The following is a 513,368-nucleotide window of genomic DNA, read 5'->3' as shown; positions in this document are numbered from 1 at the left end:
ATAGGACGTACATGGTAAATGGTAGGGAATTGAAGAATGCAGTTGAACAGAGGGATCTGGGAATAACCGTGCATAGTTCCTTGAAGGTGGAATTTCATATAGATAGGGTGGTAAAGAAAGCTTTTGGTATGCTAGCCTTTATAAATCAGAGCATTGAGTATAGAAGCTGGGATGTAATGTTAAAATTGTACAAGGCATTGGTGAGATCAAATCTGGAGTATGGTGTACAATTTTGGTCGCCCAATTATAGGAAGGCCCAATTATAGGAATGTCAACAAAATAGAGAGAGTACAGAGGAGATTTACTAGAATGTTGCCTGGGTTTCAACAACTAAGTTACAGAGATAGGTTGAATAAGTTAGGTCTTTATTCTCTGGAGCGCAGAAGGTTAAGGGGGGACTTGATAGAGGTCTTTAAAATGATGAGAGGGTTAGACAGAGTTGATGTGGACAAGCTTTTCCCTTTGAGAATAGGGAAGATTCAAACAAGAGGACATGACTTCAGAATTAAGGGACAGAAGTTTAGGGGTAACATGAGGGGAACTTCTTTACTCAGAGAGTGGTAGCGATGTGGAATGAGCTTCCAGTGGAAGTGGTGGAGGCAGGTTCGTTGGTATCATTTAAAAATAAATTGGATAAGCATATGGATGAGAAGGGAATGGAGGGTTATGGTATGAGTGCAGGCAGGTGGGATTAAGGGAAAAAAGTTGTTCGGCACGGATTTGTAGGGCCGAGATGGCCTGTTTCCGTGCTGTAATTGTTATATGGTTATTATAAGAGTAAGGTGACGTGCCTCAACGACTATCGACCAGTGGCACTAACGCCTGTGGTTATGAAGTGCTTTGAGGTTGATCATGGAGCAAATCAACTCCTAACTCGACAAAAACCTGGACCCACTGCAGTTCGCTTACCGCCACAACAGATCAACGGTGGATGCGATCTCGCTGGCCCTCCACTCTGCTCTGGTCCACTTGGACAACAAAAACACATATGTCAGGCTATTATTCATCGATTACAGCTCGGCATTTAACACAATCATCCCCTCCAAGCTGGTTACCAAACTCGCAGAACTGGGTCTCTGCGCATCCCTCTGCAATTGGATCCTTGACTTCCTCATTCACAGACCATAGTCATAGAAACATAGAAATTAGGTGCAGGAGTAGGCCATTCGGCCCTTCGAGCCTGCACCGCCATTCAATATGATCATGGCTGATCATCCAACTCAGTATCCTGTACCTCCCTTCTCTCCATACCCCCTGATCCCTTTAGCCACAAGGGCCACATCTAACTCCCTCTTAAATATAGCCAATGAACTGGCCTCAACTACCTTCTGTGGCAGAGAATTCCAGAGATTCACCACTCTCTGTGTAACAATGTTTTCCTCATCTCGGTCCTAAAAGATTTCCCCCTTATCCTTAAACTGTGACCCCTTGTTCTGGACTTCCCCAACATCGGGAACAATCTTTCTGCATCTAGCCTGTCCAACCCCTTAAGAATTTTGTAAGTTTTTATAAGATCCCCCTTCAATCTTCTAAATTTTAGCGAGTACAAGCCAAGTCTATCCAGTCTTTCTTCATATGAAAGTCCCAGGCATCAGTCTGGTGAACCTTCTCTGTACTCCCTCTATGGCAAGAATGTCTTTCCTCAGATTAGGAGACCAAAACTGTACGCAACTCCAGGTGTGGTCTCACCAAGACCCTGTACTACTGCAGTAGAACCTCCCTGCTCCTATACTCAAATTATTTTACTATGAATGCTAGCATACCATTCGCTTTCTTCACTGCCTGCTGCACCTGCATGCCTACATTTAATGACTGGTGTACCATGACACCCAGGTCTCGTTGCATCTCCCCATTTCCTAATCGGCCACCATTCAGATGAAGTCTACTTTCCTGGTTTTGCCACCAAAGTGGATAACCTCACATTTATCCACATTAATCCGCATCTGTCATGCATTTTCCCACTCACCCAGCCTATCCAAGTCACCTTGCAGCAGCCTCCTAGCATCCTCCTCACAGCTTCATGTCATCCGCAAACTTGGAGATGTTGCATTTAATTCCCTCATCCAAATCATTAATATATATCGTAAATAGCTGGGGTCCCAGAACTGAGCCTTGCGGTACCCCACTAGTCACTGCCTGCCATTGAGAAAAGGACCCGTTTACTCCTACTCTTTGCTTCCTGTCTGCCAGCCAGTTCTCTATCCACATCAATACTGAACCCCCAATACTGATGATGTGTTCAGGAGCATCTATTGATGTATTTGGATCAATGACTTATCCACTCTACTAGTTACATCCTCGAAAAATTCTATAAGATTCGTCAGACATGATTTACCTTTCATACATCCATGCTGACTTTGTCCAATGATTTCACCACTTTCCAAATGTGCTGCTATCCCGTCTTTAATAACTGATTCTAGCAGTTTCCCCACTACTGATGTTAGACTAACTGGTCTGTAATTCCCAGTTTTCTCTCTCCCTCTCTTTTTAAAAAATGGGGTTACATTAGCTACCCTCCAATCCCCAGGAACTACTCCAGAATCTAAAGAGTTTTGAAAAATTATCACTAATGCATCCACTATTTCTGCGGTTACTTCTTTAAGTACTCTGGGATGCAACTTATCTGGTTGGGGATTTATCGGCCTTTAATCCATTCAATTTACCTAACACCACTTCCCGGCTAACCTGGATTTCACTCAGTTCCTCTATCTCATTTGACCCCCGATCCCCTGCCATTTCCGGCAGATTATTTATGTCTTCCTTAGTGAAGACAGAACCAAAGTAGTTATTCAATTGAAGAAGGGTTTCGGCTGGAAACGTTGCTTATTTCCTTCGCTCCATAGATGCTGCTGCACCCGCTGAGTTTCTCCAGCTTTTTTGTGTACCTTCGATTTTCCAGCATCTGCAGTTCCTTCTTAAACACTAGTTATTCAATTGGTCTGCCATGTTCTTGTTCCCCATGATCAATTAACCCGTTTCTGACTGCAAGGGACCTACATTTGTTTTAACTAATCTTTTTCTCTTCACATATCTATAAAAACTGACTGGAAACGTTTTTATGTTCCCTGCCAGTTTTCGTTCATAATCTATTTTCCCTTTCCTAATTAAGCCCTTTGTCCTCCTCTGTTGGACTCTGAATTTCTCCCAGTCCTCTGGTAGGCTGCTTTTTGTGGCTAATTTGTATGCTTCATCTTTTGTTTTGATACTATCCCTGATTTCCCTTGTTATCCACAGATGCACTACCTTCCCTGATTTATTATTTTGCCAAACTGGGATGAACAATTGTTGTAGTTCATCCATGCAGTCTTTAAATGCCTTCCATTGCATATCCACCGTCAACCCTTTAAGAATCAATTGCCAGTCTATCTTGGCCAATTCACGTCTCATACCCTCAAAGTTACCTTTCTTTAAGTTCAGGACCTTTGTTTCTGAATTAATAATGTCACTCTCCATCCTAATGAAGAACTCAACCATATTATGGTCACTCTTGCCCAAGGGGGCACGTACAACAAGACTGCTAACTAACCCTTCCTCATTACTCAATACCCAGTCTAAAATAGCCTGCTCTCTCATTGGTTCCTCTACATGTTGGTTTAGAAAACTATCCCGCATACATTCCAAGAAATCCTCTTCCTCAGCACCCTTGCCAATTTGATTCACTCAATCTATATGTAGATTGAAGTCACCCATTATAACTGTTTTACCTTTGTTGCACACATTTCTAATTTCCTGTTTGATGCCATCCATTACTAATGTTAGGTGGCCCGTACACAACTCCCACTAGCGTTTTCTGCCCCTTAGTGTTTTGCAGCTCTACCCATATCGATTCCACATCCTCCAAGCTAATATCCTTCCTTTCTATTGCATTAATCTGCTCTCTAACCAGCAACGCTACCCCACTTCCTTTTCTTTTCTGTCTATCCCTCCTGAATATTGAATATCCCTGATGTTCAGCTCCCAGTCTTGGTCACCCTGGAGCCATGTCTCCGTGATCCCAACTATATCATGGTCGTTAATAGCTATCTGCACATTCAACTCATCCACCTTATTACGAATGCTCCTTGCATTGAGACACAAAGCCTTCAGGCTTGTTTTTACAACACTCTTACCACTTATACAATTATGTTGAAAAGTGGCCCTTTGATTTTTGCCCTGGATTTGTCTGCCTGCCACTTTTACTTTTCATCTTGCTACCTATTGCTTCTACCCTCATTTTACACCCCTCTGTCTCTCCGCTCACACATTTAAGAAACCCTTTCCCTTTAACTCCATCCTCGACTATCCCATTTGACACTCCACCCACCTTATTCAGTTTAAAACCATCCGTGTAGCAGTGGAAAGGAGTGTCCTTTTATTTTGAGCTTTGCCATCCGGTCTGAGAACCCCCCCCCCCCCCACTAGTGGAGACATACTCTTTACATCCACTCTATCCAGGCCTCACGCTGTTCAGTAAGTTTCAATGAGGCCCGAATAGTGAAAGGCCCAGAATGACAATAGGCAATAGGTGGAGTAGGCCATTCGGCCCTTCGAGCTAGCACCGCCACAATTCTAATACAACACCAAACCTCATGGACGTGGAGAGGATGTTTCCACCATTGGGAGAGCCTAGAATCAGAGGGCATTGCCTCAGAATGAAAGGACACACCTTTAGAAAGGAGATGAGGTGGAATTTCCTCTGTCAAATGGAGGCAAATCTGGAATTCATTGCCACAGGTTTCTCTGGAGACCAGGTCATTGGATATTCGTCTGAAGAAGGGTCTTGATCAGAAACGTTACTAAGTCCTTCTTTCCCGAGATGCTGTCTGAACCGCTGAGTTATTCCAGTTTTTGATGTCTGTCTTCGAATTGACAGAATCTTCATTAGTAAGGGTGTCGAGGGTTATGGGTAGAAGACAGGCGAATGGGGTTGAAAGGGAAAGATAGATTACCTATGGTTGAATGACAGAGGAGATACGATGGGCCAAATGGCCCACTTCTGTTCCTAATATGATCTGATCTCAGCATACTCCAAATATGATCCGAGGAAAATAACTGAGGCTTCACGTTAATAATCGGAATCAGAAACCCAGAGCCAATGAAGGAAAGTGTAATTCAGTCAAGAAGTCAGATACCCAATAAAAACCCAATCAATCATAGGATCTGAGTGCTAGGTTGGGGTATTGTCTACTTTGAGAATAATTTAATGTCCTTTGATTCAGGTTTGCTCAAGCATTCAGTTCTTCATGAATAAATGCCTGTTCAATGAAGGCCTGTAGATTCAATAATATTCAAAGTCTTTCACACCGACACTGTGGATGTATACAGTTTCCCCAAATCACAATTTTACCCCACACTTTGCCACTCATGTGGCCCACTTGAGTGGAATCACTTCACTTATTTTGAGGGGTGCCTCCACCACACCCTGCCCCCCAAGTCCAGCAGCGGAAGGACTCTAGGCTGTAGCCCTCCCCCAAAGAGCCTTGGTGTTGGCTGCACCGAGCTTCAGTGCGTCCCCCAGCACGTTCTCCTGCAGTCTGCAGCAGGCCAGTCGGCAACATTCCCCTACAGACCTCGCTCAGCTGGGTGGTCAACAACGCTACAAAACAGCATTTAATCCTGACCTCAAGTGCCTTCTGCTCTCCCAATGACAGCATGGCTCATCCAGTCCCCTCACACATCCCAAAGACATGATTGTAGGTTAATTGGCCACTGGAAATTATGTCCATGTGGATAAGTAGTCAACATATCCAAGGTGAGCAATGGCCATGTGTTTCGTGTTTGTTTTCTCGGTCTGCACAAAACTCGAGAATCTTCAATTTACAACAGAAGTCTTTAATGCTTTACCCAATGCTGGCAGCAAGACAACTACAAAATGTCTGCAACCTCACATCACTACAGGCAGGATAAACTATATACAAAACATTCAGATTCAGATTCAGATTCAATTTTAATTGTCATTGTCAGTGTACAGTACAGAGACAACGAAATGCATTTAGCATCTCCCTTGAAGAGCGACATAGCAAACGATTGAATAAAAAATAAATAATAAGTGTCCATCTCCCTTTGTCCAGTGCAGTGCCACCTACTGCACGGGAGGAGCAACGAGTCCTCCCACCACACACACTCCACCAAACATCACAATGTGAGAGAATAAATTGCAGGATTGCAGTGAAGAAAGTGGGGAAATGGGACTTTAAAGGCTGCTCTTCTGTGCGTCAGTATGACTGCGATAGGCCAAAGAGTCCCATCCTATTTTTGTAAGTTAAGGCTGCAGGTCCAAGGCTCCTTCCTCAATAATAGGTCAAGCTACACTCATGGGCTACAGCAGGATTTTTGGTAAATCAGATAGTAAATGGATTACAAGTTTGTGGGTTGAGTTTGGATTTAGAAATGGCTTTGATCAGGATATACGGTCATGGTGGCACAGCAGTAGAGTTGCTGCCGTACAGCTAATGTAGCCCTGGAGACCCGTGTTCGATCCCGACTACAGGTGCTGTCTGTACGGAATTTGTACGTTCTCCCCGGGACCTGCGTGGATTTTCTCTGAGATCTTTGGTTTCCTCTCACATTCCAAAGACGTACAGCTTAGTAGGTTAATTGGCTTCTTAAATGTAAAAATTGTCCCTAGTGGGTGTAGTTCAAGTTCAAGTGAGTTTATTGTCATGTGTCCCTGAAAGGACAATGACATTCTTGCTTTGCTTCAGCACACAGAACATAGTAGGCATTTACTACAAAACAGATCAGTGTGTCCATATCTATCTTATATTACTAAAACTCTGTTCTTGACGGGTTTCGGCTTTCTGTGCTGCGGTTTCCGAGAGTACGACGCCACCTACGGCCGTCATTTTTGGCCACCCCTCGCTCAGAGCCCCCGTCCGCCGCGTGTGTGTGCCGAGGATTTTTCCCGTCGATTAAAATTGACAGAGATATTAATGTTTTTACAATATTCCCCATTCTCTCTGCTGCCCCCGCTGGAAGGAGGGGGAGCGACTATAAAACCAGGAAGTGGTGCGTCTCAATCAGTCTCTGCAAGTGGTGTGCCTCAATCAGTCTCTGCAAGTGGTGTGCCTCAATCAGAGCTCTGAATAACACTGAACACATGTTTTCACAGCTGTGAGTACCCTTAATGTGGTTTGAAAATGAAAATATGGTTATTTTAAGGAAAAAAGCACTGCCTGCAAATGGTTGTTTGGGTTGAAGTAAAAAGGAACCCTCTCACTCTCCCCCTCCTCTCTCTCCCCACCTTTCTCTCTCTCTCTCTCTCTCTCTCTCTCTCTCTCTCTCTCTCCCTCTCTCCCTCTCCCTCTCTCTCTCTCTCCCCCTCTCCCCTCCCTCTCTCCCTCCCCCCCTTCCTCCTCCCCCCCCCCCCCCCCCCTCTCTCCCCCTCCCCCCTCCTCTCTCCCCCCCTCCCTTTTCCCTCCTCCTCCTCTCTTCTCTTTCTCCCCCTCTCCCCCCTCTCCTCTCTCCTCTCTCCTCTACCCCCTCCTCTCCTCTCCCCCTCCTCTCTCTCTCCCCCCTCCCTCTCCCCCCTCCTCTCTCTCTCCCCCCTCCTCTCTCTCTCCCCCCCCCTCCTCTCACCCCCCCCTCTCCTCTCCTATCCTCCCCCTCTCCTCTCCCCTCTCCCCCCACCCCCTTTCTCTCTCTCCCCCCTCCCCCCTCTCCTCCCCTCCATCCCCTCCCCCACCGTCCCTCCCCTAAACCCCCTCCCCTCCACACACACTCCCCCTCACCCCCCTCTCTCTCCCCCTCACTCACCCTCTCTCCTCCCCCACCCACCCTCCCTCTTCCCTCCTCTCCACCCCTCATCCCTCTTGCCCCTCTATCTGTGTCTCTCTCTCTCTGTCTCTGCCCCTTCTCTCTCTGCCCTCACTCTCTAAACCCCCCCCCCACCTCTCTAGATGTGACTGCAAGTTGAGGGCTATGTGTCAGTAGATAGGGTGGTTATGGGGTAAAAGGAGCAAATTAATAATATTAATATAATATCAAGGGGGGTAATTAGCGCGAGTGCGAGGGGGGGGGGGGAAAGTTAGTTTGTGCGACACTGCATGCCGCCTCCCCCCCCCCCCCCCCCCCCCCACAACCACACGTTGGGGGAACAGACCCAACGGGTCTGCACTTGGTCTAGTACCATTATATACGTAAATATACACATGAATAAATAAACTGATGAAGTGCAAATAACAGATGATGGGTTATTAATAATCAGAGTTTTGTCCAAGCCAGGTTTAATAGCCTGATGGCTGTGGGGAAATAGCTATTCCTGAACCTGGTCGTTGCAGTCTTCAGGCTCCTGTACCTTCTACCTGAAGGTAGCAGGGAGATGAGTGTGTGGCCAGGATTGTGTGGGTCTTTGATGATACTGCCAGCCTTTTTGAGGCAGCGACTGCGATAAATCCCCTCGATGGAAGGAAGGTCAGAGCCGATGATGGACTGGGCAGTGTTTACTACTTTTTGTAGTCTTTTCCTCTCCAGGGCGCTCAAGTTGCCGAACCAAGCCACGATGCAACCGGTCAGCATGCTCTCGACTGTGCACCTGTAGAAGTTAGAGAGAGTCCTCCTTGACAAACCGACTCTCCGTAATCTTCTCAGGAAGTAGAGGTGCTGATGAGCTTTCTTGATAATTGCATTAGTGTTCTCGGACCAGGAAAGATCTTCAGAGATGTGCACTCCCAGGAATTCGAAGCTCTTGACCCTTTCAACCATCGACCCATTGATATAAATGGGGCTGTGGGTCCCCCTCCTACTCCTTCCAAAGTCAGTTCCTTGGTTTTGCTGGTGTTGAGGGCCAGGTTATTATGCTGGCACCATATGGACAGTTGCTCGATCTCTCTTCTGTACTCTGACTCATCCCCATCAGTGATACGTCCCACAACAGTGGTGTCGTCAGCGAACTTGATAGAAACATAAAAATTAGGTGCAGGAGTAGGTCATTCGGCCCTTCGAGCCTGCACCGCCATTCAATATGATCATGGCTGATCATCCAACTCAGTATCCCGTACCTGCCTTCTCTCCATACCCTCTGATCCCCTTAGCCACAAGGGCCACATCTAACTCCCTCTTAAATATAGCCAATGAACTGGCCTCAACTACCCTCTGTGGCAGAGATTTCCAGAGATTCACCACTCTCTGTGTGAAAAAAGTTCTTCTCATCTCGGTTTTAAAGGATTTCCCCCTTATCCTTAAGCTGTGACCCCTTGTCCTGAACTTCCCCAACACCGGGAACAATCTTCCTGCATCTAGCCTATCCACCCCCCTTAAGAATTTTGTAAGTTTCTATAAGATCCCCTCTCAATCTCCTAAATTCTAGAGAGTATAAACCAAGTCTATCCAGTCTTTCTTCATAAGACAGTCCTGACATCCCAGGAATCAGTCTGGTGAACCTTCTCTGCACTCCCTCTATGGCAATAATGTCCTTCCTCAGATTTGGAGACCAAAACTGTACGCAATGCTCCAGGTGTGGTCTCACCAAGACCCTGTACAACTGCAGTAGAACCTCCCTGCTCCTATACTCAAATCCTTTTGCTATGAAAGCCAACATACCATTCCCTTTCTTTACTGCCTGCTGCACCTGCATGCCTACCTTCAATGACTGGTGTACCATGACACCCAGGTCTCGCTGCATCTCCCCCTTTCCCAATCGGCCACCATTTAGATAATAGTCTGCTTTCCTGTTTTTGCCACCAAAATGGATAACCTCACATTTATCAACATCATACTGCATCTGCCAAACATTTGCCCACTCACCCAGCCTATCCAAGTCACCTTGCAGTCTCCTAGCATCCTCCTCACAGCTAACACTGCCCCCCAGCTTAGTGTCATCCGCAAACTTGGAGATATTGCTTACAATTCCCTCATCCAGATCATTAATATATATTGTAAATAGCTGGGGTCCCAGCACTGAGCCTTGCGGTACCCCACTAGTCACTGCCTGCCATTGTGAAAAGGACCCGTTTATTCCTACTCTTTGCTTCCTGTTTGCCAGCCAGTTCTCTATCCACATCAATACTGAACCCCCAATGCCGTGTGCTTTAAGTTTGTATACTAATCTCTTATGTGGGACCTTGTCAAAAGCCTTCTGGAAGTCCAGATACACCACATCCACTGGTTCTCCCCTATCCACGCTACTAGTTACATCCTCGAAAAATTCTATAAGATTCGTCAGACATGATTTACCTTTCGTAAATCCATGCTGACTTTGTCCAATGATTTCACCACTTTCCAAATGTGCTGCTATCCCATCTTTAATAACTGACTCTAGCAGTTTCCCCACTACCGATGTTAGACTAACTGGTCTGTAATTCCCCGTTTTCTCTCTCCCTCCCTTCTTAAAAAGTGGGGTTACGTTTGCTACTCGCCAATCCTCTGGAACTACTCCAGAATCTAAAGAGTTTTGAAAGATTATTACTAATGCATCCACTATTTCTGGAGCTACTTCCTTAAGTACTCTGGGATGCAGCCTATCTGGCCCTGGGGATTTATCGGCCTTTAATCCATTCAATTTACCTAACACAACTTCCCGACTAACCTGGATTTCGCTCAATTCCTCCAACTCCTTTGACCTGCGGTCCCCTGCTATTTCCGGTAGATTATTTATGTCTTCCTTTGTGAAGACGGAACCAAAGTAGTTATTCAATTGGTCCGCCATATCCTTGTTCCCCATGATCAACTCACCTGGACCTACATTTGTTTTAACTAATCTCTTTCTTTTCACATATCTATAAAAACTTGTGCAGTCAGTTTTTATGTTCCCTGCCAGTTTTCTTTCATAATCCATTTTTTCCTTTCCTAATTAAGCCCTTCGTCCTCCTCTGCTGGTCTCTGAATTTCTCCCAGTCCTCCGGTATGCTGCTTTTTCTGGCTAATTTGTACGCATCATCCTTCGCTTTGATACTATCCCTGATTTCCCTTGTTATCCACGGATGCACTACCTTCCCTGATTTATTCTTTTGCCAAACTGGGATGAACAATTTTTGTAGTTCATCCATGCAGTCTTTAAACGTCTTCCATTGCATATCCACCGTCAACCCTTTTAGAATTAATTGCCAGTCAATCTTGGCCAATTCACGTCTCATACCCTCAAAGTTACCTTTCTTTAAGTTCAAAACCATTGTTTCTGAATTAACAATGTCACTCTCCATCCTAATGAAGAACTCAACCATATTATGGTCACTTTTGCCCAAGGGGCCACGCACAACAAGACTACTAACTAACCCTTCCTCATTACTCAATACCCAGTCTAAAATAGCCTGCTCTCTCGTTGGTTCCTCTACATGTTGATTTAGATAACTATCCCGCTTACATTCCAAGAAATCCTCTTCCTCAGCACCCCTGCCAATTTGATTCACCCAATCTATATGTAGATTGAAGTCACCCATTATAACTGCTTTGCCTTTGTCGCACGCATTTCTAATTTCCTGTTTGATACCATCTCCAACTTCACTACTACTGTTAGGTGGCTTGTACACAACACCCACCAGCGTTTTCTGCCCCCTAGTGTTTCGCAGCTCTACCCATACCGATTCCACATCCTCCAAACTAATGTCCTTCCTTTCCATTGCGTTAATCTCCTCTCTAATCAGCAATGCTACCCCACCTCCTTTTCCTTTCTCTCTATCCCTCCTGAATATTGAATATCCCTGGATGTTCAGCTCCCAGCCTTGGTCACCCTGGAGCCATCTCTCCGTGATCCCAACTATATCATAGTCATTAATAGCTATCTGCACATTCAACTCATCCACCTTATTACGAATACTCCTTGCATTGAGACACAAAGCCTTCAGGCTTGTTTTTACAAAGCTCTTACCCCTTATACAATTATGTTGAGAAGTGGCCCTTTCTGATTTTTGCCCTGGTTTTGTCTGCCTGCCACTTTTACTTTTCACCTTGCTACCTCTTTCTTCTACCCTCATTTTACACCCCCCTGCCTCTCTGCCCTTGTACCCATCCCCCTGCCACATTAGTTTAAATCCTCCCCGACAGCACTAGCAAACACTCCCCCAAGGACATTGGTTCCATTCCAGCCCATGTGCAGACCGTCCTGTTTGTACTGGTCCCACCTCCCCCAGAACTAGTTCCAATGCCCTAAAAATTTGAATGCCCTAAATTTGCACCATTTTTCAAGCCACGTATTCATCTGCAATATCATCCTATTTCTACTCTGACTGGCCCGTGGCACTGGTAGTAATCCAGAGATTATTACCTTTGAGGTCCTACTTTTAAGTTTATCTCCTAGCTCCCTAAATTCATCCTGTAGGACCTCATCCCTTTTTTTACCTATTTCGTTGGTGCCAATATGCACCACGACAACTGGCTGTTCACCCCCCCCCCCCCTCCAGAATGTTCTGCAGCCGTTCAGTGACATCCCTGACCCTTGCACCAGGGAGGCAACATACCATCCTGGAGTCTCATTTGTGGCCGTAGAAACGCCTATCTATTCCCCTTACAATTGAATCCCCTATTACTATTGCCCTTCCACTCTTTTTCCTCCCCTCCTGTGCCGCAGAGCCACCCATGGTGCCATGAACTTGGCTGCTGCTGCCTTCCCCTGATGAGCCATCTCCCTCAACAGTATCCAAAATGGTATACCTGTTTAGGAGGGAGACGACCGCAGGGGACTCCTGCACTACCTGCCTACTGCTTTGCTGGCTATTGGCCACCCGTTCCCCTTCTGTCCTCTTACCTTTTACCTGCGGTGTGACCAACTCGCTGTACGTGCTATCCACGACTTTCTCAGCGTCGTGGATGCTCCAGCATGAATCCAACCGCAGCTCCAATCGTTCAATGCGGTCTGCCAGGAGCTGCAGCTGGACACACTTCCTGCAAACGTAGTCACCAGGGACACCGACCATATCCCTGATCTCCCACATGTTGCAGGCTGAGCAAACCACGGGGCCAATCTCCACTGACATAGCTTACTCCCAAATTAACTCTATTAAATATTAAAAAACACAAAACTTTATCCTTTAAACTTTAGTAATAAATACTGTACCCTTAACTCCCAGAATCCTTAACTCCCAGAATCCTTAACCTAAAGGCACCTGATGATGGAGTTTGCACTGTGACTAGCTACGCAGTCATGAGTATAGAGTGAGTACAGCAGGGGGCTGAGCACGCAGCCTTGAGGTGTTCCCGTGCTGATTGTTATCGAGGCTGACACATTTCCACCAATACAAACAGACTGCGGTCTGTGAATGAGGGAGTTGAGGATCCAATTGCAGAGGGATGCGCAGAGACCCAGTTCTGCGAGTTTGATAACCAGCTTGGAGGGGATGATTGTGTTAAATGCCGAGCTGTAATCGATGAATAACAGCCTGACATATGAGTTTTTGTTGTCCCAAGTGGTCCAGAGCGGAGTGGAGAGCCAGCGAGATCGCATCCACCGTTGATCTGTTGTGGCGGTAAGCGAACTGCAGTGGGTCCAGGTTTTTGTCGAGGTAGGAGTTGATTTGCTCCATGATCAACCTCTTAAAGCACTTCATCACTACCGGCGATAGTGCCACTGGTCGATAGTTGTTGAGGCACGTCACCTTACTCTTCTTGGGCACTGGTATAATTGATACCCTTTTAAAGCAGGTGGGGACCTCAGACCTCAGAAGTGAGAGGTTGAAAATGTCCGTAAAAACTCCAGCCAGTTGGTCCGCACAGGTTTTTAGAACACGACCGGGTATACCATCAGGACCAGGTGCTTTTCGGGGGTTCACCCCTCTGAAGGATTTCCTGACGTCGGCCTTTGTGACTGAGACTGAAATACCCTCACAGCGAATGGGGGCTCGGGAAGGCACATCAGTATTCTCCCTATCAAAGCGTGCGTAAAACACATTGAGCTCGTCAGGGGAGTTATGTGTCGCCGACATTCGAGCTGCCTCCTGGTTTTGCCTTGTAGGAGGTGATTGCATTCAGGCCCCGCCACAGCTGCTGAACATCCGTCTAGGATAGTGTTAATGTGCGGGGATCGCTGGTCAGCGTGGACCCCGTGGGCTGAAGGGCCCGTTTCCGCGCTGTATCTCTAAACTAAACTAAACTAAAATATATCAGCCAACCGGTGTGAAAGAAACATTTAATATCTTAAGATTAATTCAGAAATCAACGAGTTCAGATGATTCTGACAATGTTCCACTTCTGAGGATAACCAAAGTGGGGTTTACATTGTTGAAGAATCTACATTGTTATTTAAGGCTCCAGTCATCACATCAATCTCAGACTTTGGACTGACTTTGGTGCCTTCCCACACAGTGGGAAACTTTGGTTCTGCTGTGTGGGGATGTTTTGTGTTGAATTCTATAGTGTGTTGAGTCCTGTTTATTTTTATTGTGTGGCTGTATGGGAATTCATTTCACTGTGCCATCTGGCACACGTGACAATTAAATCATCTGCTACCTTCTTCATTCTTTAAGTGGAAGAGAGTCCCAACAAATCGCTTTGCTACGTAAAATTACAAAGCTCAGCTCCAGTCAACATATTCAAGTTCCCAAAAAGATCTACAGTATGTACTAGACCAAGCGCAGACCCGTTGGGTTCTGTTCCCCCAAACGTGTGGTTGGGGGGGGGGGGGGGGGGGGGGGGGGGGGGGGGGGGGGGGGGGGGGGGGGGCGGCGGCATGCAGCGTCACACACACTAACTATCACTCCCTCCCCCCCCTGCACTCGCGCTAATTACCCCCCTTGATATTATATTAATATTATTAATTTGCTCCTTTATAGAGAGGGGGGGAGAGAGGGGGGGAGGGGGGGAGAGAGAGGGGAGAGAGAGAGGGAGAGAGGGGGGGGGAGGGGGGGGGGGGGGAGGGGGGGGGAGAGAGGGGGGGAGAGGGGGGGGGGGGGGGGAGGGGAGGGGGGGGGGGAAGGGGGGGGGGGGGGGGGAGGGGGGGGGGGGGGGGGGGGGGGGGGGAGAGAGGGGGGGAGGGAGGGGGGGGGGGGGGAGAGAGGGGGGGGGGGGGGGGAGAGGGGGGGGAGGGGGGAGGGAGAGGAGGGGGGAGAGGGGAGGGGGGGAGAGGGGGGGGGAGAGGGGGGGAGGCGAGAGGGGGGAGGGGGGTAAGGGAGACGGGCAGAAGGGGGGAGAGGGGGAGAAGAGGGGGGGAGAGAGAGGGGAGAGAGAGAGGGGAGAGAGGGGGGGAGAGGGGGGGGGGGGGAGGGGGGGGGGGGGAGGGGGGGGGGGGAGAGGGGGGGGGGGGGAGGGGGGGGAGAGAGGGGGGGGGAGAGGGGGGGAGAGGGGGGGGGAGGGGACGGGGGGGGGGGGGAGGGGGAGGGAGAGAGGGGGGGGGGGGGAGGGAGGGGAGGGAGGGGGGAGGGGGCGAGAGGGGGGGGGGAGGGGGGGGGGGGGGGGGGGGGGGGGGGGGGGGGGGAGGGGGGGGGAGGGGGGGGAGAGAGGGGGGGGGGAGGGAGGGGAGAGGTGAGGGGGGGGGAGAGGTGAGGGGGGAGAGGAAGAGGGTAGGGGGGGGGGAGAGGAAGAGTAGGGGGGGAGAGGAAGAGGGGGGGGGGGGGGGAGAGGGGAGAGGGCCTTTTTACTTCAACCCAAACACAAACAACCATTTGCAGGCAGTGCTTTTTTACCTCTAACCATATTTTCATTTTCAAACCAAATTAAGGGTACTCACAGTGCTGAAGACATTTGTTCAGTGTCATTCAGAGCTCTGATTGAGGCACACCACTTGCAGAGACTGATTGAGGCACACCACTTCCTGGTTTTATAGTCCCTCGCCCTCCCTCCAGCAGGGGCAGCAGAGAGAATGGGGAATTTTGTAAAAACATTAATATCTCTGTCAATTTTCATCGACGGGAAAAATCCTCGGCACACATGCGGTGGAGGGGGGCTCTGAGCTATTTGTACTATTTTGAGCAACAGGGAATGTTGTCATGAAACCTCAACCAACAGAAATCACTCAATAATATTTCTAAAAACTATTTGGTCCTCGGCACATGGATATTTGTGGGAGCTTGCTGTGCGAACACTAGCTGTCACATTTCCCACAACACAGAAGTACTTTTATAGAGTAGTAATTTGTTGGAAAAAACCTTGGAGTATAAAGAAAACAATATAAATCCAGTTCACTGTCATTTTAGACTCACTCCAATGCAATAAAGTTGGTGCACGTGACACACTTCAAGCAAATTTCACTTCTACTTCCTACAACACTTTTTGGGTCAATTTCAATGCCATTGGTTAAACATCACATTTTTATTATCCCCCGACTCAACACGGGTTTTCATGGAAGATCTGCCTCTAAAATCATATTACAGTGGAAGAGAGAACAATTATTCAAATTAATACTTTGCCAAACTGCAACTGCAGATTAACTGTAAATTATATGAAAGGATCAAGCCAACTATTTACCATTTAAAATTCAATGTTATATCATAATAAAATAAATTATACCACAGATTCAATCTGGTAAATTTCCAAACCAAATGAAAATAGCAAAAGTAATACCATTATATCAAACCGGGGATAGACACCATTTCACAAATTACATGCCCGTTTCTTTACTCTCCCAATTCTCCAAGATCTTTGAAAAACCTTTTACAGAAAGACTTGACAATTTCATTGAAAAACCATAAGCTTTTGGTCGACAGTCAATATGGATTCCGGACAGACAGATCAACATCTATGGCGCTAATGGAACTAATCGAGGAAATCACAAATTGCATAGATAATAAAAAACTTGCAGTGGGAATATTCATAGACTTAAAAAAAGCATTTGATACCATAAATCACAACATTTTACTAATGAAACTGGATAGGTATGGCATCAGAGGGGTTGGATTGGATTGGATGAGAAGCTATTTAAGAAACAGGCAACAATTTGTAGAAATAGGTGAACATAAATCAACTTACATGAACATAACTTGTGGAGTAACTCAAGGGTCTGTGTTAGGTCCAAAGCTTTTCATAATATACATTAATGACATGCAGAGTATCAAATATACTGAAATTGATTATATTTGCTGAAGATACGAATATTTTTTGTTCCGGTGACAATTTGAAGCAGCTTTTGGAGGTTATCACATCAGAAATGAATAAATTAAAACAGTGTTTAAGAAGGAACTGCAGATGCTGGAAAATCGAAGGTACACAAAAAAGCTGGAGAAACTCAGCGGGTGCAGCAGCATCTATGGAGCGAAGGAAATAGGCAACATTTCGGGTCGAAACCCTTCATCAGAAATTAAAACAGTGGTTTGATGTCAACAAATTGATGTCAACAAATTGTCTCTAAATTTAAGCAAAACAAAGATTGTGTTATTTGGAAAACATAAAACAAACCCTCAAGTACAATTGAAAATAGATAACACAAGTATAGAAAGAGTATATAAAAATAAATTTCTTAGTGTGATCTCAGACCACAAAATCTGCTGGAAACCACACCTAAACCACGTCAAAGCAAAACTGGCAAAGTCTATAGCAATATTGGGAAAATCAAGACACATTCTGGACCACAGATCATTACATACTCTGTATAATACACTCATATTGCCATATCTGAGTTACTGTGTGGAGATATGGGGTAACACCTACAAAACCAAACTACAGCCGTTATGCACATTACAAAAAAGAGCAATAAGAATTATCAATAACGTTGGATATCTTGAACATACTAATTTATTATTCGCAAAGTCACATACACTGAAGTTCACCGATCTGGTTAAATTTAAGACTGCGCAAATCATGTACAAAGCAAGAAATAATTTACTTCCAAGAAATATACAAAAACTATTTATGGAAAGACAGGGTGGGTATAATTTGAGAGGGGAACATAATTTTAAAAAACTCAATGTCAGAACAACTCTTAAAAGTAAGTGCATTGCAATCTGTGGGGTGAATTTGTGGAATGGTCTGGAACAGGAGATAAAACTTAGCACAAACATAATTCAGTTTAAAAAGATGTACAAAAACACTTTTTTTAAAAGGATATTGGGATGAGGATAGGTGATTGTGAGTGGGATATTTGTTATACTGATTGTATTGGGAAGGGTGATTATAGAGTGATGGGTTGTATATATGACTAAGATACTGTATAGTATATGAGGGTTTTTTCTTTTCTTTTTTCTTTTTTTCTCTCTTTTTTTGTATGGCTTTGTAAATATTTGATTAGTGTATAAATGTAAATAATTTGGTGTACATATAGCTGCTGGTGTACATATGGTGTACATATAGCTGCTAAATTTGTATAAGATAATTATACGCAGTTGAATAAGGGGTGGGAATTAATAAGCTTTGGCTTCTTCCTGCTCCTTTTCGGACACCTACGATTTCATTTATTTATAGATATTGTTTATGACACTTTATAAATATTCTTGTTTTGTTTTTTGTATGCTGTTTCACACTTGCTTTTTATTCTTTTATTCTGTTCAAAATAAAGAATTAAATAAAATTAAATAATAAAAGACACAAAAGTAAAGAGAATGATCATTATTTATTTTGATTCTGTTAACAACTGATTCCAATGATATGTATAAACAAAAGAATGAAGAAACACTTTGAAACTGGTCACCACGTAAAGAATGGAAGGCAGACAAAAATGCTGGAGAAACTCAGCGGGTGAGGCAGCATCTATGGAGCGAAGGAAATAGGCAACGTATATATAAATATATACTGGACTAAGTGGGACCCGTTGGGCCCCAGCATCACAAGGGAGGGCTGGTCCCCCAAGGCAATATACCACCTCTCCACCAATTCCAATATTGGTGGAAAGTGGGGGGTGAGGGGGGTTGCTTTCTGGAGCACTAGTATGGGTGATGTGGGCTGAAGGGACTGGTTTCCAGAGGGCTACTATGGACATTGTGGGCCGAATAGATTCTTGGGCTGGCGGCGCAGTCACTCAAGCCTGTTGTGCTGGCAGCTCACTCACTCACGGCTGGTGGGCTGGCAGTTGACTCACGGCTATTCCTTGAAATTCCATTTCAAGCAGGGTGCAAGGCCACCAAATTCAAATGCAGTTTCTTACCATTTCAAGCAGGGTGCAAGGCCACTAAAGACAGTGAGTTGTGACCTCTCCCTCCTCCATCTTGCAGAGACTGAACCACTCCCACACTTCTGGGTTTTATAGTCCCTCCCCCTCCCACCAGAAGGGGCATGGCTTTCATGGCATGATTGACAGGAGAAAGAATCTCAACATTTTTTTAACACTAATAACTTTTATTTTTCATCAATGGGAAAAATCCTCGGCACCTGATGAGCAGAGGGGGACTGAGTAAGATGGCCAAAAATCACAGCCGTACGTGGTAGCGCTTTTTCTAAAATCAATATAAAGCGCAAACAGGAAGTGGTCAAGATTAGACTTTTAATTATATAGAAGGCAAGGCAATTTTAATTAGGCAAGGCAACTTTAATTAGGCAAGGCAACTTTTTAGCATTTCCAAACCAAAGGCAGCACAGCTTTAGCATTTCCAAACCAAAGGCAACACAGCTTTAGCATTTCCAAACCAAAGGTAACACAGCTTTAGCATTTCCAAACTATATTTTCAAACCACATTAAGGGCACTGACAGGTCAGTAAAACCACTCACAATTTAGTAGACATGTGTTCAGTGTTATTCACAGCTCAGACTGAGAGATGTGACCCTCACATTCCCCCATCTTGTAGAGACTGACTGAGGCACTCAACACTTTTGGGTTTTATGGTCCCTCCGGAAGGGGCGTGGCCTTCAGGAGAAAGAATCTCAACATTTTTTAAACACTAATAACTCTTTTATTTTTCATCGATGGGAAAAATCCTCTTGTCCTGCGCAGCGGAGGGGGACTCTGAGTGAGATGGCCAAAATCACAGCCGTAAGTGGCAGCCTTTTTTCTAAAATCAATATAGAGAACAACAGGAAGTGGTCTAGATCAGACTTTTAGTAATATAGATGTTACGTAACATCATGCACTTTAAAAGTACTTTAAAAATGTAACATTTCTTGTCGTATCCCCCGTCTCCGTCTCCGTCTGAGCTGAGGCCTAATCGCGGAGCTGGCGGTCTCCAACTGGGACCGACCTCGAGGATCCGGAGGCAGAGCCAAGACTTACTAACGCCAGGCTGACCGACATCGGGGCTGTGGAGGCTTTGCGGTGGCGGCGACCCTACTTCGGAGGCTCGGCCACGGGCCCAGTGGACTCGGCCGTGGGCCCAGTGGACGACATCATCGGGAGCTCACAGGTCCCAGGTTGGTGGCTAGTTTTCCGGAGCTCCCGCAACAACAGCTTCATCCGCTGGAGTGGAGGGTGGCAGCTTCATCCGCCTTGGGTTGCGGAGTTTGAACCGGCCCGTTCGCGGAGCTCGGATTCGGTCGCAGGACTTACCATCACCCGGCGGGGTCACAACATCGGAAGCCTGGATTGCCTCAACACAGAGGGAGAACAAGGAGGGAAAAGGCAAGGACTCTAAGACCTTTGCCTTCCAACGCAGTGAGGAGGTGCTTGGTGGATGTTAAATCTGTGTTTATTGTGTGTTCTGTTATTTTATTCTATGTTATGGCTGCAGCGTTCGGAATTTCATTCAGACTGAAGGGTCTGAATGACAATAAAGGATACTTTTGACTTATTGAACAGGAAGTGGTCAAGATCAGACTTACTAATATACATGTTACATAACATTATGTACTTTAAAATCATGATTGCTTACCCCTTAATACAAGTGGAAAAGTAGAATTGCTAAAATAAATGATAAAAAGGCCCTTGCTCTTTGCTTGAGAAGACTCATGGAGTCAATTTGCTCCTGTTTGTTGTGGTGTTATAATTCAAGATAACAGGCCCAGTAAAGACCCAATTGCCACATTGTTGTGTTGTATCACAGCTTGGTTTGGGAACTGGTCTGTCCAAAACTGTGAAAAATTGCAGAATTGTAGATGTAGCCCAGTCCATCACACAAACCAGACATGATCAGCCATGATCATATTGAATGGTGGTGCTGGCTCGAAGGGCCGAATAGCCTAAGCCTGCACCTATGTTCTATGTTTCCATTACTCCCCACCATTGAATCATCTACACTTCACGTTGCCTCAGAAAGCAGCTAATATATCCAAAGGCTTATCAAACCCGAAGGTAGACACAAAATGCTGGAGTAACTCAGCGGGTCAGGCAGCATCTCTGGAGAGAAGGAATGGGTGACGTTTCGGGTCTCATTACTTGTCCCACCTGGTCATTCCTTCTTCTTCCCTGCTCCAGTTTGGCAGAAGATACAGAAGCTTGAAGCTTGTGCACCACCAGACTCAGTAACAGCTCTTCCCCTCTGTTATCATGCTTCTGAACGGTCGTTCTGGGATACTGAGCAATTCAACCATACACTATTACGGACATTGGACTTTGTCAATTGAACTGATGCTCTATAATACTGAGAACTGTATTCTGCACCCTGTGTCTTCCCTTTTACTCTCCCTAGTGTACGAGTTTGACTTGATTGTATTTATGTATAGTATTATCTGATCTGATTGCAAAACAATTGCAAAGCATTCAAACTAAAGCTTTTCACTATACCTTGTCACTGTATCATGCTTTCAATAAGCTAGGGTGCTCCCATTTGCAGCAGGCTCCCATTTGCACCCACGGTGATATCACACTGGCCAACAAACTAAACACCTTGTGTTCATGAAGGAACTGCAGATGCTGGAAGATCGAAGGTACACAAAAATGCTGGAGAAACTCAGCGGGTGCAGCAGCATCTATGGAGCGAAGGAAATAGGTGACGTTTCGGGCCGAAACCCTTCTTCAGACTGATGGGTGGGGGCAAGAAGGAAGGAAAAAGGGAGGAGGAGGAGCCCGAGAGCGGGGGGATGGGAGGAGACAGCACGAGGGTTAAGGAAGGGGAGGAGACAGCAAGGGCTAGCAAAATTGGGAGAATTCAATGTTCATGCCAACCGGACGCAAGCAACCCAGGCGGAATATGAGGTGCTGTTCCTCCAATTTCCGGTGTTGCTCACTCTGGCAATGGAGGAGATCCAGGACAGAGAGGTCGGATTGGGAATGGGAGGGGGAGTTGAAGTGCTGAGCCACAGGGAGTTCAGGTAGGTTATTGCGGACTGAGCGAAGGTGTTAGGCGAAACGATCGCCCAACCTCCGCTTAGTCTCACCGATGTAAATCAGCTGACATCTAGAGCAGCGGATGCAGTAGATGAGGTTGGAGGAGATACAGGTGAACCTTTGTCACACCTGGAACAACTGCTTGGGTCCTTGAATGTAGTCGAGGGGGGAGGTGAAGGGACAGATGTTGCATTTCTTGCGATTGCAACGGAAAGTGCCCGGGGAGGGGCTGGTACGGGAGGGAAGGGAAGAATTGACAAGGGAGTTGCGGAGGGAGCAGTCTTTGCGGAAGGCAGACATAGGGGAGACGGGAGAGAAAGCAGGTATGGGATACTGAGTTGGATGATCAGCCATGATCATATTGAATGGCGGTGCAGGCTCGAAGGGCCGAATGGCCTACTCCTGCACCTAATTTCTATGTTTCTATGTTTCTATATGTGGTGAGTGGTGGGGTCACGTTGCAGGTGGCGGAAATGGCGGAGGATTATTTGTTGTATTTGCCGGCTGGTGGGGTGAAAGGTGAGGACTAGGGGGACTCTGCCCTTGTTGCAAGTGCGGGGATGGGGAGAGAGAGCAGTGTTGCGGGGTATGGACGAGACCCTGGTGCGAGCCTCATCTATGGTGGAGGAGGGGAATCCCCGTTCCCTGAAGAGCGAGGACATTTCCGAACTAAACACCTTCTTTGCCCGCTTCGAAACTGGCAACACCACCAGGAGTGGAATAACCCCGGCCATGGTGGAGGGACAGGCCTTAACACTGAGCACTCAGGAGGTACAGTGCGCTCTGTGTAGGATCAATCCACGCAAGGCTGCAGGCCCGGATGGAGTACAGGGAAGGGTACTAAAGGACTGTGCTGTACAGCTGGCGGAGGTATTCACGAGAATCTTCAATCTGTCTCTATCTCTGGCAACGGTCCCCAAGTGCCTGAAAACAGCCACCATAGTGCCGGTGCCGAAAAAGTCTAAAGTCACCAACCTGAACGACTGCCGCCCGGTTGCCCTAACTCCAATCCCAATGAAGTGCTTCGAAAGGCTGGTCCTCTCCCACATCAAATCCAGCATCCCTGCCTCACTGGACTCTCATCAATTTGCATACAGGGCAAATAGATCAACAGAGGATGCCATCTCTCTGGCTCTTCACACTGTCCTGACTCACCTGGACAGACAGGGCACGTATGTGAGAATGCTCTTCATTGACTATAGCTCTGCATTCAATACGGTCATCCCCACCAAGCTCACCACCAAACTCCACCAGCTAGGCCTCAGCTCGCCGATATGCGATTGGATCCTGAACTTTCTGACGGAGCGACCGCAGGCAGTGAGACTGGGCCCGCACCTGTCCTCCACTATCACCCTGAGCACCGGCACACCACAGGGCTGTGTACTAAGCCCCATGCTCTACTCCCTCTTCACTCACGACTATGTTCCTGCATTCGACACCAACACCATCGTGAAGTTTGCAGACGACACAACAGTGATTGGGCTGATCACCAACGGTGATGAAACAAAATACAGAGTGGAGGTGCAGAACCTGGCGGACTGGTGCGCACGTAACAACTTGTCACTAAACACCTCCAAGACCAGGGAGCTGATTATTGACTTCAGGAGGTCCCATAATGGAGAATACGCCCCAATCTCCATCTACGGGGACAGTGTGGAGAGAGTGTCCAGCTTTAAGTTTCTGGGCACTCACATCTCAGAGGACCTCACATGGTCCACCAACACCGCTGCTCTGGTCAAGAAGGCACAGCAATGACTGTTCTTCCTGAGAGCATTAAAAAAGACTGGTCTGCCCCAACAGCTGCTGACAACCTTCTACCGCTGCACCACAGAGAGGATATTAACGTATGGCATCTCTGTGTGGTATCTCAGCTGCACAGAGGTGGAGAGGAGAGCTCTTCAGCACGTCGTCCACAGAGCGCAGAGGATTATTGGGACACAGCTACCAGCCTTGGAGGGCATCTACCACACACGGTGCCTCAGGAAGGCCGTCAGCATCCATAAAGACTCCTCACACCCTTGTAACGGACTGTTTGAACTACTTCCCTCCGGCAGACGTTACAAGGCCTTCTACGCCCGAACCTCCAGACTCAGAAACAGCTTTATTCCCAGAGCTATAGCGGCTCTGAACCGGCCCTGCTGAGTGCCCCCCATCCCCCCTGGACTGTCTCCCTCGGATGGTCACGTCACACAGTTTATTTATTTATTTATTTATTTATTTATTTTTACATCGATTGGAAGCTGCATACTAAATCTCATTGCACTGATGTGCAATGACAATAAAATATATTATTATTATTATTATTATTATTATTATTATTATTATTATTATTATTTCTGATTTCTCCAACCCATCTCATTGCAGACATTGGCCTTTTTCTTTAGAACAGTTACGCTACAATGCTAAGAATTAAGAACTCTGGTATATTTCTCTTCGCTCTACCTCTTGTACATGTGTATGGTTTAATTGTATTTATGTATAGTATTATCTGATCTGATTGGACAGCATGCAAAACAAAGCAAAACAAAACTGCACCTTTTTAGACTATAGAAATACAGAATTGAAATAGACCTTTCGGCCTACCGAGTCCGCGCTGACCAGCGATCACCACATATTCTACACACTGGGGACAATTTACAGAGGCCAATTAACCTGCTCTTTGGAGTGTGGGAGTAAACCGGAGCACCCGGAGGAAACGAACGCCGTCACAGGGAGAACATGCAAACACTTTACAGGCAGCACTCATTGTCAGGATCGAATATAGGTCTCTGCCGCTGTAAGACAGCAACTCTACTGCTGCGCCACTGTGCCACCCAAACGGTCTTTCCATAAGCTAGGGTACTTGCAATTCTCCAACCAACCTGATTGCAGACACTGCACGCAGATAAAAGTTTTTCCCTGTACCCTAGTGCACGTGACAATAATAAACCAAAACCTAAATTCCAAAAGAGCCTTGGTTCTAAAAGGTTGTTTTTTACTGCTCCAACGTCTTAAATCTTAAATGCTAAATACACTGCATTATTGTCAATTTGCATCCCAGTGGACGAATGAGAAGTATTCAACCTTCATCTTGTTCACCGCAGAACCAAGACCACAAAATCTTGATCAATCAATTATGGTATTATGGAGAATGCCCTGGGACATGCATTTCCTAAATTTGCTCTCCTGGCTATCATGGATTCTTAAGCTGAAGCGTTAAACAAATGGGCCTTTCATTAAATGTATTTTATTACTGAAATTTTTAATTTGGTGAGATATCAAACATGCAGCGTTGGAAAGAATGTACGATTAAACCTGTAGAATATTAAAGGGTGCGAAAGAATAGCAGTGAAGTATATATAGGAGCCAGAATTTGTAATTCACCTGCATAGTTATCATGAAGGAAAACACAGCAACCAATGTTGATTAATCACTGTGACTTTTGAGCAAAATTAATCATTCAAAAAAAATATTTGGTGGTCAAGTACTGACTTGTGCATTGTTATTTTAGACTTTTAGGCATGCTTGTTAATAAATTCATGCGATAGGAGCAGAATTAGGCCATTCAACCCATCACGTCTACTCTGCCATTCAATCATGGCTGATCTATCTCTCCCTCTCAACCCCATTCTCCTCATAAACCCTGACATCCTTGCTAATCAAGAATCTATCTCTGCTTTAAAAATATCCAGACTGCCTCCACAGCCTTCTGTGGCAATGAATTCCACAGATTCACCATCCTCTGACTTAAGAAGGTGAGAAAGAATAGCAACTTGGTTTGTGTAGGAACTACAGATGCTGGTTTACACACCGAAGATAGTCCTAAGATGCCAGAGCAATTCAGCGGAACAGGCCGCATCTCTGGATAGAGGGAATGGGCGACATTTTGGGTCGAGACCCTTCCGAAACGAGAGTCAGGTGAGAGGGAGACACAGAGATAAGGAAGTGTAAGGTGTGAAAAGGAGACAACAAAGGGGATGAGGGCAAAGAAAGGAAAATGTGGAATAGATCAATGTTAGCTAGGAGAATTAATGTTTTAATAATTCTTCACCCATCACCTCTGTGAGGTTGATGGCTTTATTTTTACAATGTTTTTAGGTTTGTGTTGTGGGGGGTGGGGGGGGTTAATTAAGGCAGGGAGTTCCTGGGCCCAACCCCAAAAGAACTCCTTCACCACTGGGCCAGCTCCCATGTTGGCCACTGATCGAGAACGTGAGGGAGGTTAGAACTACAATTCCCAGCATGGCCCGCGAGATTTCCGCCGTCCGACGGTCATTGCGTCGGGGAGGGCGCTTGACCGACGTCAGGCTTGTCCAATCGGGCCTCGGGAGGGTGAAGGTAACGAGAGCGAGCACCAACAGGAAGCGAGGATGAAGGTGAGAGGAGGCGGGACTTCCGGGATGTGGAGAGCTGCAGCAGAGTGCAGTTTTGCACAGTAGTGTGCAATTATTTAAGGAGAATAATAACTATAAAGATGAATTAGCACCTGCATATAGCAACGACAATCCAGATATTGATCTGGTGTCTTCATGAGTATAGCTTGTATTAATATTTTTGTTATTCACAGGAGTAAGAGCCAACTAGAACAAAATGCTGCCAATGGTGAGTGCATCTTGTGTGTATCTTATTTTTCAAAATAAAATGCTATGAATAACTATCTTAACGAAAGCTCGTACGCGCACAGTAAAATCTAAAGATGTTTTTCCTCGATGCGATTATTTCTCCCTTTTATTGATCTAAAATCTGATGTTTTTGTGTTGTTTTTTGTGTTTAAATACTTTGCATCCAACTGTGACAGTTGCCTCGCCTCCAGACGGATTTCTGCACCGACTTTGGCTTGTTGTTTAATATTGCTGGTGTATTGTCGCCGGTCATTATTTCGATGGGAAACCCTTTTTATTTTATTTTTAAATACTTGATTCGTTTGAAACGATCGAATGAAGTGTTGGAATTTTATCCAGAGTTTAACTTCACTGAAATGCGTTGGAAGAGGTAGGGGCACACAATCTTCTAAAAGTCGAGAGATTCAGTGCATGACTTATTTGGAAGCAAATTATTTTTATTTTTTTGTAATTGAGATTTGATAGGGAACAGTTTCTAAATACAAAACCCCCCCACAAAGATCCAAGGAGAAAGTGGAAATTTGTTACTGAATGGAGCATCAACTTTAATTACAATGATTGGTGAAGTCGGCTTGACTTTCTGCAAGGTCTACTCCACTTCCTTTGGTATATGTTTCCATAATAAGTTTCACTGATGTTGGAAGTTCTAGATTCAAATCCCATATCAGGGTTTCACATAAAGGACGCTCCTTCAGGAAGGAGATGAGGGGGGATCTTATAGAAACTTACACAATTCTTAAGGGGTTAGACAGGCTAGATGCAGGAAGATTGTTCCCGATGTTGGGGAAGTCCAGAACAAGGGGTCACAGTTTAAGGATAAGGGGGAAATCTTTTAGGACCGAGATGAGAAAAACATTTTTCACGCAGAGAGTGGTGAATCTGTGGAATTCTCTGCCACAGAAGGTAGTTGAGGCCATATTTAAGAGGGAGTTAGATGTGGCCCTTGTGGCTAAAGGGATCAGGGGGTATGAAGAGAAGGCAGGTACAGGATACTGAGTTGAATGATCAGCCATGATCATATTGAATGGCGGTGCAGGCTCGAAGGGCCAAATGGCCTAATTCTGCTCTTAGCACTTGTGACATTATGACCTAAGTTTTCCAATCCAGCACAGAGGGAATGATACTTTCTGTTGCATATGCAAAAGTTAAATCAATGCTTTACTTGCTTGGATGAATCTGAGAAAGGACATAAGGGGGAAATCCTTTAAAACCGAGATGAGAAGAACTTTTTTCACACAGAGAGTGGTGAATCTCTGGAACTCTCTGCCACAGAGGGTAGTTGAGGCCAGTTCATTGGCTATATTTAAGAGGGAGTTAGATGTGGCCCTTCTGGCTAAGGGGATCAGGGGGTATGGAGAGAAGGCAGGTACGGGATACTGAGTTGGATGATCAGCCATGATCATATTGAATGGTGGTGCAGGCTTGAAGGGCCGAATGGCCTACTCCTGCACCTAATTTCTATGTTTCTATGAATGCAGAAAGTTGCAAAGTTTTTTTGAAGAGCTGGCAAATTCACCTGATTTTTTTTTTTGCTAAGATATATCTCAATAAGAATCTCAGAAACACATTTCTATTCATTGCATAGCTGTTGTGTGATGTTCTGTACAAATTGTCATGTTTCCTTTCATTTTAACAGAGCCTATATTACAAAATAAATTAGTTTGATTTTGAGATGACCTTGGGTTGTGACAAGTACTATTTTAAATACACGTTAAGCAGCTGAAAATACTCGGTTAGGCAACAACATAACCAGAGATGGGAATGAAATTTAGTTTTTGTTTATTATTATCACCGAGGTACAGTAAAAAGCTTTGTTGCGTGCCATCCAGTCAGCGAGAAGATTAGACATGATTACTATCAATTTGTCCATATTGTACAGATATAGCTGTTGAAATAAAGATTTAAGTGTGGAGTGATTGCAATAAATGATAAGGTAGACAAAAATGCTGGAGAAACTCAGCGGGTGAGGCAGCATCTACGGAGCGAAGGAATAGGTGATGGTCGAGACCCTTCTTCAATCATTTTTCCAGCATCTGCAGTTTTTTCTTAAACATAATGAATGATAACAGATCTACTATATCTGGGATGCAAAGAGTCAGGCTTCGGAGCTGTCTTCATATCCTACATTGTCAAAACTGAAACTTCTTTAACCATTAAACTTCTTTTCCTTTTCTTCAACACTTCCTAAATGTTCATGTAATTTCTAGTTTGATGTTTTCAGTTTCTTTTGGTTTTGCTGGTTATTGTTTGTCATGCTGGATAGTCATGCTCGGGCAGATGGGGCTCGTCAGCCTGGGAAGGCAGTCCATCTAGGAGAGGGAAAACTCTGATTTAAAACCTCCACTGCCTTGTGGCCATATCCAGTCATGGAAAATGCTCCAGGAGTAAACCTCAAGAAAATCCGGAGTCGGAGCCCCTAAGGCAGTTCGTCGTTGTCTACAACCCCGCTCTGTCAGCTCTGGCAACGGCGCTGATGCCAAACTGTAACGGCCCTGCTGTTCCTTTGGATCGATCAGCGATGTGGAGAGGGGGGACATGCTGCACGGGCAACAGCTTGTCCTCCATATGACATCGCCCAGGCTTGCATCCGACCAGGGTGCATCACCCATGATCAGTCATGACCGAGGGGGGCCTACTACTGCTGGATATGGTGGTCTTGTAAAAGAATAATGATCTCTGTTGCACACTTTGCTTCAACAGCTAAGTCTGAATGTATTTAAATATAAAATAATCTTTCCACAGCTCAAATTGGTGCTGGCTTTACCTGCTACTTGCTTGTCAATCACGCATTTCCAGAGGGTTGAGAGGGAAAGATAGATCAGCCATGATTGAATGGCAGAGTAGACTCAAAGGAGCAGAATTAGGCCATTCGGCTCAATGACATGAACTTATGAGCTTGTACTGGGAAAATATTGTTAAATTGAGTTCTTTTGTCAGTCTAATTCAAGAAAACTTGATTCAAACCATTGCTGCTAAAATCAATTCTTTATTCTGACAGCGCTGGATAATTCTTTAAACCTTCCAACACAGCTAAAAACTCTTGGGCAGGTCGAAAAAACTACTGACTGTTATAAACGTAACACATTATATAGGTATTAGACAAGGATGGAACAAAGGTAGTGGCAAACTATCAATCAATCATTATGGTTTATCATACATTTAACTTATTTGCATTAACCAACCAACTAAATCCTTTCCATTGATTGACAACATGTATAGTCACATGATTTTCCCTTTTCCGGCCCCTTTACAACCTTCTTCCCCTCTGTGGTTTTCTTTAACTTCCTTGCTCAAAATCATTTTATTTCAATGAAGTAAAACCACAGAAATATAAAATGAATTCTCAGAGACCACCTCTCAGAATATAATATACGCATCATACAGCAATCACACAATACAGACACACAAAACATATTTTCACTTTTGGAAAAGAAAGTTATTTCTAAAACTTCAGATTTAAACAAGGTCTAATACTCACAATCCTAATTAAACACAATACACTTCACAAATAATTTCCTTACTTCATAGTTAAAATACAGTTACATGCATTAAATATGAGTTTTCCCCATTTTTACAAAGTGGTAAGAACTTAAGTTATTTCTAATCACACAATTCCTAACTCCTAGCACACAAAGGCCATATACTTGTCGCACTTGATAAATTATAATTGTTTCTTACCAAGCTCGGGTCAAGTTTCATTCTGAATTACAACCTCCCCCCTTGCTCATCTCTGGAGGAAAGGAATGTAAGGCCTCTTTACAACTTCTTACTAATAGCATTCCACACATCAATTTGAAGATTACTATATGCAGACCCCAATCGTTTGGCTTAGATCAAAACAGAGTTACTTTCTCAGTCTTCTATAAACATAACAAACCACCCTTTTACAAAGGACACACAACCATCACCTATGCCTTATCTCTTATCCCAACATAAATACATTTAAACAGCACAAACCAAATCACAGACTAGTATCTAGCCTTGGTGCCTACGACCCAATATAGACAACCATAAATCCCCTACATGACACAGCCGAGTTCAAAGATGTGTCACAAAGAAAGAACAAATGGTGCCCATTTCCTGCGAAGAGACCCCATTAACAACCAACACCTAAACCAAATACAACTTCTGACAGCATGATTATTGCTTCAAAGCAATAAATAAAGATATGCCAATTCAGACCAACATTTCCATGTTAATGATAAGCCATCTGTTCTCCTGTGTGTGTTCTTTGTTCTTTATTTCTTTGTGGAGACATGTATTTCTGAAAGCCCCAACTCCAAGCCCTTCTCTTGCAACTTAACATAAGTTCCTCACACAAAAATTATAATTTGAGCAATTTTATTGTATAACATTTCCTCAATATAGAAACATAGAAAATAAGTGCAGGAGTAGAGGCCATTCGGCCCTTCGAGCCTGCACTGCCATTCAATATGATCATGGCTGATCATCCAACTCAGTATCCCGTACCTGCCTTCTCTCCATACCCCCTGATCCCTTTCGCCACAAGGGCCACATCTAACTCCCTCTTAAATATAGCCAATGAACTGTGTGGCCTCAACTACCTTCTGTGGCAGAGAATTCCACAGATTCACCACTCTCTGTGTGAAAAATGTTTTCCTCATCTCGGTCCTAAAAGATTTCCCCCTTATCCTTAAACTGTGTGGCCCCTTGTTCTGGACTTCCCCAACATCGGGAACAATCTTCCTGCATCTAGCCTGTCCAACCCCTTAAGAATTTTGTAAGTTTCTATAAGATCCCCCCTCAATCTTCTAAATTCTATCGAGTACAAGCCGAGTCTATCCAGTCTTTCTTCATATGAAAGTCCTGACATCCCAGGAATCAGTCTGGTGAACCTTCTCTGTACTCCCTCTATGGCAAATCAGTCTGGTGAACCTTCTCTGTACCCCCTCTATGGCAAATCAGTCTGGTGAACCTTCTCTGTACCCCCTCTATGGCAAATCAGTCTGGTGAGCCTTCTCTGTACTCCCACTCTGGCAAGAATATCTTTCCTCGGATTAGGAGACCAAAACTGTACGCAATACTCCAGGTGTGGTCTCACCAAGACCCTGTACAACTGCAGTGGAACCTCCCTGCTCCTATACTCAAATCCTTAGGAGCAGGGAGGTTCTACTGCAGTTGTACAGCTTTCTCACCCCCATGACATTCAATATGAAGATGGGGGCCACCTTTAAACGGCAACCATCTATAATCTCCAGAGATGCTGCCTGAGTTACTCCAGCACTTGTTGGTAAAGCAGCATTTGCAGTTCCTTGTGTCAAAAGTCAAAGTATCCTTTATTGTCATTCAGACCTTTGTGTGCTCACATGGACCGAATGTTCTTAATCTGTCTTGTACAGGTCTATGATTTCCAATCATAGATTCAATATTTAATCCAAGGTTATTCAGAATTAAAATATAATGGTCCCAGAGGAGGCAGTCATACCCCCATCCATATAAACGGGACTGAGGTGGAGCGCGTCTCCAGCTATAATTTCCTCGGGGTACATATCTCGGAGGATTTGTCCTGGTCCCTCAACATCTCCAAGCTGATCAAAAAGGCACAGCAGCGCCTTTACTTCCTGAGGAGGCTCAAGAAAGCCCACCTGTCCCCCCGGATCCTGACCAACTTTTACCGCTGTACCATAGAGAGTATCCTGACCACCTGCTTCACGGTATGGTACAGCAGCTGCACTGCTGCGGACAGGAAGGCACTACAACGGGTGGTGAAAACCGCGCAGCACATCATCGGTGCCCCGCTCCCTGCCATGGATGCCCTCCACCGAAAACGGTGTCTGAGACGGGCTGGGAAGATCATCAAAGACCCCTCCCACCCCAACCATGGACTGTTTGCCCTCCTCCCATCAGGGAGGCGATACAGGAGCCTCAGGTCACGTACTAGTAGGATGAGGAACAGCTTCTACAATAACACAATCACACTGCTGAACTCGGAGTCCCGCCGATAGATTTCTCCGGTCCCTCCGTCCCCATTGTTTAATTATTCTGTATTTCTTGATTATTCTGTATCTTCTCTCTTTCTATTTTTTTTTTTTTTCTTTATGTACAACTACTACGGACTGACGCAAAACTGCATTTCGTTGTACTCATACTCGTATTTGTGCGATGACATTAAAATTGAATTGAATTGAATTTCTTTGAACGATTTTTCGAGATTAAAATCGTAGAGCAGCTAACATGTGCAATTTTGTGGTGGAGTTGGAGATATTTAAGCCATAACATTTTATTTTCTCTTACGTATTTAAGAAATGCAATCCACCTCGGTTAGGTTCCTGCAAGTTCACGATGCAATTGTATAGGACTTTGGTCGGGCCAGGTTTGGAGTATTGCGTGCAGTTTTGGTCACTTCATCACAGAAGAGATGTGGAGGCTTTAGAGAGGGTGCAGAGGAGGCTTACTCAAAATCTGCCAGGATTAGGGGGCTTCAACGACAGGGAGAGGTTGTGTGGACTTGGATTGCTTTCTCTGTAACATTGGAGGTGGAAGGGAGACTTGATATAACATCAAAATCATAATCATATTTACTTTATTATCCAAGTATGTTTTGCCACATATGAGGAATTTCATTTAGAAACATAGAAATTAGGTGCAGCAGTATCACAAGGTTTAAGTAGAATGTATTGCCATGTATTGAGTTAGATATAGCTCTTAGGGCTAACGGGAATCAAGGGATATGGGAGGTTACTGATTTTGGCGAAATGTTTAAGAAAGAACTGCAGATGCTGGTAAAGTCGAGGGGTAGACACAAAATGCTGGAGTAACTCAGCGGGTGAGGCAGCATCTATGGAGAGAAGGAATAGGTGACGTTTCAGGCCGAGACCCTTCTTCTGACTGATGTCAGGGGAGGGACAAAGGTAGAATGTAGGCATAGCACTGGGAAGGGATGGAGAGAGAAAGCAAGGGCTATCGAAAGTTAGTGAACACCAATGCTCTCCTCTGCCTAGCAGAGCTGATCCTTAACCTCAACAACTTATCCTTCGACTCCTCCCACTTCCTCCAGATCTAAGGCGTAGCTATGGGCACTCGCATGGGCCCTAGCTATGCCTCCCTCTTTGTAGGATACGTCACACAATCACTGCTCCAGGCGTACACCGGCCCTATCCCCGAACTCTACCTGTGCTACCTTGACGACTGCATTGGTGCTACCTCCTGCATCCATGCAGAACTCACTGACTTCATCAACTTCACCACTAATTTCCATCCTGCATTCAAATTTACTTGGGCCATCTCCGACGTCTCCCTACTGTTTCTAGATCTCACCGTCTCCATCACAGGAAACAGACTATTGACTGACATCTACTTCAAATCTACTGACTCCCATAGCTATCTTGACTATACTTCTTCCCACCCTGCTTCTTGTAAAGACTCCATCCCCCTCCTCCCAATTCCTCCGTCTACGCCACATCTGTGCCCAGGGCGAGGTTTTCCATACCAGGGCATCGGAGATGTCCTCATTCTTTAGGGAATGGGGATTCCCCTCTTCCATTATAGATGAGGCTCTCACTAGGGTCTCCTCCGCTCTCACTAGGGTCTCCTCCGCTCTTACTCCCCCTCCCCCTATTCGTAACAAGGACAGAGTCCCCTTTGTCCTCACCTTCCACCCCATCAGCCGTCGCATACAGCATATAATCCTCCAACAATTTCGCCATCTCCAACGGGATCCCACTATTGGCCACATCTTCCCATCTCCACCCCTTTCTGCTTTCCGCAGAGACCATTCACTCAAGTGCACCACCAGCATTGCACGTGGCCATTTTTGATCGCGCATAAATAGGTGACAATGGCAACTGAGAGGAATAATGGACATTTTTAATCAAATTTGGCTGTACTCGGATCTTTTTTACTATCATCCTTATTCTGCTACTCAATGGCATTCATATTACGATTCTAACCAATAGGTTAATTAGACAGTCTTTGACCTGAATCCCCTTTCACAAATTCTGTCTGACGTGCTGAGTGTTTCCAGCATTTTATCTTTTTGTTTTGGATTTTCAGCATCTGCTGTTTCTTTGACATTCAGTAAATGCAGAATGGGACTCGTGTAGGTGGGGCATGATGGTCAACGTGGGCAAGTTGGGCCGAAGTTCCTGTGTACAAACACTTCTCGCTGATGGGGAGAAGATTTTTAGCTCTAATAGGCTCGAAGCTTGCTTCCCTTTGCTTCTTATTTTCACTAAAAGGTGCTGAAACCACTTGGACTATAGTTGCACCTAGTTGCCCAATTTATTCTACACAGATTGAAGGTTATGAGTGGAGGAGGGATTTCAAAAATTAATTGTAGAGCAAAGAGAAGAAAATAGGTGTACAAGAGATGCCAGATGTTAAATGGAGCTAAAACCAAAGATTTGAGTCCTGATAACAGAGGGGAAGAAGCTGTTGCTGAGTCTGGTGGTGCACACTTTCATGCTTCTGTATCTTCTGCCGGACGGGAGCGGGGAGAAGAAGGAATGACCGGGTGGGACAAGTAATGAGACCCGAAACATCACCCATTCCTTCTCTCCAGAGATGCTGCCTGTCCCGCTGAGTTACTCCAGCACTTTGTGATTATTTTCAGGCAATGTATATGTGTTTCAGTGTCAGATGTGAAAGTTAGTGAAGCTACAGTTCCCTCCATGATGTTTGAGACAAAGACCCATCGTTTATTTATTTGCCTCTGTACTCCACAATTTGAGATTTGTAAAAAATCACATGTGTTAAATTGCTTATTGTCAGATTTTATTAAAGGGTCTGTTTATACATTTTGGTTTCACCATGTAGAAATTACAGCTGTGTTTATACATAGTCCCCCCTATTTCAGGGCGCCATAATGTTTGGGACACATAGCTTGACAGGTGTTTGTAATTGCTCAGGTGTGTTTAATTGCTTCCTTAATGCAGGTATAAGAGAGCTCTCAGCACCTAGTCTTTCCTCCAGTCATTCCATCACCTTTGGAAAGTTTTATTGCACTTTATCAACATGAGGAACAAAGTTGTGCCAATGAAAGTCAAAGAAACCATTATGAGACTGAGAAACAAGAATTAAACTGTTAGAGACATCAGCCAAACCTTAGGTTTACCAAAATCAACTGTTTGGAATCTCATTAAGAAGAAAGAGAGCACTGGTGAGCTTACTAATCACAAAGGGACTGGCAGGCCAAGGAAGACCTCAACAGCTGATTACAGAAGAATTCTCTCTTATAATAATAAAAAATCCCCATCACCTGTCCGACAGATCAGAAACACTCTTCAGGAGTCGGGCGTGGATTTGTCAATGACCACTGTCCGCAGAAGACTTCATGAACAGAAATACAGATGCTACACTGCAAGATGCAGGCCACTGGTTAGTTGCAGAAATAGGATGGTCAGGTTACAGTTTGCCAAGAAGTACTTAAAAGAGCAATCATCGTTCTGTAAAAAGGTCTTGTGGACAGATGAGACAATATTAACTTATTTCACAGTGATGGCAAGAGCAAAGTATGGAGGAGAGAAGGAACTGCCCAAGATCCAAAGCATAACACCTCATCTATGAAGCACGGTGGTGTGGGTGATGGCCTGGGCATGTATGGCTGCTGAAGGTACAGGCTCGCTTATCTTCATTGATGATACAACCGCTGATGGAAGTAGCATAATGAATTCTGAAGTGTATAGACACATCCTATCTGCTCAAGTTCAAACAAATGCCCCAAAACAAGCATAAGCTGAAGATGGCTGCAAAACAGGCCTGGCATAGCATCACCAGAGAAGATACCCAGCAACTGGTGATCTCTATGAATTGTTAAACTGGGTTCTTTTGTCAATCTAAAGTGAAGAAAACTTGACTCAAACGCTTGTAGCTGTTGAAATCGATTCTTTATTCAGTACTGAGAATTCTATTCTTTGAACCTCCGACACAGAGCTAGAAGCTCCGGGGCAGGTCCAAAGTATATGCGTTTATGATACAAACTCATTGCTTTATATAGGTATTAGACATTTCAGATACAGAGGGTATGACAAACTGGTAACCAATCATCTGAGTCCTTTTGGTGCTTTACAACGTCAGTCACATGGTTCCCCCCCCTCTTCTCTGGCCTCATTGTTTGCCTGTGGTATAACTTTGTTTAGAATTATTTTATTTCAACACAGCAAAACCCCAGTAGGCTCAATTATCAATGACCACCCCGCAAAATATAAGGTACATATGTACTACAATGATCATACAAGTCATACAAACAAAACACACTTTCTATACCAAGAAGAAAGATATTTCTATAAATCTAAACAAAGTCTAATGTTTACAACCCTACTTAGACACAATACATTTCATAAATGGTTTCAGTACAATTTTACACAGTTTAAAATACTATTACCTATGTATTAAAACATTAATTATATGAGTTTGCCGAATTACACAGTTTCTAAGTTAAATTCAAACCCACACACACCTCCCAACTCCAAGTATACATGGGTTGTAAATTTGTCAACAATTGATGATATGTGTTTTGTGCCAGGATACAGCTTCATTCTAATTTGCTGCCCCTTTTCCTGCTATCTGGGAGATGGATTTCCAATCTCATCTGCAAGGCTTTTCACAAATATTACAGAACAAAGGTAGATTCACAACTAGACCATTACCTCAGAAGTACATCTGCTTCTTCGACTTTCTATAAACAGAAGGAAGTTCACAAGTCCATCAATCTGATTCTTTTCCTCTCCAAGCATCCATCACCTATCTCAACCTCATTATAATTTAACATAGCCAAAGCTAACCACAGAGTATTATTTCTCAGCCTTGAATTCTGTCTCAAACGCAGCATAACCGGCCATAACTCTTCATCCTTGTGTCACATCAGAGCTCAAAAATGTGCCATAGAGAAAGAGCAGATCACCTCTAGCCTAAGAAGCGGTCCTATTCAGTAATCCATTCTACAACACAAAATGATATCAATTACAATTCCCTCCAGCGTAATAATTGCCTCAAAAGCAATAAACTGTTATGTAGGTTCAGACGAGCGTTTCTATGTTTTGATTCATCTGTTCGCTGTATGTGTTTCTTTGTACTTTATTTCTTTAGGATACATGTGTTTCTGAAAACCTTAAGCTTTTCTTTTGCAAATTACCTAGTTTATATAAAATTCATTATCCGAGCGGTTCTATTATATAAGATTTCCTCAGATTCGCAGACTTCAAGCAGTCATTGCATGCAAAGGATATGCAACAAAATACTAAACATGACTACTTTCATTTACATGACTGCTGTGTCCCAAACATTATGGTGTCCTGAAATGGGGGGACTATGTATAAACACTGCTGTAATTTCTACATGGTGAAACCAAAATGTATCAAAATGGCCTTTATTAAAATCTAACAATGTGGACTGTAACCACATGTGTTTTTTCTTCTATTACAAATCTCAAATTGTGGAGTACAGAGGCAAATAAATAAATGACGGGTCTTTGTCCCAAACATTATGGAGGGCATTATAACTAGGTGAATAATCTGGGATTTATGTGACAAGGTGAAGGTGGCTTATGTTTACGTAAGGTGGGGGAGAAAGGGGATTCAAGGTAGGTTATGTTATAAAGATGGATGGAATTACATGAGAGCGGCAAAGTGGTGCAGTGGTAGAGTGGCTGCCTTACAGTGCCAGAGACCCGAATTTGATCCTGACCATGGGTGCTGTTTGTACGTTCTCCCTGTGGCCATGTTGCTTTTCTCTGGTTTACTCCCACATTCCAAACATGTGCAGGTTTGTAGGTTAGTTAGGTTATTGGCTTTGGTAAATTGTCCCTTGTGTGTAGGATAGAACTAGTGTATGGGTGATTGTTGGTTGGCCAAATGGCATGTTTCTACGCTGTATTTCTCAAAATAATTGGTTTGGAATAGAATGAGATCAGTATTTCAATGTCTAGGTTGGTTGTTGGAAGATAAGTCACTTGGCACTTCAAGATCTTGATAGGGTTCTTGAATTTAAAAACTCTTGCATTTCTGTTGTACAATCAGGGACTTTGCACAAATGGGTGAGGATGATTGCCTTTAAACAATGGGACATGTGACCTTGCTGTAGCGGCAGATTTACATATCTTTCAGGTAATTAGCACCCTAGCCGCTATTTGGATGAGAATGGTTGGAGGGGGTGTCTTCTAAACGCATGCGAGCTCACTCACAGAGACCTTCAGAGCCTCTTCTCAGATATGGCTTAAAAACAGTCTTTTGATGAATAAATGCTTTATTGTTGATAGAAAACCGTGAGATACATCCAAGTTTCTTCTGACTCGTTACTACAATCTTCTTCGAACTCCAGCTTATTACTTTAGACATTAGAAAACTCCTCGTGTCTCCGTACCACTGGCAAGATCCGCATGATTCCGGGGTTAAGGGTTAACCTACCCCATCGTCTCTCCAAACTAAACTAAAAACTAAACTTCGGCGCAAGCATCTAAGTTCCAAACACGCTCAAAACCACGTCATGAATTCCACCCACAATATAACGGGCAGTCTAAAATTTAAAGGCACATGCCATCCTCAATGACATGCAAAACAGGCCAAATGGCCACTACACTTGCTGAGACAAGAGTCCCTGGATTTAGGTATGGAAGTTTGAATAAAATGAGCATAGATTGTAACTGAAAATTGATTTTATTAAAATAAGTGATTGTAATGCTCTCTTTGTTCTGATAGCTGTTGTTCTTTTGCCCCTTGCAGAAAGAAATATGCGCAGTGTCTGGTGGGAACCACCTCCCAGAAAAAATTGTCTTCCTGCACGTGACTTTCAAATATTATATGGCCGTGGGATAGCAGAATGGAGATTGCAATCTGTTTAAACAAAGCATCTTCAGAAGAGTATATCTAATTTAATGGAACAAGGAGAAGGTAAGAGATTTGTTTGAGGAATGGTATTTACATCAAGAGTTTTGAGGCTATTTGGAAGACTCCTCATGGAGACTGAGAAACATTTTGTGTCTTGTCTACCCTGTTGCTGGTAATGGTATAAGGTCCTCATCTGTAAATTAGAGCTGCTTGTGGGTGTACTCATAGACTGGAAGATTGAGTGCAGAATGCATTGGCATTAGAATTTTGCGATAAGCTGGACATGTAAAATCTTTATTTGCTTTTGCCTGACAACATGAGAGCACAATGTTAGTTATCTCGCAAGGGCTGGGCAATTGGAACAGTTTGAGAAGGAACGTACAAGTCGATTGTAATCATGTATTGTCTTTCTGCTGACTGGTTAGCACACAACAAAAAGCTTTTCACTACATCATAGAGTGATATAGTTTGGCCCAACTTGCCCACACTGGACAACATGTCCCAGCTGCACTTGTCCTACTTGCCTGCGCTTGGTTCATATCCCTCCAAACCTGTTCTATCCATGTACCTGTCCAACTGTTTCTTAAATGATGGGATAGTTCAAGCCTCAACTACCTCCTTCGGCAGCTTGTTCCATACACCCACCACCCTTTGTTGTGATGTGTACCTCGGTACACGTGACAATAAACTAAACTGAACTGTAGTTGGATGAGAAGTTTAGCACATTGTTCTGTTTGGGTATGAGATGGGTTTATGTTTAATTGAAATGGACTTTGTTTTTACACGTAGGTAAAGTTGACTTTTAATCATCTTCTAATTCCTGATGTGCCAGTAATCTGAAACTGAGCATTTTGATGATTGTCCCACTTTGCTCTACAACTGTTCTCAGAGTGCATGGAAAATTTACCCTTGGAGGAATTGTCTGTGTCTAATTCCAGAATAGGTTCACTTCACTGCTCTTGAAGTATTCCTATCTCTGACTTGTATGCAATGACGGTTTCTGCCCTAACCATCCCTTCAGAAAATGAGTCCTGGACCTCTGCTGCCTTCTGGGTGGAAAATATGTAGAATAATTGTCCCTAACGTTTGACTCTTATACTAAAAGCAATGGGTACTTCCTGTTTACTCTAGCCCTTCAAAAGTCAATAGATCCTTTTTAAATCTAAAAAAAGACACCATGCTGGAGTAACTCAGCTAGTCAGGCAGCATCTCTGGAGAATGTGGATAGGAAATGTTTCAGGTTCGGACACTTCGGACTAATTGAACATCTCTTCAGCCCCTTTGGTTCATAATAATAATCTGTTCTCATAGTGACAATTTATCAGTTGTAGAATCATACATTCCTTGGCCCAACGTGCATGATCACCAAAATGCCCCATCCAAGTGAATTCCATTTGCCCACGTCTGGCCTATATTCCTCTAGTAACATCTTGGTAAATTTACCCTGTGACTTTCCTCGTTCCATTATGTGGTGACCAGGCGTATTGGCGTAATTCGATGTACACAGTTCCTGCATATAATCCCTATTTACATGTTTCTGACCTGCCTTGCTGCACAGTTTGCTTTTCTCTCTCTCTTTCTTAAGGTTGTTAAGGGCAATTGTTCCAGAATTTCATTCTAATGTAACGATATCCATGTGCAAGTTCAGTTTAGTTTATTGTCACGTGTACCGAGGTTGTTGAGATGGTGTGCCATTTTAAAGTATGTTGTCAAGTGCTGATGCTCCAATGAACATGCTGGTTTCATTAACTTAGTGGTGCAAATTGTGTTTCATTAGTTGCATTGGCAATTGGCTTCATTATGTTCTGTAGTTCTAGTTGATACCAACTATCTGCTGGTGTCGGAGGAAATGAATGTTGATTCTTGATGTTTATCGTGCTCTGGCGGAGCACTTTGTCTGACAGAAAGTAATGGTAACGTCTTTTTGAATTTAACGTGTTATATTTATGCAATTTTTTTCCCCATAAATTCTCTTAAAATAGGCAAATGTAATAGCACGATTATTTAAATTAGTTTGGTTTATTGTCACGCGTTAAGTGAAAAACCTTTTGTGTGCTATCAAGTCAGCGGAAAGATTATACATGATTACAATCAAGCTGTTGACGGTGTACAGATGCATGATAAATGGAATAACGCTTAGTGCAAGATCAAGTCCAATTAAAGATAGTCCGAAGGTCTTCAATTAGATAGATAGTAGCTCAAGACTGCTCTAGTTGTTGTGATGGTTCAGTTGCTTGATAACAGCTGGGGAAGAATTAGTCTAGAATTATAGAACCAAAGAATTGGAATTATTTGGTTTGATAGAATGCTTCAGAAAATAGCTGAGACGCAGCCAAATTGATACAGGATTGGAATTAGCTTTTGTGAGGGCATTTGCAACTCCATCAAATAAATTTTATCTTTGCCGATAGTCAAGTAATTTAACAATTATGAATGAATGAATACTTTATTGTCACATGTGACGAGTCACAGTGAAATTCTTTGCTTGCATACCCAATACAACAGGATATGCTGCACATGACGGATTTGCTTCTCCTTTATTAAAGGGCTTTGAATTAAGTATTTGTGGGCTTTTTCCTCAGACAGGGTGCTTATGCATTGCATTTCTGCCTTCTGAAACTGGGGCAGCGGGTTTTGCTTCATGATAGGGCCAACCTAAATTTGGTTCTGAATAAGAATGAGAAATATCTACTTCAGATCATGAGTATTTAGGTCAAGTTGCAGCCTTTGCGTTAGTATGCCTATGAAAGCATTACAAGAGGAAAATTAAATTTAATTTTAAATATTTTTGCTGAATTGATTATTTTTAACACCACAAAAAATTATTTGGAGGATATTTTGTGTACATTTTCCAGAGCATCTCGAGACAAATTGCAGATCAGTGTGTACTCCTTGTCACAATGTGCAATGTTGACGATTTTATCAGATTGTAAACGAGATCTAAATAAGGGGGCAGTACAGTGGCATACTTACTGCCTTACAGCGCCAGAGACCTGGGTTTGATCCTGACTATGGGTGCTTGACTGTATGGACTTTGTACGTTCTCCCTGTGACCTTCGTGGGTTTTCTCCGAGATCTTTAGTTTCAAAAATACACTCGAAAGACGTACAGGTTTGTAGGTTAGTTGGCATGGTATAAATGTAAAAAGAAAGGTCCTGAGTGTGTGTAGGATAGTGTTAATGTGCGGGGATTGCTGGTCTGTGTGAACTCGGTGAACTGAAGGACCTGTTTCCACACTGAACCTCTAAACTAAACTGAACTAAAAAATCAGTTGTATGGTTTGGCAGAAGTGAGTTTAATGAACAAAAATAATGAAATATCTCCCCTTCATTGGTCTTGATTCTGGGTAGGATCATTAAACATGTGAATTTTAGCTTCTCTGAATTGCAGATTGCTGCTGATAATTTATGTTTAAGTTTATTGATAGTTTGTCCTTGGAAAGCCAGTTTCAGTTCAGGTTATTTATACGATTGCAGATGTTAGATTGTCTAATCGTCCTTAATCTAACTCTTGCCCCATTGGCAAGACTTGGTCAGTAAAAGATAAAATACCACCTCCCTCCACTAGGTGGTGAAATAGACAATGTATTGCTTCAGTGCCACACTTAGTCCTGCCTCTTGCCTTTTCCAGCTTTCTCTCCCCCCCCCCCCCCCCCCCCCCCCCCCCCCCCCCCCCCCCCCCTACCTACCTCACAATAAGTCTGAAGAAGGGTCCTGACCTGAAATGTCACCTATCCATTTTCTCCAGAGATGCTGTCTGACCTGCTGAGTTACTCCAGCACTTTGTGTCCCATTGCTTCGGTATGTTTTTTTCTGTTATTAATTTGGTAGTGCTTTAGGTTGGGTAGGAAGGAACTGCAGATGCCTGGTTTACACCAAAGATAGGATGTTTCCACTATACAATAGAATACAATACCATTTATTGTCATTTGAGCCTCAGTGAGGCTCAAAACAAAATTCCGTTTCCACAGCCATACAAAGACAATTTCTACAGACATACACACAATTTAATTCACACAAACATCCATCACAGTGAACTCACTGTGATGGAAGGCAAAGTCTTTTCTCTCCCCTGTTCTCCATTTCTCTCCCGATGTCCAAGCCCCAGGCGGGCGATGCTAAGTCCCACGGCCATTTTAGGCAGTGCCGGTCGATTTACGGCCTCGCTCCCGGTCTAAATTTCACAATGTTGGAGCCCCCGGCGGGCGCTGGAATGTCCCACGGCCATGAAGCCGTGCCGGGAGATGTACGTCCTCGCTCCGGGTCGTTCCAACCCCGCGACACGGGCTGGAGAAGTCGCGTTGCGGGAGCTCCGGGAAGCGGTCTCTCCATCAGGACCCGCGAGCCCCCGATGTCCCAGTCCACCGGACCTGCGGCTGCGTTGCTGGAGCCTCCGAGCCCCAGGAGTCGAGTGGGAGAGTCTATGACAAGAGGTCATAGCCTCAGAATTAAAGGACGTTCATTTAGGAAAGTGATGAGGAGACATTTATTTAGTCATAAGGTGGTGAATCTATGGAATTATTTGCCACATAAGGCTGTGGAGGCCAAGTCAGTGGATATTTTTAAGGCAGTTAGGTAGATAGATTCTTGATTAGTACATGTGTCAGAGGTTATGGGGAGGGCAGGAGAATGGCATTGGGAGGGAAATAGATCAGCCATGATTGAATGGCGGAGTAGATTTGATGGGCCGAATGGCCTAATTCTACTACTATTCCTTATGACACAAAATGCTGTAGTAACTCGGTGGGACAGGCAGCATCTGTGGATAGAAGGAAAGGGTGACTTTTCGGGTGATAAAGTGTTTCGATCTGAATCGTCACCTATTCCTTCTCTCCATTGTTGCTGCCTGTCTTGCTGAGTTACTCCAGCTTTTTGTGTCTATCTTAGGGAATTGAAGATGGACTGGTAGGGCAGGGGATTGTGTACAACCCTGAGGAGCACCAATGTTGAGGGTCATGGTGGAGGAAATGTTATGACTAATTCGACTTGTCCGGAAGTGTAGAAGCCAGTTGCAGAGGGAGGCTCCAAGGCCAAGGTCTATGAATTGAGAGATGAGCTTATTGTGGCTTTGAAGGCTGAGCTGTCGTCAATAAATAGCATCCTGACATTGGTGTTCTTATTGCCAAGGTGATCCAGATGTGAATGTTGTGCAAGAGATGTACTGTAGCTTCCTCTGTAGACATTTTTCCTTTTTTCAAATTGTTAGTGTCTGAATAGTCCTGAAAGCGAACAGTCTGGAAATTATTAGGAACAAAATGTAAGCATAGAGGCCATAAAACAAAGGAGCAGAATTAGGCCATTCAGTCCATTGAATCTACTCCATTCAATTATGGTTGATCTATTTTTCCCTCTCAACCCAATTATTTAGCCTTCTCCCTTTCACACCCTTCCTAATCTATCTATATCTGCCTTAAAAATAATCAATGCCTTCACCTCTGCAGCCGTCTGTGGCAATGAATTCCACAGATTCAACACCCTCTGGTTAAAGAAATTCCCCCATTCCCCCATCTCCATTTTGAAGGTATGTTCTTTTATTCTGAGGTTGTGCCCTCTGGTTCTAAGAGTTTGGAACCATTACTAAAAACATCCTTTCAACGTCCACTCTATCTCGTCCTTTCATTATCCGGTAGGTTTCAATGAGGGCCCCCCCCCCCCTCCTCATTCTAAACTACAGCAGATATAGACCAAGAGCCTTCAAACACTCCCGATACGTTAACCCAATCTACCCTGGGATCATTTTCATAAAAGGGATAGGATTTATGTTTATTTGGGAAGGGGAGGAGTGATTGGACGGCCAATGCGATCATTTTGTGCATGGTAAATCCTATTTCACAAATCAGTTTTGTTTGAGGAGGTAACTCAATCAAAAAGACAGCGGATACTCAAGTGTGTTTCTGACTGATCACAGTGGTGCTCCACAGTGATTGGTGTTGGGTTGAGAATGTGGGTGGACGGATGAATAATTTCACCGATGACACTAAAATGTAAGTAGTGAAGGAGGTTGTGAAGATATACAGTGTGACATTGGAATTTTTGGCATAGAGTGTGGCAGATGTCATTTTAATCCAGACAAGTGTGAGATAATACATTTGGGGACTTTAAATACTAATAGGACATCGTCGTGGCTATTCCTCGAGGTCGAGGATGATGGTCTATGTTCTGTTGTTTTTGTGGACTCTCAGGTGGCTTATGTCCAATTCTTGCTTTGAAAGTTCTTTGACATTCAGGACAGGTAATTCCAGGTGGCAGATCGTGCTTTGGTTGTTGCAGCCTCTCTTTCCGTTTTCTTACCTTCTAATTCTGTGCATCTCTTGGCTTCAAAGGTTGCTGTTCCTTCTTGGATGATGGTTTGCCAGAGATTCCTGTCCTTGGCATTGGTTTCCCAATTGTTAATGTCGATTTCACATTTCTTCATGCTGGCTTTTAAGGTGTCTTTGAATTTCTTCTTTTGTCCGCCTCTTTTCCGTTTGCTTTCTTTAAGCTGGGAGTAGAAGGTTTGCTGTGGTAAACGCTCGTCTTCCATCCGAACAACATGACCGACCCATCTTCATTGGTTCTTGATGAGGAAGGCTTCGATGCTAGATGTTTTCGCTTCATTCAGCACGCTGACGTTGGTTCTTCTGTCTTCCCAACTGATATTTAAGTTGCTTCGAAGACATAGTTGGTGGAACTTTTCAAGTGTTTTCAGATAGTGTCAGTATGGTATATTTCTTCTCTCCAGAGATACTGCCTGTCCCGCTGAGTTACTGCAGCATTTTGTGTCTATCTTCGTGAGGATGTTGCCTGGAATGGAGGGCTGCAGTTGTACGGAGATTGGGTAGGCTGTGTTTATTCCGTATGGAATATAGGAAGTTGAGGGGCAACCCTCAAAGTTTATAAAGCCATGTGGGGCATTGTTAGGAGAGGTAGTCATTTTTTTCCCTAAGGATTGAGGCGTAATAGGCCTTTTTCACGGGCGACTTGACGCAAGATGTAACCAGAGTGAAGTGGTCGTGGTCTAGCACGCACGATATAACGCGGGGGTAGACAAAGAGTTCCCATGGTACTCGGCATTTCTGTTATTTGTGCGAGTGACTTGTCCATCTCCCGAGCTTTCCCGTTAAATCTTGAATGACATTATAACTGTCAAGTGTAATTAAATCATCACGTGGCACAAATGATGTCACTTTTTTTTCACACACTATAAATATCCTCCCTTGGTTGAATTGGTATATACACACACAAAGCAGAGTTTTACTGTGTATGTGGGAGACACAGATGGAGTGAGCACAGTTACTGAGGCAGAGTCTCTCAGCCTGTGTGAGAGGGAGGGAGGGAGAGAGAGAGAGGCACACACAAGGTGGATGTGAAATCTCACCTGCCTGTTTCAGTGACAGACACCTGCTGCCAGTAAATGAAGCCACCCCCATCTGCCTCCCCCTCCTCTCCCTCGACTCCCCCACCTTTCCCTCCCAACTCCAGTCCCGTCCCGACCCCCTGGGAAAATGAAGGGAGCAACAATTAACTGCAGCCTGCCCGCTGAGTTAAAGAGTTCCCACGGTAAGACGATGTTAGTTGCGCCCAAGTTTAAATTTCCAACGTGTGTTTCAGAGTAAATCAAAAACTGTCTGAATCAGCAAGTTCGACACAAAATGCTGGAGTAACTCAGCGGGCCAAGCAGCATCTCTGGAGAAAAGGAATAGATTCCATTTTTGGTCGGGACCCTTCTTCGGGATGATTGTAGGGGGGAACTGGAAGCAAGAAAAGACCGGGCCAAATCAGGGCCAACAACAGATGACCTCAGCAGGGTATTTTGAAGAAGGGTCCTGACCCAAAATGTCGCCTAACCCTTTCCTCCAGAGATGCTGCCTGACCCACTGAATCACTCCAGCACTTTATGTCTATATTTGGTTCCCTGATAGGCCAATTGTTGGCTAGGGATAGTGTGATCCCAAGAGGGAACCATCGTTGCAAACCTTGGACTGGTTAACCGACATTTACTGCATGGGGGGGGGGGGGGGGGGGGGGGGCAGAGGGGGGGGGGGGCGGGGGAGAGAGAGAGAGAGTGTAAGTTACCTAAAATTAAATAATTCAATGTTCATAGTGAACACGGACACAAAATGTTGGTGTAACTCAGCAGGTAAGTCAGATCTGGGAAGAAAAACATAAAAAGCTGGAGTAAGTCAGCGGGTCAGGCAGCATCTCTGGAGAAAAAGAATAGGTGGCGATTCGAATCGGAACCCTTCTTCAGACATCCTAATCGGAATTGAGTCTGAAGATGTGTCTCGTCCCAAAACATCACCTATTTTTCTCCAGAGATGCTGCTTGACTCGCTGAGTTAATCCAGCTTTTTGTGTCTGTCTTCGTTTTAAACCAGCATGTGCAGTTCACTCCTTTACACGGGTCTCTGGAGAACATTGATTGGTAGCGTTCCGGACCCTGCTTCGGAAAGGCATCGATCGCTGGTTGGCGAGGATTCCGAGCTGTATCTCTCAAAGAAGTACATGTGAAAAATTTCTCACGGACCATAAAAATGCGGGACCTTTCAGTAAAGTCCCTTTTAAAGATTATAATTATTTTCTTGAATCTCATTAACATAACTCATGAATAAGTTGATGTCCATATGCGGATGCAAATCTTTATTTTTTTAATTCAATCACACAGAAGACAATTTTTACTCACCTTCTGTCCCCTCTGTCCAGCTTCCGGGTTCACCGTTCGCAGGAGTTCCCATGGTACACGCAAGAGTCAGTACGGATATCACACTGGCCACTACATGCATATAATGTTGCAATGTTCAACCACAAGTGTACAAGTCACTCTTGGAGAAATTCAAGCTTGTTTGAATTTTCTCCCGAGTCACCAAGTTACACGAGTACCTGCCGTTAGCGCCACGGTGGTCCACGAATGCCGTACGGTTATCGCAAGAGGTTTCCCACGATGTTCAACTCTGGTTAACTCTTGCGTCAAGTCGCCCCGTGAAAAAGGGGTTTAAGGAGGGAGTGGGAGGGCAAACTAGAGGGTCTCGGTTTCAGGTGAGAATGGGGAAATTTATAGGAGGAATGAGGGGCGTTTTCAGGCAGCATAGTGGCTATATGGGACGTGCTGGCAGAGGAAGTGGCCAAGGCAGATACGGTTGCAACTTTTAAAAGGCATTAGTGCAGTACTTTGATAAGAAAGAAGTAGTGGGATATTGCCCCATTGCAGGCATATGGGATCAGTGTAGATAAGCAAAAAGTCTGGCATGATGAGTTGTGCAGAAAGGCCCATTTTCAGTGCTGTACAATGGATTCAGAGAGTTAACTAATGTCCTGATGAAAGGTCATCAAACCGAAAATGTTAACTCTATTCTATTGATTTGATGCTTCTTGATTTACTCGGTATTTCCAGTATTTTCTGCTTTGTTGTTCATTTGGACAAAGTGCATGCTGCTGGCAAGGCCAGTACTATTTGTCCTTGAAGGTGATGGTCAGCAGCTGCCTTGAATCTTCACAATTATCTTTGAAGGGACAGTACTTCTAGTGTTGGTGGAAAGAATTAGGATTTAGAAGGGGTAATGAAGAGGAAATTATGATGCATTTCCAAGTTAGCATATTCCATCACTTGGAGCAGAACCTGAAAGTAATGGTAGAACTGCAGATGCTGATTTATAGGCACAAAGTGCAGGAATAACTCGGACTGAAGAAGGGTCTCGACCAGAAACGCACCCATTCTTTTTCTCCGGAGCTGCTGCCTGACCCGCTAATTTACTCCAGCACTTTATGTCTATCTCTGAAAGTAATTATATTGTCTTAGTGTGGCGAAGATGCTGAAGTCATCAAAGGGTCTGCTTGTCTTGGAAACAGAGTTGTTTCCGCTACCCTCTCGATGGAAAATAGTTCACCACTTTTTCGTCCAATCACTGTCAATGTCTTGTTGCAGAATCTGAAGTCTGAAGAAGAGTCTCGACCCGAATCGTCACACATTCCTTCTATCCAGAGCTGCTGCCTGTCCCACTGAGCTATTGCAGCATTTGGTATCTACCTGCAGAATCACATTGTTTGACTCGCAGCTGGTTTTTCTATCTCGTTTATTTGTGCAAGATGCAAAATTGAATTGCTAAAGCAATTGTCATAAGAGACAAAATGGATTTTGTCTCTTATGCCAAAAGCAGTATCACACACAGAGCATGGGGTGATAAGGGTGAGCTAGTGGAATCGAAAGTTCATGAAAGTGGGTACTGAAGACATTTGGTATTATTTACTTTGTTTCTGCCTTGTTTTACATCTGCCAACTTGACCGGTGTGGAATGACTGTTGCGTGCAATGAACATTAACTGCAAGGGGAAAGACCTGTGATTGACTTGGGATTGTGCACTAAATACTTTAATTCTGCTTGGGAGCACTGAGTGGTTCAGGGAAATGGTACTTTTGAACCTGGAAGATAATTGGCAAGTCCAATTGTAGACGAGGCAACTGTTGCTCTGAACATTAACAGTCCGCCAAGGCCTGCTGGATCTCCTGGTTGGAAACCATTTCAACTCATCCTCCCATTCCCACACTGGCCTCACTGAACTGGGCGCCTCTATTGTCAGAGTGAGGCCACATACAAACTGGAGGAACAGCACCTCGTATTCCACTTGGGTAGCTTACAACCCAATGAATTTAACATTGAATTCTCCAATTTTGGGTAACCTACCAACGATAGCCCGCATCCCTTTCTTTACCCTGTAGACCTGTGCCCCATTTCTCTGACTATCCGGTCCCCTTTTTAAGTTGTTAAGTCAACTTTATTTGTCACACACACATAAAAGATGTGCAGTGAAATGAAAGTGGCAATGCCTGCGGATTGTTCAAACAACAGAACAGAACCAGTATTTACAGAAAAACATTTCCCTTCCACCTTTGATCAACCCCTCCCACATCATCTATATCGACCTATCATTTAACTGGCTTTGCCCTGCCTCAACCTCTCTTCTGGCTGAAGACGCGTCCCCACTGAAACATCTCCTATCCATGTTCTCTGGAGATCTGCTTGATCCACTGAGCTACTCTTTCTTTGTAAACCAGCATCTGCAGTTCCTTGTGTCGACATAATATCAACGTTTCTTTGTTGTGTCTGGTACAGAAATTTAGCAATACTCTTGTAGATTGATTTCAAGTTTAAATAAGGGTATTATAATGGTTCAGCAGTTTGCGTTGTTGACTTTCAGTTCTGAGAACACGAGTGTTCTTTATTAACAGTGCTGTTAATAAAGATCGTGGATTTTGTGTGTTCTCCTGGTGATCAATGGTTCTTTATTATCAAGTGTACCAAGGTATAGTGAAAATTATTTTGCACGTAGATCAGTAAGATCATGATCAAAGTAATAGGAGTAGAATTAGGCAATTCGGCCCATCAAGTTTACTCCGCTTGGCTGATCTATCTCTCCCTCCTAACCCCATTCTCTTGCCTTCTCCCTATAACCTCTGACACCAGTACTAATCAAGAATCTATCTCTGCCTTAAATATATCCACTGACTTTACCTCCACAGCCTTCTGTGGCAAAGAATTCCACAGATTCACCACCCTCTGACGAAGATTATTGCCATGCATAAATACGATCCCCGGTTAAGTACAGAATGCATAGAAATGGCCCACTGGGTACACTTGCAAGTCGCTAGGTTTTGGTTTCACTTTCAAAGTCCCAGCTGCATCTGGCCATAAAGGTTTCCATCCGATTTGTCCTGAACCAACGACCCTCTTCTCGCTTGGCCACCTTCAGTCCTGTGCCCTGGGATACCATCCACTTCTGACCTTGAGGGATGGAAGATAAAACTCTTGGTTCCTTACCGGATCTTTGTCCAGCGTCTGCTGCCGACTCCCTCCACCGCTTCTGGGTTCTGCAGCGGGCTAGCCAGGCCTACTGCCGGGGTATGGCCATGGCCTGTCGGGAGTTCATATGGGCTTTAATCTTCTTTATGCATTCCAAATATGTTCCGGTAGGTTATTTGGTTACTGTAAACTATTCAGTCTGAATAAGTGGAAAAAGAAGCAAATGAGAATGAATGGGCATTTTAGGAAGAGTTGGGGCTGTTGCAAAAGATGACAAGGGCAGGGGATTGATGGGGTTTATTCCTTGAGTAGTAGGTTCAGAGCTTAGTTTGAATATGACACCAGTTCTTTGCTGAAACTCATCACTTCATCTGCACTCTATTGAATTGTGTAAAAGTTGCCTTTTGTTTCTGTTGTAATTGGGAGAGCCAAAAACTGTCCTTGGGGTTGATTGTGCAGCTGCTGCCGATTAGCTGGCCATTGACCATGGGTGTTCTCAATTGACGACCAATAACAACATTAACCAATCTCCTTATTTATCTCCTTAAAATTATGAATTTTGACGTCTACCAGATCCAACTCCAAAAATGATTGCCAAACTTGATTTAAAAATTTTAACAATTGCAAAATTATAGAGGGGCGTGTCATTGAGAGCAAGACAGTATTCCCAGACTTATAGCCAGCTCTGGCAAAATACCACATTCTCCACAAATAGGATGTGACCTGCTGAATTCTGGCGTTCTGTTTTTTATTTTTCTGCAAAATGCTTGTTGGTTTGGAAAACATTTCATCGGTGTTATTGTCGGAGGAAAACAATGGAATATTTTGATGGAATGTTCTCAATCCAACAATATTCAATTTTATTCATATGGAATAAAACCTGTTATCCTTGCCTTGTCTGGCCCATATGTGATTCCAGTCCTTGACTAAAGTCAATTAACTCTGAATCTGACTAGCTCAGCAGTTCCACACATTAAGTTCTAAATTAATACAAAGAGCATAACATCTGCTGTGGTGGTGGCTCACAGAGAATAATTAAAATGACTTTAATGGGGCAAACGGGTAAACAGAATGAATGTGATTCTTGTAAACCAGCATCTGCAGTTCCTTGTGTCTATATAATATCAGAGAAACATTTAAGTTGTGTCCTGCAGATAATACACGTCTTCCGTCATCTGAGAAAACTAGGTACAAATCGTCATCACATTGTCATCAATGTATAGCTGGAATGGTGTCCAGAGCTTGAGAATGGGTGAGCAAGGTGCTGTTTTATCATCATCCCACCATTTATAGCAAATAGTAATGGACCGTATGCTCATTTGCCATATATTGTATGATTTAAACATCTTGCATGCTAACTTCACTGCAATGAGCCGGTATCCCGTCAGTCCAGGGCTGTCGGTTAACCTGGTGGGACAGGCAGAGTTGAGCTGGAGTTAGTGCTTCTTCTCCGCGCTGGCTGTAAGCCTGGGCCGCCACTGCAACGTGCTGGTGTCCCGTCAGTCCAGAGTCACCAAGGACATCTCCGGCCGCCCCGGACAGCGATGGGACACTCGGGAAGGGACGGGGACGGTCCAGTAGTAATTCAACAGCACTTGCAGCACTGGAGACCCGGGTTCGATCCTGACTACAGATGGAACGTAGGTCTGTATTTACGCAGCAGCACAGCTGTCGAGAATGTTTATTGCGAGTGACCTATGACCTGGGCATGCGTAGTCAGAATACCAAACTCGCTTATTCTCCTGGCATGTTCAAGATATATTTTTAAACCATTTTAAAATGTCATTTAAACGATGTTTCCAGGCGGGAGGGATAATAAATACAGACACAAAGTGCTGGAGTAACTCAGCAGGTCAGGCAACATCTGTAATTAGTGGTGTGCCTCAGGGTTCGATGCTGGGCCCGTTGCTGTTTGTCATCTACATCAATGATTTGGATGAGAACATACAGGACAAGATTAGCAAGTTTGCTGATGATACAAAAGTGAGTGGTTTTGCAGATAGTGAAGATGGTTGAAAAAGATTGCAGCAGGATCTGGATTGATTGGCCAGGTGGGCTGAGGAATGGTTGATGGAATTTAATACAGAGAAGTGTGAGGTGTTGCATTTTGGGATGTCTACCCAGGGCAGGACCTACACAGTAAATGGTAGGCATCATGGTAGTGTTGTAGAGAAGAGGGATCTAGGAGTACGGGTGCATGGTTTCTTGAAGGTCAAGTCGCAGGTACAGTAGATAAGGTGGTCAAAAAGGCTTTTGGCACATTGGTCTTCATCAGTCAGAGTATTGAGTATAGAAGCTGGGAGGTCATGTTGCAGTTGTATAAGAAGTTGGTGAGACTGCATTTAGAATATTGTGTTCAGTTCTGGGCACCATGTTGAAGGAAAGATATTGTCAAACTTGAAAGGGTTCAGAAAAGATTTACGAGGATGTTGCCAGGGCTAGAGGGTGTTAGGTATAAGAAGAGGTTGAGTAGGCTGGGTCTCTTCCTTGGAGGGCAGGACGATGAGGGGTGATCTTATAGAGGTGTATAAAATCATGAGAGGAATCATGGGACTCATCTCCGGGGGGGACGAGTACGCCTACCGGGATGAGGTGGAGCAGCTGACAGTGTGGTGTGAAGAACATAACCTGCTCCTCAACACCTTAAAGACAAAGGAAGTAATAATAGACTTCAGGAAGAACAAAACGGACATGGTACCATTGACTATCAGAGGGGACTGTGTAGAGAGGGTGGCGGATTTCCGCTTCCTGGGAATCCATATTGAGGAGGACCTGACGTGGAGCGTGAACACCACTGCGCTGCTGAAAAAGGTCCAGCAGAGACTGCACTTCCTGAGGGTGCTCAGGAAGAATAACATCACTCAGAGACTGCTGCTGTCCTTTTATCGGTGCTCCATTGAGAGCATACTAACATACTGTGTATGCGTGTGGTACACCAGCTGCACAGCGGCTCAGAGGAAAGCGCTCCAGAGGGCCATTGACAACGCCCAGAGGATTGTCGGCTGCCCTCTCCTTACCTTGGAGGACTTACACAGTTCCCGCTGCACCAAAAAATCCCAGAATATCATAAAGGACATTTCCCACCCCGGACACTCCCTGTTTGAACTGTTGCCGTCAGGCAGACGGTACAGATCTACAAGGACAAGGACAAATAGACTAAAAAACAGTTTTTACCCCACTGCTATAAAAGCACTAAATGTAGCCGCCAAGGAACGCAGGGGCGATACAGACTAAGGGACTGTGGTAACTGTGGAATCGACAGAAGGATGGAGGGTTGGGTGTGTATGCGTGCTTTGTCCGTGATATTTATTTAGTTGTTTATCTTTAATATTTTACCTTGTATGTATCGTTAGCTTTTAGAAATGTTTGAATGCTGCACTGACTGGCTGACATTTTAAATTTCGTTGTACATGGTTCATGTTACAATGACAATAAAGAAACTATTCTACTATTCTATTCTAGATCGGGTAGATGCACAGAGTCTCTTGGCCAGAGTAGGGGAATCGAGGACCAGAGGACATAGGTTCAAGGTGAAGGGGAAAACATTTAATAGAAATCCGAGAGGTAACTTTTTCACACAAAGGGTGGTGGGTGTATAGAACAAGCTGCCAGAGGAGATAGTTGAGGCTTAGACCATCCCATTTTTTAAGAAACAGATAGGTATATGAATAGGACATGTTTGGATGGATATTGGACCAAACGCAGGCAGGTGGAACTAGTGTAGATGGGACATTGTTGGCCAGTGTGGGCAAGTTGAGCCAAAGGACCTGTTTCCACACTGTATCGCTCCATGACTTATGACTTTATCTGGAAAAACGGGACACAATAATCATGAAAATCTATGGCTGGAGGTGGGAATTTTTTCCTTTAAAACTACAGAATCGTCATATATGATTTTGGCATTCTCGTTATTTACTGAGCTCTGCTGTTTACAAATGCTTCTCCTGTTGATATTTTGAGAATAAGGGCATTGCAGACATACTATTTCCTGTTTTGGTGGGTCGTTGACCTGAAATGTTGAGCCAATTTCTCTCCTCATTGATGCTGCATCATCAACTGACTGCTTCTCGCTCTTGATGCTTTTGTTTCAGATTTCCAGCATCTGCAGTTTCTTGCTCCAAATACAAGATCCTGCTAAGAGTTCAGCACATGCTGCAGATGTGTTTAGAAATGGCTGACTTTGCTGTCATTCACCTCCTGGCTACACCGTCCTTCCTGAGTATTTATTACTTTCTCCAAAATGCAGATGCAATCAAATTTTCAACTTTTTGGGTTCAACTATCTTTTTGGGTTCAACTAGTTTTAGCAAACTCTGCCACACCACAAAGCAAAGATTACGTATTGCATCACCTCAACTATTTATTTATTGCATGATGAATTACTTCATGTCCAAATAAGGCTGATCTAAATTTGAACTATCTGTGTGTATACAAGTGAATGGGAATTGTTTTTAAGAGCTCCTGAATTAACTCAAGCCAATCCTTTTTGGCCTCTTGTGCAGTCACATGATTGAGGGTGTCGGTTTCTGCAAGGTCATGGTGGCGTGATAAGCCCTGCAACGTAAACAGGAACTGTAGTAGAGACTGTTAACATTCAGTTCCCAGTCACTGGGTACAGCAGAGCCTGTCTCTTGCTCCTTTGTCTTGCTTTGTTTTGTGGATCATTTTAGTATTTTAAAGCAGAGTGATTTTTGAGATGTGGCAGCTGCTGATTGTAAAATAAATTCACTTGCGATATTAACTCTTGATACCAATTATATTATTTTTGTTGCTCTCACATCATCAGTTTATGACAAGATCTTTTGCAATTAAACACAATGTAAAGGCAGCATTGTTTAAATTCAAAAATGGGTGGCACAGTGGCGTGGCGGTAGAGTTGCTGCCTTGCAGGGCCAGAGACCCAGGATCGATCCTGACTATGGATGGTGTCTGAACGGAGTTTGTACGTCGTCCCTGTGACCGCGTGGGTTTTCTCCGAGTGTTCCGCCTTCCTCCCACACTCCAAAGACGTACAGGTTTGTAGGTTAATTGGCTTTGGTAAAATTGTAAATTTGTTCCTAGTGGGTAGAATAGTGCTAGTGTACGGGGTAATCGCTGGTCGGACTCAGTAGGCCGAAGGGCTTGTTTCCGCGCTGTATCTCTAGTCTAAAGCAATGGATTAGGTGGCATTTGCTATAAGAAGAGGTTGAATAAACTTGGATTAATTTCTCTGGAACACCTCATGTTGAAGGGAGGCCTGAAAGAAATATATAAATTTGTGAGAGGCATAGATAGGCCAAACCTTTATCCCAGGATGAAAATATTAAAGAATAGAGGGCATAGCTTTAAGGTGATTGGGGTTAAGTTTAAAAGAATTCTATGGCCATGTTTGTTTTCACAAAGGTGGGTACCTGAATGCGCTACCAGGTGCAGTGGTGGAGATAGATAGGATAGTGGCGTTTAAGAGGCTTTTAGATAAGCACATGCGTATGCAGAGAAAGGAGGGATATGGATTATATGTAGACAGATGAGATTGGTTTGTCGTGGCAAACCAAACCAAATGAGACTGCCTATGTTTTGAAAACAGTCATCCATGAATCAGTCAAGTGTAAGCACTGGCCCCTCAAATTACATTAGGAAATTTGAATAAAAAACAGAGTGCAGCGAACACCAAGCAGGTCGGGCATTTTCAGGGGAAAGAAAAGCCTGAAAATGCTGGAAACACTCCAATTAGTTTCAAGGTCAGTTTCTTGTCACATGTGCCAATTAAGGTAGTGAAATTTGAGTTGTCTTACAGCCATACTAAGTGAAAAGCAACAAGACGCACACCCACATAAAAGTTAATATAAACATCCATCACAGTGGATGCCACATTCCTCACTGTGATGGAAGGCAATAAAGTTCAGTCTTCTTCCTCTTGTTCTCCCGTGGTCGGGGCAGTCAAACCATCCGCAGTCAGGGCGATCAAAGCCCCCACATCCAACGATCTAAGCCCCAGTCTGGGTGATCTGACCTTCCGCGTCGGGGCAGTTGAGACTCTCCACACGGCATAGAGCTCCCGAGTCGGCCGCTTCTTACCAGAGACCACAGGCTTCACAATGTTAAACTCCACAGACCCTGCGGTTGGACCTTCGATCCCCAGCAAAGGGATCACAAGCTCCGTGATGTTAAAGACCCGCAGACGCCTGCGTCTTGGAGCGCCCGTCGGTCTTCAGGAAAGGCCGCCAAACTCCACGATGTTATTGGGGATGGAGCTACGATACAGAAAAAAAATCGCATCTCCGTCGAGGTAAGAGATTAAAAAAAAAAAAATTCCCCCAACCCCCCTCCAAAATAAAACAAACCAAGGAACAGTAAAACATACTTTTTAACATAACAAAAATAATAAAAAAGAAGAAAGGACAGACAGACTGTTGGCGAGGCAGCCACTGCTGGTGGCTTGAAAGAAAAAAATTATTAACATCTCAGATCAAACTCCTTTTGCCACGTAGACACAAAATGATGGAGTAACTCAGCATGTAAGGGAGCATCTCTGGAGAGAAGGAATACTCCCTTTGCCACAGGGTCTTCAATCTGTTCACTGACAATACCTGACCTGCTTGGTGTTTATAGCATTTTTTGTTTATTGATTCATATTTTGATGTAGTTTTCACTTTTCATGGTTATAAAATGTAATGAAAAGTAACTGCAGATGCTGGTCTACACCAAAGATAGACAAAAGATGCCGGATTAACTCGTGGGTCAGGCAGCATCTTTGAAGAAAATGGATAGGTGATGTTTCAGGTTGGAATGCTTCTTCAGGCTGTGAAAAATGGAAGCAAAGAAAAGCAAGACAAATCAAGCGGGCTATGGATGACTTGAGGCAAAGAGGTTCCCTGATAGGCAGATTGTTGGACCGAGGCTGGATATGGAAACAGATGTAAGCCCAAGAGGGATACATAGTCATGAACTGTGAAGCTAGTTAGACTTTTAGTGAAGGGAGGAAGGTGCAAGGTCAGCCAAGGTACATGGAAAGAGAAGGTACAGATAAATAAGAGGAAGGGGGGGAAAGTGTTGAGGGCAAAAAGAGGAAGGGGAACTTACCTAAAATTGGAGAATTCAGTTGAGTTGTAAGCTACCCAGGCAAAATATCAGGTGCTGTTCCTCCAGTGTGCATGCAGCCTCACTCTGGCAATAGAGGAGATCCAGGATGGAAAGGTTGGAATGGGAAGGGGAGTTAAAATGGTTTGTAACCAGGAGATGAAATGGGCTTTGGCGGACCGAGTGCATGTGTTCAGCAAAATGGTCGCCGAGACTACACTTGGTCTCGCCGATGTACAGGAGATCATATCGAGAACACTGGATGCAGTCAATGAGGTTAGAGGAGGTGCATGCACACATCTGTCTCACCTGGAAGTACCGCTGGGTATCTCTGGATGAAGTCGAAGGAGGAGGTAAAAGGACAGATGTTGTATCTCCCGTGGTTGCAGGAGGAAAGTACCTGGGGAGGGGGTGGTTTGGGTGGGAAGGGATGAGTGAACCAAGGAGTTGCAGAAGTGATCTCTTTGGAAGACGGAAAGGTGATGGGATCATAGGATTAGTGGTGGGATCATATTGGTGGTGACGGAAATATCGGAGGATGCGCAGGCTGGGAGGGCGAAAGGTGAGGATCAGGGGAACTGTATCTTTTGTGTCTGAGGGGAGAGGGAGTGAGAGCGTAACTCCGGGACACAGAAGCGACGCGGGTGAGGGATGCATCTATGACACAAGGGGTTAATCTATCTGTGGCAGAAATGTAATATTCACAGACGGGTGTCCTATTCTTTTTGCATTGTGTTCGGAAATGATAAATTTTTACTTTAAATTCCATTTCTTCACCATGTTTGATTATATTACTAGTTTCCTAACTGTCAAGTCTTTCATCTATTTTTGCCCTTTGCATATCTGACTTATTTTCATGCCCTTATTGTTGTCCTGCACAAGCTGTAGAAACATCTGCTATCTTGGTTGAGATTTGCTAATTCTAGGTGCTATTTTAAGATGTCAATTTATGTAAAACCTGTTCATGCTGTTTCATTGCAATGTTGCCTTCTTAAATAAATAATTAAAAACTCTTTGATCAAGTTAGTGCAAAGTGTCAGCAAAGCTTGAGTGAAAAATTAGACTAGAAGGAAAGTGATGTCTGGAAGTTCAAGAAAGGGAGATCTTGGAGGTGGGGGGGGGGGAAGAGATTTGAAGATGAGCATATTTTAAAATGTGAACTTCCCGGAGCTAATATACTTAGGCAACGAGTGGTCTGGAAATGGTGCCAGGAGAGCATTGGCATAGTCATATTTGAGAGCGGTAAAGGCGTCTCTGTTTGAAGCAGTTAGGCTGAGGCAAGAGGGAAGTAAGTGCCCGCTGTTCTGTGTTTTAAGTGTTGGAGAAAAATTAGGGTTGGACACTCAATGTGTGAACTAGCTCAATTTTAACATTGACTGGATCGCATGCAAACAAAGCTTTTCAATGTATCTCTGTACTCGTGACAATAATAAACCAATACCAATATTCCACGTCTTTGACATTATCACCCTGACATTGATTACGTTGTCCGGATCGAAACAGGCTGATATATGTGATGATGCTGGAGAAACTCAGCGGGTGCAGCAGCATCTATGAAGCGAAGGAAATAGGCGACGTTTCGGGCCGAAACCCTTCTTCAGACTGTACAATACAGTTTTATTTGTCACATTGCACATAAAGTGCAAGTTAAATGAATTTAGAAGGGGCAACAATGATAATGATGAAAAAAAATGTTTTGGTTCTGGTATGGGCAGTACAAATTTTGCTAAGGGGAAACAATGGATGGAAGATAGTAAAATAGTACAAATGGATAAAAACAAATCCCAGACATATAAAGAAACAAATCAAGTTCTAATTTGGTATGAACAGTCGCAACCTCCTCTTTGAAGGCTCAGTCTGAAGAAGGGTTTTGGCCCGAAACGTCGCCTATTTCCTTCGCTCCATAGATGCTGCTGCACCCGCTGAGTTTCTCGAGCATTTTTGTGTACCTTCGATCTTCCAGCATCTGCAGTTCCTTCTTGAACACATGATATGTGATGATACTATCCAAGGTCGTGCTTCCCCACTTGGTGATGCCTTCAAAGAGGAGGTTGCGACTGTTCATACCAAATTAGAACTTGATTTGTTTCTTTATATGTCTGGGATTTGTTTTTATCCATTTGTACTATTTTACCCCAACCCGACTCGCAGACCCCACCGCACTTCCCCAACCCGACTCACAGACCCCACCACACGCCCTCAACCCAACTCGCAGATCCCACCCATCGCACCCCAACCCGACTCACAGACCTCATCAGTCTCGACGCAAAACGACGTCACCCATTCCTTCTCTCCAGAGATGCTCCCTGTCCTGCTGAGTTACTCCAGCATTGTGTGTCTACCTCAGACCCGAACTAAGTCCTCCAGCTTGCAGCTGACTCTACACTGATTCTCAGGTCCGTGCAGAAGCAATCACTTGCCCAGGAGTCATTGGAGGTGCCCTGGTTTAAAGGTGAGGCTGAAAGTGCAGTTTCAAGTCCTTCCCCACCTCTGCAGCACACTACTGGCAAACATTCAAGCTATTGAAAACCATCTGGATGAACTTAAAGCTCAACTCGACTCACAAGAAACAGTAGATGCTAGAATCTTGAGCCAAACACAAACTGCTGAGTTACTGAAATGGTTCAGACAACATCTGTGAAAGGAAAATGGATCGATTACTTTTCAGACCCGGTCTTGAAGAAGGATCTTGACCTGAACAGTTGGCACTCCATTTCCCTCCGCAGATGCTGCCTGATCTATTGACTTCCTCAAGTAGTTTGTGTTTTTTTTTGTTAAAGCTTGACTCACCTACCTTGGGGAACTGTGAGACTGCTGCCTGCTCTGTTTCACAGAAACATGATTCACACCTGCTTCACCTGACTGTGACATACAACTTTAATTCACCAGATGAATTATATGGCATCCTCGAATAAGATGAGGCAGAGGGATTTGCTTCCTAATCAACGTCTGTGGCGCTCAGATGTGGCAGTCCTGGCAAATTCCTGTTCCATGTACATGGAATATCTAATAGTTCAATGCCATCCTGACTACCAGTTGCAGGAATTCACATTGGCTATTATGACTACAGTTTATATTCCACCTCATGTGCATGTGAAGCTTGCCCTGTAGATAGTATCAATGCCACCAATATCCTTGAAACACACTAGCCCAAGGCCTTGTTCTTCATAGCTGGGAACTTTAAACAGGCCAACCTCAAGAGTGTGCAACCAAAATAGTACCGACCCGTCTCCTGTTCCACCAGAGGCCTTGACCATCAATCCCCTGTGTGCATTTTTGAAAAGCTGAGCATTCGGCTGTGCTCATACTTTCTGTTTACAAGCAAAAACTGAAGTGTGACAATCTGGTACAAAAAGCCAACCAATCAGGAAATAAATGAGAACCTAGAGAACAGCTTTGAGTTGGTGGACTTGTCCGTATTCAAGTAAGTGTGCGGAAGACTGTGTGCCAAAGGAGTTAAGATAAGTGATCCCCTACTAATAAAAATGGATGAACCATGTCACCCATTCCCTCGAAGACCAATTCTGAGGTGTTCAAGTTGGGTGATCAACCAATGTACAGCAAATCCAAATGCAAAGCCACCTGGGAAACCAAGGTACAATTGAGATCAAGCTGGAATTGCAAACTAACTACAGAAATACCTGTAAATTGTGACAAGGCTTGTATGCTATAACTGGGTTGACAAAGCAGTCGGGCAGAATAGTTGGCTACAACAGGTTCATTGCATTTCACTTTGAACAAACTTGTTTTGGTCAAGACTATGGTTGTTTTGATCAGTGCAATGATTTTGACAGCTCTGGGTTCACCTGTACCCACTGTCACCATCATGGATGTCAGATCGGCCTCCCTGAAAGTGAAAATGACAGGCCTACTCTCAGAACTTGCATGGACCTGCTGGTAGGTAGTAGTCACAGACGTCTTTAATCTCTCCAATCTGCTTTAAGAGGACATCTTTCAACCCAGAGCCAAAGAAAAACAAGTTAGCATTGGCTTAAACTCTATTTTCCAATGGCTATGACATCCACCATCATGAAGCACTTTGAGAAGCTGATATGGCAATTGCTCTGACCAAAACCACAAGCCATTACAGGGAATTGTGAACGCAACCCAGTCCATCAGACAAACCTGCCTTACCCCCCCCACCCCCACCACGGCAAGTACCATCAGTGGTTCAATTGAGCTTTTATTGGCACATTTGCAAAGTGCTAACATACTTAAGTCAGGCCTTTCGTTCAGCCGCAGGGGACTGGCATGGCATCTTCTCCCTGAAGCCGTGATCCGCTGGTCCAGGTCTTGAGAGACAACCGGATTCAAGAACAGCTTCTTTGTCACTGTTACAGACTTTTGAATAGACTTCTCATGTGCTAAAGATCCTCCATTCTATCTCATTGTGGCCCTTGCACTTTTTTAATATATGCACTATATTCTGAGCTCTGTTTATTTTCCCTTTTTCCTGGCCTGATGTATGGTGTACCTTTCCTGGATATCATGCAAAACATCTCAGTACATGACAATAATAATTTTGAGATGTGCTTTGAATACAAACACCAAAACACAAAATGCAACAATATAATGCCAATTTGTTCCATTGTTGGCTGGTCTTATCAGCTGTTGAAAAAAAAAAAGCATTTTGTTCTCTCTACTGGTGGGCCTTCTTTGTTTTGACTTGTGTAAACTTGGAATCCTTTTCAACTTTGCTTTCCATCTTCCTCACCAAGTTTTGTTCACTCATCAATCCTGTCCTTGCTTCCCTAAAATGACCGATACTTTTTTTAATCCATCTTTGAATGACCTCTCTTTCCCTATCCTTATAATATTCCCAGAAATCTGTACTATCTGCACATACAATTTTGGCCTCATTCTTATCTGATATTTGATTGTTGCTTTATTAGCCGTTCTTGCAGCTTTCAGTGCTTGGAACTCTGGAATTCTACATTCCTTTTCACTTGATGTTCCTTCAAATTTTAAGTCAAATGTTGTAATATTGTCCTTGATTTTTATCAGTGTTTCTATGAAGCACTTTGGAATGCCTTCAAGGCATGCATGAGATAAATCAAATGTAGGCTCTAAGGCTCAACTCATCCGTACACTCAGAGAATGTTGATCTCTGTTAATCCTATTTTTCTTGCATTTAGCCCATATTCCTGTCTACCTTTCCATGTACCTGCCCAAATGATTTTTAAACATGGTGATTGTACCTACCTCAACCATCTCCTTAGGCTGTTTGTTCCATACATCTACCATCCTTGATGTAGTAAAACTTGCCCCTCAGATCTCCTTTAAATATTTCCCCTCTCAAGACCCGTATCTCAGAAGGGTCCCAACCCGAAATGTCACCTATTCCTTTTCTCCGGAGAGGACACCTGACCCGCTGAGTTACTCCAGCATTCTGTGTCTACCTTCGGTGTAAACCAGCATCTGCAGTTCCTTCCGACACAATTATGGATCTGGTTAGCCTAAACATATTGGTTAGCCACAACTCGTCTGCCCTAACTTTCTGTACCAACCTACCTGGCAAGACATTGTCATAAAGCCTGGCTAAAGTCCCTAAGACATGGGAGCATAATAAGATAATTCAGTCTATTAAGTTTACTCCATCATTCAGTCGTGCATGTCTCCAGTTCTAGATACACCATAGAAAAATCCACTATCCCCATCTGGATGCATTACAGCTTTTGACACTCCTTTTTTACAGCCCCAGCCTTTGACACCCTCACAAATCAAGAACCAATCAATCTCCGCTTTAAAAATACCCAATGGCTTGACCTCCACAACCATCTGGGCAGTGAATTCCACAGATTCATCAGCCTCTAGCTAAAGAAATTCTTCCTCATCTCCATTCTAAATGTATGTATTTTTATTCTGAGGCTAAATCCTTTGGTTCTAGACTCTCCTATTACTGGAAACATGCTCTCCACATCCACATCTAGACCTCTCATTATCCAGTAGGTTTCAATGAGATCTGCCCTCATCCTTCTAAACTCTGGTGAGTCTATACCTTCAAACCCTCCTCAAAGGCTAACCCAATATGTGTACCACATCTACTGTCTTGCCTTCATCAATTTTCTCAGCAACCTCAATAAAAACTCATTATATTTTGATGCAGGATTTACCATGCAAAATACCCCAACGATTCTCCCTAATTGGTCCCTGCCTTTCCAAGTGATCATACATCCTTTGCCATTTTTTTTCTCTTTCTGTAGTTTCCCTACTACTGATGTGAGGCTCATTGTCCTGTAGTTTCCTGGCTTATCCTCGTTGCACTTTCTAAATAAGGAAACAACATTAGCTACTCTCCAGGCTTTTACCTCACCCATATCTAAAGGTGATGCAAAATTCTCTACCAGAGTCCCAGCAATCTCTACCCTTGCTTCACATAAGACTCTGGGATAGAATTCATCATGCTCTGGGGATTTGTCCTCCTTAATGTGTATCAATATTTTTAATACATTCATTCATTCCTGATGTGCGTGTTCCAGGCTATGGGTGTACACCTCCATCTTTCTCCCTGATGAATTCAAGACGCCACACATATTTTGACTCCATTCAAAGATTTATATTTTGGTCCCTAAGGGGTACAACTCTATTCTTTGCTACCCTCTTATAATATATTTATCAAGACTTTTGGAATGTTTTTTAATTGAGTTGGCCAGAGCCATTTCATGTCCCTTTGTTACCGTCCTGTTTTCTTATGTTCTCTCCTGTATCCTCTATAAACCTTAAAGGATTTGCTTGATAACCATTTCCCATATCTAACATATGCTTCCTCCTTTTTCCTGATCAAACCCTCAATTTCCTTTGTTAGGTATTGTTCCCTAATCTTACCATTTTTGCTTTTTACCCTTACATGGACATGCTTACTCTGAACTCCTATTTCAGTTTTTAATGCCACTACTTTTCAGATGTTGTTTTTCACTCTAACAGCTGCTCCCAATCGACTTTGCCTAGGTCCTCTCACAATTGAAATCACCCCTTCTCTGATTTAAGACATTTACTCTAAGTCCAAGCTTATTTTTTTCCATTTAAAGCTTACGGAATTATGATCACTGTTCGCAAAGGATTCCTCCACTGACACTTCCACCATTTGTCTAACCTCATTCCCTAAAATATGGTTGAGTACAATTCCCTCCCTGCTACCAATCTCCACATGCTGCTTTCAAACCCCCTTCTGGATGCAGTTAATAACAAAATCCACCCCATCCCTCTTTTCCCAATCTAGATGATATTTGGAAAGTTAACATTACTCACTATTGCTTTTGCATCCTGCTACTATTTGACTGCATATTTGTTATACATTTTTTGGAGGTCTATATTTAGAATTAATCAAAATTATCACCCCTTTATTTTTGTTGAGTTCTACCAATATAGGTTCATTTGCTGACACAGACTGCATACACTCAGATCTGGAGCAACAAAAATATCTGCTGGACAAACTCAGCACATTGCGCCACATCTGTGGGGTAAAATAAATTGTAGATGTTTGGGTTAAAATCCTTGACAGTGAAATGTCAAGTTCCTCCAGCAGTTTGTTCTTTATATATATATATATATATTTTTTTTTTAATGCGTTCTTTAGCTCAGTTTGGTGTGAAATGCTAACAGCAAGTTGGTTGATATGCTATTTGTCAAGTGTTACTGTCAAACAGGAAGCCGGTGGTGAAAACTTCAGATATTTAGTGCATGTCGTTTTTATTTGTAAATGTTTTGTATAAAAATATTTAAGTTGGGAGCAACTGTCTTCTTACTGACAAGAACAAGTAAGGTGACGTTATAAATGGTGTGAAGTAGATCAGGGATGATGCCAGGAAGTGTTTCCTCAGGCAAGAGATAATGAAAAAAACTATATTTCAACTTTTTTTCACGTGAAATTCATCATTTTTTTTAATGTACAGTGATAGATTGTAAAATATTGCAATTGCAGTTAAGTCTTCATCTTGTTCTGACATGATGAAAGTTATGGCAGAGCTTTGACCTCAACACTTCAATGCTTGTCATACATTTTGATTTGCTTGTAGTTCAAAACTTTGCCTTTCATTTGTTATAAAATGACTCAGCGTCCACAACTCCAAGGGTAGATAATTCCCAAGTGAAGAAACCACTCCCAGACTGGTTAAACTGGCAGTATTTATTTCTGATTTTCACTTTAACTTCTATTTCCTATCTTTGTGTTACTGCAGAACTTGGGTTTATTGTATTCTATTCCTCAGAGGATGGACTGGGACAGGCCAAACCGATCCAAGTACCATTCTGTCAATTTTTTATAACCGATTTTGATCCCAATTACCTTTTGAAATTTTCTATGCTCACCAAGACTAATCATCAATTCCATGACTTCTAAATTAAACAAACTATCTTTTAAGTACAACTCTGCCATCTCCATGACATGTCATGAAGGTTGTAGAATACTCCCCATTTGACTGCATGTCGCTCCAAACTCACTCAATGAGGCAACATAATATGGCACCTTGTTCATCACTTTAAACGTTCACTGCTTTGATTGGCATATATTTGCTGCAGGATGCCACCAATAAAGTGCAATGCAGTTACTTGTCAAGCTGCAATGATAGCATCTCCCAAACCTGCCACATCTACGACCACGTAGGGCAAGGCCAGATAACATAAAGAAATGCCATTAATATCTGCAGTTTACTGTCCAAATCGGATCACTCCGAGTTGGAAATATGTGGCTGTTCATTTACCAGTACCAAACTCTGGAACTCCTTGCCCAGTTGCTTAAAAAGATGAATAAACAAGACTGAATTGGATTAAAAAGGTTTCTTGCCAGCTTGCACGAGATAGGGGTGTACAAAAATCAATGATCTTTATGTTTGAAAATGGTTAATATTGGAAATCTATCACTTGCCTATTAGTCTACAATTATCACTCATCGTTTAGCCTCATTCAGTTAATTGGTGATCTATACAAATATTAATGTTTGTCATCAATGTGCTCATTTATGCTGGTTCTCCCTTTGACTGATGAAAATGTTCAAGACTTTCAATTATTCTATCCCTAATTATAGACTCCAGTAATTTCATTTTAGCTTTGCACTCTGTAATACTCAAATAGTCAAAGAATGAAATGCTCAAATTTCCTGTCTGAATCTGATCAACTTTTTAATTTATTTGGGCCAAATGCAATATTTTTCTAATTTCCTGTGAACAAATCTGGGAACGGAAACCTCTGGCCTACGAATTTGCCACTCTTCAATGAATGCCATTTTTTTTGCCTAGTTTTTCATGTCCACATCCCAGTATTAATCGTCTTGCATGGAATGCACCCATATTTGACCATTGTCGAACATGTTCGACTCTGAGTGGTTTAGTGTTGTTACTATTTATGAATATTCCCTCTGTATAAAGAAATAAATACGCCTTATTATTCTTTAGCACCTTTTTCTTCTGTCCAAAGATGTAAGTTATGTTTTCACACTCGGCTTTTTCTTGCTGTTTACATCATATCTGCAGGAAGAGAGCTTTGTACATTTCAGTTAATATGGTCAAGGCTTTGGTTCAGTCTGTCTTTTACTCTGACGTGCACCTCCAGGCGTAATATTGCTGTGCAGGTTGATAAGGGGAGTGCGTGAGAGAGTTGTTTTCTGTGTTGCATTTAAAAAAAAATCACATTGGCAGTGAGTAGAGGCTTGCGAATGGCTGCTGGGGCTGTGCTCATCCGAACAAGGGCAGCAGCACCCTCCAGAAAAGCTGCAGTGCGCGGCATTTGTGACTTTGTCACATTTCGCTTAGCTGCCGCACTCGAAGCGCCTTTTGTTGATTCCCCCCCCTGTGTCTGAGAATTATGCACATCGCCGCCACCTTTAATTTTTAAAATGGTTCATTAAAAAAAAAACTCGGCTCTCGAGTATAAAATAATGCAAGAGGCTTAAACCCCCTACCTTTTTTTTTTTGTTTGCATTGCGGCTTAGTATGATGAAGGAACGGTCGGTATAATGATAGTAATAAACCCCTCTGACTGATTTAAGTGTCGGCGCCGGGCGAGGTTGTCCGTTGGTGCGGCGGGCGGGCGCGCGCGCTTTTTGCCCGTGAGCGCCATTTTGTGTTGGGGGAGGGGGAGGAGAGGCGGAGGGGAAGGGAAGGTGCGGGGGGAGGGGGGGAGAGAGGAGAGGAGAGGCGGAGGGGAAGGTGCGGGGGGAGGGGGAGGGAAGAAAGGGAAGGAGGCAGAACACAAGATGGCCGCCGGTGGCTTGAAGCGAATGGCTTCCCCGGCTGTGAGTGAGAGCACCAGCGAAGCGCGGCCGCAGCAGCAGCACCACCACGGGCTCAACTTGGCCGTGTCGTCATCAGCACTGCCGCCGCTATCCTCCTCCTCGTCGTCGTCGTCGTCTTCTGCTTCGTCGTCTTCTTCGCCAGCGTCCTCGCTGCCGTCGTCCTCTCCGCTCTCGTCGGCGGCTTCTAACGGCACTTTAGACGAAGGCGAAGGGGAGGAAAATAATAAAAATAAAAAACTCGCCGGCCCTTTGTATTTTTCTGTCGACCGTATGGACTCTCTGTTGTTGGGCCGGCGGACGAGAGTGCGGCGGCGTCCCGACACCGAGCCTTTTTACCACGGCGACGGCGAGAAGTGCGCTGTGGCCGCTCAGGGAGGAGCGAAAGAGCCCGAGACAAAAACTTACAACCACCACAACCATCACAACCACCATTCTCCTCACCGGCGGCACCACCACCACCACCGCCAGGCCGGCGAGTCGCAGCAGAGGCGGGTGAGTGCTACGGAAGCCCCCGGCCTCGGCCTACAGCGGGGGGACTCGCGGCTTCACGGCCGGGACGGAATGAATTCTGACGGGTTTCTCTCTGCCACGGGCGACGGCAAAGAGATGGGGAAGGCGACGGGATCGAGCACCGCCGGCAACGGCTTGGTGAAAGAAGCGCCTTGTCTCAGCTGTGACTCTGGCCTGGTGAATGGCAACAACAAAGCAGTGGGCGGCTGTGGCGTCCAGCGGAGCAACGGCGCCATCTCGCTCAATTCGGCCTCGCCTGGTAAGGGGAACTCTGATAAAAGCCGCTGGCATCGGCTGCAAGCTACCACCAACGCCTCTGATTTCGGCCTGCTGTCTAAAGGCAACAGCAAAATCCCCAACCTCGACTACGGATGTCGAGCGGATCTCCATGGCCCCAACCCGATGGGAGTTTCGTTCAAACCTCTCTGCGGCGAAATAAATCTAAATTGTCTAGGGACTGAGACCCAAAACACAAAAAAACATTCTCCTGAGAGCACCAGCACAAACAGTAATACCATTAACCACCATAACAGTCTCAGCGTTGTCAGCAATCACAATAATATTAGTGTTAGCCAGGATGAGGTGAGTGCTCAGAGTTTATTAGTTGCCAGTAAACAAGCTGAGATCAGGAGCAGGGCTCATCGACTCTGCAAACGTTTGCAGGTTGTGCAAGCCAAGCAGGTGGAGCGCCATGCCCAGCAGCAGCTGGCAGGTTTGGTGGGACACAGTTTAAAGCAGTTTTCTTCATCTTTCACCGAAAGTCTTATTAACAACTGTAGTAGCACTAACAATAAACACACAAGCACTTTGCATGGGAAAAACAACCTGCAGGTTGGATCTTTACTGCTGAGGAGTAGTTTTCCAAGGACGGATCCAGAAGGAGGTGCTGATGATGGTGTTCGTTCCAATTCCTCCCTTGGATTTGGGGGAAGCAGTAAATGTTTATTATCTTCACCGAATGGAGATACTTTCTCTGGTTTTGTGAAAGATCGAGCTATTTCTGAGGATCTACTAAAATTGGTTTCCAGTGTGACTGCAAAACTCAGAACTTCTGAGCGGGCTTTTGATTCTGATGCCACAGAAAGCAGCTCAGGGGGTGAGACTGATGTAGAAGAGGATACAAGATTGGAGTATCGTCATGCAATTCTGTAAGTAAAGAGATATAAGTGTTGACTTTTAGTATGCAAAGGACTTTGTTATCATTTATTTTAGCAATTGGACTCCCACGTATTTAAGGATAAGCAATCATGATTTTAAAGTACATAATATGTAATATTACATATGTCTTCTTACATATATAAGAAGAGTTCAGCTTTTATTTGACAATATTTTTTTGTTCTTGTTAATTCGTCATGTGATAGGAGTAGAATTAGGCCATTTGGCCCATCCAGTCTACTCCACCATTTAATCATGGCTGATCTATCTCTAACTCCTAACCCCATTCTCCTGCCTTCTCCCCATAACCCCTGACACCCGTACTAATCAAGAAAAGGGAAACTGTCAAGGAAAATTTGCATCTGCATTGAGTTGGAAGGTTAAGATTAGCCCATTGTTCTTCAAGTTGCTGAAGTCCATCAATTGCGAAAGTATTGCATTTACTCATCGGGTAGTAATATTGTGTTATTAAACCATTTCACAGTACAACAGTATGTTTTGAAGTTGTGCTGACAGATTAGCAGGGTATTAGATATGTTTGATGCTTGCCTGTTCATTTTTGTTTTTCTTACAGGCTTAATCTCATGACGTTAAAACTTTTAATATATATAATGCACGCGCGCGCACACACACACACACAAATAATGAATATCAAGTTTTTGTGTGTGTGTGTGTGTATATGTGTGTATATATATATATACACATATACATATATATATATATATATATATTGTCAATCTGAAAGTACTGTTAATTAGATTAATCCATAGTACAAGCTAAAAATGTTGAATTATAATCTCATCACCTGGCAGCTCTCAAATTCGTCGGGTTTGATTTTAATCATTTGAAATTCAGGAAAACTTCAATTTTGCCTGTTTTACTGAGAAATGTTGCAAATATCTTGTTTGCCTGTTTGTGCTACAATCTTTGGTCTTGGTTGTGTAAAATTAAATCGTTTACTGAATTAATCAGAAATGATTCATTTTAGGCCTGTGTTTACAAATTCGTTTAGGAATGGCTGACATCATCAATTATGCCCTGATTCCATTTGCTCAGCTGCACCGTTTTGAGTACAATGTCAAACATTTGCACATTTTATTTGGTGATGAAAATTGTGGACCTTGCTTTGCTTTCCGAAACTGTTGGTTTGTTCGCCTTTAACAGGACTGCCAATTCCATTCTGTAAATGAACACTCTTTACGTGGTGACCAGTTTCAAAGTGTTTCTTCATTCTTTTGTTTATACATATCATTGGGATCAGTTGTTAACAAAATAAAAATCAATAATGATCATTCTCTTTACTTTTGTGTATCTGTAGTATTGAAGATTTATATTTATTTTATTGTGATATAACATTGAATTTTAAATGGTAAATAGTTGGCTTGATCCTTTCATATCATTTACAGTTAATTGCCAAGTCTGCAGTTTGGCAAAGTATTAATTTGAATAATTGTTCTCTCTTCAACTGTAATACGATTTTCTGAGGCAGATCTTCCATGAAAATCCTTGCTGAGTCAGGGGATAATAAAAATGTGATGTTTAACCAATGGGATTGAAATTGACCCGAAATGTGTTGCAGGAAGTAGAAGTGTGAAATTTGCTTGAAGTGTGCAACTTGAAGTGTGCAACGTGCACCAACTTTATTGCATTGGAGTGAGTCTAAAATGACAGTGAACTGGATTTATATTGTGCCTTTCACATTGTTTTCTTTATACTCCAAGGTTTTTTCCAACAAATTACTACTCTATAAAAGTACTTCTGTGTTGTGGGAAATGTGACAGCTAGTGTTCGCACAGCAAGCTCCCACAAATATCCATGTGCCGAGGACCAAATAGTTTTAAGAAATATTATTGAGTGATTTCTATTGGTTGAGTTTTCATGATGATTCCCTGTTGCTCAAAATAGTACATTGACATCTTAAGCAACTACCTAACAGTGCAGACAAGGTCTCATCTGAAAGAACCTCCACTCCCAACACATAATACTATTTTTACGTATCTGATGTGCTGCTGCAATTAAGAATGTCATTGTTCCATCATGGGACATGTAACTGCAAATCACTCTTGACTTTTGCTGCACACTCTAAAAGAACCAACAAGTGTTGATGGTGCAACTTTAATTATTTAATCCTTATTGGGACCAGAATTTTGTGACCTCCAGATTGTTAATTGATTTTTGAATTTACTCTTATCAATAGTAGATATCTGTGTTAAATAGTCATTAAAAAGTGAAGAAAGATAATTTGTTTGAAGGCAATCTTTTGAGTCTCACTTTTCCGCTATGGTTGAAATATAAAAGTTGATCACACTCCAATGCTGCTGTCTTGTGAGTTTGATAAGGTCATTTTTTGTTGTTGTCCTTCCCTACTTGACTTTTTGATATGGTGTGTGTATGTTTGTGGCTTCTACGGTTAAATCTTGGCCATTAGCATATGCTTATTTAATGATTTGATGTTGCAACTGGCAAGAGGTTTTCAATATCATTTCACAGTTTTATTTGCTAACTTAAACATTGATATATATATATATATCTAAGTTTATCACGCTAAGGTATGTGAAGAATTGTTGTTTAGGTCAAATTGTTCTGATATTCTTTACTTTGGTATATATTTCCTTTTCACAAGTTTTAGTATAGAAAACTTTGCTAAGGTAGAAACATACTATCGTCTGTATTAATTTTGCAGAAATAGCTGCTCTGTTTCCCCTATAATCCTGTTGAGCACAATAGAACCATAGAAACATAGGTACAGGAGTAGGACATTCGGCACTTCGAGCCTGCACCGCCATTCAATACGATCATGGCTGACCATCCAACTCAGTATCCTGTAGTTGCCTTCTCTCCATACCCCCTGATCCCTTTAGCCACAAGGGCCACATCTAACTCCCTCTTAAATATAGCCAATGAACTGGCCTCAACTACCTTCTGTGGCAGAGAATTCCAGAGATTCACCACTCTGTGAAAAATGTTTTCCTCATCTCGGTCCTAAAAGATTTCCCCCTTATCCTTAAACTGTGACCCCTTGTTCTGGACTTCCCCAACATCGGGAACAATCTTCCTGCATCTAGCCTGTCCAACCCCTTAAAAATCCCCCCTCATACATAGATCTTTTTGGGAACTTGAATATGTTGACTGGAGCTGAGCTTTGTAATTTTACATAGCGATTTGTTGGGACTCTCTTCCATTTAAAGAATGAAGATGGTACCAGAGGATTTATGTGATGACTGGAGCCTTAAGTATCAGCGTAGATTCTTTAATAATGGTTGAATGGTTGAACCACACTTTGGTTGAATAATGGTTGAATGGTTTTCCTCAGAAATGGAACATTGTCAGAATCATCTGAACTCCAGTAGCTGCAGATATGATAAAATTTCTGACTTAAACATATTAAATGTTTCTTTCACACCTGTTGGCCGATATATTTTGCACCCTTACTACTAATTAAGAATCTGTCAATCTTCGCCTTAAATTCGAAGATAGATACCAAAAGCTGGAATAACTCAGCGGGTCAAACAACATCTCTGGAGAGAACGAATAGATGACGTTTCTGGTCAAGACTCTTCATCAGACGAATACCCAATGACTTGGACCTCCACAGCCATCTGTGGCAATGAATTCCAGATTGTGGCGGTGCTAGCTCGAAGGGCTGAACCTATTGTCTATTATCATTCTGGGCCTTTCACTATTCAGGCCTCATTGAAACTTATTGAACAGAGTGAGGCCTGGATAGAGTGGATGTAGAGAGGATGTCTCCACTAGTGTGGGGGTCTCGGACCAGACGGCAAAGCTCAAAATAAAAGGACGCTCCTTTCGGAAGGAGATGAGGAAGAATTTCTTCAGTCAGCGGGTGGTGAATCTGTGCTGAACGAGATATTGAGGTTTGGTGTAGTATTAGAATTGTGTAGCATCTGCTCCATTGAGCTAGCGGCACACAAGAACCTAAATCCCCTTATCTCAAGAATGTGATTCAATTTACAAATGTGGCAAAGGAAAATAAGATTCTTTGCGGGTGGGAGTGAGAATTGAAAATAATTTGAGCTGAGGACATTGAAAAGTTCTTCCTAAAATGCTCACTTTGAATCTTCTGGTAAATAGACAATAGGTGCAGGAGTAGGCCATTCGAGCCAGCTACGCCACTCAATGTGATCATGGCTGATCATCCACAATCAGCACCCTGTTCCTGTCTTCTTTCCATATCCCTAAATTCCGCCATCCCTAAGTGCTCTATCTAACTCTCTCTTGAAAGCATCCAGAGAACCAGCCTCCACCGCCCTCTGAGGCAGAGTATTACACACACTCATAACTGTGAAAAAGTTTTTCCTCATCTCTGTTCCAAATGACTTGCCACTTATTCTTAAACTATGGCCCCAGGTACTGGACTCCCCCCCAACATTGGGAACATGTTTCCTGCCTCTAGCGCATCCAAACCCTTAATGATCTTATATGTTTCAATAAGATACCCTCTCATCCTTCTAAATTCCAGAGTATTCAAGCCCAGCCGCTCCAATCTATCAACATATAACAGTCCCGCCATCCTGGGAATTAACCTTGTGAACCTACGCTGCACTCCCTCAAGAGCAAGAATGTCCTTACTCAAGTTTGGAGACCAAAACTGCACACAATACTCCAGGTGTGGTCTCACTAGGGCCTTGTACAACTGCAGGAGGACCTCTTTGCTCCTATACCCAACTGCTTGTGTTATGAAGGCCAACATGCCATTCGCTTTCTTCACTGCCTGCTGTACCTGCATGCATGCCTTCAGTGACTGATGAACAAGGACCCCCCAGATCCCGTTGTACATCTTCTTTTCCCAAGTTGACACCTTTTGGATAATAACTGCCTTCCAGTTCTTGCCACCAAAGTGGTAACCTCACATTTATCCACATTAAACTGCATCTGCCTACTCACTCAATCTGTCTCAGTCACCCAGCATCCTCCTCACAGTTCACACCGCCACCCAGCTTTGTGTCATCTGCAAATTTGCTAATGTTACTTTTAACCCCATCATCCAAATCATTAATATATATTGTAAATAGCTGCGGTCCCAGCACCGAGACTTGTGGTACCCCACTAGTCACTGCTTGCCATTATGAAAGGGACCCGTTAATTCCTTTGTTTCCTGTCTGCCAATTTTCTATCCATGTCAGCACTCTACCCCCAATACCATGTGCTCTAATTTTGGCCACTAATCTATGTGGGACCTTATCAAATGCTTTATGAAAGTACAGGTACACTACATCCATTGGCTCTCCCTTGTCCATTATCCTGGTTACATCCTAAAAAAATTCCAGAAGATTAGTCAAGCATGATTTCCCTTTCGTAAACCCATGCTGACTTGGACCGATCCTGCTACTGCTATCCAATGTGCTGCTTTTTCATCTTTTATTATTGACTCCAGCATCTTCCCCACTGTCGATGTCAGGCTAACTGGTCCATAATTCCCTGTTTTCCCTCTCCCTCCTTTCTTAAAAAGTGGGATAACATTAGCTACCCTCCAATCCACAGGAACTGATCCTGAATCTATAGAACATTAGAAAATGATCACCAATGCGTGCACGATTTCTAAAGCCACTTCCTTAAGTACCCTGGGATGCAGACCATCTGGCCCTGGGGATTTATCAGCCTTCAGTCCCAGCAGTCTACCCAACACCATTTCCTGCATAATGTGAATCTCCTTCAGTTCCTCCGCCACCCTAGATCCTCTGGCCACCAGTAGATCAGGGAGATTGTTTGTGTCTTCCTTAGTAAAGATGGGAATAGAAGGCTACAAGACCTATGTGTCAATTTGATTGCTTGTATGGTAATTCAATTACATTTTTTTAAAGTATTGCTGCAAAGATATTGCGAAACAAGAAACCAATATTTTGACCTTTTAAAGTCTTGTTGGTTCCAACATTCATGAAACATGGAGGTATGAATGTTTTTCTCAATTGTGTTTAAGAAAATATTTGCTTAAAGTCGTTGCCAGTCCTGAATCATAACCATATGCACTGATTTGGTTCTTTCGGTTCTGATAATCAGGTTTTGTTTTTCTCATACTGACTTGCCTATTTTTTTCTCCTGAGTCTTTTAGAAGGCAATGTATTGCTTTCTGAATAATCGATTAGAATTTATTTCAAGCAAGATAATTACTATATGAGTACTTTGGAATTGTACGTGTTGATACATGTTGGATCATAATTGATCAAGTGACTTATGGATGGATGTCTTGTCATTTAGATAAGATAATTATGATGTAGTATTTCAAGTTGTTTCTGTATATAACAAGGTGTACTTACCAATGTGTTCATTGCCTTCAATTCAAAGAGTTCAAAGGGCATTTTCCAGTTTTCCAGATCGTTGATTTATTGTTCAGCTATGGCTCTGCAGGCATGGAAAGATCTCCCTTGCACAATATGGTTGTTCTTCATATGCAGAATTTGACTTGTTTGCTGAAAATTATAATCTCAGATATTGTCTCAGATATTACAGTCTTCTTCTTGCGTATGGCCTGCACAGCCTAAAGTTGTAGGATAACTTGTTCTATTTGATCTTATTTGTGCACGTCGGGTTCATTTCATTAGTCAAAACAGGGTGGACCACGTGAAGGTTGCAATCTCCCACCCCAGATATTACAGTTGTCAGTGCAAATTCAAGTCCCGTATTTTGTCACATGCACAAGTACGGTGAGGTACAGTGAAAATCTTGTTTGCAGCAGCATCACAGGCACATAGACTCGGCCAAACACATAAAGCCATTAATTTTACATAAAGACTGCAACATTTTTTTCAAGAAGTATGGGTAAAACACAATTGGATAAAAAACATGTCGATGGCAGTGCAAGTGGTGTTTCAGCATGTTCCACGTTACGATTAGGGTAGTGTGGATTGGTTAAAGAGCCTGATAGTTGTAGGAAGGTAGCTGTTACTGAAACTGGTGTTTGGTGACTTCAGGCTTCTGTACCTCCAGCCCGACCATAGCAGCGAGAAGAGGGCATAGCCGGATGGTGGTGATTCTTGATGTTGCCTTTTTTTGCCTGTTTCAAGTCAAGTCAAGTTTATTTGTCACATACACAGACGAGATGTGCAGTGAAATGAAAGTGGCAATGCTCGCGGACTTATGTGCAAAAGACAAACAACCAAACAAACTATAAACACAATCATAACACACATATTCTTTTACACAATAAATAATGGAAGGAAATACGTTCAGTAGAGTTAGTCCCTGGTGAGATAGGCGTTTACAGTCCGAATGGCCTCTGGGAAGAAACTCCTTCTCAACCTCTCCGTTCTCACTGTATGGCAACAGAGGCGTTTGCCTGACTGTAGCAGCTGGAACAGTCCGTTGCAGGGGTGGGTCTCTCATGATATTGTTGGCGCTGGAGTTGCACCTCCTGATGTATAGTTCCTGCAGGGGGGCAAGTGAAGTTCCCATAGTGCGTTCGGCCGAACGCACTACTCTCTGCAGAGCCTTCTTGTCCTTGGCAGAGCAATTCCCAAACCAGATGGTAATGTTCCCGGACAAGATGCTTTCCACCACCGCTGCGTAGAAGCACTGGAGGATCCTCGGAGACACTTTGAATTTCCTCAATTGCCTGAGGTGGTAAAGGCGCTGCCTTGCCTTACTCACGAGTGCTGAGGCGTGTGATGCCCATGTCATATCCTTGGAGATGTGGACTCCCAGATATTTAAAACAGTTTACCCTATCCACAGGATCCCCATTTATCCTCAATGGAGTGTACGTCCTCGGATGACATGCCCTCCTAAAGTCCATGATCAGCTCCTTCGTTTTTTTGGTGTTCAAGAGGAGGCTGTTATCCTGGCACCAGAGTGCTAGACCAGCCACCTCCTCCCGGTAGGCCTTCTCGTCGTTGTCTGAGATCAGGCCCACCACCACAGTGTCATCAGCAAACTTGCAGTGGTGAACGAGATAAATCCACCACTATCCGTAGCCCCACCGTGTTCCTGTGCATTGGAATTGCTGTGCTTGTCCATGCAACACCTAGCCAGGATACTTTTCTGTGGAAGAGTATTTGTTGATGTGGCAGATTTTAAACTTCTAAAAAGTAGTGGTGCTCGCGCACCTTTGTGATTATGACTATTTGCTGGGATCAGAACGGGTCATCCAAGATGTTTACAGCCAGGAATTTGAAGCTGCAAAATCTCTGCTGCCGTTAGAAATTTGAAGCTGCTATCTGTCTCCCAATGAAAACTGGCATATGGGCTAAAATTCAAAAAAAGAGAAGGAAAATAGTTGTCCCAATTTCTGAAGGATCTTAGTATGAAGAATTGGTATCAATTTGTGGTCAGATATTTACACTTGGAAAAGCAGGGATTTATAATTGTAGGGATTAATCAGAGATAATCTGCATGGCTTTGTCAGGGAAGATCCTCTTTGATCAATTTGATTGAATTTTTCAAAGAGATAATGTGAAGTACAGACGAGGGCTGTACGATTGGCGTCTGGGTGATGGCGCTGCTGTTGATGGGACAAAGCCAGGCAAGTGATAGGTGAATAAAAAGTGAGGGCAGTTTACTTGGAAAATGAGTGGAGTAAGGTTTTGAGATGTAAAGGAGACGAAAAGATGTCAGATAAGGAGAGTAGAGGAGTGAAATGTAAAGCCAGAAGGAGGGATATATATGGAAGGAGATGTGTTTGTAGAAGAGGGGCAGGATTTTGGGGGAAATTGGTCTGTTCCAGGGTTATTGTGATGGTTGGGGGCACAGGAAAGAGTGAAGGAAAAGTCGAGGGTGTGTTACTTAATATTTGTAATATAAGAAATATTAATTTTAAGATCATGCCCATGTCTACTGATTCCACACCCATCTCCAACAGACCACACTCTTCATTGCTATCCTCTTGTACTCAATGCACTTGATATTTTCTGTAATCTTATTTGGCAGTGATATTTTCTTGTATGCCCTCTTGTTCTAATTTTTTAAGCAACCCTCTACACGGCCTGTGCCTGAAAGATCTCTCCCCTGCTTTCAGTGCTCCATACCTGCCATTTCTTTCTTTTGTTAATTGATGCCAAATATTTATGGAATTTTCTTGGCTCTGAACACTCACCATTGAACCTTAAAAAGACCCCATCTAACCTGCAACTAGGTGTTCCCAGTATATGTTGCCAGGTCCTGTCCAATCTTATTGAAATCTGTCTTCCCCAATTCAGACACTTGATTTATGGACTATCTGTACCCCTTTCCATAATTAGATGAAATTTACAAAACTAATTGGGGATAGTTGAGGGCAATGTGGTGAAAATACAATGAGATTAGTGTAAATGGGTGTTTGATTTTTGTGTCAACGGTGGCCCAAAGAGCATGTTAAATCCAAGGAACAGGCATATAAATTGGCCAGAAGAAGCGGCAAACCAGAGGACTGGGAGAAATTTAGAACAGAGGAGGACAAAGGGGTTAATTAAGACGGGGAAAAGAGCATGAAAGAAAGCTTGTGGGGAATAAAAAAAACTGACTGTAAAAATTTCTTGCAGTCCGAGACGGGTGTATTTATAATGGGGAAACAAGGAAATGTACTTTGGTTCTGTTTTCACTAAGGAAGACACAAACAATCTCCTGGAAATACGAGGGGATCGAGGATCTAGTCGGTTTGAGGAACTGAAAGGAATCCACATTAGTCAATATAGCCTTTGACAAGCTCCCACACAAGAGATTAATGTGCAAAAGTGTGGCGGTCATGGTGGCGCAGCGGTAGAGTTGCTGCCTTACAGCGAATGCAACGCCGGAGACACGGGTTGGATCCCGACTACGGGTGCTGTCTGTACGGAGTTGGTACGTTCTCCCCGTGACCTGCTAGGGGTTTCTCCAAGATCTTTGGTTTCCTCCCACACTCCAAAGATGTACAGGTTTGTCGGTTAATTGGCTTAGTGCAAAATGTAAAAATTGTCCCTAGTGGGTTTAAGATAGTGTTAATGTGCGGGGATCGCTGGTCAGCACGGACCCTGTGGGCTGAAGGGCCTGTCTCCGTGCTGTATCTGTAAGCATTGGGGTTAGGGTATTGACATGGATAGAGAACTGGTTGGCAGACAGGAAGCAAAGAGTAGAAATTAACAGGTCCTTTTCAGAATGGCAGACAGTGACTAGTGAGGTGCCGCAAGGCTCGGTGCTGGGACCCCAGTTGCTTACAATATATATATTAACGATTTAGACGACTGAAATTAAATGTAACATTTCTAAATTTGCGGATGACAGAAAGCTGGGTGGAAGTGTGAGCTGCGAGGAGGATGCAATGAGGCTGCAGGGTGACTTGGATAGGTTGAGTGAGTAGGCAGATGCAGTATAAAGTGGATAAATGTGAAGTTTTCCACTTTGGTTGTAAGAGCAGGAGGGCAGACTATCCTCTGAATGGCGTCAGATTAGGAAAAGGGGAGGTGCAACGAGACCTGGGTGTACTTGTACATCAGTCACTGATAGTAAGCATACAGTGCAGTGAAGAAAGCTAATGGCATGTTGGCCTTCATTGTGAGAGGATTTGAGTATAGGAGCAAGGAGGTCCTACTGCAGTTATACAGGGCCCTGATGAGACCGCACCTGGAGTATTGTGTGAAATTTTGGTCCCCTAATTTGAGGAAGGACATTCTTGCTATTGAGGGAGTGCAGTGTCAGTTCACCAGGTTAATTCCCGGGATGGCGGGAATGACATATGATGAAGGAGTGGATCGACTGGGCTTGTATTCATTGGAAGGATGAGAGGGGATCTTATAGAAACATATAAAATTCTTCGAGGATTGGACTGGGTAGATGCAGTCAAAATGTTCCCGATGTTGGGGGAGTCCAGAACCAAGGGTCACAGCTTGAAAATAAGGGGTTGGCCATTTAGGACTGAATGAGGGAAACAATTTTCAACCAGAGAGTTGTAAATCTGTGGAATTCTCTGCCACAGAAGGCAATGGAGGCCAATTCACTGGATGTATTCAAGAGGGAGTTAGATTTAGCTCTTTTGGCTAAGGGAATCAAGGGAATGGGGGAAAAGCCAGAATGGGGTACTGATTTTGGATGATCAGCCATGATCATATTGAATGGCAGTGCTGGCTCGAAGGGCTGAATAGGATACTCCTGCACCTATTTTCTATGTCTATGTTTCTGTGCTGTATGGCAATCGCTTTGTTTGGTTAATATTTTATTTTTGCAAGTGGCCTTATTAACATAATTGATGCCAATGCTTGTGAATCCCTTAATTAAATTGGGGAGATGTTACAAATATGAACTGCCTTTTCAAAATATAGTTTGGCTTTTGTTAATTATCAGAGAAATTAAAAGCTATACACAGACTTTTTTTCATCATAATTTGGCTAATTGATCTATCTTTGCCCATTAGTTTGTTCAACGGTGTAATAAGTTGTGTGTTTCCCTATCTAAAGGAGCACAAGCACCTAAGAAAATAGGAGCAGGATAGACTGCTTCCCTTATCATGATTACATGAATACAATGGATTGATTGTAATCATGTATTGTATTTCTGCTGACTGGTTAGCACGCAACAAAAAGCTTTTCACTGTACCTCGGTACACATGACAATAAACTAAAACTGGCCCTTTAGAATTCAGAGCTACAATGTGGAAGCAAGTCCTTCAAGTCTGCGCCAACCAGCGATCACCTCGTACACTAACTTACACATGCACTGGGGACAATTTTACCACTTACTGAAGCCAATTACCCTACAGATCTGTACACCTTTGGAGTGTGGGAAGAAACTGGAGCACCCAGAGAAAACCCACACTGTCACAAGGGGAACGTACAGACAGCACCTGTAGTCAACATCAAATCTGGGTCTCTGGTGCTGTAACTTTACTGTGATGTCACTGTGCCGCCCTCTGTCCTATCATTCAATAAGATCATGGCTAATTTACCCCAAGTACCATCTCCTCTCGGGTGTCAAATTCCCGATCGTGCAGAAGTTTATCCACATCCTCTTTTGATTGAACAAAATGCTGAAATAGCACCCACAAAGATGTAAAGAACTAGGTAAAATTGCACTTGGAGCATCTGCAATGTTCTCACATAATTTCTTAAATTCATGAAATTAAACTTCTCAGCCAGGGACTCATATGATGTTAAATGTTGTTTGATTTGTCTGTTTTGGTCAGAACCTGACCCCAATTCCAAGTTACATCAGTAATACTATTATTTTTAAAGTGTAATAAAACAAATGTTTTTTCTGAAACTGTTCTGATAGATCATGTGGATGTGACTGATTGAATAGTTAGCTCTTATTTTTAGTGGCAGTGTTTTGGAGCTTGAGGAGCTGGAACAGGGAACGTGATGTGTTGCACAAAGGTTAAGTGGGATTTGCTGAGAATATTGCATACTCATCATCCTTGGCGATTATCATCCAACTTCAGGATTCTGATAATATAGTGCTATAGTCAGAGTGGAAAAAGTTGTTGATTTGGTCACTTATACCGATGATCAGATTGACATTACATTTCCTCGATCTATGCAGATTATCTCAGCATGATAATTTTTTTTAATTTAATGTTTTCATGGAGTGTATTTCTGATTTGTTTTGTGAAATGAAATTTTGTATTTTTACATTTTTTGTGATTTGTAACAACATCCTTGCCAATTTTTAGAACCTTTTGTTTTGCTATCTGGACATCATTGCCAAGGCCAGCAGTTATTAATGTTCATCACTAATTTTTGTTCAGAGGGTGATGGGGAGTTGTCACCTTGAACCAGCGCTGTCCTTATTAAAGTAGTCCAATTGTACTCTTGGGTGGTGAATCTAGTAATCAAGACTACATGATAGTTAAGCACTCAGCAGGTCGGGCAGCAAGAGAAAGTGATAATGTTTCACGAGACTACATGGCCATTCTAAGTGTAAGAGTGAGAATCTCAAATCAATTTATCAGCGATGTATGGAAGCTCACTGTACTGATTAAGTACTTAACCAAGCAAAATTATAATTGGAATTGTCAAAGCTCTTGGATGCAGGGTCAATTTGAATTTTGAAAATGTAGCTTGAATGATTTGTTTGGCACGGGTATGAAGGTGCATGAGCAGAAGTGATGAAATAGGTAAGAGTGTACAGCATTCATGATTTGAATCAATAGCAGACGTGGATCATGAAAGCTAACATTCTGTTTCTGGTCACCAAACTAACTTTCCTGACAACTGTATGAAATTGATTAAATTTTTGTAGTCTTGATGTCTCAATTGGACAGGGTATCTTTGTTGATTCCATCTCATTCCAGCTTGATAATATTGTCCAGATCTACCCTGAACTCAAATAAAACTCAAATTAGGTTTTGTTATAGGAAATAGAACAGTGCGACACAGAAAACGGTCCTCAGCCCACAATGTTTGTGCTGATTATGATAAATGATCTGTCTAAATGATTCTTAAATGTTACTTTCCAAACTAAGCAGTTTCCTTGGCCGTGTTCTCCAGGTACGTCCCACTCTCTGGATAAAAAAAATTGCCCCACACATCTTTAAACTTTGTCCCTCTCACGTTAAAGCAATGTCCTCTAGTCTTTGACATTTCCATGCTGGAAAAAAAGGTCTGACGGTCTGCCCTATCTATGCCCTTCATAATTTCTGTACCATCTCCAAACTTCCTGATTTGCTCATTTACATTTTTGTTCACTGTAGAAACAAGGAGCTTCAGATGCAGGTTTACAAAAAAAGACACAAAGTGCTGGAGTAATTCAGTCTGAAGAAGGATCCTGAGGTACCTTGTCTGATGCTTTATTAAAGTCCAAATAGAATCCATCCACTATATTGCTCTCATCGATCATTTTTGTCATCTCAAGAAACTCAATCTCCTGTGCAATATTGGGAATTAAATTGCTCTCATGACATGGGTTTAACCATATAGATACAAAGTTAAATTGAGGCGCTATCTGTTCTCCCTATTAAATTCCCCACTTAAAACAAAAATTCCATGGCAGTATTTCCTGGTAGAGCAGGGTGTTTCTTTTTGGTGGCCAGGTGAAAACCCATTTACCTATAGATTTGACAAAACCAGAATTGTGGAAAAATGTGGATAAATTTACTGCTGCATTTTCTTCTGCTAGTGGCCACACTTGGAAGATGTTTTAGATACATGGAGGCTTTCTAACACTTATAGAGTCATACAGCGTGGAAACAGGCCCTTCATCCCAACTCCCACGACGACCAACATGCCCCATCTTAACTAGTCCCATCTGCCTGCTTTTGGCCCATATCCCTCTAAACCTATCTTATCCACTGCAGAGAAAATGCTGGGAACTATAGCAATAGGGAAAATGCTGGGAACTATAGCTGCAGGGAAAATGATGGGAACTATTGGCTGGTGAGCTTAACATCTGGGGTTGGGAAGTTACTATAGAATATTCTGAGGGATAGGTCATACAGGCATTCGGATGGTCAAGGGCTGATTGGGGACAGTAAGCATGTTTTTGTACGTGTACTGTTTGTCATCTACATCAATGATTTGGATGAGAACATACAGGGCAAGATTAGCAAGTTTGCTGATGATACAAAAGTGAGTGGTTCTGCAGATAGTGAAGATGGTTGGTTGTGAAAGATTGCAGCAGGATGTGGATCAATTGGCCTGGTGGGCGGAGGAATGGTTGATGGAATTTAATGCAGTGAAGTGTGAGGTGTTGCATTTTGATAGTAGGCTTCTGGGGAGTGTTGCGTTGCAGAGCAGAGGGATCTAGGAGTGCAGGTGCATGGTTCCTTGAAGGTCGAGTTGCAGGTAGTTAAGGTGCTCAAAAAGTCTTTTGGCTCGTTGGCCTTCATTAGTCAAGAGTATTGAATATAGAAGTTGGGAGGTCATGTTGAAGTTGTACAAGACATTGGTGAGACCGCATTTAGAATATTGTGTTCAGTTCTGGGCACCATGTTATAGGAAAGATATTTTATAGTTTGAAAGGGTTCAGAAAAGATTTATGAGGATGTTGCCAGGACAAGAGTGTGTGAGCTATAGGGAGAGGTTGAGTAGGTTGGGTCTCTATTCCTTGGAGGGCAGGAGGATGAGGGGTGATCTAAAAGAGGTGTACCAAATCATGAGGGGAATAGATCGGGTAAATGTACAGAATCTCTTGTCCAGAGGAGGTGAATCGAGGACCAGAGGACATAGGTTCAATGTGAAGGGTAAAAGATTTAATAGGAATCCAAGGGGTAACATTTTCACAAAAAGTCTGGTGGATGCATGGAACAAGCTGCCAGAGGAGGTAGTTGAGGCTGGGACTATCCCATCCTTTAAGAAACAGTTAGACAGGTACATGGGTAGGCTAGGTTTGGAGGAATATAGACCAAGCGCAGGCAGGTGGGGACTAGTGTAGCTGGGACATGTTGGCCGGTATGGGCAAGTTGGGCTGAAGGGCCAGTGTCCACTCTATCACTATAACTCTATCCAAGTTCTTGTCTAAATGTCTCTCAAACATGATGATCGTACTCACCTCAACTACAATCTGTGGCAGTTCGTTCCAAAAAAAAAAAGTTACGTCTCGGGTTCCCATTAAATCTTTTCCCCCCTCACCATAAACCAATGTCCTCTGGTTCTTGATTCGCCTAGTCTGGGCAAAATACTGCATTTATCCTATTCCTCTCATGATTTTGTACACCTGTATAAGATTATCCTTCATCCTCTTGTGCTTCAAGGAATAAAGTCCTAGTCTGCTCAACCTCTCCCTATAGCTCAGGCCTTTGAGTCCTGGCAACATGCTCGTAAATCTTCTCTGCAACTTTTTCTAGCTTGATAACATCTTATAAACTGAATAGAATACACTAAATGAGGCCTCACCATGTCTTATACAACTGCAACATGACCTCCCACCTTCTACATTCCATGCTTTTTGACCATCCGAGGTACCTGTGTTCATCCCTCTGCTTCCTTAGGTCAACAACAAATTCTCTTGTTGATGTTTACGGCATCCTGATTTCAAGTCTTTCTTTATCTCCTTCCTGTAATCCTTATGATTGACAACTGCATCGGGGCAACCTCCTGCACCCATGCAGAACTTATGGACCATTAACTTAACTACTAATTTCCATCCTGCACTCAAATTCACTGGGACCATCTCCCTACCTTTTCTTGATCTCACCATCTCCATCACAGTAACTAGACTATTGACTGATGTCTGTTATAAACCTAACGACACCCACAGTTATCTGGGTTACACTTCTTCCCACCCTGTCTCCTGCAAAGACTCTATCCCCTACTCCCAATTCCTTTGTCTACGCCGTATCTTTGCCCTAGATTAGGTGTTCCGTACCTGGACATCTGAGATGTCCTCATCTTTAGGGAACGGGGGATCCCCTCTTCCATCATCGACGAGGCCCTCACAAGAGTCTCCTTGGTATCCTGCAGCTCCACTCTTGCTCCCCCCCCCCCCCTCCACCCCCAGTCGCAACAGAGATCTCGCCTCACCTTTCACCCCATCAGCCTTCGCATAACGCACATAATTCTCCAACATTTTCGCCACCTCTAATGGGATTGCACCACTAGCCCCATCTTCCATCTCTACCCCTTTCTGCTTTCCCCAGAGACCGTTCCCTCCGCAACTTCCTGGTTAATTCATCCCTTCCCACCCAAACCACCCCCTCCCCAGGTACCTTCCCCTGCAACCACAGGAGATGCAACACCTGTCTGAAGAAGGGTCTCGACCTGAAACGTCGCCCATTCCTTCTCTCCATAGATGCTGCCTCACCTGCTGAGTTACTTGCATTTTGTGTCTACCTTCGACTTTACCAGCATCTGCAGTTCTTTCTTACACAACACCTGTACCTATACCTCCTCCCTTGACTCCGTCCAAAGACCCCGACAGTCCTTTCCGGTGAGGCAGAGGATCACACAAGGACCCCAACAGTCCTTTCAGGTGAGGCAGAGGTTCACTTGCACCTCCTCCAACCTCATCTACTGCTACAAATGGCCTGTGGAGGATGGAGTCCATAATGGCCCGTTGTTGCCTGGGGAAGATGTGCTAACGATAGGGATAGAAGAGTGGGGGGGTTGGGAAGAACGCACTAGTGACTTGAAATTAGATAAATCAATGTTCGTCCCGCTGGGCTGTAATCTGCCCAAGTGACATATGAGGTGCTGTTCCTCTAATTTGCTTGTGGCCTCACTCTTGACAGTGGAAGAAGGTAAACAGTGGACAGGCAATGTTTAGGTCCTTCGATAGGGGTGGGGGATGAGGCTTTGAGGCAGGTATTACACCTATAATTGTAAATAAGTGCTGGGGAATTGGATGGAGTGGGTGAGTAAGAATGCGGAATTCTCTGCCACAGAAGGCAGTGGAGGCCAATTCACTCAAGAGAGAGTTAGATTTAGCTCTTAGGGCTAATGGAATCAAGGGATATGGGGGAAAAGCAGAAATGGGGTACTGATTTTGGATAATCAGCCATGATTGTATTGAAAGGCGGTGCTGGCTCGGGGCCGAATGGCCTACCCCTGCATCTACTTTCTGTGTTTAACAAACTAGGGGGCCATGGATAGAAGTCTAAACAGAAAGGGGTGGAAGGGGAAGGTGTGATTAGTGGAAGAGAGATTGATATTTTGGATTTAGTCGTGTTTAGAAATTGATTAATTAAAAAAAAAAGGGGCCTGCCAGTATGGAGATTAATTCAATCAGCAATTTCAAGAGTTTAAAGAAAAAGCCTTTTAAGGAAAAGAAAAAAAAGGCTATTGTGGAATTTTGGGATACATTGTCATCAGACATTTGGAATGCTGAGGTTATCACATGATCCACTTGACCTGTGTTTAGCTATTCAAACAGATATATCCTTGACCTTGCTCAATCAAGCAGAATCAACCTAAGGCTAACACAAAGAAAAAAATAGCATGAGTATCCAGTCCTCCATGATTTCAGTAAGCGATGATGGAATGAGTGCTAGATTCGGGCAGTGAATTTAAACATTTGCATAATGCTGCCTCGGAAATTGTCCATTGACTTACTGGGAAGGGATCATAGTTCGGATGAGATGATTCTGGCTGCAAAGAAGCTGTACAGCCAGAAAAGGTCAGCTGTTGAATGAAATGGAGGGTGCTGAGCTGGAAGGATAAGTAACGTGGCAGGCCTGCATTTGCTTTATTATATGAGCAAGTATAACATGCACGCCCGCCCACCCGCCTTGGGGTGTGGTAGGAAACCGGAGATCCCAGAGAAAACCCACGCTGGTCACAGGGACAAAGTACTCATTCCGCACATACTAGTGTGGTAGGAAACAGGAGATCCCAGAGAAAACCCACGCTGGTCACAGGGACAAAGTACTCATTCCGCACATATACTAGCACTTGTTGTCAGGGTCCAACCCGGGTCTCTGGAGCGGGGAGGCAGTGGCTTTACCGCTGCCCCACCGTTCTGCCCGTGTTCATGCAAAACGAGAGGAAGACACTGACACTCCTATTTTTAGTGAAGCCAGGCTATTTTGGGTAGAGCCAAATATATCTGATGATTGGAAAGGGAGTGAATGAATCATGAAAATATCATCGGGGGAATATTGCAAGGTATCATTGTAGAAGGTATCCCGATTGGTTACATCATGCCCTGTCATGTGAATTCCAACGCAAGAGGCTGTAGGAGTGGTGGACTCAACCTGGTGCATCACAGGCACAGACCTCCCCACTATCAAAAATATATACATGAGGTGATGCCTCAAGAAAGTGGTACCTATCATCAAGGATCCTCAACATCCACTTATCCACTTAATGCTGTTTCCATCGGGCAAGAGGTACAGAAGCCTGAAGTTCGACGCCACCAGCCTCAGGAGCAGCTTCTTTCCTACATCCATAGGTTCTTGAACGATCTGCACAACCTTGATCCTACCTCAGCAAATTAACATTGTAGATCAGCTTTTCCAATTGTGTATTTTTGCACCTATTTTTTTTTTTGCAGTCTTTTTCTTTTCACTTGTAGAATTTATGTCTAAAATGTTTTTTGTGTGTTGTCTTGAGTCAAGGCTCCTGTGATGCCGAGGCAAGGAAGATTTTCACTTTACTTAACAGTACCTCACTGTACCAGTGCATATGATAATAAACTCCACTCGACCTGACCTGACATTAGCGGGACATGTGGGAAACTTTAAGGTGATCAGGCCAAGTCAATGTACTTATTTGATAGCAAAATCATGAATGGGAGATGGATTGTGTAACGTGAAACCAAAATGATGAATAAATGAGTATTTTTCCAGTTGGTAAGGCAAAAGGTGTGACAAGGGCTAGCCCCTTGGTATCAATATGTTTTGTAAATGATTGGGATTAATATGAATTTGATTTCTGATTTTGCCATTAATCCAAAGATTGGGAGGAAAGTAAATTGAAAAGTGGCAATAAGGAGGCAACAAAAGGGTGCATATTGGCTAAGGAATGGGTAAAGATCTGGCTAATAGTGTATAATGTAAGAAAATATGAAATTGTCTATTCTGGCAGGAAGTATAAGAGCATCGATGTTCTTGGTGAGAATTTATATGATGAGATGGTGAAGAATTCTTCGAAATCTAGTATGGCAGGCACAGCAGGTGTTGGGAATGCTAATGGCCTTTTCATTTAATGCGTGGGGAATTGAATACAAAAGTAGCAAGGTAAGTATCCATCATATGGATGAAAACTTACTTGGTGTAAAGTGTACCATATGGTTGTGTTATTTCAGAAATATTGTTAATGGACGTAACCATTTCGGGAAGGTTTACAAGACTAATGGATGGATTATCTATTGAGAAATGATTGGAGATGGTCAGATTGAGTAGGCTTTGCGGAGCGGATGTAGATTTAGGTGTCGCTGTATAAAACTAGGTTGCCATTAAATACAGAGAATGAGATGAAGTTGATCTGAGGGTCACGAGTCTTTGTAAATCTCATACCCAAGGGGATTAGAGTTTAATCTTTGATTATTTTTAAGTGTGAAGGAGATAGATTATTGATAAGCAAAGGAGTGAAAGATTACCATGGATAGATGCGAATGGGCAGTGGAGGTTACAATTAGATCACCAGTGACCTTATTAGATGACATACCTAAAGAGGTCAGAGGTCTACTCCTGTTCTTAATTTGAATATTTATACATGCATCTGGTCACATATCATCAGTGAGACTATGAATAACTCTGCCATTGCATTTTTGCTTTTATTGATCTGTTAATGGCCTCTGATAGATTGTCGTATTTACATTTTAATTAGCTCCAAAAGGAGAAAGATTGGAAATGTAATATTCTCTGCCACTGTAGATGTACTATTCAATAGGTGGGCTGCAGAATATTCAAAGCAGATGGTAACTTAAAGAAGGTTGTTGGCAAGTTAATGAAACAAAGTGCAATATTACGAGTTAGATTATGCAATGAATGTTTGATGAAAAAAGGTAAATCTTTTGATCTCATTGCAGTTTAACGTGGTGTTCTAGTCAAAATCGTGCTTTTTTCAGCCTTTATGTAACAACATTTTTTTGATCATTGCATTGCCAAGTTCAATGACATTGTATAAACGTCCCATCCTTCGATGGGCCCAGTGCTTGTGCTCTCCTAGTGTAATTATGTGCCACATAAAGTCAGTGCATCCGAGCGCAATTCTCCCATCAGTCTGTCAAGACGTCTTGTTAATGGGAAAAATCTTGGAAGCAGAGTTCTTTCATCAGCTGTGTTAGTTTTTCTTTCCAATCCAATCATCAGTACTGCTGAGGGGCCAACTCGCTTTATAAGATAGGTTTATTGAAACAATACTTTATCATTCTAATTTGTGATACTGTTTTCAACATCCTGGACTAAAATTGGATAATTAATAAGATATATTCTACGGAATCGAACCTTAAATTTACCTATTGCCTTGATGAATTGCAATCAACAATTGGTAGACAGAAATCAAGTTGAAACGATTGGAAGAGATTTCTCTGGTAGAAACATTTAAAAAATTGAGAGTATAGAATTAATATACTTGGGAAAAGAAGCATGGATCACAAGTTATATGAGTAGAATTGGGCTATTCGGCCCATCGGGTCCACTCTGCCATTCAATCATGACTGATCTCTCCTAATCCCATTATCCTGCCTTCTCTCCATAACTCTAGACACCCGTTCTAATCAAGAATTTGTCTGTCTCTGCCTTAAAGATATCCACTGACTTGGCCTCCACAGCTCTCTGGCAACGAGTTCCACAGATTAACTATCCTCTGACTAAAGAAGTTCTTCCTCACCTTCTTTCTAAAAGAGTGCCCTTTAATTCTGAGGCTGTGACCTCTGGCCCAAGACTCTCCCATCAGTAGAAACACCCTTTACACATCCACTCTATGCCTTTTATTATTCTGTAAGTTTCAATGAGGTTCCCCCTCAACCTAAACTCCAGCGAGTAGAGGCCCAGTGCTGTCTTATGCTCATCATATGTTACCCCACTTATTCCTGGAATCATTCCATAACCTGATGACTTCATACTTGTACTTCATTACCCAATGTATCGGAGCAGTCAAATTAATTTCTAGGACGGAATTGGATAACTGATCGGAGTTATCTTTAACAGACTGGGGAAAGAATTAGATCTGTGTAGTTATTAGTTTCACATTACTCAATGGGTTAAATAGCTCCCACTGTTGGTATATCAATTTACCAGTAGCTTTCATCTGATACAACTGTGACCTAATTTCCTGCATGAAATAATTGTGCACTATCATTACCACAGAAAAGTCACACCGACTATTTTATTGAATAGATTACCGTCAAGTATTTTAATTGGAAGGAAATATGTTAAGATTCCAGTAAAGAACGAAGCTATCACATTATGTGTTTTGTTTTGAAAGGGATGATCATTTTTGGTGAAAGTTTAAGGAGTTTATGGTGCACTGCTGAAACTCAAGATGCTGGACTATATATGTATACAATGAGTCTTTGTAATAGATGTGAATAAGTTTCTTGAAAGGTTCCCCTTGTGCCCCAAATTAATTTATTGGACAAATGTGACATTTCTAGCTTTTATGCTGAAGGTTTGTGAACAATATTAAGCGGGTTAGATCTTGCACAGGATAAATGATAAATCCCTAAAGAATTGGCAAGAGATTGAAAGAACTTTTGTCAAGAAGGAGTTCTATCGATTTCTGAGTGATACTGGTCGAAGAGGGTGTAAATTGAACACCAAGGCAGAGGTATCATTCAACCGATCCACTTTTTATGGGAATTTTCTTGAGCTTCTTAATCAATGCTGAAGTCATATCCATCTTGGTAAAGCACTGGTATCGCATTCCACTTCTGACAAGCCTTTGTGCAAGCAATTCCTCTGAGGGGTTCAGGAGGTGGGCCACTTTTTACAGATTATATAATCCTGACTTGCCTTTGATGCTGGGCTTTTTAATTCTGGTTCTGATCAAGATTTAGCGATGGAACAATAAAGGGAGATAGCTTTTAGTGTGGAAGTTTATGGTTGGATGACTTGAGTCGTGAACTTTATCAGCTAATTATTAGCTCAGTATGTTCAGATCTTGCTGAGTGCTGCCATTCACTGGTTCATAACTGGGTAAATAGTGAATAAAACCTCATGTGGATTGACCTCAGAAATACCTAAACTGTGAGGGAGAGCTCCTTGAATGTTAATAGGTTTTGTCTAATAAACTTCTGAAAATGCATGTAAGTTGATATTGGGTTAGGGTGCTGTCCCACGCATTGGTGGTCAGAACATTTTAATAATGTCTGAAATTGCTTTGCTGGAAGTTAATGTGAAAGTCACTCACTCCAGGTTGTAATGTAAACAGAGCAAAGCCTCCATGAAAATGTTGCTATTTATTGAAAAATAAACTACTGTGATTTTTCTTTGTTTGAACTATCAGTATTTATCTCATTAGCAGCACTCTTCCATCTTCAGGTAGATGGTTGGGGTGTTTGGTGTACATTATTGTGTAACTTTGAAAGATTGCGGTCTTGTCAGGCGTATCAACTATTCAGATGAGACTTTAAACTGCTATCTAATCTAAGTGGAGCATGGGAATAGCTCCTTGGCCTTTGTGTTGAATGTGGTGCTAAATTAAATAAATTCCTTCTGCCTGCATGTGATCCATATTTCTCATTTTTTCAGCATATTAATGTGCCTGTCTAAAAGTCTCTTAAATGCCACTATCATATCTGGTTCCACCACCGTCTCTGGCAACACATTTCAAGGTGCCTATCATAATTATAGAGTCATACAGCGTGGAAACAGGCTCTTCGGCCCAACTTGTCCACGCTGACCAACATGCCTCGTCTACAGTAGTCCCACCCCCTGCGTTTGGCCAATATCCCTTTCAGCCTATCCATATACCTGTCCAAATGTTCCTTAAACGTTGTTTAAACGTTTTGCGCAAAAAAACTTGCCCTGCACATCTGCTTTAAACTTTCCCCCTCTCACTTTAGTTATGCCCTTTTGTATTTGATGCTTGTACCCTGGAGAAATGTTCTGTGTATCTACCCTATCTATACCTTATTTTTTATAAACTCCCCAAAACATCTCGTGCTTCAGAGAAAACATCCCAAGTTTGTCCAACCCCCTTGTAACTAATAGCTAACCTCTAATCAAGACAGCATCATGTTAAACCACTGCCGTACCTTCCCAAAGACTCCACACCCTTCCTGTAATGGGGTGACCAGAATTGCATGCACTATTTTCAAATGCAACCTATCCAAAGTTTTATAAAGCTGCAGATAGACAGAAAAAGCTGGAGTAACACAGCAGGACAGGCAGCATCTCTGGAGAGAAGGAATGAGAAAACTGCAACATGACTTCCTGACTCTTATATTCTGTTTTTTGACCAATGAAGGCAAGTCCACCATACGTCACCTTTACTAATCTATCTACCTGTGTTGCTATTTTCAACAAGCTATGAACTTGGATCCCAAGATACCACTGTACGTCAATGCTGTTAAGCGTCTTGCCATTAGCTTTATACTTTCCCCATGCATTTGAACTCCCAAATCGCAACATCTCACACTTATCTGGATTAAACTCTGTCTGACATTTCTCCCGTCATAAATATGACTCATCTATATACTTACAAATCCTTTAATAGCTCCCTTCACTGTCTGCAATTCCACACCATTTTTTGTATTGCCTGCAAACTTACAAAGCAATCCAGCTACATTATCTTCCAAGTCTTTTATACTCAACAATATACTCAGCATCAATCCCTGCGGAACACCTCTGGTCACAGAGGTAATAATAATAATAATAAAATACTTTATTGATCCCGTCGGGGGAATTCAGATGTCCAGAAGCCCCCAACCAACAAACCCACAGATTCAAAACTAACGCAGATAGAAAATACATAGAATACACTGTGGACACTACCTGAGAGCAATAAATACTTAAAAAGACCAATAATTAACAATTAAAAATTAAAAATTGCAAGAATGCATCCCCCTACAGCCTAGCGGTCCGAATTATAAAATCTAATGGCTGCAGGGGTGAAGGATCTCCTGAACCGCTCCGTTCTACAGGGCAGGGAGAGGAACCGGTTGTTGTTCCGAGTGCTCTTTTGACTCTCCAGAATTACATGGAGGGGATGCCCGGGGTTTTTCAGGATGAACTGCACCTTGTACCTCATACGCCTCTCAAGCACATCCATCCCAGAGTCTACTCTCCCCTCCAGCACTGAGCTAGCTCGTTTAACCAGTTTGACCAGCTTCTTGTTGTTTTTTGCACTAATGCTGTTGCCCCAGCAGACAACAGCGTAGAAAATAACACTTGCAACCACAGTGTTGTAAAACATGTGCAGCATGTCATTACACACATTGAAGGATTTGAGCCTTCTGAGGAAAAAGAGTCTGAAAAGCTAGCACCTGGAAAAAGAGGTGCTAGCTTTTCAGAAATATATTTGTGGTCCATAGGGTAATTTGCTAGTGCCTTATGCATATGAAAGGATTAATATGTTAACTTTTCCTTGCTGTTTTGACAAAGTTTTATTTTTATAGAATCCAGATGAGAGATTAAAAAAAAATGTTTTTAATACCTTGATTGTGATGCGTTTAGGCACTGGTGTCATCAGTTTTCTGTCAAGTTTTATATTTGTAACCTGTCCCATATTAAATATTGGAAGCATTATTACACTTTCTGTATTTGTTTTCAATTTTCCTGTGTAATTTCTGTTTGGTGAATGATCCTTTTCATTTTTAACATAGTTTTTAAAAGTTTTGCGTAATCTGGTACTGTTTGAATGATCTGAACTGCTTAGTGGATAAATGAAATTGATCTTCAATAAGCGAGTTCCGTATTCAACTGCGCATGCCCAGGTCATAGGTCACTCGCAATAAACATTCTCGGCAGCTGTGAATCTGCCGAGATCCGCGTTTCGTATGTGGTCGGGCCCGGGTCTCAGGTGCTGCGGCCGCTGTTGAGTTGCTACTGGGGCCATCTCCGTCCCCTCCCAGGTGTCCCGTCCGGTGTGGCCCTGGGCTGGCGGAGCGGTGGCAACCCCGGACTTGCTGCTGGCGCGGTGGAGGGGGCACTGGCTCCGGCTCTGCATCTGCACCCAGGGGGCCCATTCCCCGGCGGGTCAGGGGCTGTCGGTTCGCTCCTTCAGTGCAGGCGGATCAGGTCATCGGCCGCTGTTGGCCACCTGGGCAGCGGAGTTGAGCTGGGCTTGGCGCTTCTACGTGCTGGCTGTGGGCCGCTGCTCCTCCAGGCCACTGTCCCGTTGGTCCGGGGCTGTTGGTTGGCCCGGCGGGGTGATTTGGGGTTGGCGCTTCTCCGCGTTGGCTGTGGGCCTGGAGGCCACTGCTCCGGGCCGGTGTCCCATTGGTCCGGACGTCTCCAGCCCCCCCCCCCCCCCCCCCCCCCCCCCCCCCGGGTGTGGATGGGACACTCGGGGGGAGGGGGGGGGGGGGGGGGGGGGGATAAGGTCCAGTGGCGGCTCAATCCTGGCTGCGGATGAGGCGCAGGTCTGTGTGAGCGCAGCTGGCGAGAATGTCTCCGCCGGTCCAGTCTCCCATCTCCCCCCCCCCCCCCCCCCCCCCCCCCCCCCCCTCCTGCCCACCGTCTCCCACTTGCATCTGCCCCCTCTATCTCGCTGTTACGCTGTAATTTACATTGAAGTGGAATTTGCAACATTGCAGTACCATTGGTTGTGCAGTAAGTTTGTGCCCAAGAAATTCAGCAATGCTGAATTAAGGTTAATCCATTTTTATGGCGGACTTTTCAGCTGGTACGGCATGTAAGTGAAAGTTCTTCAAACTGTAAGAACCCAAATGCTTGTTTGTTTGTGCGGTGTTCTTAAGTCCTTAAGTCGGGTATTCATAACCCATGGAGAACCTCAATCTAAACACAACAATGCTGTGTTTCTAATTAATCTTATTAAAACATTCTGCATCACACTGAATTGTCAAACTTAATTTAGCAGTCAGTAAATTTGAAATATTTCTGAATTGCTGCAGAACAGAAGAAAGGAAATGGGTGTGTGTTCAATGGAGTAGTTGAGCTCCCTGAATCTAAGATTGATGTGGAGTCACTGGACAGGTGGAAGTGAAGTTTTTTTGGGAAATAGTTGTTAATTTCAGCAACCAATATTGAGTTAATAAATTATTTCCATATGCTCCAATTGAAATTAGTTTTATTTTCATATTCCTTTGAGAAAGTTACCACTTGATCCCGGTAGCAGGAAGCAGCTACTTTGTACAGCTGTTTATCTGATGTAAAATATTTGTGGCATTCTATGATCATATTAAGTCAGCTTGTTTATTTTGACTCAATTTCATCTATTATTTTGAATTATTTTGTTTCCTTCAATTGTAATTATAAAACAGCAGAAATCGGCAGCTTTCTTATCTTTTTGTCTATGATCATCAGTTAGTTGTTATGCCTTCAGCTTTATTTGCTTAATTGAAGCAATTGAAAGCCTAAAAGGAGGCAAGATTGCCATGTTTTTTTCTAGCCATGACAAGAAACAAATTTTCAAATACTTTTGATAGACACAAAATGCTGGAGTAACTCGAAGATAGACACAAAAAGCTGTAGTATCTCAGTGGGTCAGGCAACATCTCTGGAGAAAATGGGGAGGTGATGATTTGGGTCGGGACTCTTCAGACTGATTGTAGCAGGGAGAGTGGAGGGGGGAGGGCAGGACAATCGGGGCTTGCAACAGATTACCTCGTGCAGGGTGGTTCCCTCGAGAGGCTAATGGTTGGCTGGACACAGTGTGATCCCAAAAGGGATACATTGTTGTGAACCATGTGACTGGTTAACGGACTTTTCGAACATAGAGGTGATGGTAGAGGTTTTTGTGATTGTGTTCAGTGTCTTGTGGTATCCAGAGGATCAGTGTTGAAATCATTGGTGCTTATGTAGATACGTGAATGATTTGGATGTAAAAGAGAAGATCAATAAGTTTGTAGAGACACACTTGTGGAGTCTGCAGATGCTGCAATCCTGAGAAAAATCTTAAGTACTGGAGGAACTCACCAAGTCATGCAACATCAGTGAAGTAAACTGGATAGATGACATTAAAGATCGGGACCCTTCTTTTGACCAATCAATAAGTTTGTGGACGACATGAAGATTCATGGAATTGTTGATGGTATGAAAGATGGTCTTAGACTGCAGTGAGATTTTGATTTTTCTTCGAAGATGTAACAATAAGAATTGATGGAGGGAAGCCTGTAGTGTATTTCGATTTCCTAAAGATACTTAGCAAGGTGCTACATAAGTGCCTGTACATAAAATGTGTTCTCATCAAAAGCATAGTTGGAATAAATTGATCCTTTTCAGACTTGCGGAGGGGTGAGCTTTTAGCCCTCTATTGGTTTATTATTGCCACATGTACTGTGTTACAGCGAAAAACGTTGTTTTCCATGCTATCCAGGCAAATTGTACCATGCATGAGTACGAGTACATCAGGTAGTACAAAAAGGAAAATAAACAGAGTGTAGAATATTGTTACAACTACAGAGAAATGCAGATTTAAAAAAATGGAAAGACTGACACAAAATCGATTGAATATTCAGGAAATTCATCCTTATCCATTCTAAGGTCGTCTAACAGAGGGGACAAAGCTATTGTTGTATCTGGTGATACATAGTTTCAAGCTTTTGTTTCTTCTGCCTGACGGGAGAGGAGAGAAGAGTGAATAACCAGGCTGTGATTGGTCCTTTTCGTTGCTTTCCCAAGGCAGCATGTAACAGAGATGGAGTCGATGTGGTAAAGATGGTTGGTGTGATTGGCTAGGCTGCTTTCAGAAAACGTCAACTTCTTGTGGTCGAGGGCAGAGCAGTTACTATGCAAAGCTGTGATGTTTCCTGAGAGTGTAGGAAGGAACTGTAGATGCTAGTTTACAACAAAGATAAACACAAAATGCTGGAGTAACTCAACGGGACAGGCAGCATCTCTGGATCGAAGGAATGGGTCTGGATAAAATGCTTTCTATGGTGCATTTGTTGAAATTGGTGAGAGTCAATGGGAACACCCCAGATTTCCTAAGCATTCTGAGGAAGTCGAGGCGTTTGTGTGTTTTCTTTCTACTTCACTACTTTGTGGCTCGTTATAGCACGTAGGCTTTGCCACAATTGACAGGTGTCTGTGTGGTTATTCTTGGACTCTAGCTGAGTCTGGATTTGTCTGTTGACATCCTTGCTGGCTTTGAGAAGGTCACACTTGGGTTTCTTGTATAGGTTGGGATCATCAGTTGCTCAAGATTTACACTTTTAACCTATTTGGAAGGAAGAAACATGTTGATAAGAAAATTGTTGGATGGGCACATTCTGATAGGATAATGTGAATCTGCAGTGAGAGCTAGACAGAACATAGAACAGTTTAGCGCAGGGACAGACCAAAAGCCTGCAATGTCTGTGGATTATGATCGATTAACATATTATTAGTGTTTGATGGTACTGGGCCTCTTCTCGCTGGAGTTTAGAAGGATGAGGGTGCACCTCATTGAAAAGTACAAAATAGTGAAAGGCTTGGATATAGTGGATGTGGAGAGGATGTTTCCACTCGTGGGAGTGTCTAGGACCAGAGGTCATAGCCTCAGAGTTAAAGGATGTTCTTTCAGGAAGGAGATTAGGAGGAATTTCTTTAGTCAGTGAATCTGTTGAATTCTTTGCCTCGGAGGGCTGTGGAGGCCATCAGTGGATACATTTAAAGCAGAGATGGATAGATTCTTGATTAGTATAGGTTTCAGAGGTTATGGGGATAAGGCAGGAGAATGGGGTTTGGAGGGAGAGATAAATCAGCCATGATTTGTTTCACACAGAGTTGTGAGTCTGTGGAATTCGCTGCCTCAGAGGGCAGTGGAGGCCGGTTCTCTGGATACTTTCAAGAGAGAGCTAGATAGGGCTCTTAAAGATAGCGGAGTCAAGGGATATGGGGAGAAGGCAGGAACGGGGTACTGATTGTGGATGATCAGCCATGATCACATTGAATGTCGGTGCTGGCAGAGAATTCCACAAACTCACAACTGTGTGAAAAAGTGTTTCCTCATCTCCATTCTAAATGGCTTGCCCCTTATTCTTAAATTGTGGCCCCTGGTTCTGGACTCCACCAACATCGGGAACATGTTTCCTGCCTCTAGTGTGTCCAAACCCTTAATCTTATATGTTTCAATAAGATCCCCTCTCATTCTTCTAAACTCCAGCGTGTACAAGCCCAGTCGCTCCCTTCTCTCAGCATATGACAGTCCCGCCATCCTAGGAATTAACCTTGTAAATGTACGCTGCACTCCCTCTATAGCAAGAATGTCCTTCCTCAAATTAGGGGACCAAAACTGCACACAATACTCCAAGGCCCTGTACAACAGCAGAAGGACCTCTTTGATCCTATACTCAACTCCTCTTGTTATGAAGGCGAACATGCCATTTGCTTTCTTCACTGTTTGCTGTACCTGCATGCTTACTTTTATTGACTGATGAACAAGGACCCCCCAGATACCGTTTTATTTCCCCTTTTCCCAACTTGACACCATTTAGATAATAGAAGGTAGACAAAAATGCTGGAGAAACTCAGCGGGTGAGGCAGCATCTATGGAGCGAAGGAATAGGTGACGTTTCAGATCGAGATCCTTCTTCAGACCATTTAGATAATAATCTGCCTTCCTGTTTTTGATACCAAAGTGGATAACCTCGCATTTATCCACATTAAACTGCATCTGCCCACTCACCCAACCTGTCCAAGTCACCCTGCATTCTCATCGCATCCTCCTCAGTTTTCTCTTCAGCATATAAAAGGTATGCTCATTGGGTTCAGATCAGGTGATTGACTTGGCCACTCAACATGTGACCATTTTTTAGCTTCATTGCCTGCAAAGGATATGCAACAAAATACTAAACATGACTACTTTCATTTATATGACATTGCTGTGTCCCAAACATTATGGTGCCCTGAAATGGGGGGACTATGTATAAACACTGCTGTATTTTCTACATGGTGAATCCAAAATGCATAAAAATGGCCTTTATTAAAATCTGACAATGCACGAAAACCCCATGTGATTTAATATTACAAATCTCAAATTGTGGAGTACAGAGGCAAATAAATAAATGATGGGTCTTTTTCCCAACCATTATGGAGGACATTGTATCTTTCCCATTCCTCTCTTAATTGTATTTTGGGTATGTCAGCTAGATTGAATGATGGTCAAAAGCTTGGCAAATTGGAGTTTAATGTTGGGAAATGTGAGGTCATGCACTTGGGTGAGAGAAAACAAACAGCGGATTATTATTTAAATGGAAAGAGTCTGCAAATGAGTGAGAATTTCCTGTACCCGACTCGCGCTTCCTTTTTTCCAAGGAACGGATCATTGACTTTAGAAAGGGGAAGTTCGGAGATCGCATGGCCAAAACACTTTTCTCCGTGTTTATCCGAAGTTCTACTGGAATGCAGAAATCATACAGGATAAATGGGAAGCTGTTCAACTTTTATTGTCTCCACGCCAGATGTCACGCCAGCCTATCTCATGTGGTTCAGTCAGGCTTCATAGGCAATGCTAGCACGTGTGCATGTTTAGAGGCAGAGCTCCTAGTCAACATCAAATTATTTGCAGAAACATAAGGGGACGGGCCTTAATAGAATGCAAGAAAGGAGAAGCATGAGTAGCCATTAGGCCCTTCAAACCTGCCCCACTATTTGATCATGGCTAATAAATTCCCCTTCTGTGCCATTTCTTCATTTACCTCTTTCCCCCATCTCACAAATATTTAGCTACTTCCACTTAAAATTCTGAACAGGGAACTGCAGATGCTGGTTTAAACAGAAGTTAGACACAAAAAGCTGGAGTAACTCATCGGGACAGGCAGCTTCGGGACAGGCATGAGGAAAACTTTTTTCACACAGAGAGTGGTGAATCTCTGGAATTCTTTCCCGCAGAAGGTAGTTGAGGCCAGTTCATTGGCTATATTTAAGAGGGAGTTAGATGTGGCCCTTGTGGCTAAAGGGATCAGGGGGTATGGAGAGAAGGCAGGTACAGGATACTGAGTTGGATGATCAGCCGTGATCATATTGAATGGCGGTGCAGGCTCGAAGGGCCGAATGGCCTACTCCTGCACCTATGTTTCTATGTTTCTATCTCTGGAGAGAAGGAATGTGTGACGTTTCAGGTTGAGACCCTTCTTCAGATGCAGCTTTTAATGTTGCAGCTTTTACCAGGTGTGATTCACCATCATATGTGAGAAGAAATGTCTGTATACAGCAATTCTTTATGTTGTTCAAGACTTTCCTACATTCTCCAAAATTACAAGGAATACAGGCCCAAACTATTTAGTCTCATGATAGGTCAACCCTCTCAGAGTTGGCCTGCTGATTTTTTTTAAAATTTGAATTGCCTCCAATGCTAATACATCATTTTCTAGGTAAGGAGACAAAAACTGTACACAGTATTCTCAGCAAAACCTTCACTGGCACCCTGTACAATTGCAACAAACCTCCCCATTTTCAAATACCAATCCCTTTGTAATGAAGACGAATACATTGTTTGCTTCCTCAACTACTTGTTAGACCTGCTTGCTAACTTTTTATGATTCATGCATGAGAACACCTCCTTGTGCTTGTGTTTGGTTTTTAGCAAATCTTGCTTTCATCTGCCTTTCTCTTTGGATAAGAGTGAGACCCAGGATCAGGTTCAGAGTCCATGGACTTCCCGATAGGATCAGATCTTGCTACTTGATTCACGTGCCTATAGATTACACTCACTCCTACATTTAATCATTAATGGCTAGACTCGTTTGTCTGAATCATTGGGAGTTTGCACATCTTCCTGTGATCACATGGTTCTTCCCAGTTGTTCCTGGTTCCTCAAATAGTAAAGATGTGCTGGTTATGTTAATTTGTACATAGAATGGAAGTGTGTTCTTCGGCTAAATTTGTCCAAGCAGATTAAGTTTGTTACCTGAACTAGTGTCATTTGCCTGCGTTTGACTCGTATCCATCAATCATTCCTTTCCATGTACCTGTCCAAATGGGTTTTAAACATTGTAATTGTACTCATCTCGATTAATTTGTCTGGCAGTTCATTCTATATACCAATTCCCCAAGTATGGAAAATTGACTCTTGGGTATCCCCAGGATTGGCACGCAAATTGGTGGTGGTTAATGGATATGTGAGAGTGAATAATGTAAATATGTGGGTGGGTAGTGAGAAAATATAACAACCCCAGTGGTAGAGGTGGCTGTGGCACCTTCAGTGAACTAATGAAAAGTCTCAACCTAAAACATATCAAAAACCTTTGAGAATTTGAAAAAATAAACTCGTATATAAGCCAAGAAAATGTTTAAATCGTTTTTCAAATATTTTTGACTTCCAACATTGGGAAGAAATGTATGAAACGTAACTTATTTTGAAAATGAGTACAGTATATTTTTTTTTAAAGCACAAAATTAAACGTTATAGTTAATGTCAAACAGTTTATGCACAGTTAACATTACTCCCATATCCCCACATCCATAAACCTGTCATCCCCATTGGAATCTTTGTGGTCTCAGATATACCGTCAAGTCTGAATAGCTGAAGGATCTGCAATGCAGTTTATATTTTGATTTTCCCTACCACCATACTTCCATAATGTGTCCAATTGCAGGGTGATTTGGCAAAGTGACATTCCAAATATGTCAGCAAGTTCATAAGTTTGACATTCAATAGTGCAAACACTGAAGTCTTAGACTTCCTACTGTTTAAGTCGTGAACTGCTGGTGGAACTATTTGGAGCCACCCACATGAGTAGGTTGGATCCAATTTTGATTTAGATTGCCAGTGAAAGTTGCTGTCTACTGGGCACAACAGTGGCATTTGTTTGAGTGAGAAATAAAGGCAGCAAATATATGGGATAAATGTGAGCATCTTTGATGCTTGCTCACATGATCTTTTTGCATGTGAAATTGTTCAGTTTAGGGGTGCATGGAAACAGGCCTGTGACCCACCACTCACCATCGATTACCATTTCACACCAGGCCTATGTTATCCTACTTTCACATTCACCCCCTACACCGGGGGCAATTTACAGAGGCCAATTAACTCACAAACCTGCACACCTATGGGATGTGGGAGGAAACCATAGCACCTGGAGGGTGCCCACATAGTCACGGGGAAACGAGCAAACTCCACACAGTCAGCACCCAAGGTCAGGATCGAACCTGGGTCTGTGGTGTTGTGTGGCAACAACTATACTATCTGTTCCATTGTACAATTTTTAAACTATAGATCTTATCTTGGAAGGGTGGAGTTATTTATTACAAAGAGGTCTGAGTGGAACAATGATGAGATACTGCTGCCAGATTCAATGCATAGACAACAATGACAATTTCCGACAGTTTTCCTGCTGTGGATTTGCAGCAACAAATGTCTTAGCCAGGCATGTTATAACTTGTCACTGGATGAATGTCAACTGCTCAATATATCTCAGGAATTTTGCTCCAGCAACAGTACCCCAATCAGCTAAATGACAGTGAATGTTTGACGAAAGGTCCCAATCCAAAACCTCACATATCCGTGTTCTCCAGAAATGTTGCCTGACTTGTGGAGTTACTCCAGCACTTTGTCTTTTTTTTAACAGTGAATGTATGATATTTTCATTTCCACTGACTGCGGGGGTTGGTATGGGTGGGGCAGAGCTGCAGGATATAGCCATAGAAGCAACCAATGGTGTTTGTCTGTGGAATGTATTTTGAGCTGTCCTTGGTCAGTTGAAGCATTGGTTGTGGGAGTAACTTGAGAATTTAGACTGTTCGACAAAATCATGCTTAGTTTCACAACATGTTGACATTTTATGCTGTGCGTTACATTTTCCAACTTGACAGACATTCTCCATACATAGTGCTTTCATGATTAAAGGGCAAGAAATAAAACCAAATGATGCATTTGGTAAGAATCTCATCTGGGACACATGACAACAAAACACTCTTGACTCTTGAAGTAGCTTGTGAGGAGTTTGTAATACTGACATTCTGAGAAACGGCTGTGCTAATCGATTGGAGAATAAAGGGTCTTTAAACTGAGGCCATTGTTTGCCTCATGATCGTCCATGATCGTTATTTTGTGTCCAGTTTTGGTCACCTTGTTATAGCAAAGATGCCATTAAGCCTGGAAGAGTGTAGTATGACATCCATTTAAATACAGACATTATTACTGGATCTCAGTGCTGCATTTGACACGGTCGACCACACCATATTACTAGACCGATTGGAAAACTGGGTTGGACTTTTTGGCACAGTACTAAACTGGTTTGAATCCTACTTAAAGAACAGGGACTACATTGTGTCTATAGGTAATTACACATCAGAGCGGACAAATATGACGTGGCGTTCCCCATGATTCCATTCTGGGGCCTCTTCTCTTTAACATCTACATGCTCCCACTGGCTCAGATTATGGAAGACAACTAAATAAGTTACCATAATTATGCAGACGACATACAAATTTACATAACCATATCACCAAGAGACTATGGTCCAATACGAATACTGAGTAAGTGCATCGAACGAATCAACGATTGGATGTGCCAAAACTTTCCTCAATTAAACAAAGACAAAACAGAGGTAGTTGTTTTTGGAGCCAAAGAGGAACGATTAAAAGTCAGTGCTTAACCTCAATCAGCGATGTTTAAAAACCACGGACAAAGTCATAACTCTTGGTGTAGTCATGGACTCAGACCTGAACTTCAACAGCCACTTTAGGACAATTACAAAGTCAGCCTACTATCACCTTAAGAATATATCAAGGGTTAAAGGACTTATGGTTCAGCAGGATTTGGAAAAACTTGTCCATGCATTTATCTTCAGTAGACTTGACTACTGTAATGCTGTCTTCACAGGTCTCCCTAAAAAATCGATTAGACAGCTGCAGCTGATTCAGAATGCTGCTGCTCGAATCCTCTCTAAGACCAATAAAATTAGATCACATCACTCCAGTTTTGAGGTCTTTACACTGGCTTCCGCTCTGTCAAAGAATTGATTTCGAAATATTGCTGTTGGTTTATAAAGCACTGAATGGTCTAGGGCCAAAATACATTTCTGATCTTCTGCTACCTTATGAACCATCCAGACCTCTGAGGTCATCTGGGACATGTCTGCTTTCTGTCCCCAGAGTCAGAACTAAACATGGAGAAGCAGCGTTGAGTTTTTATGCACCACATATATGGAACAAACTTTCAGAAAAATGCAGGTCTGCTCCAGCTATCAGTTCTTTTAAATCGGGGCTGAAGACTTTTTTGTTTGATGCTACCTTCAATTAAATTGAATAATTATTCATTTCTGACACTGCACAGTAACTTTTATTCTTGTATTTTATACTTATGTGCTTGCTTGCTAAAGATTTACAAGGATGTTGCCAGGATCCGAGGGCCTAAACTACAGGAGAAGTTTGGCAGATTATGATTTCTTGGAGCACAGGTAGCTGAATGACTAGGATTAGTCAGCATGGATTTGTGCCTTTGAAATCATGTTCTGCGGTAAACAAGACTGTTGAAGGGTACAGGATAGAAACATAGAAAAATAGGTGCAGGAGTAGGCCATTCGGCCCTTCGAGCCAGCAGCACCATTCAATATGACCATGGCTGATCATCTAAAATCAGTACCCCCTTCCTGCCTTCTACCCATATCCCCTGAATCCTTTAGCCCTAAATTACAAATATGGGCAGAGAAATGTTGGAAGCCGATTCAATAGTTCAAGAGGTAGGTCAGATAGGTATATGGATACTCAGTGAATGGAGGAAAATAGATCACACGTTGGCAGTAGGGATTAATTTAACTTGGCATTGTGTTTGACATAGACATTGTGGGCTTATGGGCCTTTTCCCATGTTCATGTCAAAGGAGCAGAATTGGGCCATTTGGCCTATCAAGTCTACTTCACCATTCAATCATAGCTGATCTATCCTTCCCTCTCAACCCCATTCTCCTGCCTTCTCTCCATAACCTTTGACACCCTTACTAAACAAGAATCTGTCAATCTCCACTTTAAGAATACCCAATGACTTGGCCACCACCGTCGTTCTTTGGCAAAGAATTCCACAGATTTACAGCCTTCTGACTAAAGAAATTCCTCATCATCTCCTTTCTAAAGGTACACCTTTTAATTCTGAGGCTTGTCCGAGACTAGTGGAAACATCCTCTCCACATCCACTCTATTCACTACCCCCTCGTCCTTCTAAACTCAAGCGAGTACAGGCCCAGTGCCATCAAACGCTCATCAAGTGTTAACCCAATCATCCCTGGGATAATTCTCATAAACCACCTCTGAACCCTCTCTATCACCAGCACATCTCTCCTCAGATATGGGGCCCAAAACTGCTCACAATACTCGAAATGCAGTCAAACCAGTGCCTTAGAAAGCCTCAGCATTACATCCCTATTTTTTAATTCTAGTCCTCTCGAAATAAATGCTAATATTGGTACTACTGGTTATTGGTATTACTGATTAAACTTATAAATTAACCTTTTGGGTACTCTGCATAAGCACTGCCAAGTTTCTTTGCACCTCTGATTTCTGAATCCTCTCCCAATTTAGATGCCTTTATTCCTACAACCAAACTACGTGACAGCACACTTTGCTGTGCTGTATTCCATCTGCCATTCCTTTGCCTACTCTTCCAACTGTCCAAGTCCTTGCTTTCTCAACACTACTTGCCCACCACCTATTTTTTTTTTATTATCCGGAAAATTGGCCACAATTCTTCAAATCATTGATATATGACGTGAAGTGGCTCCAACACTGACCCCCTGCAGAACAGCACTAGTCACTGGCAGCAATGAGAAAAAAACCTTCTTTATTCCCACTCGTTGCCTTCTGCCATTCAACCAACCTTCTTTCCATGCTAGTATCTTCTCTCTAATACCTTGTTAAGCAATGTTGCAATGTTCTATGGTTTGTTTTCATGATTACTTAACATCCCTATACTTTTATAAAAATCTTTATTGCTTATCCCAATTTCCTTTGAAAATTGATTAAGGATTACATCCTATCCTGTTAGTTTTCAACCTTTTAATAGAATATTAATTGTGGAAAATGGAACAACATATTGCACAGATTGATAATAGTTTTATTGCAGCATGTTTCTGTGTAGTCATGTTTCAGTTGTTGAGTTTTAATTTCATAATTCAGTTTTCATTTAAAGTGGTTTGTGGTTTTGTGAGGATGCTATCTTGTTTTGAATTCATGCTCTACTTTGAATATTTTTTTCATTGTATCCTTCATTGCATTAAGAGTGTAACAACCAAATTGCTTCTAATGTTATGCAAAATCAACAGCAATCTCCTATTTTTAACTTAATTCCTTTTTATAATTGTATGTTTTTGTTGTTGGACAACGCACCTGCATTTATACAGTACACTCTTAGATTGATCTGTGTAATGATCTGTTTCCCAGTTCTAAGCATGTTTTTTTGGCGTGGAGAGTTATGGGGCTTGTCTCAGGCGACTGCAGGAGACTCTGCAGTCGCCACATGTTCGCGGTTGGTTGCCGGGGAGTCGCCTTCATGGTCGTGAGGAGTTCCTGCATTCTAGGAACTAGTTGCGGCCTCACTAAAAAGGCAATACGGGGAGAAAACATGAGGTACGAAGGTAAGCTAGCTAAGAATATAAAGGAGGATAGTAAAAGCTTCTTTAGGTATGTGAAGAGGAAAAAACACTGAACTGGATAAACATATATAATATGCATTTGCATAGGTTGATTTAAAAACTTCAATTTTAATCAATTGCAGATGTTGCTCAAAAATCTGGTTTCACAATATAAGCAGTTCCTGGGTACGAAAGGGATCTGTTTTTGAACTGTTCGTAACCCAAATTGATTCATGTTTAAAATGAACATAGTGTTTGGGAGAGTTTCGCAGAAACAACTGTGATGGGTGAGTGAGCAGACTTGGGCTTGAGCTGCCACCCAACTGCTGCCCTGACTCAGTGAATGAACAAGTGAGTTTGCTCTGCACTCCCAAGTTCTGCTCAGTTCGACCCAGACCGCAATTGTCGCAGCTCAGGGGTGTGAAAAGGGCAGTGGGGAGAAAATGCATTCATGAATGAATGCCCTGTTTCCCCCCTGACAAATGATGGCTGTACCCACGAGCAGCCAGCACATCAATCCCCATACGCGCCTCTGCCTCAGCAGCATACAGCTGCACGTCACGTCAATAACAGTGACTAGTGGAGTGGGGTGCTGCAAGGCTCAGTGCTGGGACCTCAGTTATTTATATTATGTATTAACGATTTAGATGAGGGAATTAAATGTAGTATCTCCAAGTTTGTGGATGACACAAAGCTGGGTGGCAGTGTGAGTGTTAAGGAGGAGGATGTGAGGCTGCAGGGTGACTTGGACAGGTTGGGTGAGTGGGCGGTTCCTGGAGTTGCAGGTGGTTGCCGGAGGTTGCAGGTAGGGAGACTGACAAAAACCTCCGGAAACCTTGGGTGGGGTGCAAAGTCTCCAGAGGTTTCCGTTCAGGTTTCCTAAGTGGGACAGGGGCATAAGCCTGCAGTTACAGCAGGCAGTGAAGAAAGCAAATGGCATATTGGCCTTCATTGTGAGAGGATTTTGGTTTTGGAGCAAAATCCTACTGCAGTTGTACAGGGCCCTGGTGAGACGACACCTGGAGTATTGTGTGCAGTTTTGGTCTCCTAATTTGAGGAAGGACATTCTTGCTATTGAGGGAGTGTAGCGCAGGTTCACCAGGTTAATTCCTGGGATGGCGTGACTAAAATAGGATAAAAGAATGGGTCGACTGGGCTTGTATTCACTGGAATTTAGAAGGATGAGAGGGAATCTTATAGAAACATATAAAATCCTTAAGGGATTGGACAGGCTAGATGCAGGATAAATGTTACCGATGTCCTCAACTAGAGCTCACAGTTAAAGAATAAGGGATTGGCCATTTAGGACTGAGATGGGGGAAAACATTTTCACCCAGAGAGTTGTGAATCAGTGGAATTTCTGCCACAGAAGGCAGTGGAGGCCAATTTGCTAAGAATGGAAGAATTGACCTGCCTGAGTTGCCACATCACTCAGTGGTTCAATGATACTTTATTGTCACATGTACCTAGGTGCAGTGAAGTACCTTTTTTACATACAGTTCAGTAAAAATCTTACTATACACAGACATTATAATGCTTAAGTACAAGAGTGTCGGAATAGAAGATTACATTGAGACATTACACAAGAATCATCACGTTTCTGACACCATGTCCAAAGTTGTTAAAAATGTAGAGTCTTAGTAAAGCAGCAAAATAACATTTAGGGTAAGAATACCAAATATTGGAATCTAAGGCAGTTAAACGCATAAGAGCAGAGAAAAAGAGAGTCCGCCATTGGGTCCGTCAAACCTGCTCCAATGTTCAATATTAAGATTATGATTGATGCTCTTGACAACAGGATGCTGACACCCTTGTTCAACTTCAAGGGTGAAGAATGAAGTAACTTGGACTGAGTGGTAAAATATACCAGAAGCCCCATAACTGTATTCATGGAAGAATAAGCAGTTTTGATGTAAAGTACAGCTGCGAAAGGCATCGTTAAGCACAGCTGCCCAGTCAAAAGGATAACCACATCTAGGGTTTGCCATTTCCTTATCTCTCAAAAATAATTCCTTCTGCCGCAGTCTTTAAGGTGTCTGCAATAACTTATCTTTTATTTTTTTTATATCCATAAATGCTTTGCTTTCTGTTTGTATTTCTTATTTTGTTATTGTAATATTTTACATTCCCTTATTGGTTTCAGTGTTCTCCTTTGATTTTCACCATAGAGTGATAAAATGTGGAAACTGGCCCTTCTGCCCAACTTGCCCACACCGGCCAACAATGTCCTAGCTACACTAGTCCCACTTGCCTGGGCTTGGTCCATATCTCTCTAAATCTGTCCTATCCATGTACTTGTCGGACTGTGTCTTAAACGATTGGATAGTCCCAGCCTCAACTACCTCTTCTGGCAGCTTGTTCCATACACCCACCACCCTTTGTGTGAAAAAGTTACCCCTCTGATTCCCCTTCACCTTGAACCTATGTCCTCTGGTCCTCAATTCTCCTACTCTGGGCCTGACTCTGTGCATCTGCCCGGTCAATTGCTCTCATGATTTTGGACACCTCTATAAGATCACCTTTTATCCTCCTGCGCTCCATGGAATAGAGACCCAGCCTACTCAACATCTACCAAAAGCTCACACCCTCTAATCCTGGCAATACCCTCGTAAATCTTCAAACTCAGTTTTAATGTTTCATGCATCATTAAAACTCTTTTACCTTGATCTTATAACATTTTCATCTGCTTATGGTGGTCAACATTGGACCACTTTCTAGTCGGTTTTTGTATTTAATTTGTTATGATCTATATACATCAATTCTTCAAATGTTAGCCATTGTACATTTATTGCTTTACCATTTAACATAGTTTCCAAATCTACCAAAGCCAACCCATGAATCACACCTTTATAGCTTGCTTTGTTGAGATTGAAGAAACTCGCTTTAGATTGAGGGAGATCACTTTAAATTTGTTGGTAAATTCTATTAAATTTTCTTTCCTAAAAGAAAAGTTATTATCTTACTCTCATTGATCATATCTCAATCAAAATTTGCCAGCTTCCCTCGTTAATATCTCAAAATGCCGTTTCTGGAAACCATTTTTTGTGCAACAACATGATTTTATCCTCCACAATATTACAGCCGATTTGGTTTGCCCAGTTTTTAAAATCTGATTTAAACTTCCCCATGATTGTAGCCTTATTACATGATTTGCACTTACCCTACCTTCGTAGTACTGATTAGGGTAGCTAAAAATAATTCCCACCAATATTTTCTGCCTGTTGCTGTTTGTTACCACTACTCGCGTCTGATTTATCCTGTCAATATTCCAAACTATAATTATTTCTGCATTACATATTTTGTTAGCAGATTTATCCCTCCTTTTCCATTTTACAGTCCTCATCTAAATGTTAAGTGGTTGGAAAATATAATTCAGTACCGTGTTTGCTGTGCAACCAGTTCTCTGTCATGAATATTAATTAAATTGTACCAATTTATTTCTATTTGAACCATTAATTCACTTCCTGGTTACAAATGCTAACTAAGTAGCTTTGCAGAAAGAAACAAGATCTTTTTCCATCTTAACCTCCTCTGAAGGAGGGTCAGGTTTCTAAATAATCCATTTTCTATCAGGGTCATACTCTCTCATGTTATTTAATATACATGGGAATAATAGTTTGTTTTTTTCACTATGATACTATTTTAGTGACCTGGACATACAATCTAATGAAAGTGAAATTCGAATGACCATGATCGTTTTATTTAATTGAATTGAATTGAATTGCATTTTTTATTTTATTTTATTTTATTTTGTCATTCAGACCTTTCGGTCTGAACAAAATTTCGTTGCCCTGCAGTCATACATATAATAAAAACGACACAAACACACAATCAACACAAATTTAAAATCCACCACAGTGAGTTCACCAAACACCTCCTCACTGTGATGGAAGGCGAAATCTTAAAGTCTCTGTCTCTTCCCTCTTTGTTCTCCCTCTGCGCCGAGGCGATCCAGGCTCCAGATGTTGTGACCCCACCGGGTGATGGTAAGTCCTTCAATCTAAAGCGAGTTTCTCCAATCTCAACAAAGCAAGCTGTAAAGGTGTGATTCATGGGTTGGCTTTGGTAGATTTGGAAACTGTTAAATGGTAAAGCAATAAATGTACAATGGCTAACATTTGAAGAATTGCTCCGAGAACGGGCCGGTTCAAACTCCGTGGGTGATCGCCGCCACAGCTCCGAGGTTGAGTCGGGTCGCCGCTGCTGCTGTCGCTGCCGGAGCACTGCCACAGCTCCAAGGCCGAGTCGGGTTGCCGCTGCGGCCGCCCCCATAGCTCCGAGACCAAGTCGGGTCGCCGCTGCCACCACCACAGCTCCGGAGTTGGGCTGCCACTGCCGTCGCCGCCACAGCTCCGAGACCGAGTCGGGTCGCCTCTGCAGCTCTGAGACCGGGTCGGATCGCCACTGCTGCCGCCACAGCTCTGGGGCCGAGTCGGGTCGCCGCTCTCGCTGCTGCTGCCGCCGCCACAGCTCCGAGGCCGAGTCGGGTCGCACCTGCCGCTGGAACGCTACCACAGCTCCGAGGCCGAGTCGGGTCGCCGCTGCTGCCGCTGCCACAGCTCCGAGGACACCAGCTCCGCCATTAGGCCTCTGCGGAGACGGGGAATAGGACAGAAAAAAAGTCGCAACCCCTCCGAAGGAAGAGACCAAAACATGTTTCTCCCACCCCACCCACACACATACACAACTTGATAAAACAAAATTAACTAAAAACAGGACAAAGGAGCAAAAAGAAAGAAAAAACAGACAGACTGCAGGCGGGCCGCAGCTGTTAAAAATTGGAATTTTATTTTAGTTCATACTCTCACGTTGTAGAAATTCAACTAGTTTCATGCAGTCTTTGTACATGATTCCAAGTCCAGTTGAAGATGGTTGCTGTAGTTACTCAGCCATCAAAATTATAGAAAAATATATTGCTTTTCAACTATTAAAGAGCAAGAATAAAAGGTGTGAAAATTATTTCCACATCCTGAATATGATTGAAGTTGTCAGGTATTGAATCCTTTTCCCAAAATTGTCATGATTAGTTATTTAAATTCACAACTTCTAATGTATCTTGTACTTGAATAAGACTGATAGGATTTTAAACTATGAATGTATATTAATATTTTTATGTTTTAAAGATGAGAACCATGCAGAAACTGGGGTTTATGTTTGTGCTGGTTTTGATGTTGGCTGCTACAAACTAAATATACATTTGTTAAGATTATCAGGTGTGATTCTTTTAAAAAAAATCTGTTATCAAGATCAATTTTGCTTTTGGCTTGATATGACATTGCAAATTACCGTTTGATGTACATGGTCACATAAAAAAGGTTCTGATAGATGGTCCGAAGAGATAGACATTTAATTATTCTTGCGCTTGTTCACGAGATCCATGTTTAAACTTCTCCAATTAATTTCCCCATTGCATTTTTTAAAGTAGTCATTTGTGCTGAGCTAGAAACCCCAGAAAGTTGCGATACTTTTAACAACGCCATCTGTGGCCTTTCAAGCTATTCAGATTCTGAAATGTCAAATGTAGACATATATATTTCCATGTTTCAGTTTTAGTTTATTGTCACGTTTATTTATTTTCAATGTAGGAGGCACAGTGAATAGGTTTTGTTGCATTTTATCCAGTCAGTGGAAAGACAATACACGATTACAATCGAGCCATTCACAGTGTACAGATACATGATGAGGGAATAACATTTAATGCCAGGTAAAGCCAGTAAAGTCCGATCAAACATAGTCTGAGAGTCACCAATGCACCAATGAAGTGGATAATAGTTCAAGACCTCTCTCCAGTTGCGGTAAAATTGCGGCCTAAAAACAGCTGGGAAGAAACTGTTCCTGAATCTGGAAGTTTTTGCACTTCTGTACCTTTTGCCGGATGGGAGAGGGGAGAAGCATGAGCGACTCGTCCTTGATTATGCTGCTGGGCGTTTGAGTTACGTACACAATTTTCTACAATTTATGTAATCTTGGGTGGAGCTGTTCCCAAAAGAGCTGTGATGCAAACCGATAAAATGCTTTCTATGGCGCATCTGTTAAAGTTGGTGAGGGTTGTTGGGGACATGCTGAACTTCCTAAGCCTTCTAAGGAAGTAGAAGCGTTGGTGTGCTTTCTTGGTCATTACGTCCATATGGGTGATCCAGGAGAAGTCGTTGGTGATATTTGCTCCTAGGAATTTGAAGTTTTCAACCATCTCTACTTTGGCGCCATCAATGCAAACTGGGATATGTGTACCTCCTCGCTTCCTGAAGTTGATCACTATCTCCTTTGTCTTGCTGACATTGAGAGAAAGGTTGTAATCTTAACACTAGGACACGAGGTCTCAATCTCCTTCCAGTACTCCAACATCATGATTTGATACCTGGCCCACAATGGTGGTGTCGTCTGCGAATTTGTAAATTGAATTAGATTTGTACAAGGCTGCATAGTCGTGGGAGTACAAGGAGTAAAGAAGGGGGTTGAGAACACAGCCGTGCGGAGAACCAGTGTTGAGGATGATTTGTTCCCAGTCCTCACTGATTAGGATCTGTTGGTCTTGAAGTCGAGGATCCAGTTACAGAGATAAATGCTGACTCCAAGTCATGTGAGTTTGGTGCATGTGCACACTTTTTTTTGTCCCCTACCCGACTCTGATCATTATGACCCTATTTGATTCAAGATGACACATCAACCATGATTGAATAAACTGATGGAATAAGCTTCAGCATCAGAATGACTTTGTCTTTTCTCCTGGTTTACTAAATTGCAGCTTTGTTCAGAATCTTGAACCTGCTAGGATTGAATTAATTATTGCTATGTTTTTTTAATTTTGGAAATAATTTGCAGAATTTAGAATTCCAAATTGGAAGTCTGCTTTCATAAAAATTGAATTTCAGTAATGTGGTTGTTGTGAGCTCAGTGCCGCATTTAGTCATTAGTCATTGGTGGTGCAAGATAAGGGGTGAAGTAAGAAAACGTTTATGCATTAATTCAGGAACTCACTGTGAAACGTTGATTATTGATCATGTTTATTATGCTCCCTCTCAGCAAATCTTGCTATTGAGCAAGTGCTGCGTAGGTTTACAGGGTTAATTCCTGGAATGGTGGGCTTGTGTACTCTGGATGAGAGAGAATCTTATTGAAACATAAGATTATGTTTGGACACGCAAGAGGCAGGAAACGTGTTCCCAATGTTGGGGGAGTCCAGAACCAGGGGCCACTGTTTAAGAATAAGTGGTAAGCCATTTAGAACGGAGATGAGGAGACACTTTTTCACACAGAGAGTTGTGAGTGTGCAATTCTCTGCCTCAGTGGAGGCCGGGTCTCTGGATACTTTCAAGAGAGGGCTAGATAGGGCACTTAAAAATAGCAGAGTCAGGGTATATGGGGAGAAAGCAGGAACGGGGTACTGATTGGGGATGATCAGCCGTGATCACATTGAATAACGGTGCTGGCTCGAAGGGCCGAATGGCCTACTCCTGTACCTATTGTCACTCAAATTCAATATGTTCATTGGAATATATAACTTTTGAAAGCAACACAAAATGAAAAGTCTTAAGAGTTCATTTTCCACATTATAAAGAGTTGACTAAAGTTGGGACTGCAGACTCTCTAGATCATTTTGTTTAGAGTAGGACATTGACATTGTGGCTTGTATCGGATGACAAACCAGTTGATTTTTTTGCCTGTTGTTGAAATATCAATAAATTATTTTCATAATTATTCAAGTTTTGTCATGAAAATGTGATAGTTTTAACTCCAATTTTTAAAATGATAAAAGTGAAATATACTTGAAAGTATCTGGACAGGCCACTTTTTGTACAAAAAAAAAAAACTGCGGTAAAAGCTTTATTCTGTATTTTATAATTTAAAATGCCTTGTAGCAAAAAATGTATAGATTGACAGTCATTATTAAAGGGGTAGCCAGGTTGCTCCCTGACTGATGCCGGTCAAATCCAGCACATTCCATGGATAATAAAGCATTTTACTAAGAGTTGCGGTTGTTATTTTAACAAAATTAAGCTGCAAGATGTCCTGGAGCTATACAATATTGGGTTTGTTCCTTTAACACTCTTCCTCCAAAATAACCCTGTTCCAACACAGTGTAGAGTTTGCAAGCTTACTATGCAAATGTATGAGGCCTCAAGTGTAACTCCAACAAAGTGATCAGTCCTTTCTTATTCATAAATTCCATCCATAATTAATTGGACAATCATTTCAGCATATTCTCTCTTTATAATGCTGTGACGCTGTCCCTAATCATCTGTGCCCCCATTTATCCTTCCTCATTTGCACCTCCCTCTATCACTTTTGAAGTTCCTGTCACATTCGAAGCTCTTTCCAATGTTATTCTGGAAGTCCTACCCATGTTACTGTGATTGCAATTATATTGTAATTCCATATGCTGACCCATGCTCTAAGCCCAACTGATTTACCCGTGGGGCTCCTTGCAAATAAATGCATTTAACCCTACTGCCCTCACCTTCCCCCAATGCTGCCTAATCTGCTTATATCCACTCCGGATTTGCATGATTTATCTTCCCATATTCGGGCCAAACTCTCCATCAATCACACCAAAATATTGCCTGTGCATTCCCCTCCACAGACACCACCTCACGCACTGATTTCCTCCAGCACTTTGTGTTTTGCTAATGTGCAGTGTGAATTTCCTAATTCTCAACTTATTACCAGGCTTTTTCGAGTTGCAAATAGGCTGGAGCTAATGACTCGCAGCAAATTATGCTGAGCAGAAAACCAAGTCAGTTTATTCAGAAATGTTTAATGAGTAGAAGAAGCAGTAACTTCTCCCAATAAAGTGGAATATTTGACCTTGAAATATGCAAGTGAAGGATAGTTGTATATAAATTATGGGTTAAAATAATTCAGCCACAAAAAACAGTGGTCACTAAGCTAGATTCTTAGGGTAATTATCAAATCTTTGACTGGCTGCAGAGTTTTCATCACATTTTGTGCAGACATTTTTAGTAATTTCATGTTTTGTTCGTAGAGTATATGAGAAACTTGCCACACGAGAAAGTAATTTGAAAAATTCTGTGTAATAGTTCTACTCAACTTATCTGAATGCATTCATTGTTGCTTTCCATGCAACCTTGAGAAATTTCGAGAACTGCGCACATCTCATGTTGAAGTTAAAATTATCGTTTCAGGAAGGGGTTGGTTGGAAACCAGTAGTATTATTGATGACAGTACATTAACTCTAATTACATTCTGTATTTGGATGAGCTAATTCTAGTGCCAGATGATCCTGAAAAAAAACCCTGCAAATAACCATATAACCATATAACAATTACAGCACGGAAGCAGGCCATCTCGACCCTTCTAGTCCATGCCGAACACGTATTCTCCCCATGTCCCATACACCTGCGTTCAGACCATAACCCTCCATTCCTTTCCCGTCCATATAACTATCCAATTTATTTTTAAATGATTAAAAACGAACCTGCCTCCACCACCTTCACTGGAAGCTCATTCCACACAGCCACCACTCTCTGAGTAAAGAAGTTCCCCCTCATGTTGCCCCTAAACTTCTGTCCCTTAATTCTCAAGTCATGTCCCCTTGTTTGAATCTTCCCTACTCTCAGTGGGAAAAGCTTATCCACGTCAACTCTGTCTATCCCTCTCATCATTTTAAAGACCTCTATCAAGTCCCCCCTTAACATTCTGCGCTCCAAAGAATAAAGCCCTAACTTGTTCAACCTTTCTCTGTAACTTAGTTGCTGAAACCCAGGCAACATTCTAGTAAATCTCCTCTGTACTCGCTCTATTTTGTTGACATCCTTCCTATAATTAGGCAACCAAAATTGTACACCATACTCCAAAATTGGCCTCACCAATGCCTTGTACAATTTTATCATTACATCCCAACTTCTATACTCAATACCCTGATTTATAAAGGCCAGCTGATAGAAATTTGAAAGAAAAACAGAAAATGTTTGAAGTCAAAGCATTTGTGGAAAGAGAAACGGGTAACGTTTCAGGTCACAGACCCCATTAGAACTGGGACTCTTCTTTAGAACATCTCATCAATCACTGGGCTCTTGAACCATGCAATCTACCTCAGCAGTGAACTATTGTGGAGTTTATAATGGTTGCACTACATACTTCGACTTACATTACTACTCGGGTCTTGTTACCTAGTATAATTGAAAAATTATTGTTTTATGTATATTTATTTGTCGTGTTTTTGCATTAATGCGACTCTAAAGTTATAGCAAGTAACAGTTTTGTTGTTCCATTCCTTGTGCATATGCCAGTAAAACAATTGACTCGTGAAAGGGAAAACTGGTTCGTTTTAGGTTGTTCAGAAGCTGGGGCAGAGATCACAGAGTGTGTGTGGAGGGGGGGGTTAGGTTATTTACCTAAAATTGGAGAATTCAATGTTCATACCTTTGGGGGTTGTAAAGGGCCTGTCCCACGAGCATGCGACCTAACGTGGTAGCTTGAGCCGTATGGCCTCGCGGGGCCGGTCCCACTTCGATCGCCGGAGCCGTATGGAGTTGTGAGGAGCTGGTCCCGACATCGCGTGGGGCTCTGAAAAACTGACACTGTCCAAAGATTCTGCGCGGCAACGGCCTGCCGGCCCGCAGCCGCATTGAGGCCGTACGCACCGCCTCGACGTGCGTGCGCAGCGTCTCGAAGCTGTACGCAGCGTCTTGACAACATACGTCACGCCCGAACTTCCCGCGGACTTCGCTCGGACTTCACGTCAACTCGTACGGGATCGATCGACCTCCGTGCGGCCCCCGCTTCCGGTTTTGTCACGCTCGCCGCATGCATTCGCATGCTGGTGGGCCAGGCCCTGCATGGGGATCACTCGGCCTCTGCGCGGCCCCCGCTTCCGGTTTGGTCGCGCTTGCCGCATGCAGTCGCATGCTCGTGGGACAGGCCCTTAAGGTGCTGGTCCTCCTTTGGCTTTCTTCTATCTCCCCCCCCCCTTACTACAATCAGTCTGAATTGTGTTCTATGCAAGATTCCAGCATCTGCATTTTCTTGAGTCTACTTTTATTCTCGTTACCTTTGAGGTCATTTAAAGTTGTGGATTTGGTAAATTGCATGGATATTCCCTTGCTGCTATGCTCAGACTCAAACTCACCTCTGAATTTACAGTTCAAAATCTAGCTGCTGGCCAAGTAACCATGGTCCTATTTCTATATGTAACCTTCCTTTGTTTAACAGCTCAGTGACTCAGCTAGTACAGTTACTGCCTAGTGACTTAGGTTGAGTCCTGACTTTGGTGCTGTCCGCAAGGAAATCGCATATTTTCCACATGACCTTATAAAAAAAAAAGCATGCTATTTGTTTCCTGAGATGTGTTGGTTTTTTAGGTTAATTTGCTCCTGTAAATTGACTGAGTCTGTAAGTCAGTGATAGAATCTGAGGGAAGTTGATGGACATATGGAGAAAATAAATTATTGGAAAATTTAATGGGGGAGTAGAATTGCTCTGTGAACTGGCAGAGTATCCACAAGCTAAAATGTCTCTTACATCGTGTGGAAATAATATCTTCACTAGGACCAATACATACAGAGGGGTTATTGCTGCCAGATGTAGAACTTTGTGAAGGAGGCTCTGTGGTTCCTCCTGAAGTGCACTGGGCTTATAGCAGATTGACCTGTGCTGAGCAACACACATATCAAGGACTATGTCTTGAGCAAAAAACAAATACTGGGGGAACTCAACAAGTATGCAGTTTCTACAGAGGAAAATGGACAGACGATGGTTTGGGTCGTCCATCATTGTTATACAGCACAGATATGGGCCTGTTGGCCCAACCTGTCCATCACGACACCTATCTACGCTAGTCCCAGTTGCCCACGTTTGACCTATATCCTTCTAAACCATGTACCTGTACAAATGTCCCTTAACTAATTTATTGTACCTGCCTCAACCACATCTGGCAGCTGATACCACATATGTACTATCCTCGGTGTGAAAATGTAAGCCTTCAGGTTTCCATTAAATCTTTCCCCTTTCATCTTAAACTTATATCCTCCAGTTGTTGATTCCCCAACCAAGAGTCTGAAGAAGGGTCCCAACCCAAAACATTGTCTCATCTATTTCCCTCCATGGATGCTGCCTGACCCACTGAGTTCCTCCATCAGTTTTTTTTTTGTGCTCGAGATTCCAGCATCTGCAAGGACTATGTACAACAAGGTCCAGCCCAGGCCAAGGACTGAGAATGCAGAATTGTTCTAAAAATGCTCTTGACTGTTCACATTAATTTGGTATGGATCAGGCGCCACACATATTTCATCCATTTAGACATACTTATAGTTAGTCTTATGGTTAACATAATTAGTCTAGGTTTGTCCGAATCTTAGTGTGTAATGTTTGATTGAACTTGGTCTTAATATAAGGTCAAGTGAAACCAAAGATTAGTCATAAGGAATGGGAGTAGAATTAGGCCATTCGGCCCATCAAGTCTATGTCATTCAATCATGGCTGATCTATCTCTCCCTCCTAACCCCGTTCTCCTGCCTTCTGCCCATAATCTCTGACACCCGTACTAATCAAGAATCTATCTATCTCTGCCTAAAAATATCCATTGGCCTTCACAGCCTTTTGGCAAAGAATTCCACAGATTCACCACCCATTAAAGAGAATGTCATTATGAAACCATTTAGAATATTTAGTCATTAAAAATTTATCAATTTTATCAGTTCACTGAGGTGCAAGGTTATTTTCAACCATGGTCTGGCGGGATTAATATATTCTAGAAATGTGAAGTGGGCATGGTGAGATTGTATCTGGAATATTGTGTACAGGTCGAGTCTGTTTTGTCAAGAGGGATACAGGAGATCAAAGGAATGTAGCCAAGATTTGCAAATTGATTATTCCAGGGATGATCTATGATGATGATGATACTCATCTATCATCACCCAGGGATCTATGGGTAAGGATTATACAACCGGGTCTGTATTCTTTGTGGTTTGGAAGAATGAGAGACAAATTTATCAAATACATTTCTAATGGTGTTTGATGGAGTAGATGCAGGAGTGATGTTTCTTTTGGTGAGCATGTCGAAAATAATTATTTATAGCTGTCTGTTATGATCACACTGTATTTATTTCCATTCCAGCACCTAGTAGCTATTTAGACCTTGGGATTCTCTTTAACGTTAATGCTATAACCGTTGTAACACTATATTCTGCACTCTTGGCATGCAAATTAAGCTTCTCACTGCATCTTGGTACACATGATAATGATAAACCAATACTCCATGATCTCCATGCGAAAAAAGTTGGGCATAATTTGTGCTTGGGCTCACAAGTGACGATGAACATTCGAGCCATGCTGGTGCCAGGCAATGTCCATGTGCATTTGGAGAACATTAAATCATTACCGTCTAAAGGTATTTCACTATTTCCATATTTCCCAGTATAAACATCCTGGGGAATTCCAGTTGACAAGAAACTTAACCAGATTATCCCGTTAAGTCTGAAGAAGGGTCTTGACCTGAAACGTCACCCATTCCTTCTCTTCACTGATGATGTCTGTCCCGCTGAGTTACTCCATCATTTTGTGTCTAACCTACCTTAAGATGGAGAGAAGGTGATAGGAGCAGATAAATACCTAGGCAGGGGTGGTTAACCTTTTCTAATCATTTTCTTTATACAGGTGCACAACCTTTTATCCGAAAGCCTTGGGACCAGACACTTGTCGGATTTCGGACATTTTCGGATTTCAGAATGGAAGATTTTTAGCGTAGATTAGGTAGGTAGCGCGGGCGGCTTGAAAAGTCTGGAGCAGCTGCCTCCTCCCCGGAGACCGGGAGAATCATTGCATAAATGTTAGTCAGTTAGTTTGGAGGGATTTTATGTGGTGGTGGTGGTGGTGTAGGGGTGAAGGGGGAAACTTTAATTCTTAGTCCCCTACCTACCTGGTCGGCGACTCCCAACCTCGCGGGGCTGGGGGCTCCGTCTTTAAAACACCGGTTGTAGCTCCGACCCCGGCATTTCTCACCCTTGGCGCGAGGTGCTCCAAATCCAGCGCGGCCCGCGGCCGGACGTCCCAGCTCCGAGAATGTCGGGAGTCGGCGGCGTCGCAGCGCTGGGATACCAGCGGGGTGCGGGCAATGCCTTACCGGGTCGCCGTGCGGAAAGCTGGGAGCGCTGTGGCTGCCTTCTTCGGACATTCGCGGATTTCGCTGGATTTGGAGCCGCGGAGCTGGGGGCTCCGTCCGGCCGCGGGCGGCGGCCGGTTGGAGCTCCGACCCCCGGCAAGTCTACCCCTGGAGCGCGGCTCCAAATTGCATAAACGCTCCGCGATGTTGTGTGTTGGCGGCCACAGCGCTCCGGAGCTTTGCCGCACGGCGAAGGGGGAAACATTGCCCGCACCCCTTGGTATCCCAGCGCTGCGACGCCGCGACTCCCGACATTCGCGGAGCTGGGGGCTCCCGGCCGCGGGCCGCGCTGGATTTGGAGCGCCTCGCAGCCAGGGGTAGACTTTGCCGGGGTCGGAGCTACAACCGGCGGCGCCCGCGGCCCCACCGGCCACAGCGCTGTGGAGCTTACTGCACAGCGACCCGGAGGCATTGACCGCTCCCCGCCTCTCCGACCAGGTAGGGGACTAAGAATTAAAGATACCACCCCTTCACCCCCCTTCACATAAAATGCCTCCAAACTAACTGACGTGCGGCATTTAAGCGCAATGATTTACAGAGCGTCGCTGGATTTAAGCGAGCTCCCGGTCTCCAGGGAGGAGGCCAGCCGCAACTCTACCCCAGTAGTACAGACCTGGGTTGACCGTGGGTTGTTTGGGTCGGTTTGGCGCTCCGCGAGCTTGCCGCACGGCGCAGACCCGACATAAGGCATTGCCTGCACCCCGCTGGTATCCCAGCGCTGCGACGCCGCCGACTCCCGACATTCGCGGAGCTGGAAAAAATGGCCGGTTTTCGGAGCTTTTCGGTTTCTGGAACACCGGATAAAAGGTTGTGCACCTGTAGTTATTTATAACACAAATTTATGGAGAATTTACTTTGTTATTCCCATTGATGCCTTTTTTGCTGATTCATAATGCACGCTCTGTTACATTTTGTCTTTTTTTAAAAAACAAATTTGACACTCTTGTTCCTTTTGGACCAATATTGTAATCATGCTTCGAGTTGAGTGGTCCCCATGTAACCCAAACTGGGCTCATGATCAGGTTATTGGTGCTTAAGTGTTATTTGGTAGCTCCAGTGGTATGATTGTGCTGAAGGAAGCTAAGTTATTTTGTTACTTAGAGGAAGGATAAGCTTAAGCAGTTTTCAGTATTGCCAGGCAGATGCCAGTGTTGTGTAGTAACATAAAATGCCCTTTGAAAATACAGATATAGAACATCCATGGGTTTGCACTTTATTCATTTTAATTTCCTCTTTAAAACACAGATGTATCAGGCGCATTTCTCATTTGACAAATGCCATGTTCATTCTGTCCAATTATGTTTTTCTCAATCCCTTTTCTGCTTTATGTGCATTCTGCATCCTTAATAATAGCAGCCAACATTTGTCTGACAACTGAGTATCTTACGTGCAGGTCCATGGTTCACTTCTTACTTCCCCTTTTGTTCGTGAATATTTGTGTTATTTGCTTCCTTTGAACTAACTTAGTTAAGTTCCAAGAACAATAACATATGACCCTGTTTTGGTCAAAAATAATCCACTTGGCTAGCACCCTGTCAAATCCTGGCACACCCTTTTAGTAGCACTGTGGGATTACATTCCCCACATTATACTACCAGTAGTAGGTCAGTGGCATTCTATGCCATGGCAACTCAAGTGCTCATGTATTTGCTTCTGACATGCTGTGAGGATCTCTCTCTCTATTACCCCCTTGGACATTGTATCCAGAATTCAGACACCCTCTGGGTGAAATTCTTTCTCCTCAGACTATCTCTAAACCTACCTTTATTTAAACCTATACCTTATAGTTTTAGACACCACAGCTTTTTTCTACCATCTATCATATCTATACATAATTTTGTATACCTCTGTGAACTTCCTGCCCTCAGCCATAGAACATAGAACAGTACAGCACATAGAAACGGGCCCTTGACCCCGCAATGTCAGTACTGAACATGATGTCAAGTGATCCATTGCCTGCACGTGATCCATATCCCTCCATTCTTGGCATATCCACGTGTTTATCCAAAAGCGTGTTAAATGCCACTATTGTATCTTCCTCACCAGCACCATCCCTGGCAGAATGTTCCAGGAACCCACCATTCCTTGTGTAAAAAAAAAACTTGCCCCACACCTCTCCTTTAAACTTTGCCCCTCTCGCCTTAAAGCTATGCCCTTTAGTATCTATTTTTTTTTTGTCATCCTGGGAAAAAAGATCTGACTGTCTACCCTATCTATCTATGCCTCTCATAATTTAATATATTTTTATCACGTCTCCCTGTAGGCCACTGTGTTCCCGAAAAATACAATCCAAGTCTGTCAATCTCTCCTTGTTGCTAGTATCCCCTAATCCAGGCATCATTCTGGTAAACTTCCTCAGCACCCTTTCCAAAGCCTCCACATCCTTGCTGTAATAAGGCGACCATAACACACAATGTTCCAAATGGGGCATAATCAAAATGCTCATCATGACTTCCTGACTCTTATACTCAATCCCTGATCTATGAAAGCAAGCATTACATATGCCTTCTTTACCACTCTACTTTTGTTGCCACTTTCAGGGAGTTATGGACTTGGGCCCCAAGATCCATCTGCACATCAATGCTGTTAAGAAGTGTCATGCCATTAATTGTATATTTTCCCATTACATTTGTTCTCCCAAAGTGCAAAACCTCACACTTGCTTGTATTTAACTCCATCTGCCATTTCTGCAAATGATCCATATTCTCGTTTATACTTTGACAGCCTTCTTCACAATCCACGACCCCAGCAATCATGGTGTCATCTGCAAGCTTACTAAACAACCCGTCTACGTTTACGTCCTCGTCATTTATATGTTTCACAAATGGCAGAGGTCCCAGCTCAGATCCCAGTTTAATCTCTCTCCATGCCCATGTTTTGGAACTCCAGGGAGACAAGTGATGCAGACAGATTTCCATGCACAAACTTGTCAATTGTTCTACGGTGAGATTTTACAATTCAATGCTTTTGCACTATGTGCTCATCACGCCAAAGTTGGAAGTCAATGATCTGCGATTCTTAATGGTAATTTTATGTATAATGCATGTGATAGTAAGTGAAATTCTGACCGCAATTTTATGTAAAATCAGTTTAATCACATTTATATAAGCATCAATTGTAAAAAGTATTTAAAAAAAAGAGCCATAGGGTGTGATATACTGTGCAGGCAGATATAGATTAATTGGAATTGAGCAACAATGTTCTGAAAGTTATTGAGAAATTTGATAGTATTAATAGAGAAAGGTTGCTTTCGCTGATCAGAGTGATTGATGAACAATACATGATTTGTGTGAATCCTGCTGGATGGAGGCAGCGATTCTAGATTTAGATGCTAACTAACTTACAGTAGTTTCACTGAGTTTGATTTCTACGGAGATGACACTACATCCGTCATTGCACTAGCTTCCGTGCTCTATATAATGCAATGGGGCTCTGGCCCTGTGCTTCCTTTAAACCTGTTTAAGAAGGAACTGCAGATGCTGGAAAATCGAAGGTACACAAAAAAGCTGGAGAAACTCAGAGGGTGCAGCAGCATCTATGGAGCGAAGGAAAAAGGCAACGTTTCGGGTCTGAAGAAGGGTTTCGGCCCGAAACGTTGCCTTTTTCCTTCGCTCCATAGATGCTGCTGCACCCGCTGAGTTTCTCCAGCTTTTTTGTCTACCTTCCTTTAAACCTATCAGTTTTGCTGGGAAAATTATTTTACCTATCTGTAACATCTAAATAAGTGAATGGGATATGCTTAGTGTTAATTTAGTTTAGTGGTCTGCAGGGAAACCGGCCCTTCGGCCCACAGAGTTCATGCTGACCAGCGATCACCTGTACACTAGTTCTAACTTACACACCAGGGACAATTTACAGAAGCCAATTAACCTCCAAACTTGCAAGTGTTTGGGATGTGGGAGGAAATTGGAGCACCTGGAAGAAACCCATACGGTCAAAGGGAGAACGTAAAAACTCTGCACAGACAGCACCCGTAGTCGGAACTGAACCCAGGTCTCCGCCATTGTGAGGCAGCAACTCTACCACAGTGCCGCACTGTGCATTGGAGTTTTGTTTGGAATAACATGCAATAGTATAGAAAACCTAACCATTTTCATCAGTAATGTAATAACTAATAATGTAGTTTCCATCAGCTATTTGCATGCCAGATTGATGGGGTATTATTTTGTTCTTTAGTGGACAAACTCAGCCTCTTCTACCAATATGCTTTATATATTTTCTTTGGTGCTCTTCTAACTCTGACCTATTTTTTCTCATTTTGCATTTATTGTACTCTTACAAAATGGAGGAAGCCATTTGACCCGATGATAGACACAAAATCAAAGTCAGCGGGACAGGCAGCATCTCTGGAGAGAAGGAATGGGTGACGTTTTTTGTTGAGACCCTTCTTCAGACTGTTCTGCAGATTCAGGCCATTTGACCCATTGAATTACTGGCAGGTCTCATAAGTTCCACTCCCCCACCTTTTGCTCTGCAACCTCTCCCCCAGAAATCACCCTGATCCTCCTGCTACTCACATGCACTGAACAAATTACATTGACCAGTTATCTTGCTAGCAAGTTATTGGGAGATGAGAAGAACCTGGAGCACTAGGATATATATCACCCTGAGATATCTTGAGGAAACATGTGTTGTTTTTTATAAATATAAAAAATAAAAACATGTGTTGTAGTTTTTCATTGTTTTATGAATTGTTTTTAAATCATCCACGAAACAAAATGAAAGAGGCAAGAAAGTTGCATTTATTTTCCCCATGATTTATTCAGGCTTGAACTATTATTTATTTTACTCCCCATTAAATACTGTTTACTTTCACATAAATTACCACCATTTACTTTTGGCCTTAAACCATCTACAAAAACCCGTCTGTGATTTTATTTGTTTCAACTTGTTTATTGTAATGCCAGCCTTGTAATGTCCAGATCTTATAAAGGATCTTGAGTGATATCAATAGTGTATTATAGTCAACTGTCCTGAAAAGGAACAATGAAATTCTTATTTGCAGCAGCACAACAGATATGTAAACACACTATGTGTAGGAAGGGCCTTCAGATGCTGGTTTAAACCAAAGTTAGACACAAAAAGCTGGAGTAATTCAACGGGCCAGGCAACATCTCTGGAGATAAGGAATGGGTGACATTTCGGGTCGTGACACTTCTTCAGTTTGTAGAAGGGTCACAACCCGAAACGTCACTCATTTCAAGACGTGTTGTCTGTCCCGCTGAGTTACTCCAACTTTTTGTGCCTGTAAACATTATGATCTGTAAACACCATAATAAGCAACAAAAATAGTTCAGTATATTAAAAAGATGCAAACAGTGCTCAGTGTAGCAGAGACCCGGGTACTATCCTGACGGTGGATGCTGTCTGTACGGTTTCTACGTTCTCCCTATGACTGCGTTGGTTTTCTCCCACATTTCAAAAGTATAGGTTTGTAGGTTAATTGGCTTCTGTAAATTGTCCGTAATGTGTAGGATAGAATTAGTGTACGGAGATTGCTGGTCTGAACAGACTCGGTGGGCCGAAGGGCTGTTTTTAAACTAAATAATGCAAAGATAAAAGCAATGCCCCCAAATCTATGCAGTTTGAAGCTTTTTTGGGAGTTATAGTGTTTAATGGTTGTTGAGAAGAAGCTTTTACTGAACCGGAACTTTGCTGTTCTGAGGCTCCTATACCGCTCCCAATGGCAGGAGTGAAATTGGAGCGTGGCCAGGTTGATGTGGCTTTCTGATGCTGGCTGTCTTTATGAGGCAGTGACTCGTGCAGATCCGTTCAATGGTCGAGAGGTCAGTACCCTTGTTGGACTGGGCAGTATTCACCTCTTTTTGCAAACGTCTTCGTTCCTGGGAGTTCCAGTTGCCCAACCAGGGGTGTTATTATAGCACAGAAATTAAATCAATCTTTGAATTGTTATTTCACAACCCCCTAAATGTGTGAAGGCTCACAAAATCGTCACTTGCTACTTTTTCTGCCAATAGCGTGTTTAATTCTGTGACAATGGCTGCAAGTGCAACTGATGCCTCATATAACTAGTTTAGTTTATCCTCTGTAAAATGTTATATTGTTCATTGCATTACCTTTTGGATTCATTCATCCCAGTCAAATATATTTACATTTACTTAAGATAGACACAAAAAGCTGGAGTAACTCAGCGGGTCAGGCAGCATTTCTGGAGGAAAGGAATAGGTGACGTTTCGGGTTGAGACCCTTCTTCAGACTGAGAATCTGGGGAAAGGGAAAGGGGAAAGGAGGTGCAAGTGAACCTCTGCCGAACCTGAAAGAACTGTCTGGGTCCCTGGACAGAGTCAAGTGAGGAGGTATAGGGACAGGTGTTGCATCTCCTACAGTTGCAGGGGATGGTACCTGGGGAAGGGGTGGTTGGGAAGGGATGCGTTAACAAGGGAGTTGCTAAGGGAGCAGTCTCTTCTTACCTAATTTTTATCCTTTCTGAGCAAGAGAAATATAGCACTAATTGCATTTGAGACGTAACGTCTGCTTATCTACATTTCACCATCAAAAGCATTGATCACCTCCAATGTAGTGGAATCCAGAAGGAACTGTTTGTGACCCTTCTTCAGTTGGGTGCCTGGTGATATCAGTGGATATCATTAGGTTTTTCATTTACTAATGACATTTACATTGATTTTATACCAGTAACCATGCATGTACTTTTTAGTATTTAATTTTGAGTTCTCTTGGTACTGAATCTACTTGTCTTTGTGATATCAATTGTTTCTCCAACATTTTTCATTGGATAAGTACACAAGGCTTTGCCAGAGCAACTTGCATTTGACAAACGGGCAAACAATCCCTGCTGAGTGACTGCTATTGTGTTAGCAGCCTTCATTGGCTCCTTAAATGGTCCATTTCAAATCTGTCAGACAATTATAAAATATATTTTGATGCTTTGCAATTTATTTCTATATCCCTTTATGGCCTTTTACAGGACTGTGATACCAATAGTTTTTCTATAATGCAGTGGTTGTTTTCTTTTCTGCTGCCAGTGTTTAAGTGTTTGCCTGCTTGAGTTACAATATTGTACACGTGCGCTTTTGTCTTAATTGACTTAGATAATTAATTTTTGAGTCATTTTCTCAGAAAGCAAGATCTTTAGCTTTAATATTTTTTAATCAGAGAATGATACAGCTATTTGGCCCTTTCTTTATATGCTGACTGGAACTCACAAAATGAATCCTCCCCCATAACCCACAATTATTTTCAATTATTCATCCAACTTCCTTTTGACAGACACGATAGTATCTGTTTTATGCATTCATGGGATATGAGCTTTGATGATAAGGTCAGCATTTGGCACAAAACTGAAGTGGTGATGTGGCACCTTCTTGAATCAGTCATTTGTCTGATGCTAGTTCACTCATGGTGATGGCTAACAAGTTCAAAGTGTAACCTGGTGATGATGAAAGATGAGCAGTATATTTCTGGATGCTGTTATTTGGAGGGGAGAGCCAATGATGGCATTTGCCTACTTCTCTGCTACCGTTATCCTCAATCAGTGAGGATGCATGTTTTCTGTCAGTGATCCAATAAGTAACTATTCCATAAGGCATATGATGGTGCAGTTGTTGATTTGTTTCCACAGGTAGGATGACCTCAAATAAGAGGTCATTGTTACAAGATGAGGTGATTTCATTTGAAATGGGCATGAAGGAATTTCATCTTCCAAAGGATAGGTTTCCAAATGACACCAAAACTGGTGGTTAGTGGACAATGAAGTAGTTTGTCTTAGGGCATGGCGTCATTATAGAGTAACCTGAAAGATGATCAAAGGAATGGAAAATGGAATTTAACTCTGACAAGTGATGCATTTTGGGAAGTGAAACCACGGCAGGGCATACACAGTGAATGTCAGGCCCTGGGGGATTGTTTTTGAACAGACAGGCTTCGGGTGCAAGTACATAGTTCCCCGAAAACTGGAATGGAGGAAGGCAGGTGATAAAATCGTATGTCTGCAGAAAAAGGATGGGTAACGTATTGGGTCACGACCTGAAATGTCACTCATCCCTTTTCTCCAGATGTGCCGCCTGACCCGCTGAGTTACTCCAGCACTTTGTGTCTATCTTTCATATATACCAGGGTAGAGCGCGATATGGAATTAATGCAGGCAAGTAAGATTAGTATAGGTCAGCATCGGGTGTGTGGGCTGGTAGACCTGTTACTGTGGTGGACCAGTCTATGATTAAGGTGGGGAATCTCTGGAGTTCTCTGTTCTATCAGACTGAAGGCCAGAACATTGGAAATATTTAAAGGGGAAGTAGATCAACGTTTGAATGATAGAGGAATTGCGGACTATGTGGAAGTGGCACTGAAGAGGAATTTAGGCCTGGTTCCTGTCAACCATGATCCTATTGAATAGCGGGAATCTTGAGGTCCCAGGTAGCGCATTCCTGCTATTTTCTTCAATTGTTATGATCCCCATTCAACTCACTATTTGATGCTTGAGAGTGGGAGAAGATTATATGTTTCGCTGAACACCTCCGCTCAGTCCGTCTTAACCTACCTGATCTCCCGGTGGCTCAGCACTTCAAGTCTCCCTCCCATTCCCAATCTGACCTTTCTGTCATGGGGCACCTCCATTGTCAGAGTGAGGCCCAGCGGAAATTGGAGGAACAGCATCTCATATTTTGCTGGGGTAGTTTACACCCTAGCGGTATAAACATTGACTTCTCAAACTTCAGATACCCTTTGCTTTTTTTCTCTATCTCCTCCCCTTTCCTTGTTTCCCCCACTAGTCTTACTGTCGCTGACTACCTTCTATCTTTGTCCCACCCCCCTTCCCTGACATCAGTCTGAAGAAGGGTCTTGACCCAAAACGTCACCTATTCCTTCTCTCCAGGGATGCTGCTGGACCCGCTGAGTTGCTCCAACATTTTGTTTCTACCTTCCATTTAAACCAGCATCTGCAGTTCTTTTCTACACAAAGATTATATTTAATATTGTTTGCACCATGTGAGTGCAGTCTATGTGGCCTGAAGCAATGAATCAAATTGGTGAACTGGTGATGGGTAGTAAATGCTGTCTTTTCCATTCACTTGCAAAGCTGCATTTATTTGAGTTTGTTGCCATATTTGGTAAATTATGTAAATCGTGGAAAGACACAAAGTGCAGACCAAGCGAAATCGCTGGAGAACATGGATGGGTGACGTTTTGGATGGCAACCTTTCTTCAGACTATAAGAGCGAAGAATGGTCCCGACCCAAATTGTCACCTGTCCACAGAGCAATAGAGTGATACAGTGTGGAAACAGGCCCTTCGGCCCATCTTGCCCACACTGGCCAACTTCTTCTACTTGCATATGGCGTGTTAGGACAACTCTATTTGATCTTATTTGATTATGCACACCAGGTTGATTGCATTCGTCAAAACAGGGCGGACCACGTGAAGGTTGCAATCTCCCACCCCACTGGCCAACAATGTCCCAGCTACACTAGTCCCTCTTGCCTCCGCTTGGTCCATATCCATCCAAACCTGTCCTATCCATGTACCTGTCTAACTATTTTTTAAATGATGGGATAGTCTAAGCCTCAACTACCTCCTCTGGCAGCTTGTTCCATACGCCCACCACCCTTCGTGTGAAAAAGTTAGCCCTCGGATTCCTTTTAAATCTTTTCCCCTTTACCATGAACCTATTTCCTCTGATCCTTGATTCCCCTACTCTGGGCAAGAGACTCTGTGTATCTACCTGATCTATTCCTCTCATGATTTTGTACAGCTCTATAAGATCACCCCTCATCCTCATGCACTCCGTGGAATAAAGACCCAACCTACTCAACCTCTCTCTATAGCTCACGCCCTCTAGTCCTGGCAATATCCTGCTAAATCTTTTCTGAACCCTTTCGAGCTTGACAATATCTTTCCTATATCATGGTCCCCAGAACTGAACACAATATTCTAAATGCGATCTCACCAACGTCTTATACAACTGCAACATGACCTCTCGACTTCTACACTCAATGCTCTGACTGATGAAGGCCATAGTGCCAAAAGCTTTTTTGACCGCCTTATCTACCTGTGACTCCACCTTCAAGGAACCATGCACCTGTATTCCCAGATCCCTCTGCTCTGCAACACTACCCAGAGGCCTACTATTTACTGTTTAGGTCCTGCCCTTGTTAGACGTCCCAAAATGCAACACCTCACACTTCTCTGTGTTAAATTCCATCAACTATTCCTCCGCCTACCTGGCCAATCGATCCAGATCCTGCTGCAATCTTTCACATCCATCTTCACTATCTGCAAAACCACTCACTTTTGTATTATCAGCAAACTTGCTAATCTTTCCTTATAGGTTCTCATCCAAACAGCAATGGGCCTAGCACCGAACCCTGAGGCACACCACTAGTTACAGGCCTCCAGTCTGAGAAGCAACCTTCCACCATCACCCTCTGCTTCCTTCCATGGAGCCAATTTACTATCCATTCAGCTATCTCTCTTTGGATCCCACACAATCTAAACTTCCAGAGCCGCCTACATGCGGAACCTTGTCTAATGGTGTCAATCTTTATCTAAATGGTGTCAAGTTGGGAAAAGGGGAAATACAATGGGATCTGGGGGTTCTTGTTCATCAGTCATTGAAAGTAAGCATGCAGGTACAGCAGGCAGTGAAGAAAGCGAATGGCATGTTGGCCTTCATAATAAGAGAATATACTCCTTGAGTATAGGAGCAAAATGGTCCTTCTGCAGTTGTACAGGGTCCTAGTGAGACCACACCTGGAGTATTGTGTGCAGTTTTGGTCCCCTAATTTGAGGAAGGGTATTCTTGCTATTGAAGGAGTGCAGCATAGGTTTACAAAGTTAATTCCCGGAATGACGGGACTGTCATATGCTGAGAGAATGGAGCAGCTGGGCTTGTATACTCTGGAAATTAGAAGAATGAGAGGGGATCTTATTGAAACATATAAGATTATTAAGGGTTTGGGCACACCAGAAGCAGGAATCATGTTCCCGATGTTGGGGGAGTCCAAAACCAAGGGCCACAGTTTAAGAATAAGGGTTAAGCCATTTAGAACAGAGATGAGAAACACTTTTTCGCACAGTTGTGAGTCTGTGGAATTCACTGCCTCAGAGGGCGGTGAAGGCCGGTTCTCTGGATACTTTCAAGAGAGAGCTAGATAGGGATAGTGGAGTCAGGGGATATAGGGAGAAGGCAGGAACGGGGTACTGATTGGGGATGATCAGCCATGATCGCATTGAATGGCGGTGCTGGCTCGAAGGGCCGAATGGCCGCCTCCTGCACCTATTGTCTATTGTCGAATGCCTTACTGAAATCCATGTACACAACATCTACAGCTCTGTCCTTTTTGACCTTTTTGGTCTCGTCTTCAAATGATGTTTGAAAACCATGCTGACTATCCCTAATCAGCCCTTGTCCATCCAAATGCCGGTATAACCTATCCCTCAGAATATTCTCTTGTGACTTTTGTGACTTTCCAACTACAGATGTTAAGCTCACTGGCCTATCGTTCCCAGAAGCTCTTCTTGAAAAGAGGCACAACTTTTGCCACCCTCCAGTCTTCCGACAGATATGCCGTTTGACCTGCTGAGTTACTCCAACACTTTGTGTCCTTTTGTGTATTAACCAGCATCTGCAGTTCCTTGTTTATACGTTAAACCTGGATAAATGTTGAATGTTTTGTACCTCTGTACTGTATGTAATTATGGAAATGTCTATGTTCCTATCTAAAAAGTATGAATTATTGGTAGGAATAGTAAACTAGAGTGTGTGTAATCTCCACGATATGCATATCATTGTTGAAGTATGTGAAAGAAATCTCCCAAACTGCTGCCAAACAAATTTGTAATGTGATGTAAAGTGCTAATTGAAGTGGCACAGGAGGTATAGTTACCCATAAAACCTGGATAATGCAATTTAATATTTTTCATGTCAGACCATGGTGCTCAAATAGTCTTTTGGACCCTTTATAATAACAGATTTTTGCAAAACTGTTTAATCTATTATCTGTTATCTGTTATTTGCACTTTTATCAGTTTATTTATTCATGTGTGCATATTTTTATATAATGGTATATGGACACACTGATCTGTTCTGTAGTCATGCCTACCATGTTCTGTTGTGCTGAAGCAAAGCAAGAATTTCATTGTCCTATCAGGGACACATGACAATAAACTCTCTTGAATCTCTTGAATCTTGAAACTGAAATTGAAAATGATCAGTGGATAAATTCTCCAGGGGCCCTCACATTTTCATTTGTTTGTAGACACCGTCGATTGGAGTGGAGATGGGCTGTGGAAAGAGCAGCAATTGTCAATCGCTGGACATGGTTGCAAGCTCAGGTATCCGACCTAGAATACCGAATACGGCAGCAGACAGACATATACAGGCAGATCCGTGCAAACAAGGTGGGTACAGAGATTGAAGCAGCTCCAAAAATTGCTTTTTATTTCAAGACAATTCCATTTATTTGGGTTTGCATGTCACTTATTGCTTGCTCAAAAATGTGTTGTAGAACTAGGGCATGCTGCTGTTCATTTAGCAACATGTTCCAGGTATTGCACTCATTATTGTAATGGGTTAGTATGTCTTTAATATCGAAGATTTATAATTCTATACCAAAGGAAGAATCATCAGAGTTGGTAGCAAATTAATGTTCAGGACTATGTGCTGCGATGTGTTTTCGGTTGCTGCAACAAAGAGCCAGAACAGAGATGTTGGTCAAAGTAACTTCTTGTGGAAACGGTCCATTGTTGAGCTCGGTCAGGGCTCGGCAACCTTGTTCCGCAAAGTGGCCAGGACGCATGTCTGAGCGGATTGCGGGCCGCATCTATCACGTGTGCACATGAATCCCACCCCCATTCCTATCCGGATGGAAGGCATCAAATCATGTGTTCACAGAAGGTGTGCAGGATGCGGTACAGCCAAAGCTCTGCCGCGCCCGGGGCCTGGCGGCTCCGCCATTGCGGCCACCAGCGCTTGCCTCATTGCGTCAGCGTTCCTGAGTGCCGCGACCTCGGGCCCGGGAGGTACTGGAGATGACAGCCTGCGGGCCGGATGAATATGGGAAAAATTAATACACCTGCGGGCCGGATGATTTCATGTTAGGGGCCGCATTCGGCCCGGGGGCCATAGGTTGCCGACCCCTGAGCTAGGTGATGAGTTATACAGACCATGAAACTAATAGATCCCGTTAGAGATGGCGAAAATGCCGGAGGATTCCATGTCCAGCACTTGATCCTCAGACATTTTCGCCTACCCCAACAAGATCCTGCTATTAGTCACATTTCCCCATCTCCAGCACTCGGCTTTCGCAAAGATGAAGGGTGGCATGGTGGCACCGCAGTAGAGTTGCTGCCTCACAGCGTCTGTGTCCTGGGTACGATCCTGACAACCGGTGGTGTCTGTATAATAATAATAATAATAAATTTTATTTATGGGTGCCTGTCAAGAGTCTCAAGGACACCTTACATGTTTTTCCTCTACCTGCTAAATTTTTGTAAGGGGAATGAAATAAATAGTAGAGACATGACTAGTACACAAAGTAAATACAGAATTCAATACAAAACACAGTTTGAGGCAATTAATACACAGATGAAAAGGGACGGCACGTGGGGCTAAGGATAGGCAGAGGTGAAGAGATGGGTCTTGAAGCGGGACTGGAAGATGGAGAGGGACACGGAATTGCGGATCAATTGGGGGAGGGAGTTCCAGAGCCTGGGAGCTGCCCTGGAGAAGGCTCTGTCCCCAAAACTGCGGAGGTTGGACTTGTGGATGGAGAGGAGACCAGCTAATTGTATTGTATTGTATTTTAATGACCACACAGCCAGGCTGGTGGAATTTGGGTTGTCAGCAGCGATACAATAATAAAGAACACACACCACAATTAAAAAAAATGTAACACAAACATCCACCACAGCATTCATCACTGTGGTGGAAGGCACAAACATTTGGCCAGTCCTCCTCCATTTCCCCCCCGTGGACAGGACCAGAGTCCAGAGTCAGTCCAGGATTGGCTCTTCCTCACCGGAGACCGCGGCTTTAGGTTGTTGCAGGCCGGGGGTCGAGATTTAAAGTCTCCGCCGCAGCCAGAAGCACCGTAGACTACAGGGCCGGCGGTCGAAGCTCCCCTCCAGGGGTGATGGTGAGTCCATGCCGGCCCCGCGGTAGAAGTTCGCCGCGGGCCAGCAGTGATGGCTTCTTCTTCCCCCGGGTCCCCCACGAGGGATCCTGGGCTGTTGACGCCGCACCAGCTGGAACTCTGCAGACCGCGACTTCAGGCTGCGACTTCAGGCTGCCGGCTGCCCCGGGCCAGCGAAATGGAGCGCTCCCCTCCAGTGAGCCCCAGCGAGGGCTCACCCGCTCCACGCCGAGCGTCCACGCTGCGCCCGCCACTGAAGTCCCGGGCGCGTCTCCGGGAAAGGCCGCGCCGATCCTTGATGTTAGGCCACGGGGGAGGCGACCTGGAAAAAAGTCGCCTCTCCATGGAGGAGGTGACCAAAGCGGTTTCCCCCTTACCCCCCCACACCACCCCCCACACAAAACACACAAAGAAACACAAAATACATACTTTAAAACACACTAAAAAATAAGAAAAATTTGGAAAAAAACTGACACGCTGCTGACATGGCTGCTGCCATAGCAACGCCCCCTTCACTTTTGCAGATGTGGATCTGAGGGACAGTGAGGGTTGGTAGGGGGAGAGGAGGTCAGTGAGATATGGGGGGGCCAGATGGTGGAGGTCTTTGTAGGTGAGGATCAGGATTTTGTAGGTGATCCGGTGGGAGATGGGAAGCCAGTGAAGTTGTTTGAGGACTGGAGTGATGTGATGCCGGGATTTGGTATGGGTGATGTGGAGCTGATGCCAAGGAGAAGTGAGTTGCAGTAGTCCTGTCGGGAGGAGATGAAGGCATGGATGAGTCTTTCAGCAGCGGGCGATGTGAGAGAGGGTCTGAGTTTGGCGATGTTGCGGAGATGAAAGAAGGAGGTTTTAATGACATGGCGGATGTGAAGCTCAAGGGAAAGGGTGGAATCAAAGATCACGCCAAGGTTGCGGGCCTGAGGAGATGGGGCGACAGTGGTGCTGTCGATGGTGAGAGTGGGGTTATTGATTTTGCTGAGTGTGGCTTTGGAGCCTATGAGGAGGAATTCTATCTTATCGCTGTTGAGTTTGAGGAAATTATGTTGCATCCAGGTTTTTATAGCTGACATAAAACAGGAGTTGATATGGGAGAGGGGGGGGGTTGTGGGGGGATTTGATGCCGAGGTAGATCTGGGTGTCATCAGCGTAACAGTGGAAGTCCAGATTGAAGTGGCGGAGTATCTGACCAAGGGGGAGGATGTAGATGATGAAGAGGAGGGGGCCGAGTACGGAGCCTTGTGGAACGCCTTGAGTGACTGTGGCTGTAGCAGAGGTGTGGTTGTGAAGAGAGATGAAGTGGAATCTGTTGGAAAGGTAGGAACGGAGCCAGCTGAGTGCAGAGCCTTCAATGCCGAGGTCTTTGAGTTCGGTGAGCAGGATGTTATGGTTCACTGTATCGAAAGCTGCGCTCAGGTCGAGGAGGATGAGGATGTTGAGGGAACCAGTGTCAGCAGAGCTGAGGAGGTCGTTGAAGACTGAGGAGAGCAGTTTCTGTGCTATGGAGGGGGCGAAAGCCAGATTGGAGGGGTTCAAGTAGGTTATACGCAAGGAGGTGGGAATGAAGTTGCGACGCAACGATATGCTCCAGGGTTTTTGAAAGAAAGGGGAGGTTTGTGATTGGGCGGTAGTTAATGAGAGAGGAGGGATCAAGACCAGGTTTCTTTAAGATTGGTGTAACAGCAGCAGTTTTGAAAGCGGAAGGGACAATTCCTTGGGACAATGAGGAGTTGAAGAGATTAGTGAGGTAGGGGCAGAGAACGGGGAGGCAGGATTTCAACAGGGGAGTGGGGAGAGGGTCGAGGGAGCAGGTAGTGGGTTTGGAAGAGCTGATGAGTTTGGAGATTTCATTAGGGGTGACCAGGTCAAACTGGGAGAGGAAGCAGTGTGGAGGAGGGGTAAGGAGGTCAGTGGAGATGTTGAAAGGAGGGGCGTTGGTAGGTGGTGGAGTAGATGCTGGGGAGTCAGGTACAGGGGATAAAGATTGATGGTGTTTGTATGTTCTCCCTGTGACCTGCTTTGGGTTTTCTCTGTTATCTCTGGTTTCCTCTCCCACTCAAAGATGTTCAAGTTTGTAGGTTAATTGGCCCGCGTGTGTGTGTGTGTGGGGGGAGGAGAGAATAGTGTTTAGCGTGCGGAGATTGCAGGTCGGCACAGACCGGTTGGGCAGAAGGGCCTGTTTCCGCGCTGTATCTCTACTTTAGACTAAACTAAACTAACGACCATTCACTCAGCAACCCCCTGGTTAACTCATCCCTTCCCACCCAAACCACCCCCTCCCCAGGTACCTTCCCCTGCAACCGCTGGTGACGCAACACCTGTCCCAATACCTCCTCCCTTGACTCTGTCCATGACCCCGACAGTCCTTTCAGGTTAGGCAGAGGTTCATGCAACCTTATTTATTATATCCGTTGTTCCAGGTGTGGACTCTTAAACATAGGCGTGACCAAACGATTGTTTCACTGAACATCTTTGCTCCGACCGCCTTATCCTACGTGATCTCCCCCTTGCCAAACACTTTAACTCTTCTTCCCATTCCCACACTGGCCTTTCTGTCCTGGGCTGCCTCCATTGTCAGAAGCCAAACGCAAATTGGAAGAACCACACCCGATGTTTTGCTTGGGTAGATTACAACCCAGCCGTATGAATATTGATTTATTTAACTTCAACATCCCTCGTTGTTGTATTAGTTTCACTGTTGTCTTGGTGTGTTTCATTGTCTATATAACTCATTATCACCTACTATGTAACTCATTATCCATAGCCAACAATGGACTGTTTCCTTGATCATTGTTACTTTTTTCCATATCATGAGCCACTAGAGCTCTATCTAACTCTCTCTTAAATCCATCCAATGATTTGGCCTCCACTGCCCTCTGTGGCAGGGAATTCCACAAATTCACAACTCTCCGGGTGAAAACGTTTTTTCTCACCTCAGTCTTAAATGCCCCCCTCTTATTCTAAGACATGTGGGCCCTGGTTCTGAACTCGCCCAACGTTGGGAAAACATTTCCTGCACGTAGCTTGTCCAGTCCTTTTATAATTTTACATGTTTCTGTAAGAACCCCCCCCTCATCCTTCTAAACTCCAGTGAATACAAGCCTAGTCTTTTCAATCTTTCTTCATATGACAGTCCCGCCATCCCAGGGATCAATCTCGTGAACCTACACTACACTAAAACAATGTCAAGGAGGGCAGAATGGGGGATGAATTATCATTTTAGAAAAGCTGTGAGGAAATTTGCAAAAATGTCAGAAACATTTTCTTATTACTGTGTACTCTACTGCATCCCAGTAGATTTAAGGCAGGCTCCTTATGGAGCACTAATTGAAATTTTTGATTTTGATTTTTCTTGCCTTTTATCAGGGTCCTGTTGTCCTTGGCGATGCACAGTTGCCAGAAGATCTGATGAAGCACCAAAGCCGGTTAGCAACAACATCCTCAGCAGCAGGCTTGCAGGGCCCCGAGTCGCACTCGAACTCTTCACCTGCTGATGTCAAGGCCCCTATTATGAATAACAAATGTGAGCTCTCACCCTGCAGCCCATCTCTTCTCCTGCGGAACATTGACAAACAGGTGTGTAGTCACTGGTTTAAAGTATTGGTAGCCCAAATTGTTACTGCAGTTTAAATATAAACTAGGAACATAACAGTAGAGTTTTAGTGGGTCTATCACATGCACTATCTATGCCTGTCCAACTTCTGGGAACCTTAATGGCCATTGCAACACAGTAATGTAGCAGTTTATTACTTCAGAACAAAACACCCCTTTGTCTCCATTTCACCTTTAGCCCTTGCCACTTACTACACCCATTTGTGAATCATGCCTCTCTCACCAGTTGGCACCTATTACTTGCCAGACTTTGGCCTGCCCCATTTCTCTTTTCCAGATTTCTCCCCTCCTCCAGTCATTATGAAGAAAGGTTCCAATCCAAAACACTATGTGCATTTACCTCTACAGCTGCTGCTTAACTGCTGAGTTCCTCCAACACTTTGTTTTTTGTCTATTTGAGGTTTCATTATTTGGCTATTAAACATCAAAGATACACCTTGTGGTAATGACAAAAAAACACACAGTGCCTTTTAAATACAGAATGCTAAAATAACTGAAATTATGCATTGTTTCCTATTATTTCAAAAAACAGAACATACATTAGATGGAAACCGTTCCAAGTTGCAAACCAGACTTCTTCTTCCACATTCTTCCTCGACCCACTACAATTCTACTTCTCTCCATACTTAGCTTAAAAACAATTTAACCCACAGCTCTGTGTGAGTTGAAGGTTGTCTTTCGTTATGTTTAACTTCCCAGAATTTGTGGAAAATATGTAGTAGTGTATTTTATTTCAAACATGTAAAATAGAAAAAGTTAAAAACAAAGAAAAATAAAAATAAAATTAAATGAAAATAAACCTATGCACAACTCATTGAATAACTTCTCATAAACATCACAAATTAAATCGTACATGTTCGAAAAGTAGGAGGAAGTATATACTTATTTATTCCAACCCCTTCTCCGCTACTCATCAATTAATTAGCAAACTTTATCTCATCTAACACACACACACACACACACACACACACACACACACACACACACACACACACACACACACACACACACACACATATCCATACATAAGCCACATACATACATATATGCATGCACACAAACATACGTATACAGTTTATAAACAATTATCCAAATTCTATGTTCTACGCGAATATCACACTGTGTCAATAAACTAAAACTTAACCCAAGTAACTCTGAGGGAGTTCATTCTTTTCCAATACAGCTAGTTCTAGTATAATGCAATATTTATATTCCTGAGAAATCTTGTGTTATAGAAAATCAAGTGGTTCTCTAGTTCCTGATCCAAATCGTGTTACAACCAATTCAGCCCGGGTAATGTAGAAGTGTTCGCTAATTAATCGACTGCTTTATATCCAATTAGGTTTAGGTTTATTATTGTCACATGTACTGAGGTACAGTGAAAAGCTTTGTTTTGCATGCCATCTAAGCAGATCAGATATGCCATTAGCTCAGCTTGAACTCAAGAAAGTAGGGAGCAATAGGAAAGATACGTAGTGCAGAATATAGTCCTTAGCATTACTGTGTATTGTAGCGCATAATTCATGTTAAGGAAACATGCAGTATATGTCTGCACTTGGTCTAGTGTACATATAAAAGGTTCATTTTGAGAAGGTTTGTTATTTATCAATAACAGCTCAGATAAATTGTTTTCTTCTTCAGAGTTCTCGCCTTACACAGTCTCTGGGAAACCTAATTTGCCCTTCCAGCCCCTCTTGTAGTTCCCCTTCAAGCTCTTCACTATTGTCTAAGGTGTGCACACCACCAAGGCAACTCAACGGGCTTTTGAACAGGTGAGTTATTACATTTGTTCACTGCTTTCTCAGTTGAATAAGAAATAAGAGCCTTGATTTATATGGTGCCCTATGAATTTCACATACTTTGATGTATATGTGAAGTCTCGTCAATTTTACAGAGTAGGAAATGCAGCGCACAATGAGCTCCTAATAACCTGGTAAAATCCTAATGTTGTTTGAGGGGTAATTGGGGATTTGACGACCTAGGGTGTCTTCCTTGCACTTTCCAGAATTAGTACCAGCAACATTTTTTAATGATCCTCTGAATTGACAGATATCTTATGTAAAGGAGAGCTTGCCTGACAGTGTTAAGATACTGATCAGTGCAGTGGTGGAGTGCCACACTTGATCTTTGTGGTTGTTTCGAGATCAACAACCTCTTTATTCACCAACAACAGTGCTACCAACTAACTGGGTCATAGTTGACTTCAAAAGAGAGAGAGCAGCATTTTGCGTAATTGTTTTCACTCCGCAATTATGATTTGTCATCAGTTCTGTTTCATAAATAGCACTATTTAAAAAAGAGATATGAATTTCATCACTTATTTCAACTTTTTAATCTGCTTTGAACATAGTTTGCATTCCAGTCCTTTGGACAGCAGCTCACTGGACAGTTCAGACACTGAGGAGATTCTGAGTAAAAAGCAGCGACTAGATGGACTCAACATCCCACCATCGCCACCAGACAACAGTTGTGTTGCCGCCAGAGTTCGTCCTGTCCGGAGGTACAGGAAGAGGAGGCTGGTCAGATCTAATCTAGTGTGCTATCTTGGCAGAAAGGTATGTGAGATGCTTGCTTTTTTGGTTTTGCAAAGTTGGCCGCCAAAAAATCCTCTTGTGGAACTATGACTGTGTGCATTACATGGTATTTCAGTGAGAGTTGAAGGCCAGCAAGTTTCATTTGCCTGCTCAGTAATGTTGCGTCAACAGAATGGTGCTGTCATTTTGCACATAGCAGTGGTATCTTCAAACAAAGAATGTAAGAGTCTTAGAGCTATACAAAAGACAATTTGGCATTCTAGGCGAGTCCCATTTGACCTATATACTTTAAACTCTATCCACATACAGGTTCATTATCAAATTCCGTACCACCTCTAATCCAGACAAAATAACGAGACAGCTCTTGAATCTCTCTCTCTCCCCCCCCCCCCCCCCCCCCCCCAAAAGGTCCCCAAGAAATGTGGTGCCTATGCCGGATGAGGTGGCAATCTCAACCGCATCGGGACTTCCACGGCGATCAACGGGTCGAATTTGCTCCCTTTAGCCAGGGCATTGGAACTCCGGCCCGGCTGGAGCCAGAAGATCTTCCCAGCGGGTCGTATTTTGCCGGATTTGACCGTTGCTCTGAAACTCCGGCCCGGCCGGAACCAGCGGATTCGCTCCCTTGGCCGACTTCTGCGCCGAGTTTGCCGGCTGATATTTCGGGCCCCAAGCCGTCACCTCTGTTGGTCTGGCAAAACAGATAATATGGCAAGGTTCTGGAATCAAGGGTACTGTAATATCAGTGGTGGACCTGTATCAATCCAAATGTATTTTCAAAGTTGTAACTATCCGCTTCCGTGTTTTCCTCTGGCAGTTCGTTCCAGATATGGACTACTCCGTAAAAAAGTTGCTCCAGAGGTCCCTCTTAAATCTCTCTTCTCTCACCATAAGCCTAGTTTTAGGATACTCTGCTCTCTAGTTTTTGGATACTCTTCTCTGGTAAACGACTGAGCATTCACTTTACCTACGCTCGTGATGATTTTGTAAACTTCAATAAGGTCTCTTCTCAGCCTCCTATGCTCAAAATAAATAATTCCCAATTTTTCCAACCCTTCAAAATAACTCCAGCCTGCAAGGCCTGGTGAATCTTATCTGTTCTAAGTACTGTTCTATGATGTTTATTTTCTTCCGTGGCTGTTAGTTGAGCGAGGTTCTGAAGGTCGATAGAAGTTCCCATTTTGCTGACTTACTAATGCTACACCTGCCTGCCTTAATCAAGATAGCTGTTATTGGGATACCCTCCATGCCTTCAAAAGTGTCAGGGCCGGAAACTATGGACTCCTCATGCTGGTTGTTTGCATGCTCAGGGTCTTGGGGACAGCATGTATTTACACAAGCCACCCCAATAATCTGATAAGGTTCGCAATATATTCCTGGTGTGCATGTTTTCCACTCCAAAGGCTGTCAAGTTTTAAGCCCTGCTCATGCCTCTACCCACATGTACCAGTTTCTGCATGAATGTAAATGTAACATAATGTTCAGCTGAGATCTCTACATTTTAAAATAGTTCATGTTTTACACTTGTTGCCTGTAAATGACTTATTGGCAATGAATCACAAGGTTCCCTTTGGCTATGAAAGAAACCACATGTCAGCATTTTCCGGAGAGATAGAGAGATGAAAAGAAATGGTGACACAAGAGATTGCAGATGCTGGAATATGGAGCCAAAAACAAGCTGCTGGAAGAACTCAGTGGGCCAGGCAGTATCTGTGAAGACGAGGTGCTTGACATTTCGGGTTGAGATCCTGTATCAGAAAAAAATGAAGTGTTTAAATTCATGTTACAGAAGCTTATTCTAGTCGTTAATGTATTCCTTGTATCTAATGTAACTTCAGTCGGCAGAAATATTCATAACATCTTTTTAATTTCCTTTTGTAGGCTCAACGTCCTCTAAGCATTAGGTGTAGTTGTGACTGGCCGACCACATGTATTTTATGTGGTTCTAAAGCCTTGATGCAGACTATGGATCAGGCCAATATGCCTACACAGGAACGTGTGGCTATAATGGAACCCTGCTACCACCCCATACTATCACTTCCACAAGGTGAGTGTGGTTTTTGTCACTTGTAATTTTTTTAAATAAAATGTCTCCATGTTTCAATTAGTTATATAGCTAGCTCTTTTGCTTGAAAGTTCCACTTTTAGAATTAAATAAAAAATGCTCGTTACTGCCTACTGTATTTTTTCTGCTTTTTTTGTACCTAATAATCTGTATCCCTTTTTCTATCCTTTAAAATGAATGGATTGTAGTTTTAAAACTATACTTGTTCCTGTAAATGTTCCCACAGTATTCTCCCATTTTTCTGGCTCCATCATACCTCTGAAGACTTTCCACTCCAGTGCATCTGAGATATTGTCTTTCTTCCTATACCATGGCTTCCTTGTCATCATAACTAACAGAATCAGAATCATGCCTGCTCCCACCCTCTCCGCTTTTGGCCAGAGCAAGGAATAAGGTTCAACATATCCTCGGCAGATCATCCTTTGTAATATCTTTCATGTGAGATCCCACTACCAAGCGCATCTTTCCTCATCTCCCCATTCTGCATGGTCCATTCTGGAACTCTTGTTTGCCCTTCCACTACCTTCTCAAAGCACTTCCCAGGCCTTTTTAACCTCATTCCTTCTCACTCTCGAGGCATGCAAGCATTCCTTCCAGAAGAAGCAGCAACTTACTTGCACTCGTTCAGTTTGGTATATTGCAAGCACTCATATGATGTGGTCTTTACATTTAAGAAACCCAACACAGATTGGGTGATGGATTTTCAGAATACTCCACTCTGTTCATGAGGATGATCTGATCTTCCTGTTTCCTGTCTATTAAATTCTCCATTCAGCTCCTACACTTGTCTTTGGTCTCCAACAAAGTCCAACATTAGCATGAGGAACAGCACCTCATCTTCTGGCTAAGCATGTTGTAGACTTTGGAATTCAATGCTGAATTCAACAAATACACATAACCAACTTCTATTGCCAGTGTTGGAATTGACCAGTTTTGATGCCGGGTCATCCATCCATAACATTAACTTATTTTTTCTGTGCCCATATGTACTCGCTGTCCTGCTATTTCCAGAATTCTCTTTTTATTTCAGATATTGAGTGACAGTTACTGACGGTATCTCACAGTACCAGCATGTCTTTCTGTCTATTTATCTTCACCTGTCTCCCACTATTTACATTACTCCAGACATCTCAGCTATGATTTAATATTTTCTTACAACTCCGAAGGAGGCCATTTGATTCTTCAGGTCAATGCTGGTTCCCACAGTATTCCTATGAGTCCCATTCTACAACTTATTTCCCTGTAATTTATTCTTTTTCTCATGCTCATTGTCAGGGGGCCTCACCCCCTCCAATTCTCCCGCCGTCTGCATCCAATTGACCTGCTACCAGCATGTCTTTGGGACGTGGTAGAAAGACAGAGACCCGGGGGATAACCATTGCCATCTCCAAGAGGGATAGCAGTGAAGTCATGATGGAACCTGGGTTGCAGAATTGTGCAACAGCAGCACTGTGCCTCCTGTGGTTAATTAAAAAAATCATCATCCTCCCTTGGAAGGCATCAACAGCAGCGTTTTTTTCTGCAACCATTGCAAGCTGCAACTTTTTAAAGTTGTTTTAACTTTTCCAATTTTGATGAAAGAACTTCGTTTCTGTCTCTACAGATGGTATGTGACCCGCTGAGTTTTCTGCATTTTCTGTACTTAATGCTTTAGGTAAACAGCTCAGATGAGCTGTACAACAACCGCCTTGTGCCTTACATAGAAACATAGAAACATAGAAAGTAGGTGCGAGAGTAGACCACCAGGTCCGTCGAGCCCGCACCGCCATTCGCTCATGGCTGAACACTAAACAGACACACTTACCCACAAACAGTAGACACAAGACACAGAACACAAGACACTACCCTCCCCCTTATACCGCTATCCCCCCTCTCCACCCCAAGAACCTCGTGATCTCCTGGGGGAGGCAAAAAACCGGATAAAAACCCAGGTCCAATTCGGGGAAAAAATCCGGGAAATTCCTCTCCGACCCCAATCCAGGTGATCGACACTTGTCCAGGAGATCACTCAGGTCTTACTATACTAACCATACCTAGGTCCATATCCCTGCCCTCTCCCCGTAGCCCCTTATCCCCTTGGCAGCTAAAAAAACCATCTATTTTAGTCTTAAATATATTTAAAGTTTCTGCTTCCACTGCTCCCTGGGGCAGTGAATTCCATAAATTAACCACCCTCTGGGTGAAGAAGTTCTTCCTCATCTCAGTTTTAAAAGAGCCCCCTCTTATTCTGCAACTATGTCCCCTAGTTCTAGTTTCCCCGATCATTGGGAACATCCTCGGTGCATCCACCCGATCAAGGCCCCTCACGATCTTATATGTTTCAATGAGATCGCCTCTCATTCTTCTAAACTCCAAAGAGTAGAGTTCCAGCCTACTTAACCTTTCCTCATATGTCAATCCCCTCATTGCAGGAATTAATCTTGTAAACCTTCGCTGCACTGCCTCCAGGGCTAGTACATCCTTTCTTAAGTATGGACCCCAGAACTGTACACAGTATTCCAAATGTGGTCTCACTAATACTGTGTACAGCTGCAGCAAGACCTCCGTGTTTTTATACTCAATCCCCCTAGCAATAAAGGCCAAAACTCCATTGGCCTTCCTGATTGCTTGCTGCACCTGCATACTAACTTTCAGTGATTCATGTACTAATACCCCTAGATCCCTTTGCGTTGCATTACAACGCAGCTCCTCCTCATTTAGAAAATAACTTGCCCTATCATTTTTTTCCCCAAAGTGAATGACTTCACATTTATTAGTATTAAATTTCATCTGCCACGTTGTTGCCCACTCACCTAGCTTATCTATATCCTTTTGCAGACTCTTCCTATCCTCCTCATCCCCTACTTTTCCTCCCATTTTTGTATCGTCCGCAAATTTTGATATATTACACTTGGTTCCCTCCTCCAAATCATTTATATAAATTGTGAACAACTGGGGTCCCAGCACCGAGAACCCCGCTAGCACCGACCCTTGCGGAACCCCGCTAGTTACCGGTTGCCATCCCGAGTATGAACCATTTATCCCCACTCTCTGCTTCCTATTTGTTAGCCAATCCTCTACCCATGCTAATATATTACCCCCAATCCCATAATTTTTTATTTTTAGCAATAGTCTCTTATGTGGCACCTTGTCAAAAGCCTTTTGGAAGTCCAAGTATACCACATCCACCAGTTCCCCTTTATCCACCCAGGTTGTTACTTCCTCAAAGAATTTGAGCAGATTCGTTAAACAGGACTTCCCCTTCACAAAACCATGCTGGTTCTGTCCGATGAAGTCATGTTTATCCAAGTGCCCCGTTAGTGTTTCTTTAATAATTGTCTCTAACATTTTACCCACCACCGATGTTAGACTAACCGGTCTATAGTTACCCGCCTTCTGTTTACTTCCTTTTTTAAATATAGGTGTTACATTGGCCATTTTCCAATCCACTGGGACCGTTCCTGCCTCCAGGGAGTTTACCTAGTATTTTATTTGTCAAATATCCTACAGTAGCTTTGCTCTCGCTCTTGTTTTACATTTGAAGAGTGATCAATTAGAGGAATCTCCATACTAGAGAAAGATTTACTACTACCCCATGGGACTAACTGCAGGAGCAAATTTTATTGAGCCTAGTTAAATAAAGTGAAGTTGTAAATAACTTTTTATTGAGTTATGAATGGAATTTTCTGGTTTCACACAAACTTCTATTGTTTTATTCATTTGTTAATGTGGACATCACTGGCGGAGCAGTCTGTATTTGTAACCCCTCAATGGTACTAATAACTGTTCACTTTATGTTGCATTATTGTTTTGTTTAGAAGTTTCCCTATTCTGATGAACACTATTTCCCAGTTGGGCTTTGTGGCAGTCATTTCACTAACTAGCCAACAAGTAATTATATTTGTGGAGATCAGTTTCATCATTTTGACCTAGTTAAAAGTCGTCTTGGGACTTCAGGTTGCTCCTTCGCTGTCATGCCTAATGAATCTCCCTGAAATGTTAAGGATAACAAATAAGCTTATTCCTTATAATTAGTAAGCACGCCAATGAACTTGATTGTTGTTTTATCTTTAGACACACCTCTTCATGTGCACTTCGAAGGTTTACTCAAGCAGGAAGAACATCAAAAACGGCCACAAAAATTCAAGTCTTTCAAGTTGTTGTCTCAAGTGAAACAGCGACCACAAGATTCTGCAAAGAAAGTTTGTCAAAAACTTGCCTCATCCCTCCTCTCATCAGCTAGTAAGTTTCACCTCAGTAATTTCGATTCACATATGTCGGTCAGGGGCCACAGTAAAGGGCCACCAGCAAGATTAGACAAAGAATATGCAATTTGCAGTTTAAGTCCTTGTTTTGCAGTTAGGTACAGTTAGCATATGATGAAGTCCTTCCAAATACTAATGAGTATGTGAGTACATTACCTGTTTTGGAGTCATACAGCATGGAAACAGGCACTTAAGCCCAACTCATCCACACCGACCAAGATGCCCCATCGAAACCAGTCTAATTTGACTCGTATCATTTGAAACTTTCCTCTCCTTCCCAAGTGTCTTTTAAATGTTATTATTGGACCTGCAACTACCTCCGCTGGCAGCTTGTTCCATGCACCCATCACCCTCCGTGTGAAAAGGTTGCCCCTCAGGTTATTATTAATTCATTTCGCGCTCAGTTAGAGTCTCAGCATTAGTTATTCATTGTACAAAAACAAGTCTTTCAGCCTAACTTGTCCATTACGGGACCAAACTATATACTTAAGTATTTAAGAAGGAACTGCAGATGCTGGAAACTCGAAGTTAGACGAACGTGCTGGAGAAACTCAGCGGGTACAGCAGCATCTATGGAGCGCAGGAAATAGGCAACGTCTTGGGCCAAAACCCTTCTTCAGACTGATGTGGGGGGGGTAGGGGGGGTAGGGAGGGGGGAAGAAGAAAGGAAGAGAAGGAGCCAGAGGGCTGATGAGTGCTGAGATGGGGAGGAGGCAGTGACGGCTACCTGATATTGGAGGTCAATGTTTATGCCGCTGGGGTCTAAACTGCCCAAGCGAAATATGAAGTGTTGCTCCTCCAATTTCCGATGGTCCTCACTCTGGCCATGGAGGAGGCCCAGGACAGAAAGGTCGGATTCGGAATGGGAGGGGGAGTTGAAGTGCTGAGCCACCGGGAGATCAGGTTGGTTATTGCGGACCGAGCGGAGGTGTTCGGCGAAGCGATCGCCAAGCCTACGTTTGGTCTCACCGATGTAGATCAGCTGACATCTAGAGCAGCGGATGCAATAGATGAGGTTGGAGGAGATGCAGGTGAACCTCTGTCGCACCTGGAACGACTGCTTGGGTCCTTGAATGGAGTCAAGGGGGGAGGTAAAGCGACAAGTGTAGCATGTCTTGCGGTTGCAACGGAAAGTGCCCGGGGAGGGGGTGGTACGGGTGGGAAGGGACGAATTGACCAGGGGGTTACGGAGGGAGCGGTCTTTGCGGAAAGCAGACGGGGGAGATGGGAAGATGTGGCCAGTGGTGGGGTCACGTTGGAGGTGGCGAAAATGACGGAGGATTATTTGTTGTATGTGACGGCTGGTGGGGTGGAAGGTGAGGACTAGGGGCACTCTGCCCTTGATACGAGTGGGGGGATGGGGAGGGGGAGCAGTGTTACGGGATATGGAAGAAACCCTGGTGAGAGCCTCATCTATAGTAGGGATGGGTAACCCCCGTTCCTTGAAGAATAAGGACATCTCCGATGCCCTGGTGTGGTTCGAATGGTGGAGTCACGTTGGAGGTGGCGAAAATATATACCTAAGTATTTCTAGTTTGGCCCGCATCCAGTAAACCTTTTAAACATTGTAAATGTGCCGGCTTTTACTGCTTACTCTGGCAGCACATTCCATTTACCAATCTTGCTCTTCGAGATTTCTTTTTCATAATTTCCCCTCTCATCTTAAACTTATGCCCTCTAGTTTTTAATTCCCTAATCTGGGAAAAGACTGTGACTATAATTTGGCAAACAGAACTGTGTGCAACACTCCCAGTCCGGTCTCACCAATGTCAAGAGCTTGTCCCAGCTCTTGTACTTAATGCCCTGACAGATGAAGGCAAGCTTTCCATGAGCCCTGCCTACCTGTGTCGCTCTACCAAGGAACAATGTACTTGTATCCCAGACCCATCTGTTCAATTACATTTCTCAGGGTCCAGTCATTCACTGTGTATGGTCTGTCCTGGTTTAACTTCCCAAAAGCATTACTTTACATTAAGTCTGAGTGAAATTCTATCTCCCATTGTCCAATTTTTCAGTTGATCGAGATTCTATTGTGATCCGAGACAACATAATTTACTATCCACTATACCACCAATAATGGTTTCATCTGCATTCTCATCCACCTACATTCTCATCCAACTAATTAATCTATAGCAAACAACAGGGGACCCAGCACCAATCCCTGTGGCACTCCCTGGAGTAACTCAGCAGAGTACTCCCTGGAGTAACTCAGCGGGACAGGTGGGTTGAGACCCTTCTTCAGTTTCGACCCGAAACGTCACCCATTCCTTCTCTCCCGAGACTTGCTCCAGCATTTTGTGTGTATCTGTGGCACACCACTGGTCTCAGGCCTCCAATCTGAAAAAACAACCTTCCACTGCCATCCTCCTCCTCACTGCCCCCTTGCATTACTCTGAGGATTATGAATTGCCAGTTACTGCTTTGTCTGAAAGTAAGTTGTTATTTTGAAGCTGAAGGCTTGAATTTATCCACTGTTTTTATCCTAATAATTGCTTGCATTGCTGGGACCTTTATTGCTCCTCATCTCCAAAATTCCCTTACTTTAACAATCTCTCAAAACCTAGAAGTAGAAACAAAGAACGTGATCACATTGAATGGCAGTGCTGGCTCGTAGGGCCGAATGGTTTCAAAGGTCTTTTATAGTCACGTGCACCAATTAAGGTATTATACAGGTGCTGGTTAATACTCAAAATCTGTCTTTCATCCTTCAATTCAACCTTAATCTGATTATGCTTCAAATAAACACTCTACACATGCATCCCTCTGTACTTGAAGTTCTGCGTAAGTAGACTGTGTCCTGCATGTACCTTCAATGGGACTGTCAGATTAGAATTTTTTATTCTGGGTTTGCTGATTTCACTGCAAAACACTTTTCCTCCAATTCATTCTGTGTGTGTCTCCTAATGCATCTCCCTTAATGTCGGCATCAAGCAGCTGGGCTTGTACACTCTGGAGTTTAAAAGAATGAGAGGGGATCTTATTGAAACATATAAGATTGTTAAGGGCTTGGACATGCTAGAGGCAGGAAACATGGTCCCGATGTTGGGGGAGTCCAGAACCAGGGGCCACAGTTTAAGAATAATGAGTAAGCCATTTAGAACGGAGACGAGGAAACACTTTTTCTCACAGAGAGTGGTGAGTCTGTGGAATTCTCTGCATCAGAGGGCGGTGGGGGCAGGTTCTCTGGATGCTTTCAAGGGAGAGCTAGATAGGGCTCTTAAAAATAGCGGAGTCAGGGGATTATGGGGAGAAGCCAGGAACGGGGTACTGATTGGGGATGATCAGCCGTGATCGCATTGAATGGCAGTGCTGGCTCGTAGGGCCGAATGGCCTACTCCTGCACCTATTGTCTATTGTCTATTGCCATCCAGCTTTTATTAAAAATTCCAGACAAACTTTTAGTGGCCCTCAGTAATTTCCCTTTACCATCTGCTTTCCTTGTACATATTTTTGACCCACTGAGGAATGTGTCTAATATTAAAGGTGCTGTGTAAACATGTTTTTATTGGAACAAAGGAAAAGGAGATTTGAGGAAGAAAATTAGATTTTTAAAATGTTCAACTTTGCATATTTTTTGAGGATCTTGAGATGGGAAAGTCTCTCATAATATGACTGGGAAAGCTGTGGACCTGCAAAAGGGTGAGCTAGTGTTCTGTTCTAAGAGTTTTATTTTTATCACCCTCAGAATATGTGCACAGTGGAAATACATCAGAAAAGATCTTCAAAAGGCGACTAGATCACTGGCAGCCAACTTCAAAATCAGAGATTGATTCTTTCACGGAAAAACTCAGCACACAGATAAAGAAGCAGAGAACCCCTGTACACTTCGGTAATAGCAATGATGTAGAAATGACCATTCTTGTGTGCCCAAAGTTGTTCTTAGTAGCATTGATGGCTGTCACTGATTTGAGGAAACTGCAGATTTGTCAGACTCCTTAATTCATATTTGATATTTAATGACAATAGCAGCTGATAATGGTGATTGTCCACCAAAGAGGCTGATTAAAATTCTTGATAGGGAAAGGTATGGCTTGTGCAAGGTAAATTGTGCTCATTGTGGATTTTTGATTGTAGATTTGAGTCTTGAGTAAGAAATATCATGGGATAATTTATGTAATTGCAGGTAATAGAATTATTTTTCACCTGATAACCATGGTCGTGTTTGGCCCATATCCGTCTAAACCTATCCTATCCATGTACCTGTCTAAACGCTTCTTAGACGTTGCAGTAGTACCCGCCTCAACTATCTCCTCTGGCAGCTCGTTCCATATAAAAATCAACCATTGTGTGAAACGGTTATCCCTCAGGTTCCTATTAAATCTTTCCCCCCTCAACTTAAACCTATGTCCTTGGGTTCTCGATTCTTTAATTTTGAAGATTTAAAAATAAAAAAATAAAAATTGTCCAATGCCTGCCACAGACCTGCTAGGTGCCACCTTTACCGCCGACTGCACTGTATGCCCTGCAGGGAACCAAGTGACAAGGTGTGAATCAAGAGTGAAAGCCTGTTTATCGGGACTGCCGGTGACAGGTCTGACTCCAGTTGCCATGGGTATTACATCGTGTGACCAGAGCGATTCAGGAGTATGGGGGGCAGGGTGAGTGGTGGAAAATAGAGAGAAGGGAGTCCAGGAGATGCAGTCTGAAACTGTTCTTTCTATTAAAAGTCAGCTCTTGGTTTGATTTGCTGCTTCAACTCCAGCCACAGGTTCATTTGACTTTGAAAATGATGTCTGGTTCTGGTTGATTACTGCGCAAACACCTCATCAGTGGTTATCTTGCGCAGTTCGGAGTGAGTAGAGTAGTGATTAAATTTTGAAGTGGGCCTTTTTGACCATGTTGAGGAGATCTAGTTGCTCAATCCCCTTTTTAAATGACTTAACATCGGGAGCAGCACATGTGTTGGGTGGTAACCTATTCCATTCCCTTATCGTCCTTGGGTAAAGGGAAATACTGGTAGCAAAGTTTATTGAAATTTAGTGAGTTGATGATGTAGGGACCGTTTCTTGTTTCATGGCAGTTGGTGCTCTGGGATGACGGAAGATTTGATGGCGTGATTTTGGGGGGATGTATCTCCTTGTAAATTGCAATAAGTCTTAGCCTGATTCAGCGGAGCTCTAGGGTATCCCATCCGAGTGAAGTCACCATATTATTCACACTTGATTTGTGCCTCTAGTCATTACATACAATGGGGGCTGTTCGGCGTTGTACTTTCTCCATGGTGATCTTGTTGTTGTTGTTGTTGTTGAAAGGATCCTATACGGCTACACAATACTCCAGCTTGGGCCTGACCAAGGACTTGTAGGCATTCTCTTTGACGGATGTACTACATGCGTGAAAATTTCTTTTGAGTAGGCCGAGAGTTCTATTTGCTTTGTGGACATGTCAGTTTATCCAAGTCTAAATTAGTGACCATCACCAGGAGCAGAGGGAAAGCAAGCGATATTCCAACTAAAACCTGGCCTGTACTTTTTAACCTGGGCTCCTGGTACCTCTGCCTTCAACATGATTTCCTGCCTTTCCCTCCCCTCTTTGCAGTATTTTAGCTAAAAACAATTCTGAGCACATAACCAATCAAATTGATAATCAGCTGCACTTTGGTGAGGTGAGAGTAATTGGAAATATGCTAGGAATTGGAATTAAAGAAACACTGAGACCTGATGGTTGTGGTCATTTCATAAGTTACAGAGAAAGGGAGAAGGCGCAGCGGTGGAGTTGCTGCCTTACAGCGAATGCAGCGCCGGAGACCCGGGTCTGACCCTGACTACTGGTGCTGTCTGTAGGGAGTTTGTATGTTCTCTCCGTGACTTGCGTGGGTTTTCTATGAGATCTTCAGTTTCCTCCCACACTCCAAAGACGTGCAGGCATGTGGGTTAATTGGCTTGATAAATGTAAAAATGGTTCCTAGTGGGTATTGGATAGTGTTAATGTGCGGGGATTGCTGGTTGGCACGGACCCGATGAGCCGAAAGGGCCTGTTTCCGCGAATTGACAACAATTTTGAATTACATAATTAATATAATGGCAAAGTATTTTATATTGGGCCATGTTTATTTAGAATTGTAGAAAATTCATTTACACTGAAGCAGCCCATGTACATGGCAATAATAAATAATCTTTCCAGCGTTATTCCATTTATCAGAGTAAGGACCACAGGCCTTCAGATCATAATTCTTCAAGCGTACATTGAAGTATGATCAAGATCATAAGGTCATAAGGGGTAGGAGTAGAATTAGGCCATTCAGCTCATCAAGTCTACTCTGCCATTCAATCATGGCTGATCAATTCTCCTTCCTTCTCCCCATAACCTCTGACACCTGTACTGAAGATGTAATTAGGGTATCTGCCTCCACCATTATTTTTAGCAGAGGGTTCTAGATTTCCATCATCCTCTAAGTGAAGTTTTCACAACTCATTTCCCTTCTGATTTTAATTACAGGGGTTCCCTGGCTTCCAAATGACCTGAATTACGAAAATCCGGCTTTACACAAATTCTCCCATTCATTATTAAAGCATTTTTTCAAACGATTAATAATAAAAATAAAACAGTTTATGGTAACAGTTTATGACTTCAGCCGCAGTCTTAAGGACTGGGTATTATATATATTCCATTAGTTTAAATATAGGTAGTGAAAGGGTGATTATTCAATCAAATGAAAGAATAATGTGGGTAACTTCAGAAAATGGATGTTTCTGAATTATGGAGAAATCGGCTTTAGGACAGCTCTTGGGAACGGAACCCTTACATAACCTGGGTCTGCCTGTACTTTAAATCTATGAAGATTTATTTATTAAGCAGTACAAACTTGCAAGTGCCGAATTGCTTTTTCCAACAGATGGAGTGAACAGGAGCTGAAATCAAATGTAACAGTTGCTATTTTCCAAGATCAGGAGTGCTGAGGCCATATGTTGTAATTGAGCTACCGCTCTGGTACATTAATAAATCCTGTGTCACAAGACCACAAGAGAGTAGTTCAGTGGAACCTGAGATTTTCTGTCTGCTGTAAGTGTACCCTCAACCTTGCAAACTGAACAGATTTGCTTCATTCTAAAACAAAATGGCTCTCAAGGACGCAATATACACCTGTGAAATTTGTTTTGAGGGCTCACATGGTCTTTATTCTCATTTTGAATTTCCTTATTTTCTTACTAAAAGGAACACTAAGAGAGGTGATGGGTGGGGTGGTGGAGGAGTTACGTTAGCACCTAATTATTTTGTTACAAATGTACAACATGTGTAACATTTCCCCTTGGCAGGTCAGTACACTACCCAGTGTGATCTTGGATTCTGTAAGGATTATAATGTCAACCTGTCAGTGGTGAGTTTAGTGTTTGCAGCCCCAGCAACACATGGGACCTGAACATTATTTCTGCCGGTGAAAGGGGGTGAAATGAAATGACCCTCGTGTTGCATTCTGATCCCTCCTGTGGAAAGTGTGTATGTGGTTATCAATGGAGGACAGGTTTTCCTGCAGCCTTCTTCACTGATCTTGACCTATTTGAGACATCATTTTGATAAAGCCCAGGCAATGAAACAGTAAACGGTGGATGATTGAGTGGCTGTAATTCCATCCCTACGGCCCCTAGTGCCATTTTAAATTACTGCAGAAGGTACTCACCATTTTGTGGGCAAGTGCTGTTTTGCAGACAACAGGCTTGCCTCTTTTGTCAGTTAAGTGCTACATATTGACATGGTCCAGGAAGCAGTCACTGCTGGTCTTTAAAATCTAAGTTACAGCATGTCTCAAAATATCACTAAAAAAGAGATAGTGCAAACAAGTGATTTAGTTGTTGAAATCTCCTGGTTTTCATGGCTCCAGCTGATTGCTGGTGCGTTTGCAATGGCTAAAAGAGGGGCAAATTCAAACAGTTTTATCAATGGTTTCATCAATTGACCTGGTCTTTCTGGATTTTAGTTTCCAAACGTAGTATACAGTTTAAAATCCTTACAGTAATTCTCATTGGTTCAGCTTTCACACCCTCCCCGCCCCCCCCCCCCCCCCCCCCCCCATTCTCGTTTCCCTTTATCATTCCTTCACGCTCTCATTCCATGTCCTCTTCTCATTCACAGAATTGGGTGTTTAATGGCTGAATAATGGAGCAATAATGCAAGAGGAAATAATAGGCTCTCATTTATCAGTACTCAAACCTCGGTGACATCCGTGAGTTTGTGAGGTGAAATGCTATTGTGTCAAGAATTCAGTGAGAGAGTCAACTTGCTTTTCAGCAATAATTTGACTGTTTTTCTGCTTGTGGTTATTAAATTGGATAGGGTACATTAATCAGAAAAAGGATAAATGTTCCACTGAAGAATCAATTTCATATATTTTGCAAGTTTTGCGTGCATGTGTGCAAATATGATAAATATAGTACCTTTAAGAGTGGAAATGGCAATTCTTTATTGCAGCACAAGTAAATGAATATTTGGAGTTCTCTTCTCTGCCAATATATGGAAAGAATGAACAAATGGGATACTGAGTGTTGTTAATCTTGTTACCTCCATACAGCCTTCAGTAAAAGACACAAAGCAGCTTCAAGTTCATATCCTCCATTGATGAATCCACAGACTCCAAAATCAAGTTCAGCGGTACACCAGATGCCTTCGTATACAGATACCCCTCCTTCAGCCGTACACAACCAGCCTGCAACGTCCAACACTTCTACGCCAGTAAGTTAAATCAGAGGTTCTTGATTTGCAATGCATTTGCAGAGGTCGGGACTACTGTTGTACAAGTAAGATAAGATAAACTGTGATTCTTCATTGCACCCTTGAGTTTAAGTGGGAAATTAATGGAGGAGATTTAATTTTTTGACAAGAGTAATTGAGAAAAATTTGTTCACATCAGCGAGATCGACAGCAGGATTTAAGATCATTGATGTGAGCTTCAGAGGGAAGATTATTAAATAGGACGGTTCGTTCAAAAAGCCAAGATAGGCACATTGGGTTAAAAGGCTGTCTGTTTTGCTTCTATCGTCTCGAAAATCATTTGAAAGTGGATGAGGAGATATGATCTTCCCATATTACCATGTACTGAATAACCTGTTTCCTGTAAGTGTTAGAGGGTTTTGAAGCTTCGTTAGGAGCTTCCTTGAACCACATCCTTGCACTATTTTCTCTGTGCAGTGATGTGGCTTTCTGCATTAGTTTTGTTGACTGAGGAACATCTCTTTCATTTTTATCTTTCATGTATTGTAGAATAATTATTTCATATTGATTGGTTTGCATTGTAGTGCAATCTCCGGGTTTGTAAGGTCCCAGGAGCTTGTTTTGATTGGTTTCTATGTAGAATAATCAATGTTTGAACTGGGGCAAATGCCATTTGGAATGCTTACAGTATAATCATCAAATAGAAATGTTTACAATTGAGCCAGCCTGAGCATGGGTAATAACTCCTGAAGTTTTAGCAACTAAGGTATTTTAAATCCTATTCTGTTTTACCGCTTCCAGGAGTCACATAATACTTCCCAATCAGCAATTTTTTATCGTGTAGGTAAATATGATAACCAGCTTGTCCACAACATAGTTCCTTGAGGACCAAACTTCCAAATGTTGTTTGAGGAAGGTAGACAAAAATGGTGGAGAAACTCAGCAGGTGCAGCAGCATCTATGGAGCGAAGGAAATAAGCAACGTTTCAGGCCGAAACCTTTCTTCAGACTCTTGTTTGAGGAATGAGTGTTAGGTGATGTTTTGGGTTGGGGCCCTTCTTCAGGTTGATTGTAGAAGGTGAGGGGGGGGGGAACTGTAGTGTTCTTTACCAGCTTTCTCCCCTCCATTGCAATCAGCCTGAAGAAGGGTTCAGACCTGAAACGTCATGGAGGACCATCTGTGTTCTCCAGAGATGCTGCCTGACCCACTGAGTTACTCCAGCACTTTGTGTGGTTTTTTTGGTCAATAAATAGGAGTCTATTCAAATGTTCCAGAGATGACAGCATTTTGAAGCACTTCATGATGGTCAGGGCCGGATTTACCTATAAGCTAGACAAGTTTAAGCTTAGGGCCTCGAGGTCTAGGGGGGCCTCCGGCCAAGGAAGGACACCTACCGCTCAACTCTGGGTGGGCCGCCCTCTCTATCTCTCTCCATCTCCCCCCGCTATCCGTGTCCAGGTCGCCGGGCTCCGCTTGCTCCTCATCCGCCGGCACGGCAGGCCGCCTTGCACATGCGCATTGCTGCGGCCTGCACGTGCTCCCCCCTGCACATGCACACAACCACGGGCAGCACATCATCGGCCGCCCTGCGCATGCACACTGCAACAGCAACTGGTCGGAGCTGGGCGCTTTCTCCCTCGCTTTGAATTGTGGGACATTTGGCCGCCATGGCTGTCCGGTCGCTGCCTCGCCGCCAGCGCTGAAAACTAACGCGGAGGGGGCCTCACAAGTGGAACAGCCCTTCATCTAAATCCGGCCCCTGATGATGGTGAATGTCAGAGCCACTGGGCAGTAGTCATTAGGACACACTACCCGATACCTGTAAATATTAAACATAAGTTAATATATTTTCTTTTATGCGTGATCTTCAATCCAGTGATATTAGCTGCCTCGAGCAGATGTGCTGTGTTTGTGGTTTCATTTTCTGTCTGAAAACCTCCAGAACGCCACCTGCTGGCCCACTTTGTCAAAATAACCAGTCTTAATGATGTCCGTTTTAGAAATGATTAACTTACCAAGAAGCTGAAAGTTAATGTCTTTACTTCTCGTGCTTGCTTTTCTTTCAGTCTGCACGGCGGAGAAGAGGTGAAAGTTCGTTTGACATAAACAACATTGTTATTCCCATGTCAATGGCTGCTGCAGCTCGAGTGGAAAAACTTCAGTATAAGGAGATCCTAACACCAAGGTAACCCAAACCAGTGTTGTGATGTTGGTAAAGTGGAAAAGATGTTTCTGAAGCAGATCCACTTTTCTTTTCTCACTCTTCCCAGAACCAGGATAGAGTTCCCCATGTTCTCACTTTCCATCCTTCCAATCATCGTATTCATTCTTAATCGGACACAATCTTCAGTGAAAGGACAATAGAAATGATCGTCCCTAGCTAACAATGACCATTGTGGGCTCCACCTTTCCTGAGTCATCGATGCAGGCTCTGCTTTTTTTGGCACCTTCCCATACCTCCAGTGTCCCCCTCCCTTACTCTTAGTGTCATGAAGGGCCTCGACGTGAAACGTCACTATCCCTTCTCTCCAGAGATGCTGCCTGACCCTCTGAGTTACTCCAGCATTTTGTGTCTATCTTCAATAGAAATGATCGTTGCGGATATGATGTTTATTTTCCAGTACTTTAATATTCCATGACTCCTCGTGTTCACTCATGGGACATTTTCTCCCTCCTGTAATAAGCCTCTGTTCTTTGCCGTATGGCTTCAGATACACGTTTAGACAGTACACTGTACTAAAATTATTACCTTTGGACTTGCTTACAGTTCAAATCACTAATGCCAAATACTGCAGACATTGGAAATATGAAGTAAAAACAGAAATAGGCTTAGAAGGTTTTTTATTTAAAATGATCTATCTTCCATTTGTGTTTGGCAGTTGGCGAATTGCAGATATCGAACAGTCGAAACTGCAGAATTGCAAGTTGGAGGATGACCAGGTATTTGAAGTTTTAGTAAGCCCACAAAGTATTTCAATTTTATTGAAGTTTTCTGTTAGATTTTAAACTCTTCCATTGTCCATTCTTGAATATGTAGTATGAGGAGATGTCTGATGAAGCTTTTCTCAGTCGTCATTCCAAATGTGAGGAGATGGAACGTTCTAGATGGTGTTTATGGTCGTCATCCAGCTCTGCTAGGCGAGGGAGCAGGTAACATTGATGTCAGAAGTTCTTGAATATTAATTCTTATTAAGAATTCATACTAGATTTGAATTGTATGAGCGTCGCCAAGAACAGGCATGAGTAGTAGGATGTTGCTATATCTGACTCCCATAAAATACCTCTCATTTTTGCACAAATGTGACTGAGTCTTCATTAAAATTCCCATGCCTTCTGCCTTTCTGCACAGTCCACATCACAACATTCATCTCTCTTTTGTAAAGTAGGTCAATCTAAACTACCACTTTTATGGTTTGTAAGTTTGTTTCCCTGTTATAGTTCAAATCACTGATGCAAAATACTGCAGATGTTGGAAATATGAAGTAAAAAATCTGTCTTTCATTAGAATGTTTATTTGATGGTGGGGATGCAGAAAATACCATTTTTATGGGACATCACAAGACAAATTTAGAAACCTCTGCCGTATCAATTTTATGCCCACAACATTTGTTTCCTCTTTTCCCGTCTCTGAATTCATCTGTATCTGCAAGCTATGGACAGAGAGCTTAACAGCAGGATCAAGATAAATTACATATAATATAATTTAAAAAAGCTGCAAATGCTGGTTTATAGCAAAGATAGATGCAAAATGCTGGAATAACCCAGCGGGTTGGGCAGAATCTTTGCAGAAAATGGAAAGGTGACATTTCGGGTCAGGTCCTTCAGACAGATCAGACTAACCCGCTGAGTTACTCCATCATTTTGTGTCTACCTTTAAGCTAAATGACTCAATTTTTGGCTGATATAGACAATTTGGTTAATTTCATGTCCTACCTTTTAGTTATTATAAATGACTTTCATTGACTAGCCCAGTTTTCTTATCAATCCAGATTCCTTTTCAGTTGGTTCACCTATTTCCTCTTTCCATGTGGTGACATGTGGTATGGACACGTGGTGTTTCCATTTGTGGGAGAGTCTAGGACTAGAGGTCATAGCCTCAAAATTAAAGGAATTTCCTTTAGGAATGAGATGAGGAGGAATTTCTTTAGTCAGGGGGTGGTGAATCTGTGGAATTCTTTGCACGAAGGCTGTAAAAGCAATTGATATTTTAAAGACAGAGATAGATAGATTCCTGATTATTACGGGTTATTCAGAGAAGGTAGGAGAATGGGTTGCGGGGGGAGGGATAGATCAGCCATGATTGAATGGCTGAGTAGACTTGAATGGGTTGAATCGCCCAATTTTGCTCCTATCACTTATGACCGTATGACACTGAAGTATCGCATAATATCCAATAACCGTTAATCAGCGATGTGTTTGGCGATTTGTTTTCCGATTTGCCGAACCTTGCTTATGTTTAAAATCCAATGGCATTAATAAATTGAACGCGGGAGAATAGGAGTAGGTGTAAGCCTATTCAGCGTAATCGTGCCTGATTTTGTTTCCTGCCATTCCTCATACACCATTGTGCTGGTGCTTCCCTGGTCACTCCCATCACCACACAGATATATTTCTGTTGGTTTGCTGGTGGAGAAGGTTTGAAAGATAAAATGTCTTCTGGTTCTCTTTATTTTGTTCTTGTGAACCATGTAGTTAGGGCTTAGTCACGTATATGTCGGATCAAGTCGGGAGGCCAGAATCTTTAAGGCGTTTTAATCTATTGATTTCACTCTTGGGATAGTTGAATTCTTTACCCAATAAACAGAAGGGACTTCCACATACTGGTTGGTGAGTTCCAACCAGTGGATTTCAGCCCACATCTTTTCCAGTTTTTTTTATAGTTGATGAATTTTGCTTTCAGTATATTTTACTGATTTTTTTGTATGGTCATTCAGCATTATTGTTACCAGCTCAAATTTGGATTTCTGTCCGTGTACTGTGGAAATGTGGAGACAAAATGTAAAATTTTGCTTTTCAGTCGTTATGTGAAAGATCTGCTTGGTATGCACTGGGATATCCAACACAGCACTGCCTTTGCGAACATGAATTCTAGCAAGGCCCTTGGCCTTTTAAGCTTTCCCCACCACTCAATTTGATGGTCCGTTTGTAACTTCAAACTCCCATTCATAAGTTCATGTTTTAGGAGCAGATGTTCAACCCATCAAGTGTACTGATCTATCTTTCCCTCTCAACCACATTCTTCTGCCTTCTCCCCAAAACCTCTGACACCCGTACTAATCAAGAAACTTGCTAATCATTCTCATTAATGTTTCAACACCTGACTTGTGTAAAATATATCTGGACCTCTGCTTTTACCCTGCTTCAAAAGCTCTGCCACCATCTCTCTTTGGAGAAGAGAATTCCAAAGTCACTCACTCTCTGATAAATAGTATTTTTGCTTCATCTTTATTTTAAATAAATTACCCATGATTTTTAATCATTGACCCCTGGTTCTGGATTTCCCCACAAGAAGAAACGTCCTTTCCCTATATTCTGTCAAGATCTCTCCTATATTTTAATCCCAAGTTCCCACACATTTGACAGATACTGGCAGATCCATGCCTCGTCTGCCTGACCGTTCCTTGTAAGACAACTCCCCTCTGAAGAAGGGTCTCGACCCAAAACGTCATCCATTCCTTCTCTCCAGAGATGCTGCCTATCCCGCTGAGTTACTACAGCATTTTGTGTATATCCCCTATTTCAGGTATTCGTTAACTTTCTCTGAACTGCTTCCCACGCATTAACATCCTTCCTTCAAAAAGGAGACCAATGTACTCAATGCCCTATATAATGGAACGATACCTCCCTACCTTTGTAACAAATTACATTCTGTTAGCACTGTAAACAATTACACTCTGTTAGCATTAATAATTACCTATGTAAACTACCTTTAATAAATCCCAGATCACACTGTCTCAGCAATCGCTCAACTTTTAGATAGTATGTTTACGTTTATTTGTTTATTGATTGGTTCAGTCTACTTTCCAACAGAAATTGGGGCTCTGCAATAGATCTTGATTCCTTGAGTGGATTTTAGCAATGATTCATTATCTTGATAACACTTTAGTGACTACGGGGAAGCGTTTGCATGTGGAGGCCATTCTTACCATGAGTTAACAGATTGAAACCTCACTTTTCAAGATTACACACACACCATGCACAGGGGTGTGATGGTAACGAGCAGTTACTACTCAAATTGCTTGAACAAGTAGAGAAAATTACAAAATCATGAGAGGAATAGATTGGGTAGATGCACAGAGTCTTTTACCCAGAGTAGCGGAATCCAGGACCAGAGGGGAAAAGATTTAATAGGAATCCGAGGGGTAACTTTTTCACACACAGGGTGGTGGGTGTATGGAACGTGTATGGAACAAGCTGCTGGAGGAGGTAGTTGAGGCTGGGACCATCCCATCGTTTAAGAAACAGTTGGACAGGTTTGGAGAGTTATGGACCAAGCACAGGCAAGTGGGACTAGGGTAGCTGGGACATTGTTGGCCGGTGTGGGCGAGTTGGGCCGAAGGGCCCGATTCCACACTGTATCACTCTATGACTCAAAAATGATTAATGTGTGTGTGGTGGAAAGGTGGGCATGGCCCAAGATTGATCAATGTACTAAATCCAAAGTAAAAGCACCAAACAAAAATGATACTTTAGTTGAGTATGTTATTGAGATACTGTTTTATTCTGGTTTCCAGATCTTCAAACAAAGCTGATGGCAGGTCCACCCCACAACCACAGCATTCAAACGCTCAGCCTGCATCACCCGACAGTGGATATAACCTACTAAATGATTATCCTCAGGTGGGCTCATTTACTGGCCCTGGAAGCCCTGAAGCCTGCTCATCGCATAGTTCCTTTTCCTCAAAGGATCGTACAAGAGTTCTGTCCTTCAGCGAGGATACACGATCGTCTACACCTGATGTCACAGATGAAGAAGTACAGGTAAATTTGAAGTATCTGAATTAGATTCAGAATCTTAACTGTCTGCACATTCTATCACAAAGCCCCTTGTGAATGAATGAATAAACAAGTTTATTGGCCAAGTATTCACATACAAGGAATTTGCCTTGGTGCTCCGCCCGCAAGTGACAACGACATAAAGTGACAGTTAGGAATGACACATTAAACATTAATAATAAAACATTATTGATTAAACATGTGAATTAAATAAAATACCAGAGCAAAAGAAAGAAGACTGCAGATTTTTGGTTAGATTGTGTCTCTGGTTATGAGGGAATTTACTCAGTTCTGTGCAAAACAACAACTATTAACCTTTGTAACTAATGGATAATTTGTGTGTGGATAAAAGCATATCTCATTAATAAATATCATGGGCAATTGGTCTCCAATATTGTGTGGATTAGATTTAAATTGTTTTGTGTATTTGCAGGCAAAAACATTAATCAAAAGCAGTAAGAGCAGGTAGTTTTTGATCATTATGAGTGCTTCCATGCTTTACTAAATGGTGGAGATATCTGATCAGTAAACAAATACACACAAGGAACATCTAGCTACATGTCATATTTGCAAAATTAGTCAGTGTCAGTTTATAAAAATTAATTGATTTGATGATATGTAGCACCATTCAGCAATTTCTGTTTTTCACGATAGTCACTGGTAAATTGATACATAGCAACCACATATCCATTCGATGGTGATTACTACAACTCAGTTATTGCCAGAGCAGCCATTGGTAGTTCCCTACTAGTGACTTACTGTTTTCTAATGAAGTTTAACTTGTACTTATATAAAATCTTTCACGTTCCCAATATCTGAGAGCAGTTTGTTACCAATAAAATATGAGCGAATACTCTTGGAATGTAGAGAAATTACTGACGTCAGTGGAAATGAAAGTTACCCAACCGTCCATGGGCTTGGGCTGTGTGCAACTCTGAAAAATATCAAAGAACCAGTTAAGTTTTGATAGTTACATGTAAGTTTTCCATGGTTATTTTCTGAACTTAGTCCACAAATTACCAGATTTATTAAACTAATATTAATAAATTGCCAGGTGGACAAAAGTGCAGGAGAAACTCAGCGGGTGCGGCAGCATCTGTGGAGCGAAGGAAATAGGTAACGTTTTGGCCCGAAACCCTTTTTCAGTCTGAAGAAGGGTTTTGGCCCGAAACGTTGCCTATTTCCTCTGCTCCATAGATGCTGCCGTACCCACTGAGTTTCTCCAGCACTTTTGTCTACCTTCGATTTTCCAGCATCTGCAGTTCCTTCTTAAACATTAATAAATTGCCATGTAGATTTGAACTCATTAGCTGGTGGCTGATGTTAATTGTGTCTCGCTATTGTATCTCGGTATAACATGGTAGTAGAACGAGTTTTGCTCATTATTGTTCTGATACTGTTTTGTTTTATTCTCGTAGATGGTGCAACCATGGGAGCCAAGGATATTTCCCATATTAGCTGAGAACTTGGAAGCACTGAAAGGACATTGCAACAGCCAGAGAGAAAACCGCTGTGAACGGTCTCGAGACCTGCACTGGCTGTCAGCTAGCAAGCCGAGTGTGAGAACCGAAGCTGCTGAATGTGCCCCTTCGTTGACAACTGGTCCCAGCGGACCCCTGTTTTTACAAGATGACGACAGTTCAGACTTGAAATTGACTCTGGCAATAGAGAACGATCGAAGTATGGTTAGGTGAAGTCGCTGCACCCAGTAAATTAACACCCAGGCCCACATAGCTGACACATCTTGTATATACATGCCGTATCTATATATAAATATATATATATTACATGTGTACACACACACACACACACACTCACAGATGCGCGCGCACACATGCACACACACGTGTATATATATATGATATATAGTGTATATACACATACGTATATATGATATATAGTGTATATACAAATATATATAGCATATATGCATATGTGATGTATGGTATATATACATATATATATATATAGAGAGAGAGAAAGTAAAACTTATTTTGTTTTTAATGTTTGATATTCAAACATCTATTTTTGAGAGAATGCGTATATAACTTCTTTTCAGTGGGCTTTTTTTCCATTTCTTTTCAAGTTGATGTACTGTAAATTGTACCATGGAGGTTTGGGGGGTAGGGCCAGCGGAAAATGGTCACAAATGTAAAGAATATAAGGTCCTGTATGTTAGAGTGATGTCAGTTTGTGCCAATTAAGCAGGAAGGGAGAGTTTTAGAGAGAGAAAACAAAGCTATTTAAGACAAAAAAAAAAATGGGAGTGGGAAAGGGACAGGATTCCTCCCTGGAAAGAGTAGAAATAGTTTCTCCTGTTGCAGTAAATCCTTGGGCTTGTCTTCATTAACACTGCTGAATTTTAGAATATTTGTGCTGTTGTATAGCATGCCCGAGGAGTGGTCGACTGACTGTACTTGCCCTATATTAAATTACTACAGTTCTTGTTTACCACTCGTGTTTGTGCTGTAACTCTCTTTAAACCACGTGCTCTCATGCAAGGCTGCTCAGTAACATTTCATTGAATTTTTATTGAAGAGCGGGCAACATGAAAGGGAATCTAAAATATTTTTACATGCCAAATAAATAATGGGTTTTCAAAGTAAGTGTTGAGGCAAATTTGGAATCAAAACTGGATTGATCACATGGGGGCATAGCGCGTCGATAGTTCTAAATGAGTCCTCTACCATAAAACATGGAACAGTGGCGGGAAGGGAGAATATATTGGGTGAATGCACAGTTTTTTATACTGGGTAGGGTAATCAAGAACCAGAGGACATCGGTTAAGGTGAGAGGGGAAAGATTTAATAAGAACCTGAGGGGAAACTTTTTCACAGAGAGGATTGTGCGTATATGGAGCGAGATTCCCTGAGGAGGTAGTTGAGGCAGATACTATAACAGCATTTAAAAGATATTCGGACTGACACGTGGATCGGAAAGGCTTAGAGTGATATGGGCCAAACGCAGGCAGGTTGGACTAATGTAGATGGGGTATCTTGGTTGGCATGGACGTTGGGTCGAAGGGCCTGTTTTTGTGCTGTATGACTAAAAACAGAACAGGAACAGGCCCTTCAGCACACAATATCTGTGCCAAACATGCCAAGCTAAAGTTATCTCTGCATTGAACTAGTATTTTTTGCATCTTCAGTAAAGCAGTGAATGCAATCATATCAGCATGAAGTGGTGGTAGTCGGAGAATTAGAAAGGATGAAAATGATTGGCATATCACAAAGTTGAAAAAGAAAACCTCATGACTTGAATGGAATACGTCAAGTTTGCTATGGAAGTAGAGGTGGAGACGGCGGCGGCTCTGGAAATAATCTAATTTTCATTGGGTATGAGATGCTGTCATGGTGCAAAGGAATTGCATGGGCAATACAGTCATTAACATTCAACAGGGGGAAACGAAGGGCAGCCGGCCTATCGTTAGAGATGCAAGTAACTGCAGTTACTGAAATCTTATGAAAACACTAAATGCCGGAGAAACTCAGCGGGCCAGACAGTGTCTCTGGGAGGGGGAATGGATGTGACGTTTTGGGTCGGGACCCTTCGTCAGACTGATTCAGCAGGAAAACCATGAAGACCAAATTGCGCCAAAATTATCATTTAAGAAATATGGACTAATAAATTGCAAGCAGCATTGATTTGTTAAAGACTAAGCATGCCAAGGTGTTAAATTAGATGAAAAGAGATATGATGAATATGAGAGATTTGATGATAGAAACTCCAATCTTCAATGACGTGGAACAACGATAGATGTCGGGGTTATTCTTCGAGCAAGAGAATGTCAAGAGAAGATTGGGCCAAGATGTTCCAAATCTTAAAAGTTTTGAGAGTAAGTAAAGAGAAAATGATTCCAGGTAAAAACAACACAGATTACAAATAATGGATCATTTACTTACTTTCTGCCTGGCCTGTCTCCTCACTAATGTTCTGTGACACCTGCCCATGTCTTTCATTCTCATATGTTGTCTATTAACCTTATCGTCAGTCTATCCATGTGTTTCCCACTCGTTGTTGCACCAAATTGATGTCCTCTAATTTTCATTACTTTTGCATCAACGTCTGCATTTGTATCTACTCCCCCGATCTTACATTCCATTTTGTACCGACCACAGACTTCCTACCCGTGCCCCTTTTTTACTTCTACCCCACCCCACTCTCTCAAATCAGGCCTCCTCAAGAACTGGATTTCTAGTATCATACTTTCCACAGTGAAATACAGCATGGCAAGAACTTTCCCAATTAGTGCTGAGAAGTGAAAAAAATCGATGAGCACAAGGGAGATTTAGACTGAGACAGATGTGCTGTAGACTGGGTTAGAGTGGCGTGTGCTGGAGGCAGTAGACAGATATGTATTATCCCTTTTAATGTAACATCCTAAACAGTTCCTTTACACTTCAATCCCGTACCACAACTGCCTGCTGGTCTTCAACTTCTTTGAACAGAGGCAAAGGTCCCCCTCCTCTCCCACTTTCATCCACCTGGCTGAAACTATCCACTTCCGCTTTAGTCGTCTCTCTCGAAATAAAAGATGATTGGGACACCACTAAGTTTGCCTAATTGCACATTTTTTTTTAGAGATTAGAAACCGGCTCATCGGCCCGGCTAGCGATTCCCGCACATTAACACGAACACACACACACACACACACACACGAACACGAACACACACACACACACACACACACACACACACACACACACACACGAACACACACACACACACACACACACGACACACACACACACAGGGCACACGACACACACCACACACAAACACACACGAACGCACACCCACACAAACACACACACTAACCACATACAAACACAACACACACACACACAACACACACACACACACACACACGAGAAACGAACACACACACACACACACACACACACACACGAACACACAGCACACACACACACACACACACGCGCACACACGCACACACACACGCGCACACACACACACACACAGGGAGCCACACACACACACACACACACACACACACACACATGGGGAGAATGTATAAACTCTGTACAGAGGGCACTCATAGTCAGTATTAGCTCCACCGCGACACTACCATCCCGTCAGGTATGAAGCGTTTTTTGTTCGAGTCCTTCACTGAACTCTTATTTTCTGTATACTAATGAGAATATTATAGTATTACAGTAGAACTTGCAGTATTATGGACAATATTATCCACTACACTGTTAATTTCTACCTTGTCTCCTTTTCCTCATCCTCTCTTTTTGCAATAAGCTATAAGTTACTCCTGAGAAAAAAAGCCTGATTGCCACAGTTACCAAACCCATCCACTTCATGTAAGGAGCCTAAAGGGCCTGTCCCACTGTACGAGTTTACCCCTGAGCTCTCACGACTTTAACAAAAAAAATTAAACTCGTAAGTACGTAGCGGGTACGTCGGAGCTCGGGACGTCTCTTAGCGGCTCGTAAAACTAACGGCAGGTACTCGGGAAACGCGGTAAGCTCGTGAGGTTTTTTTCAACATGTTGAAAAAATGTCCACGAGAGCCCCGAGTACCTACGAGGGGCTATTACCGTAATTCTCCGAGTTCGAATCGGGAAACTCGGGAGAACTCTTGAATTATCTCGTACAGTGGGACAGGCCCTTAAGATAGACAAAAAAAGCTGGAGTAACTCAGCGGGACAGGCAGAGTTCTCTGGAGAGAAGAAAAGGGTGACATTTCAGGTCAAGACCCTTCAGAAGAACACTTAAGTTCTACTGTAATACTATAATATTCTTCTGAAGAACGGTCTCAACACAAAACGTCACCCTTTCCTTCTCTCCGGAGATGCTCCCTGTCCCACTGAGTTACTCCAGCTTTTTGTGCCAATCTTCGGTTTAAACCAGCATCTGCAATTCCTTCTTACACATCTTGTAAGGAACCTGTTCCATTCATCTAAATTTTGTCTGTGACATTCCTTCTGATTAGTGCCATTTCATTATCAACGTCATTCCTTTGAGAGTGACAGAACCATGAGTAAATTAATTATGTTATTCTGCTCTTATCCTCTCCCTCCCTTCCTCTTTCAACCGTCCACCTGCATTTAGAGCATTGGCCAATTACCATTTCCATCGCCACAGTTTTGCTACCAGTGTAAAACAAATCTCTCACCTGCTTTCAGTACTGTATTGAGAACATTCCCTCTATGACACTATGAACACTATTGGAATATCATCCCAATATCTCTGAGTCCGAGCCCTTCACTGTGGAAACGGGGGTCAAACAGGGATGCATCATCGCACCCACCCTGTTTGTCGTCTTCATTGGTACCATACTTCACCTCATTGGTGTAGAGCGCCCACAGGGGATCCCAATACACTACAGAACTGACAGTGGGCTGTTGAACCTTAATAGGTTGAAGGCCAAGAGCAAAGTCAGTAACACCGCCATCATGGAGCTTCAGTACGCGGACGACTGCGCCATTGCAGCACACTCCGCAGAAGACCTCCAGGGCATCCTGAATGCCTTTGCCAAGGCATACAGAGCCATGGGCCTAGCCTTAAACATCAAGAAGACCCAGGTCCTACATCAACCTCCACCCAACCAGCCGTGTACCTAGCCCATTATAAAAGTTGTCGACACCACTCTTGAAAACGTTGACCACTTACCCTACCTTGGCAGCATTCATTCCTCAAAAGCTGACATCGACTCTGAGGTCAACCATTGCCTGAGTTGTGCCAATGGAGCCTACGCCAGACTAAGGAAAAGAGTCTTTGAAGACTGAGACATAAATGTTCAAACAAAACTGCTGGTCTACAGAGCTGTTGGCCTCCCCACTCTGTTGTAGGGAGCCAATTCATGGACCACCTACAGCAGGCACCTGAGAGCCCTGGCACAATACCATCAAAGATCTTTACGAAAGATTCTGAGGATCAGCTGGGAGGACAAACATCACCAACATCAGCGTTTTGGAGGAAGCCAACATGACCAGCATCACCACCACAATAATGCAGCACCAACTTGGATGGGCTGGCCATGTCATCCGCATGTCCAACACAGCAGAGACATGGGTTCGATTCTGACCATGGGTGTTGTCTCTACTGTATGTTCTTCCTGTGACTGCATGGGTTTTCTCCTGGTCCCGCACTCTAAAGACGTGCAGGTTTGTAGGTTAATTTGCTTCGGTAAAATTGTAAATGGTCCCCAGTGTGTAGAAAAGTGATAGTGTGCTGGGTGATCACTGGTCGGCGTGGACTCAGTGTTCTCTAAAGTATCTGTTAGACTGTATCGCTAAAGTCTAAGCCAAGTGACAGATCATTCCTCTCACAAATTCTGATTTATACAATAATTGAAGACGAGAGCTTGGTACATCACTGTAAATTCATTTTGAAGTATTTAATTGCGAATTTAAGTACTTTGCAATTGATATGTTTTAACATCAACAGAATTACGATATTTTTTTTTATGGCTGGTTAAAGTAATTAGTTGATTGATTTGGCAGAGGTTGGGACCACACTGAAGCCTTGGGTGGAGTGATCATGCCTCGATCATGCCTCAAATTAATGGAAAGGAAAGTTCGAGAAGGGATAAGAGAGTAAGGTCAGGGGCAATAGTGGTGAATACCGAAGTTCAAGTGTTGTATATGAATGCTCAATGGATGAGCTTGAGGCTCAGTTAGAAATTGGCAAGTATGATGTTTGTGGGAATTACAGAGACATGGCTGCCAGAGGACTGGGAACTGAATATTCAAGGGTATACGTCCTATCAAAAAAAAAGACAGGTGGGCAGAGGGGGTGGGGTTGCTCTGTTGGTGAGGAATAAAATTCAGTCCCTTGCGAGTGGTGACATAGAATCAGGAGATGCAGAGTCAGTATGGATAGAACTAAGGAATTATATGGGTAAAAATACCCTAATGGGAGTTATCTACAGGCCCCCAACCAGTAGCCTAGATATAGGGTGCAAGTTGAGTCGAATTGTTAGAATTGGCATGTCGTAAAGGTAATGCTACGGTTATTATGGGAGATTTCAACATGCAGGTAGACTGGGAAAATCATGTTGGTACTGGACCACAAGAAGGGTGTTTGTGGAGTGCCCGCCGTGATGGATTCTTAGTGCAGCTTGTACTGGAGCCCATCAGGGAGAAGACAATTTTGGATTTTTTGTTATGTAATGAACCGGATTTGATGAGGGAGCTCAAGGTAAAGGAGCCATTAGAGGGTAGTGACCATTATATGATAAGTTTTAATCTACAATTGGAGAGGGAGAAGGGTAAATCAGAGGTGTCAGTATTGCAGTTGAACAAAAGGGACTATGGAGCCATGAAAGAGGAACACGCCAAAGTTGACTGGAAAGATACCCAACCAGGGATGACAATGACAAGTATTTCTTGGAATAATACAGAAGGTGCAGGATCAGTTCATTCCAAAGGGGAAGAAAGATTCCATGGAGAGTAAGGGGCGACTGTGACTGACAAGAGAAGTCAGGGACAGTATAAAAATAAAAGAATAAGTATAACATAGCAAAGATGAGCGGGAAGCCAGTGGATTGGGTAAATTTCAAAGAGCGACAAGATAACTAAAAAGGCAATACGGGTAGAATAGATGAGATATGAAGGTAAGCCAGCCAAGAATATAAAGGAGGATAATAAAAGCTTCTTTAGGTATGTGAAGAGGAAAAAATTAGTTAGGACCAAAATTGGACCCTTGGAGACTGAAAAGGGTGAATTTATTATGGGGAACAAGGAAATGGCAGGTTGGGCGAGTGGGTAGATGCAGTTTAATGTGGATAAATGTGAGGTTATCCACTTTGGTGGCAAAAACAGGAAGGCAGATTATTATCTGAATGGTGTCAAGTTGGGAAAAGGGGAAGTACAACGGGATCTGGGGGTCCATCAGTCACTGAAAGTAAGCATGCAGGTACAGCAGGCAGTGAAAAAAGCTAATGGCATGTTCGCCTTCATAACAAGAGGAGTTGAGTATAGGAGCAAAGAGGTTCTTCTGCAGTTGTGCAGGGCCCTAGTGAGACCACACCTGGAGTATTGTATGTAGTTTTGGTCTCAAAATTTGAGGAAGGACATTCCAGCTATTGAGGGAGTGCAGCGTAGGTTCACAAGGTTAATTCCCAGGATGGCGGGACTGTCATATGTTGATAGAATGGAGTGGCTGGGCTTGTATACTCTGGAATTTAGAAGGATGAGAGGGAATCTTATTGAAACATATGAGATTGTTAAGGGTTTGGACACGCTAGAGACAGAAAACATGTTCCCGATGTTGGGGGGGGGGGGGGGGGGGGGGGGGAGTCCAGAATCAGGGGGCACAGTTTAAGAATCAGGGGTAAGCCATTTAGAACGGAGATGAGGAAACACCTTTTTCACACAGAGTTGTGAGTCTGTGGAATTCTCTGCCTCACAGGGCAGTGGAGGCCGGTTCTCTGGATGCTTTCAAGAGAGAGCTAGATAGGGCTCTTAAAGATAGCGGAGTCAGGGGATATGGGGAGAAGGGAGGAACGGGGTACTGATTGGAGATGATCAGCCATGATCACATTGAATGGCGGTGCTGGCTCAAAGGACCGAATGGCCTCCTCCTGCACCTATTGTCTATTGGGTTGGATGATGTAATTTCTTGCCCTGTGCTGTTCTTCTGCCTCTATTTTTCTATTCTCTACCACTCTTCCTCCCTCCCCCCACCGAACACCACCTTCTTTGATGTAAAGGTCACAAAATAGACACGTGCAATCAAAAAATGTTTTTACTGCTGGGAATTGCACCATGGACTCCGCATGAACCGCGGGAGCAAGGCTACCTGTCTCAAGAGCTTTATGTAATCCTATATCATGTCCTATATCAGAGTTCACTGCACATCAGCAGTCTGTTCCACACAACATAGAAATGGTAGGAGGCAGCATTTACTTCTAATTTTAATCCACCCTTTGCTTTTCTTTGTGTCATGAATAAATGATCAACATACAGGTGCACAACCTTTTATCCGAAAGCCTTCGGACCAGACACTTTTCGTAATTCAGAATTTGTCGGTCTTCGGAATGGAATTTTTTTAGCGTAGATTTTAATGGCTGGCTCAGTGGTAGAGTGTTCGGCTCATATCCGCAAGGTCGCGAGTTTGCGGCTTGATCCCGGCAGTTACTCGGTCGCAAGTTTGAGTCTTCAATGTCGTTTTTTCTTGCAGAATAAATGTTTGTATGAAATGCAGTGTAGGAGAGGTGTACTGACTGTGTGGGCAGAACTTTGGAAGTGATTGCCCACCAGTCTAAAAAGCCGCTGTGTCTCCCTGTCCCTGGGATAGCAGGGGGCGATCAAACAGCACAATACCCCCCTCCCCCTCCAACTCCAGAGGAATCCGCTCCCCGATGGGCTGCTACGGCGACAAGTGGCAGTTTGCCCACAGCCCGAGCTGCGCCACCCCAAGAACACCTTGCACACCATCAGCTTCTGCCCCTACGTGTTCCTCTGGAGTTGGAGCGGGGCTGGGCTGCAGTTGCTGCTGGCTGTGGGTCTCTGGGATCTCCGTGCTTGCAGTGGGCCGGGGGGTCGCTGTCCCGTTGGTCCTGACGTCTCCGGCCACCCCCCTGGACTGGAGCTGAGACTGGGAACTGTACCGCCCTTGCCCCCTCCCTCTGCAACTGCAAACAACCCCACTCTCCTGCAAGGGCGGTACAGTTCCCGGAGGATAGCAGGTGGCCGGAGACGTCAGGACCAACAGGAACCCGCTCCCCGATGGGCCCCTACGACGCCCCGAGCTGCGCCACGTCATCCGCAACACAGGTTCCTCTGTAGTTGGAGCGGGGCTGGGCTGGGCTGCTGTTGGCTGTGGGTCTCTCGGTTCTCCGTCCTTGCGGTGGTCGACGTCCAATTGGTCCTGACGTCTCTGGTGACTGCACTGGCCTGCTGCCATCGCCGACGTGAAGACAGTACAAAGCCCCAGCGCCGGTGCAATGAGCGGGGAGCTGGAGAGGGGAGGGATGGGGTCACACACATGGCCGGGGAGCAGAGGGGTGTAGGTGGGGTGAAACTGAATGGAGCGACAATCTGCTGCTGCCTGCACGCTGAGTTAAAAAGTTCCCACGCAAGACACTGTGCATCGTGTCTACCGTGGGAACTTTTTAACAGCGGGCAGGTAGCAGCATATTGTCAATTATTAACCCTCTCGCGCAATATACCCTCACCTTCTCTTTTATGGATGGGGATTTAGTTCCCCTTTCTTCGAGGACCGACCAGAGGTTCCGCTGTCACCTCTGCGGGCCGCCCTCGGTGAACGTCCTGTCTCCCTGTCCCTGGAATAGTAGGGGGCGATCAAACAGCACAATAACCCCCTCCCCCTCCAACTCCAGAGGAATCCGCTCCCCGATGGGCCGCTACGTCGAAAAGTGGCAGTTTGCCCACAGCCCGAGCTATGCGACCCCAAGAACAAGACGTACCCCTTGCACACCATCAGCTTCTGCCCATACGGGGAGCGTGTTCCTCTGGAGTTGGAACGGGGCTGGGCTGGAGTTGCTGATTTGGGATCTCCGTGCTTGCAGTGGGCCTGGGGGTCGGTGTTCCGTTGGTCCTGACGTCTCCGGTGACTGGCACTGTGCTGCTAGCATCGCGACGTGAAGACAGTACAAAGCCACCGCGCCGGTGCAATGAGCGGGGAGCTGGAGAGGGGAGGGAAGGGGTCACACACATGGCCAGGAAGCAGAGGGGTGTAGGTGGGGTGAAACTGAAGGGAGCGACAATCTACTGCTGCCTGCACGCTGAGTTAAAAAGTTCCCACGCAAGACTCACGATACACTGTGTATCGTGAGTCTACCGTGGGAACTTTTTAACTCAGCTGGCAGGTAGCAGCATATTGTCAATTATTAACCCTCCCGCGCAATATACCCTCACCTTCTCTTTTATGAATGGGGATTTAGTTCCCCTTTCTTCGAGGACCGACCGGAGGTTCCGCTGTCACCTCTGCGGGCCGCCCTCGGTGAACGTTTTCAAGGACCGAAAAAATGTCGCTATTCGGAGGTTTTCGTTATTTGGATCTTCGGATAAAAGGTTGTGCACCTGTACTAAAAAAACATGAATTTGTTCCCTTTATAACATGCAATCCTGCAAAGTATTCGAAATTCAGGCAATCTTATTTTCGAATATCTTCAACAACCACAAATGTCCTGGACAGAATTTCAAAGATCTGATGAAACCTTGAAATTAAAGAGGATTCTCATCTCAGTCCCAATTGACTGACCCCTCATCCTGAGACAGTTATTTTAGTTTGGTTTAGTTTATTGTCACGTGTATGGAGATACAGTGAAAAGCTTTTGTGTTGTGCTAACCAGTCAGCAGGAAGACTCGACATGATTACAATCGAGCCATCCAGTATACAGATACATGATAATCTTTGGTGGAAGATAAAGTCCGATTAAAGATAGTCCAAGGGTCTACAGATAGTAGTTCACGTCCACTCTCTAGTTGGTGATAGGATGGTCCAATTGCCTGATAACAGCTGGGAAGAAAATAGACGCAAAATTCTGGAATAACTCACTGTGACAGGCTCCCCAGCGAGTACAGGCCCAGTGCCGTCAAACACTCATCATATGTGAACCTACTCATTCCTGGGATCATTCTTGTAAACCTACTCTGGAGCCTAGTATCTGCCCTTTGATACCATGGGCTCTCATCTTCCTTAGTGTGCACCTTATCAATGGCTTTCTGATAATCCAGGTAAACAACATCTACTTCCACTCCTTTGTCTGTCCTTCTATTTACCACTTCAAAGAATTGCAGTAAATTTGTCAGGCAACACACCTCCCCTTCACAAAGCCATGCTGTCTTCGGCCTATTTCACTGTGAACTAAGTACTCTGTAACCTCATCCTTTGAGGTATTTATGCAAAGATGCTGTCTGGACTGCTGAGCTTTTTGTGTCTGTCTTTGGTTTAAACCAACATCTGCATTTCCTTCCAACACAGGAGATTCCACACAGAGGATGGTGGTTATTTAGAATGGGCTGCCAGAGGTGGTAGAGGCAGATACCATTTTCGAGAAGGATAGGAAAAGTAGTGCCTGTTTCTGCACTGTATCTCTAAACTAAACTAAACTAAATCCCTGTACTTTTCAAGAGAGTTTATTGTCATGTGTCCCTGATAGGACAATGAAATTCTTGCTCTGTTGTGCTGAAGCAAAGCAAGAATGTCATTGTCCTATCAGGGACACATGACAATAAACTCTCTTGAATCTTGAAAAGTATAGGGATTTAGTTTAGTTTAGAGATACAGTGCAGAAACAATCCCTACAGCCCACAGTCTGCACCGACCAATGATCCCTGCACATTAGCACTATCCTACACACACTGGGGGGAAATTACACTTATACCAGGCCAATTAACCTACAAACCTGTATGTCTTTGGAGTGTGGGAGGAAACCGAAGATCTCTGAGAAAACCCACCATCACGGGGAGAACGTGCAAACTGTACAGACAGCATCCGAGGTTGGGATGGAACCCGGGTCTCTGGCGCTGCAAAGGCTGTAAGGCAGCAACTACCCCAGCACCACCGTGCCGCACTAAAGGTGAGCAACTCCTTCAAGCCGGAATTGAACCAGAGACCTAAGGATGACTATGTTTCCACGACAGTCCTCTGATCTACCAACTGAGGTATCGAAGGAAAGCCTTTACAGGTTAACGCAGGTAAATGGGATTAGCATGCTTCCAGTAGAGCAGGTCAAGCAGCTTCTCTAGAGGAGAGACTCAAAATGCTGGAGTAACTCAGTGGGCCAGACAGCATCACCAGAGAAAAGGAATGGGTGATGTTTCGAGTCGAAACACTTCTTCAGACTGAGAATCGGGGAAGAGTCCTTCCATACCTCTGTGTTTCCCTCTCCCCTGATTCTCCGTCTGAAGAACAGTCTCAACCCGAAACATCACTTTCACTACAGCATGCTGCCTGACCCGCTGAGTTACTCCAGCATTTTGTGCCAATCAACTTGAATTGATTATTTGAAAGATAAAGCTTGGAAACAGTAGTTTAGTTTTGTTTAATATTGTCACGTGTACCGAGGTACAGTGAAAAGCTTCTTTATTGCATGCTGTCCAGTCAGCGAAAAGACTATATATACATGATTTTAATCAAGCTGTCCACAGTGTAGAGATACAGGTTAAAGGGTATAACCTTTAGTGCAAGATATTTAAAGATTTAAGAGTGGAGAGACATAAAATGCTGGAGTAACTCACCGGGACAGGCAGCATCTCTGGAAAAAAAGTAATAGGTGACGTTTTGGGTCGAGACCCTTCTTCAGACTGAGAGTCAGGGGAAAGAGAAATGAGATATAGACAGTAATTTTGAGAGATATGGAACAAATGAATGAAAGATATGCAAAAAAGTAACAATGAGAAAGGAAACAGGCCATTGTTAGCTGTTTGCTGGGTGAGAACGAGTAAAGACAGTAAGACTCAACAAGACGATTTTGAAGCTGGTACGACTTGGGTGGGGGAGGGATGGAGAGAGACAGAGTGCAGGGGTTACTTGAAGTTAGGGAAATCAATATTCATACCGCTGGGTTGTAAGCTGCCCAAGCAAAATATGAGGTGCTGCTCCTCCAATATACATTTGACAATGGAGGAGACCTAGGACAGAAAGGTCAGTGGGAATGGGAAGGGGAATTCAAATGTTTGCAACTGGGAGACCAGGTTGGTCCAGGCGGACTGAGCAAAGGTTTTCAGCTAAACGATCGTCCAGTCTACGTTTGGTCTCGCCGAGATATAAGAGTCCACATCTTGAACAACGGATACAGCAGATGAGGTTGGAGGAGATGCAAATGAACCTCAGCCTAACTTGAAAGGACTGTCGGGGTCTGACTCCAACATTTTGTGTGTATCCTTGGTGTCATAAGTGATAGGAGTAGAATTAGGCCATTCATAGAAACATAAAAAATAGGTGCAGGAGGAGGCCATTCGGCCCTTCGATCCAGCAACGCCATTCATTGCGATCATGGCTGATCGTCCCCAATCAATAACCCGTGCCTGCCTTCTCCCCATATCCCTTGATTCCACTAGCACTGAGAGCTCTATCTAACTCAGCCCATCAAGTCTTACTCGGCCCATCAAGTCTACTCTGCCATTCAATCATGGCAGATCTATCTCTCCCTCCTAACCCCATTCTCCTGCCTTTTCCCCATAACCCCTGGCACCAGTACTAATCAAGAATCTATCTATAGGTACACAAAAATGCTGGAGAAACTCAGCGGGTGCAGCAGCATCTATGGAGCAAAGGAAATAGGCAACGTTTCGGGCCGAAACCCTTCTTTAGACTGAAGAAGGGTTTCTCCAGTCTGAAGAAGGGTTTCTCCAGTCTGAAGAAGGGTTTCGGCCCGAAACGTTGCCTATTTCCTTCGTTCCATAGATGCTGCTGCACCCGCTTTGAGTTTCTCCAGCATTTTTGTGTACCTTCTGTTTTCCAGCATCTGCAGATTCCTTCTTGAACACAAAAATCTATCTATCTCTGCTTCCAAAAAAATATCCACTGACGTTTGGCCTCCACAGTCCCTTCTGAACAACGGTACAGCAATAATTCCACAGATGCAAACCACCCTCTGACTAAAAAAAAAAAATCTTTACTCATCTCCTTCCAAAAAGAACGTCCTTTAACTCTGAGGCTGTGACCTCTAGTCCTTGGTCAACCAGCATCTGCAGTTCCTTCTATTCCTACACATCTCTGGAGGACAGGACGAGGCTGGGTGATCCTTGTGTTGCAGCATCCCACCACTAGAGGCGGCGCAGGACGAGGCTGGGTGATCCCTGTGTTGCAGCATCCCACCACTAGAGGCGGCGCAGGACGAGGCTGGGTGATCCTTGTGTTGCAGCATCCCACCACTAGAGGCGGCGCAGGACGAGGCTGGGTGATCCTTGTGTTGCAGCATCCCACCACTAGAGGCGGCGCAGGACGCCCTGTGGGAGCGCGCGCGGGGGGAGATTGTCCGTCGGTCCGTGGAGGCGGTTGGAGCCAAGATGGCGGCGGCAGGAGCGACGCTGTGCGTCTGGGCCGGGAGGCTGCGGTTCCTCGGGGCCGGGCCCTGGCCATGGAGCTTGACATGGACCTGGGCCGGGCGGACAGCGCGGGGCGGCGGCCGGGCTGCAGCCGGGGAGCGCCTGGAGCACACGGCGAGCGTGCGGGCGGAGCAGGAGCAGGAGCAGGAGCAGGAGCAGCGGCCGCGGCGGCGGGTGGAGCAGGAGGCGGCAGGTAGGCAGGCAGGCAGCGTGTCCGGCACCGGCACCGGCCTAGCTCACTCACTCACAACACGGTTACGTTAGTCTAATTTAGGTTAGGAACTGAAGTAGGCGTACCTTGATGAGATTTTAAAGTAGATAGTTTGTTAGCTAGTTTAATTTAGTTAGTTTTGTTCATTTAGCGTAGGTTCACAAGGTTAATTCCCAGGGATGGCGGGACTGTCATGATGGAGCGGCTGGGCTTGTATACACTGACATTTAGAAAGATGAGAGGGGATCTTCAGATTCAACTTCAAGTTCAAGTGAATTTATTATCATGTGTCCCTGTATAGGACAATGAAATTCTTGCTTTGCTTAAGCACACAGAAAATAGTAGGCATTTACTACAAAACAGATCAGTGTGTCCATATACCATGATATAAATATATACACACATGAATAAATAAACTGGTAAAGTGCAACTTTATTTGTCATTGTGCAGTGTACAATACAGAGACAACGAAATGCAGTTAGCATCTCCCTGGAAGAGCGACATAGAATATGATTTCAATAAATAAATCTATTTACATGCGTACAGACATAGTGGGAGGAGGGGGGGGGGGGTGATTGGTAGTCACCGAGGTACATTGTTGAGTAGTGTTCACTCTTCAAGTTACATTTATTGTCCCATACAAATAAAGAGAACACAATACACGATAGAATTTAACATGAACATCTCCACACAGTGAAATCAACATTTCCCACTGTGAGGGAAGGCAATAAAGTCAAGTCAAGTCAATTTTATTTCTATAGCACATTTAATAACAACTCTCGTTGACCAAAGTGCTTTGCATCAATGCAGGTACTAACGTGCAACATGCAATGGTACATAGATCTAATAATACATACATAAATACATACATACAGCGCTCCCTCAGAGGACCTCAAGAAACGCTTGTGAGTAGAAATAGGTTTTAAGTCTAGACTTGAAGGAGTCGATGGAGGGGGCAGTTCTGATGAGAAGAGGGATGCTGTTCCACAGTCTAGGTGCTGCAACCGCAAAAGCGCGGTCATCTTCCTCTTTGCCAACCCGTGGTCGGGGCCTTTGAACCCTCCGCAGTCACCGATGTACAGGCCCTCTCGCCGGCATGATCTGACTCCGACGTGGGAATGGATCGGAACGTATTGAAACATATAGGGGGGGGGGGGGTTGCACATAAGGTCATCGGGTCAAAGGGTGTGACGCACGGAGCAGCTCAATCCTTGTGGAGGACATGGCAGCCTCCGGCATACACTGTTAACACATGAAACGCATACTTTCTTACCTGTTAAAAAACGCCGAAATAATCAATTTCTGTGCTGTAAATAATTGTGGAGTATTGTATTCTTGTATTCAAATTTATTGTCATTGTCTCAATTTGAGACAACGAAATGAATTTCCCTTACAGGCAGTATCATAAAAAAAATCATTAAAAAAATTAGGGTGACTGAGCGCTCTGAACCAAATGCTCTAGTATCTTTGCTCCAAACCCAAGCACCAAGTTGTAAGCGGCTGAAGGAGCGCATCCCTCGGGACAGCCCCCACTCTCCCCCCGGGGTCAGCACTTGCCGGCCACGGCCTCCCTCCGCCCCATCTCCTCCTGTGCGGCCGCACTGTCACGGGTTGTGGGTCAGCAGCGCCCACACACGGGGCCGGGTGGAGCGGGGCCGTGGCTCCGGGCAGCGGACACAAGCGGACGAAAACCCGGCAACGTCTCCGTCAGCTGCAGCAGAGTTGGGAACAGTCTGCTCCGTCCCAGAATCACTAACTGCGCTGCACCGGCACCCCTCCCCCCCTCCCCGTGGGACAGACAGCCTGGGGTGGAACTAGTCAGCATGGAGTCCTGGTGCTGGGACAGAAGACTGTACTGGCAGCAATAGTAAGTGCATACCTGACATTCACCGCTTGCACACCAGAAGGCATTGCTTGGCAACAGGGATTGGACACGCTACAGGAAACATGTTCCCGATGTTGGGGGAGTCCAGAAGTTTACGAACGCATTTAGAACGGAGATGAGGAAATACTTTTTCACCCAGAGAATTGTGAATCTGTGGAATTCTCTGCCTCAGAAGGCACTGAAGGCCGATTCTCTGGATGCTTTTAAAAGAGTGTTAGATAGAGCTCTTAAAGATAGCGGAGTCAAGGGATATGGGGAGAAGGCAGGAATGGGGTACTGATTGTGGGTGATCAGCCATGATCACATTGAATGGCGGTGCTGGCTCGAAGGGCCGAATGGCCTACTCCCGCATCTATTGTCTAATTTAGTTTGTTTAAGTTTGCTGGTATAGTTTGTTTAATTTAGTTAGATCAATTTAGCTAGTTTAATTTAGTTTAGTGTAGATCGTTTAGATAGTTTAAATTAGCTAGTTTCTTAAGTTTCATTTGTTTAAACTAGTTTAAATTAGTTAGATTAGTATTATTAGCATTAGGTCTTTGGGGTGCAGGAGGAAACCAGAGCACCCGGAGAAAACTTACGCGGTCACAGGTAGAACATACAAACTCCGTAAAGACAGCACCCGAAGTCAGGATCGAACCCAGGCCTCTGGTGCAGCAACTCTACCGCTGCGTCACTGTGCCACCCTCAAAGGGTATGGTCACAATTTGCATAATGACCAAGAGGTTATTGATTTGAATCCCTGTAAACATTACGGGAAAAGGAAGAAAAGGATAGTTAGATTTAGCTCTTTGGGCTGAAGGAATCGATATGGAGAAAAAACGGGGTACTGATTTTAGATGGTCAGCCATGACATATTGTATGGCGGTGCTGGGTCGAAGGGCCAAATGGCCTCCTGCACCTATTTTTCTGTTTCTATGTTTCTAAGAAGTTGATCCTCCACCCATACGCCCTCCCCACGCTGCCCCCCAGTCCCAGCTTTAGGTTTGAGATCTTGCTGATGAATGCTAACATTGAGTTTGTTGTTCAGATTTACAGACTCTACTCCAAGAGTTTCCACAGCCTAAAGACCTGCTGACTCAGGTTATGCAGCGAGCTCTGAAACTTTCTGATGTGAAGGATCGCATTGTCTACAAATCGTTCCAAGGACCTACTAAAGTAAGGTTTTCTTCCATCTTTATTTCCATTGTAATCTAAATTATATTTGGTCGATCTCTGGGTAGGATCTTCGGATCCCCTTTGATTCCACACACCCAGCTCTGCATCCATTTCATTGATACCTGGGAGTCTGAGGAAGGGTCTCGACCCGAAATATCATCCATTCCTTCTTTCCAGTGATGCTGCCTGTCCCGCTGAGTTACTCCAGCATTTTGTGTCTATCTTCGGTTTAAACCAGCATCTTCAGTTCCTTCCTACATCACTGATACCTGGGTTACTGGGCATGCAATACATAGGTCTGTGTTACTCTTGCTTGGGTTTGCATTAAGCTGATGTTTGCACCTTCAGGGGTGTTGTTTAGCAGAGGCAAATTACCTTGAATACTTGTTTAGAGAAATACAGCGTGGATATAGGCTCTTCAGCCCCTCAAGTCCATGCAAACCCATTCACACTGGTTCTATGTTATCCCCCTTTTGCATCCACTCCTTACACACTAGAGGCCAGTTAATTTACAAATCCGCCGTTTTTAGGATGTGGGGGGAACCTGGAGCGCCCAGAGTAAACCCACGAGGTCACAGGCAGAACGTGCAAACTCCACACAGCCACATCACCCAAGGTCAGGATCGATCGTGGGTCTCTGGCACTGTATGGTCTATCAGCAGTATTTCTTATTTTTAAATATTTCAGTACGACATATAAGGCAGCCATTCAGCCCGTTGAATATATGCTTTCCCCCTTCTAACTTTACCTGTAACCTATTTTGTTTCTGCCCGTCTACTCCACCCTCTACACCAGTGGTTCCCAACCTTTTTTTGGCAATGCCCCACCTAATCACCTCTAAAATCCTGATGCCCCCCCCCCATGTGGTGATATATGATTCTTATCATTTAAAAAGTGAACTCCGTTTCAGCTGAAGAAGCTTAAAACACCAATACCTTGGATTATGTAATAACTACACAATAAAGACCCTTTTTACCCTCAAAAAATTATTTACTCAAAATATCATCTGAAACATAAACTACATATGTTTACCTGATGGAAAATCCAAAAAAATAAAAATCGAAAATTTGGACCCAGACCTCCTCAGTCGCGCTCAATTGCCCCCCTTAAAAATCAAATTGCCCCCCTGTGGGGCGTACGCCCCACGTTGGGAACCACTGCTCTACACCCACCATATCAGGTGTAATTTACAGTAAACACAAGGAACTGCAGAAGCTGGAATCGTGCATTGAACATAAAGTGCTGGAATAACTTGGCAGGTCAGGCAGCATCTCTGGAGAATTTAAATAGGTGATGTGGTCTGAACCCTTCTTCAGACTGATTTAATGGGGAGAAAGCTGGAAAGGGAGGGGGTGGTGCTGGCTCGAAGGGCCAAATGGCCTACTCCTGCACCTATTGTCTATTGATGGGTGGATACAGGCGAGGGGAGGTTTGATTGGCAGATGGGTGGACAATGGCTAGAGATGAAAAGGAGACAAAAAAGTAAAATAAGGAGAGAAGTGCTAAGGCTTGAAATGTGCAACTGGAGGAAGGTATATAGGTGGAAGGGGGGAAGGGGGGGGGGGATGGGTGTGCATCATGGTGGGGCGAAGGGAAGAATAGTTAAGCTGCCAGCATGTCTTAGACAATACACCAGAGGTGCAGGAGTAGGCCATTCTTGGATGTGTGAATGAGTGTGGAGAAAGCCATGTGGTCACAGGGAGAATGTGGGGGATCTGGATGGAGTTGTGAAGCACAAGTATGAGCTATTGAACCGTTGTACGACCTCATTCAATTATGTATCTCCATTGAGAGCCTGAGGTCCTTCTGGTCACTATTCCACAGATGCTGACATGAGGCTTTCCCCAAATTACTGTTCTTTGTAACAGGATGTTTCGGGTCTCGACCTGAATTGTCACCTGCAACATGTTCTCCAGAGACGGTACCTGACCCACTGAGTTACTCCAGCACCTTCTGTCCTTTTGTCTATCAACCAGCAACTGGAGTTCCTTGGCTCTCCATTTTTACGGTTCTTCATATGCGAGCCAAAAGAGCAGTTATTAGCATTCAGCTATGTCCACATCCCTTAAGTATATAAATGAACAAAAAGAATAATCAGCATGGATTTCAAAATCTTGTCTGAACTTTTCTGAATTTTTTTAAAACAGGCAACAGTGAAAGTTGACATTGTCAATGCAGTGGATGTGACTTGCCTTGGATTTCAGGCGACTTCTGATAAGATACACCATAGCAGACAATTACAAGTGTTATATTCTGTCTAGTCAGGAAATAAGTGGCAGAGTGGATTGCTAGCTGCCTTCAAGGCAGAAAGCAGAGCAAGAGTAAGGGTAACTATTCACTATGGAAGAAATTGGGAGGTGTTCCACAAAGATCAGTTATGGAACACTGCTGTTATCTGCTGTCCTTGCTGTCCGTCTGCAGTTGTACAGAGCCCTAGTGAGACCACACCTGGAGTATTGTGTGCAGTTTTGGTTCCCTAATTTGAGGAAGGACATTCTTGCTATTGAGGTAGTGCAGCGTAGGTTTACACGGTTAATTCTCGGGATGGCGGGACTGTCATATGCTGAGAGAATGGAGCAGCTGGGCTTGTATACTCTGGAGTTTAGAAGAATGAGAAGGGATCTCATTGAAACATACAAGATTGTTAAGGGCTTGGACACATTAGAGGCAGGAAACATGTTCCAGATGTTGGGGGAGTCCAGAACCAGAGGCCACGGTTTGAGAATAAGGAGTAAGCCATTTAGAACGGAGACGAGGAAACACTTTTTCTCACAAAGTGGTGAGTCTGTGGAATTTTCTGCGTCAGAGGGCGATGGAGGCAGGTTCTCTGGATACTTTCAAGAGAGAGCTAGATAGGGCTCTTAAAGATATGGAGAGAAGGGGATATGGAGGGATATGGAGAGAAGGCAGGAACGGGGTACTGATTGGGGATGATCAGCCATGATCACATTGAATGGCGATGCTGGCTCGAAGGGCCAAATGGCCTACTGCACCTATTGTCTATTGTTATCAATATTTAGTCATGAATTAGACCCTGGAATTAAAATTGGGATTTCCAATTTTGCGCATTTTATTAAATTGGGGTTTGAGATAGTCAGACGTAAAAAGACCAGTAATAAACGCAGTTAGAGCAAATAGTTGCCAAATGATGCCCAATATATCTATGTGCGAGATTTCTCCATTCCGATCCCTGTGTACAATCCTGCTCACCAGCAGGACACACCCCAGAGTTGCTGGCAGGAGGAAATAGTCCTTGAAATTCTCTATGTAGGAAAGAACTGCAGATGCTGGTTTAAATCGAAGGTAGGTAAAATGCTGGAGTAACTCAGCGGGAGAGGTGGGTTGAGACCCTTCAGTCTGAAGAAGGGTCTCGACCCGAAACGTCACTCATTCTTTCTCTCCAGAGATGCTGCCTGTCTCGCTGAGTTACTCCAGTATTTTGTGTCTACCTCAAAGTTCTCTAATTGAATCCATGAAGTCTCATAGCATTTGGTCAAACATGGGCAAAGATTCCTCTTGCTGATTATCAAATATTGTCCATTCCTAGCTGGGTATCTTCAGTATACTTGTATATTAGGGACCCGAAACTTCACCCATTCTTTCTCTCCAGAGATGTTGCCTGTCCCGCTGAGCTAATCCAGCATTTTGTGTCTATCTTCGGTTTAAGCCAGCATATACAGTTCATTCCTACACATATTGATATCCTCTGGTCAATCTGCATTTCCACCCATTCAAACTCTTACTTTCTAAGAAATAAGGCGGGATCGTGGCGCAGATGTAGAGTTGCTGCCTTACAGTGCGAGCGACCTGGGCTCGATCCAGACTGCGGGTGCTGTCTGTATGGAATTTTTACGGTCTCCCATTGACTGTTTCCTCCCACACTCCAAAGACGTACATGTTTGTAGGTTAATTGGCTTCAGTAAATTGTAAACTGTCCCTAGTATGTAGAAAGTGCAAAAGTACAGTGCAATTGTCATACACTTGGTGCGCTGAAGGTCCTGTTTCCACATTGTATCTCTCATGTCTAAATATGTTGACTCCTTAATCCTCATATCAAAATATATCAATTAACTACATTGAAAAACATAATTTGTCAATATCTTGTTCATTAAACAAATTTATCATTGTCATTCAGTATTTTCTTACTGCACTTAATATTAACCACACTCCTAAATTTGATGTAAAATTGGAAATCATACTTAAGGTTACCAAAGTCAATGTGTTCATATCAAGAAATATAAATAGTAATCCCAGATTGCATCAAAGTAGTGCATTGTGAAGCCAATGTTTATCAACTTCCCACTCACAGCAATCCGAGTCTCCTCAGAGCTAGTTAAGTTTAGAGATACAGCGCGGAAACAGGCCCTTCGGCCCACCAAGTCCGCACCGACTGACGATCCTCGTACACTAACACTACCCTACACACACTGGGAATAATTTTACATTTACACAAAGCCAGTTTACCTACATACCTGTACGTCTTTGGAGTGTGGGAGGAAACTGAAGATCTCGGAGAAAACCCACACAGGGCACAGAGAGAACGTACAAACACCGTACAGACAAGCGCCTGTAATCGGGATCGAATCCGGGTCTCCAGCGCTGTAAGGCGGTAGCTCTACCGCTGTTAGGACAGGGACTGTGTTTGTTCTCAGCAATATTGACTGTATAATATTTTATAACATTGCCAGGCAGTCCACTGGAATCTTTTGCAAGCTATTTGTGACTCGATCCTATGATTTACTTTGGAACTTTACAGCTTTCTCTTTCTTTGCAAAGAAAACTCTCCTATACCTATCTTGGCCAAGAAAACTGGTGATAAAGGGATACGGTGCGAAGAAGGTTGAAGCAGAGAGGCATGCTGCAGCTGTTGCCTGTGGAATATTCAAGGTATGATTGTATTGCTTATTGAATCCAATGAATTCTTACAGTTTGGGCAGAGAGATGCAATACTTCAGTTTGCCTTCCTTGGATCTGTAGGTATCTCAGATGAGGAGCTGCAGCAAGCTTCCTGATGAGTTAAAGTGAGATGTTTTGCTGCAATTTCTAAACAAGTTTCTTGTTGCTTTCTTATCCCTGTGAAAGGATGATGTTTGTGATTGTACGTATACTGAGGTACAGTGAAATGCTTTATTTTGCATACTGTCCAAACAGATTAGATAATAATCACATTGAATGGCAGATCACATTGATCACATTGAATGGCGGTGCTGGCTCGAAGGGCCGAATGGCCTACCCCTGCATCTTTTGTCTATAATATAATTAAAGGTAGATAAAAATGCTGGAGAAACCCAGCGGGTGAGGCAGCATCTATGGAGCGAAGGAAAAGGTGACGTTTTGGGTCGAGACCCGAAACGCCACCTTTTCCTTTGCTCCATAGATGCTGCCTCACCCTCTGAGTTTCTCCAGCATTTTTATCTACCTTCGATTTTTCCAGCGTCTGCAGTTCCTTCATAAACATAGATAATATAATTAAGTCAGACTCGCGTACCAATAGGTAGGTAGAGCAAAGGGGAAGATACAGAGTGCAGAGTATAGTTCTCAGCATTGTAGCGCATCAGTTCCAGAGACAAAGTCCAATGGGCTAGAGGTGAATAGGTGAATTTGGCTCCTTATCACAGGATAAGAGGGCTGCGATAAAGTCAAAAATCAATGCCCAAGCATTCATTCATGGGGACAGACACAAAAGGCTGAGGTAACTCAGCAGATCAGGCAGCATCTCTGGAGAAAATAAATGGGTGACATTTTGGGTCAGGTACAGGACAAGAATAGGCCCTTTGGACCACAATGTCTGGAGAACATGATGCCAAGAACATCACTTATCTACCTGCACTTCACCCATATCGCTCCATTCCCTGCATATCCATGTATCTATTCAAAAGTCTTTTACATGCCACTATTGTATCTGCTTCAACCACCGCACCAGGCAGCGTGTTCAAAGCACTCACCACCCACTGTAAAACAAAATTACCCCACACATCTCCTTTAAATATTGCCCCTTAAAGTTATGCCCTCCAGTGATTTTTCCATACCGGCATACTTGCCCCCCAAAACAAGCATAAGCTAAAGGTGGCTGCAATACAGGCCTGGCAGAGCATCACCAGAGAAGACACCCAGCAACTGGTGATGTCCATGAATCGCAGACTTCAAGCAGTCATTGCATGGAAAGGATATGCAACAAAATACAAAACATGACTGCTTTCATTTTCATTACATTGCTGTGTCCCAAACATTATGGTGCCCTGAAATGGGGGACTATGTATAAACACTGCTGTCATTTCTACATGGTGAAACCAAAATGTATAAAAATACCCTTATTAAAATCTGACAATGTGCACTTTAACCACATGTGATTTTTTCTATTACAAATGTCATATTGTGGAGTACAGAGGCAAATAAATAAATGATGGGTCTTTGTCCCAAATATTAAGGAGGGCACTGTACTTGTAATAGGTAATAGGATGAGCAGAGTCTGTTGCCAGGACTAGATGGTTTGAGCTGCAGGGAGAGGTTGAGCAGGCTGGAACTCTTCCTTGGAGCACAGGAGGCTGAGGGGTGACCTTATAGAGGTGTATAAAATCATGAGAGGGGTAGACTGGGTAGGGACAGTATCTTGCCCAGAGTAGGTGCATCAAGGACCAGTGGACAAAGGTTTAAAGTAATGGGGAAAATATTCAATGGGATTCTGAGGGGTAACCTTTTCACATAACGGTGGGGGGGGGGGGGGGGGGGGGGGGGTTTATGGAACAAGCTGCCAGAGGAGGCAGTGGAGGCAGGAACTATACCAACGTTTAAGAAACAGTTAGATAGGTACATGGATAGGAATGGTTTGGAGGGATAGGGACCAAACACAGGCAGTTGGGACTAGTGTAGCTGGGACATGTTGGCCGGTGTTGCCAAGTTGGGCCGAAGGGCCTGTTTCCACACTACGACTGCGAGAATTGCACACGATAAATGTTTTTAATTGCACACAATTGTTTTTAAGACTGTGCACTTTCTGGTTGTGTTTTGACAGCAATGGGGCCTTCTTGGACCAAAGAACCAGCTCTTCCGAGCTCAAGAATACGAGCAACTTGCGGCAAAGTTTGCTGACGGACGACCACACGTGGGTCTGATGGAGGAAAGTGAAGAGGTGGATGAGATGGTGGAAGAAGGAATATTGGACTGTACAGACTTCCTCTCACTCGCAGACAAAGCTCCCCATGACAAGCCTTTATCAAGGTCATAATGATGGTTGTTTTAACCTGTTTTTGCATTTGAGTGTTATCTGCCTGAAGAGCCACATTGTGATTATGTTTCAAGAATGATGTGGATGATTGTTTTGCAGTCGCTTTTTGATTCCATGCCTTTCACCACATTTAATTGCCATATTTCACGATTTGACCGTAAGTAGTTGGACCAGGCACAGAGCACAGAAACAGGCCCATCGGGCAACCTGTCCATGACGACCCAGATGGCCCATCTAAGTCAATCCTACTTGCCCATATTTAGCCCATATCCCACGAAACCTTTCCTATCCGTGTACCTGTCCAAATGTCTTGTAATTATTACTGTACCTGCCTCAACTACTTCCTCAGGTGGTTCATTCCATACTCCCTTTGTGTGAAAACGTTGCTCGTCAGGATGCTATTAAATCTAGCCCCTCCAACCGTAACCTACATCCAATGGCTCTTGATTCCCCTACCCTGGGTTCAAAATTCCATCTATCTATTCCAAAGGGAGAGTAAGGGCTGTGAGGAAGAGTCCATAAAGGTGACAACTTGTATTAGCTGCAGTTACTCAGAGGAAGGTGAGATATCACTAAGAGATGAAAATCATATTTTCAGTGGGAGCACTATTTTCCCTGAGGTGGAATGTCCTGAATTCAGCTTCTGTTGTGGAGACTTGAGGATATAATCCAAACTGAAAGAGAAAAAAAAGTGTAAATAACTTAATATGTTAGCAGAGAACTAGTTAAAAGCACCAGGGGATTGGTGGGCAATGGCCTCTGAGAGGAAGCTCATCACATACCTTTTATATCCAATGCATTTGCAATGCTGAGTGCCTGACCATCAGCATTCTAGGAGTCATTATTGACCAAAATCACAACTGGACCGTAAATAGTTTGGTTACAAGAGTGGGTAAGAGACTGGATTTTCTGCAGTGAGTTATAGTGATACAGTGTGGAAAGGCACTTCGGCCCAACTTGGCCCACACCGGCCAACATGACCCAGCTACACTAGTCCTACCTGTGATTGTCCCTCCAAAACTGTCATATCCATATACCTGTCGCACTGTTTCTTAAATGTTGGGATAGTCCCGGCTTCAACTACCTCCTCTGACAGCTCGTTCCATACACCCACCACCCTTTGTGTGAAGATGTTACCCCTCAAATTCCTATTAAATCTTTTCCCCTTCACCTTAATACTATATCCTCTGATTCTCGATTCCCCTACTCTGGGGCAAGAGACTCTGTGTGTCTACTCGATCTTACTCCATTCCTTGTGTCCCGAAGGTTGCCACACTCGCACTGTGGAATTCATTGCCACAGATGGCTGTGGAGGCCAAGTCAGTGGATATTTTTATGGTGGAGATTGACAGATTCCTGATTAGTAAGCATGTCAGGGGACATGGGCAAAGGGAGGAGAATTGGGGTTGATAGGGAATGATAGATCAACCATGATTGAATGGCGGAGTAGACTTGAAGGGCTGAATGTTCTAATTCTGTTCCTCGAACATTTGAAGGCACAAATCAAGAGCATTATGGAGAGCCATCCATTTGCCTGGAGGATTGTATATCCCACAACTAGGACAAACCAGGTCTCTTGATTAGCACCCCATCATCCAGCTGAAACATTTAAACCACTGACATACAATGGCTGCTATAAGATTGCTATCTACCAAATTTACTGAGGTGGGCTTTTGTGACAGTACCTCCCCAACCTGTGTCCTCTAACACCAAGAAGATCAGGGGTCACACAAATAATAGCCTGGTCACCAGGAAAAAGACCTCGCTCCCACACTGACCGTCCTGTCCTGGGCCTCCTTCATTGTCAGAGTGAGGCCCAGCGCAAATTGGAGGAACAACACCTCATATTTTTATTGGGTAGCTTACAATATTGATTTCTCAAACTTCAAGTAACCCCTGCATTCCCTCCCTCTCTATCTCTCCCCCACCCAAGGCGTACCAGCTTCAAAGTCGTCTTGTTGAGTCTCATTGTACTCGTTCTCACCTAACACACAGCTAACAATGGCCTGTTTCCTTTATCATTGTTACTTTTTTTGCATATCTTTCATTCACTTGTTCTATTTGTCTCTAAATCACTGTCTATATCTCTCGCTTACCTTTTCCCTGACTCTCAGTCTGAAGAAGGGTCTCGACCCGAAATGTCACATATTCCTTTTCTCCGGAGATGCTTTTTGTGTCTTATCTTCAGTTTAAACCAGCGTCTGCAGATCCTTCCTATGTAAAACAGCTTTGTTTCATTTGGAATAAATGTAATTCTCCTTCAACACTAATGAAATGACAGCTCGAAAAGCGTGTGTGCTTTGAGTGAATCCACAATGTCTGATGAATTGATGAAAAATCAAAGAGAAAATAACATAGGTCATTGCTAACCTATGGACCTCCTGCCTATGTATTCCTGCATCCAAAGTATGAAGAAGAGTATCTGACCTGATGTCACCTATCCGTGTTCTCCAGAGATGCTGCCTGACCCGCTGACTTTGTGGCCTATTGTGCAAATCAGCATCTGCAGTTTCTTGTTCTATTGCAATTTTATTTTGTTTACATTTAGAAACATAGAAAGTAGGTGCAGGAGTAGGCCATTCGGCCCTTTGAGCCAACGGGTCTGCACTTGGTCTAGTATAGAATAAAAACATAGAACATAGGTGCAGGAGTCGACCATTCGGCCCTTCAAGCCAGCACCGCCATTCAACATGATCATGGCTCATCATCCAGAATCAGTACCCGGTTTCTGCTTTTTCCCCATATCTCTTGATTCCATTAGCCCTATGAGCAATATCTAACTCTCTTGAATACATCCAGTGAATTGGCCTTCACTGCCTTCTGTGGCAGAGAATTCCACAGAGTCACAACTCTCTGGGTGAAAATGTTTTTCCTCTTCTCAGTCCTGAACCTCTTATTCTTAAACTCTGACCTCTGGTCCCCCAACATCGGGAACATTTTTCCTGCATCTGGCCTGTCCAATCCCTTAAGAATTTATATATATAAGATATCCTCTCATCCTTCTAAATTCCAGTGAATGTAAGCCCAGTCGATCCATTCTTTCAACATATGTCAGTCCCGCTATCCCGGGAATTAACCTGGTGAACCTACGCTGCACTCCTTCAATAGCAAGAATGTCCTTCCTCAAATTAGGAGACCAAAACTGCACACAATTCTCCAGGTGTGGTTTCACCAGGACCTTGTACAACGGCAGTAGGACCTCCTTGCTCCTAAACTCAAATCCTCTCGCTATGAAGGCCAACATACCATTAGCTTTCTTTCATGCTTACCTGCATGCTTACTTTTAGTGACTGATGTACAAGGATACCCAGGTCTCGTTGCACCTCTGCTTTTCCTAACCTGACACCATTCAGATAATAATCTGCCTTTTTCTTGCCACCAAAGTGGATCTCACATATATCCACATTATACTGCATCTGTCATGCTTCTGCCCACTCACCCAACCTGTCCAAGTCACCCTGCAGCCTCATAGCATTCCCCTCGCAGCCCACACTGCCACCCAGCTTTGTGACATCCGCATCTTATTTTTTGTTGGCCTACTTACGTTTGAAAGTAATTGGATGACTACTTCACAGGAATGTACAGATTTGTCAGTGTCAAAGATTTCTATTGTGAGGATATGAGTCCCACGTGAGCATTGCGGCTCCGTGGTTTATGAAGACACGGTGCACAGCTCTCCTCCCTGGCAGTAACTGGTCTAATACCCCTACCAACTGTTAGAATTATAAAGTCATACAGCCGGCTCAACTTGCCCATGCCGACCAGCATGACCCATCTACACTGGTCCCACCTGCTTGTGTTTGGCTCGTGTCCCTCTAAACCTGTCTTATCCATGTACCTGCCTAAATGTATTTTAAATGTGGTTATAGTTCCTGCCTCAGCTACCTCCTCTGGCAGCTTACGTCACCCTCTGGCAGGGCTGGTGCAGGTGAACAACTGTGCACTTCAGAGTGGAATCTCATGTAGATAGGGTGGTAAAGAAAGCTTTTGGTGTGCTGGCCTTTATAAATCAGACATTGAGTATTTGGGATGTAAGCATGGACGTGGAAGTACAATTTTGGTCGCCTAAGTATAGGGAGGATGTCAACAAAATAGAGAGAGTACAGAGGAGATTTACTAGAATGTTGCCTGGGTTTCAGCAACTAAGTTACAGAGAAAGGTTGAACAAGTTAGTGCTTTATTCTTTGGAGTGCAGAAGGTTAAGGGGGGACTTGATAGATGTCTTTAAAATGATGTTTGATGACACTGGGCCTGATTACTCGCTGGAGTTTGCGACAGAAGTTTAGGGGTAACATGGGGGGGACCTCTTTTGAAACTGTGTGGATGAGCTTCCGAATGGTGAAAGGCATTTAAAAATAAAATGGGTTATATGGACGGGAAAAGGATGGTTTCTGGTCTGGATGATGTCATGGGACTAGGATGGTCGGCACGGACTAGAAGGGCCGAATCTGTGGAATTCTTTGCCACAGAAGTAGTTGGGGTGGAGTCTGCAGGTTTGTCAATGGAGTAGATACATGGTGACAACTACTTCAGAGACCATTATAGTTGGAGACAATATTTTTTAAAGCAGAGAGAGTGGATACAAAATTCTTGAATAGTAACTTATGGGTTTATCAGGAGTTTATGAGGGGGGGGGAATAGAAGGGCTTGGATAGAGTGTGGGCGTGGAGAATGAGGGTGTCAGAGGATGGGTGGAAGATAGAAGACCGTCAGCCATGGTGAGATAGATATGGCGGAGTGGACTTGATGGGCCGAATGGGCTGTTTCTGCTCCATATTACCTATGACCATATGACCTTATAAATTTCCCTAGTGTGTATTGCTAGTGCACGAGGTGATCGCTGGTCTTGTAGACTTGGTGGGCCGAAGGGCCTGTTTCTGCGCTATATCTCTAAAGACTGTGCAGGGTGCTTGGGACGGACCTTGGACCCCACCCCTTGATATTAGTTCCCTCTGTGACAGCATAATCGTTACATCAGAACCGCTGCCATGACTTCACAAAGTCTCATTTTGCCATCACCCTGTAGGATTGTTCTAGAACATGATTTGTGTTTGTATGCGGTGTTTACAATATTCACGGCTCTGTAGAACCAGAGTCTGGTCGCGTGCTTCTCTCCCTTTACCTGCTGCTCGTGTGGGTCAGTGCTGACGTTGATTTTACACTATACATTTCAGCAGAAGAGGGCAAGGGACCATGCCTGATGACTCCATTGCAATGACTGCTCTCACCCAGTTCCCCGAGCCCAAGAACCTTTTGTCGAAGGTCATACAGATAGCAACAACCTCCTCCACTACCACAGTGAGTAAAATGGAATAATTTCCACTAGTTCAGAGATACAGCATGGAATAAAATGGAGGGGCATCTTTTTCACACAGGGTGGTGGGTCTATGGCACAATCTGGCAGTGGAGGCAGATACAATTGCAATGTTTAAAGGACTTTTGGACAGGCTCATGAATAGTCAAGTCAAGTCACATTTATTTATATAGCACATTTAAAAAACAACTCTCATTGGCCAAAGTGCTTTACATTTGTTATAAGATTAGTATAAACAAACAAACTACATACATATATACATATAGCCCTCACACAGTGTATTTCAGGAAAGGCTTGGGAGTATAGATAAGATTTTAGTCTTGACTTAAAGGAGTCGATGGAGGGGGCAGTTCTGATGGGAAGGGGGATGCTGTTCCACAGTCTAGGAGCTGCAACCGCAAAGGCGCGGTCGCCCCTGAGCTTATGCCTAGACCGTGGGATATTCAGCAGACCCAAGTCGGCCGATCTGAGGCTCCTGGAGGTGGAAAGGTGGATGAGAAGACTTTTAATGTAGGAGGGGGCAAACCCATTGAGGGCTTTGTAGACATAGAGGAGGGTCTTGAAATGTATACGGAACCGCACAGGGAGCCAGTGGAGAGAGGCCAGGATCGGGGTGATGTGGTTCCTTTTTCGGGTGCCCGTCAGGAAGTCTCGCTGCGGCGTTTTGGACCAGTTGCAGGCGGGATAGGGAAGATACGGAATAGAAAATGCTTAGAAGGAAATGGGCCAAACATAGGCAAAAGGGCCATCTTGAGTTGGTCCAAAGGCCTGTGATATATGACACTATGACTCTAGTGCGATCTACACCTCCCATTCTTTCTTGTACCTTAATCGTCTTTTCCCCAGCCGCATTCTGGTACCCGAGCTCTGCCAGTTTAGTTTCATGGAGCAATATAGCGCAAGAACAGGCCCTTTGGGCCATAATGTCCGTGCCAAGTAAAAACGCTCGCCGGCCACACAACACCTTCCCATGTCATTGCATGCATGAACCCACAAGAGGATAAGGTCATAAGTGACAGGAGCAGAATTAGGCGACTCAGCCCATCAAGTCTACTCCGCCATTTAATCATGGCTGATCCATCTCTCCCTCTCAACCCCATTCTGCCTTTTCCCCATAACCCCCGACACCCGTACTAATCAAGAATCCATCTATCACTGTCTTAAAAATATCCATTGTCTTGGTGACCACAGCCTCCTGTGGCAAATAATTCCACAGATTCACCGCCCTCTGACTAAAGAAATTCCTCCTCATCTTCCTAAAGAAACGTTGCGTTAATTCTGAGGCTGTGCCCTCTGGTCCTAGACGCTCCCACTGGTGGAAACATCCTCTCCACATGCACTGCAAGAAGGTGTATTTGTGTTCTCCTGGCGTTTCCAGCAGTCTTGTTTCTGCGTTTACAATATGATTTGCGATCTGCTCTGATAAATGGAGATCTAATGTAAATGTGTTCCCTCAGGATTATCTGAAATATTCCACGGATGGTAATTCGGTGAAGGTCTGTCGGCTCGAGGTGCAGTGGCCAACCCCGATGACCTTTATCGCAAGTGGTCGTCGGAAAACTGAGGCAGAGCGGAGAGCAGCGGCTCTAGCCTGTAAGAAGCTGAAGGTGATTGCAACTTGCTGTGTTGAGTCTTGTGTCTGTTGATATCAGAAGTATCTTCTACCAGCTGAGTAGCCACACGGTGTGTAGTCAGCTCTCAAAACTCTTATTACTCTACAGCTTGCAGCTGATCCATAGTCGTAGTCACAAGGAACTGCAGGTACCGATTCACTAAAAAAAGTACTGGAGTAACTCAGTAAGTCAGGTAACATCTCTGGAGAACATGGATAGGCGACAATAGACAATAGGTGCAGGAGTAGGCCATTTGGCCCTTTGAGCCAGCACCGTCATTCAATGTGATCATGGCTGATCATCCCCAATCAGTACCCTGTTCCTGCCTTCTCCCCATATCCCCTGACTCCGCTATTTTTAAGAGCCCTATCTAGCTCTCTTGAAAGCATCCAGAGAACCTGCCTCCACTGCTTCTGAGGCAGAGAATTCCACCGACTCACCACACCACTCTCTGTGAGAAAAACTGTTTCCTTGTCTCCGTTCTTACGGCTTAAATGGCTTACTCCTTATTCTTAAACTGTGGCCCCCTGGTTCTGGACTCCCCCAACATCGAGAACATGTTTCCTGCCTCCAGGCGTAGGTCCGGGTTGAGAGCCCTTAACAATCTTATATGCTTTTCTGAGTTACTCCAGATCTGTCTATTACTGTACCTATCTCTCACCTCCTCTCTAGAGAAAACAATCTAACCAACCCCTTTTTGCTAATGCCTGTTCCAGGCAATACCCCTTATTGAAACTACATGTAGTCTTTTGATGAAAATTTCTAGGTCAGAATATTGTAAGCCCAAAACACCCTGCACATGTCTATCGTTTGCAAACTAGTTTGTTACCCCACTTTCTCACTCCCGACCACAATGTATAAGCCCCCCACGGGGTCACCCAAATTCCACCCAGCCCCCCCAGGATCTACCCGGGTTTCAGCTCTCTGTGAGGTAGCAGCTCTACCAGGTTCTGACCCAAGTTAAACTGGAGAATCATTGCCCCACACATGTGAGGCCTCCTTTCTCCAGATTTTCTGTTTTTGCTGGGCCTGACCTGCTGAATTACTCCAGCACATTGTCATATCAAGGAGTTTAAGGGATGGCCATGCTATTAAACATGTTCTGAGAAAGAATTTGGCCTTTTTCTAATAACAATGGGATTTATCCCTCTTCGGATCTATGTATAATTTATCTTTGGGTATAAATCAGCATCTGCGGTTCTTGGCTTCTACATTAACGTTTTCTAGTTTAGTTCAGTTCATGTTAGTTTATTGTCACGTGTACCGAGGTACAGTGAAAAGCTTTTTGTTTCGTGCTATCGTAGCTTTGTGGAATGTCTGAAGAAGGGTCTCGACCCGAAATGTCACCCATTCCTTCTATCTAAAGATGCTGCCTGTCCCGATGAGTTACTCCAGCATTTTGTGTTTACCTTCATACATGATTACCATCAAGCCATCCACAGTGTGTAGAGATGCAGGATAAAAGGAATAATGTATTGTGCAAGACAAAGTCCAGTATAGTTGGATAAAAGATAATCCGAGGTCCTAAAATGACGTAGATGGTAGGTCAGGAGCGCTTTCTAGCTCTGATAGGATGGGTCAGTGCACTGATCCATCAAACATTGGTAGTGAAGATGCTTGATAGATTGGATATTGTGTAAACTCCCAGTGTTGGTCCAGCATGGGTTAGATACAGGCCGATATTCTCCCTGCCTTGTGACATCAAAAGCTTTGAGTTGCAGCCAAAATTTCCCACTAGTTGTCCCAACCATGCATCTCAGTCCCCTACGGCAGCCGAGATACAGTTTATTTTTATCAGGCAAGGAGTCCTGTGGCCTCCCTAAGGGCTTTTGTTGAATGGAACAGAACTAGGATTCTGAATTAGTAAAATTAGTAAAAAGTCATCAGACATTGAAATCATACCTTGTATTCCATAAGCAAATCACAAGATGCAAGCGAAATTCAGCGGGTCAGGCAGCATCTTTGGAGGGATTGGACAGGCAATGTTTTGGGACTGGAATTGAATTTAAATTTAGATTCTAAAGATCCATACAGTCCTTTATGAGGATGTTGCCAGGACTCGAGGGCCTGAGCAACAGGGCGAGGTTGAGCAGGCTAGAGCTTTATTCCTTGGAGTGCAGGAGGATGTGGGGTGATCATACAGAGGTGTATAAGATCATGAGACAAATAGATAGGGTAAATTCACAGAGTCTGCGAATAGAGAACCAGAGGACATAGTTTTAAAGTGAGGGGGCCAAAGATTTAATAGGATCCTGAAGGGTAGCTTTTTTACACAATGGGTAGGCAGGTACTATCGTAACATTTAAGCGACATTTGGACACGTGCATTGATAGGATAGGTTAAGAGGGTTATAGGCCAAGTGTAGGCAGGTGGGACGAGTGTAGACTGGCATGTTGTCGTGGGAAAATTGGGTCTAAGGACCTGTTTCAAAGCTGTGTGATTCATTATTCCCACCGAGAGTTGTGAGTCTGTGGAATTCTCTGCCTCAGAGGGTGGTGGAGGCCGGTTCTTTGGATACTTTCGAGAGCTAGATAGGGCTCTTGAAGATAGCGGAGTCAGGGGATATGGGGAGACGTCAGGACAGGGAACTGATTGGGGATGATCAGCCATGATCACATTGAATGGCGGTGCTGGCTCGAAGGGCCAAATGGCCTACTCCTGCACCTATTGTCAATTGTTTATTCCTTTTACACCGTGTTGAACTTAAAACTGAGCACAATGTTCTGGGTTAATTAGACTTGACGTTTATGTATCTTGAATGAATAAAGGATACTTTGTTAACACATGAGACGTGTCACAGTAAAAATATTTGTTATGCATGCCAAAGTATACAGTGTCGCCACAAATAGGGCATCTACAAAGTGTTCAAAGTGTTTAATCTTTGTCTCCTTGGCAGGATCTGGGCTTGCTGAACCAGAAAAACCACCCACTGACCCACGCCATGTACAACCTGGCTGCAATAAAAGAGCTGAGTGAACAGGAACGAAGACCAACCAGGCTGGAAATCCCCAAGCACCTCCAGCAACGAATCCAACAGTATCTGGACCAAGTCAGTAAAAGCAGTCTTCCTTATACAATAGTAGTATTTGATAAACCAGCCTACTGTTTAAAAGAAAGCTCTTTGCAAAGAAACTTGTTTCACCATAGCATAGTTATTTCCATACCATATGTTAAAATCATAACAGACATGTTTTTAGACTGTGGAGTGCTTCAAAGATACTGGGTTATTCTGCTTGCAGCATTGAAGGTTATAGGAACACTTTCTTTAAACCTGTTTAAAAAAAAATTGGAGTTTCGTTTAGACTGCATGGACACTGCCCCAATGGCCCACCAAGTCCACGCTGACCATTGATCACCCATTCACACTAGTTCTGTGTTATCCCACTTTTCCCAACAGCGATGTCAACATTTGAAACATGGAAGATGGACACGAAAGAAGAAGAGTGATCCCACTTTCGCATCTGCTTCCTAAGTGCAAATTACAGAGGCCATTTAGTGTAGGAAAGAACTGCAGATGCTGGTTTAACCTACAATCTCGCACGTCTTTGGGATGGTGGGAGGAAAGCGGAGCACCCGGAGGAGTCCCGCGTGGTCACGGGGAGAAGGTTCAGACTTCACACAGACAGCATTCGAAGTCAGGATGTTTGGCTCTGTGAGGCAGCAGCTCTGCCTGCTGATTTTCCCTATCATTTTGGAAGAGTAACTGAGAAGCATTTGAAATATTGTGAGCAATTTTGGGCACCATATCTGACGAATGATGTGCTGGCTCTGGAGAGCGTCCCGAGGAGGTTTACAAGAATGATCCCAGGAGTGAGTAGGTTAACCTATGATGAGCGTATGTCAGCACTGGGTCTGTACTCGCTGGAGTTTAGAAGAATGAGGGGGGACAGCTCAATGAAACATACAGAATAGTGAAAGGCTTGGATGTTTCCACTAGTGGGAGAGTCTTGGACTAGGGATCATAGCCTCAGAATTAAAGGACGTTCTTTTGGGAAGGAGATGAGGTGAAATTTCTTTTGTCAGAGAGTGGACCAAGTCAGTGGATATTTTTAAGGCAGAGGTAGATAGATTTTTGATTTGTACAGGTATCAGAAGTTATGGGGAGAATGGTGTTAGGAGGGAGAGATACATCAGCTATGGTTGAATAGCGAAGTAGACTTGATGGGCCAAATGGCCCAATTCTACTCCCATCACTTATGACCTGATCAAGCAGCTGTTTCCGCAGGATGGAGGATTGATATCCATGAGTCACAGATTTAAATTCACGGGCAACATTTAGAAGTGCGGGGTATATGGGCCAAATGCGACGTGTAGGTGGGGCAACTTGGTCAGCATGGGCTCTGTGCTCCAGGACTGATGACCCGTCTGTAATTACACTCAATCCAAAACTGCAAATTCACCTCAGAATCCAAATGCGTTAGTTTGGAATCCAGGAGTTGATCAGGAGTTGACACCTACTTTTGTACCTCTTCCTCGCAGCTGACAGATTGCAGCAGAGACTGGGAGGTGATGAGTGAAGAATCAGGTTCTGTAATCTGACAGGAAAGGGTGAAATATGGAATGGAAGATGGCAGATAGGGACAACAGGGGGAGGGCAGGGGTGGGGAGAACGGGATCCAGTGTGTAGGAGGAGAGGGTAAAAGAAACGGTGACGGGCTGGCGGAAAGTTAGAAAGTAGGGGGTGTGTGAGAGGACCAGTGAAACGAGGCGGGATGAAGGGACAGAGGGATTGCGGGACAATTCAATAATCTCGCTGTTGGATTATGAGGTGTTGTTCCTCCAGTTTACTTCGGGGTAATGAATACAACTCTGCCAATGTAACATCTTAATAAACAAACCTTTGGTGCTGAGAGCTGTGAGGAACAGAAATTCATGTTCATAAGTGATAGGAGCAAAATTAGACCATTCGGCCCATCAAGTCTACACTGCCATTCAATCATGACTGACCAAGGCAAATTCCTTGTCTGTGAATACTTGGCCAATAAACTTATTCATTCATTCATTCATTCATTCATTCATCTTCCCCTCCTAACCCCATTCTCCTGCCTTCTCCCCATAAGCCCTGACACCCTCTGAAATGGATGTAGCGGGATCAGTTTTTTTTTTTAAACGGCCAACATAAGCACAATGGGCTAATGTGCTACATAGTCCCGTGCTACATAGCGGTAGAGTCATACAGTGAGAAAACAAGCCGCTTAGTACAGATGCTTCCTTACAGCACAAGACATTCGTGTTCGATCCTGACTACGGGTGCTGTCTGTGCGGAGTTTGTACGTTCTCCCTGTGACCTCGTGGGTTTTTCCTGGGTGCCCCGGTTTCCTCCCACATTCAAAAGACGTGCAGGTTTGTAGGTTAATTGGCTTCTGCAAATTGTCCCTAGTGTGTAGGATAGCGTTAATGTACGGGTGATTGTGGTCAGTGCAGACTCGGTGGGCCAAAGGGCCAGTTTCCATACTGTACCTCGAAACTAAACTGCAGTAAATTCTATCAAACTCTTGTCGAAGAACCACAGGGTGGCGCCAGCAATGGCTGCCTCGTCAACTGTCTTTCTGTCCCTTCCTTCTCTGTTGTTTTATAGTATGTGTTAAATGTATGTTTTAGTGTTCTTTAGCTTGTTTTATGTCGGGGGTGAAAGGGGAAACTTTTTAAAATCTCTTACCTCGATGGAGATGTGGTTTTTTTCCGTATCGTGTCTCCGTCCGCGCTGCGGCCTAACATTGAGGAGTTGGCGGCCTCTGCTGGAGATCGATTTCGGAAGCTCCAACTGCGGGAGCCTGCGGACTTACCATCATGGAGCGGGCGATCCCTGCCTCGGAGCTCCAACCGCGCGCGGGAGCCTGCGGTCTTTAACATTGTGGAGCTCGTGATCCCAGGTTCGAGACCGACTTCGGGAGCTCCAGGCCGCAGGGGCATCGATCGCCTCGACTCCGAATAGTTCGACTGCCCCGACCGCGGGAGAAAATGAGGGAAGAAGATTAGACTTTATTGCCTTCCATCACAGTGAGGAACGTGGGGAATCCGCTGTGGTGGATGTTTATGTTAACTTTTATGTAGTTGTGTGTCTTGTTGCTTATTTTCTAGTATGGCTGTACGGTAAATCGAATATCACTGTGCCTTAAATGGTGCATGTGACAATAAAATTCCTTTCCTTTGAAACCTTTGAACTTGTTGATAAAGCAAGATTACTTGAGGATGATACTGAGGGAATAGAACATAGAACAGTACAGGAACAGGCCCTTCGGCCCACAATCTCTGTGTCGAACACGATGCCAAGGCCAACTCTTATGTGCCTGCACATAATCCAAAACCCTGCATATCCATGTGTGTATCTAAAAGTCTCTTAAATGCCTCTGGAAAAGAAAGGACAAATATATATATATTTGTATTTTGTCTTTCAAACACCTAATATCCATCCGATTTTGTTTCAGTTGGGTGGCACAGTGGCGCAGCGGGTAGAGCAGCTGCTTCACAGCGCCTGAAATCCGGGTTTGATCCTGACTACGGGTGCTGTTTGTGCGAAGTCTCTACATTCTCCCTGTGACTGGTTTTCCTCCGGGTCCTCTGGTTTACTCCTTCATTCAAAGACGGGGGTTTGTAGGTAAATTGCCTCTCTGAACATTCCCCCTGCGGTGTAGAATGCAAACGTGTGATAACATAGAATTAATATAAACAGGTGATCGATGGTCAGCGTGGACTCGATGGGCCGAAGGGTCTGTTTCCACACTATCTAAAATCAAAACAAAAATTAATTGAACCAAGCTTGGGCATCCAGAGGGAATGAATAGAAAATGTATAAATTATCTTTTACATTTGTTTTTTGCATTTTCTGGGACATCTTTAGAATGTTCTTAGCAAGCAGAGGAATGTAGCTGACATTTTTGTTCTTCCTCCACTTTCTTCCCCCGTTTCTCCCACAGTACGCAGTGAAAACAGCACCTGACCTCTATGACTTTAAACGCAGACCCATCCGCTGTGACCAGGAGATTGTGGATCCAGGGTCTAACTTTGATACGATTCGTGATGCCATCACAGGAGATGCTTATGTCCCAATGTCACACGGAGAGGTTGAGCGCATTAACCAGAGATTGCTCTGGCTCTGGAGCAGATCCAGGCCAGGCAAGCTCAAGCCACTACCCGTTGACTCTCACAAGGAAGCGATCATCTCTGCCATTGAGGAAAACCGGGTTGTGGTCATATCGGGATCAACGGGATGTGGGAAGACCACCAGGATCCCGCAGTTCATATTGGAGAAGTTTGTCATGGACCAGCGAGGAGCTCGCTGCAACATACTGATAACCCAGCCCCGGCGCATCAGTGCTGTGTCCGTGGGCCAGAGGGTGGGCTACGAGATGGGTCCAGCCCTCAAGAAGAACGTGGGCTACCAGGTGCGGCTGGAGAGCATGCTGCCCACCCGGGGAGGGGCCCTCTTGTTCTGCACCGTCGGCATCCTCCTGAAGAAAATGCAAGGCAACCCCTCGCTGGAAGGTGTCAGCCACGTCATCGTGGACGAGGTCCACGAACGGGATGTCAACACCGACTTCCTGCTCATCCTTCTGAAGAACGTGTTGGAGGCCAACCCCGAGCTTAAGGTCATCCTGATGAGTGCCACCAGCGACACGGAGCGCATATCAGAGTACTACGGGGATTGCCCCGTGGTGACTATACCAGGCTTCATGTACCCGGTCAAGGACTATTACCTCGATGACATTCTGCCCACACTGGGGCAAAAGAAGACCGTTCAGCTCAATCGAGTAAGTGGTGCGGTTAACAAATACACTTGGATTGATTTTGTAAGAAGGAACTGTAGATGCTGGTTTACATCGAAGATAGACGTAAAGCACTGGACTAACTCAGCGGGACAGGCAGCATCTCTGGAGAGAAGGAATTGGTGACGTTTCAGGTCTGAAGAAGGGTCTCAACCTGAAACGTCATCTCTTCCTTTTCTCCAGAGATGCTGCCTGACCCGCAAAGTTACTCCAGCATTTTGTGTCTATCAACTTGAACTGATTGTTTGAAAGATAGATCGATAAAGAGCAAATCTGGCTGAGGGTGCTGGAGGTTGGGAGGGAATAGTGGGGTCAGGACATCTGGTAATCCTCTGCTTTTCACTGATCCCCTTGGGAAACAAGATGGTCCAGGGTTTTAGAAAGAATGTGCTTCTTTTGAAGAATTGAATTGAATTGAATTCCTTTATTGTCATTCAGACCTTACGGTCTGAACGAAATTTCGTGCCTGCAGTTATACATACAATCATACAATAATAAACAACCCTAAACACAAATTAACATCCACCACAGTGTATCCTCCAAGCACCTCCTCACTGTGGTGGAGGCAAAAATCTTAGGGCTGCAGTCTCTTCCCTCCTCTTCTCCCTCTGTACTGAGGCGATTCCCCACCGGGCGATGGCACAAACAGTCCCGCGGCTCACCGAACCCCGCAAACGGGCTGGTTCAAACACCGCGGCCCGGGGTGGTCGAAGCTGCCGCCCTCCAGTCCAACGGACGCAGCCACTGGCCCCCGGACTCAGGTCATAGCCGCCAGAACGCCGTCCCAGACACCCGAGCACCGTTCCAGCCCCGAGCCGGATCGCCCTCACGTGAGCGCCATTCCACCCTCGAGCTGGGCCGCTCCGACGGGAGCGCCACAGCCCCTCACGGGTGCGTCACAGCCCCTCACGGGAGCGCCGTTCCAGCCCCGAGCTGGGCCCGCCCTCACGGGGGAGCGAGCCCCTCGCCAAGTCCTGACTGGAGCTCACAGCCCCTCCGGAGTCTCGAGCGTCGCCAGCTCCGCAATTAGGCCGCCCTCGCAGACGGCCCAGGCAGAGAAGGGGGCCTACGACAAAAAGGTCACCAGCTCCGCCATTAGGGCCCAGAGCAGACGGAAGCAGAGAAGGGGGACACGCAAAAGCCCCGCATTCCCCCGAAGGGAGAGACAGCGCCCCCCCCCCCCCCCCCCCCCCCCCCCCCCCCACATAAACACACACATAAAAACCAAAAACTTAACTAGACAAAACGAAAAAAAACAACACAAAAAAGTAAAGACAAACGGACTGCAGGCGAGCCGCAGCCATTCACCAGCGCCGCCACTTCCGGACTTCCGAATAGGGCTTGATTCATTCTAGTTCGGTGATGAAAGAACTTTAGACTGAACATTCCTGGCATTGGTAAAGCAGTGATGTATGCTGACGTGTGGTGCTTCAATGTTTAAGAGAAGTGGTACATTGGCCTACATCAGTCAGGGTGTTAAGTACACAGTTTTGCTATAAATCAGCACCTGCAGTTTCTGCATAAACCAGCCTCTGCAGTTCCTTCCTATACACGTGGAGAAAAGAACTGCAGATAGAAACATAGAAACATAGAAATTAGGTGCAGGAGTAGGCCATTCGGCCCTTCGAGCCTGCACCGCCATTCAATATGATCATGGCTGATCATCCAACTCAGTATCCCGTACCTGCCTTCTCTCCATACCCCCTGATCCCCTTGGCCACAAGGGCCACATCTAACTCCCTCTTAAATATAGCCAATGAACTGGCCTCAACTACTCTCTGTTCCAGAGAGTTTTAGGGATTTACCACTCTCTGTGTGAAAAAAGTTCTTCTCATCTCGGTTTTAAAGGATTTCCCCCTTATCCTTAAGCTGTGACCCTGCTGGTTTCAATCGAAGATAGACACAAAATGCTGGAGTAACTCAGCGGATCAGGCAGCATCTCTGGAGAGAAGGAATGTGTGACGTTTCGGGTCGAGACCCTTCTTCAGACTGATGTCGGGAGTGGGCGGGACAGATATAGAATGTAGTCGGAGACAGTAAGACTGGTGGGAGAACTGAGAAGGGGGAGGGGATGGAGAGAGGGAAAGCAAGGGCTATTTGAAGTTAGAGAAGTCACTGTTCATACAGCTGGGCTGTAAACTGTCCAAGCAAAATATAAGCTGTAGATGTTGTGTACATGGAAGTAAGGCGTTCGACAAAGTGCCGCATGGTAGGCTGCTCTGGAAGGTTAGATCGCATAGGAGCCATAGGGAGATAGCTGAATGGATAGCAAATTGGCCCCATGGAAGGAAGGATGCTGATGGTGAACGATTGCTCCTTGGACTGGAGGCCTGTGACTAGTGTGCCTCAGGGTTCAGTTGGTCCCGTTACTGTTTGTCATCTACATCAATAATTTGGATGAGAACACAGGACAAGATTAGCAAGTTTGCTGATGGTACAAAAGTGAGTGGTTTTGCAGATAGTGAAGATGGTTGTGAAAGATTGCAGCAGGATCTGGATCGATTGGCCAGGTGGGCGGAGGAATGGTTGATGGAATTTAATACAGAGAAGTGTGAGGTATTGCATTTTGGGATGTCTAACAAGGGCAGGACCTACACAGTGAATGGTAGGCTTCAAAGTAGTGTTGTAGAGCAGAGGGATCTAGCAGTACAGGTGCATGGTTCCTTGAAGGTGGAGTCGCAGGTAGATAAGGTGGACAAAAAGGCTTTTGGCACATTGGCCTTCATAAGCCAGAATATTGAGTACAGAAGTTGTGAGGTCATATTACAGTTGTACAAGACGTTGGTGAGACCGCATTTAGAATATAGTGTTCAGTTCTGGGCACCATGTTATAGGAAATATATAACCATGTTATTGACCATGTTATTGTCAAGCTGGAAAGGGTTCAGAAAACATTTACAAGGATGTTGCCAGGACTAGAGGGTGTGGGCTATTGGGAGAGGTGTAGCTGTGTGGGCGAGTTGGGCCGAAGGACCTGTTTCCACATTGTATCACTCTATGACTCCATGATATAGGTCCTTCCTCTATATATCATTGTCTGCTTCACTGCTCAAGGCATGTGTACTTTGAAATTCTCCTCTCTGATATGAGTTCTGTGAGACCCTCTCTCACTGCTCCCCCACTGTGATTCTGGCCTATTCCTGTCTTTAGTCCCGTCCCCCACACCCCACCTTCAGTCTGAAGAAGCGTTCCGACCCGAAACATCACCCATCCTTTTTCTCCAGAGGTGCTGCCTGACCCGCTGAGTTACTCCAGCCCTTTGTACCTATGTTAAGTATAGATGTTAGCATGTTATGTTACAGTTGTTCAAGATGTTGATGAGTGTATTTGGAGTATTGTGTTCAATATTGATCCCCCTACTATAGGAAGGTTGTTGTTAAGCAGGATGGGGTGCAGAGAAGACTTAGGAAAATGTTGCCAGACTAGGACTTTATTCCTTGGAATGCAGCAGGCTAAGGGGCAGGCGGTCTGAGAGAGATATGAAATCATGAGGGGAATAGATAGGGTTGAATGCACAAGGTCTTTTTACCCAGGGTTGGAGAATGAACCAGAGAGCATATGTTTAAGGTGATAGGGGAAAGATTTAATAAGAGCCTGAGGGCAACATTTTCACTCAGACTGTGGTCATGTGATAGCAGAATTAGGCCATTCGGCCCATCAAATCTACTCCGCCATTCAATCATGGTTGATCTACCTTTCCCTTTCAAATCCATTCTCCTGCGTTCTCCCCATAACCACTGGCACCATTATTAATTAGGAATCTGGCAATCTCCACCATACAAATATCCATTGACAGCCTCCTCTGCCGTCTATGGCAATGAAGTCCACAGATTCACCACACTCTGACTAAAGAAATTCCTCCTCATCTCCTTTTAAAGGTAAGTGCCCTCTGTTCCTAGACTCCCTCTAGTGGAAACATGCGTTCCACATTTACTCTATCCAGGCCTTTCACTAGTTGGTAATGGTAGGTAACAGTGGTGGTGAGCTTCCAGCGGAGCTAGTTGAGACAGATAATACAACAGGTGCGTGGACAGGTACATGGATACAAAATAGTTAGAGGGATAAGGGCCAAACGTGACTAGCTGAGATGAGGCACATTGGTTGGAATGGACCAGTAGTCTGGGCGGCCTGTTTGCGTGTTGTATGACTCTGTGCCTCTTAACAATCGTGATGCTCTGCATTTATTGTGTGTATTCACACTGAAAATGACGATCGTGGCCCCTCATTGTATAAGCTTTCAGTCCTTTTCCAGGAAAATGTTGAACTAGGTTTACTGGATTCCAAATCAATAAAATCTTCACCTAAAACTGAGCAGGATTTTATTGATTAGAAATCCAGTAAACCTTATAAAAAATAACAAGGAAAAGGGTGCCGTCATCATGATTAACTACTGAAGGCTAGGGATAGAATGGTGCGGTTGTATAGGACATGTAGTTACAGTTCCCCAGGGTCCTACGTGATGAGACCAATGGGAAGAATGTACCGTGATGGTAGTAGTGGTAACTCTTGTGGGCAAACTTGCCGAATAGTGAAAGGCTTGGATGATGTGGAGAGGATGTTTCCACTAGTGGGAGAGTCTAGGACTAGAGATCATAGCCTCAGAATTAAAGGATTTTCCTTTAGGAAGGAGATGAGGAGGAATTTCTTTACTCTGATGAATCTGTGGAATCCTTTGCCACAGAAGGCTGTGGAGGCCAAGTCAGTTCACCCTCCGACCTGCCTACTTCTCGTATCTGACGTCTCCAGCGGCTCCCTCCCGGTACTCAATGGCACCCAACCCAGGCGACTATTTGCATGCTAACCACAGGAGCAGATATACAATCACATATCACAATCGCTCCACATTCTTAAATCTCGATTTTTACAGCAAAATTTCTTACTTTATCTATGATCTTACCTTGCACCAAACGTTATTCCCTTATCATGTATCTATACACTGTAAATCAGGGGTCGGCAACCTACGGCCCCCCAGGCCGAATGTGGCCCATAACCCGAAATCATCCGGCCTGCAGGCGGATTTTTTTTTCCCCGTAACCCGGAACGCCGAGCTCTGTCTATACCGCATGCTACGCAAAGCCGCCGGCACGCCCACGCACCTTCTTTGAACACATTTAAGAAAGAACTGCAGATGCTGGAAAAATCGAAGGTAGACAAAAATGCTGGAGAAATTGCATGAGGCTGCCTCATCCACTGTGTTTCTGTAGCATTTTGTCTACCTTCTGTGAACACGTGATTTGATGCCTGCCATCCGGGCCGGGATCTTTATGTACCACGTGATAGATGTGGCCCGCCATCCGCTCACAGACATGCGTCCTGGCCCCTATGCAGAAAAAGGTTGCCCACCCCTGCTGCAAATGGATCAATTCTAATCATGTATTGTCTTTCTGCTGACTGGTTAGCACGCAACAAAAACTTTTCACTGTTCCTCAATACGTGTGACAATAAACTAAACTGAACTGAACCGCGGCCCAATGAGCTTTTGGGTCCTATGTGAGGGAATCGTGGCCACAAGCTTGTCGGGATCATATTAGTGACAATTGTGTATCGTGTTTGGCTGTAATAATAATTATCGTTATTGTTTTGTGGTGTCTGACAGGACGAGGAGGACCCAACCCCTGACCTTGACTTGGTCACTAACACAATCATGCATATTGATCGGCATGCTGAACCTGGTAAGAAAAACCTGCTTTTGCTTTGGCGAACAGCACCTCATCTTCTGTAGTTGATATCATAGACAATGACGACGGTTCTCAAAAATGACAGCAGGCTTTTCGTCAGCTTGGCCAGTGGGCTGAGGAATGGCCAATGGAGTTTCATGCAGATAAGTGTGAGGTGTTGCATTTTGAGAAGTCAAAGCAGGGCAGGGCCTTCACAGTGACTGGCAGGACTCTGAGGAGTGTTGTAGAGCAGAGGGACCCAGGAGTACAGGTAATAGTTCCCTGAAAGTAACATCACAGGGACTTAGGGTGGGCAAGAAGGCTTTAGGTACATTGGCCGTTATCAGTCAGGGTATTGAGTCCAGACCCAAAACGTCACCCGTTCTTTTTCTCCAGACATGGTGCCTGACCCGTTTAGTTACTCCAGCATCTTTGGTATAAACTAGCATCTGTGGTTCCTTGTTCCTATATATTGAGTATAGAAGTTGGGATTGTTGCAGTTGTACAATATGTTGTTGAGGCAACTCTTGGAGTATTGTGTTTCGTTTTTATCACCCTGCGAGAGGAAGGATGTCGTTAAACTGTTGAGGATGTTTCCAGACTGGAAGGTCTGAGCTATAGAGAGAGGTTGAGCAGACTGGGACTCTAATCCTTGCAGCGTAGTAGAATGTGGGATCTTACAGAGGTGTACAGAATCGTGAGAGGAATAGATCAGGTAAACGCGCAGAGTCTCTTGCCCAGAGTAGGGGAATCGAGAACCAGAGGACATATGCTGATGGTGCGTGGGGATAGGACAGGTTTAGGGGGATATGGACCAAATGCAGGCGGGTGAGACTAGTGTAGATGGGACATGTTGGCCGGTGTGCGCAAGTTGGGCCGAAGGGCCTGTTTCCATGCTGTAAGTCTCTATGACTCTAAGCTTGAAAGAGTGCAGCAATAATTTACGAGGATGTTGCCAGGACTTGAGGGTTTGAGCTATAGGGAGAAGTTGAGCGGGCTAGGACTTTATCCCTTGGAGTGCAGGAGGCTGAGGGATGATCTTACAGAGGTGAATAAAATCATTAGGGAATAGATAGGGTAGGCAAATCAAAACCAGGCGAACATATATTTAAGGTGAGAGGGACAAGATTTAATACAGACCTGAGAGGCAGCTATTTTACTCAGGGTATGGAACAAGCTGCCAGAGGAGGAAATCGAGGCAGGTACAATAACAGCATTTAAAAGACATTCGGACAGGTACATGAATAAGAAAGGTTTCGAGAGATATGATCCAGGCAGGCAAATGGGACTAGTTTAAATGGGGGCATCTTGGTCGGCAAGGAAGAGTTGGGCCAAAGGGCCTGTTTTCATGCTGTATCATTCTATGCCCCAAAAAGACAGACAGCATCATCACCCTGGCCACATTCTCATTTCATTCCTGCCATCGGGAAGAAGGTGCAAGAGACTGAAAACTGTAATGTCCAGGTGTAGGAACAGCTTCGTCCCTACAGCCACCAGGCTACTGAATACTACAACCTCCAAATAAACTCTGAACTATATTGACTTGGGGACATTATTTTTGGCTTTGCAAAACTGCTAAAGTCTATGTATTTATCTGTTTTTATATATGCCAAATATTTTTGTGTTTATTATGCGTTTTAGAGAGTATTATGTTTCCATATCTGTTGTGCTGCTGCAAGGAAGAATTTCATCCTTCAGTTTCGGGACACATGGTCTGTGGAATTCTCTGCCTCAGAGGGCAGTGGAGGCCGGTTCTCTGGATGCTTTCAAGAGAGAGCTCGATAGGGCTTTTAAAGATAGCGGAGTCAGGGGATATGGGGAGAAGGCAGGAACGGGGTACTGATTGGGGATGATCAGCCATGATCACATAGAAACATAGAAACATAGAAATTAGGTGCAGGAGTAGGCCATTCGGCCCTTCGAGCCTGCACCGCCATTCAATATGATCATGGCTGATCATCCAACTCAGTATCCCGTACCTGCCTTCTCTCCGTACCCCCTGATCCCCTTAGCCATCACATGAATGGCGGTGCTGGCTTGAAGAGCCAAATGGCCTACTCCTACACCTAATGTCTATTGTCTATAAAACACTCCTGACGCTTAACTTGAAGATAAATTGTTGGGACTATGATATTTTTTTCCCTCTAGAAAATTGCTGCCTTCCCTCTCACACTGACACTCTGTTTGCAGAATGTAAAATTGCATGAATTGTATTAGAAACTAACCAGTCCAAGAGCTTTTACCTCTTTCTTCTGCCCCACACCCCCACCCTATCACCTAGTTTCAGACAGTTTCCCCTTACAGTTTCTATACTCTGTATCTCGTTCTTCATTCCTCATCGGTTAATTTCAGTTCAGTTTAGTTTCCATTCACATGTACCGAGGTACAGTGTAAAGCTTTTGGGTTATCAGGGTGGATTTGAAGGTTGGCATAAGGCTTTATATAGTCCTGTCTGTATTGACACCGTGTTTCTGGACAGTGTATTGATAAGCAGCATAGAAACATAGAAAAATAGGTACAGGAGTCGGCCATTCGGCCCCTCGAGCCAGCACTGCCATTCAATATGATCATGGCTGATCATCTAAAATCAGAACCCCATTCCTGCTTTTTCCCCATATCCCTGAATTCCTTTAGCCCTAAGAGCTAAATCTAATTCTCTTGAAAACATCCAGTGAATTGGCGTCCACTGCCTTCTGTGGCAGAGAATGTCACAGATTCACAACTCTCTGGGTGAAAACGTTTGTCTTCATCTCAGTCAATAGACAATTGAAACATAGAAACATAGAAAATAGGTGCAGGAGTTGGCCATTCAGCCCTTCGTGCCTGCACCGCCATTCAATATGATCATGGCTGATCATCCAACTCAGTATCCCATCCCTGCCTTCTCTCCATACCCCCTGATCCCTTTAGCCACAAGGGCCACATCTAACCCTCTTAAATATAGCCAATGAACTGGCCTCAACTACCTTCTGTGGCAGAGAATTCCACAGATTCCACAGATTTGTGTAAAACATTATTTTCTCATCTCTGTCCTAAAAGACTTCCCTCTTATCCTTAAACTGTGACCCCTAGTTCTGGACTTCCCCAACATCGGGAATAATCTTCCTGCATCTGGCCTTTCCTGTTTTTGCCACCAAAGTGGATAACCTCACATTTATCCACATTATACTGCATCTGCCATGCATTTGCCCACTCACCCCTTATTCTTAACTGTGACCCCTGGTTCTGGACTCCCCCGATATCGGGAACATTTTTCCTGCATCTAGCCTGTATCTAGCCTGTTCAATCCTTTAAGAATGTTATGTTTCTGTAAGATGCCCTCTCATCCTTCTAAATTCCAGTGAATACAAGCCCAGTCGACCCATTCTTTCATCTTGTCAGTCCCGCCATCCCGGGAATTAACCTGGTGAACCTACGCTGCATAAGTATGTGAAGTGTTCATATGGAGCACATGCACATTGCAAATGGCCGCAACCGTGCACTGGGTTGCAGCCGTGATATTGGGTTGTATCTTGAGAAAGGAATTTATTCAATACCATAGGGTGAATTACTGCTAAGTGAAGCTAGAGCACTTTGTGTTGTAAGATTAAGAGTATCGTGCTCGTGCTATCAAAGGACCACCACTTGAACATAGTACAGAAACACTTGCTATCTTGAATGAAGAGGCTAAAGGCAATTACATTGATGTGAAGAGGTGAAGCTGACAGAAGCCAGACTTTCATTCTGCTTTTAACTAACTAACTCTTGTTTGATTTTTAGGGGGAATATTGTGTTTCTTGCCGGGTTGGCAAGAGATAAAAGGGGTTCAACAAAGGCTCCAGGAATGTCTTTCCACTAGAAAAGAAAACTGCATCATTTTACCAGGTGGGTGTTTGCACAAATCCACGGTGTGTTTGGATTGAACCTGAATCCCCCTGGGTTTACTCCCAGTCACCGAGAGGGAACGTTATAAAGTAGAAACAAGGAACTGCAGATACTGGTTTACCAAGGAAAGACACATGCGGGAGTAGTTCAGAGGGTCAGGCAGCATCCCTGGATGCTGTCTGTGTGGAGTTTGCGCGTTCTCCCTGTGACAACGTGGGCTTGTTCCAGGTGCCCCAGTTTCCTCTCAAAGACGTGCGGGTTGTAGGTTAATTGATCTCTTTAAAATTGCCCCCAGTGTGTAGGGAGTGGATGAGATAACATGGAACTAGTGTGAGCGGGTGATCGATGGTCGGCGTGGACACAGTAGGGGTGTAAAGCCTGCTGCTGTACTTCAAACCAATTATTATACCTAAAGCACTTTAATAGTGTTTTTAGCATAATGTACAATAGGGGGAGAAGGCAGGAGAATGGGGTTGAGAAGGAAAGAGAAATCAGCCATGATTGAGTGGCAGAGTAGGCTCGATGGGCCGAATGAATTAATTTTGCTCCTATGACTCATGAACTTATAGTTAGTTAGTTTAGTTTATTGTCACATGTACTGGGGTACAGTGAAAAGCTTTTGTTTCATGCTAACCAGTCAGCGGAAAGGCTATACATAATTACAATCAAGTTATACGCAGTGTACAGACACATGATAAAGGGAATAACGTTTAGTGCAAGATAAAATAAAGGTAAAGTCCGATCAAAGATAGTCCAAGGGTCTCCAATGAGGTAGATAGTAGCTCAGGACTGCTCTCTAGTTGTTGGTAGGATGGTTCTGTTGCCTGATAACAGCTTACGGGTGGCGCAGCGGTATCGTTGCTGCCTTACAGCACCAGAGTTCGGGGTTTGATCCTAGACATGGGTGCCGTCTGTACGGAGTTTGTACGTTCTCCCCATGACTCCGGTTTCCTCCCACACCAAAGACGTACAGGTTTGTAGGTTAATTGGCTTTGGTATAATTGGAAATTGTCCCTCGTGTGTGTGTGTGGGTGTGTGTGTGTGGGTGTGTGTGTAGGATAGTGTTAGCGTGCGGGGATCGCTGGTTGGCGCAGACTCAGTTGTCCAAGAGGCTTGTTATCTTGAAACTAAACTAAATTAAACTCAACTCATGAACTTAGGAAAATGTTTCCAAGTGACAAGTGTTTGAGTGCGGGTCATTTCTTCTCACAGTTCACTCCAACATCCCAGTAATGGACCAACAAGAGATCTTCCACCAGCCACCACCTGGAATGAGGAAAATAGTGCTGGCAACAAACATTGCAGAGACGTCAATAACTATTGATGATATTGTACATGTCGTTGACACAGGCTGTCACAAAGAGCAGCGCTATGATCTCAGGACAAAGGTAACCTTGCTTACTCATTCCCCTTTTTCTTATTCAATTATATAGAATAAAAACAAAAAATAGGTGCAGGAGTCAACCATTCGGCCCTTCGTGCCAGCACCGCCATTCAACATGATCATGGCTGATCATCCAAAATCACTACCCTGTCCCTGCTTTCTCCCCATATCTCTTGATTCTGTTAGCCCTATGAGCTATATCTAACTATGTCTTGAAGACCATCCAGTGAATTGGCCCCCACTGTCTTCTGCGGCAGAGAATTCCACATTCACAACTCTGGGTGAAAACGTTTTTTCTCATCTCAGTCCTTTTCGTTGCGGGCTAGTTACTACTTCAGAGCAAATCACTTTGATATCTTGGTGAGAACTTTTTTTAATTTCAAAAACGAGTTTCATTCTCAATAAAAAATATCTACAAAACAAAAAATGTGCAAAAACTCTTCATACATTGCCAGTCTATACATTTAGTAGTGTTTGCACCTATCTTTAAAGTAAACTCCCTTGCCACTCATGTGACCCCCCTGGGGTGATATCCCTTCTATTGTTTGGGGGGTGTTCCCACCGGACCCTGCCCCCCAATGACCAGCAGTGGAAGAACCCCAGACTGTGGTCCTCCCCCACAAAGCCTTGTTGTTGGCTGCACTGAGCTTCAGTGCGTCCCTCAGCATGTACTCCTGTTGGCCTCATACCCCTATGGACATCTCACTCTGCTGGGAGACCAACAGGGTTTCACGCAGAACCAAAGAGCATATTTCACAGAGTTGGTGACCTTCCAGCAGCACTTGATGTCTGTCTCCGAATGTGTCCCTGGGAACAGCCTGTAAATCCTCTGTTATGGAGCTGTTGGGGATGAACCTGAACCCTTGCATCCTTCTCCAGACCCTCTTTGCAAATCCACACTCAGTGAAGCGGTCCACACTCAGTGAAGCGGTGGACTCGGTCTCCGTTCGGTAACAGCATCTCGAGGACAGCGTGCATTAATGATGGGTGCAATTTCTCAAGGGTTGAATTAAGATGGACTGAATGATCTTCCTTAGTCGCCATGTTGAACTTGAAAGGGTTGGGATGATGATGATGTGTGTTTTTTCAGAGGATTTCCATCCCACTTTCCCACTGGTTTGGCCCCGAGACATTGAATTTACTGATTTTTCCACGCGTCCAGAGATTTGTAGAAATCGTTTTGCCAAACAATTGCGCTCGTCCAACTAGGCTTGCAAGATCTCCTTAACTCCCCTTCCCATTCCCGCACTGACCTTTCTGTCCTGGGCCTCCTCCATTGCCAGAGTGAGGCTACACTATAACTGGAGGAACGGCATCTCTTATTCCACTTGGGCAGCTTGCATCCCAGCGAACATTGAATTCACCAATTTTGGGTAACTTATCTATAAACAACCCCCTCCTATTTTTCCTCCTCTTCCCTGTGCCCTAAATGGATTCACACCCGTTTTCCTCCTTCCCCCACCGTCCTCTTCCACCTCTGCTCCTCCTTTGGCTTCACAATTCGCACCATTTCTATCCTTATTGCAGGCTCTTTGTCTTTTCATCCTCCACCTACCTAACCCCGCCCTCACCAGTGCCCACCGCTCACCATGTTATAGGAAAGATGACGAGCTGGAAAGGGTACAGAGAAGATTCACCAGGATGTTGCCAGGACAAGAGGGTCTGAGGTATAGGGAGGAAGAGTAGGATTGGGCTATTCCTTGGCGTGCAGGAGGGTGAGGGGCGACCTTGAGGTGTATAAAATCATGTGAGGAATAAATCAGGTAGATGCACAGTCTCTTGTCCAGAGTAGATGAATCAAGCACCAGAGGACATACAGTAGGTTTATGCTGAAGTGGAAAAAATTTAATGGGAATCTAAAGGGTATCTTTTTCCACACAAATGAAGATGGGTGTATGGAACAAGCAGCGAGAGGAGTTAGTTGAGGCAGGGACTATCCCAATGTTTAAGAAGCAGTTAGACAGGTGCATGGATTGGACAGGTTTGGAGGGATATGGACCAAACGCAGTCAAGAGGAACTAGTGTCGCTGAGGCATGTTGGCTGGTGTGGGCAAGTTGGTGTGACTATGACTCTCTAGTCTTTGTCCTGCCCCTCCAGCTCACTCTCCCCCACCACAATCAGTGTGAAGAAATGTCCCTATCCATGTTCTCGAGAGATGCTGCCTGACCCGCTGAGTTACTCCAGTACTCTGTGAAACATCACTAATCCATGTTCTCCAGAGAGGCTGCCTGACCCGCTGAGTTACTCCAGCACTCTGTGAAACGTCACCTATCCATGTTCTCCACAGATGCTGCCTGACCCGCTGAGTTACTCCAGCACTCTGTGAAACGTCACCTATCCATGTTCTCCCCAGATGCTGCCTGACCCGCTGAGTTACTCCAGCACTCTGTGAAACGTCACCTATCCATGTTCCCCACAGATGCTGCCTGACCCGCTGAGTTACTCCAGCACTCTGTGAAACGTCACTCCAGCACCTATCCATGTTCTCCACAGATGCCTGCCTGACCCGCTATGAGTTACTCCAGCACTCTGCCTGAAACGTCACTCCAGCTATCCATGTTCTCCACAGATGCTGCCTGACTCCGCTGAGTTACTCTGGCACTTTGTCTGTTTTTTTTGCAGAAGCAAATTCTGTATTAGCACCACCCAATCAAAATGATCAGATAAAACCTTAATTTGAATGAGCTTTCTGACAATTCCTCAGTCGTACAACAGGGGGCACTGGTGAACAGTACTCTGAACCATTCAGTGGACTAGGAAAGCCTTGAGATATATTGCTGAAACAGTGAATGATGCTCCTGTTTACGGCAATCTTAAGTTCCATCTGAGGCATGGGAGATGATATCCTTTCCAAGATGTTGCAAAGGAACGTAAGTAGTAAGACGTTCAGATATTGGATTTAGATCCAAGGGATTTTGCAGATTAGTCTAAACTAGGTTGTCTTAGTAAAGGATAAATTGCAAAACATGTTTTGGTCAAGGAGAAATAAGGGAAAAGGAGGGAGCTATATTTATATTGTTGAATCTGAAAGCACTCTAGATGCTGTCAAGCATTTTTAAGTGTAATCACTGCTTTAATGTAAGGAATGATGGTAGTCAAGGATTTGCAGAGTAATGTTAAAATGACCAGGTCATTTGCTTGCTGCTGTTGGCTGGGGAGAAATGTTGATTGGAATATCTGGAAGATTTTTCCTCTGCGTGTCAAGTCAAGTTTTACATTTAGCTTTAAATTTGAGGTTAATCCCAATATATTGGGAACTGGCCAAAGCAGATGAACTGGGGTCAGTGCCAATGTGAATGGCGGGACTCAATCCTGCCTCTGAGTCCCCATGGCAACTACACAAACTAAAGTTGGGTATCTCTGCCGTATCACGATGGCCCAGCGGTAGAACTGCTGCCTTACAGTGCCAGAGTCCCGGGTTCGATCCTGACTACGGGTACCGACTGTACTGAATTTTGTACATTCTCCCCGTGACTGCGTGGGTTTTCTCCGGTTTCCTCCCACACTCCAAAGACCTACAGGTTTGTAAGTTAATTGACTTGGTATAATGGTAAATTGCCCCTAGTGTGTGTAGGATAGTGCTAGTGTGCAGGGGTCGCTTGTTGGGCAGCGGAGGCCGGTTCTCTGGTTGCTTTCAAGAGAGCTAGATATGGCTTTTAAAAATAGCGGAGTCAGGGGATATGGGGAGAAGGCAGGAACTGATTGGGGATGATCAGCCATGATCACATTGAATGGTGATGCTGGCTCGAAGGGCCGAATGGCCTACTCCTGCATCTATTGTCTAATGTTGGTACGCACTCAGTGGGCCAAAGGGCCTGTTTCCGCGCTGTATCTCCAAACTGAACAAAAACAACTCTAGATTTATGGTTCTGAAGCAATTGTGAACACGACCGAAAATGCAGTCATGTGACTTCCCAACCGCCATGTCCATTTGAGGCCTTTATCATAAAACAAACTCTGAAAACACTTGGTGGCATTTAATACCTCATTAATGAGCTGCGTGGTTGTAAAAACAATACACTGGGCACCAAGAAATGGAGAGTGAACACCACAATGCTGGCATCACCCACTTTGAACAGGTTGGGCAGGCTCGGACTTTATACCTTGGCGTACAGGAGGCTGAGGGGTGACCTTATAGAGGTGTATAAATTCATGAGGGGAATGCATAGGATGAACACAGAGTTTCTTTCACCCAGGGTAGAAAAATCACGAATCAGAGCACTTGAGTTTAAGGTGAGAGGGGAAAGATTCAATAGGAACCTGAGGACAACTTTTGCAATCAAACAGTGGCGGGAATATTGAACGATACAAGCGGTACAACTTTTAAAAGTCACTTGGACGTGTTCATGGATAGGAAGGGCTTAGAGGAATATGGGCCAAACATGGGCAAATTGGAATTGGATTAGATGGGGCATCTTAGATAGCATGGACGAGCTGGGCCAAAGGGCCTGTTTCTGTTCTGTAAGACTACGAGGTAAAAGTAAGAATTGAACCCGAGTCTGTATCAGATGGACCTCCCTGTGCCAAGGATAATGTCAGTTGCTGTGATGCAGAATGTTTAATCCGTAGCACAATATGGCAGCATGAAAGTTTGACTATGGGTGACACCCGCAAGGGGTTAGCGTGCAAATTGCTGGAGGTTATTCTATCTCTTCCCCTTCGGTTGCAGGTTTCGTGTCTCAACACGGCGTGGATCTCCAAGTCGAACGTGAAACAGCGTCGAGGGCGGGCGGGCCGCTGCCAGCCGGGGAACGCCTACCACCTCTTCAGCAGGGAGAGGCTGGAGAAGATGGATGACTTCCAGATCCCAGAAATACTCCGCACACCTCTGGAGAATATCATAGTCCAGTCCAAGGTCCACATTCCCGACATCACGGTACGTGTTGCTACTTTAATTTCTGCGCAGTTTGCCCCTCTTTAAAGATTGGAATCGTTCAAATTGTCCTGAAAGAATTTAAGAGGCTATAACTATGAAGGCGGCTGGGTGGCACAGTGGGAGAGTTGCTGCTTGTGGCGCCAGAGGCCCGAGTTCCATCCTGACCGCGGGTGCTGTCTAAGGAATTTGTACGGTCTCCATGTGACCGCGTGGGCTTCCTCCGGGTGCTCCTGTTTCCTCCCACTCTCCAAGACGTGCAGGTTTGTAGGTTAATTGGCTTTGGTCTAAAAAGTCTAAAGGCTAAAAAAACTAAAGGGCCTGTCCCACTTACGCGATTTTTTCGGCGACTGCCGGCACCCATCATAGTCGCAGCAGATCTCCGAAAATGTTCGACATGTTGAAAATCCAGCGGCTACCAGAAAAAGTGGCGACCATACTACGTCTCGACCCGAAACGTCGCCTATTCCATCGCTCCATAGATGCTGCCTCACCCGCTGAGTTTCTCCAGCATTTTTGTCTACCTTCGATTTGTCCAACATCTGCAGTTCTTTCTTAAACAGTTCTCTATCCATGTCAATACCCTACCCCCAATACCATGTGCTCTAATTTTGCACACTAATCTCTTGTGTGGGATAGCACCTGAGGTCAGGATCGAACCTGGCTCTTTGAGGCAGCAACTCGACCAGCTGTGCTGCTCAAGGGAAGGGCATTTGGACAACAGTTTAGCGGGGTAAGAGATTGAGTGGGTGATCCTCCAGGATCTGGATTGCTGGCGTTGACTTGGGCAAATATAAATGTCTGTAATGTCTCCACCAAATACCTCTTCCCATTTATTTTTCCAGGCTTCGGATTTTCTTTCCAAGGCGATGAATAGTCCTGATCCCAAGGCTGTGAATGAGGCTGTGTGGATATTACAAGAGATAGGTGAGTGCCAGGGATTGGGAATTTATTACAGAAGATGGATGTCTCAATAGATTTCTGTGGCAAGTTGGAAGAAGTATGACAAGGAACCCATGGCAATGGAACTCTATAGCTCAGTGAGTTTATTTAGTGAGTTGTCCTATAGCCATGGAGGTCTCGTCAAACAGCACAGAAACAGGCCCTTCAGTTCAGTTTAGTTTATTGAGTTACCGAGGTACAGTGAACAGCTTTTGTTGCGTGCCAACCAGTCAGCAGAAAGACAATACATGATTACAATCAATCCACAGTGTATAGATACACGATAAGGGAATAATGTTTAGTGCAAGGTAAAGCCAGCAAAGTCCGATCAAGGATAGTCCAAGGATCATCAGTATAGAAGGGTCAGGCCTCTTCTTCAGACTCAAAAGGGTCCTGAACCGAAACGTCACCTATCCATGTTCTCCAGAGATGCTGCCTGATTCACTGAGTTTCTCCAGCATTTTTGTCTCCCTGTGACCGCGTGGGCTGCCTCTGAGTGCTCCTGTTTCCTCCCACTCTCCAAGACGTGCAGGTTTGTAGGTTAATTGGCTTTGGTCTAAAAAGCATTTTGTGTCTAGACAATAGACAGTAGGAGCAGGAGTAGGCCTTTCGGCCCTTCGAGCCAGCACCGCCATTTAATGTGATCATGGCTGATCATCCCCAATCAGCATCCCGTTCCTGCCTTCTCCCCATATCCCCTGACTCCGCTATTTTTAAGAGCCCTATCCAGCTCTCTCTTGAAAGCATCCAGAGAACCGGCCTCCACCGCTCTCTGACGCAGAGAATTCCACAGATTCACAACTCCCTGTGAGAAAAAGTGTTTTGTCGTCTCCATTCTGCTGGCTTACCCCTTATTTTTAAACTGTGGCCCCTGGTTCTGGACTCCCCCCAACATCGGGAACATGTTTCCTGCCTCTAGCGTGTCCAAACCCTTAACAATCTTATATGTTTCACTGAGATACCCTCTCATCCTTGTAAACTCTAGATTGTACAAGCCCAGCCGCTCCATTCTCTCAGCATATGACAGTCCCGCCATCCCAGGAATTAACCTTGTAAACCTACGCTGCACTCCCTCAATAGCAAGAATGTCCTTCCTCAGATTAGGGGACCAAAACTGCACACAATATTCCAGGTGCACTCACTAGAGCTCTGTACAATTGCAGAAGGACCTCTTTGCTCCTATATTCAACTCCTCTTGTTATAAAGGCCAGCATGCAATTCGCTTTCTTCACTGCCTGCTGTACCTGCATGCTTACTTTTATAGACTGATGAACAAGGACCCCCAGATCCCGTTGTACTTCCCCTTATCCCAACTTGTTGCCTTTTAGATAGTATTCTGCCTTCCTGTTTTTGCTACCAAAGTGGATAACCTCACGTGTATCCACATTAAACTTCATCTGCCATGCATCTGCCCACTCCCCCTAAATTTGTACAAACCGGCATCTGCAGTTTCTTGTTATTACATCCCTCTAAACCTTTTCCATTCGTATATATCTGACCAGGTGTCTTTAAAAACTCTGTTATAGTACCTGAGACTTGAGCTATTTCCTGTACTAAACTTGCTTCAGTCATAAAACAGCTCCCCTTCCTCCTGGATGTGCATGTGTGCACAGTGACACAGCGGTAGAGTTGCTGCCTTACATCGCAAGAGACCCGGGGTTGGTTTTGATTACAGGTGCTGTCAGTACAGAGTTTGTACGTTCTCCCTGTCACCGTGTGGATTTTCTCCGGGTGCTCCAGTTTCCTCCCACATCCCAATGACGTGCAGGTTTGTAGGTTAATTGGCTTCTATAAATTGTAAATTGTCCCTAGTGTGTACAATAGTGCTAGTGTATGGGTGATCGCTAGTCAGCACGGTGGGTCTAAAGCGCCTGATTCCACGCTGTGTCTCTAAAGTCTAAAGTTGGAAGTCAACTAATGTTTTAATCCAGTTGTCTCACTTCTCTAAAGTTTTGAAGTTAATTCTTAAATCTGTTTTTAACCCTCGGTAACTGCAGCTACAATGGAGGAGATCAGTTTTACACATATGGTTTAATAGAGAGTTGGTTTTAATTGAGTTGATTTATAAATGGTGCTATTTACTTGAACTGCACCAAATCAAAAGACTGGTTCTGAAGAAGGGTCCCGACCCAAAATGTCACCTATCCATGTTCCCCAGTGATGCTGACAAATCCGCTGAGTTACTCTGGTACTTTGTGTCTTTCCTTAGTAAACCAGCATCTGCTGTTCCTTGTTTCTACTACTGACCCCTAGTTTATACTTTATTAACTGATCTCTCACTGGGGTCCTGGATTCTATGGCAGTGAAGGTTAAAGATCAGTCCTTCCAGGGAGGCTGGTGTTAGTTGAGCAGGGGATTGCATTGGAAGTTTCAATATTGAGCTGACAAGGAATGACCACACCTGGGAAACCAGCTCCAGTTTCATGCCTAAGATAGGCACAGAATGCTGGAGTAACTCAGCGGGACAGGCAGCATCTCTGGAGAGAAGGAATGGGTGATGTTTCAGGTCGAGACCCTTCTTCAGACTGATGTCAGGGGAGTGGTACAGAGATAAGGAAATGTAAGGTGTGAAAACAGGACAAAATGAATGGAGATCAAGGAAAATGTAGAATAGATCATTGTTAGTTGGGGAAGGTAACAAAGCAAACAGATATAGTCGGGGACAAAGCAAACAGATGTAGTCGGGGACAGTAAGACTGTAGTCGGGGACAGTAAGACTGTAGTCGGGGACAGTAAGACTGGTCGGGGACAGTAAGACTGTAGTCGGGGACAGTAAGACTGTATCATTGTTAGTTGGGAGAAGGTAACAAAGCAAACAGATATAGTCGGGGACAGCAAGACTAGTCGGGGACAGTAAGACTGTAGTCGGGGACAGTAAGACTGTAGTCGGGGACAGTAAGACTGTAGTCGGGGACAGTAAGACTGTAGTCGGGGACAGTAAGAGTCGGGGACAGTAAGACTGTAGTCGGGGACAGTAAGACTGTAGTCGGGGACAGTAAGACTGTAGTCGGGGACAGTAAGACTGTAAGAGTCGGGGACAGTAAGACTGTAGTGGTCGGGGGGACAGTAAGACTCGGGGACAGTCTGGTCGGGGACAGGGACAGTAAGACTGGTCGGGGACAGTAAGACTGGTCGGGGACAGTAAGACTGTAGTCGGGGACAGTAAGACTGTAGTCGGTCGGGGACAGTAAGACTGGTCGGGGACAGCAAGACTGTAGTCGGGGACAGTAAGACTGTAATCTGTAGTCGGGGGGACAGTAAGACTGGTCGGGGACAGTAAGACTGTAGTCGGGGACAGTAAGACTGTCGGGGACAGTAAGACTGTAGTCGGGGACAGTAAGACTAGTCGGGGACAGTAAGACTGTAGTCGGGGACAGTAAGACTGTAGTCGGGGACAGTAAGACTGTAGTCGGGGACAGTAAGACTGTAGTCGGGGACAGTAAGGGGACAGTAAGACTGTAGTCGGGGACAGTAAGACTGTAGTAAGACTGTAGTCGGGGACAGTAAGACTGTAAGTCGTCGGGACAGTAAGACTGTAAGACTGTCGGGGGGACAGTACAGACTGTAGTCGGGGGGACAGGGACGGGACAGTAAGACTGTAGTCGGGGACAGTAAAGACTGACAGTAAGACTGTCGGGACAGTACGGGGAGTAAGACTGTAGTCTGGGGGACAGTAAGACTGTAGTCGGGGACAGTAAGACTCGGGGACAGTAAGAGTCGGGGACAGTAAGACAGTAGTCGGGGACAGTAAGACTGTAGTCGGGGTAGTCGTAAGACTGGTCGGGGACAGTAAGACTGTAGTCGGGGACAGTAAGACTGTAGTCGGGGACAGTAAGACTGTAGTCGGGGACAGTAAGACTGTAGTCGGGGACAGTAGACTGTAGTCGGGGACAGTAAGACTGTAGTCGGGGACAGTAAGACTGTAGTCGGGACAGTAAGACTGTAGTCGGGGACAGTAAGACTGTAGTCGGGGACAGTAAGACTGTAGTCGGGGACAGTAAGACTGTAGTCTGTAGTCGGGGACAGTAAGACTGGTCGGGGACAGTAAGACGTAGGGACAGTAAGACTGTAGTCGGGGACAGTAAGACTGTAGTCGGGGACAGTAAGACTGGTCGGGGACAGTAAGACTGTAGTCGGCGGGGACAGTAAGACTGTAGTCGGGGACAGTAAGACTGTAGTCGGGGACAGTAAGACTGTAGTCGGGGACAGTAAGACTGGTCGGGGACAGTAAGACTGGTCGGGGACAGTAAGACTGGTCGGGGACAGTAAGACTGTAGTCGGGGACAGTAAGACTGTAGTCGGGGACAGTAAGACTGGTCGGGGACAGTAAGACTGTAGTCGGGGACAGTAAGACTGGTCGGAGAACTGGGGAGGAGGCGGGGATGGAGAGAGAGGGAAAGCAAGGGTTACTTGAAGTTGACTATTCGAATCTAAGCCCAATGGATGCGTGAGTTATATTTGCTAATGTGCTTCCCATTGTTTCCTCTCCAGGGGTGCTTGATGTAGATGAATCTCTAACCTTGCTTGGTCAGCGACTGGCTCACATCTCCACTGACCCACGGCTGGCTAAAGCAATCGTCATGGCGTCCATTTTCCGCTGTCTTTACCCCGTGCTGATGGTTGTGGCCTGCCTGACTCGGGATCCATTTGTGAACAGCTTGCTGAACAGGGCTGAGGTTATGAAGGTAGGGAGGGGAGGGGAGGGAAAGCAGATAATTGTGAAGACGCGGAGGACTTTAATTACTTTTTGTTCTCGAGTGGCATTGTAATTCCTCAGCTGAGGTTGAATCTAACCTTGAATTTGGCCAGAGGTGTTGAAAGAGAACCTTTGCTGCCCATCTCCATTAACAATTCTGGATGACTGTGACATTCTGTAGTGCCGCAGTCTGAACCATACAGGGCCTGCCCCTCTTGGGCGTCATTTACCCGCACATGGTGATGGTGACTTAGGCAGAGACCCGCGGTCGCGCGCAGCGCCCCAGGATTTGGGAATTCATAAAATCTTCGCGCGCCATCTGCGTGACACGCAAATTACGCCCAAGTGGGACAGGCTCTTAAGTCCTTTAGAGAGCGGGGGGGGGGGGGGGGGGGGGAGAGAGAGGGGGGGGGGGGGGGGGAGAAGGGGTGGAAACACTTTTAAGAAGTCAGACAACGTTTAATAAAGTTTAGCGGGCATTTAACATTACCAGCCGGTTTTCCTTGTTCCTGAAAACTCCAATGAGTCAATTAAAATGCCTGGTCAGCAAAGGAGATTGCCTACGGCTGCCCTCGACTGCCTGTAACAACATAATGACACCACTCCACTGCACTACGAGTACAAAAGAACCATGCCGACCAATGTTTACTTGCGGAAAATTTTTCAACATGCTGAAAAAATGTCCTCGACCAAACCGAGGCCGCGAGTATGCGGGAACTTCCCTCGAGCATGAAGGAGAGTTCCAGTGACCTCGTAGGACCTCATAGGACCACGTGTCGACCATGCTGCGAGTTTGAGTCGAGGGCAAACTCGTCTATACTCGCAGATTAGGTCGCTGCAGTGGGACAACCCCATTATCCCTCCAGATTCAGGGCCAGTTTCCTCCCAGCTGTCACCAGGCAACTGAGCCATCCCATCACCAACTAGAGAGATGTAGACCCTCAGATTTACTTTAATCGGACTTTACCTTGCACTAAATGTTATTCCATTTATCCTGTATCTGTACACTGTGGTCGACACGACTGTAATCGGGTATAGTCTTTCCGCTGACTGGATAGCACGCGTCAAAAATCTTTTCACTGCACCGATGATAATAAACAAAACTCTCTCGTCCTTTAGATGAGGCCTGACCTGTATTAACATCGTTCCAACTTAATCTTCCTTCTGTCATTCAGTGTCATGGACAATAAAGCATTCTATTTTGAAGCACAAAGTGTTGGAATAAGAATAACTCAGGGGATCATGCAGCATCTCTGGAAGGAATAGGCAGGCGGTGTTTTGTGTCGCAATTCTCAGACTGATTGTAGGGAGAGGGAGAAAGCTGGAAGAGGTGGGGTGGAACAAAATGTGTAGGAAGGAACTGCAGATGCTGGTTTAAACCAAAGGTAGGCACAAAAAGCTGGAGTAAGTCCCTCCCGTGCCCAAGTCGTTGCACTAGTGTCCAAGCCATCTTGTGGAGACTCATTGTCTAACTCGTTTTCACCGAGTCTACAACTAACTATGGCCTCTTCCCTTTATCATCGTTACTTTTTTGCATATCTTTCGTTCATTTGTTCTATATCTCTCCATATCACTGTCTGTATCTCTATTTCCCTTTCCCTTGATTCAGTCTGAAGAAAGGTCTTGACCCGAAACGTCACCAATTCCATTTCTCCAGAGATGCTGTCTGAACCGCTGAGTTACTCCACCTTTTTGTGTCTATTTTGGGTGGGGCAAAGTCTGGCAAGTGATAGGTGGATACTGAAGAGGGTGGGTGGGTTGGTTAGCAGATGGGTGGACAATGACTAGAAAAGGAAAGGCCAGGAAAGAAAAGCAGGGAAAAACTAGAGGATCAATGATTACACCATTGGGCTGTAAGCTACCCAAGCATAATATGAGTTGCTGTGACAGACATTTCAGTCTGAAGAAGGGTCTCAACCCAAAATGTCCATCACCCATTCCTTCTCTCCAGAGGTGCTGCCTGTCCCGCTGAGTTACTCCAGCTTTTTGTGTATCTAAACCAGCATCTGCAGTTCCTTCTTATACATGAGTGGGAGATATGGGGAGAAGGCAGGAACGGGGTACTGATTGGGGGTGATCAAGGTTTTTCACTACAATTGACATTTTGTATTCTTGGGGGTGACCACACGGTGATTTTGCTACCAATCAGACACACCTTCAGTTGTGTAACTTACTGGGTGTTTCGGCCTTTTATCACAAGACACCCTCAGTTGAGGCAGGCCCACCGCAGGGAGATCAGACCTGGGTGTGTGTCTTATGGTTAGCCTCTGGATGGTCACGTGGTAGCCTAGCTAGACAGCATCATTTCTCATAAGGATTAGGAGTAGAATTAGGCCATTCGGTCCATCAATCGAGGCTGATCTATCTCTCTCTCTCTCTCCTAATCCCATTCTCCTGCCTTCTCCCCATAACCTCCAACACCCGTACTAATTAAGAAATGGTTGCCAACCATTTTATCTTCCCTCACCATTCCCGTACTGACCGTTCTGTCCTGGGCCTCCTCCACTCAATACCTCTTTGAGATGTGAACATCATTGATGTTAATTTGCCAGCAGCGTGAAGCTGCTCACTCTCTCCACCGCCACACTCTGGAGACATTGTGCACAACTCCACAGTTACTGAAGAAGGGTCTCAACCCGAAACGTCGCCCATTCCTTCTCTCCAGAGATGCTGACTCACCCGCTGAGTTACTCCAGCATTTTGTGCCTACCTTCCACAGTTACTACAACTTTGAAATGTCTAATGGGCTGGTCCAGCAAGTAATTCATAATCCGAATAGAAGCATTGTTTATTTCTAGTGGAATCTAGTGAATGCAGAAGTAGGGCAGTTTTGTTTTGATTATTTAAGGCTTTGGAAGCTCAAATCGGGAGTGTTGTGTACAGTACTGGTGTCTGTAGTCAAGGAAAGATAGTGAATGTATTGTCTGTGTTCCCACAAACTACACCAGCTGTTATCTGACATGGTCTAGTTATTGGTTTGTAATCTATTTCAGTTATTGTCATTTGCATGAAAACAATTCTACTCCTCGCCCCTCGTTTTGTAACAAAATACCGTGAAATCTCCTCTGGGTGTAAACAGTTTCCACTTATCCCCTCGATAACCACCCTTCATCCGGTTAAACAGCTGTTAGTGTTCCCTTTAATCTCCTCAGCTTTGAGAAGAGTAATACCAGATTGTCTAATCCCGTGAGTAAAGTCGGGTTTTGATTTGCCTTTAGGCTAAAACGCATCTGAGTGGGGAGAGTCGGAGTGACCACGTGGCGTTTATTAAAGCCGTTGAAGGTTGGAAGAAAGTGCGGCAGGCGTGGGACTCAGACTCCAAGAAAGAGTATCTGGAGGAGAACATGCTGTATGCTCCAAGTCTCCGCTTCATTCACGGTAGGTAGGACCACAGGGCCCACATTAGTGGCACCGAGATTGCTCTCTTAAAGGCCTTTCCATTATTGTTTGTTGTTTTGGGAGACGAAACATACAGCGCAAGAACAGGCCCTTCAGCCCCCAATGCCTGTGCTGAACATGATACACGTGACAATAAACTAAATTCAAACGCTTCCTGCACGTGATCCATATCCCTGCATATACATTTGCCATCTATAAGCCTCATCGTATCTGCCTCTGCCGCCACCACCCCTGGCACCTACAGAAGCTCCCAAGGTCCAGTTGTGAATAAAACAGCTTGATTACTGCAGGAATATTTGCAGCATTTCATTAAACATAGAAGGGTACAGCACAGGAACAGCCCTCGGCCTACATGTGTCCCTTGTTAAACTAATCCCCTCTGTCCGTTCACGATACACATCCCTCCATTTCAGTGGTCGGGTCAGTATCGAACCCGGGCCTCTGGAGCTGTAAGGCAGTAGCTCTACCACAGCGCCACCTTGCTGCCCAAAGGGTATAAACAATAGACAATAGGTGCAGGAGGAGGACATTCGGCCCTTCGAACCAGCACCGCCATTCAATGTAATCATGGCTGATCATCCCCAATCAGTACCCCGTTCCTGCCTTCTCCCCATATCCCCTGACTCCGCTATCTTTAATAGCTCTATCTAGCTCTCTCTTGAAAGGGTATTAAAGAGTGAATTGGAGAAGCAGGATTAAAGAGACTGCCACACCAGTCTGCCTGGACCCGATGGCTAATTCTCCTATCTTTGCGTTATTTGTAATCATTTTCATTGTATTTCCAGTTGCTCTTATTGTGCGTTATTGCACAAAGTTTCATTCTGTACGTCAAATACAATTCAATTATTTTTCTCTCATTCAACTTGACTGACAATTTGCCATCTTTTGGTCAGGATTGATTCTACAATTCTCTGAGAACGTTTACAACGCTTTCCTGGTGTCCAACCCTTCTGACTGTGGCCGTTCTTCCTCCTTGTGTAACCAGTACAGAGGGGAGGAAGAGCTGATCAAGGGGGTACTTCTGGCTGGCCTGTACCCTAACCTCATCCAGGTGAGATCTCCTTGTGTCCAACTTCCCCCCCCCCCCCCCCCCCCTCACATTTATGTAATCGCTTCCCTTAATTAAATGTCACAACAACAGGACAGAAACAGGCCCTTTGGTTAAGATAACCCATCTAAGCTAGTCCTTAATCGGACTTTGCACTAAACGTTATTCCCTTATCATGTATATATACACTTTAGTGCTGGAATAACTCAGGCAACATCTCTAGAGAACATGGATAGGTGACGTTTCCAAAGAAGAGTCGACCCGAAACATCACCCATCCATGCTCTCCAGGGATGCTGCCTGACCCGCTGAGTTATTCCAGTACTTTCTCTCTTTTTTTGTAAACCAGCATCTGCAATTCCTGGTATCCTCATTTGTCTGTGTTTGACCCATATCCCTCTAAACCGTTCCTTAAACCCATGTACGTGTTAGTGCTGTTATTCTACCAGCCTCAGCTACACCCTCTGGCAGCTCGTTCCCTTTCTAATTACAATGGAGTGAGCTCAGGTTAAGGCTTTGTTGGGAATCCTGGTTTGAGGCTATATCTGGTTGATCTAGGTTTGTATTGTGTAAAAACACAGATGATGTACCAAGGATTAACTGCTGGATCTGGTTGCACAAACATGGAAGGGATTCAGTGAGCCTAGAAAAGCCAGGAGTGATTCAGCTGAGGTACTTGCATAGGGGCGCAGCAGCACAGCACCAGAGACCTGGGTTCGATCCTGACTATGGGTGCTGTCTGTGGCCACGTGGGTTTCCTCCTGATGCTCCGGTTTCCTCCCGTATCCCAAAGATGTGTGCATTTGTAGGTTAACTTGGTTCTGTAAATTGCCCTGTAGGGAGTGGATGGGAAGGTGGGATAACATGGAACCAGTCGTCCTCTTCTTGTGTTTGAGACAGCAGAGGTTATGTAACGGCCTCCAGGAGCTGCCACCAGTTCAATGGGCTGTTGTCATGGCCGTGAGGTCTACCCCTCGCCAGGTGGATGAGAACAGCACAGTCGAAAATGACGTGCTGCTGCTGCTGTTTGCTGGTCTGCTCCACATACACAGGCTGCTGATGATCGCAGCCCCCAGCGATGCATGTTGGCGTTGAACTGGCCGACCGCCTGTACAGAGCCGGTTCAGGACGACCCACTCTTTGCGAGGCAGGTCCGAGCCGGGTGGGGCTGTGGTGGGGTTCGGTGCAACAGTGATTTGAGAAGGTCGCGAAGTCTGTTCCCAGCTGGTTCTCCGTGCTCCTAGTGTGTTGAAACCGGAGCCACAGACGGTCGCTCGTGATGGGAGAACGGGCGACGAGATGACAGGCGTTGAGATCCCAGTTGCTGTGAGTCCTGGGCGAGGTGGTGCAGAGGATGTTTGGTCCGATAGGGCCTTGCACACCAGCCTGTGGGTGAAGTACTCTCTGCCAAGCTTGGCGGGTGCAATACCAGTATGCGAACGGGCGATCGATGGTCGGCATGGATTCGGTGGGGCGAAGGGCCTGTTTCCATGCTGTAACTCTAAACTGAACTAAATGATTAACATATTCCGCACTTTAGCTGTTCCCTCTGGTGTGGGAGCTGAGAATGCAAATGTTAAAATCAGAGAAATGTCACTTCAAAGCAAAATAAGGAGTTTGGACATCCGGAAGCAATGTGAATTTATTCCCAGAGACACGGATGCTGAGTCGTTTGAAATTTTCAGGAGGTTGATAAATGTTTGATAGAGGAGCTTCCCATGGGATGTAGAGAAGACTAAAATAAAAAGCGATGCAGTTCAGACGGAACAAGCACTTCTGCTGACAATGAAAATAAAACACTGCTGGAAACCCTGAGCTGGTCATGAATGTCTGCGGAAAGTCGAAACACAGTCAAAGACTGTCCATTCTGTTTCCTTTTCCACCGATGCTCCCTGACCAGGGGCCACAGTTTAAGAATAAGGGGTAATCCATTTAGAACGGAGACGAGGAAACACTTTTTCACCCAGAGAGTTGTGAATCTGTGGGATTCTCTGCCTCGGAGGGCGGTGGAGGCCGGTTCGCTGGATATTTTCAAGAGAGAGCTAGATAGGGCTCTTAAAGATAGGGGATATGGGGAGAAGGCAGGAACGCCTGGTTGTGGATGATCAGCCATGATCACATTGAATGGCGGTGCTGGCTCGAAGGGCCGAATGGCCGACTCCTGCATCTATTGTCTATTGACCCGCTGAGTTTTTTCACTATTTTCTGTTTTTATTCCACTTCCAATGGTTTGTATTCCGGTAAAAACAGAAAGAACTGCAGATGCTGGAGATACTCAGCAGATCAGGCGGCGTCTGTGGGTCTTCTACCTTAAAGTAAGTCTGTTTTATCTTCCCATAGATGCAGCCCGACTTGCTGAGTATTTTCTCATGGAGCCTTACAGTGTGGTAACAGGCCCTTCGGCCCAACTTTCCCACACTGACCAACATGCCCCATCTACACTAGTCCTGTCTGCGTTTGGCCCGTGTCCCTCTAAACCTGTCCATCCATGTTCCTGTCCAAGTGTCTTTTAAACATTGTGATAATACTTGTATCAACTCCCTCCTCCGGCAGCTCGTTCCCTATACCCGCCATCCTTTGTGTAAAACGTTGCCCCTTTTAACTTAAACCTTTGTTCTGGGGTTCTTGATTCCCCAACACTGCTTGTATTTTTGACCCCTGATCCACATTGTTTAAGATTACTGTTCCTTGTTCTCTGGTTTGCTTTATAGCTGAGGCATGGGAAAGTCACCAGGGAGGGAAAGTTCAAACCCAAGAGTGTGGTGTGCCGTACCAAGACTGGCCAGGTACTCCTGCACAGGTCTACCGTCAACAGGTAATTTAAAGCATGACCACTGTAGAGATGCATATGCAGAAAAGAACAAAGATCTCTTGTAGAATTTATAAAAAGACACAAAATGCTGGAGTAACTCAGTGGGCCAGGCAGCATCTGTGGAGAACACGGGTAGGACCGAGTCTGAAGAAAGGTCCTGACCAAAAAGTCACCTATCCATGTTCTCCCAATGCTGTCTGACCCACTGAGTTACTCCAGCACTTTGTCTTATTTTTGTACACCAGCATCTGCAGTTCCTTGTTTCTCTATCTCTTGTGGAATCATTCAGGTTGCTGCAAGTAAGAATTTCTTTGTTCCATTGTCGGTACATTTAACAATTAAACACTCGACTCTCAACTAATGCTAACTATGGGAAAAATTAATTTCCAACAATTGTTTTGCAAACTCAACTTTGCCGACCAGAGGTATTGGCAATGGTGTCCAGTGTTGTATGGCATTGCTCGCTGGACAAGTGCCTGACGGGACTGCATGGTATGAAAAGTAACTCGATTTCCTCAGCAGTTGGTGAATCACACACAAACTGAAGCTTTCCACTGTACCTCCACACACACGACAATAATAAACCTAAAACAATGCTTTTGGCTTTGAAGCACAAAATGGAACACAACAAGGTTGGAGTTACTTTACTAAACTGGTTACCCCTAGAAGATGAGTAGAATTCCTCTCTCTCTTTGCAGATTAAGCATTTCCTCATCATCATCGTTGAGAACATCACCAGGCACGGTGTCCTTACAATGTTGTGTACGACAGCGATCGCAACTTCTAATGAAGTGTGAATGGCCGTCGGCTCGCCAGGAGCTCATCCACCCTTTGACAGGTCTTGTTTTTGGTCCTGCTGGGGGTCCACAGCCCCCTCCCCAGCCTCCAAACCAGGTGGTTTAGTCGCCGACTATCCACCCATGGAGCAGGTAGCACAGGGGTTACATGGTACCCGTGGCGGGGGGGGACTCCCCCCAACCTGAGCATTTGCAAGAGTGTTTAATTGTCATGTGTACCAGCAACGGAACAATGAAATCCTTATTTGTTGCAGCTTAAAGGGCTGTAAATGCAATAACACATGGATATATAACATGATAAAGTAATAGACATAGTACTTGTAAACCATAATAGTGCAAAACCAAAGTCCTTGGTGCAAACAAAGACATAGTCCAGAAACAACCCATAGTTTGGTGTCTTGAAATACAATATTTAGAAACATAGAAACATAGAAATTAGGTGCAGGAGTAGGCCATTCGGCCCTTCGAGCCTGCACCGCCATTCAATATGATCATGGCTGATCATCCAACTCAGTATCCCGTACCTGCCTTCTCTCCATACCCTCTGATCCCCTTGGCCACAAGGGCCACATCTAACTCCCTCTTAAATATAGCCAATGAACTGGCCTCAACTACCCTCTGTGGCAGAGAGTTCCAGAGATTCACCACTCTCTGTGTGAAAAAAGTTCTCCTCATCTCGGTTCTAAAGGATTTCCCCCTTATCCTTAAGCTGTGACCCCTTGTCCTGGACTTCCCCAACATCGGGAACAATCTTCCTGCATCTAGCCTGTCCAACCCCTTAAGAATTTTGTAGGTTTCTATAAGATCCCCTCTCAATCTCCTAAATTCTAGAGAGTATAAACCAAGTCTATCCAGTCTTTCTTCATAAGACAGTCCTGACATCCCAGGAATCAGTCTGGTGAACCTTCTCTGCACTCCCTCTATGGCAATAATGTCCTTCCTCAGATTTGGAGACCAAAACTGCACGCAATACTCCAGGTGTGGTCTCACCAAGACCCTGTACAACTGCAGTAGAACCTCCCTGCTCCTATACTCAAATCCTCTTGCTATGAAAGCCAACATACCATTTGCTTTCTTTACTGCCTGCTGCACCTGCATGCCTACCTTCAATGACTGGTGTACCATGACACCCAGGTCTCGCTGTATCTCCCCCTTTCCCAATCGGCCACCATTTAGATAATAATCTGCTTTCCCGTTATTGCCACCAAAATGGATAACCTCACATTTATCCACATTATACTGCATCTGCCAAACATTTGCCCACTCACCCAGCCTATCCAAGTCACCTTGCAGTCTCCTAGCATCCTCCTCACACCTAACACTGCCCCCCAGCTTAGTGTCATCCGCAAACTTGGAGATATTGCCTTCAATTCCCTCATCCAGATCATTAATATATATTGTAAATAGCTGGGGTCCCAGTACTGAGCCTTGCGGTACCCCACTAGTCACTGCCTGCCATTGTGAAAAGGACCCGTTTACTCCTACTCTTTGCTTCCTGTTTGCCATCCAGTTCTCTATCCACATTAATACTGAACCCCCAATGCCATGTGCTTTAAGTTTGTATACTAATCTCTTATGTGGGACCATGTCGAAAGCCTTCTGGAAGTCCAGATACACCACATCCACTGGTTCTCCCCTATCCACGCTACTAGTTACATCCTCGAAAAATTCTATAAGATTCATCAGACATGATTTACCTTTTGTAAATCCATGCTGACTTTGTCCAATGATTTCACCACTTTCCAAATGTGCTGCTATCCCATCTTTAATAACTGACTCTAGCAGTTTCCCCACTACCGATGTTAGACTAACTGGTCTGTAATTCCCCGTTTTCTCTCTCCCTCCCTTCTTAAAAAGTGGGGTTACGTTTGCTACCCGCCAATCCTCTGGAACTACTCCAGAATCTAAAGATCTTAATCATTGCAAATGTGAAGTTGTCAAACTGGTTCACCGTTTTGGGAAGGAAGCTGACTATTCTCACTCTGGTCTACGAATGGCCAACCCATAGGTCCCTCTGCAGGGCATGGCAACTTCTCAGCACCGTGTAAAGTTTTGTTTCGTTTAGAGATACAGTGCGGAAAGAGGCCCTTTGGCCCACCGGGTCAGCACCGACCAGAGATCACCGCACATTAACACTACCCTACACACACTAGGGACAATTTACACTCATACACCAAGCCAATTAACACACGGAGTGTGGGAGGAAATCGAAGATCTCAGAGAAAACCCACGCGGTCACAGGGAGAACGTACAAACTCCGCACAGGCAGCACCCGTAGTCGGGATTGAACCCGGGTCTCTGGCGCTGCAAGGCAGCAACTCTACACTGTGGCCGCCCTTTTTTTTTGGACAATGAATGCTCGGAAAGCACCATTTTGCAAATTTGCTTTGTTTGGATAAGGCATTGAACTCGGCACCATCTCCTGAGAAGAATATTAAAGATTCAATGTCATATGTGTCATATTCAATGAGCAGCTGGTACGGTGGCGCAGCGGTAGAGTTGCTGCCTCACAGCGCCAGAGACCCAGGTTCCATCCTGCCTACGGGTGCTGGATGTATGGAGTTTGTACCTTCTCCCTGTGACTTTGTGGGTTTTCTCCCGGTGTTCCGTTTTCCTCCCACATTCCAAAGACGTGCAGGTTTGTACGTTAATTAGCTTCAGTAAAGATGGTAAATTGTCCCTAGTGTGTAGGAAGGAGTGTTAGTGTGCGGGGATCGCTAGTCGGTGCGGACTCGGTGTTAGTGTTAGTGTGCGGGGATCGCTAGTCGGTGCGGACTCGGTGTTAGTGTTAGTGTGTGGGGATCGCTAGTCGGTGCGGACTCGGTGCGCCGAAGGACCTATTTCCGCGCTGTATCTCTAAATTAAATTAAGCTAAATTCAAAGTCAGGAAGATTTTTCCAGATCCCCTTTCCACGGCCAGTTGAAACTATATTCCCCTCATGCCGTTTGCAATGTACTCGCAGGAACGAGGAAACTTTCAAGAGCCGCTGGATGACTTACTTCACAGCTGTGAAATCCAATGGGACTGTCTTTGTCCGTGACTCCTCCATGGTCCATCCGCTGGCTCTGCTGCTGCTCCCAGACTGTGATATTCATGTCAAGGGTAAGTGTTGTAGAAGGACTGTTGTACAGAGAAATCAGATTTCGCTGGTCCCTAGGAATGGAGATCCCACTCCAACCTCTTGCTGGCTGGTGAAGTTGATGATTAGCTGAGTATGGTCTGCACCTTGGCTGCAGAGTGAGCAGAGTTGAAGACTACAAATGTGACTTCCTTGCTCAAGAGGTGTGGGAACATAGAAAATAGGTGTAGGAGTAGGCCATTTAGCCCTTCGAGCCAATATGATCATGGCTGATCATCTAAAATCAGTACCCCGTTCCTGCCTTCTCTCCATATCCCGATTCCTTTAGCCCAAGCGCTAAATCTAACTCTGACAAACAACAGGAGCCCATAGATCTATCCATGTTCTCCATGGATGCTGCCTGACCCACTGATTACTCCAGCACTTTGTGTCTATCTTTGGAACCTGTAGACCAGCGGTGGGGAACCTGTGACCTTAAGGCCATTAAGTGCGGCCTTTTGAACAAATCCAAATTTTGTAGAACAAATCCTTTTATTTTTATTAATATGTTTTTGTTCGTCTTTTATTATTTTTATTTTAATCTTAAAATGAACGTATTTAAAATACCAAAGAGTAAAAGAAGATTCAACAAAATAATCCTATATCTAATTGAAGTTTCTTGGAATGCGGCCTTATTAGATTACAGCTAACTTAATGTGGTATTCCGACATGAAAAGGTTCCTCACCCCTGCTGTAGACCATTCTCCATAACATCTGTTGCAAGGAATGGTCAAAGAAGAAACATCTGGACATTTAGGGAAGTTTGATAAATTTGCTAAGAGTGTTTATAAGGGCTAGTGGAATCAAGGGATATGGGGAGAAGGCAGGCATGGGTTATTGATAGGGGACGATCAGCCATGATCACAATGAATGGCGGTGCTGGCTCGAAGGACCGAATGGCCTCCTCCTGCAACTATGTTTCAAGGATATAACGAGCAAGGTTGATAGAGGCAGGTTGATAGTTTTCCACAAGGCTCTCAGTAAGGAGCCACGTCAACAGCTGGTGCACAAGATTGAACCTCATGGTACTGGGGAAGTGTGTTGGCATTGGACTGAAGACTGGTTATCACAGAGAAGTCAATCAAAATAAATGAGCGGTGCATTTCAATGCAAGTTCCAGTATTTGTTATTGGATGGGATACTGAGAGGCGTTTTTTTTTTTTAATTGGAAAGACAAGGACTGATTATGGATAGACGGCATGAGATCAACTCAGCAAATTTGATTTGATTTTGTTTGAAGAGGTAATCTACAAATGTCCACGTGAACTTCAGCAAGGTTTATGACATGGCTCCCCTTGATCAAATCATCTAGCAGGTTCTTTCATTTGGGATCTAGGGTGAACTGGCCAATTGGATACGAAAGTGGCTTAACGGGAAGGAGTCAGAAGGTGTCATTTGAAGGGGAGAGTATTCAGATTGAAGTTCTATGGCCAGTGTTATCGTGCATTATATCACTGTCGTGTCCACTCATATTTATTTATTTGTATGAGGATGTTGGTGGAACAATGAGTAAGTTTGCAGATGACAGCAGAATTGCTGACAGAGTGTATAGTGAAGAAGGTTGTCTAAGATTACAAAGGAAAGTGGGAAGGGAATGGCAAATGGAATTTAACTCTGACTGGTGACAACTGATGCATTTTGTGAAGTTCAATGTAGGCAGGACACATACAGTGAGGGCACTGCAGAGTGTTGTTGAACGGACACTAAGAGGTGCAAGTATATAGCTCCCTGAACGTGGCAACATTAGTAGATAGGGATGTGAAACAGGCATATGGCACGCTTGCCTTGACTCCCATGTCAAGTAGCCTGGAGAAAAATATAAAGTGTCTTTGGCGCTTAATAAGTGATCAGATGTGAACTTAATGTTGCCCACAAGTTTTGAAATCTGTTACGACAGTCTGTTTAGAGTCACAGAGCATGAACACAGGTCATTTGGCCTAACTCGTCCATGTTGACCAAGATGCCCCATTTACCCACCATCATCAAGATGCAGGCTTTCAAATGGAAACATTGACCCACAGGTGCTGCCTGAACTGCTGAGTCCCTCCAGCACTTGGTGTTTTGGCATAATATTTTAGTTAGATGATTAAGGTGGCCTTCAGGAATACTAGCAGTTGCATCTTGGTTTGCTAGTGACCAAATTCAGTTGTAAAGTTGCTCAACACATATTTTGGGAAGAGATTGGCAAAACCAGCCCCGCTCTCTTACGCCTGGGCAATGGTATCTCTGTGAAAATTTAAGAATAAGTAAGCCATTTAGAACGGAGACGAGGAGTTGTGAGTCTGTGGAATTCTCTGCCTCAGAGAGCGGTTCTCTGGATACTTTCAAGAGAGCTAGATAGGCTCTTACAGATAGCGGAGTCAGGGGATATGGGGAGAAGGCAGGAACGGGGTACTGATCGGGGACGATCAGCCATGATCACATTGAATGGCGGTGCTGGCTCGAAGGGCCGAATGTGTTAGTTTGTGTCCAAGATGGCTGTCGGAAGGGAGAGTGGACGCTGGCGCGGTTTAGCTGCCGCTGCTCTCTTCACATTGTGTTTTTGATTTTTTTTGTCTTTGGAGCAAATTCTGTCTTTAATTTGTGTATTGGTGATGTCCTTATTATTTATTTTACTCCGACTATATGTTTTTTCTCTCTTGTTAATTTCTGTAAGGTGTCCTTGAGACTTTGAAAGGCGCCCGCAAATAAAAATGTATTATTATTATTATTATTGTCTATAAAAAGGCCCCAGATTCTGCACGTCTTTGATGTTTATCAGAAGCTTGTAAGCACGCACCACCAGGCTCTGGAACACTCTGTTATCGGGCTTCTGAACGCTCCTTCCATAAGCTAGGTGACAATAATAAACCTAAACCCAAGTTTATCCTTTGTCCTTTTTCAGAGGATGGCGACTGTGTGCTGCTCACCCTGGCTGACTGCAGTCTCCTCCAGCTGGAGCTGGACACAAAGACAGCACATCTCTTGTACAGCTTCCGCACGGCCATGCACAATATGGTAGAAACCTGCCTGCGTCACGAGCTGCCAGAACTTCCCTGTGCCTTGCGTGAGGAGCACGACGAAGTGCTTTCACTACTCGTGGAACTCTTGAACTGCTGGCCGATGAGTGAATGATTCACTGGCACTGTGGCAGGCAGGCAGGCAGGTGAGCTTGCATCCTATTCTGTATCATAATTGCCTGGTGCATTGTACAAAAAAGATATAGCTGCTGTATTTAATTCTTTGAAGTGTGCTCACCTTGCAATATTACTTGAAAATAATGGACTGAATAGTGTATGAATTTATAATTTATAACTGATGTTTATAACAATTTGTGTTTAAAACTGCAAGCAGAATAAATCTTATTGATTAAGACCCTCTGAAAATTTGGGGGAATGGTTTTGTACAGGCAGTATTGTCTGATTTCCATGATTTAAAATGTATTTAAAAACATTGTCAACCTGTTTGTGTTTGTTATTTTTACTTTGAAATTACAAACTGTGCCATACAAGGTGGTTCAAAGGCTGACTTGCCTCTTGAGTAAACCTGGTTAGGGTGTGATACAGCGTGGAAACAGGCCCTTTGGCCCAACTTGCCCACACCGGCTAACAATGTCCCACTTGCATGCACTTGGTCCATATCTCTCCAAACCTGTCCTATCCATGTACCTGTCTAACTGTTTCTTAAATGATGGGATAATCCCAGCCTCAACTACCTCCTCTGGCAGCTTGTTCCACACACCCACCACCCTTTATAACCATATAACAATTACAGCACGGAAACAGGCCATCTCGGCCCTACAAGTCCGTGCCGAACAACTTTTTTCCCTTAGTCCCACCTGCCTGCACTCATACCATAACCCTCCATTCCCTTCTCATCCATAGGATTGTATGAAAAAGTTACCCCTCAGATTCCTATTAAATTTTTTCCCCTTCACCTTGAACCTATGTCCTCTGGTCCTCGATTCCCCATACTCTGGGCATCTACCTGATCTATTCCTCTCATTTTGTACATCTCTCGAAGAACCCCCCTCATCCTTTTGTGCTCCATGGAATAGAGACCCAGCCTACTCAACCTCTCCCTGTAGCTCACACCCTCTAGTCTTGGCCACATCCTCGTAAATCTTTTCTGAACCCTTTCAAGCTTGACAATATCTTTCCTATAACATGGTGCCCAGAACTGAACACAATATTCTAAATGCGGCCTCACCAACGTCTTATACAACTGCAACATATATTCTATACTCAATACTCTGACTGAAGAAGACCAAAGTGCCAAAAGCCTTTGTGACCACCTTATCCACCTGCGGCTCGACCTGCACTCCTAGATCCCTCTGCTCTACAACATTCCCTCGAAGCCTACCATTCAGTGTGTAGGTCCTGCCCTTGTTCGACGTCCCAAAATGCAACACCTCACACTTCTCTGTATTAAATTCCATCAACCATTCCTCTGCCCACCTGGTCAATCGATCCAGATCCTGCTGCAATCTTTCACAACCATCTTCACTATCTGCAAAACCACTCACTTTTGTAAAAATAACAAACTTGCTAATCTTGCCCTGTACGTTCTCATCCAAATCATTGATGTAGATGACAAACTACACGAGAGCCCCGAGTACCGACGAGTTGCCATTACCGTAAATCTCCGAGTTCGAATCAGGGCAAACTCAGGAGAACTCGTGGAATTAACTCGTACCGTGGGACAGGGGTTTGACACTTCTGATTTTACCTTCTCCCTCTCAAATTACAGATTAAAACTTAGCATATTATGGTCAATACCTCCTTTTGGTTCCTTTACCTTGAGTTCCCTTATCAAATCCGGTTCATTGCACAACACTAAATCCAGAATAGGCTCCAGTACAAGCTGCTGTAAGAATCCATCTCGGAGGCAGTTTACCCAGCCCATGGGGCCAATCCACTCTAAAAAGGACAGAACACAAAACACACACACGGGTAACATCAACATTTAAGCTTTATTTCAAACCTTTACTTGTACAATAAGGACCAAACAATGGGAATAGAGTTGTTGCCACAGCGGTCAAACAGCAAAAGCGAGAAGAAAATGTCAAGAATATTAAATGTGTGCAAGGCAATAGCAGCAGCGGAGATACTGTACTGTATCACCCAGGCACGCACTGCTGCAGCCCGTTACTACTTTAAAAACCCATTTATAGACTCTTAAAAACTACACAAATTAACGTGTTCCTTGGTTTTCAGTAACGGCATACTTTTTCCTAAAATCTCGCTTCTCATCTTACAATGTAGAAATGACAATTATTTTTTTGAAGAATAGTGCCTCAAACATATGTTCTGTGATGTTAGTGTGGACGGATGCTTAAAGCTTTAAAACTCTGCAATGGGAAGTGGGAACGTGGTTTAGAAAAGCACCACTGAATCGTAAAAGTGGAAGTAGCTGAAATTTCTTCAGGGCTACAAAGCCTCTTCCCCTCTCTCCCCCCCCGGAAACAAAACCATCAGTGGCAGTTAGGGAGAATTTCTTTAAAGAGCAAAAAGGATTAGCATGAACTTCAAGGCAACGTTGCTGGTCCTAATTAAGGGAAATAATTGAGTGGTACGGGAAAAGCAAAAAGTGGAAATGTAGGGGATAGAGAAAGCAAGTCAAGTCTGGGTGGGAGAAAGGGAAGTTGCTAAATCCCCTAAAATGGATTCTGGATTTTTCTCACCTTTAATTACAAAAGTTATTTGGTTGTAAATTCCTGCTGAGTTTCCTTTTGTCACTAGTTGGGGAAAGGTACCTTTTGAAAGGATTGGTAGTGGAAGGGGTGAATCGTCCATGGACACATGCAGAATTAAAGTGAGAGAGCACTGACCCTTTCAGCCTTGTATCAACAGTCTAAGTCCTTGTTCTCATGAATGGACCCATTATTCTGGCAATCCATACTGCAGTGGTGGTCTTGATGTAAGACACCCACTATAAGGCCAGCGTCAGCCATCGAGTGAAGGCTGTGGGCTTCTCCCCATAAAGCTACAAGTCATCCAGTCTCACTGCTGGCACAGACATGTTCTTTCATTCTGGGGATGGAGAAAAGGGAAGGATTGAGATGGAGGATATGTTGGTCCTGGGGTGGACTAGTGCTTTCTTTGTACAACAGAATCCACCTTGTTAAACACCCATCACAATGTCTGTCGAACACACGGCCACTCCAGGATCAGAGGCCGGTCACACTGATTCCACAGACCCCAGTGCTAACCATCAGTGGATTGAACAAGTTATTGCTTTTTATCCCCTCCAAAGGTTGTCATTTATAATTTCCGTTTAATCTAGATAGTACATGCACAATTTTTAAAATGTAATATTTAAAAAAGAAACAATTCACAAGTAAATAAGTTCATTTTGGAAAGTACCAGTGCTGGCGCGACCAACAAATCACACTGTTCAGTAACAGGAGTATTTTTCTCGGGTGGGAATGGTGAGATGAGGAAGTTGTTGTGGGTTGTATCAAACATCACCTTTGAAACCAGATACATGTTCACTAACTACTGGCACCCCAAACAAAAAAAAACTTGTATTTATAATGTGCCTTTATGTCCCTTTCAAAACCTTCTGAAGTGATTTACAGCCAAGAAAATATTTTTGAAGTGTAATCACTGTTGTGGGAATTGTGGCAGCAATTTGCTTTCATCAATTTCCCACCAACTTGGGCACTTAATCCATGACCATTCAAACATCTAAACGGTCACATTAAAGGCCTTTTTAATTACTATTTGTACATTTATTCCTCACAAACTCAAGAATCGTCTCTGCAGATAGCAGTCTACGGCCATGTGAAGCCTAATCCAAAGTCAATGAACATCCATCAGCCCATCCGCCTACATGTCACCACCCACTTGTGCGGTCCCTACTGCTGCCTCAATTACGATGACCCTTAATTGCGGAGAGACCCAAAATCAAACCTGCAATCCCTTTCTTCTCCAAGCTGTATTAAGGAGTAGTTACAAGCAAAGCAAATGCACTTCAGATGCTGTCAAGGGAATTCTCTTTGACTCCTGACACAGACCAATTTACATTAAACCACACAAAGGTAAGGAAACTAAAAAAAAATACAATCACAGCAGCACAAACATCATATTAAAAATGATCTGTCCAACACATACACATGCACATAACATCCGAGATTCTTGCACCAAGGAGGGTGTACAATTCTTTACAATCTGATGTATAAAGTTTTAAGAGCATTGTTCCAACACAATTGTAAATGTGAACCGACCTCTCTGGGACTGTTGGGACCAGAGTAATCCCATCATTTTCCTGAAATCAATACATCAATTCTGTGCAAATGTGATATATTTCTATGAAATTAATCAAATGTAGTTCCACATGTAAACATAGTTTTTTTTTCTGTTTAGAAGGTTGAAGGGAAAGGTGGAGCAGGTCAGACCAGTTTAAATGAAGCTGCTTCACAAAACTCAATAAATGTCATTAATACCGTCCATTTTCACCTCCATCTGGGCATTAGTGCAGATTAAAACAATGTTATATACCAGTCATCTTCTAGAACTACTCTGAATTAAGTATAAACAACAATAGAATGTTATATATTTTAAATGCTCGAGTGATTCTGAATAGTGTTTGAAAGGTCAAGTACAGGTCTGGATGCAGTTACAAATGGAAGCTAACAAGAGGCAATTGTAGCAGACAAACTGGTACAGAGGCAGTAAATCCCTTTGAAAAAGACATTTAGATGAGGGATAATGAATAACAAGTGTTGAACGTGCAGTTCCCTTTCTGAGCAACTTTAGAATTAATAACGTCCGCCAAACCTTGATCAATAGACCAACATTACTTCATTTAAAACACACATCACTTCTTCATTTAAAACACATCTCTCGGTGTGCAAAATCCAGATACACCTCCCATGATTCCTCTTTTACAGTCTCGGCCAAACTCCCTGAAGTAGGAAGAGTTTAATTTGTTCTCAGAAGTATCCCTAACGTTTCAGCCGCTCCTGCTTCAGACAGTGCATGTGGAGGAAGGAACAGAGCAGACACATCCATGCCTAGTCCCACATCTGCTGGAGCCAGAGTAGATTAAATGCACCTCCTGTCTCCAGTGGCCCCTCCACAAACAAACCTCACTCTCACTGAAGGACCAGGTGACCAATTTAAAAATCCCTCAGAAATTAACAATATCAACTACAGCAAACTTTCCAGTCATTCCCCAGCACCCTGCATCTCTGGGCTTCAGGTAATGATACCCTCTGCCTGATTCCCTTCACCAAACCACCCCCTTACTTGACACATCAGTTAGCCAATCTCACCGTCACCTTTGAACCGAGTTTGTGCTTTGGACACCAATGACCAAACTTGGAACAAGTACCGACCGTTCTTCCACTTACAAAGCCCAAACAAGCACACGTACATGGTTGCACTGTGCACGGGCATTTGCCACTGTGTGTGTGCACACAACCTCCATTTTAGTATTCAAATTTAGAAGCCCATCAGCCTGACTCCACTCACTCACTTGCAATAGCTATTATCATAACTGAACAACCCTAATGGCTTGATTCTAGTTTGCTCTTTCCTACACATTGGTGCGTTTATGTCTAATTGCTGCCCTACCCCTGATCCTTCATTTTATAAAACTCTGCACAAACTCCACTTCCACAGACAGCGTCCATCCATCCATCCTGCCCACCAACCGCTGAGAACAATTCTACAAATCCTGGCCGGCCAACTCTTGCAACAAAGGCAGCGCTCCACAGCACAGCCTTGAAGATTATATTGTTTAGAAAACAGAGTTAATTGTATTTGTTTAAATCACTACTCATTATACAATAGTCAGTACTTCATCACCAAAGATTAAACTTGAAGAAATCTATAAGTTAAAACAATTTACAGTTCTTTTTAAAAACAAATTTTAACACCAAGACGGAAACAGAAGCTGCAAAGACTAAGAAAAACACCTCAGGTTTATTCAGTAACAGGACTTGTTCTTAACACAAAGAAAATGATAGACAATGGCTATAAGCCATATCCAGATGTGATGAATCCCCCTCCTATCCGAGTTCCTCTCCAATCTACCTCTAAACGCTTTGACCGTTGAGTAGAACCAGCCACACATCCATTCCAGAGGCCCGGCTTTCATTGATCCACAGGGTAAACTGAAGAGGAGCAAAATGTAGATGCAGGGAACTGCAGATGCTGGTTTACAAAAAAAGACGCAAAGTGCTGGAGTAACTCAACGGGTCAGGCAGCGTCTCTGGAGAACACGTTTTGGGTCGGGACCCTTCTTCAGACTGACAGAGATTCAACCTGAGAGGGTCTGTTATTGCAATCATTGATGTCCTGTAGGGATCAGTGCCGAGACCCTCACTGTCTGCGGGGCACAGTAACTGTCTGAATATCAATGATGGATGAAACTACTAAAAGTTGGTGGTGGTGTTGATAATGAGGAGAATGGTCTTGAGCGCCAGAGCAACATTGATCGGTAAGATCGGCAGAGCTACGGCACAGTGTTTCATTCTGACAAGTGGTGAAGCATTTTGGAAGGACTAATAAAAGTGGGACAGTTACGTAGGGCCCTAGTGAATGTTGAGGAACAGAAGGATCTTGGTACACAATTCCCACAGATCCCTGCAGGTGGCATCACATGTAGGTAAAGTAGCTAAGGCAACATATATGGTACTTGCCAGATTTAGCTGGGCATGGAATACAAGAACATTGTGCAAACATTAGTCTGTAGCTGGAGTGCTCTAAGTTCCACACTAGAGGAAGGACAAGGATTGCACTGGAGGGGGTGCGGGGCAGATTCACCAGGGTGACGCCTGGGTCGGAGTGTTTCAGTTAAGAGGAGGAACTGGATCATCTGTATTTGTTTCACTGGATTTGGGTAGAGGCAGAGACTCGCAGAGCAATCACTTGAATCGCCAAGGCACAGGAAGCCACGGGGCTGTGCTGAAAGATGGGATTAGTAGAGATGGCTCCTCAATACCTAACATTGGTAGGGTGCGCAGAAGAGCCTGTTTCTGTGCTCCATGACTCATGATGAGTTGCTCCAGGCCACGATGGAGAGGGTAAGCTTCAAAACAATTACTTGCGAACATCTACCAATTTTAATAAAAAGGTGTTTATAAACTAACAAAATCCCATTTCAACAACTGCAGCTGGGTTTGATACCTAAGTTTAGATATTTGTAAAAAGGAAAGTGGTACAAATAAGCTGACTAAGGGGGTTGGTGGAGGAAGGAACTCACACAACATTTTGCCAGTGTTTCGAGAAGCACTTCAAGGTTGAGTGCTGACAACTGATGGGTATTTGATGCGTAGTAGGGCCCATCTCTGTGTTGGACGACTCTACAGCAAACACATTAGCCTTCCCGCCCTGTGTGAAATACCAAAACACAACCTTTTCCCCGTTTGGGACCTTTGCTCCTTTGTCTTTAGATTTATTTAAAGATGTTTTAAAAAGAACTGCAGCAGTTCCTGTCAATTTGGCATTTAATGACGGGTGCGATGAAGCTGTTTTTTTCTTGGGGAGCAGGGGGGTTGAAGAAAGAGGTTGTGGAGAGGGGGGGGGAGGGGTGGAAACAAAACGTTTCCAAGGAAAAAGAGCAGAATCAATCCTGTGGGCAGGGGAAGGTAGATCAAAGTTTCACATCAATGGTGTAGGAAAGAACTGCAGATGCTGGTTTAAACTGAAGAGAGACTAAATGCTGGAGTAACTCAGCAGGACAGGAAGCTCCTGCCGCCATTCTCCCAGACAGAAACATCATTAGATATACAAAGCAATTCCTTCTCTCCAGAGATGCTGCCTGTCCCGCTGAGTTACTCCATCTGTGTCTATCTTCACATCAATTGCCTCGTATTTTCACCATCTACCCAGTTTGCTTTTATTCCCCCCCCTTTCCCTTTAAGTTAGTGCTGCCCTCAACAAAGGCAGGATGTAGATTATGAAAGGACAAGGCTATGCCCAGAGATCGTGGGGAAATTGCAAGAATTCAGTCAGAATGGATCACTTTGCTCCAGGGAAATAACAAGAGTTCAGGTCAAGATTAAATGTACTGGTTGGTAAAGTATTCTCACCTAGCCTCCTAGCAACTGACTAGTTAATGCCAACATTTGTATTTCTGCACAGCTCTCAGAAGTAGTTCATTTGATCCAATCTTCCTAGGGTTCAATTTCAGACCTAGTCTCTGACGTCTGCCCTGCAGCAACAAGGGTGGGGGCAAGAATTAAAGGTAGATATGGGGTCATGGGGAATGAACCTCGTGCTAAGAGTTAGCATGAATTTACTGGGGCTGAATAGCTTTCTTCCATGGTGCAAGATTATACAGGTCTATTTGTATGTGCACAAAAGGGCAAGGAATGATGAACAACTTCTGAACTCCATACCAAGCTGCATGGTAATGGACTGACTGGTACCGACAGAAACTATGCTGTAAAATAAAACCCTCGGGAAAGATAATGATTGCATTTTCTATAAAAAAGTATCTTAGGCAACAGACCGCTGAGGCTTGAACATTGCTCACATCAAACACTTTTTTAAACTTTCATGTTTTTAGTGATTCTTTACCAACTCACTTCTGCCCTGTCCATTCCGAGTGTGCAAATTCAGTGTGTTCAAATGATTTATATTTGTGACTTTTACTTTATTTACAGGGAAATGGGGACCAATAAGTAGAGACTAAATGTACAGCAGGGTAAGGTTTAACAATATGAATGGGTGGTTTCAGAGCAGCGCAGGTTATTAGACTTTGGGAAAAGAGCAAAATCCCTCAAAGAAAAGCAAGATTCACAGCTGCTGCCAATGCAAGGGCAGGCTGCAGGTCGATTACGTCTCTGGAGTGCAGGAGGAAAATGCAAAGACTAACACCTGGGGGAAATAATTTGTAAAAAATTAAATATTCCCTTCAAGCCATTTGAGGACGTAGGGGAAAATATTTGGGGTGGGGTTAGGGTGCTTTTTAATTCCCTATATCCATCTACTGTATCTGACAAACCTGATGATTAGATGATGAATTCATGCTCCCAACCAGTCTACAATCCAGTGTTGGATTTACTGGCTCCATTCAAGCCCATTATCTTATTCTAAAATAGCAGGCATCTATCACGCAAGGGTGTGTGTGCAGCAGTTACATGGATTTTTTTTAAAACATGGTTCCCCAGCCCCCGAAATAACTCAATAGGAACATCCCTTTCAAAGCACAAATCCTGTTAATGATGCTAAACCTCTTGTTTTTGTTAAATGTAGTTTGAAACAAACATGAAGATAAGAAGAAAGAATAAATTCACAAGCTCTGCTGTGCTAGATTGGCAGACGGGTTTCCAGCAGGGATAGCAAGCTGCAGAGATCCAAGGGAGCTGAGGCTTTCAGTTAGTGATGTGCTGCAGAGAGGCGAGGTGTGGTCTGAAACGGGGGATTTGTACACAATGTCTGCTCCGTGGTCTGTCCTGGCCTTGGCATTCTCACGGAACATCAGCTTGTGAGATTCAATCTGCGGACGAGGAAAAAGACATAATAATAATTCACCCCACAACCGGAACCCTTAGCACCACCATCCCGTAAAAGCATTGCACACCCTGCCACACAGTCACGTTCACAAGGAAACTCCTGCGTTGTGTACTTCTTGTTTAGCACATTGGCTGTTGTAGCTGGGATCTGTGGGGCTGCGGGTATTTGAGTAGGAGGAAGCGAGAGAGTAATTACTCAGTAACCTCAGGTGGAACGTCCATGAATTCCAGGTACAGACAAGGTCACGCATCACTGTGATACCACCTACAATCTGATACTTGCTGCCAGAGCACACCTATGGAAAATGGACACCTATCATTGAGTCATACAGCGCGGAAATAGGCCCTTCGGCCCAACTTTCCCATGCCGGCCAAGATGCTCCATCTCTACCAAAGATCTCAGAGCGGAGCAAGATGGGTAGTCCGGTCATGGGCAGATTCATGGGTGATTATAGGACCCACTTTAGCGACCAGCCTCTGCCATCTTGTTCCGCCATCTTGCTTCCGGCTAAAGATCGGATCTTTGTTTCCGCCTCCGCTCCCGTATCTTCGCTTTGGTCTTTGAATTGGGCGGGGAGAAGGAGTGCGCGGCCCCCGCGGCCCGGGTAGAGGGGGTGTGTGGCCCGGGTAGAGGGGGAGAGGGGCCCGGGTAGAGGGGAGAGGGGAGGGGGCCGGGTAGAGGGGAGAGGGGGCCCGGGTAGAGGGGAGAGGGGCCCGGGTATAGAGGGGGTGTGTGGCCCGGGTAGAGGGGAGAGGGGCCCGGGTAGAGGGGAGAGGGGCCCCGGGTAGAGGGGAGAGGGGCCCGGGTAGAGGGGGAGAGGGGCCCGGGTAGAGGGGGAGAGGGGCCCGGGTAGAGGGGAGAGGGGCCCGGGTAGAGGGGAGAGGGGCCCGGGTAGAGGGGGTGTGTGGCCCGGGTAGAGGGGAGAGGGGCCCGGGTAGAGGGGAGAGGGGCCCGGGTAGAGGGGCCCGGGTAGAGGGGAGAGGGGCCCGGGTAGAGGGGAGAGAGGGCCCAGGGGGTAGAGGGGAGAGGGGCCCGGGTAGAGGGGGTGTGTGGCCCGGGTAGAGGGGGTGTGTGGCCCGGGTAGAGGGGTGTGTGGCCCGGGTAGAGGGGAGAGGGGCCCGGGTAGAGGGGGGAGAGGGGCCCGGGTAGAGGGGGAGAGGGGCCCGGGTAGAGGGGAGAGGGGGCCGGGGTAGAGGGGGTGTGTGGCCCGGGTAGAGGGGTGTGTGGCCCGGGTAGAGGGGAGAGGGGCCCCGGGTAGAGGGGGAGAGGGGCCCCGGGTAGAGGGGAGAGGGGCCCGGGTTAGGGGAGAGAGGGCCCGGGTAGAGGGGAGAGGGGGGGGGGTAGACGGGAGAGGGTAGGGGGGGGGAGAGGGGCCCGGGTAGAGGGGAGAGGGGCCCGGGTAGAGGGGAGAGGGGCCCGGGTAGAGGGGTAGAGGGGAGAGGGGCCCGGGTAGAGGGGAGAGGGGCCCGGGTAGAGGGGAGTGTGTGGCCCGGGTACGGGGGGGAGAGGGGGGGTAGGGGGGAGGGGCCCGGGTAGGGGGGAGAGGGGCCCGGGTAGAGGGGAGAGGGGCCCGGGTAGAGAGGGGAGGGGCCCGGGTAGAGGGGAGAGGGGCCCGGGGGTAGAGGGGGTGTGTGGCCCGGGTAGAGGGGGTGTGTGTGGCCCGGGTAGAGGGGAGAGGGGCCCGGGTAGAGGGGGAGAGGGGCCCGGGTAGAGGGGAGAGAGGGGCCCGGGTAGAGGGGAGAGGGGCCCGGGGGTAGGGGGGTGTGTGGCCCGGGTAGAGGGGGGAGGGGGCCCGGGTAGAGGGGAGAGGGGCCCGGGTAGAGGGGGGGAGAGGGGCCCGGGTAGGGGGGAGAGGGGCCCGGGTAGAGGGGAGAGGGCCCCGGGTAGAGGGGAGAGGGGGCCGGGGTAGAGGGGGTGTGTGGCCCGGGTAGAGGGGGAGAGAGGGGCCCGGGTAGAGGGGAGAGGGGCCCGGGTAGAGGGGAGAGAGAGGGGCCCGGGTAGAGGGGAGAGGGGCCCGGGTAGAGGGGAGAGGGGCCAGGGTAGAGGGGGAGAGGGGCCCGGGGTAGAGGGGGGTGTGTGGCCCGGGTAGAGGGGGGTGTGTGGCCGGGGTAGAGGGGGTGTGTGCCGGGGTAGAGGGGAGAGGGGCCCGGGGGAGGGGGCCCGGGTAGTAGGGGGGAGAGGGGCCCGGGTAGAGGGGAGAGGGGTCCGGGTAGAGGGGAGAGGGGCCCGGGTAGAGGGGAGAGAGGGCCCGGGTAGAGAGGGGAGAGGGGCCCGGGTAGAGGGGGAGGGGCCCGGGTAGAGGGGAGAGGGGGCCCGGGTAGAGGGGGGTGTGGCCCGGGTAGAGGGGAGAGGGGCCCGGGTAGAGGGGGGCCCGGGTAGAGGGGAGAGGGGCCCGGGTAGAGGGGGTGTGTGGCCCGGGTAGAGGGGAGAGGGGCCCGGGTAGAGGGGAGAGGGACCCGGGTAGAGGGGGTGTGTGGCCCGGGTAGAGGGGGTGTGTGGCCCGGGTAGAGGGGAGAGGGGGCCCGGGTACACAGGGGCCCCGGGTAGAGGGGAGAGGGGCCCGGGTAGAGGGGAGAGGGGCTTATAGAGGGGGGTAGAGGGGGTGTGGCCCGGGTAGAGGGGGTGTGTGGCCCGGGTAGAGGGCCTTGTGGCCCGGGTAGAGGGGAGAGGGGGCCCGGGTAGAGGGGGAGAGGGGCCGGGTAGAGGGGGGTGTGTGGCCGGGTTAGAGGGAAGGGGGGCCCCCCCTCCCCCGGGTAGAGGGGAGAGGGGCCGGGGTAGAGGGGAGAGGGCCGGGGTAGAGGGGGAGGGGAGGGGCCCGGGTAGAGGGGAGAGGGGCCCGGGTAGAGGGGAGAGGGGCCCGGGTAGAGGGGGTGTGTGGGCCGGGGTAGAGGGGTTGTGGGCCGGGGTAGAGGGGAGAGGGAGGGGCCCGGGGGTAGAGGGGGGGGAATAGAGGGGAGAGGGGCCCGGGTAGAGGGGAGAGGGGCCCCGGGTAGAGGGGAGAGGGGGCCCGGGTTAGAGGGGGGTGTGTGGCCAGAGTAGAGGGCCCAGGGAGAGGGGCCCCGGGTAGAGGGGAGAGGGGCCGGGGTAGAGGGGGAGAGGGGCCCGGGTAGAGGGGTGGGTGGCCGGGTAGAGGGGGTGTGTGGCCCGGGTAGAGGGGGTGTGTGGCCCGGGTAGAGGGGAGAGGGGCCCGGGTAGAGGGGAGGGGGGGCCCGGGAGAGAGGGGAGAGAGGGCCCGGGTAGAGGGGAGAGAGGGGCCGGGGTAGGGGGGGTGTGTGGCCCGGGGTAGAGGGGGTGTGTGGCCCGGGTAGAGGGGGTGTGTGGCCCGGGTAGAGGGGAGAGGGGCCTGGGTAGAGGGGAGAGGGGCCCCCGGGTAGAGGGGGAGAGGGGCCCGGGTAGTAGAGGGGTGTGTGTGGCCCGGGTAGAGGGGAGAGGGGCCCGGGTAGAGGGGAGAGGTTAGAGGGGGGTGTGTGGCCCCGGGTAGAGGGGGAGTAGGGAGAGGGGCCACAGGGGCCCGGGGTAGAGGGGGGAGAGGGGCCCGGGGTAGAGGGGGGAGAGGGGCCCGGGGGGAGAGGGGGGTAGAGGGGAGGGGTGTGCCCGGGTAGAGGGGAGAGGGGCCCGGGTAGAGGGGGAGAGGGGCATAGGGGGGGGGGGGGGGAGACATTGTAGTGTGGGGGAGGCGAGGGAGTGGCGGGGGGGGGGGGGTTACAATGTTTCTTATTTAATGTCCCTTGTCTAGTCTGAAATAAAGTTCACCATTGGATCAGAAGGAATATAATTGTGTGTGTTATATGATCATGTACATTTATATCACATTCATGTATGTGTCTTTATAAACATTTTATTCTTTAACAAGAATTAACAGAATTATGAATCTAACCCTATATCACACACACAAACTCCCCCCCGCAATGTCAATTACCCTGCGAGTCGAGTCGGGTCGGTTCAAACACTGCTTGTGAGCCATTTAAAAAGAAATGATTTAAAAAAACATTAAAAAAGACAATTACCAGTGTCAAATTTTATTCTTGACAAGAAATATGAACTGTCAGAATTATGAATCTAACCCTATATCACACACACAAACTGTTGCCCCTGTTGGGTCGGGTCAGGTAGGCTCCGGTTACTAAAATGGGCGGGGAAAAATGCCCAGGATCCCCAACGTAGCTACTACACATCAGCCCGTTGTATTTCGCAGGTGTGACCTATCTTGCTCCGCTCTTAGGTCTTTGATCTCTACTAGTTCCACTTGCCCGCGTTTGGCCCATATACCCACCACCCTCTGGATTAAAAAGTTGTCCATCAGGTTGATTGTAAACCTTTCCCTTTAACCAGTAAGCCTATGTCCTCTCATTCTTGAATCCCTAACTCTGGGTAAAATACTTGTGCATTCATCCTATTTATTCCTCTATTCTCCTCTATCAGATCACCTGTCATCCTCCAGCGCTCCAAAGAATAAAGGTCTTAGCCTGCCTAACCCCTCCTCCTACAATGGCAACAAAGAACTGCAGGTGCTGGCTTATACCAAAGATAGACACAAAGTGCTGGAGTAATTTAGCGGGTCAGGCAGCATCTCTGGAGGAAAAGGACGGGTGATGTTTCGGGGTCGGGCCCCTTCTTCAGACTGAAAGTAGGGTTGGGGTGGGGACGGGTTGAGGAAAGAGGTTAAGAGCTGGAGGTGAGAATCAGTCCAGCCACAGATGACGTCTGCAGGGCATAGCTTAGTGGGTCCACTGCTGGCTATGCGATGTATCCAAGGTATATTGTGGCCCTGGTCTTTTCTCACCTCCAGCTCTTCACACGTCACCCCCCCCCCCCCTACTGTACTCTCCCTATCACTCAGGTATTGAGTCCTGGCACCAACATCGTCAATCTCTGCACTATTAACTGCTAATACAAACTGACCTGTCACATTAGTCCCTTTCAGGTGTTTGTGGTAATCTCCCCCCCTTCCCGATACACTTCCATTTCTCCCCCCACTCCCCAGTCACCCTGCTCCCTTCCCCCGCTTCATACACTCATCTCCCATCCACATCCCCTCATTTGATTTCTATCCCCCCTCTGGCTTCATGTTTCACCCCCTCCACTCCGTGTATCTGACACTCGCCTTCATTACTTACTCCAACCATCAGCCAATCTACCCCCCCCCCCTCCCCCTCACTTCACCTGTATCCACCTATCACTCGTCAGACTTTGTCCAGCCCCCACCTCTCTATTTCAGCTTCACCCAACCCCACCAATCTGTAGGGTCCCGACCCGTAACATCACCTGTACATTCCCTCCACAGCTGCTGCCTGCCCTGCTGAGTTCCTTCAGCACGTGTATTTTATTCTACAAGTTCACTTCACAATCCTTCAAATAAGACAGATTTTTCTGCCGTATCATCTAAATGATTCTCAACATGACATTAATTGTAAAGAAAGCTATTTCAATACATCTTGAATGAACACGTTACTCTCTGTACTATATATATTTTCCTACTTTGTTCTTTCCCGATATTTCCGTCCACTTCCCCTGCAGATACTGATTCTCAGTGGGGTAATCAAGCTGAACAGTGATGCCACCTCCAGACCTTGTTCACACAGCGGTTCTTCCCATGACTAATCCAGAGTGTTTGACCCTCACAAAGGAGGTTCATGCTCTTCATGGCAGCACATGTACACCCTCCTCAAACTCTGCCTCACCCTTCTTGAACTGATTGGAGCAGAATTAGGCCATTTGGCTCATTCAAGTCTACTCCGCCATTCAACCGTGGCTGATCTATCTCTCCCTCCTAACCCCATTCTCCTGCCTTCTCCCCATAACGCCTGATTCCCACACTAATCAAGAAGAGATAGATAATCTCTGCCTCAAAAATATCCACTGACTTGGCCTCCACAGCCGTCTGTGGGAGATGGGGTTTAGTTTAGTCTAGAGATGGAAACAGGCCCTTGGGCCCATCGTGTCCATGCCTGTTCACACCAGTTCCACTCCCTACACACCAGGGGCAATTTACAGAGGGCCAATTAACCTACAAACCTGCACGTCTTTGGTGTGTGGGAGGAAACCGGAGCACCCGGACACAGGGAGAACTCCACACAGATGGCACCCGAGGTCAGGATCGAGCCCGGGTCTCTGGTGCTGTGGGGTGGCAGATCTAGCAGCTGCACCACTGTGCTGCCTGGTATGAAAGTATTGAAGGAATGGGTCATGCATCCCTCAGCAGACCATATACAGGACTGCTACAGGTTTATACAATCTCATGCCAAATTCAGTCTCTGCGCTCACTATAACAGGATAACAAGAGCCCCTACACTTTACCATATGCTTTAACCCGACAATGTCAGGCATAAGGCCTGCTGACTGGTACACAATCCAATAATGTTGTTAATCTATGGGGACAGTGAGTGGGTGTTGTGGCATTTGCAACACTAAGCAAGTCTGGCAAATAATAAGAATGGAGGCTTTGATGGTATCTGAGCCAAATGCTTCAAACAGGCCGTTTATATTGTCTGCATCAAATGGGTCAAAGTAATTACACACTTTAATTTAACCTTTCAAATAACAAATAAAGGTTGCCCATTTCTCAGTTAACTGATGCCTATTTTACTTCACATTTTTCAATGGCCCATCTGATAGGTTTGGCATGGCCCCTGCACAATCTGACTCCATGATGGGGAAACTGTGGGCTGGATGAAGAGTAAATCTTCCTCGACTGACTACCAGGATGAACAAGATGGGGAGGATGCACTCCACCGGCCCACCTGCACCACACAAAGTAAAACTGCCTGTGTACTATTCCACCAATCCCACACTTTAGGTGAACACGAAAGGAATAAAGCTCCCTTTATCCTGTTCAATCAGGTTTTTGGATCAGGCACACCACAGATTAGAAGCAATGATAGCTCTCTCTATGTTATATAAATCAGGTTTGCTACAGAAATAAAGAACTTTGTAAAATCCCATCAATTTTCTACCACTCCAACCCCAATCCCAACTTCATTTCATCCACTGTGCAAAAAGCCCGTGGCCTTTCAGACCGACATAATGTTGTGACTATAACACGGACAGCAGTGTAGTGGGCTCAAGGTTGACAGTATCCACATCATAGGGGAACATTTGATAACCTACCTGTTGAATACAATTGCCAACTGGTCAATATTTGTCACGAGACCACACAGCCCTTACAGGCCAAGCTTTCACTTACATGTCTCCTGCATTTGTAACTCTTGGCTGAGAGTTTCGTCAGACCCGGCAGGTGGGTCCACCCCTACTCCATTTTGCTGTGTCCCACTCTCAGCTTGTCCTGTCAGATCCCCATTTTCTGGAGCCTGACTGATCGTTGCTGATTCTGATTCTTCTTCACCCTCATTCTAAAAATAAAATCATGGGGTGAGGCTACAATGGTGCATTGTTACAGGAGGGCATGAAATGAAATGCAAAAATACACGCACAAGATTTTAACAAACCTAAAATGTCATGAGTAAAAAGAAAACCAAATGCACTGATGGACTGAGATCAAAACTTGGAAACACACAAGTAGTGCTGGAGGAAGTCAACTGGTCAGGCAGCATCTGTGGAGGGAATAGATAGGCAACAGTTCGGGCCGGGACCCTTCTGCAGACTGATTGTAGTCGGGGGGGGGGGGTGAGGGGAGAAGAAACAAAGCGTGGTATGGAAAAGAGGTAGGGTCTGGACTCTGTCCTGCCCCCCACCTCTGTTCCAGTTTTCTTTCCCCTACTGCAATCAGTCTGAAGAAGGGACCCGATCCAAATCGGAATTCAGCAGAAGGCAGGAATCCAGCAGAATTTCCCCACATTATTTTAAAAATTCAGACTCGTTCGAGTGCTCAATGTGGATTACATGGGGCTTGAATATATTTGTATGACTGGAGAGGCAACAGTGCAAAGAGCAAGAAAGACAAGGTAATGAGAAGAGTTGTAACTGAGGAAAGCTAACCTTTCTGTGGCTAACCTAACTGTGGAATTCTTTGCCACAGGAGGCAGCAGAGGCCAAGTCGATGGATATATTTAAGGCAGAGATAGATACACTGCTGTAATTTCTACATGGTGAAACCAAAATGTATAAAAATGGCCTTTATTAAAATCTGACAATGTGCACTTTAACCACATGTGATTTTTTCTATTACAAATCTCTAATTGTGGAGTACAGAGGCAAATAAATAAATGATGGGTCTTTGTCCCAAACATTATGAAGGACACTAGATTCTGAATTAGTATGAGTGTCAAGGGTTATGGGGAGAAGGCAGGAGAATGGGGTTAGGAGGGAGAGATAGATCAGCCATGATTGAATGGCAGAGAAATGGCCTAATTCTGCTCCTCCTTATGACCTTTCACATTTTAGGACGAAGTGGGCCAAGTGTTATGCATTGGGGAAGAGAAATGAAGCAAATGGTAGGAAATAATGTGAATGCTCATTGTTCTAACATAGAGGAGAGGATGCAAGGTGAAGAAGGAATGTGCAGTCAAGCTATTTGCAGCTGAGGAGGAGCTAGCTCGGTAAAGCTTTAGCAATAGAGACACAAGACATTTGTGACAGAGGAAGGTAAGAATCCATCACTCAAAGTAAAAACATCTTTCAGGAATATTGATAGACTTATGTATGTGAGCACAGGATACGTGAATGAATAGGGTGGGCCTCTCATCTTCAGTCCACCAGTGCATTTCCCTTCCTCGTCCTCATCTCAACATCGTAAAGAAACCAATAAAACAAGTCACAAACAAGATCACAATTGAAGGCACACTCTGCGCTCTAACTCCTGAAGTGAAATTAGTGGCACAGATTTGTGCAGAAATACAGAAGAGGGCCACATGGAATGCAATTAAATAAACATAACGACTTAGCACATGAAGATGGTAATATTCCTGAATGCAGAAATTATATTGAGAAGCCAAATATGTAATCAAAACTATTGTACAACGTCTAATGACTGCTTCAATGTTTCATTCATGTTGAAGGATTTCCTGCTTAGGTTTGACTGTGTTTGAGTCCTCAGGAACCGTTGCAGCTATTTGGTTGTGTGGGTTTTAATGCCTAAATCCAATAGGTTCTCAGCCACCCAAGTGTCTCACCACTCAGTGTACCTGGATGGGAATCAGTGGCAGAAATAATGATGTTTGTTCTATTTAATCCAGGGTTCTGATGCTGATTAGATTTCTGACTGTATAGACCTTAGGCGATGATAGGTATCAATCACCAAGGGATGCAAATTCAACCAAGAGGTTATCATTCCAGTTTCTGAACTTTTTGTTTAGTTTAGAGATACAGCATGGGAAACAGGCCCTTCGACCCACCGTGTCCAAGCTGCCCATGGATCACCTGCCCACACCACTTTCACATCCACTCCCTACACACCAGGAACAATTTACAGAGGCCAATTAGCCTACAAACCCGCACGTCTTTGGGATGTGGGAGGATGCCCGCGCGGTCACACGGAGAACGTGCAAACTCCACACAGGCTGTACCCCAGGTCAGGATCGCACTTGGGTCTCTGGCGCTGTGATGCAACAGCTCTACCCGCTGCGCCACTGTGCCGTCCTTTCACAGGTAACTGTTACAAGCAGTGTGTACGGGTACAAACTGTTACAAGCCCAATGAACAAACAGGGAAAGGCGACTAAAGAACTGATTTCTCTTATGATTCAGTCTTGTAGGTCAGGCCGGCGGTTACAACTGTATACCTCCATGACACAAATAAAATAAAATAATTAACTTTTAATTAATCAAATTAGATCAGGGCTTTGTCAGTATTAGTTTGGCAATTTAGTTTATGGTGGTGCCTCTGATGAATGCACTAATTAGTGAATTATCCAACAGCCACACAACCCTACGGCCTCGTAGCTTGCAAGATGTAACATTGTCACAATACAGGTCAGTGGGAATCTACAATCAGAAGCACAAGATGACAATGAAGTGACTGAAGTAGGTGGGACCCTGCCAGAAGGTGATGGAATTTGGACAAAACATCAGACAGGATGCAGTTAGACTCAACAACATCCCACACTTTCATAACTTCATGAGTTCTAAGTGCAGAATTAAGCCTTTTGGCCGATCAAGTCTACTCCGCCATTCAATCATGGCTGAATTATCTTTCCGTCTGAACCCCATTCTCCTGCCTTCTCCCCATAACTCCTGGCACCCGTACTAATCAAGAATGGTCAATCTCCACCTTAAAAATATCTGCTGATTTGCCCTCTCCAGCCTTCCGTGGCAATGAATTACACAGATTCACCACCATGACTTTGTAATGTCGGCCAAGGCTGCGTCTTTATTTTATAATACATTAAACAGTGGGTTCTGGAGCAAGTGATTACAGGAATTGATATGACATGGGGAAGGGACACGTACGCAAACAGCAGAGTGGAATTTACCACTTGCAACCTGCACTAGTGAGGAAGTCGTATCCATTCTCCAGACACTTGATGATCTGCAGCTCCAAACGCCAGGTCACCTTCCACTATTGCACTCAACTGGGCATTCTACCTGTCTCAGCATTGTTTAACAATGGGAGCAGTCAACTGAACTATGTGCGAATCCAGCCCTATCTTCACTCAACATCATTAAACGGCAGAACAGCAAGGGGCTAAGAACGTGTGTGTGGGCTGGAGGAGCAGTTGGAAGCAGACAAGTTGCAAGGACTGCAAGCCCAGAGAGGATAGGGAACAAAGGGAAACACAAGTGCTGAAGATGAAACAGGCAACAATTTTTGCAGCATTTTCCCCAAAGCAAGTGCGACCGACTGATAGTTCTTTAGCAACAGAGCTGACAGTTTACTCGAGCTTGCTGCCTCTACCTCACCTTCACATTGCCCCCTCCTGGAGTATGGTTGAGGTTGTCCAAGGACCCAATTTTGGATTCGGCTTTGTTTTTGTAATCAGTCTTGCTGCTCTCAATCTTCACATCACCACCGCCTAAAAACAAGTGTGAAGAAAGAATATTACGTGCAAAAATCACAAGATACAAGATACATTTATTTGTCACATGTGCCAGTTGGCAGAGTGAAATGTGATCACCATCCAGCCATACAATAAAATAGAGAACACAACACACGATAGAGATCAACATCAAACGTTTCCCACTGTGAGGGAATGCACCAAAGTCAGTCTCTTCCTCTGATGTTCACCCGTGGTCGGGGCCTCCGGAGCCCTCCACAGTCGCCGCTACGGGCAGCTCGCCGCTCAAGCCCGCTCACCGGGATGTTGGCACTCCGACGTCGGGACTGGAGGCCAACCTCAACGGCTTGGACCTCCAAATCATCCGCTTCCCACCGGAGTCTGCAGCTCCCGACTGCTTGCTTGATATGATTCAATTGACAGGAGAGTGGTGGAGAGAGTTAAAACCTTCAAATTCCTGGGCATGTATATCTCTCTCTGAAGATCTGTCTTGGACCCAAGCACACTGATACAATCATAAATAAAGGCCATCAACAAACACCTCTATTTCCTTAGACGATTGAGTATGTCAGTTTGTCGATGAATATTCTCTTGAACGTCTACAGTTGTTTGGTAGAGAGAATATTGACTGGTTGCATCACGGCCTTGTTTGGTAACTCGAATGCACAGTTACAAAGAAGATTGCACAAAATGGTGGACACTGCCCAGTCCATTAAGGGCACTGACCTCCCCACCATCGAAGGGATCTACAGGAGTTGTTGCCTCAAAACGGCAGCCAGCATCATCAGAGACCCACACCATCCTGGCCACGCTCCCATTTTTGACTTTGCACTATTATTGTTTATTTATTTATCTGTGTGTGTGTGTGTGTGTGTGTGTGTGAGTGTGTCTATATACACACACACATTCATATTGAACTTTTTTGTTGTTTATTATTGGTTTTACAAAGTATTGTGTTTACATATCTGTTGTGCCGCTGAAAGTAAGAATTTCATTGTTCTGTTTTGAGCCATGACAGTAAAGGGCCTGTCCCACTTGGGCGACCTAATCCGCGAGTTCTGGCGAGCTTGCCCTCGACTCCTACTCGCAGCATGGTCGTCACGAGGTTGTAGGAGGTCTTCGTAACTCTCCTTCATGCACAAGAGTGGTCTCCGCGTACTCGAGGCCTCAGCTAGGTTGCGGCGTTTTTTTCAATATGTTAAAAAATGCCCGCGAGTAAAAAAAGGTCTTTCCTCGTGTTCCCACGTATCAGAGCCCTCCTCACGTCGTGCTCGGACATGGAGAATGTGTGCACATCCCCAGCGGTAGCCCTCCCTCCAACCTCGCTAGCCAGCGCGCTGGCAGTGTTGTTGTTAGCCAGCGAGCTAGGGGTGATGTTGCCCGTCTCAAATTGTACGTAGAAGGATTTCAGGTCTTCAGCTAGGGAGGTGCCGGCACTTCCGGTTGAGAGGGGCCTCTCTGGTAGTTAGTTATAGTCCATAGCCCCTGCCAAAGGTGTCTGGTGTCCTGCTGCTCCATCTGTGACTTCATCCTTTCCCTGTACCTCCTTTTTGCATCTTTCACCGCCCATCGCAGTCGGTAGGACTCTGCTTTGTAGTCGTCCACATTGTCGGATGCCAGGCAGCGGTGCGAGCATTCAAGGCAACGCTGTCCACCCAGGGTTTTTGATTAGGAAAGATGCTAACCGTTACCGTGGGGACGATGTTATCAGCTGTTGTTGCGATGAAGTCCATGACCGCTTCCGCGAACTCACTGACGTCACTAGAACTTGCATGGAACATATTCCAGTCGACATCACTCGGTGCATCTTGCAGCATGACCTCTGAATGGTCGGACCACCGCTTTACGTCCCTCGTCACTGCCACTTCCCGTACTATCTGTTGTTTATACTCCGGCAGCAGGAAAATGGCAGCGTGGTCAGATTTTCCAAAAGGAGGGAGAGAAACAGCCTTGTAGCCTTTCCTGAACGGTGTGTAGCAGTGGTCCAAAGTTCTCTCCCCCCTGGTGGCACACGTGATGTGTTGGTAGAAGTTCGGCATGACCTTCTTGAGATTTGATTTATTAAAATCTCCAGCCACCACCATAGCCACATCCGGGTACTTGTTTTGGTGTCGACATAGCACATCGTGTAGGGCCGAAAGTGCCACGTCGGTGTCCGCCTGCGGTGGAATGTAGACGGCTGTGACGATCACTGAGCCGAACTCCCGGGGAAGGTAGAATGGGCGGCATGAGATTGTCAGGTGCTCCAGGTCCGGCGAGCAGGAACGGGAAAGTATCTTAATATTCCTAGGGTTGCACCAGTTGTTATTGGTCATGAAGCAGACTCCTCCACCCTTGGATTTCCCAGATTCTCCCGTTCTGTCCGCACGGACTACAGTGAAGGACTCGTTGGGCAGATCACCTGATCCGGCACCAGCAGGTCGGTCACACAGAGGATGTTGCAGTCTCTTATGTCCCGCTGGGATCTGATCCTCGCCCTGAGGTCATCCAGCTTGTTCTCCAGGGATTGGACGTTCGCCAGAAGAATGCTGGGCAGAGGTGGACAGAAGGCTTGGGCTCTCAGCCTATTCCGAATCCCCCCTCCCCCACTTACCTCGATGTTTTAACAGGCTTTTTCTCGGAGCCGTGCTCTTATTGTTGTTCCCGCCGCGTGCTCTTTTGGTCTCTGCCGGCCACGCTGGATCGGTGAGTACAGTGTTTAAAAAGTCTTCGGTTACGCTGAAGTTTAGTTTTACGAGAGTTTCCCGATCGTAAGTTCTTAGTGCTAGTGTATTAGTACTTAGAAATCAAATTTAAAATGAACATCCAAGTTAAAAAAACGCAGAGGTTCCGCGGAGATCCCACGACGGCGACTTGGCCCGTCCGCGCCATCGTCACCCTTTGGAACAAGTGTGGCATCAAGGAGCTCTGATCATCCTGATCAATGAGCAAAGGGGAAATTCCCCACTATCTGGAGTCATTCTTTGCACAAAGAAAGATGGCAATGGTTGTGGCATTCAAGAAACCCAGCCTCATGACCACGCTTCTTAAGGCAATGTCTGAGATGCAAACATCTTCAGCTGCCTTCTTCCCATCATAAAGTAATTAATGCTGATGCTGGGGACATGTATACGGATAAGATGGGTTTAGAGGAATATGGGCCAGACGCAGGCAGATGGGACTAGTATAGATGAGACATCTTTACGGCATGGATGTTGGGCCAAACAGCTTGTTTCTGTGCTGTATGATTGGGCAATGTTCAATCCCAGTTGCAAGTGTCGACTGAATGCTGCCACACATTCAGCATGATCTTGTAATTGGCAGGTAACATGCCCCCCCCCCCCCCCCCCCCCCCACAGAAGTGTCGGGCAAGGGCCATCTACAAGGAGAGAGAATCTCATCTCAGCTGCTATTGACATTACAATCCATTGAGTCCACCAATAATCTGGGATCACCAATGACCAAAGCAAAGGATGGGCCAGCAATATCTCATAGTGATGAAAGAAAGAACTATTTATTTTGCTGTTATTGGATGAGGGAGGAATGTTGGCTGGGACATCATCATATTTCCTCCTGAGATTTCGTTTCACAATTCTGAAGCACTTCCATTGAGGCAATATTCCCTTGCACACTCTCAAATCTTGGAATAGATGTGAACCTAAAATCTAGTTGGTTTATTATTGTTACGTGTTCCAAGGTGTAGATTGTCAAAGTGTAGATAAAAACAAATTAAGAAACATTCGGACAGGTACATGGATATGACAGGTTTAGAGAGATATGGGCCAAAAGCAGGCAGGTGGGAATAGTGTAGATGGAGCATGTTCGTCGGCATGGGCAAATTGGGCTGAAGAGCCTGTTTCCACGCTGTATGACTAAAAAAAAGTGCAAGAGGTGAAATGTGGTAGATTTGAAGATCAGAAATTCATCCCTAACATTTGAAAGAACCATTCAGGTGTCAGGTGACTAGTCTTGAGACGTGCTTTCAAGCTTTCGTACCTTCAGCCCAACAGGAGAGGGGAGGGGAGGGGAGGGGAGAGAATGACACGAGTGGGAGTAGTTGTTGATTGTGTTGGTTGCTTTCCCAAGACAAAGTGGTGTTGAAGGAGTCGATGGGAGGTGTAGCTGATTTGCGTTGACAACTCTTCAGTTTCTTGGAGTCTTGGGCAGAATAGTTGCCATACCAGCTTGATGCATCCTGAGAAGACTCTTTCTAAGGTGGCTAGGTTCAGCTCCAATTCAATAATTAAGTTTGCTGATGACACTGTGGTGGTGGGCCTGATCTCAGACAACGATGAGAAGGCCTACCGGGAGGAGGTGGCTGATCTAGCACTCTGGTGCCAGGATAACAGCCTCCTCTTGAACATCAAAAAAACGAAGGAGCTGATCATGGACTTTAGGAGGGCACATCATCCGAGGACGTACACTCCATTGAGGATAAATGGGGATCCTGTGGATAGGGTGAACTGTTTTAAATATCTGGGAGTCCACATCTCTGAGGATATGACATGGGCATCACACGCCTCAGCACTCGTGAGTAAGGCAAGGCAGCGCCTTTACCACCTCAGGCAATTGAGGAAATTCAGACTGTCTCCGAGGATCCTCCAGTGCTTCTACGCAGCGGCGGTGGAAAGCATCTTGTCCGGGAACATTACCATCTGGTTTGGGAATTGCTCTGCCAAGGACAAGAAGGCTCTGCAGAGAGTAGTGCGTTTGGCCGAACGCACTATGGGATCTTCACTCACCCCCCTGCAGGAACTATACAACAGGAGGTGCAACTCCAGAGCAAACAAAATCATGAGAGACCCCTTCCACCCCTGCAACGGACTGTTCCAGCTGCTACGGTCAGGCAAACGCCTCCGTTGCCATGTGGTGAGAACGGAGAGGTTGAGAAGGAGTTTCTTCCCAGAGGCAATTCGGACTGTAAACGCCTATCTCACCAGGGACTAACTCTACAGAACGTTTTTCCTTCCATTATTTATTATGTAAAAGAATATGTGTGTTATGATTGTGTTTATAATTTGTTTGGTTGTTTTGTTGTTTGTCTTTTGCACAAAGGTCCGCGAGCATTGCCACTTTCATTTCACTGCACATCTCGTATGTGTATGTGACAAATAAACTTGACTTGACTTGATCTGTGGAAAATGGTTAGCATCATTAAAGACATGCCAATCTCCTGAGCCTTCTGAGATGTAGAGGTGTGCTTTCCAGACTGGATGGATTTAGCCAAATGATATTTGTACCTAGGAACTTGAAGCTCTTGACCATCTCCATTGACATAATCTGCATTTTAGATGAGATCATAACCCCAGGCTCTTTCTATGGGCTTAGGTACATGTTAAGGATCCTAGGCCTTTGTTCAAAGATGACCAGAGAATTCTGTTCTGACTGACATTCGTTCCACAACTGTGTTCACGACAACATATTAAAATACGATATTATAATATTAACATATTAAAAGTCATCATCTCACAATGTAATGATATTGTTCTTAAAAATATTGGCTGCCTAAATGCAATTTTCGATGTTCAAGTTCAGGGTGATGTTGGATTTGGCGGTAATACCTGCTTTGTGTTTCAGATTGGTCTTGGACCCACACTTTGATGCTGCTCGACTCGTTTCCCCTTTGGTTTTTGGAATTTGCACCTACGATTACAAAGATTAAAAAAAAAACAAAAGTTTATCGCTTTCAATAATTTTAAGGCGAATGGGAATTGCATCTGCAACTAGGGTTTCATTAATGTAGATTAAATATTACTTTGTTTAAAATGAAAGATTCAGATTTCCAACTAAGCCAGGTAACCAGCCCAAAGTGATACGTGTAACCACTAGAGACCCTTTAGGAACAACAGTGTTTATACACACACACACAAAACTTTTTAATTGGGTGGCACGGTGCCATAGTGGTAAAGTTGCTGTCTTACAACGGCAGAGACATAGAAACATAGAAATTAGGTGCAGGAGTAGGCCATTCGGCCCTTCGAGCCTGAACCGCCATTCAATATGATCATGGCTGATCATCCAACTCAGTATCCCGTACCTGCCTTCTCTCCATACCCCCTGATCCCCTTAGCCACAAGGGCCACATCTAACCCTCTTAAATATAGCCAATGAACTGGCCTCAACTACCCTCTGTGGCAGAGAGTTCCAGAGATTCAACACTCTCTGTGTGAAAAAAAGTTCTTCTCATCTCGGTTTTAAAGGATTTCCCCCTTATCCTTAAGCTGTGACCCCTTGTCCTGGACTTCCCCAACATCGGGAGCAATCTTCCTGCATCCGGGTTTGGTCCTGACTACAGGTGCGGTCTGTACGGAGTTTGTACATTCTCCCCGTGACCATGTGGGCTTTCCATGGGTGCTTCAGTTTCCTCCCACATCTCCAAAGACGTAAAGGTTTGTAGATTAATTGGCTTTGGTAATGATTGCAAATTTTCTCTTGTGGGTAGCATAGTGCTAGTGCATGGGGTGATCGCTAGTCGGCGAGGACTCGATGGGCCAATGGGCCTATTTCCGCACTGTATCACTAAACTAAACACACAGTTCTCCTACCACATGATCGTTGTGTTCCAAAGAACACTGGTGTTAGAAAATAGCATGATTAAAACAACTATGTCAATGGGAAAAGGCAGTTAGGGGCTACACAGTTTACATTTGCAATCACAAAGTTATTTTTCTTTACAGGATTTTCAAAAATAAAGGTCTTTTTAATACTATTAGTTTCATGATGCGACTGCAACCTAAAAATACTAAAGGCTGTTTGTTATAGAGTTTCATTGCATAAGTGTCATTAGTCTCAATTGCTTGTTAAATTCAAAAGCCTCCTGCAGTGAAAGTAGTGCTGGTGTTTATAATTGACAATTGTGTCTGATTACCTTGGGGAGTCAATGTGTTTTTCCTCCAAGGCAGCTTTTATTAGAACATAGAACTGTAGAGCACAGGAATAGGCCCTTTGGACCATGATGTCTGTGTCGATGGCAAGACCTTCTCTTATCTGCCATTTCCATTCATTCCCTGCACATTATTCTTTGTTTGTTTTTTATGTGTATGTATGTATGTGTGTGTGTATATACATCAGCGGCATCTCCGACTCCGGGCTGGGCTGGGTCTCTGACACCAGGCTACTTGGGGCGGGACTGCTTGGGCCGGGGCTGGGCTGCTTCGGGTCCCTCCGAAAGTCCGGTTGGAAACCTCCGCCAGCCATCCTCAGCTCCAGTAAAGACGCGATGGCGCAGGAAGGGGCGGATCGCCCCGGGGAGAGACAGGGGAAGAGACTAATCCGCGCGGCGCTGACTGGCAGGATCTGCGCACACGCGGTTTTTAAACCTCGCTAACATTTACAACATTCAACCGATTGGAACGAAACTTGGTGCAATCGCAGCATAGGAGAACGGTGAGTAAGCTGGCGAAAAATCGTAGCGCTATCGGAAACCGTTTTTGTGCAAATAGAATGACCGGCAAACTGGAAGATAACAAGATCAGAGTTTCAGTTATGTATAGATAAATGCCTTTTGGCATTTGCACCCTGCGGAAAATATTCCAACTGTCTATTCTATCCAGATAAAACAATCCACATTTGTCCAACAGCTCATTTAGCTAATACTCTCTAACCAACTCAGCATTCTGGTAACCTACTTCTGCACCCTTCAAAGCCTTCACATCCTTCCTGTAATGGGCACCCAGAACTGCATCTAATTCTCAAATTCCAGCTGAACCAAAGTTCTATCAAGCTGCAACATACTCAATGTCCCGAACAATAAAGGCAAGCGCACCTCTTATCCACTTGTATTATCACTTTCAGGGATTTATGCCCAAGATCCCTTTATACATCAATGCTGTTAAGGGCTTTGCTAAGATTAATTTCTAAGATTAATTCTAAGATCTAATTCTAAGATAGACACAAAAAGTTGAAGTAACAGTCAGACAGCATCTCTGGAGAAAAGGAATAGGTGACATTTTGGGTTGAGACCCTACTTCAGACCATTAATTCTGCTTGCTAATCTCTAAAGTAACTTCTAAGTAGTTCTTTAGTTCCTGATTGAAATCATGTTATTATTACCAACTAGACCCGTGTAATACAGATGGTTGGACAGACTCGAATTGTTTTGTCTGGACCTGATAGAAGTATATAAAACGATGATAGGCATAGATAGGCTAAACAATCAGGAGCTTTTTTCCAGGGTGGAAATATCAAAGACTAGAGGGCATAGCTTTAAGGTGAGAGGGACAAAGTTTAATGAAGATGTGCAGGGCAAGGTTTTTTTTTTTACACGGAGGGTGGTGGGTGCCTGCAACATGCTGCTGAGGGTGGTGGTGGAGACAGATACGATAGTGGCATTTGAGAGACTTTTGGATAGGCACATGAATATGCATGGAATAGAAGGTTATGGATTATTTGCAGACAGATAAGAGATAGCCTGGGCATCGTGTTCAGCACAGACGTGGGCCGAAGGGTCCGTTCCTATCTATGTTCTATATGTTAAACATTCACAATGCGTGAAAAAATACAGAATTATAGATTCTTCCTTTTCAAATATGCAGGTGATCAACAGGGTGCACTTTGAATTGTATAAATATTAAGATGAGGTTTCAATTCTGACACTGGTAGTGATTAATTGTAATTAATTGCAGATAATAAATGATCCTACATTATAGCTGGTTCTGCTTTTTGTAGGTGCTACATTTCTCTAGATTACTAATAGACTAAATAAGCTTCATGCTAGCAATGCACAGAAGATTAATGTGAAGGGAATCAAAAAGGCAGTACTTACATTGCCTCCACCAGGAATGTGCTTAATATTATCCTTCGAGCCACACTTGGACTGCACATGGCTGTAGTCAACTTTTTTGTTCAGAATCTGGACCTAAGACACATCGGGACAAATCGATTCTGGATCAGTTTTCTTTTCAATAAAACATTTCAAGGCATTGTTGAGACTTTTCTGTTACATTTGTCACAAAGCTCAAGATCCAGACCCTCGAGAAGAAGAAAACTGTTCATACAAGTAGACATTACAACTTGATCGACAGCTTTCCTAGTGTGGGACCTGATGATTATTATGTTCAGGGGCAAAATCCTAATGCCTTTGTAAGGGCCAGAACAAAAATGGAAATAACACTATATTGTTGCAGCATAGGTTTATTCAAAATGTAATTTGCCACGGCCAGTTTGGCGATTGCCTCCTAGTTCAGGTTTATAGATGGCCTGAAGATAGACACAAAGTGCTGCTGTAACACAACGGGACAGGCAGCATCTCCGGAGAGAAGGAATGGGTGAACCTTCTTCGCCCGAAACACCATCCATTCCTTCTCTCCAGAGATGCTGCCTGTCCCTCTGAGTTACTCCAGCACTTTGTGTCTATCTTCGGTTTAAACCAGCATCTGCAGTTCCTTACTACACACACCAGCCTGACCATGCGCGCAATTCGCTCGTGCCAGTGGGAAGAAGATTATAGGAGTTTGAAAACTGTAACATCCAGGTTCAGAAGCAGTTTTTTCCCTACAACCATCAGCAAATCAGTGTAACACAACAATCTCCAAATAGGCTCTGAACTATATACACCTTATTTTTGACTTTGACTGCAGTATTATTGTTTACTTACATGTCTGTTTATTTACCTATATATATTGAACTTTTTTTGTTGATTGCGACAGGTTTTACAGACCACTGTTTACATACCTGTTGTGCTGCTGCAAGTAAGAATTTCATTGTATCATTTGGGGACATATGACAATAAAAATCTTGACTTCATAAGATCATAATTGATAGGAGCAGAATTAGGCCATTCAATAGACAATAGCCAATAAGTGCAGGAGTAGGCCATTCGGCCCTACAAGCCAGCACCGCCATTCAATGTGATCATGGCTGATCATCCCCAATCAGTACCCCGTTCCTGCCTTCTCCCCATATCCCCTGACTCCGCTATCTTTAAGAGCCCTATCTAGCTCTCTCTTGAAAGTATCCAGAGAACCAGCCTCCAACACCCTCTGAGGCAGAGAATTCCACAGACTCACCACTCTCTGTGAGAAAAAGTGTTTCCTCGTCTCCGTTCTAAATTTCTTACTTCTTATTCTTAAACTGTGGCCCCTGGTTCTGGACTCCCCCAACATCGGGAACATGTTTCCTGCCTTTAGCATGTCCAAGCCCTTAACAATCTTATACGTTTCAATGAGATTCCCTCTCATCCTTCTAAATTCCAGAGTATACAAGCCCAGCCGCTCCATTCTCTCAGCATATGACAGTCCCGCCATCCCGGGAATTAACCTTGTGAACCTACGCTGCACTCCCTCAATAGCAAGAATGTCCTCCCTCAAATTTGGAGACCAAAGCTGCACACAATACTCCAGGTGTGGTCTCACTAGGGCCCTGTGCAACTGCAGATGGACCTATTTGCTCCTATACTCAACTCCTCTTGTTAAGAAGGCCAACATGCCATTTGCTTTCTTCACTCCCTGCTGTACCTGCATTCGGCCCTTCAAGTCTACTCCGCCATTTAATCATGGCTGATCATTCCCTCCCTCCTAACCCCGATCTCCTGCCTTCTCCCCATAACTTTTGGCACGGATACTAATCAAGAATCTATCTATCTTTGCCTTAAAAATATCCACTGATGGCCTCCACAGGCTTCGGTGGCAAATAATTCATCACCTCTGACAGAAGAAGTTCACAAGTTACAGGAGTAGAATTAAGCCATTCGGCCCATCGAGTCTACACCATTCAATCATGGCTGATCTGTGCCTCCTAATCCCATTTTTCTGCCTTCTCCACATGACACCCGTTCTAATCAAGGATTTGTCTATCTCTGCCTTAAAAATATCCACTGACTTGGCCTCCACAGCCCTCTGTGGCAATGAGTTCCACAGATTAACCACCCTCTGAGTAAAGAAGTCCCTCCTCACCTCCTTTCGAAAAGAGAGCCCTTTAATTCTGAGGCTGTGACCTCTGGTCCAAGACTCTCCTGCCAGTGTAAACATCCTCTCCACATCCACTCTATCTGTGCCTTTCATTATTCTGTAAGTTTTAATGAGGTCCCCCCTCAACCTTCTAAATTCCAGTGAGTACAGACCCAGTGCTGTCAAACGCTCATCATATATTAACCCACTCATTCCTGAAATCATTCTTGTAAACCTCCTCTGGGCCCTCTCCAGAGCCAGCACATCCTTCCTCGGATATGGGGCCTATATTTGCTCACAGTACACCAAATGAGGCCTGACCAGCGCCTTATAGAGCCTCAGATTCTCCTCATCTCCTTCCTAAAAGATGTCCTTTAATTCTGAGGCTATGACCTCTAGTTCTAGACTCTCCCACCAGTGGAGGCATCCTCTCCACCACTCTATCACTATTCTGTAAGTTTCAATGAGGTCCCTCCCTCATTCTTCTAAACTCCAGCGACTACAGGCCCAGTGCCGACAAACATTAACCTAATTCCTGTGATCATACTTGTAAACCTCCTCTGGACCCTCTCCAGAACCAACATAACATCCGTCCTCAGATATGGGGCACAAAATTGCTCACAATAGTCAAATGCGGCCTGACCAGTGCCTTATAGAGCCTTACTATTACATTCCGGTTTTTGTATACAAGCCCTCTCAAAATAGATATTAGCATTGTGTTTGCTTTCTTTAGATTAACTTGTAGATTCACTTTTCTAGGAATTTTGCACCAGCCTTCCCAAGTCCCTTTGCACCTCTGATGTATCTCCCCATTCAGAAAATAGTCTCCACCTTTATTCCTACTATCAAAATGCATGACTCCACACTTTGCTACACTATATTCCATCTGCCACTTCTCTGCCCACTCTCCCAACCTATCCATGTCATTCTGCAGAGTTCCTGCTTTCTCTACACTACCTGCCCCTCCACCTATTTTCGTATCATCTGCAAACTTGGCCACAAATCCTTCAATTCCCCCTCATCCAAATCATTAATATACAATAATCAATATAATTGAATCCTTGGCTCCCATTTAGGATTGCCTCCGAATGATTTACATATATCTGGCTGTGTTGAGATTCAGGCTCCACTCTTCCTGTATTCATACCAACATGAACAGAGAATCCTTCTCGCAAAGCAATTCTTATCTCTTTTATCTGTGATGGCTTACAGTAACAGATGCGGTTCAGGTAATTTGTTTACTTCTGTTAGCTTGAAGCAAATATCAGGGCTAGAGTGTTCAAACACTACACTTGGCAAAAGGGTAACGCTATACATTGTGGAAAGGCACAAACAGACCTCACCAAGAGAAAGGTGCCCAAACTGGGAGTGAAGATGACGAGAGACTGTGATTCACTTGTCCATTAGATGAGTACAGCAATGCTGGAGATGGCTTTATTATGAAGAAAAGAAAGAAGGTTTGCTTGTTTATCTGCTGTGATGGATCTAGAATGCCATGGCAACCTTTAGCCAGATCATTAAACTTGGCCGATGTCCAAGACAACATTTCTCACCTATGAAACGCATCGCATTATTGTTTGAAGTTTGCCTACATTAAATCTCAGGTCGGGGGGGAGTTCCCATGTAATCCCGTGCTACCTGCTCCATGGTCGGATAGTCGGCGACTAAACCGTCTTCCCCACCTGGTTTGCCAGGTGAGGAGGGGGCTGTGGACCCCCAGCAGGACCAGAAACAAGACCTGTCAAAGGGCGGATGAGCTGCTAGCGAGCCGACGGCCATCCTCACTTCAGTAGAAGTTGCGGTCAATGTCGAACATGGCACTGTAAGGCACCCTGCCCGTTGACGTTTTCAACTATGATGATGATGATGATGATACATGACATCTATTCTGGACAATGCAGTAGCATTGCAGCTGTTTCATAGTCTCAGCAACCCAGGTTCAAAGCTGATCTCCGATCTTCTCTGCAGAGTTTCTACTTTCCCCTGTAACTATGTAGGTATCCACCTTGTGCCATTTCCTCCCACATCCTAGCAATGTGCAGGTTGTTGGCCAGTGTAGGTGGCTGGTGGCAGTATCGCTGATAGGTCGTTAATGACATGTGAGAGAACAGGTTACAGAGGAATGTGGGGATAAAGGCAGTGTCGATAGGCTTAATATTCAGTGCAGTTTCAGTTTAGTTTATGGTCACGTGTGCCGAGGTACAGTGAAAAGTTTCTGTTGCGTGCTATCCAGTAAGCGGAAAGACAATACAAGATTTCAATCGAGCCATTGACAGTGTACAGATACATGATAAGGGAATAACATTTAGTGCAAGGTGAAGCCAGCAAAGTCCGAGCAAGGATAGTCCGAGGGTTACCAATGAGGTAGATAGTAGTTCAGGACCACTCTCTAGTTGTGGTATCCACCCTCTATGTTGTAAGGACATATGAATAATGGTGACTGCCTTTCTGGAATACAGTAAAAGAGACCTGACAGATGATAATTGTCATGAGCTCAAGCTACACTCATCTTTTAGTCGGATGTATGGAAATAGTCTTCCTGGCAGTTTCCCACCTCAACTTATTTTCTGGATCATTGACGACTATTGCAGCTGCTCTCCTACACCCAGAGGACTTAAAAACATCATTATTCTGCTGCCAATTTTAGTTCGTTTATTGTCACGTACCGAGGTACAGTGAAATGCTTTTTGTTGCGTGCTATCCAGTCAGCGTTAAGACTATACATGACTGCAATTGAGCTGTCCACAAAGGGAATAACATTTAGTGCAAGATAGAGTCGAGTGTTAGGATAATAATTAAGACATAATAGCAGTTATCAGAGGACATCGCTGTAGATTTTGTGACTGGGGGAAATAGAGTTGTGGAGTCACAGGGGAAGGACTGTAAAATGCTTAAGAAGGAACTGCAGATGCTGGAAAATCAAAGGTAGACAAAAGTGCTGGAGAAACTCAGCGGGTGCCGCAGCATCTATGGAGCGAAGGAAATGGGCAACATTTCGGGCCGAAACCCTTCTTCAGACCATAAATGCTTCCATTTGCAAACTGGAGGTATTTCTGATGGAAAAATATAATTGATGAATATGTAAAAAGATGGGACAATGGACCTGCGCTTTAAAAACAGATATGGGTCAATATTTTCCTGGTAGGTTCATAAAATGTAATTTCAGAACTCTGATTATTGAGAGCTCTCCCCAGGCATAACCAAGCTTCACCCTAAATATATCTCGTCTGTGCCAAATATACACGGCACTGACAGTTCAGTGAGAAGATCATGAAAGTGAAGGATACAGTGCGGTAAGCAATGACGCAGCTGAATGTTAAATGCATCAGTTCCAATCGGAGCCGATTCCATTACTACCCCGCCTCTGAAAGATAACGTTGCTTCCAAGGTGCCATCTGGATAATCTCTCTCTCCCTCCCCTCCCCCAAATGCACCAAATCAGAGACAGACGAGGAAGAGCAAGGCAGGTCTGTCCCCTTCAATCACTCTAACACGTGACCTGTTATGCACTAACAGACCCAACCCTGAAAATTCACTAGCCAATGTTAACTGCACCATTCAGAAACATTCCATCAGAAACAACATTTTTTTTTTTTAAAGCTTTAAGGTAAGGAAATCATTTAATTTTCTTTCATTGCATCGGTTAAAAGAACAATTATTGCCAAAGAGCTCAATCCGATCACAAAATACAAACTCCATCATCTTTGTCTCCTCTCGGTCTAATTTATGCTCTCAGATAAAGGACTGCAGCAACTGGATCATCAGCCCGAGCCTTCAAGGAACAGATAGCGAGCTGTCTGCTCAGTGTCAATTCTGCTAATTAACCTTAATCAGTGCAATCGGCATTCCATCCTTGTGCGAAAGGAACCATGTAGGGAACAGAAATTATAGAGTGGTTCAGCACAAAAGGCAGTTTGCATCCCATTAAGTATGCAACAGAAGCAATCTCTGTGTAAACATGTTTGAAAATAACACATCATATTTACAGAGCAATTCTGGGATCCTGGGTTTTATAAACAAGCACGAAGTAATAGAATCGGGAAGTTATGTATTCCTGTTGCAAGTAAGAATTTCATTGTTCTGTTGTCAGTACATATGACAATTATACACGGAAGACACAAAATGCTGGTATAACTCAGAGGGTCAGGCAACATCTCTGGTGAAAAGGAATAGGTGAAATTTTGGGTTGGGACCCTTCTTTCATAGAAAATAGACAATAGGTGCAGGAGTAGGCCATTCGGCCCTTCGAGCCTGCACCGCCATTCAATATGATCATGGCTGATCATCCAACTCAGTATCCTGTACCTGCCTTCTCTCCATACCCCCTGATCCCTTTAGCCACAAGGGCCACATCTAACTCCCTCTTAAATATAGCCAATGAACTGTGGCCTCAACTACCTTCTGTGGCAGAAAATTCCAGAGATTCACCACTCTGTGTAAAAAAAGTTTTCCTCATCTCGGTCCTAACAGATTTCCCCCTTATCTTTAAACTGTGACCCCTTGTCCTGGACTTCCCCAACATCGGGAACAATCTTCCTGCATCTAGCCTGTCCAACCCCTTAAGAATTTTGTAAGTTTCTATAAGATCCCCCCTCAATCTTCTAAATTCTAGCGAGTACAAGCCGAGTCTATCCAGTCTTTCTTCATATGAAAGTCCTGACATCCCAGGAATCAGTCTGGTGAACCTTCTCTATGGCAAGAATGACTTTCCTCAGATTAGGAGACCAAAACTGTACGCAAAACGTTTGACCCCAAACATCACATATTCTTTTTCTCCAGTGAGGCAGTCTGGACTGCTGTGTTATTCCAGCATTTTGTGTCTATCTTCAGTGTAAACCAGCATCTGCAATTCCTCCCTAACAATTAAACACTCTTGATTTTTTTTTTTAAATCACTTGTTTGGCCCGGCAGCATTGTTTCTAGTTCTATTCACCATGCTTCAGAAAGATCATCACGTCGTAAGTGATACGAGTAGAATTAGGCCATTTGGCCCATCTAGTCTACTCCGCCATTGAGTCATGTCTGATCTATCTCTCCCTCCTAACCCCATTCTCCTGCCTTCTCCCCATAACCTCTGACACCCGTACTAATCACGAATCTCTGACAAAAATATCCACTGATGGCCTCCACAGCCTTCTGTTGCAAAGAATTCCACAGATTCACCACCCTCTGACTAAAGAAATCTCCTTCCTAAAGGAACGTTCTTTAATTCTGAGGCTATGACCTCTGGTACTAGACTCTCCCACTAGTGTAAACATCCTCTCCATATCCACTCTACCCAAGCCTCTATCCATGTGCTGGCTTTGGAGATTCTTGAGAAAAGGTTTCCTTGAATGCTGAAGGTAGACACAAAATGCTGGAGTAACTCAGCGGACAGGCAGCATCTCTGGAGAGAAGGAATGGGTGACCTTTTGGCTCAAGACCCTTCTTCAGACTTGAATGCTTCCAGATGTTAAAGGTTAAAACTAGATGGGTAATTTGGGGAAACATTGATTGTTCTCCTTAGGGGAAGCCGGGAGAATTGGGAAAAAAAGAGAAATTTGTAAATAAAGCAAAATTCTTTCAACTGCATGCAATGTGGTTAATGTCGGTGGTACACAAAAATGCGGGAGAAACTCAGCGGGTGCAGCAGCATCTATGGAGCGAAGGAGATAGGCATCGTTTTGGGCCGAAACCCTTCTTCAGACTGATAGGGGGACAGATGTCGGCACAGATTGAAGGCGATTGTCACAAAGCTAGAGAAGGGTAAACACTGATTAACGAGTGGTTGGGATTTGGACTCAACAGCAAATTTCAGGAAAGATTTGGGGAAAGTGGAACGCACTGGATGCTGCTTGAAAATAAAACACAGCATAGACTCTGCTGAATGGTTTCTATTTTCTTTGCACAATTTGAGTATAAGTATAGAAACTTACATATAATTAGGCTATTTGGTCCATCAAGTCTTACTCTGCCATTCAATCATGGAATCACATGTTATAACAGTTCCATTATGTTTTCCATGCAGCCAGATACTTCTGTCTTTAGCATCGCATAGACAACCAGTCTTTCCAGCTTTCCAGTTTCAAAGCTGCAACATCTTTCTTGTCACCCTTCCTGAATCCCCTATACTCAAGAATATTGCACAACTAATCCTTAACTTTTCAGGATTTAACTACTAAGGGTAGATAGTTGCAAACTATCTTAGTAGTTTTTCTAACTGGATGGCTAATATGGATAGCTACCATTCTGAGTGATGGCAAGATGGGGAAAGAGCCAAAAACACCCTTTTAATGTCCAAACATTGTCAAGTTACTGTCTCTTATGGAGTCAGAGAATAAATGGACAAATTGCACCCATCTTAAGAAGATACATCTACCTTGCCAAAATTAGCAAGGTGGATAGTCCAGAGAGGATGCATTTTAAGATAAGCTTTGATCACAATCATTGATTCCTACTTGAGTTCTGGAATAGAATCCCAGGATTCCGGTCAGTACAGTGGCGCAGCGGTGAAGCTGCTACCTCACAGCGCCAGAGACCCAGGTTCGATCCTGACTATGGGTGCAGTCTGTGTGTAGTCTCTACGTTTTTCTCCGGGTGCTCTGGTTTCCTCCCACACTCCAAAGACGTACAGGTTAATTAACAGTTGCAAATTGTCCCTAGTGTGTAGGATATTTTTACTGTACGGAGTGATCACTGGTCGGCACAGACTCAGTGGGCCGATGGGCCAGTTTCCACTCTCTGTATCTCTAAAGTCTAGGATTGGAGCATTGCAAATTTGTCTGCCTAAAGAATAAAACGGGGTAGGCGGCTAAACCGTGGCTAACGAGGGAACTCAAGGATAGTGTTAAATCCAAGGAAAAGGCCTATAAATTGGCCAGAGGAAGCAAAAACTGGAGACATTTAGAACAGAGGAGGACAAAGGGGTTAATTGGGGGAGAAAAAAGAGCATGAAAGAAAGCTTGCGGGGAATATAAAAACTGACTCTAAAAGCTTCTTTAGATGTGTAAAAAAGGAAAAGATGGGTGAAGACAAATGTAGGACCCTTACAATGAGAGACCGGTGAGTTCATAATGGGAAACAAGGAAATGGCAGAACAGTTAAATGAGTACTTTGGTTCTGTCTTCACTAAGGAAGACACAAACAATCTTTCAGAAATTCTAGGGGACCAAGGATCTAGTGGGAGGGAGGAACTGAAGGGAATCCACATTAGTTAGGAAATGGTGTTAGGTAAACTGTTGGGCAGATAAATCCGCATGGTCTGCATCCCAGAATACTCAAGGAGGTGGCCCTAGAAATCGTGGATGCATTGGTGATAAGTTTACAATGTTCTCTCGACCCTGGATCAGTTCCTGTGGACTGCAGGGTAGCCAATGTAACCCCACTTTTTAAGAAAGGAGGGAGAGAGAGAACGGGGAATTATAGACCAGTTAGCCTTACATCAGTAGTGGGGAAGATGCTTGAGTTGATTGTTAAAGATTTGGAAAGCAGTGACAGGATCGGTCAAAGTCAGCATGGGTTTATGAAGGGGAAATCATGCTTGACTAATCTCATGGAATTTTTTGAGGATGTAACAAGTAGAATGGATAAGGGTCAGCCTGTGGATGTGGTGTATCCGGAGTTTCAAAAAGCCCTTGACAAGATCCCACACAAGAGATTAGTGTGCAAAATTAGAGCACATGGTATTGGGGGTAGGGTATTGTGATGGATAGAGAACTGGTTGGCAGACAGGAAACAAAGAGTATGAATTAACGGATCTTTTTAACAGGACCAGTAGGTTGCCGTAAGGCTTGGTGCTGGGACCCCAGTAATTTACAATATACATTAACGATTTAGACAAGGGAATTAAATGTGACCTCAAAGTTTACGGATGACACAAAGCTGGAAGGCAGTGTGAGCTGTGATGAGGATGTTATGAGGCTGCAGGGTGACTTGGATAGGTTGGGTGAGTGGGCAGATGTATGGCAGATGCAGTATAATGTGGATAAATGTGAGGTTATCCACTTTGGTGCAAGAACAGGAAGACACATTATTATCTGAATGGTGTTAGATTAGGAAAAGGGGAGGTACAACGAGACCTGGGTGTGCTTGTACATCAGTCACTGAAAGTAAGCATGCAGGTACAGCAGGCAGTGAAGAAAGCTAATGGCATGTTGGCCTTCTTGCGAGAGGATTTGAGTTTAGGAGCAAGGAGGTCCTACTGCAGTTGTACAGGGTACTGGTGAGACCGCACCTAGAGTATTGTGCGCAATTTCAGTCTCCTAATTTGAGGAAGGACATTATTGCTATTGAGGGAGTGCTGTGTAGGTTCACCACGTTAATTCCCGGGATGGCGGGACTGACATATGATGAATATTGTATTCACTGGAACTTAGATGGATGAGGGGGGATCTTATAGAAACATATAAAATTCTTAAAGGAATGGACAGGTTAGATGCAGGAAAAATGTTCCCAATGTTGGGGGTGTCCAAAACCAGGGGTCACAGTATAAGAATAAGGGGTCGGCCATTTAGGACTGAGATGAGGAAAAGCTTTTTCACCCAGAGAGTTGTGAATGTGTGGAATTCTCTGCCACAGAAGGCAGTGGAGGTCAATTCACTGGATGTTTTCAAGAGAGAGTTAGATTTAGCTCTTAGGGCTGAAGGAATCAAGGAATATGGAAAAAAATGATCTTGATTTTAAATGATCAGCCACAATCATATTGAATGGCAGTGCTGGTTCGAAGGGCCAAATGGCCTAGTCCTGCACCTATTTTTCTATGTTCTATGTAAGCCATTCACATAAGGAAACAGATGGATTGATTAACCTATGGTAATCAAATGTAGCAGTGATTACAAAATGATTATGAACCATTACCAAGGACAAAATTAATTTTCACCTGGAGAAAAATGGGTTAATGCAAGGTATTTTTAAAAAGTAGTGTCTGCCCAACCAGATTGATTTCTTTGATGAAATGTTCTGAAGGTTATAAATAGGAACATTGAATAGAAAACAAAATCACACTAGAGGACAAAAAACGCTGGAGTAACTCAGCGGGTCAGCCAGCATGTTTGGAGAACATGGATAGGTGACGTTTCACAGAGTGCTGGAGTAACTCAGCGGGTCAGGCAGCATCTGTGGAGAACATGGATAGGTGACGTTTCACAGAGTGCTGGAGTAACTCAGCAGGTCAGGCAGCATCTGTGGAGAACCTGGATAGGTGACGTTTCACAGAGTGCTGGAGTAACTCAGCAGGTCAGGCAGCATCTGTGGAGAACATGGATAGGTGACGTTTCACAGAGTGCTGGAGTAACTCAGCTGGTCAGGCAGCATCTGTGGAGAACATGGATAGGTGACGTTTCACAGAGTGCTGGAGTAACTCAGCTGGTCAGGCAGCATCTGTGGAGAACATGGATAGGTGACGTTTTGGGTCAGGATCTTCTTCAGATAGGGAAGAAATGGCTGACCCGAATCACACTCAATTTTTACAAATATCTGTTGAGTTTTGGCAAAATACTATGTACAAGGATGTGATGAAGGGTCTCGAAGACGCTGCCTGTCCCACTGAGATACTCCAGCATTTTGTGTCCATTTTCGGTTTAAACCAGCATCTGCAGTTCCTTCCTACATACAATACACAATTCTGGATCTTGAAGATGGCTTTGAGGTGGATCGACAGGCTGATACCAGGGTTGAGGATTTGTTACAAGGGAAGCATGTGAAATTTGAATTGTACTCTTTAGAACGGGCAAGCTGGAGCAAACCTGTAATCAAAATTATTACTGGCTTCAATAAAGCAAGTAGATCGAACGTTTTCTTGAGCCTGAGGTAATGAATATTTAAAAAGTGGTAACATAGAAGCACGAGCTACACCCATGTTGTTGTGATGTAGAATGTAGTAAATGAAAGATGATGGAATTAGACTCCAAAAAGGCTTTCATTAATTTTATGAAGAAATCTAAATTCAAGTTATTAGATTAGTATTGAAGAAAAGAGCTTTCCAAGGTCATGAGGAAATATTAATGTTGAAAAACATAATAAATGATTTAGCTCTTTCAAAGACTTGAAGCAGGTATTGATGGGCTGTGAATGGCCTCCTTCGGTGAGTAAGGGGGAAGAATGGAGCTAAAAGATGTCCGTAGACAGTAGGCACAGGAAAGATTGCTCCGGAGGTGGGTGGGGGGTGTAACACTATCTCCTGGAATAGGAGAGTGGCAAAAGATGAGACACAGCAATGAGGTGAGGAATGAGGGAAGATAGTGGTGGCGAATAACATTAGTAATGTTCTAAATTAGCAATCTGTTGTTACTCATACAATGCATGACTTGATTACATTTAATGTTCCTCAGTGGAAAGGCTCAGTGCAATAATTCATTTTATCATTAGAGTAACAGGAGGAGAAATGGCATATGGAGCTTAATCCTCGAGTTTGTGCGGTGTTGCACTTTGGGAGGTCAAATGTAAGGGGAAAGCCTACAGTTAATGGCAGGACCCTTAACAGGATTGGTGTACAGAAGGATCTTGTGGTTACAAATCTCAAATTGCGGCGTACAGAGGCAAATAAATAAATGATGGGTCTTTGTCCAAAACATTATGGAGGTCACTGTATAAGGAGAGGTCGGACAAGCTTGAATTGTTTTCTCTGGAACGTCGGAGGCTGACAGGAGACCCGATGAAAGTTTATAAAATGATGAGAGGCACAGGTGAGGTAGCCTCTCAGAATCCTTTTCCCAGGGTGGAAGTGTCAAATACTAGAGGGCTTAGCTACAGAGTGGTGGATGCTGGAACATCAGAGTGGTGGATGCTGGAACAGGCGCTGCCAGTGGTGGAGGTAGCATTTGCGGCGTTTGCGATGCTTTTAGATAGGTGCATAAATATGTGAGGCACGGAGGGATATTGATCACATGCAGGCAGAAAGAATTAGTTTAATTTGGCACCAGGTGCAACACACACAATCCATAGAAATACTCAGGAGAAACAAATTAAATTGAAATGCTTACGTATGGATGCAACTTATAAATGAACACAAAGCAAAGAACGGACATATACTTTCATTCACTCACTTTGCCATTGGCTTGTTTTTGGTTATCTTTCGCGGTTGTGGTTTTAGCTACTCGAATCGGAGTGCTGGGCTCAACTTTTCGGTTCAATCTTACCGGCTCGGGTTTTTTCTCTACTGATTTAGCCTAAATGGACAACCAAAAAGGGATGGAAAAATAAACAAACACACAGGCAAATGTAATGAGGGAGAAACTCAAGATAACATGTTCTGAAATGTAATAGAATAAAATGATTAGCCCAGAGTTGTCATTGAAAGTAATATACATATTAATGCACAAAACTGACCTATGTTTTAAGAAATATTGCACACTTTTCACTTCCAAATGATTTGAACTCATTTACGTATAGTCCAAACTATATTTAGTCCTTTGAATTGGAAACAATTAATTGACTTGCTTCTTCTGCCTCTAGAAAACTAACCTGATGATCACTCAACTAGAATAATGAGTCTTCACATTGTTCATCTATTTCCCCACTCTTGTTCACAGAAGCATAGGATGTTATGGAACAAGGGATTTTAGTTGGTTCATCATGTCCATCCCAGCCAAGATTTGAGATTCGTAGGTTTCTCCAGGACTGCTTTTGCAGCTTGTAGTCTTGCTGAGTGCTCGTCACGACTGCTTTCAACTGTAACAAGAGTCTCCATCTCCCCATCTACACTTTGGATGGCGAGATCTTTTCCCCAACTCCCCATCTTCTGCTTCCGTGAACCTACCTCCCAGAGTTATCAATGTATTTGTCAAAAGTCTTTTGCTGCTCACTCAGTCCAAACCTCTCCATTTTGTAAACCTCAATTAAATCTACTCTTAATCTTGCTTCAAAAGGCCAAACAAACGCAACCTCTCCTCACAACTGTTATTTCCCAGTCCACATTTTTATTCACTTCTTGTTCATCTTTTGTCAAGTTTTAAAACTCTCTCATTCCTCAGGGCCACTACTCATTTTGACAACGTTACAAACGTTTCTATTTCCGTCCTTGCTTTCTCTCATTAATTCTTTCAAGGGAATCAAGGGATGCACACTAAAGGAGTTATCAATTATTTGCTTGAATGTTCTGAATTAATTCTTTGTGACTGCCTTCATGGAGGGAATGGTGCCAATGGTGCAGTACATGGTGAACATTAAATCACAAGCCCCTGATGAGATATGTCCAAGGCTATTAAAATAAGTTACATTTGACCATCATTTTCACTCCACACTCTCTACAGGAGCGGCGCCTGGAAATGGACGATTGTTTGAACAAAAGCCATCAGTGGTGGGCAAAGTACTGGAATGAAATAAGAGTGTAAAATGTCATTGATAAAGGCATAGACTAGTTTGAGACAGTCAGCATGGATTGATGTATGGGTAGTACCTGTCTGACCAGGTTCTACGGGGTCAGTCTGGTTGATAAAAGTAAAATTCAACAGGATCCATGGGAGATTAGCAAATCAAAAACTGGCTTGGTAGCAGGAAACAAGGGGAACTGCTGACAGTTGTAACAAAGATGAAAGAACATCCACAGAACTCAGTACTAGATCCCTTGCTGTTTGTAATGTATACTAAAAAATTAAACCAAAATGAAGTTGGGCATGTTAAATACGTTTGGAGTGATAGAAAAACTGGTCTTGCACTTGACATTCGAGTAGAAAAGTATCAAATGGAATTTAATCCAGAAGAGTGCCCAACCATACATACAAAAGATGCGGGGATGCACACAATAAGTGGGGGGGAAATAGAGTGGTGTGAAGGGGAAAAAAAGGACCTTGGATGTCTATTCAGAGACCTTATTGAGAAAAAGCAGGTTCGTCAGATGGTTGAAAAGGCATAAAGTGTAATCTAAAAAAAATATCCGAGGCATTAAATACAAAGATCTATTGAAATTACAAACAAAACAAACAGAAAAATTGTTGGGAATAGCCAGTAGGTCCAGCCATATCTTTTGGGAAGTGACAGTTTCAGTTCAGAGATCCTTTATCAGAACGCAGAGTCAGAAAGTACATATAACGCTAGATGAAGCACAGCTCCAGTACTGTGTGTAAAGGGTCAAGATAGAGCATAAAAGACTTGTTTCCCAGTAACAGGGAAAGTAGGGATATGGGTATAAGGACTAGATGAGAGGCGAGGAAATAAACCTGTTTTTGCAAGTGGATAATAGAGGCTGGAATTGACTTTCTGAAAGTATGGAAGAGGCTTTGTCACATTTAAAATATATAGAGGCATACTTGAAAAGCTATGACAAGGAGGGTTATGGACTGGAAGCTGGGATTGAACTGGATATCTCTTCTGGTATGGACAGGAATTGCCCCTTTTGGAGTCGCAGAAAATCTAAGATTATATCCTCGCTTATCTACTGTCATATCATCTTCCTTACCTTGCCCAGCATGACTCTACAACTTTGCTTATTTTTAAATTGGTTTAGAATTACATTGCAAACAAACTAAATAAAAAACCCTACCAGGGATCTTTTACGGTAAGATTACTAATTAACACGTTTCTCCAAACAACAGTCCTAATATTGATGATAACCCTGTACATTTACCTCCAGGACAGAAAAAAAACAACAATTAACTTTGTACTTATGGTCTTTAACTTTGCTAATACCTTCTGTCAAAAAACTTGGGAGGAGCTCAGAGGATCAGAGAGCATCTCTGGAGAGAAATAAGCAGCAGGCTGTCAATTTCCCCCATAGAAGCTGCCTGATCTGCTGAATACCCCCAGCAGTTTTGTTTTTTATATCACAATTCCAGCATCTCATGGTCTCTTGTGTATCATTGCTAATACTTTCATTTCTTTTTAGAGGCCAATTTACACAATTGGTTACGAAAACCTATCTAGAAACCAGATCTAGCAATAAAATGTAATCTAGCCTTTCATATATGTTGCCTGACAATTTCCCTTCAAAAGCATACAAATCTCCAGAAATAATGCACATCTACAAAGTACTTACTTGATATTTTTTGGGCTATAATTTTCAATAACATACACAAGGAAATAGATGGACTGGAGAAGGAGCAAAGCAGAAGAGAATTGGAAGTAAGCTCCAATTGAAAGAATGTGTAAAATATTAAAAGAGAAAGATAAATAAATTAAACAAAAAAGTGGAAAGAGTATAAAAAAAATTGAAATTATGAATAATGAATATTTGAGACGAGCAGCAAGGCACATATATTTTAGCAACTTCCTATATTACAAAAAAGTTAAATAAACAAACAATTAGTTGTTAGGCATTTTGGGAGATTGCGAGGACACAGAAGGAAATACTTAAATGCAAAGGCTTTTTTTTAATGGGCAAATTAGTACGTTACAGAGTTGAGCTTTGATGGGCAAAGGAAACATTATTTTCCACTGACTGTTTCTCAAACTAAATCTTCAAGGCTCACTTCCGATTTAAATCCTCTACCTTATTGATCAAAATGCGCTTGATTCAAATGACTGCTGTCCATTTACCTTCAAATAGGCAATCATCACCTACCTTTCCCCCTCCAGGCTGATATTTCATGTTATCTGTGGATCCGATTTTGGACTTGATGTTTTTTAGGTCGGGAGCTGGGGCACTAGTTGGCCGAGGTTGCTTTGGAGCGGGTGCTACAGTGGGCTTTGGGGGTGTGCGCGGGATCGGCGCCACTCTCTTAGCCTCAGAAGCAGCTGTTGTCTTCAGAGCCAGCGTTCTAGGTGCCCGTGTGATGTTAGACGATGGAGTTCCTGGACTATTCACACCAAGAGGTGTGCTCGGCGAACTTGGGGTAGTGCCGCTACTCTTAATAGAAGTGGTGGAAGTAGTCTTCGGGCGACCCGTCTCACCTAAGATCAAAACAAAATACACGCTATTTTCTTGACAAATATTAATTGTTTCTACATGATGTTTATTTAGTGATGTGTGAGGAATTGTGAACTTATTTCAAAACAGTGAACAATAACGGGCCAATTGTCGCCATGCCAATAAAGTATAAAACACCCTGCTTTCTCCTGACCCTCAAACAGCCTTTCACCAATAAGTATCCATCTGTTCCTTGAATTGATTCCTTGGCCATGTTATACACTTCTCACATTTAGAATCCCTCCACAAGTTTTGAAACAGGGTTTTCACCTGGCACAGATGATCACTTACATGGAAGAACATTTATTATAAACTGAAGAATGTCCAAAAATAAAGGAGCAGATTTGTGGTCAACGCTTCAACCCACCTCTGGACAGTGAAGTGATCTGAAAGGCATTGCCTTTATCCACATTCATTTTAATGCTTCACTGTGTGAGTGGCACAGCTGGTAGAGCTGCAGTCTCACAGCACCAGAGACCTGGGTTTGATCCTGACCTCGGGTGCTGTCTGTGGGGAGTTTCCATGTTCTCCGTGACTGCATGCGTTTCCTCTGGGTGCTCCAGTTCCCTCCCACACCCCCTGGGTGTGCAGATTTGTAAGTTAATTGACCCTTATTTAAAATAAATTATTCCCCCTAGTTTGTAGAGGGTTTACAAGAAACAAGTATGAATGGGCGATCGATGGCCAACGTGGACTCGATGGGCCAAAGGGTCCATTTCCGTGCTTTATCACTAAACCAAGCTGAACAATTAGATCAGATCTCCAGCACTATCCCTGGTCTTTACCATTTGCTGGATGTAGTAGATGGAAGTTAGACACAAAAAGCTGGAGTAATTCAACGGGACAGGCAGCATCTGTGGAGAGAAGGAATGGGTGACGTTTCGGGTCGAGACCCTTCTTTAGACCAGGTTGGTGCAAAAGATGGGAGGAAATGTATTGGCTTTAGCATTGCTAACGAGTGTGATAGAATGGATCACTACATAGGAATCATGATGGAAAATTGTAGCAGATTTAGATCGAGGCCACAGAAACAGCACATGTGAAATGCATTATCTGCCAAAATGTATTCTCCAACCACATACAAGGAGATTGCCGGTTTAGATGAGGTACTACAGAGGGCAGTTGGTACATATGTAGCTACATCCAAGCAAGAAGGTAAACATAGAAACATAGACAATAGGTGCAGGGATAGGCCATTCGTCCATTCGAACCATTCAATACGATCATGGCTGATCATCCAAAATCAGAAAAACATTCATGAATATTAAAAGAGGGATGATCATGAGTGTGAACATGTGATGTTGGGGAAGAAGAGGGGAGGAGTAATGTGAGGAATGTGAAACACACTTTAACGAAAGAAACAGTAATAAATGAATTTACGTTTACCCAGGGGAGACTTTGCCGACAAAGACTTCCTCATTTCTCCAGATTTTGGTTCAGTTTTGATAGCTGAAAATAAAATGTTTAAAAAGTTATAATAATTGTGAAAGTGGGATGCTAGCTCTAAACTACCCCTAATCTAGCTCTAATTTGGATTTTTCTACGAGACATTCCCGTACTGATCATCAGTTTGGGAGAGACACTGTGTTAGAAACAGCTTGGAATATTAGGTAGACACAAAAAGCTGGAGTAACTCAGAGGGACAGGCAGCATCTCTGGGGAGAAGGAATGGGTGACGTTTCGGGTCGAGACCCATCTTCAGACTTAGATTATTATTATAATAGGTTATTCTTCCTCAATGAAACTGGAAGAAAATTTGTTTTGGACTCCTCAGGTGAGGGCTATTAATATTAGGTGAGGAACTTTTCTCAACTGAGGCAGCCAGTAAATATATCAGAGGTCAAGGTACAGCAGAGCCTAGACGGCAGGAAGCTGTCGTTCAAATACATGTTCGTAAGTGATAGGAGCAGAATTAGGCCATTCTGCCCATCAAGTTTACTCCGCCATTCAATCATGGCTGATCCATCTCTCCCTCCTAACCCCATTCTCCTGCCTTCTCCCCGTAACCGCTGACACCCGTACTAATCAAGAATCTATCTATGCCTTAAAAATATCTTCATTAAATCTTCATACAAGTTCACTCTAACACCATTATGAAAAAATTAATTTTGTCAGATGACTGGTTGGAACAACCAATTAGCAACAGAAAACTAGTTTCCGTTTGCTGAAACTCATCTTGCATACAACCTTTCCAGGTTCCAGGAAGAGGAATCTTACATGCATCTTACATGAACAATTAGAACCTACTACCCATAGGACTAAAATGTGTGCTAGTTAACACACTGCATTGCTTCTAAGGATGAGTCGCACGATTTCTCCTCTCACCTTATACCTGTGTTCACTGGTTCTTGATTCCCCTGCTTTGAGTAAATGACTCTGTGCATATACCATGTTTATACACCTCTATAAGATCACCTCCAATTATATAAAAACATAGTTAACGTACATGTTGGTCTTCTTGGGGTAGAAAGTGTGGTACTTTTCGGAGTTGACCCAGTGGTGGTTGCCGCTTTCTGCAGGGATGTTGTACTGCTCTTAACAGATGTGTTACTGGCTGTTTTAGTGACAGCTGCCGATTGTGGCCTCGATGAAGAGGGCTTCATTGTACCCTTGGCATCAGTTGCCTGTATAAATACAACAACATGGTTTATGGCATCAGTTAGACAGCAACAAAATAAAGAAAAATGCAGCCAACTCCAGTGGTAAGATGGATTTTGAAATAGATACATTTAATTTAGTTTAGTTTAGAGATATAGCTTGGGCACAGGCCCTTTGGCCCTTTGAGCCAGCACCGCCATTCAATGTGATCATGGCTGATCATCCCCAATCAGTGCCCCGTTCCTGCCTTCTCCCCATATCCCCTGACTTCGCTATTTTTAAGAGCCCTATCTAGCTCTCTCTTGAAAGCATCCAGGCATCCAACCGGCCTTACACCTGAGGCAGAGAATTCCACAGACTTTCCTCCCTCAAATTAGGGGACCAAAACTGCACACAATACTCCAGGTGTGGTCTCACTAGGGCTCTGAACAACTGCAGAAGGACCTCTTTGATCCTATATTCGATTCCACTTGTTATAAAGGCCAACATGCCATTCACTTTCTTCACTGCTTGCTGTACCTGCCTTTCTTCATTGCCTGCTGTACCTGCTCACTGCCTGCTGTACTACAGGTACCTCATGTACCTGCTGTACCTCAGGTCACAGGTAGAATGTACAAACTCGTACAAAGTAACCATAGTGTGGATCCAGCCCGGGTCCCTGGCGCGGTAACTCTACCGCTGCGCCACCGTGCCGGAAATTTAATTGTACAGAAATCTATTACATTTCTCAAGCAAATCAAAGTGGTTCATAGACTACTAAACACTTAAGTACAATGAATTTTGAAAATAATTGAAGCAGCCAATTTGCAGGCATTAGCCGAGAAAAACACTAATTAGATAAATGGTAAGGAACAATATTTTTTGTTCCGAAGATTCTACTGAGGAAATGAGACCGGCAACATTGCTCTAGTTAAACGTGAAGAAAGATAAGGGGCACTAAATGCATCGCTGGTGGTGATGGATGAAGGATGAATGTTGCCTTGAATATTGACAACCCCGTTGCTCTACTTCAGATATTGCAGATAAATCTTCACCTTCATGTGAATTCTAGGTCAGGATTCACATGGATGTTAAGATGTTGAAGATTTTCAGAATCCCACGATCACTGTTGGAGATGTTGGATTGGCCTTCTTGAGACTGAGCCAGCGGAAAGCAATTAGTGATAGACACAAAATGCTGGATGACTCCGCGGGACAGGCAGTATTTCTGCATGGAAGGAATGGGTGATGTTTTGGGTCGAGACCCATTCCTTCTATCCAGAGATGCTGCCTGTCCCGCTGAGATACTCCAGTATTCAGTGTCTATCTCTGGTGTAAACTTGCATCTGCAGTTCATTCCTACACAGCCCAGGTGGAGAGCCCGGCTATGTTCTCAGAATCTGCACGGAGCCGGTGGCAGAATTATTTCTCAGACATCTTTAACCTCTCACTACTCCAAATCGGGGTTTTCACCTACTTTAAGAGGACAACTATCATCCTAGTGGCAAAGAAAAACAAGGTAGCATGCCTGAATATCTGCCGCTCAGAGGGTGTGACATCCACCGTCATTAAGTTCTGCAGGAGGCTAGTCGTGCTACACATCAACTCCAGCCTCCAGCTCCCAGCCAGCTGGAATTCGCCTGCCATCACAACAGATCCACGGTGGGTTGAATCTATCATATTATGATCACTGCCTCCTAGGGGCTCCCTTATCAAGTCTGGTTCATTTCACAACAGCAAATCCAAAATTGTCTTTTCTCTAGTGGGCTCGTCCATAGGCTGCTCTAAGAAGAAGCCATCTCGTGGCCATTTTATAAATTCCCTCCCTTGGGTAAACACATTTGCCTTTCTACTGTATATCTCCCATCTTCGACAGGGCAGTACTTTCTGTACTTGCCTGTGCTTACAGATTTAAAATATTTTAAAATGGCTACAACACAGTAACCTGCATGCACACCCCCTGGTAACCTCTTCCACTTACTGTGTTCCCTTGCCTTAAACCAAACACAGAACTGCATGCCCTTGATCTTGCTGCTTACAGATTTAAAATATTTTAAAATGGCTACATTTTTATTACTATCTATTAAATTCTGTACTCAAATGTGTAAACAAATTTGCCTTTCTACCTTCTTCCTGTACTTGCCCAACAATATGTTGTTCAATTGAGAGTTAGATTTAGCTCTTAGGGCTAAAGGAATCAAGGGATATGGGGAAAAAGCAGGAACGGAGTACTGATTTTAGCTGATCAGCCGTGATCATATTGAATGGCAGTACTGGCTCAAGGGGCCGAATGGCCTACTCCAGCACCTATTTTTCTAATTGAACATATATACTTCATTTGTTGAACTAACATACCTCCTCAAAGCTGTAGTAAACCTATATTATCTCAACGTTCTCAAATCTTTCTCTGATCTAAAAGCACTGTACCTAAAATGTTCAGCTGCCAATCCTTTGAACATAGAACAGTGCAGGACAGGAAAGTCATTTTGGCCCACAATGTTTGTGCCAAACATGATGCCGAGATAAACTAATCTCGTCTGTCAGTAAATGATCCATATCCCTCCATATCCATGTGCCCATCTAAAAGCCTCTTAAATGGCACTAACATATCTGCCTCCACCACCACCCCTGGGACCCACCACTCTCTGTGTAAAAATACGTGCTCTCACATTTCCTTTAAAGTTTACCTTTCTTACCTTAAACCCCTCTAGTCATGGAGTCATAGAGTGATACAGTATGGAAACAGGCCCTTCGGCCCAACTTGCCCACACCGACCAACAATGTCCCAGCTACCCTAGTCCCAACTTGCCTGCGCTTGGTCCATAACCCTCCAAACCTGTCCTATCCATGTACATGTCCAACTGTTTCTTAAAAGATGGGATAGTCCCAGCCTCAACTACCTCCTCTGGCAGCTTATTCCATACACCCACCAGACTTTGTGTGAAAAAGGTACCCCTAGGATTCCTATTAAATCTTTTCCCCTTCACCTTGAACCTATGTCTTCTGGTCCTCGATTCCCCTACTCTATGCATCTACCCGATCTATTCCTCTCATGATGTTGTATACCTTTGTAAGATCACCCCTCATCCTCCTGTGCTCCATGGAATAGAGACCCAGCTTAATCAACCTCCCCCATAGCTCACACCCTCTAGTCCTGGCAACATCTGAACCCTTTCAAGCTTGACATTATCTTTCCTATAACATGGTGCCCAGAACTGAACACAATATTCTAAATACGGTGTCTAAATGTGGTGGAATATCAAATAGTCTTTGATATTCCACTCTATACTCCGTAAGAGATTTGGTTGATCCCAGCTGCCTATTCCTCCAACATATGCCTCAATATCCTTCATCAACCAGGTTCACTAATCCAATCAGGCTTGTCCTTTAAGAACATGTTGCCTTGCCCATAAGCAAATGATTATGGAAAATTAGTTGTTTCAAATTCTTGCACTGAATGCTCTGCAAGCTTAGACATTACACTGGACTTGTGAACTGGCTCTAAGGATTTGAACCACTGAAAATCGGTGAATTGACTTCTCAGACGTCTACTCAAAATTTGCCAATCTATATCCTTTCCTAAAATGACTGAAACGATGAAATAGTGATAAAATTGACTGGCATTATCTGCATTATTACCTTCTACTCTAGATGAGTAGGATCACCGTGTCCAGCAGATCCACTTCTTCCAGAAGATGATGCATGTACAAGACTGACAAATTATTGTCCAATTTCATGGACAATGATGTTAATATTATGGACAAATAAGCTAGTTATTCTGCTGCAAACAGAAGTATTCTAGCTGTGCTCAAAAACACAATTCAATCGAGCGTATCAACTCATCAAAAGCACAAATTCCCTATGGACAAGAGGCTTTCTATTTATACTGGTCTCATCAAGACCTGGTCTTCACCAAACCTATTCCTTTTATCCAGGGATGTTGTCTGATCCGCTGAGTTACCCCAGCTTTTTGTGTTTATCTTGGGTTTAAACCAGCATCTGCAGTCCCTTCCTACACTCATGGTCATTCTAATCCTCACTATTCCTTCAACTCTCATCATCCTAAAGTGTTAAGTCTTTAACCTTGGTTTTTATAACATCTCCCCTGGTTCATCCTTCCCTGACTTCAAACTCGGGTCTCAGCATACATCCTCAATCAAAGTCCTGCTTTCCACCATGAGAAAGTCATTAGTCATAAATGGCTGCTTCTGGTATGATTTCCGAAAATTTGCCAATGTATTCCCCTCCGAATTTCTCTTCAAACCATTTTATTCTATCTTCCTCTTTCTAATTATTTGATGCATGTTTTATGTTTCTATGTTTTATATATATTAGTTAATGTTTGATCTATTTTCCTCAATCTGCCCCAATGCCCATCTAAACACTTGATCATGTACAATAAGCTAAAGAGCTAAATGACATTCATAGCCTTTTTGTCATGGGCCATTTAAGATCACAGAAAAGTTCAGCATGGTAGGAAGCCGTACCGTCCACACAGGGTCTCTGCAATGGCCAGCTCACCTGGGATAACAGGTTTCATGAGCTTTTGGCCAAACCAAAATGCTCTCTTTTAAGAAATTCCACTTGTCTTTGTCCTTTTGCACACAAGCATTTGCTTCCAATATAGTTTTGCCAGGTCCTCGCTTCTGCGACTGAAATCAGTCTTCCCCCAACTGAAGACTTTGTCTTATGGACCAATTTTATCCCTTGCCATTATGACCTTGAAACTTATGGAATTATGGTCACTGTTCCCAAAGTATTTCCCCACCAACACTTCAACCTGATCATTTTGATTTTTTTAAGATTTCTAAGATCAAGTATTGCCCCCTCTCTGGTAGACTCCTTACAGTTATAGTTTTGTTTATTGTCAGGTGTACTGAGGTACAGTGGAAAGCTTTTGTTGCGTGCTATCCAGTCAGCAGAAGCACAATATGTGATTACAATCGAGCCATTTGCAGTGTATAGATACATGGTAAGGGAATAACGTTTAGACCAAGGTCGAGCTAGCAAAAGTCTGGATCAAGGTTAGTCCGATGTTCACCAAAGAGGTAGATAGTTGTTCAGCATCTCTAGATCAGGATGTATTCCCAAATTCACAGTCTACCTCATGTGGACCATGCACTATTTAAAATCTGCACTGTCTTTGTAACTGTAACACTACATTCTACAAAGTTCTGGAGGAAGTCAGCGAGTCAGGCAGCATTTGTGGAGGTTACACAAAAAAGCTGGAGAAACTCAGCGGGTGCAGCAGCATCTATGGAGCGAAGGAAATAGGCAACGTTTCGGGCCGCAACGTTGCCTATCTCCTTTGCTCCATAGATGCTGCTGCACCCGCTGAGTTTCTCCAGCTTTTTTGTGTAACCTTCGATCTCCTGCATCTGCAGTTCCCTCTTAAGCATTTGTGGAGGGATTGGACAGACACGTTTTGTGTCAGAACCCTTCTTGAGACTGCATGAAATGGAGGGGGAGGGGGTAGTGAGCTGTAAAAGAGAGGTCGAAGGGCAGGACAAAGCCTGGCAAGCATATCACGGTCCGAATAATCTTAAATTAATTTACTGATACAGCGGATGGGACTTATACTGAACATCTGTAAAAGTCTGCTATCAATCTGCAGTTATTTTATGATGCTGTTCTCTGACAATAATGATTCATGTTGAAACTCTGGAAACTCCACTACTGGTGAACATGACCAATAAGCCTAATTAAAGTACAATGAATCAGGGAGCGTCCCCCCCCCCTCAATTTCAATCACAGAAGCAAATAAGTGAATTGTAGCCCAATTAATCACTGCCGCTATTGACATCAGTTTGATTCAACATCAGTTTGATTCAACCTATGAAAGCCAGTGAAAGTTTGATTCAACCTATGAAAGCCAGCTATGAAGGCAAGGGGAATAATTAATTGAAGGAAAAATAACATAAACAGTATATGACACCCACCTCCCCACCCTTACCTTTGGTTTCACATCTTTGGTGTTCGCAGAAGAAGACCGCGCCAGACTAGGAGGAAGTCGTTTGGAAGTGGTAGCTGCCGTCAGAGTGGTTGTACTGGGTTTTTTATTGGGGCTTGGAGCAGCTGCAGCAGGTCGCTTAAGGGAAGCTGAAGGCTGTGGTTTAGTTTTGGCTGTTAAGGTCTTTGTAGTCAGTGTGCCCACCTTTTACATACAGCGATAGGGAATAACACAAAAGTCGACGATGCCAAATGAAACATAGAAACAAAAGGAAGCAAACAAAAGACAAAGTAAAAATGGCCAATGAAAATATTATGCTGAGTAAATAAACTCTGTGGATCTGAGACAAATTTTAAATTGTATAAAGTTAAAGAATAGTCTACATATTATAATGTTGCAGGTTCTCTAAATACATTTTTGCCCCAGTTTCAGGAGGGGTTAAAGTTGGATGAGAGGGCTGGAGACAAAGGAACCAAGCGAAGGGAAGAAGGGAAGAAGGGAAGGAATGTAAGGGGGAAAGAGAAGAAAATGGTTCAGGAGAAAGTAAAGAGCAAGGAAGGGCATTTACAATGCTTCTAATGCTTGGAAGATCCAGGAGGGGGCACAAATCAAGCACATTGTTTCAGTTCAGATTAAACATATTGCATTGTTCCAAAATTAAATGGGACACTTGTGCCATAAACAGGGTTAGATTTGATCCAGAGCCATGGATATCAAACTTCAAGAAAATTAGCAGACAATTTTAAAGATAGCACAAATAGCATTTTACCAAATTAAAGATGGGAGCTTGTGGGAAGAAAGTTGAGGGATGGTTGAGGGAGAGAGAGAGGGGGGGGGGTGCAAGGTGGCGAGGAGTGAGGCAAGGAGGCAAGTGGAGGAGGGAGGCGAGGCGGGGTAAAGGGGGTGGAAGGTATTGAGGAAGATGGAAGAGAGAGAAAGAGAGGAGGGAGGCGAGTGAGTTGAGTAAAAGGGGAGGAGGGACACAAAGGGATGCACCCATGACGGAGAGTAGAGAGGAGGGAGAAATCACTAAGTCGGGGAAGGCACAATTGAAGCATGGGATTTTTCACACCAGTTTAATTATACTGCATTCTTCCAGTAGTTAAAGTGACAATGCCCAGGCACATACGTTTGGACAGATTCTGTGGGGCTCTGACATTCAAAATATATACAAGATAGCAGTAGACAGCAAGGAGCCAGTTTATAAAAAGCCCTGATGGTGCATTTTACCATTTGTCTGACAATGTTAAAATTCACAGAACAAACCCCATTTGCCTCAAATACACAGACTTTAGGTTGCAATAATAACTGAAAAGATTTAACATAAATATGGCTGAAACAAATAAATATACAAAGCAAAGGAAGATTGTTTTGCAATTGGAATGTGTACCTACCTTTCCTTTTGTATCAGGGGTTGCTGGGTGTTCTTTGGAGACTGCAGCAGTCTCTGTTTTGGTCAGGACCCCTGTCACTGCTTCCTTGGGTTTAGCTGCAGTGATTTAAAAAATGCACAATTAGCGAAATCACAAGGACAAATGGTTCACCTCGTGCTGCAAATTCTTACAGCTTCAGGTGCGAAGATTTTTTAGACTGGCTTAAACAAAGCTAGTCTCGTCCACAAGATGCATTTCAGTGACAAAGAAGGTGTGGTCTTCTTTGGTATTACCCCTGAAACACATTTACCTGCATGGTTTAGGACAAAGAGAAGATGAATGGAAGCATCGACTGCACATGTTGCTCGCTTTTTAGCTGTAGATGCGATTTGAAACAGAAGCAGCAGAGGTTCATACAGCTCCTCCAAACTGCTCTGCCATTCAATGAAATTATTTACTCCAGTCCATGTTTTTAACCTCCTGATTTTTCTTCCAACCAAGAATCTATTGATCCCAGCTTTAAATTAATTCAATGGCTGAACATCCATACCCTCCAAATAGAAAATTAGTATTAATAAAGGCTTACATAAAGAAAATTTCATTTACAGCCAAAGAGACCAATGTGTGTCTTTGTCGACTCCTGGTGTTTCACTATTAGGGTCACCACATATTAAGGTTATTATTTCATTAATTTATTTTTAATCATTATGTTTTATCCAAGCGTATTGCATTTATGAGCCAGTTGAGCTGCTGCAAATAAAAATGTCAGGTTCCGTTGTTGGTACATATAACAATTATCCCCTCTCTTGAAACTCTGCCTCCAGTTCTAGACAGCTCAGCCACAAGGAACACCCCCCCCCCCCACCCCCACAGCCCCCTCATCCTTGAAATCAAGTCCATATTGCACAACGTTCCAGAAATAGCCTCTTCTGTGTCATATTGATATTATAACTACATATCTCAATCGGTACGCTAAAATGATAGTTTCTGGATTTTGAGCTGAGGTCCTTCAAAAACTCTGCACAGTTTCAGCAAGAAGCCCCTATTAATGTACTGCTATCCATTTAAATCAATGGTTTTCCTAATGGTTCGTTTGTAACTGCATTTTGACTTTGACGCTCTTAGGTTCTGCGACACCAACATTTACATTTTCGCACCGTTGAAATACATCAGCTTTACTGTTCTTCTCCAGGATAAAAAATCTATCATCTATTTTTGTATTAATAGGACATTCTGCCACTTTGGACACGGAACCAGTCCAGGCCTGGTGCGTCTTCACATTTCACCTTCCCTGGCCTTTCATATATGATATTACTATAAGCGGAGGATGCAGCGCACAACTTTACTGTTTTTAACCTTCCGAGTTTTCTACCAATTCACAAAGAAAACTGGTAGAGTGCCACAATCTGCAAATGGCCCAACCGCTCGCTTCCCTTCAACCAATCCTCTATCCATGCAAATATATGACCCCAAATTTATTATGCTTATTTAAGCAACAATCTTTTGTAAGACAACCATGAATGAATGAATGAGTTTATTGGCCAAGAATACAAGGAATTTGTCTTGGTGCTCCGCCCGCAAGTGACAACATGACAAAATGTGTCAAATGTTTTGGACACATGTGTCACATGTGAAATGCTTTTAAAAAGTAAATTATACCGTCCATTCACAAAATGCTCAGTTTTTACCATGTTAGTTATATCTTCAAAAATCTCATTACATTATTGCCCTTTGATAAAAATCATGCTGGCTCTGCGAATCTTTTTTTTTTCATCGCTCCCTCCTGACTTAGACATATGTTGCTTTTGCTTTGTAGCTGCCAGCTCAGATTCCTAGAATTCCCTGGTTAACAGGTCTGTGCCTCCACATGGAATGTTGCCATTCGTGATGATGACTTTATGAGCGGCACGGTGGTGCAGCAGTAGAGTTGCTGCCTCACAGAGCCAGAGACTGGGTTCAATCCTGATTAGGGGTGCTGTCTGTATGGAGTTTGTATGTTCTCCCTATGACTGCGTGGGTTTCCCCCAGGTGCTCCGGTTTCCTCCCACACTACAAAGACGTACAAGTTTTAGAGGTAAATTGGCTTTGGTACAAGCTGTAAATTGCCCGTAGTGTTTAGGATAGTGCTTGTGGGTGGGAGTGTTTGCTGGTCGGCACAGACTCAGTGGGCCGAAGGGCCTACTTTTACATTGGATCTCTAAACTAAAGTCTATAGACTCAATGCTATCTTCTCAAGGGCATATGGGGTTGGACAACACACACAGTGCTTCATAACCATGTCCATATCCAGAGATGTTATAGAAATGACATAATGCCGAGCTACGGAGCTGCTTCCAACTGGCTGTCTATTGGGTGTGTGGGATATGACTGCTATTAAAAGTGGTTTGCTTCATATATGTACACCGGCTCATATGGTGAAGTCAATATGCAAGTTCTTGGGTTAATCCACAGTCTGTTTGACACCAGTTAACTAATAACTGGTGAACAGTTAGTCTCAATGGCTCCGTATAGTATGAAAGAGTCAATATGATTTCCATTTCTTTCCTGTAAGCATAACACAGAAACAGTCTAACATTCCTGTACTATCTTAATCTTCCACAGAAACAATAGTCTTTAACCATTCAAGACACTAAGTAATTACATAATAGCTGTGTGGAAAGGTGTCCACATGGCCTACTCCTGCACCTAATGTCTATTGTCTATTGATACCATGGGTTAGTGACATGGTAAATGATCAATAGGTGAGAGATCATGATGTAGAAAAGAAAGGGGCATCAAAGCTCTATGCCGACAGGAGACAAGGTGCCAAACCATCAGATGTGATGCCAGGAAATGAGGTGCCAGTGAGAATCGGCAGGAGTCAAATATGATACAAACACATTGTATGTGAAAATGTATCACTGTTGGGATAGTACAGGGACGCTGCCAACTGAAGTTGAGACTGTGGGCGTTCAGACTCAAGGCGACCAAATCGTGGAGCCAAGAATGCACGAGTCTGAGGAGGAGACTATGCAAAACTAGAATCAAGATGATGAACTGGTGGAACAGTATCAGTACCAGTACAGACAGAAGCAGTGGTCACACCAAAACATCAGAGAAGACCACCCAAGAAATACGAGGACTATGAAACGTATTGACATGTGGAAATGATGCTTTATCAATGTAACGAATGCTGTATCCTAAATGGTGTTGGAATGTTCAGTTTACAATGAATGAATGAATTAATACGTTTATTGGCCAAGTATTCACATACAAGGAATTTGCCTTGGTGCTCTGCCCACAAGTGACAACATGACATACAGTGACTGTGTGGTGATGCAGGATAAGGGAGGGATGTCATGGTAACTGATGTCATGTTTAAATGTATCAAGTGTTAATATGAGTCGGAAAGGTCAGAGAACACATGTTGCGGGGATGTAAAGGGAAGGCGGACGAATAAAGCAAAGCGTTTACGTTCAGTGTCCTTGAAGTGTGTTTATTACATTCTGATCAAGGAGAGGATCTGACACTGGAGTCAGATGGTCTTGCTGGATATCAAACTAAACAGCAGGATACAAGTGACTAACTGAAAAATTCCAAACTCAACTTTAATATATGTCAATCATTGAAGGTTTCCCTTGATCAGACATTACCAGAAAATGTTTAGCAAAAGCTGCTGAAATTTCAAAATCTCAAAAAATGGAATTGCATATTAGAACTAAAGATTTATGTTAGCTTTCCTCCTCATGAAGAGAAAGTGCTTATTACTAGCACTTAAAGCATGGAATAAACTAGACAACAATATAGTCAAATCACCTTCCCTAGACAGTTGTAACAGTTGTAAGGGGGCACTAACAGCACATTAGCATGCACAACACATCCAAGTTGGCGATATGCAGAGTACTGCCCTGCCGACTACAAATTCAGAAGGTTCAGAAGAAGGTTCAAAGATCACAAGTATTTTGTGTGATTCCTGATGAGTCCTGTACTTTATGACCGGCATTGAAGTACTATTTAGAAGTGGGTATAAACATGTGGACATATTATAGGAAAGATGTGTAGGAAGGAACTGCAGATGCTCGGTTAAATCGAAGATAAGACACAAAAAGATGGAGTAACTCAGCGAGTCAGACAGCATCTCTGGAGAAAAGGAATAGGTGACGTTTCGGGTCGAGACTTCTTCAGTCTGAAAAAGGATCTCAACCCGAAACATCGCCTATTTATTTTCCCCAGAGATGCTGGCTGACCCGCTGAATTACTCCAGCTTTTTGTGTCTATCTTCTTGCTATAAGAAAGATGTCAAGCTGGAAAGGGTGCAGAGAAGATTTCCAAGGAATTTGCCAGGACTCAAGGGACTGAGCTATGGGGAGATGTTGAGCAGTCTGGACTTTATTCCTTCGAGTGCAGGAGGATGAGGGGTGATCTAATAGAGGTGTACAAAATCATGAGAGGAATAGATAGAGTAAATGCAGATTTACTAATAAATGGGGAACAGTTAGTCTCCACATCCATCCTATCCAAGCCTCATATAATTTGACCCGTGACTGTTGCCAAGCTGGATTGGCCAGTAAGGTTTGAGGTACTTGAGTAGATCACTGTTGACTCATTATTCTATGGTAGGAATCATGCCCCAGTTATTGTACTGCCTTAGTCCATTCAATGGATGATTACCAGTAAATCTAGCCCATATCTAAGCATCTCTAGCCTATACCAATTGACTCTGGTTCTCTTGCCCTAGTTACAAAAGCCGAGGCAACATTAATCTCTTCTGAAATCTAAGGTAGACACAAAAAGCTGGAGAAACACAGCGGGTCAGACAGCATCTCTGGAGAAAAGGAATAGGTGACGTTTCGGGTTGGGACCCTTCTTCAGACTGTTTCGGTTTAAACTTTAATCTTCGGTTTAAACCAGCATCTGCAGTTCCTTCCTACACATTTCATCTTCTGAAATCTAACCAGTTTGAGCAGCTTAGAACCAAGTCACACAGAACACAGATCAGTTGGACTGGCAAGGAAATCCTAATATTCCTTCATCACACTTTTATTTTTACAGAAAACGTTTGCATATCTCATACATATATTTGAAAATTAGAAATCTGATGATGGGGTTAATAAATGGATCAGAATAGGCAGATTATTGGCAGATTTATTGGCAGAATAGGCAGATTTATTGGCACGGCAAGTACCAGGAGTGATTTAATGAGCCTTTTCCTCAGCTGTAGATCCACAGTGATGGGTTCAAGTTCCACGAGACAAATTGGAACTTTTTGATAACCCATGCTTGGATGGCACACACTGACAAGTCTGGCATTTATTGGGCAACAACAACCAGCAGGCTCTTAAACATTATATAGCACTAATTCAGCAATTATCAACTTCTAGTGACCTTCTTTGGTTGCATGAGGTCTTTGGTTTTTGCACTAGTATTAAGGTTATCAATTTATTGATTTTTAAAAATTATTATATATTATCTGTGTGTATTGCATTTATGGACCTGTTAAGCTGCTGCAAGTAAGAACTGTTCTGTCGCCAGTACATATGACAATTAAATACTCTTGATTTAAAAGATCAGCTTAAGGGCCTGTCCCACTGCACACGGTAATTCAAGAGCTCTCCCGAGTTTAAAAAAAAATCAAACTCGTGGTAAGCACGTAGAATGTACGTAGCGGGTACATCGGAGCTCGGGACGTCTCTTAGCGGCTCGTAACGCTAACAGCAGGTACTCGGGAAATGCGGTAAACTCGTGAAGACTCGTGATAATTTTTCAAAAATGTCCACGAGAGCCCCCGAGTACCTACGAGCAGCTATTACCATAATTCTCCGAGTTCAAATCAGGGGAAACTCGGGAGAACTCTTGAATTAGCTTGTACAGTGGGACAGGCCCTTTACTAGTGTAGCTGGGACATTGTCAACCGGTGTGGGCAAGTTTAGTCTCGGATTAAAACTCAACAACTTACTGCAGAGCAAATAAGTAAATTGGTATGTGACTGAAGTCACATAAAGATAGATAAAGAGGCAACATTTTCTTCCCTGAATTAGTGAAGCAGATGACAATTTCTATGCGAAATTACCAGGAAAAAGCCACTAAGAGAGAGATTATATGTAGATCCTACATCTAAACAATCAGTTTAGGTCCTTGGGAGTACTGAGGGAGAGAGCAATCATGGCATACAAGTTTAAAGATCCCAGAGGCTGGCAACACACGTAGATAATGTGGTTACGGTGGTTTATGGGATACAGATTTTCATTAGTCGGGATTTTTAAACCAAGGCCAATTAACCAACTAATCTGCATGTCTTTGGGATGTGGGAGGAAACTGAGCACAATTATGTAGATAGTATAGCAACGTTTTCTACTTATTAGAGATGAATAACACTGGTGGACAAAGATTTAGGGTAAGGTGTAAGAGACGTAGAAGGTATCAGAGGGGGACCTCTTTGACCCAGAGACTGGCAAGTGCCTGGAATGCACTGCTAGAGGTGGAGGAAGCAGTCGTTGAACGTATTTAAGAAGTGCCTTGACTTGAATCCCCTCATCACAAAAGGCCACAGGTCAAGTGCAAGAGAATGGGATTAGTACTAACAGGTGCCCACTGGTCAGCTGCTTCTATGTTGTATAACTCTGTGCTCATTTTTTATGATATTGGGTGAATGGAATTACCACAACCGGAATGGAAGAACCAAAACAATATCTTTCAGGTTCCTGGGATTCTTTTGTTATGGTGACCATGTTGCCTATGTGCTTTGACAATGCATTAAAAAAAAGCTCAACTTTCAATCCAAAATTGTCAAACAATGTCTTGTAAAGCTCCGGGGATTCAAGTGGGTTGGGAAAGGTTAGACAATCGGATTGCAGTCCATTTGACAGTGACCTTATCAAGCAAGACAAATACTGCTTTAAACAAAAATAATCTTTGGTTTATTTTGCATAATAAACCATTTTCTGTAGTAATGGAACAGATTTCTTTTTGTAGCCATTGATGTCTTCCACATGAAGCCAAATTTTAGCCAGGACCACACAAACACATCCAAAGAGGGCAGGGTTCCCTGGGAACAGGTCAATGCTTGTACAGATCTCTAGGTGAACATCTAACTGTGTAAGAAGAGGAATGGTGGAAGGCGACGGGGGTGGGGGGGGTCCCATATCAATGCAAAATCAAAAGCTTCAATCTTTACAAGGGTAGGAGGGAATATTTCTTGCTGATCATCAATCATTGTGCACAAGGAGTTAAGATGGCTAAGGGCTTGGACATACTAGAGGCAGGAAACATGTTCCCGATGTTGGGGGAGTCCAGAACCAGGGGCCACAGTTTAAGAATAAGGAGTAAGCCATTTAGAACGGAGACGAGGAAACACTTTTTCTCACAGAGAGTCTGTGGAATTCTCTGCCTCAGAGGGCGGTGGAGGGCGGTTCTCTGGATGCTTTCCAGAGAGAGCTAGATAGGGCTCTTAAAAATAGCGGAGTCAGGGGATATGGGGAGAAGGCAGGAACGGGGTACTGATTGGGGATGATCAGCCATGATCACATTGAATGGCGGTGCTGGCTCGATGGGCCGAATGGCCTACTCCTACACCTATTGTCTATTGTCTATTGTCTATGTCGCTTGAACAAAAATCTATATTTGCCGAGGAGAACTCTAAAAAGGGGTGCGGAGCGAGAAATCAGATTGCACCAATATTTGCGGAGAGGGATCATCGAGAATAACATGTATTTATTTTGGTCCTTTACAAAGCTTGATAAATTATTGTATTATCAAGTATGTTCAACTGTTTAATGCACTTGAAATGGCACCATTTCCCCCCTGGAATCCTATGAAACGCTTATTTTATTCTACAGCAATGCCTTTTCTTTGACAGCTGCATACTCTCAAATGAAACAAAGCCCTCGCAAACCAGTACAAAAAAGCCCACCCTAAATGGTTAAATCCTTCACTGCAGCCTATCCGGCAGCATTGTTCACTTTGAGCAGCACACAGAATTGACTGATGAGTCTTTACATCGACTCGGATTATTCCACATGGTTAAAAATGAGACCTCACACACCAATGAGCTCCGCAGCAGAAATTAACAGGGAAGTTTGGCTTCAAAATGGAGCTAAACGTAAAACAATACCCATTCATATGGATTAAAAATAGCTTATCGTATATTCTGTCGTCCAGCTCTTTCTGTGGATGAGGAATGAGGTTTGATAATGCATAGAGAGATATTGAAAACCAAATAACACATGCACAATCTATAACCATTTCTGAAAAGCCTTGCGGAAACATTTTCTCTAAAAGTGATTCATCTTTGATAGAAAGTCTCAAAAGAATCTTGAGAAAATTTGTTTTTCCAGTTTTTCTCTTCTCCCTTTGAACATTGTTGGTTACATCAAACCTCACACACAAGACGACAAAAAAAGACAATACACAGATTATTTGATTATGTGAGGAAGGACATGAAGCTCAATACCATCCTCATTAGACACCTGCCTGCCTAAAGCAGAGAGCATGAATTGAGATCAAGGACAGACATCACATGGTCTCTTCACCAGTCATGCTATTTCCAGCACACACGATCGCTGATATTGGTAGCTCAAAATAGAGGCTTTTAATTTACATGATTTTAATATTCTACTCCGCACGCTGCCCCAATTACAGTGAGGGGGTTTGTGTCACATCATTGCAATTACAGATCCACACTATCTGGTGCCACCTCAGCTATGGGGTCGCAGTGGGGGCCAAAACACTTCAACAGTCAGCCCCCAACGTACTCAGATTGGAGTGGAAGTGCGACGCAAACAAATGATGGAACAGCTCATTCATCTTCCAATGCAAATGGAAACTGGGAGGCTGGGAATTTACCGTGCAAAGCTACGAGTGAAAATTTAATGCACATCTTCTGCAACCAACACACAGATATAATTTCCATGACTCGCTACTCTAAAGTTTAGGTATTTGGTTATAGACATTGCCAGGTATTCCATTTTTCAACACATCACAGTCTTGAGGAAACTGTGCAATGTACGTGATATCTCAGAAGAGGCTGTATCTTTTCAAGAGGCGCAGCTTCCTTCAGGAGCCACGGCTAATCTTTCTTTCCTTTGTCACAATTATACCTCAGCCGAGAAAATGTACTGCAAATACAACATATCTAAATTAGCTTGAATTTGAGCAGAGCACACAATGTTGGGAGTAACTCAGTGGATCAGGCAGCATCTGTGGAGGGAATGGATAGGGTCCTGATCCAAAACGGCACCTATCCATTCCCTCTATAGATGCTGCCTGATTTGATGAGTTACTCCAGCATGTTATGTTTAATCTTTTTATGAATTTGGACTCTCTCCATTCTGCTTCATAAAAAAAAAAATTTTTTAAATGATGTCCCCATTTCTCCTCACCTGGAATGTAATCCAGCTTGTGGTTGGTGGCTGTAATAGACTTGGGGCTTGGCTCCTTGCCCTTAGGACCAGTGGTCTCATTTAGCTCTGCAGACCTCCCTCTTACTTTCTTTGAGGTTTCAGCAGTGCCATGCAGGGGACTGCGTGCCTGGGGCTGCTGTTCCATCGAAGCGCTGGCACCACGCTTCGTACACTCGGTTTCTTGCTCTATACTGGTCTGTGCCAGCTCCTGGGGCTTTAGTGCTGCCTGTTCAGGCTTGTGATGTGTCATTTCAATTTTCTGAGACGTTTCACTGGCATTGAAGGCAGAATTGATCAACATTGGGCCATGTGGATTTTCTTGCAGCTGAGAAAACGGAAAGGTCTCTGCATCATTGACCCCAATTGTTCCTCTCCCCAGTGAAAGAACTTCATCTGAACCCTTTGAGAAGCTGTTCTTCTGAAGGTTGGCTTGCTCTTGCTTGCTGTGAAGCATTTCTTCCGGGATCTTACTGCTGTTGAACTCGGGGATTTTTTCCAGCTTCCCATGGTAAAATGGAGCATTAGTACCAACAATCGTGGCTGGAGTGATATCATGCGCCTTATTTCCCTCCTTCCCATGTCCTTCATCAGCGAGCTGGTCAAAGTGTAATTCTGTTGCATTTTGGTCATTGCCAAAGCTGTAAGCTGGGATTTGCTCCTCTGCCACAGTCATTGACCGCTTTAACTGTGATGTAGGGCACTTCCTGCTGGTGGTGGATGGAAGCTGGGTGCTGGGGGAATTTGCCGACTGCTCCATTGAATTGACTGGAGATTCGGTCAGCACGGGTTCGGGATATTTCTCGGCGACGCCAAAACTGGAGGGAACAGACAAATGTGAGCATTCCGACATTGCACGCCGCATCATCTTCCTCTGTTGGGAAGCCCTGTTAGCTGTACCATCATTTATTAAATCAATCTTCACATCGTCATTGTGTTCTAGAGACCCGTGCGAAGGGTTGACATCAGACGGCTCCTGCTCGTAATCCACCATAGTTGGGGTTTCAGACTTCTGTATTGTTAACGTGTACGCGGGGGATGTTTTTGGAATTGAGGTCCATTTCATTCATAGTGGACTTCTCATCGCATTTAACGCCTGCTGTTTGCTTGTAGTTTAAGTCCATATTGTCTGGCATAAAATTTGGGTTCCACACACTGAACTCGTCTTTCTTTACATTCTGGGCAGGATTACCAAATACCGTGGTCTGATGTGTCACGTTGCCGTCCAAGGGGTAACTTGTCGGCTCCCCTTTCTTGTCAGTTCTCATTTCTCGGAGGTTCTTTTCCATTTCTTTCTTACCTGTCCCGTACTCCACGCCACTCACCTGCTTGCCTATCTCAGCCTGGTTCCACTCATTTCTGACCGGATTCATTTTCTCAATGCTTTGGTCTGAGGCACCGAGATTAGCAGGGGTAGTAGCCCAGTTTGCGAAGAATTCCTTGGGCTGAGCCTCACCAGCCATGTTTTTCTGTTCCATTCCTCCTCCTGCGGTCCCAAAGAAGCCTAATTTATCTTCGTCAGTGAGAGCCACATGCTTCACGACACCATCCTTAGCTGGAGACGCCACCGCCGGGCTTGACTCAACTTTCAGGTTGCCGCCTGGCTGCTGCTCTGCTCTACGCCATTCCCATTCCGACTGGCTCCAGTTCTTTTGAGGCTGTGTGCACGGATGCTTCTCAGAGAAACAATCAGCAGGCTTCGGTTTGCAGAGATCAGTATAGTCGTTGCAAGGAGCGGGCGGCTGGTTACTGACAGACATCTCAGCAGGCTTCCTTTCTTTCTCCTTCCACGACACAAATAACGCAGTCAGTACGTTTGCCTGACTGGTTGTGTCTGAAAAGCTGCGACACCACAGCGCACCCCCAGTATCCCTACAACAAAACTATTTTTCTTGCCTTGAATGCCGTGTATCCCTCCGCCAAATAAATCCAGCTGCTGCATTTCACTGTATCGTTCATTCTCTGCATCCTCCCCCAATCAGTGTCCCTGCTCTCAACCTCTGAGAGCCCGATTATTTTAAAAGGTTCCAGAAAAGCGCATGATAGCAAGATACAGATTTACATATTTAAGCTGCCATTGTGTACGAGGAGCCCTCACTAATTTCATGCCCTTCATCTCAACATCAGCCTCATTTATTTTCAAGAAGGTGGCCAAATTGTGACACAGCCAGCTGGCTTCCATTTAACCCTCTCACTACTGAATCTCAATGTACCATCTTTTCTTATCCAATGCACATAATTTAACACGGCATCATTCAGCAGAGTCCCATTAAATAACAGTAATATTCCCCAGTGGAACACTCCTTAACATGCCTTTCCCAAATTATGCATTATTTAGTCTTTCCCCATCACAGAATATTCATCCCCTCCCCCACCTGCTTTTGTCAGGATTTCTTTGTAGAGAACCTGGAAACATGGCCTGTTATGAACAGAATTATACTTGGAAAAAGTGAGCAAGTGCCTGGTAAAAGCTTTCACTTTTCTTTGATGTAGATTTACTCTGTTATTGTGCTGAAACCATACAATCTCAATGCAGGCTAGTATAAGCAAAGCTGCCTCCTCATCTTCACAACATTCTTGGTCTTTTGCATTGTAATGACCCACTTCGCCCCAACAATTCACCCTCTTGGAATGGAGGCAATTTTCAGGACTAAACTAGAAACTGTTCAACTCATGTGTAGGATGGAACTGCATATGCTGGTTTATACTGATGATAGAAACAAAATGCTGGAGTAACTCAATGGGTCTGGCAACAACTCTGGAGAAAAGGAATAGGTGATGTTTTGGGCCAGTATCCAACTTCAGTCTGAAGTAGGGTTCCGACCTGAAACGCGCCTATTCCTTTTCTCCAGAGATGCTGCCTGACCAGTGTTACTCCAGCATTTTGTTTCTACTGATCAACTCATGTTGTTTTCTTACTCTAGAACTAAGGTAATTCCAAATTTTGTCGCAGAAATGGGACGGCTTGGTGGTGCACGGGAAGGCACAGTGGCGCAGCAGGATTTGTGTAAGTGTGCAGGGATCGCTGGTCAGCGCGTACCCGGCGGGACGAAAGGCCTGTTCCCGCGCTGTATCTCTAAGCTAAGCTAAACTGTGGTACAATAAAATGCTGGAGTAACTCAGCAGGTCAGGCAACATCCCTGAAGAACATGGATCGGTGGCGTTTCATGTTTGAACCCATTTTTAGGCCGATTGCAGGATTAGGAGGAAATAGTGGAGGGGCAGCTCCAGCCAGAACTCTGCTAGATGAGTGGAGTGGCTGCTGACCAGGAGTGGTCCCGACGTGAAACATCACCTATACATGGTCTCCAGTGATGCTGCCCGACTCCAGCATTTTATGTCTTTCCTTGATAAACTAGTAAATGCAGTTCCTTGTTTGTACATAGACAATGCTTATGTTGGCCCTCATTCAGAGATCAAACTCCAAGTCATCATTGATCTGTTCAGTGAAGCATACGATATAGAAAAATACAAAGGGCTGGAGTAGCTCAGTGAGTCAGGCTTCTCTGGAGTTCATGGATAGTTTAGAGTCATAGTCAAACAGCGTGGAAACAGGCCCTTCGGCCCTACATGCCCATCCGATCAACATGCCCCATCCACACGAGCCCAGCTTAACACCATCAAATTAACATTCTTCATTCGGAAGAAGAGTCACAACCAGAAACCTCACCTGTCCTATTGTGGAATTCTCTGCTACAGAAGGCAGTGGAGTCAAATTGGCCTACTCCTGCACCTATTTTTCTATGTTTCTATCCATGCCTCCAGAAATGCTGTCTGACCCACTGAGTTACCCCAGCAATGAATTTTGTTTGTAAAATAGCATCTGCAGATCCTTGTGTCTAGGCATATGATAGAATGTCCTTATTATCCACAAAACAAAGGTTCTCAACCACCAACTCTTCCTGATATTGAACAGCCACAACATGGCACTGGAAAACTTGGACTATATTCTATATCTGGGAGACCACCTTTCAATAAAGGGAGAAAACTATGACTAAAATTCACCATAACCTTCTGTGTACCTGCTCAGCCCTCGGTAAAATAATTTTCAAAGATCAAGGATGCAAACCAAAGGCTCAGGGTCGACCAACAGGCAGTAACTACGCCATCCTGGTGGACCTCCTGCAACAGACACCTCGAAGCATTGGAGAAATTCCACCAATGCACAAATCCACTGACAGTATAGGTGAACCAGAATCAGCTTCCTGTTCTTGATCAACATCCAGAATATTGAGGCTCAGATAACACACAGTTCCACCAGGTTGGGGTGGCATAGTGGTGCAGCGATAGTCGTTCCCTTACAGCGCCAGAGACTCGGGTTTGATCCTGACTATGGGCGCTGTCTGTACAGAGTTTGTACGTTATCACCGTGACTGATCTGATCTGTGACTGGACACACTGATCTGTTCTGTAGTCACTGCCTACTATGTTCTGTTGTGCTGAAAGCAAAGCAAGAATTTCATTGTCCTATCAGGGACACAAGACAATAAACTCTCTTGAATCTTGAATCTTGGCCGCGCGAGTGTTTGCGGTAAAAATTGTAAATTGTCCCTAATGAGTAGGATAGATCTGGTGTATGGCGGTGCTCACTGGCCGGTACAGACTCGGTGGGCCGAAGAACCTGGTTTAACGGTGCATCTCTAGAGTCTAAAGTAAAGTTTCAAATAGGCCATATCACCTGCTCATCCAACATGTAACCAAATTCCAAAAACATACACCCTATTCCAAGCTCTGCCATGGCAAGAGATAACTAGCTGGGCAGCGTAATCAACTCAAGGAAATACTCAAAAGAATCCTTGAAAAAGTGCAACATTCCTACTCACTCCTGAGAATCCTAAGCCAATCTAAAACCCAAACACAAAAAGCTGGAAACACTCAGCAGGTCAGGCCTATGTGTGGGAGGAGAAGTTAGGTCAGAGTTTCAGATTGGACAAACCAGAAACTTTGATTCTGTTTCTCGTCCCACAAATGAGGCTTGACTAGCTGAGTATTCCTAGTATTTCCTATTTCTGTAGATACATCACTGCATAATATGGAGAAGTACTTGGGCCGGTATCATCAACTACAGCAGAATTATCCCCTCCAAAAACTCACACCGACTCAATTCCTGGGCCTATGTACCTTCTTTTGCAACTAGAATCTTGACCTTCTCAACTTTATACCTCACAGTGTAGACAAGGAAGTAAGAATGCTGGTTTACCTAAGGAAAGACGCACAAATGCTGGAGTAGCTCAGCAGGTCAGGCAGCATCCCTCGAGAACACATATAGAGGATATTTTGGGTCGGGACACTTCTTCAGAATGATGGACTGGCCAAGTAAACCAGCCAGAAGAATAGCAACTGAGTAAATCACTCCAGAATCCTTGCTCTGTCCTCTCCCCTCTGCTAATTTTTTAACCGGGTTGGTAATTTTCTATTCCATGTGCTAACAGGCTCTCAGGAAGAACTTTTCTCATTGCCCAATAGTCCATGCATCACTGAGGAATCCCCTTTCTGCCAGTTCAGCCACCTCTTCAAAAGGTATTTTCACATCATCAGGCATGATTACCCTTCATACGCTCATGCCGAGTCTTTCTGACAACTCCATCTTCAAATTAAAAAATATATTTCCCACCACACAAGTATTTCTTGACGTCCTCTGAGGGAGGGCTATATGTATGTATGTATGTATGTATGTATGTATGTATGTATGTATGTATGTATGTATGTATGTATGTATGTACTTAATCTATGAACCAATGTTGTATAACTTTAGTACCTCCATCAATGTAAAACACTTTGGTCAACGAGAGTTGTTTTTTGAATGTGCTATAGAAATAAAAGTGACTTGGTTTGACATGAAGCTAATCTGTCCACAACTCCTTAGTTTTCCTTGCCTCTTTCTTAAATGGCAGAGCAATATGCATAATTTTCCAATACAGAAATAGTGAGAGAATATAGAAGATTGCAAAGATGATGATTTTCTTAAGTCATTCCTTTAAAAACAGGGTTGGGACTTTGATGTGATTATATTGTTTACATTCACTTCAACAAGTCTCTCGTGTTCTTGATTCCCCAATAATTAAACATGAAAAAAATGTTCATGAACAATATCATATGGAGTGTGTTATGTCCCACTATGCTTTTTCTCTAATATAATTTGAACATTTTAAGACTATTCTAATATCCTTTGCAAAAGCACTTTTCACATCAACATTTATTTGTTTTTTTTAAACTGTTCTTTATATATCGTGCAGCTGCTGGATCTTTTTGTGAATTGCTGGTGGATTTTAATGTTGCCTCTTACTGTTCTCATTAAGGATTTTTTTGTTTTGTTTTGACAGATTCAGATCAAATCAACTCATTTTTGGACACCTCCAAAGATTTTTGTTGTTTATCAATTAACAATATTACCAGAACTGTCCATCAACCAATTTGCGTACTTGAACTCTGTCCTTTGGCATGGAAGGCAACCTGACCCAAATCTTGAATGTATTTCTCTCAAACGCTACATTCCAAATGTGTATCTTTCTTGCTTGAGCTAATCTATGTGCCTCAGTCCACATGAAATGAAAGTATTTGCATGCATTCAAGTCGTATGTTTGATTTCTGCATTAATGCTGCTGCCACAACTGTGTCTACACAATTTCCACTGATTCATTATTTTTAATAACCATAAATTCTCCCCCCCCCCCAATCAATTTAACTCATTTTTACACCTTCTCTCATTACTGAAGTTGTTTTATTCTTACATTTCCAAGGCTGCTCCTCCTTCACTATTTTCCCCATCTTTCCGAACAACCTAATAGTTGAGTTTAGAGATACAGCGTGGCAACATAACAGGCCCTTCAGCCCACTGAGTCCGCGCCGACCACGATCATCCTACACACTAGCAACAGTTTTTACCAAAGCCAATTAACCTACAAGCCTGCATATCTTTGGAGTGTGGGAAAAAAAATCAGAGCACCCAGAGTAAACCCACGTGGTCACAGGGAGAATGTACAAACTCCGTACAGAGAGCATCCGTAGTCAGGATCAAACCCGGGTCCCTAGCACTGTAAGGCAGCATCTCTACTGCTGCATCATTGTGCTGCCCCGTGTGCCACTGTGCTGCCCCTTGAGCCACTGTGCTGCCCCTTCCGACAACCTTTATAAATTTCCTGCCCTGACTATCCGGCAACTATGAATTTGCACCTTACTTTATTGCCTCAAGATCATCAAGTCTGAGCAGGTGAGGAAGCTGAGCAGACTCGGTCCCGATGGTGTAGGGTACTCAAGGTGTGTGCCAGCCACTTGTACGGAGTACTCCAGCAGATCTTTAACCTGAGCCTGGAGTATTGTGATGCAGTATCATTCCTGTGATGTGGAAGACATCCTGCCTGGTTCCTGTACCAAAGAGGACATCCCTTCTCCTCCAATGACTACAGACTGGTGGCGCTGACCTCACACAACATGAAGTCCCTGGAGTGGGTGGTGCTCACTCACCTGCGACCCATTTAAACCCTACCTAGACCCCCTGCAGTTCGTTTACCAAACAACGGTAGAAGACGTCATTATCCACCTGCTCCATCGTTCCTATGCTCACCTGGATAAGCCGGGAAGCATTGTGAGAGTCATGTTTTTTGACTTCTCCAGTGCTTTTAACAACATCCCGCCTGGAGCAAACTGATGAAGATGCAGGTGGATGCTCCATTGATCACCAACTACCTGCCTGAATGACCACAGTATGTCAGGCTACAGAATTGTGTCTCGGGTATGGTAGTGAGCAACACAGGGGCCCCACAGGGGACAGTCCTCTCTCCCTTCCTGTTCGACATCTACACCTTGGATTTTAGATACAACTCGGACTCCTGCTTCCTGCTATCTGCAGAGGTTTTCGCTTGACTCTGCAATTGTGAGCTGCATTAGTGAGGGGAGGGAAGCTGAATCACCTACAGCTCAACACCGACAAGACTAAGTAGTTAGTGGAGGACTTTAGGAGAAGTGGAACACCCCTGCCCCCTGTCCCCATTAAGGGTGTGGATGTGCAGTTTACCAAGGAGTACGAGTACCTTGGAGTTTACCTGGATAGTAATATGGACTGGTCCAGGAACACTGAGGCACTGTATAAGAAGGGACAGAGCCGTCTGTACTTTCAGAGGAGGCTCCGCTCTTTCAACGTCTGCAGTAAGATGCTGCAGATGTTCTATCAATCTGTGGTGGCCAGTGCCGTCTTCATCGCTGGTATGTGGTGGGGCAGCAGGGCGAAGCTCGCCGACGCCAACAGAATTAACAAGCTCATCAGGAAGGCCGGCTCCGTTCTGGGGGTGGAGTTGAATTCATTGGAGGGGAGGATGCTCCTCAAACTGCGGAGCGTCTTGGACAATGCAGCTCACCCCCCTCCGTGACACACTGGTCAATCTGAGGAGCACCTTCAGCAACAGACTGGTTCCACCGAGATACAGCACAGATCGCCACAGATCTTTTTTCTCTTTGGCTATCAAACTGTACAAGCCTCCCCCATCTGCTGTGGGGTAGACTGACTAACCCCCCCCCCCCCCCCCCCCCTCCCCCTCCTCCCCAATCTTTGCACATCCCATATCCTGGGCATTCCACTCATCACTTTAATTCCATGTTCCTTGTAATTTGTGGTGTTTTATGACTGTTGGCAGACCGATTTCCCTCCTGGGATAAATGAAGTACGATCGTATCATATTTAATTTGTTTTAAGGGTTCTGTGAACCTTTTCAATAAATATATTGGCCACACTCAAACTATACTTATGCACTAATATTTTACTCAAACTGAAACAAACTTGGACGATATCAGGTCAATCTAAACCTGCAGCACGACGCAAAATGCCGGAGGAACTCAACGAGTCAGGCAACTTCTGTAGAGGAAATGGACAAACGACATTTTTGGTGGGGATCCTTCTTCAGACTGATTATAGTGTGGGGGGGGGGAGAGAATTCTAGAGAAGGGAGGTGCCAGACTTTATCCTACTTTGCCCCACCTTGCTTTTCCAGATTTCACCCCTTACTACAATCAGCCTGAAAAAGGGTCTCGACTTGAAATGTTGTCTGGTCATTTCCTCCCCAAGTCTTTTTCTTGGCCAATTTTCTATTGCCAGGATTCAAACCATCTGATTAGCAATTGACAATGATGCATTTCAGGGTACATCCTCTGCTTTGCTAACCCCACAACAGAACTATTATGCATTCAAATGCACTCGAGCCTTTTACGTAAGCAGTCAAGTGTCTTCAATTCAATGCCAGGCATAGAAATTGAAGTTAGCATATTTAGACATATGAGGGCAATGTCAAGAAGGCACAGAATTAAGGTTGGAAAATAAGAATTTAGCGCTTTATAGCAGAATTGATTGAAGAGTGTCCCAAAAGACTTTAGAATCAATTGTTTTTTAAATGACTTTTTTCAGGATCTGGACATATTTCCCTTCTCTAATGAGGTGGTGGTATGCTTGCTTTGTGAACTGCTGTAGTCTTTCTTACCAAGTATAGGTGGTACAGCAGTATAGTTGCTGCCTTACAGTGCTTGCAGGGCCAGGGGCTCAGGTTTGATCTCCGACTACAGGTCCTGTCTGTACGGAGTTTGTATGTTCTCCCCATGACTGTATGGGTTTTCTCCGAGATCTTTGATTTCCACCCACACTCCAAGGATGTACAGCTTTGTAGGTTAATTGGCTTAGTATAAGTGAAAATTGTCCCTTATGTGTGTAGATAGTGTTTATATGCGGGAATCGCTGGTCGGTGCGGACTCGGTGGGCCGAAGTTCCTGTTTCCGCGCTGTATCTCTAAACTGGACTAAACTAAACCCTACTCACAGAATGTGGCTGGGCAGGGTGTTCTAGCATAAAGACCCCGTGGCAACAAAAGGCCGGCGATATAATTGATATAATAATAAGAGCTTGGAAAGTAAAAACTGTCTCAGCCATTCACCCTGTGAGTGAAATGAGTGGAAATGTTTCTGAAGACTAATGATACTGAACTCCCAGTGGACACTGATCAGAGAAATAAAATGATACCGTAGAAAAAGGGAGCTAAATTGTGGTATGCACTGGACATCTACGAACGAGCTGCCGGAGGAGGGGCTGGTAATAGCGTCAAATTTAAGAAACATTTGGACTCAAATTTCACTGTACCTTAATTGGTACATGTGACAATTAAATTGAATCTTGTGGTACAAGTACAAAAGGTTTAGAGGGATATAGACCAAACACAGGCACATTGGGCATGTTGGTTAGCGAAGGGCCTGTTCTATGCAATATGACATCTAAAAAGCCTAATGCGTCCACTAACACTTTTGGATGGGATTTGTGAGACAGTTTTACTCTGGGCCTAATACCCAAGAACAAACTCTTTGGGGCAGTGACAGCATCACACGAACGTTGTCAGTGGGTTGGCAGGAAAACAACAGATGACATCAGCACAAAAGATGGGAAGGCTGTGGGTCATATGGGTACAAAGGGCTGGACGTCTTGTTGTATCCAGCGTGACACAGAGTCAGCTGGGTTCAAGACGACCGGGTGTGACAGAGAGCTTGAAGTGTTGTCCCCAAAGATGTTAACAACCAATAAATGGCACAGTCCTCCTCTGAACACAATGCACGAGGAAACATTTCCCAAAGATGGTAATAGCCAATAAATATAATGCAGGGTTTGGACCCGAAATATCAAACATCCCTTTGCCTCATCAGATGCTGCCTGACCCACTGCTTTCCTCCAGCAGATTGCTTATTTGCTCCAGATTACAACATCTGCACTCTTCTGCCTCCTCTTCCCATTCATGTATTCCTCCTGGGATCATATCTTTAGCCAACAATTGGCCTATCAGTGAAGCTCCTTGCCTGAGGTAACCTATCGCCGGCCCAATTTGTCCTGAATTTTTTTCTTGCTTCCAATATCTCTCTCCCCCCTCCCAACCACAATCAGTCTGAAGAAGGGTCCCAACCTGAAACATCATCTATCCATTTTCTCCCAGAGATGCTGCATGATCGGATAAGTTACTCCAGTATTTTGCGTCTACCATATTATATTGTAGGATTGACCTATCCTATATTATATTGTATTATTGTATCCTATTATATTGAAGTACAAGACAGTGTATAAACAGGGATCTTACCTAATTAAACCTGCTACTTTTTAGCATTCGATCAGATCTTATAAGGTACTTCATTTGAAAAGGTACAACAGGAAGAACCATCAATGTTACAGATAAAGTAACACGGGAGTCCACAGGCAAGTAAGTATTCCAAGATATTTCTACTTTTTTGTAAAGAATGAGAAGTAAATGAGATTACAACATAGGTCCATATTCCATGTCAATTTAAATGCATGTTTACTTTTTTGCAACTTCCTGCTATTTTCTCACCAATCAAATTTCAGATCCATTGCTGAAATGAAACAGTCCAAAAAAATCAGTGACACCTTTGTAACTGTGATGCACCACATCTCCACCTACGACACTCCTTCCCCATCTACTCCCTTGGTGTCTTGTGCTTGCTTGGTTCCATTGATCTATCTAACAGTAACAAAGCAATGCGCTCCCTTCCCAATCCGACCACACTATGGGAGGTTGCACGTAAGGTCACTGGGTCATAGGGCTTGACGCACGGAGCCGCTCAATCCATCTGGAGGACATCGCAGCTTCCGGTATATGTTGTTAATACACGAAACGCATACTTTCCTACCTGTTAAAAACCGCCAAAATGTTGAATTTTTGCGCTGTCAAAAATTGTGGAAATCGGGGTAAGCGTGAGAGACATGTACCCAACTTCAGAATTCCAAAAGTGAAGCGAAATGAAGGTAAAGAGAAGCGAGAGCTGAAGGGACAACAACAGCTAAAGTGCTTGGCGAACATTGGCCGTGCAGATATAGAAATTGAAAATATTGGGAATTCGTGTTTGCTCACTGCATTTCATCAACAGTAAGGAATTATTTGTGTTTTTTCTTGATTCCTTTGGTATCTAAAAGTCTCAGAAGTGATAAATCTGGCTGTAAAATTTTGCTTCAGAGGCGTTTTCTTTTTGTATGTAAAAACCCACTTGAGAACCATGGGCGATTTTAAAATTTTGCAGCCAGATTTATCACTTCTGAAACTTTTTAGATGCCAAAGGAATCAAGAAAAAACACAAATAATGCCTTACTGTTGATGAAATGCAGTGAGCAAACGGCCAATGTTCGCCAAGCACTTTGGCTGTTGTTGTCCCTTCAGCTCTCGCTTCTATCTATCGTCATTTCTCCTCACTTTTGGAATTCCGAAGTAGGCTGAAGTCTCTCACGCTTATCCCGATTTCCATAATTATTTACAGCGCAAAAATTGACAATTTTGGCGGGTTTTAACGGGCCCGCTACGCTGGAAACAATGGTAAGTACTTACCTGCAGATTATCGCCTGTACTCCAATTGGAGTAGCGTAGCAACAGTACGGGTCTTGGGTCGTGACCCGACTGCCGTGAAACCTCCCTATATAGTTTCCACATGTAAGTTGAGGAAAGATGCTGCAATCATTACAGAGCTGGCTAGTTTCTAGTGTAGGGATTCAAAATCCTAATTGTAAAAAAAAACTTTTGTACAAACTTCTGGTAATGAATACAAGTTGATTGATGTATCCATTTCTGAAGATATTGCCCGGACAGTGCTAATTAATGAGCTGAGCATGAGAAAAAAAGAGCAAAAGTAGGCTATCCATCCCTTCGAGCCAGTTCTGTAGTTCATTACGATCATGGATGATCCATCTCAGTGCCATTTTCAAGCATTATCCCATATCTCAAATATATTGATCGTCATTTTGAAAGAATACAATGACCATGGCTCCATAACTCTCATGGATAAAGAATTCCAAAGGCTTACCTCCTTATGACTTAATTTCATTTTTGCTTCCGACTGTGCAGTAATTCCTTAATGGCAACCAAGTGAGATGGCCCTGGAGTGAGACAGGAATCCAGCCATGCTGCCTTAAAGACACACACCACCCTGGCCATCTCTCATTTCACTCCTACCATTGTTAAGATATAGGAGTCTGAAAACTATGACCACCAGGTTCAAACATAGCTGCTTCCAACTACCACCAGGCTCTTTAAAACTACAAAATACAAAAAAAAAACTGTGGACTTACTTTCGTTGCACTAAGGACGAAGAAAGCAAATGGCATGTTGGCCTTCATAACGAGAGGAGTTGAGTATAGGAGCAAAGAGGTCTTCCTGCAGTTGTACAGGGCCCTAGTGAGGCCACACCTGGAGTATTGTGTGCAGTTTTAGTCCCCTAATTTGAGGAAGGACATTCTTGCTATTGAGGGAGTGCAGCGTAGGTTTACAAGGTTAATTCCCGGGATGGCGGGACTGTCATATGCTGAGAGAATGGAGCAGCTGGGCTTGTACACTCTGGAGTTTAGAAGGATGAGAGGCAATCCTATTGAAAAATATAAGATTATTAAGGGTTTGGACACGCTACAGGCTCGAAACATGTTCCCGATGTTGGGGGATACCAGAACCAGGGACCACAGTTTAAGAATAAGGGATAAGTCATTTAGAACGGAGACGAGGAAACACTTTTTCACACAGAGAGTTGTGAGTCTGTGGAATTCTCTGCCTCAGAGGGCGGTGGAGGCAGGTTCTCTGGATACTTTCAAGAGAGAGCTAGATAGGACCCTTAAAGATAGTGGAGTCAGGGGATATGGGGAGAAGGCAGGAACGGGGTACTGATTGTGGATGATCAGCCATTATCACATTGAATGGCAGTGCTGGCTCGAAGGGCCGAATGGCCTAGTCCTGCACCTATTGTCTATTGACTTTGGCCTTTCTTACACTAGTATTGGGACTATTAATTTATTGATTTATTTTTCTTTATTATATCTTATCACATGTACTGTGATTACGAGCCTGTCATGATGCTGCAAGTAAGAATTTCATTGCTCCATTGTAGGTACTTCTGACAATTAAACACTCTTGACTATGATGATCGACTGGAAGTCTTTGGCTTTTTAGCCCAGAATGAAGCAAAGTAAACTGGGTAAGAGATACATGGCAGGAAAGGGTGTAGGAAAAAAATGGCTATTTGTTTCCTATCCCTAATTGACTCTCAACAGGATGAATGCTAGATCATTTCAAAGTCAAGTATCAGGTTAAGATCTGCTGCCATATGCAAGCCAGACTCGATAAAGATGGCAGATTTTTTTCCCCTGGGGAGGACACTGGTGAACCAGATGGTCTTCTAACGAGAATCCCGTGTTTGCAGTCCTTCCTCAGACAAGTGATATTTTTTAAAGTCCAGATTGAAATTAAATTCAGATGCCATGGCAGACTTGAATTTGGGTCCCTGGTTGTTGGTCGAGACCTCTGGTACTGGACTCGTCCAGTACTTTCACCATTGTGCCACCACCTATTTATTGATGAGACTGTGACCTATTTATTGATGAGACTGTGCTGCTTGACTTGAAGGTGTGGAGAGGCAGCAATATCGGCCCTCTACCTCTGCACTGAGTGAGTGCGGGCAAACACAAAGCAAAGGGCAGTACCTGATATTTATATTTTCAAGTACTTTGTTCTTAAGGGAAGGAAGACAATAGCAGGGGAACTTTGACCGTCTTTCCTTGATTGATTCACAAAATGAAAGAAATTTGGATTGTGAAAGAAATAACCTTAACCTCAACTACAAAGATGAATTTTAATTATTTTTTAATTTTATGAATGAAATGGATCCTCCTATCTGTACTAACTGATCCTCCTATTTGTAAGCTTGCAGGGAAAAAAATCCAAATCATGTTTTTATAAGGGCCAGAGACACAAAGATGATAAAAATGAATTATTTCATATGGGAGCTACATCTTTTTCCATCAAACGATTAGATGAAGTGCTGTAATTTTTGCTGATACATAAAACTGTTACTTTTATCAAACCCCAAAACCATCACTCATTCAGTTTAAATGCATTTTCTTTAAAAAAAAATCTGAATTCACTCACTTGCGTGATGAGATGTTGCCATAGTGATGGCATTCACTTGCCTCCGTGCAACACAGTTCTATACTTCGAGACATAACCCCCATAATTAAGTACCTTCACCAGAGACTGTCAGCTTAGTAACAATCTCGCTGACAAAGCCTTTTAACACATCAAGTACATTAAATGTCTCGTTCATTCTTTTACAATCCAAATCCTGACATCTTAAACACTGTTTCATCCTTAACAAAGCACCATGTTTTCCACCTAAATATGCACTCCCTCCAACACAGGCATATAGATACAGCAGCCTCATTAATAAAAGGCAACATGCTGAGGTTGGGGTAAATACACAGTCTTTTACCCAGAGTAGGGGAATCAAAACCCAGAGGATACAGGTTTAAAAGTGAGGGGGAAAAGATTTAATAGGAACCTGAGGGGCATTTTTTTTTTTTTTTTTTTTTTTTTTTTTTTACACACAAAGGGTGGTAGTTATATGGAATGAGCTGTTAGAGGAGGTAGTTGGGGCAGGTACAATCACACTGCTTAAAAAACATTTGAACAGGTAGGATAGGTTTAGTGGGATCTGGGCCAAAAGCAGGCTGGTTAGACTAGTGCAGATAGGGCAAGTTGGTCAGCATGGGTAAATTTGGTTGATCAGCCTGTTTCCACGCTGTATGAGCCAATGACTCAATGTTTCAACTACACTTGTCAACCTTACTACCTCTTCTTAAAAGGTGCATGGGAACAGAATCATTCTCTTGTTCCCTTCCAAGTGACCTTCTATCCTAACTTGTAAATATATCACCAAACCTTCACAGTTGCAGTTCTAAATATTGAAACATCACAACAGTTCTACAAACCCATCTTTATCAAATGTCTCCCATGTTAGGACTGTGCGGGTTATGGACATTTGCCCTTACAGAATATGCATATCACCGCCCTAAGTTGTGAGATAAGCAAGAAAATTTGCTCTCGTGAAATCTGTGCAAAATAAGGTAGATATAGTACAAATTTTTTTTCTTATTCTTCTTGTTTTTGCAGCACATGGATGAGGCAACTTTATGTGATGGAAAAATCGAGATACCTGCTCGCCTGTTTTTGAAAAATGAACCCGCCACTCCTTTGGGGTCATTTCTATTTCAGGGCATTTTGCCACCACCCTCTCAAGAACAATTAGAAATAGGCAAAATATATTATTTTCATTTCAGAATAACAGACATGTCTGTATGACATTTTTGAGCATAAAATCTTTACACAACTCCAGTAGATTGACCTAAAAAAACAGGAAGCAAGACAGGTATGAACTGACAAGATTTCTCCACATTCCAACAATAACTCTCTCTCATAATGTAAGTTCATGAAGGCGGTATATATGTGTCAGGTCCTATTTTTAAATTTATATTAGTGTACAATGTTATGTCTTAATAACCAGGCATTTTTTTCTTGATATGTCAGCACAGAAGTGGACCAAAATGTTTGGGGGTAAGCAATTCCAGATTATGCAGAATTATATTTAGTTTAGTTTAGAGATACAGCGTAGAACCAGGCCTCTTCAACCCACCGAGTCCGCGCCAACCAACAATCACTCCATACACTAGTTCTATCCTCCACTCTAGAGACAATTTACAAGATCCTGCACGTCTTTGGAATGTGGGAGGAAACCGGAACATCCAGACAAAACCCACACGGTCACAGGAAAAACGGGCAAACTCCGTACAGACAGCACCCGTGGTCAGGATCGAACCCAGGTCGGTTGGCGCTGTAAAGCAGCAACTCTACCGATGCTCCACTGTGTGGCAGCGATAATGAGTCCAAATGGTCATTATTTTGTATAAAATATGTTTCAGCCACCTACTCCCTGCATTTTGGAATAGAAGTATTTTCAAGTTTACAAGAGTACAATTCTGACGAACAAAATTACAAAGTTACAGATAGACAATGAGAGTCTGACCATGATCGGCAAACAGTGATACATCTGCTCATTTGCTACTTGAACAGTAAACAGAGCCACTTAGCATTCAGAACACCGTGGATGGCACGAAATGTGGTGAATCACGTTGGGAAGAGAAAAAAGCTGATGTCACTGAACTTAGCAGAAAAACAACCTAGAACCAAAATAACTGTTCCAGCAAATCATTTCCTTATACTTCAGATACTGTTCAAACTTTTATTTTTGAAACCAGCAGATTTCTGTCTGTCATTTTGCATTCTATTTCCTGTGATTTCTATATATCTAATAACATATATCTAATAACTGAGAACAAAAATCATTTTCTTTGTAAAACTCATTAAAACTTATAATTTTCTAACCATAAAAGAAAACTCCCAGGGCATGATAGTAGTACAAGACCACTGGTGGAGTGTTAGAGAGAGCATGTTCGCAATTAGGGAGCAAATGTGAACTCCAAATTTGTCATTACATGCAGTGAGGTTTGAAAATGTAAGATTAAAAGGGCGGTGGTAATATGCTTGCAAAATTGGCCACAAGACCAAAGGCAAAAATTACTGCCAACAGGCTCTTTATGAGACTGAAGATATGCTACAGACATGAGGATTCAAACCAAGTCACAGCACATACTTTATAAGACAAGCTTTCAAAGTTTATCTTATTGGAAATATTGGTAACTGTAAAGATGGTAACAGATTTCAGAAGCACGTGCTCTCATGAAATGATCAGTTAAATAATTTTAGAAATTACACAGCTTCTCTAGGCCTGCCATTTTCTGAGAATCATTTGGGTAAATCAAATGTTTACCCCAGGTGTGTTAAGGGGCTGCCGAAAGTTCAGGGTTTTAATAAGATTGCAAGATAAATTGTAGACCTATTTATTAAAAGGCCAGTAAGCAGAGGACATACATGTAAGATGAGTGTTCAAGATGGAACTGCAGATTGAAAATCGAAGGTAGACAAAAGTGCTGGAGAAATTCAGCGGTTGCGGCAACATCTATGGAGCAAAGGAAATAGGCAACGTTTCGGGCCAAAACCCAAGGGTTTCGGCCCGAAACGTTGCCTATTTCCTTCGATCCATAGATGCTGCCGCACCTGCTCAGTTTTTCCAGCACTTTTGTCTACCATGTAAGATGATTGTCAAAAGAATTGGTATTGTGGGATGGAGGGAGAAATGTAGAGACTTTTTTTCTGAGCAAATTATATGACAACAGCGCTTTTGATGGGGAATATAAAGTTCAGCAATGACCTTGTTAAAAAAAAAACTAAATTACACAATTAGATAGGAAGAATGTGCAGGAGTGTTTTGAAAGAACAGGGAAACAGGATTTTTTTTTTTTTAGAAAGGAACTGCAAACACTGGTTTAAACCAAAGTTAGATACAAAAAGCTGGAGTGACTCAGCGGGTCAGCCAGCATCTCCGAAGAAAAGGAATAAGTGATGTTTTGGGTCTTGTCCCTTCTTCAGGTCTATTCCCTTTTCAAGTCTATTCCACCTATTCCTTTTCTCCAGAGATACTGTCTGACCTGCTGAGTTACTCCAGCTTTTTGTGTCTATCTTCAGAATAATTTGGGTAATTATTTTTTTTAAATTGACATGGGAACAATTGGCTCCTTCTGCCCAGCATTATTTTATGATTCCATTGGTGCAATGGGTATCTCAGAAAGGTCAATATTTACATTGATCCCCATCCATTTAAATATAAAGCTACTGATGCACACCATTCCCCTTAACTCCTACCTTTCAATAGAGAGAGCCCAGCAACTGAAACTAATAAGCAGAATAACGTTCAAAATGATAAGAAGTTGCCCATTTGCTTGTATTTTACAGCATTACACTTAGAGCATAAAACAGTACCGCACAGGTCCTGCAGCCCATAACATCTATGTTGAACACGATGCCAGGTTAAACTAATATCCTCTACCTTCTTGTACATCGTGTGCGTTTGATGTGGGTCTCAGTTAGGAGAGTAAACAGGTCATACGATGAGGAGCATATACGTGAATTACTTTGGCTACATGCCAGGATAACATGCGGAGATAGACACACAAAACGCTGGAGTAAAACTCAGCGGGTCTGGCAGCATCTCTAGAGAGCATGGATAGGTGACGTTTTGGGTCAGGACCCTTCTTCAATCAGAAGACGGGTCCCGACCCGAAACGTCACCTATCCATGTTCTCAAGAGAGTTTTCAAAATGTTCTCAAGATGTTTTCATTAGAGAGTTGGATATACCTCATGGGGCGAACTGAAACAAGGGATAAGTGGAGAAAGCAGGAACGGGGTACTGATTTAGGATGATCAGCCATGATCATATTGAATGGCGGTGCTGGCTTGAAGGCCTGATTGGCCTACTCCTGCACCTATTTTTTATATTTCTATCTGATTAATATCCTTCCATCCCCTGCACATCCATGTACCTATCTAGAAGCATCTTAAACGCCACTATTGTATCTGCCTCGAACAATGAAACTGGCAGTGTGTTACAGGCACTCACCACTCTCTGTGCAAAATAACTTGCCCCGCACAGCTCCTTTAGACCTTCCCCTTGTCGCCTTAACGATATGCCCTCTATCTTTTCAGCCTGGACACTGCAGTCTTAAACCAAATTCTCTTTTAAAAGGCTCCATCAATAAATGGGGTGTAATCTTTGGTATTTCAATTGAGGTATAATCTTTGGTATTTCAATTTCTCTAACAAAGTTTATGACAAGAGAAAGTCAAGGCCAGGAAGAGGCCATACAGCCTATTATCTCTACTATTATTCAGGAAAACCAGCATTTTGAACGCTAATGTCAAATACAGAGCCTTTAAAATGATATGGGGAAAATGGGATGTATTCAGCAAAAAAAAAAACTTAATCTACAAGATCTATTAAACTCTCAACTTATATACTAATATGGATATAACAAGATGTCCGTGACAAATATCATGACTGGAGATTTGACTACAATCTGATTAGTCATTCCCCCATGGATCAAGTGGAATTTGCATTATACAGATACAGCATTTTATCCTGAAGATTAACTAAGAGAGGAAAGTGACTGAGTCAACCAAATATTTGAAAAGTTAAAGGCCTATGAAAATGTACTTAAGAATACATATCTTCACAGAAGATTTCACTTTTGATAAATTCAATCTGTTTTTATTGTTTTTAAATGTTTGCAGATTGCTGGAGCTTGATGAATCCAAAAACGATATATCAGTTAAAGCTGACAACTAAATTGGTCCAAGTTGCTTTAATCCACACAAATTAAACTGTTTACGTTTCACTCGTGACTGATGAAGATTGCACCTGGTTTCTCATTACTCCTGATGTCAACAATGAATCAGACAAAGTAAACCAGACCAACTTCAAATTATCATGCCTATCAGTTACTTGCTGGACCATTCGAAAACTAAAATGCCTGTCCCACTTGGGCGTCATTTGCGCGTAATTTCATTTACGCGACGACTGTTGCGGGAAAATCGTCTAGCAGTACGACAGTTGCGCGCCAGGTGCTCTTGAGAGCCCTGCTTCTTTTGGGAGCCATTTGCGATGTCGTTCGTACTTAGTCCAATCTCCGTGGCAGGGATTTTCCCAGTGAAAATCAAAGATACTATGGCGAACATTTTTCAAAACTACGCGCGCTTTATACCCGGGTGGTCACGTGGTGCGGCGCTCACATGACGCGCAAATGGCACGCCGACGGTGTACAGACGACGGTGACACATAATAAATGAGCATAGGCAACGTTCGTGCGTCACCGTGCGTAACCATGCGTCACCACGCCGTCAGTACGTCAGCGTCCGGCATCAGTACGTCAGCGTGCGCAAGAGATACATCACGCAGGTGGTGCGCAAGGAGTTTGAGCCTCACAAAATCCTTGGGCGCCACACGTCACTGCATTCGCTACCAAGCCTCACCACGCACGCGTCACGACACGCCAACCAATTTTTAGGATGTCGTATAAATGATGCGCAAATGACGCCCAAGTGGGACAGGCCCTCAAATCTATTCTCCTTTCCACCACCTTATCCTAAAAGCCCCATTTAAACATTTCATTCGATTTTACCTTAAATAATTCCCAACTTCAACCATTCCAAATGTCTTCTAATCCTTCCCATCGATTTGTTGCGCATTTGATTAGATACTTCAATATTGCTAACTGCTCAGTTTCACATGGCGGATAGAAATAAATTGCTGAACCAATGTAGTTAGTCTAAATTTCACACTGATTTTGTTTAAAAAGTGGACCCATCTGCTGATGGAAACTGTTTTTAGATGACATAGGTAAAGCCCAAATAATGCTTCATCATCATCCTCCCCGATTGCCTTTACGGACATAGGACAATTTTAGTAAGACATTTTATTTGCGTTATCTGTAAATAACTTAATTGTCTTGTATTTCCCACCACAGTCCATGGCCTAGGTATTAATGTACTCATATGTGCAACTTTAGAAATTCATGAATATGTATCAGGTCGGGTTCCTTGCATTATTTAGACAACAAAGATGTTCCAAAACAAATCATTTTTCATTTGGGAAAGTGAAACAAATTCCAGGATTGACCATGTAAGTATATAATATCTAGTTAGATATTTAGGCACTTACCGTTATTATTCTTCTCTTCTGCTACTCCCCTCAAAACAATGTAAATGTGAATTCAACAGGATAAAATAAATGCTATCAAGATTATTTTTAAACCACTCAACTGCCATGCTGAAGGTTATAAAGATGCCCAGTAAACACGAGTTGCTAATTTCAATCCACAGAATCCTTAGGGTTAGTAAGCAATGGATTAGTTTCAAGTTCAAGAGAAGTAGTGCATGCAAAACGACGGGTGCTTTAGTAAACCAAAGGCAGATATCATGCTGTGCCATTACAGTCAGTTTGAAATTCCGATGGCAAGATTTTGTAAGTTGAAGCTGGGGAGAGGAGTGGGGGAGAGGGAAGGTGGAGAGGAAAAGTGCTCTTGGAACACACCTTCATCTGGACGAGGACCTTTATCCAGATGCCCCTGATCAGCCTGTGCACATACATTTCCAATCTCCTTTGGTTCCAGAGGATCATCACCAACTCCCACTCGTTGATTCGGTGCCTTCGTGACCTTCGGGTGCACCGGGGCCTTCAAGGCCCTGTGCTGCTCAGAGGTCATTTTCACACCAATCTCCTTCTGTGAAATACCTTTGGTAGGGCCTCGCTTTTGGAGAGGTTTTGCACCTCCTTTTCTCAAAGGTGACTTTGGACCTTTCTCCTCGTTGTCATCCAGCTGTTTTGGTGCTTCGTGCTTCAGTGATTGGGGAGCAACGTGGCCGGTGCCCTCCGAGGCTCTGACTTCAGTTTGACATTCCAGAGGAGCCTCCACCTTCTCAAGCTCCTCAGAAGGTTGCTGTAACTTTGGAGCAGTAGTCTCACTGCTCGGACATTCTAGTGGACTCTGGGTAGGCTCTTTCACCTCAGTTTTCTGCTGCGTTTCAGTGGGTGTAAATTCACTAGGTTCATCCAGAGCGAACTTCTCTTCAGTACTATGCTGTAAATCAGGGAGAGTTGTTTCTGCATTCATATGTTCTATCACCTCCGTTACCTCCAATGTTTGATGTGACTCACGGATCTCTGGTTCTTTTGTCAGTGGATGCTCTATCTCCTTCACCTCAGTCGATTGCTCGAACTCAAGTGCGCCCATTTCATTCCCATGCTGCAGAGGGCTCTTTTCTACCTCCTTTACCTCCGGCTGTTGCGCTAGTTCAAGGGTATCTGCCTCTCTACCCATACAGTGTGAAGGGCTTTCTGCTAACTTTGTCTCTACTGATGTTTCCTCTGACTGTTGGGGAATAGTTTGTCTAGCAACTAGTTCTAGAGAATTTCCATCTGCATCCTTCACCTCAGGCAACGTATTTGATTCAAGGGAAGTATCTACATTTTCTATAACCATCTCTGACATATCCACCACAGGCATTTGCTGGGAGTCAAGGCTACCTATTTCTCCACGCGTTTGATGCAGAGGCATCTCTGCTGTCCTGTTCACTTCAGATGTTTCAGTTGATTCAGGGGGAGTAACTTTTCCACTAACAGAGTTCTCAATCATCTCCTTCACCTCAGACATGCACTCGGGGAGAGAAGGAGTACTTTGTTTAACAATGTTTTCTAAGCAAGGATTTGCTATCTCCTTTGCTACCTCAGGCACTTCCTTCCATTCAAGAGAAGTTGTTTCTCTATCTAGATTTTCAGTAAGGGTTTCTGCTATTTCTTTTACCTCAGATGATAGCAGCAACTCCTGGGAAGCATTTTCTACACCTTCAAGTTGCGAGTTGGTCTGTGCAACTTCTTCCACTTTCTGCAGCTCAGGGGCAGTCATTTCCCTACTTGTGTTTTCCAGGGGAGTCTGGACTATTTCACCCACTTCAGGTGTTTGCTTTGTCTCGGAGGGAACAGTTTTTGGATCTACTTGTTCAAGGATAGGCACTTCCATCTCCTTCAGTTCAGGCGCTTTCCTTGACTCAGGGGGAGCATGTTCTACATCCCCAAGTTCCAGCGAAGTCAGTGCTAATCTGTCCATCTCAGACTTTTCCTGAGACTTGCAGGAAGCAGTTTCATCGCTGCATTTTTCTGAAGAAGGCTGTAGCACCTCTTCTACTTCACACTTTTGGAGAAATTTAGGGGAGCTAATCTCCCTGCTCCAGGAATCCAAAGGGTGCTCAGTCCATTCCACTTCTGAAATTGACTTCACCTGCGATGCGCTCTTTGACAAAGCTACCTCTACTCTTTGGCTCTCTCTTCCTGCTGACTGAGGCCACTCGGAAGAGGTTTTAGTATTCGGCAAAGGGACTGAAGCCATTTTTTCTCCGGCATATCCTGCTATCCAAGCACTTGGCACGTTATCCGCCGGTTGCGCTTTTACCTTCATCCCTGGCATCTCCTTACATGACTTCTCAGTGTTAACAACCATTTCTTTGTGCTCTTGTATCCCTCCGGAGGGCAGCTCTTCTAGCCGCTGATCAGAAATAATTCGATGAACATCTTTAGCTTTAGATGGCACATCTACTACGGGTTGAGATGCCTTGGGATGGGAACGCTTTTTCTTTTTCTTCTTCTTCTCCACCGCCACTTTGACTACTTGGGATTCTTTGGCTTGGGCGATTTCTCTTACTTCATCTGCAGACTTGGCAGGTTCCAAAGGTGAAGCTTCAGTAACTGGTATAACGGTGCTTGAGGTGGTGCTGGTAAGTCCCGTCGGAGTATCAATGTTTCTGCAGGAGGGTGGGAATGGATCTGTGAAGACAGGAGTTTCAGTGCCATGGCCAAAGTTCTCCTGTTGCTGGGCGTTCAGCATGATGTTTGTTGGGGCTGGCACTTGAGCATCAACAGTGACCTCTGTTGTCATCATCTTTGACAGAAAGTGATGGTCAATTATGGCAGCACTGCTCAGAGCTGGGTTGCTGCAGTCTACAGAGTAGAAAGATGTTTCAACTTGAGTCATGCTGGTCAATGGTATACCAAGTTCTTCTACACAAGGGAAAAATAGCAGCTAAATACAACATCATTGTCAACTCTAGATACACATATTTTCAGCAATTCTTTTGCTCTCCTATGCTGTATACTTCCACAATTGTGGCACCAGTGTTCAATATGCAACATTCTGGTAACTCTTTAAAACACAGAAGAAAGAAGCACTGATTTCTACAACATTAAGCAATACTAGTAAGGCCCAAGTTCAATCACCACCATACACTTTAACACAGATTTCATCATGATGGTTCCATCGCCCAGTTATTGAAGTCAAAAGTGAGCTGGAATATTGAGAAACTAGAGTTTGTGCTTCTGACACCTGCTGAAGATAAGGATATGTACTACTGCAACAGATCCCCACATTTGATTAGTTTGGTCACAAAAGAAATACCAAATGCAGTTTTTAATCTATGATTATCAACTGCGAAATAACTTTTTTTTTACTCTTCAAAGGGATTTAATTAAGCTGGAAAGGGTGCAGAAAAGATTCACCAGGATTTAACCATGACTCGAGGGCATGAGTTATGAGGAGGGGCTGGGTAGTTTGGGCCTTTATCCTTGGACTATATAAGAGGCTGAAGGGTGAATTTATTGTGGTATACAGAATCATGAGGCATAGAGAAGGTGAATAGTCACGGTCTGTTTTCTAGGTTAGAGGAGTCCAGAACTAGAGGGTGTAGGTTTAAGGTGAGCAGGGAACATTTTTCAAAAGATCTGCAGGGAATTTCTCCACCCAGAGAGTGCTGGGTATATGGAATGAGCTGCCAGAGGAATCTGTCAATGCAGGTCTAATAGTGATATTTATAAGACATTTAGAGGTACATGAATAGGAAATGTTTAGGGGATATGGGCTAAACACAGGCAGATGGGACTTGTCAGCTATAAACCCTGGTCGCAATGGATGAGTTGGGCTGAAGGGCCTGTTTCCATGCTGTATCGCTTGAAGAAATGCGAAAACAATACCCTGTTGGTCAAATGGATAATGAGATGTGTCCAACTTACCTAGATTTTATCAATATAATCTCGTTCTCATCTCCCAATACAGCTTGCATATACATATTCTATTAATGGCAGCAATGAATCTAAACAATAATAATTAGCAAGGCCTTTGTCAAGATCCTGCATGGTTGGGCAGTCTGGAAGGTTTGATCACATGGGAATAAGTGGGCTGGCTAAACTTGGTTTGATGAAAGGAGTCAGAGGCAGTGGTAGAGTTGTTATTCATATTGGAAGCTGTGACTCGTGGCGTCAGGCAAGGATCAGTGCTGGTCAGTTCCACTGTTGTTTGTCATCTGCATTAATGATTTGGATGACAATGTTGTTTACATAGTCAGTAAGCTTGAGAACGTCTGTAAAATTGATGGTATAGTGGACAGTGAAGGTGGTCATCTAAAGATTGCAACAGGGTCAGGATGAATTGTGTTAAGGATCTGCAGATGGAATTTAACTCTGACAAGTGCGAGGTCATAGAGTTGTACAGCACGGATAAAATCCCTTTGGCCCAACTTGTCCATACTGACCATAATATCCCATATATATACACCTGTAAATGTTTCCTGTCCATGCACCTATCCAAATATCTTTTAAATGCTGTTATAGTTCTTTCCTCAACTTTGTGTTGCACTTTGCTAAATTAAACCAGGGTTGGACTCGCACACTAAATGGTAGGGCCATGGAGAACAGAGAGACCTAGGAGTACAGAGACATAGTTCCCTGATAGCGGCAATATGGATGGATCGGGTGGTGAAGGCATTTTGCATGCTTGCCTTCACTGGTCAGGGCATTGAGTACAGGAACTGGAACATTATATTGCTGCAACTGTACAGTTTGGGCACTGCGAGGCCAATTTGGAGCATTGTGCGTAGTTCTAGTTGCCCAGCTATAGTGGATATGAGACACTTCCCATATAAAAGGGACAGTAGTTGCTCTCTTTTGATGATCCTTGCTAACACTAAAATGGTATGGGTGTATCACTTATCAACCCTTGTTGCAACACTGTTTATGTTTTGTTGTGCGCAGATATGTTTAATTCCATTCATATTCCTGAAATAAAAAATCTTAATGGAATTATCAATGAATAATCATATTTCACTGGAGTTTAGGATGAGGGGATATCTTATAGAAACATATAAAATTATAAAAGGACTGGACAAGCTAGATGCAGGAAAAATGTTCCCAATGTTGGGGCGAGTCCAGAACCAGGGGCCACAGTCTTAGAATAAAGGGGTCATTTAAGGCTGAGGTGAGAAAAAACAGATCGTTGTGGATTTGTGGAATTCCCTGCCATAGAGGGCAGTGGAGGCCAAGTCACTGGTGGATTTAAGAGAGTTAAGATAGAGATCTAGGGGCTAGTGGAATCAAGGGATATGGGGAGAAGGCAGGCACGGGTTATTGATTGGGGACGATCAGCCATGATCACAATGAATGGCGGTGCAGGCTGGAACAATTTAACGTTTTGTTTATTGGTCCCCTTCAATGGAGCAGCATTCCATTTTTTTTCCACAGCTGAGCATCATAACAGGATGCTCCAAACCTACAAACCATTCAAGGAAAGGAGGGGCAGGCGAGACAAAAACTTAAAATCCGGCGCTAAGCCCACTTTCCCACTTCCTCCAATTTTATAACCAGATAAAAATAATGTTTCTTTTTGTCAATGGATAGAAAACAAATTGTCCTTGACATGAGCTCCTTGCCTCTGCACCCCCATTAACACCAAGCAAATAAAGAAAGGTGTGACAAGATATTGAAAGCTGCGAGCTGTTTACTTTGAAACAGCCGAGCAATCCATAGAATTCGGTCACACATTAAATCCAAAATGAATGAGGGTCACTCCTCAATAACACTCATCTTTCCACTACCATTCTTTGGCACGGCACGTAACACCATGTTACTAAACCACAAGTGAAAACCCTCTTTATCCTCACTCCCTATCCTCCACCTAGCAACGCTCTCATTATTGCCTGAAAGCTTAAGTTCTGCTGCAGATCATCCTACACACACAATTTTCCGGTACTCTTCCCATGTTCACTTGTATCTGGAGTAGGTGCCATCCGTCATCATCAGATCTATATAGACTGCCCTCCATAATGTTTGGGACAAAGACCCATCATTTATTTATTTGCCTCTGTACTCCACAATTTGAGATTTGTAATGGAAAAAAATCACATGTGGTTAAAGTGCACATTGTCAGATTTTAATAAAGGCCATTTTTAAACATTTTGGTTTCACCATGTAGAATTTACAGCTGTGTTTATACATAGTCCCCCCCATTTCAGGGCACCATAATGTTTGGGACACATAGCTTCACAGGCATTTGTAATTGCTCAGGTGTATTTAATTGCCTCCTTAATGCAGGTATAAGAGAGCTCTCAGCACCTAGTCTTTCCTCCAGTCTTTCCATCACCTTTGGAAACTTTTATTGCTGTTTATCACCATAAGGACCAAAGTTGTGCCAATGAAAGTCAAAGAAGCCATTATGAGACTGAGAAACAAGAATAAAACTGTTAGAGACATCAGACAAATCTTAGGCTTACCAAAATCAACCTTTTGGAACTTCATTAAGAAGAAGAGAGCACTGGTGAGCTTACTAATCACAAAGGGACTGGCAGGCCAAGGAAGACCTCCACAGCTGATGACAGAAGAATTCTCTCTATAATAAAGAAAAATCCCCAAACACCTGTCCGACAGATCAGAAACACTCTTCAGGAGTCAGGTGTGGATTTGTCAATGAGCACTGTCCACAGAAGGCTTCATGAACAGAAATACAGAGGCTACACTGCAGGATGCAAACCACTGGTTAGCCGCAAAAATAGGATGGCCAGGTTACAGTTTGCCAAGAAGTACTTAAAAGAGCAACCACAGTTCTGGAAAAAGTTCTTGTGGACAGATGAGACGAAGATTAACATATCAGAGTGATGGCAAGAGCAACATATGGAGGAGAGAAGGAACTGCCCAAGATCCAAAGCATACCACCTCATCTGTGAAACACGGTGGTGGGGGTGTTATGGCCTGGGCATGTATGGCTGCTGAAGGTACTGGCTCACTTATCTTCATTGATGATACAACTGCTGATGGTAGTAGCGTAATGAATTCTGAAGTGTATAGACACATCCTATCTGTTCAAGTTCAAACAAATGCCTCAAAACTCATTAGCCGGCGGTTCATTCTACAGCAAGACAATGGTCCCAAACATACTGCTAAAGCAACAAAGGAGTTTTTCAAAGCTAAAAAATGGTCAATTCTTGAGTGGCCAAGTCAATCACCCGATCTGAACCCAATTGAGCATGCCTTTTATATGCTGAAGAGAAAACTGAAGGGGACTAGCCCCAAAAACAAGCATAGGCTAAAGATGGCTGCAATACATGCCTGGCAGAGCATCACCAGAGAAGACACCCAGCAACTGGTGATGTCCATGAATCGCAGACTTCAAGCAGTCATTGCAAGCAAAGGATATGCAACAAAATACTAAACATGACTACTTTCATTTACATGACATTGCTTTGTCCCAAACAATATGGTGCCCTGAAATGGGGGGACTATGTATAAACATTGCTGTAATTTCTACATGGTAAAACCAAAATGTATAAAAATGGCCTTTATTAAAATCTGACAATGTGCACTTTAACCACATGTGACTTTTTTATATTGCAAATCTCAAATTGTGGAGTACAAAGGCAAATAAATAAATGATGGGTCTTTGTCTCAAACATTATGGAGCGCACTGTGCCTGCCCTCTCCCTATGAAAATAAACATCCCTACCCTGACCTTGACATTAGCAAGCTCAGGAAACACAGAGGAACAGCCCTGTCTGCATAGCTTAATACTGGCACATTTGACAATTGAACCCGTTATGAAATACTCCAAAAAAACAACCTTCACTACGTAATGACTGCAAGGCAAAGTTAAACCCAAATTCAGGTCAAACAGATTTGTTCTATGATTTTTTTTCCCAAAAAAACCACAGCAAAAGTATTAATGCAGCTCTGACTCAGCTAAGGAGAAACCTGCACAATGAATGGTGGGACATGGAATGCCAAGGTCACTTTTAATTCCCTGGAAAACAAATTGGAGCAATCAATCACCTTCTGCGTGTCTGCAGTCACATGCAGACCAGAATGAAGGGTTAACTGTTTTGGTTCTTAAGTGAAACTAGCAAAGGCGTTGAATTGTCACAATCATCTGACACTTTGATAAAAACATTTTTTTGATGGCAAACCAGATCTAAAATGTAATCTCACAAATTGTCATGGTAGCATTTGATCTCCTGACCAGAGTTACTGAAATTGTATCATTGCAATTATTATATCATAACATAACAATGAAAGTAACTCCTGCAACTAAATTGGGAAAAGACCAATACATACAAAGTAAACCAAATGGAAATGCACCAATTCAATTTGGGGCTGCTCCCCCTTGAGACAATTTTCTTTAACTTTTGTGCAGCACCTCTACATAACCATGACCGTAACAAACAAGATAATATCTTGTTCCTTCTTTTGAAGGTAAACACTCCTTCCTAAGTTCTCAGGATGATGGTGCACTCGTGATGAATCAAGTCGGAGTCTTTAGACAAAATCCAGATGAATAATATAGCAGTCACATCCAAACCCAGAGTGCATTTTCTTGCAAAGAAGACAAAAATCAGAGAACAGGGGGATAGGTTGATAATTCCTCTCCACCCTTTGCCTCACTACCACACTCCTCCTGAAGGGATGCAGAGATCAACTGCAACTTTGACTGTTATTCCAGTTGGTTACACTTAACTCAGCATTAACATGGGATTGAACCAAGGCCTTGGTGATATGTATAACTCATCATATGAATCATAATGGGCAAAAGTTCTTAAAACAAAGATGTCTAATACTGCAGATTAAATTTCATTCCGTACCTTCTGTTTCCTGTGCTGACTCCATGCGCTGTTGAGATGGAGTCAGTGGCAATTCAACCCTTTCCAAGTCTTGTTCTAATTGCTTTACTTGCAGATTTCCTTCAAGGTCTGTAACTACAAACAAGGTAGAGATTTACAAAACAAATCTTTGCAAACCATCTCTGTTCACATGATTATACATAAATGAAAAACCCTAATCAACTAGCAATTTAACATTAGTACTTAAAAGTATATATTCTTCTGGCATAGGCCATTCATGCCAGTGTGATGGCCCAGCCTTTTAATACTTATCTACCACCCCCATAATAATACAATGGTCTCTGTCTCAATGGCCGTAACAATGTAGACCGTGCTCCAGTAATTTTCCAAAAATGTAAAACTTAATGGCCACATAGTGTTTAATGCGCACTTATCAACAAATAGATTTTTCTTTTAAATAGATGCACTTTTACAGATTATTATGCAATGCAAATAACTCAAGAGTGACACCTCACCCCATTATTACCCAATGACATTTGCATTTTCTATTTGGAAATCAATCAAAAGACAGCACCATGAATCTCAACAATCTTTTCCAAAGAAATGCTGAGATCACGATATCCCTTCTGTTCCACTCGCAGAAATCAGAGTTCCATGAATTGTATTAATTAGTTTCACATATGAGAGTGGTGAATCTGTGGAACTCACTGCCACAGAAAGTAGTTGAGGCCAGTTCATTGGCTATATTTAAGAGGGAGTTAGATGTGGCCCTTGTGGCTAAAGGGATCAGAGGATATGGAGAGAAGGCAGGTACGGGATACTGAGTTGGATGATCAGCCATGATCATATTGAATGGCGGTGCAGGCTCGAAGGGCCGAATGGCCTACTCCTGCACCTATTTTCTATGTTTCTATATCCTTAAAGCTCATTACCCTGTAGCCCACAGAATATGGCTCTGAATCATTTGGAAAATCAAGCCATTTAAAATGGTCCTAAAGGTCTTCACATAACACAAGTTCTGCTTCAGAAAAGCATGTCAGCAACAAGTGCAGAGTTGCTGCAATGTAATTCTACCTACTGGATTCCACCTCTGCTGGTGAAAGTGTCATGCTGCTGTTCGTGACTTCCTCCTGATAACCGCAAAGGTCTTCTTCAAATGCTAAGGGTGCTGTAACAGCAGCCATGGAATCTGCACAAGCACAACAGAGGTTTGTAAGATAAGTATAATGCAAATGTACAAGAGCCTTCTCTTGAATGGCATCCAGAAGCACTTAGCAGTACTGAGCAGAAGCCCAGTTCAAACCTTGGATTAGTTTAAGGGGATACAATCCAAAAAGACAATTCTCCATGTTCCCAAAAGGCTTCTTTTTGCCCCAAAAGTCACTATTCCCATGAAAGCTATGCTTGCAGGAATATTTCTGCACATATGTAGTGAAGAGAGACTGGGATACATGATCCACTAACTTGACACTCAATGTAAGTGTCTGTAAGAATGGCCACTTAGAAAAGTGGTGCTGAAATATTCATGATGTGAAGTCACACTCTGCCAGGATCATCATCAGTGGGGGGGGAAAAACAAAAAAAATAGCCCCCAAACGCTCATTGGCCATACTGCCCAATCTCCCAGAAAATTCAAAAGGACAGCTAACAACACAGAATAGCTCACAATGGCAAAAAATAAATGCTATTAGACCCAAACAGATGGGACACTTTCACCCAAGTTGTGGACAGGTTCCCATGAGAAACACTCGAAATAGACATAAGAAATGGATTCAATAGACTTTTCTGATTTCTCAAAAAAGAATATATAAAAAAGGAGAGGAAAGCAAGAAGCATTGTACATTGTGATGCTTATAAATAGGCAGATGGGCTAGATTGCAATAGAAAGAGTGCGCAGATAAAAGGTAAGATTTTTCCCAAGAGTATTGTCTAGATATCAAAGGCAGTTGTTGGAAGAAACTCCTTGATTCAGTGGCATTGGTAAGGTTAAAGACAGATTTGGGTTTAAAGAGCCTTAAAAAAACTTCTACAAACTTGCTGAAGGAAATAGAAGACAGACATGGCTTAAAATAATGAATGAAGTGTGCGCTCCATTTGGAGACCAGATGTTAAGAGTAAGAAGAGAAGTGAAAGATCCAAGGGAAAGCATATCAAGGTTGAGACAGTGACTGCTAGATGCAGAGAAATGAATAACTGAAAGTTTTCATAGTAAGGTAGAAAACTGAGAAACATCCAAGTAAGCAGTACACAAAGTTCGACAATAGCAGTCAAATGCTGAGTTTGATCCAACTCTTTGCCTCTTTATACCTCTGGTTTCAAGAGTAGTATCAAGCATTTCCCCTTGCTGAGAAGCCATTTCTTCAAAAGAAAGCTGGGTCACTTCTGGGCTTTCTTCAAATGTTGGCTCTTCTGCAAGATGTTCAGGGGTAGAAATTTGTTTTATTAATATTTGAATGACAGTATTATTATTCAAACCATACAGCTCACATATAAAACTTACCTTCACCTCAGCGAGATCGAGTGATAGGGTCATGAAGTGTGGAAACAGGCCCTTCGGCCCAACTTGCCCACACCGACCAACATGTCCCATCTACACTAGTGTTTTTATAGCACACCCCAAGCATTTTATTTACCCAACTTTCATAAATGAAGATGCATAACACCAAAGTGAAGAGGATACAATGAACCTTTAGAAAATGCAGGGTCTTCCCAGCTGAGAAAGTACGAGTTCACACAGAAGTCGGCGCAACAGCTGGGCAACAGCTGGCTTTTGGAACACACAAATCAGGAACAAGCTGGATGTTAGATGTCAGCCATGTGACTTCTTGCTCTGCTGCTGGATGCATCATCGTGTCCAGGGCAAAGCTCAGTTGTGCTGAGCCGAGGCGTAGCAGAGTCTCTAGACCAGCACATTCCTGGTATACGCAGTGACCTCATTAATTTGAATGGAATCATCAAACTTTATTGAAAATGCAAGCGCAGGTAATTGGTTTCTTTAATGTCACATAATTTATTTTCAAATGCATTTTCAGTAAACATTTTCTTCTTCTATTTTGACCGTTTTGAAACATGCCTGATAACTAGAGATATCCTAGAAACAGTTATCAAGGCAAACGTTAATTTGTGAAGCAAAAGGAAAGGAATGCATGAAGCATTGTATGTTGCAATTCTAATAAATAGGCAGACAAGCAAAGTTGCAATAGGAACAAAGGGCAGTTTGCAGGCTGGCTGAAAGAAAAAAAGGTGAGATTCTTCCAAGGGCATAACCCACCATAAGGCCATAGGGACAGTCTTGGGAATGGAACAGAATCTATTTCTAGGACATTGTGCATCAATTCCTAGGACATTGTGAGAAACAAGAGTGGAAATTACGGACTTAATGGCAGAAATATTTGTATCAAGTTCAAGTGAGTTTATTGTCATGTGCCCCTGATAGGACAATGAAATTCTTGCTTTGCTTCAGCACAACAGAACATGGTAGGCATTGACTACAGAACAGATCAGTGTGTCCATATATCATTATATAAAAATATACACACATGAATAAATAAACTGATAAAGTGCAAATAACAGATAATGGGTTATTAATAATCAGAGTTTTGTCCGAGCCAGGTTTAATAGCCTGATGGCTGTGGGGAAGTAGCTATTCCTGAACCTGGTTGTTGCAGTCTTCAGGCTCCTGTACCTTCTACCTGAAGGTAGCAGGGAGATGAGTGTGGCCAGGATGGTGTGGGTCTTTGATGATACTGCCAGCCTTTTTGAGGCAGAGACTGCGATAAATCCCCTCGATGGAAGGAAGGTCAGAGCCGATGATGGACTGGGCAGTGTTTACTACTTTTTGTAGTCTTTTCCTCTCCAGGGCGCTCAAGTTGCCGAACCAAGCCACGATGCAACCGGTCAGCATCTCTCTACTGTGCACCTGTAGAAGTTAGAGAGAGTCTTCCTTGACAAACCGACTCTCCGTAATCTTCTCAGGAAGTAGAGGCGCTGATGAGTTTTCTTGATAATTGCATTAGTGTTACCGGACCAGGTAGGATCTTCAGAGATGTGCACGCCCAGGAATTTGAAGCTCTTGACCCTTTCAACCATCAACCCGTTGATATAAACGGGGCTGTGGGTCCCCCTCCTACTCCTTTCCAAAGTCCACAATCAGTTCCATGGTTTTGCTGGTGTTGAGGGCCAGGTTATTGCACTGGCACCATATGGACAGTTGCTCGATCTCTCTTCTATACTCTGATTCATCCCCATCAGTGATACGTGGTGTCATCAGCGAACTTGATGATGGAGTTCGCACTGTGACCGGTTACGCAGTCATGAGTATAGAGTGAGTACAGCAGGGGGCTGAGCACTCAGCCTTGAGGTGCTCTCGTGCTGATTGTTATCGAGGCTGACACATTGACTGGACAAAGGTGAAGTGCCAAAAGACTGGAAGGTGGCTAATTTTATGAATCTCTTTAAGAAAGGCTTCGAGGAAAATCCTGGGAATTACAAACCAGTTGGCTCAACATCAGTGGTTGTTACTGGGGGCGGAGGTAGATTCATGGAAGGTGGTCTTGGACAATACAGCTCACCCCCTCCATGACACACTGGTCAACCTGAGGAGTACCTTCAGCAACAGACGGGTTCCACCAAGGTGCAGCGCAGAATGCCACAGGAGATCCTTCTTCCCTGCGACTATCAAACTGTACAACTCCTCCCCCTTCGAGGGGTAGACTGACTCCACTCCCCTCCCCCCCACCCCAATCTTTGCACATCCCCAACCCTTTCCACTCATCATTTTAGTTTCATGTTTCATGTATCTTGCGTGTTATGACTGTTGGCTGATCAATTTCCTTCCTGGGATAAATAAAGTTCTATCGCACCGTGCCGTGGAGGGGATCCTGAGGATCTACATGCATTTGGAAAGGCAAAGACAGACAGCATGGCTTTGTGTGTGGGAAATCATGTCTTTGTTTGATAGTTATTTTTTGAAGAGATGATCAATAAGATTGATGGGAGCAAAGTGGTAAACGTTGTCTATATGGACTTTAGCAAGGTTTTTTACAAGATGCCATATGTTGGGCTGGTTTGGAAGGTTAGATCACATGCGATCCAGGGCAAGCTAGCCAAAAATGGATATAAAATTGATTTGAAAGGAGGAAACAGAGGGTTTGGGGTGGCGGGTTGTTTTTCACACTGGAGAACTGTAACTAGTGGTGTACTATTGGGGTAGGTGCTGGGTCTATTGTTGTTCGTTATTTATATTAACAATTTTGGATACGAATATAGGTGGCATGGTAAGCTAGTTTGTGGATGACACTAAAATTGGTAGTATAGAAACAGAAAATAGGTGCAGGAGGAGGCCATTCGGCCCTTCAAGCCAGCACCGCCATTCATTGTGATCATGGCTGATCGTCCCCTATCAATAACCCATGCCTGCCTTCTCCCCATATCCCTTGACTCCACTAGCCCCTAGAGCTTTCTTAAATTTATCCAGTGACTTGGCCTCCACTGCCCACTGTGGCAGGGAATTCCATAAATTTACAACTCTGGGTGAAAAAGTTTTTTCTCACCTCAGTCTTAAATGACCTCCCCTTTATTCTAAACTGTGGCCCCTGGTTCTGGACTCGCCCCAACATTGGGAACATTTTTCCTGCATCTAGCTTGTCCAGTCCTTTTATAATTTTATACGTTTCTATAAGATCCCCCTCATCCTTCTAAACTCCAGTGAATACAAGCCAACTCTTTTCAATCTTTTCTCATATGACAGTCCCGCCATCCCAGGGATCAATCTCATGAAACTACGCTGCACTGCCTCAATCACAAGGATGTCCTTCCTCAAATTAGGAGACCCAAAACTGTACACAATACTCCAGATGTGGTCTCACCAGGGCCCTATACAACTATGTACCTGCACACCTATTCTAATCCCCTAGGCTATTCCATTTACTGTGGAAGTTCTGCCAAAGTATAGTGAGCAGTGATTACAAAGTGATCTTGATCAAATCGGCCAAGGAATAGCGGATGGAGTTTAATTCATATAAACGTGAGGTGTGCAATTTGGTAGGACAAACTTTGGCAGGACTTCCACAGTAAATGGTAGAGCCTAGGGCAGTAGAATAGGTGTGCAGGTACATAATTCCATGAAGGTGACAACAGAGATAGATAGGGCTATGAAGAAGGCAGTTGTGGCACACTTGCCTTCATCAGTCAGAGTTTTGAGTACAGACGTTGGGGCATCATGTTACTGTCGTACAAAATGCTGCTATGACCACACTTGGAGCACTGTGCACAGTTCTGTTCACCCAGCTATGGGAAGGATGTCATTAATCTGGAAAGGGTTCAAGAAATATGTAAGGTCTTTACTAGGTGTGGAATGTTTGAGTTATAAGAACAGTTTGGATAGTCTGAGTTCTTGTTGCCCTGCAGTATAGGAGGCTGAGAGGTGACCTAAGAGGTTTATAAAACCATGAGCTATTATAGGTCAATTTTAAATTAAACGGTCAATATAAAATCATAAGCCACAGTCTTTTCCCCAATGCATGGGAAACGAAAACCAGAGAGCATAGGTTTAAGGTGAGAGGGAAAGATTTAAAAAGGACATAAGGGGTAACATTTTTTACATAGTGGGTGATGAGCATATGGAATGTGCTCCAGAAGAAGTAGTCAGGGTGAATCCGAATACTACATTTAAAGGACAGGTACATAGGATAGGAAAGGTGTGGGCCAGGGCCAGGCCCAGGCAAGTGGGACTAGCTCGGGTTAGGTAACTTGGTCGGTGTGGATGAGTTGGAGCAACGGGCTTGTCTCTATGCTGTATAGCTCCATGACAATTATCCACCACCAGAGGCCACTTGGCATACATCATTCCGCTTCATGGGACATCACAGCAATGAGGCCTGAAGCACAATTTTACCAGCAGGGTCACGTAAGGTTAGCGTTACCATGGGAACTACATGATATGTCAGTATGAGGAGTCAGGTGGATCATCAGGTTCGAACCTAACATGAAGGCCTTGGAGAAGATGCAGGATTGATTTCCTGTGTGTGGGATTTATTTTACAACGATCCAAAAGTGAAGATTATTCCCTTTAGAAAGAGAAAGGTCAAGGGGAGTTCTAGCAAAAGAATTCCAAATAATCCAGGGTCTAGACCAAGAGAAGGTCCTCCCATTAATGGAAACGTTGAGAACAAGGTGGCAAAGATTTAAGGTACAAAAGGACAAACAAGACAAGACAAGACGAGACAACTTACTTTAAAAACAAAACTCATGGAATTGGCATTTGGAATTCACTGTCTGACAAGATGGTGGAGGCAGATTCAATGATAGCTTTCACAGTGAACTGAATCAGTACTTAAAAGTTAAAAGGAGCATCTCTGAAGAGCTGAGAGCACTGACCAGAATTAGCTGGATTGCTCTTGCAGAAATCAGCATAAACTTAGAACGGCCAAATGGTCCCATTCCATGCTGTAGCAATTATTCTGCAACTACTTGTCTTGATTCAGTATGGAATAACAGAAGAACATGGAATTACGTTAGAATTACAAACTCTGCTGTCCATCTGGCCAAACCCCCAAATTTCACCAGTTTCACCGTCCTGCTGATGTATGCCTCGTTGTCATTGTCCCCTCAGCCAACAATGAACCATTGTACATTTCCTTGAGCATCGTCTACTTTGATCTGTTCTTTTCACACCTCTTTGTACCCTTCCATATCTCTCGTTTTCCTCTCCCCTGACTCTCAGTCTGAAGAAAGGTCTCGACCCGAAACGTCACCTATCCCTTCTCTCCAGCCCGATGAGTTACTCCAGCATTTTGTGTCTATCTTTGGAGAAAACCAGCATCTGCAGTTCCTTCCTACTCAAACATTACTGAATATTGTGTTTCTGTGAAACTATCCACCCATTCAGGTATTTAACCATTTCATCCTAAATCGTATCACTATCTTATTCACTTCCAAAGCCAATAGTTAAATTAGGCGTCTTGGTCTCTTGCCTAGAGAAGACTCAAAAAGTCAACAATATTTCCTACCGATTACTATCCAGTGTGGTTTTTTTGCTGAGTTTCCTACTGTCAATCACTATTCAGTGTACTTTCTTTGCTTCTACTTCAAAATCAAGGATAACGCCTCTACTCTGGTTTGTGGGTTCTGAGGTGGCAAATGTGGTCATAGATTGGGTAAGAGATGCCCAAAACGACGGGCAGGTGGGTAGTTTTCTTTACACGGAGCTCCTGTGCTCTCTTTGTGTAGATTCAAAGTTCCCAATACCATACAGAATAGCATCCCCACTTTAGGTGATCATGACCAGAGATCCCTGGAGTCAGTGGGGATGTTGCACTCTTTTAGGAGGCTTTGAACAGACTCTTGGATCTTTTACTTGGTCTGCTTGGTAATCTCCTCCCATGACAGAACTCAGTAGTTTGCCTCGAGTGTCAAGTGACAGTCAGATGTTGTACCCTGCCTGGTCTCCCAGTTCCTGCCGCTGAAAAACACCCCCACAACATGATGCTGCCATCATGGCCTACTCCTGCACCTACTGTCTATTGTCTATTGTATTTTGAAAAGATATTTGTTAAGGGTTCACGTACAAAGTTATTGCCTGGGGTGGTAATATATTAGCACAGATGCAGCATTATACACAGGTCATATAGGGATCCCTAAATGCCTCAGAACTATATAGCTTATTTCAATGGTTATAAAGTCAACAACACCTCTGTGGTTCAGGAGTAGACCATGGTAGGGAAGGATAGATTAGCACAGATGAACAGACAGAGAATTACTGACACCCTCAGGTTACAATTTAGGGATGCGTGCCTAAATGCCTCAGGAAAGCAGACTATATAAATGGTGGCTTATTTCATGCAGCGAGACCTGGGTTTCATGGTAGTTGAAGGTAGGCATGCAGGTGCAGCAGGCAGTAAAGAAAAATGGTATGTTAGCTTTCATTGCAAAATGATTTGTATGGTTCTTCAGGAGTGAACCACACACCTGGAGTATTGCGTACTGTTTGGTCTCCAAATCTGAGGAAGGACATTATTGCCATAGAGGGAGTGCAGAAACGGTTCACCAGACTGATTCCTGGGATGTCAGGACTGTCTTATGAAGAAAGACTGGATAGGGTTTATACTCTCTAGAATTTAGGAGATTGAGAGGGGATCATAGAAACTTACAAAATTCTTAAGGGGTTGGACAGGCTAGATGCAGGAAGATTGTTCCCGATGTTAGGGAAGTCCAGGACAAGGGGCACACTGAGATCCTCAAGAACCAACGCAGAGATGCCATTCAGTAGTTGAGGCCAGTTCATTGGCTATATTTAAAGGGAATTAATGGCTAAGATATGGAACACCAACGCTGCGTGCCAATCAATGGTAAACCATCACCTCCTTATCAAGAACCTGCCTTAAGATTCTGCTGACATAGTCCGGAGGAAGAGTCCTAAACACTTCTAAACCTCAGAGAAAAAATTCCCATCATATGTGAATACGCAAACCCTTTTATTTTAAATTGTGGTCCCAAGTTCTAGATTCTCCCTCAAGAGGAAACATAACCAATCTCTCCCATTCCAGGTATCAGATTGGTTAACCTTCTTCGAACTGTTTCCATAGTATATACATCCTTCCTGAAAACGGGGACCAATAATGTATGCAGTACTCCATGTGGTCTCAGTAATCCGCAATGTTACTGCAGCTTAAACTTCCTACAATTTGAGTTTTCCAATTACTTCCTGGCCTACATACCAGCCTTTGCAATAATACACAAGGACATCCAGATCCCTAAGTACCTCGGTGTGACCCCGCTCCCTCACCTCGGGAGTGGAGTGTGAGGATTGCTTTTTGTATACAGTGGGACATAGATCAGTTACAGAAATGCGCAGAGAAAAGACAAGTGCAGTTTAACCCAAGCAATTGCGAGGTGTTGCACTTTGGGAGGTCAAATGCAAGAAAATGTACAATTCATGGTGAGACCCTCAACAACACTCTGTAAGTGACAACACAGGTAGACAGAGTGGTAAAGACGGCATATTGCATGCTTGCTTTCATTGATTGTGGCATCGAATAGAACGGTCAAAAGGTAATGATGCATCTTTATAGGACTTTGGTTAAGTCACATTTGGAGTTTTGCATGCCGATCTGGTCGTCCCAATGCAGCAAAAATGTGGAGGCTTCCCGAGAAAAGACTGCAGAGGAGGTTTACCATTATGATGTCTGGTTTAGGGTGTATTAGCTACAAAGAGAGGTTGGACAGACTTAAGATTGTTTTCTCTGTAACGTCGGAGGTTGAAGAGAGACCAGAGGGAAGTATATAAAATTATGAGAGGCATAGTTAGAGTAGACAGTCGGAACCCGCTTTCCCAAGTTGGAAATGTCAGACCAGAGGACATAGCTTTAAGGTGAGAGGGGTAAAGTTTAAAGGAAATGTGCGGGGCAGTTTTGTTTTAACAGTGGGTGGAGATTGCCTGAATGCATTGCTGGGGGTGGTGGTGGAGGCAGATACGATAGTAGCATTTAAGATTGGCACATTAATATGCAGGGATATGGATTGGATACAGGCAGGTAAGAGTTGGTCTTGGCACATGTTGGGCACAAACATTGTGTGCCAACTGGATTGTTTCCTGTGCTGTACTGTTTTATGTTCTATGAATGCAGGACATACTGGAACTTACAAGGGCCAGCAGGCTAGGTCTAGGAATTACATTTTTTTTCCCCAGCAGATGAATTAAGGGCCAGGGCTTACAGTATCAAAACAAAAGTAAGGATGTATAGGATTAAAATAAGGAGACATTTCTTTGTGCAAAGAATAGTGAATCTTTGTACTCCTGTATCACACGGGGCTGTGGAGGTCCAGTCCTCAAGTCTTCTGATTTTGAAGAGTTGTCATACTAATTGTAGTTTTAAACATTATTTATTTTAATTTTATTTTTTAATTATTTTTACTAGAAGAAATTGTACAATGTATGTAACATTCGGCATGTAAAATGATACAATTATTGTACAGCTTCAATTTTGATCTTTTAACCTGAAAATAAGGGGAAAGAAAAGAGAAAGAGCAAGAGAGAAAAAGTGAAAAGTGAAAAGATAGGACCCCTAGACTGCCAAAGTAGTGTGGCCAAAGAGCGAACAAAGATATGAGAAGGAAAAAAAAAAATTAAAAAGTGGAGATATACCTGCCCCTCATCCTCCCTACCCACCCACCTCACCCAACCCAACCCATAGTTGGATTTAAATCCAAATTGGTGTTGCGCCATACTATCCTTGTAAGAATTCGGTGAAGGGTGGCCATGTCTTGAAAAATTGACCTGGTTTTTCTGCCAAGACAAGCCTAATATTTTCCAAATGTAGTGTCTCGGACATGTTTGTGATCCACATCTTTACAGTAGGGACTGATGAGTGTTTCAGGCCAGTAGTTTTAAACATTATGATATTCAAGGGACACCGCATAGTGAGGAAAAATGGCATTGAAGTAGAAGATCGGCTCTTTGCAAGAGGAGGCTCAGAGGGCCAAGTGGCTCCTGTTTCTTATATTTGTTGTGAGCTGCCTAATCCTCAATCTGTGCCAATATGTTACTTCCTGAACCATGAGTTTGTATTTCACAACAACATGCTTCTGGAAATATAAGTGCAGTAAATCAACCAGTACCCTGATATTCATAACTCATTACTCCAAAAAACGTGTATGTTTCAATAAACTTTGACCCAAATTCTTAAACAAACTTTTATGACATGCCTCATTACAAAAGCAAATATTTGCTGTGCTTTAAAGGTAACATATTTTTCCACTGCTTCTTTAATGACCCATTTCCATTTAAAATACTGTATGACAAATCATGATAGCAATTTTCAGGAATGCAAATATCCCTGATTAGAACCAACTAAACAAATCACATTTTGGAATTTGAAAATAATTAATGCACTAAACCAAAAGTCCAAATCAAGACAAGATGATTCCATGAGTATAAAGGAACTGAAGATGCTGGTTTAAACCGAAGATAGACACAAAACGTTGGAGAAACTCAGCGGGACAGGCAGTATCTCTGGAGAGAAGGAAAGGGTGACGTTTCGGGCTTTCGACACATTCTCAGACTAGTCAGGAGAAAGAGAAATGAGAGATATGGATAGTGATGCAGCGAGATATAGAACAAATGAATGAAAGATATGCAAAATAGTAACAATGGTAAAGGAAACATGCCATTGTTAGCTGTTTGCTAGGTGAAAGATGATTCTATACTCCTGTCACAATGCCTACCTGTACCTTCAGTCGGAGAGTTTAGGTGGTGCAGTTCGTGGCAAGACAATGTTGGGCTCTTCATTTCATGTGCAGGAGATCGCATGGGTTCAAGCTTCATTTGCTCCTCTGCACCTGGTCTTTCCATTGTCTCTGCAAGAAATAGCAAACAATTATGTCAAATATCAACATGCCTCATTTGGCAATGCCATGTTCTGAAAGGCAAAAGGTTTTCAAATAATGTCAATCCGGGAAAGAATTATATATATTAATCAGAAGCGTTGTCCCACTAGTTTAATTTTAAATACTTTAATAAAGAATTGCTGGCATCAACATTTAGGAGAAATGACCACATGTTTTTCCAGCACATTTTCCATTTTTTATCGGTGTTCATCTTCTTCTGTAAACTGTTCCATTAGCACACAATTATTACAAACAGTTCCTTCTAACAGTTCCTGTTCCACTCCACTTCAAATTGGCCATCAACGCCTATCTCCCTCCAAAACACAGACATTTGACATACCGGCTCTGACAAATTGTGACCATTCATCAACTTGCCTTTGTTCTCCAAAGATCTTGAATGTGTTATTTGGATTTGGGAAGTAATATGCACAGGTCCTGGGTTCAATCCTGACCTCCAGTGTTGTATGTGTGAAGTTTGCACGTTTCCCTGTGGTTACATGGGTTTCCTCCAGGTGTTCTGGTTTCTTCCCACATCCCAATGACATGCAGGTTAGTAGGTTTATTGACCATTGCAACTTACCCCTAATGCGTAGGTGAGTGGTAAAATCTGTGTGGAGTTGATAAATTGTGGTTGGGATAAAAATGGGATTGATGTTGATGGATATTTGGTTAGTATAGATGAGCAGAGGTATTTAAAGATTTGTTGTCCTCAGGATGAAGGAATTGTTTTGAAATTTTGATCACTAATTGAGAAAACCTAACGTGGGGAACTATCATCCTGTCATCTACCCTGTCAAGTCCTTTAGGGATTTACGTTTCAGCAAGATAATCTCTCCTTTTTAAAAAATAAATTTGGGCATATCGGGCCAGTGTGCTCTGTTATCATCGGTCAATCTCCCCTCTCATAAAGGAACATCTATCTGCACCTTCACTGCACAGCAGCAAGTATATTCTTCATTGGAAGTGTGACCTCACCTGTATACAAATGTTCCAGGTGCAGTCTCACCTGGGCTTTCACACATTTCAGGAAGACACATTTGCTTCTGCAATCAAATGCACTTCCAACAAAGACCAACATAGCATTTGCGTTCAGATTGATTTTCTGTAACTGCGTTCAATTTTAGCTTTTAACACCAACTCTCACCATTTAAAATAGAACTCTGTTCTTATGTTTTTCCACTGAAGTGGATGACGTCACGCTTTTCCGCATTATACTCCATATGCCACGTTCTCACCCACTCATTTCCCCTTCAAACCTCTCTGCATCCTCCTCACAATACACAATGGCAGCCAGATTTGCACCATTAGCAAATTTGAATACATCGTGCCCGGTCCCCTCAAAGGCCAGAAATCAAAAGATTATATTAAAGAAATCAAGGGATGGGGGGGATAGCTCAGGAAAACGGTACTGATGTAAAAGGTCAGCACAATCTTCAAGTGAGTTTATTGTCATGTGTCCCTGTATAGGACAATGACATTCTTGCTTTGCTTCAGCACACAGAACATAGTAGGCATTTACTACAAAAAAGATCAGTGTGTCCATATACCATGTATATAAATATATACACACATGAATAAATAAACTGTTTGATGAAATTTGCAAATAACAAAAAATGGGTTATTAATAATCAGAGTTTTGTCCGAGCCATGAATTTTAATTGTTTGATGGCTGTGGGGAAGAATAGCTATTCCTGAACCTGGTTTTTTGCAGTCGTTCAGGCTCCTGTGCCCTCTACCTGAAGGTGATGCAGAGGAGATGAGTGTGTGGCCAGGATGGTAGGTGGGTCTTTGGTGATACTGCCCCAGCCAGTGTTTTGAGGCAGCGACTGCGCTAAATAGCCCCAGTCATGGAAGGGAGGTACAATAGGGAGCCGATGATGGACTGGGGGCAGTGTTTACTACTCTTTTGTAGTCCCATTTGACTCCTCTCCAGGGCGCTGAAATTGCCGAACCAAGCCACGAGGTGTTGCAAATTCCATTAGGTCCCGCATGCTCTCTACTGTGCACTGGGGATCTTACTTCCCACACCCTCAAGCTCGGCTGTGAAAGGTTCAACCTCTGGGAGATTGAAGATGGCCGGGTGACGCGAGGGTTGACGGTTCACAGGACAACCGGATGAAGGCGACAACCGTAACAGTCTTTGACGACCAGCTGCAGTTGTATATGTGGGCTGTTTTTATATTTTACTTATTGTATGGCAATCTTACTGATCTGTGTACCCTGGTAAACGTGATAGTAAAGGAACCATTGAACTTTCAGCTGGTCCCTTCATAACTCCCTAGTTCACTCTTCCATCATCATCCATACTCAACTTCTCTTCCTCGGTACCCTTTCCTCACAGTGGCAGATGCTGCAACACCTGTCCTTAAACTTCCTTTCTCATCAGGAACCCAAACGCTCATTCACTTACACTTCTTCCAATTTATTCCAATTAATTTAGTGCTTATGTGGCCTTCTCTTCTTCAGATAAATTGAATGCTGATTGGGTGAAGACTCTGCAGAATACCTCAACTCAGTTGGTCATTCCCACTTTGACCTCTTCATCTTTGTTCCACTGATGCCCGGGCTCAATACTTCCATGTAGGAATGTTATAGTTGTCAGGACCCTATTGAATTCAGCAAGTTCAAGTTTGTGTCCGAAGTGGCCAAGTTCACCACAAGATTTGAGTATAGAAGTTGGGATGTAATGTTAAAATTGTTCAAGGCATTGGTGAGGCCAATTTTGGAGTATGGTGTACAATTTTGTTCACCTAATTATAGGAAGGATGTCAACAAAATAGAGAGAGTACAGAGGAGATTTACTAGAATGTTGCCTGGGTTTCAGCAACTAAGTTACAGAGAAAGGTTGAACAAGTTAGGGCTTTATTCTTTGGAGCGCAGAAGGTTAAGGGGGGACTTGATAGAGGTCTTTAAAATGATGAGAGGGATAGACAGAGTTGACGTGGATAAGCTTTTCCCACTGAGAGTAGGGAAGATTCAAACAAGGGGACATGACTTGAGAATTAAGGGACAGAAGTTTAGGGGTAACATGAGGGGGAACTTCTTTACTCAGAGAGTGGTGGCTGTGTGGAATGAGCTTCCAGTGAAGGTGGTGGAGGCAGGTTCATTTTTATCATTTAAAAATAAATTGGATACTTATATGGAGGGGAAAGGAATGGAGGGTTATGGTCTGAACGCAGGTGTATTGGACTAGGGGATATTACGTGTTCGGCACGGACTAGAAGGGTCGAGATGGCCTGTTTCCGTGCTGTAATTGTTATATGGTTATATGGTTATAAGATCGTCAACCTGGATTTCTTTCTCTTTCTCTCTATACATGTCACCTGACTTGCTGCCCTTTTCCAACCTTCTCTTTTTGCTTCAGATTCTCAACAACAGCTGTATTCTGTACCTCATAATTCAAGCATATTTTTTTACCTTTTGTCCCAGTCATTATCTTTTACTTAAGAGCCTGTCCCACTTGCCGATTTTTTCGGCGACTGCCGGCATAATTGACTGACGCATCAGGTCGCCGAAAAATTTGCGGCGTGATGACGTATTCACGCGCGGTGTTTTTTCAAGTGTCGCAACATTTTCTTTGGTCGCCGTTGGATTTTGAAATGTTCCAAAATCTTTTGGCGACCTTGAAATGACGCCGGCAGTCGCTGAAAATATCACCAAGTGGGACAACACCCACTCTGGACAAATGAGCCTCTATTAACATATCTCTTCCAATCACTCCATCGACACCAACCTGTATGGTTAACGTTGTCACATTCACTCTCCCATCACAAATATCCCCGTTGTTCTCTCATCTCCATGAGCATAAAACATGCAACTTTTCCCGATAAAGATCATTATCCGAAACATTAACTCTGTTTCTCTCTCCAGAGATACAGCCTGACGTGCTAATCATTTCTAGTATTTTCTGCTTTTAATGCAAAGAATAATGTCTTATTGCAATTTCAGATTGTTTTCTCCACTCCACCACGTCTTCAGTTGCGTACCGTCTAAACCATAGAAATGCCTTGTCAAAAATTCTCTGTATAGAACTGTACAGGCCTTGGTGAGGCCAATTCTGGAGTATGGTGTAAAATTTTGTTCTAATTATAGGAAGGATGTCAACAAAATAGAGAGAGTACAGAGGAGATTTACTAGAATGTTGCCTGGGTTTCAGCAACTAAGTTACAGAGAAAGGTGTGAACTAAACTTTTTAGTTGGAACCATCCTAAGGGGGGACTTTAGCTTGGTGTCTGTTTTTGTACAGTTGCATTCCTATCATTCATAGTGGGTCATCTTCCTGCTTTAAGCACGTTGTGCAAGTATAAATACTTGTTCATAAGATCATAAGTGATAGGAGTAGAATTAGGTCATTCAGCCCCAAAACGTTACCCTGCCATTCAGTCATGGCTGATCTATCTCTCACTCCTAATCCCATTCTCCTGCCTTCTCCCCATAACTCTGACACCCGCACTAATCAAGAATCTATCTATCTCTGCCTTAAATATATCCACTGACTTTGCCTCACAGTCTTCTGTGGTAAAGAATTGCAGATTCACCACCCTCTGACTAAAGAAATTCATCTCCTTGCCATGAACGTTCTTTAATTCTGAGGCTACACTCCCCCACTAATGGAAACATCCTCTCCACATCCACTCTATCCAAGCCTTTCACGATTCTGTACATTTCAATAAGGTCCCCCTTCACTCTTCTAAACTCCAGCAAGTACAGGCCCAGTGTCGTCAAACGCTCATCATATGTTAATCTACTCATTCCTAGGATAATTCTTGTAAACCTCCTCTGGACCCTCTCCAGAGCCAACACATCCTTCCTCAGATATGGTGCCCACATCTGTAATGGTAGCCACATCTGCTTAAATGGCCACTGCAATCTAATGTAACAAATAAACTGCAAAGTACTCTGAAGGTTTCTCAGAGATATTATCGGGCATTATAAATACAAGGCTTCTTTTAAAAATAACTATTGTCAACATATAAATAATGCAATTGAGGTAAAAGAGTCCTGATGCTATCAGTGCACAACATTGGCAGCTGTACACTGAGGTCCTAGGCACTAGAATATGGGGCTAGTGGAGTCAAGGGATATGGGAAGAAGGCAGGCACGGGTTATTGATAGAGGACGATCAGCCATGATCATAATGAATGGCGGTGCTGGCTCGAAGGGCCGAATGGCCTCCTCCTACATCTATTTTCTATGTTTCTATGTTTCTAATATTAAGCGCAAGCTCCCTGTCTTTCTATTTCTCTTTCCTCCTTTAAAATATCCCTAAAACCATTCTTTTTATTCAAGATTAGGTCATCTGCAGCAATATTTTATACAGGTATACCGCCGATCTTCCAGCAACTGGTGGTCTGGCACCTCCAAAATTAAGAGGGCACAATGGAAATCCCCTCCGGAAGTCCCCCCTCGATGAGGTGGCCGATCTTGACCTCATCAAGACTTCTGTGCCGAAAAACTTGCCGAATTTGTCCCTGTGGCCAGGGCTCTGGAACGCCACTGCTGGTGTGACCGTTCCCATAGCCAATTCCCCCCCCCCACTCCCCTCCAAGGCCGTGACCTCTGCTGAGCCAGCAAACTGGATAACACGATAAGGCTCTGGAATCAAGGGTACTGGAAAATCGGTGAACCATATTTTTTTGGTATAAATATAAAATGCAGATCTTTCTTCCTTTTCCTCAGCTCCATTCCCCAAATAAAACTGCACAGGAGATCTCGATGAAGGGGTCTGTGATGGACATGGGGAAATGAGAATGGCAGAGTAACAAATTGCAAGGGACCAAGGTAATTCCTCATTCAATTACATAGATACATAGACAATAGGTGCAGGAGAAGGCCATTCAGCCCTTCGAGCCAGCACTTGAGCGCCACTTGCCATTCAATGTGATCATGGCTGATCATCCACAATCTGTACCCCGTTCCTGCCTTCTCCCCATACCCCTTCATTCCGTTAGCCCTAAGAGCTCTATCTAACTCTCTTTTGAATGCATCCAGTGAATCGGCCTCCATTACCTTCTGAGGTGGAGAATTCCACAAATTCACAACTTTCTGTGTGAAAACGTTTTTCCTCCTCTCAGTTCTAAATGACCTACCCCTTATTCTTAAACTGTTGGCCCCTGGTTCTGGACTCCAACATCGGGAACATGTTTCCTGCATCTAGCGTGTCCAATCCCTTAATAATTTTAATATCAGGATACATGGCACAGAGAACGACAGTTGGAAACATATGCTTTATCTTCTCCAGTATCCTTTACTGACTAAATTTAAAAAAAAAAAGCAAATTATGATCGTAAAGTTTCAGACGTATCCTTACCAAGAACACTGAAGGGAGATTCTGTGCTCATCTGTGCTGACTGCGATATCATATTCATAACTATCCCTTCTTCGTGATGTTTATTACCAAAATACAACACTTCCTCGCCAGCTGGAAAGTAGTGCATTTCTGTAAAAGTACAGAGGAGCTCAAAGTTTACCACATATCCACTTTCTGAAAAGCATTGCTGGTAAAAATGTTAATATAAAGGTCAATTCTTCCAGCAATCTGTTTTTTCTCCTCCACCAGAGGCATGGAAATGTGTTCAGGTCTGTGATACAATTTCATTCCACAGCATTCGTGGTTCAGGGGTATAATTCCCGCCTACCATGCGGGAGACCCGGGTTCAAATCCCGGCCAGTGCAAAAAAAACCCCATACAGCTGTCTCTGACCGTTGAGACTTTTAGATAGGCACATGGCCATGCAGAGATATAAATGTAGGTAGAGGATATTAATTTAACTTGGTACCATTTTCATCACATTGTGGACGGAAGGGTCTGTGTTTTGGGCAGTGGCGTAGCTGGTAGAGCTGCTGCCTCACAGCTCCAGAGACCCGGTTTCAATTCTGATCTCTGGTGCTGGCTATGTGGAGTTTGCACGCTCATCTTGTGAGTGCGTGAGTTTCTTTCGGGTGCTCCGGTTTTATCCCGCATCCGAAAGACATGCGGGTTTAAGTTAATTGGCCTCTGAAAATTAAATTGCCCCCAGTATATAGGGAGTGGATGGGAAATTCAGGATGACATAGAACCAGTGTGAACGGGTGATCAATGGTCGGCGTGGCCTGCATGGGCCAAGAGACCCGTTTCCATGCTGTACGTCTAAACTAAACTAAAGGCCTGTCTCTGTCTCCTCCCACCCTCCTATCCGCCCGCCCTCGGGCTCCTCCTCCTCCCCTTTTCCTTCCTTCTCCCCCCCCACCCCCCATCAGTCTGAAGAAGGGTTTTGGCCCGAAACGTTGCCTATTTCCTTCTCTCCATAGATGCTGCTGCACCCGCTGAGTTTCTCCAGCAATTTTGTGTACCTTCGATTTTCCAGCATCTGCAGTTCCTTCTTAAACTAAAGGCCTAATCGCTTGTCCTTGCAAACGTTCCAAAGTTCAATAGTTGACACAGCATTTCGAATGTATTTATCAGTATTGCTTATCCTAAATTAAAAACTCTGGCTCCCAAGTTTCTGTTTTCTCTTCAAAAGTATACGTAGTCTAAAGAAGGGTCTTGACCCAAAACATCATCTATTCATGTTCTCCAGACTTGCTGCCTGACCAGCTGAGTTAATCCAGCACTTTTGAGTAATAACCACCATCTGTTTCTCCACTAGCACATCTACTGATTATGCAGAGCTAATACATAACCTATAATATATTACTTTGAAGTTGCACACATCCATTTATACATACGATTCCTTCTGTTTTCCTCGTTTCCCAGTTTGCAACCTAGTGAAAAATTTAGAATTGCACTAAATCCTAATATCTAAGCAAATACACATTTTGACTCTTACTACTTACTACTTACTGGAATCAAGGTGAAGGAATATTTTAGATTTTATCTGTTAGGAAATTGTTCGATTGCTAAACTAAATTATGATCTCTCTCTACAAATGTTGGACATTAAATATGACTAACTCCAATCAAATCTAATAAACAAATTGCTCAACACCACCAACAGGAGGAGAGTTGCTGGAGGAACTCAGGCAGCATCTGCGGAGGGAAATGGACAGAGGATGACTCGGGTCGAGACCCTTCATCTGGACTGGAAGAGTAGAGGGGAGAAAGCCAATGTAAAGAACTGAGTGGGAATGATGGGGGGGGGGGGGGGGGGGAGAGTTGGCAAGCAATAGGTGGATCCAGGCATGGAAGGGGTTGGTTAGCAGATGGAGTCAAGTGGAGGAGGAAAGAGTGGAGATAGTGACAAAGGTTTTGAAGGGAGAAGTGGAGACCTTTGTTGCTGAACGGTCTCAATCCTAAATATCAATTGCCTTCTTCTCTCCAGATGCTGCCTGACCTTCCGAGTTTCTCCAGCGAGTTGTTTTTGCTCCTGATTCCAACATCTGCAGTCCCTTGTGTCTCCAATCTGAGGTGTCACATTGGACACAGTTTGTATCAGCTGCATATTTATCTTCTCTCACCCAAAGGTGCATTAGAAGATATCTAATAGGCCATGAATAAGTCACAATATAGGTAGCTGTGTTAATATCTATGTTTTTACTTTTGGATCTATTTCCCTGCTACCCCATTTAATGATTTGTAATCTGGGCATGATGTCGAGTAGATTTACTTACAACTAAATGATGAAGTTAGACACAAAAAACTGGAGTAACTCAGCAGTTCAGTGCATCTCTGGAGAAATGTTTTAGGTGACATTTTGGGTCGAGACCCTTCTTCAGTCTGCTTGTCAGAGCGAGGAAGAGAACTTCTTCAAAGTAGGCATACCTTGAGGAGATTTCACAGTGGAGCAGACAAAATGTGTGGGAAGGAACTGCAGATGCTGGTTTATAACCGAAGATAGACACAAAGGAATAGGTGACGTTTCGGATCGAAACACTTCTTCAAACTGTTAGGTGACGTTTCGGGTCGAGACCCTTCTTCAGGCTGGTATGTGATCTTTCGGGTCGAGACCCATCTTCAGTCTGAAAAAATATCACCTATTCCTTTTCTCCAGAGATGTAGTCTGACCCGCTGAGTTGATCCAGCTTTTTGTGTCTTTCAATTATGACGTTGTTCTTCTCCAATATAAGTCACAATATAGGTAGCTGTGTTAATATCTATGTTTTTATTTTTGGATCTATTTGCCTGCTACTCTTTAAAGCACACTTTTCCCTTTGTAAATTCACAATATCACTCTTCTATTTATTATCTCCTAATTGCCTTCCACAACCCAGATCACAGAAACATTATCCTTCCATCCTCCTCTCTCCCCACCCCCACCAATCCTAATCCCACTATATGTTCTCAAGAGGTAAAAAAAAAAGCTGATGGACTATTAAACCAATCCACAAAGTTCTATTATTAGGTGGAAAACTGTTGGGTTTGAAAGGAATGGAAATATCTAAGATCTAGGATGAAGCGTAGGATGTAGTCCAGACTAATTGGGCCAACGTACCGCAATGCCTGTGCTATTTTAAGTCACTTTTTTAAAAAAAATTTAGCGAGAGGACATGGTTTGTTAAAAAATCTTTAAATGTTCCTTTTACAATTTAAAATATTAGAATTCAGAATCTCATTTACTTCAGATTTTTTTTTTTTTTTAAATATTTTACAAATCAAAACATTGTTTATGTGATTTAGCAGACTAAGAAAAAGATAGATGATTTGCACATTGTAATTACAATTGGTCAGAAAATACTAGGATCAGAAAGGATCTGATTTTGTTCCATTCCAGATGTGCAACTGTCTACAACTCTGCAGCTGTTAATCTCTGCTGTGAGTATATTAATCAAGTAGGGGCAAGTATCTCATAAACAAGAGCATCCACACCATGGGCGATTATCAGAAACAGAATACTCTTAAACAGGCACCCACAAGGGCTTCACAAAATTGCTGGAGAAACTCAGCGGGTGCAGCAGCATCTATGGAGCGAAGGAAATAGGTAACGTTTCGGGCCGAAACGTTACCTATTTCCTTCGCTCCATAGATGCTGCTGCACCCGCTGAGTTTCTCCAGCATTTTTGTGTACCTTTGATTTTCCAGCATCTGCAGTTCCTTCTTGAAACACCCACAAGGGCTTTCTGTGGGCCTTCTAAGTTGGCAACTTACCAATAGCAAGTACAAGTTAAATGCAAAAATATGGCTCTTTGTTCTGACATTTTAATACATCTTCACAGACATTGCAGAAAGTCACACTACTAGAAATGAATACCAGAATTCACTCAATTTATAGTCATGAAAAAACAAAGTGGTTCTTCTACCCAGCTTGTACCATGCGTCATGATATGGGAACCCTTGAAGCATCTGGAACCATGTAAAATCATCTGACCACATAACAGTCACTAAAAATACTCAGCAGTGATATGTGGATCTCTTTAAAGATGGATCAAGTGTCTGCAGACAGTGTCACAAACCCAGTATTAGCTGGACACACGACTCAAAATGGATTGAAAAAAAATGTATGCTACATTAAAACAATTTCTCATATATCGTAAATCAGTATTTCTGATGCACATCTTTTAAATAATTACATACATTTTATTTGGGTGTGGCTTTATTACAACTCCAAAACAAATATCTGATGATAATTAATGTTTCGGGCTGCTGATCTTTCTTTCTCTTCAGATGCTATATGACCTCATAAACATAGAAAAGTACAGCAAAGGAACAGACATTTTGGCCCACAATGTCTGTACTGAATATAATGCCGTGCTAAAGTAATAACCATATAGCTGCACAATTACAGCCCGGAAACCCTCCACTCCTGGATAGTCCGTATGAACCTATTTTTTTTTCCTCTTAGTCCCACCTGCCTGCACTATCGTATTTACCCCCCACCATTCCCTGGCAGCCTGTTCCATAGGCCTACCCAATTCTTTTTAAAATGAAAGCAATGCCCTGCCTCCACCACTTCCACCTTGAAGATATTCCCTCTCGTCTCTGGTATTTCAACTCTGGAGTAAAGAAGATTTCCCCCTCATATTACCCCTAAACTTTGTCCCTTAATTCTCAAGTCAGTTTTCATGTTAGATGAATCAACTCCCTATTCTCGACGGGAAAAGGTTGTTCCTCAACTCTCCCAGTTCTATCCCTCTCATCATTTTAAAGACCTTGTTCAGGTCAAATCCCTTAACCTTCTGAATCCAGAGAATAACCACAACTTCTGAAAACCTATCTCTGTAATCTCTGATCTCATCTACTGCACAAGATCCCTATTGCTCCACTCCTGGATATCCTATGATTCCTTTAGCCCCCTTTTAAATCTAACTATCTCTTTAGAAAACCACCACCAATTGGCCTCCACTGCCTTCTGTGGCAGGCAATTCCCGCCACATCTCTGTGGGTGAAAACTTTTCCCGCTCATCTCTTTAGTCCTAAATATGGCCTACCTCCTCTATTGGTAAATTGTGATCCCTGGGGAAAGGACAAGACATCCGGACCATGTTCACATCCCATGTATTTCCCAACCTTTGCAGTTTTCATCTTAGATTACAACTCTGTCCCGACGTTGACCGGGTGGGTTTTGTTCCTCACCTCTCTCCTTCTAAATTCTGTGAATACAAGCAGGGTCGACCCATTCATTTCATCATATGTCATCCCGCCATCTCGGGAATTAACCTGATGAACCTACGCTGCACTCCCTCAATAGCAAGAATGCCCTTCCTTAAATTAGGAGACCAGAATTGCACACAATACTCCAGGTGCAGTCTCACCAGGGCCCTGTACAACTGCAGTCCACCTGCCTTCTGTGAATTCCAGAAAACTCAACTCTCTGAAATGGCAGGGTTTGCCATCCCATCCAGTCGTAAAGGGCCTCATTTTCACATGCACTGAACTGGTTCCAAAAAACCCTAAGGAAAATCAGTTGAGAATTTTTCCTGCAGAGCCTATCCAATCCTTTAAGAATATATATATATTCCATACAATGATTATTTCCTTCTGAAATTCTATAAAAACACACCCTGTCGACCCAAAATTAGGAAGGAAATAGCGTAAGTAGCGCTAGATTTGGGATAGACACAAAATGTTGGAGTAACTCAGCAGGACAGACTGCATCTCTAGGGAGAAGAAATAGGTGACGTTTCGGGTCGAGACCCTTCTTCAGACTTCTTCAGACAAAGGATTTTGGATGTTCAGTTGAGAATGAAGAAGTTAAAAGAGGGGAAAGCATGTCTCACAATTAGTACTGACATAAGAGTAGACACTAGAATGCTGCAATTTCATGAGCACACATTGCACAAGGAGAAAAACTAGGCTGCCTTTCCCAATGCAGAATGAAGAGCATATTGGAGGAGGTATTATCCTGCATTTATGTTAAATCAATGCACCAATCACCCCCTCACTGGGGATGGCACAGTGGCGCAGAGGTAGAGTTGTAGCCTTACAGCGCCAAAGATCCTGGTTCGATCCTGACTACAGGTTTCTTCCAATTTCTTCCAGTCTAGTGAGCTGAATTTGGTGCTCGCAATGTTGTCTCCCTTACATTTGAGAAACCCAACACAGGTTGGGTTACCACTCCGTACAACACCTCCAATCCATCTGAAAGGATGACCACATTGCCAGATACCCTCCACACCTCACAACTGCCTACCACTTTAGTTTTCTATCCCATTTCTACTATGGCCTCGCTGCCTTTGGCCTCAAACAAATTCAATGCAAGGTTAATAAACAGTATCTAACCTTCCACATCACGGCCTGTAGTGTACAACAACTTTGAGTTCAACTATTCCAAATATTAGCTTTCACAGCATGTATCAGCCTTGGCCAATTCTCATCAAAAGTTATGAATGTGTGATGTATTATTTTTCTAATCACACTTGTCAATTGATCCGAGTTTTTCGAACATCGTCTAATTTTAAATCTGCAATATATTGTATCTCACACTTCCAGCATTGTGTTTTCCTCTCCTTCCTCTCTCCTCATTTATCTCCTTCTGTTCACATGTCCTCCAGAGCGATCAGCTGTGATCACAAGCCTTCAATAACCCAAGCCAGCTGGCACGATATATCACTTAGTCTCTCTAACTTCATCCTATCGTACAAATTCCCTTTGTTCTCTCCTCGAAAATATAAAAACATACCCGATTTCTAAATTTCTGGTCAAATGAATTTAATGTTTCTACAAATGCTTTCCAATTTCTTCCAGCATTTCAATTTTTTCCATTTTGGCTTGGAACCTCTGCTTTCGCTCTCCCATGTGATATCAGGGACAAGGTATATTTTATTGCACATAGACATTGAAAGAACTGGAGCTTTTCTCCCAAGTATAGAGAAAATTAAAAAAGAAATTCAACACCCTTGCTCAAAATAACAAAGAGCTTTGACAAAGCAACTCATAGGAAATCATTTCCTCTAGCAAAGAGCTCAGCAACCAGGTATCATTGATTTAAAATAATTGGCGGAATCACTTCCATAAATTGGAATGTTAGGATGTGTAACATACTAGTGAAAGGAAATTCTGATCTTGGATGTGTATTTATTTATGTGATGTTTGTGTGCGATTCACATCTCCTCGAAAACACGACGCGCTAACGGTAGGTATGTTGCAAAACGTACCTTCAGCGACGCTACAGTTCTGTCGCTGCCCGTGTGCGCGACTTTGGCGCCTTTGAGAGGGGGGCGGGTTTAAAACTCGATTTTCTCTAGGCTATTGAAATCGATGTTGTTCAGCCTGCTTAGTTGCTGACGAAAAATCGCTGCCACATTAGTTCGCTGCAACTATTTTTAAACTAAATTGGGTTATTTAATTGTTATAGTAGATTAAAAATCATTCTCTAAAGCCGCGAACGCCGACAACGGGACGGATCTTATGTAGGGGACAAAGCAAGGTAGGTTGTTTATTTTTACATTAAAAAGTGCTTCTTAAGATCCCTTTATTCAAAATTTTAAGTTGCGAGCATGCGACTTGGGGGCCCATTCAAACCCGCAGTATCTTTCATGCCGCATATGGGCTTCAAATCCACCGCAATGGCAACATTCCAAACCATCACGTTCCAGAAAAACCCACTCGCAAGCTGATTTAAATGGCTATTCATTTACAGCAATTGAACACTAAATTCCTTCCATTTGGCCAGTAAATTAATGTCAATGAGATTTAAAAATTATGTTTTATTGTGAATTCTTGTGTGAATGTTCTTTGGACACTGAGGCTATTTAAAAATGTTAATATTTTCTTAAAAAATGGATAGACGTTTAGATCTAGTAATTGAATTTTGGAATTTGCTACAACTGGGTAACTAACTAATTATATGCTTTAATTTCAGGTCATCCAAGTAAGATTGTTTAATATTTGTTTCAGAATGCTTCAATCTATAATAACTGAAAATGTCTTTCAGTTCTCTTAATTTTTAATAAAGTTATGGGCTTTTGACTGTTCTTGATCATAGCTTTTGTGTTAAGTCAATGGAAAATCAATAGGGAACAAGATGCTAATTTCCGAGTATGAAAATGGCCGTAACTCTCTCACCCATCTCCCCCCCTCCCCCTATCCCCCCCCTCCTCTCTCCTTTCCCCCCCCCCCCCCTGTCTCCTCTCTCTCCTCTCTCCCCCCTCCTCTCCTCTCTCTCTGCCTCTCTCCCCCCGTCCCCTACAAGTTATTGACATTTTAAACTTTACAAAAACCACCTTACAAAGCCACTTTTCATTTGCCCTGCCCGTCAGCCGCATTCGACGTCACCATGATATCACAATGGGATCCAGAATTTCATTTGAATTGATCTTATTCTAAAAAATACGTTGTTTTAATCAGGTTCTTCCGTATTCATTAACAGCTAACATTAAGGTGAGGAGAGGGGGAGCAGGGGGATAGAAGGAGAAGAGGCGGTAGGGAGGGGGGTAGGGAGGGAGAGCGAGGGGAAAGTTGGGGAGGTGGGGAGGGAGAGTGTGGGAGGAGGGGGGATAGAGGGAGACGAGGGGGATTGGGGGAGGTAGGGATTGGGGGATAGAGGGTGGGGAGGGTGTGGTGGGGGAAGTGAGGAGGGAGAGTGGGGGTTGGGATAGGGGGGAGTTGAGGAGTGGGGGTATGTATGCGTGTGTGTGAGATCCCGAAACTCTGCCAAAACAGTACACGATAGCGCTACAATTTTTGGCCCACCTTACTCACCGTTGTCCTGGTATGTGCAGTACAAAGGTTCGTTCAGATTTATGTTATATTTTACAAGTTACTGACATTTTAAACATTTTAAACCACTTTTCCACTTGCCCTGCCCGTCAGCAACGTATGACGTCACAATAGGATCCTGAATTTCATTATTAAAAAAACGCCTTTTTTTTGCACGTACTTAATTAACTTTAAGGGGCCCGAACAGCTCCACGGGTATGTTTTGTTCTACTTTACAAATGCCCCCACGGGACCTCTATTCACTTTATTAACTTTAACTTAATTTCAGCTGACAACGGCACAACTTTGAACGTGACAGTTGCACATGCGCAGTTTGGTGGAATATGGCGTTCGGGGAGCAGGAACAACGGGTCCGCACTTGGACTAGTAATTTGATAAATTTGGGGGGTTCTAAGGAAAATGTAGTAGTGTTTAAATAAATTGATCAGCTTTGTTAAATCCCAACAGCACAAAGAGTTAAATCCCCCATTCAGTTCTTTAAATATATAAATTAGTTGAAGGAATAGGGCACAATTGGCCACTTGAGCCTCTATCACGATTCAAAAAGATCACTGATGATCTGACTGCAGCCTAAACTCCATTTGGCTACTCTCAACTCTGCTTGCTCCAGTAACCTTTCATTCTGTCTCTTATTCTATTGCAAACTATAAACATTTGCCTGAAAAATATTTGAAGGTACTGCCAGGATTGTCATTTAAGGAAATTGTCTCATCTCTGATTTATTGGGGCAAAACCTTATTTTTAAGCAGAGGTCTCATTTTAAAGCAGTGATCTCTAGTTCTGGATTCCTTCTTGGGAAAACATCCTTTTCGCATCTTCCCTGTCAATTCGCCTCCGGATCTTATACATATCTTATACAAATTAACTTCCTCTCCTCTAAACAGATACAAACTGCTCAATCGCTCAAGAGGAACTTGCTTACTCTAGGTACTGCTCGAGTAAATCTCCTCTGAATCATTTCCAAAGCATCTCCATCTTTCCTTAAATAAGGATACTGGTCACTGTATACAATATTATAGATGACTACTCACCTTTGCCCAAGCATTCATGTTCTCTGGGGACGTGGCCTGACTCGCCGAGTTACTCCTGCACTTTGTGTCTTTTTTTAAATCAAATCTCCCAACTTTTATATTCAATTCCCCTCACAAAAAACAATAACAATTAGGAAATAATTAGGAAAGATAAACAACACATTCTCTTTCCTTATTATTTATTCACCTGCATACCAGCTTCTAGTGAATCATGGACACCCAGATCATTCTGCATTATCTCAGTATTTATTTTAAAATGTTTCCTGCCAGAAGGGATGGTTCCATATTTTCCCATATTAAACTCCACTTGCTAGGCCTTTGCCTACGCATTTAATCAATGTATGTCGTTTTATAACCTCCTCATGACCTCTTCACAAGTTTCACTATGACCTTTGATGCAGATCCTTATCAAATACCGTTCTGGTACTCTGGTAAATTCACTGGATCCCTTTCATCCACAGCACACGTCACTTCATCACAAAAGAGCTGCAATACTTCAAACATTATTTCCCTTTCAAACCATGCAAAATTTACCTATCACAAATCTTTCTCAGATCTTGCTATGTATGTAGCCTTTATAATTCATTCCCTAACATTCCCCATACCACTTGCAAATAAGCTTGTCGCTTCCTGCTTTATAACACCATTCTTTTTTTAAATAAAAGGAGTTACTATTTCCTTTTTCCACTCGAATGGAACCTGACCTGAATCTAGAAATTCTACCTTTGACAGAATTAGGCCGTTTGGGCTTTCATAAGTAAGCCAAACCTGGAGCAAATCTTAATAGTCTGAGTTAAATCAAACTTTCTTGGTTAGCATAATGAAGTAAGTAAGCTGTGAAACACGAGCACCAACCAACAGGACATAAATGGAACATTACTTTTGTTGCCCTTTGCACATCATCCATGCTATAAAATTCCAGACAGAGAAGTCATTTTGTAAATTGTGCTTGTACAAGAGTCAGTAAGAGACAAGTTAATTATAGAACTACTTTCATCAGTAAGAACTGTGTATTTTGAAAATACTTCATCATGTACTACAATAAAGCAACTGGAGAAGCTAAATATATGTTGAAATAGTTCAATTGAAACCTAAATATCTCAAATTCTTTCAATGATAAAAAGTAAATAAGTAAACTTCACAGAATGATAGAATTGTAATTTCAGAAGGGGGACGGCCATTCAGTCTGTGTATTCTGTGTTAACTCTAAGTTAATCAACCCAGTTTAATTCCTTTGATCATTTGGGCCCTACAAACCATTTCTCCTCATGCATATCCCTCTAAAAACTAATTCATTTGAGAGCAGGATCCTCAGTTTAAAACTAAAAATCCTCAGATATCCTTTAATATGTTTTTTTCTCTGTTGGCTAATGGGTTATTATATATAATCTAATTTGTAATGTTGACTCCATTTCTCCCTCTGCAGCATAAAACGATTGTGCAAAATGTTCCTGTGAAATAGGTTGCACTTTGGTGGTTCAAGATTGTGCATCATGAAGTGTTGTGAATGATCAAGAGCAGCAGAAATGTACAGCACTACAATTGGTCACGTCATGACCCAACTCTACCATTACTATAGAACCAGAGAATAAACCCTGGTTCAACAAGATGCGCAGAAGAGTATGTCAGGAGCACCACCAGGCATACCAATAAAGTGACACCTTCTCTCTTACACTACTTTCAGCTCTGGATGACCTTGACAATAAGAACACCCATGTCAGATGCTATTCACTGACTACAGTTCAGCCTTCAACACCACAGTGCCGAATAAGCTCATCTCTAATCTCCTGAACCTCAGCCTTGGGGCACTCCATCTGCAAATGAGTTCCCCCACCTCCTGACCAATAGACTTCAGTCGGCTAGAATTGGTCATCACATTTTCTCCTTAACCTGATCCTTAACACTGCTGCTCCTCACACCCAGGACTGTGTACAATGCCAACTCGATCTTTAACTTTGCCAATGACACCAGTGTTGTCAGATCAACGATGATGAGATAGAGTCCAGGAATGAGATTGCAAACTGTGCGTCATGGTTTCTGAACAACCACCTTGTCCTTAACGTCAGCAAAATTAATGAGTTTGTGACCTAAATCAGCTCAACACAGCCCTGTCCTTATTAATAGACAATAGGCAAAAGGTGCAGGAGTAGGCCATTCGGCCCTTCGAGCCAGCACCGCCATTCAATGTGATCATGACTGATCATTCCCAATCAGTACCCCGTTCCTGCCCTCCCCATATCCCATGACTCTGCTATCTTTAAGAGCTCTATCTAAAGCATCCAGAGAATTGTTCTCCACTGCCTTCTGAGGCAGAGAATTCCACAGATTCGCAACACTCTGGGTGAGAAAGTGTCTATTAATGACAATAGACAATAGGTGCAGGAGTAGGCCATTCCGCCCTTCGAGCCAGCACCGCCATTCAATGTGATCATGGCTGATCATCCCCAATCAATACCCCGTTCCTGCCTTCTCCCCATATCCCCTGACTCCGCTATCTTTAAGAGCCCTATCTAGCTCTCTCTTGAAAGCATCCAGAAAACCTGCCTCCACAGACAGAGAATTCCACAGACTCACCACTCTCTGTGAGAAAAAGTGTTTCCTCGTCTCCGTTCTAAATGGCTTACTTCTTATTCTTAAACTGTGGCCCCTGGTTCTGGACTCCCCCAACATCGGGAACATGTTTCCTACCTCTAGCGTGTCCAAACCCTTAACAATTTTACACGTTTCAATGAGATCCCCTCTAAACTCATCCTTCTAAACTCCAGAGTATACAAACCCAGCTGCTCCATTCTCTCAGCATATGACAGTCCCACCATCCCGGGAATTAACCTTGTAAACCTACGCTGCACTCCCCCAATAGCAAGAATGTCCTTCCTCAAATGAGAACATCTGACAGCTTCAAGTTCCTAGGCATCCATATCAGCAACAAGCTTATCTGGCTCCTTCAACTGATGAAGTGATCAACATATTTACTTTCTTAGGTGTCGGAGAAAATTCAGCCAGAAAGATTCTCTCAAACTTCCACAGATGCAGTATTGAAAGTATTCTGATGGTATTCATTGCGGCCTGGTATGCAACTGCTTTGCTCTTGACTGCCTGAACACAGCCCAGTCCACCACAGGCTCCTCACTTCCTTCCATCCAGTCCATCCTCCCAGTCAAGAGATATCGTCAAGGATGCTTGCCACGATGGCCATTCCTTTTTCTCTCTTCTACCTTCTGAGAGAAGACAAAGGAACTTGAATGCTCAGATGTCCAGACAAGATCAACTTCTTCACCACTGCTATCAGACTCCTGAACCAATTACCTTTTTCACACACCCCTCATGGAGTGCAGCTAGGTACTCTTACTCCCAATTCTACCTCAGTCTGAAGAAGGGTCTCGCCCCGAAACGTCGCATATTTCCTTTGCTCCATAGATGCTGCCTCACCCGCTGAGTTTCTCCAGCATTTTTATCTACCTTCGATTTTTCCATCATCTGCAGTTCCTTCTTAAACAGCTATAACGTAGGACTACATACATGCTAAGTTGCATGCAATCGATAGAACCAAGGATACATCATTAAAAGGATTCAATCAAAGCTCTGCAGACCTACCACATCCAGTGATGAATGATGTCAGACAATTATACAGCTAACAAAGGAAGAGGCTACAAGGATGTCCACATCGACAATAATGGCCAGGACCTGCCTGCAAATGCTAGTGACTAGTTCAACCTGAAGTGTCGATTAGCTTTTCTAACTTGGTTTTATCACGAGATCCTCACTGTCACAAAACTAATCTTCAGTCAATTTAAAAGGACTGGACGAGCTAGATGCAGGAAAAATGTCCCCAATGTTGGGCGAGGTCAGAACCAGGGGCCACAGTCTTAGAATAAAGGGGAGGTCATTTAAGACTGAGGTGAGAAAAAACTTTTTCACCCAGAGAGTTGTGAATTTATGGAATTCTCTGCCACAGAGGGCAGTGGAGGCCAAGTCACTGGATGGATTTAAGAGAGAGTTAGATAGAGCTCTAGGGGCTAGTGGGGTCAAGAGATATGGGGAGAAGGCAGGCACGGGTTATTGATAGGGGACGATCAGCCATGATCACAATGAATGGTGGTGCTGGCTCGAAGGGCCGAATCGCCTCCTGCACCTATTTTCTATGTTTACCTTGCTTTATGTGACATCAAGGACAATTGCACTGGAAATCATAAAACCTATCGCAGTTGTAATGCTGAAGTCCTGAGTTTCAGAGTAGCTGTATCTAGAGCCAAGCTATTCCAATAGTTACAACTTTGGCATCTATCCAACAAAGTGAGAAATTACCCAAATATATCTTGTTCACGAAGATAAAACAGGACAAATTTAATCGGCTAATAACTGCCTAATTAGGCTTGCCTCAATTATCAACAAAGTGATGGACAATATCATTGACAGAGCTATCAACCAGCATTTACTTACAATAACCTGCTCACCACTGCTCAATTGGAGTTTTGCCAGGGCCACTTGGCTCCAGACCACTTCACAGCTTTGGTACTAACACGGATCAAAGACGGGAACTTGATGGGAAGACACGAGTGACACCAAGACAGTATTTCACTGTGTGTAGAAAAAGTGCCTTTTTTTGAAGTCAAAGCCCATAAAAGGAAAAATACACCAATGATTAAAGTCATGCATGCCTTTGACCCTCCGTGCAACAACACTGACTCACTCACTCTCACTGCACTGCAATGCCACCTTAATATCCGCCACACATTGGAGCTGCATTAGAAGACCTTTCTCCTTCCTTTCAGATGTCTATGATCCCTGTCTTCAACATGCTTCTAACTCTAATACTCCACCAGATCTTTCTCCCTTCACTTGCCTCTGACCATTCCCATGTTTCATTCACACTTCAAGGATCCTGAACCGTTCTTCTCCTGGCCAGAGCAAGGGCAAAGTTCCCTTCATCCTCATTTAGACCACCAGGTGGCGCCACACACTGGCAGCCTCGCCAACGGTCTGTCTCGTCCCTTTAATCTTTTCTGCTTTTTAGTCTGTTGTTGTTAAATGTATGTTTTAGTGTATTTTTAGTTTTGTATTATGTGGGGGGTTGGGGAAACTTCCCTTTCCTCTTTCCTCGACGGAGATGCAACTTTTCCGTATCGTATCTCCGTCCGCACTGCGGCCCAACATCGAGGAGCTGGCAGTCCCTTTGCTGGGGATCGACATTGCGAGCTCCAACCGCGGGAGCCTGTGGACTTAACATCATGGAGCTCGCGGTCCCTTGGTTAGAGACCGACTTCGGAAGCTCCAAGCTGCAGGAGCTTCGATCGCCGGCTGCGGGAGCTTCGATCGCCCGGCCTGCGGATGGTTCAACTGCCCCGACCATGTGAGAAAAGGAGGGAAGAAGATAATACGTTCTTGCCTTCCATCACAGTGCACTGTGGTGGATGTTTATTGTAGTTGTTATGTAGTTATATGTCTTGTTGCTTTTTTAGGGTGACTGTCTCGCAAATCAAATTCCTTGTATGTTTTTACATACTTGGGTAATAAATGAATTACAATACAATTTTCAATGAAACCATTCAAAGGGTTATCTTTCACTATTTTCTCACCTTGGAGGCTCCTCTATCAATTGATTACTTTTGCCATTAATTTACCTCGGGATGATTTGCAATAGACAATTAACTGACCAGACATGGGAGGAAAGTGGAGACCTGAACTCCTGGAAAAATCCACGCAGTCACAGAAAATGTGTGAACTCCACACCGACAGTGCCCAACATTAGGATAAAATGTGGGTCCTGTAGCTATGAAGTAGCATTAGTAACTGCTGCATCCTTATTCTACCACCTTCAGTGAATATCCATCACCAGACAAACCTTCTCCTCCAAGTACACCAGATTGAGATTGAGATTGAGATTCAACTTTAATTGTCATTGTCAGTGTACAGTACAGAGACAACGAAATGCATTTAGCATCTTCCTGGAAGAGCAACATAGCATATGATTTGAATAAATATTTACATTAGCATATATACAGACATAGTGTTTTTCCTGTGGGAGGAGTGTCCGGGGGGGGGAGGGGGGGGTGATTGGCAGTCACCGAGGTACGTTGTTGAGTAGTGTGACAGCCGCCGGGAAGAAGCTGTTCCTGGACCTGCTGGTTCGGCAACGGAGAGACCTGTAGCGCCTCCCGGATGGTAGGAGCGTAAATAGTCCATGGTTGGGGTGAGAGCAGTCCTTGGCGATGCTGAGCGCCCTCCGCAGACAACGCTTGCTTTGGACAGACTCAATGGAGGGGAGCGAGGAACCGGTGATGCGTTGGGCAATTTTCACCACCCTCTGCAAGGCCTTCCGGTCGGAGACAGAGCAGTTGCCATACCATACTGTGATGCAGTTGGTAAGGATGCTCTCGATGGTGCAGCGGTAGAAGTTCACCAGGATCTGAGGAGACAGATGGACCTTCTTCAGTCTCCTCAGGAAGAAGAGACGCTGGTGAGCCTTCTTGATCAGAGTTGAGGTATTGTGGGTCCAAGAGAGGTCATCGGAGATGTTGACTCCCAGGAACCTGAAGCTAGAAACACATTCCACCTCCGTCCCGTTAATGTGGATGGGGGTGTGCGTGCCGCCTCTGGACTTCCTGAAGTCTACAATGAGCTCCTTGGTCTTCTTGGAGTTAAGGGCCAGGTTGTTGTCAGCGCACAATGCTGCTAAGTGCTGGACCTCCTCCCTGTAGGCCAGCTCATCGTTGTTGCTGATGAGGCCAATCACCGTTGTATCATCTGCATACTTGATGATGGTGTTAGTACCATGTACAGGTGTGCAGTCATAGGTGAAGAGGGAGTAGAGGAGGGGGCTCAGCACACAGCCCTGTGGAACGCCGGTGTTCAGGGTGAGGGTTGAAGAGGTGTGCTTGTCTAACCTCACAGACTGGGGTCTGTTGGTTAGAAAGTCCAGTATCCAGTTACAGAGGGAGGGATCGATGCCCAGGTTACCGAGTTTGGTGATCAGTTTTGATGGTATAATGGTGTTGAATGCTGAGCTGTAATCGATGAACAGCATTCTTACGTAAGTGTCTCTGTTGTCGAGGTGGGAGAGGGCGGAGTGAAGTGCCGTAGAGATGGCATCCTCCGTACTCCTGTTCTTGCGGTAGGCAAACTGATAGGGATCCAGTGTGGGGGGTAGGCAGCTTTTGAGGTGTGCCAGGACCAGCCTCTCGAAGCACTTGGTGATGATGGGGCTAAGTGCAACTCGGCGGAAGTCGTTGAGGCTTGCCGCAGTGGAGTGTTTTGGCACTGGCACGATGGAGGTGGTTTTAAGGCACGTGGGGACAACTGCTTGGGCAAGTGACAGGTTGAAGATGTCAGTCCAGACGTCTGTCAGCTGCACCAAAAGGATCGTTCTTTCAGAATGTTCAGTCAGATAAATATTTCTTCAAAATAAGATGCTGGTGGTTGTCGGAGGTTAATAATTTCAGCCCCAGGATATTGCCACAGGTGTTCCTCAAAAGGCAGTAGCTAGCCCCACTCATGGCTTGATATTCAATGCCATTGCCCCAAGTATTGACATCCAGGTGGTCACCATTGACCATAAACTAAATTAGACTCACCACATACGTACAGGTTCGCCACTGATTTCCAGCACCCTTGGTTCCAAAGCCTTGGCATATTATCCATTTTGCTTGATCAACAGAGGTCGTGATCTTGGGGGGTCCGCAAAGTCGGCTATGGGAACGGATGTGCCGGCTCCAGCCGGGCTGAAGTTCCAGAACTCTGTCTTGACTGGCAAATACAACCCGTCGATTGGCCACGGTAGTCAGTTATGGGCTGCCAGCTACGGCTGGGCCGGAGTTCCAGAGACCTGGCCGCTGGGGGTAGATTTGACCTGCTGATCGGCACGGATGCAAGGTCGAGATTGGCTGCATCACCCCATCCCAAGGTGCCACATTTTCAGGGGACTTCCGGGGAACTTCAAGTGCACTCTGGTAATTTTGTCTGGATTAAAGGAGGTACCGGATCACCAGTGGCCGGTAAATCGCTGGTAGACCTGTACTATCGTTACAAGAGCAGGTTGAAGGCTCAATATCTCGTGAGGAGTGCATCATCCATGACACTCCAAAGTTTTTCTATCATCTACAAGGCACAAGTTAGCAATGTAAAGGAATATTCCCAAATCCCAGAGGAGAACAGTTACACCAATCTGAAAGCAGCTCAATGGCACACAAGGGAAAGCAGCCCTCATGAGTGACACTTCATCCCCACTTAGAGTTCTTAGGGCTAGCGGAATCAAGGGGTATGGGGAGAAGGCAGGAACGGGGTACTGATTGTGGATGATCAGCCATGATCACACTGAATGGCGATGCTGGTTCGAAGGGCCTACTCCTGCACCTATTGTCTATGTATCTATATATCTAATCGGAATAATGGCTGTAATGCTGAAGTCCTGAGTTTCAGAGTAGCTGTATCTAGAGCCAAGCTATTCCAATAGTTACAACTTTGAACTATCTATACAATGCACATGACGAGGTTTCTCCACCAGAACCTCTGATACCTGCAATCTCTATTCCGAAATGGAGAGCAGCAGATACATGGTAACCCCACCACCTGCAAGATCCTCTTCAAGTCTGATTTGGAAATATATCACCAGTCCTTTATTAGTATGCCTAAATCCTAAATTTCCCACCCTGCAGCATTGGAGGAATGCCTTTACTATAAGGACTGCAGTGGTTCAAGGCAGCAGCTCACCATCAAGGCAACTAGGGATGGCTAACAAATATTTACCTCATGAGCCAATTGTAGATCCTTTAAAAAAATATTTTTTAAAGCATGTCAATGCACTGATGTTTGAACCAAGATGTAACATCTACCATTTTCCATTTGTCAGCATTACCCCACTGCCCAAACAGGACAGTCTGAAGAAGGATCTTGACCCGAGACGTCACTTGTTCCTTTTCTCCAGAGATGCTGTCTGACCCACTGAGTTACTCCAGCTTTTTGTGTCTATCTTTGGTTTAAACCAGCATCTGCAATTCCTTTGTGTTTCACTGAACACCTCAGCCCAGTCTATCTTAACCGACCTGATCTCCCGGTGGCTCAGCACTTCAACTCCCCCTCCCATTCCCAATCTGACCTTTCTGTCCTGGGCCTTCTCCATTGTCCGAGTGAGGCCCAGCGCAAATTGGAGGAGCAGCACCTCGTATTTTGCTTGGGTAGTTTACACCCCAGCGGTATGAACATTGACTTCTCTAACTTCAGATAGCCCTTGCTTTCTCTCTCCATCCCCTTCCCAGTTCTCCCATTAGTCTTACTGTCTCTGCCTACATTCTATCTTTGTCCCGCCCCCTCCCCTGACATGAGTCTGAAGAAGAGTCTCGACCCAAAACGTCGCCCATTCCTTCTCTCCTGAAATGCTGCCTCACTCGCTGAGTTACTCCAGCATTTTGTGTCTATCTGCAGTTCCTTCCTACACAGCACAAATAGATTATGGCAGACCCACTTGCAATATTCACCTAAAGCCCATCATCAATCTTCGATTTAATGCATCTGAATCAAGTAATTTCCTTCCTTTCAGTATAACCTCCACTCGACAGGAACTCTATGTCAGTCTTCACAAAGTATGAAGGACTCAATGAGAAACACAATACAAGTTATGGGAAGCAATTGAATTAGAATGAACAATACAGGAGAGTGACTTTATTTTACTGGCACACCGTATTTTTAAATACAACGCACAGGAAAGAGAAATCGAGTTTGTTTTTCAGTTTGAAAAAAGGTTCCGGTAGGCGGCGCGACTTGGCCACAGCGGTGCAGTCTGTCCGGTTTTTATTATTTTCTGTCAAAGAGTTATTTTTGTTGTTGGGGTGTGTGTGTGGGGGGGGTGGGGGTTGGGAGGGGGGGGGAAAAAAATTGGAGACCCGACCTTTTTTTCTCGTCGGGTTTCCGTTCTTTGAGGCCGCAAAATCATTAACGGGGAATATTCACCGTCGCCCTCGCGGGGCTACCGAGTCCGGAGCGGTTGGAGCTGGTATCGCTGCGCTGCCGCTGCCGCTGCTGCTGCGCTTTTGGCAGTCGGAGGCTGCTGCTTTAAGTCGGAGGCTGCTGCTCAATCTGCGGACGGCGGCGCAGAAAACCCGCGGATCCCTGGAGAGAACCGCTTTTCGGGGCAATCGATTTTGTTTTTCAGTTTGAAAACCATTGCCCCGCGCGGCTGGAAGCCGCGCGGGATTTGTGACGAAACAAAGTTTAACGGGTTTCAATGGCCGCGGGACAATCGCCATCGGGGGCTTTATAAATTCTATTTTTATTTGGCCTTCCATCACAGCTATGTGATGGATGTTTATGTAAAATGTAATTATGTTGTGTCTGGGTCTATTTGTGTGTAATGTATGGCTGCAGAAACGGCATTTGCCAACTAGGAGTCCAAATGACTGCTACGCATTTGCAGCAATTCTGATTGTTATGAAGATGATGAAACAATGTTACACATGTCGAAATAAAAGCTTATTTATTAATTTATTTTGTCTTCAACTTGTCACAAGATACAAGTAATACAATAACAATAGCTGTGCCTAATCAAAGACATCCCTTTCAGTTAGTCCTCAATAGCCCAGATTGATTCAAAGAAAATCTTTATCAACGAGAAAAAATGGAACGCAAGATCTAATGTCTCTTGTGCCTCGCAATTATACTCCATTTGACCCCTCTCATTCTCAAGTTGGTTGTGTAATCTATTTCACAAGTTATTTTCCAAAGTAAATCTAAATTGTATCTGAATTAATACCACTTTTCCTATCAGCTTGTGAGTGTGTTTCATGATTACTTGCCCAACAAATATTGTTCCCATAATGAGCTTTATATTTGTTTCCTTCAATCACTGGCTGTTGACTGCAGATTCAATTGTTCTGAATAAATTGAATTAGGTGGTCTACATAATTCATTACCTTCAAAATCATAAAGAGGTTTACAATTTCTTTTTACCAAGAGAACATTTCTAATTTACAGAACCACTTGTCATAATTAAATTCACTCCAATCATTCCAGCTTCAATCCATTCTCTTTCAACAGCTACAATATTATTTTTATATTCTGGTGACTAAATCTGTGCACAGTATTCTAAGTGACCTTCCATCAATGATTTATAAAGTGGCAAGATTGCCTCACTAATGTGGCTCAATTGGCAAACAACATTTAGCTTCTTTGCTCACTGTTCCCACGCATTTTTAGGATTATTTTTAATTTAGTTTATTTCATTATTGTCATGTGTACCAAGCAAGGTACAGTGAAAAACCTTTTTGCTGTGTCCTATCCAGTTAAATAAAAGACTATACATGATTATAATTAAGTCGTCCACAGTGTACAGATAAAGGTTAAAGGGTACAACATTTAAAGCAAGACAGAGTCTGATTAAAGATAATTTGTGGTCGGAAGTAGATGGGAGGTCAGGACCTCACTCTTTTTGGTGATAGGATGGTTCAGTTGCCTGATAACAGCTGGGAAGAAACTGTCCCTGAATCTGGAGGTGCGTGTTTTCAAACTTCTGTACCTCTTGCCTGATGGGAAAGGTGATAAGAGGGAGTGATTAACCTTGATTAACCTAGTGGATTTGCAGAGGATGAGTGAACTGTAGATGGAGTCAATGGAAGGGAGGTTGGTTTGTGTGATAATCTCGGTCATGTCCACAACTCTTTGCAATTTCTTACGGTCGTGGGTGGAGCTGTTAGCAAAACGTGCTGTGATGCATCCCGCTAAAATGCTTTCTACAGCGCATCTGTAGAAATTGGTGAGGGTTGTTGGGGACATGCTGAACTTCCTAAACCTTCTAAGGAAATAGAGGTGTCTATGTGCTTTCTTGGGCATAGCTTCGATGTGGCTGGCCCAGGACAATTTGCTGGTGATATTTATTCCAAAGAACTTAAAGCTTTCGACCATCTCTATTTTACCGCCAACAACGAGTACCGGGGGTGTGTGTACTGCTTTGCTATCACTATCCCCTTTGCCCTGTTGACATTGAGGGAGAGGTTGTTGTCTCGGCACCAGGTTACGAGGTTCTCAATCTCCTTCCTGCAATCCTCGTCATTATTTGATAGTCTGTCCCACTACGGTGATGTCACCATGTCTCTACTATTTATTTCATTCCCCTTACATGTTTTTCCTCTACCTGCTAAATTTTTGTAAGGTGTCCTTGAGACTCTTGAAAGGCGCCCATAAATAAAATTTATTATTATTATTATTATTACCTGTGAACTTGTAAATTGAGTTGAATTGATATTTAGCTGCACAGTTATGAGTGTGTAAGGAGTATAGTAGAGTTGAGAACATAACCTTGCAGGATTATCATTGAGGATGTTTTGTTATCTATCATCACTGATTACGGTTGATTTACCATCCAACTTGAACCTCTATATTTATTTTATTTTCATCCCCGCGGCCAATGCCTTCAATTTATTTGAATGGGAAGCGCAACTCTTGCATGGTTTAACCCAGGCAATCACACCTAAGATTTGGAAATATGTAATAAAAAGTGCAGATGCTATTTTATTATTCGGACACAAAATGTCTGAAGAAGTGTCCTGATTCGAAACATCACCTATCCATTTCTCCAGAGATGCTGCCTGACCCACTGAGTTACTCCAGCATTTTGTATCTATCGAGGATTTGGGAAGTCTGCAGAAGGTTCTACTGCCAGGCTTTAGCACAGGGAATTCTGGGTAAATCCTCGCATTTACTGGCACACATCTGGAACTTCAAGACTAGCATTTTGGAGAACTGAGAACTTTTCTTTTAAACAACTGTGTCGAATGCACAAAGATAGCCTTAAATAGCCTTCCACTGTCCATCCACCAAAGTCATCCTTCCATTAATATGTGCACGGCAAAGATTTAGAATGATCTTTGGCCTCAAACATATCATAATTATTAATCAATAGACGTTTAGAAGGATTGTATAAAGCTGAAAAACCAGTATGTAACTAATAAGTATTTCGCAAATACCCGAGTTACTCCAGGTTTTGTATCTATCTTCGTAAAATGTTGATCAGAACTGTGTAATCAAGGGAACTAAACTTCTTACTATTTATCAAAACTAATATTTATACTTCAATTAATAATATAATATTCTTGTCTACAAGTAGATGCAGCTTGGGAGTATGCAAATGAGCTTGTGCCAAACATCAGTCAGTGAGCTCATCCTCTCTATCTATATATATCTCCTCTGGTTCTCAGCACTTGAACCAAAAGGAACATTTGAAATTAGGAGGTCGGAAATTAGGAGCCTATTTTCTCCAACTCCTTGCTGGGTTGCTGGAGTTCTTCACCATAACAAACCATTATTATCCTACTACAAAAGCAACACATAGCATGGTAGAAATCTGAAAGAAGAACACTTTTGTTTTAGTTTAGTTTAGAGATACAGCATGGAAACTGGCCCTTCAGCCCACCGAATCGGCACTGACCAGCAGTCAACCCTAGCACTAGCACAATCCTACACACTGGGGACAATTTACACTTTTACCAAAGCTAATTAACCTACAACCCTGTAGATCTTTGGAGTGGGAGGAAACCAAAGCATATAGAGAAAAACCCACCCAGTCACAGGGAGAACGTACAAAACTCCGTACAGACAGCTCCGTAGTCAGGATTGAACCCGTGTCTCTGCCACTGTAAGGCAGGAACTGTACCACTGCGCCATCGCGCCACCCCAACACGTTGTTGCAAATATTTAGACAGACGCAGTGTTCGTCAAAGTCGTCGAGGTTGATTAGTAAGGATGTCAGGGGTTGTGGGGTGAAGGCAGGAGAATGGGGTTGAGGGAAAGATAGATCAGCTTGATTGAATGGCAGAGTAGACAGGATGGGCCAAATGGCCTAATTCTGCTCATAGAAGGTCAGGCAGCAATAATGGAGAGAATAGCAGCCAAGGTTTCAAATCAATGTTGCTTTTAAAAATATATATATATATGGGTTTTTTTGGAGCATATTTTCTGATATTTTGTTGTGATGAGGTTTCACAAACACTCTGTTGAAGCAAGGCTGAGAAAGGCGAAGCATGCCTTTGCCTTGTGGCTTCTTGTGAAGATTTCTCTCATCCAACTCATTTTAGCCAGCTGGGTAATAGCCTGTTCTCTACTTGCCCACATCCCACATTTCCTACTTGCCATTCATTTTGACTCCTATGTTCCACCTTTACATAGCATGGGCAAAATATCAATATCAATAGCAGTCTAAGCAAAAAGATGCGATGACTTTTAAAATATTCTCACACAAAGTGAGATTTACAGATTTGTTAATACTTGGAGCACCCAAATCCTCCTAGCCCCAACAAATTCCACTCCATCTAAGCCCTTGGAAGTGTGACGGTCCCAATCTATATTGGGAAAGTTAAGATCTCCTACTATGACAACCTTATTAGTCCTTCAGCTTCCTGCAATCTGCTGTCATATTTACTCTTCTTATTTCTGTTGACTGTTTGGGGGCCTATACTACACTCCCTACATCTTTCTATTTCTCAGCTCCACGCAAACGGCCTCACTGGATGAACCATCAGTAATGACATCTCGGACTACTTCCGTGACCTTCTGCTAAATCAATAATCTTTTACCCTCAACTCTATCTCTCCTGTAGCACCTGTACAGTGCCAGTCCTGTCCCTCTCAGTCGGACTGCTACTGCTGCTCACCCTGACAGGTCATCTCCCCCAACAGTATCCAAAAGGGTATGCCTGGTTCAACGGGGAATGGCCACAGGGGTCACCTACACTCTGTCTACTTCCTTTCCTTGTGGTCACCCACCACCCCTCTTCCTGCACCTTAGGCAGGATCACCTCGCAATAATTCTTGTTCTTGGTTCTTGGTTCTTGGTCCTCCAAAATAGTCCAAATGGAATTTAAACTGGAGGTGGTGGAGAGAGGACTTAAGCCAGAAAGGGTTATTGGGAAGAAAGAGCTACTTTAAATGTAGTTGCATCTGGTTGGGTAACTATAGTAGGGTAGAGATTATTCCATGCTTTAATTGTGCGGGGGAAGAACGAATTGCTGTACACATCTGTCTTTGTAGCTGGGATCATAAATTGGATCGAATGCCCTCGTCTGCTCCTAATTGGTTTGGGTTCAGTGTAGGTCTTGTAATCTATGTCGAGCTGACCATTTAACATTTTGTAAAATCAGGTCAAACGATGAGCTTCACGTCTGTCTTGGAGAGGGTTCCACCCCAGAGAATTCAGAGGTTTGGCGACACTTGCTTCTCTCCCATAGGTGTTAGTAACAAATCGAACAAATTGGACACGTTCGATGGAAGAAATGTTTTTATTTGTGTATGGGTCCCATGCTGCAACTGCGTAGTCCAAATGAGATCTAACGAGGGTGAAGTATAGCTTCTCCTTGACAGAAGTTGAACAATGATGAAATTCCTATCTATGAAGCGCTCATTCTCCCAGATGATCCCGAGGTCGTCCAGCTGCAGCTCCAGTTCCCAAAAGGAGCTGCACCTGGACACAATTCCCACAGGCGTCCTCATCAGGGACACCAGCAGTTTCCTGAATTCCCACATCCTGCAGGAGAAACATTGCACCATTCCACCTGCCATCACTACTGCCTTATTCCTGTACAATTTTAATATTTCCTTAAAATTGCAAGTGTTGGGAAATAATATGTAAGCATTTAACATATTGAGGCAAACTGTAACCTGACCATCCTATTTTTGCGGCTAACCAGTGGTTTGCATCTTGCAGTGTAGCCTCTGTATTTCTGTTCATGACGTCTTCTGCGGACAGTGGTCATTGACAAATCCACACCCGACTCTTGAAGAGTGTTTCTGATCTGTCGGAGAGGTGTTTGGGGATTTTTCTTTATTATAGAAAGAATTATTCAGTCATCAGCTGTGGAGGCCTTCCTTGGCCTGCCAGTCCCTTTGCGATTAGTAAGCTCACCAGTGCTCTCTTTCTTCTTAATGAGATTCCAAACAGTTGATTTTCGGTAAGCCTAAGGTTTGACTGATGTCTCTAACAGTTTTATTCGTATTTCTCAGTCTCATAATGGTTTCTTTGACTTTCATTGACACAACTTTGATCCTCGTTGATAAACAGCAATAAAAGTTTCCAAAGGTGATGGAAAGACTGGAGGAAAGACTAGGTGCTGAGAGCTCTCTTATACCTGCATTAAGGAGGCAATTGAACACACCTGAGCAATTACAAACACCCGTGAAGCCATGTGTCCCAAACATTATGGTGCCCTGAAATGGGGGGACTATGTATAAACACAGCTGTAATTTCTACATGGTGAAATCAAAATGTATAAACAGACCCTTCAATAAAATCTAACAATGTGAACTTTAACCACATGTGATTTTTTTTTCTGTTACAAATCTCAAAATGCAGAGTACTGAGGCAAATAAATAAATGATGGGTCTTTGCCCCAAACATTATGGAGGGCACTGTACGTCAAGAAGTGTGGATTACTATGCTGTTGGGCTTGCAACAAATTCAGTAAAGTATCTGCAGAAAGCTACACATTCACTAAGCAAACTTTGCTTCAGAACCTCTCCACCTGGTCTCTGGTATCATCAGGAAAACTATTTTTAAACGTTCGCTGGCCATTTTATTCTGAAACACCTCCTCAATGACGAAGGACAAATTTAGAGCACTAAACAAAACTGCACTAATTTGCTTTGCAAATCAGTTCAATTGATCAATGACAAAGCAGCGAATGGCAGTACAGCTATCATTTTGCATACATAAAATAATCAATCTGTTCAAACAAAATATCTTTGAAATATACAAAAGAGACACGCTGGCGCTCACGGTGGCACAGTGGTAGAATTGCTGCCTTACAGCGAATGCAGCGCCGGAGACCCAGGTTTGATCCTGATTACGGGTGCTGTCTGTACGGAGTTTGTGAGTTCTCCCCGTGGGTTTTCTCCGAGATCTTCGGTTTCCTCCCACATTCCAAAGACATACAGGTTTGTAGGTTAATTGGCTTGGTATAGATGTAAAAATTGTCCCTAGTGGGTGCAGGGTAGTGTTAATGTGCGGGGATCGCTGGTCGGCGCGGACCCAGTGGGCCGAAAGGCCTGTTTCCGCGCTGTATCCCTAAACTAAACTGAAGACCCTACAGCAAAGTAACTCTCCAGTCAATGCATATGCAAGCTATTGGTTGCATTCAGCAGCATAAGGGATGAGGGTGACCTAGTTTTCTTGGAGAATAAAAATAGGGTTTTCAGGCTTGCAAATGAGAAATCCACACTCCCATTTGTTCAACGTACTATTGTTCTATTTTTGTGGAGTATCCAATCCACAGCAACAGCAAATTATCTTTTGGATGAAAAGTAAAACTAGAGCCCCCTCTATTCTCTTGGGTACACATGAAGTCGCAACGCAATCTTTCAAAGAAAGACAGAGGAATAATCCGTGGCGATGCCCGTCGACATTTATTTTTAAATTTATTTACTCAACATTACTAAGCAAAAATTATTTGATCATTACAGGGCTATTTGTGCGAGCTCTCAGGAGATCGATGGTCAGCGAGGTCTCAATGGGCCGAAGGGCCTCTTTCCACGCTGTATTCCTAAACTCATAAACCGTTAAGTGGCCACCGTGTTTTGTACATTACATTAGACATTGGAGTTTTAACATTATCTGAGAATTTAGTAGTTTTACAAGTGACAACATACAGTAATCATGGTCCTGGGGTGGATGTAAGTCCGCAGGTCACTGTCCGAAGAGCAAAGAGAAAAAAAAATGGCGATCACCAGCGTGGAAATTAAAAGTGAACAATCAATTAGGTGCCACTTAGAATTTAGCCTCACTAAATGACAATTAATGCAAGTAGGTGCTAAGATCAGTTCAAGTAATTCTGGTGGCGGTTATAGATACAGCTACAAAAATAAGGAAAATACTTTTCATTGCTGCATGGAGTGCTCACAGAGCACGTCCAATCTGAATCCAGTCCAAAAGTCGGGAATTTGATCAGTGTGGGAATTAGTTGCTGAAAGAAAAAATGTTCTACTTCATGCCACCAATACGTGGGGATTGCTCGGTTAGTCAGGTAGCCATTTAACGTTTGTCAGGAATGCAGAGTACTTGATCCATTAGTAAAGCTATTATTGGGATCTCTATTGACTAACTATTTGCGTCATTTATTTACAATCCCAGTTTTCTTTTTTAACTAATTAGCTAATCGATTAAAAGTTAATATCAATGTTACTTTTATCTACACGTTAGTCATAGAATACTGTATTCTGATTGCTATTCATGATTTTCTGTGAAATTATGCTCTGTCATAGAATCATAGAGTGTTATAGTGTGGAAACAGGCCCAGGTTCCTCCTTTCTCCCCTCGCAAACCAATGTTAACTGGTTCTTGATTCCCCTACACCAGTAAAAGACTGTCCATTTACCCTATCTATTCCTTTCATGGTCTTATACACCTCTATCACACCTCATCCTCCTGCACTCACTGGTCTGTAGTTGCCAGAATTTTCCCTGCAGCACTTCTTAAATAGAGGCACAACATTTCCTACCCTCCTAATTGTTTAAGCTGTGAAGAAACTTGTATAGCTTACACGAAGCACAACATTCAGATTATTTCCAGATATATCTCCTCCCGATACTTCTAAACAGGTCAAAGCACATCAGGAATGGCAACCTTTCCATAACACGCTTCCAAAGCTATTCATGCCATGACCAGCCCAACGCAGATCTCAATCCCAATTGAAACTTATTGATTTGTCAATGCCATATTTGTATAATTGAACGGTTGCATAATGGAGGAATAGTTTTAGGGGAATCTCAGGGGAATCCCCGACCTCGTGGAGACTCTCAAGTACTGTACCTTTAAACACTGAGGAGGGCTTCATGGAGTACGGAAACGTGGCTGTCAGGCAGGACTACAAGTAAGACTGAAGTGGAGGGGACTTCGGCCCCCTCTCCCTACCATCCTACTGGCCAACGTACAGTCACTAGAAAATAAAGTGGGGGACTTAAGGTCAAGGCTGCTTTACCAAAGGGAGCTGAGGGAATGCTCTGTGTTCTGTTTCACAGAGACATGGCTCACCCCCAGCTCCCCATACTCAGCGGTCCAGCCTGAAGGTTTCTCCATCCACCATATGGACCGTACGCAGGCATCTGGGAAAGGGAGAGGAGGGGGCGTCTGCCTCATGGTCAACTCTTTGTGGTGCTCAGTCGTGGTAGTCCTATCCAACTCCTGCTCTCCACACCTCGAACATCTGGCGGTGAAGTGCCGTCCCTTCTACCTACCGAGGGAATTCTCCTCCATCATCCTGACCGCGGTCTACATCCCACCCCAGGCAGATGTCCGTCTGGCACTGGAGGAGCTGCAGGCCGTGTTCAACAAGCACCAGACGGCTAACCTCGAGGCATTTATCACTTTAGCCGGGAACTTCAACAAAGCCAAGCAGAAGAAATCGCTCGCTAACTTCCACCAACATGTCTCCTGCAGCACCAGAGGATCAAACACCCTTGACCACTGCTACACGACCATCAAAGACGCCTATCGCTCTATCCCTCCCCCTCACTTCGGAAATCCGACCATTCAGCCGTGCTGCTTCTTCCAGAGGAACAACAGGACTGTTTAGAGTCTGTAGACTGGGCAATGTTCAGGGACTCGGCAACGGACCTGACTGATTACGCTACAGTCGCTACAGACTTCGTAAGGAAATGTATGGAGGACAGCGTTCCAACAAAAACCTTCCGAGTGTTTCCTAACCAGAAGCCTTGGATGAACCATGAGATCCGCATTCTTCTGAAGGCAAGATCCCGGGCATTCAGGTCTGGCGATGCAGAGGTCTATAAGAAGTCCAGATACGATCTTGGTAAGGCCATCAAAAAGGCCAAAAGGGACTTCTGCTCTAAGCTGGAGGATGAGACGGATGTTCGGCAACTGTGGCCGGGCTTGAATGCCATTACCTCCTACAAGGCGAAATCAGGAGGCGGCTCAAACGACAGCGAAGTATCACTCCCGGACGAGCTCAATGCGTTCTACGCACGGTTCGATAGGGAGAACATTGATGTGCCTTCCCGAGCCCCTATTCGCCCGGACGGTGTTACAGTCATAGTCACAGAAGCCGACGTCCGAAGATCCTTCAGGGGAGTGAACCCTCGGAAAGTGCCTGGACCCGATGGTAAACTCGGCCGTGTTCGAAAAACCATTGTGGACCAACTGGCTGGAGTTTTAACGGACATTTTCAACCTCTCACTTCTGAGGTCTGAGGTTCCCACCTGCTTTAAGAGGGCATCAATTATATCGGTGCCCAAGAAGAGTAAGGTGACGTGCCTCAATGACTATCGACCAGCGGCAGTAATGTCTGTGGTGATGAAGTGCTTTGAAAGGTTGGTTATGGAGCACATCACCTCGACAAGAACCTCAACCAACTACAGTTCGCATACCGCCACAACAGGTCAATTGTAGATGCAATTTCACTGGCTCTCCACTCCGTACTGGACCACTTGGACAATAAAAACACCTACGTCAGGCTGTTTATAGACTGCAGCTCACCATTTAATACCATCATCCCTTCCAAGCTGGTTACCAAGCTCACGGAACTGGGCCTCTGCGCATTCCTCTGCAATTGGATCCTCGACTTCCTCATCCACAGACCACAGTCTGTTTGAATTGGAGGAACCACTTCATCCTCAGTAACAATCAGTACGGGAGGACCTCAAGGCTGCGTGCTTAGCCCCCTGCTTTACTCACTCTATACCCATGACTGCTTAGCTGGTCAAAGTGCGAACTCCATCATCAAGTTCGCCGATGACACCACTGTGGTTGGACGAATCACAGATGGGGACGAGTCGGAGTATAGAAGTGAGATCGACCAACTGACCAAATGGTGCCAGCACAACAACCTGGCTCTCAACATCAGTAAGAACAAGGAACTGATTGTGGACTTTAGTAGGGGAAGGATGAGGACCCACAATCCTGTTTATATCAACGGGACAATGGTGGAGAGGGTCAATGACTTCAAATTCCTGGGCGTGCATATATCAGAAGATCTTTCCTGGACCCAGCACACCGATGCAATTGTACAGAAGGCACATCAGCGTCTCTTCTTCCCGAGAAGATTACGGAGATTCGACATGTCGAACAGGATTCTCCTAAACCTCTACAGGTACACGGTAGAGAGCATCCTGACTGGTTGCATCGTGGCCTGGTTTGGCAACTTGAACGTCCACGAGCGAAAAACACTGCAAAAAGTTGTGACCACTGCCCAGTCCATCACCGGCTTAGACCTCCCCACCGTCGAAGGGATCTATCGTAGTCGCTGCCTCAAAAAGGTAGCTAAAATCATCAAGGACCCACACCATCCTGGCCACACACTTATCTCACCACTGCCATCGGGAAGAAGGTACAGAAGCCTGAAAACTGTAACATCCAGGTTCAGGAACAGCTGCTTCCCCACACCCATCAGGCTATTAAACACAACGAATAAGCTATGAGCTCTGAACTGCAAAAGACTACATTATTTTTCATTATTTGTGCTATATTTGTTATTTATTGAACTTTTTTTTTCCTGTTATATACAATGTTTACATGTTCACATATTCTGTTGTGCTGCAGCAAGTAAGAATTTCATTGTCCCATCCGGATGACAATAAAACACTCTTGTCTTGACTAATCTTATCTGAAAGATGATACATGCATCAACATGAATATATAATTCAAAATCCAAGTCTTCATTAAAAACCTAGTTCCAAATTCCAAGACTTTACTAGCATATAATGTAGGTCATAAGATCGTAACATCTATTGGAATTTATTGATCATACGTGTGTGCATAATGTATGAAGTGAAATAATGTAGATTACAGGGCTACATTTTTACTTGATAGCAAAGTAACATCAGGAGGGGGAAAACAGAGCACTTGTAATCTTAAGCACAAGGCATTGGGGGTTCAGTATTGATGTGGATAGAGAACTGGCTGGCAGACAGGAAACAAAGAGTAGGAGTAAACGGGTCCTTTTCACATTGGCAGGCAGTGACTAGTGGGGTACCGCAAGGCTCAGTTCAGGGACCCCAGCTATTTACAATATATATTAATGATCTGGATGAGGGAATTGAAGGCAATATCTCCAAGTTTGCGGATGACACTAAGCTGGGGGGCAGTGTTAGCTGTGAGGAGGATGCTAGGAGACTGCAAGGTGACTTGGATAGGCTGGGTGAGTGGGCAAATGTTTGGCAGATGCAGTATAATGTGGATAAATGTGAGGTTATCCATTTTGGTGGCAAAAACAGGAAAGCAGACTATTATCTAAATGGTGGCCGATTGGGAAAGGGGGAGATGCAGCGAGACCTGGGTGTCATGGTACACCAGTCATTGAAGGTAGGCAAGCAGGTGCAGCAGGCAGTAAAGAAAGCAAATGGTATGTTAGCTTTCATTGCAAAAGGATTTGAGTATAGGAGCAGGGAGGTTCTACTGCAGTTGTACAGGGTCTTGGTGAGACCACACCTGGAGTATTGCGTACAGTTTTGGTCTCCAAATCTGAGGAAGGGCATTATTGCCATAGAGGGAGTGCAGAGACGGTTCACCAGACTGATTCCTGGGATGTCAGGACTGTCTTATGAAGAAAGACTGGATAGACTTGGTTTATACTCTCTAGAATTTAGGAGATTGAGAGGGGATCTTATAGAAACTTACAAAATTCTTAAGGGGTTGGACAGGCTAGATGCAGGAAGATTGTTCCCGATGTTAGGGAAGTCCAGGACAAGGGGTCACAGCTTAAGGATAAGGGGGAAATCCTTTAAAACCGAGATGAGAAGAACTTTTTTCACACAGAGAGTGGTGAATCTCTGGAACTCTCTGCCACAGAGGGTAGTTGAGGCCAGTTCATTGGCTATATTTAAGAGGGAGTTAGATGTGGCCCTTGTGGCTAAGGGGATCAGGGGGTATGGAGAGAAGGCAGTACGGGATACTGAGTTGGATGATCAGCCATGATCATATTGAATGGCGGTGCAGGCTCGAAGGGCCGAATGGCCTACTCTGCACCTAATTTCTATGTTTCTATGTTTCTATGTAATCTGGCACAAGGAAGAGCAAATGCGGGTCAGGTAGCATCTGTGGAGTGCAAGATTTTAAGTTTGAATCATTCTTCAGATATCGTTATCTAAGAATTTAATTTAAGGCCAGGGCGAGTTTCAAAGGAAATACAATTTGAAACTTTTTTAGACAGCAAGGTGCATGTATTTAAAAGTCTTCTTGACCTACTTTCCTTAAAATAAGCGCTGCACAAAACTGTAATTATAAGTCAATGTCACTCTTTAAAAACTTTTAACTCTCTTGTGCTTTTCATTTATCTAATCCACATAAAAGGAATACAATGGAAATTAGAGGCACTTTTTGCTAACAGGTGATGCACAATAATACTGCAGAAGTTTACTCTAAATACACAGCAGCCCCATATTTGTAGTTATGCTTCGCATTTAGTTCATAATAATCTCCCATATTTTGCCTAAACAAAATGAGTTGCTCAGTTGTAGCTTGCAATTGAATATACAACATCAGTTCTGGTATCTGTGCAATCAAAAGCAAAAGACAAATTGCTGCAAGAACTCAGCAGGTCAAGCAGCATTTACAATGGGGGGAGGAGTGAGGAGAGTGAGATGGGTGATGGAGAGAGGAGGGAGGGCTGAAGAAGAAATTGTCAGCTTTTCAGGTTGAGGCCCAGCATCAGCGCTGATACAGGGACTTGACCTGCGTTAAGAATCCCCCCCCCACCCAGCAGACGCTGCTCAACCTACCGACTTCTTCCAGCAGTTTGTTTTCAGCTCTAGATTCCAGTATTTACAGTCTCTTGTGTCGCTATGGGAACAGCTATTTTCAGCACAAGACCACCATTTTGCCACCACAAGACGCTACAATTTGGCACATTAAACAATTGATTACTCTTAAAATGGTACAACCAAAAATGGATTGCAGTTTTCTCCATGGAGCCTAATGTTTTCCTTAGCATTAAATATTAGCTTAACTTTCCTTCAAAAATTGCAACAATATTTATTTCAACTACTACAACGACAAACCATTTCAGCAATCAAAAATCTAAACACAAGGAAATCTCCTAACCCTTCGTCTTGACTTTAATGGCAATATCAAATGTCTCATTGCCGACTCTTCAAAGACCACTAGTGGAAACATCCTCTCCACATCCAATCTATTCACTATTCGGTAAGTTTCAATAAGGCCCCCCCCCCCCCCCCCTCATCTTTCTCAACTCCAGCGAGTACCTAAACTTGCTGGTCCTGTTTCAGACATCTCGAGGGTAAAGCATAAAAGTGCTTGAAAAGAAAATGTTAGACAGCAAAGCAAACCCATCACACTAAAAAAGCCACATTAACTGCAGCAGTCAAGAAATGCCAGTTAAAAAAAACAGACATGTTTTTTCCCCCATAGGAGCGAAGTTTATTTGACCTCTGATTTTTCTATAGTGATTAATGAATTACGTAAGAACACAGTTCCATAACCCTAATGGCCTTATTACACACGACTCACCAGTATTCATGATTTCTGCAGCTCTCAAATTCCAATTATGTTAAAATTTATAATACAATTTTCTTTTGCTTGCGTTTATCTTAATATTTTATTTTTTTGTTTACAAAAAATGTATAACTTGCACCAAGGCTTCTCCTAGCATATAAATACAGAAATGTTTTAAATGACAATAAACTACAATGTTTTCCTTTGAAATCATCTGACATTGATAGCCAAGTTTATTCTCCAACTCTATCAAAAGAAAATGTGCCAATATCAAAATAACCCAGATGCTGGAAATATAAAATAATAGACTGCTGGGACTGAAGGCTGATGAATCCCCAGGGCCTGATGGTCTGCATTCCAGGGTACTTAAGGAAGTGGCTCTAGAAATTGTAGACGCATTAGTGATCATTTTCCAATGTTCTATAGATTCAGGATCAGTTCCCGTGGATTGGAGGGTAGCTAATGTTATCCCACTTTTTAAGAAAGGCGGGAGAAAGAAAACAGGGAATTATAGACGTTAGCCTGACATCGGTGGTGGGGAAGATGCTAGAGTCAATTATAAAAGATGAAATAGCGGCACATTTGGATAGCAGTAACAGGATCGGTCCTGAGTCAGCATGGATTTATGAAGGGGAAATCATGCTTGACTAATCTTCTGGATTTTTTTGAGGATGTAACTAGGAAAATGGACAAGGGAGAGCCAGTGGATGTAGTGTACATGGACTTTCAGGAAGCATTTGATAAGGTCCCACACAGGAGATTAGTGGGCAAAATTAGAGCACATGGTATTGGGGGTAGAGTGCTGACATGGATGGAAAATTGGTTGGCAGACAGGAAACAAAGAGTAGGGATTAACGGCTCCCATTCAGAATGGCAGGCAGTGACTAATGGGGTACCGCAAGGCTCGGTGCTGGGACGGCAGCTATTTACAATATACATTAATGATTTAGATGAAGGGATTAAAAGTAACATTAGCAAATTTGCAGATGACACAAACCTGGGTGGCAGTGTGAACTGTGAAGAGGATGCTATGAGGATGCAGGGTGACTTGGACAGGTTGAGTGAGTGGGCAGATACATGGCAGATGCATGGCAGATGCAGTTTAACGTGGATAAATGTGAGGTTATCCACTTTGGTGGCAAAAACAGGAAGTCAGATTATTATCTCAATGGGGTCAAGTTGGAAAAAGGGGAAATACAACGGGATCTGGGGGGTCCTTGTTCATCAGTCGCTGAAAGTAAGCATGCAGGTACAGCAGGCAGTGATGAATGCAAATGGTATGTTGGCCTTCATAATAAGAGGAGTTGAGTAGAAGAGCAAAGAGGTCCTTCTGCAGTTGTACAGGGCCCTAGTGAGACCACACCTGGAGTATTGTGTGCAGTTTTGGTCTCCCAATTTGAGGAAGGACATTCTTGCTATTGAGGGAGTGCAGCAGAGGTTCACCAGGTTAATTCCCGGGACTGTCATATGTTGATAGAATGGAGCGGCTGGGCTTGTATACACTGGAATTTAGAAGGATGAGAGGGATTCTTATTGAAACGTGTAAGATTATTAAGGGTTTGGACACGCTAGAGGCAGGAAACATGTTCCTGATGTTGGGGGAGTCCAGAACCAGGGGCCATAGTTTAAGAATAAGGGGTAAGCCATTTAGAACAGAGAGTTGTGAGTCTGTGGAATTCTCTGCCTCAGAGGGCGGCGGAGGCCAGTTCTCTGGATACTTTCAATAGAGAGCTGGACAGAGCTCTTAAAGATGGCGGAGTCAAGGGATATGGGGAGAAGGCAGGAACGGGGTACTGATTGTGGATGATCAGCCATGATCACATTGAATGGCAGTGCTGGCCCGAAGGGCCAAATGGCCTACTCCTGCATCTACTGTCTATTGTCTAATAATAATAAACTGCTTGAAGCATTTTAGCAGGTCAGGTAGAATCAATGGGCAAAACATGTTTTTCTTTTAAATTGATTTCTTTACAAAGATGCTTGTAATTTCTTCCTGCAAACTTGGGATCGTATTTTCAGAATAAAAGCCCAGTCCCACGGTACGAGTTCATTCCAAGAGCTCTCCCGAGTTTGCCCTGATTCAAACGCGGAATTTTGGTAATGGCCACTCGTCGGTACTCGGGGCTCTCGTGGACATTTTTCAAAATGTTTAAAAATCTTCCCGAGTTTTCCCGTGTTTACCTGCCGTTAGCGAGTCTTCCTGAGTACCTGCCGTTAGCGTTACGAACCGCTAAGAGACGTCCCCGAGCTCCGACATACCCGCTACGTTTATTCTCCGTGCTTATCACGAGTTTGATTTTTTTTAAACTCGGGAGAGCTCTTGGAATGAACTGGTACTGTGAGACGGGCTATAACTGTCTCTTCCGTGTTACAAGATCATAAGAGGCTGGCTAGAAGTAAAATAAAACGTTTTAAATAAAACGATCGCAAATGATGCTTTGGGCTCTAAGCCATGTGTTTTTAAAGAATTTTATTAATTAAAATGAAGGCCATATCAAGTAATATTTGAACAGAATGATTATTTTGCGAAACATTCAGAAAAGGTCATCATTTTGGATTTTACAGATATATGCGTATATTCCATGAGAAAGGACTTGATTAAATAAAGATAGAGAAAGATTAGAGAAAGGCTGGTTGTTTGGATGAGTAATTTTCTCCAGTAAAGAGGGGATTAAAATTAAATCAATAACACTAGTCACGTGTCGGCCAGAACGAGAACAGCAGATTCATTTTCCTGAAGGATATCAGAAAATCACTAGCGTTTTCACAACAAATTAGCAGCTTTTATAATCATTGTTGTGTTGCCATCAAGTGAATTAAATTTGTCACCAGCTGTGGTGGAAGTGAAATCGCAACCCTACTCGTTATTAGGCCGCTATCAGTATCACATCTCGGTCTCACAGAACAGAAGTGATGAAACGGAACACTTCCAAGTTTAAATTTGTCTTCTCCCAGGGAATTTCTCTGCGGGTTGTACAAAAGCAAGTGTTTTAGCACAGCTCACAGTGTCCACTGTGTACAGTATTGAGAGAGTGTAAACTTCAGTGAAGTAATTGTAATTGTGAAACTTTATTTTAAAATAATAATGTAATTAATTCCTCAGACAAGGCCAGGCTGGAGGTGGGTTGTGGCTGTGGCACAAGGGAGCTGATGGAAACCATTGTGGCCACATCCGTAATATCTGCAGAGAAGGAACTTCAACTCAAGAGCTGATGAACTGGAGTCTGAGATCAGATGCTGATTTGTGTCAGTGAGGGGAAGGTGTTCTGAACAGGCTGACTCAAGATTTAGTAACACTTTGAATCACCTATTAAAGAAATGGTGATTCAGTAGGGACAAACGAGTGAGGCAAGGATGAAAATCCAGAGAATAGCACTGTAAGAACCACAGCCCTTGTCAAGTGTCTGAGAAATGCAAGATTCATGCAGCTTCTATATGAAAAGTTGAAAAGATGCAAGTTGCAAATTGGACATTTTCAACCTCTCACTTCTGAGGTCTGAGGTTCCCACCTGCTTTAAAAGGGCATCAATAATACCAGTGCCCAAGAAGAGTAAGGTGACGTGCCTCAATGACTATCGACCAGTGGCACTAATGTCTGTGGTGATGAAGTGCTTTGAGAGGCTGATCATGGCGCAAATCAACTCATACCTCGACCAGAACCTGGACCCACTGCAGTTCGCGTACCGCCACAACAGATCAACAGTGGATGCGATCTAACTGGCTCTCCACTCCGCTCTGGACCACTTAGACAACAAAAACTCATATGTCAGGCTGTTATTCATTGACTACAGCTCGGCATTTAATTATATCATCCCCTCTGGTTACCAAACTCGCAGAACTGGGTCTCTGCGCATCTCTCTGCAATTGGATCCTCGACTTCCTCATTCACAGACCACAATCTGTCCGTATTGGTGGAAATGTGTCATCCTCGATAACAATCAGCACGGGAGCACCTCAAGGCTGCGGGCTCAGCCCCCTGCTTTACTCACTCTATACTCCTGACTGCATAGCCGGACATAGTGTGAACTCCTTCATCAAGTTCGTCGACGACAGCACTGTGGGAAGAATCACTGATTGTGTGGATCGACCGATTGTCCAAATGGTGCCAGCACAATAACCTGGCTCTCAACACCAGCAAAACCAAGAAACTGATTGTGGACTTTGGAAGGGGTAGGTGTGGGACCCACAGTCCTGTTTATATCAACGGGTCGATGGTGGAAAGGGTCAAGAGCTTCAAATTCCTGGGCGTGCATATTTCCGAAGATCTCTCCTTGTCCCAGAGCACTGATGCAATTATAAAGAAAGCACATCAGCGTCTCTACTTCCTGAGAAGATTACGGAGAGTTGGTTTGTCAAGGAGGACTCTCTCTAACTTCTACAGGTGCACAGTAGAGAGCATGCTGATCAGTTACATCGTGACTTGGTTCGGCAACTTGAGCGCCCAGGAGCGGAAAAGGCTGCAAAAAGTTGTAAACACTGCCCAGGCCATCACCGGCTCTGACCTCCCTACCATCGAGGGGATCTATCGGAGTCGCTGCCTCAAAAAGGCTGCCAACATCATCAAGGACCCACACCATCCTGGCCACACACTCATCTCTCCGCTGCCATCAGGTAGAAGGTACAGGAGCCTGAAATCTGCAACATCCAGGTTCAGGAACAGCCTCTTCCCCACAGCCATCAGTCTATTAAACACAACATCAAACAAACTCTGAACTATAACAGCCTATTGCACTTTATCTGTTTATTTATGTGTATATATATATTCTATGGTATATAGACACCCTGATCTGTTCTGTATTTATGCCTACAATATTCTATTGTGCTCCAGCAAGCAAGAATTTCATTGTCCTATCTGGGACACATGATAAAACTCTCTTGACTTGACTTAGTACAGAAAGCTATTCTAATTGCAAGGAATGAAAAGGAGCTAGGCATTACCCTTGAGCTAAAGAGAAATTGAGTGGGAAGAAACATCCAGTTGCCATGATCCATATGAAAACTAACAACACAGAAAGGATAACAGTAAGGTCTAAATTTAAAGGTAGATTAAAAGTACAAAGTTAATTCCCGGGATGGCGGGACTGTCATATTCTGAGAGAATGAAGCAGCTGGGCTTGTACACTGGATTTTAGAAGGATGAGAGGATATCTTATTGAAACATATAAGATTGTTGGTTTGGACACACGTTGGAGGCAGGAAACATGTTCCCGATGTTGGGGGAGTCCAGAACCAGGGGCCACAGTTTAAGAATAAAGGGTAAGCCATTTAGAACGGAGACGAGGAAACACTTTTTCTCACAGAGGGTTGTGAGTGTGTGGAATTCTCTCCCTCAGAGGGCGGTGGAGGCTTTCAAGAGAGAGCTGGAGAGGGCGGTGGAGGTTCTCTGGATACTTTCAAGAGAGAGCTGGATAAGGCTCTTAAAGATAGCAGAGTCAGGGGATATGGGGAGAAGGCAGGAACGGGGTACTGATTGGGGATGATCAGCCATGATCACATTGAATGGCGGTGCTGGCTCGAAGGACCGAATGGCCTACTCCTGCACCTATTGTCTATTGATTCATAAAATATATTAATCTATGATATACTACCAAAGCCTCAGCAAATTGGCAATGGATCAATAATTTCAGAGAATTGAACATGTGGATCAATGATTGTGAGGGAGAAATGGGTTTTAACTCATGGGGCACTTAAACCCACAATGGGGAAAAGGGGCTAGACACCAAATGCTGGAGTAACTCAAGCAGGACAAGCAACATCTCTGGAGAGAGGAATTGGTGACGTTTTGGGTCGAGATCCTTCTGAAGACTGAGGAAGGTCACCCATTCCTTCTCTCCAGTCCCACTGAACTACTACAGCATTGTGTGTCCATCTTTGGGGTAAACCAGCATCAGCAGTTCCTTCCTACACATTGGTGAAAAGGGGATTTGTTTAGATGACGCAAATAATTCTAAACCAAAATATCTAGCTCAAAAAAAAGGTTGGTTAACCAAAACTGTTTGATTCAATATGGAGTTCCCAGGGCCATACTGTGTCTAGATATGTAATACGAGGTGTTGTTCCTCAAGTTTACAAAAGGCATCTTTGGAATGACGTAGGATGCCAAACACGGAGGTCAGAGCATGAGTAGGGCCGACCAAAGTCATCTTCCATCTGGGCCTCTTACACTCCAAAGGCCAGGAAGCGAGTGGGTAAGATCATCTCTGACCTCTCTCACCCTGGCCACAAACTCTTTGAATCACTTCCCTCTGGAAGGCGACTCCGGACTGTCAAAGCTGCCGCAGCCAGACATAAAAACAGTTTTTTTCCACGAGTGGTAGCTCTACTCAATAACCAAAAATCTGTAGCCTCCTGTTGCTCTGGTATTTTATTTAATTCATGTTTAATCAATCATGTTTTATTATTAATGTTTAATGTATTATGTATTATTCTTAACTGTCACTGTATGTCATGTTGTCACTTGCGGGCGGAGCACCAAGGCAAATTCCTTGTATGTGAATACTTGGACAATAAACTTATTCGTTCATTCATTCGAATACAATACAGGTTGTGGCAGGATCAGGCAAGTGCTCCATTCCTGAGAATCATCCGTAAACTCCAGACTTCCATAGTAATCCATATTGCATTGCTCTACACACTTGCCATTATTCTTTCATGTCATTAAATAATCCAAACAAAATATATTTTCACAACCTCTTATGTGTCAATATAATTTACATCTACTAGACTACATTTGCTCTGGCACTCAAGTAGGAAATGCAGTAGCCAATTAGCATACACAAAGTACCATGAAAAGCAAATTTTCCACAAGATTTTAGTTACCAGGTTTATTGAGTATAAAGTACAAACAATAGTACTTTGCAACCACGAGATCCTGGGGAGGTGAGGAGGGAGTGTGGGGGAGGAGAGGGGATAGAGGGGGAGGAGGGGAGTAGGGAAGGGAGAGGAGTTATGGAGGGAGGGAGTGACTGAGGGTAGGGAAAAGGAGAGGTGAGGGAGGGATTGGGGACGGTAGGAGAGAGAAAAGAGGAGGTGAGGAGGGAGAGTGGGGAGGAGGGGGAATAGAGGGAGAGGAGGGGGGGGATGAGGGATGGTGGGTAGGGAGGGGAGAGGAGTTATGGGGTAGGGGGGGGAGGGAGGGAGGGAGGGAGGGAGGGAGGGAGGAGAGGGAGGGAGTGACTGAGGGTAGAGGAAAGGAGAGGGAGAGGTGAGGGAGGGATTGGGGAGGGGAGGAGGAGAGGAGAAAGAAGGAGGCTGAAGAGGAGGGAAGAGAGTGCTAGGGATGAGGGAAAATGAGCTGTGCTTGTGCAGTAGGGGGCTATGGGTGAGTGGTGAAATATTGCATTGGGGGACCAAGCCTCCTGTGTGACAGGGACCCAACGGGTCCCACTTAGTCTAGTAACCACGAATATTAGGGATTGCATCCTTATATTAAGCTACACATTTAAATGTGTACCAATCCATGTCAGGAGCAACAACCTTAAACAATCTTAAATTCATCCAATGTGTACCACACAGCTGACAAACCAATCTGGCAACAAATATGGTAACCATTGGTATTCCACCTCAACATAACATGCAAAATATTCTTGCGATTTTTGAAGGTCAAAAATTAATAATTTTTGTTAGACGAGCACTTTACACATCTCCACTTGAAACAAAATATTTGATTTCAAATTTATTAAATCCCTAACACTGCATAAAATCAGGGAAAAGACACAGATGGCTAATAGATTCTCAGTACACAAACAGTTAAAGCAAGCTCGATGGATGATAGCAGAGAAGCTCTGCCGTATTACACAAAGTACTCAGTGGGGAAACATGACAGACAGAGAGAAAATTGCATTCTAAAAATAGCAACTGCAGTGCAATGACGACCTGAAAACTTCCATTATAAAAAAACTGCACAGAGAAATTGAATGCTGCTCTCTAAAATTCCTTAACTCTTGACGTGCTAATCATTATTCAGTTTCCAAAGAAAACCAGTCTGTACAATATTATTTTGGCTCTCTTTTGAAATGCTTAAGTAGGAAAGCTCAAACCAAAATACTTTATACAAAGATGAATTTATATAAACCATTTTTAAAACGTTTATTCTGTGTAATAATGAAAAAACAAATTATATAGTTTACACCTAGTTGCCTTGGTAAATATAATAGAAGGTAGACAAAAATGCTGGAGAAACCCAGCGGGTGAGGCAGCATCTATGGAGTGAAGGAATAGGCGATGTTTTGGGTCGGGGCCCTTCTTCATACTGATGTTTGGGTGGGGGGGTGGGGGGAATAAAGGAAAAGGCAGAGACAGTGCGCTGTGGGAGAGCTGGGAAGGGGAGGGGAAGGAGGGAGAAAGCGAGGACTACCTGAAATTGGAGGTCAATGTTCATACCAAAATATAATGGGCAGTTAACTTCATGAACTACAGTTTGGACAGTGTTTATGTGTTACATGGAGTGTTCCAACATTTTGACCCATTTAGGATAAAATTGGCAATATATTCGAAGTCAATTGCAACATCTGCGTTTGCTGTCCTTTACCTCAGGATGGCACGGGACCAATGTTTTGAAAGGGGTTTGAAAGAATAACGCTTGATGAGCTATCTGAATTCTATTGTCGTGTACATGGGTGGGTGGGCTGCCAATGAATGAACTGCCTTTTACTGGATAGCATCCATCTTGAAAATGGTTGATCTGCATCTGCTAATCTACACATGGAAAGTCTTGTCATCCAGATGGTAGTCGGTGGGCAAGTCACAACTCGTATAAAACTGAACATTTGCCTGTTCTACTAGATTCATAATTGATTTTGGTAATTGAAGACCCTAGTACATGGGTATGTTAACTACATTGATTATCATTATCTCACTGAGCATTATTTATCTTCTCCAGTTGATCCCCCACCTTAACCACATACTTTCCTAACTACATGCGAACAGCAAGTCATATCCACCCATCTCCCCTGCATTTATTGATCCACACTGCCTATCCGTCCACCAGTGCTTTGATTTTTTAAATTCTCATCACTCCTCTAAATACCATTCATAATCTCATCTACCTTAGCTTCAACTTTCACGAGTCCTACAAACCTCAGACCTGCAAGTTCCATCTAGATTTCCACATTTCTTACCTTTTCAATGGCACTGTGCCTGCAATTATCAAGTTTGTCAGCTTCCATTACACCATGTTAACCCTTGCTCCACCTAGGCAGTGATATTTGTATATAAATCCAGTGAGTGGAATAACTGATTTGGACAGAACACCAAGTACTATAGTACTAACTCAGTGGGTCAGGCAACATCTCTGGAGGACATGGATAGGCATTGTTTCAGGTTGGGAACCTCTTCTGTCTGAAGAAAGATCTTGACCCAAAACGTTAGGTGCTTGCGTCCGCCACAGAAGTTACATGACCTGCTAAGTTACTCCAGCACTGTGTTCTACACAAGATTCCAGCATCTGCACTTCCTTGCGTCTCCAATAGATTTGGACAACTATATATCCTGTGACCTATACAGAATTGAAAGTGGCTGGGACAACAAGAGCACAGGGAAAGCTATTCAGCCTAGAGTCCATATTGGATCTACAAAAGGGCATGCCAGTTAGTTTCATTGAAGATAGACACAAAATGCTGGTGTACGTAACTCAGCGGGACAGGCAGAATCTCTGAAGAGAAGGAATGGGAACAGGCTAAAAAACAAACCAGCATCTGCAGTTCCTTCCAACACAGTCTGTTTTCACTGCCTTCTTCTTCAAACATTGCACTGCAGTTTTCATCTCTCGAATACTTATCCAATTATCTTTTGAAAGTTTTTATTGTGTCAGTTTCCGGCACAATTAATCCCAATCGTAAACTAAAGAAGAGTTTGGACCCGAAACGTCACCCATTCCTTCTTTCCAGAGATGCTGCCTGTCCCGCTGAGTTACTCCGCCATTTTGTGTCTATCTTCCATAAACATTCATTACTTTCAATTCATTCTCTTTGTTAACATTGCTTCTTTTGCCGATCATCTTAATTCTATTCCCTTTGGCAGAAGGCTCGATAAGCAATGAAAATATTTATCTAATGTCGATAAAATATTTATCTATTCTTTTTGGACTAATAAAGGCACTTCACTATTTTGATTGCTTCTATCAAAATGCTTCTTAGACCATTCCGACATTTTTTTTTAAATAACCTCCGCCTAGTCATACAGCTCTGATTCCTTAATTCCAGAATCAAAGAATAAAGTTCTGGCAAAGAAAACCTATAATGGAAAGACAGCCACAAACAAGTTGGAAGAATTGGAAGCTGTTGAGTCATCGAGTGATACAGTGTGGAAACAGGCCCTTCAATCCATCTTGCACACATCGGCCTACATGTCCCACCTGCCAGCATTTGATCCATACCCCTCCAAACCTGTCCTATCCATGTACCTGTCCAACTGCCTCTTAAATGTTGGGATAGTCCCTGCCTCAACTATCTCCTCTTGTTCCATACATCTGCGACCCTTTGTGTGAAACCAATCCAGTATATTCCTTGCTGTTCACACCAGGCCCCCTTTTTTTCTCCCTATCTTTTTTTAAAAGGTGATTATGTCTGCTTCTTTCTAATTCACATTCTAAAAACAGAAATTCTTGATAGAAAAACCAAAGTATTTGTTACATCTTTAAAATCCCATGGTTAATACAGTGGGTATTAGGTCCACATAATGTATCAGATTTTGAACCATTAATTTCTTCAGTACTTTTATTGATATTAAAATTACTTAGTCCATCAAAAATACTAAACTCTGCATTCCTTTTTCTTTAATCCTCTGGCAAAAATTAAACAAAATATTGTGAGATCGTATTGGGAAATAAGAAAATGTTTATTTATATATTTTTATTTATTAGAAGCAAGTGTACAAAAGTAGAACCAACGGCATATAAAATTATACAGTTATTGTACAGCTTCAATTTTAACTTTTTTTGAATTAGAAGAAAAGGAAGGAGAAAAGGCAAGAAAGAGAAAGATGTGCAAAGATAGGATCCCTAGACTACCAAAGTAGTGTAGCCAAAGAGTGAATAAAAGAAAGAAAGAAGAGAGGAATAGAAAAAAAGGAAAAAACAAAAAGAAAAAAAAAAGTGGTGATATACCTGCCTCTCATCCCTCCCCACCCACCTCACCCAACCCATAGTTAGATTTAAATCCAAAGTTGTGTTGCACCATACTATCCTTGTAAGAAACCAATGAAGGGTGTCCATGTCTTGGAAAAGTGATCTGGTTTTTTTGCCAAGACAAGTCTAATATTTTCAAGATGTAGTGTCTCGGACATGTTTATAATCCACATCTTAAGAGTAGGGACTGATGTATGTTTCCAAACTTTAAGTATTCGTTTTTTCGCCGTTATCAGGCCATAATTAAGGAAACATCTTTGAAATAATGATAGCTCAGAACAGGCTTCAGAAGAATAAGAAAATGTAAGGGCAAGATAAACGGAAAGCGATTCGTCTCCTGCTGCCTGCTTCGTCATTAAATGTCTTGCTGGTCTTTTACCCCACTTCCCTGCACTAACCTTTGATTTCCTCAATATCGAAAAACCTATTGATCCCTACCTTGAACATATTCAACGACCATGCCGTTAACATCTGGATAAAGAATTCTGTTCTCATTTCCATTCTGAATGGCCAGTCTCCTATTTTAAGACTGGCACATGGTTCCAGGTACCTCAGCCAGGTATCAGGCAACTGAATCATCCTACCACAGCAGGAGAGCAGTGCTGAACTACCATCTACCTCTTTGGTGACCCTCAGACTATCCTTGATTGGACTTTGCTAGCTTTACCTTGCACTATACCAGGGGTCGGTGGGGTCAGCGGGGTCGGTGAGGTATTCCGCGCTAGCCACAGTGTTGCACTTTAGTTGTAGTTTGTCGCAGGGGAGGGTAATTGCCTTTTTGTTGCGATTATTTAAAACGAGCATTAATTATTTATTAACTATGACGATAGATGTGGCCCAACATCCACTCACGGACATGGGTCCTGGCTCCCATGCAGAACAAGGTTGCCGACCCCGGCACTATACATTATTCGCTTAGCATGTATTTATCTATACGCTGTAAATGGCTCAATTGTAATCATGTATTGTCTTTCAGCTGACTGGATAGCACGCAACAAAAGCTTTTTACTGTACCTCGGTGTGACAATAAACTGAACTAAGCCATCATTTTGAGCATTTTAATGAGGTCATCTTTCATTCTTCTAAATGCTAGAAATTTATAGGCTCGGTATCCGTATCTCACCTCAAACAATAATCCCACCATCCCAGGAATTAGTCTTAATGATTGGACTCAGCTGAAGGAGGATCCCAACCTGAAACATCGTCTGTCCATCTCCCTCCACAGATGCTGCCTTGTCTGCAAAGATTCTCCAGCACTGTTTGTAGCTAACGATTGTACTCCTTCTGTTGCAAGTATATCCTTTCTCAGGTAGGGAGATGAGCTCTGTGCACGACACTGCAGCTGCAGTCTGGAAATTTGTCAGACTATCTCTGCCTTCAAGGATTCCATGAATATTTTTCACTAATCACTTCCTTTCGGGATATTTGTGGCAACTCTTACAATCTGTTTTGATACTTCTTGTGAGTCAGATTAGATGGGAGACGACAGGGTGGAAATAAAAGTAAAATATACGGCAGCAATTCTATTTATTCGATGGCTTATTTGAGAATTATTCAGGCCTCCAAGCAGCAGGTTCAGCTTGAGGTCACAATCTCTCATTTCTCCTCACATTACATTGGCTGTGTGAAGCTCTAGGCCAATATACTGTATGCGAGATATATATATATATATATATAATAATAATATATATAATAATATTTATTTATATAGCACTTTTCAACAAAACCAGTATTTGAACCAAAGTGCTTTACAGAGATTGATTAAATTAATTGAACAGATCAATGCAATAAATCCATACAAATCAAAAAAAGAGAAAAAAGAGAAAAAGAAAAAAGACACAGAAACAGTACACTATAGAAATCAACATATATATATATATATATATATGCTACTATTAAATACTGCTTGTTTCTCTACAATAGCATTCTAAATCTTGTCAAATTAATCAAAATTGTCCAATATTAATTTGCTATCTGGGATTCAAATATTTTTATTATGATTTTTTTTTAAGATGATGACATCATTGAGCTCGCAATACACACAATCATCCTTAATGCATACACATAGTTAATCAGGGTGGCAATGCAATGGGAGGTCCAAACTAAACTTGACCCTCCACTAACATTATTCAGTCACTGAAAGCTCATCGCAACCTTATTCTTTTCAGTTCATTCACCCCTTTTAGCCTACAAGCACACATGTACTTTATCCAGTTCAGTTCCTGATCCTCAGTTCAGCTACTTACACCATTTCAGTTAATAACCTAAATATCTCACCTTGTCTAGTCTGAAGAAGGGTCTCAACCCAAAACGTCACCCATTCCTACTCTCCAGAGATGCTGCCTGTCCCGCTGAGTTACTCCAGCATTTTTTGTCAATCTTCAGTTTAAACAAGCATCTGTAGTTCCTTCCTACACATGACTTAATGGATAATCTCTTTGTGACGGTGTTGATCTAATTCATATTCTAGATAGTGATTTTCAATGTGGAAAGAGCTCTTGAACTATCCTAGGCGAGTAACTACAGTGCATATCAATGAGACGTCCACTTAGTCTACAGTGATTGAGAATGCCAATGGATATGATAGTGGATGAAATATTAATAAGCCGGATGCTTTATGCCCCCATAACCTTTGAGTTTCTGAAGTGTTACTTGAGCTGCACTTTATTCTGAGTTTTGAAATGGTACTATGAACAGAGGGCATACATCAGAACACAAATGCGCCTTATGTGATAAGCATTAAGAACGTAACACCTCACAATCTACCAAACCTCCTGCCCCATCAGTCTGCAGATCTAAAATGGCCTCTTTAGCTAGCTCAGAATCCACAAAAATGGAGCAGCAGTAAATTCTTCTTAGTTCTGAGGAACTGCCAAAGTAAACGACTAATCCAGACAAGTAGAGTACAATCCACCACACTTTTCTGTCCTTTGTAGAAGGTGGAAGCTTTGGGGTGGGGGGGGGGGGGGGGATGTCACTGATGAGGCTGCCGCACATGATTGAACCTGGGACACTGACTTGGGGAACTACTCAGACTGAGATGATTCACCTCCAACAACTATCTTCCTTTATGAGAGATACAATGAATGTCTATTACCTGCAGCTTTTGCCAGTCAGCAAAATAGGCAGTTCTGTGTGGAGGTTGCACATTGATTCAAGGTAAAATTAGGAGTTTCTAGTAAAGCGAGTAACATGCCAGGCAATTAGTGTAAGGATTGTGGCAGAATACTGCTTTGCAGCTCCATATAATGTCTCACAAAAGCTGAACATGGAGTTGGCAGATTTCAGTTCCCAGCCTATTCCCATTGAAAGACCACAAAGTGCTGGAGTAACTCAAGAGACAATAGGTGCAGGAGTAGGCCATTTGGCCCTTGGAGCCAACACCGCCATTCAATGTGATCATGGCTAATCAGGGTCAACAGGTCAGGCAGCATCCCTGAAGAACATGGATAGGTGACATTTCAGGTCAGTCTGAAGAAGGGCCCCGACCTGAAACATCACCTTTCTGTGTTCACCAGAGATGCTGTCTGACCAGCTGAGTTATTCCAGTACTGTTACTTTTTGTCGATCAGCATCTGCGATTCCTTGATTCTACATTTCTCTATTCCCATTGAACCAGATTACTCAATGGAGAATATCTTCACTGTGATACATTAGTGAGAACTCCGAAGACTGTTCCCTTTTAACTGTAAATTAGAATGCCATTAACAATGCACATATCAAGACATTGTCAGGACTGTGATAGAGCTGCCTGGAATTTGTCCACATTTGCAATTACTGTCATGCCTTCTAATATATGGCTTATTCATCCCGTCCCCTGCAAAGAGAACTTTTTGAGTGGTTGATGCAGTAATGTCAAAAACCAACACCAAGGTTCAAGTCAAGAGTGTTTTATTGTCATATGTCTCAGATAGAACAATGAAATCCTTACTTGCAACAGCACAACAGAATATGTAAACATAGTACACTGTAAACAATATAATAAATGAGAAAACAAAAGTTCAGAATGTGTATATACACACCCATGGATACATACATATTAAAAACAAACAAGCAATAGGAAATGGCGGCGCTGTAATGGCGCGGCCCCTGCAGCTCGTCTGCCCTTTTTTTTTGTCCCGTTTGCCGTGGTTTTTATATTGTTTTTAGCTGTGTATATGTGGGGGGTTGGTGGGTGGGGGAGACTTTTAAATCTCTTCCCTGCACAGGAGACCCGACCTTTTCCCTGTCAGGTATCCGTTGTCGTTGGGTCCTAACACCGTGGAGCGGCCTCCAGCCGGAACGACCTAGGGGCTCCAGTCGCAGAGCCTGCGGACTTACCATCGTGGGACTGGCCAGCCTCGGAGCGTGGAGAGCTGTGATGGCGCGCGGCTGCGACCAGACTTCGGGGCTTTGGAGGCTCCAGCTGCAGGCCTGTGGACGGCGACATCGGGAGCTCGCGGGTCCCTGGTGGGAGACCACTTTTTGGAGCTCCCGCGGCGGCAGCTTCCCCTGCCCGAGTTGCGAGGTTGAAAGAGACCCGGAGCAGGGCCTGACATCGGTCGGCGTGGTTTTAACGGCCGCGGGCCTCATCATCGCCCGCCGGGGGATCCAACATCAAGACCCGGAGCGGGGCCTGACATCACCCGGCGCGGCTTTACCATCGCCCACCGGGGGCTCCAACATTAAGACCCGGAGCAGGGCCTTACATCGCCGGCGCTGCCTCAGCGGCCGCAGGACTTACCATCGCCCGCCAGGGGGCTTCAACATCGGGAGAGGATGGAGAGCAGGGGAAAGACAAGACTTTGCCTTTCATCACAGTGAGGAAGAGACTCACTGTGATGGATGTCTGTGTGAATTGAGTTGGTTGTGTGTCTTGTATAATTGTTTATTTGTGCTGCCAAGGACTAAAGATGGAAATTAGCTATAGGATATAATCTTGCATATTTACATGTAAATGCTCATCAATATGCACTGTCCCTGTTTAATAAATTAAAAAAAAAATAGATCATCATTGCATCATTATCTATGTAGTTCAGAGCTTATTTGAGGTTGTAGTGTTTAATAGCCTAATGGCTGTAGGGAAGAAGAAATGAGGGTAGAAACAATAGGTAGCAAGGTGAAAAGTAAAAGTGGCAGGCAGGCAAATCCAGGGCAAAAATCAAAAAGGGCCACTTTTCAACATAATAGTATAAGGGGTAAGAGTGATGTAAAAACAAGCCTGAAGGCTTTGTGTCTCAATGCAAGGAGCATTCGTAATAAGGTGGATGAGTTGAATGTGCAGATAGCTATTAATGACTATGATATAGTTGGGATCACAGAGACATGGCTCCAGGGTGACCAAGGCTGGGAGCTGAACATCCAGGGATATTCAATATTCAGGAGGGATAGACAGAAAGGAAAAGGAGGTGGGGTAGCGTTGCTGATTAGAGAGCAGATTAACGCAATAGAAAGGAAGGACATTAGCTTTGAGGATGTGGAATCGATATGGGTAGAGCTGCAAAACACTAAGGGGCAGAAAACGCTAGTGGGCGTTGTGTACAGGCCACCTAACAGTAGTAGTGGAGTTGGGGATGGCATCAAACATGAAATTAGAAATGCGTGCAACAAAGGTAAAACAGTTATAATGGGTGACTTCAATCTACATATAGATTGGGTGAATCAAATTGGCAAGGGTGCTGAGGAAGAGGATTTCTTGGAATGTATGCGGGATAGTTTTCTAAACTAACATGTAGAGGAACCAACGAGAGAGCAGGCTATTCTAGACTGGGTATTGAGTAATGAGGAATGGTTTGTTAACAGTCTTGTTGTGCGTGGCCCCTTGGGTTGAGTTCTTCATTAGGATGGAGAGTGACAGCGTTAATTCAGAAACAAGGGTCCTGAACTTAAAGAAAGGTAACTTTGAGGATATGAGACGTGAATTGGCCAAGATAGACTGGCGATTGATTCTTAATGGGTTGATGGTGGATATGCAATGGAAGGCATTTAAAGACTGCATGGATGAACTACAACAATTGTTCATCCCAGTTTGGCAAATAAATAAATCAGGGAAGGTAGTGCATCCGTGGATAACAAGGGAAATCAGGGATAGTATCAAAACAAAAGATGAAGCGTACAAATTAGCCAGAAAAAGCTGCCTACCAGAGGACTGGGAGAAATTCAGAGACCAGCAGAGGAGGACAAAGGGCTTAATTAGGAAAGGGAAAATAGATTATGAAAGAAATGTGAAGAGAAAAAGATTAGTTAAAACAAATGTAGGTCCCTTGCAGTCAGAAACGGGTGAATTGATCATGGGGAACAAGGACATGGCAGACCAATTGAATAACTACTTTGGTTCTGTCTTCACTAAGGAAGACATAAATAATCTGCCGGAAATAGCAGGGGACCGGGGGTCAAATGAGATGGGGGAACTGAGTGAAATCCAAGATAGCCGGGAAGTGGTGTTAGGTAAATTGAATGGATTAAAGGCCAATAAATCCCTAGGGCCAGATAGGCTGCATCCCAGAGTACTTAAGGAAGTAGCCCCAGAAATAGTGGATGCATTAGTGATAATTTTTCAAAACTCTTTAGATTCTGGAGTAGTTCCTGAGGATTGGAGGATAACTAATGTAACCCCACTTTTTAAAAAGGGAGGGAGAGAGAAAACAGGGAATTACAGACCAGTTAGTCTAACGTCGGTAGTGGGGAAACTGCTAGAATCAGTTATTAAAGATGGGATAGCAGCACATTTAGAAAGTGGTGAAATCATTGGACAAAGTCAGCATGGATTTATGAAAGGTAAATCATGTCTGACGAATCTTATAGAATTTTTCGAGGATGTAACTAGTAGAGTGGATAAGGGAGAACCAGTGGATGTGTTATATCTGGACTTTCAGAAGGCATTCGACAAGGTCCCACATAAGAGATTAATATACAAACTTAAAGCATACGGTATTGGGGGTTCAGTATTGATGTGGATAGAGAACTGGCTGGCAGACAGGAAGCAAAGAATAGGAGTAAACGGGTCCTTTTCACAATGGCAGGCAGTGACTAGTAGGGTACCGCAAGGCTCAGTTCTGGGACCCCAGCTATTTACGATATATATTAATGATTTGGACGAGGGAATTGAATGCAACATCTCCAAGTTTGTGGATGACACGAAGCTGGGGGGCAGTGTTAGCTGTGAGGAGGATGCTAGGAGGCTGCAAGGTGACTTGGATAGGCTGGGTGAGTGGGAAAATACATGGCAGATGCAGTATAATGTGGATAAATGTGAGGTTATCCACTTTGGTGGCAAAAACAGGAAAGTAGATTATTATCTGAATGGTGGCCGATTAGGAAAGGGGGAGATGCAACAAGACCTGGGTGTCATGGTACACCAGTCATTAAAAGTAGGCATGCAGGTGCAGCAGGCAGTGAAGAAGGCAAATGGTATGTTAGCATTCATAGCAAAAGGATTTGAGTATAGGACCAGGGAGGTTCTACTGCAGTTGTACAGGGTCTTGGTGAGACCACACCTGGAGTATTGCGTACAGTGTTGGTCTCCTAATCTGAGGAAAGACATTCTTGCCATAGAGGGAGTACAGAGAAGGTTCACCAGACTGATTCCTGGGATGTCAGGACTTTCATGTGAAGAAAGACTGGATAGACTCGGTTTGTACTCGCTAGAATTTAGAAGATTGAGGGGGGATCTTATAGAAACTTACAAAATTCTTAAGGGGTTGGACAGGCTAGATGCAGGAAGATTGTTCCCGATGTTGGGGAAGTCCAGAACAAGGCGTCATAGTTTAAGGATAAGGGGGAAATCTTTTAGGACCGAGATGAGGAAAACTTTTTTCACACAGAGAGTGGTGAATCTCTGGAATTCTCTGCCGCAGAAGGTAGTTGAGGCCAGTTCATTGGCTATATTTAAAAGGGAGTTAGATGTGGCCCTTGTGGCTAAAGGGATCAGGGGGTATGGAGAGAAGGCAGGAACAGAATACTGAGTTGGATGATCAGCCATGATCATATTGAATGGCGGTGCAGGCTCGAAGGGCAGAATGGCCTACTCCTGCACCAATTTTCTATGTTTCTATGTTTCTAAGCTGTTCCTGAACCTAGATGTTACAGTTTTTAGGTTCCATTATTCAGTGCTCCAAATGGTTTTATACTTCAATCTGCAGTTCATGATAGAACAGAAGGGCTGGCTAGAGGGCATTTAAGAAAAGCTGGAACATATTGATATAGCCGGAAATACATATTGATGCGTTGGGAAAAGCCGAACATTAAATGTCTCAAAAAGTTATAATCTGTGATGGGGTGGTGGGGAAAACAAGATCATTTTAAGGAACCCAAAAAAACTAAAATGGAAAAATAGGTTTCCAAGCTCATTTTAAACTGCTCTTCAGTATGTGGAACTGACAAGCTCATTTATTTCACATCCCTGGTCGGTTTGATAACTGCCAAGAACATGCTTGTGTTTGGAAAGTAAAGGGTCACGGATTATTCATTTCACTTTCTTCATTTGTAGGTTTCGTGGTGTCAACTGCAACAGGAGTCAAGGAATTTTTCTGTTTCACCTACTCAATGTTCAGGACTTGTTAATGTCGAACTCCAATTCCTCAGGCACTTCAATTGCCGGTCATGCTCATAAAATATACATTTCTAATTCCATGGAAGCATAAAATACACCTTGTTGCACTGATATTTTTCAATAATTGGTGTTATTGCCGGAGATAATGTCAGGCAAAGGTGAGTGCAAGGAAATTAAGAAGTGGATTCCTTAATTAACTGCCAATTAATTTTGCAGCCAAGCTAAACTTGATATGTAAAATTCATGTCGCTGACTCACCATTATGTAAAAGTAATTTGGAAGGAATTTTATTGCATCCCTCACTCCATCAATACAAAGCTAACGGTATTGATTCATTCAAAACAAAACATATTGCACATTACACTTGTTTATAGTAGACCTCAGGTGGAGATATTCAGAGCAACAATGTCCAGCTGACCCAAAATGATGGTCCGAGTTAGGGCAACACAGTAGCGCAACAATAGAGTTGCTGCCTTACAGCGCCAGAGATCCTGACCACAGGTGCTGTTTGTCCAGAGTTTGTACATGCTCCCCGTGACCACATGCATTACCTCCCACACTCCAAAGACATACAGGTTTGTAGGTTAATTGGCTTCTATAAAATTGTCCCTCTGTGCATATGATAGAATTAGTGCATGAGGTGATCGCTGGTTGGCATGGACTTGATGGGCTGAAGGGCCCATTTTCACGCTGTATCTCCAAATCTAAAACTAGCTACATCACAGAACATATTCCCATCAGCTCCCCTCCACAATCCCACCCTTTTATGTTTTCTACTCTTCTGACAAATGTTTGGTTTGATTTGATTATTATTGTCACATGCACAGAGGTACAGTGACTCATGATTGAATATAGTTGTACAAGAGCTGGCAGCCATCCTAGACACCAGTAAGCGGCACTCCTAGACACCAGTAAGCGGCAATCCTAGACACCAGAAAGTGTGACGATAGAACACAAAAGCACAAGCAGAACGGTTGATTGCAAAGGTGCCACTGTTAAGCCCAAATATAAATCTGCCCAACTTCTTTTGGCAGATAAAAAGTCAAACACATTACCATCTGGCTCTGTGTTGCTTGCCCCACAATTTATACTTAACGAGTGATATCAGAATTAATTTCAGCTGACAGTTAAGGACAAAGTGGTGATTTTGAAAAAATATATCCATGGAGCAGCTACCTCACAGCCCCAGAAACCCAGGTTCGATCCCGAGCTTGGGTGCTGTCTGTGTGGAGTTTGCATGTTCTCCCTGTGGCCGTGTAGGTTTCTCTGGTTTCCTCCCACATCCCAAAGACATGCGCGTTTGTAGGTTAATTGGCCTCTGTAAATTTCCCCTAGTGTATAGGGAGTGATGTCAAAGTAGAATAATACTGAACTGGAGTGAATGGGTGATCAATGGTGAGTGTGGGCTTGGTGGGATAAAGGGCCTGCTCTATGCTTTAAATTGCAATCAATCCTAGCATAAATCCAATCAACCTACTGCTCCATATGCCAGCCCATGTAGAATGCACTGGTTATTTCATAAGATAATTTGTGGGCATTATCATACAATTTGATGAGTCCCTTGAGAACTACTGGAAACTGACAATTAGTTATTAGGTAATTGTGTATCTTCAAATCAGGATATCTCCCTGGGCATGAAGTACTAAGTGGATAACTATTTTTATAAAAATATTAGCAGTGGCACAGCGGTGTGGTTACTGGTTTACAGCACCAGAGACCTACGTTTGATCCTGACTACTGTGAGTTTGTACAATCTCCCTGTGACCTCGTGGGTTTCCTCCCACATTCCAAAGACGTACAGGTTTGTAGGTTAAACGGCTTCTTAGTGTGTAGGATAGAATTCATGAATAGGTGATTTGAACAAGGCATATTATTATCTGAATGGTGCCAGATTAGGGAAAAGTGGAGGTGCAACGAGACCTGGGTGTCCTTGTACATCAGTCACTGAAAGTAACCATGCAGGTACAGCAGGCAGTGAAGAACGCAAATGGCATGTTGGCCTTCATAGATTTGATTGGAGATGATCAGCCATGATCACATTGAATGGTGGTGCTGGCTCGAAGGGCCGAATGGCCTACTCCTGCACCTGTTGTCTAACCTGCAAATGACCATAATGTCTTTATATCGTGTATTTCATGAGGACTAGAATACAAAAACAGGGATGTTATACTGAGGCTCTATAAGGCGATGTTCAGGCTGCATTTGGAGTATGGTGAGCAATTTTGGGCCCCATTTCTGAGTAAGGATGTGCTGGAGATGGTCCAGAGGAAATTTACAAGAATGAGCGGGTTAACATATGATGAGCATTTGATGGCACTGGGCCTCTACTCGCTGGAGTTTAGATGGATGAGGGGGGATCTCACTGAAACTTGGTGAATTGTGAAAGGCCTGAATAGATAGGATGTGGAGAGGATGTTTCCACTAGTTGGTCTAGGACCAGATGTCATAGCCTCAGAATTAAAAGACGTTCTTTTCGGGGATGTCAGGGGTTATGGGGAGAAGGCAGGAGAATGGGGTTAGGAGGGAGGGATCAGCCATGATTGAATGACGGAGTAGACGATAGGCCAAATGGCCTAATTCTGCTCCTATCACTTTTAAATGTATACACTTTTGATCAGACTATTCTGCTTCAAACAAAGCACCGTGGCAAAAGCATGAGAATGGGGTTAGGAGGGAGAGATCAGCCATGATTGAATGACGGAATAGACGATGGGCCAAATGGCCTAATTCTGCTCCTATCACTTTTAAATGTATACACTTTTGATCAGACTATTCTGCTTCAAACAAAGCACCATGGCAAAAGCATGCCTTGCCCAGTCAATTTTACAAAGTCCTCCTGAAGTCATCTGAAAAACTGCAAAGACCATCTGACACACAAAGACTTAGGATGGGCAAAGGAAATAAAGAAGTGTGGTCTTCAACATGAAATTAAGGAAAGGTGACCATTCCCTATATTAACACATCATTAAAAACATATCCCTGCCACTTAATATACATGGTCATGTTTATTTTGTCAATTAATATTCTGCCTGTTGTATATCCAAGGAGCCATCCCACAACACAAACAAAAGATATATTTTGGGTGCCTGAGGTTTTAGACTCAGATCCCTTCAGTGTCAGGAAAGGAGAAAGCACCGTGGCAAAAGCATGAGAATGGGGTTAGGAGAAACCTAAGGAGAAATGTAGATTCTCCAGAAGACTTCGAAACATCACCTGTCCATTCCCTTCACAGATGCTGCCTGACCCTCAGAGTTCCTCCAGCATTTGCACTTTGCTCAAGATTCCTGCATCTGCAGTTCCTGGTCTCTCCTTTTATACCTACCAGCTTCATTCCCCAATGGGTGATTATCAGAGTGGTATCGTGTTTTTTCCTATATATGAACAAAATCAATCTATAGACGTCTGTGTGGCGCCAAACGACTGACAGCCCCGCCAACAGTCTGTTTTTTCATCTTTTTTTTACTTTTTGGTGCATTTTATAAGATTGTATAAATGTTCTCCGGTTTGTTTTATGTGTGGGGGAAATTTTGTTTTCAGTTTCTTACCTTGCCAGAGACGCGATGTTTCATCGATGGTGCTGGAGGCCTCCTCGGACTGACCTTGGGCCCCACAGCATGGCACGGACTTAATATCGGAGCCGATCCCTTGCCTGGGATCGCTCCAACCATGGCCTGCGGACTTACCATCAAGAGCTCGCAGTCTCGGGAGAGGCTAGTAGGGAGCTCTGACGAACGCAGAGGCTCGATCAGCCCCGACGCGGGTTCGATCCCGCCTCGATGCGGGGTTCGATCGTCCAGTGCGAGGGAGCTGACATCCCCCCGATGCAGGAGCTGGATTGCCCCGTCGCGGAGGGCCGAAAACCCCGCCGGTTACGGGAGTGAAGATCGTCCCATCAACGGAAGGCTCGAGGCCCCCGACCGCGCGGGAGGGCTAAGGGGAGAGATTTAACTTTTTTTTCGCCTTCCATCACAGTGAGGAATGTGGCGTCCCTATGGTGGATGTTTACGTTAAGATGTGTTTTCTGTGTTCTGTTGCTTTTTATTTGTTTGACTGACTTGGCAAATGAAACTCCTCGTATGTTGCAAAACATACTTGGCTAATAAAATATTATTGTGATTGTGATTATGCAAGCTGGGTTCTGAATATTCTACCATCATTAAGTCAAGGACTAATCACAATTTAAATTCAAGTTCTTGCTTGATGATCTAATAACATGGGGTTCGATGAATGGCGAAGTGAACAACATCATACAGTCCAGGTTAAATCTTACAAGCAAAGCAAACCTTTCCAGGCATGCCATACTCAGTGATGGACAATTAAACACGGAAGGAGGCAGCAAAATGATCATCCCCATTGTAATTTGAGGGATTCTACAGTGCAAATTAAGACTGTTACTATACATCCCTGGAGATGACCATGCACCTTTAGTGATATCTACCTCACCTCTTTTGGCTTCGAGGGCATTAAATCCACTTCTTTTTTACCACAGAGTCATAGAGTGATACAGTGTGGAAACAGGCCCTTCAGCCCAACTTACCCACACCAGCCAACATGTCCCAGCTACACTAGTTCCACCTGCCTGCGCCTGGTCATATTCCTTCAAACCTGTCCTATCCATGTGCTTGTCCAACTGCTTCTCAAACATTGGGATAGTCCCAGCCTCAACTACCTCCTCTGGCAGCTTGTTCAATACACCCACCACCTTTTGCGTGAAAAAGTTACCCCTCAGATTCCTAGTAAATCTTTTCTCCTTCACCTTGAACCTATGTCCTCTGGTCTTTGATTCCCCTACTCCGGGCACGAGATTCTGTGCATCTACCCGATCTATTCCTCTCATGATTTTGTACACCTCTATAAGATCACCCCTCATCCTCCTGGGTTCCAAGGAATAGATACCCAGCCTACTCAACCTCTCCCTATAGCTCAGACCCTCTAGTCCTGGCAACATCCTCGGACCCTTTCATGCTTGACAATATCATTCCTATAATAAGGTGCCCAGAACTGAACACAATACTCTAAATGCAGTCTCATCAATGGCCTATACAACTGCAACATGACCTCCCAACTTCTATACTCAATACTCTGACTGATGAAGGCCAATGTGCCAAAAGCCTTTTTGACCACCTTATCTACCTGGGACTCGACCTTCAAGGAACCATGCACCTGCACTCCTAGATCCCTCTGCTCTACAACACTCTCCAGAGGCCTGCCATTCACTGAGTAGGTCCTGCCCTTGTTAGACATTCCAAAATGCAACGCCTCACATTTCTCTGTGTTAAATTCCATCAACCATTCAGCCCACCTGGCCAATCGATCAAGATGCTGATGCAATCTTTCACCCACGTTTGTATCGTCAGCAAACTTGCTAATCTTGCCCTGTATGTTCTCATCCAAATCATTGATGTAGATGACAAACAGTAACGGGACCAGCACCGAACCCCGAGGCACACCACTAGTCACAGGCCTCCAGTCTGACCTTCCACCGTCACGCTCTGCTTCATAGAAACATAGAAAATAGGTGCAGGAGTGGCAGGGAATTCCATAAATTCACAACTCTCTGGGTGAAGGAGTTGGCTTCCAAGAAGCCAATTTGCTATCCATCCAACTATCTCTCCTTGGCTCCCATGTGATCTAACCTTCCAGAGCAGCCAACAATGCGGAACCTTGTCGAATGCCTTACTGAAGTCCATGTATAAAACATCTACAGTTCATCATGTCTGCAATTAAAAGTAGTCTCATAATAAATACCTCTGATACACTCACGCCATTATGAACATTCAGAATAGCAATAGGAATTCACCTCTACTGCATTCACACCACATGGAGCAGGTTTACTGTTTCTTTTTGTGTCTGGGAGACAAGAAGGGGAGTTATAATTTGCCAAGAATATCTCTTCTATTTAGAAAATTGTTCTTCGTCACTTTCCAGATCACCAACCATCACTCTGATGTTTTAACAAGTGGCTTCTAGACTGCTCCAGTTTCAGTAGCAGGATTTTTTTTTGTTTCAGCACTGTTTCCCGAATATAAAACTCTGTACATGTAGACTCATTAGAGTGCGGAAGCTTGGCTAATCATTAAGAATATCAGATTTAATTACAGTTGACAGTTACAGAAATAGTGATTTTGAAAAACATATCTTAGCATTAATGCAGTCCAACTACGGTTTAATTGCCAACCCATGTGGCACCCACTTATGTAATTTCATTATAGTTTCTGAGCATTATCATACAACTTAATGCAGTCCTGTGACAACTACTGGAAACGGAAATATTAACTATTTGGGGAGAACTGCAGATGCTGGTTTAAATCCTGCCTGTCATGAATTATCTCCTGCCTGTCATGAGTTGATGCACAGCTCCCAAAAAGTTATGGTGGACACAAAATGCTGGAATAACTCAGCAGAACAGGCAGCATCTCTGGAGAGAAAGAATGGTGATGTTTTGGGTCGAGATTTTGAAGCATTTTGACTCCAGCAACCTTAACTGTTTTGGAGCTGTGTATCAATTCATGACATGCAGGAGATAATATCAGGCTAGGAAGAGTGCAGGGGAATTAAGAAGTGTTTTCCCTAGTGAGGCAAGCAGCACCTATGGAGGATAAGGAATTATCAATGTTTTGGGCCAAGACACTGCATCAGAACATGTTGCTGCATTAGTTTCAAAAAAATTCTCCCAATCACAATGTTTTCACATATTTTTATGGAAGGAGATCTCTGTATCACCCAATCTTAAGAATCACTTTTATTACACTTCCAATTCCATATATTTTATTAAATACAAATACTATTCTTGGCGATGGGCCCTGTGGAACTCCATTTCTCACCCCCCACTGGTCAGTGAAACTATTTAATCTGTTTTGTATTTCCAGCTGCTTTGCTGAAAATTCTACATACTCTGACATTTGTCGAGTCTGCTGTGTGGCATTTTATCAGACCCCAATTGTCCAGGTACATTACATATCAACAGTTTATTCTGTCACTGTTTTAAATAATTCAAGGTAGACCAACCAAGACATTTCCTTTGAAATGTTAAGGAACTGCAGATGCTGTTTTAAACCGCAGATAAACACAAAATGCTGGAGTAACTCAGCAGGTCAGACAGCATCTCTGGAGAAAAGGAATAGGCGACATTTTGGGTTGAGACCCTTCTTCAATCTGAAGGGTCTCGACCTGAAACGTCACCTATTCCTGTTCTCCAGAAATGCTGTCTGACCCGCTAAGTTACTGCAGCTTTTTGTGTCTACCTTTCCTTTGAAATGTAATGCGTTTGCTGTATTTTTGGTTAGTGTTTTGCTATTACCGTTTGATTGATAATTTTCATATTTCCCTCCTCAGACCACCATTAAGCATTTAAGTATTCTTTTTGATGGTAGGAACAAAGATTGTTGTTATCTAGGTTATCTGTCACCTGGGGCTTTATGCTTAGTCTGTCTAGTTTATTAAAGATCAACCCTAAAGATCTTGACCTCCGACATTATGTCTGATAGAGGTGAAATAATTATTCAACACTTTTCGCTTTTACAATCTTGTCAGTTACCCATGCAGGCAAGAAGCCAGAATGCATAATTAATTTTTATATCTAACTTTTGAAAAAACATTTCCTAATCTTTTCATTTAATCTTTCTTTTTAACCACCCTCTACTTAATCTAGTTAATGAACTGAATCTTTTGCCTTGGTTTGAGATTTTGAGCTCATTTATCGCTCATGGTGACCTCGTTATGTTACAGATTATTGTTGATGGTTCAAAGCAGAATGGGGGTTTTTTGGTTTTTTTTTAAAAGAGACATCAGGAGAAATATTTCACACAGCTCACTCATCTTCCCACTTTCCTCTAGTTCTATTCTCATCTTCTCATTGAGTTTTATCCCCAATTACTTTACGCTATCAACATTCCGACACAGACAAAATCTGGAATTGCACAATGCTTATACTTGCTAAGAACTGGATCTTAAAACTGATTGCAATGAATAAAAGAGGGAAAAAAATCATTTTGGCACTACACTGCTTGCTTGCAGCTACAACCAGTTACACTTATCAGCTTTCAAATATCTTTCATTTTCTCCTAATTTACTGGATGCCGTAATCTTTTAATATGAAATGCTTTTGCGTTGCATTTTATTCAAAATCTTCAATTCAGATCAGATTAGTTTATTGTCACGTGTACCGAAGTCCAGTGAAAAGCTTTTTGTTGCGTGCTAATCAGTCAACAGAAAGACAACATATGATTACAATCAATCCATTCACTGTGTATAGATACATGATTAGGGGATAATGTTTAGTGCAAGGTAAAGCCAGCAAAGTACGATTAAGGATATTCTGAGGGTATTCAAAGAGGCAGATAGATAGTAGTTCAGCACAGCTCTACTTTTTTAAAGCACTGCAGATCATGTGCAGACCCGTTGGGCCCGCTCCTCCAACTGCTCATTCCACCAAACTGCTCATGTGCGGCTGCCATGTTCAAAGTTGTGCCGTTATCGGCTGAAATTAAGTTAAAGTTAAAGTGAACAGAGGACCCGTGAAGGCATTTGTAAAGTAGAAGGAAACTACCCGTGGAGCCATTGGGTCACCATTGTGAGGCCAGGCAAGAAACAAAATGGCTATTTTTTTCCTTCTTTTTTTTGTGACGTCGAATGCGACTGACGGGCAGGGAAAGTGGAAAAGTGGTTTGAAAAGTGATTTTTGTAAAGTTTAAAATGTCAATAACTTGTAAAATATACCAACAATCTGAACAAAACTTGTTTAATTTACATCACAGGACAATGGTAAGGAGGGCCAGAGAGGGAGGGGTGTGGAGAGAGGGGGACACAGAGGCAAAGGGAGGGGCACAGAGAGGGACACAGAGAGAGAGAGTGAGGGGGGGGTAGAGCTTGAGGGTGGCGCTTCATCAGAGGGGAGGGCTGGTTCCCGAACCTTGTTCCAGGCTGCAGGCAGGGCCTGAGTACGAGGGCAGGGGTGACATCACCCGCAGCGCAAGCAAGAAGACAGCTGGGATTTTTCCCCCCCCCCCCCAAAGGTTTTTCTGCAGCGACGGACCAGACCCGAAAGCTCTAGTACAGGGCCCGACTTGCTCGTTCTTCACTCGCAGCGTGCCGCAGTCTTCAGCTATGATCTTTGGTCTTCAGTCGACAGGGCGACTTTTGTATAACGGGAGGAGGAGGGAGGGGTGGGAGGTAACGTCAGTCACAGTGCGGGCAGTCACAGACGGCAGGCAGACAGGGGGTGCCGTCCAGTTGGGTATGGCTGCCCAGCCGGCAGCTGTCTGTCTTTTCACTTCTTTCTTTTATTTTTAGTGTGCTAAAAAGTGTTTTGTTTGGAGGTCTATTCCTTTTTATGCGGGGCGTGGGGAAAACTGCTTTTTCTCCGGGCTGCATCTTCGACCCGTCCTTGTGGCCTACCAACGGGTCTGGAGCGGCGTTTTCCCGAGGGGACCGGCCAGAACCTCGGCTTCGGCGGCGGCACAGCGCTGGAGCGCTATCGCGGTACGGGCGATGCCTTGCCCGGGTCGCCGCGCTGGAGCTTGGGAATGCTGAGACGGCAAGTGAACATCGTGGAGCTGCGGATCTGGAGCGGTCAGCCGTGCTGACATTAACATCGGGAGCCTGGGATCTCTCGCCGAGATCGCCAGTGGTGGAGCTCCATCCAGCGCTGCCTGTTGGCTTCGGAAGCCACGGTATCCAGCAAGGAAGCGGCCGTTCTAGGTGTCCCAAGCGTCTGAGAGGGTTCTCCCAACGCCGGAGCACCATCATCCAGCGAGAAGGCCTGTAACATCGGGCCGCCGTAGTGCCGACTGCAGAGGCTTCAATAGGCCCGACTATGGGTGGACAAGGGGATGGGGACTGGACTTTGTGCCTTCCCTCACAGTGGGAACCATTGTGGGGGGATGTTTTTATGTTTATTGTTAAATTCTTTAATGTTGAGTCTTATCTTTATTTGTGTGCTGCATGGCAAGTCAAATTTCACTACACCAATTGGTGTACGTGATAATAAATGTCACTTGTAGAACCATTGTCATGTCATCAGCGAAAAACAGCCATTTTGATTTCAAAGTTTGATCGGATTTGTGAAGATTTTTATTAATAACTCAAATAAAGCACAACATTTTCAGGTAAGCTGATTTCAGACTCCAGGGGGTAAATCTCTACTGGAATATGTAAAAAATTTCCCGTTCGTTTTTCGAAAAGATGTGAAAACACAAACAAATAAATACATACACACACACACATCCAAGATCAGAGCTTTATAGTTATAATAAGGATGTAGATATTAGGTTAACAAATCTGCAGCTGTGTGTAAGTTTTACCAGCCTTGAATACGAGACATTTCTTCCCAGTGAGAGCCTCCCAAATGACTTCAAAATAACTTGTTTTGGATTGTATGAGATCATTCGTCAGATAATCTATTGATTTTTCAGTCTCTTCAGCCCAAATAGAACCTCCCCCTTCAAATGTCACGTGTTATTTGACAATGTTGCAACTTTGCAAGACCAAAAGCAGCTTTCATTTCTACCTACTTTGACTTGTGAATAAATATATGGAAGTATTCCCTAAAACAATCTCTTAACACGATCAAGATTATCAGCATTTAACTATTTTTTCCCCCCAACTGACTAGCCAAGTCTTGAGTGATTTTTCAATCTCAAGTCCCATGATTATTTCGGATTCCTCACTACTCAGGTCTCCTATAATGTCAACCTTGTTTTCCACTTGGTCAAAAACCTCACTTTCCCAACCCTAATGTCTCGTTAATACTGATTAGTATTGCTTTCCTGCAAAATTACCTAACATAAGAAATATAAATTAAGAAAAAAACAAAATAGTTCTCATGAATCATAGAATGGGACAATTAATTTCAGATTGACATGGAAGAGTATTTAGGGGTAGATAGACAATATGCTGTATATTTGGCAGAAATAATGTACAAACTTGAGTTAGTGAAGCCATAGGTAAACATAATGAAAAAGTTAAATAGTACATTATTTATTTTTAAAAATTGAAAGGCGGCTGTTAAAATGCTGGCCTGTCTGTGGATACTTACTTGAATGGATGGGTTAAGAATGCTAGAGATTGGTTTGAGGTTTTAATTACAAAGAATAAAGAAATTATATCAAGAGATCCGATGGAAATGCTCACAAATCATTGGACGGAAAATGAAATTCACAATGAACGATACCCAAAACGCATTAATGTGGGATGTGGGCGAGTCGTGCGGATTGAATAGGCGGAACAACGAGGGAAAGTGGTAACAGAGGAAGGATAAAATTTCCTAATGCGGGACCAATAGGACAAAAAAAAAAACCTCCTAGAAACAGAGTTGTACAATTCATTATTATTGAAATACATTCACCCATTTCACAAAGAGTCCAACCACTGTCCCTTGACATCCAGTGGCATTACCATTGCCAAATCTCCCATCACTATTCTAAGGCTCATTGACCCGAATCTGAACTAGACCAGCCTCAAAATCAGCAGCTTTGTGAGATGTCAGGGGTCGGAAATCCATGGCGAGTGTTTTTTCACCCAACTCTCCCAAGCCCTTCTGCTCACTACAAAGTACAAGTTGAAGTACAAGACAAAAATGCTGGAGGAACTCAGCGGGTGAGGCAGCATCTATGGAGCGAAGGAATTTGGGTCGAGACCCTTCTTCAGACTGATGTGGGGGGGGGGGGGGGGGGGGGTGGGAAGAAGAAAGGAAGAGGCGGAGACAGTGGACTGTGGGAGAGCTGGGAAGGGGAGGGGAAAGAGGGAGAAAGCAAGGACTACCTGAAATTGGATGTCAATGTTCATACCGCTGGGGTGTAAACTACTCAAGCGAAATACGAGGTGCTGCTCCTCCAATTTGCGGTGGGACTCACTCTGGCCATGAAGGAGGCCCAGGACAGAAAGTTTGGATTCAGAATGGGAGGGGGAGTTGGGTCCTTGAATGGAGTCAAGGGGGGAGGTAAAACGACAAGTGTAGCATTTCTTGCGGTTGCAAGGGAAATTACCGGGGAGGGGGAGGTTTGGGTGGGAAGGGATGAATTGACCGGGGAATTATGGAAGGAGCGGTCTCTGCGGAAAGCCGAAAGGGGAGGAGATGGGAAGATGTGGCCAGTGGTGGGATCCCGTTGGAGGTGGCGAAAATGTTGGAGGATTATCTGCTGTATGTGACGGCTGGTAAGGTGGAAGGTGAGGACAAGGGGAACTCTGCCCTTGTTACGAGTGGGGGTGATGGGGAGTGAGAGCAGAGCTACGGGGTATAGAAGAGACCCTGGTGAGAGCCTCATCTATAGCCGAAGAGGGGAACCCCCGTTCCCTAAAGAATGAGAGATGCCCTGGTTTGGAATACCTCGCCTTTAGCCTGATTAAATACTCTTTGCATGCCTGGATCCTGAAAAATGAATAAACCTTTAGAGGTGCACATGTGCCATGCTCAAGGTTAATAACAGAAACAGGCTGTCTAGCTACAATTGATAAGGTCATAAGTAATAACAGCAGAATTAGGCCATTCACCCATTATATTAGGGATGTAATGCTGAGGCTCTACAAGGCGCTGGTCAGGTCAATTTGGAATATTGTGAACAATTCTGGGCACCATATCTGAGGAATGATGTGCTGACTCTGGAGAGGGTCCAGATGAGGTTTACAAGATCCCATGAAAGAGTTGGTTAACATATGATGAGCATTTGATGGCACTGGGCCTGTACTCGCTGGAGCTTAGAAGAATGAGTGGGGACCTAAATGAAACGTACAGAATAGTGAAAGGCTTGGATATGGGGGATGTAGAGAGGATGTTTCCACTAGTGGGAGAGTCTAGGACTAGAGGACTAGAGACGTTCTTTTTGGAAGGAGATGAGGAGGAATTTCTTTAGTCAGAGGGTGGTGAATCTGCAGAATTCTTTGCCAGTGGATATACTTAAGGCATAGATTCTTGATTAAAGACGTGTGTCAGAGGTCATGGGGAGAAGGCAGGAGAATGGGGTTAGGAGGGAGGGATAGATCAGCCATGATTGAATGGCGGAGTAGACTTGATGGGCCGAATGTCCTAATTCTACTCCCATCACATGATCTTGGAATGGCATGGAATACTTTGTCACATGTGACCAGGTACAGTGAAATTCTTTCTATGATCTTATGATCAAGTCTACTCCACCATTCAATCATGGCTGATCTATCTCTCCCTCCTGCCTTCTCTCCATTACCCCTGACATTTTGTCTTACCACTTAACCAGCTAAAACACAAAACATAATGCAGTAGTGATTTTGACGATATAGGTAGACAAAAATGCTGGTGAAACTCAGCGGGTGAGGCAACATCTATGGACTAAGGAATAGGTGACGTTCTGGTGACATGAAGGAATAGGTGACCCTTCTTCAGACAGTCATAGTTGTGAGTACTTTCCTTCCTTGTAGTACTTCCTTATTTCTAAGTACACTTACCTGCAACTATCATATTATAAATTTATACACACGACTAAGCTAATGATGCTGCAGCCATGCGAGTATGCAGCAACACTACTTTAAGTGTTGGAAGGAACTGCAGATGCTGGTTTAAATCAAAGATAGACAAAGTGCTGGAGTAACTCAGCGGGACAGGCATCATCTCTGGAGAGAAGAAATGGGTCAGACTGAGAAGGGTCTCAACCCAAAACATCACCCATTCCTTGTCTCCAGAGATGCTGCCTGTCCCGCTGACTAAGTGTGTGGTTCAATAACACGTCTGATTCAGACACAAGTACAGAAAGGAAAGACAGCTAGATGCCAGTTGTTCAGCTCGTTAGTAAATCATATTTATTAGTGGTAGTACACTATGGAACAGCAAAAGCACATCTTACAAACATTAATGAATAATATTTTACAGGAGTAAAATAACCTACACACAAAGTCTGAGTGTTACATCAAGTTAAAAGCAGGCTCTTGCCAAAAATGTCATTAAAAAAATCATTAAATTAGATTAAATAAAAACAGATACATGTTAAAAGTGCCCTTAAAAAGTTAGGAATTTATTTACCGTCTCTTTGGCTATGAACCTGTGGACCCAATAATGCTCACTGGTGAATGAATGAGGACTGTTTCTAATAATCTGCACTTTGGGGGAGTTTGCTAGGCTTTTTTAACACTTATTAGTCAGTTTCATAACATTGGTCATGAGCAAGTATCATAGTTAGGTGGTTAGCTAATAGGTCCCCATTTACTTAAAAATCATTCTGTTCCTGCATTTACTTTTATTTGAACACAGTGAAAGTAGCTCAAATATAAAACTAAAATCTTACCCAACCATAGAAATCTGATCACGTATAATTATTTTGTAACCCAAACTAACCCAAGATTGACACATGGATTCATGTCCCAAGTGCGAGAGTCAGGTTTTATTAGAAACCACCATGCAATCCTGTCATACTATGTTTATACAGTATTAATAAGTGTAACTGGGACCATACTGCCAGCAGTGGCAAGGCACAGGATTATTACATTTTAAGAGACATGAAAGAATCTAGGAATTTATTAGGATGCTGCAGGTTGCTGTGGAATCCAACATTTAAATGCAAAGCATCTGGGGTGGACTTCAGAATCACTATGAGATTCACTGAATGTTCAGTTTTTATTGTCTAATATCATACCACTTTATTAATAGAATATTTTGACACAAAAATGTAAATCCCCTTCCTATTGAGCAAGATAAAGTAGAACTTCAATAATAGAGCATCCATTTATTCAGAAATCCTGAAAGTCCTACATCTGGGCTCACTCCTTAGTCCAGAGTGCGAACCAGAGATCCAGAATGTATGGTATAAACTGGAGGTTCGGACACTTTTGGGACCAGGGTCCAAACTGTGGATCAGGTATGTGTCTAGATTTGGGGCTAGGGTCTGAAACACAGGTAGGTTTCTGGCTGGAGCCAGGTCCAAGTGCCTGTACATTTCCCATTTCCTTTAATGAACCAGGATCACTAGGAAATTTATAACACTGCTTTGTAACATGTCCAAAGAATAAAATTAAAATGTTTGGGTGTTAATATAAATAACATAGTCAGGGAAATCGGCTTGTTCTGTGATTCGTAATCCAAGAATGACTTCTTCACAGACTTGCTTGTTTGCAATACGTCTAAAATGTAGCAACTACAGTTCTTATCACTTTCCTATGCCTAAATGCTGTTAAGGGAGTGGAACAAAAGCACACAGTATAGTTATAATTCTGATCAAAGTATTCAAAACTTGGAATGTGGGGAAAGCGAGCAAACATGAGAGCATTTTATTAAAATAAATCTGAACCTTTAACACAGCAGCAACTGTCAATATTTATGCCCTGACATGAAAGGATAACAAACAATTCCTCTCATGTATCACAACTTGAAGAATAAGAGACAAATTAGTTAAAAATTACTAAATAACTAACTTTCACAGAAAAAAAATAACATTGAAATGTTAATGTCTCTACTCATTTCTCTTTCAATGTGCATCTAACACATCAAGACAATTTGCAAGATTACGACTGGGCTGTTAATAGTTGAATTGAGTTTTGAAACCCAGAATACACTGTAAAGATACCAAGATGGCTGTTTTTAAAAATTTCTTATCACCAATAGAAATAATGCATACCCAAACAGGAAACAACTCTCCCAGAGTACATGAGATTCCAAATTAAAAAGGAAACGATTTCCAATATCAAAAGTAATTCAAATCCAAAAGTAAACTGTGTTCTTGTCATAAGCTATTTCCTGGGCTAGATTAGGGATGCTATCCTCAGTGTTAGTCGCTAAAGAGTTTTGGAATACAGTTTATATCATGTTAGTTTAAACATAGGAAAGGAAAGAGAAACAGAAAGGGGGTTAAAAAGAAACTTCAGCTTGTTAAATTCAGAACGGAGCAGAGATGGCAAGAATCTGTGGACTCAACATGTTTGCACAGTAGAATTTTGTGTGGCTAATATTTTTTTTCGCTAATATCTACCAGAAGTTGCCAGCTGTCAGGTTATACTTCTGATGACACCAGCAGCTCTCTGGCATTTCTACACATGTTAGGAACCAAAATCAACATTTTTTAGGAGCCGCTCACTAAACTTTGAACCACAACAATGCACTGCCAAGCAAGGAGTCGCAAAATAAATTACCTTCTGCTGCATTCGCCCACTGCATTACCTTCTACTGCATTCACCAAGTAGAAGTAGTGAACTAGCTGAGACCAACCACATACCATTGAACAAAAAGGAAAGATATCACAAAACTTTCGTATCTAGAAAGGCAAGTCTATATATTTTTTAAAGTACAACTGGCTTCAATATAATCTTAGAAACATCCAAACAAATTCTGCTCTCCCTTTCCATATTTTCTTGTAAATGCCAATAAAATATAAAAGCTGTAAATAAATATGATCAAAGTGCTGTCATAACTAAAATTTATCTGGTTCACTGCTAGTGAGCAAAAGTAAAAGTCAAGGATAAATTATATGCTATTTACAAAAAGTTTGGAATCCCATGTAGTAACATATGGAGTTGGATAATCCAACGATCATAATATTGGTAGCATTTCAGATTAGTACTGTAAGAAAATCAACTTTTGGCACTTCGACTGTTCTGACAAATTGATTAATACAAGTTTCATTACTGTTGTTTCCATAACAGTTCAGTCATCATTGAAGTCAGCATTTCTGTGCAGTCCGGAAGGTCAAAAATTTGTATTCTGTTACAATCAAAAACACGCTCACCCAAACACAAAACCATTCTTCCTCCCAGATACAAAAGGTAAAGCCCTAACAAGGAACTAAGCAAGTTTGGAACAGTTGGGTATAAATCCAATGATTTAACTTTCCAAGTATTTTAAAAATAAAGTGATTAACAGTATACAATTAGCTTTGCTAAACTTCTCCCAATTCTGGTCTCGTAATACAATGCACAGCAGATTCCAAAACATTATAAAAAAACAAAGCAGGTGGCCAAGTGAAAAATGCTCTTTAGATCTTTAATGCTCACCAAAAGTGGAACTGGAAATAATTGGCAAAAACCTTTTTCAAGATGACACTTTCAGAGCTGTTGAGGCGTGTTGTGCAAACATTTAATCACTGAAGCTGCTCTCATGTGTTGAGAAGTGGGCTGAGTGATAAAAAGCTCCATGTTATGCTGCCAGACACAGATAATCAGATAAGGGTAGAGAAAAATGGGGAAAGGAGAAAGGAAGCACAAAAAGCACAGGAAGTTAGTGCACAGAAATAGACAACAGATTATTTAAAATAGACAAAACTTCCCAGAAACATTAGATCATAAACCAGTGAAGCACGCAATATACATACACTCCAATCTCTTCCCATTCCTCTACAGTCTCCAACTCAATTCCATAGCCAGCAACTGCCATTTGACGCTTCATCCAATTGCTAGATTTTCATATGCGAGTCTTGACAGGGTCAGAAAATGAAGATCACAGCCGAGTTTAATCTAAGTCACACATGTGTTTTTCCAGCTAATCGTAATCATGAACAAAGAAGCCCAACATCTCAATTTTCTGCACCGTTATAATGGCCAAATGTAGCTTCTGCTCAGCACATACCCTGTAGGCTTGTTTGTGTTTCTGCCTGACAAAGTTCTAATGCAATCCCAAGCACTGTAATACATTTGGATAGGGTGTCTATCTAAATACAGATTGAAGTGAAGTACCTATTTTTGGTTTTAGTATATTACAAAGCAGAAAATCAAATAAAATTACACCAATGCACTTATTCTCTTACTCGATGCTGAGAAAGTATAGCATATTTAAAACATGTAGTTCAATTCCACTCAAATTGGCCAGGTGCCCATGTAACCATCATCTGAAAACTTTGTTTAACATCAAATTAATGCAGACAGTATAAATACTGGCTATGACTCATCATTCACTGATGTTTTAAAACTTAATGCATAATTTTTTCAGTAAACTGTTTCTAAAAACTATCCAGGTTTTCTCTACATATAATTAATAAAATGATCATGGCAAGAAAGAAGATTTTAGACAATAGGTGCAGGAGTAGGCCATTTGGCCCTTCGAGCCAGCACCGTCATTCAATGTGATCATGGCTGATCATCCCCAATCAGTACCCCGTTCCTGCCTTCTCCCCATATCCCCTGACGCCGCTATTTTTAAGAGCCCTATCTAGCTCTCTCTTGAAAGCATCCAGAGAACCTGCCTCCACCGCCCTCTGAGGCAGAGAATTCCACCACTCTCTGTGAGAAAAAGTGTTTCCTCATTTCTGTTCTAAATGGCTTACTCCTTATTCTTAAACTATGACCCTGGTTTTGGACCCCCAACATCGGGAACATGTTTCCTGCCTCTAGTGTGTCCAAGCCCTTAACAATCTTATATGTTTCAATAAGATTCCCTCTCGTCCTTCTAAACTCCAGCGTGTACAAGCCCAGCTGCTCCATTCTCTCAGCATATGACAGTCCGCCATCCCGGGAATTAACCTTGTAAACCTACGCTGCACTCCCTCATTAGCAAGAATGTCCTTCCTCAAATTAGGAGACCAAAACTGCACACAATACTCCAGGTGTGGTCTCACTAAGGCTCTGTACAACTGCAGAAGGACCTTTTTCTGATACAAACCCCAGTTTACTGTTTGCTCATTATAGCTAGTATCCATGTGCCCCAAGGACATGATTTCTCACCATTCCCTACCACCCTCTAGGTTGGACACAGGGCCTGACCTCAACAAACCTAACAACCTCGGGAGATTGACTGACTATTGGGATACGAGGAACTGCGCATGAAAGTTTACAAAAAAGTCATCTGCAGTTCCAGCAAAACCAGCATAGGCTAACAACCTCAAATCGGTTACCTTGGCAACAGCAAGTTTAGAGCACACAACCAATTATTACCAAACCCGCAATTCCTTCCCCAGCTGAGTTACTCCAGCATCTGAGCCAATCTTTCAATTGCAAATTCTTGAATTGCATTCAAGTAAGCGCAAATCTTTTAAAAAAGGTTTTAAACTGACCATCCACATTTGAACTTTGACTTTTCCAAATTGAGGCAGTCCCTGCCTTTCCCCTTCCCAGCTCTCCCATAGCCCACTGTCTCCGCCTCTTCCTTTCTTCTTCCCGCCAACCCCACCCCCACGTCAGTCCGAGGAAGTGTCTCGACCCGAAACGTTGCCTATTTCTTTCGCTCCATAGATGCTGCCTCACCCGCTGAGTTAATCCAGCATTTTTGTCTACCATCCACATTAAATAACGCACTTTACTCCGTTTCTACTTATGTTCCCAAGTTGTAGGATTAGAGATTAATGTTCAATATTTATGCAAAACATTGTCTGACAGCCTGAAGAAGGGTCTCAAACCAAAACATCACCCATTCCTTCTCTCCAGAGATGCTGCCGGTCCGGCTGAGCTACTCCAACATCTTGTGTCTATCTTCAGTGCAAACCAGCATCTGCAATTCCTTCCTACACATACAAGTTTACCACTTCTGCACAGCATTATTTTTTTTTAAATTAGAGGTGATGACATAAGACAACTTCAAGTTTTCAGAGCAAAAAACATAACAGCTAACGCCCAAACAAATATTCACCATATTATTTCTTAAAATTAACTGGATTAGACACCAAAATATAGACATTAAAGCGAAAACGAAATCAAGACAATAGACAATAGGTGCAGGAGTAGGCCGTCCGGCCCTTCGAGCCATTCAATGTGATCATGGCTGATCATCCCCAATCAGTACCCCGTTCCTGCCTTCTCCCCAGAAGAAGCATCCAATTCATCAGAGTTAGAAATTAAGGGCAGATCCTTTCTTTGACATCTGTTTTTGGGTGGAGTTTCACAAAACATCTAATTTCCCTGCTCTGCAGCCCAATTAGCCATTGGTTGAGATGTGCCAGTCTCCGACATCTGTCACTGCTCATTGGGCAATTATAGCAGTTTATTGATTTGTAGGCTGCAAAGCACGTCCACAACAACAAAATCAAAACCTACTTTTAAATGAAAATGTCCAAAATATTCAATTATGAATAGCCTATAATTTCCCTATTTGCATTTATATTTGCTGGAATTCTAAGATGTATCAGGTGGTATATTATGGTCATAAGGGATAGGAGCAGAATTAGGCCATTCGGCCCATCAAGTCTACTCCATCATTCAATCATGGCTGATCTATCGATCTCTCCCACCACGCTATTCCCCCCCTTCTCCCCATAATCTCTGACACCTGCACTAATCATGAATCTATTTATCTCTGCCTTAAAAACATCCACCGACGACCTCCACAGCCGTCTGTGGCAAAGAATGTCACAGAATCGCCATCCTCTGACTGAGGAAATTTCTCCTCTTCTCCTTCCTAAAAGATCGTCTTTTAATTCTCAGGCTATGATCTCTGGTCCTAGACTCTCCCACTAGTGGAAACATCCTCTCCACATCCACTCTATTCAAGCTTTTCATTACTCTGTATGTTTCAATGAAGTCCCCCCCCCTCATTTTTCTAAACTTCAGCGAGTATTTAAAGTATTCAAAGTATTCAAAGGTTTTTATTAGTCACATTCACATACACCGAGGTGTAATGAAGTGAAATGCTTTTTAATTTGAATCTTTTTATTTGAATTTTGAATTTGACAGCAATTTGCATACATACAATGATAACAGACAGTGATAGTCAGGACATAATTGTACAACAGAATGTAAACGACCCTCAAAACTCTTACCCACCCTCGCCACCCGGGGACAAACAACACTCACATACGTACACATCCACCCCAATACGAACAGAAAAACCAAAGGAAAAAAAAAAAAAAAAAAATAGGTGGGAGGGGTTTGAGGGGATAGCAGCTGCAATAAGACAGAGCAGTGATAGAGGGCACTCAGTCCTCTTCCGAGTCCGGAAACAAGTTAAGAGAGCAAGTTCAGGTGTATCTAGGAATGTCTTGGTAGAGCCTTTGAGAGAGAACCTAAGTTTTTCAAGCTTTAAGTTGTAGAGCACTTCCTTGATCCAGCGGGCGTGTGTTGGGGGACAGGTAAGCCTCCAGTTAAGCAAGCTCAGTCTCCGGGCTAACAAGGTTGTAAAAGCCAGGACCCTCTTCAACGCAACAGAGAGGTTAGTGTTGGGAGGAATACCAAAAATAGCTGACAGTGGGTTTGGAGGAATAGTCTGGCCATATGCTCTGCTTAGCACGTCGAAAGCACTCCTTCAAAAGGTTGCTAGCTTAGGGCAAGACCAAAACATATGACTATGGTTGGCAGGGGATTGATTGCATCTGTTGCAGGTGTCTTTAGCAGCGGGGTATATTCTAGATAATCTTGCGTTTGTGTAGTGGACTTTGTGAAGGACTTTGCATTGGATTAGGCCATGACGGGCACATGTGGAGGAAGAATGGATCAAATCCAAGGCAGAGTCCCATTGCTGGTTTGTTAGTTTCGTATTCAGCTCGCCCTCCCATACAGCTTTTAATGAGGTACGAGGTTTCAATATAACCGACCCTAACAAGTTGTACAAAAAAGAGATGCATTTCTTCCGGTTGGGATCTAGAGCTAGGATGGAATCGGTCAGGGTTTCAGGGGGACGATTTGGGAAATGGGGGAATATCTTCTTCACAAAATCCCTAATCAGGAAAAAACGAAAAAGGTGGGAGTTTGGGAGGCTATAGTTGGACGAAAGCTCCGCAAAAGGCGAAAAAATGCCATCCTTGTATAGGTTTTTGATACTGCTGATGCCATTACTATGCCAGGTTTTGAATGCGGAGTCTGTACTTGAAGGTTTAAAGAAGGTAGGTGGTCGCAATCATCATTCATCCAGTACAGGATTTTTTGCAAGTTAGCAGCCCAGTAGTATCGCCTAAAGTCAGGAACTGCCAAACCGCCGTCACTCTTAGGAGACTGTAGTACCGTCTTTCGAATTCTGGCCAGTTTGCTCCCCCAAAAAAATTTAGATATTCGCCTTTCTAATTTATCAAAAAAAGATTTAGTGATAAATATAGGAACATGCTGGAAAAGATACAGGAATGCTTTTTGCCATTTTGCAGTACACAAAAGAATACAGACATAACACCAATGAGAGTCTTAAACACAAAGAACATCCCCCCTACAATGGTTCCCACCATGAGGGAAGGCACAAAGTCCAGTCCCCAACCCCAGTTCACCCATAGTCGGGCCTATTGAGGCCTCCACAGTTGCCTCTACGGAGGCCCGATGTTCCTGGCCGTTCTCGCCGGGTGGTGTTGCTCCGGCGTCGGGAGAGTCCTCACAGCGGCCTGGGAGCCCTGGAATGGCCGCCGCCGTACTGGAGGCCGCGGCTTCCGAAGCCAACAAGGCCGCGCCGGATGGAGCTCCACAACTGGCGATCTCGTCACGAGATCCCAGGCTCCCGGTGTAAAGTTCGGCGCCGCCGCCCGCAGCTGGCCGCTCCACAGTCCCGCAGCTCTGCGATGTTGTTCCCGGCGGTCTCAGCTCACCGGAGCTCCAGCGCGGCGACCCGGGCAAGGCATCGCCCGCTCCATGATAGCGCTCCAGCGCTGTGCCGCCGCCGAAGCCGAGGTTCTGGCGGTCCGCGACAGGAAACGCCGCTCCAGGCCCGCTGGTAGGCCGCGAGGACGGGTCGAAACTGCAGCCCGGAGAAAAGCTGCCTCTCCGACCAGGTAGGGACCCTGAAAGGCAGTTTCCCCCTTCCCCCCCCGCCCCACCTAAAAATGTCTAGACCTCCAAACAAAACACTTTAACTAACTAAAAATAAAAATAAAACGGTGAAAAGACAGACAACTGCTGGCAGGGCAGCCGCGCACAGGACAGTGCCCCCTTTTTGAGTACAGGCCCGGTGTTGTCAAACGCTCATCATCGGTTAACCTACTCATTCCTGGGATCATTCTTGTAAACCTCCTCTGGACCCTCTCCAGAGCCAGCACATCCTTCCTCAGATATAATGTCCAAAATTGCTCATGCAGTCTTACCAGCACCTTATTGAGCCTCAAAATTACATCCCTGTTTTTGTATACAAGCCCTCTTGAAATATTGGATACCAGATTAAAGACCATGCCTGTTAAAATTGTATGAAAATCCAAGGGTATGATGCAGAAGAATATAGACCTCGTGGGGATGTTATAGAATTAAAAATTGATATCATAGAAACATAAAACATAGGTGCAGGAGTAGGCCATTCAGCCCTTTGAGCCAGCACCGCTATTCAATATGATCATGGCTGATCATCCAAAATCAGTACTCGTTCTGGCTTTTTCCCCCTTATCCCTATCATGGCATATGTTATTAGAACAGTTGACAAACGCTTGTTTAAAATAGCTTCTGCAGAATATTTTAAATGAGAGGTAACGAGGCTTTGGAAATTAATCCCAGAGAGTGGGGCCTTGTTAACCAAATACAAGGCAAATAAAGGGCAGCAAATAAATTGGTCAGCGGGCAGTCCATTATCTACTCCGGACAGGAAGAGGAGGGAGTGGCCATGATGATGAAGGACGCTAGAAAGGCTCTAATGGCATGGGAACCCATCAGCTCGCCTCATCTCCTCAACCTTCAAAATGGAAAATGGAGTTGGATTGGACACACCACCAGGGGCGCCGGGGAGATGGCTGCCCTGTCGGCAGTCTGTTCGTATTGTCATTCTTTTTGATATTTTTTAGTGTTAAAACCTTGTTTAATGTTCTTCGGTTTGTTTTATGTGGGGGGAGGGGGGAGGGGATCGGGGGAAACTTTTTTTCAGGTTCTTACCTTGCTGGAGATGTGATTAATTTTCGGATCACATTCTCCGGACGCTCTGCGGCCTTCCATCGATGGAGCTGGATGCCTCCTCGGACTGACTTTGAGCCCTATCGCGGGGCGCGGACTTAACATCGGAGCTGATCCCTTGCCTGGGATTGCACCCAACGTGGACTTACCATCCAGCCCACGACCGAGGAAGAACTAAGGGAAGGACTTGAACTTTATTTCGCCTTCCATCACAGTGAGGAATGTGTAGGAGCCACTGTGGTGGATGTTCATGTTTAAATGTGTCTTTGAGTGATCTGTTGCTTTTAATTGTATGACTGACCTGGTCAATGAAATTCCTCGTATGTTGCAAAACATACTTGGCGAATAAAGTGTGATTCTGATTCTGACCTTCAGGAAACTTGCCATAAACATCACCCTGTAAGCCCTGAAATGGAATCACCAAGGAAAAAGGAAAATAGGTCGCCCCAGGAACAGCTGGAGAAGAGGTATCCAGACAGAAATGTCTGAGAGTGGGCTCAACTGGGGAGATCTCAAAGGAACTGCCAACAACCAAGTGAGGTGGAGGACATTTGTCAATGGCCTATGCTCCCTAGAGGAGCAAAGGGCTTAAGAAGAAGAAGAAATAAAATTGAGAATGAGTAAAAGGACAGAAGGGTGCAGGTATCTCAGAGCTGCAAACGCTAAAACGAGGGTGGATTTGACCTTGCTTCGAATAGGTTGTCTCCTCACGGTGACATTTATTAAGTCAGAGAAGTTGCAAAGGAAGGGTATGGATTAATTCACATTTAAAGCAATAAGGGAAAAGTAACCCAGTCAGATGGTTGATCTAATGATCCGGAAGCATGGACAATCAATTAAAAAACCATATACGCTTAAATCTGGAACATTTAAACGCCGTTAATTGAGTAATCTAGAATTTAAAACTTGAACAGTGAACATGAAAATATTGGAATGTGTTAAAATACAGAAGGAAATATTATGCTTATCCAATGAAACAATATGTAGCATCTCACACTGTATTACAGTAAAATTCCAATACGGCAGCACCTCTGGCATTTCTGGTGCCGGAGTGGCAGGTTTCCCAGAGAACTGGAAATTACTACCACTAATAAATCAACACATAATTCTTTATATAGATGTATAATACATTTTCGGTATTGAGAACATGGGGGAAAACTAAATCGTTTTAAAGCAGCATAGGACACGGCCCAAGTAAATTTAAAATGAGCACCGTAAACAGAACCAGATGAGCCACTTGCCAAACCAACAGAAATAGGATGATGGGTGATCGGAGTTTTACTGTATTACAATCAGCCCTTAATTGCCCTCTGAAATGGCTTAACTTATTCAGTTGTATCGAATTGCGACAAAATATTAAGTGCAAGTTCCCAGACATAAGAGGTGCTTCTGCATTGCCAATGAGGCCCCTCGCCACTGCCAGATGGATTACTTGCCATATAACTGCACTTGACAATGCCTCTGGAATTCTCTTTGCAACATTTTACAACATGATGCAAGTTAACACCAGTTTCCTAAATCGCCAGATTGTAGAAAATCAACCCTCAATATCAGGTTGCCAGTACTATAACTAATCCACAGCCATTCTATTCTTCTTCCAATTCCCAACAAAAAAAATCAAGTGATCATTACACTTCACCAGAACAATTTTTTTTTTTAAATTTTTTTTAAATCTGCTTTGGATTCAAGTTATGTATTTTCAGAAAAAAATAAAAATGCTATGCAGAAAGTGTTTTTGTAATGTTTAGTATATCAGCCACCTTTGAAAAGCTTTAAAATGATCTGTGACATTGCTGTCTAGAACATATTTTTATAGAACATTAGACCAAGGGGGACCCGTTGGGTCCCGTCCCCTCAACACTCGGTGGCGGGGTGGGCAGGGCAGCGGCGTCACACACACACTAACCACTCCCCAAACACACGGCTGCAGATGATTGAAGCAGAGTAATAAGATTAACCTGTTCACTGCCAAGATTTTTTTCACTTGTATATACTGACCCAAGTATACTCAGGGGTGGCACTGAACAGGTTAAGATGTTAAGTAGAACAACAAATCATCTTGTTTGCAAGAACTCGCTGATGTAGCCATAGGAGCACTGCAGGTAACCCGAGAAGATTCTCGCTTCAGGGGAAAAAAGTAATAGTGTGTCAGGACCTAACAATTTTCAGAATCACGCATACACAGGCCTGGACAGGTCAACAACCTACTACAAAGCTTAGAGGACAACATGATTTGGTCACTCGCTGCTCCTATGTTCATTATGATCACTGGAAGAGGTTAAAAACACTTGTTGAATCTTGCTCATGGGATCTGGAGAAAGTTGATAAAGGATTTTCATCGAAAGACAGCCTCCTTCTCAAGACAAATGAGACAACACAGCCAAAAAAGATTAAGCAAGGATTCTTGCAGAAAGCAGGGTTATAGAAATGTTTGGTTCCAACATACCTGTGCTATCGGCTTGTCCTCCACCATGCTCCCCATTGGGCAACTTCCCTGGTCCTTGTTCACCTGCTTCAGAACCTGTAAAATTTCACATGCTACAGTGAGTTACACGAAGGACACGAATCACAGTATTCTTAACTATAGTTCTCAAAATAGAAAATTTACATGTGCTAGCCTAAAATGGGAAGAAAAACAACAAATGGACTATTAGTGTCTGGAAAACCTATTGGCCAAGTCAAATAATATTAGCCAGGTCTTCATCATCCCATTCATTTATTTGTGATGGCTAGACGAGTCAAATCTAGTGTTTGTCAACTAGGTTGCGAGTCTGTAATAGGCGATTCTTTAAAAGTGCAAAGTGTTCCCTTTATTCCAACTTCTTTCTCTACCCACACATTTCTCGACTTTCACCTTCACTTTTGACTATTTCTCATATCAGTTATCCTATGTTGATGTTTCTCCAAGTCATGCCTGCAGTGCAGTTAAGAGTCACAGTGCTATATAGCATAGAAACTGGGTCTTCAGTCCACTTTTCCCATGTCGATCAAATTGGCATTCTGGGCTGGTCCCACTTGTCTGCATTTTCCCAAAGTCTACCCCCCCCCCCCCCCCCCCCCCATCCATAGATGCACCCAAATGTTTTTTGAAAGTCATAATTGTTTCCACAACTATAGCTTCTTCTGGCATCTCATTCCAGATATAGACAAAAACGTTGCCCCCGAGGTTCCTTTTAAACTTCTCCCCTCTCACCTTCAACCCTTTAGTGTTGGAATCCTGTATTCTGGGGAAAAGATTGAACATGACTCGGAGGATGTAGTTGGTTAGGCCCTGTGTATTTGTCGCATTTTAAAAACCGCCAATATCTGCTCTTTGGTAATTCATATTTTATCTACGATTATCACAACTCCTTTGCCTCTACTCCTTAGTTGCCACAATCCTTCACTCAGTAAAAACATTTAAGAAACATTAATTTAATATCTCCCCCATCTCTTGCGACTCCATACAAAGATGGCCATACTGATCTTTAAGGGGACCTATAATTTTCCTAGCCATCTTTTAACTCTTAATGTACCCGGAATCAAGCCACCACCCTAAATAATATTGACCTGTTTTCCACCTGAACACCAGTTTTGCAAAGCAACTACAATGTCAAAATCAGCTGTCATCCCTTTTGCAGTTTCCTCCTAACTGTTATTATACAACTGAATCATCCTACAACAACTAGAGAACAGTTCTGAACTACTATCTACCTCATTGGTGACCTTTGGACTATCCCAGATCGAAATATGCTGGCTTTACCTTGTACATCTATCTATATACTGTAAATGGCTCGATTGGAATCTTGTGTTGTCTTTCCGCTGACTGGATAGCACGCAAAAACATTTCACTGTACCTCCGTACACCTGGCCATAAACTAAACTAACTATAACAATATGAGAAACATACATTCCCTGAAACAAGCTTTGATTCCCTGTTGCCAGATTTTTCTCTGATTAAACCAATCAATTTCAGCTGCTATCAATTACATTCCACTTTCTAGACGGCTTTCAACTTCAGTCCCTATCGGATCGCTTGAGTTTCCAATCCTATATATTCTTAGTGTCTACTCTTGTGTCAATGGCATTAGCAATTTTTGACACTGCTTCTGCTCATCTGCTGTTTAAACACTTACTCATGGCTTTGTACATTTCAGTGTGACCAACTCCTACATACTCTTTTCATCCATCATCCCTATATGAAAGTTAACTCCCACACCTCTGGCACTCAATATCCTGTCCCATTGATCCGGTACTCATCATCATCCTGACAATCACCAAATGCTACATTTCCTAGTTCTTGCGAGAACTCTGCAACACTCGTGATGTTTTGTGCACGCCCTGTTCAAATTAATCCTCCTCTGGGGAGTCCTGGCATCAATCATTGAGGGCCACAGCTCCCTCTCCAAAACATACTTCCCCCCCATGTCTCTCTCGACCAAGACCATTCACACAGCCCAACTCACCTTCATCCTCCAAATGAGTCTTTTGGTTCAGTCTGCTAATGTTTTTCTGAATACATTATGAAATGCTAAATGATGTGCTCACATTACTTTATCAAGAAAACAGTCATTAAAACGCATTTGGTACAAATTGGCAATACTTCCTCCTTGATAACCATCAGCATAAGGGTACCTTAAGGCCGTGTGTTCAATGCCCTGCTCTACACTCATGATAGTGTAGCCAGACAGTTCCAACTACATCTTTAAATTCGTTGACAACACCACCGTTGGTGGATGAATTACAGATAATGATGAATCAGAATATTGGAGGCTGATCAAATGGTGTTCTCAACATCAGTAAGACCAAGGAGCAGATAGTTGACTTTAGAAGAGGAAAGTGAAGATCCACAAATCTGTCTTCATCGACGGGTCGGTTGTGAAGACAGTCAACAACATCAAGGTCCTGGTCATGCATATCTCTGAAGATTTGTCTTGGACCCAGCACTTTGATGCAATCATTAGAAAGTCCTTCAACACCTCTACTTCCTTAGACGATTGAGGAGATTGTGTGTTGAGGGTGTTCGGTATGTCGACAAATACTCTCTTGAACTTCTACAGGAGAGTGGCAAAGAGCATATTGACTGGTTGCATCATGGCCTGGTTCGGCAACTCGAACACCCAGGAAAAAAAAAGGTTACAAAAACTACCTGTCCATCACTGGTACTGACCTCCCTACCACAGTAATCTATAGGAGGAGTTGCCTCAAAAAGGCAGCCAGCATCATGAAGGATCCACGCCACCCTGGCCAGGCTCTCATTCAACTGCTGTCATTGGGAAGAAGGTATAAAAGTCTGAAAGTCATCACCTCCAGGTTAAGAACAACTTTCCGACAACCATCAGGCTATTGAACACGACAAGCATGAACGAAACTTTGAACTACCTTGGCTGTACTTGAGATTTATGTTTTTTCTTTTGTTTTTGCACTAATAGGGGGGGTTTATTTATTGAATTTGTTTTTGTATATCACGTTATCTATTGAGTGCTGTGTTTACAGACCTGCTGTACTGCTTCAAGTAATTTCAATGTTCTGTTTCAGTATATACGACAAACATTTTTGAAAATCTGCACAGTAAGTAATTTAAAATGAAGCAGCATAATGGAATCAACCAGAATGAGGTCAGTACCCCTGAAGCTTAAGGGGACATATACTCAACAGTGCTAGGATAATTTCAGTTTCAGCACCACATTGGCTGATGTGCTGCTGAGCCAAAGGAATGACAAAAAAAAATCTAAGGTTAAGTTTCATCTATCCAGTTATCTCATACAAATAAAGTGAATTAAGCATCAGGCTTAAATTACCTCAGGCAAGATGAAGCAATGCCTAGTCACATTTATGACTAATGCGCATACAGACTATTTTATGGCTAATGATGGTAAGACAGTGCCCAATGGCTATCCACTTAAACTATTGAAAATATTGAAGAATGCAATAATCGTGTCATTAATGTGTCTTTCCTGTGCACAAATTCTGCTGAACCAGACAGTGCACTAATGCCAAATTATTTTCTTCCCCCTACCCAGCCCAAATAAAGCTCCACTCTCAAGGTCACCCATGATTAAAGATCCACAAAAGGCATGAAACCCAATATAAGCATCCTACACCGGGAGAAACAAGGCATAACCTGGCGTCAATAGTGCCGAATGATCCACAGGCAGGGAGTCACTTTAATAAGAAGCGCACTGCTCTCAAATCTAATATGAGAGAGAATGAAGCAAAGAAGGGAACACCAGCCAGCAGGCACCTGACCTGCAAGGGAAAAGGTCTACACCTTCTTAAGGCGAGTCTGTGGTTCTCCAGATTCCAGTCATTTAAACACACACATGGCAATACAAATCTTCCTCAAACCGAGCAAATGCTGACAAAGATGACCAGTGGCTCAACAGTGGGCAGAATCGCGAAGCTTTATCAAGAAATTATGTCAATTTAATGCAATAACAAACAACTGCAGATGCTGGCTTATACCAAAGATGGACACAAAATGCAGGAGTAACTTAACAGGGCAGGCAGCACCCCTAGAGAACATGGATAGAAAGTAGGAATTGATTATATGGATGAATAACAATGTCTTATTCTAATCTCTGCCATAATATTTTCATGAAATTGCATTGGACAAGAATGAATAGTTTAAGAGAGGGACACTGGAACTGCAGGTGCTGGAATTGCGCAAACAACAAAGTTCTGCAGTAACAGAGTAATTCTCTCTGAAGAATAGTCCTGACCTATAATGTCACAAATCCATGTCCTCCAAAGATGCTGCTGCCTGACCCAGAGTTACACCAGCATTTTGTGTTGAACAACAGTTTAAGATGGGCTGATGCATTTGGATGATCATTCAGTTGCAAAATTCAACAGGCAAATGCTAGTCTGGCTTCCACACACAGGCCGGACCTATAGCTTATATTATCCACACACTCACGTTCTGCCAATTGTCGTCCATTTGTTGCTTGTTCAGTTTCTGCATACACGTGTAATGCTTTGCCATCAGCATCTGAAGGAGGTAATTTTGTCTCATCATCCAGCAATGGAATATAACTTTCTTTTGTCACGCTTTCTCTAACAACATCTTCATATTTTTCTGCCTCCAGAGAAGAAATGAAATCCCTCTTTATTTCCATTTCAACACTGGGTGTAGTTTCATGTAGTGCATCAATCAGATTGAAGTCGGCCATCTTAAGTACAACCGCGTTCTGAAAGAAGACAAATAGAAAGTTCAATATTTTATGAGCAGATACGTTATGGAAATTACTTTAACAAAATAATAGTCACGATTAAAGTTTGGTGGTGCTTCCACTTAGCAAATACGCAGTTAGTAATCATATAGAGGTGCACAACCTTTTATCCGACGATCCAAATAACGAAAACCTCCGAATAGCGACATTTTTTCAGTCCTTGAAGAAAGGTCCTTGAAAACGTTCACCGAGGGCGGCCCGCAGAGGTGACAGCGGAACCACCGGTCGGTCTTCGAAGAAAGGGGAACTAAATCCCCATTCATAAAAGAGAAGGTGAGGGTATATTGCGCGGGAGGGTTAATAATTGACAATCTGCTGCTGCCTGCCCGCTGAGTTACAAAGTTCCCACGGTAGACTCACGATACACAGTGTATCGTGAGTCTTGCATGAGAACTTTTAAACTCAGCGGGCAGGCAGCAGCAAATTGTCGCTCCCTTAAGTTTCACCCCACCTACACCCCTCTGCTTCCCGGCCATACGTGTGACCCCTTCCCTCCCCTCTCCAGCGCCCCGCCCATTGCACCGGCGCGGGGGCTTCGCACTGTCTTCACGTCGGAGCTAGTGCCAGTCACCGGAGACGTCAGGACCAACGGGACACCGGCCCCCAGGCCCACTGCAAGCACGGAGATCCCAGAGACCCACAGCCAGCAGCAGCCCAGCCCCGTTCCAATTCCAGAGGAACACGCTCCCCGTAGGGACCGAAGCTGATGGTGTGCAAGGTACGTCTTGGTCTGAGGTTGCGGATGAGGGGGCGCAGCTCGGGCTGTGACGTCTCCGGCCACCCCCCTGTACAGGAGCTGAGACTGGGAACTGTGGAGTTGTTTGCAGTTGCAGAGGGAGGGGGCAAGGGCGGTACAGTTCCCAGTCTCAGCTCCATTCCAGGGGGGTGACCGGAGACGTCAGGACCAACGGGACACCGACTGCAAGCACGGAGATCCCATAGACTCACAGCCAGCAGCAACTTTAGCCCAGCCCCGCTCCAACTCCAGGGGAACCCGGGTTGCGGATGAGGGGGCGCAGCTCGGGCTGTGGGCGAACTGCCACTTGTCGCTGTAGCGGCCCATCGGGGAGCGGGTTCCTGTTGGTCCTGACGTCTCCGGCCACCCCCCTGGACAGGAGCTGAGAGACTTCAGGACCACCAGAAGCCGCTCCCCGATGGGCCGCTACGGCGACAAGTGGCAGTTCGCCCACAGCCCGAGCTGCGCCCCCTCATCGGGACACCGACCCCCAGGCCCACTGCAAGCATGGAGATCCCAGAGACTCACAGCCAGCAGCAATTCTAGCCCAGCCCCGCTCCAACTCCAGAGGAACCCGGGTTGCGGACGAGGGGGCGCAGCTCGGGCTGTGGGCGAACTGCCACTTGTCGCCGTAGCGGCCCATCGGGGAGCGGATTCCTCTGGAGTTGGAGGGACAGGGAGACACAGCGGCTTTTGAGAATGGTGGGCAATCACTTCCAAAGTTCTGCCCACACAGTCAGTACACCTCTCCTACACTTGTCTCCCGTACTAAGATTATCTCGCAGAGAATGATCCCAGCCTAACCCTCCCTATTCTCTCCTATTCTGCAAGAAAAAACTACATTGTAGACTCAAACTTGCGATCGAGTAACTGCCAGGATCGAGGCGCAAACTCGCGACCTTGCGGATATGAGCCGAGCACTCTACCACTGCGCCAGCCGTTAAAATCTACGCTAAAAATCTTCCATTCCGAAAGCCGAAAAATTCTGAATTACGAAAAGTGTCTGGTCCCAAGGCTTTCGAATAAAAGGTTGTGTACCTGTACCTAGTTATACTAAGTTTAACAGGGTGGGACTAGGTTGCAGGGGCACTCCCAAGTATTATTAAAACATAGAAATATAGGAAAATAGGTGGAGTAGGCCATTCTGCCCTTCGAACCAGCACCGCGCCATTCAATATGATCATGGCAGATCTAAAATCAGTACCCCGTACCTGATTTTTCCCCCATATGCCTTGATTCCTTTAGCCCCAAGAGCTAAATCTATCTCTCTCTTGAAAAAAATCCAGTGAATTGGCCTCCACTGCTTTCTGTGGCAGAGAATTCCACAGATTCACAACTCTGGGTGAAAAGGTTTATCCTCATCTTAGTCCTAAATGCCCTAACCCTTATTCTTAAACTGTGACCCCTGGTTCTGGACGCCCCCAACATCGGGAACATTTTTCCTGCATCTAGCCTGTCCAATCCTTTAAGATTGTTATTTGTTTCTATAGAATCCCCTCTCATCTAAATTCCAGTGAGTACAAGCCCAGTCGACCCATTCTTTCATCATCGGTCTCACCATCCCGGGAATTAACCTGGTGAACCTAAGCTGTACTCCTCAACAGCAATAATGTCCTTCCTCAAATTAGGAGACCAAAATTGCACACAATACTCCAGGTGCCATCTCACCAGGGCCCTGTACAACTGCAATAGGACCTCCTTGCTCCTAAACTCAAATCCTCTTGCAATGAAGGCCAACATGCCATTAGCTTTCTGCACTGCCTGCTGTACCTGCCTTCTCCCCATGCCCCCTGATTCTGCTAACCCCAAGAGCACGATCTAACTCTCTTGAACGCATCCAGTGAATCGGCCTCCGCTGCCTTCTGAGACAGAGATTTCCACAAATTCACAACTCTGTGTGAAAAAGTTTTCCTTCATCTCAGTTCTAAATGGTCTACCCCGTATTCTTAACTAAATGGCCCACCCCTTATTCATGTTAGACTTCCCAAAATCCAACACCTCACATTATATTGCAGTAAATTTCATCAACCATTCCTCAGCCCACTTGGCCAATCGATCAAGATCCTGCTGCAATTTTTCACAACCATCTTCACCACCTGCAAAAGCACCCACTTTTGTCTCATCTGCAAACTTGCTAACCTGACAGTGTATGTTCTCATCCAAATCATTGATATAGACATGATAACATGCGTCTTTGTGGAATGCCAATGGACGGGTTGAAGGAGAGAATACAAAGTGCTAATGGTAGATTAGAAAGTGCCCTTTACGTCAATTTGAATTAAAACCAGCAAAAGGTTTGCCCGAGCTACAATGGTTCCAATTCATTATTTGTAAAATGTGACAGCAGCACATTTCACCACCCAACCCATTGTGAAAGCATCAAAATAGCAAATTGCTACAGTTAAGATACAAGAAAACTAACATGACCTTTCCCAAATCTCAAGACCTTTCTGTTAAAAGGTTGATTAAAGGTTTCACCATTGACGTTGATTTTTAATCATGCTGTGATATTTCTTTATAGGGTGATTTCACCAAAAGAGTGCCAAGAAATGTAGAATTCAAGTGTGGTGTTTAAATTGTAGCGTTCTATAGGGTGATTTCACCAAAGGTCAAATGAGCGTAGATCCCCCCTCACGTGACCGAAAATTTTAACTGGAGGACATATGTCAGTTCGGTACATGTTAGCGAATGGGGAAGCACGCACTTTCCCACCCGTTAAAAACATGGAAAACAGCCGATTTTTGAGCTGAAATTTTCTGTGCTAGTCGGGGTGACCGTGAAGCACAGCGACCTAAATTTTCAGGCAAAAAAAAAGATAGAAAGTAAGGTAATTACAAGAGGGAACTGAAGGTAGAAAACAGCAGAAGTGAACAGCCGACATTTGCCGTGGAGATTTAAAGATCCAAAATATCAGGATAATTCTCGGTCACGTGAGGGGGGATCTATGCTCATTTGACCTTTGGTGAAATCAGCCTATAGAACGCTACAATTTAAACACCACACTTGAATTCTACATTTCTTGGCACTCTTTCCTAGTCTCAACAGACAGTACATCTGCATTTAGCGTCTGGAAGTCAAAACATCCAACATCATATCCTAGAAAGATTCCAACAAATTTGTGCATGATATGCCTTTTATAAACCTCTGCTGACTTGGACAATTTCCTCTTAATTTTGAATTGCTTCCTCTATAAACAATTTTCAGTGTTTTTCTTGCTTGCAATGTCAAGCTAATTGAAGATTACACGTATGACCTTTAAGAGATGGAACACAATATTGTTTTTCAATACTATTAGACTCAGTAAGAAATTATCAGAAACATGCCTTGCCCTTCCTCTCAATCAGCAGAATAAGAATAAAATGGAAAGTTTATAGAATCTACCATAAGAACATGGAAGTAAATTCAGGACAATAAACCTTTATTAATTTGCTTCTTTTGGTAACTGGGCATATGGCAAGTGTGAGACCAGTTTTGGTATTTATTACTCACCCCATCAGTCATTTGTCGAAAGATACTCGGCTTTCAACGCGCTCTTGTAGCCACAGTAGAGTCACAGTATGGAAACAGGCCCTTCAGCCCATCTCGTCTCACCTTTCCTAGCCATGTACCTGTCCAAATATCTTTTAAATATTATTGCATCCACCTTAATCACTTCCTCAGGCAGCTCATTCCCGATACATACCACCCGGCATGCAAAATGACGTCCCTCAGGTTCCTGTTAAATCTTTCTGCTCTCACCTTAAACTTATACCTTCTAGTTCTTGTTACCCCTATCCGGTAAAAAGACCAGTCCTCTCATAATTTTATACACCACTACATAGATCACTCCCAAGCCCCCTGCACTCCAAAGTCCTAACCTGCCCCACTTCTCTCTATACAGTCCCTCAAGCCCTGGTAAATCTTTTCTGCACTCTTTCCAGCCTAATGGCATATTTCCTACAGCCGGTTGACAAAAACTGAGGACAATATTCCAAATGTATTCCTTACAATTTTTTAAATCTGTGATCTGTGGATGCAAAACCTGATCTCCCTTTTGCTCAGCACTTTAACTACCCCTCCCATTCCCAATCTGACCTTTCTGCCCTGAGCCTCCTCCATTGTCAGAGTTAGGCCCAGCGCAAATTGGAGGAACGGCACCTCATATTTCGCTTGAGTAGCTTACACCCCAGTGGCATGAACATTGGCTTCTCTAACTTCAAGTAGCCCTTGCTTTCCCTCTCTCTCTCCACCCCCTACCCAGTTCTCACACCAGTCTTACTGTCTCAGACTTCATTTTATCTTTGTACCGCCCACTCCCGTGACATCAGTTTGAAGAAGGGTCTTGACCCGAAACGTCACCCATTCCTTCTCTCCTTCTGTCCCACCGAGTTACTCCAGCATTTTGTGTCTACCTGAGAGGCAAGATTTAAGTGTACATGGAAGAGCAAGGAACGATTATGGATAGTCAGCATGGCGTGGGGAATGAAAGTATTTTGAGGGAGTGACCAAGAAGATTGATGAGGGCTGTGTGGAAGATGTCTATATGGACTTTAGCAAGACACCACATGAGATGTTGATGTCATTCATCATCGTTGAAAACATTAGCGATGCAGTGGTGCCGGTTTCCAACGGGAACAGTGACGGACGCACCACACATCTGTCCTCCAATTCCTGCGGACTTCCGCCGCTGGAAGTATAGGATTTGTGTGTGTGCTTTATCATCATTTCTTACAATGCTATGTACGACAGTGATCGCAACTTCTGCTGAAGTATGCATTGCCATTGGCTCGCTAGAAGCTCATCTGCCCTTGGTCGGATAGATGTCGATGTCATGAATAGTAATTTACAGATGACACTAAAATGGTAGTCTAATGGACAATTAAGGATGTTATCCAAAATTACAATGAGATCCTGATCAACTGGGTCAATAATCCAAGGAATGGTAGATGGCATCTAATTCAGATAAATGTGATGTATCATTTTGGTACGACAAACCAGGATAGGGCTTGCGTGGTAAATGGAAGAGCCCTGTGTAGTCAAGTGTAGTGTTACAGAACAGACACCACAGGATAAGGAAACCTATTTCTGTGAAAGAAGCAACACTGGTAGACAGTGCGGTGAAAAAGACATTTGGCATGCTTGCCTTCCTTCATCAGTCAATATACCGAGTACAAGAGTTACACTGTTATTACAACCTTTCAAATTGTGTGTGCCACTTGATTGCACCACTACTGACACTTTTCTTCACTTTGCAGATTGAGAGAAAGCTACATTAAGCCAGATTGGATCATTTTTACTCTTTTCAACTTCCACATCAGGTAGATGAAGGTTTTATAAACATACTTGAAATGTTTGGCTAAAGGTGTAGCTAGTTCTGGTGTGCAAGCTTTCAGTAATACACTCAGAATGTTTCCTGGTGTTTGCTGCATCCACTGTTCTCATACGTTTCTTAATATAACGTGGAAAATTAATTGGCTTAAGAAAATCTTCTGGAAAGATGGTGATCTTGGGAAGAAGCTGATGGATCATTTACTTAGTACTTCTGGCAGAAGATGGTTAGGAATATTTCAGCCTCTCCTTTAGCACCCATATGTTAGATATTGCCATCACTGACGATGGGGAGGTTTCTCAAACCACTCTCCCACTAGCCATTCAGGTCCTATCTGGCAGATAGAACCATGCGTGTAAGCCTTGGTGGCCTTGAATCCTCCTCTGCTCCCTTGGCATATGGGGTTCCACAGGGCTCAATTTTAGGGTCCCCTGCTTTTCTCCCTTTATCTAGGCGGGGAGCATTTTAAGATGGCTTGGCGGGTCCTTTCACTTTTAAGCGGATGCAGCCAGTTGCCGGTGCCACTCAGGAAAGAAGCCGGTTATTCCCTAAAATCACTTCTGTCTTGTCTTGAGGACCCTAAGTCCTGGATGGCCTTAAACTTTCTGGGACTTAACGCCCGACAGAAGTGATTTAGTTCGTCGCCCTAATGGCTGCCGTGAACCTCCCTCTGTTGACGGGGCGGGTCCACTTGCAGTGTTCGTAAAGCCAACAGTTTTAAACCTGGGTTTTATGATGGACGGTGATTTTAAATTAGATAAACAAATAGGCGCAGTGGTTAAGTCCAGCTTCTTTCACCTAAGGAAGCTGGCAAAGGTGAAGCCCATTCTCGAGCGGCAGCATTTTGAAACAGTAATTCCGCCTTTATTTCATCTCGGCTGGATTACGTAATGCGCTCTACACTGGAGTCTCACGAGCTTCGTTGGCTCGTCCCAGTTGCTCGCGAAATGCTGCCACTCGCCTTTTAACTGGACCAGGAACGAGGGAGCACATTACGCCAATTAAAGTTTCTCCCTTCACTGGCTCCCAGTGCACTTTCGAGTTCATTTTAAAATTCTTTTATTTGTTTTTAATCATTGAATTCTCCGCCCCGCCTTACCTCTCTGAGCTGCTCCACCTATATGCTCCTACCCGCGTGCCTCAGGTCAGCGGCTCAGCTGCTCCTTGAGGTACCAAGGTCTAAGCGGAATCCGCTCAGTCTGGGATAAAGCCTTTTCTGTTGCTGCCCCGGCACTCTGGAACACCTTGCCGCTGCAGATCAGACAGGCCCCTTCACTGTCCATCTTTAAATCCTCCCTAAAAACTCACTTTTATTCACTGGCTTTCGACACTGGCTGAGACATTGTTCCTGTTTTAGTGCTTTTAATGTCTTTTAATTTTTTACTGTTTTTATAGTCCTGTCGTCTTAATGGTTTTAGTAGTTTGTAATAACTTTTTGTTGATTTCCCATGTACAGCACTTTGTGGTAACTGATGTTGTCTAAAAGCGCTTTATAAATAAAGTTATTATTATTATTATTATTTACAGTCCAATCATTCATGGTTAGATGTTTTAGGAAAATGGAGCTTCAATCCGATTAATTAGTTACGAGATCGCCCAGCCGTCTATTACTTATGTTCACATTGCTTCATCTTTAGCACACATGCAGTCGTGTGTTGCCGCTTCATTAAATGCATGCCTCTTAAAGATCGGTTTCCAAAATTAGCATACTTTGAAATTAAAGAACAAAAATCAAAGCACCTCCGGATACATTTCATCAGTTCTGCTACCTCCTATTGAGATGCACAATAGAAGGATCTCTTTCATGACTTTAAAATCATAGAAACATAGAAAATAGGTGCAGGAGTACGCCATTCAGCCCTTGGAGCCAGCAGCGCCATTCAATATGATCATTGCTGATCATCCAAAATCAGGGCCCCGTTCTGGTTTTTACCCCATATCCCTTGATTTCCTTAGCCCTAAGAGCTAAATCTAACAATACAAATAACAAAGTAATATCAGCACAAAAACATAGTTCATATTTCCGTCCTTCTTTTCTCCCACACATTTTCCCATTGCTTTGGCATTTTATAACCTCATTTCCAAAGTCTATTTATCTCTGATGGCCTTTCTATCCTCATTTAACTTTTCTATATTATTCCAAATTTTCATCCTTGCATAGAAAATGTATACTTTTGCTCCCAAAATACTAACTTTAAAATTATTTTAATATATTCTTGGAATGTGGGTGATTTTTGGCATTTGTAGCTCATTCCTTTATCCAAGATTTGGCAAGTCTTTTTTCCATTTGTTTTATTGATTTAAAAAAACCCATTTACAATATTCTCATCACTTTTAAATGATCGCCTTGCTGATTGCATTGGCAATAACACCTCCCATCATTTTGATGGAGAGAAGACTCATGCTCGGTGTTCTCATTACTATCACAAGCAAAGGTACACAAAAATGCTGGAGAAACTCAGCATTCAGACTGATGAAAGGTTTCGGCCCGAAACTTTGCTTATTTCCTTCGCTCCATAGATGCTGTTGCACCCGCTGAGTTTCTCCAGCATTTTTGTGTACCTTCGATTTTCCAGCATCTGCAGTTCCTTCTTGAACACTATCACAAGCAATCCTTTTTATGTCAGCCAAGAGTTCTTCCAGCACAAAACATTTCGAAAAGGCAAAATTTACAAAGATAAATTCTGCTATTATTTTAAAAACTTTCAAACTGATTCAGCTGCATACTTCCTCACATCTTCAATATCGTCATGATGATTTTATTGTTAATATCATAAAATATTGTGAAAAAATCTCAGGCCATACCATTTCTCTGGAAGGAGAAACGGTTAATAGTTTGGGACAAACGATTGGAGGCTAGAAATGTGGAGAGCACATAAGTATTAGTGGTATGTTTTGCCTCCATCTGCAGATTTTGTGTTTTCTCTCTACTGTTTAATTCACTGCCACGTTAATCTTCAAATTAAATTGAATCTGATCTGATCTGATCTTGAAGTTGATAGGTTTATAAAATTTGAGGGGCATTGATTGGGTAGACTGTCAATTACTGGATGGTATAACTTTAAGGTCAGAAGGGAAATGTTTACGACGAGTTGTACAAAAACGGTACAGTTTTCATTTTACAGTAGTGGGTGCATGGAACACAAGTGGAAGTAGAAGCAGATACAATAGTGACATTTAAGAGGCTTTTAGATTGGCACATGAATATGCAGGAGATGGAGAGATACGAGACACATATGAGCAGAGGAGATTACTTTAATTTGGCATCATGTTCGACACAGCCATTGTGAATGTTGTTCTGCGTTTTGCAGTGGAATTTCCATCTGTCCCTTTTGCCTCGTTTCCCTTTGTTCCAATGAAGGCTTTCACAACATTTTCTGTTCTTGTTTAATCTTTCCAATGTCTGCAGTTTAAAAAATAGTTTCTCTTCTCTTGGTATGGACGACTAGAAACAAGGAACTGCAGAAGCTGGGCATTTGTTTTGTCTTTCCACAGATGACTGTTTGAAACCAATGAAACTGCAGGCTTTTAATGTAATATTTTTATTATTATTAAAGAAGTCCCAAATGATTCTGCGAAGGTTAATAACTAATTGATCGTGACACAGTGAAACAGTGCATTCAAGAGCAAGTTCATAAAGATTGGAGGATGTCTAATGCTGTGCCTTTATTTAAGGGCTGTGAAGAAAAACCCAGGAACTATAGGACAGCAAGCCTAACGTTTGAGGTAGACACAAAAGGATTCTGACGGTTAAGATATACAGACATTAGGAAAGACTGTAGACCCACACGAAATGGAGTAACTTGGTAGGTCAGGCAGCGCTCTGGAGAAAATAGACAGGTGGCTGGGTGACTTTTTCGAAGAGACAATAAAATACTCTTGACTATACTTCCATCAGGTCTGTCTACAATCTCCGGCATTCCAGAGAAAGCAACCCAAGTCTGTTCAACCTCTCCCTATATCTAATATCCCCTATTCCAGGCAGCATTCTGTTAAACTTCTTCTGTACCATTTCCAAAGCCTCGATAGCATTCATGCAATGGGGCACACTGATGGTTTTGATATATTAAGATGTTTCATGATTTTTAGAAAGCATTTTATCAGGATGCGTCACAGCATGGTTTGGGAACAGCTCTATCTAAGGCAGCAAGAAATTGTAGAGAATTGTGAACGTGGCCCAGACTATCACCCAAACCAACTTCCCTACTATTGAAGGTAGACACAAAATGCTAGAGGAACTCAGGACAGGCAGCATCTCTGGAGAGGAGGAATGGGTGACTTTTAGGGTCGAGACACTTCTTTAGACTCCCTTCTATTGACTCAATTTACACTTCATGCTGCCTCGGCAAGGCCATCAGCATAATCAAGGACGAGTCTCACCCTCTGCTCCCCTCTCCCATGAGGCAAGAGGTACAGAAGTGTGAAAATGCACAACTCCAGATTCAGGAACAGTTTCTTCCCAGCTGTTATCAGGCAATTGAACCATTCTATCAACAACTAGAGAGCAGTCCCGATGATTTGTTGGCTGGGGAAGATGTGCTAACGAGAGGGATGCAAGGATGTGAAGTGGAACTGGTTGGACGACCAGGGTGGGGGAGTGCTAGAGTAACTCAGCAGGTCAGACAACACCTCTGGAGAACAAGTATAGGTGATGTTTAAGAAGGAACTGCAGATGCTGGAAAATCGAAGGGAGACAAAAATGCTGGAGAAACTCAGCGGGTGAGGTAGCATCTATGGAGCAAAGGAAATAAGCAATGTATAGGTGATGTTTTGGGTCAGGACGTTTCTTCAGCCAACAATGGGCCATTATGGACTCCATCCTTCCTGACATCATCTGTTGCTGACACTGATTTGTTCTGTTCTTTTCTCAAACTCCAGACTCCTCCTACCACCTCCATCTTCTGAATAAGGGTTCCAACCACAAACTTCACCTAATCCTTTTCTCCAGAGATGCTGCCCGACCCATCAAGGTACTCCAGCATTGTGTCCTTCAGGATAACACTGGCAGAAAGACTGGACCAGGCCACTGGCAACCCACAATCCAAAGACAGCATAATATCTTCCCCAATAAAAGAAAACCAGGCCTATTCTTTTTGGAAACAAACAGTTGTGCCCAAATAAAACTATTTTCTGTTCATTTCCAATCTATAGTTAAAGTATTAGGACGTTATGTTTATAAACAATAGGCCATAGGTGCAGGAGTATGCCATTCGTCCCTTCGTGCCAGCACCGCCATTCAATGTGACCATGACTGATCATCCCCAATCAGTACCCCGTTCCTGCCTTCTCCCCATATCCCCTGACTCCGCTATCTTTAAGAGCCCTATCTAGCTCGCTCTTGAACGTATCCAGAGAACCGGCCTCCATCGCCCTCTGAGGCAGAGAATTCCACAGACTCACAACTGTGTGAAAAAGTGTTTCCTCATCTCTGTTCAAAATGGCTTACCCCTTATTCTTAAACTGTGGCCTCTGGTTCTGGTCTCCCCCAACATTGGGAACATGTTTCCTGCCTCTAGCGTGTCCAAACCCTTAATAATCTTACATGTTTCAATAAGATCCCCTCATCCTTCTAAATTCCAGAGTATACAAGCCCAGCCTCTCCATTCGCTCAGCATGTGACAGCCCCGCCATCCCGGGAATTAACCTTGTAAACCTGCGCTGCACTCCCTCAACAGGAAGAATGTCCTTCCTCAAATTAGGAGACCAAAACTGCACACAATACTCCAGGTGTGATCTCACTAGGGCCCTGTACAACTGAAGAAGGACCTCTTTGCTCCTATACTCAACTCCTCTTGTTATGAAGGTCAACATGCCAGTCGCTTTCTTCACTGCCTGCTGTACCTGCGTGCTTACTTTCATTGACTGATGAACAAGGATCCCCCAAATCCCGTTGTACTTTCCCTTTTAACCCAACTTGACACCATTTAGATAATAATCAGCCTTCCTGTTTTTGCTACCAAAGTGGATAACCTCAACATTTATCCACATTAAACTGCATCTGCCATGCATCTGCCCACTCACCCAACCTGTCCAAGTCACCCTGCATTCTCATAGCATACTCCTCACAGTTCACACTGCCACATAGCTTTGCGTCATCTGCAAATTTGCGAATGTTGCTTTGAATCCCTTCATCTAAATCATCGATGTATATTGTAAATAGCTGTGGTCCCAGCACCGAGGCTTGCGGTACCCCACTAGTCACTGCCTGCCATTCTGAAAGGGACTCGTTAATCCCTACTCTTTGTTTCCTGACTGCCAACCAATTTTCTATCCATATCAGCACTCTACCCCCAATACCATGTGCCCTAATTTTGCACACTAATCTCCTATGTGGGACCTTATCAAATGGTTCCTGAAAGTCCAGGTACACTACATCCCCACTGGCTCTCCCTTGTCCATTTTCCTAATTACATCCTCAAAAAATTCCAGAAGATTAGTCAAACATCATTTCCCCTTCGTAAATCCATGCTGTCTTGGACCGATCATGTTACTGCTATCCAAACAATAGACAATAGGTGCAGGAGTAGGCCATTCGGCCCTTTGAGCCAGCACCGCCATTCAATGTGATCATCCCCAATCAGTACCCCGTTCCTGCCTTCTCCCCATATCCCCTGTCTCCGCTATTTTCAAAAGCCCTATCTAGCTCTCTTGGAAGCATCCAGAGAACCTGCCTCCACCGCCCTCTGAGGCAGAGAATTCCACAAACTCACCACTCTGTGAGAAAAAGTGTTTCCAAACAAGTCACACAATAGCAAGTCTCCCTTTAGTAAACCGTTTGAATTATTGAAAGCTGTGGCTTGCAACTGAAAAGCACAATATTTATAATATGTTACATAAAAAGTAACATGGGGTAACAACATCTCTTAATTGCAAGAACATTTTCTGATTTAGTGTTTCGTACAAACCTACTGTTGTCATACTGGCAAATTGCTTATTGCCAAATATACTGCAGAATTAGACAATCATCCAATGTATCCTCAAAATGCAGTCCCATTTCACTCCATTTGTCCAGCACAAAAAGCAAAATAATGCTGACATTAGAAATAGAAAATCCTGGAAACACATTACAGTTTAACACAACATCGGTGCCGACAAGGTTGACATTTCAGGCTGATGATCTGTCATTGCAACTCTGCCTGCAAGTCCATCTTAAGTGCTGATCACTGTGTGACGAACAATATCCCAGATCATAGCACAGTATACAGCAAAGAAAATAATTTGAAGCCAAGTAGGATCACACAGTAGCAATGTTACAAAATATTGAGATTTAAAAAATCAAGTCTATAATTTATCCCATCCGATAAAGCATAAAAATAAGTTTAATTTGACACCTAATTCACTTTCATATCTTCAGTATTAAAAACGTAATGGCCATTTCCATACTCGGAAATAAGCATCTTGTTCCCTATTGCTTTTCCATTGACTGAACACAAAAGTTGTGATCGAGGACAGTTAAAAGCCCATAACTTTATTAAAAATTAAGAGAACTGAAAGAAATTTTCAGCTATTATAGATTGAAGCATTCTGAAACAAATATGAAACAATCTTACTTAGATGACCTGAAATTAAAGCATATAATTAGTTAGTTACCTAATTGTAGCTAATTACAACATTTAATTACTAGATCTAAACATCTATCAATTTCTTAGGAATAGATTAACATTTTTAAATAGCCCAAGTGTCCAAATAACATTCACACAAGAATTCACAATAAAACATGTTTTTTAAATCTAATTGTCATGGATTAATAGGCCAAATGGAAGGAATTTAATGCTTAATACCTGTAAATTAATGGCCATTTAAATCAACTTGCGAGTGGGTTTTACTGGAACGGGACCATTTGGAACGTTGAGGTTGTGGTGATTTATACCCCCATATCAGCATGCCGGTTCGTATGGGGACTAAATCTCCGTTTCGCAACTTAAAATGTGAACTAAAGGTATCTTAAGGATCACTTTTATACATAAAATAAATGGCTTTCTTTTACTTGTCACCTACATGAAATCCGTCCCCGTTGTCGGCGTTTACGGCTTTAGAAGCTGGTTTTAAAATGACTCCAGCGTTGAAATTGTCAGGCGATTTTTAAAAAAAAGACCCAGAACGGCCGTCGGAACGATTCTTCAACAAACGCTTGGACTCCGACAAAATATAATCCAGGACAAGGTAAAAATCGTGTTTTAACCCCGCGCCCCCCCCCCTCAAACGCGCCAAAATCGCGCACACGGCCAGTGGCAGAACTGCAGCGCTGCTGAAGGTAAGTATTGTAACATACCTACACACAGCAGTGGAAATTTCCAATCCATAATGTTAGTCTTTCAGTCCACTATCAAAGCCAACCATAAATACACTATTCCGATTTAGGTGGGGGGGGAGAAATTAAGATGCAGGTTTGTATTGCTTGTTGGAGAGGGATTTCCTCGGGCTGCTAGATGATGAAGAGAAATCGATCAGACTTCCGTTCCCGGCCTATCTATCTATCTATTTATTTATTTCGATTAATAAAAAATTAATAATCACTGGACGATTTAATCGCTGGACTAAAGTAAAAAGCGACCTCTAAAGCCCTCAAAGTCACGGATCACAATATCAGGACAAAACAAAAGGAATGTAGTTTATTTCACATATAATCTTGCTTCTTTAGTCTAATCTTATGATGCAAAAATGTTAATTAGGCCCCATACGAATCGGCCGTGTCTTGCCTGCCGATATGGGCTTAAAATGTATGGCAACGTTCCAATCAATCATATTCTAGAAACACCCACTCTCAAGATGATTAAAATCCTCTTTTTTTTGACAGTCATGTCTTAAGAACATCTAAATCATCTATATTTTATGTTATTGTCTATCCATGATCAATATTTTTACACTAAATATCCACAACAGTTTTAGTCAAACGTATAGTGCAAAAAATAATAATTTTGATTATATTGAGAGTGGATGTTTCTGGATAAATTTATGGGAATTAAACATTAAATTCCTTCCATTTGGCATATAAGTTCATGACAGTGAGATTTAAAAATCATGTTATATTGTGAATTCTTGTGAATGGGATCAGTTTGTTATTTGGATACTTAGGCTATTTAAAAAATTTAGCATTTTCTTAAGAAATGGATAGATGTTTTGACTTAGTAATTGAATTTAGATGAATTCAATGGATGAATTTAATTGATTTGATGAAACTGATGAATATGAATTTTTTGTTGGGTATTTACTAATTGTTTTAGCGTTTAACTTTATCATTTCTACCTTTTTTTCCTAAAACTGCAAAATTTGTTTCTGTTAATGCTGTTCAGTGGTTTTTATTTACATTATAAACAGATGTCTCCGAAGAAGAAATGAAAAATTGTCAATCCAAAAGCCCAGCCAAGCATAGAGTTCGCCTTGAAGTGAATTTCTTTGTCATGCCGGAGTCTAAGAGGGATCTTAAAAATGGACACATCTTGTACTTGTATATCTCATTTTGAAAAAGTGTCAGAAACAGGGAAATCGGCGAGTTCACATTTCTCTTAGTCAGATGTAGAAGGCTATTCATTTGCTGCTGTTAACTCAAGGGTGAGGACTCTCGTGAACCAGACTTTGCTTAAAACTCAGCAATCCCAAGGAACTTGGAGCATTTATGAAAATTTGTGATGAAACTTTTAAACTTCCAGAAGGTAGTCAACACATTTCTTTAGATGACATTCCACCGCCTGGTGCTCAAGATCCTGAATCCTTGACATCAGCCGAAAGCCAAGTGCCCATATTTCAAGGCACCGAGGACATGGGCGATGAGTCATAGTCTGCATCCTCCACTGAATCTAGCAACGCCAACGACAGCTGCTGCCTGACCTGAACCAATGCCATTGACATCTAGTGTTTCAACAAGATGTAGCAGAGAATTTCTAAGTCTTTCACCTAGGAAACAGAAATTGAAGAAAAGACGAAACTTTCTGTCCACATTCAAGGTCGCTCTTGCACTAAAGTATCGCACAAAGATCAATGAACTTAGAGCACAGTTGAAAACTCCCAAAAGTGTAGTTAATCAAGCCATAAGGAGAAAGCAAAACCAAATAGATTTAAAGGACAGAAAGATTCAGGAACTCAAAACCAAATTACGTGGGAAAACTTTTGCACGAGAGCTTGCTGAAACCAAGGCAGAGTTTTTGAGACTTAAAAAAAGCACACAGACAATTGCTCAAGTTTCGTGGCAGTAAGAAAAAAAAAGGTAGACACAGCATTTTGTCTACCTTCGATTTTCCAGCATCTGTAGTTCCTTCGTAAAAAAAGAAAAATAGGAAACCGTTTCAAATCACCAGTCAGAAAAGTTAAGGACAGGGAAGTGGACATGAGACGCCTCTAATTTGACAATCTTGTCCTTAAAGAAACAATCAAAACTCTGCAGGCTGCCAGTATTGTCAAGTCAAAGGTGGACCAGAAGACTTACTCCTCAACAACAAGAATGCATGTGTTTGACTGTATTGTAAACAAAACTCCCACAGCAAACATTCCAATCCTGATAAGCCAGTTCTACAAGCGGAGTGGACTTCATCTGGATCATGTTCCTCGATGCAGTGCAGTTGAAGTTATGGCCTGAGAATTGGGAGCTATTGCTGTGTTGCAGACAGCAGAGATGATTCTAGCAACAAAGATTTTGACTGTGTGTTTTGATGCAACCACCCAAGAAGAGACCCATATTAACAGTGTTCATTTCACCACCACAAACAAATGTCTTTCTGTAGCAGTCGATGAATTGGTTGGTGGGACTGCTGAGGATTATACGCAATTTATTTGTGAAACAGTTGACAATTTGTGTAAAACTTGCACATTTCAATGAGCAAGCAGATTTCCAAGACACCAGGCAAAAGATAATCGACAACATTTCAAATACACTGAGTGACAGGTGTGCAGCTAATCATGCTGCTATTAGGATTGTGAGTAGTGAGTGGGGTAAATCTTTGAATGAGCTCTACTGCCACTTGCATCCTCTTGACTCCATCAGCAAGTTCACTCAGCCCTCAAAATGCAGAAACAATCCAGAAGAAAATTCTTGTTTGGGAAAGACTGTCTAGCAGTAAATGTCATATTGCAGATGAACAAACTTCAGTACAAGAATGGAAAAGAGGACCCAAAAGGATTTGTTGCATTTTTAGATGAAAGGAACATCCGAGGTGCCCTCCCACGATTCCGTGGCAACAGATTGCATATACTTTTAAATATTAGTGGCAAGCTCATAGAACATTATGATGACTTTGTTGCCCTGCTGAATAGCAGAACATCCTGTGGGGGGGGTTTGAGAAGCGCCATCCTCCATGACTTCACCCAGGCTGAAGCAAAAGTGGAACTTCAGATATTAGGCTTACTTGGCAAATATCTGACTGGACCTTGGATAAAGCACTTCTACACTTCAAACCAGAATCAGATCAACCATGTTGATGGCATCAAAGTGGTTAAAGGGGTGATTGCTGCTCTAAAAGAAGCCACAGAAAATCCAGAGAACTTGATATTGGCAAGGGAAGATTTCTTCAGTGAGGAGGTACATCTTGATGCCATGTTGACAAAACTTCGGGAGCTACCAGTACATCCACAGTTCAGTTCAAAGATGAGGAGCTGTCTTCAAGCTGTTATCAATCACTGTGTTGGAGGCAGTATAGTAAATACTTTGAACTTGATGTAACTGAGAAACTGAAGGAGAAGACTGCATCAGCAAAATCACACAACATTGATGCGGAGGAGATAATGGGGATGTTTAACGCATCGAAACAGAAATGCCATAATGTGTTATTTGTCATGTAGGATGCGGGCCTGCAAGAATAGAACAGTCAATTACCTTGAAAATCTCGAGGAGCAACGTAGGGAGGAGGTGCTCTGTAAGGCAGTGACATAGGGGAGAGTGCAGAGGAACAGATGGAAAGAAAAACAGAAGGAATTGAGAAAAGAAATCATCAAGCAACAGAAAGACAAGGAGCATGTTCGGGACACGAGGTCCCGATTATCAAAATGTGTAAGAAAGAACTGCAGATGCTGGGTAAATCGAAGGTAGACACAAAATGATGGAGTAACCCAGCGGGACAGGCAGCATCGCTGGAGGGAAGGAATGGGTGACGATTTGGGCCTTGACCCAAAACGTCACCCATTCCTTCACTCCAGAGATATAGCCTGTCCCCCCGCTTGGTTACTCCAGCATTTTGTGTCTACTGTCCTGATTATTAACACAGGCAAAGGCCAACATGGTTGAAAGCTTAATAAAGCCTTGTTACAAACATGGGCAAGAACTCTAGCCCAGAGATAAAGTGATGCATAACAAGATACATGCCAAGATAAGAACATTAGAATGAGTTGGTCCTAAAGGCCATCAGATCATTCCCATTCTGTAAGATCATTGCAGATCAGATTCTTAGTATTAATTCCATATTCAAAATATCTCTCAGCTTTAAATACACTTAGCGGCACACATCCACAGCACTCTGGAGTGGGGATTCTTCCGATTCACAAGCTCAGACATTTTTCTTCACCTCATTGAAGGTGACTGCTATTTTCTGTTAAAATTACTTCCCACACAACTTTCCCCTCATTTCTAAACTCCCTTGAAGTGGCATGGTGGCGTAGCAGTAGAGTTGCTGCCTTACAGCGCCAGAGACCCGTGGTCAATCCTGACTACGGGTGCTGTCTGTACGGAGTTTGTACGTTCTCCCTGTGACCTGCGTGGGTTTTCTCTATGGTCTTTGGATTCCTGCTACACTCCAAAGATGTACACGTTTGCAGATTAATTGGTTTAGTATAAATGTAACATTGTCCTTAGTGTGTGTAGGATAGTGTTAGTGTACGGAGATCACTGGTCGGCGTGGATTTGGTGGGCCGAAGGGCATGTTTCTGTGCTGTATTTCTGTGCTGTATCTCTAATTCTGCCCAATTGCTTTTCAGCTTTATGATTAATACTTTTGCTTTCAAATTCTATGTCAGGATTTCAATTTTTCCCAATTTCCAATGCTTGGAATTTCCATACTATGAATTAGTTCAGGTCTCAAAATTAGTTCTGTAACCTAGCCAACTTTTACCATATCAACTATTTTATTTGTTATGAAAATGACCCGGAGCGGGGCCTGACATCGCCCAGCGCGGGTTTAACGGACACGGGACTTCCCATCGCCCGCCGGGGGCTTTAACATCGGGAGAGCAGGGGAGAGACAAGACTTTGCCTTCCATCACAGCGAGGAGGAGATTCACTGTGATGGATGTCTGTGTGAATTGTGTTGGTTGTGTGTCTTGTAAAATTGTTTCTTTTTGTTGTATGGCTGCAGAAACCAAACTTGTTTATTTAACATCAACCTGCCAAAGGGACTCAAGATGGAAATTAGCTACTGGCTATAATCTTGCATATTTACATGTAAATGTTTATCAATATGCACTGTCCCCGTTTACAAATAAATAAATAAATAAGATTTACAGCATATATCCACCAACAATAATTGATTGAGTGACCAGTCAATCTACCTCCCGTAATTATAACAGCAGGAAAAAAATGGTCAGTATTTGATCTTCCCTGACTCCCAGTGCTACAAGAATCTCAACACGTATCGAAAGCAGTGTCCTGAACGCATTCAAATTCTGCGTACAAAACAAGACAGTAACAACATAAAAAGCCTTTTTTCTCTATATTTAACATTCAAAAGAATCAAACTGTATAAACTGAATTTCTTTCAAAACAGATTCTCCGACTATGATTCTGACACAATTGTGTGGATCAGATTCTGATCCACACAAGTTTATACAGTGACTGAAAGTGTAGGAAGAAACTGCAGATGTTGGCAGAGATAAATACAAAATTCTGGAGTAACTCAGGAGAGAAAGAATGGATGACGTTTCAGGTCGAGACCCTTCTTCAGATTGAGAGCCAGGGGAGAGGGAAACTGGAGATATGGAAGGATACAAAGCACATGTAAGGTGTGAAAAATAAGATTCAGATTCAAACTTTATTTTATTGTCGGTACACAAAATTGCTGGAGAAACTCAGCGGGTGCAGCAGCATATATGGAGCGAAGGAAATAGGCGATGTTTCGGGCCGAAACCCTTCTTCAGACTGATTTTATTGTCATTGTGCAGTGTACAGTACAGAGACAACAAAATGCTGTTAGCATCTCCCCAGAAGAGCGAACATGAGCAATAAATATATATACGTACATACAGTCGTAGTAGTGCAATTTTTCTGGGGAAAGGAGTGTCCAGGGGGGTGACTAGCAATCACCAAGGTACAGAGTTTTTTTGTTTTTTTTTAATTTTATTTTATTAGAAGTACAGTCATATGGCACCAAAGTGCCTAATATATATTTTTATAATACATTTCATGTACAGCTTCTTTTTTTTTTTTAATTGTTATATTGAAGAAAGATTAGAATAAGAAAAATAAGTTATAGTAAAGGATAGAAAGATGTGAAATATATAGTGTGTGAAGAAAAATAAAAAAGACGAAGTGAAGAAATTTGAGAAAAAGAAAATAGAAAAAGAAAATAAACCATAAAAAAAAGGGAGATCATTGTTTATAATCTTGACCAACCCTCGTCCAGTCCTGAAAGTTATTTTTTACAATTGTGTTGCACCATATGATTCCAAAAAAAAAAACGACGAATGGAGACCAACTCGTTATGAATTGGTCTGATTTATCCATTAGGAGGAATCGCATTTCCTCAAGATGTGCGGTGTCCAACATACTTGCAATCCACATTTTAAGCGTTGGTATTGATGTATCTTTCCAAAATTTAAGTATTAATTTTTTTGCTATTATTAAACCATAATTAAAGAATAAATTTTGAGATGTGCTCAATTTATTCCCATCTTCCATTACGCCAAATATAATAATTTCAGTATTAGGTTCCATTCTTATCTTGAATAATTTTGTAAATATTTCAAAAATATCACTCCAAAATCCATAAAGTTTTATGCAGGAAATTAAGGAGTGTGTTATAGTTGCATTTTGGGCTAGACATTTATCACAAGTGGTGGATATATTTGGATAAAATTTGTTCAATCTTGTTTTTGAATAATATAATCTATGTACAATTTTAAATTGAATTAGATTATGGGGGTCTTACATTAATCGAACATTTGTGAATATACATCAAGTATTTTTCCCATGTAACCTTCGTGATTTTTATCATTAGTTCCCGTTCCCACTCTTCTCTAAGTACCTCTGTCGATGGTAGGTCTATATTTAGAATACTATTATATAAATATGATATTAATTTTTGTGAGTCAGCTTCAATATTCATTGCTTCTTCCAATAATTCAGGAATTATTTTTTGATATCCTTGTATATATTTTTTCATGAAATCGCAAATCTGAAGATATTTAAAATATTGGTTGTTTTTCAGTTTAAATTTTAATTGTGATTGTTGGAATGATAGTAGGTTTCCCATTTCGTACATATCCCTGATCCTTCTAATTCCAAGACTTTCCCATTGCTTATGTTTTATCAATAAGAGATGGTTTAAATAAACGGTTATTCGCAATTGGCATTAACAATGATAGATTTCTTAATTTTAAAGATAATTTTATTTCTTATTGTACCATATATAATTGGGTTCTTCTTGTATATTGTGTTATTCAGTTTTTCGGGAAGAAGAGGATCGTTCCTATATTACAAGGATGGCAATCCTCTTTCTCCATTTTTATCCATTCTGTCTGTTGGGTAGAACTATCCAGCCAGTAAATCATATTCTTAATATGCACTGCCCAGTAATAATACATAAAATTCAGAAGTGAAAGTCCCCGACCTCTTTTGGTTTACATAAGTGTTTTTTTGTGATTCTATGTGATCTATAGTCCCAAATATAATTAGTAATATTAGAGTCTAATTTTAAAATATATATATTTTGGTATAGACTGAAATAGGTAAAGTAATTGTGGTAGAAAGACCATTTTTATTGCATTTATTCTACCTAATAAAGATAAAGGAAGTGTTTTCCAAAATTTAATCAGCGTATTAAGTTTATTTAATAAAGGTATGAAATTAGCGTTGAATAATGCTTTATATTTTCTAGTAATCCAAATACCCAACTATTTAAATTTTTCTGTTGTGATTTTAAAGGGGAACTTCAATAAGTGTGTAGGTTCTTGAGGTTTTAATGTTATGATTTCACTTTTATTCCAGTTTATTCTATATCCAGAATACGGCGAAACAATCGCACAACCTCCGCTTGGTCTCACCGATATAGATTTGCTGACATCTATGGATCTGCGGATGCAATACATGAGGTTGGAGGAGATGCAGGTAAACCTCTGTCGCACCATGAACAACTGCTTGGGTCCTTGAATGGAGTTGAGGGGGGAGGTAAAGGGACAAGTGTTGCATTTCTTGCGGTTGCAAGGGAAAGTGCCCGGGGAGGGGGTGGTACGGGAAGGAAGGGAAGAATTGACAAGGGAGTTATGGAGGGAGCGGTCTTTGCGGAAGGCAGATATGGGGGGAGAAGGGAAGATGTGGCGAGTGGTGGGGTTGCGTTGGAGGTGGCGAAACTGATGGAGGATTACTTGTTGTAAGTGACGGCTGGTGGGGTGAAAGGTGAGGACTAGGGGGACTCTGCCCTTGTTGCGAGTGGGGGGGGATGGGGAGAGAGAGCAGTGTTGCGGGGTATGGAAGAGACCCTGGTGCGAGCCTCATCTATGGTGGAGGAGGGGAACCCCCGTTCCCTGAAGAATGAGGACATTTCAGATGCCCTGGTGTGGAACGCCTCATCCTGGGAGCAGATGTGGCGTAGACGGAGGAATTGGGAGTAGGGGATGGAGTCCTTACAGGAAGCAGGGTGGGAAGAAGTGTAGTCCAGATAGCCATGGGAGTCAGTAGGTTTATAGTGGATGTTGGTCAGAAGTCTATCACCTGCAATGGAGATGGTGAGGTCAAGGAATGGTAGGGAAGTGTCGGAAATGGTCCAGGTGTATTTGAGTGCCGGATGGAAGTTAGTGGTGAAGTGGATGAAGTCAGTCAGTTGTGTGTGGGTGCAGGAGGTGGCACCAAAGCAGCCGTCGATGTAGCAGAGGTAGAGGTCGGGGATGGGGCCCTGGTACGTATTGAACAAGGATTGCTCGACGTAACCGACAAAGAGGCAGGCGTAGCTGGGGCCCATGCGTGTGTCCATAGCTACGCCTTGTATTTGGAGGAAATGGGAGGAGTCAAACGTGAAGTTATTGAGGGTAAGGATCAGCTCCGCTAGGCAGAGGAGAGAATCAGTGGCTGGGTATAGGTTGCTCCTCTGGTCGAGGAAGAACCAGAGGGCTTTGAGACCATCCTGGTGGGGGATGGAGGTAAAGAGTGACTGGACGTCCATGGTGAAGATGAGGGGGTGAGGGCCTAGAGAATGGAATGTGCGGAGACGACGGAGAGTGTCTGAGGTGCCTTGAATATAGGTAGGGAGGGATTTAACCAAGGTCAGAGCGAGCCACGCCGGAAATTGGAGGAACAGCACCTCATATTCCGCTTGGGGAGTCTGCATCCTAGGGGCATGAACATTGAATTATCCCAATTTTGTTAGTCCTTGCTGTCTCCTCCGCTTCCTCAGCCCTCCTGCTGTCTCCTGCCATCCCCCAGCCTTCGGGCTCCTCCTCCTTTTTCCTTTCTTCTCCCGCCCCCCCATCCCCGATCAGTCTGAAGAAGGGTTTCAGCCTGAAATGTTACCTTTTTCCTTCTTTGTTCTATTTGATCTTCCGTTTGTGCATGTCAAGTTGATTGCATTAGTCGAAACAGGGCGGACCACGTGAAGGTTGCAATCTTCCACCCCGTCGAGACCCTTCTTCAGATATCGGTCTGAAGGATCTTGACCCGAAACTTCACCCATTCCTTCTCTCCAGAGATGCTGACTGACCCGCTGAGTTACTCCAGCATTTTGTGTCTACCTTCGATTTAAACCAGCATCTGCAATTCTTTCCTACACAGATAAGACTCCAATATTAGTTCTGATACTTTTGGATGTCTTCCAGTTTTTAGTAATCCGGCCGCAACTCAAAAGACATAAAATATCTGCTGCTTTGCGCAAGTTTCAATATGAGGCAGCTTTATAGTAATAACAGTCATTTACAAGTTTTTTTTTCATCTTGTTTAATTAGTCAACCATTAGTGCATCAAATGAGCTGACTTGCACTTATCTAGGCTATAAAGCTGCAGCTGGCAAGTTTATAAAAAGTATTCAATGTCCTGCAGATGCATGCTTTGTTAAGGTTTCTAACATGTGCTACACGTAATGTACTACTTACTATAAGCAGCAAATTTGCAGTTGTACACCAAAGGCACATTTGGAGGAGCTATAGATTTTACTTCTTCAATGTGATCTGAAGGTTCCCAATTTCTGTTATTTCCTTACAGGCAAATCAGGCTGCAATTGTATCACGTATTTGAACAAAATTATAAAAAATTCTTTGTGAGGTGTATGTACCGTGGTCATCACCAAAAGAGCCACCTCATTTTGAGACTTCCTCAAAGCAGCAGGTATTTCATTGTCTTTTGGATTACAGCATGATTACTTAAAACTGAACCCAGAAATATAGGAACAAATTTTGGAGAATCACTTAATTATTCAAAGTTGGATTTAATGGGTATAATCATAAAGTCGATACTTATAGAAACACATGCCCCTATACCACCTCACCTTCATCCAGGGACCCTAGCAGCCCTTCCAGGTGAGAGGTTCTAACCTCTTCTAATGCATCCAGTGTACGTGATGTGTCCTCCTGTACATCAGCAAGACCAAGTGTAGACTTTGCAATCGTTTCACTGCACACTTATACTCGGCCCACCTAGGCCTACTGAAATTTTCAGTTGCATCTTTTAACAAACAAAAACTAAGAGATTATCTGCCATTTTATATAAATTAACGTGTACATTTGGTTTTCACTTTTCATATGTTAAAAGTGTGACCGTAAATTTTAAAATTGCCTTAGGATGTCCAAGAGTTCATAAAGGCTACTATATGTTATAGTCTGAAGAGGTTCCAACCCAAAACGTCACCCATCATTTTTCTCCAGAGATACTGCCTGGCCCGCTGAGTTACTCCATAACTTTGTGTAATAAACCAGCATCTGAAGTTCCTTCCTACACATACTATATATTAATGCCAGTGTCTTTCTTTTATCAAGTCCCTGCCAAGAATCCTACCATTCACATTCACCTCAGGAAATTCCCACCCACTTCCACTCCACTCAGTAAAGAGTCAATAATATTTGAGTCTTGGGAGCTTGCAGGCAACTTATTAGGAGGGAGGATTCTCCAGTATACATTCTGGCCACCAGCCACAGGAATCCAGAAAACGACCTTCATAACTAAATTCTGATTATTTCGCAAGGCACTAGAGACTGCAGCTGCTGTTAAGGCATTTCTTTTAGGCGGAGAAAAATTAAGATACTCAAACTTCAAAATTACTCTCTCCGCAAAAGTTAACATAGTTGCCTCTCCCCATCTGTCCCAAAATGCCTTTTTGTGCAGCACCAGAGCATTACCATCCCCCCCCCCCCCCCCCCCCATGCATTTCCCCCCCCCCCCCGCGCAATTGTGTTTTGCACCAATGTCTATTTTTTGGAGTATTACTTTTTTATTGCTGCCTTGCAGAATTTGTATAATTTATGTATAATATATAATTTATATGTTAAATGTTTCCCTGGCACCAGTCTTCACAGACATTTTCAATCGGTCCCTGCAAACATGTACTGTCCCTACCTGCTTCAAAGTCTCCACTATTGTTCCCGTACACAAAAAGCCACGTATTACTGGTCTTAATAACTACAGGCCTGTTGCACTGACCTCTGTAATCATGAAGACCCTTGAAAGATTTGTGCTGGCCCACCTGAAAAATATCACCGCTGCACCCCTGCAGTTTGCATACCAGGCAAACAGATTAGAGGATGACAGTCAACCTAGGCCTGCACTTCATCCTCCAGCACCTAGGGGACCTATGCAAGGATTTTGTTTGAGGATTTTAACTCTGCATTCAACACCATTGTGCCAAAACTACTACAGTCCAAACTCTCCCAGATGACTGTGCCTGAACCCCTCTGTCAGTGGATCATCAACTTCCTGACAGACAGGAAGCAGCATGCAAGGCTGGGAAAGCTCATCTTGGACCCGCAGACCCTCAGCATAGGAGTACCGCAAGGCTGCGTACTCACTCTCCCCTTTCCTTTACTCTCTTTACACCAACGAATGCACCTCCACAGACTCCTCTGTCAAGCTTCTCAAGTTCGTGGACGATACAACCCTGATTGGACTGATCCAGGATGGGGAGGAATCTGCCTACACACAGGAAGCGACACAGCTGGCGTCCTGGTGCCATCACAATAACCTGGAGCTCAATGCTCTTAAGACGGTGGAATTGATTGTAGACTTTAGGAGAGCTCCCCCTCCCCGGAGGCTGCATTAACCACCAGTTGCATCCCCCCCCCCCCCCCCCCCCCCCCACCACCACCACCACCCCCGGGAGACCACCATCAACCCATACCCAAGGCCAACCCCCCCCCCCAGCCCCCCACCCCACCCTGCCCAATTAAGTACAAGTAGCAATGTCATAAATTTTGCAGAATATATGTAGCTTAGCAACTCAGTAGATGACAACAAGGATGTGTAGACATCACCAAAAAGTGCCAAGATTGTTAAATTTGCAGAGGTATGGCAAATTGAGTCTGCTGGCGGAACGAGGAGTGGGGCACTATGGGAGAATTAACATTGTAAGTAGTAAGCAGTTATGAGGTAGTGGTGAAACCAGATTCCATTATTGCTCCAATGAAAGACCGACATTTGTGGATAATGGCACTTACAGACAACAACAGGTGCAAGGGACCAAGCACAAAATTTCCCTCAAAGCCTAGCAGCATCCTACTAGGTCAATAGCCTTCCATCTGCACCAAAAGATTCCATGGCATTGACAAGCTTATATTATCCAGAAGGATGAATGTCACAAACCCTGGGAACCTTCAATTTAGAGATGTCATGTCTCCTCGTATTTGAGACAATCAAAACTCAGTCCAACAAAAAGACTACTTCATTCTCCTTTACATGTACATATTACCATTCTTCTTTCCAATGTTTCAAGCCCAATAACTATCTGTGCACTTAGCAATGTCATTGTACTCATACTACAGCTAAACCCAATCCTATCCTCAATTTCCACAAGGGTAACCTTTCCCATATTAGTTAGCAGGAAGAAATCAATAGCAAATTTTCTGTTCGGTATTTCCCCTCCTGGCTCAGGGAAAATAAAGCTTAATGAGTTTGATTAACACAGCTGAGATTAGCCAACTCAAAGTTTGGGGATCAAATCCTTCTGCAACAAGATATTTTTTGTAATCTATCTATACTATTACTAAAACTCTCATCTTGACTACTTCCGGTCTGTGTTGTAATTAAATTTGCACAGAAACGGTACCCTATATCGCTAGGATTTTCCTGCCAACTAACGCACTGTTCTCCTCTGCTCTAAGCCACCAAATTTTGTTCTGATCGGTGAAATAGGAGAAAAGTTCTGAAGGTTTAAAAAAATCGTGAGATCAGCAGATTGGTCTTCTCGCCTGTCGGTCACCATGAAGGTAACACCCCTTCCGGCACCCGCTGGAGACTAAAATCCCGGAGGCGGGGCTGAGTAAACCAGTCGTGATGATTGAGTCAGCAAGTGTGGAGTAAGGAAAGCCGCTGTGCGGAGTCGGGAAAGCCGCTGAGTGGAGTTCCCCCCCTACGCCTACGCCACCCCCTACCCCACCCCTCCTCCCCCCACGCCACCCCCTCCTCTCCCCCCACATCCGTTTAAGACTGCCTTAAAAATATCCAAATACTCAGCTTTAACCATCATTTGAGGCAGATAGCTCCAAAGACAGACAATTCAGAGAGAAAATATCTTGATTCGTCTCTTAAATACTGCTAGCAAGCATTATCCTACAAAAGGATAAGGAAATGTCCTTTCAACACCACTCAGCATCCTAGATTCAATCAAGTTAATTATCTCTTCTAAACTTTGGAAGATAAGCCCAGCGAGTGCAACCTTTTCTCATAAGACAAACCACCCATTTGTGTTATTAATCTGGTAAATTTGCCTCTGAATTGCTCCCAATTTATTGACCCCAATAAGGAGCCCCATACCACAGTGAAACATCATCTTGTATTCAATTTACCAAGGAATAGTCAAACTTTGCTATTCCTAATTACCTCCAGTGCTAGCAAATTAGCCTTTTGAGAATCATGCACAAAGATCCCTCTGCAATTTGAAACTTTACACATCTCTTACCTTTTATTATATACTTTACCTTTCTTGCCAAATAGTAAATTTCACATCTTTCCACATTATGCTCCTTTTGCAAGAAATGTCCAATTATATTGAAGTAAAACTTGTATGGTTATACAAAAAGCAGGCCATTCGTGACCCTTCGTGCCCGATAGACCATTCATTACAATAATTGTCGATTTTCTATCAGTTTGTTATTTTCCTATTCTTGAATTTCCATTATATCCAGAAATCTAAATAGACCACTCTTTTGTATAAACTCGATGAATGGACATCCATAGCCCACCATGCCCACATAACAGTGTTCAAAAAAAATTCAGCACCCACTTTGTTAACTATTTTAAATTTCTATCATCGCCAGTTTTATATTTGTAAAATAAACTGTTTCATCAAAACAACTAAATCATGTACTTATGTGATAATAGACATTTAAAATAGCGTTAACAATGAAGGTGGTGATTTTTTTGGAATTCTCTACACTGGAGGCACAAACGGAATAAGGATGGTATGAAGGTAGGGATGGGGGGGGGAGGGGTTGGGGGAGGTATTTCTGCATTGTAAAATAACAGTTCAGGATAATTTCCATGTATATGGGAACAGATTCCTCTGTGATCATCAGAAGGCCTGGATAGAGTGAATGTGGAGAGGATGTTTCCACGTGGGAGAATCTAGGATCTCAGAAGCCATAACTTAAAGATGCATCCTTTTATTCTGAGAAAGATGATGGAATTAATTTTGTCAGAGGGTGGTGAACCTGTGGAATTCATTGCCACAGACGGCTGTGGAGGTAGTTAATTGGTATTTTTAAGGTGGCGATTGACATATTCTTTAGTAAGGGTATCAGGGGTTATGGGGCAAAGGCAGGAGAATGGCGTTGAGAGGGAAAGATAGATCAGCCATGTTTGAATTGCAGAGTAGACTTGATGGGCCGAATGACCTAATTCTGCTCCAAGAACTTATGGACTATTATAAGGAGTTATGTTTACTTGAATAATATTTAAAGCTGGACGAAAATGTGCAAGGATTAGGGCTGTGAAGTTGCAACCTACATACAAGCAAACAAGAGAAAAATATTCCAGGAGAAAAGTGTAATCTACAGAATAACTGAAGACAGCTGGAATCAGGCAAGAAGATAAAATGACATAGCCAGAGTCCTAGGATTCACCCTATGTAAGTTACAAAATTTCCTGTCCCCGAGGATTACAGCCCACAACATCTGTGCGGACCAGAAAATGCCAAGATTTGAATAAAATATTTGGATAAAGTGGTACGTCCCAGTCCAAAAATTCCATTTAAAAATCCATTAGAAAAAAAAAGTAGAAATATGATTAAAGCCGACTTGAACACTGGAAATCTTAATTGAAAAAAATTATAATATCCTGATTTAAAACAAATCAATTAAGTACTGGACTATTAAATAGTTTTACATGACGATCACAATATCACCACAAGTGTTAAATGGAGGAACACAACATTCTGTCACCGACCCTCTGAAAAGGTTAATATGATTTTACATAATTCTCAAAGCAACCTTCAATAACCATGAAAGCTCAGGCCCTAGGCAATGAAAGATTGGACTTCAGTCTTGGACTGGGTTAGACAATCGTTCGGTTTGCAGATCCTGTAAGGGAAAATAATTAGCAACTATAATCAGCACAACGAGTTAGACATTCTCTCATGCATGTACTGATTTGTGTGAAATATTAGTCTTGGAATTCATTGTACTTTAAAAAGAGACTATAGTATCGCACGTTTATGTTGCCAAGGCTTAAATTTTATGGATAAAGGAGAATAATCATCCGATTAGACCCCAGGCAAGACTAAAAGCCAAAACGATGAAGGAATTCAGCAAGTCAAGCCAACATGTGCGGAGGGAATGGATAGGTAACAACATTTCAGACAATATGACCATCACATGAGCAAAACAACTGAATCACCCAAGGATAATGTCACCCTCACACAAGGTCTACATTGTAACTAGAGTTGGATTTTTTTTTTTAAAGAATCATAAACCCAACAACTTCAGTGTGTGATCCCACAGCCTCAGCTCTTTAAAAACATTCTTGACACACAATGAATCAGTCTGGGAATTACAAAAAAAAAATAGTTGGAGCAGTTCAGTGTTAAAGCATTTAAAATAAACATTTGAGGATGTAAACACACACCATAGCCACCCTTTAATTGGCTTGGAGAGGGGGGGGGGGGGGGGGGGGGTCGGAGAAGGGGGGGGTCGGAGAAGGGGGGGGGTCGGAGAAGGGGGGGGGGTCGGAGAAGGGGGGGGGTCGGAGAGGGGGGGGGGTCGGAGAAGGGGGGGGGTCGGAGGGGGGGGGGGGGGGGGGGTCGGAGAAGGGGGGGGGTCGGAGAAGGGGGGGGGGGGTGGGGGGGGGGGGGGGGAAGGGGGGGGGGGGGAGAAGGGGGGGGGGTCGGAGAAGGGGGGGGGGGGGTCGGAGAAGGGGGGGGTCGGGGGGGGGGGGGGGGGGGGGAGAAGGGGGGGGGGTCGGAGAAGGGGGGGGGGTCGGAGAGGGGGGGGGTCGGAGGGGGGGGGGTCGGGAGGGGGGGGGGGGTCGGAGAAGAGGGGGGGGTCGGAGAAGGGGGGGGGTCGGAGAAGGGGGGGGGGGGGGAGAGGGGGGGGGGGGGGGGGTCGGAGAAGAAGGGGGGGTGGGTCGGAGAAGGGGGGGGGGGGGTCGGAGAAGGGGGGGGGTCGGAGAAGGGGGGGGTCGGAGAAGGGGGGGGGTCGGAGAAGGGGGGGGGGGGGGGGTTGGAGAAGGGGGGGGAAGGGGGGTCGGAGAGAGGGGGGGGGGGGGGAGAAGGGGGGGGGTCGGAGAAGGGGGGGGGTCGGAGAAGGGGGGGGTCGGAGAAGGGGGGGGGTCGGAGAAGGGGGGGGGGGGGAGAAGGGGGGGGGTTGGAGGGGGGGGGGGGGGGGGGGGGGGGGGGGGGGGAGGGGGGGGGGGTTGGAGAAGGGGGGGTTGGAGAAGGGGGGGGGTTGGAGAAGGGGGGGGGTTGGAGAAGGGGGGGGTTTGAGAAGGGTCGGAGAAGGGGGGGGGTCGGAGAAGGGGGGGGTCGGAGAAGGGGGGGGTCGGAGAAGGGGGGGGTCGGAGAAGGGGGGGGGTCGGAGAAGGGGGGGGTCGGAGGGGGGGGTTGGAGAGGGGGGGGGGTTGGGAGGGGGGGGTGGAGAAGGGGGGGGTCGGAGAAGGGGGGGGAGAGGCACTTTTAAGAAGTCAGACAACGCTGAATAAAGTTTAGCGGGAATTTTATATTACCGGTCGGTTTTCCTTTCACCTGAAAACTCCAGTGAGCCAATTAAAATGCCCGGTCAGCGAAGGCGATTGCCTATGGCTGCCCTCGACTGCCTGTAACTACATAGCGACCCCACTCCATTGCTCTACAAGTACAAAAGAACCATGCCGACCAAATTTTACTTGCGGAAAATGTTTCAACATGCTGAAAATATTTTCCACGACCTAGCTGAGGCCGCGAGTATGCGGGAACTTCCCTCGAGTATGAAGGAGAGTTCCAGTGACTTCCTAGGACCACGTGTCGACCATGCTGCGAGTTTGAGTCGAGAGCAAACTCTCCTAAACTCGCAGATTATGTCGCCACAGTGGGACAGCCCCTTAACATGCCAAGTTACTCCAGCACTTTGTGTTTTTCTTCATGTGGATGTGGATTCAACACTGTGCTGCATCACAGATTTATGAACTAATCTTACTAGTAACTGGCAGTTCTAGGATTAGGACTGGTCTTAGTGCCCTGTTGTTTGTATTGCTCAGATTGGTGTAAATCCATCTTTCATGATATTCTTCACTGTCTTCAATTTCTCTCAGTGCTAGAAAACTTGGAAATTTTGGTGCATGTATCAGCAAATATTATATGTAGAATTTATACAGTATAACATCTGGAAAAAAATGATTGGGCAAAAACATTACTTTCTCTAATCCTGTTTTTTTCTTTTTTGGCAGATCACATCAACTTCAACAAAATACAAACTTAAACAATGTTGAACAGGACTCAAATATTGGAAGTTAACTGGGATAAGTAGTCATTACCAGCAAGAAATTCATGTGGACAGCATGCATCAGATACTTATTTGACTGGTAGAGGAAAGTATCACTTTCAGCAGAAGTTACACAATATCAGGGTCAAACAATAGGATACATATAAAATCAATGACTCACACTCTTGCTCTGCATGAAAGTTTATAAAGGATCTCAGGATGTGGTCATTGACGCAGCTGAGCAATGATTCTTCTTTCATAGTCTGGACTATTTCAGCGATGCTAGACTAGTGAAAATTTCAACTTGGACCTTTTAGTTTAGTGTTTTAGTTTAGAGTTACAGCGTGGAAACAGGCCCTTCGGCCCGCGAAGTCCATGCCAACCAGCAGTCACCCATATACCAGCTCTATCCTACGCACTAGGGCCAATTTTCAGAAGCCAATTAACCTACAAACCTGCACGTCTTTGGAATGCGGGAAGAAACTGGAGCACCTGGAGAAACCCCACGCAGTCACTGGGAGCACAGACAGCACCCATAGTCACGATTGAACCTGTGCCCCTGGCGCTGTAAGGCCGCAACTCTACCATTGTGTTACTGTGCCACCCACTGAGGAAAATGGAGGACAATAATGAAATCCCATGTAACACACTGAGGAATACAAACATAGTGCTGAGTAACACCTAAGTTTTCATTAAAAAAATCTTGTACTTCAGCTGAAAAGGCTAAATAAATGTTCTTACTCAAATGATTCTTTGCTGATAGTCATTTGCAGATCATCACAACATTTATCATTTAACAATCAGGAATATTATTTTAAGTAAATTATAAAATACTGGCTATTTAGTTTCCAGTCCCTTGCTGCAAACAGAATATTGATAGACATGCACTACACCTACACCATTACTACACCTTTAATAACATTCTGGGCAAGTTGCTGAGGTAATAAATAGAATCATACTGTTACACTTGGCAAAAGCGAGCATGGCAACTGGCTCAATAGACAATAGGTGCAGGAGTAGGCCATTTGGCCCTTCGAGCCAGCATCGCCATTCAATGTGATCATGGCTGATCATCCCCAATCAGTACCCTGTTCCTGTCCTCTCCCCATATCCCCTGACTCTGCTATTTTTAAGAGCTAGTTGAGCTATTTTTAAGGCTCAACTACAATTCCTCTAATTAATATAATGAACATGGGCAACACCAGCAAGACAGCATTTAATGTGAATCCCTGATTCACTAGAGCCCCTTTTAAAGGCCTACTATCAGGGTATGGCATGGTATTCACCTGTAGGCTCATAAGGTGGAATTGCGTGGAATGCAAAGTGCTAGAGTACCTCAACGAGTCAGGAAGCATCTCTGGAGGACATTGGTGGGCAATGTTTCAGGTCCGAACAGACTCGGGTAGATATGCATCCTTTAAGGATTTTGTCAAACTAGACTGTGGCTAAAACAATCCTATTCCTTTTGTGCTTATTTCTGGTGCTACAAGATTCGATTAGTTTCATTTGAATTTACAGCTTTCCTAATATTTAAGCTGCCATTGCTGACTAGGTGTGAAGTGACTGAAATCAGATACAATGGTATCAGGAAAAATAACAACGCTTTGGTGGAAATCTTAAGAAATCTTAAGCAGCTAATAACTATTTACACAATTGCATCAATAATTCAGACTATTAAAGGTTTTTTTTAATCTGTTGTCTTAATTCCCATGTTCATGTATACATTAATATTCCTGATCATTTTCTAAGCATGTTTAAGATGCCGATTCAAGCTGCTGTAGATTTTCGGTGACCATTTCATTGCAGTCTGAAGAAGGGTTTCAGCCCGAAACATTGCCCATTTCCTTCACTCCATAGATGCTGCTGCACCCGCTGAATTTCTCCAGCACTTTTATCTACTTTCACTGCAGTACCTCATCACACTGCACAAAAGAACCAGTAATCTATTAAACTAATGAATATAATGTAATCAAAATGAACTGTAGATGTTGGTTTATACCAAAGGTAGACACAAAATGCTGGAGTAACTCAATGGGTCAAGTAGCATCTCTGGTGAAAATGGATAGGTGATGTTTCAGGTTGGAACCCTTCTTCAAACCAAAGAACATTAAACTAAAGAATATCACAGTCGAGTTCTCACCTAATAGTAATAGATGATTTTTGAAATCAATATTTAACTTTTTTTTTTTTTTTAATATAAAAAGGCTGAATGTAAAAAATTCTATCCCTATCACCTATCACTTTCTTCCTGAAGGTCTGTAGATAAATTAACCCAGCATAGACTCAAAATGCTGGGGTAACTCAGCAGGACAGGCAGCATCTATGAAGAGAAGAAATGGTGACGTCTCAGGTCGAGACCGTTCTTCAGACCAGAGTCCGGGGGGGAAAGGGAAACGAGAGATATAGACAGAGAGATAGACTGGGTTCGTACACTTGTAACAGGTATAAATTCAAGGACTTTCAAGGTCCAAAAATCAAATTTAAGGACCAAAGTCCAGCAAACATTGATAGTTTATCGGAGACATATATAAAATGCTTGGTATTGGATGATTTGACTCGGTACCATATAAAAGTAAGAAGGTTGGCTGGTCACCATCACAGATTTGATTGAAAACCATGTTTTGCACACCTCTGGTACAAAGAACACAGCAGAAAAATCGACTTTCAACAAAGTTCCTTCGAAGTTATGAACCATTGATATAGCTTGAATTATTGCCAAATGCCCATTGGAATTTGGAGTTGAGACCTTGTTTTCTGTTGTGTTACTTGCGTTCTCTGATATACAGGCACTGATTTTCAGGGAAATCTGAGAAGGTGATCAGTCAATCCATTAGTCCATGTTGCACAGAATGAGACTAAACTACATAATAATTAATGACACACAAGATGGTTAATTTATCTATATTCGTACTTCAATAGAGCACTGATGGTCCATTTTCTCATCTCTTAGTTGTTCAATCTGAAACCATGATAATGGAAAACTTTGCTTTTCAACCTGTCCCTGCAAACCTGTACTGTCCCTGCCTGCTTCAAAGTCTCCACTATTGCCCCTGTACCCAAAAAGACAAGGATTGCTGGTCTTAATGACTACATGCCTGTCGCACTGACCTCTGTACTCATCAGGCATGACAGAAAAACACTGAAAGAGGAAATGAGATGGGGGTCCAGGGGGCATTACCCCCTGGTAGGGTTCCAAGGGTTATGCAGAATATTTTTGATAATTGTACCTTGAAATGACAGTTTTCTTGCCAGTTTACTCTTAATTTATACTGTAATTTTTTTTATTGTACCTTAAAAAAGTTCCACACCAGGGCAGCGGAAATGTCCTAATTCTTCAGGGAACGGGGGTTCCCCTCCCCTACCATAGATGAGGCTCGCACCAGGGTCTCTTCCATACCCCATAACAATGCTCCCTCCCCATCCCCCCCACTCGCAACAAGGGCAGAGTCCCCCTAGTCCTCACCTTTCACCCCACTAGCCGTCACATACAACAAATAGTCCTCCGTCAGTTTCGCCACTTCCAACGTGACCCCACCACTCGCCACATCTTCCCATCTCCCCCTACCTGCCTTCCGCAAAGACCGCTCCCTCCGTAACTCCCGTCAATTCTTCCCTTCCCTCCCACACCACCCCTTCCCCGGGCACTTTCCCTTGCAACCGCAAGAGATGCTACACTTGCCGCTTTACCTCCCCCCTCGAATCCATTCAAGGACCCAAGCAGTCGTTCCAGGTGCGACAGAGGTTCACCTGCATCTCCTCCAACCTCATCTATTGCATTCGCTGCTCTAGATGTCAGCTGCTCTACATCGGTGAAACCAAGCGTAGGCTTGGCGATCGTTTCGCCGAACACCTCCGCTCAGACCGCATTAATCAACCTGACCTTCCGGTGGCTCAGCACTTCAACTCTCCTTCCCATTCCGTATCCGACCTTTCTGTCCAAGGCCTCCTCCATGGCCAGAATGAGCACCACCGGAAATTGGAGAACAGCACCTCATATTCCGCTTGTGGAGTCTGCATCCTGGTGGCATGAACATTGAATTGTCCCAATTCTGTTAGCCCTTGCTGTCTCCTCCCCTTCCTAGCTCTCCCTCGGCCCTCGGGCTCCTCCTCCTCTTTCCTTTCTTCTTCTCAAGCAGGCTTTCTCTAGTTGAAAAGCACCATTTGATAAGAGAGAGAAAGACAAGCTCAGGCTTGTCTCAGGTGTATGTATATTGAGACAATGACTAAGATGAATTTGAAATGTCTTGTCTTGGAAGTACCAACTGATAAGATGCCTTTGAAATGTGTCTACTAATTGATGAGAGACAACCAACATAAGAGACAAGCTCCTGTAGTGATGTATATTGGCTGCATTTTCTGACTATGTTGGAAAATTTACAGCGACCATAATGATGCCGCTACTGGTTCCCAAAATGCGGGAACTCCAGACAACCATGAAAGCGACTCCCCGGCAACCACCCGTGAACATGTGGTGACCATGTGTCAACTGCATAGTCTCCTGCAGTCGACTAAAAGTCACGCAAGTGGGACAGGCCCATATGACTTAGTTACTCTGCTCCAAAAAGTTAAAATCTCAGCTTCATAAAAGTAATCTGTATCAGAAACTATTACTAAAATGCCTGTGCTTGTGCCCAGGAGTAAGCATGGATCAGTGTCAGAATGTGTAGGAAAGAACTGTAGATGCTGGTTTGAATCTAAGGTAGACAAAATGCTGGAGTAACTCAGCAGTTCAGGCAGCATCTCTGGAGAGAAAAGGGATCTGAACAAAATGTAACCCTGTCAAAATAGATGATAATCCCGCTGCGCAATGTTTCATTTCAGTGTCAGAATGTACTCAATCAGGAGTGAATTAGCCAAACAAAGACCTCTATCCAAGTATTGTGTCAACATTATTTTATCTGTTGTTGGCTCCCGATGTATAGTATTTCATCTGGTCAGGCAACAAAAGTTTTTCCGTACCACATGCCCATCTTTATAAGCACATTTTTATGAAGCCATCTTGTGCACAAAACACCAGGTGCAGCAAACTGTCCACAGCATTTCTCAACACATAAATTCAATCCACTCACCCTGAAGGCCTTCATAACAATACTATACCAGACCCTTACTGATGAAGGAATCAGGTCTCTTCAATCTGAAACATTAATGGGCCTGTCCCGCTTAGGCGACTGCAGGAGACTATGCGATCGCCACATGTTCGAGGGTGGTTGCCGAGAAGTGGCTGGGAATTCTATAATGGTTCTGATGATTTGACCCACAGTTTTGGGAACTATTTATTTCCCCCTCAAATTAAGCCACCCATCTTATAATTTAATTACCACGCTTCTTTTCTCTCCTTCCCAGACCTGATGAAGGATTAGCGAGACTTAATGGGCGTGCCGTAGGCGTGGGTCGCACAGGAGGGTGGTCGAAGGTCGCTTTCGGAGAGTTGGAACTAGTTGCGGCTCATTAAGTCAAGTGATTAACTGCCATAGGTGGGTCGCCAGGAGGTCGAAGGTTTTCGGAGGTTGTAGCTGGTGCTAACTGGTGTATTTCATTAGCTAATTGTGAAAAACCGTGCAGTAGTTTTCAGAACCACCGAGCTTCACCGCCATGCATCTCTGGCTTCTTAAAAGTTGTCTCCACTCGACACTTCCTGCCCACATTATCATATTTAACAACGCTCACAAGGGACATTTCTTAGTAGATACCAAAAAAGATCCCGATTGATTTTGCCAGTTATGTAACCCTTGGGTGCAGATTCATCTTTGCTGTTGAGTTGTTGGAAAGAAGCTTACTCAGCAAAAGGCTAGAGATTTGCTTAGCGTTTATTTTCCTCCTCAGCAAATTAGAAGAGGCACGTCTCTACAACTGCACCAAAGAAAGCACGCTATCAGATGCATCCATAAAGAAAGGAGCTGGCATAATCAAAGACATTTCCCTCCCCGTTCATTTCTTCTACTCCCCGCTCCCATTGGGCAAAATATACAAAAGCTTGAAAGTACACACCACCAGACTCAGGAACAACTTCCTCCCCTGTCATCGGGCTTCTGATGTCTCTTCCATAAGCTAGGATACTGTCTGATTCTTCTTTACCCCATTACGGTCATGGGACATTGTCTCTGGAACAGTTGCGCTATAACACCAAGAACTATATTCTTCACTCCGCATCTTTCCCATTATTCTACCTATTGTCCGTGAGTTTGGCTTGATTGTATTTACATACAGTACCCTCTGATTTGATTGGATAGCATCCAATATGTTTTTCACTGTTCCTCAGTGCAACTGACAATAATAAACCTAAACAGGATCTTCGGAACCAAAGTAAGCACCTCCTGGTTTGAAACCTGTTAAGACTGAGTAGTCAACATCCAGGCGCCATCAGTTTGTATATTGTGCAACACCAGCTATTCCTGTATTCCCATCAGGATGGTCAGGAGTTCACATTCAACGCGAGCTTCAGACTAGACACAACAGCTATGACATCATCCTCAACACGTCCTCAAGGAATTAAGCACAGCACTACCTTAAAGGAGGAAGTCTTTCTCAATTATTTCAGGCTTTGGAGAATATGGCGTATATTTTAAATAAATCTGACAAGACATGACAAACAGGAGAGCCAAGTATGTGGAAAGGCACACTTCAGCAGTAATTATATCTTATTGGCAATCATTATATTTTCAATGTCAGCTAACTTAATTACAGTAGAGAAATACAAACATTAGTATTTTAAGTTCCATAACGCTCTTTGTGGGCATACTTTCAAGTCTAAGCGACCCTTTGCCTTTTAACCCTAGGGCTGGTATTGATTACTGATCCATGCTAAACACATGCTAAACACATCAAAAATGGAGGACATTTGTGAATCTTTATTGAGGAACCCAATCTGGGAAACCATAACCTTCTGACATGGAATTGGAATAGCAGGGAAGTGTACCTTAAACCATGAACTGGTTAACATGGCATTTCTACCCAGAGATTTACTTATACACCAGGAGAGGAAATTATACCCTGTAGATTACATCAGTTGGAGTGAATGTGGAAAGAGCAACAGAATTATTAACCTTAGCATTTATTTCCAGAGTACTGCTTGCAATCTTTCAGAACTTACGCAACATTTGACCACCAGAGGCGTCGGGGAGCTGGCAGCCCTGCTGGCAGTCTGTTCGTTTTTTTCTTTCTTTTTGTTATTTTTATTTTGTTAAAAGTTTTGTTTTAATGTTGGTCTGTTTTATGTGGGGGGGGGGGGAGGGGGGGGATGGGGATCGGGGGAAACTTTTTTTCAGGTTCCTACCTTCCCGGAGATGTGATCAATTTTCGGATCACATTCTCCGGGCTCTGCAGCCTACCATCGCTGGAGCTGGAAGCCACCTCGGACTGTCGTGAGCCCCATATCGGAGGGGATCCCTTGTGTGTGCTGCAGGACTAAGAGTGGGGAGTGCTAATGCAGCGCACTTCAGATGCTGATTAGCCCACCAATTCCACCAGCAGTTTGTTCTTTGCTCAGGATTGCAGCATCAGCATTCTCTTGTACATACAAACACAAAAATAGTTTTTACCTGGCTTCCTGCTCCAAAAAAACAGGCCAAACAGGACTTGTTAGCCAGACTAAACTAGGACTGCCAATAAAGTCACAGCGACCATTTCAGATTCTGGTGCAAGACAGTTTGAATACCAACATTTGTCATTTTAGCTAAATATGGGATATCACTCAATGGTAAACAAAAAACAGTATCTCACTATCCTGGGTCTGTCAGGCCTTCACTGCACAGATTGAGCTAGTTTATACTATATGCAGTGCAAAATCATTTATTTAAAATTATATATCTCACTTATTCAGCTTTATAAAATAGCCTTGTTTAACCATTTAAATCAATCACACATCACACATCAGTTAATCTGTAGATGATTTGCCTGTCTCTGGGCATGCTAATAGGATATTCAATGCAGTGAAATACAGAACCACCAAGTACTTGGAATGTGCCATTCTACACCAACTGCTGCCACCGTTGCAGCCAAGTAGTGTCATTCTTTTTAAACCATACTAACATGTGTAGCTACTTCCAAGTATAGAAAGAAGAAAATATAAAGGCAACAAAACAAACTAAATGGACAATGTTGGAAATTCTCAACAGGTTGTGCAGATTCTCTCTCGTTAACTTTTCAGATCCAACCAAACTAGGGAAAAAAACATTAGATAAAAAAGTCTTTAGATAGAAAAACTTTTCATTCCTAATTTTTCCCATTCCTCTTAACACTGACATCAGAAGTAGAGAATGTTGGAACCTATTATTCAGGACACAGCAATGGGCCACTTGGAAAATTATAATAGGATTGAGCAGAGTAAACATGGATTAATGAATGGGAAATTACCTTTGACAAATCTGTTAAAGAGTTCTTTGAAGTCGTAACCGATAAAAGGACAGAATAGATAAAGTTGTACTTTATCTTTCAGAAAGCCTACAACACATGGGGAATTATTAGACAAAACGAGGTCACAGTGCTGGTAGTAATATAGCATGGATTGACAATGGACAGAAAACACGATAATACGAGTGATTTTCAGATGGAGAGATTGGCTCAGATGCAGTACACAGATTGGTGCTGGGACCCAGCTGTTCACAATCTCCATCAAATGATTTGGGTGACTGGAACAATGTAATATATTCAGATTTTCCAATGGAAATCTGGCTGGCACCGAGTATGTACCGGATGTACGGGCTTCAGGGATATTTTGATCAGGCAAGGACATGGCAGATGGAATATATTATGAACAAAATGCGAGGTCATCCACTTTGGTTGAATAAATAATGCTTTAAAATGGTGCTGGTATTCATTGGGACCTGGGTACCCTTGTAAACCAATTGCTTAGAATTAACATGCAGGTATAGTAAGCAATTAGGATGGCTTTAGCACAAGACAATTTATGTACACAATTATACAAATAGTACATAGAATAGTACAGAACAGGAACAGACCTAAAGAAGGGTCTCGTCCCAAATCGTCACCCATTCCTTCTCTCCAGGGATGTTGCCTGACCCGCTGAGAACCAGCATTTTGTGTCTATCTTCAGTACAAACCAACATCTGCAGTTCCTTCCTACACAAAACCCTATGAAGCTACAAAATAACTTCTGGACTTATCTTCAATACCTTATGCCTTACTAAAATCCATGTAAACAACATCCACTGCCTTACCCGCATCGATCACCTTCGTCAGTCCACAAAAATTCACTCAGGTTTCTCAGACATGACCTGCCTGCACTAAGCCATGCTGACTGTCCCTAACTGGCTCATTCTCTTCCCAATGCAAGTAAATCCTATCCCTAAGAATTACTTCTAATAGCTTCCCAACCACTGACACGATGCCGACCTATAATTTCCAGGATTTTATCAACTTTTGTTCTTAAACAAAGGAATTACTTTGGCTAGTCTCAACTTCTGCGGGACTTTGCATGTGGCCAGAGAGATACAAAGATCTTCACCAAGGCCCCTGCAATCTACTCTTGCTTCTGTTAATAACCTGGGATAGATTCCATGAAGCCCTGGGGACATATCCACCTTAATGCTCTTCAAGAGACCCAACACACCTCCCCCTCACAAACTGCCTTGTCCTTAGAGGGGGGGGGAGAAGGGGGGGTTCAGCTGTGTTGTAACCCAGTCAGGTTGGTCCCCCTTGTCCAATGAAAATGGGCCTGGTCCAAAGGAGATTTAAAGCTACCTACGGCGGCTGGGGGGGGGGGGGGGGGGGGGGGGGCACCAACGACTACAAAAGTGTGAATTTTCAGCTGCGATTTTTCGGCGGGCATTTAACATTAGATTTGTGGCGACCATACTGAGGCCGCGAAGAGTTCCCAGACCTTCATGATCGTGGGAACTTCTCGCGACCATGAAGGACTCACTAGAGGCCACCAGCGAACATGTGGCGACCATGTGGTGAGCGCAGAGTCTCCTACACTCGCCTAAAATGTTGCCTAAGTGGGACAGGCCCTTTAGCATGATAGTACACGCCACACTGATCTCACTCACTATGTCCTTCCATTTGGTAAATTCAGATACAGAGTACTTGTTTAATACCTTGCCTACATCCTCCGATTCCAAGCATATATTCCCTCCTTTATCCTAGAGAAGGCTTGCTTCAATTCTAAAAAGTTCCTTGTGAGATTACATCCGGAATGTTGTTATGGATCTGGTTTCCCTACTTAAGCAAATATATAACTGCTATAAAGGGAACACAGCAAATGTTCACAAATTGATTTTCAGGGAAAGTAGGCTTATTGTGCGAGGGAAGATATAATAGAATAGAATGCGATTTATTGTCATTTAAGCATACAAGGTTCAAACAAAATTTCGTTCTTGCAGTCATAACAGCAAAAAACCAAAACACACAATTCCTCACAAACATCCATCACAGTGAATCTCCAAACAGCTCCTCACTGTGATGGAAGGCAAAAGTCTTATTTCTCCCTGTTCTGTAAGCCCCTGCCCCAGTTTGGAAACCTGAACGGAAACATCTGGAGACTTTGCACCCCACCAAAGGTTTCCGTGCGGTTCCTGGAGGTTTTTGTCAGTCTCCCTACCTGCTTCCACTACCTGCAACCTCTTGGAACCGCACGGAAACCTTGGGTGGGGCGCAAAGGCTCCAGAGGTTTCCGTTCAGGTTTCCTAAGTGGGACTGGCATTATTCTTCTCCCGCAGTCACAAACTGCTGCATCGAGCTGATCGAGGCTCTTGATGTTAGAGCTCCCGGCAGGCGATGGTAAGTCCCGCGGCCGTTTAAGTCGCGCCGGACGATGTAAGGCCCCGCTCCAGGTCGATTTAAACCCCTCGATTTGGGGAGGCGCTCCGAAAAGCAGTCTCTCACCAGGTACCCGCGAGCTCCCGATGTTACCGTACACAGGGCCTGCAGCCGAAGCCTCCGAAGTCGGGTCGCAGCCTCGCGCCACAACGTTCCTCGCTCTGAAGTCAGCCAGCTGGTGAGTCCGCAGGCTCTGCGACTGGAGCCCCACGTCAACTCCGGTTGGAGGCCGCCGGCTCCGATGTTAGGCCCCAATGACAACGGAGACTCGACAGGGAAAAGGTCTGGTTCCCGTACAGGGAAGAGATTAAAAAGTCCTCCTCCCCCCCCCCCCCACATATACACAGCTAAAAATAAAGTAAAACTAAAACCAAAAACATACACCCAACAGGACAAAAAAGAATACAGACGGACTGCAGTCGGCCGCTGCCACAACTTGACAAACACGATGAAGATGAAGTAGGCTGGGTCCATACTCAAAATTCTTACAGGGATCGACAAGAAATATTCAGAGATAATATTCCCCATGGCCGAGGTATCTGGAGCCAAGAAACAAAGTATCAAATTAAAGGAAAGTTCATTCAAGACAAAAATGCGAACCGTTTTCTTCCAGAGGGCAGTGAATCTGAGGAATTAATTAATGGCTATGAAAGCTAGAGATCAGAACTTTAAATATAGGGATTTGGGCGAATGTGGCCGAGATAAACAATCAAACCAGATCAAACCTAATATCATAACTGGCACATGTGGTCAAATGGCCTTTCACTGCAATTTCATATGTGCTTTATCGTTTATAATGAAAATAGCAACAGAGAGCAAAAAAAAGTACAAATTGAGAGGTATAAAGCGAAAGAAAAAGCATTTATTTCTCTTTCCGCTGATTTTTTTATCTTCACCACTGATTAAGAGTGTATGATTACAGATTTTGTCCTTCCAGATAGAATATAGTGGTTAAGTTACTAAATTAGTAGCAAGATTTCCAGACCATTGAATTGCACCACAGAAGCTGAAGAATTTAAAAATTGTAATTAAATAAATCCCAAATTTATGTTATACTCTGCTATATATTCATGCTAAACTACAAGGTTGGTGTAAAAGCCCATCTGATGCAGCATCTTCCAGGTAAGGAAATCTGCCATCCTTACCTGGCCTACATATTATGTCACTCAAAACCGAAATCGATTAAATCGTAACTGTTTCCGGTGCATGGGTAATTAGGGAATGATGATACTAGTACTAGTAATGTTCGCAACTATGAACAAATACTTTAGAATATCAGGACGAGCAAATTGTCCAACCCGCTCATGCTTCTGAGGTCCTATGTGGCAACTCTTTACATACCTTGGATCGTGGGGCCCGCGGCTGGGCCCTGGGTCGGCGCCACGAATGCACCCGTAGAGGACCCGGCAGCGTTACTGGACGATGACGGACACGTGGAGTGAGGACACCGCTGCTGAGGGAAGGAACAGTGGAGGACCGGCGTGGGGAGACCTCCGTGAGGGAGGGAGAAGAGCAGTGGGATCCGGCGTGGTGGGGGACAGCCGTGGGGGGGGGGGGGGGGGGGGGAAAGAAAGAACAAAGAGGGAACTGGCGCGGGGGGCACGGGGGAATTTGTAACTTTGTAAGCCCCTGGCAAGGTATGCAAGCAAAGACTTTCACTGACTTCTCACATGTGACAATAAAGCATTCAATTCAAGGACATGTGTCGGAAGACTGGAGGGTGGCAAATGTTGTGCCTCTATTCAGGGAGAGCTGCAGGGGAAATACTGGGAACTATAGGCCAGTGAGCCTGTAGTTGGAAAGTTACTAGAGAGTATTGATGGATAGGATATACAGGCATTTAGACAAACAAGGGCTGATTAGGGATAGTCAGCATTGGTTTGTACATTGCTCTCCATAATGTTTGGGACAAAGACCCGTCATTTATTTATTTGCCTCTGTACTCCACAATTTGAGATTTGTAATAGAAAATAATCACATGTCGTTAAAGTGCACATTGTCAGATTTTATTAAAGGCCATTTTTATACATTTTGGTTTCACCATGTAGAAATTACAGCAGTGTTTATACATAGTCCCCCCATTTCAGGGCACCATAATGTTTGGGACACATGGGTTCACAGGCATTTGTAATTGCTCAGGTGTATTTAATTGCCTCCTTAATGCAGATAGAAGAGAGCTCTCAGCACCTAGTCTTTCCTCCAGTCTTTCCATCACCTTTGAAAACATTTATTGCTGTTTATCAACATGAGGACCAAAGTTGTGCAAAAACGAAAGTCAAAGAAGCCATTATGAGACTGAGAAACAAGAATAAAACTGTTAGATGTATCAGCCAAACATTAGGCTTATCAAAATCAACTGGAACATCATTAAGAAGAGAGCACTGGTGAGCTTACTAATCGCAAAGGGACTGGCAAGCCAAGGAAGACCTCCACAGCTGATGAAAGAAGAATTCTCTCTATAATAAAGAAAAATCCCCAAACACCTTTCTGACAGATCAGAAACACTCTTCAGGAGTCAGGTGTGGATTTGTCAATGACCACTGTCCACAGAAGGCTTCATGAACAGAAATACAGAGGCTACACTGCAGGATGCAAACCACTGGTTAGCCACAAAAATAGGATGGCCAGGTTATAGTTTGCCAAAAAGTACTTCAAAGAGCAATCACAGTTCTGGAAAGAGGTCTTGTGGACAGATGAGACGAAGATTAACATATCAGAGTGATGGCAAGAGCAACATGTGGAGGAGAGAAGGAACTGCCCAAGATCCAAAGCATACCACCTCATCTATGAAACAGTGGTGGGGATGTTATGGCCTGGGCATGTATGGCTGCTGAAGGTACTGGCTCAATTATCTTCATTGATGATACAACTGCTGATGGTAGCTATAATGAATTCTGAAGTGTATAGACACATACTATCTGCTCAAGTTCAAACAAATGCCTTAAAACCTTATTGGCCGGCGGTTCATTCTACATCAAGGCATTGATCCCAAACATGCTGCTGAAGCAACAAATGAGTTTTTCAAAGTTAAAAAACAATCAATTCTTGAGTGGTCGTCAATCACCCGATCTGAACCCAATTGAGCACGCCTTTTATATACAGAAGAGAAAATTGAATGGTACTAGCCCCCAAAACAAGCATAGGCTAAAGATGGCTGCAATACATGCCTGGCAGAGCATCACCAGAGAAGACACCCAGCAACTGGTGATGTCCATGAATCGCAGACTTCAAGCAGCCATTGCAAGCAAAGGATATACAACAAAATACTAAACATGACTACTTTCATTTACACGACACTGTTGTGTCCCAAACATTATGGTACACTGAAATGGGGGGGGGGGGGGGGGGGGGGGGGGGGGGGGGGGGGGGGGGGGGAACTATGTATAAACACAGCTGTAATTTCTACATGATGAAAGCAAAATGTATAAAAATGGCCTTTATTAAAATCTGACAATGTGCACTTTAACCACATAAGGTTTTTTTCTATTACAAATCTCAAATTGTGGAGTACAGAGGCAAATAAATAAATGATGTGTCTTTGTCACAAACATTGTGGAGGGCACTGTACGTGAGAGGTCGTGGCTCACAAATCTGATTGAGTTTTTTGAAGACGTGTCCAAAAAGATCAATGAGGGCAGAGCTGTAGATTTTGTATATATGGACCAGCAAAGTATTTGACAAGTTTCCGCATGGTAGGCTGCTCTGGAAGGTTAGATCGCATGGGATCCAAGGAGAGATAGATGAATGGATAGAAAATTGGCTTCATGGAAAGAAGCAGAGGATGATAGTGGAAGGTTACTTCTTGGACTGGAGGCCTATGACTAGTGGTGTGCCTCAGGGTTTGCTGCTGGGCCAGTTACTGTTTGTCATCCTTGAAGGTGGTCAAAAAAGCATTTGGCTCATTGCTCTTCATCAAACGGAGTATCGAGTATAGAAGTTGGGAGGTAATGTTGTGGTTGTATAAGACGTTGGTGAGGCCGCAATTAGAGTATTGTGTTCAATTCTGTGCACCATGTTATAGAAAATATGTTGTTAAGTTGGAAAGGGTACAGAAAAGATTTACAAGGATGTTGCCAGGGCTAGAGGGTCTGAGCTATAGGGAGAGGTTGAGTAAGATAGAGGACTCTTTTCCTTGGAGAGCAAGAGGATGAGGGGTGATCTTATTGAGGTGTATAAAAGCATGAGGGGAATAGATCGGGTAGATGCACAGTCTCTTGCCCAGAGTGAGTGAATCGAGGACCAGGGGACATGGGTTTAATGTGAAGGGGAAAAGATTTAATAGGAATTTGAGGATTAACTTTCTCACAAAGGGTGTACGGAACAAGCTGCCAGAGGTAGTTGAAACAGGGATTATTATCCCAAAAATTACGAAACGGTTAGACAGGTACATGGATAGGATAGGTTTGGAGGGGTATGGACCAAACGTAGGCAGGTGGGACTAGTATAGCTGGGACGTGTTGGCCGGTGTGGGCAAGTTAGGCCGAAGGGAGTTTACACACGGTATCACTCTATGACTATGCAAAACAAAGAATTTCACTGAGACTTGTCACATGTGACAATAAAGTATTAATTTATAAAGTATTCATTCTTTCATTCTTGCATTCCAGCCACTCTCAGTCACTTCTGCGCTTTAATCGCTACCCCAGCTTCCCCTTCCCCAGAAATTAGGGATTGTAACACGCAGTCCTACTAATCAATATGTTTCCCCAATTTGCTATTTGCCAAATCATGTTTGCAGAGCCTTAGCTGGGAAGAGGGCTCCATTCATGGTCAGTATGGATACAATAAAACCTAATGGGCTTAGGTGTCAATTTCTTTGATTCCCCGATTACAATAATGCAGTTGACTGGCTAGCATTTTCAAAGGTGTATGGCACTGACAAACTGCTGTGCAATGTGGGAAATATTTAATTCTCCAGACACACTACACCACATCATGGTCAGCACAAAATACAAACTAAAAAATATACTTGAAAGCCCCAATGCTTCTGCCATACTGCAAACCAACCACCAAGCAGGAACTGAAACCACATCCCCACATGCACTGGATCTCACCAGATAATATGGCAGTTTTCAATAAAAGTAACATGACAACAGGACCCAATGTCATTCATACGTAAATCTGATAGCTACTTCCAGAAACATGGAATTGAGTGCATTAATCAGGAAGCTGTGCTTTCAATGGAGCAGCCATGCAACACTTAGAGAAAGGATTACCTCACCAAGTGCTTTACCAACAAAATACCCAATGCAACAAAATTATTGAACTTAAATATTCCACTGAATAAAGTAGATAACAGCAGTAAGCTTGTACTAACAGAGGATGATAAATATCTGGAACAATCTGCTCGCGTTCGAGGAACGCATAACTTTTAAAAAGCATTTCAACAAATACTTAGATGGGAATTATGTAGAGGAATACAGGCCTAATACAGGTATAAGGGTTTTAGACAATAGGTGCAGGAGTGTGCCATTCGGCCCTTCGAGCCAGCACCGCCATTCAATGTGATCAGGGCTGATCATCCAGAATCAGTACCCCGTTCTGCTTTCTCCCGAGATTCCTCGATTCCGTTAGCCCTAAGAACTAAATCTAACTCTTGAGAGCATCCAGTGAATTGGCCTCCACTGCCTTCTGAGGCAGCGAATTCCACAGATTCACAACCCTGTGTGTGAAAACGTTTTTTCTCATCTCAGTTCTAAATGGCTTACCCCTTATTCTTAAACTGTGGCCCCTGGTTCTGGACTCCCCCAACACCGGGAACATGTTTCCTGCCTCTAGCATGTCCAAAACCTTAATAATCTTGTTTCAATAAGATCCCCTCCTTTAGAAGAAGCAATGAACATTAAAGCTGATTCACAAAAATTAATATCATACTTTTATAATAATATATTAAATAGAGAATCACCCTCAACAGAAGCACTAAGGGAAGATTGGGAAATGAGCTAATGATAAAGATCTCGAAGGATAGATGGGAAAAGTATTTGATGAATACACATAACTGTTCTATTAATGCAAGACATAATTTAATTCAATTCAAATTATTACATAGACTACATTATTCAAAAACGAGGTTGAATAAATTTTATCCAAACGTCTCTCCCAGATGCGATAAATGTTTGTTTCAAAACGCTAATATAACACATTCATTTGTAGGATGTACAAAGTTGAATACATTTTGGAGTGATATATTTGATATATTTACAAAGCTTTTCAAGTCAAGAATAGAACCCAAAAAGGAATGTATTATATTTGGAATAATAGGAGAAGATACCAATTTAAATAAAGACCAAAATGTTTTTTTTAATTATGGGTTAATAATTGGAAAGAAATTGATACTTAAATTTTGGAAAAATGCAACCATACCAACTGTTAAAATGTGGATTAAGAATATGATGGACATAGCTCGCCTTGAAGAAATGAGACTCCGACTAATAGATAAATATGATCAATTCTTAAGGAGTTGCTCCTTTCATCGACTTTTTGGAATTATGTGATGCAGCGGTACCGTAAAGATTGCTGATTTCAGTTCATGACGTGGATAGATATACATCTCCGAATACAGATTTGAAAAATTCTCTTTTAAGGGGCCTTCTCTTCTATTTATACTTTCCACTTTTTATTTTTTTAAATTTTTTATATACACACTTCACGTTTTTCTACTCTCTACCATCTATTTTTCCCACTTCTTCCTCTTTCTATTGTTTTCTTTTTCCTGTCTTACTTACTTCCTTCTCATAACATAAAACTAGAGGTTGTACATAGAATGGATTACAGTATGACATAGTTGGCACCTAAAATTAGGTTCCACTGTACTGTTTTGTACTGTATTAACTTCTAATAAAATAAACCAAAAAAAAAAAAAAAGATTCCCTCTCATCCTTCTAAATTCCAGAGTATACAAGCCCAGCCACTACATTCTATCAACATATGACAGTCCCGCCATCCCGGGAATTAACCTTGTGAACCTACGCTGCACTCCCTCAATAGCAAGATTGTCCTTCCTCAAATTTGCAGACCAAAACGGCACACAATACTCCAGGTGTGGTCTCACTAGGATCCTGTACAACTGCAGAAGGACCTCTTTGCTCTTATACTCAACTTGTTATGAAGGACAACATGCCATTCGCTTTCTTCACTGCCATGCTTACTTTCAGTGACTGATCACAAGGACCCCCAGATCTTGTACTATATATAGACATTATGCTCAGCATGAACATGGTGGGCTAAATAGTCCTTTGTGTGCTGTATGTCCTTATGATTCTCTATTCTTAAAGGTGTGATAATTCTTAACTACTGCTCATAATCTCTCAGTGAATTTCAAAGTGCAGACACTCATTTGTCGAGGTTTTCTCTTTTTTCCTGCCCAAAATAATATGCTTTTTATTCTGTTCGTATTTTTCTTTAGTCCAATATTTCTTTCACGGACATTGGTATCAACTATTTTAAGCAGATAACTGGACTGAAACTGGAACTGACCTCATGATATCTGCACTATCCCAGTAGACTCAGAACACAGCAGACTTCCTTAAATTTCCTGAGTTCTTAATCCAAATGAGGCTGCCTTCAACACAATTTGGGAAAATATGCTGGTAAGATATCAGTAAAGCAACCTTTCAGAATTTAATTTAGTTGGTTTAATTTAATTTATTTTCTTTATTTTTTGTTAAATTGTAATACCTTTGACAGGTTTGAGAATTTTTGAATATTTAATGACAGACATTCAAGCAACAGCAGCATTGACATTCGCTAAGCCCGAGGGTAGGCTGCATAAGCTGTCAGAGCTATTATAGAAGGAGAGCTGGCTGTGCACTCAGAGGAACCCTGCACAACACTGAACCTCAATCAGCTGGAAGCCAGCTACTCAGACAAAGTTGCACAATGTACCACAATGCATTATATAGTGCAGTCCAAATGCAGATGAGGGTGGGTCACCATAAGTATCGAACAGGAATTACCAACCACTACTGAGGGTGGTGGGTATCCCAGTCAGAGGAATGTCCAGTTAACCAAATTTCTGCACCAGATTTGAAATAAATTCAAATATTGTGAAATTTTCCACTTCAAAAAATAAATAATTTTATGCAAGCTTCATGTATTTTTAAATATATATTTTTAAATAGAAACCAGGGACAATATTTTGCCCCATGGTCTTCAGTCATCAAAACTGAGCAGCTTAATAGCTCATGCCAAATTTGTATTTCTCTTACAATTTGATTAGAGGTTGATATACACAATCTTAAAACAGCATGGCATCTGGAGACCTGGTATTTGCATCACAGAATTCTAGAGCAAACAGATGTACAAATCACTTGGGGTTGTTCAAAACCCAATTCCCAGCATAAGTTTTCAATTTAGGGCCTGTAGTGAAGGATGAGTCATCAAACACCATGTGGAGGAATTCTCTTGATTAGACAAAATTCATAAGAGATTTCATGCAAGTAATGCAATAGACATCCGAGTTACACTGCAAGATTAGGAGCAGATGTTCACTATTTTTGGGCAGGAAATGATGCTCAGGGTATGATATCATTTTAATACCTTGCAGACTGAACATATACACACAATAAATAAAACCAAAACTTAGATATATTTGCAAAGAGTTATTTTCTGACAGTGTCGGGTGGTATCAGTGAGAAATTAGAGATCCCAGATTAATTTAAAAATGAGTCAGGAGTGTTTTATTGTCATACGTCCCAAAACCTTCTTCCCAATGGCAGGAGTAAAATGAGAGCATGGCCAGAGTGGTGTGGGTCTCTGATGACGCTGGCTGCCTTTGAGGCAGCAACTCCTATAGATCCTTTCAATGGTGGGGAGGTCAGTACCCGTGATGGACTGGGCAGTGTTCATCACTTTCTACAATCTTCTGCCGCTACTCTTTGTTGTATATCAATGATTAGGATAAAGGCTTTGTGGTCAAGTTTGCAGATGATATGAATATAGTTGGAGGGGCAGGGAGTGCAGAGAAATCAGTGACTCTTGGAAGAGTGGACAAAAAAGTAGCAAATAGATTACAGTGTAGCAAAGAGTCATCCATTTTGGTAGTAGGAATAAAGGCATAAACTATTTTTTTTAAATGGGGAGAGAATTCAGAAATCGGAGATGCAAAGGGATTTGGGAGTATTTTGCAGCATTCCCAAAAAGTTAATTTGTGAGTCACATCGGTATCAAGGCAAAAGCAACGCTAGCATTTAGTTCAAGAGGACTAGAATACAAAAACAGGGATGTAACGCTGAAGTTTTATAAGGCTCTGCTCAGCCAGCATTTGGAGCATTGTGAGCATTTTTGGGTCCCATATCCGCGGAAAGATGTGCTGTCGCTGGAGAGGGTCTTGAGGAGGTTTACAAGAATGACCCCAGGAATGAGTGGGTTAGCATATGATGAGTGTTTGACAGCACCAAGCCTCTACTTACGGGAGTTCAGAAGGATAAGGAGGGACGTCATTGAAACTTACCAAATAGTGAAAGGCCTGGATAGAGTGGATGTGGAGAGGATGTTTCCACTTAGTGGGAGAATAAGACCTGGGCTTGAGATCATAACCTCAGAATAAAATGACATTCCTTTAGGAAGGAGAAGAGGAGGAATCTATGGAAATCATTGCCATAGAACGCTGTGGAGGCCATCAATAGATATTTAAGGCAGAGATAAATAGATTCTTGATTGGTAGGGGGTTATGGGGAGAAGGCAGGAGAATGTGGTTAAGTGGGGAAGATGGATCAGCCATGATTGATTGAATGGCGGAGTAGATTTGATGGGCCTAATGGCCTAACTCGGCTCCTATCACCTACAAAAAACATGACCAGACATATCATTAGGTTCAGATGCTTTGAGGGATCACCCTCCTGATAGATCGTCTGATGTCAGCCACTGTTACAGATTGTAATCCCATCGGGGGGGCTGTGGGCGCCCAGGCTATCCCTACCCTGTCATCTTCTACTTGTTGGCTGACTCATCGATTTCAGCAAGATAGAGCGGGACAAAAATCAAGAGGTAGCAAGGTGCAAAGAGAAGAAAATGAATATCACAATTCCCTGGCACATGTGGTGACAGAATCATATAATTAAACAGCATAGAAACAACCAATAAGGCCCATCATGTCCACACTGACCATTTGACACCCTTTCGCACAAATCACTTCACATTATTCCTTTTGTCTATAGCAAGTATACATAAAATTTCTTTAGATATTCATTAATGCTGTCTAACTGTGAATGTTCTTGATCCCCCTTGGCCTTTTTAATTTCCCTTTTAAGCAGCATCTAAAAGTCTTGATAAGCATCACTAGTTCCCTGTACCTTTCAAATGCTTCCTTTTTTTCCCCTTTACCTAACTAACCTTCAATACTGTATCTATAAATCTCAGATGTAGATGGGTTGGTGAGCAAGGTTGCTGACACCAAAATCGGAAAAAGTGCAGGCAGTGAGGAAGGCTGTCAGAAGATACAGTTGGATATTAATCAAACGTGCAGAGAAATAGCATTTGGAGTTAAACCAAGCAAATGTGAGGTGTTACACCGAGGTTGAATGTAAGGAGAATACAGTTAATGGGAAGACCCCTAACAGCATTGATGTGAGCAGGGATCTTGGAGTCCAAGTTCATGGCTTACTAAAGGTGTGAGCACAAGTTGATAGATGGTAACACTAGAGGGCCTAGCTATAATGCAAGAGAGGGAAAGTTTAAAAGGTGATGTGCCAGGCAAGCTTTTTTTTTTAAAATCCTTTAAAAAAAAAAAATAAAGACAGAGGATAGTCAGGGCCTGGAACACACTGCCAGGAGTGGTGGAGGCAGATACAATAGTGGCATTTAAGAGACTTTTAGATTGGCACATGGAAGCGCAGGGAATAGAGGGATTATGGATCATGGGCAGGCAAATTAGATATTCAGCTGGGCATCATGTTCAGCACAGATATTGTGGGCCAAAGGGCCTATTCCTGGGCTGCATTGTTCTACCCCTTCAAGTTGGTCTTCAATTCTTGCTATTTCTCATTTTCATCATGGTGGGCTGATCCAGAAGATTAAGGTGCGTGGTGATTTGATAGTATTGATTTATAATTAATTTACCCATAGAAGACAGAAAGTGTAGGAAAGAACTGCAGATACTGGTTTAAATCAAAGGTAGACACAAAATGCTGGAGCAACTCAGCAGGACAGGCAGCATCGGTGGACAGAAGGAATGTGTGACGTTTCGGGTCGAGACCCTTCTTCAGACTGAGTGAAGCCAGAGCATTGTGGTGGAAGGGTGATATTCTGGATGGTGGCCCGTGATCAGTGGCATACCTGTTCCTGTGCAATATGTTCTATGTATGCTTCTCACTGGCCTGCAAGTAGATGCTCCCAATATACCTTTGCCAGTTCCTCCCTAATGTTACTAAAATTGGTCTTCCCCAATTACTGGTCTGTACATATCTTTTCAATAACCACTTTAAAATATGCAGAGTTACAGAACCAGCTGTATATTTTAAAGTGGTTATGGAATGATCTCCCACTGACACTTCCTTTACTTGACCAGCTACTTTCCCACAGATCAGGTCGCATCGTCATGCTCCTAAAAGTCCCTGGACATGTTTTGTTTTTTTAATTGTCCCCGAGCCTTTAACGCTACGGAAATCCTAGTTAATATTTGGCAAATTGTAATCCCTCACTACAATAACCCCATTTTTTATTATGTGCCTCTGCTATCTGCCTACATATCTGTTCCGCCATCTCCTGTTGACTGTTGGGAGGTCTGTAATGCAGCTCCAGCTAATTGACAACATCCATTTTGTTAATGATTCCTATCCATATAGCCTCATTTGAGGAACTTTCAGAGATATCCTCCCTGTCCCTTCAGAATCAAAAGGTTTTCTGTTTAAACTCCACATTGGGACTGGCATTTCTGTATGGCTTTTTCGCAAATTAATAATTTTACAGCCTAATCAAACAGCGTATTCTCGCAGTGCCAACTGCTCTGTTCAACATTCCTCCTTCAAATACCACAAAAATAGATTAATAGGTCATTCACTGGGTGGTGGTTGTGGGTGCAACCTCCTGTGCACATGTAATTAATTGTTTACTAAATCACAACACTTCAAACTAATTAATTCTGGTAACAGCTTTATACAGTGCATAAAGATTTAATAAACTACTTCAGTTAATAAAATTAATATTTCTCTAGTGTTTAGAAGTACATAAAAATTTGGTTGGCATTTGCAGTTAAATTCTTTCTGGTTTCATAACCAACAACAGTTGTTCACGAAAGTATTTTTACTCTTTGGCAGGCTCGATCAGATAAAATGGCCCAGAGAATGATTACAATAATAACAATTCTAAATAAATTCATTTAAATAATAATTCTAATGAGATTAATCTGAAAGGGAATTAAAAAGGGAATAAATTCAAAATTGATGATAATCCAAAAAACAGAATAATTCTTCAAAGTACATGAAGTATATGAAGTATGCAGTATATGAAAATCTTTCAGGAATCCACTAGAAAACATTAACTGGTCTTTTTTATCCCACAAACAATGACAAATATTTTTTATAAAGTTCTAGGTTCCGTCCCTTGCACACAATGCCTTAATGGCTGCATGCAAGTTCATGTGGAAATTCTACAATTGTTAATCAGAAATTTGATGCGGCAGTTTCTGCTCTTTACCCATATTTTACAAGTTATAAGAAAAGGGTCCTGGACTCCATGCCACTGGATCCCGACCCAGATCTGTCAAGGACCGAGTGGTGGCTGTCTGTGCACAAGTCTCCCCACGTTAAACAAAGTCATGCACTGGCGTCCTCCAACCATGGAGACACCCATGGTCAGCCTAAGAACTACAAAACCAGACAGATCTTGCAGATTTGTACAAAGTATAATATCAATCAGGAAGCTAGTGCAGAACAGAATTTCCTGGAACACAATTAGTAAAGTCTTATTTTGACAAATACTCCTTACCACATTAAAAGTAAAATAGTGTAACAGCTGCCCCAAGTGCAATGGTTTTCAACCTGTTTGCAAATGTGAGCCATACCTGCTGATCAAAATGATATGGCCACACCCATATAACTTCTGTATCAATTTAAAAATATCATATGGATGTCACAGTTGACAATGTGATGATTAGCCATATGTTCCTCATGAATTGAGATCAACTGAATTAGAAATATTTTGGCAGAGCAGCACAATATGAAAGAGAGAAAATAAAATGTAATTTTTAGATGTTATACTTTACAATGTTAACATGCCTGCCGACACTTGTTGCCGCAGCTCATGACAGATGCGACACAAAATAGTTAAAACAATCCTTTGCCTACTTGGAGGACAAAGCATAAAACAGTACTGCATAGGAACAGACCATGTGGTCCATGTCTATGCCAAACATGATACCAAATTAAACCAGTGTCCTCTGTCTGCATGTGCTCCATCTCTCTCCATCCCCCATAAATTTATGTGCCTATCCAAAAACCTCATGAATGCCATTATCCTATCTGCTTCTACCATCACCCCTGGCAGCGCAATACACACACCTACCACACAATGTAAAAAAAAATGCCCACACATCTCCTTTAAACTTCCTCCCTCTCCCACTTTAAACCCATGGGCTCATTTGGCAATTCTCCACTCTGGGGAAAAGATTCCATCTACCCCTACACCTCTCCTAATTTTATAAATTTCTACCAGGACTTGCCTCAGCCTCCAACAGCCCTGAGAAAATAACCCGTTTGTTCAACCTCTCCTTGCAGCTAATACCCTCTACTACAGGAAACATCTTATCTGCACCTTCTCCAAATCTTCACATATTTCCTGCAAAAGGGCAACCAGAACTGCACATAATACCCCATTGGCAGCCTAAACAAAGTTTTACAAAGCTACCACATGGCCTCCTGATTCTTACTCTCAAGTCCAGCTTAATGGAAACATAACATAAGCCTTCTTTATCATTATCTAATTAAGGTCATCAGCAACAAGAGGAGAAATAGGCTATTCGGCCCATCAAGTCTACTCTGCCATTCAATCATGGCTGATCTATCTCTCCCTCCTAACCCCATTCTCCTGCCTTCTCCCCATAACCTCTGGCACTACAATTGTGTCTGTACTATCAGGAACCCCTACCAGGAACCCCATCTGTACATCAATACTGTTAAAGGTCCTGCCATTAATTGTATACTTTCCCCATACATTGTAAAACCTTTCACTCACCTGGATTAAACCCCATCTGCCATTTCTCCGCCCATATCTGTAACCGATCTACATCCTCTATCCTTTGACTGCCTTTTTAACCAACTGCAACTCAGCAAATATTTGTAGAACCAGCAAGCTTACTAACCAACTAATTTACATTTTGTCATACAACATAAACAACAGAAGTCCCAGCACTGAACATCACCAGTCACAGAACCCCAGCCAGAATAAAGCTCTTTCACCTCAACTCCGCGTCTTCTAAGAGTCAGCCAGTTCAGAATCCAAATGACCAAATCACCATGGACCCCATGCATCTTAATCTTCTGGATAAGCCTACCTAGAGGGACCTTGTCAATGCCTCACTAAAATCCATGCAGACAACATCTATTGCGTTACATCAGTCACCTTCCTCACTTCCTCAAAAAACTCAATCAAGTTTCTAAGATACGAACTGTCCTACTGAGCCATACTGCTGCCCCTTGTTAGCGTATACTCTTCCAAATGGAGTAAATATTATCCCTAAGAATCTTCTCCAGTAGCTTCCTTACTTGTGATGAGAAACCCACCGGCCTATAATTTCCTGGATTATCCCCATTTCCCCCAACTGAAACAATGGAATCACACTGGCTGCTCTCAAGTACTCTACAGGACCTTGCCTGTAGAGAGGGGATACAAAGATCTTCATCATCAGTAGTCTCCCCTCCAGCCTCTCTCAATACCTGGGATGGATCCTACCAGGCCCGGGGGCATAACCAACTTAATGCTCTTCAAGAGACCCAACATTTTCTTGATCTTAGAATGTCCTAGCATATTAGTATACCAACACTAATCTTACACACAAAATTCAAAGTGTGGTCTCACCAAGCCACTGTACAACTGCAGGAAGATATCCCTTCTCCTGTACTCAAATCCACCTACTAACTATGTATGTCAACATGTCCATTACCTTCTTAACCACCTGCTGCAGCTGCATGCTTTCTTTCTTTAATTGATGTACAAGGACACCAAGATTTGGTGCACCTTTCCTTCCCGTTATATTCCAATTTTTGCCCAAGTAGATAACCTCATTATGTATGTGTTTACTACAGCATTCAACTCGTTCAAAGCACAATGGAAGCCTTTTGAATCCTCTCCATATAACCATATAATGGCAGATGGGGTTTAATCCGGGTGAATGAGAGGTTTTACAATGTATGGGGAAAGTATACAATTAATGGCAGGACCTTTAACAGTATTGATGTACAGATGGGGTTCCTGGTAGGGGTTCCTGATAGTAGAGACACAATTGTAGTGTCAGAGGTTATGGGGAGAAGGCAGGAGAATGGGGTTAAGAGGGAGAGATAGATCAGCCACATTCACTTTGCTTTGTTTTCAAACTAGGAGATTAGTACATTTAATTACATAGTCTAAAATTATTATATATTCTAAATAGATATCAGGTGTACATATATACTACGTGCTCAATCATAAATTTACCATAATCCACCATTTTCATTCTCTACACTGTACTATTCATGCACTCAAATGGAAAGAGGCCTATATTATTACTCAGCCAAATAATACAATTATTGATACTCAGGTACTCTAGACAACTAGATGGACTGATCATAATGGTTAATCGGCCCATCCAGATCATAATGGTTAATCAGCCCATCCATCCTAACTTATCCAGATTCAGCCAGACTTCAATTGAATTAAATGTGAAAACTACACAAATAACCCTACACTACTATTTCACTATAGATATCAGATGAAGAATTAAGCCCTCTAGCACATCGATTCACTTTTATTTTTTTTAATGGATGACTTTGAAGTGGATGGATGAGGAAACCTGTTCTTCCTCAATTAACAAACCCACTCCACTCTGGTCACTCCTAATTCCCCAGTTCCCAACAGCTGGGCTTAAATCTGAGTCTCTGAGGCAATTCTATTCATTTTAAAAACTGAATTGAGATGGAAACATGCTTAAAAATACACCATTGATAATGATCTTTTGGATAAAGTTAAAATTGTGCAAAGCCAAACTAAACGGATGAGACATGCTAATGGTACATTAACCACAGATTCTTCATCATCCACCTATTATAATAACAAGCTGATTTTCATATATTCTCATCACCACCCATTATCCATCAAAAACATTTCATACAATCACTTACCAATGGTCCCTTTCCCAAAATTATTTAATGCAGTCTATTAAATCTGTGCATTCAGCTGGACAATCTGCAGGGGATGACACAACCCTTTTGCTTCATGCATTGCCACACCCATTCTAATACAGCTGCATTCCCACTCCTCCAAAGACACAACAGAACAGCACAACAATAGAAGACAGTGGGGCGAAAAAACTATTAGCAAGCATAAAATGTACAGTATTATAGATGTATCATAGATGTTTTAAAAAAAAAAGTCCATTGCCCCAGACACCATCATTTACATACAAATGAAATTTCAAAGAAGATTAAACTACATGGTGACAGGTTCACTCAATCACAACAGAACACACCCTCATAATGCAAAATGCCCCGGGCAATAAAATTAAAACTATGAAAGTTTTGGTTTTAATTTTACCTGAACGTGCTGTCTTATTATTCTGAGGTCGCTCCCTCAGTAGTTGAGGCTTTTATTCTTGTGTTTTTCCTTTTTCTTTTTTTTTTGACGGGGGGGGGGGGGGGGGGGGTCTACAAAGATCACTCCTTTAAAACAGAGAGGGTATTATATTCAGGGAGAGAGAGAAAGAGAGAGGGGGGGGGAAGGAAAGGAAGATATTGTGAGCGAGAGACAAGTCAGTGGTGCAAAGTTAGTCAGTGGGAGGGGCGGCGGCGACAACCTAACCTGATCAACGGCCGCCGCGCGCGCACGCCTTCTCCCGCCTCCGGCTCCCCGCCTGACTGACAGCCGCCGCGACCAATCGCGCCCGGGGACAGCGCCCAGCGCCACCCTCCCGTCCAATCGACGCGCGGTAGGCGGGACTTCCTCTAACAAGTTGCGTTGACGCGACAGACGCCAACCTCCTCCCCCCAAATGGCTGCTGAGGGGATTTTTTTCTCTTCCAATTATCTTAACCCCCCCCCCCCTTTCCTCTCTCTTATGTCATGTTTTAACGTCGATTGTCGTATGAAAGTCGACTTACGGTTTTGCTTTTTTTTTTTGCCGATTGGAAATTCTTTCTACGGTGATTTTATTTCATTTTTCTCATCCCACTTAACTTTGGTCACAAATGCCTCGACTCCCTTCGCGTCTACCAAACTTGCCTTCAGCCCGGCGACCGCCAGGGAATCTTGGCCTCAACCTAATATGGTTACGCTGGACGTGATCGGCACGGCGGCCGACCAATTGCTTGCTGCGTCAGGCTGTCGTGAGGGCGGGATTGTGAGGTGGCGCAGCCAATTGCGTGCGAGGGTCTGGCGGCTGGCGGGGCGGGGCGGGTCCGGCGCTGGAGCACTCAAGCTCAAGCTGTCAATCATCCCCGGGCCACTGGCAAAGCGACCTCTGCAAATCCACTCACTCTGCACAGCGGAAAACCCAGGCTTACTTGATGCTGCCCCACGATACGTACAATTACTTAAAGGAAAAAAAACCCTATACTGCCAGCACATCCGTCCACTCTGCATAACGGAAAACGCAGGCTTACTGCTGGTGCTCCACATTATGTTAATTACTTAAATGAATAAGCTCTAGGGGCTAGTGGAATCAAGGGATATGGGGAGAAGGCAGGCACGGGTTATTGGTGGGGACGATCAGCCTTGATCGCAATGAATGGCGGTGTTGGCTCGAAGGGCCGAATGGCATCCTCCTGCACCTATTTTCTATGTAAAACAAAACCCTGTACTGCCAGCACTTCCGTCCACTGCATAGAGGTGAAACCAGGCTCAATGTTACAATAGGCAATAGGTGCAGGAGTAGGCCATTCAGCCCTTCGAGCCAGCACCGCCATTCAATGTGATCATGGCTGATCATCCCCAATAAGTACCTCCATTCCTGCCTGCCTTTGCCCCATATCCCCTGACTGGCCACCACTGCCCTCTGAGGCAAAGAATTCCACAGACTCACAACTCTCTGTGAGAAAAAGTTTCCTCGTCTCCATTCTAAAAGGCTTACCTCCAACTCTTAAACTGCGGCCCCTGGTTCTGGACTCCCCCAACATCGGGAACATGTTTCCTGCCTTTAACGTCCAAACCCTTAATAATCTCATATGTTTCAATAAGATCCCCAACTACCTAGAAAAAAACAATATTACGCTCGACGCTCCATGTTACGTACAATTCTTGATTAGAACGGCTGTCAAGGGTTATGGGGAGAAGGCAGGAAAATGGGATAAGGAAGCAGTATATCAGCCATGCTTGCATGGCAAAGTGGTCTCGATGGGCCGAATGGCCTAATTCTACTCCGGTAACTTGAACAATTACTTCAAAAAACAATACTGCCAGCACATCCATCCACTCTGCACAGCAGGAAACCAGGCCTGTTGCACACCATTACGCACAATTACTTAAAGGCCAAAAAAATACTGCCAGCACTTCCATCCACTGCACATCGGGTAACCAGGCTTGCTGTTCCATGTTCCATGCAATCACTTTAAAAATGCAATACTGCCAAGAGTCAAGAGTGTTTTATTGTCATATGTCTCGAACGGGACAATGAAATTCTTACTTGCTGCAGCACAACAGAATATGTGAACATGTACATAACAGGAAAATAAAAGTTCAATAAATAACAAATATAGTGCAAATAACTAATAATAATATATTATTTTGCAAATCACAGCTCAAGTCAAGTCAAGTCAAGAGAGTTTATTGTCATGTCCCAGCTAAGGACAATGAAATTCTTGCTTGAATGAGCTCATAGCTTATTCGTTGTGTTTATGTAATAGCCTGATGGCTGTGGAGAAGCAGCTGTTCCTGAAACTGGACGTTACAGTTTTCAGGCTCCTGTACCTTCTTCCTGGTGGCAATGGTGAGATGAGTATGTGGCCAGGATGGTGTGGGTCCTTGATGATTTTGGCTGCCTTTTTGAGGCAGCGACTATGATAGATCCCTTCGATGGTGGGAAGGCCAAAGCCGGTGATGGACTATGCTGTGTTCACAACTTTTTGTAGTCTTTTTTGCTCCTGGACGATCAAGTTGCCGAACCAGGCCACGATGCAACCAGTCAGGATGCTCTCTACCGTGCACCTGTAGAAGTTTAGGAGAATCCTCTTCGACATGCCGAATCTCCGTACATCCAGCACATTCACTCACTCTGCACGGCACAGCGCAAAATCAGGCTTGTTGTCCCATGTTACGTACAATTACTTAAAGGAAAAAAGCAATACTAACAGCACATCCATCCACTGTGCACATTGGGTGACCAGGCTAGTTGCTCCGTGTTACCTGAATTACTTTAAAAAAACAATACTGCCAGCACATCATTCTACACATCATCCTGCACAGCATATCCAGCGAGCAATTCCCAGCGCATCCACCTTGTACAGTGGAAAACCAGGCTTGTTGCTGCATGTTACCTAGAATTACTTTAAAAAAAACAATACTACCAGCACAGTGGGAAACATGGCTTAGACAGAAAAAGCTGCAGTAACTCAGCGGGACAGGTAGCCTCTCTGGAGAGAAGGAATGGGAGAACCTTCTCCTGGCTTGTTGCTCCATGTTAGCTAGAATTACTTAAAGGAGAAAAGCAATACTGCCAGCACATCCACTCACTCTGCACAGCGGGAAAACCAGGCCTGTTGCTCAATGTTACTGAGTAATACTTAAAAAAACAATAATGCCAGCGCATCCACCTTGCACAGTGGGAAACCATGTTAGCTAGAATTACTTAAAAGAAAAAAACAATACTGCAACCATTTTTATCCCCCGCTTCCCATTCCCATAGCGATCTTTTCTGTCCTGGGCCTCCTCCATTGCCAGAATGGCAGCCACACTGGAAGAACAATATCTCATAAAAAGGACATAAAGAGGGAACAAGATTAGACTTTATTGCCTTCCATCACAGTGAGGACTGTGGAATCTGCTGTGGTGGATGTTTATGTTAACTTTTATCTATAGGGCTGCCAACATTGGGTGAGAGTTGAAATTGCGAGGGAGCGTAGCAACCGAGGGGGGAAGGGTGTCCCCCCCCTTGCCCGGTAGGGAGCTTTCACATTTTTCAGTTTGAAATTGTGCAATCTGGTGCATACTGTAGAGAGTATTTTAACTTACACTTGAATGCAACATTTATGCTTTAAATTGTATTATGTATGAATACGGTTAGGCTAAATTACATTTCTAATTACATTCCACAGTAGAGCCAGGCTCTGATCAACAGGTGCAGCACATGAATTACTATATTCATGTATGGAAATCAGATTATAATTCACACTATTATGCATATATATAGAGAAAAAAATAGAGAAACAAGGCAAGAGTCGGACTTCCATCACTGTTCTGCACAAATAAATCAATCAACCTTACCCTTTGACTATACAAAGAAGATGAAAATAATGCCACATATTCAATCATACATGGTTCAATGAAATTAAGATATATATGTCTCTTCCCCCCCACGCCCCCAGGAATGCGGGCCGGCCCAGGTGCTCTGTGTCCAGCTGGTGTCTGGGGGAGGTGAGGGTCAGTGACCCGGGGGCCGGGCATCAGAGATTCTCGAGCCTTAGCCCGAGATTCATCCCCGTGGCTCCGGAGGCGGCACCAACCCGGTCCGCTCTTGGCTCCGGGCTGGGGTTAAAACTGCATGGGGTGTGGACAGAGCAGCTGACGGACACAGAGCCACCGGAGGTGAGGGTGGGAGGTGGTGAGCGGTTGGGGGGGGGGGGGGGGGGGGGGGGGGATCGCCGTGTCTCACCCATCATACCACCTGCATGGGAGAAACGACACTGCTTTTTTTCCCCCCAAAATCATCCCGCGGGCCAGTAGTTTGACAGCCCTGCTTTAAACCAATCACCTCTAGTTCTTGAATCACATATCCCTGGAAAAAGATTATGCATTCACCTTATATATTCCCCTCATGGTTTTATATTTTATAAGTTCATACTTTATTTTGAACTTCCAGTACCTGTAGATTTTTGAGCGTGAGAAATTTGTGATCAGCGTGAGAGCATGAGAATTTTGTGAAATGCGTGACTCTCACGCTCAATGCGTGAGAGTTGGCAGCCCTGTATCTAGTTGTGTGTCTTGTTGCTTTTTTTAGCATGGCTGTATGGTAAATCGAATTTCACTGTACCCTAATTGGCACACGTGATAATAAAATACCTTTCAAACTTTGAAGTACTGGAGTAAATTAGCAGGTCAGGCATCATTTCTGGAGAACGTGGATAGGTGAAATTTTGGGTTGCGATCCTTCTTCAGACCTCATATTCTGCTTGGGTCATTTACAACCCAGTGGCATGAACATTGAATTCTCCAATTTTAAGTTCCCTATTTATGTCCCTACCTCTCTATCCTGTGTCGCACTCTGATGCACACCTATTTCTCCCATTATCCTGCCCCACCCATCCCTTTCCACTTTGACAGGTGATCATTTCTCCCACTAACCTGCCCCCCCGCCCCCCATTCCTCTCCACCAAAATTTCACCCTGATGTGCAGCCATTTGTCCGACTATCCTACCTGCTCCACCTATATATCTCCCTCTGGCTTTACAATTGACTCCTCCTTATTTGCTTCCCTTTTGTCCCTTTCACCTCGAGCCTTGGTCACTTACCCCATCCATCCACCAATCGAACCCTCCAAATCTGTACCTACCTACCATTTAGCAGACTTTGTCACACCCCACCCCATTTCCAACTTTCTCCCACCCCACCTCCACAATCTGGAGAAGGGTCCTGAACCAAAATGTCACGTCCATCTTCCAAGATACTGCCTGACCCCTCGTTTACGCCAGCACTTTTGTGTTCCACGCAAGATTCTTCCAACCTCTGCTGTTACTCATGTATCCAACAATATTTTATCGGCACATCATCTCTCCATCTTTCCTCCATACTTCTATTGTATTTTTTAGTTTTTCTCTTAATGAGCAATAATCCAGATGCCTCAACTAACAAGAGTTCAAATTCCACAACCTTTTGTGATATAATTGCATTTAAATTGAAGCTGGGATATGGCATATCACTACCAATTGTTCTGATTAGTTTGCTCGAATAGGTCATACAGTACAGAATTTGTTCTTTGGCCCACAGTCTCTGCCATCTCTTGACTAATCCTCTTTTCCATCAGTCGAGCCATATCTTTATCCGTCATGATGGTTCAAGTGCTTATCTAAATACTTAATACTGCATCCCTCTTGGGTGTAGTTTTCCAGGATGCAAAAAATCATCCACAAAATCCCAAAGTCTCCTAGCCTTTACCTTAAACATACATCCTCTGGATATGGATACTCTGCTCAGGAGAAAATGCTACTCATTGTCAATCCTATCTATTCCTCTTATAATATTATACACTCCAATCCGACCATCCCCCAATCTTCTCTCTATAAAAAACGAATTAAGCCTATCTGGTTTCTCCTCACTGCTGAAATTCACCATTGCAGGGAACATTGTAATCTATATCCTCTGCACACTCCCATTTGCAATCGCATCCATTTTAAAATGTGGTAACCAGAAACGCACACAGTACTTCAGCTCCAGACTAAAATAAAACAAAATTATGCCATAACCTCCCCACTCTTATGTTCTTGGCCTTTTGTAATGAAGTCAAATTCTCATATGCCTTTGTAATAGCATTGTCTATCTGTGTTGCTGCTTGCAGGAATCCTTAGACATGTGTAAGGTTCATCTGCTTCTCTGGAGACACAAATGCTGGAGAGACTCAGCGGGTGCGGCAGCATCTATGGATCGAAGGAAATAGGCAACGTTTCAGGCCGAAATATTGCCTATTTCCTTTGCTCCATAGATGCTGCCGCACCCGCTGAGTTTCTCCAGCATTTTTGCCTACCTTCGATTTTCCAGCATCTGCAGTTCCTTCTTGAACAACTGCTTCTCTGTACTCGATAGACTCCTTGCAGTCTTGTTGATCCTCCCGTAATTTTGACATTATTCTGCTCTTTCTATCAGCTCATCCCTATTAGTCTGTAGCGAAGGACTATCCTACTTTCAACATCACCAGTTTTTTTGTGTTAAATGCAAACTTAATAACCATACCTCCTATATAGAAGCAAGATAACGATCACCAATCCCTGTTGTGTAGGCTTTCAATCACAAAATAACCCTTGACCATTGCCCTCTGCTTCCTTTTATCAAGCCAGTTTCAGATTCGTTCAGTGAAAGCTCCAGCCAATGCTGAACGATCAACCTTCAGTTTCACATGGTGAAAGTGCATTGGGAGATTTTACTGCACAAAGGGCACTGCAGGAATACTAATCGATGGGTGACCACATTATCCCTTTATCTTCCAGCATCACCTTCCAGAAAAAACTGCTGAGGTAAACAATGTCCCCAGTTCATTGATTGCATCCCCACAAGTTGACTTAAGTCTACTGGTAAATTGTGTTCTTCAACTATTGCGTTGTTCGGCTATTGTCTTAATTAGACCATAAGACACAGGAGCAGAATTAGGTCGTTCGGCCTATCAAGGCTTCTCCACCGTACGATCGTGGCTGATCTTATTTTTGCCTCCCAAACCCACTCCTGCCTTCTCCCCATAACATTTGACGCCCTAAATAATCAAGACCTATCAATCTCTGTTTTAAAAATACCCAATGACTTGCAGTCTGTGGCAATGAATTCCACAGATTCACCACCCCTTGGCAAAATAAATTCCTCCTCATCTCCATTCTAACTATGTATTTTTATTCTGAGGCTGTGCCCTCTGGTCCTAAACTCTCCCACTACTGGAAACATCCACTCCACTTCCACTAGATCCAGGCCTTTCTTTATTCGGAAGTTTTCAATGAGATCCCAGCTCTCAATTCCCACACGTCATATCCACTGTCCCAATGCACCTCATATGCACACCTGATTCATCAGCTCCACAGATATCTAATTGGTCTCCGCTGCCTGCAGCGCTGGTTTTTCATTCTTCAGCTCAAATTGAACAGTTTCCCACGGGTTTGCAAACCCCGCAGAGCTCCATGACAATGATGCTGGCAGGTCTTAAAGTGTTATGTTATTTTTTTTAAGCATGGTTTTCAAATGTACTGCAATAGTGCAGTTACATAGCCACAATAGTATGCACACAATAACCACAATACTGTGCACACTTTCCTTGCATTTGTAGTATACGATATAAATGCAACAGTTAAAGTATAGGTTGTAAAAATGGTTTGTCTTGGTGCAGTCTTCAACTAACATTTCATCTGGCTCCCCTGCTGTGTTCCACAAAAATATATTGACTCCATTATGTCCAAGAAGGAACTGCAGATGCTGGAAAATCGAAAATGAAAGTCTGAAGAAGGGTTTCGGCCCGAAACATTGCCTATTTCCTTCGCTCCATAGATGAGTTTCTCCAGCAATATTGTCTCCCTTCACTCTATTATTGTGGCAACCAGTGGATGATGATGATCAGAACCAAAATATGAGTTGAAAATAATAAAAGGAAGATTTTTCAGATGAAATAGGGATAGAAATTTGGGCACAGGTAATACTGAGGCGAGTGGTGCAACAGCCACTAAAGCACAACTGAAGGGATGGACACCAAATGCTGGAGTAACTCAGCTGGACGGGCAGCATCTCTGGATAGAAGGAATGGGTGACGTTTCAGGTCGCGACCCTTCTTCAGACCCGAAACGTCACCCATTCCTTCTCTCCAGAGATGCTGCCTGTCCCGCTGAGTTACTCCAGCATTTGGTGTCAATCTTCGGTGTAAACCACCATCCTTCCAACACAACCCCAGGAAATCCCTTTAGCTGCCATCCTTCCCTTGACCCATCGCCAGGTACTCCAGTTTCCCCCCACATCCTAAAGATTAATTGGTTAATTACCAATTATAGTTATTACCTACCCCTTAGTATAAATATCACAAAAGAATCAAAGGAGAGTTGATTAGCCCGTGAAAGAAAACACAAGGCCGGGTTATGGAGAATGAGGAGCGTACTGATGGGTTTGTTCTATTGGGAACCAATAGAATCAATGAGCTAAATATCATAGTCATAGAGTTATACAGTGTAGAACCAGGCCCTTCAGCCCAATTTGCTCACACCGGCCAACATGTACCAGCTGCACCAGTCCCACCTTGGTCCATATCCCTCCAAACCTGTCCTATCCATGTACGTGTTTAACTGTTTCTTAAACGTTGGGATAGTCCCAGCCTCAACTACCTCCTCTGGCAGCTTGTTCCATACACCCACCACACTTTGTGTGAAAAAGTTACCCCTCAGATTCCTATTAAATCTTTTCCCTTTCACCTTGAACCTATGTCCTCTGGTCCTCGATTCCCCTACTCTGGGCAAGAGACTCTGTGCACCTACCCGATCTATTCCCCTCATGATTTTATACACCTCCATTAGATCACCCCTCATCCTCCTGCGCTCCAAGGAATAGAGACCCAGCCTACTCAGCCTTTCCCTATCACTCACACCCTCTAGTCCTGGCAACATCCTCGTAAATCTTCTCTGAACCCTTTCAATCTTGACAGTATCTTTCCTATAACAAGGTGCCCAGAACTGAACACAATATTTAGCAATGTTACAAAATTTTGAGATTTAAAAAATCAAGTCTGTAATTTATCCCATCAGATAAAGCATAAAAAGAAGTTTAATTTGACACCTAATTCACTTTCATATCTCAAGTATTTAAAAAGTTATGGCCATTTTCGTTCTCGGAAATTAGCATCTTGTTCCCTATTGATTTTCTATGGACATAACAAAAAAGCTGTGATCGTGTGCTGTCAAAAGGCCATAACCTTCTTAAAAATTAAGAGAACTGAGTGAAATTTTCAGTTATCGTAGATTGAACCATTCTGAAACAAATATAAAATAATCTAACTTGGATGACCTGAAATTAAAACATATAATTAGTTAGTTACCCAAGTGTAGCAAATTTCAAACTTCAATTACTAGATCTAAACATCTATCCATTTCTTAATAAATAATTAACATTTTTAAATAGCCCAAGTGTCCAAATAATATTAATAAATAATTCACAATAAAACATGATTTTGAAATCTCATTTACATTAATTTATAGGCCAAATGGAAGGAATTTAGTGTTCAATTGCTGTAAATTAAAGTCCATTTTAAATCAGCTTTCTAGTGGGTTCCTGTGAACGCGCTGGTTTAGAACATTCACATTGCGGTAGATTTGTACCTCAAATGCCCAGAAAAATACTGCGGGATATAATGGTGCCAAAATGAGCTACTCGCAATATTAAACTTGTATAAAGGGTTCTAAAGAAGCCCTTTTTAATGTAAAAATAAGGTACATACCTTTAATTGTTTGCTTTATAAAACCCTGGGGCTGCGAGAGGTTGCTGGTTTAGAGAGTGATTTTTAAACTACTATAACTATTATACAAGGCCATAAAAACTAATATTACCTTTTGCGACCGGGTCTTTCAGCGATTTTTCGTTAATGATTTACTAGGCTGAACATTTTCAATTGCAACAGCCTAGTAAAAATCGCGTTTTAAACCCGCCCCCTCAAAACAGCGCCAAAATCACACACACGGGCTGGGGCAGATTTTCAACGACGCTTCAGGTAGGTTTTGCAACATACCTACAATATTCTAAATGTGGTCTCACCAACATCTTATACAATTGCAACATGACCTCCCAACTTCTATACTCAGTACTCTGACTGATGAAGGCCAAAGTTCCAAAGGCCTTTTTAACCACCTTATCTACCTGCGATCAACCTTCAAGGAACCATGCACCTGTACTCCTAGATCCCTCTGCTCTACAACACTCCCCAGATCAGCAAACTTGCTAATCTTGCCCTGTATGGTCTCATCCAAATCATTGATGTAGATGACAAACAGTAACGGGCCCTAGCACCGAACCCTGAGGCACACCACTCGTCACAGGCCTCCAGTCCGAGAAGCAACCTTCCACCATCACCCTCTGCTTCCTTCTATGGAGCCAATTTGCTATCCATTCAGCTATCTCTCCCTGCTATCCTTTCATGCGATCTTCCAGAGCAGTCTACCATGTCGAATGCCTTACTGAAGAAAAGAGGCACAACATTTGCCACCCTCCAGTCTTCCGGCACCTCTCCTGTATTTAAGGACAACTCGAAGATTTCAATCAGCACCCCCTGCAATTTCGTCTCTGGTTTCCCCCAATGTCCTCACATTTAAACAGCCGCCATTTAATAAATGACCAATGGGCTAAAATGTCTCATTTAATAAATGTGATATTGGTTAAACAAAGGAAATAACAATGGGGTAGACACACTGTTGGAAATATACTGTAGTCTCCCTAATTTACCAAAGGAGATGGAAGCAAACTAAGCAGATTTCTAACACATGCAGAAGAACAGAGACAGTAACGGTGAAGGAATTAATTTATCCTGGGAGACTCTTATTGTAAAAGGCACGGAATTCCCAAGACAGTGCTTTTTAGCCAGAATTTAGAACATAGGATAGTACAGCAGAGGAACGGGCCCTTTGGCCCATAATGCTTGTGCCAAACATGATGTCAAGTTAAACCCATCTCATCTGCCTGTGCATGATCCATATCCTGCTATTCCCTGCACTTCCATGTGCCTATCTGAAAACCTCTTAAACGCCACTATCGTACCTGCCTGCACCGCCAACCCTGGCAATGTGCTTCAGGTCCCCACTACACTATGTGTAAAAACATGCCTCGCACATCCCCATTAAACTTCAACGCTCTCACTTTACAGCTTTGCCAGCCAGTGTTGGATATTTTCACCCAGGAAGAAATGGTTCTGTCTACCCTATTGTCATTTTATATACTTCTTTCAAGTCTCCCTTCATCCTCCGACGTTCCAGAGAAAACAACTCTACCCAACATCATCCTGCAGCTGAAACCCTCTAATCCAGCCAGCATTCTGGCAAACCTCCTCAGCACCCACTCCAAAGCCTCCACATCTTTCCTGTAATGGGACGACCAGAACTGCATATAATACTCCATATGTTACCTAACCAGAGTCCTATAAAGCTGCATCATGGCTTCCTGACTCTTATACTCAATGCCCCCAGCAATGAAAGCAAACGTACCATCCTCCTTCTTGACCACCCTGTCTACTTGTGCTGCCACCTTTATGGGTCCGTTCCACTTACGCGGCAACTGCCGGCACCCGTCATAGGTCGCCGGAAATGTTCAACATGTTGAAAATCCAGCAGCGACCAGAAAGACGCTATGACTCTTTGGGTGATTAGGAGACGACTCAGTCTGAAGAAGGGTTTTGGCCCGAAACATTGCCAATTTCCTTTGCTCCATAGATGCTGCCTCACCTGCTGAGTTTTTGTCTACCTTCGATTTTCCAGCATCAGCAGTTCCTTCTTGAACAGGAGACTACTCACGACCATACAGGCGACACCCTGGTGACATGTTGCGGGGTGAAAAAAATGAAAAAAAATGAAATGATTCAATTTATTGTCATTGTCAGTGTACAGTACAGAGACAACGAAATGCATTTTTAGCATCTCCCTTGAAAGGGAGACACAGGGCGTCGCAGTGTGCCCGCGCCTGCCGCCGTAATTACATTCCATTACAGGCAAAGGTGGGTGAAGTGTCTTGCCCAAGGACACAACGACAGTATGCACTCCAAGCGGGATTTGAACCGGCTACCTTCCGGTCGCCAGCCGAACTCTTAGCCCATTGTGCTATCTGTCGCCCATGTGAAGCCTGTATGGTCATGAGTAGTTGCCCAAAGAGTCGTACCTTGTTCTGGTCACCGCTGGGTTTTCAACATGTTGAATATTTTCGGCGACCTGTAACGACCCATAACGGGTGCCGGCAGTCGCCGAAAAAGTCGCGCAAGTGGGACAGGCCCTTTAGTGAGCTGTGAAGTTGTACTCCAAGATCCCTCTGCACATCTATGGTGTTAGCATTCTTGCTATTAAATGTGTACCTTCCCCTTACATTTAAATTAACTGTAAACTTGCATTCAAAGTAACTGTATACTATCCCCTTATATTCAACAATAATATATTTATACTATACAAGGTCGAGAAGGTGATGAAGTAATTCTGGATTTAATTTTAGGGATTTAATTCTAATGATCGCTGGTCGGTGCAGACTCGTTGGGCCGAAGGGTCTGTTTCTGCGCTATATCTCTAAACTAAACTAAACTAAACTAAACTAAACTAAACTAAACTAAACTAAACTAAACTAAACTAAACTAAACTGAAACTAAACTAAACTAAACGAGGAAACCATAAAACAGATACAATTTGACTTAAAAAAGATATTTGGACAGATATATGGATAGCAAGGGTTTATAGGAATATACAATATGATATGATATAATTTTATTTGTCCCCGGAGGGAAATTGGTCTGCCAACTGCCCTAACACACAAAATACATGGAATATGTAATTAAAGTTATGAGTGGAAAGGATTGGGGATATGTAAAGATTGGCGGGGTGGGTGAAGGGGAGTCAATCCACCCCACGACAGAAGGGGGAGGGGTTGTACAATGTGATAGCCACAGGGAAGAAGGATCTCCTGTGGCGTTCTGTGCTGCATCTTGGTGGAACCAGTCTGTTGCTGAAGGTGTGTAAGAAGGAACTGCAGATGCTGGAAAATCGAAGGTAGACAAAAGTGCTGGAGAAACTCAGCGGGTGCAGCAGCATCTACGGAGCGAAGGAAATAGGCAACGTTTCGGGCTGGACCCTTCTTTAGACTGATGGATGACCATATCCATAGATGCTTTGATGCGTAGATAGATGCATAGATGCTCTATAGATGTTGCTGCACCCACTGAGTTCCTGTTGCTGAAGGTGCTCCTCAGGTTGAACAGTGTGTCGTGGAGGGGGGTGAGCTATATTGTCCAGGGTGCTCTGCAGTTTGAGGAGCATCCTCCCCTCCAAGGCCAACCTCCCGTGAATCCAATTCCAACTCCGCCCCCAGGACAGTGCCAGCCTTATTGATGAGTTTGTCCAAATGCAGGCAAATGGTGCTAGCCCAGAATGGCAACTTGGACAGCACGGACAGGTTAGGAAGCAAGGCCTGTTTCCATGAGGTGTAGCTTCACGTCTCTGGAGAGCAGGGGGCAGGAAGTGGAGAAAGCGATCATCTCTGATACATTAGCGTTAGCATTGCCATGGTGATGAATTGTCAATGAAGCCATCTGGTTAATAGATTAA

At 43.6% G+C, this 513,368-nt stretch overlaps 3 protein-coding genes and 1 non-coding gene across 22 annotated transcripts; 3 read left to right on the top strand and 1 right to left on the bottom strand.

Annotated features, from left to right (window-relative positions):
- Positions 1-68,332: 68,332 nt before the first annotated feature.
- On the top strand, positions 68,333-166,734 carry LOC129714878 (KAT8 regulatory NSL complex subunit 1-like). 2 transcript variants are annotated; one of them, XM_055664743.1, is made up of 14 exons: positions 68,333-70,063; positions 134,314-134,455; positions 139,552-139,761; positions 141,439-141,569; positions 142,148-142,352; positions 144,213-144,378; positions 148,450-148,617; positions 152,326-152,469; positions 157,147-157,307; positions 159,354-159,472; positions 160,167-160,227; positions 160,325-160,437; positions 164,022-164,268; positions 165,702-166,734. In XM_055664743.1, the coding sequence occupies exons 1-14, from the start codon at positions 68,367-68,369 to the stop codon at positions 165,975-165,977; spliced, it is 3,840 nt and encodes a 1,279-aa protein (XP_055520718.1). In that variant the 5' UTR covers positions 68,333-68,366; the 3' UTR covers positions 165,978-166,734. The 2 variants fall into 2 exon arrangements, with proteins under 2 accessions (XP_055520718.1, XP_055520719.1); XM_055664744.1 differs by lacking the exon at positions 152,326-152,469.
- A 13,485-nt stretch (positions 166,735-180,219) lies between these two features.
- dhx30 (DEAH (Asp-Glu-Ala-His) box helicase 30) lies at positions 180,220-241,476 on the top strand. 3 transcript variants are annotated; one of them, XM_055664739.1, is made up of 19 exons: positions 180,220-180,470; positions 183,401-183,528; positions 188,305-188,415; positions 190,541-190,746; positions 195,931-196,051; positions 197,525-197,674; positions 200,577-200,729; positions 204,598-205,431; positions 211,043-211,118; positions 214,863-214,967; positions 216,180-216,355; positions 221,022-221,228; positions 222,071-222,152; positions 226,659-226,852; positions 230,082-230,241; positions 231,156-231,313; positions 234,021-234,124; positions 237,882-238,021; positions 240,922-241,476. In XM_055664739.1, the coding sequence occupies exons 1-19, from the start codon at positions 180,239-180,241 to the stop codon at positions 241,149-241,151; spliced, it is 3,567 nt and encodes a 1,188-aa protein (XP_055520714.1). In that variant the 5' UTR covers positions 180,220-180,238; the 3' UTR covers positions 241,152-241,476. The 3 variants fall into 3 exon arrangements, with proteins under 3 accessions (XP_055520714.1, XP_055520713.1, XP_055520716.1); XM_055664738.1 differs by having other exon boundaries at positions 195,928-196,051; XM_055664741.1 differs by lacking the exon at positions 180,220-180,470 and having other exon boundaries at positions 188,285-188,415; positions 195,928-196,051.
- A 7,366-nt stretch (positions 241,477-248,842) lies between these two features.
- On the bottom strand, positions 248,843-500,536 carry LOC129714874 (microtubule-associated protein 4-like). Of its 16 annotated transcripts, none has more exons than XM_055664721.1 (21): positions 500,307-500,530; positions 499,745-499,869; positions 439,673-439,943; positions 435,221-435,295; positions 355,237-355,365; positions 348,765-348,896; positions 338,850-338,951; positions 337,621-337,731; positions 336,564-336,677; positions 328,153-330,672; positions 296,978-297,072; positions 295,587-295,787; positions 289,504-289,681; positions 288,444-288,506; positions 286,713-287,041; positions 283,261-283,383; positions 270,118-270,210; positions 266,915-266,996; positions 261,280-261,392; positions 257,670-257,835; positions 248,843-250,469 (listed from the first exon to the last, which is right to left on the bottom strand). In XM_055664721.1, the coding sequence occupies exons 3-21, from the start codon at positions 439,923-439,925 to the stop codon at positions 250,465-250,467; spliced, it is 4,884 nt and encodes a 1,627-aa protein (XP_055520696.1). In that variant the 5' UTR covers positions 439,926-439,943; positions 499,745-499,869; positions 500,307-500,530; the 3' UTR covers positions 248,843-250,464. The 16 variants fall into 16 exon arrangements, with proteins under 16 accessions (XP_055520696.1, XP_055520700.1, XP_055520699.1 ...); XM_055664725.1 differs by having other exon boundaries at positions 328,153-330,612; XM_055664724.1 differs by having other exon boundaries at positions 348,771-348,896.
- On the top strand, positions 355,531-355,601 carry trnag-acc (transfer RNA glycine (anticodon ACC)). The gene has a single exon. It is a non-coding gene; the product is annotated as a tRNA-Gly (tRNA).
- Positions 500,537-513,368: the final 12,832 nt, after the last annotated feature.

The sequence above is a fragment of the Leucoraja erinacea genome, chromosome 43 (genome assembly GCF_028641065.1).
Source record: "Leucoraja erinacea ecotype New England chromosome 43, Leri_hhj_1, whole genome shotgun sequence".
NCBI classification, from domain to species: domain Eukaryota; kingdom Metazoa; phylum Chordata; class Chondrichthyes; order Rajiformes; family Rajidae; genus Leucoraja; species Leucoraja erinaceus.
Note: the sequence above shows the minus strand (reverse complement) of the source record. Positions and strands in the feature narration are given on the sequence as shown.

Excerpts from the sequence above, each read along its gene's own strand:
- LOC129714878 (XM_055664743.1), top strand. The coding sequence starts at position 68,367 with ATGGCCGCCGGTGGCTTGAAGCGAATGGCTTCCCCGGCTGTGAGTGAG. Across the intron at positions 139,762-141,438 it reads TGCGGAACATTGACAAACAG|AGTTCTCGCCTTACACAGTC; the intron begins GTGTGTAGTCAC and ends TTTCTTCTTCAG. Across the intron at positions 148,618-152,325 it reads ATCCCTCCTCTCATCAGCTA|AATATGTGCACAGTGGAAAT; the intron begins GTAAGTTTCACC and ends TATCACCCTCAG.
- dhx30 (XM_055664738.1), top strand. The coding sequence starts at position 180,239 with ATGGCGGCGGCAGGAGCGACGCTGTGCGTCTGGGCCGGGAGGCTGCGG. Across the intron at positions 190,747-195,927 it reads CATGACAAGCCTTTATCAAG|CAGAAGAGGGCAAGGGACCA; the intron begins GTCATAATGATG and ends TATACATTTCAG. Across the intron at positions 230,242-231,155 it reads AAGTCTCCGCTTCATTCACG|GATTGATTCTACAATTCTCT; the intron begins GTAGGTAGGACC and ends TCTTTTGGTCAG.
- LOC129714874 (XM_055664722.1), bottom strand. The coding sequence starts at position 439,925 with ATGGCCGACTTCAATCTGATTGATGCACTACATGAAACTACACCCAGT. Across the intron at positions 295,788-296,977 it reads CCCCTGATACAAAAGGAAAG|GTGGGCACACTGACTACAAA; the intron begins GTAGGTACACAT and ends TGTATGTAAAAG. Across the intron at positions 283,384-286,712 it reads ATCAGCCTGGAGGGGGAAAG|GCTAAATCAGTAGAGAAAAA; the intron begins GTAGGTGATGAT and ends TTGTCCATTTAG.